Below are 457,982 nucleotides of genomic sequence, written 5' to 3' on the forward strand. Positions count from 1 at the left end.
TCAGTGCCCTCAGTGTGCGCACTCCCCATCTGTGCAGATGTCACTGTGTCCCCAGGTGGTCACTGCTGCTGATCCATGGTGACAGCTGGCCGGACGTGTTGGGGACAGCATGTGGCACGCCTTGTGGGATATTCCATTGGAGCCATGGGAGCTGTGTTTGGCATCCCATGGGGGACAGTGCAAGGCCACGCGCTGGCAGCCCTTTGTGGTCTGAGTGTGACACTTGAGAGGTAAGAGCTTGTGTGGAGCACAGCAACAGGGACTGTGTGCAGTGCTCTGTGTCTGTCACTGGGAAACCAAAAGTGCCACCAGACATTATGGATATTTATCACATGAGGTGGAGACTTCATGTCTCCATCCTGTGCCCAAAGAGGAAATAAGTTTGCTTCTCCTGAAACTCCCGGTCTCTGCTGCAGTCTCTCTGTCCCAAAGCTGCTCCTGCCTCATGGCACCAATGGCACTGGCCGTCATCCTGGGTGAGTGACAATGGGGACGTGGTGCCATGGGGGTTGGTGGCCCTGTGTGCGACCAGGACCGTGTCCCTTGCAGGTTGGTGGCTGATGATGACAGCGAGCAGGGCACAGCATCGTGAGTATGGAGATGGGGGGAGAACAGGGAGAGGGGAGGGGAGCATTGTCTGGGGGCCAGCAGAGGGGCAGAGGAGGGTGTGCATGGACAAGGCTGACTGCTGTCCCCTGTCCTAGTGCCCCGACCCTCCCTGTCGCTGCACCCCAGCCAGGGGGTGTCCCTGGGGGACAATGTCACCCTGCGCTGCCACCTGCCCCAGCCAGCTTCCCGGGTCCGGCTCTGCCAGGAAGAACGATTCCTCTCCTGCATGTACAAGCACCAGGTACAGAACACGGCAGAGTTCTCCTTTGTTAGCACAAGTAAGGAACATGCGGGGACATATCGGTGCCAGTACCAGGTGTCAGAGGAATGGGGGGCATGGCAGAAGAGTGACCCCGTGGAGCTGGTGCTGACAGGTGAGAGTGTTGGGGACAATGGGTGGCCCTGGTCGATGCCCACAGGGTTATGTCTCATTGCTGTCCCTTCTTTGCACACAGATTACAACTCACCCCCACCCAGCATTTCCCTGAGCCGGGAGGGATGCGTGGAGATGGGGAGCAACGTCACCCTGTGTGTGGAGACAAGGACCAATGTCACCATCCAATGTAGGAGCAAGGATAACGGGACCTCCCTCCTCCTGCACAAGGATGGGTGCTCAGCCCCTGTCCAGCGCCAGGATCCTGATGGTGCTGGCACGGCCTCCTTCCTCCTCTTTGGAGTGACCCTGGCAGACTCTGGCACCTACAGGTGCTCCTCTCACAGCAGGAACTTCCCCTTTGTGTCCTCACCCCTTGGGGACAGCGTGACGCTGGAGGTGACTCCCACACCCACACCCCCAGGTAGGTTCAAGCCTCCTTATTTTGTTGCCCCCAGTGTCACCCATGGGTGGCAGAGTCATCACATCCCATCCCTCTGCAGGTGATGCTGGGGATGAAGACACCCAAATACCTGCATCCCACAGTGCTGAGTTGGTGTCCCATGGGAACCTGGTGCTGGCGGTGGTGAGGGGCTGCGCAGCTGCCCTCTTCTTTGGCCTCGGCATCTTCTTTGTCATTGATGCCCGCTGGCACTGGATACAGAGATGTGAGGCCTGGTGGGGAAAGTCTTAGATGGTTTTGATGTCCTACAGAACTCCCCAGTTGTCCCCTTCCTCCTCTTCCCTTCTCCTGTAGAATGGACCAGGTGTGCCATTCGATCCACTATAGGTTGCCTATCGATTCTCCCAAGTGTCCCCTGCTCCCCTTCCATCACCTATAAATCCCCCCACATATCCCTCTATTTCCCCTTCCAGCCCTCATACATTACCCCAGTCATCTTGTGCACAGATGTCCATCCCTTACTGATCCCCTAGAAATTCATTCAAGTATCACCTGACTCCCCTGCCATTCCCTCTATGTCCCCACATTCCCTACAAGCATCACTTCCCTTTCACCCTCCATGACCCCAACCCTCTTCCCCTCCTGTATTCACACAGGGGCTGGCACAAACATCCCCGAGGCCATGCACTTTCACGTAAGGGAAACCTAAAGGTGAGGGATCCTAAATCCCAACCTGCCCCGTGGACACCCCATCCTCCAATTGCACCCTCCTCCTCATACAGCTTACTCTACACTAATGCGCAGCCCCAGATCCTCACCATGGGGAAGCCCAAATCTGCATTGTGGAGAGCTCCCCAGGCCCCAGATCAAAGTTTTTTTGGAGGACTTTTTTTTGGAGACCCTAGGCATCTCCCAGCCCTAATCAACCCCCTGATAATGTGAGCAGCCCCAAACTATGTAGTGGGACCCCAAAAACCCTCACAAAGGATCTCCCTTTTTGAGAGTTTTGGACCAATGACAACCCAAATCAAAGCCCCCCCAGGTCCCAAACACACCAACTACGATCACCACTCACACTTAGCACAGAGCTGTCCCTCCTCACTTCCATACAGAGGAGCTCCGCAGCCATTCTCCACTGTCTCCAAGTGACCCCTGGTGACAGTGAGGGACTGATCTGTGCCAACCAGGAGATGCCGCCTCATGGGGGGACCCACCACTCCACAGCCCCCAGTTACCAATGCTAACGTGAGCGCTGGCAGACCCTACCAAGGCCTCCCTCCAGCGTGTCTCATTTTTGGGATGCACAGTGTGGCAGAGAACCCAATTCAATGTTTTGAGCTCCCTCTCAATGATTCCCAGATCTCACCTCATCTAGCACCCTCAAGTCCTTGCCAGATCCCCCAAGTGCTTCCCAATCACACCAAACCCCTAAATGCTCATCTCTAACCACAGCATCCTTTCCTTGCCATCCAATCCTTCAGCACCCTTTCATAGTATGGGTGGAGATCCCGACAGCTGTGAGCAGAGCGTGTTCCAACACAACTGCTCTCAGCGGTGCAGCAGCCTCAGAGCTGCTGCTCACAGCGCTCAGCTGTTCCTTCACTCGGTGCCATCCATCACAGCTCTCAGGGCTGTTCCCTTCACTGCGCTGGCGCTGCTTCTCGCCTCTGAGGGCTGCCCTGCAATTCTGGATGCTTCTGCCCGTTTGTCTGCAGCGTGTGCTCGTGTGACAGCGGCCATGGATGCCATGTGCTCCTTGTGCTCAGCAGTGCCATCACTCTGGCACTGCAGGACCCTCACCGCGGGAACTCCTCACACGGGCACTCTCTGCTCCACAGGAGTGCCAAGTGTTGATGGACATTTTTAAATCCCTCCATCAAACACTGGCTGATCCAACCCCTGCCACAGGCCCTGTGGTTAGCCCAGATTCTCAGCCAGGTCATAGCACTGAATCCCACAGGCATGGGGTTGGAAGTGACCTCTGGAGTTCACCAAATCCAACCTCTCTGCTCAACTTGTTTCCCTGCTGTTGGTTGCACAGGAAAGCATCCGGGTGGGTTTTAATTATCTGCAGTGAAGGAGAACCCACCACCTCTCTGTGCAGCCTGTTTCAGTGCTCTGTCTCCCGCACAGCATAGCAGTTCTTCCTCATGATTTGATGCAACTTCCTGAGCTCCAGTTTGTGCCCGCTGCCCCTCGTCCAGTCACTGCACACCACTCAAGAGAGCACAACCCAATGGTGCAGAATGGCAGCATGGAGCTCTGGTGTGTCAGCCACTCCTCCCAGCTTTGTGCCACCTGCAAACCTGCTGAGGGTGGACTCCATCCCTTTGTCCAGGTCACTGATGGAGATGTTGAACAGCACCAGATCCAGCACCGACCCCTGGTGAACACCACGAGTCACAGCCACCAAGCGCACCATGCGCTGCTGATGGAGCCCAAAGCCATGGACTCAATGAGCTCCACCAACACTTCACAGGGATGACCAAGGGACCGCGGAAATGCTGTGTGTGTATGTGTACTGAAACACAGGATAGGAGATGGTGGTTAATTAGGCTGCATGGGAAACAGTGGGACCTGAGCCTGATGTAAGCTGTATGGAACATGGCGGGGTATTGTCCTGGTTTCAGCTGGGATAAAGCTGATTTGCTTCCTTGTGTCCCGTGAGTTTTGGCTTCAGAAAAGCAGTGCTGATGGCACAGAGGTGGTTCAGCTGATGCTGAGCAGTGCTGCACAGAGCTGAGAGTGGTTCCGTTTCTCAGCTTCTTGCCTTGTGCTGCCAGCGAGGGGCCGGGGGGCACCAGGAGCTGAGAGGGGACCGAACCAGGACAGCTGACCTGCAGTGCCAAAGGCATCTCCCACACCATATGGCATCGGGTGAGAAATGGAACTCTGAGGAGAGCTGCATGGGGTGAGCGGGTGCAGCTCGGGGATGGGTTGGGAATCAATGAGTAGAGGTGAACAATTGTGTTTTGCAAATATACTGCATAGATGTACACACAGATGTACTGCTTGTGTAACGCCATGCCTTTGTGTATCTGTGTGTGAGATCATGTCTGTAAACCTGTGTGTGACCACAGGAATGCACAAGTGTGTCCTTAGCAGGTACGCACCACATTGGTGTAACACGTGTGCTCCTTCTCTGCCAAAACATTTCCTTAGAGTTGATCCATGTCTGTGCCACACGTGTGCTCCACTGTGCCTGTGTGCCCATAGCACATCCTATGCCTGCATGGTGCCACTGCATCCCCAAAGGTCCCTGCTACTGCCCCCAGTGGGGATGGTGGAGGAAAGCACAGTGGGGACGGAGTGTGGTACCTGAAGTGCGTAGGGACAGCCAGCTGGAAGTGTTGGGGACCACATGTGACATCCCATGGGGGACACCCCTTTGGAGCCATGTCCTGTGTTTGGGATTCCATGGGGGGAAAAGTGCAGGACCACGTGCTGGCAGAACTCTGTGTGTGACACCCAAGCCCGGACAAACTGCAAAGGACAAACCAGCGGGGACTATTTGCACAGCTCCATGTGTACAACATTTCTGGGGACCCCAACGTGCCACTTCCCGTTTGGGCTGTGATTGCCACATCAGTTGGCAACATCACACCATCCTGTCCAAAAGAGGAACTGGCAGCAGCCCAACGCCACTCCCTGTCCCCACTGCAGTCTCACTGTCTCCAAGCTGCTCCTGCCTCATGACACCAATGGCACTGGCCCTCATTCTCGGTGTGTGACAATGGGGATGTGATGCCAAGGGGGTTGGAGGCCCTGTGTGGAACCAGAACCGTGTCCATTGCAGGTTGGTGGCTGGTGGCAGCGAGCAGAGCACAGCATCGTGAGTATGGAGATGGGGGGAGCATGGGGAGAGAGGGAGGGGAGCATTGTCAGGGTGCCAGCAGAGGTACACAGGGGGGTGTGCAGGGACAAGGCTGACTGCTGTCCCCTGTCCTAGTGCTCCGACCCTCCCTGTCACTGCACCCCAGCCAGGGGGTGTCCCTGGGGGAAAATGTCACCCTGCGCTGCCACCTGCCCCAGCTGGCTGCCTGGGTCCGGCTGTACCAGGAAGGGCATCAAACATACCGCAATTACAAGTACAAGAAGCAGGACACTGCAGACTTCTTCTTCTTGAACACAAATCGGGAGCACGCAGGTAGATATTTTTGTCAGATATCAGATACCAGTTGTCTTGGTCAGCAGAGGACTCAGAGAAGAGTGATCCCGTGGAGCTGGTGCTGACAGGTGAGGGCACTGGGGACAGCAGATGGCTCTGCTTGCTCCCAACAGGACCGTGTCCCACTGCTGTCCCTTCCCTCATGCAGATCGCAGTTTCCCCCCACCCAGCATTTCCCTGAGCCCTGAGGAATGTGTGGAGATGGGGACCAATGTCACCATCCAGTGCTGGAACAAGGACTATGGGGCCGCCTTCCTCCTGCACAAGGATGGGTGCTCAGCCCCCATCCAACGCCAGGACCTCGATGTGGTGGGCACAGCCACCTTCACCATCTTTGGGGTGACCCCAGCTGACAGCGGCACCTACAGGTGCTCCTACCGCCCCTGGGCTTACCCCTTTCTGTCCTCACCCCTTGGCAATAACGTGACTCTGGAGGTGACACCCACACCTGCACCCCCAGGTAAGTCTGAGCACCCCATTTGTGTGCACCCCCTGCCACAGATGGTTGAGGCTGTGTTGCTGCATCCGGGCTGAATAGGGCTTGTGGCTGGCAGTAGAGACACCCAAACACCCGGACGCCACAGGTGCTGAGGAGCAGTCCCGTGCCAATCTGGTGCTGGCACTGCTGAGGGGCTTTGTGGCTGCACTCGTCGTTGGCCTTGCAGTTTTCTTCATCATCGATGCCCGCAGCCTCTGGATACAGAGAAATTGAACTGTGGTGAGGAAGCTTTTAAATGTCTACCATCCCCTCCTGATTCCCCCAGTCTTCTATGCCTGCACTTCTATCCCATATAGTTCCTCCCAGGTGGCCCTTGCCTGCCCCTATAGATTCCCTTCAGGGCTCCTTGAGCATGGTTCATGACCTCCCCATAACTCCCACCTTCTCCAGTTGCTGACACAGAAGCCCCCCTGAATGCAGAGGCCGTGCAGTTCCAGGTAAGTGTCTGGGTCAGGGGACACAAATCCCAGCATTCCCCTTGGGGCCTCACCAAACCCTGCTCATAATTTCCCCAAAGGACCACCAACCCCATATGGCTTACCATAACTTGATAGCTAATCTCCCAAATCCAGCTCATGGGGGACACGCATTCAGCATGTTGAGCTGAAGCCAGACTCCAAATCTCAGCCTTCACACTCATTAAAGCTGTCCAGACTCTAAACATGTCCCAGACCCCAAAAAGCTCTCACAAACCGATTAAGGGGAACCCTCAAAAGCTGCACATATGGAACCCCAAAGTATAACCCACAGGGATGACAAATCTAATCCCCTGCGATCCCACAATCCCTAAACACTCTCAGACCATTTGAGCACACCCAAACCACAGCAGGACCCCCAAACATCCCCCTTGGGATCCTCAAATAGAAGGACAGCACAACTCCACACCCACCCTCTTGAACACCACTCCCAAATACCAGCAGCATCAATCCCCCTCCAAAGCCTGTTGCAGACCCCATGGTGGCACCCCGCTGCTCCCCTGTGTCTCCAGGTGCCCCCCAGTGACAGTGAGCGTCTGACCTACACCAAGATTCATGCTGTGACCCCTGGTCCCCCGGCCACCCAGGGCAGCTGCCACCACTCAGCTCCCCATTATCCACACCCATGTGGATACTGGGGGACCCCCGCTGATACCCCCACACCCGCGGTGCCTCATTTTTAAGGAGCTCTGAAAGGGACACACCCCAAATTCCCTGCTTGGAGCTCCATGGCATAGTGATCCCACCCTTTCATCCCCAAATCCCGAGATATCTGACATCCCCAAATCCTCACCTATGCACATTATCTCATTCCCAGACCCACCAAATCCCTGAATTCTCCACTCTAACCGCCAAATCTTTCCTGATCCCCCTTAAACCTCATAATATTTCTCTCCTAAGTCTTAGTAAATAGATTTTATCATCACCTGTGTGTTCTGCATTTATATCTTCAACCACCCCCCTCTCCCCCTGGGCTTCTGGATGCTTCTGCCCGTTTGTCTGCAGCGTGTGCTCGTGTGACAGCGGCCATGGATGCCATGTGCTCCTTGTGCTCAGCAGTGCCATCACTCTGGCACTGCAGGACCCTCACCGCGGGAACTCCTCACACGGGCACTCTCTGCTCCACAGAATTACCATCAAACAACAAAACACATTTGCTGACATTTTCGGTGTGCTTGCTACCTCTCCAACACTTGCCATAACAAGGCACTTGCCAGAACAACAGAGGCTGCAAAGCACCAGATGCTGTGAGATAACCGCACAGCCTTTGTGTGTCCACCAGTGGCACTGCTTCACCGCAAGAACATTTCTGGCACAAACACATTTTGGACAAACCTGTTAGTGTAAACTCTTCACAAGTTTCTTCTAAACATTTCTTCACAACCTTGCAATGCTGCAGCTGCCAACCAGCAGACAGAAAGGGATGCCCAGAGAAGCTGCATTTTGTGCTCTCTCCGTTTTGCCAGTTGGAGATTTCATCCATTGGATGAGCACTCCCATCCCCCCTTCTGCTCCAGCACTGCAGGTCCAGCTCCTCAAAATGGACCACAATTGCTTTCCCCCCCCCCCCCATCTTTCTCTCTTATGTTCTTTCTCTGCTTCTCTCCATTTTCTCTCCTTTCTTTCTTCTTCTCTCTCTTCCTCATTATCCTCCCTGTCATCTTTTTCTCTTCTGCTGCAGCCTAAATGTGGATTTCTCTGTAACAAGCAAATCAGGCAATAACACCACTGTCCAATTATCCTTTATCCGTATCGCTCCATAATTTTTACTTGGAAGTCCCCTAATTTTATTGCAGGGCAGCTGATTGGTTGCTGCTGGAAAGTTCAATAAATGGTCTTCTGTTGCTCCTCTGAGTCACTGTCTGACTCTGTTGCCCTGGAGACCCCAGGAAAGCACGGACAGCACTCTTGGAGAACTGTGCAGAGAGCCTGGCATCCCCTGGGGGACAGCATGCCAGGGAACAGACTCACAGCCCTTTGGGGTCAGTGTGTGACACCCCAGTGTTGACAGCGTGTGTGGGGCACCTCAACAGGCTCAGAGTGCAGTGAACACCTGTCCACTTGTCCTAACACAGATGTGCACCACAGATGTGCCAAATCAGGAGCTGACATCACATCATCCTGCACCCCGGTGGAAACTAAAAGCAGCTCTCCGGCCACTTTCTTTCTCGGCTGCAGTCTTGCTGTCCCCAATCTGCTCCTGCCTCATGGCACCAATGGCGCTGGCCCTCATCCTGGGTCAGTCAGTGGATCCCACATCCCAGTTCACACCTTGGGGTGCACAGAAAACATCACGATGGAGACCCACATCCTTCCCATGAGGCCCATAAATGACCCTAGCCCTGGACTCATACCATGACATTTATGTGCACCACCTGTATCCAGCCCATGCAAATGCAAAATCTACAATTTGTGGACCCCTCAGCCCACAATCCTTAGTCCCAGTCTTTGGCTGGTGAGTGCTGACGCAGGGAGCACATGCTAAGGACACACATGAGCAGCACTGTGTCCAGCTGTTGGTGCACACACACAGCATCGCACAGACACACACAGAGGCACAGACTTCAGTGTGTCCCACACGTGTGTTTGGACACCTGTTGTGCACGTGGGATGGTGCACACACGTTTAATCCACAGCCACGAGTTCACATGCACAGGTACATGGATGTAATTCACAGGTGATGGTGAGCACACAGAGCACACCAGCACTGTGCACACTTGATGTGTGCACACAGCATCCACGTCTTTGTGTCCACAGGTGGGGGCATCAGCGGGGTCCCCCAGTGCCCACCTCGGCGTAGATAATGGGGGAGTCAGGGGTTGTAGAAGAGCCGGGGGGGTGGGTGCTGGGGGTCAGAACTTGCAGCTCGGTGTAGGTCAGAGCCTGGCTGTCAGCGGGGGACACCTGGGGACACAGGGACAGCAGTGTGAGCATGGGATCCCAACAAGCCTGAGGGGATGATGGCACTGTGTAACGTGTGGGGGCTGTGCGAGAGGTGGGGTACGAAGTCTGGGGTGCTGTAGATTTTGGGAAGCTGTGGGTGTGACACTGGGATTCCCTGTGGGTGGTGTTTGGGGGTCCCACTATGTTTTGGGGTTGCCCATAGAGTCTGAGGGTGTTTAAGGCTTGGAGCATCCCAGGGGGCTTCAGTTTGGGATTTGGGGCATCCCAATGGTGGAGATTTGGAGGCCCCCATGGGCTGGATTGGAGGGTGCACACAATGTCATGGGGAGCCATAAAATGCAGGGGGTTCTTTGCAGTCCCCACAGGAAGGGTTTGGGTTTCCCAGGTGAGGTCTGGGGCAGGGGTAATGGGGCAGATTGGGGTTAGGGGTCCCCTGACCCAGACACTGACCTGGAACTGCACGGCCTCGGGGCTTCTGGTGGCACCTGAGTCATAAATAGAAGGGGAGAGGGGGTGTGTTACGGGGGCACCAATCAACACCTGTGGGGATTTATAGTGGATTTATGGGGGATCAAAGCCATTTAACCCCTCCCCACCAGAGCTCTCATCTCTCTGTATTCGTCTTCTCTGGGCAGCAAGGAGGAATGAGACTATGAGGATGAGGATGATGACAATCACAGCAGCACAACTCCCAGCCACCGCTGCCACCGGGTTCAAGCTGGGACCCCTATTGTCCCCTGTGGTGTCAAAGTGTTTGAGCTGTCCCTGTACCCAGCCCCTTTCTCAATGGAAGTGGGATGCAGAGACAGGGTCACCCACAGCTGAGAAGTGGAGCATGGAAAGAGTTGCTCAGACCTACCTGGATATGCAGATCTGGCAATCACTTCCAGGGTCACATTATCACCGAGGCATGAGGACAGATGGTAAGAGCCCCCAACGCGGTAGGAGCACCTATAGGTGCCAGAGTCAGCTGGGGTCACTGCAAAGAGGGTGAAGGTGGCTGTGCCCTCACCGTTGGGTTTTTGGTGCTGGAGAGGGGCTGAGTGCCCATCCTTGTGCAGGAAGATGGTGCCCCCATACTCCTTGTTGCTGCACTGGATGGTGACATTGGTCCCCGTCTCCACACGTTCCTTGGGGATCAGGGAAATGTTGGCTGGGGGATACTTAGGATCTGAGTGCAGAGAGGAGACAGGGATGGAACACAGCTCTGAGGGAACAGCCCAAGGCCATCTGCTTTCCCCAGTGCCCTCACCTGTCACCACCAGCTCCATGGGTTCACTCTTCTCCGATGTCTCTGGTGGCTCCAGCACCGAGTACTGGCACTGATATCTCACTGCATCTTCTCCCTTTACACTAATCAAGGGGAACTCAGCCATGTCCTGTACCATGTCCATGTGTGCTTGCTTTTTAAGTCCCGAATTCTCTTCCTTGTAGAGCTCAACTCGTGCAGCCGGCTGGGGCAGGTGGCATTGCAGGGTGACATTGTCCCCCAGGGACACCCCCTGGCTGGGGTGCAGCGATAGGGAGGGTCTGGGCACTAGGACAGGGGACAGCAGTCAGCCTTGTCCCTGCACACCTTCCTCTGCCCCTCTCATGTTCCTCTGACCACGCTCCCCTCCCTCTGGCCCCATTCTCCCCCTGTCCCCATACTCACGTTCCTGTGCTCTGCTTCCTGCCACCAGCCACCAACCTGCAAGGAACACGGTCCTGGTCCCACACAGGGCCACCAACCCCCGTGGCACCACGTCCCCATTGTCACTCACCCAGGATGAGGACCAGCGCCATTGGTGCCATGAGGCAGGAGCAGCTTGGGGACCATAAGACTGCAGTGGGGTCAGGGAGTGGCCAGAGAGTTACTTTCAGTTTCCCCCAGGGCACAGGATGATGTGATGTCAGCTCCTGATGTGGCAATGTGAGCCCTTAGCAGTGGTGACGCTGTGGTGTCTTTTTGTAGTGGGACAAGTGGAGAAGTGTTCACTGCACACTCTGCCTCTTGAGGTGCCCCAGACGCCTGTCAACACTGGGGAGTCACACACTGACCCCAAAGGGCTGTGAGTGTGTGCCCTGGAATGTTGTCCCCCAAGGGATGCCAGACTCTCTGCACAGTTCTCCAAGAGTGCAGTCCGTGCTTTCCTGCGGTCTCCAGGGCAACAGAGTCAGACAGGGACTCAGAGGAGCAACAGAAGAGCATTTATTGAACTTTCCAGCAGCAACCAATCAGCTGCCCTGCAACAAAATTAGGGGACTTCCTAGGAACAATTATTGAGTGATACGGATCAGGGATCCTTGGACAGTGGTGTTATTGCTTGATCTGCTGCTTCCAGGGAAATGTAGGTTCTGGCTGCTGCAGAAGAAGAGTAAAAGATGACAGGGAGGAAAATGAGCAAGAGAGAGAAAAAGAAAGAAAAGAGAGAAAATGGAGAGTAGGACAGAAAGAATGTAAGAGAGAGAGATGGAGAAAAGCAATCATGGTCCGTTTTGAGGAGTTTAAGTGCCGGAGCAGAAGGGGGGATGGGAGTGCTCATCCAATGGCTGAAGTCTCCAACTGGCAAAAAGGAGACAGCACAAAATGCAGCTTCTCTGGGCATCCCTTCCTGTCTGTTGGTTGGCAGCTGCAGCATCGCAAGGTTGTAAAGAAGTGAGTTCACAATGACAACATTTCTCAGAAATGTGTGTGTGCCAGAAATGTTCTTGCGGTGAAGCAGTGCCATTGGTGGACACACACAGGCTGTGCGGTTATCTCACAGCATCTGGTGCTTTGCAGCCTCTGTTGTTCTGGCAAGAGCCTTGTTATGGCAAGTGTTGGAGAGGTAGCAAGCACACCGAAAATGTCAGCAAATGCGTTTTGTTGTTTGATGGTAATTCTGTGGAGCAGAGAGTGCCCGTGTGAGGAGTTCCCGCGGTGAGGGTCCTGCAGTGCCAGAGTGATGGCACTGCTGAGCACAAGGAGCACATGGCATCCATGGCCGCTGTCACACGAGCACTCGCTGCAGACAAACGGGCAGAAGCATCCAGAATTGCAGGGCAGCCCTCAGAGTAATAACATTTTTATGCTTACAGAATTAGTGGTGCTCAACACAGCTGCCCACCACTCTTTGACCAATGCTCCGACTTCGAAAGGATTTGCAGTCCCAGTGTGTGTTCACAGATCTGAGGAGTAGAAGGTAGGGTTTGGGGTTTAGAATTGAGCATTTAGAGTTGAGGATTTGGTGTCATCGTGAGGGGCGTGGAGTACACTGGTAAGGATTTGGGGATGTTAGGCTGGGGGTATTTGGGATTCTGGTGGCTAAGACTGGTTAACAGTGGGGCTGGGCTTGGGAGTCTGGAATTGCTTAGTTTTGGGAATTTAAGCATGTGTTTGGGGTGTCTCACTATGGATTGAGGGTGCCTGATAAGAGTTCTGATAAGTGTTTAGGGCTAAGAGATATGGGGAGGCTTAAATTTGAGGACTCCGTAGGTGAGATACTGGCATTCCTATGCATGGCATTTGGGGGTTTCTCTATGGCTTGGAGTGCCATTGGGACCTGGGGCTGTTCAGTAAGTTTGGTGATTCTCTGGGACTTTTAGCTCACTGCGGACTACATGGGTGGTATTTGCTCAGATCTGGGGGTGCCTATAGTGTCTGGGTTTGTATAGGGCTGGAAGAAGACCGGAGAGGCTGGTGGATTACATCTAGAGTTCCTGCAATATAGAATTTGGTTTTCCCATGGGCTGGATTTGGGGAGGCACATGGGACAAAGAAAGCCGTATGAGGCTGAGAGTCTCTCGGGGTCCATAGGGACAGGATTTGGAGTTCAGAGTGGGGTTTGGAGGAGTTCCCAGGGGGCAAGTTCAGTTTATGGATTCGATGTCTCAGACATTGTCCTGGAAGTGAATGGCTTCAGACATCCTGGATGAGGGGGCATCCGTATCAAAATGGGGAGGGGAGAGGGATGGGGGTTATGGAGGGTGCCAAAGAATACAGGGGGGATCAGTAGTGCATGGAAGTGGAGGGAGGGGAAAGTTAAGGGGATTGATCCACCTATAGGGGATGGAAGATGAGGAAGGACACAGCTGGAGGGAGGTATAGGTATTGAAAGGTATGGGAGGGAGATTGGGGGGTATATGAACTGTGCAAGAGGAAACAGAGCATACTTGGGTGCGATCTAAAGCTGCTCTTTCGAGTGCCAAAGTGATTCAGTTGTCTTCCCCGCCAGGGCTGTCATCTCTTCGTATCCAGAGGCTGCAGGCATCGAGGACAAAGTAGAGGCCAAGGCCAAAGACGAGGGCAGCAGCGCAGCCCCTCGCCACTGCCATCACCAGGTTCCCATGGGACCTCCTCTCATCACCTGTGGGGTCCAGCAGTGTGCATGTCCCCATCCCCGGACATCACCTCCATGGGGATGGGATGCAGAGATTCTGCCAGAAAGGAGTGGCACCAGGGACACCGACATGGGGGCTCAGACCTACCTGGGAGTGCAAGTGCGCGTGTCACCTCCAGTGTCACGCTGTCCCCAAGGGGTGAGGAAAGAAGGTAGAAGCCTCCAAAGCGGTAGGAGCACCTATAGGTGCCAGAGTCAGCTTGTGTCACCCCAAAGAGGGTGAAGGTGGCCGTGCCCCCACCACTGGGGTCCTGGAGCTGGATAGGGGCTGAGTGCCCATCCTTGTGCAGGAAGATGGTGCCCCTGTTCTCCTGGTTGCTGCACCAGATGGTGACATTGGTCCCTGTTCCCACTTTACTCCCAGAGCTCATGGAAATACTGGGTGGGGGCAATTTGGGATCTGTGTTCAAAGGGGAGACAGCAATGGGACGTGGCCCTGTTGGGTCAGCTCAGGGCCAATCACTGTCCCCAGTGTCCTCACCTGTCACCACCAGCTCCACGGCGTCACTCTTCTCCGATGTCCCTGGTGGCTCCAAAACACGGTACCGGCAATGATATTTCACTGCATCTTTCCTCTCTACACTAACCAAGAGGAATTCAGTCGTGTCCTGTACCATGTCCATGTCTGCCTGCTTTACATACCACCAGTATCCTTCCGTGTAGAGCTCAACTTGTGCAGCTGACTGGGGCAGGTGGCAGCGCAGGGTGACATTGTCCCCCAGGGACACCCCCTGGCTGGGGTGCAGTGACAGGGAGGGTTGGGGCACTAGGACAGTGGACAGCAGTCAGCCTTGTCCATGCACACCCTCCTCTGCCCCTCTGATGGCCCCCTGACCACGCTCCCCTCCCTCTCTCCCCATTCTCCTCTTATCCCCATACTCACACAGCTGTGCCCTGCTTCCTGCCACCAGCCACCAACCTGCAAGGGACAAAGTCCTGGTCCCACACTGGGCCACCAACCCCTGTGGCACCACGTCCCCATTGTCACTCACCCAGGATGAGGACCAGCACCATTGGTGCCATGAGGCAGGAGCAGCTTGGAGACGGCAGTGGGGACAGGGGTTGGCGTTGAGCTGCTGTCAGTTCCCCTTTTAGGACAGGATGTTTTGGTGTCACCACCTGACGTGGAAATCACTGCCAAAACGGGAAGTGGCGCTGTGGGGTCCCCAGCAGTGTGGCTCACATGGAGCTGTGCAAATAGTCCTCCTTTTTTTGTCCTTTGCAGTTTGTCATCGCTTGGTTGTTACACACCATCCTCAGTGCTCTGCCAGCACGTGGCCCTGCACGTTGTCCCCCTGGGATGCCAAACACAGCACAAGTGGCTCCAATGGTGTGTCCCACATGGGATGTTACACAAGTTCCCCAACACATCCAGTCAGCTGTCACCACACACCTTGGGCACCACAGTCTGTCCCCACTCTACTTTCCTCTGCCATCCCCACTGGGGACAGCAGCAGCGACCTTTGGGGACACAGTGACACCCACACAGACATTTGTCACATGCTAAGGACACACAGGTGTGCATTATTTTGTACGTGGATCAGTGTACACACATGATGTCACGCACACACAGAGGCAGAGCACTGAGCATGGAGTACACGTGTACAGCTGCTGTGCCTGTGTGACTGTGCCACACATGTCGGATACATGAGCAGAAGCAGAGGCACATATGTGGAGGCTCACATACGGGTGTGCACATGTGTGGTCAGATACGTGGATCCTGCTGGCCTTGGGGTGGCTGGGGACAGATCTGAGGTCCCACAGGACTGGTGGCTCGATTTTGGCTTGGATTGCAAAGAGTTTTGGTTTCCAGAGGAATGGTGGGTGTATTTTGGGGCAGGACTGGAAGGTTGGAGGGACCCCTCAGGAATGAGGAGTTCCTTTGGGGACAAGGAGATGAACTCCAGTCCCACAGGGCTGGTTATGGGGTGATGCTCAGTACTGTGAGCAGTGGAAATAAGCAGCTGTGTGCAGGGATTGGGGAACAGGGCTCCAAAGTGCTGAGAAAATCATCCGTAAACACAGGAGCTGTGAATTTTCAGCTGGAATGCACAGCGCTGCAGCCAGGCATTCAGCTCAGAACTGTGGCCGTGTGTCTCTCCCAGACTCCATGAGCCCTCTGTGAGCAGTGAGAAACAGCCATGGCTCCACATCTGCCTCATCCTTGGCACGGCCCTTTGGGGTACGGACATCTGTGACAAACTATTGCCAAGGACGGAGCACAGGAGGAGGGAAATGCCCTCAGAACTCCCTGACAGACACCTGAGAGCTCACTAAGAACGGCAGCTGCTTTCACTGAACCAGACTGATGCGTTTGTTTCACAAAAACAAGGACAAGCTCTCACACTTTTTATGGATTTGTTTCTCTCTTTTTTAGTTTGAATGAACAATATCAAAAAGTACAGTTAGTAAGAGTTGAACTACACCATATACTTCATGAGGGCTATTCTGAAAGTAAAACCTGCAGGTTTATTACTTTGGCCCATGACATCGGATGGGAATGTCAGTGGGACAGCAGCGGAGGTGGAACCTTCCCACCAGTGTCCCATCCCCTTTTGTTGCCACGTGACAGACGGCAGCAGAGGGGACACATTGGCACAACTGCATCTGACACGGATATGGGACAGAGCTGAATTCCCCCATGCAGAAATAATGGCCCCACTGACATTCATCGACGCTTGTGAGCTCTGATGGAGACCAAGTGGCGGATGTGAGCACAGTGAGGCGGTGCGTTTCAGCAGTGCTGACAGTGACAGCTGTGTGAGAACACTCCTTGAATTGCACTCGTGGGCTCGTGCACGCCTGTTGTTACACACCACTGCAGTGTTATGGGGCCTTTTGTGGTGACTTGGGACCAAGCCAGGGATCCCTCAAGGCTGCTGGTGGAGTTTGGTGCAGGTTTGAGAGTTGTGGATGACCTACAAGAGTGTTGGATGAAGTTTGGGTGTGTATGGGGAGGCTTTGGAGGTGTCCAGGGGTGTAAAGGAATCCAGGTGATAAGGACGGATTGTGATGGTAGTGATGACTGTTCAGGGATGAAGTGGGATTAGAGACGATTTGGTGCACTCTGGTGGGGATTTGGGGGACGTTAAATTTGGGGAGATTTGTGGGACTGCGGGAGCAGAGGGCATCAATGAGACCCAAGTGGGGAACTTGGTGTCTGTTTCCATTCTTGCACTCCAAAAAGGAGGCAACCCACGTGGGGGACATCAGTGGGGTCTCCCAGACCCCACCTCAGCATAGATAACAGGGGGCTGGGGGACCGTGCTGGCCCCAGGGCGGCAGAAGCTGGGGGTCACAGTTTGCAGCTCAATGTAGGTCAGCCCCTCGTTGTCTTCTGGTGGCACCTGCAGACACATGGAAACGGTGGGGTGATACCACGGGGTTCCCCAGAGTGCTTGTGGGGGAACCAATGGTCTCAGTATGTAGGGTAATAGCCAAGAGAGTGCGCTTGTGGTTCTGGGCTGCCTGAGATTCGGGGTCTGCATGGGTCAGACTCTGAGGGATGCTACAAGTGTTTTTAGGGCTTCCCACTACTTGGCTTGAGGGTGCCCATGGGTTCTGGGGGATGGTTAACGTTTTAGGGGTGTGCAGAGGCTTTGTTGTGGAGTTTCTATGGGTATGACGTAGGTGTTTGTGGTTGCCCATGGGGTATTCAGTGGACATTTAGGGTTTGGAGATCTGACAGTTGGCAGAGATTGTCAGCGCCGTGGGTCAGACACTAAGGGTCCGAATGAGTGGTGTTTTGGGTTCATGTTCTGTGATGTTCATGGAGTTTGTGTTGAGCTTGGGGTGTGGATGTCCTCAGGGAATATGGGGGCTGAGATGAAGGATGTGGGGACTCTCCACAGTGTGGATTTGGGTTGTGCATGGGTTGGGTTTGGGGAGTGCAGATAAAGTTATGGTAAGCCATACAGTACTGGAGGTCCTCTGGGTTCACCATGGGTTTTGGGTTCCTCTTATGGTCTGCTGGGAGGGGGAGAGCTTAGGGAGCAGTTTGGAATTTAAGGTCATCACACACAGACTCTTACCTGGAGCTCCTTGGCCTTGGAACTCTTGAGGGGTTCACCTGCATCAAAAAGAGGAAAGGGGGAGGGTCGCGGTTATGGAGGAACTCAGAGGGATCCCAGAAGGACATGTAGGGGGATTTATACAGGATGGTCAGGGAAATGGGAACTCCAGGGTATGGACTGGGGTTGCAGTGTGCAGCAGTGAGTGCTTGCGGCATCTCTGGGAGATGAAACCATTTAACCCCTTCCTCACCAGAGCTGGCAGTTCTCTGTATCCGGCGTCTGCAGGCAGGCAGGAGGAAGAAGGTGATGAGGATGAGGCCGAAGGTGAGGGCAGTGGCACAGCCCCCTGCCACTGCCACAACTAGGCTCCCACGGGATTCCCCATTGGCACCTGTGCAGTCCGGGTGTTTGGGTGATGCCATCCCCAGAAGCCACCACCCTGGGGACAGGATGAGGTGACACTGCCACCCATGGGTGATACGAGGGACATAGACATGGGAGACTCAGACCTACCTGGACGTGTAGGTGGGGATGTCACCTCAAGTGTCACGCTGTCCCCGAGGGGTGAGGACACAAAGGGGTGACCCCAGGGGCGGTAGGAGCAGCTGTAGGTGCCGGTGTCAGCTGGGGACACCCCAAAGAGGGTGAAGGTGGCCATTCCTCCACCACTGGGGTCCTGGCGCTGGACAGGGGCTGAGTGCCCACCCTTGTGCAGGAGGAAGGAGGATCCATAATCCCAGTTCCAGCACTGGATGGTGACATTGGACCCTCTCCCCACGTGGATACTGATATTGATGGCTGTCATCACGTGTCCCTCAAAGCTCAGAGAAATGCCAGGTGGGGGGTACCTGCGATCTGTGTGCAGGGAGGGCAGAGAGGTGGGACACCACCCTGTGGGTACAGCCCAAGGCCCACCATTATTCCCAGTGCCCTCGCCTGTCAGCACCAGCTCCACGGGATCGCTCTTTTCTGATGTCCCCAGTGGCTCAGACACATGGTACTGGCACCGATACGCCCCTGCATGCTCCCAACTCGTGCTAACAAAGGAGAACTCGACCGCATCCTGCTCCTTGTCCTGGTACTTGTTGTGTGTCCTACCTCCATCCTGGTACAGCCAGACCCAGGCAGCCAGCCGGCTCAGGTGGCAGCGCAGGGTGACATTGTCCCCCAGGGACACCCCCTGGCTGGGGTGCAGTGACAGGGAGGGTCTGGGCACTAGGACAGGGGACAGCAGTCAGCCTTGTCCCTGCACACCCTCCTGTGTACCTCTGATGGCACCCTGAACACACTCCCCTCCCACTCTCCCCATTCTTCCTCTGTCCCCATACTCACACTGCTGTGCCCTGTTCATTGCCAACAGCCACCAACCTGCAAGGGACACGGTCCTGGTCCCACACAGGGCCACCAACCCCCGTGGCACCACATCCCCATTGTCACTCACCCAGGATGAGGGCCAGTGCCATTGGTGCCATTTGTCAGGAGCAGCTCTGGGACAGCAAGACTGCAGTGAGGACAGGGAGTGGTGAGAGAAAGCAGCTCTCAGTTCCCCTTTTGCATCAGGACGTTGTGATTTGTCACCTCCTCACATGTCAAATTCAGTCCCCAGGGAGTGGCAATGTTTTGAACCTGATGGGGTGGCACACACATAGCAGCACAGAAGGTTCCACTGGGGTGTCGCACACAAGCAGTCAACCCTGGGATGTCACACAGGGTCCTCAAAGATCTTCCACCACCACATGGCCTTGCTTGGTGTCATGCATGGATGCCATTTGCAGGACATGTAGCTCCAAATGGGTTTCTCCCATGGGATGTCACTTGTGCTCTCCAACACGTCCAGCCAGCTGTCACCACGTGCTTTGGGTACCACACTCTGTGCTCACCGTGCAGAGTTTGTGTGGGCAAAGCTCAGTGAGGGGTGAAGCTGCACGATGCTGAGTGGGACAACAGAGAGGGGTTTTGAAATGGATGAACAACAAAGGTAGGAGCAGCGAGAACATCAGTTCGTGACTGGATGAGAATGGGCGCCTTCCAAACTGGGACAGAGATGAAGCAGAGACGTCTGGTGCCTTCTCTGCTGCTTTCTGCAGCAGCAGCGATGGGCTCTGGGACCACAGGTGCACTGAGATGAATGACCGTGACTCAGTGCAGAGTTGGGGTTTCCCTCGAGAACTCATGAAGGTGAAACCGGCACTGAGGGTCCAAATGCAATCAGCAATCTGAATGAGAATCTCTGCACTGTGATTGCTATGGAGGCATTGGCACTCTGACTGTTACATCTCTCTGTGCGGCTGAGCGACGCGACGAGGAGAAATGGAAAGAAGCCTTGCACTGCTGAACAGCTTCAGGAGAGGAAAGGGAAGAGAAGGAGATGGAGTGCAGGGAAGAGAAAGAGAGAGACGGGCAGAGGAAGGGATCAGCGCTGTGGATGGCAGCGTAGTTCAGCCATATGGTTCTAAGTGTCCCCATTCTGTGAGTGTGCCCATGCCAAAGCTGCAAAGTCTGGCAGTGCTGCAGTCCCAGAGCTTCTCCCCAGCATCCCTTTGTGCCCGCTGGGCTGATTGGGGCCACGGCAGGGCTCGTATCTTGCTTGGGTTGGGGACAATGGTGAGGGACACTGCCCGTGTCCTCCCACACCCCGTGCTGCCCACAGCCATCCTGCCTCAGGGCTGTTTCTGAATGGGGTCTTCACCGCAAATAAAGCCAGAAACACACAGAGAAGACAAAAAGGGAAGTGAGAAATAACAGTGATTTTAATTATAGAGATCTGAATAGATAGAAACCAGTGATGCACGATGCAACTGCTCACCGCTCATCACCTCCTGCAGTGGCTTCTCCCCCCCAGGAAGCTCCTCAGAGCTCACCTGATACCATACAGGCAGCACAGAGCAAGAAACTGAGAAACGGAGCCATCCTTGGCTCTGTGCAGAGTTCACTGCTCAGTGAACTCTCTGGCTGTGGATCTGTCTCTGCTTCTCTGAGAGTTCTGCTTATGAGCCCCGGGAACGGGGGATGCAGGGGGTTGTTCTCATGCTGGCACAGAACATAAGCTCTGATATCTCAATCTCACTGATTTCCCTCAACCCTTCTGCCTTTTTTTCCCTCACAGTTCCACTATTTGTACCCTCAATTACACTCCCACACACCATCAAACCAGTTCATCCCACTCCCTCCAAAGCCCACGACTCAAACAATACATTCCCACAGACACCCAGCACTCGGTCTCACCATTACAAAACTCAGTTATAACATCTGGTCCTGTTACATCATTTATGTTCCTGGATTCTTAGTCAGTGTTCCCCCAGGCTCACCAGTGATGTCTCTCCACTGAGCCAGAGGGGTCTTTTCGGTTTTTCTCTTGACACCCTTTGTCCCATCACAGTTGTTTGTCCTGGCTGCTCTTCAGGACTGGTTGAAAATCCCTTGTGTGATGCTGAGTAATGGAGCCCACCCGCTTCCCCAGGGCACCAAATTCCCTGGGTAAGAGTCGTAACCAACATCCCACAGCAACACAGAGTATTTCAAACAGGGAATGAGGTTCCTCAAGGAACACTTTTACAACACAAACGTTGAACCATCACAAAGACAGCAGTAGTGACTCACACAGATCCCATCACCAAGAGAAAGAAAACCGGTTCAGATATTCCCTCCTTCCACAAAGTCCCACTCCTCACTTTCCTGCCCAGCCCCTCCTGGCAGTGCGGTGTGACAGTGACCCCTGTTACCCCAAACTGTAAATGTCCTCCCCAGCACCCACACCGTGCCAGGGCCGTTCCCCCGTCACCTTTCAGGCAGACTCACGGTTTCCATCCCGTGCCAAAATAAATCCCCCCTTGGGTGCCTTCAGGGCTGATGCACAGTTCTTACTGCCGTGCACCCTGCGCTGCCCTGCCCGACTCACAGTGCTTTTCCCCAAAGCCTTCACCAAAGAGCAGAAGCAGAGACAGAGAATGCAGAGTGAGGGAATGTCTTTCTCCAGAGGATCTTGTCTTCTCACGCTTGAGAGTTGCAGTCAAGTGATGAGAAAGGCTCTCCTCAAAGTGTAGAAAAGCCTTTCTCATCATTCACTGACTGTTTCCAGTGGGATAGGGGAGAGAAGCAGAGGAAAAATAATCTGGAACTCAGAGGCTGAGAGAAAAACCGGTTTAATAAGACAGTCAAGGAAGAGAGAAAGAACAGTGATGGTTTATGAGGGAATCTATAGGAGATGTACGTTGGGCTGAATGGGAGTCAGGGGGCTCTGGAGGTGATCTGTAGGGGAGGGGTGGATAAGATAATTGATAGGGGCTGGAAGGGGAGGCAGGGGATACATGGGGGGATTTGTAGGAGATGGGATGGGGTCAGGGAACAATTGGGGGAATCGATATGAAACCAATAGTGGATCAAAAGGTACACCTGGTGCACTCTACAGAAGAATGGAAGGGGAGCAAGAGGACAACTGGGGAGATCTACAGAGATCTGCAGGAGATCAAAACCATTAAATCCCTTCCCCACCCAGACTCTCATCTCTCTGTATCCAGAGGCTGCGGGCATCTGATGATGACAAAGAAGATGCCAAGGGCAAAAACGAGGGCAGCAGCACAGCCCCTCAGCTCTGCCACCACCAGGTTCCCATGGGACACCAACTCAGCACCTGCGGGGCACAGGAGTTATTTGGATGTCTTCATCCCCAGCATCACCTCCATGGGGAAGGGATGTGATGACACTGCCACCCATGGGTGACACTGGAGGCACCCAAATGGGAGCTGGTACCTACCTGGGGGTGCAGGTGTGGGTGTCACCTCCAATGTCACACTGTCCCCAAGGGGTGAGGACAGAAAGGGGGAATGCCAGGGGTGGAAGGAGCACCTGTAGGTGCCGGAGTCTGCCAGGGCCACCCCAAAGAAGGTGAAGGAGGCCGTGCCAGCATCACCAGGGTCCTGACGTTGCACCAGGGCTGAGCACCCATCCTTGTGCAGGAGGAAGGTGGCCCCATAGTCCTTGTTCCAGCAGCGGATGGTGACATTGGTCCCTGTCCCCACACGTTCCTCGGGGTGAAGGGAGATGTTGGGTGGGGGAAAGCTGTGATCTGCATAAGAGGAGTGGACAGCAATAGGAAATGGTCCTGTTGGGAGTGCCCAGTGCCATCTGCTGTCCCCAGTGACCTCACCTGTCAGCACCAGATCCACGGGGTCACTCCTCGCTGATATGTCCTTATAACCAGACACCTCATACTGGCACCAATATGTACCTGCGTGTTTCCTCATTATGCTAGGGAAGGAGAACTCTGCCATGTCCTGCTCCTTGTCAATGTACCTGGACAATGTCCAAACTCCCTCCTGGTGCAGCGAGACCCAGGCAGCTGGACGGGGCAGGTGGCACCTTAGTGTGACATTGCTCCCCACTTCTATCCCCTGGCTGGGGTGCAGCGACAGGGAGGGTCTGGGCACTTGGAAAAGGAACAGCAGTGAGCCTTGTCCCTGCACACCTTCCGCTCTGCTGGCCTCCTGTCCATGCTCCCCTCCCTTTGTCCACATTTTCTCCTGGTCCCCATACTCACGATGCTGGGCCCTGCTCACTGCCACCAGCCACCAACCTGCAAGGGACACGGTCCTGGTCCCACACAGGGCCATCAACCCCCGTGGCACCACGTCCGCATTGTCACTCACCCAGGATGAGGGCCAGTGCCATTGGTGCCATGAGGCAGGAGCAGCTTGGGGACAGCGAGACTGCAGTGGGGACGGGGAGTGGCTGGAGATCCACTCTCACTTCCCCTTGGAGACACAATGGCATGATGTCACCTCCTCATCTGACAATTCTCTTCCCCATGTGGTGGCACCATGGGGCCCAGCATGGGCTGGCACACGTGGACTGGTTCATACAACTGTTTTTGTGGTGCCCCACACAAGCTGCCACCTGTCAGCTGTCACACACTGTGCCCAAAAGGCTGCCAGTGCGTGGCCTTGCTGGCTGTCCCCTGTGAGATGCCAACTGCAGGACACATGGCTGCAATGGGGTGTCACACATGGGATGTTACACGCATTCCACAACATGTGCAGCCTGCACTTAACCCACTGTCCCCACTTCACTTTCCTCTGCCATCCCCACTGGGGACAGCATCTGCCATCTTTGGGGACATGGTGACACCCACTCCAATATGGACGCATGCTGATACTGACATGTGCACTGGGGAACACGTGGTCCCACCACCCAATTCCTCTCCATGCTGCACCGGGAGGAGCTGAGCACAGAGTCCCCCATGGAGGCTCAGAAGCCACCACCTTGCACCTCACATCTGGAAGGGCAGACGAACAAACAGGTTCAGATGGGGGAAAATCACAATGATCATCTCCAAGAAAACAAAATATGTCTCTGTTTTCAAGTAGGAGTCAAACAGTTTTCCCACCCAGTGCACCGCTTCTACCTCTCAATGAACTTCCAAATCTCAAAGCACAGCTCTGAATGCTACAGTGCCTTTCCAGACCTCAGAACCTCATAACTACCTCTGGAGTCACATCTCGATGTGGCCCCAGTCCCAGAAGTACCCCAGATTTATTGGGCTGGAGAAGCAGCAGCCACCAGGACAAGCAGAACAACTCACAGGTGAGAGGAGGGAGAGTGGTTCACCCAATTCCATGGATGCTCTTTCTTTCCCTTGAGAGGCCAACCCCGAGCTGGGAGATACTTTTCTTTTTTCTTTTGAAGCTCTGGAAAAGAGGAGAGAGGAAAGATCACAGGCTGTTGGGATATTCCCAGCAAGCCACTCTGCGCAGTACTTTTCCTTCGACCAAGAATACAAAGTTCTTTGTTGCCTGCACTCCTTTGGTGCTTGCAAAGTACAGTCAGCCACCCACAGTCTTTAGTGCAGAGATCTCCTGGCTTTGGTGGGAAATTTGAGGAGAGGACACAGCCTACCCTCAGGACAACCATTATCCCACCTACAGTGACTAAAGTCACTCCATCGCTGGAGCTTGAGATATAAAATGGTCTTTTCGATCCAACCTCTACTCAGACCATCTGCTGTTTCCTGGGGATTTTTTTCCTAGATGGCCGTTTTCTCAGCCCACAGGACTTCCCCTTTTCTATTTTTAAGCTTCCTCCTCCATTCTGTGCACCACACAGACCACACTGTGTGGCACAAACCCTCCTTCCCTCTCTTCCCTCCTCTTTCCCATGCTCCAAAACAGAAATAATTTCAGAAAAAAATCCCCAAAATGCACTTGTCAATTCAAGAACCCCCCAGATATATTTTCCACCCATTTAGGTCTACCAGGGGGATAATGAAGATGGGAAGAAGAGTCAGGAGTACCGAAAGAAGGCAGTGCTGAAGAGAGGAAGGCAGAAAGGAATGAATACTACACTGCTCTTTCTAAACTGCACTGAAATTCCACATATCCCCTTTGGGCTTTTAACCCTTCATCTCTTCCAACATCTCTTTCTTCTCATTCAATATCATGCAGAAATTGGGAGCTAAGGAGGGAATCCTCCAAAGTGACGGTGACTCAGGTTCGTCACGGAGGAGGAGAAAAACAAGACGCAGTGAGAGGGACAAGAATCAGATTGATCACTGCTCTGATTCCAAGGTCTGTTTTGAGGAGTGAAAGTGTTGGCCCTCAGCGCTGGAGAAGGGATGGGCGTGAGACTCATCTGGAGGTGGCAGTCCTGAATTGGCAAAGAGCAACGATGACCACCATGAAGATGATGAAGATGACTCCCAGGCTCCCCTCAGACATCCCTTGTGCCTGCTGGGTTAGCAGTTCACCTTCCCAAGGTCAAAAACAAGGGAGTTCACAACAACAGCTTGGCCAAAAACGGATGTGTAGCCAAACTCTCTCATGAAAACGATAGAGCGGTGTGTCAGCAAAGCACTGCCAGAGTTTGGGCATACCAAGCACAGCACAGAAAGTCAAGAATGTGCTTTCTGTTAGTCCTTTCCAGCATCCCTTCCTTCTGTCCTATCGACTGCAGCACTCAGCTCAGCGCCATCAGCAAAGTGCTGAGCCTGCACCCCATGCCATCATCTCTGTCAGTGAGAGAGGTGGTGAAGAGCAGCGCTCCCAGGAGGGACCTCTGGTGGTCACGACTTAACACTACCTCCACTGGACATGGAGCTGTTGAGCACAGCCCTCTGGCTGCGACTTCCCAACAAATTCCTTCTCTCCAGGACAGCCCAATCCTCACATCCATCTCTCTCCCATTTTGAGATGAGGGTGTGGTGTGAGATCTTGTCAAGGACACTGTGGAAGCCCGGGTAGATGACATCAGTTGCCTTTGGATGACATCAATTACCCTCAAATGCTCGTCTCTAACATCTCTTCCTTAACCACCATACATTCATTATAACTGGTTGAGAATCCCAAAGCCAACCAATCCACCCCAAAATCCAGCCACCGTTTATGAAGGACAACACATTTTTCTGATTTATGTCAATAACCCCACCACATCTGCTGTGGGATGCCACAATCTGTACCAATCCAACACAACAGACCACGGGTGTTCCTCGATGTACATCTTAGTCCATAGCATCTGACAAATGCCTGTGTGGGTGTCACTGTGTTCCCAAAGGTCCCTGCTGCTGTCCCCAGTGGGGATGGTGGAGGAATGCACAGTGGGGACAGAGTGTGGTGCCCAAAATATGCGGTGACAGCTACCTGGATGTGTTGGGGATCACATGTGATATTCCGTGTGGGACACCCCATTGGAGCCACGTGTGCTGTGTTTGGCACCCCATGTTGGGCACAGTGGCAGGCCACGTTCAGGAAGTGCTTTGTGGACAGTTTGTGAGAGCTGACAGGTGACAGCCTGTGTGGGGCGCTGTAAAGGAGATGTGTGCACTGTCATCTGCGTGCCAGAATTGTCATATAGGGAGGTGACATCATGGCAGTTCTATCCCAAAATGAGAACTGACAGCAGCTCTCCGGCCACTTCCTTTCCCCACTGCAGTCTCGCTGTCCCCAAGCTGCTCCTGCCTCATGGCACCAATGGCACTGGCCCTCATCCTGGGTGAGTGACAATGCGGACGTGGTGCCACGGCGTTTGGTGGCCCTGTGTGGAACCAGAACCGTGTTCCTTGCAGGTTGGTGGCTGGTGGCAGTGAGCAGGGCACAGCAGGTTGAGTATGGGGACAGGGGGAGAATGGGGAGAGAGGGAGGGGAGTGTGGTCAGGGGGCCATCAGAGGGGCATAGGAGGGTGTGCAGGGACAAGGCTGACTGCTGTCCCCTGTCCTAGTGCCCAGACCCTCCTTGTCGCTGCACCCCAGCCAGGGGGGTCCCTGGGGGACACTGTCACCCTGTGGTGACATCTGCCCTGTCTGGCTGCACAGGTTGAGCTCTACAAGGAAGGCCGTTGGGGACTTGAAAAGCAGGAGGACATAGACATGGTACAGGACATGGCTGAGTTCCCCTTGGTTAGTGTAAAGAAGGAAGATGCAGTGAAACATCTGTGTCAGTACTGGTTGTTGGAGCCACCAGGGGCATCGGAGTAGAGCGATGCCGTGGAGCTGGTGGTGACAGGTGAGGACACTAGGGAAAGCAGATGGCCCTGGGCTGTCCCCACGGGGCTGTGTTCTATTGCTGTTACTTCTGTGCACTCAGATCACAGTTATCCCCCACCTGGCATTTCCCTGAGTCCCATGGAGTGTGTGGAAATGTGGGCTAATGTCACCATCCAGTGCTGCAACCATGAATATGGGGTACGATCTGCCTGCACAAGGATGAGCTCAGCCCCTGTCCAGCACAAGGACCAGAATCGTGGGGGCACAGCCACATTCACTCTTTTTGCAGTTACACCAGCTGACATGGGCAACTATAGGTGTCCCTATCTTGTAACCACCTCCTAGCTCCTGTCCTCTCCCCCTGGGGCCAACATGTCACTGGAGGTGACACCAGCACCTGCAGCCCCAGGTAGTTCTGGGCCTCCCATTTCGGTGTCTCTGGTGCCACCCGTTGCTGGCAGAGTCTCTGCATCCCATCCTCGTGGAGGTGATGTCCGGGGATGAGGACATGCACACTGCTGGACCCCACAGGTGATGAGAGGAGGTCCCATGGGAACCTGGTGGTGGCAGTGGTGAGGGGCTGCGCTGCTGCCCTCGTCTTTGGCCTGGGCCTCTACTTTGTCCTCGATGTCCGCCACCTCTGGATACAAAGAGATGACAGCCCTGGTTGGGGAAGACAGCTGAATCACTTCGACACTCGAAAGAGCAGCTTTAGATCACACCCAAGTATGCTCTGTTTCCTCTTGCATAGTTCACATACACCTCAATCTCCCTCCCATACCTTTCAATCCCTATACCTCCCTCCAGCTGTGTCCTTCCTCATCTTCCATCCTATATAGGTGGATCAATCCCCTTAACTTTCCCCTGCCTTCACTTCCATGCACTACTGACCCCCTCGTGCTCTTTGGTGACTTCAATAACCCCCATCCCTCTCCCCTCCACATTTTGATACAGATGCCCCTCCCCCAGGAAGGCTGAGTCCATTCACTTCCAGGACAATATCTGATCAGGGAATCCCTAAGCACAACCTGCCCCCTGGAGATCCCCCAACCCCACTCTGAACTCGAAATCCTGTCCCTATGGACCCCAAGAGACTCCCAGCCTCATACATCTTACTCTGTCTTTATGTTCATCCCCAAATCCAGCCCATGGGAAACCCAAAATCTACAGTCCAGATGTAATCCTCCAGCCCCACTGGTGCTCTTCCAGCCCTACACACACCCAGACCCTATAGGGAACCCCAGATCTGAGCAAATAGCACCCAAGTACTCTGCAGCAAGCTCAAAGTCTCAGCGAATCACCAAACTTCCTGGAAAGGCCCCCAGATCCCATGGGCATCCCAAGCAATAGTGGAACGCCCAAATGCCATGCATAGAGACCCCATGCACTTCACAATGACACCAAATACCTAAATGCTCAATTCTTACCCCACGATCCTTACTTGTACTCCTCAAATCTCTTGACACACACTGCAGAAGGGACTGCAAATCCTTCCCAAGTTGGAGCACTGGTCAGAGAGCGGTGGGCAGTTGTGTTGAGCATCACTGAGTTAGTAAGCATAGAAATGTTTTTACCGCTACGGTTATTTCTCTCTTCCCTTTTGGTCTGAGTAAATAGTTTTTATCTCAGCCTATGAGTTTTGTCTTTCTTTGAATCCCTCCCCAACCCATAAAGAGGGGGCTTGGTGACAGAAGGGCTGTGTGTTGCTGAGCTGCTGCCGGGTGACAGCACCGCAGGCCTTGTGGTGCCCAACGTGGGGCTGAAGGCTGGACACCCCAACAGCTGTGAGCAGAGCGTGTTCCAACACAACTGCTCTCAGCGGTACAGCAGCCTCAGAGCTGCTGCTCACAGCACTCAGCTGTTCCCTCACTCTGACTCTGTTGCCCTGGAGACCCCAGAAAAGCACGGACTGCCCTATCGGGCACTGTGATCATTCAGTGCCCTCAGTGTGCGCACTCCCCATCTGTGCAGATGTCACTGTGTCCCCAGGTGGTCACTGCTGCTGATCCATGGTGACAGCTGGCCGGACGTGTTGGGGACAGCATGTGGCACGCCTTGTGGGATATTCCATTGGAGCCATGGGAGCTGTGTTTGGCATCCCATGGGGGACAGTGCAAGGCCACGCGCTGGCAGCCCTTTGTGGTCTGAGTGTGACACTTGAGAGGTAACAGCTTGTGTGGAGCACAGCAACAGGGACTGTGTGCAGTGCTCTGTGTCTGTCACTGGGAAACCAAAAGTGCCACCAGACATTATGGATATTTATCACATGAGGTGGAGACTTCATGTCTCCATCCTGTGCCCAAAGAGGAAATAAGTTTGCTTCTCCTGAAACTCCCGGTCTCTGCTGCAGTCTCTCTGTCCCAAAGCTGCTCCTGCCTCATGGCACCAATGGCACTGGCCGTCATCCTGGGTGAGTGACAATGGGGACGTGGTGCCATGGGGGTTGGTGGCCCTGTGTGCGACCAGGACCGTGTCCCTTGCAGGTTGGTGGCTGATGATGACAGCGAGCAGGGCACAGCATCGTGAGTATGGAGATGGGGGGAGAACAGGGAGAGGGGAGGGGAGCATTGTCTGGGGGCCAGCAGAGGGGCAGAGGAGGGTGTGCATGGACAAGGCTGACTGCTGTCCCCTGTCCTAGTGCCCCGACCCTCCCTGTCGCTGCACCCCAGCCAGGGGGTGTCCCTGGGGGACAATGTCACCCTGCGCTGCCACCTGCCCCAGCCAGCTTCCCGGGTCCGGCTCTGCCAGGAAGAACGATTCCTCTCCTGCATGTACAAGCACCAGGTACAGAACACGGCAGAGTTCTCCTTTGTTAGCACAAGTAAGGAACATGCGGGGACATATCGGTGCCAGTACCAGGTGTCAGAGGAATGGGGGGCATGGCAGAAGAGTGACCCCGTGGAGCTGGTGCTGACAGGTGAGAGTGTTGGGGACAATGGGTGGCCCTGGTCGATGCCCACAGGGTTATGTCTCATTGCTGTCCCTTCTTTGCACACAGATTACAACTCACCCCCACCCAGCATTTCCCTGAGCCGGGAGGGATGCGTGGAGATGGGGAGCAACGTCACCCTGTGTGTGGAGACAAGGACCAATGTCACCATCCAATGTAGGAGCAAGGATAACGGGACCTCCCTCCTCCTGCACAAGGATGGGTGCTCAGCCCCTGTCCAGCGCCAGGATCCTGATGGTGCTGGCACGGCCTCCTTCCTCCTCTTTGGAGTGACCCTGGCAGACTCTGGCACCTACAGGTGCTCCTCTCACAGCAGGAACTTCCCCTTTGTGTCCTCACCCCTTGGGGACAGCGTGACGCTGGAGGTGACTCCCACACCCACACCCCCAGGTAGGTTCAAGCCTCCTTATTTTGTTGCCCCCAGTGTCACCCATGGGTGGCAGAGTCATCACATCCCATCCCTCTGCAGGTGATGCTGGGGATGAAGACACCCAAATACCTGCATCCCACAGTGCTGAGTTGGTGTCCCATGGGAACCTGGTGCTGGCGGTGGTGAGGGGCTGCGCAGCTGCCCTCTTCTTTGGCCTCGGCATCTTCTTTGTCATTGATGCCCGCTGGCACTGGATACAGAGATGTGAGGCCTGGTGGGGAAAGTCTTAGATGGTTTTGATGTCCTACAGAACTCCCCAGTTGTCCCCTTCCTCCTCTTCCCTTCTCCTGTAGAATGGACCAGGTGTGCCATTCGATCCACTATAGGTTGCCTATCGATTCTCCCAAGTGTCCCCTGCTCCCCTTCCATCACCTATAAATCCCCCCACATATCCCTCTATTTCCCCTTCCAGCCCTCATACATTACCCCAGTCATCTTGTGCACAGATGTCCATCCCTTACTGATCCCCTAGAAATTCATTCAAGTATCACCTGACTCCCCTGCCATTCCCTCTATGTCCCCACATTCCCTACAAGCATCACTTCCCTTTCACCCTCCATGACCCCAACCCTCTTCCCCTCCTGTATTCACACAGGGGCTGGCACAAACATCCCCGAGGCCATGCACTTTCACGTAAGGGAAACCTAAAGGTGAGGGATCCTAAATCCCAACCTGCCCCGTGGACACCCCATCCTCCAATTGCACCCTCCTCCTCATACAGCTTACTCTACACTAATGCGCAGCCCCAGATCCTCACCATGGGGAAGCCCAAATCTGCATTGTGGAGAGCTCCCCAGGCCCCAGATCAAAGTTTTTTTGGAGGACTTTTTTTTGGAGACCCTAGGCATCTCCCAGCCCTAATCAACCCCCTGATAATGTGAGCAGCCCCAAACTATGTAGTGGGACCCCAAAAACCCTCACAAAGGATCTCCCTTTTTGAGAGTTTTGGACCAATGACAACCCAAATCAAAGCCCCCCCAGGTCCCAAACACACCAACTACGATCACCACTCACACTTAGCACAGAGCTGTCCCTCCTCACTTCCATACAGAGGAGCTCCGCAGCCATTCTCCACTGTCTCCAAGTGACCCCTGGTGACAGTGAGGGACTGATCTGTGCCAACCAGGAGATGCCGCCTCATGGGGGGACCCACCACTCCACAGCCCCCAGTTACCAATGCTAACGTGAGCGCTGGCAGACCCTACCAAGGCCTCCCTCCAGCGTGTCTCATTTTTGGGATGCACAGTGTGGCAGAGAACCCAATTCAATGTTTTGAGCTCCCTCTCAATGATTCCCAGATCTCACCTCATCTAGCACCCTCAAGTCCTTGCCAGATCCCCCAAGTGCTTCCCAATCACACCAAACCCCTAAATGCTCATCTCTAACCACAGCATCCTTTCCTTGCCATCCAATCCTTCAGCACCCTTTCATAGTATGGGTGGAGATCCCGACAGCTGTGAGCAGAGCGTGTTCCAACACAACTGCTCTCAGCGGTGCAGCAGCCTCAGAGCTGCTGCTCACAGCGCTCAGCTGTTCCTTCACTCGGTGCCATCCATCACAGCTCTCAGGGCTGTTCCCTTCACTGCGCTGGCGCTGCTTCTCGCCTCTGAGGGCTGCCCTGCAATTCTGGATGCTTCTGCCCGTTTGTCTGCAGCGTGTGCTCGTGTGACAGCGGCCATGGATGCCATGTGCTCCTTGTGCTCAGCAGTGCCATCACTCTGGCACTGCAGGACCCTCACCGCGGGAACTCCTCACACGGGCACTCTCTGCTCCACAGGAGTGCCAAGTGTTGATGGACATTTTTAAATCCCTCCATCAAACACTGGCTGATCCAACCCCTGCCACAGGCCCTGTGGTTAGCCCAGATTCTCAGCCAGGTCATAGCACTGAATCCCACAGGCATGGGGTTGGAAGTGACCTCTGGAGTTCACCAAATCCAACCTCTCTGCTCAACTTGTTTCCCTGCTGTTGGTTGCACAGGAAAGCATCCGGGTGGGTTTTAATTATCTGCAGTGAAGGAGAACCCACCACCTCTCTGTGCAGCCTGTTTCAGTGCTCTGTCTCCCGCACAGCATAGCAGTTCTTCCTCATGATTTGATGCAACTTCCTGAGCTCCAGTTTGTGCCCGCTGCCCCTCGTCCAGTCACTGCACACCACTCAAGAGAGCACAACCCAATGGTGCAGAATGGCAGCATGGAGCTCTGGTGTGTCAGCCACTCCTCCCAGCTTTGTGCCACCTGCAAACCTGCTGAGGGTGGACTCCATCCCTTTGTCCAGGTCACTGATGGAGATGTTGAACAGCACCAGATCCAGCACCGACCCCTGGTGAACACCACGAGTCACAGCCACCAAGCGCACCATGCGCTGCTGATGGAGCCCAAAGCCATGGACTCAATGAGCTCCACCAACACTTCACAGGGATGACCAAGGGACCGCGGAAATGCTGTGTGTGTATGTGTACTGAAACACAGGATAGGAGATGGTGGTTAATTAGGCTGCATGGGAAACAGTGGGACCTGAGCCTGATGTAAGCTGTATGGAACATGGCGGGGTATTGTCCTGGTTTCAGCTGGGATAAAGCTGATTTGCTTCCTTGTGTCCCGTGAGTTTTGGCTTCAGAAAAGCAGTGCTGATGGCACAGAGGTGGTTCAGCTGATGCTGAGCAGTGCTGCACAGAGCTGAGAGTGGTTCCGTTTCTCAGCTTCTTGCCTTGTGCTGCCAGCGAGGGGCCGGGGGGCACCAGGAGCTGAGAGGGGACCGAACCAGGACAGCTGACCTGCAGTGCCAAAGGCATCTCCCACACCATATGGCATCGGGTGAGAAATGGAACTCTGAGGAGAGCTGCATGGGGTGAGCGGGTGCAGCTCGGGGATGGGTTGGGAATCAATGAGTAGAGGTGAACAATTGTGTTTTGCAAATATACTGCATAGATGTACACACAGATGTACTGCTTGTGTAACGCCATGCCTTTGTGTATCTGTGTGTGAGATCATGTCTGTAAACCTGTGTGTGACCACAGGAATGCACAAGTGTGTCCTTAGCAGGTACGCACCACATTGGTGTAACACGTGTGCTCCTTCTCTGCCAAAACATTTCCTTAGAGTTGATCCATGTCTGTGCCACACGTGTGCTCCACTGTGCCTGTGTGCCCATAGCACATCCTATGCCTGCATGGTGCCACTGCATCCCCAAAGGTCCCTGCTACTGCCCCCAGTGGGGATGGTGGAGGAAAGCACAGTGGGGACGGAGTGTGGTACCTGAAGTGCGTAGGGACAGCCAGCTGGAAGTGTTGGGGACCACATGTGACATCCCATGGGGGACACCCCTTTGGAGCCATGTCCTGTGTTTGGGATTCCATGGGGGGAAAAGTGCAGGACCACGTGCTGGCAGAACTCTGTGTGTGACACCCAAGCCCGGACAAACTGCAAAGGACAAACCAGCGGGGACTATTTGCACAGCTCCATGTGTACAACATTTCTGGGGACCCCAACGTGCCACTTCCCGTTTGGGCTGTGATTGCCACATCAGTTGGCAACATCACACCATCCTGTCCAAAAGAGGAACTGGCAGCAGCCCAACGCCACTCCCTGTCCCCACTGCAGTCTCACTGTCTCCAAGCTGCTCCTGCCTCATGACACCAATGGCACTGGCCCTCATTCTCGGTGTGTGACAATGGGGATGTGATGCCAAGGGGGTTGGAGGCCCTGTGTGGAACCAGAACCGTGTCCATTGCAGGTTGGTGGCTGGTGGCAGCGAGCAGAGCACAGCATCGTGAGTATGGAGATGGGGGGAGCATGGGGAGAGAGGGAGGGGAGCATTGTCAGGGTGCCAGCAGAGGTACACAGGGGGGTGTGCAGGGACAAGGCTGACTGCTGTCCCCTGTCCTAGTGCTCCGACCCTCCCTGTCACTGCACCCCAGCCAGGGGGTGTCCCTGGGGGAAAATGTCACCCTGCGCTGCCACCTGCCCCAGCTGGCTGCCTGGGTCCGGCTGTACCAGGAAGGGCATCAAACATACCGCAATTACAAGTACAAGAAGCAGGACACTGCAGACTTCTTCTTCTTGAACACAAATCGGGAGCACGCAGGTAGATATTTTTGTCAGATATCAGATACCAGTTGTCTTGGTCAGCAGAGGACTCAGAGAAGAGTGATCCCGTGGAGCTGGTGCTGACAGGTGAGGGCACTGGGGACAGCAGATGGCTCTGCTTGCTCCCAACAGGACCGTGTCCCACTGCTGTCCCTTCCCTCATGCAGATCGCAGTTTCCCCCCACCCAGCATTTCCCTGAGCCCTGAGGAATGTGTGGAGATGGGGACCAATGTCACCATCCAGTGCTGGAACAAGGACTATGGGGCCGCCTTCCTCCTGCACAAGGATGGGAGCTCAGCCCCCATCCAACGCCAGGACCTCGATGTGGTGGGCACAGCCACCTTCACCATCTTTGGGGTGACCCCAGCTGACAGCGGCACCTACAGGTGCTCCTACCGCCCCTGGGCTTACCCCTTTCTGTCCTCACCCCTTGGCAATAACGTGACTCTGGAGGTGACACCCACACCTGCACCCCCAGGTAAGTCTGAGCACCCCATTTGTGTGCACCCCCTGCCACAGATGGTTGAGGCTGTGTTGCTGCATCCGGGCTGAATAGGGCTTGTGGCTGGCAGTAGAGACACCCAAACACCCGGACGCCACAGGTGCTGAGGAGCAGTCCCGTGCCAATCTGGTGCTGGCACTGCTGAGGGGCTTTGTGGCTGCACTCGTCGTTGGCCTTGCAGTTTTCTTCATCATCGATGCCCGCAGCCTCTGGATACAGAGAAATTGAACTGTGGTGAGGAAGCTTTTAAATGTCTACCATCCCCTCCTGATTCCCCCAGTCTTCTATGCCTGCACTTCTATCCCATATAGTTCCTCCCAGGTGGCCCTTGCCTGCCCCTATAGATTCCCTTCAGGGCTCCTTGAGCATGGTTCATGACCTCCCCATAACTCCCACCTTCTCCAGTTGCTGACACAGAAGCCCCCCTGAATGCAGAGGCCGTGCAGTTCCAGGTAAGTGTCTGGGTCAGGGGACACAAATCCCAGCATTCCCCTTGGGGCCTCACCAAACCCTGCTCATAATTTCCCCAAAGGACCACCAACCCCATATGGCTTACCATAACTTGATAGCTAATCTCCCAAATCCAGCTCATGGGGGACACGCATTCAGCATGTTGAGCTGAAGCCAGACTCCAAATCTCAGCCTTCACACTCATTAAAGCTGTCCAGACTCTAAACATGTCCCAGACCCCAAAAAGCTCTCACAAACCGATTAAGGGGAACCCTCAAAAGCTGCACATATGGAACCCCAAAGTATAACCCACAGGGATGACAAATCTAATCCCCTGCGATCCCACAATCCCTAAACACTCTCAGACCATTTGAGCACACCCAAACCACAGCAGGACCCCCAAACATCCCCCTTGGGATCCTCAAATAGAAGGACAGCACAACTCCACACCCACCCTCTTGAACACCACTCCCAAATACCAGCAGCATCAATCCCCCTCCAAAGCCTGTTGCAGACCCCATGGTGGCACCCCGCTGCTCCCCTGTGTCTCCAGGTGCCCCCCAGTGACAGTGAGCGTCTGACCTACACCAAGATTCATGCTGTGACCCCTATTCTCTGGCCACCCAGGGCAGCTGCCACCACTCAGCCCCCCATTATCTACACCCATGTGGATACTGGGGAACCCCTGCTGATACCCCCTCACCCTCAGTGCCTCATTTTTAAGGAGCTCTGAAAGGGACACACCCCAAATTCCCTGCTTTCAGATCCACGATACCATGATCCCACGCTTTCATCCCCAAGTCCCAAGATATCTGACATCCCCAAATCCTTACCTATGCACCTCATCTCATTCCCAGACCCACCAAATCCCTGAGTTCTCCACACAAACCAGGAAATCCTTCCTGATCCCCCTCAAATCCCATAATATCCCTTGAGTTGACAAGTACTCCTTAAACCACCCCAAAACCCAACACCATTCCTTCCAGGATTTGACCCCCCAAATTCTTCACAATCCTCCCCACAATCCCACTGAGTGCCCACGAACACCACACCACCTGTCATCCACCTCCACTCTGACCCCCTCCAGATCCCACCCAGTGTCTCCCTCCTGCCCTTCTGCCCTGGTCTCAGCATCAGGAGAATTTGGAGCCACTGCACTGTGCATCACTTTGTAAATATATGCCATTGTGATCATGATATCATTCACTGTGATTGTTTCCTGCAGTCTTAGAAAACAGAATTTATCATCACCTGTGAGTTCTGCACTTATATCTTCTACCCCTCCCCTGGGCTTCTGGATGCTTCTGCCCGTTTGTCTGCAGCGTGTGCTCGTGTGACAGCGGCCATGGATGCCATGTGCTCCTTGTGCTCAGCAGTGCCATCACTCTGGCACTGCAGGACCCTCACCGCGGGAACTCCTCACACGGGCACTCTCTGCTCCACAGAATTACCAGCAAACAACAAAACACATTTGCTGACATTTTCGGTGTGCTTGCTACCTCTCCAACACTTGCCATAACAAGGCTCTTGCCGGAACAACAGAGGCTGCAAAGCACCAGATGCTGTGAGATAACCGCACAGCCTTTGTGTGTCCACCAATGGCGCTGCTTCACCGCAAGAACATTTCTGGCACAAACACATTTCTGACAAACGTGTCACTGTGAACTCAGTTCTTCACAACCTTGCGATGCTGCAGCTGCCAACCAGCAGACAGGAAGGGATGCCCAGAGAAGCTGCATTTTGTGCTGTCTCCTTTTTGCCAGTTGGAGATTTCATCCATTGGATGAGCACTCCCATCCCCCCTTCTGCTCCAGCACTGCATCTCCTCTCAATGGACCATGACTGTTTTTCTCCCTCCATCTCCCTCTCTTACATTCTTTCTGTCCTACTCTCCATTTTCTCTCTTTTCTTTCTTTTTCTCTCTCTTCCTCATTATCTTCCCTGTCATCTTTTTCTCTTCTGCTGCAGCCTAAATGTGGATTTCTCTGTAACAAGCAAATCAGGCAATAACACCACTGTCCAATTATCCTTTATCCGTATCGCTCCATAATTTTTACTTGGAATTCCCCTAATTTTGTTGCAGGGCAGCTGATTGGTTGCTGCTGGAAAGTTCAATAAATGGTCTTCTGTTGCTCCTCTGAGTCACTGTCTGACTGTTGCCCTGGAGACCCCAGGAAAGCACGGACTGCACTCTTGGAGAACTGTGCAGAGAGCCTGGCATCCCTTGGGGGACAGCATGCCAGGGAACAGACTCACAGCCCTTTGGGGTCAGTGTGTGACACCCCAGTGTTGACAGCGTGTGTGGGGCACCTCAACAGGCTCAGAGTGCAGTGAACACCTGTCCACTTGTCCTAACACAGATGTGCACCACAGATGTGCCAAATCAGGAGCTTACATCACCCATGCAAATGAAAAATCTACAATGTGTGGACCCCTTAGCCCACAAACCTTAGTCCCCAGACCCACAGAAGACCTCCAAGTCTTAACTGTCCCCCCATACCATGTAGGCACTCACAATTTGAGTAGAGGGGCTCTAAATGCACTCACAGGGAAGCCCGATGTCTTGTGGGGACCCCAAAACAATGCTTCTGTGTTCCCCAAGTCTCCAAACACCTCAGGACCATATGGGGACCCCTAAACCCTAGCTGGACTTACAAATATCCCCCCATGCAGACCTCAAATCTAAGACCCCCAGAACTCCAGTCTCACCCTCATAGTTACATCCCACTCATACCTACACCAGAGGCACAAACTCAGCCCACCCATCTTGGGCACCCCCATGGTAGCATCCCACTCTCCACCTGTTTCTCCAGGTGCCCCCAAGGACAGCGAGGATCTGACATCCAGATGCCAGCTGCCATCCCGTGCTCCCAGACTCCCAGTTCCCCCACAGCCAACCAACCCCCCGTTACCTACACCACAGTGAGCAATGAATTACCGTGTTGATGGGCCTCCCCAGGGGCCTCATTTTTGGGGTGTGTGGAAGGGGACAGACCTCAAATTCCCTGCCTGGGACTCCCTGATGTCCTCTTCTAACCACAGACATAATTGTCTCCCCAAATCTAATGGTTCCCATTTCCCACTGGTGCATCCCAAATGCTTCCCACTCACAACAAATCCCTCAATGCACATCTCTTACCTCAGAGTACTTCTTTATCCCTGCAAATATTTTAACACACTTTGAGACCTCCAGATCCTCTCCAATTCGATCCAAATCACCACCACTATTCCTCTGAGTCATCTTCATCTGTCCTAATCTATTCCTCCTCTGAAGATACCAAAAATGACCACTTCTTCCACTTCCATCTCCTACAGATGTCCGATACATCCCCTAAAGATCCCTCCAAAATCCCCGGCCTCCCATTCTGTCCTGCATTTATCATTGGTCGTTGACTGGTGAGTGCTGACGCAGGGAGCACATGCTAAGGACACACATGAGCAGCACTGTGTCCAGCTGTTGGTGCACACACACAGCATCACACAGACACACACAGAGGCACAGAGTTCAGTGTGTCCCACACGTGTGTTTGGACACCTGTTGTGCACGTGGGATGGTGCACACACGTTTAATCCACAGCCACGAGTTCACACGCACAGGTACATGGATGCAATTCACAGGTGATGGTGAGCACACAGAGCACACCAGCACTGTGCACACTTGATGTGTGCACACAACATCCACGTCTTTGTGTCCACAGGTGGGGGCATCAGCGGGGTCCCCCAGTGCCCACCTCGGCGTAGATAATGGGGGAGTCAGGGGTTGTAGAAGAGCCGGGGGGGTGGGTGCTGGGGGTCAGAACTTGCAGCTCGGCGTAGGTCAGAGCCTGGCTGTCAGCGGGGGACACCTGGGGACACAGGGACAGCAGTGTGAGCATGGGATCCCAACAAGCCTGAGGGGATGGTGGCATTGTGTGATGTGTGGGGGCTGTGCGAGAGGTGGGGTACGAAGTCTGGGGTGGTGTAGATTTTGGGAAGCTGTGGGTGTGACATTGGGGTTCCCTGTGGGTGGTGTTTGGGTGTCCCACTATGTTTTGGGGTTGCCCATGTAGTTTGAGGGTGTTGAAGGCTTGGAGCATCCTAGGGGGCTCCATTTTGGGATTCGGGGCATCCCCTTGGTGGAGATTTGGAGGCCCTCATGGACTGGATTGGAGGGTGCACACAATGTCATGGGGAGCCATAAAATGCAGGGGGTTCTTTGCAGTCCCCACAGGAAGGGTTTGGGTTTCCCAGGTGAGGTCTGGGGCAGGGGTAATGGGGCAGATTGGGGTTAGGGGTCCCCTGACCCAGACACTGACCTGGAACTGCACGGCCTCGGGGCTTCTGGTGGCACCTGAGTCATAAATAGAAGGGGAGGGGGGGGGGGGGGGGGGTTACGGGGGCACCAATCAACACCAGTGGGGATTTATAGTGGATTTATGGGGGATCAAAGCCATTTAACCCCTCCCCACCAGAGCTCTCATCTCTCTGTATTCGTCTTCTCTGGGCAGCAAGGAGGAATGAGACTATGAGGATGAGGATGATGACAATCACAGCAGCACAACTCCTTGCCACCACTGCCACCAGGTTCAAGCTGGGACCCCTATTGTCACCTGTGGGGTCAAAGTGTTTGAGCTGTCCCTGTACCCAGCTCCTTTCTCAATGGAGGTGGGATGCAGAGACAGGGTCACCCAGAGCTGAGAAGCAGAGCTCCCATGCTCAGACCTACCTGGGTGTTCAAATCTGTTATTCACTTCCAGGGTCACATTATCACCGAGGCATGAGGACAGACGGTAAAAGCTCCCAATGCGGTAGGAGCACCTATAGGTGCCAGAGTCAGCTGGGGTCACTGCAAAGAGGGTGAAGGTGGCTGTGCCCTCACCGTTGGGTTTTTGGTGCTGGAGAGGGGCTGAGTGCCCATCCTTGTGCAGGAAGATGGTGCCCCCATACTCCTTGTTGCTGCACTGGATGGTGACATTGGTCCCCGTCTCCACACGTTCCTTGGGGATCATGGAAATGCTGGCTGGGGGATAGTTGGGATCTGAGTGCAGAGAGGAGACAGGGATGGAACACAGCTCTGAGGGAACAGCCCAGGGCCATCTGCTTTCCCCAGTGCCCTCACCTGTCACCACCAGCTCCACGGGTTCACTCTTCTCCAATGTCCCTGGTGACTCCAGCACCCAGTACTGGCACTGATATCTCACTGCATCTTTTCTCTTTACACTAATCAAGGGGAACTCAGCCATGTCCTGTACCATGTCCATGTGTGCTTGCTTTCTAAGTCCCGAAATCCCTTCCTTGTAGAGCTCAACTCGTGCAGCCGGCTGGGGCAGGTGGCAGCGCAGGGTGACATTGTCCCCCAGGGACACCCCCTGGCTGGGGTGCAGTGACAGGGAGGGTCTGGGCACTAGGACAGGGGACAGCAGTCAGCCTTGTCCCTGCACACCCTCCTCTGCCCCTCTCATGGTCCTCTGACCACGCTCCCCTCCCTCTGGCCCCATTCTCCCCCTGTCTCCATACTCACGTTCCTGTGCTCTGCTTCCTGCCACCAGCCACCAACCTGCAAGGAACACTTTCCTGGTCCCACACTGGGCCACCAACCCCCGTGGCACCACATCCCCATTGTCACTCACCCAGGATGAGGGCCAGTACAGTTGGTGCCATGAGGCAGGAGCAGCTTGGGGACCGTAAGACTGCAGCAGAGACAGGGAGTGGCCAGAGAGTTACTTTCAGTTTCCCCCAGGGCACAGGATGATGTGATGTCACCTCCTGATGTGGCAATGTGAGCCCTTAACAGTGGTGATGCTGTGGTGTCTTTTTGTAGTGGGACAAGTGGAGAAGTGTTCACTGCACACTCTGCCTCTTGAGGTGCCCCACACACACTGTCAACTCTGGGGTGTCACACACTGACCCCAAAGGGCTGTGAGTGTGTGCCCTGGAATGTTGTCCCCCAAGGGATGGGGGGACTCTCTGCACAGTTCTCCAAGAGTGCAGTCCGTGCTTTCCTGGGGTCTCCAGGGCAGCAGGGTCAGACAGTGACTCAGAGGAGCAACAGAAGAGCATTTATTGAACTTTCCAGCAGCAACCAATCAGCTGCCCTGCAACAAAATTAGGGGACTTCCTAGGAACAATTATTGAGTGATACGGATCAAGGATCCTTGGACACTGGTGTTACTGCCTGATCTGCTACTTCCAGGGAAATGTAGGTTCTGGCTGCTGCAGAAGAAGAGTAAAAGATGACAGGGAGGAAAATGAGCAAGAGAGAGAAAAAGAAAGAAAAGAGAGAAAATGGAGAGTAGGACAGAAAGAATGTAAGAGAGAGAGATGGAGAAAAGCAATCATGGTCCGTTTTGAGGAGTTTAAGTGCCGGAGCAGAAGGGGGGATGGGAGTGCTCATCCAATGGATGAAGTCTCCAACTGGCAAAAAGGAGACAGCACAAAATGCAGCTTCTCTGGGCATCCCTTAGTCTCTGCTGGCTGGCAGCTGCAGCATCACAAGGTTGTGAAGAACTGAGTTCACAGTGACACGTTTGTCAGAAATGTGTTTGTGCCAGAAATGTTCTTGCGGTGAAGCAGTGCCATTGGTGGACACACAAAGGCTGTGCGGTTATCTCACAGCATCTGGTGCTTTGCAGCCTCTGTTGTTCTGGCAAGAGCCTTGTTATGGCAAGTGTTGGAGAGGTAGCAAGCACACCGAAAATGTCAGCAAATGCATGTTGTTGTTTGATGGTAATTCTGTGGAGCAGAGAGTGCCCGTGTGAGGAGTTCCCGCGGTGAGGGTCCTGCAGTGCCAGAGTGATGGCACTGCTGAGCACAAGGAGCACATGGCATCCATGGCCGCTGTCACACGAGCACACGCTGCAGACAAACGGGCAGAAGCATCCAGAATTGCAGGGCAGCCCTCAGAGGCGAGAAGCAGCGCCAGCGCAGTGAAGGGAACAGCCCTGAGAGCTGTGATGGATGGCACCGAGTGAAGGAACAGCTGAGCGCTGTGAGCAGCAGCTCTGAGGCTGCTGTACCGCTGAGAGCAGTTGTGTTGGAACACGCTCTGCTCACAGCTGTCGGGATCTCCACCCTTCGGGCCCCACGTTGGCCACCAGGAGGATTGTGATGCTGTCGCCCGACAGCTGCTCAGCAACACACAGCCCTTCCAGCATTGACCTTTCTCTTTGTGTTTTGCCAATAGAATCAGACAAAAAAAGACAAAACACAATGGTTGAGACAAAATCTGTTTACTCAAACTGATGAGGAGTAGAGAAATAATTGAGAAATTGAGAATTACCAGTAATGGTAATAACATTTTTATGCTTACTAAATCAGAGATGCTCAACCCAACTGCCCACCACTCTCTGACCAATGCTCCAACTTGGGAAGGACTTGCAGTCCCAGGGGGTGTTAAGAGATTTGAGGAGTACAAGGAAGGATTGTGGGGTTAGAAGTGAGCATTTAGGTATGTGGTGTCATTGGGAAGTGTATGGGGTACAGTGGTGAGGATTTGGGGATTTTAGGCTGGGGGCATTTGGGATTCTGGTGGCTATGATTGGGTAACAGGGGACATGGCTTTGGGAGCCTGGAATTGCTTAGTTTCAGGGATCCGATGATGTTTTTGGGGTGTTTCCTTATGGTTTGAGTGTGCCCATGAGTTCTGTGGGTGTTAAGGACTAGGGGGTGTGCGGAGACGTAGATCTGGGGACTCAATAGGCGAGATACAGGGGGTAACTATGCATGTCATCTGTGGGTTCCACTATGGCTTGGGGATGCCCGTGGGATCCGAGTGCTGTGAAAGAGGTTTGGGGATTCCCTGGGGCTTTGTGCTGGCTGCGGTCTACGCAGGTGCTATATTCTCAATTCCGGGGGATTCTAAAGGATCTGGGTGTGTGTAGGGCTGGAAGAGCACCAGAGTGGCTGGGGGATTACATCTGGAATTCCTGTGATCTATATTTTGAGTATCCCATGGGCTGGATTTGGGGATGCACATAAATACAGAGTAAGCCATAAGAAGCTGGAAGTCCCTTGGGATCCCCATGGACAGGGCTTGGGGTTCCAGGTAGGGTATGGGTGTTCTCCAGGGTCAGGTTGGTTTTAGGGTTTCCCTGACTTAGATATTGTTCTGGAACTCAATGGACTCAGCCCTCTTGGGGGTGGGGCACCTGCATCAAAATTGGGATGGGACTGGAATGGGGGTTATGGAGAACACCAAAGAGCACGAGGGGGATCAATAGTGCATGGAAGTGGAGGCAGGGGAAAGTTAAGGGGATTGATCCATGTGTACAGGATAGAAGATGAGGAAGGACACAGCTGGAGGGAGGTGTAGAGATTGAAAAGAATGGGAGGGAGATTGGAGGGTATATATGCTATCAGAGAGGAAGCGGAAAACAATTGGGTGTGATCTAAAGGTGCTGTATTGAATGTCAAAGTGATTCAGCTGTCTTTCCAACCAGGGCTGTCATCTCTTTGTCTCCAGAGGCTGTGGGCGTCAAGGACAAAGTAGAGGCCCAGGCCAAAGACGAGGGCAGCAGCGCAGCCCCTCACCACTGCCATCACCAGGTTCCCATGGGACCTCCTCACATCACCTGTGGGGTCCAGCAGTGTGCATGTCCCCATCCCCGGACATCACCTCCATGATGACGGGATGCAGAGAAACTGCCAGAAATGAGAAGCACAAGGGACACCTAAATGGGGCCCCAGACCTACCTGGGAGTTCAGGTGCAGGTGCCACCTCCAGTGTCACGCTGTCCCCAAGGGGTGAGGAAAGAAGGTAGAAGCCTCCAATGCGGCAGGAGCACCTATAGGTGCCCGAGTCAGCTTGTGTCACCCCAAAGAGGGTGAAGGTGGCCGTGCCCCCATCATCAGGGTCCTGGAGCTGGATAGGGTCTGAGTGCCCATCCTTGTGCAGGAAGATGGTGCCCCTGTTCTCCTGGTTGCTGCACCAGATGGTGACATTGGTCCCTGTCCCTATGTTTCTCCCAGAGCTCACGGAAATAATTGGTGGGGGGAATTTGGGATCTGTATTGAATGGGGAGACAGCAATGGGACATGGCCCTGTTGGGTCAGCTCAGGGCCAATCACTGTCCCCAGTGGCCTCACCTGTCACCACCAGCTCCACGGCGTCACTCTTCTCCGGTGTCCACAGTGGCTCCAACACCCAGTACTGACACAGATATTTCACTGCATCTTCTTTCTTTACACTGAACAAGGTGAACTCAGCCACATCCTGTACCATGTCCATGTGCTTTACGAATCTCCAAGGTCCTTCCCTATAGAGCTGAACTCGTGTAGCCGGCTGGGGGAGGTGGCACCGCAGGGTGACATTGTCCCCCAGGGACACCCCCTGGCTGGGGTGCAGCAACAGGGAGGGTCGGGGCACTAGGACAGTGGACAGCAGTCAGCCTTGTCCATGCACACCCTCCTCTGCCCCTCTGATGGCCCCCTGACCACGCTCCCCTCCCTCTCTCCCCATTCCCCCCATCCCCATACTCACAATGCTGTGCCCTGCTCACTGCCACCAGCCACCAACCTGCAAGGGACACGGTCTTGGTCTCACACAGAGCCTCCAACCCCCGAGGCACCACGTCCCCATTGTCACTCACCCAGGATGAGTGCCATCATCATTGTTGCCATGAGGCAGGAGCAGCTTGGAGATGGCCAGACTGCAGTGGAGACAGGGAGTGGCTGGAGAGCTGCATTTCAGTTTCTCATGGGGACAAGAAGTGACATGATATCACCTCCTGATGTTGCAATTTTCCCCAGGCCGTGGTGTCTTTGGGGATCCGCCACAGGCTGCCATGCATGCAGCTGCAATTGCAGTCCCTGTTGGGGTGTCCCACACAGGCTGTCACCTCTCAGCTGTCACACGCTGCCTGCAAAGCGCTGCCAGTGCGTGGTGTCCTCCAAGGGGATGCCAAACACAGCACACATGGCTCCAATGCGGTGTCCCACATGGGATGTCACATGCAGTCCCCAACACCACCAGCCATCTGTCACCTTTCACACACTCTGGGTACCACACTGTGCTCCCACTGGGCTTTCCCCTGCCATCCCCACCGGGGGCAGCAGCAGGCACCTTTGGGGACACACTGACATCACACAGACGTGTGACAAAGAGCTCACCTGAACTCAGCTGGTTAGGATGCTGGACAGGAAGAGAAATAAAGTGTTTCACATGCTATTCATTGGACTGTTGGCCTCTGATATCTAAAAGGATCTGCAGAAAGCTGATGGGGTTTCACGCCTCTATGACAACTCACAGAGATTGCCTACAAAGTGTGCAACAATGGGGAGGAAGCAGAAGAGGAATATAAATAAAAAGAGAAACAGAAGAGCAGTAAAATGCAATCAGGCTTCCTGGCAGTGGCTGCAGTGCAAACCACAAAGCAAAGAGGAAGAGGAACAATTGGTGGGGGATCTCAGGGAATGAAGTTATGGACTTTCTATAAGTTATTGGATAGATATATTCTGTTGTAAGGAACCTTGAAGTCAGAATTCTGTTGAAGCCTTTGGAAAGTGAGAAGTAAAACCCTTTTTGTAACCAGTGAGTTGTTAGACTGGAAATCAAAGTTCTTCTGATGTGGGAGACAGAAAAGCCTGAGAGAGCCGAGTCTGCTGAGCTGAACAGAGCCAGGAGGTGATCACTTCTGAATGGCCAAGGCCAGCGGTGACACAAAGGGCTCAGCTACATTGGATGGTCATCAACAATGGCAGAATGAACCAACCTTCTTCCCCTCACTGACACTTTTCCCCAGGTCTTCACATACACCCAAAAGGAGAACATTTTTGGATTCCCTCCACAGAGGACTGTCCTGCTCCCACGCTGCCAGCCCTCCGAGTGCAACACGACTGAGACCTGTGTCAGGAGCTAACAGACAAACACATGGCTGCTGAAGTAGTTTTAATTAGCATTTCAGCCTTGTTATGGCATCTGTGATCAGCCCTAAAGGGTACAGGGCACCTCCTGAAGTCTGAGGGATGTTGGGACTCTGCTTTGAGGCTCCAGATGTCCTCTGATGTGGGAACAGCCACCTTCCCTGGAGAGAGGGTCCGTGTGCTGAAGGATTTCCATGAAGTGCTGGCGGCCCTGAAGTTACTGCCAGCTGTCAGGACAGTGGGAGTACTGGCGGCACTGGGAGCATTGAGGGTACTGGGGATACTGGGGACACTGGAGGCATTGCTGGATATTGAGGGCATTGCAGACATGGGGGACACTGAAGGAATTGGCGTCACTGGGGATAAAGCAATGTTGGGTCAGATCCACTGGTCTGTACTGACCCCAACACTACTGGACTTTGGGGACAACATTAACTCACAGTTCTGCACTGACCACATTGATCACATCCATGTGACCTCACTGACCACATCCATGGGTCTTTAATGATCCCTAACCTGAACACTGATGACCAAACACTAAACCTAAACCTATTTCTAACCCTAACTCTAACCCTAAGTATAGCTAACACCATCCCTAACCCTACGCTAATCCTAACCCTAACCCTTACACTAACCATAAACCTAACCCTAACTCTTACATGAACACCAAACCTAGCCCTAACCCTAACACTAATCCTAAGCCTAAACCTAAACCTACCCTTCCTGTAACACTGAATCTAACCCATAAATCTCACCCTTACACTAATCATAACCATAGCCATAACCCTAACCCTAACACTACCACAACCATAGCCCTACCCCAACCCATAGCCCTAACCCTAACACTAATCCTAAGGCTAAACCTAACACTAACCATAACCATAACCCTAACCTTAACACCAATCCTTAGGCTAAACCTAACCCTAGCTCTACAGTAACAGATTCACAGAATCACAGAATCAGCAGGGTTGGAAAAAACCTTAGAGATTATCCAGTCCAACCATCCACCTGTCACCACTAGTACTCACTAAACCATGTCCCTCAACACGAAATCCAAACGTTCTTTGAACACCTCCAGGGTCGGTGACTCCACCACCTCCCTGGGCAGCCCATTCCACTGCCTGACCCCTCTTTCAGAGAAGCAGTATTTCCTGATGTCCAGCGTAAATCTCCCCTGGTGCAGCTTGAAGCCATTCCCTCTACTTCTGTCACCAGCTACATGAGAGAAGAGGCCGACCCCCACCTCACTACAACCTCCCTTCAGGTAGTTATAGAGAGCAATAAGGACTGCCCTGAGCCTCCTCTTCTCCAGACTGAACGCTCCCAGCTCCTTCAGCCACTCCTCATCAGGCCTGTGCTCCAGACTCCTCACCAGCTTTGTTGCCCCTCTTTGAACCTGCTTCAGGGCCTCAGTGTCTTTCTTGCAGCGAGGGGCCCAAAACTGGACACTGTACTTGAGGTGCGGCCTCACCAGAGCTGAGTACAGGGAGCAATCACTTCCCTGTTCCTGCTGCCAACACGGTTTCTGATGCAAGCCAGGATGCCATTGGCCTTCTTGGCCACCTGGGCACACTGCTGGCTCGTGTTCAGCTGAGCATCAGTCGATACCCCCAGGTCCATTTCCTCAAGGCAGTCCTCCAGCCACTCCGCCCCAAGCCTGTAGCATTGCCTGGGGTTGTTGTGGCCAAAGTGCAGGACCCGGCATTTGGTCTTGTTGAACCTCATCCCCCTGGCTTCAGCCCAGTAATCCAGCCTGTCCAGACACCTCTGTAGGGCCTCGCTACCCTCAGGCAGATCAACTCTATCAGCCAACCTGGTGTCGTAAGCTTAACCCTAACCCTAACCCAAACCTAACCCTAACCCTAACCTAAACCTAACCCTAACCCTAACCCTAGCCCTAACCCTAACCCTAACCCTAACCCTAACCATAACCCTAACCCTAACCCTAACCCTAACCCATGACCAAACCATAACCCTACTCTAACTCAAACCCTACGCTAATACTTATGCTAACCCTAACCATAACCATAACCTTTATTGTAACACTAATCCTAAACCTAATCCTAACCCACCTTTACACTAACACTAACTCTAAACCTAAATCCAACCCTAACACTAAATGTAACCATAACCCTTACCACTTACCTTAACACTAATCCTAAGCCTAAACCTACCTTTACGGTAACACTAACTCTAACCCTAATACTAACCCTAAAACTATCTGTAAACATAACCACAACCATAATAGTAACCTTAACCCTAACCCTACCACAACCATAACCCTACCCCAACCCATAACCCTAACCTTCACACTATCCATAAACATAACCTGAAGCCTAATCCTAAGCCCAACCTAAACTTAACCCTAACCTTACAGTAACCCTAACCCTAACCCTAAACCAAACCCTAACCCTAAGCTAACCATAAACCATAAACCCTAACACTAACCCAAACACTAACTCTAAACCTAAACAGAAATCTAACCCTAACCATAACCATAACCATAACCATAACTCTTATCCTAATTCTAATTCTAAGCCTAAACCTAAACCTACCTTTGCAGTAACACTAACTCTAACCTTAAGACTAAACCTGACTCTAACCCTAACCCTAACCCTAACCCTAAACCTAATCCTAACCCTACCACAACCATAGCCCTACCCCAACCCATAACCCTAACTCTAACCCTAACACTAATCATAACCATAACCATGACCCCAAGCCTAAACCTAACCCTACCATTACTGTAATCCTAAACCTAAACCTAACCTGAAATCTAACACTAACCATAAGCATAACCGTAAACCTAAAACTAATCCTAAGGCTAAACCAACCCCTATGTCTACAGTAACACAAACTCTAACCCTAACCCTAAACCAAACACTGTAATCATAACCGCAACTGTAACCCCAACCATAACCCTAACCCTAAACTTAGCCCTGCCCTTACATTAACACTAAGCCTAAGCCTAAAGTTAACCCTGACCCTACCACAACCCTAACCCTAACATTAACCGTAACCATAACCCTAACACTAAACATAATCCTACCCTGACAGTAACACTAACCCTAACCCTAACACTACCACAATCCTACACGATTCTAACCCTACCCTAACCCTACTCATAACCCTAACCCTTCTCCAACCCTATCCCTACCCTAAAACTAATCCTACCCTAACCCTAACCATAACCCTAATCCTAACCCTACACTCACCCTTCCCTTACCCTGAACCTAACCCTAATTCAGCATGTTCCCTAATCCTAACCCTATCCCTAACCCAAACCCTCACCTGAATACTCACTCTAACCCTAATGATCTAACCTTAATGCTCACCCTAAATGTCACCCTAACTCTAACTCTATCCCTAACCCTCACTCAGACATTAACCCTAACCCTAACCTCTATCTCTAGCCCTAACCCTACTGACCTAACCCTATCTCACAGCCTTAATGTGTGACATTATAAATGTACACCAAAACGTGCACACAACAATGCACATCTGTGCCCTTAGCATGCAGTTCCCATGTTGGCACTACACGCGTGCCATCACTGCACACGTGTCCATAACATGTGACCAATTTCAGCACCACATGTGTGCCCCATACACGTGTGTGTCCTCATAGTGTGCCCCATGTCTGTGTGGTGTCACTGTGTCCCCAAGGTCCCTGCTGCTGTCCCTAGTGGGGATGGCAGAAGAAAGCACAGTGGGAACACAGTGTGGTACCCAAAGTGCGTGGTGACAGCTGGCTGGACGTGTTGGGGACTGCATGTGACATCCGATGTGGGACACCCCATTGGAGCCACATGTGCTGTGTTTGGCATCCAATGGGGGACAAAGTGCAGGGCAGTGTGCTAGCAGAACTTTTGGGACAGTGTGTGACATCCAAGACATGTCAAACTGCAGAGGACAAACCAGTGGGGACTACTTGCACCGCTCCATGTGAGCCACACTGCTGGGGACCCCACAGTGCCACTTCCCGTTTTGGTAGTGATTGCCACATCAGGAGGTGACATCACATCATCCAGTCCCAAAAGGGGAACTGGCAGCAGCTCAACCCCACTCCCTGATCCCACTGCAGTCTCGCTGACCCCAATCTGTTCCTGCCGTGTGGCACCAATGGTGGTGGCCGTCATCCTGGGTGAGTGACAATGGGGACGTGGTGCCAAGGGGGTTGGTGGCTCTGTGTGGAACCAGGACCGTGTCCCTTGCAGGTTGGTGGCTGGTGGCAGCAAGCAGGACACTGCAGCGTAAGTATGGGGAACAGGGGGAGAATGGGGCCAGCAGAGAGGAGAATGGGCAGGGTGCCATGAGAGGGGCAGAGGAAGGTGTGCAGGGACAAGGCTGACTGCTGTCCCCTGTCCTAGTGCCCCAACCCACCCTGTCGCTGCAACCCAGCCAGGGGGTGTCCCTGGGCGACACTGTCTCCCTAAGGTGCCGCCTGCCCCAGCTGGCTGCACGGGTCTGGCTGTACAAGGAAGGACATCAGACATACCGCAATTACAAGTACAAGGTGCAGGACACTGCAGAGTTCACCTTCTTCAGAACAAATCGGGAGCACGCAGGTACATATCGGTGTCAGTACCGAGTGCCTTCGTCAGCAGTGGAATCAGAGAAGAGTGATCCTGTGGAGCTGGTGCTGACAGGTGAGGGCACTGGGGACAGCAGATGGTTCTGCTTGCTCCCAACAGGACCGTGTCCCACTGCAGTCCCTTCCCTCATGCAGATCGCAGTTTCCCCCCACCCAGCATTTCCCTGAGCCCTGAGGAATGTGTGGGGACAGGGACCAATGTCACCATCCAGTGCTGGAACAAGGCCTATGGGGCCGCCTTCCTCCTGCACAAGGATGGCTGCTCAGCCCCCATCCAACAACAGGACCTCGATGTGGTGGGCACAGCCACCTTCACCATCTTTGGGGTGACCCCAGCTGACAGTGGCACCTATAGGTGCTCCTACCGCCCCTGGGCTTACCCCTTTCTGTCCTCACCCCTTGGGAGTAATGTGACTCTGGAGGTGACACCCACATCTGCATCCCCAGGTGGGTCTCAACCCCATTTGAGTACCCCTGGCGCCACCCCATGAGTGGCTGTGTCACCTCTTGTCCCTATAGAGGCTATGGTTGAGGATGTGATAACCCAAACACCCGGATCCCACAGGTGCTGCAGACAGTTCCCATGGGAACCTGGTGGTGGCAGTGGCTGGGGGCTGCACTGCTGCCTTTGTCTTCATCCTCATCCTTGTTGTCTTCTTCCTCCTCGGTGCCTGCAGACGTCGGATACGGAGAGATGAGTGCCCTGGTGGGGAAGGGTTTAAACGTCTTTATTTCTCAGTTGATCCTCTCAAAGTCTCCACTTACCCCCATAGCCCCATCCCATTCTCCTCCTTGTTTTGATGCAGGCACCCCTGCAGAAAGGCCTGAGGACATGGAATTCCAGGTAAGTGTCCAGGTCAGGGAACCCCAAACTCCGGCCTGACCCTTGGAACAAGTCCTGATCCCATTCACAGCCCCAAACCCTGTCCATGGGGATCCCAGGGGATCCACAGCCTCATATGGTTTGCCTTAATGTTAAGGACAGCCGCCAAACCCAGACCATGAGGAACTCCAAATCCGCATTGTGGAGACACCCAAATCTGAGCCCTCAGATCCCCCTGGCCCCTCCAAAACTTAAATACCCCTCAGACCCCATGAGCCACTTTCACGCTGTGTAGGAAGAACCCCAAACTTCACTCACGTGGTGTCCCTCCCAAAGGACATTGGGGACCCCCAGGTTGACACTCTGCCTTCCCACTGTGTCCCCAGGTTCCCTCCAGTGACAGCGAGGGTCTGACCTACATGGAGCTGCAAGCTGTGACCCCCAGCACTCCGCCCCTCAACCCCCCCGCTGACCCCCAGCCCTCTGTTATCTACGCCGAGGTAGCAGTTGGGAGGCATCACTGATGCCTCCATACGTGTGCACAAACACGTGTGTCTAGTGTGCACACATGTACTGCCAGCGTGCACAGTGCAGGTGTGTTGTGTGTGCTTACCGTCACGTGTGCACTGCATGCATGTATCACTGCATGTGTTCCTGTGTGTCACATGTGTTCACCGTCACATGTGCACAACAGTTACACCCAGATGTGCACTCCGTGATTAACTCCATTCCTTGGTGTCCGCAGCATCACGCGTGTACACCAGTAGATGTGCACAGTGCTGCACATGGGTGTCCTTAGCATGTTTTCTGAGACCGGTAAAGAATGCGGGAGGTGAGCAACAAGACTTTGTGGACAGTTTTTCATTCCAAAGCAGTGCTTTGAAGAGAAGCTCTCAGGAAATGGACGTGTATTCCTGCTCTGAGCCTTGGCTGACTCCATCGCAGTATCTGTCCCTGCTGGCTGGGAGAGGTGTGACTCAGGAGACAGAGAGAGATTCACCTCCCTCCAAACCCCCTGAGAGGGACGGTGCACATGTGCTCCCTGTGCCTGCACTCTCCAGGCCCTCCCTGTGTCCGTGTGTCCTTACCACGTGCCCCACGTCAGCGCCACGTCTGTCCCTACAGCACACACACGTCCCCTTCCCGTGTGCGCCCTTGGGGAGGGGAGGGGAGGGGAGGGGAGGGGAGGGGAGGGGAGGGGAGGGGAGGGGAGGGGAGGGGAGGGGAGGGGAGAGGAGAGGAGAGGAGAGGAGAGGAGAGGAGAGGAGAGGAGAGGAGAGGAGAGGAGAGGAGAGGAGAGGAGAGGAGAGGAGAGGAGAGGAGAGGAGAGGAGAGGAGAGGAGAGGAGAGGAGAGGAGAGGAGAGGAGAGGAGAGGAGAGGAGAGGAGAGGAGAGGAGAGGAGAGGAGAGGAGAGGAGAGGAGAGGAGAGGAGAGGAGAGGAGAGGAGAGGAGAGGAGAGGAGAGGAGAGTGGAGGAGACGAGAGTGGAGGAGAGGAGAGTGGAGGAGAGGAGAGGAGAGTGGAGGAGAGGAGAGTGGAGGAGAGGAGAGTGGAGGAGAGGAGAGGAGAGGAGAGGAGAGGAGAGGAGAGGAGAGGAGAGGAGAGGAGAGGAGAGGAGAGGAGAGGAGAGGAGAGGAGAGGAGAGGAGAGGAGAGGAGAGGAGAGGAGTCCACTCCTTCTTCCTGTCATTCTAATTCAGTGCACAGAATGATTTCCTCATCTGCTGGTTCTGACAGCACCACACAGCATCGCCGAGTGGCATTCCGTTCAGCAGTGAATTGGCTCTGCAGGGCTGTCCGTGGTTCCTGCCAGGATGTCAGCCTTCCATCAGCAGGGTGTTGAATGCAGTGCCTCTCCTTCTGGGCTGTCAGCAGTGCTGCTCCCAACACAGCACACACTGGGTGGTTCTGAGCCCAACCAGTTCTCAGGAGGGAAGGGCAGCCACTGCACCTTTTCAGCTCCTCGGGAACAGGGGAGCTGAAACACCGGCATTTCCCAGGCAGCCAGGGCTTGTCCCTGCTCGGACCTCTCTGGCATGGAGCCTTCCTGGGTAGAGCTGGGAGGTCACAACCAGACCTTCCCACACTGAGGGGATCTGACAGCTGCACCAGGTGAGTGTCACGTCCTGTTCATGGAGGGAGGGAGGGACAGCAAGGAGTGCGGTGCTGTCACACAGCAGCAGCTCAGCACCACACAGCTTGTATTCCCACTGACCCCTCCCAGTGGGTCTGGGGAGAGAACCAGAGAAAATGAGGAAGAATTCATCGGTGGAGATAAAATCTATTTACTGAGACCGAAAAGGAAGCGAGAAATAACAGTACTGATAATCAGATAGATGTATATACTTCTGCAAAGCAAGTGATGCACAAAGGAATTGCTCAGCACCCAAAGACCAAGGATACAACCATGGCAGAAAGGGAGGCAAGGGATTTTGGGGGGTCTACATGGAATCTATAGGAAATCTGTAGGAGATGGAAGGAGAGGAAAGGACATTCTGTGGGACTTCCGTAAGAGGGGAAGACTGGCACAGATAAGGGTGTCTCAGGAATGTGTCAGGTGGTGGTGTCTGGGACAGGACAGCAGAGGATTTGGACGTCTCAGGGAGTGTTAAGGTACTTGAGGGGATAAGGAAGTTTTTTAGAGATGAGCATTTGGGATTTGGTGTGAGTGGGAAGTATTTTGGATGCACCAGTGAGAATTTGGGATTGTTAGATTTGGGGAGATCAGCTGGTCTGAGATAAGAAGAGGACATCAGGGAGTCCCAAGCAGGGAACTTGAGGTCTGTCCCCTTCCACACACCCCAAAAATGAGGCACCTGGGAGGCCCATCAGCACGGTAATTCAGTGCTCACTGTGGTGTAGATAACGGGGGGTTGGTTGGCGGTGGGGGAACTGGGAGTCTGGGAGCTCGGGATGGCAGCTGGCATCTCGACGTAAGTCACATCCTCGCTGTCCCTGGGGGGCACCTGGAGATACAGGAGGAGACTGGGGTGCTACCATGGGGGTCCCCAAGATGGGTGGGCTGAGGGTTGGCCTCTGGTGAAGGTATGAGGGGGATGTGACCATGAGGGTGAGTCTGGAGTTCTGTGGGGGTACCGGGGGGGTCTGCAAGGGGGATATGTGGGGTCCAGCTATGGTCTTGGGGTACCTAGGGACTGGGGGAATAGAGGGGCTTTTTTCTTTTTTATATTCCCCATGGGTCATTGGGATTCTGTGTGGGTGCATTTAGGTCCGCTCTTCTCAAGTTGTATGTGCCTGTATGTTCTGGGAGGGAGTAAGGCTTGGAGGGCTTGTGTGGGTCTGGAGACTTAGGATTGTGGGCTGAGGGTTCCCTGCAATGCAGATTTGGATTTCCCATGAGCTGGATACAGGTGGGGCACATAAATGTCAGAGTAAGCCATATGAGGCTGGGGTTCATCTGTGGGCCTCATGGGAAGGGTGTGGGTCTCCATAGTGATGTTCTCTGTGTGCCCCAAGGGGTGAACTGGGACTTGGGGTCCACTGACACAGACACTTACCTTGATTGACATTGACTTAAGCATTTCAGGGGTGACAACTGCATCAAAAAGAGGAAGTTTGTCATGGTTTTGGTTTTTGCTTATTTGACTTTCAGTATTCAACATCAAAACATCGTGTACTGGAAGTGTTAATATTCTAACTCTACGTACCTATCCCTATACATTGCGGAAGTCACGGGATCTGACCCTTCCGGGGGGGGCGGTCTCTTACTGCCTGGCAGTGGGTGCTGGAGGGTGCTTTCCTAGCCGTTCCAAGCTTTTTCAGGTTTGACTCGGTCTCGGGAACTCTCTCTCATATCTTATTTCATTCATTAGTCTCAATTTCAATTAGATTGTATTATATTGTATTATTTTGTATTCCGATATCATAGTTAGTAAAATAAGTTTACCTCCATAGATTGTTGCCGCTGTTTTTTTCCTTTTCCCCCTTCCTTCCCATTTTGTGGGCCCAGGTGGGGGGTGGGGAGGGCAGGGGCATACTGCCCCCTGTCACGGGCATAAACTGATCCAGTTAATTCCGTGACAGATTTTGGTGGAGAATGCGGGCATAGCTGCCTTTTGTTTTTGGTTTTTGCTTTTTGGCTCTTAGAACGAATCTCGCTCTCTGCTCTTAGAGAGCTTCGTTAGGGAGCATTATCAGTAGTTCAGGTTTTGTGCTGGGAAACTTGACCTTGAAAGGCCAGGCGTACTGCCAGTATTCTGGGATATTTGTAAACTTTGAGCACTGCTTAGTCTGGGTAGTGCCTTTTTTTCCTTTCCCCCCCCCCTCTTGTTAGTTTCAATTCATTAACCCTTTTTGAGCAGAAACCAGCGATGAACCCACTCTTTTTCGTGGAAGCGCTGAGTAAGGGATTAAAAGCTATGGTGTTTCTCGCGACCTACTGGCGAATCATCAATGTCATCTTTACTTGTTGTGGAATGGTGTACGTATATAACTACATAAAGGCACTGATGGAGACGCCTGTATGGTACCTATCTTGGTACCTATATGCAATGTTTAATACGAATTTTGACACTTGCATCCCGTATGGAATGGCTAATTTCACAAGCAACTACATCCCAGATGGAATAGCTAATTTTACAAACCACACGATGTTCAAACCAGTTTCCAGGTTTTCCTTTTGGTTTATCAGACGCTTTTCCAATGCTGAGTTAACTCTCATGCTTGTGGTCGTAATATTACTCTCCCTGAATGTATTCCAATACAGGAATAGTAAGCAGAAGGAGTCTCCTCCAGAACCAGAGAATGCTGACTGGCAGGGAATATGGAGAGGTTTAGGAAAAATCTTAGAAGCATGGGGACCCGCAATGTCATGGGATTTCACTCTTGAGCACCTGTGGGATCCCCAGAAACTTAGCCAGTATTTGGAACAGGGGCAGTGCGGCTCAGGTAAATCTAAGGAGGTACAACTTATTTGGGGTTTGGCTTGTGCTTACCGTGCCATATATAATACTGTTTTGGAGAGAGAGAGTTTCCGAGCTGAGGTTCAAGCCAAAGGGAAAGTCAAATCTGATCAATTACAGGAGACACCAGTAACAATATCAGTTGCCCCTGTGGAGGGCAAGAAATGGAAACGAGTGTCCTCGCGTCTAGAACGGAAAAAAGAAGAAGAGGAGGAGGTGGAGGAAGATCCAGGTGAGGGGCCCTCCTCGAAACCACCAACATCAAGAAAGGCAAAAGGAAAAACTAAGAGACATGCAGAAGAGAGTGATGAAGAGGAAGTTTCTATTACTACTCGTCGGCCTCTGAAGATGACTGAAATCCAAGGCTCAAGAAAGGAATTTATACGGCGCCCAAATGAAGCCATCGTTTCCTGGTTAGTTCGCTGTTGGGACGATGGGGCCAGTAGCTTGTCTCTAGATGGTAACGAAGCTCGCCAATTAGGAGCCATTGCCAGAGATCCAGCTATTGACAGAGGAATTAGTCGATGTCTGGATGGGGCTGCCTCCCTCTGGGAACGAGTATTAACAGCCGTGAAGGAAAGGTACCCCTTCAAAAGTGGCTTGAAGCCTGTGACGAAAAGATGGGATACAGTTGAACAGGGTATCCAGTATTTGAGGGAAATAGCCGTGGTGGAAATGTTGTATGATCCTAACTGTGTTTTTAACGACCCACAAGGCCATGACCCTGAGAGAGTGAGAACAACGCGTGAAATGTGGCAGCAACTCACATCAACAGCACCAGCCAGATACGCCTCTGCACTATTGGCAGCATCGGACAGATACCAGGACCAACAGAGAAGCCCCTTAGTTTATGAATTGATTCTTATGCTCCAAAGCTATGAACAACAGCTACCCCAACTCGCGCCGCCATCGCCGCCATCTCACAAATGACGGAGCAACTGAATGAAATGCGAGAGCAAATGTCTTCACTGATGAATCGTGACAAACCTGTAGAAGTATCAGAAACGCTTGATGAAGATCAGAATAGTCAAAAGAGTCTAATGAAGGAGGTGAAGGAGATGGTAGAACAAATGTGGATCCAACTAACTAAAGACGATGAACCCTCCTTCTCAGGTGCAAAATCAAAAATCTCAGCTGTTAGAGGCAAACGCTCTCCAGCTCCAGGAAGGAATCCTACATCGCGACTTGCCTTGTGGCGTTACTTACGTGACCATGGAGAAGACATGAGGAAGTGGCACGACCAAGCTACTCATGTACTACGAGCACGGGTGAGAGAATTACAAAGCAGATCAACCGCCAGTGCAGTTGCTCCGGTTACCACAGGTAATGAATAGAGGGGCCCTGCCCTCAGTCAGGGGGGGGAAAGGGATAATAGAGTTTATTGGACTGTGTGGATCCGATGGCCTGGCACATCAGAACCACTGAAATATAAGGCATTGGTGGATACCGGTGCACAGTGCACTCTGATGCCCTCGACTTATGAAGGGACAGAATCAATCCATATTTCTGGAGTGACTGGGGGCTCTCAAGAATTGACTGTGTTGGAGGCCGAGATAAGCCTCACTGGTAGGAACTGGCAAAAGCACCCTATTGTGACTGGTCCAGGGGCTCCATGTATACTTGGTATTGATTACCTCAGAAGGGGGCATTTCAAGGATCCTAAGGGGTATCGATGGGCCTTTGGAATAGCTGCTATAGACACAAACAACATTAAGCAGCTGTCTGTTTTGCCTGGCCTGTCAGAAGATCCGTCTGTTGTGGGGTTGCTACAAGTAAAAGAGCAACAGGTACCAATTGCTACAAAAACGGTGCACAGACGGCAGTACCGCACCAACAGGGATTCCTTGCTCCCCATTCATAAGTTGATTCGTCAACTAGAGAGTCAGGGAGTGATCAGCAAAACTCACTCGCCTTTTAACAGCCCCATATGGCCAGTGCGTAAAGCCAGCGGAGAATGGAGGCTGACGGTGGACTATCGTGGCCTGAATGAGGTCACACCCCCACTGAGTGCTGCTGTGCCGGACATGTTAGAACTCCAGTATGAACTGGAATCAAAAGCAGCCAAATGGTATGCCACCATTGACATTGCTAATGCCTTTTTCTCCATTCCTTTGGCCAAAGAATGTAGGCCACAGTTTGCTTTCACCTGGAGGGGTGTTCAGTATACTTGGAACCGTTTGCCCCAGGGGTGGAAACACAGCCCAACCATTTGCCACGGGTTGATCCAAACTGCATTAGAACAGGGCAGTGCCCCTGAGCACTTGCAGTACATTGATGATATCGTTGTGTGGGGCGATACAGCAGAAGAAGTCTTCACAAAAGGGGAGCGAATAATCCAGATTCTTCTGCGTGCTGGTTTTGCTGTTAAGCGGAGCAAAGTGAAAGGACCTGCTCAGGAGATTCAGTTCCTAGGTATAAAGTGGCAAGATGGCCGTCGTCACATCCCGACAGATGTGATCAACAAAATCACCGCTATGTCTCCACCCACTAGTAAGAAAGAGACACAATCTTTTTTAGGTGTAGTGGGCTTTTGGAGAATGCATGTTCCAAACTATAGCTTCATTGTAAGCCCCCTTTATCATGTGACGCGAATGAAGAATGAGTTTACATGGGGCCCTGAGCAGCAGCAGGCTTTTGAACAGATTAAACAGGAGATAGCCCGTGCCGTGGCCTTAGGGCCAGTACGGACAGGGCAGGATATAAAGAACATCCTCTACACTGCTGCTGGAGAGAAAGGTCCCACTTGGAGTTTGTGGCAAAGAGCCTCAGGAGAGACCCGAGGCCGACCCCTGGGATTCTGGAGTCGGGCCTACAAGGGGTCGGAAGAGGGCTACACTCCAACTGAAAAGGAGATCTTAGCTGCTTATGAGGGGGTTCGGGCTGCTTCTGAAGTGGTCGGTACTGAAACACAGCTCCTTCTGGCACCTCGACTACCAGTGTTGAACTGGATGTTTAAAGGAAAGGTTCCCCCCACCCATCACGCAACTGATGCCACTTGGAGTAAGTGGATTGCGTTGATTACGCAACGAGCGCGGATGGGGAACCTCAGCCGTCCAGGAATCCTAGAGGTGATCATGGACTGGCCTGAAGGTAAAAAGTTTGGAACATCACCAGCAGAAGAAGTATCACGAGCTAAAGAGGCCCCACCATACAATGAATTACCAGAAAATGAAAGAAAGTATGCCCTGTTCACTGATGGATCATGTCGTATTGTGGGAAAGCATCGCAGATGGAAATCTGCTGTGTGGAGCCCCACACGACAAGTTGCAGAGGCCATTGAAGGGAAAGGAGAATCAAGCCAATTTGCAGAGGTAAAGGCTGTCCAACTGGCCTTGGATGTGGCTGAACGGGAGAGGTGGCCAATGCTTTATCTTTACACTGACTCGTGGATGGTGGCAAATGCTTTGTGGGGGTGGTTACAGCAGTGGGAGCAAAATAACTGGCAAAGAAGGGGTAAACCTATTTGGGCTGCTGAACTGTGGAAAGATATTGCTGCCCGAACAAAGAATATGGTCGTGAAGGTGCGCCATGTAGATGCTCATGTGCCCAAAAGACGGGCTACTGAAGAACAGCAAAATAACCACCAGGTGGACCGAGCTGCCAAAATTGAGGTGGCTCAGATAGACCTGGACTGGCAGAACAAGGGTGAATTATTTCTAGCTCGGTGGGCTCATGAGACCTCGGGCCATCAGGGGAGAGATGCAACATATAAGTGGGCTAGAGACCGAGGGGTGGACTTAACTGTGGATGCTATTGCACAGGTTATTCATGACTGTGAAACATGTGCTATAATCAAACAAGCCAAGAAGATGAAACCACTCTGGGAGGAAGGGCGATGGCAAAAGTATAAATATGGGGAGGCATGGCAGGTTGATTATATCACCTTGCCACGATCCCGCAGTGGTAAGTGTTATGTGCTTACCATGGTAGAGGCGACCACTGGGTGGCTTGAAACATATGCAGTACCCCATGCTACTGCCCGAAACACCATATGAGGTCTTGAGAAACAAGTCCTTTGGCGACATGGCACCCCAGAAAGAATTGAGTCAGATAATGGGACTCATTTCAAAAATTCTCTTGTAAATACTTGGGCCAAAGATCATGGCATTGAGTGGATTTACCATATTCCCTATCATGCACCAGCTTCTGGTAAAATCGAACGATACAATGGGTTGTTAAAAACAATGCTGAAAGCAATGGGTGGCGGAACATTTAAGCACTGGGAGAAGCATTTGGCAGAAGCCACCTGGTTAGTCAATACCAGAGGATCTATCAATCGTGATGGTCCTACCCAATCCAGCTCTCTACATACCGTAGAGGGAGATAAGGTCCCTGTTGTACACGTAAAGAGCATGTTGGGAAAGGCAGTTTGGGTTCTTCCAGCTTCTGGAAAGGGCAGACCTCTCCGCGGTACTGTTTTTGCCCAGGGACCTGGATCCACTTGGTGGGTAATGCAGGAAAATGGGGATGTTCAATGTGTACCACAAGGAAATTTGATGCTGGGGGAGTGCAGACAGTAATTCCATGTATATAGACGTGTGCGTGTGATGCATTTGTAATCATTTTGTTTGTTTGCATATGTGTGTATATATATATATATATATTAAGCGTGATGTAGTGATGTAGAATAAGGGGTGGAATGTCATGGTTTTGGTTTTTGCTTATTTGACTTTCAGTATTCAACATCAAAACATCGTGTACTGGAAGTGTTAATATTCTAACTCTACGTACCTATCCCTATACATTGCGGAAGTCACGGGATCTGACCCTTCCGGGGGGGGCGGTCTCTTACTGCCTGGCAGTGGGTGCTGGAGGGTGCTTTCCTAGCCGTTCCAAGCTTTTTCAGGTTTGACTCGGTCTCGGGAACTCTCTCTCATATCTTATTTCATTCATTAGTCTCAATTTCAATTAGATTGTATTATATTGTATTATTTTGTATTCCGATATCATAGTTAGTAAAATAAGTTTACCTCCATAGATTGTTGCCACTGTTTCTTTCCTTTTCCCCCTTCCTTCCCATTTTGTGGGCCCAGGTGGGGGGTGGGGAGGGCAGGGGCATACTGCCCCCTGTCACGGGCATAAACTGATCCAGTTAATTCCGTGACAAAGTTGAAAGATGAAGGATACGTGGTCTCGATGGAATACTTGGTGGTCCTTAAAGACTGTAGGGGATCAAAGAACAGGTAGGGGACACCTGGGGGGATCTGTAGGGAATAGAAAAGGGCACTTGGGGAATTCAACTGAGGACAGAAAGAGGAGGCAGGGCACTTGAGAGGATCTTTAAGGGATGGAAACCGTTTAACCACTTCCTCACCAGGGCTCTTATCTCTCCTTGTCCAGAGGCTGCGGGCATCGAGGACAAAGTAGAGGCCCAGGCTGAAGACCAAGACAGCAGCACAGCCCCTCACCACCGCCACCACCAGGTTCCCATGGGACCGCCCCTGGGCACCTGTGGGGTGCAAGTGTTTGGGTGTTAACATCACAGGGCAGGGATGCAGGGACAGTTCCACCCATGGGTGACACCGGGGGCGTGCAAATGGGGTCTCAGACCCGACTGGGGTTGCAGGTGTGGGTGTCACCTCCATCATCATGCTGTCCCCTAGGGGTGAGGACACAAATGTGTGATCCTTGGGGTTGTAGGATTTTGTACTGGTGCTGGCAGAGGCCAGAGTCCCCCCTGAGTGGGTGAAGGTTTCTGTACCCCACCCACAGTATTCCCAGTGGGATCCTGGCACAGGATAGGGTCCGAGCATTCAGCTGTGTGCAGGAGGAATGTGCCACCATGACCCCCATTCCAGCGGTGGGTGGTGACATCAATCCCCATTGCCACATGTTCCCTGGGCTCAGGGAAATGCTGAGTTGGGGGAAGCTGCGGTTTGCATGCAGGGAGGAGAAGACACCAGGGCCAGCTGGTGTCCATAGTGCCCTCACCTGTCAGCACCAGCTCCACGGGCTCACTCCTATTTGATGTCCACAGTGGCTCTGACACCTGGTACCGACACTGATACGTCCCTGCATCTTCCAGGTTTGTGACAGCAAAGGAGAACTCAGCTGTATCCTGCTCCTTGTCTTTTTGCTTGTCAGATCTGAGAGTTCCATTCAACCAGAGCTGGACCCAGGCAGGCATTCGGGGCAGGTGGCAGCGCAGGGTGACAGTGTCCCCCAGGGACACCCCCTGGCTGGGGTGCAGCGACAGGGAGGGTCGGGGCACTAGGACAGGGGACAGCAGTCAGCCTTGTCCCTGCACACCCTCCTGTGCCCCTCTCATGGCACCCTGAACACAGTCCCCACCCACTCTCCCCATTCTTCCTCTGTCCCCATACTCACGTTCCTGTGCCCTGCTCGCTGCCACCAGCCACCAACCTGCAAGGGACACGGTCCTGGTCAGATACCTGGCCACCAACCCCCGTGGCACCACGTCCCCATTGTCACTCACCCAGGATGAGGGCCAGCGCCATTGGTTCCATGAGGCAGGAGCAGCTCTGGGACAGAGAGACTGCAGTGGGGTCAGGAAGTGGCCGGAGAGGCAATCTCATTTCCCCTTGGGGACAGGATGCCATGATGTCACCACCTCGTGACAAATTTCCCCCATTTGTGGTGACAATGCTTTGTCCTCAATTGGCTGACACACACAGGGCATTGCACACAGACCCTGTTTGTGTGTCCCACGCAGGCGATCACCCCTCAAGTGTCACTGACTGTCCCCAAAGTTCTGTCAGCACGTGCCTCGTGTGGTGTTCCCCTTGGGATGCCAAACACAGCACACGTGGCTTCAGTGGTGCGTCGGGATCTGCACCCTTTGGGTCCCACTTTTGGTACCACAAGGACTGCAGTGCTGTCAGCTGCCAGCAGCTCAGCACCACACAGCCCTTCACTCACTGACCCCACTCTTGGTGCACTGTGTGAGAATCAACCAAGAGAATGCAAAACTCATGGGTTGCAATAGAAAACAATTTACTAGGGCAGAAAAGGAAGAGGGAAATCATAGTAATGGCAATATGCATGGTACACAGGCCAGTTTGGCCTGGTTCTGTCACTGGTGTTGTGGGGGGAGCCATGAACCCATGCCCTGGGAAAGGGGAAAGGGAATAATGGGGAAAAGGTTGGGAGATGGAACAGTAGCAACAATCTCAGGAGAAGAGGTAATTTACTAACAGAAAAGATAGCAGTATGCAATGTAACACATTTGCAGTACAGTGTAATACAATATAACTGAAATTGAAGCTAATACATCAAATAGAATGGGAGTGTGTCCAAAACCAAAGGCCTTACTCCAATGCTGAAGTTGAGATGACTAGGGAGCACACACGTTGCTGGGAGGAGCAGAAAGGGAAATAGAGGACAGCTCATGAACTGCCAACAGTTCTTTCTTTCTCTGAATGGACAACGGATAACAGAACAGCACAAAGTCCTCTGGGGTGCGTGGTGTGCAGTTCTTCTTCTCTTTGGAGAACCAGGTGTCTGGAACTATCCACGATCCATGGAACTGGAGCATTAGCTCTTTCACTCTCAGTGTGCCACATGAAGTTATGATGCGGAATGCCAGTAACCAAAAATCATAAAACCATGACAGGTGATTATATTTATAGATTTACAAAACAAGCGATGCTCAGCGCAGCTGCTCACCACCTTCCAACCAGTGCTAAAACTTGGGAGAGATTTTGTGTGCCAGTGGGTGAGAAGGGATTTGAGGATGATAAAGAAGGATTTGGGGGTTAGAGTTGATCCTTGAGGGATTTGTTGGGATTGGGAATGATATGGGCCTCACTGGAAAGGATTTGGGGATGTTAGATTTGGGGCATTTGGGATTCTGGTGGGTAAGACTGGGTAACAGGGAGGGTGGGCTTGGGAGTCGAAGGTGTCTCAGATCTGGGGACATAAGTAGGGTGTTGGAGTGTCTCATTATGATTTGAGAGTCCCAGTGAGTTCTGAGGGGCATTTGGGGCTTGAGAATCCAGGGAGGCTTAGATCTGAGGATAGGTGGAGATTCGGGGTCTGCATGGAGAGTTTGGAGGTGAAGGGAGATTTTGTGTATGGGGTCTGGATGGCTATTTGGGGATGCACGAAGTATTAGTGGTATGGATGGAGGTTGTGGAGCTGGATAGAGAATCTGGGAGTGAATGGAGATTTATGTGTGGCTGGAAATTTCTGGGGGATGGAGATTTTGGGAAGTGGGTAGAGATTTTGTGGGTGGAGGAGACTTTTTGGGGCTGGATGTAGATACTGGGGTGGTGAGGGTGTTTTGGAGCTGAACAGTGTTTAGGGACTGGATGGAGACTTTTTGAGACGGACTGAAGATTTGACTGCTGACTAGGAGGAGGCTCCTCTGCATTCAGTTCTTGAGCTTCTAATCACGTCCTTCTGCTTATATCTGCTCAAGTGATGAGAAAGGCTGTTCTGAAAATGTAGAAAGGCTTTTGTCATCATTCACTGACTGCTCCTAGAGGGATGGGGGAGAAGATGAGAGGACAAATAATCTGGAACTCAGAGGTTGAGGGAAAAACCTGTTTAATAAGACAGTCAAGGAAGAGAGAAAGAACAGAGATGGTAATGGTCTATGAAGGAATCTATAGGAGATGTACGTTGGACAGAATGGGAGTCAGGGGGCTTGAAGGTGATCTGTAGGAGAGGGGTGAATTGGGACAGATGTGGGGATCCCACAGCGCTGCTGATGTTGGATATGGGGTGGATCAGGAAGGATTTGCGTGTATGAAAGAGTGCTAAGGGATTTGAGGGCAAAGAAAGGGTACTGTTGTTAGAGATGAGCATTTGGGGATTTGGTGGGATTGGGAAGCATTTGGGGGCACTGGTGGGGACTTGAAGGTGTTGGGTTTGAAAAGATCTCGGAATCATTGAGAGGGGAAGTGAGCATCAGGGAGCCCAAAATAGGGAATGTGGGTCACTCCCACACAGTGCACCCCAAAGAAGAGAGGCTTTGTGGAGAGGCATACATGGGGTCTTACAGCACCCACGTCAGCACCCAGACTCTCATCTCTCCATATCCAGAGGCTGTGGGCATCAATGACAAAGAAAATTCTGAGGGCAAAAACGAGGACAGCAGCACAGCCCCTCACCACTGCAATCACCAGGTTCCCATGGGACACCAACTCAGCACCTGAGGGGTGAAGGTATTTGGGTGCCTTCATCCTCAGCATCACCTCGATGGGGAAGGGATGTGATGATACTGCCACCTGTGGGTGACACTGCAGGCACCCAAATGGGGGCTGGTACCAACCTGGGGGTGAAGGTGTGGGTGCCACCTCCAGTCTCACGCTGTCCCCAAGAGGTGAGGGCACAAAGATGTAGGCCTTGGGGTGGTAGGAGCACCAGCTTGAATCTCCCCTGCTTTAGCTTGACACCATTCCCTCTGGTCCTATCACTAATGACACGAGAGAAGAGGCCGACCTCCAGCTCACTACAACCTCCCTTTGGGAAGTTATAGAGAGCAATGAGGTCTCACCTGAGCCTCCTCTTCTCCAGGCTGAACAATCCCAGCTCCTTCAGCCTTTCCTCATATGGCCTGTGTTCCACACCCCTCACCAGCTTTGTTGCCCTCCTCTGAACACATTCCATTCAATGTCTTTCTTGCAGTGAGGGGCCCTAAACTGGCCACAGTACTCGAGGTGCGGCCTCACCAGAGCTGAGTACAGGGGAACCATCACCTCTCTGCTCCTGCTGGCAGCACTTTCTGATGCAAGCCAGGATGCCATTGGCCTTCTTGGCCACCTGGGCACACTGCTGGCTCATGTTCAGCTGAGCATCAATCAACACCCCCAGGTCCATTTCCTCTATGCAGTCCTCCAGCCACTCCGCCCCAAGCCTGTAGCGTCGCCTGGGGTTGTTGTAGCCGAAGTGTAGGACCTGGCATTTGGTCTCGTTGAACCTCATCCCGTTGGCCTCAGCCCAGCCCTCCAGCCTGTCCAAATCCCTCTGAATGGTCTCGCCACCCCCAGGCAGATCCACACTTCCAGCCAATTTGGTGTCATCTGCGAATTTACTGAGGGTGCACTCAATGCCCTCATCCAGGTCATCAAGAAAGATCTTGAAGAGGACAGGCCCCAGCACCGACCCCTGGGGAACACCGCTCGTGACCGGTCGCCAGCTGGATTTAACTCCATTCACCACCACTCTCTGAGCCCGGCCCTCCAGCCAGCTCCTTACCCAGCCAAGAGCGTCCCCATCCAAGCCATGGACTGCCAGCTTCTGCAGGAGAATACCGTGGGAGACAGTGTCAAAGGCCTTGCTGAAGTCTAGGTTGACCACATCAACAGTTTTTCCCTCATCCACCAGGCGGGTCACTAGATCATAGAAGGAGATCAGGTTGGTCAAGCAGGACCTGCCCTTCATGAACCCATGCTGTCTAGTCCTGGTCCTCAAGTCTTCCCGCACATGCCGCATGATCTCCCTCAAGACAATCTGCTCCATAGCCTTTCCTGGCACCGAGGTCAGGCTAACAGGCCTGTAGTTCCCCGGATCCTCCTTACGACCTGTCTTGTAAATGGGAGTCACGCTGGCAAGCCTCCAGTCTTCTGGGACCTCACCAGTCAACAAGGAGCCCTGATAGGAGATGGAAAGCGGCTCGGCTCTCACCTCCGCCAGTTCCCTCAGCACTCTGGAGTGGATCTCATCTGGCCCCATGGACTTGTGGCAGTCCAGTTGGACTAGAAGGTCTCTGACTGTTTCTTCCAGAATCACAGGGGGGTTAGTCTGCTCCCCAGCCCAGACTACCAGGTCAGAGAGAGGAGTACCCTGAGGATATCTGGTCTACCTTTTAAAGACAGACGTAAAGAAGGCATTCAGAACCTCCGCCTTTTCCTTATCCTCAGCGGTCACATTCCCAGCCTCATCCAGCAAAGAGGGGATATTCTCCTTTGTCCTCCTCTTACTGTTAATGTATTTATAAAAGAGTTTCTTAGTCCTTTTCACCCCAGCGGCCAGGTTAAATTCAAGCTGGGCTTTTGCCTTTCTGATTTCACCTCTACACATCCTAACGACTTCCTTGTATTCATTCTGAGTTGCCTGTCCCTTTTTCCACAGGAGGTAGATTCTCTTTTTCTCCCAGAGCCTCAAGAATAGCTCCCGATTCATCCACGCCGGTCTTCTTCCCCGTCGGCTCATTTTGCAGCTCAGGGGGACTGCCTGCTCCTGCGCCCTTAAGACTTCCTTCTTGAAGAGCAACCGGCTCTCTTGGACCCCTTTACTCGCTAAGACTGAATGCCAGGGGACTCCCCCTATTAGTCTCTTGAACACTTCAAAGTCCGCCCTCCGGAAGTCCAAGGTAGCAGTTTTACTGTTCCCCCTCAAGCTTCCACCATGAATTGAGAAATCTATCACTTCATGGTCACTCTGTCCAAGACAGCCTCCAACCTCCACATCTCCCACCAGACCTTCCCTGTTTGTGAACAGCAGGTCTAGCGGGGCGGTTCCTCTAGTGGGCTCTCTGACCAGCTGCATCAGGAAGTTATCCTCTCTGCATTCCAGAAACCTCCTAGACTGCTTCTTCTGTGCTGTGCTGTACTCCCACCATATGTCAGGGAAGTTGAAGTCCCCCATGAGGACAAGGGCTGGCGACCGTGCAGCTCGTGCCAGCTGCTTATAGAATAGCTTGTCTGTCTCTTCATCCTGGTTTGGACGTTTGTAACAGACGCCCACCAGGATGTCTGCCTTGTCAGCCCTTCCTCTGATCTTTACCCATAGGGATTCAACGTTATCGTCCCCAGTCACAATCTCAGTAGCATAAAAGCAATCCCTAATGCAGAGAGCCACACTGCCACCCCTCCTTCCTTGCCTATCCTTCCTGAAGAGTCTGTAGCTATCCATTGCTGCGCTCCAGTCATGGGAGCAATCCCACCACGTTTCCGTTATGGCAACTAGGTCATCGTTTGCCTGCTGCACAATGGCTTCCAACTCTTCTTGCTTGCTGCCCATGCTGCGTGCATTAGTGTAGACGCAGCTCAGCTGAGCCCCTCGCCTCTCACCTAATCCCAATACCACTTCCCCAGGCTGATCTCTAGTAGGCCTGGCTTTATCCCCTTCCCCCTTCCTATCTAGTTTAAAGCCCTCTCTGCGAGTCCCGCCAGCTCCTGGGCAAGTATCCGTTTTCCTTTGGAGACAGGCAATTCCCATCAGCACACCTCAGTCCAAGTGCCGAGTAGACTGCCCCGTGATCAAAGAATCCAAAAGTTTTGCGCTTGCACCTCAGCAAATGCTCTCAGCCATGCATTTATTACATGGCTTTTCCTGGTCATCTCAGTGTTTGTCCCTGCCACCAAGGGAATACTGGCAAACACTACTTGTATGCCCGCTCCACCAACTAACTTCCCCAGTCTCCTAAAATCATTTTTTATAATCCTCAGGCTTCTATCAGCCATCCCATCGCTGCCGGCCTGAACTATCAATAAAGGGCAATAATCAGAGGGGCGGATAAGGCTGGGGAGTTTTCTAGAAATATCCCTGAGCCGGGCCGCAGGAAGGCAGCACACCTCCCTGTGGGTAGGGTCAGGCCGACATATTGGACCCTCTGTTCCTCTCAGAAGAGAGTCGCCTACAACTAGCACCCTCCTTTCTTTCTTGGAGGAGGCAGTCTTCAAACGTGGAGCTGACCGCCTCACCTTGGGCAAGCTTGGCGGCAGTGCTCCCACGTCATCATCACTCACCACTCCCTCTGGTTGTTACAGGGCTTCATACCTGTTACAGAGAGGGACCAGGGAACCGAGGGAGGTCGGGATGGGGGTTGCCTGCGACGCTGGGCTGAGACCTGCTGCCATTCCTCCTCTCCTCTCAAGCTGTCTCTCCCTGTTTGACTATGGAGAGAGAGAGGGTCCATTACTCCCTCAGTCTGGGAAGTGCAATCTCTGCTCCTTTCTCGCACAGAGTCACTCCACCAGTCAATCTCCCGCTCGCACTCTCTGATGGTCCGCAGTCTATCTACCTCCTCCCTCAGCTCCACCACCAGGTTGAGCAGCTCGGCCAGCTGCTCACACCGCACACAAGTGGCATCCTTCCCATCCTCCCCCGGCAGCAGCAGGCTGAGGCACTGCCGGCAGCCAGCGACCTGAACATTACTGAGCAGCCCCTCCGTCTGGGTTGCCACAGTCTTTGCGTGGGAAGCACGTTTCCTGGTGAGCACCATGTTTGAAATGGTGGCGTCAGGGCCTGTCAACAGGAGAGCAAGTCACCTGAAAAAAAGACAGGAGCACTCACCCATGCTGACACAAGACCTCCACTCCCACTGCTGCCTTATTGAATGGGCAGTGCAGGCGGCCCTCACACACTGACTCCCTAGTCCATCCTGGTAAAGCTCAACCCATGCAGCCGGCTTCGGCAGGTGGCAGCGCAGGGTGACAGTGTCCCCAAGGGACCCCCCTGGCTGGGGTGCAGCGACAGGGAGGGTCGGGGCACGAGGACAGGGGACAGCAGTCAGCCTTGTCCCTGCACACCCTCCTGTGCCCTCTGATGGCCCCCTGACCACGCTCCCCTCCCTCTCTCACCATAAACCCCCTATCACCACACTCATGTTGCCAGGCCCTGCTCGCTGCCACCAGCCACCAACCTGCAAGGGACACGGTCCTGATCGCACATAAGGCCACCAACCCCCGTGGCACCACGTCCCCATTGTCACTCACCCAGGATGAGGGCCAGCACCATTGGTGCCATGAGGCAGGAACAGCTTTGGGACTGCAGTGGGGCAGGAAGCAGCCTCAGAGCCACTGTCTCTTCCTCTTGTGGATGTTTCTCTGTTACATCACCTCCTGATGTGGTATTTGTGGTCCCCAAGGGGTGGTGGTACCGAGGGCACCCAATGGCTGACACACAGAGCCGTGCACACATGCCCCAGTTGTGGTGTCCCACACAGGCTGTCACCCCCTCCATATCTCACGCTGTCCCCAAAGGCCTGCCAGTTTGAAGCCCTCTCAGGCAAACAAGCCAGCTCCTGGTCTGAGATCCGCTTCTCCCTTTCAGACAGGTGGGATCCACCTGCAACCATCAGCACAGCACAGAGTACAGCGCCCTCTGGTCAGAAAAAGAAGAAACAAAACTTCTGCTGTGGCACCAACCATTCAGCCACATATTTATCAGATGTGTTTCCCTGACCTCTCAGTATCCTTCACAGCTACTGAGCGGACAGACGAGAACGCCACATGTGCTCCCACTGCATCCAGTGAGCAACCCAGTGCCTTTGCAGGGCCCTCAAGCTTCTCTCGGTGACTGCATCACTGCCAGCTTGAGCCATCAGTGAGGGAGAACAACCAGGGGGGTGAACCAGAGCAGGGAGTCTCCTGCTGATGTCCTGAGCTGGCAAAAAGGAAGGCAGCACACTTTCCCTACAGGTAGGGTCTGGCCACTGAGTCAGAGCCTTTTTTCCCATCAAAAGGAGTCCCCTGTGACAGACACCTTTCTTTCATTCTGTCTGAAGGCAGTCTGGAGGCGTGCAGCTGACTGCCTTGCCCTTGGCAATGACCTGAGTGTAGGCTCAGGCACTAAACTGATCTCTGGAGTGTAGAGGGATGCTCTTTCCTCCTGCACAGCTGTGCCCATAGGGGGTACTGAGGGGCACTGGGGATATTGGAGTCACTGGAGGAACTGGGGACATTGCTGGATATTGAGGGCATTGCAGACATGGGGACACTGAAGCAATTGGGGGCACTGGGCGTAAAGCAACATTGGGTCAGATCCATTAGTCCACATTGACCCCAATCCCAGTGGACATTGGGGAAAACATTAAGTCACACTCAGGGTTCTGCATTGACCACACTGATCTATGTGACCTCATTGACCACACTGACCACATCCACGGGTCTTTATTGACTCTAACTCAGTAGGACAACCCAACAGCGACCAAGTTTTGATTGATCCACAAACACCGGACGCATCCACGGAACCACTCTTACCACAAAAACAACACACCCGTCCCCATTTCTGACCTCCCACCCCATTAAACCCACTCCAATCACAACAACCTCATTTACCCCAGAACCTCCTCCTGGTTGGGGCTCACTCTCCTCCACTCCCCCCCTCACTCCCCCACCCACACCAACCCAAAAACCCATGGATTGTGCCACAAACCGCCCCCACCACCCCTCTGACCGCCCTCCGCACAGCACTGGAGGAGAAATAGAAGATGAAGGGGTCGAGCGCGGGGCTGAGGGTGGTGAGGAGCAGAGCGTAGGGCCTCCACGTGGGGCTGCGCTGCTGCACAAAGCCCACCACATGCGAGAGGTTGTAGGGACCAAAGCAGATGACAAAGTTGACCATGGTGGCCACGGCCAGCCCCACAGTGCGGTACTTCTTCTGCAGTGGGATGTGGGGTCGAGTGAGGAGGGCACGGATGATGTGGACATAGCAGAACATGGTGATGGCAAAGGGGAGGAGGAAGAGGACGAGGAAGAGTACAAGGCGCAGCGGGAGAACAAAGCGCAGCTGGGTTGGGGAGAAGTCATCGTAGCAGTGGTAGACCATGTGGGGTTGAGTCTCAGAGGCATTCTGAGAGTTCCATGAGGTGGTGGTGGGGATGTGGGGAGTTTTTGGGGTTGTGCAGGCAGAGAATTGGAGGGTGGAGATGTTGCGGTCAGCCTTGGGACTGGAGATGCTGTAGATGTTGAGACTGGGGACCTTGGAGCCACTGGGAGTGATGTCAGCAGTAGAAGTACTGTTGACATCGGTGTCAATGCCGTTAGGTTTGGTTAACTCAAATCCCCCAAGGTCAGACCGACTGGTCCCGGAACAATGGGAGTTGTCCGTCTTCAGCCCAACGTGGTCAACGTGATTGGGGTTGTCCATCACCGATCCCCAGGTCTTTTTCCCATTGAAGCCTAAACCACCTTCCCCATCAGCCTCAGAGCCATTGACCCCAAACTCTCTGTGATGCTCCGCTACAAAGACGAAGGAACAAAGGGACAATGCCATCACCCAAAGGACGGCGCTGGCAGCCATCATCCGCCATAACCTCCGGCGCCGGTTGTAGCGGTGTGGGAACACGACCCCAAAGTAGCGCTCCACACTGAGGGCAGCTATAAAGAGAGTGCTGAGGTAGATGCTGGAGTAGAAGCAGAAGTTTGCAATGGGGCAGAGCACTCTGGGGAAGGGCCACGCCATCATGGCTGCCTCTTCGGCCATCTTGAATGGGAGGAAGAGGAGGACAAGGAGGTCGGCGGTGGTGAGGTGGAGGAGGAGGAGGTCGGCAGCGGAGAGGTGGGGATGAGGACGGTGGCATCGGATTTTGATGAGGAGGGTGAGGAGGGTGAAGATGTTGGCAGGAAAACCCACAGCGAAGGTCAGCACGTGGATGGCTAAGACGAGCATGGTGAGAGGAAGGCTGTGGGACAAAGGGCATAGAGCAGTAGGGCAGGCTATGGGGTCATACTGGAATGGGACAAGATATCAAACTGGGACTATAGGAGGGATACAAGGGATGATACCAGAGCTATGGGTTGGAGTATGGAGTCCGTGGGCTATGAGGCAAGGATATGGGGCACAGATCAGACTGTGGGGTGATTTGTCAATTTCTGGGGATATGGGACTGGAAATGAGGATATGGGGTTGGATGTGGAGCTATGGGGCATGATATGGGGCAAGAGGGAGAGTTATGGGGCTGTGAAATGTGATATGGGGCTGTGGGAAGGTATATGTGTTCCTCATAGTCCCAAAGACATGAGAATGAGCACAGCAGGAGGAAGACTCCAGGGCTGTGGAACATAAAGCTATGGAGCAGGATATGGATCTATGGGGCAGGACATGGGGTAAGATTTCCTGTTATGGGGCAGGATATGGGATTATGGGCAGGATATGGGCTCGTAGCATTCCCAAAGCGATGAGATGAGAATGGAGGAAGGGAAGGCTGTGTGGCTGTGGGGCACAGAGCCATGAGGCTGAATATGGAATCACGGGGCTGTGGGGCAGGAACATGGGCTGATGTGTACCAGTACCAGTCTTCTGGTACTTCACCCGTCAACAAGGAGTGCTGATAGATGATGGAAAGCGGCTCGGCTCTCACCTCTGCCAGTTCCCTCAGCACTCTGGGTTGAATCTCATCCGACCCCATGGACTTGTGGCAGTCCACTTGCAGTAGCAGGTCTCTGACTGTTTCCTTCTGAATCGTGGCTGGTTTAGTCTGCTCCCCAGCCGAGACTACCAGGTCAAAAAGTGGAGTATCCTGAGGATACTCAGGATAACCTTTAAAGACAGACGTAAAGAAGGCATTCGGGACCTCTGCCTTTTCCTTATCGTCAGTAGTCACATTCCCAGCCTCATCCAGTAAGGAATGGAGATTCTCCTTAGTCCTCCTCTTACTGTTGATATATTTGTAAAAGGATTTCTTGTTTCTTTTTATCCCCCGCGGCCAGGTTGAGTTCGAGCTGGGCTTTTGGCTTTCTGATTTTCTCCCTGCACATCTTAACAACTTCTCTGTACTCTTTCTGAGTCGCCCGTCCCTTCTTCCACAGGCGGTAGATTCTCTTTTTCTCCTGGAGCCTCAAGAATAGCTCCCTATTCATCCACGCCGGTCTCCTTCCCCGCCGGCTCATCTTGCAGCTCAGGGGGACAGCCCGCTCCTGCGCCTGTAAGACTACCTTCTTGAAGAGCAACCAGTTGTCTTGGACCCCTTTACCCTCTAAGACTGAATCCCAGAGGACTCCCCCTACTAGTCTTCTAAACAATTCAAAGTCCGCCCTCCGGAAGTCCAAGGTAACAGTTTTGCTGTTCTTCCTCCTGGCTCCACCAAGAATCGAGAACTCTACCATCTCATGGTCACTCTGTCCAAGACAGCCCCCGACCTCCACGTCTTCCACCAGACCTTCACTGTTTGTGAACAGCAGGTCTAGCGGGGCAGCTCCTCTCGTAGGCTCTCTCACCAGCTGCATCAGAAAGTTATCCATACTCCATACACTCCAGAAACCTCCTAGACTGCTTCTTCTGTGCTGCGTTGAATTCCCAGCATATGTCAGGGAAGTTGAAGTCCCCCAAGAGGACAAGGGCTGGAGATCTCACAGCTTCTGCCAGCTGCTCATAGAACACCTCATCTGTCTCTTCATCCTGGTTTGGAGGTCTATAGCAGACGCCCACCAGGATGTCTGCCTTGTCAGCCCTTCTCTTGATCTTTACCCATAGGGATTCAACCTTATCATCCCCAGCCACAAGCTCAGTAACATCAAAGCACTCTCTAACATACAGAGCCACACTGCCACCCCTTCTTCTTTGCCTGTCCTTCCTGAAGAGCTTGTAGCCATCCATTGCAGCACTCCAGTCATGGGAGCAGTCCCACCATGTTTCCGTAATGGCAACTAGGTCATAGCTTGCCTGCCGCACCGTGGCTTCCAACTCTTCTTGTTTGTTGCCCATGCTGCGTGCATTGGTGTAGAAGCACTTCAGCCGAGCCCCTCGCCTCATCCCTAATCCCAGTGCCGCTCCCCCAGGCTCATCTCTAGCAGGCCTGGTTTTATCCCCTACCCCCTTCATATCTAGTTTAAAGCTCTCTCTACAAGTCCTGCCAGCTCTTGGGCAAGGATCCGTTTCCCCCTTCGAGACAGGTGAGACCCATCAGCCGACCCCAGGCCAGGTGCCGAGTAGACCGCCCCATGATCAAAGAACCCAAAATTCTTGCTTTTGCACCAGCCTTTCAGCCACATGTTTGTAAGGTGTGTTCTTCTGGACGTCTCAGAATCCTTCCCTGCCACTGTAGGAATACAGGCAAATACTACCTGTACGCCTGCTCCTTCAACTAACCTCCCCAGTCTCCTGAAGTCATTTTTCGTAGTCCTCAGGCTTCCGTCAGTGACCTCATCACTGCCAGCCTGGACTATCAATAAGGGATAATAATCAGAGGAGCGGATCAAACTAGGAAGTTTCCTAGAAATATCCCTGACCCGGGCCCCAGGGAGGCAGCACACCTCCCTGCGGGTGGGGGCAGGCCGACATATTGGGCCTTCAGTTCCTCCTAGAAGGGAGTCTCCTATGACTATTACCCTCCTTTCTTTTCTGGAGGAGGCAGTCTTTAAGCGTGCAGCTGGATGCCTCTCCAAAACCCTCCCTGTACTCCACAAATCCATGTCCTGCCCCATAGACCTATGACCCCACAGCCCTCACCACAGCTCTATATCCTGTCTGGTTGCCCCATATCCAGCCTGGTGGCCTTGTATCAAGATATATAGCACCGTGATCTTGTATGCCCAACCCATACAACCACAACCCCACATCCTGCCATATAGTCCCCTGACCCCATATCCCTCCCGTGACTCTCCATTTTTCCCCATTGCCCCATTACAGCCCACATCCCTCAGCCCACCAGGACCCCCACGTGTGCTCACCTCCTCTGTTCACCTCAGTGTCTGTGGGGAGCTGGGTCCCGCCCCATAGATTATGTGGGCAGGGGTGGGGCCGCATTTGGGGGCCACCCCTGCAGAGGCCCTTTGTCCTTTGTGATGGGGTGGGGACACCATCTAGGGTAAGGGACACTACTTGAGGGTGAGGGGACATTCTGGGGGGGAGGAAAAACAAAGGGGGGGGGGGGGGAAGGTGCATATTTTGTGGAACACCCGATAGATCTTTGGGGTGGGCACAGAGGAGCAGTGACCTCAGGGAGGTGTCCTATAGGGCAGCGGTGACATTGGAGGAAGTTTGGTGTTTCCTGAACAGCAAACGTCAGCTGTGTGGTGGCGGGGAGTCCCAAAATAGCAGTAAATGTACAAAAAAGGAGGTATAGTGCTGTGGGCTGTGTCCCAGCACTGCCGTCACTTTATACATAGATCCAAATACCCTCCATGCAGCATTTCCCTGAGGAACATGTGGAGGTCGGGACAAACATCACCATCCGGTGCTGGAACCAGGGTTTTCGAAGCACCACTTTCCTGCATCAGGACAGGGACTCAGCTCCAATCCAGCACAGGAACCCCAGTGTTGGGGGCTCGGCCACCTTGACCCTCTTTAGGTGATTTCAGCCATTGTCCAGGCGAGCACAGCATCACCTGGCTGCTGCCATGCTGGGATAACGGGGCCCACAGCCTGGATTTAGTGGGCATGGAAGCCAGGCAGCTGGGATCCCTCTCTGGGGAAGGGGGCACTGACAAAGTCATGGAAAACATGACAGTGCTCTCCCTCTCTGGACACAACTGCTGTCAGCTGTGAAGGAGAGTTGTCCTGACAGGGACGATGCCACGTGTCAGCCAGGGAAGTGGGCAGCATGGAAAGGGGTATCCAGTGTGGGAGGGAATGAGCTGTGCTGGAGGTGGTGTGGAATGGGGACCTGAACAATGACCAGTTCTCCCAACATCCAGACAGTGTCAAATGTGGAGGAAGTTTGATTGGCAACTCACCATCATCGTATGGTAACTCACAGACAGTAAGAACCTGGAAATTTGGAGAGGGGCAAGTGGTGGAGGAATTGGCTGATCAACTCTGGCAATAGCAGTTCCACCAACCGGGTAGAAGAAAGGGACAGTTGGGTTCACAGAGCAGTGCCATATCTGGGAGGTTCCAAAGATTCACCTTTCCCACAACTCACCGAGTGGGACGGGACATTTTACTTGGCATCATGGGCAGAATGCCCTGAATAAAGAGCAAGAGGAATCCAGAAGGGCTATCATCTGAGTTGAGAAGGAAGGATTCTTGTTTGGACCTTGTCTGAGTTTCCTGGCAGCTGCTCATGTCTACACGAGCTCAGCCTGATCAAGAGTGCAGAGCAGATACAGGAGTTGTCAAAAGGACACTGAAGGAGACCTGGTAAAGGCGAGGCCATTGTTTGTGGAGTAGGAGGTGCTGCAGTGAGAGCAGTGCAGGAAGGTAGATGTGTTGTGCACCAAACTGGATGAGGAACTGAGTCACTGAGAGTGGTGACAAGGAGTTCGCAAGCTGAACTGGAAATTGAGCCAAAGCTGTGCTTGGGCACAGCACAGCTGGCAGAACCATCTGCATGAGGCTTCTGTGAGAGAGCATCAATTACAGGTAGCAGCTGCTGACCTGGCGGGGGAGGATGTGGTGAGTGAGTGTGGCAGCCCAGGGATGGAACAGCAGTGTGTTGCTGGAAGTAGCCTGCGACTGCCCATGGCAGGAAATGGGAGATATAAACGCAAGACGTGATGATAAAAATGCCCCTCACATTCACCCTTTCATTAAAACAGAATATCACAACGAGGATGGGCAACCTGCAGCATGCCTGTATTTCTATTCAAAATGGGGAATTAAAAGAAGCAAAGCCCAGATAAGAAGCCCAGCGAGTGCCATTTCCTGATACCGGATGCAGGCACCAGTGGGTTGGTCACAGAGCAAGAAGTTGCCCTGGGATTTGGCATTTTGGGGACAGTCTTGTGAACTTCTGATCTATGGATGGGGAAAATAGTAACGTGGATTCCAGGCATTCTGAGAGTGTTTTTTCTCCTTCTGAGAAGCATGATGGTGAGTGTTGTTTTGGGTGCTGGCTGCTCATGGCAAGCTTGGTTTGGGGTTTCTTGTTTCAGAGTTTTCCCCAAGAAACACCAGCAGTGTTGGTTGTGTTCTGGGCTGGTCGTGGTTTGTAGTGGGGACAGAAGGAAGGAAGGGATGGGGAAGAAGGAAGCCTGCAAATGTCCAGAGGTGGGATGGATTTGCTCCAAACAGTAGCCCTCATCAGGAAACGCTGATGTGAGGAATTGCAAGTTGAATCTGAAATGGTGATAACGCAGCCTGGGTCCTGGTGGGATGAGGTCTACACAGACCCACGTGCTACCAACCCTCATCTGCTCTACCCTGGGATCATTTCACAAGGTCTGGGGTCTGTGGAGCTCCCAGCCCATGCTCTTGAGGCCCTGCAGAGCCTCCACCACCTCCACAAGAACACATGGAGGGGATGTCCTTCTCCCTGTGCCCACCAACGAGGAGCCCAGCCCACATGTGCCTGCTGCCATCACCTCCTTCTACCAGCTCCTTCCTCACTGGGAACCACTGGAGCAACTGGTTAGGATCCAGGAACCTGCAGATATGGGGAGAAAACAGCAGCCATCACCTTCTGAATCACCGCTGCATGGGACCCAGTATGGAAGGTCTGTTTTTCAACAAATGCGGACTCTTCCAGCTCCTGCCGTGTGCCCACGCTGGCACCGGGTCTTCCTGAAAGCCAGTGCTCTGGGGCTGCTGCTTCTGCTGGTGACTGTGCTCGGCGTGCAGGGTGAGTGCCCAGCTTGTAACCACATCCACAGCATCGAAACCACAGCTTCTCTGAGCAGAAATCCGGTCTGCTTATCCCCCAGAGGGATACCTGGGCTTTGTGTTGGGTTGGGGATGACCAGCCAGCAATCCCAATGCATCACCCAACATGGGCAGGAGATGCAAGCAATGTTTCTCTGATTTCAGCTGGCTTCACTAACTGAGTGCAGCCACAACCAGAAGAGATTTGCACGAAAGCTCGAGAGTCCAACCCCATCCCTGCTCGGTTGCCAAGGCTTTGTCCCCAGACAAGCCCATCTCCCCCCACTTTCTGCCTCCGAGTTTCTTGGAAAGCAACACCACATCCAAGCACTCCTCAGCACAGCACTGAGATTTGGGGGAGGAATGGGGTGGAGCCATGTGTGATCTCTTTTCTTCTGCAATATCTTTACTGATCCACCAGGAGAAGCGAGCTGGAAGGACCATGGAGGAGCAGCTTCTGAGGGAGCCTTTAGGGAAGGAGCCTGGGATGGGGGATAGGACTCGAGGTTTTGGGGACATCTGTTGGGGGAATTTTGGATGAGCACATCTTTGGGGGGCACCTGGTAGATGTGTGGGATGGGGAAGAGAAGGGCAGTCTCCCTGGAGGTTCCCATGGGGCTGTGGTGTCACAGATGGAAATTTGGCTTTTCCTGAACCACAGAGGTCTGCTATGAGGAGAGGGGAGAAGGAGGATCTCAAAACTGGGGTAAATGTATTTAAAAAGGAGCTCCATTGCTGTGGAGCACAACGTAGGCCCCTGCCCCACAGATAGCTCTGTACATTTGGTGATCCACACTCAACTGTGGACCCCCCCCAAATCCTGTCCCATTGCTCACCTCACAAAATTGGAGTCGTCTCAACAACCACAACCCATAGATTGGGAGATGCTACAATCACCTGTGGAACTCCAAACCCCACCCTACAGATCACCCCATGGATTTGGAGACCCACCACCAACCCTTGTCCCTAGATCTGGAGGCCTCACAACCTCCTCTGGATCTTCAGCTGCTCAGAGCACAGCAGCACAGTGTGACAGAGCGTTCTCAGCCACAACACCCCATAGGAGACACGTGTGCTGTGTTTGGCATCCCAAGGGGAACACCATGCAAAGCCACACACTGGAAGCCCTTTGGGGACAGCGTGTGGCACCAGAAGGGTGACAGCCCGTGTGGGGCACCCCAGTAAGGGTAGTGTGTACGATTTCAAGTGTGGCATCCTTTCCCAGGCCACACAGGGCCACTATTTGGGGACAACAATTGTCACATGGGAAGGAGATATAATGGAATCCTGTCCCCAAGGGGAACAGACAATGCTTCTCCCGCCAATCCCCATCCCCACTGCAGTCTCTCTGTCCCCAAGCTGCTCCTGCCTCATGGCACCAATGATGCTGGCCCACATCCTCAGTGAGCAACAAAGGGGTCGTGGTGCCTCGGGGGTTGGTGGCCCTGTGTGGGACCAGGACCGTGTCCCTTGAAGGTTGGTGGCTGGTGACAGTGAGCAGAGCACAGCATCTTTAGTATGGGGACAGGGTGAGAATGGGGAGAGAGGCAGGGGAGCGTGGTCAGAGGACCATCAGAGGGGCAGAGGAGGGTGTGCAGGGACAAGGCTGACTGCTTTTTCCTATCCTAGTGCCCCGACCCTCCCTGTCACTACACCCCAGCCAAGGGGTGTCCCTGGGGGACACGGTCACCCTAAGTGCCACCTGCCCCAGTCAGCTGCCTGGGTTGAGCTTTATCTGGATGGACTTCTGAGATCCTACAAGGACGTGGACAAGCATCAGGTCATGGATGAGTTCTCCTTGGTTTGCGTAAAGCTGGAAGATGCAATGAAGGATTGGTGCCAATACTGGGTTTTGGAGCCACCAGGAAGATCAGAGAAAAGTGTCCCCATCGAGTTGGTGGTGACAGGTGAGGGTTATGGGGAAAGCAGATGGCCCACGGCATTCTCCACAGGGCCATGTCCTATCTCTGTTCTCCCTCTGCATCCAGATAGTCAATATTCCCCACCTAACATTTCCATGAGCCCTGACAAAAGCGTGGCAGTGGGGACCAATGTCACCATCCGCTGCTGGAACCAGGGATATGGGGGCATCATCTTCCTGCACAAGGATGGGCACTCAACCCCTCTCCAGAACCAGGACCCCAGTGATGAAGGCACGGCCACCTTCATCCTTCTTGCGGTGACCACAGCTGACAATGGCACCTACAGGTGCTCCTACCACCCCAAGGCTTATCTCTTTGTGCCCTCACCTCTTGGGGACAGCGTGAGACTGGAGGTGGCACCCACACCTTCACCCCTAGGTAGTTCCCAGCCCCCATTTGGGTGCCTCCAGTGTCACCCACAGGTGGCAGTATCATCACATCCCTTCCCCATCGCGGTGATGCTGAGGATGAAGGCACCCAAATACCTTCACACTCAGGTGCTGATTTGGTGTCCCATGGGAACCTGGTGATTGCAGTGGTGAGGGGCTGTGCTGCTGTCCTCGTTTTTGCCCTCAGAATTTTCTTTGTCATTGATGCCCGCAGCCTCTGGATTCAGAGAGATGAGAGTCCGGGTGCTGACGTGGGTGCTGGAAGACCCCATTAATGCCTCCCCACAAGGTGTCTCATCTTTGGGGTGCACTGTGTGGGTTAGATACACATTCCCTATTTTGGGCTCCCTGATGCTCCCTGACAATGTCACCCTGCGCTGCCACCTGCCCCGGGTGCAAGCCTGGGTCCAGCTCTGGTTGAATGGAATTCTGAAATCTAACAAGGAAAAAGACAAGGAGCAGGATACAGCTGAGTTCTCCTTTGCTGTCACAAATCTGGAAGACACCGGGACTTATCAGTGTCGGTACCAGGTGTCAGAGCCACTGTGGACATCAGAGAGGAGTGATCCTGTGAAGCTGGTGCTGACAGGTGAGGGTACTGGGCACAGAGGGTGGCCCTGAGCTTTCCCCCGAGGATCAAGTCCCATCTCTTTTCCTCCCTGCACACAGCTCATAACATCAGCCCCTCACAGTTCCTTGAGCCCATGGCACATGTAAGAATGGGGACCAATTTATCCACCCAGAGCTGGCATGAGCATTCTGGTGCTGCATGCCTCCTGCACAGTGCTGAGCACTCAGCCCCTGTCCAGCTCCAGGATCCCACTGGTGGGGCACAGCCACCTTCATCTACTTAGGGAGGAACCCAGCCTATGCTGGCACCTATAGGTGCTCTACCACCCCATGGACCACATCAGAGAATTAGTCTGAGACCCACATCTGTATGCCCCCAGTGTGCCCTGTGAGTGGCAGTGTCACTGCATCCCTGCCCTGTGCTGAGGACACCCAAACACCCCAATCTCACAGGTGCTGAGGTGTCATCCCGTGGGAACCTGATGGTGGCGGTGGTGAGGGACTGCACTGCTGCCCTCATCTTCAGCCTGAGCCTCTACTTCATCCTGGATGCCTGCAGCCCCTGGACATGGAGAGATGAGAGCCCTGGTGAGGAAGGAGTTCCAAGTTTTCCACCTCCTATAGACCCCACAAGCATCCCCCACCCATCTTTGATCCCCCATAGATCCCATATAGACCCCACAACTGGACCTTGAGGCCCCCACATAACCCCCTACCTTCCCCCTCCCCTTTTCAATGCAGGTTTCCCTGCATGACCCCCAGCCTCATATGGCTTACCCTGACATTCATGTGCACCACCTGTATCCAGGCCCATGGGAATCTCAAATCTGCATTTGGGGGACCTCCAGCCCTCAAATCTATACCGCCAGACACACAGAAGCTCTCCAAGTCTTAATTACTCCCCAAACCTCATAGGTCCTCACAGCTCTAGCAGAGGGACTCTAATGCGCTCACAGAGAAGCCCAGTGTCTAAGGACCATGGGAATCTCAAATCTGCATTGAGGGGACCCCCAGTCTGCAAATCTATTCCCCAAGACACACAGAAGCCCGCCAAGGCTTAATTAGGCCCCAGACACCATATGTCCCCACAGCTCTAGCAGAGGGACCTCAAATGCGCTCACAGAGAAGCCCAGTGTCTAACCCATGGGGACCCCAACACAAAGGCCCTGTGTTCCTCAGTACCAAATGCATCCAGATGCTATGGGCACCCTGAAAACACATCTGGACCCCAAATATCCCCCGTGTAGAATCCAAATTTGAGCCTCTCCCCCAGAAATACAGACCCACCCTCATGGACACCCCTTCCCTCCTTCCTCACATACCTACTCCACAGCCCCACCCCAAACTAAAGCATCCTGGGGACCCCCATGATTGCAACCCAATTTCTGCCTCTATCTCCAGGTGCCCCCCAGGGACAGCGAGGGTCTGACCTACACCGAGATGCCAGCTGTCATCCCGTGCTCCCAGCCTCCCCGTTCCCCCACTGCCCCCCAGTCCCCCATTATTTACACCAAAGTGAGCACAGGGGATCACACTGATGGACCTCCATTGGTGTCTCAGTTTTGATGTGCATGCAAGGGGGCAGGTGCCACATTCCCTGCTTGATGTCCTCTTCTGACCTCGGATCAGATAACCTCCCCTAATCTAACACTCCCAAATTCTCACTGGTGCATCCCAAATGCTTCCCACTCGCTCCAAATCTCTAAATGCTCATCTCTTATACAAAAATCCTTCCTTATCCCCTCAAATGTCTTAGCACACCTTGAGTCCTCCAAATGCCCTCCAATTCACTCCAAAACACCACCACCATTCCTCTGAAACCCCCTGAGCTGTTCCAATCTACCCCTCTACTGCAGATACTCAAAAACATCCATTTCTTCCCCTCCCATCTCCTACAGATGCCCTATAGATCCCCTATTGACTCCACAAAATCCCCTGCCTCCCTTTGTGCCCTGGTTTTATCCTTGGTCTTTGGGTGTTGAGCAATTCCCTTGTGCATCACTTGCTTTGCAGAAGTAAATACATCTATCTGATTATCAGTACTGTTATTTCTCGCTTTCTTTTCGGTCTCAGTAAATAGATTTTTTCTCCACCGATGAATTCTTCCTCATTTTCTCTGCTTCTCTCCCCAGACCCACTGGGAGGGATCAGTGAGAATAAAAGCTGTGTGGTGCTGAGCTGCTGCTGTGTGACAGCACCGCACTCCTTGTAGTCCCTCCCTCCCTCCATGCACAGGACGTGACACTCACCTGGTGCAGCTGTCAGATCCCCTCAGTGTGGGAAGGTCTGGTTGTGACCTCCCAGCTCTACCCAGGAAGGCTCCATGCCAGAGAGGTCCGAGCAGGGACAAGCCCTGGCTGCCTGGGAAATGCCGGTGTTTCAGCTCCCCTGTTCCCGAGGAGCTGAAAAGGTGCAGTGGCTGCCCTTCCCTCCTGAGAACTGGTTGGGCTCAGAACCACCCAGTGTGTGCTGTGTTGGGAGCAGCACTGCTGACAGCCCAGAAGGAGAGGCACTGCATTCATCACCCTGCTGATGGAAGGCTGATATCCTGGCAGGAACCACGGACAGCCCTGCAGAGCCAATTCACTGCTGAACGGAATGCCACTCGGCGATGCTGTGTGGTGCTGTCAGATCCAGCAGATGAGGAAATCATTCTGTGCCCTGAATTAGAATGACAGGAAGAAGGGACGGACTCTTACAGTCCCTAAACACTGTTCAGCTCCAAAATACCCCCACCACCCCAATATCTACATCCAGCCCCAAAAAGTCCCATCCACCCACAAAATCTCCATCCACTTCCCAAAATCTCTATCCCCCCAGAAATTTCCAGCCACACAGAAATCTCCATTCACTCCCAAATTCTCTATCCAGCTCCACAACCTCCATCCAGACTACAAATACTTCGTGCATCCCCAAATATCCATCCAGACCCCAAACACAAAATCTCCCTTCACCTCCAAATTCTCCATGCACACCCCAAATCTCCATCTGGTCCCAAAAACCTCCATCCAGCTTTTAAACACCCCATCGAGCTCACAAAATCTCCAAAGTTTCCCCTTTCATTACCAAAAGGGGGAAGTCAGCTCCCCTGCCCTTCCCCTCACTGCTGTTCCCACACACCAACTTCCTCTTTTCCCCCATTGGCTGACAAACCCCACAACCCCTCTGTCCTTTTCTGAACAAAAATGCATTTTCCCCCACCACCAAAAATAAGCAAACCCAACCCAAACTCTGCTACTTAAACCCACAGACCAGTGTGAGCATCAGTGAAGCTGTGTCCTGACAGATAGATAACCTTGGTGGTCATTAAAACCAAAACAGCAGGCATGTTTGGCCTGACCTCACAGCTGTGTCACTGTCCTTCAGCCCTGATGTCAGTACTGGGTGCTGTGAAATTATCAAAGGATTTGCAACATCACTGTCAGCAAAACCTTGTGCCCAAGAGCTGCTTCTGCTGGAATGGAATAAAAGAAAGGTAAAACCTTCCAGCAATGGGAATCCTGGCACCCAAAGGACGGACAAAATACTCCAGTAATGGGAATCCTACCACAAAAGGCAGGCAAAAATACTCTAGAATGGGTATTTTTAACACCAAATCCAGGATAGAAACCCCCAGAAGCAGGAATTGGCCCTCAAATTGAGAATTAAGCCCTCCAGAAGCACAACTATATAACTGTGCAGAAGAAGAAATCCTCCCCAAACAGTAGCACAGATCTTCGTAGAAATAGGGATCCTGTCCTAAAAGGCAGGATGAAATATTCCAGACTGGGAATCTCCCTTCATGAGAACAGGAGAAAACCATCCAGAAGTGGGAATCCTCTCTCAAATGCAGGATAAAACCTTTCACAAAGGACAATCCACAAGGATAATTCTACCGGAAATGAGGGTAAAAATATTTGGAAATGGTAAATCTTCCACCAAAGGTTGGTTGAAACTCTCCAGAATTGAGAATTATCCCCAAAAGAAGGAATGACAACCTTCAGAGGTAGAGGAAGGGTAAAACCTTCCAGAAATAGGAATCCTCCATCATGGAGCAGAATCTAACACTTCAGAATCAGAACTCTCATCCAGGAAAGTGGGATAAAACGCTCCAGAAATGGGAATTCTGTCCCAACTTCACTGTGGGCGGGGTGCTGGTTTGGGATGTGGAGCTGGAGATGCGCACACGGGAAGGGGACGTGTGTGTGCTGTAGGAACAGACGTGGCGCTGACGTGGGGCACATGGTAAGGACACACGGACACAGGGAGGGCCTGGAGAGTGCAGGCACAGGGAGCACATGTGCACTGTCCCTCTCGGGGGGTTTGGACGGAGGTGAATCTCTCTCTGTCTCCTGAGTCACACCTCTCCCAGCCAGCAGGGACAGATACCGCGATGGAGTCAGCCAAGGCTCAGAGCAGGAATACACGTCCATTTCCTGAGAGCTTCTCTTCAGAGCACTGCTTTGGAATGAAAAACTGTCCACAAAGTCTTGTTGCTCACCTCCCGCATTCTTTACCGGTCTCAGAAAACATGCTAAGGACACCCATGTGCAGCACTGTGCACATCTACTGGTGTACACGCGTGATGCTGCAGACACCAAGGAATGGAGTTAATCACGGAGTGCACATCTGGGTATAACTGTTGTGCACATGTGACAGTGAACACATGTGACACACAGGAACACATGCAGTGATACATGCATGCAGTGCACACGTGACGGTAAGCACACACAACACACCTGCACTGTGCACGCTGGCAGTACATGTGAGCACATAACACACACGTGTCTGTGCACACGTATGGAGGCATCAGTGATGCCTCCCAACTGCTACCTCGGCGTAGATAACAGAGGGCTGGGGGTCAGCGGGGGGGTTGAGGGGCGGAGTGCTGGGGGTCACAGCTTGCAGCTCCATGTAGGTCAGACCCTCGCTGTCACTGGAAGGCACCTGGGACACAGTGGGAAGGCAGAGTGTCAACCTGGGGGTCCCCAGTGTCCTTTGGGAGGGACACCGCGTGAGTGATGTTTGGGGTTCTTCCTACACAGTGTGAAAGTGGCCCATGGGATCTGAGGGGTATTTAAGTTTTGGAGGGGCCAGGGGAATCTGAGGGCTCAGATTTGGGTGTCTCCACAATGCAGATTTGGAGTTCCTCATGGTCTGGGTTTGGGGGCTGTCCTTAACATTAAGGCAAACCATATGAGGCTGTGGATCCCCTGGGATCCCCATGGACAGGGTTTGGGGCTGTGAATGGGATCAGGACATGTTCCAAGGGTCAGGCCGGAGTTTGGGGTTCCCTGACCTGGACACTTACCTGGAATTCCATGTCCTCAGGCCTTTCTGCAGGGGTGCCTGCATCAAAACAAGGAGGAGAATGGGATGGGGCTATGGGGGTAAGTGGAGACTTTGAGAGGATCAACTGAGAAATAAAGACGCTTAAACCCTTCCCCACCAGGGCACTCATCTCTCTGTATCCGACGTCTGCAGGCACCGAGGAGGAAGAAGACAACAAGGACGAGGATGAAGACAAAGGCAGCAGTGCAGCCCCCAGCCACTGCCACCATCAGCATCCCATGGGAACTGTCTGCAGCACCTGTGGGATCCGGGTGTTTGGGTTATCACATCCTCAACCACCACCTCTATAGGGACAGGAGGTGACACAGCCACTCATGGCGTGGCGCCAGGGGTACTCAAATGGGGTAGAGACCCACCCGGGTGTGCAGGTGTGGGTGTCACCTCCAGAGTCACGTTACTCCCAAGGGGTGAGGACAGAAAGGGGTGACCCCAGGGGCGGTAGGAGCACCTATAGGTGCCACTGTCAGCTGGGGTCACCCCAAAGATGGTGAAGGTGGCTGTGCCCACCACATTGGAGTCCTGGCGTTGGATGGGGGCTGAGTACCCATCCTTGTGCAGAAGGAAGGTGGCCCCATAGTCCTTGTTCCAGCACTGGATGGTGACATTGGTCCCCATCTCCACACATTCCTCAGGGCTCAGGGAAATGCTGGGTGGGGGGAAACTGCGATCTGCATGAGGGAAGGGACAGCAGTGGGACACGGTCCTGTTGGGAGCAAGCAGAACCATCTGCTGTCCCCAGTGCCCTCACCTGTCAGCACCAGCTCCACAGGATCACTCTTCTCTGATTCCACTGCTGACCAAGGCAGCCGGTACTGACACCAATATCTACCTGCGTGCTCCCGATTTGTGTTCAAGAAGGAGAAGTCTGCAGTGTCCTGCTTCTTGTAATTGTAATTGCGGTATGTTTGATGCCCTTCCTGGTACAGCCGGACCCAGGCAGCCAGCTGGGGCAGGTGGCAGCGCAGAGTGACATTTTCCCCCAGTCACACACAGAGTTCTGCCAGCACGTGGTCCTGCACTTTTCCCCCCATGGAATCCCAAACACAGGACATGGCTCCAAAGGGGTGTCCCCCATGGAATGTCACATGTGGTCCCCAACACATCCAGCTGGCTGTCCCTACGCACTTCAGGTACCACACTCCGTCCCCACTGTGCTTTCCTCCACCATCCCCACTGGGGGCAGTAGCAGGGACCTTTGGGGATGCAGTGGCACCACGCAGGCATAGGATGTGCTATGGGCACACAGGCACAGTGGAGCACACGTGTGGCACAGACATGGATCAACTCTAAGGAAATGTTTTGGCAGTAAGGAGTAAGAGTTTTGGCAGAGAAGGAGCACACGTGTTACACCAATGCGGTGCGTACCTTCTAAGGACACACTTGTGCATTGCTGTGGTCACACACAGGTTTACAGACATGATCTCACACACAGATACACAAAGGCAAGGCGTTACACAAGCAGTACATCTGTGTGTACATCTATGCAGTATATTTGCAAAACACAATTGTTCACCTCTACTCATTGATTCCCAACCCATCCCCGAGCTGCACCCGCTCACCCCATGCAGCTCTCCTCAGAGTTCCATTTCTCACCCGATGCCATATGGTGTGGGAGATGCCTTTGGCACTGCAGGTCAGCTGTCCTGGTTTGGTCCCCTCTCAGCTCCTGGTGCCCCCCAGCCCCTTGCTGGCAGCACAAGGCAAGAAGCTGAGAAACGGAACCACTCTCAGCTCTGTGCAGCACTGCTCAGCATCAGCTGAACCACCTCTGTGCCATCAGCATTGGTTTTCTGAAGCCAAAACTCACGGGACACAAGGAAGCAAATCAGCTTTATCCCAGCTGAAACCAGGACAATACCCCGCCATGTTCCATACAGCTTACATCAGGCTCAGGTCCCACTGTTTCCCATGCAGCCTAATTAACCACCATCTCCTATCCTGTGTTTCAGTACACATACACACACAGCATTTCCGCGGTCCCTTGGTCATCCCTGTGAAGTGTTGGTGGAGCTCATTGAGTCCATGGCTTTGGGCACCATCAGCAGCGCAGGGTGCGCTTGGTGGCTGTGACTCGTGGTGTTCGCCAGGGGTCGGTGCTGGATCTGGTGCTGTTCAACATCTCCATCAGAGACCTGAACAAAGGGATGGAGTCCACCCTCAGCAGGTTTGCAGGTGGCACAAAGCTGGGAGGAGTGGCTAACACACCAGAGCTCCGTGCTGCCATTCTGCACCATTGGGTTGGGCTCTCTTGAGTGGTGTGCAGTGACTGGACGAGGGGCAGCGGGCACAAACTGGAGCTCAGGAAGTTGCATCAAATCATGAGGAAGAACTGCTATACTGTGTGGGAGACCGAGCACTGAAACAGGCTGCACAGGGAGGTGGTGGGTTCTCTTTCTCTGCAGGTAATTAAAAGCCACCCGGATGCTTTCCTGTGCAACCAACAGCAGGGAAACAAGTTGAGCAGAGAGGTTGGATTTGGTGAACTCCAGAGGTCACTTCCAACCCCACGCCTGTGGGACTCTGTGCTATGACCCGACTAAGAATCTGGGCTAACCACAAGGCCTGTGGCAGGGGTTGGATCAGCCAGTGTTTGATGGAGGGATTTAAAAATGTCCATCAACACTTGGCACTCCTGTGGAGCAGAGAGTGCCCGTGTGAGGAGTTCCCGCGGTGAGGGTCCTGCAGTGCCAGAGTGATGGCACTGCTGAGCACAAGGAGCACATGGCATCCATGGCCGCTGTCACACGAGCACACGCTGCAGACAAACGGGCAGAAGCATCCAGAATTGCAGGGCAGCCCTCAGAGGCGAGAAGCAGCGCCAGCGCAGTGAAGGGAACAGCCCTGAGAGCTGTGATGGATGGCACCGAGTGAAGGAACAGCTGAGCGCTGTGAGCAGCAGCTCTGAGGCTGCTGTACCGCTGAGAGCAGTTGTGTTGGAACACGCTCTGCTCACAGCTGTCGGGATCTCCACCCTTCGGGCCCCACATTGGCCACCAAAAGGATTGCGGTGCTGTCACCCAACAGCTACTCAGCAACACACAGCCCTTCCAGCACTGACCTTTCTCTTTGTGGTTTGCCAAGAGAATCAGACAAAAAAAAAAAAACAAAACACAATGGTTGAGACAAAATCTGTTTACTCAAACTGAAGAGGAGTAGAGAAATAATTGAGAAATTGAGAATTACCAGTAATGGTAATAACATTTTAATGCTTGCTTAATCAGAGATGCTCAACCCAACTGCCCACCACTCTCTGACCAATGCTCCAACTTGGGAAGGACTTGCAGTCCCAGTGGGTGTTAAGAGAATCTGAATGTTCCACCGCCCATTGCTTTCAGCATGGTTCCCAGCAGTCCATTGCATCACCCGATTTTCCCATAAGCTGGTGCATGACAGGGATGTGACATACCCACTCAGTGTCACGGTCTTTGGCCCACGTGTTTAGGAGGGTGTTTTTAAAATGAGTTCCATTGTGTGACTCAGTTCTGTCTGGGGTTCCATGTCACTGTGCACACATGCTGGATGCAGGCGTGCAGCCCCTCCCATCCTGCCCAACGTAAGCAGGTAAGCTTCTATATTTATTAAATGATTACACGCATATTCATAATATTTCTAAGAAAAGGGGTGGTTATTACAATTACTTCAAGGTATTCATGACAATAGCCCACACCCATTCTACGCCCCGAACTCCACCCCTAATTCATGCTTCTACACATGCATGGTGCCTCCTGGTGGTCATCCTGGTGCTCATGGGGATGAAGGCAGTCTATCTTCCTTGCAGTGTGCTTCTGACCCTGGTGTAGTTTGAGGAAGTATTCTGGCTTCAACTAACTCAGTTTCTAGGATGTGGCTCCTTGCACCAATCAGCAGGCTCTTTGGGTTACGGTTGAGGTCCCCCACATCTTTCCCATTCTTTGTGCTCAACTACTTTCACAACATAACAAATAAGCCCTTTCTTCACCCTTGCTCCTCATCCTCACTAAGCCCAACCCCTTCTCTACCTGTTCAGGGCACTCTCCACACACACTCACTCTCAGCTTCTCTCACACCCTGCCAGATTCTCCCTGCAGCTTGGCCGGCTCGGTGCTGCTGTACGGGGTCTCTTTGTGATCCTCCCGGTGGGTTCTTCATCCTCATGCTGATGTTCAGATGGAATGAGACGGAGAAGGCCAGGGGCAGATTTATCCTCATCTCTTGATGCTGATTGCTCACAACTCCCTCTCGTTCCCTCCCTGGGCTGTCGCACTCCTTCACCACATCCACCCCTCCAAGTCTGCAGCTGCAGTCTGCATTTGACGCTCTGTCACAGAAGCATCATGCAGATGGTTCTGCAAACTGCGCTGAGCTATCTCTGCTGCAACCACTGCTTTCCCTTGAATTATAGCTCAGATTGCAAACTCCTTATCACTCCTCTTAGTGACTCAGTTCCTCCCTCCCTTTGGCCCTTAACACATCAACCTTCCTGCGTTGCTATCAGAGCAGCATTTAAAGCTCCACAAAAAACACGCTCTGCTTTACAAGCTCTACATCTATGCTCCATTGCCAAGTCCTGGATCCGTGGATCTAGAAAGTGGATCTCCTGACACTCCGTGTCTCCACTGCAGACTCGCTGTGCCTAAGGTGATCCTGCCTCATGGCACCAATGGTGCTGGCCCTCATCCTGGGTGAGTGACAGTGGGGACGTGGTGCCATGGGGGTTGGTGGCCCAGTGTGGGACCAGGACCGTGTCCCTTGCAGGTTGGTGGCTGGTGGCAGTGAGCAGGACACAGCAACGTGAGTATGGAGACAGGGGGAGAATGGGGAGAGAGGGAGGGGAGCGTGGTCAGGGGGCCGTCAGAGGGGCACAGGAGGGTGTGCGGGGAGAAGGCTGACTGCTGTCCCCTGTCCTAGTGCTCCGACCCTCCCTGTCGCTGCACCCCAGCCAGGGGATAGAAGTGGGGGACAATGTCACCCTGCGGTGCCACCTGCCCCAGCCAGCTGCCTGGGTCCAGCTCTGCCAGGAAGGAGGTTTCACCCCCTGCATGAAGAAGTACAACGTTCAGGACATGGCCGTGTTCTCCTTTGCTGTCACAAAGTGGGTGCACACAGGGACATACCGGTGCCAGTACCGGGTGTCAGAGCCAGCAGAGACATCAGAGAGGAGTGACCCCGTGGAGCTGGTGCTGACAGGTGAGGGCACTGGGGTCCGTGGGAGGCCGTGAGCTGTCCTCACAGGCCCAAGTCCTATCCATTTTCTCTCCCATCGTGCAGATCACTGCTTCCCGCCACCTGGCATTTCCATGAGCCCCAAGGAACGTGTGGGCATGGGGACCAACATCACCATCCGATGCAGCAACATGTACCAAGGGGCCACCTTCCTGCACAAGGACGGGCACTCAGTCCCTATCCAGCAGCAGGACCCTGATGGTGGGGGCACGGCCACCTTCACCCTCGTTGGGGTGACTCCAGCTGACAACGGCACCTATAGGTGCTCCTACCACCCCAAGGGCTTCCCCTTTCTGTCCTCTCCCCTTGGGGACAGCGTGGCACTGGAGGTGACACCCACACCTCCAATGGCAGAGTCCCATGGGAACCTGGTGGTGGCAGTGCTGAGGGTCTGTGCTGCTGCCCTCATCTTCTGCCTTGGCGTCTTCTTTGTCCTCAATGCCCGTAACCTCTGGATACGGAGAGATGGGAGCCCTGCTGGGGAAAAGGTTAAATAGATTTCATCTCTGATTCGGATTCCATATGTTTTCTACCTGTGCTTTGCTCCCGTATACACACCCTCAACTCTCCTCCACCTCCTCTTCTAACCTCTATAAACCCACATTGCTCTCCCCTGCTGCCAGTTCCATCTCCTATTAATCCCCACTCCACCTACCTCGGGACATCCCAGTAACTCCCACCCAGCTCCACTCTCCATTTGGATGCAGATGCCCACTCCCAAATGCCTGAGGCCATGCAGTTCCAGGTCAGTGTCTGGGTCGAGGGACCCTCCATCCCAACCTGCCCCCTCAGATCCCATACCAGAACCTTAATACCTGCTGATGTGGACCCTAACGGACCCTCAGTTCATATGGTTACCCTATTAAGTGCACCTTCCAATAAGAACTGAGATTTATGGAACTGAAAATCTACATCTTGGGGACCCCACAAATGCTAATCTTCACTAAAAAAGTCCCAAGGAGACATCAAACCTTGCAATGGGACTCCAAAACTACATCTGTAGAGAACCCCAATTTCTGATCCATGAGAAACCAAATCTGTGCTACCCAAAGACCTCCAAATCCTGCACCCTGAATACCTCCAAACAGATTAAAGGGACTGCCAAAAAACCACCCTTGGGGATCCCCATTTGATGAATCCCAAATACACATACAACAACCCCCCCGGAACTCATCTTTTAGGACACCCACCCAAACTTTTTACACCTTGTGTGTCTCCCTCTCAACCAGATTGAGGACCCCCATGGTGGCTCCCCACTCTTCCTTTTGTAGCTCAGGTGCCCCTCAGAGACAGGAAGGGTCTGACATATATCGAGCTGTGACCCCCAAACCCCATTATCTGCATCGAGGTGGCTGCTGGGGAACTCTGCTGATGCCTCCCACAGTGCTTCATTGTTACGGTGCACTGAGGGGAACAGATGCCACATCTCCTGCTTGGGGCTCTATGGAGCTCTGTTCTCCCTGCAGACTCCACAAATCCCCTAATTCTATCACTCTCCGATTCTCACTGGTGCACCACAAATACTTCCCAATCACTCAAAATCCCCTTTTGCTCATCTCTTGCCTCAACCCCCTCCTGATCTCCCCCAGATATTCTAACACACACACGCACCCTACATTCTCACTGGTGAATCCCAAATTCCTTCCCAATCCCACCAAGTCCTTAAGTGCTCATCCCTAACCCCATAATCTTTCATTATCCCCCCTCCAATAACTTAACATTTTATGAGATCCCCAAATCCACCTCAAAACCCCACCACCATTCCTTTAGAAACCCAAATTCTTCCCACTCCACACCACAACCCCACCACCTGCCTTGTGAGACCTTCACAACTGTGCCAATCCAGCCCTCCCCTATACACCCCCCAAAGTTTCCCCTGCCCCACATTCCATCCCCTACACATCACCAGTAGCCCCCCCAAGTGCCCCCTGCCTCCCCTGCTGTCCTGGTTTGAGAGTAGGATGGTGGGTGGTGAGCAATTGTCTCGTGTAACATTTCCATGCTTAATATTATCATTGCTGTTATTTCTGTCTTGCTTTTTGGTCTTAGTAAATGATTTTGATCTCAATCCAGGAGTTCTTCATTTGTTCTTCCTATTTCCAATCTCCCCTTCCCTATTAGCAGTGTGAGCCCCATGAGGCTCCAGCCCTCTGCTCATCTTGGTGGCCATCCTCTGGATGTGCTCCTGCAGTGCAATGTCCTTCTTGTGCTGGGGAGCCCAGATTGGAGGCAGTATTGCAGGTGGGGTCTGACGAGAGCAGAGCAGAGGGGCAGAATCACCTCAGCTGGTCACGCTGTTCTTGATGCAGCCCAATGTGCCGCCCTCTGAGTTAGAGACCACAGAGAGCTTTGCTCTCCTTCCATAGTCAGGAGGACTCCCAGTCCTCAGTAGGCCTAGTGCTAGTACCACTCGTTCAGGAGATTCTCCACACACATTTGGACTCAGTTTCTCTAGCAAGATTCCTTCCTGCTTGATGGCAAGGGGGTCTGTTTTGTGGTCATCCCCAGAGGTTGCCCATCCTCATAGTGATATTCTGTTTTAATGGAAGGGTGAATGTGAGGGGCGGCTTTATCATCACGTCTTGCTTTTATATCTCCCATTTCCTGCCATGGGCAGTCACAGGCTACTTCCAGCAACACACTGCTGTTCCATCCCTGGGCTGCCACACTCACTCACCACATCCTCCCCCTCCAGGTCAGCAGCTGCTATCTGTAACTGATGCTCTCTCACAGAAGCCTCATGCAGATGGTTCTGCCAGCTGTGCAGTGCTATCTCTGCACCCAAGCACACCTTTGGCTCAACTTCCAGTTCAGCTGGCAAACTCCTTATCAGCTCTCTTAGTGACACAGCAATGGTCTGACAGATGTTGAGCTGCAAGCTGCAAACCTTCTGCCCCAGACACACAGTGCCTCCAGTGCCCCCCAGCACCTCTTTTTCGACTCCAGGGTGAGTTCTTGAGGAGCCCCGCTGATGGCCCCTTCCCCCACCTGTGCCTCATTAGTATGGTACAGAGTTAAATGACCCCAGATCACTTTCTTGGGACTCCCTGGTGTTCTGTTCCAACACCCATTCCCCATATTCTCTCAAATCCAACACCCCTAAATCCCCACTGCTGTACTCCTAACACTTCCCAGCCCAACCAATTCACGGAACACTCCTCCCCAACATCACAATCCTTCCTTATGTCACTAGAGCACCTAAACATCCTCTGTGAACACCAAATCCCAAAGTCCTTCCCTTAATTTATTACAACCCCATTAGATACCCACTGGCTGTTTGGCATCCCATGGGGGACACCATGCAAGGACACACACTGGCAGTCTTTTTGAAAAGCATGAGACACAGGAGGAGTGACAGCATGTGTGGGGCATCCCACTGGTTTCCGTGTGTGCCACCACAACATGGGAACCACAAAAAACACACCAGGAGGTGACGTCATGGCTTCCTGTCCCAGAAGGGGAAAAGAGAGTGAATCTCCAGGCACAGCCTGTCCCCACTGCAGTCTCGCTGTCCCCAAGCTGCTCCTGCTTCATGGCACCAATGGTGCTGGCCCTCATCCTGGGTGAGTGACAGTGGGGACATGGTGCCATGGGGGTTGGTGGCCAGATTCTCACAGCTCCTCGTCCCGATGCCTCTTGAACACTGCCAGAGGTGGCGACTCCACCACCTCCCTTGGCAGCCGTTCCAGTGCCTGACCACTCTCTGAGAGAAGAAGTTCTTCCTTAAGTCTAAACTAAACCTCTACTGATACAACTTGCAGCCATTTCCCCGCGTCCTGTTCATTGCCTGGGAGAAGAGGCAAAACCCTCCTCACCACAACCTCCCTTCAGGAAGTATAGAGTGCAGTGAGGTCTCCCGTGAGCCTCCTCTTCTCCAAACTGAACAATCCCAGCTCCCTCAGCCGCTCCTCATAAGACTTGTGCTCCAGACCCCTCACCAGTTTCGTTGCCCTTCTCTGGACACGCTCCAGGGTCTCAATGTCTTTTTTGTAGTGAGGGGCCCAAAACTGAACACAGCACTCAAGGTGTGGCCTCACCAGAGCTGAGTACAGGGCGATGATCACCTCCCTGCTCCTGCTGGCCACACTATTTCTAATGCAGGCCAGGATGGTGCTGGCCCTCTTGGCCACCTGGGCACACTGTTGGCTCATGTTCAGCCCAGCATCAACCAACACCCCCAGGTCCCTTTCCTCTTCACAGCCATCCAGCCACTCGTCCCCAAGCCTATAGCGCTGCATGGGGTTGTTGTGGCCAAAGTGCAGGACCCGGCACTTGGCCTTGTTGAATCTCATTCCATTCACCTTGGCCCAGCGATGCAGCCTATCTAAGTCCCTGTGGAGGGCCTCCCTACCCTCAGGCAGATCAACACCACCTCTCAACTTGGTGTCATCTGCAAACTTACTGAGGGTACACTCAATCCCCTCATCCAGGTCATCAATAAAGATATTAAACAAGACAGGCCCCAGGACCGACCCCTGGGGGACACCACTTGAAACAGGTCGCCAGCTGGACTTCACTCCATTAACCACCACCCGCTGAGCACGGCCCTCCAGCCAGTTTCTTACCCAAAGGAGTGTGTACCTGTCCAGGCCACGGGCAGCCAGTTTCCCCAGGAGAAGCCTGTGAGAGACCGTGTCAAAGGCTTTGCTGAAGTCCAGGTAGACTACATCGACAGCCTTTCCCTCATCTACCAGTCTGGTCACCCAGTCGTAGGAGGAGATGAGGTTGGTCAAGCACGACCTGCCTTTCATGAACCCGTGCTGGCTGTGCCTGATCCCCTGGGCACCACGCACATGCTGTGCGATCTCACCCAGTATGATTTGCTCCATTACTTTCCCTGGTACCGAGGTCAGGCTGACAGGCCTATAGTTCCCCAGATCCTCCTTACGGCCCTTCATGAAGATGGGAGTCACATCAGCAAGCCTCCAATCCTCTGGGACCTCTCCAGTTAAGCAGGAGCGCTGATAGATGGCCGAGAGCGGCTCAGCAATCACCCCGCCAGCTCCCTCAGCACCCGAGGGTGCAGCCATCCGGTCCCATGGACTTGTGACAGTCCAGATGGAGGAGGAGCTCTCTGACTGTCTCCACCTGAATGGCTGGGGGTGCTTTCTGAGTAGCGTCCCAGACATCCTGATAAGGGCATAAAATGCCCAGAGGATAACTGGTCTGGCTATTAAAGGCAGATGTAAAGAAGGCATTGGGGACCTCAGCCTTCTTGTCCTCTGTGGCCACATTCCCTGCTGCATCAAGTAAGGGATGAGAATTATCCTTGGTTCTTCTGTTGCCATTGATATATTTATAAAAGGATTTTTTATTGTCTTTTACTGCAGTGGCCAATCTGAGTTCAAGTTGGGCTTTTGCCCTCCTGACTTCCTCCCTGCACACCTTAGCTACTCCCTTGTAATCTCCCCAGGTAGGCTGTCTACCCCTGCGGCTCGCTTTACGGCACTCAGGACAGCCTGTTCTTGCACCTTTAAGATTTCCGTCTTGAGGAGCATCCAGGCTTCCTGGACCCCTTTACCCTTCAGAAGCGACTCCCAAGGGACCCGTGCTACAAGCGCCCTGAACAGATCAAAGTCCGCCCTCTGGAAGTTCAAGAAAGTAGTTTTGCTCTTTTGACACCCCCAAGAATAGAGAACTGGACAGTTCCATGGTCGCTCTGCCCAAGACGGTCCCCAACCTTCACTTCTCCCACCAGTCCTTCTCTGTTAGCAAAGACCAGATCAAGCAGGGCACCACCCCTGGTAGGCTCTCCTACCAGTTGCACAAGGAAGCTATCCTCCACGCAGTCTAGAAACCTCCTGGACTGCTTCCTCTGTGCTGTATTATACTTCCACCCCATGTCAGGGAAGTTGAAATCTCCCATGAGATCAAGTGCTGGCGATCGCGTGACTTCCGCGAGCTGCTCATAGAAAGCTTCGTCCAACTCTTCATCCTGGTTAGGCGGTCTATAGCAGACCCCCACCAAGATGTTGCCACGACAGTCCTTCCCCCTGATCCTTACCCATAGACACTCAACTCTGTCATTACGAACCCCAAGCTCTTCAACAGCAAAACATGTGACATCCCATGGGGGACACCCCATTGGAGCCATGTCCTGTGTTTGCCATCCCATGGGGGAAAAGTGCAGGACCACGTGCTGGCAGAACTTTGTGTGTGACACCCAAGCCCGGACAAACTGCAAAGGACAAACCAGCGGGGACTATTTGCACAGCTCCATGTGTACAACATTTCTGGGGACCCCAACGTGCCACTTCCCGTTTGGGCTGTGATTGCCACATCAGTTGGCAACATCACACCATCCTGTCCAAAAGAGGAACTGGCAGAAAACAACACCACTCCCTGTCCCCACTGCAGTCTCACTGTCTCCAAGCTGCTCCTGCCTCATGACACCAATGGCACTGGCCCTCATTCTCGGTCTGTGACAGTGGGGATGTGATGCCAAGGGGGTTGGAGGCCCTGTGTGGAACCAGAACCGTGTCCCTTGCAGGTTGGTGGCTGGTGGCAGCGAGCAGAGCACAGCATTGTGAGTATGGAGATGGGGGGAGCACGGGGAGAGAGGGAGGGAAGCATTGTCAGGGTGCCAGCAGAGGTACACTGGAGTGTGTGCAGGGACAAGGCTGACTGCTGTCCCCTATCCTAGTGTCCCGACCCTCCCTGTCACTGCACCCCAGCCAGGGGGTGTCCCTGGGTGACACTGTCACCCTAAGGTGCCACCTGCCCCAGCTGGCTGCCTGGGTCCGGCTGTACAAGGAAGGACGTTGGATACACAGCAATTACAAGTACAAGGAGCAGGACACTGCAGACTTCTCCTTCTTGAGCACGTATCGGGAGCACGCAGGTACATATTGGTGTCAGTACCGGCTGCCTTGGTCAGCAGTGGAATCAGAGAAGAGTGATCCTGTGGAGCTGGTGCTGACAGGTGAGAGCACTGGGGACAGCAGATGGCTCAGCTTGCTCCCAACAGGACCGTGTCCCACTGCTGTCCCTTCCCTCATGCAGATCGCAGATTCCCCCCACCCAGCATTTCCCTGAGCCCTGAGGAATGTGTGGAGATGGGGACCAATGTCACCATCCAGTGCTGGAACAAGGACTATGGGGCCGCCTTCCTCCTGCACAAGGATGGGTGCTCAGCCCCCATCCAACGCCAGGACCTCGATGTGGTGGGCACAGCCACCTTCACCATCTTTGGGGTGACCCCAGCTGACAGCGGCACCTATAGGTGCTCCTACCGCCCCTGGGCTTACCCCTTTCTGTCCTCACCCCTTGGGAGTAATGTGACTCTGGAGGTGACACCCACACCTGCACACCCGGGTGGGTCTCAACCCCATTTGAGTACCCCTGGCGCCACGCCATGAGTGGCTGTGTCACCTCCTGTCCCTGTAGAGGTGGTGGTTGAGGATGTGATAACCCAAACACCCGGATCCCACAGGTGCTGCAGACAGTTCCCATGGGATGCTGGTGGTGGCAGTGGCTGGGGGCTGCACTGCTGCCTTTGTCTTCATCCTCATCCTTGTTGTCTTCTTCCTCCTCGGTGCCTGCAGACGTCGGATACAGAGAGATGAGTGCCCTGGTGGGGAAGGGTTTAAGCGTCTTTATTTCTCAGTTGATCCTCTCAAAGTCTCCACAGCCCCCCCAATAGCCCCATCCCATTCTCCTCCTTGTTTTGATGCAGGCACCCCTGCAGAAAGGCCTGAGGACATGGAATTCCAGGTAAGTGTCCTGGTCAGGGAACCCCAAACTCCGGCCTGACCCTTGGAACAACTCCTCATCCCATTTACAGTCCCAAACCCTGTCCATGGGGACCCCAGGGGATCCACAGCCTCATATGGTTTGCCTTAATGTTAAGCACAGCCCCCAAACCCAGACCATGAGGAACTCCAAATCTGCATTGTGGAGACACCCAAATCTGAGCCCTCAGATCCCCCTGGCCCCTCCAAAACTAAAATACCCCTCAGATCCCATGGGCCACTTTCACACTGTGTAGGAAGAACCCCAAACATCACTCACGCGGTGTCCCTCCCAAAGGACATTGGGGACCCCCAGGTTGACACTCTGCCTTCCCACTGTGTCCCCAGGTGCCTTCCAGTGACAGCGAGGGTCTGACCTACGTGGAGCTGCAAGCTGTGACCCCCAGCACTCCGCCCCTCAACCCCCCCGCTGACCCCCAGCCCTCTGTTATCTACGCCGAGGTAGCAGTTGGGAGGCATCACTGATGCCTCCATACGTGTGCACAAACACGTGTGTCTAGTGTGCACACATGTACTGCCAGCGTGCACAGTGCAGGTGTGTTGTGTGTGCTTACCGTCACGTGTGCACTGCATGCATGTATCACTGCATGTGTTCCTATGTGTCACACGTGTTCACCGTCACATGTGCACAACAGTTATACCCAGATGTGCACTCCGTGATTAACTCCATTCCTTGGTGTCTGCAGCATCACGCGTGTACACCAGTAGATGTGCACAGTGCTGCACATGGGTGTCCTTAGCATGTTTTCTGAGACCGGTAAAGAATGCGGGAGGTGAGCAACAAGACTTTGTGGACAGTTTTTCATTCCAAAGCAGTGCTCTGAAGAGAAGCTCTCAGGAAATGGACGTGTATTCCTGCTCTGAGCCTTGGCTGACTCCATCGCGGTATCTGTCCCTGCTGGCTGGGAGAGGTGTGACTCAGGAGACAGAGAGAGATTCACCTCCCTCCAAACCCCCTGAGAGGGACGGTGCACATGTGCTCCCTGTGCCTGCACTCTCCAGGCCCTCCGTGTGTCCGTGTGTCCTTACCATGTGCCCCACGTCAGCGCCACGTCTGTCCCTACAGCACACACACGTCCCCTTCCCGTGTGCGCATCTCCGGCTCCACATCCCAAACCAGCACCCGGCCCACAGATTTTGTGTTTGGGGTCCGGATGGCTATTTGGGGATGCACGAAGTTTTTGTGGTCTGGATGGAGTTTGTGGAGCTGGATTGAGAATTTTGGAGTGAATGGAGATTTCTGTGTGGTTTGGAAATTTCTGGGGGGATAGAGATTGTGGGAAGTGGATGGAGATTTTGTGGGTGGATGGGACATTTGGGGCTGGATGTAGATATTGGGGTGGTGAGGGTATTTTGGAGCTGAACAGTGTTTAGGGACTGGATGGAGACTTGTTGAGAGTGACTGAAGATTTGACTGCTGACTAGAGAATGTGAGAGGATGGGAAGAGTTTTGGGGGTTGCATGTTTGGGGGTTGAGTGTAAGTTTTTTGGGTGCTGGGTGTAGATTTTAGTGCTGGATGGAGAGGAGAGGAGAGGAGAGGAGAGGAGAGGAGAGGAGAGGAGAGGAGAGGAGAGGAGAGGAGAGGAGAGGAGAGGAGAGGAGAGGAGAGGAGAGGAGAGAAAACGAGGAAGAATTCATTGGTGGAGATAAAATCTATTTACTGAGACTGAAAAGGAAGTGAGAAATAACAGTACTGATAATCAGATAGATGTATTTACTTCTGCAAAGCAAGTGATGCACAAAGGAATTGCTCAGCACCCAAAGACCAAGGGTACAACAAGGACAGAAAGGGTGGCAGGGGATTTTGTGGGGTCTATAGAGGATCTATGGGGCATCTGTAGGAGATGGGAGGGGAAGAAACGGACATTTTAGATTATATGCAGTAGAGGGGTAGATTGGAACAGCTCAGGGGGTTTCAGAGGAATGGTGGTGGTGTTTTGGAGTGAATTGGAGGGCATTTGGAGGACTCAAGGTGTGCTAAGACATTTGAGGGGATAAGGAAGGATTTTTGTATAAGAGATGAGCATTTAGAGATTTGGAGCGAGTGGGAAGCATTTGGGATGCACCAGTGAGAATTTGGGAGTGTTTGATTAGGGGAGGTTATCTGATCCGAGGTCAGAAGAGGACATCAGGGAGACCCAAGCAGGGAATGTGGCACCTGCCCCCTTGCATGCGCATCAAAACTGAGACACCAATGGAGGTCCATCAGTGTGATCCCCTGTGCTCACTTTGGTGTAAATAATGGGGGACTGGGGGGCAGTGGGGGAACGGGGAGGCTGGGAGCACGGGATGACAGCTGGCATCTCGGTGTAGGTCAGACCCTCGCTGTCCCTGGGGGGCACCTGGAGATAGAGGCAGAAATTGGGTTGCAATCATGGGGTCCCCAGGATGCTTTAGTTTGGGGTGGGGCTCTGGAGTAGGTATGCGAGGAAGGAGGGAAGGGGTTGTCATGAGGGTGGAGCTGTATTTCTGGGGGAGAGGCTCAAATTTGGGTTCTACACGGGGGATATTTGGGGTCCAGCTGTGTTTCCAGGGTGCCCATTGGGTCTGGATATATTTAGGGACTGGGGGAACACAGGGCCTTTGTGTTGGGGTCCCCGTGGCTTATATACTGGGCTTCTCTGTGAGCTCATTAGAGGTCCCTCTGGTAGACCTGTGGGGACTTATGGGGTCTGGGGCATGAGAGCTTCTGTGGGTCTGAGGGCTAAGATTAGTGGGCTGGGGGTCCCCAAAATGCAGATTTGAGATTCCCATGGGCCTGGATACAGGTGGTGCACATCAATGTCAGGGTAAGCCGTAAGAGACTGGGGGTCATTTCGGGTTCCCATGGGGAAGGTTTGGGTTTCCACGGTGATGTCTGGCGTGGGTCCGAAGAGGGATGTTGGGATTTGGGATTCACTGACTCAGGCACTTACCTGGAAGTGTATGGGATCGATCATTCTGGGGGTGAAACCTGCATTGAAAAGGGGAGAGGGAAGGTAGGGGGTTATGTGGGGGCCTCAAGGTCCAGTTGTGGGGTCTATACGGGATCTATGGGGGATCAAAGGATGGGTAGGGGATGCTTGTGGGGTCTATAGGAGGTGGAAAACTTTGAACTCCTTCCTCACCAGGGCTCTCATCTCTCCATGTCCAGGGGCTGCAGGCATCCAGGATGAAGTAGAGGCTCAGGCTGAAGATGAGGGCAGCAGTGCAGTCCCTCACCACCACCACCATCAGGTTCCCACGGGATGACACCTCAGCACCTGTGAGATTGGGGTGTTTGGGTGTCCTCAGCACAGGGCAGGGATGCAGTGACACTGCCACTCACAGGGCACACTGGGGGCATAGAGATGTGGGTCTCAGACTAATTCTCTGATGTGGTCCGTGGGGTGGTAGAGCACCTATAGGTGCCAGCATAGGCTGGGTTCCTCCCTAAGTAGATGAAGGTGGCTGTGCCCCACCAGTGGGATCCTGGAGCTGGACAGGGGCTGAGTGCTCAGCACTGTGCAGGAGGCATGCAGCACCAGAATCATCATGCCAGCTCTGGGTGGATAAATTGGTCCCCATTCTTACATGTGCCATGGGCTCAAGGAACTGTGAGGGGCTGATGTTATGAGATGTGTGCAGGGAGGAAAAGAGATGGGACTTGATCCTCGGGGGAAAGCTCAGGGCCACCCACTGTGCCCAGTACCCTCACCTGTCAGCACCAGCTTCACAGGATCACTCCTCTCTGATGTCCACAGTGGCTCTGACACCTGGTACCGACACTGATACGTCCCGGTGTCTTCCAGGTTTGTGACAGCAAAGGAGAACTCAGCCGTATCCTGCTCCTTGTCTTTTTCCTTGTTAGATTTCAGAATTCCATTCAACCAGAGCTGGACCCAGGCTTGCACCCGGGGCAGGTGGCAGCGCAGGGTGACATTGTCCCCCAGGGACACCCCCTGGCTGGGGTGCAGCGACAGGGAGGGTCGGGGCACTAGGACAGGGGACAGCAGTCAGCCTTGTCCCTGCACACCTTCCTCTGCCCCTCTCATGGTCCTCTGACCACACTCCCCTCCCTCTCTTTCCAGTCTCCCCCTGCCCCCATACTCACGTTCCTGTGCACTGCTCGCTGCCACCAGCCACCAACCTTCAAGGGACACGGTTCTGGTCCCACACTGGGCCACCAACCCCCGAGGCACCACGTCCCCATTGTCACTCACCCAGGATGAGGGCCAGCGCCATTGGTGCCATGAGGCAGGAGCAGCTTGGGGACAGCGAGGCTGCAGTGCAGACTGGGAGTGGCCGGAAAGGCAATCTCATTTCCCCTTGGGGACAGGATGCCATGATGTCACCTCCCCGTCTGACAGTTTCTCCAGTGAGTGGTGTGGGGCACCACGTGCAAGTTGTCACTCCTTGGCTATAACACAGTGTCCCCAAAGTTCTGCCAGCACATGGTCATGAATGGTGTCCTCCATGGGATGACAAATACTCAACTGTGGCTCCATGCCAGGTGCGGCCTCTTGTGCCTTCTCTTTTGTCAGAAGGGGAACACTCACCTTTGTCTGTCTCTGCTGACCACTGTATCTAAAGAATCCCTTCTTGTTCTCCATCACGCTGCACAGTACTGGGCTCTGGCTGTGCCTATCAAGCACAATTCAGAGCCCTCAGGAAGCTGAGAAAACCAGCAAAGTAACCTCAGACACCAAAGTGTGATGTCAAGCAGGTGTTGCCTTTATCACAGCACTGGGTGCGTGGGGGATCGCTCCACCAACACGCACACCAAAGGGAGAAACAGCCATGTGCCTGAAGGCACAGCATGAACATATTCACTGCATTCCAAGGACACGGGCAGAGATTCCAGGAAATAACTCCCATCTCTGGTGGTGGTGGGATGCATTATGGCTGTAAATTTCCAACCATTCAGGGGGTGGGAGGGTAGCCCAAACCTGTTCCCACTGACGTTACACTGAGCCCAGGCATCTGTTTTGCCATCTAATCCTCAACAACAGGACGTCTATTCTACTTTCTTATCTTCACTGGACAACAAGCTCTGTGGCTCTTCTGCATTAAGTTCTTGAGCTTCTATTCACGTCCTTCAGCTCACATCTGCTCAAGTGATGAGAAAGGCTGCTCTCAAAGTGTAGAAAGACTGTTCTCATCATTCACTGACTGCTCCGAGAGGGATGGGGGAGAGAATGAGAGGACAAATAATCTGGAACTCAGAGGTTGAGAGAAAAACCTGTTTTAATAAGACAGTCAAGGAAGAGAGAAAGAACAGTGATGGTCTATGAGGGAATCTATAGGAGATGTACGTTGGACAGAATGGGAGTCAGGGGGCTTGAAGGTGATCTGTAGGGGAGGGGTGAATTGGGACAGATGTGGGGATCCCACAGCGCTGATGTTGGATATGGGGTAGATCCGGAAGGATTTGTGTGTATGAAAGAGTGCTAAGGGATTTGAACGCAAAGAAAGGGTACTGTTGTTAGAGATGAGCATTTGGGGATTTGGTGGGATTGGGAAGCATTTGGGGGCTCTGGTGGGGACTTGAAGGTGTTGGGTTTGAAAAGATCTGGGAATCATTGAGAGGGGAAGAGAGCATCAGGGAGCCCAAAATAAGGAATGTGTATCTAACCCACACAGTGCACCCCAAAGATGAGATGCCTTCTGGGGAGGCATTATTGGGGGCTTCCAGCACCCACGTCAGCACCCAGACTCTCATCTCTCCGTATCCAGAGGCTGTGGGCATCGATGACAAAGAAAATTCTGAGGGCAAAAACGAGGACAGCAGCACAGCCCCTCACCACTGCAATCACCAGGTTCCCATGGGACACCAACTCAGCACCTGAGGGGTGAAGGTATTTGGGTGCCTTCATCCTCAGCATCACCTCGATGGGGAAGGGATGTGATGATACTGCCACCTGTGGGTGACACTGGAGGCACCCAAATGGGGGGCTGGGAACTACCTGGGGGTGCAGGTGTCGGTGCCACCTCCAGTTTCACGCTGTCCCCAAGAGGCGAGGACACAAAGAGATAAGCCTTGGGGTGGTAGGAGCACCTGTAGGTGCCATTGTCAGCTGTGGTCACCGCAACAAGGATGAAGGTGGCCATGCCTTCATCACTGGGGTCCTGGTGCTGGAGAGGGGCTGAGTGCCCATCCTTGTGCAGGAAGATGATGCCCCCATATCCCTGGTTCCAGCAGCGGATGGTGACATTGGTCCCCACTGCCACGCTTTTGTCAGGGCTCATGGAAATGTTAGGTGGGGAATATTGACTATCTGGATGCAGAGGGAGAACAGAGATAGGACATGGCCCTGTGGAGAATGCCGAGGGCCATCTGCTTTCCCCATAACCCTCACCTGTCACCACCAACTCGATGGGGACACTCTTCTCTGATCTTCCTGGTGGCTCCAAAACCCGGTATTGGCACCAATCCTTCATTACATCTTCCAGCTTTACGCAAACCAAGGAGAACTCAGCCATGACCTGATGCTTGTCCACGTCCTTGTAGGATCTCAGAAGTCCATCCTGGTAAAGCTCAACCCTGGCAGATGGCTGGTTCCCATGGGACACCAACTCAGCATCTGAGGGGTGAAGGGATTTGGGTGCCTTCATCCTCAGCATCACCGCGATGGGGAAGGGATGTGATGATACTGCCACCTGTGGGTGACACTGCAGGCACCCAAATGGGGGCTGGTACCAACCTGGGGGTGAAGGTGTGGGTGCCACCTCCAGTCTCACACTGTCCCCAAGAGGTGAGGGCACAAAGAGATAGCCCTTGGGGTGGTAGGAGCACCAGCTTGAATCTCCCCTGCTTTAGCTTGACACCATTCCCTCTGGTCCTATCACTAATGACACGAGAGAAGAGGCCAACCCCCAGCTCACTACAACCTCCCTTCGGGAAGTTATAGAGAGCAATGAGGTCTCACCTGAGCCTCCTCTTCTCCAGGCTGAACATTCCCAGCTCCTTCAGCCTTTCCTTATATGGCCTGTGTTCCACACCCCTCACCAGCTTTGTTGCCCTCCTCTGAACACGTTCCAGGGCCTCGATGTCTTTCTTCCAGTGAGGGGCCCAGAACTGGCCACAGTACTCGAGGTGCGGCCTCACCAGAGCTGAGTACAGGGGAACCATCACCTCTCTGCTCCTGCTGGCAACACTTTCTGATGCAAACCAGGATGCCATTGGCCTTCTTGGCCACCTGGGCACACTGTTGGCTCATGTTCAGCCGAGCATCAACCAACACCCCCAGGTCCATTTCCTCTATGCAGTCCTCCAGCCACTCCGCCCCAAGCCTGTAGCGTTGCCTGGGGTTGTTGTGCCGAAGTGTAGGACCTGGCATTTGGTCTCGTTGAACCTCATCCCTTTGGCCTCAGCCCAGCCCTCCAGCCTGTCCAGATCCCTCTGTATGGTCTCGCCACCCCCAGGCAGATCCACACTTCCAGCCAATTTGGTGTCATCTGCGAATTTACTGAGGGTGCACTCGATGCCCTCATCCAGGTCATCAATAAAGATCTCGAAGAGGACAGGCCCCAGCACCGACCCCTGGGGAACACCACTCGTGACCGGTCGCCAGCTGGATTTAACTCCTTTCACCACCACTCTCTGGGCCCGGCCAGCTCCTTACCCAGCCAAGAGTGTACCTGTCCAAGCCATGGACTGCCAGCTTCTGCAGGAGAATACTGTGGGAGACAGTGTCATAGGCCTCGCTGAAGTCTAGATAGACCACATCAACAGCTTTTCCCTTATCCACCAGGCGGGTGACTAGATCATAGGAGATCAGGTTGGTCAAGCAGGACCTGCCCTTCATGAACCCATGCTGGCTAGGCCTGGTCCCCCGGTTGTCCCGCACTTGCCGCGTGATCTCCCTCAAGACAATCTCTTCCATAACCTTCCCTGGCACCGAGGTCAGGCTAACAGGCCTGTAGTTCTCCGGATCCTCCTTACGACCTTTCTAGTAAATGGGAGTCACATTGGTAAGCCTCCAGTCTTCTGGGACCTCACCAGTCAAGAAGGAGCGCTGATAGGAGATGGAAAGCGGCTCGGCTCTCACCTCCGCCAGTTCCCTCAGCACTCTGGGGTGGATCTCATCTGGCCCCATGGACTTGTGGCAGTCCAGTTGGAGTAGTAGGTCTCTGACTGTTTCTTCCAGAATCACAGGGGGGTTAGTCTGCTCCCCAGCCCAGACTACCAGGTCTGAGAGAGGAGTACCCTGAGAATATCTGGTCTACCTTTTAAAGGCAGACGTAAAGAAGGCATTCAGAACCTCCGCCTTTTCCTTATCCTCAGCGGTCACATTCCCAGCCTCATCCAGCAAAGAGGGGATATTCTCCTTTGTCCTCCTCTTACTGTTAATGTATTTATAAAAGAGTTTCTTAGTCCTTTTCACCCCAGCGGCCAGGTTAAATTCAAGCTGGGGTTTTGCCTTTCTGATTTCACCTCTACACATCCTAACGACTTCCTTGTATTCATTCTGAGTTGCCTGTCCCTCTTTCCACAGGCAGTACATTCTCTTTTTCTCCCGGAGCCTCAAGAATAGCTCCCGATTCATCCACGCCGGTCTTCTTCCCCGTCAGCTCATTTTGCAGCTCAGGGGGACTGCCTGCTCCTGCGCCCTTAAGACTTCCTTCTTGAAGAGCAACCGGCTCTCTTGGACCCCTTTACTCGCTAAGACTGAATGCCAGGGGACTCCCCCTATTAGGCTCTTGAACACTTCAAAGTCCGCCCTCCGGAAGTCCAAGGTAGCAGTTTTACTATTCCCCCTCCAGCCTCCACCATGAATTTAGAAATCTATCACTTCATGGTCACTCTGTCCAAGACAGCCTCCAACCTCCACATCTCCCACCAGACCTTCCCTGTTTGTGAACAGCAGGTCTAGCGGGGCAGTTCCTCTCGTGGGCTCTCTGACCAGCTGCATCAGGAAGTTATCCTCTCTGCATTCCAGAAACCTCCTAGACTGCTTCTTCTGTGCTGTGCTGTACTCCCAGCATATGTCAGGGAAGTTGAAGTCCCCCATGAGGACAAGGGCTGGCGACCGTGCAGCTCGTGCCAGCTGCTTATAGAATAGCTCGTCTGTCTCTTCATCCTGGTTTGGAGGTTTCTAACAGACGCCCACCAGGATGTCTGCCTTGTCAGCCCTTCCTCTGATCTTTACCCATAGGGATTCAACGTTATCGTCCCCAGTCACAATCTCAGTAGCATAAAAGCAATCCCTAATGCAGAGAGCCACACTGCCACCCCTCCTTCCTTGCCTATCCTTCCTGAAGAGTCTGTAGCCATCCATTGCAGCGCTCCAGTCATGGGAGCAATCCCACCACGTTTCCGTTATGGCAACTAGGTCATAGTTTGCCTGCTGCACAATGGCTTCCAACTCTTCTTGCTTGCTGCCCATGCTGCGTGCATTAGTGTAGACGCACCTCAGCTGAGCCCCTCGCCTCTCACCTAATCCCAATACCACTTCCCCAGGCTGATCTCTAGTAGGCCTGGCTTTATCCCCTGCCCCCTTCCTATCTAGTTTACAGCCCTCTCTACAAGTCTTGTCAGCTCCTGGGCAAGTATCTGTTTTCCTTTGGAGACAGGCAATTCCCATCAGCACACCTCAGTCCAAGTGCCGAGTAGACCGCCCCGTGATCAAAGAATCCAAAATTTTTGCGCTTGCACCTCAGCAAATGCTCTCAGCCATGCATTTATAAGATGGCTTTTCCTGGTCATCTCAGTGTTTGTCCCTGCCACCAAGGGAATACTGGTAAAAACTACTTGTATGCCCGCTCCACCAACTAACTTCCCCAGTCTCCTAAAATCATTTTTTATAATCCTCAGGCGTCTATCAGCGATCCCATCGCTGCCGGCCTGAACTATCAATAAAGGGCAATAATCAGAGGGGCGGATAAGGCTGGGGAGTTTTCTGGAAATATCCCTGAGCCGGGCCGCAGGAAGGCAGCACACCTCCCTGTGGGTAGGGTCAGGCCGACATATTGGACCCTCTGTTCCTCTCAGAAGAGAGTCGCCGACAACTAGCACCCTCCTTTCTTTCTTGGAGGAGGCAGTCTTCAAACGTGGAGCTGACCGCCTCACCTTGGGCAAGCTTGGCGGCAGTGCTCCCACGTCATCATCACTCACCACTCCCTCTGGTTTCAGGGCTTCATACCTGTTACTGAGAGGGACCAGGGAACCGAGGGAGGTCGGGATGGGGGTTGCCTGCGACGCTGGGCTGAGACCTGCTGCCATTCCTCCTCTCCTCTCAAGCTGTCTCTCCCTGTTTGACTATGGAGAGAGAGAGGGTCCATTACTCCCTCAGTCTGGGAAGTGCAATCTCTGCGCCTTTCTCGCACAGAGTCACTCCACCAGTCAATCTCCCGCTCGCACTCTCTGATGGTCCGCAGTCTATCTACCTCCTGCCTGAGCTCCACCACCAGGTTGAGCAGCTCGGCCAGCTGCTCACACTGCACGCAAGTGGCATCCTTCCCATCCTCCCCCGGCAGCAGCAGGCTGAGGCACTCCCGGCAGCCAGAGACCTGAACATTACTGAGCAGACCCTCTGTCTGCGTTGCCACAGTCTTTGCGTGGGAAGCACGTTTCCTGGTGAGCACATGTTTGAAATGGTGGCGTCAGGGCCTGTCAACAGGAGAGCAAGTCAGCTGAAAAAAAGACAGGAGCACTCACCCATGCTGACACAAGACCTCCACTCCCACTGCTGCCTTACTGAACGGGCAGTGCAGGCGGCCCTCACACACTGACTCCCTAGTCCATCCTGGTAAAGCTCAACCCATGCAGCCGGCTTCGGCAGGTGGCACCTCAGGGTGACAGTGTCCCCAAGGGACCCCCCTGGCTGGGGTGCAGAGACAGGGAGGGTCGGGGCACGAGGACAGGGGACAGCAGTCAGCCTTGTCCCTGCACACCCTCCTGTGCCCTCTGATGGCCCCCTGACCACGCTCCCCTCCCTCTCTCACCATAAACCCCCTATCACCACACTCATGTTGCCGGGCCCTGCTCGCTGCCACCAGCCACCAACCTGCAAGGGACACGGTCCTGATCGCACATAAGGCCACCAACCCCCGTGGCACCACGTCCCCATTGTCACTCACCCAGGATGAGGGCCAGCACCATTGGTGCCATGAGACAGGAACAGCTTTGGGACTGCAGTGGGGGCAGGAAGCAGCCTCAGAGCCACTGTCACTTCCTCTTCTGGACGTTTCTCTGTTGCATCACCTCCTGATGTGGGATTTGTGGCCCCCAAGAGTTGGTGGTACTGAGGGCACCCAATGGCTGACACACAGAGCCGTGCACACATGCCCCAGTTGTAGTGTCCCACACAGGCTGTCACCCCTCCATATCTCACGCTGTCCCCAAAGGCCTGCCAGTTTGAAGCCCTCTCAGGGAAACAAGCCAGCTCCTGGTCTGAGATCCGCTTCTCCCTTTCAGACAGGTGGGATCCACCTGCAACCATCAGCACAGCACAGAGTACAGCGCCCTCTGGTCAGAAAAAGAAGAAACAAAACTTCTGCTGTGGCACCAACCATTCAGCCACATATTTATCATATGTGTTTCCCTGACCTCTCAGTATCCTTCACAGCTACTGAGCGGACAGAGGAGAACGCCACATGTGCTCCCACTCCATCCAGTGAGCAACCCAGTGCCTTTGCAGGGCCCTCAAGCTTCTCTTGGTGACTGCATCACTGCCAGCTTGAGCCATCAGTGAGGGAGAACAACCAGGGGGGTGAACCAGAGCAGGGAGTCTCCTGCTGATGTCCTGAGCTGGCAACAAGAAAGGCAGCACACTTTCCCTACAGGTAGGGTCTGGCCACTGAGTCAGAGCCTTTTTTCCCATCAGAAGGAGTCCCCTGTGACAGACACCTTTCTTTCCTTCTGTCTGAAGGCAGTCTGGAGGCGTGCAGCTGATCGCCTTGCCCTTGGCAAGGACCTGAGTGCAGGCTCAGGCACTCCCTCCTGTGGAAGACCTGCATGGATGAGTTTTGGGGTGGGCACTCGCCCGGGAACCTGCATTCTTTTTGGGAAGAACTTTCAGCCTCCTGGAGACCACGGCCAGATGTGTTGTCTGGGAGACAGCTGATGGGTGAACTGATCTCTGGAGTGTAGAGGGATGCTCTTTCCTCCTGCTCAGCCCTGCCCATACGAGGTACTGAGGGCACTGGGGATATTGGAGTCACTGGAGGAACTGGGGACATTGCTGGATATTGAGGGCATTGCAGACATGGGGACACTGAAGCAATTGGGAGCACTGGGCGTAAAGCAACATTGGGTCAGATCCATTAGTCCACATTGACCCCAATCCCAGTGGACATTGGGGAAAACATTACGTCACACTCAGGGTTCTGCATTGACCACACTGATCTATGTGACCTCATTGACCACACTGACCACATCCACGAGTCTTTATTGACTCTAACCCAGTAGGACAACCCAACAGCGACCAAGTGTTGATTGATCCACAAACACCGGACGCATCCACGGAACCACTCTTACCACAAAAACAACACACCTGTCCCCATTTCTGACCTCCCACCCCATTAAACCCACTCCAATCACAACAACCTTATTTACCCCAGAACCTCCTCCTGGTTGGGGCTCACTCTCCCCCACTCCCCCCCTCACTCCCCCACCCACACCAACCCCTAAACTCACGGATTGTGCCACAAACTGCCCCCACCACCCCTCTGACCGCCCTCCGCACAGCACTGGAGGAGAAATAGAAGATGAAGGGGTCGAGCGCGGGGCTGAGGGTGGTGAGGAGCACAGCGTAGGTCCTCCATGTGGGGCTGCGCTGCTGCACAAAGCCCACCACATGCGAGAGGTTGTAGGGACCAAAGCAGATGACAAAGTTGACCGTGGTGGCCACGGCCAGCCCCACAGTGCGGTACTTCTTCTGCAGTGGGATGTGGGGTCGAGTGAGGAGGGCACGGATGATGTGGACATAGCAGAACATGGTGATGGCAAAGGGGAGGAGGAAGAGGACGAGGAAGAGTACAAGGCGCAGCGGGAGAACAAAGCGCAGCTGGGTTGGGGAGAAGTCATCGTAGCAGTGGTAGACCATGTGGGGTTGAGTCTCAGAGGCGTTCTGAGAGTTCCATGAGGTGGTGGTGGGGATGTGGGGAGTTTTTGGGGTTGTGCAGGCAGAGAATTGGAGGGTGGAGATGTTGAGGTTGGTCTTGGGGCTGGAGATGCTGTAGATGTTGAGACTGGGGATCTTGGAGCCTCTGGGAGTGGTGATGTCAGCAGTGGAGGTGTTGGGGACACTGGTGTCAATGACATTAGGTTATGTTTACCAGGTTCCCCAAGGTGGAACCCACTGATCTCAAAACAATGGGATTTATTCATCTCCAGCCCTGTGGGGTCAATGCCATTGCTGTTGTCCATCCTTGATCCCCCGGTCTCAATCCCAGTGCACCCAAATCTACCCCCTAAGATAGGGTACAGTACTTGAGGGCAAGGGGACATTTTGGGGGAGGAAAAACTGGGAGGGTGCTCTTCTGTTCGAGCTCCCCAAGGTTGTGTAATTTGGGGATCAGCAGGGCAATCATCTGGGGGGGGGGAGTCATATGGGGCTGTAGTGACATTGGAGGAAATTCAGCATTTCCTTAATGACCACAGACGTCTGCTGTGCTGTGGGAGGAAGTTTCAAATTCGAAGTAAATGTACTAAAATGGAGGTTCAGAGATGTGGGGCACAAATTGGAGTCCTGCTGCATAGATCACCCATAGATTTGGAGATGCACACCCTCATATGCACTCCAAAACCCCATCTCATTGCTCACCCCACAGATTTGGAGAGCCCACATCCTCCTACAGACATTCTGAACCCTTACCCATGCATTTCCCTATAGATGTGGGGTCGCGCAATCCCACAGCATAACCCCATGGGCCTACAACTCCAGTCCGTGCCTGGGCTGCACTGAATGCCTGGGTGAGCAACACAGATGGGGGTAGCTCCAAAAAAAAAACCTCTGATTTATTGTCATGGGAATGAGCACTGCTGCAGTGAGCACAGTGACACAGTCTGACAGAAAGCCTTCTCAGCAACAAAACCCCATTTCTCCGCACAGCTCCACCAGAGGTGGTGCATTTCCATCAGTGATGAACAAGGGCTGCATGTCACTCTTGTACCCACACCCCGCAGGTGGCACGGAGCAGATGGACAGGAACCTGGTGGTGGCAGTGGTGCGGGGCTGTGCTGCTGCCTTTGTCTTCATCCACGTCTTCATTGTGGTCTTCCTCCGCACTGCCCACAGACGCTGGATGTGGAGAGATGAGAGCCATGGTGGGGAATGGATTGCATTTCTTCCATCTCTTTATGGATCCCCCTATTGTCTTCAGCCTCCCCTTTGATCCCCTATACACACCCCAAATGTCCCTCGGTGCCCCCCACAGCACTCACATTTGTCCCCTCCAATGTTTGATGCAGATGCAACCCCAGAAGGCCAGAGGCCGTGTAGCTCCGGGTCAGTGTCTGTGTCAGCCAACCTCAAATTCCAATCCGTCCCTTGAGACCCCACACCCAACTCGGGAACCCCAGTCCCTGCCCATGGGGAACTCGCAAGACCCCCAGCCCCATATGTCTTGTCCCAAAATTAAGTTAATCCCCAAATCCAGTCTATGGAAGCATCCAATCTGAACCAGGGAGCTCCCCAAGATCCACATTTAAATTCCCAGACACCCTGGTGCTTACCAAGCCGCCAGACCCCACGCACACCCTCAAATTGAGTAATGAAGCCCAAAACACTCCCACAGTCTCCAGTGTCTGGCCCCTGGAGACCCCAAATCTCAGCCCCAAACTCACCCTCTTGGACACTCCCCCTGCATACTGACAACACGGATGTTCCCCCCAAGAAAACTGGGGACCCCCATAGTGACATTGCACTGTCCCCCTCTGTCCCCAGGTGCTGTGCAGTGACAGCGACTGTCTGACCTACATTGAGCTGCAAGCTGAGTCCCCCAGCAGTCGGCACCATGGTTCTCCTGCTGCCCCCCAAACCTCCACTATCTACGCTGATGTGCGTATTGGGGACCCCACAGATGTCCCCCATATGTGTGGTCAAGCACATGGATGTTGTGTGCACAGATGCATTAAACTGTGCACACTGCTGGTGTGCTGTGTGTGCTTACAGTCACGTGTACACTACATGCATGTACCACTGCATGTGTTCATGTGAATTACATGTGTGTACAGTGTCACATGTGCTCAATATATCAACAGGGAAGGGAAGGGAAGGGAAGGGAAGGGAAGGGAAGGGAAGGGAAGGGAAGGGAAGGGAAGGGAAGGGAAGGGAAGGGAAGGGAAGGGAAGGGAAGGGAAGGGAAGGGAAGGGAAGGGAAGGGAAGGGAAGGGAAGGGAAGGGAAGGGAAGGGAAGGGAAGGGAAGGGAAGGGAAGGGAAGGGAAGGGAAGGGAAGGGAAGGGAGACTTCTGTTCATGACATGGAGGAGCTAGGCCCTTCCCACCTTAACCTTCCTCCTCAGGAAGTCATCAGGCAGGAGAGATGGAGGATTTACTTGATTGAGATAAGGAGAAAACTGTTTTACTCAAAATGGTAAAGGAATGTGATATAACACAGTATAAAAGGAATCAAGAGGAATATATCACACCAAAGGGAAAGGGAAAATATCTCCTAACTGTGTGGTGAGTTTGGGCAGAGCAGAAAGCGAAGGAACGTCCTCCACTCACCATCTCACTGCCTTCCTGGAAACCACGTGGGAAGAAGGCTGGTAATTATTTCTCATTGTGAATTTCTTGCCTTACAAGGGGGGCAGAACGAACCTGTTCCCACTGATGTTACACCGAGTTGAGCAACCTGTTTTGCTGCCTTATCTTCAACAACAGGACATCTATTCAACTTTCTTATCTTCACTTGGCAACAAGTTTTGCAGCCTCCGCATTTCGTTCTTCAGCTTCCCTTGACGCAAACCTGCTGTTCTTCTGCTTGTATCTGCTCCAGGTCTGCAAAGGGTTCTTCTCACAGAGTGGAAAAGCTGATGGATCTGGTTGAAAGGTAATGAGATGGTAATCATGTATTAATTGCAAACGAGTACAAAAACTGTGCACTCTCTGCAAGCATATCGACCCCTCATGCAGATGGTTCTGCCAGCTGTGCGATGCTCTCTCTGCACCCAAGCACACCTTTGCCTCAACTTCCAGTTCAGCTTGCAAACTGCTTATCACCGCTCTCAGTGACTCAGTTCCTCATCCAGTTTGGTGCACAACACATCTATCTTCCTGCACTGCTCTCACTGCAGCACCTCCTACTCCACAAACAATGGCCTCGCCTTTACCAGGTCTCCGTCAGTGTCCTTTTGACATGTCCTGTATCCTCTCTGCACTCTTGATCAGGCTGAGCTCGTGTAGACATGAGCAGCTGCCAGGGAACTCAGACACGGTCCAAACAAGAATCCTTCCTTCTCAACTCAGATGATAGCCCTTCTGGATTCCTCTTGCTCTTTATTCAGGGCATTCTGCCCATGATGCCAAGTAAAATGTCCCGTCCCACTCGGTGAGTTGTGGGAAAGGTGAATCTTTGGAACCTCCCAGATATGGCACTGCTCTGTGAACCCAACTGTCCCTTTCTTCCACCTGGTTGGTGGAACTGCTATTGCCAGAGTTGATCAGCCAATTCCTCCACCACTTGCCCCTCTCCAAATTTCCAGGTTCTTACTGTCTGTGAGTTGCCATACGATGATGGTGAGTTGCCAATCAAACTTCCTCCACATTGGACACTGTCTGGATGTTGGGAGAACTGGTCATTGTTCAGGTCCCCATTCCATACCTCCTCCAGCACAGCTCATTCCCTCCCACACTGGATACCCCTTTCCATGCTGCCCACTTCCCTGGCTGACATGTGGCATCGTCCCTGTCAGGACAACTCTCCTTCACAGCTGACAGCAGTTGTGTCCAGAGAGGGAGAGCACTGTCATGTTTTCCATGACTTTGTCAGTGCCCCCTTCCCCAGAGAGGGATCCCAGCTGCCTGGCTTCCATGCCCACTAAATCCAGGCTGTGGGCCCCGTTATCCCAGCATGGCAGCAGCCAGGTGATGCTGTGCTCGCCTGGACAATGGCTGAAATCACCTAAAGAGGGTCAAGGTGGCCGAGCCCCCAATACTGGGGTTCCTGTGCTGGATTGGAGCTGAGTCCCTGTCCTGATGCAGGAAAGTGGTGCTTCGAAAACCCTGGTTCCAGCACCGGATGGTGATGTTTGTCCCGACCTCCACATGTTCCTCAGGGAAATGCTGCATGGAAGGTATTTGGATCTATGTATAAAGTGACGGCAGTGCTGGGACACGGCCCCACAGCACTATACCTCCTTTTTTGTACATTTACTCCTATTCTGGGACTCCCCGCCACCACACAGCTGACGTTTGCTGTTCAGGAAACACCAAACTTCCTCCAATGTCACCGCTGCCCTATAGGACACCTCCCTGAGGTCACTGCTCCTCTGTGCCTACCCCAAAGATCTATCGGGTGTTCCACAAAATATGCACCTCCCCCCCCCCCTTTTGTTTTTACTCCCCCCCAGAATGTGCCCTCACCCTCAAGTAGTGTCCCTTACCCTAGATGGTGTCCCCACCCCATCACAAAGGACAAAGGGCCTCTGCAGGGGTGGCCCCCAAATGCGGCCCCACCCTTGCCCACATAATCTATGGGGCGGGACCCAGCTCCCCACAGACACTGAGGTGAACAGAGGAGGTGAGCACACGTGGGGGTCCTGGTGGGCTGAGGGATGTGGGCTGTAATGGGGCAATGGGGAAAAATGGAGAGTCACGGGAGGGATATGGGGTCAGGGGACTATATGGCAGGATGTGGGGTTGTGGTTGTATGGGTTGGGCATACAAGATCACGGTGCTATATATCTTGATACAAGGCCACCAGGCTGGATATGGGGCAACCAGACAGGATATAGAGCTGTGGTGAGGGCTGTGGGGTCATAGGTCTATGGGGCAGGACATGGATTTGTGGAGTACAGGGAGGGTTTTGGAGAGGCATCCAGCTGCACGCTTAAAGACTGCCTCCTCCAGAAAAGAAAGGAGGGTAATAGTCATAGGAGACTCCCTTCTAGGAGGAACTGAAGGCCCAATATGTCGGCCTGCCCCCACCCGCAGGGAGGTGTGCTGCCTCCCTGGGGCCCGGGTCAGGGATATTTCTAGGAAACTTCCTAGTTTGATCCGCTCCTCTGATTATTATCCCTTATTGATAGTCCAGGCTGGCAGTGATGAGGTCACTGACGGAAGCCTGAGGACTACGAAAAATGACTTCAGGAGACTGGGGAGGTTAGTTGAAGGAGCAGGCGTACAGGTAGTATTTGCCTGTATTCCTACAGTGGCAGGGAAGGATTCTGAGACGTCCAGAAGAACACACCTTACAAACATGTGGCTGAAAGGCTGGTGCAAAAGCAAGAATTTTGGGTTCTTTGATCATGGGGAGGTCTACTTGGCACCTGGCCTGGGTTCGGCTGATGGGTCTCACCTGTCTCGAAGGGGGAAACGGATCCTTGCCCAAGAGCTGGCAGGACTTGTAGAGAGGGCTTTGAACTAGATAGGAAGCGGGTAGGGGATAAAACCAGGCCTGCTAGAGATGAGCCTGGGGGAGCGGCACTGGGATTAGGGACGAGGCGAGGGGCTCGGCTGAAGTGCTTCTACACCAATGCACGCAGCATGGGCAACAAACAAGAAGAGTTGGAAGCCATGGTGCGGCAGACAAGCTATGACCTAGTTGCCATTACGGAAACATGGTGGGACTGCTCCCATGACTGGAGTGCTGCAATGGATGGCTACAAGCTCTTCAGAAAGGATAGGCAAGGAAGAAGGGGTGGTGGTGTGGCTCTGTATGTTAGAGAGTGCTTTGATGTTACTGAGCTTGTGGCTGGGGATGATAAGGTTGAATCCCTATGGGTAAAGATCAGGGGAAGGGCTGACAAGGCAGACATCCTGGTGGGCGTCTGCTATAGACCTCCAAACCAGGATGAAGAGACAGATGAGGTGTTCTATGAGCAGCTGGCAGAAGCTGTGAGATCGCCAGCCCTTGTGCTCATGGGGGACTTCAACTTCCCTGACATATGCTGGGAATTCAACACAGCGCAGAAGAAGCAGTCTAGGAGGTTTCTGGAATGCAGAGAGGATAACTTCCTTATGCAGCTGGTCAGAGAGCCCACGAGAGGAACTGCCCCTCTAGACCTGCTGTTCACAAACAGGAGAGGTCTGGTGGGAGATGTGGAGGTTGGAGGCCATCTTGGACAGAGTGACCATGAAGTGATAGATTTCTCGATTCTTGGTGGAGCCTGGAGGGGGAACAGTAAAACTGCTACCTTGGACTTCAGGAGGGTGGACTTTGAAGTGTTCAAGGGACTAATAGGGGGAGTCCCCTGGCATTCAGTCTTAGCGAGTAAAGGGGTCCAAGAGAGCCGGTTGCTCTTCAAGAAGGAAGTCTTAAGGGCGCAGGAGCAGGCAGTCCCCCTGAGCTGCAAAATGAGCCGACGGGGAAGAAGACCGGCGTGGATGAATCGGGAGCTATTCTTGAGGCTCTGGGAGAAAAAGAGAATCTACCGCCTGTGGAAAGAGGGACAGGCAACTCAGAATGAATACAAGGAAGTCATTAAGATGTGTAGAGGTGAAATCAGAAAGGCTGTTGATGTGGTCGACCTAGGCTTCAGCAAGGCCTTTGACACTGTCTCCCACAGCATTCTCCTGCAGAAGCTGGCAGTCCATGGCTTGGATGGGTACGCTCTTGGCTGGGTAAGGAGCTGGCTGGAGGGCCGGGCTCAGGGAGTGGTGGTCAATGGAGTTAAATCCAGCTGGCGACCGGTCACGAGTGGTGTTCCCCAGGGGTCGGTGCTGGGGCCTGTCCCAGATCTTTCTTGATGACCTGGATGAGGGCATTGAGTGCACCCTCAGTAACTTTGCAGATGACACCAAATTGGCTGGAAGTGTGGATCTGCCTGGGGGTGGCGAGACCATTCAGAGGGATCTGGACAGGCTGGAGGGCTGGGCTGAGGCCAACGGGATGAGGTTCAACGAGACTAAATGCCAGGTCCTACACTTCGGCACAACAACCCCAGGCAACGCTACAGGCTTGGGGCGGAGTGGCTGGAGGACTGCATAGAGGAAATGGACCTGGGGGTGTTGGTTGATGCTCGGCTGAACATGAGCCAACAGTGTGCCCAGGTGGCCAAGAAGGCCAATGGCATCCTGGCTTGCATCAGAAAGTGTTGCCAGCAGGAGCAGAGAGGTGATGGTTCCCCTGTACTCAGCTCTGGTGAGGCCGCACCTCGAGTACTGTGGCCAGTTCTGGGCCCCTCACTGCAAGAAAGACATCGAGGCCCTGGAACGTGTTCAGAGGAGGGCAACAAAGCTGGTGAGGGGTGTGGAACGCAGGCCATATGAGGAAAGGCTGAAGGAGCTGGGAATGTTCAGCCTGGAGAAGAGGAGGCTCAGGTGAGACCTCATTGCTCTCTATAACTTCCTGAAGGGAGGTTGTAGTGAGCTGGGGATTGGCCTCTTGTCTCGTGTCATTAGTGATAGGACCAGAGGGAATGGTGTCAAGCTAAAGCAGGGGAGATTCAAGCTGGTGCTCCTACCACCCCCAAGGCTTATCTCTTTGTGCCCTCACCTCTTGGGGACAGCGTGAGACTGGAGGTGGCACCCACACCTTCACCCCCAGCTAGGTACCAGCCCCCATTTGGGTGCCTGCAGTGTCACCCACAGGTGGCAGTATCATCACATCCCTTCCCCATCGCGGTGATGCTGAGGATGAAGGCACCCAAATCCCTTCACCCCTCAGGTGCTGAGCTGGTGTCCCATGGGAACCTGGTGATTGCAGTGGTGAGGGGCTGTGCTGCTGTCCTCGTTTTTGCCCTTGGCATCTTCTTTGTCATCGATGCCTGCAGCCTCTGGATACAGAGAGATGAGAGTCCGGGTGCTGACGTGGGTGCTGGAAGACCCCATGTATGCCTCTCCACAAGGCATCTCATCTTTGGGGTGCACTGTGTGGGTTAGATACACATTCCCTATTTTGGGCTCCCTGATGCTCTCTTCCCCTCTCAATGATTCCCAGATCTTTTCAAACCCAACACCTTCAAGTCCCCACCAGAGCCCCCAAATGCTTCCCAATCCCACCAAATCCCCAAATGCTCATCTCTAACAACAGTACCCTTTCTTTGCCCTCAAATCCCTTAGCACTCTTTCATACATGCAAATCCTTCCTGATCCACCCCATATCCAACATCAGCGCTGTGGGATCCCCACATCTGTCCCAATTCACCCCTCTCCTACAGATCACCTTCAAGCCCCCTGACTCCCATTCTGTCCAACGTACATCTCCTATAGATTCCTTCATAGACCATTACCATCTCTGTTCTTTCTCTCTTCCTTGACTGTCTTATTAAACAGGTTTTTCTCTCAACCTCTGAGTTCCAGATTATTTGTCCTCTCATCTTCTCCCCCATCCCTCTAGGAGCAGTCAGTGAATGATGACAAATGCCTTTCTACATTTTCAGAACAGCCTTTCTCATCACTTGAGCAGATATAAGCAGAAGGACGTGATTACAAGCTCAAGAACTGAATGCAGAGGAGCCTCCTCCTAGTCAGCAGTCAAATCTTCAGTCCGTCTCAAAAAATCTCCATCCAGTCCCTAAACACTGTTCAGCTCCAAAACACCCTCACCACCCCAGTATCTACATCCAGCCCCAAAAAGTCTCCTCCACCCACAAAATCTCCACCCACTTCCCAAAATCTCCATCCCCCAGAAATTTCCAGCCACACAGAAATCTCCATTCACTCCCAAATTCTCTATCCAGCTCCACAACCTCCATCCAGACCACTAATACTTCGTGCATCCCCAAATAGCCATCCAGACCCCAAACACAAAATCTCCCTTCACCTCCAAACTCTCCATGCAGACCCCGAATCTCCACCTATCCTCAGATCTAAGCCTCCCTGGATTCTCAAGCCCCAAATGCCCCTCAGAACTCACTGGGACTCTCAAATCATAATGAGACACTCCAACACCCTACTTATGTCCCCAAAACTGAGACACCTTCGACTCCCAAGCCCACCCTCCCTGTTACCCAGTCTTACCCACAAGAATCCCAAATGCCCCAAATCTAACATCCCCAAATCCTTACCAGTGAGGCCCATATCATTCCCAATCTCACCAAATCCCTCAAGGATCAACTCTAACCCCCAAATCCTTCTTTATCATCCTCAAATCCCTTCTCACCCACTGGCACACAAAATCTCTCCCAAGTTTTAGCACTGGTTGGAAGGTGGTGAGCAGCTGCGCTGAGCATCGCTTGTTTTGTAAATCTATAAATATAATCACCTGTCATGGTTTTATGATTTTTGGTTACTGGCATTCCGCATCATAACTTCATGTGGCACACTGAGAGTGAAAGAGCTAATGCTCCAGTTCCATGGATCGTGGATAGTTCCAGACACCTGGTTCTCCAAAGAGAAGAAGAACTGCACACCACGCACCCCAGAGGACTTTGTGCTGTTCTGTTATCCGTTGTCCATTCAGAGAAAGAAAGAACTGTTGGCAGTTCATGAGCTGTCCTCTATTTCCCTTTCTGCTCCTCCCAGCAACGTGTGTGCTCCCTAGTCATCTCAACTTCAGCATTGGAGTAAGGCCTTTGGTTTTGGACACACTCCCATTCTATTTGATGTATTAGCTTCAATTTCAGTTATATTGTATTACACTGTACTGCAAATGTGTTACATTGCATACTGCTATCTTTTCTGTTAGTAAATTACCTCTTCTCCTGAGATTGTTGCTACTGTTCCATCTCCCAACCTTTTCCCCATTATTCCCTTTCCCCTTTCCCAGGGCATGGGTTCATGGCTCCCCCCACAACACCAGTGACAGAACCAGGCCAAACTGGCCTGTGTACCATGCATATTGCCATTACTATGATTTCTCTCTTCCTTTTCTGCCCTAGTAAATTGTTTTCTATTGCAACCCATGAGTTTTGCATTCTCTTGGTTGATTCTCACACAGTGCACCAAGAGTGGGGTCAGTGAGTGAAGGGCTGTGTGGTGCTGAGCTGCTGGCAGCTGACAGCACTGCAGTCCTTGTGGTACCAAAAGTGGGACCCAAAGGGTGCAGATCCCGACGCACCACTGAAGCCACGTGTGCTGTGTTTGGCATCCCAAGGGGAACACCACACGAGGCACGTGCTGACAGAACTTTGGGGACAGTCAGTGACACTTGAGGGGTGATCGCCTGCGTGGGACACACAAACAGGGTCTGTGTGCAATGCCCTGTGTGTGTCAGCCAATTGAGGACAAAGCATTGTCACCACAAATGGGGGAAATTTGTCACGAGGTGGTGACATCATGGCATCCTGTCCCCAAGGGGAAATGAGATTGCCTCTCCGGCCACTTCCTGACCCCACTGCAGTCTCTCTGTCCCAGAGCTGCTCCTGCCTCATGGCAACAATGGCGCTGGCCCTCATCCTGGGTGAGTGACAATGGGGACGTGGTGCCACGGGGGTTGGTGGCCAGGTATCTGACCAGGACCGTGTCCCTTGCAGGTTGGTGGCTGGTGGCAATGAGCAGAGCACGGCATTGTGAGTATGGGGACAGAGGAAGAATGGGGAGAGTGGGAGGGGAGTGTGTTCAGGGTGCCATCAGAGTTGCAGGGGAGGGTGTGCAGGGACAAGGCTGACTGCTGTCCCCTGTCCTAGTGCCCAGACCCTCCCTGTCGCTGCACCCCAGCCAGGAGGTGTCCCTGGGGGACACTGTCACCCTGCGCTGCCACCTGCCCCGAATGCGTGCCTGGGTCCAGCTCTGGTTGAATGGAACTCTCAGATCTGACAAGCAAAAAGACAAGGAGCAGGATACAGCTGAGTTCTCCTTTGCTGTCACAAACCTGGAAGATGCAGGGACATATCAGTGTCGGTACCAGGTGTCAGAGCCACTGTGGACATCAAATAGGAGTGAGCCCGTGGAGCTGGTGCTGACAGGTGAGGGCACTATGGACACCAGCTGGCCCTGGTGTCTTCTCCTCCCTGCATGCAAACCGCAGCTTCCCCCAACTCGGCATTTCCCTGAGCCCAGGGAACATGTGGCAATGGGGACTGATGTCACCACCCACCGCTGGAATGGGGGTCATGGTGGCACATTCCTCCTGCACACAGCTGAATGCTCGGACCCTATCCTGTGCCAGGATCCCACTGGGAATACTGTGGGTGGGGTACAGAAACCTTCACCCATTCAGGGGGGACTCTGGCCTCTGCCAGCACCAGTACAAAATCCTACAACCCCAAGGATCACACATTTGTGTCCTCACCCCTAGGGGGCAGCATGATGATGGAGGTGACACCCACACCTGCAACCCCAGTCGGGTCTGAGACCCCATTTGCACGCCCCCAGTGTCACCCATGGGTGGAACTGTCCCTGCATCCCTGCCCTGTGATGTTAACACCCAAACACTTGCACCCCACAGGTGCCCAGGGGCGGTCCCATGGGAACCTGGTGGTGGCGGTGGTGAGGGGCTGTGCTGCTGTCTTGGTCTTCAGCCTGGGCCTCTACTTTGTCCTCGATGCCCGCAGCCTCTGGACAAGGAGAGATAAGAGCCCTGGTGAGGAAGTGGTTAAACGGTTTCCATCCCTTAAAGATCCTCTCAAGTGCCCTGCCTCCTCTTTCTGTCCTCAGTTGAATTCCCCAAGTGCCCTTTTCCATTCCCTACAGATCCCCCCAGGTGTCCCCTACCTGTTCTTTGATCCCCTACAGATCTTTAAGGACCACCAAGTATTCCATCGAGACCACGTATCCTTCATCTTTCAACTTCCTCTTTTTGATGCAGTTGTCACCCCTGAAATGCTTAAGTCAATGTCAATCAAGGTAAGTGTCTGTGTCAGTGGACCCCAAGTCCCAGTTCACCCCTTGGGGCACACAGAGAACATCACTATGGAGACCCACACCCTTCCCATGAGGCCCACAGATGAACCCCAGCCTCATATGGCTTACTCTGACATTTATGTGCCCCACATCTATCCAGCTCATGGGAAATCCAAATCTGCATTGAGGAGAACCCTCAGCCCACAATCCTAAGTCTCCAGACCCACACAAGCCCTCCAAGCCTTAATCCCTCCCAGAACATACAGGCACATACAACTTGAGAAGAGCGGACCTAAATGCACCCACACAGAATCCCAATGACCCATGGGGAATATAAAAAAAAAAAAAGCCCCTCTATTCCCCCGGTCCGTAGGTACCCCAAGACCATAGCTGGACCCCAAATATCCCCCTTGCAGACCCCCCCGGTACCCCCGCAGAACTCCAGACTCACCCTCATGGTCACATCCCCCTCATACCTTCACCAGAGGCCAACCCTCAGCCCACCCATCTTGGGGAACCCCATGGTAGCACCCCACTCTCCTCCTGTATCTCCAGGTGCCCCCCAGGGACAGCGAGGATGTGACTTACGTCGAGATGCCAGCTGCCATCCCGTGCTCCCAGACTCCCAGTTCCCCCACCGCCAACCAACCCCCCGTTATCTACACCACAGTGAGCACTGAATTACCGTGCTGATGGGCCTCCCAGGTGCCTCATTTTTGGGGTGTGTGGAAGGGGACAGACCTCAAGTTCCCTGCTTGGGACTCCCTGATGTCCTCTTCTTATCTCAGACCAGCTGATCTCCCCAAATCTAACACTCCCAAATTCTCACTGGTGCATCCAAAATACTTCCCACTCACACCAAATCCCAAATGCTCATCTCTTACCCTAAAATCCTTCCTTATCCCCTCAAGTACCTTAACACTCCCTGAGACGTCCAAATCCTCTGCTGTCCTGTCCCAGACACCACCACCTGACACATTCCTGAGACACCCTTATCTGTGCCAGTCTTCCCTTCTTACGGAAGTCCCACAGAATGTCCTTTCCTCTCCTTCCATCTCCTACAGATTTCCTATAGATTCCATGTAGACCCCCCAAAATCCCTTGCCTCCCTTTCTGCCCTGGTTGTATCCTTGGTCTTTGGGTGTTGAGCAACTCCTTTGTGCATCACTTGCTTTGCAGAAGTATATACATCTATCTGATTAGCAGTACTGTTATTTCTCGCTTCCTTTTCTGTCTCAGTAAATAGATTTTATCTCCACCGATGAATTCTTCCTCATTTTCTCTGGTTCTCTCCCCAGACCCACTGGGAGGGGTCAGTGGGAATAAAAGCTGTGTGGTGCTGAGCTGCTGCTGTGTGACAGCACTGCACTCCTTGCAGTCCCTCCCTCCCTCCATGCACAGGACGTGACACTCACCTGGTGCAGCTGTCAGATCCCCTCAGTGTGGGAAGGTCTGGTTGTGACCTCCCAGCTCTACCCCAGGAAGGCTCCATGCCAGAGAGGTCCGAGCAGGGACAAGCCCTGGCTGCCTGGGAAATGCCGGTGTTTCAGCTCCCCTGTTCCCGAGGAGCTGAAAAGGTGCAGTGGCTGCCCTTCCCTCCTGAGAATTGGTTGGGCTCAGAACCACCCAGTGTGTGCTGTGTTGGGAGCAGCACTGCTGACAGCCCAGAAGGAGAGGCTCTGCATTCAACACCCTGCTGATGGAAGGCTGACATCCTGGCAGGAACCACGGACAGCCCTGCAGAGCCAATTCACTGCTGAACGGAATGCCACTCGGCGATGCTGTGTGGTGCTGTCAGAACCAGCAGATGAGGAAATCATTCTGTGGACTGAATTAGAATGACAGGAAGAAGGAGTGGACTCCTCTCCTCTCCTCTCCTCTCCTCTCCTCTCCTCTCCTCTCCTCTCCTCTCCTCTCCTCTCCTCTCCTCTCCTCTCCTCTCCTCTCCTCTCCTCTCCTCTCCTCTCCTCTCCTCTCCTCTCCTCTCCTCTCCTCTCCTCTCCTCTCCTCTCCTCTCCTCTCCTCTCCTCTCCTCTCCTCTCCTCTCCTCTCCTCCCCTCCCCTCCCCTCCCCTCCCCTCCCCTCCCCTCCCCTCCCCTCCCCTCCCCTCCCCTCCCCTCCCCTCCCCTCCCCACCCCTTCCCTCCCCTCCCCACAAAAAAATAATAATAAGCAAACACAACCCAAACTCTGCTTCTTAAACCCGCAGACCAGTGTGAGCATCAGTCAAGCTGTGTCCTGACAGATAAATAACCTTGGTGGTCATTAAAAACAAAACAGCAGGCATGTTTGGCCTGACCTCACAGCTGTGTCACTGTCCTTCAGCCCTGATGTCAGTGCTGGGTGCTGTGAAATTATCAAAGGATTTGCAACATCACTGTCAGCAAAACCTTGTGCCCAAGAGCTGCTTCTGCTGGAATGGAATAAAAGAAAGGTAAAACCTTCCAGCAATGGGAATCCTGGCACCCAAAGGACGGACAAAATACCCCAGAATTGCGAATCCTACCAAAAAAGGCAGGCAAAAATACTCTAGAATGGGTATTTTTAACACCAAATCCAGGATAAAACACCCCAGAAGCAGGAATTGGCCTTCGAATTGAGAATTAAGCCCTCCAGAAGCATAACTATAAAACTGTGCAGAAGAAGAAATCCTCCCCAAAAAGTAGCACAGACCTTTGTAGAAATAGGGATCCTGCCCCAAAAGGCAGGATGAAATATTCCAGACTGGGAATCTCCTTCCAGGAGAACAGGAGAAAACCATCCAGAAGTGGGAATCCTCTCTCAAACGCAGATAAAACCTGTCACAAATGACAATTTTCCCCAACAGTTGGGATAAATACATCCACAAGCGATAATTCTACCAGAAATTAGGGTAAAAATGTTTGGAAATGGCAAATCTTCCACCAAAGGTTGGTTGAAACTCTCCAGAATTGAGAATTATCCCCAAAAAAAGGAATAACAATTTTCAGAGGTAGAGGAAGGGAAAAACCTTCCAGAAATAGGAATCCTCCCTCATGAAGCAGAATCTAACACTTCAGAATCAGAACTCTCATCCAGGAAAGTGGGATAAAACGCTCCAGAAATGGGAATTATGTCCCAACTTCACTGTGGGCCGGGTGCTGGTTTGGGATGTGGAGCTGGAGATGCGCACATGGGAAGGGGACGTGTGTGTGCTGTAGGGACAGACGTGGCGCTGACGTGGGGCACATGGTAAGGACACACGGACACACGGAGGGCCTGGAGAGTGCAGGCACGGGGAGCACATGTGCACCGTCCCTCTCAGGGGGTTTGGAGGCAGGTGAATCTCTCTCTGTCTCCTGAGTCACACCTCTCCCAGCCAGCAGGGACAGATACTGCGATGGAGTCAGCCAAGGCTCAGAGCAGGAATACACGTCCATTTCCTGAGAGCTTCTCTTCAGAGCACTGCTTTGGAATGAAAAACTGTCCACAAAGTCTTGTTGCTCACCTCCCGCATTCTTTACCGGTCTCAGAAAACATGCTAAGGACACCCATGTGCAGCACTGTGCACATCTACTGGTGTACACGCGTGATGCTGCAGACACCAAGGAATGGAGTTAATCACGGAGTGCACATCTGGGTGTAACTGTTGTGCACATGTGACGGTGAACACATGTGACACACAGGAACACATGCAGTGATACATGCATGCAGTGCACACGTGACGGTAAGCACACACAACACACCTGCACTGTGCACGCTGGCAATACATGTGAGCACATAACACACACGTGTCTGTGCACACGTATGGAGGCATCAGTGATGCCTCCCAACTGCTACCTCGGCGTAGATAACAGAGGGCTGGGGGTCAGCGGGGGGGTTGAGGGGCGGAGTGCTGGGGGTCACAGCTTGCAGCTCCATGTAGGTCAGACCCTCGCTGTCACTGGAAGGCACCTGGGACACAGTGGGAAGGCAGAGTGTCAACCTGGGGGTCCCCAGTGTCCTTTGGGAGGGACACCGCGTGAGTGATGTTTGGGGTTCTTCCTACACAGTGTGAAAGTGGCCCATGGGATCTGAGGGGTATTTAAGTTTTGGAGGGGCCAGGGGAATCTGAGGGCTCAGATTTGGGTGTCTCCACAATGCGGATTTGGAGTTCCTCATGGTCTGGGTTTGGGGGCTGTCCTTAACATTAAGGCAAACCATATGAGGCTGTGGATCCCCTGGGATCCCCATGGACAGGGTTTGGGGCTGTGAATGGGATCAGGACATGTTCCAAGGGTCAGGCCGGAGTTTGGGGTTCCCTGACCTGGACACTTACCTGGAATTCCATGTCCTCAGGCCTTTCTGCAGGGGTGCCTGCATCAAAACAAGGAGGAGAATGGGATGGGGCTATGGGGGTAAGTGGAGACTTTGAGAGGATCAACTGAGAAATAAAGACGCTTAAACCCTTCCCCACCAGGGCACTCATCTCTCTGTATCCGACGTCTGCAGGCACCGAGGAGGAAGAAGACAACAAGGACGAGGATGAAGACAAAGGCAGCAGTGCAGCCCCCAGCCACTGCCACCATCAGCATCCCATGGGAACTGTCTGCAGCACCTGTGGGATCCGGGTGTTTGGGTTATCACATCCTCAACCACCACCTCTATAGGGACAGGAGGTGACACAGCCACTCATGGGTGGCACCAAGGGTACTCAAATGGGGTAGAGACCCACCCGGGTGTGCAGGTGTGGGTGTCACCTCCAGAGTCACGTTACTCCCAAGGGGTGAGGACAGAAAGGGGTGACCCCAGGGGCGGTAGGAGCACCTATAGGTGCCACTGTCAGCTGGGGTCACCCCAAAGATGGTGAAGGTGGCTGTGCCCACCACATTGGAGTCCTGGCGTTGGATGGGGGCTGAGTACCCATCCTTGTGCAGAAGGAAGGTGGCCCCATAGTCCTTGTTCCAGCACTGGATGGTGACATTGGTCCCCATCTCCACACATTCCTCAGGGCTCAGGGAAATGCTGGGTGGGGGGAAACTGCGATCTGCATGAGGGAAGGGACAGCAGTGGGACACGGTCCTGTTGGGAGCAAGCAGAGCCATCTGCTGTCCCCAGTGCCCTCACCTGTCAGCACCAGCTCCACAGGATCACTCTTCTCTGAATCCACTGCTGACCAAGGCAGCCGGTACTGACACCAATATCTACCTGCGTGCTCCCGATTTGTGTTCAAGAAGGAGAAGTCTGCAGTGTCCTGCTTCTTGTAATTGTAATTGCGGTATGTTTGATGCCCTTCCTGGTACAGCCGGACCCAGGCAGCCAGCTGGGGCAGGTGGCAACGCAGGGTGACATTTTCCCCCAGTGACACCCCCTGGCTGGGGTGCAGTGACAGGGAGGGTCGGAGCACTAGGACAGGGGACAGCAGTCAGCCTTGTCCCTGCACACCCCCCTGTGTACCTCTGCTGGCACCCTGACAATGCTCCCCTCCCTCTCTCCCCATGCTCCCCCCATCTCCATACTCACGATGCTGTGCTCTGCTCGCTGCCACCAGCCACCAACCTGCAATGGACACGGTTCTGGTTCCACACAGGGCCTCCAACCCCCTTGGCATCACATCCCCATTGTCACACACCGAGAATGAGGGCCAGTGCCATTGGTGTCATGAGGCAGGAGCAGCTTGGAGACAGTGAGACTGCAGTGGGGACAGGGAGTGGCGTTGGGCTGCTGCCAGTTCCTCTTTTGGACAGGATGGTGTGATGTTGCCAACTGATGTGGCAATCACAGCCCAAACGGGAAGTGGCACGTTGGGGTCCCCAGAAATGTTGTACACATGGAGCTGTGCAAATAGTCCCCGCTGGTTTGTCCTTTGCAGTTTGTCCGGGCTTGGGTGTCACACACAAAGTTCTGCCAGCACGTGGTCCTGCACTTTTCCCCCCATGGAATCCCAAACACAGGACATGGCTCCAAAGGGGTGTCCCCCATGGAATGTCACATGTGGTCCCCAACACATCCAGCTGGCTGTCCCTACGCACTTCAGGTACCACACTCCGTCCCCACTGTGCTTTCCTCCACCATCCCCACTGGGGGCAGTAGCAGGGACCTTTGGGGATGCAGTGGCACCACGCAGGCATAGGATGTGCTATGGGCACACAGGCACAGTGGAGCACACGTGTGGCACAGACATGGATCAACTCTAAGGAAATGTTTTGGCAGTAAGGAGTAAGAGTTTTGGCAGAGAAGGAGCACACGTGTTACACCAATGCGGTGCGTACCTTCTAAGGACACACTTGTGCATTGCTGTGGTCACACACAGGTTTACAGACATGATCTCACACACAGATACACAAAGGCAAGGCGTTACACAAGCAGTACATCTGTGTGTACATCTATGCAGTATATTTGCAAAACACAATTGTTCACCTCTACTCATTGATTCCCAACCCATCCCCGAGCTGCACCCGCTCACCCCATGCAGCTCTCCTCAGAGTTCCATTTCTCACCCGATGCCATATGGTGTGGGAGATGCCTTTGGCACTGCAGGTCAGCTGTCCTGGTTTGGTCCCCTCTCAGCTCCTGGTGCCCCCCAGCCCCTTGCTGGCAGCACAAGGCAAGAAGCTGAGAAACGGAACCACTCTCAGCTCTGTGCAGCACTGCTCAGCATCAGCTGAACCACCTCTGTGCCATCAGCATTGGTTTTCTGAAGCCAAAACTCACGGGACACAAGGAAGCAAATCAGCTTTATCCCAGCTGAAACCAGGACAATACCCCGCCATGTTCCATACAGCTTACATCAGGCTCAGGTCCCACTGTTTCCCATGCAGCCTAATTAACCACCATCTCCTATCCTGTGTTTCAGTACACATACACACACAGCATTTCCGCGGTCCCTTGGTCATCCCTGTGAAGTGTTGGTGGAGCTCATTGAGTCCATGGCTTTGGGCACCATCAGCAGCGCAGGGTGCGCTTGGTGGCTGTGACTCGTGGTGTTCACCAGGGGTCGGTGCTGGATCTGGTGCTGTTCAACATCTCCATCAGAGACCTGAACAAAGGGATGGAGTCCACCCTCAGCAGGTTTGCAGGTGGCACAAAGCTGGGAGGAGTGGCTGACACACCAGAGCTCCGTGCTGCCATTCTGCACCATTGGGTTGGGCTCTCTTGAGTGGTGTGCAGTGACTGGACGAGGGGCAGTGGGCACAAACTGGAGCTCAGGAAGTTGCATCAAATCATGAGGAAGAACTGCTATACTGTGTGGGAGACCGAGCACTGAAACAGGCTGCACAGGGAGGTGGTGGGTTCTCTTTCTCTGCAGGTAATTAAAAGCCACCCGGATGCTTTCCTGTGCAACCAACAGCAGGGAAACAAGTTGAGCAGAGAGGTTGGATTTGGTGAACTCCAGAGGTCACTTCCAACCCCACGCCTGTGGGACTCTGTGCTATGACCCGACTAAGAATCTGGGCTAACCACAAGGCCTGTGGCAGGGGTTGGATCAGCCAGTGTTTGATGGAGGGATTTAAAAATGTCCATCAACACTTGGCACTCCTGTGGAGCAGAGAGTGCCCGTGTGAGGAGTTCCCGCGGTGAGGGTCCTGCAGTGCCAGAGTGATGGCACTGCTGAGCACAAGGAGCACATGGCATCCATGGCCGCTGTCACACGAGCACACGCTGCAGACAAACGGGCAGAAGCATCCAGAATTGCAGGGCAGCCCTCAGAGGCGAGAAGCAGCGCCAGCGCAGTGAAGGGAACAGCCCTGAGAGCTGTGATGGATGGCACCGAGTGAAGGAACAGCTGAGCGCTGTGAGCAGCAGCTCTGAGGCTGCTGTACCGCTGAGAGCAGTTGTGTTGGAACACGCTCTGCTCACAGCTGTCGGGATCTCCACCCTTCGGGCCCCACATTGGCCACCAAAAGGATTGCGGTGCTGTCACCCAACAGCTACTCAGCAACACACAGCCCTTCCAGCACTGACCTTTCTCTTTGTGGTTTGCCAAGAGAATCAGACAAAAAAAAAAAAACAAAACACAATGGTTGAGACAAAATCTGTTTACTCAAACTGAAGAGGAGTAGAGAAATAATTGAGAAATTGAGAATTACCAGTAATGGTAATAACATTTTAATGCTTGCTTAATCAGAGATGCTCAACCCAACTGCCCACCACTCTCTGACCAATGCTCCAACTTGGGAAGGACTTGCAGTCCCAGTGGGTGTTAAGAGATTCGAGGAGTACAAGGAAGGATTGTGGGGTTAGAAGTGAGCATTTAGGTATGTGGTGTCATTGGGAAGTGTATGGGGTACAGTGGTGAAAATTTGGGGATTTTAGGCTGGGGGCATTTGGGATTCTGGTGGCTATGATTGGGAAACAGGGGACATGGGTTTGGGAGCCTGGAATTGCTTAGTTTCAGGGATCCGATGATGTTTTTGGGGTGTTTCCTTATGGTTTGAGTGTGCCCATGAGTTCTGTGGGTGTTAAGGACTAGGGGGTGTGGGGAGACCTAGATCTGGGGACTCAATAGGTGTGGTACTGGGGGTGCATTTTGTTTGTGGGTTTCACTATGGCCCATTGGACCGGGGGGCTGTGCAGGAGATCTGGGGATTCCCTGGTGCTTTGTTCTGGCTGCAGTCTATATAGGTGCTATATTCTCAAGGCTGGGGGTTCCTAAATGATCTGGGTGTGTGTAGGGCTGGAAGAGCACCAGAGGGGCTGGAGGATTACATCTGGAATTCCTCTCATATATCCCATGGGCTGGATTTGGGGATGCACATAAAGACTGAGTCAGCCATATGAAGCTGGAAATCCCTTGGGATCCACATGGACAGGGTTTGGGGTTCCAGGTAGGGTATGGGTGTTCTCCAGGGTCAGGTTGGGGTTAGGGTTTCCCTGACTCAAATACTGTCCTGGAAATGAATGGACTCAGCCTTCCCAGTGGAGGGGCACCTACATCAAAATGGGGAGGGAAATGGAATGGGGGTTATGGAGAACACCAAAGAGCACGAAGGGCATCAACAGCGCATGGAAGTGGAGGCAGGGGAAAGTTAAAGGGATTGACCCATGTGTACGGGATGGAAGATGAGGAAGGACACACCTGGAGGGAGGTGTAGAGATTGAAAAGAATGGAGGGAGATTGGAGGGTATATACGCTATCAGAGAGGAAGCGGAAAACAATTGGGTGTGATCTAAAGGTGCTTTATTGAGTGCCAAAGTGATCCAGCTGTCTTCCCAACCAGGGCTGTCATCTCTTCGTATCCAGAGGCTGCGGGTATCGAGGACAAAGTAGAGGCCAAGGCAAAGACGAGGGCAGCAGCACAGCCTCTCACCACTGCCACCACCAGGTTCCCATGGGACCTCCTCTCATCACCTGTGGGGTCCAGCAGTGTTCATGTCCCCATCCCCGGACATCACCTCCATGATGACGGGATGCAGAGACACTGCCAGAAATGAGAGACACAAGGGACACCGACATGGGGCCTCAGACCTACCTGGGGGTGCAGGTGCAGGTGTCACCTCCAGTGTCACGTTGTCCACAAGGGGAGAGAAAAGAAGGTAGAAGCCTCCAATGCAGTAGGAGCACCTATAGGTGCCAGAGTCGGATGGGGTCACCCCAAAGAAGGTGAAGGTGACTGTACCCCCAGCATCAGGGTTCTGGTGCAGGATGGGGGTCGAGTGCCCGTCCTTGTGCAGGAAGATGATACCCCCATACTCCTGGGCTTGTTTAGCTTGGAGAAGAGAAGGCTCTGGGGGGACCTCATTGTAGCCTTACAGCACTTGAAGGGAGCATATATACAGGAGGGTAAGAGCTGTTTAGGAGGATGGATAGTGATAGAACAAGGGGGAATGGTTATAAACTGAGACAGAGACCCTGCACATAGCTGGGGATTTAAACTCGATGTTCATTGTGGTCCTTTTCAGCCTAGCCCATTCTATGATTCTATGATTCTACGATAAGCAGACCCATGGCTTCTGCTAGATGTTTATCCCAGTGTCTGAATGTTCCACCGCCCATTGCTTTCAGCATGGTTCCCAGCAGTCCATTGCATCACCCGATTTTCCCATAAGCTGGTGCATGACAGGGATGTGACATACCCACTCAGTGTCACGGTCTTTGGCCCACGTGTTTAGGAGGGTGTTTTTAAAATGAGTTCCATTGTGTGACTCAGTTCTGTCTGGGGTTCCATGTCACTGTGCACACATGCTGGATGCAGGCGTGCAGCCCCTCCCATCCTGCCCAACGTAAGCAGGTAAGCTTCTATATTTATTAAATGATTACACGCATATTCATAATATTTCTAAGAAAAGGGGTGGTTATTACAATTACTTCAAGGTATTCATGACAATAGCCCACACCCATTCTACGCCCCGAACTCCACCCCTAATTCATGCTTCTACACATGCGTGGTGCCTCCTGGTGGTCATCCTGGTGCTCATGGGGATGAAGGCAGTCTATCTTCCTTGCAGTGTGCTTCTGACCCTGGTGTAGTTTGAGGAAGTATTCTGGCTTCAACTAACTCAGTTTCTAGGATGTGGCTCCTTGCACCAATCAGCAGGCTCTTTGGGTTACGGTTGAGGTCCCCCACATCTTTCCCATTCTTTGCGCTCAACTACTTTCACAACATAACAAATAAGCCCTTTCTTCACCCTTGCTCCTCATCCTCACTAAGCCCAACCCCTTCTCTACCTGTTCAGGGCACTCTCCACACACACTCACTCTCAGCTTCTCTCACACCCTGCCAGATTCTCCCTGCAGCTTGGCCGGCTCGGTGCTGCTGTACGGGGTCTCTTTGTGATCCTCCCGGTGGGTTCTTCATCCTCATGCTGATGTTCAGATGGAATGAGACGGAGAAGGCCAGGGGCAGATTTATCCTCATCTCTTGATGCTGATTGCTCACAACTCCCTCTCGTTCCCTCCCTGGGCTGTCGCACTCCTTCACCACATCCACCCCTCCAAGTCTGCAGCTGCAGTCTGCATTTGACGCTCTGTCACAGAAGCATCATGCAGATGGTTCTGCAAACTGCGCTGAGCTATCTCTGCTGCAACCACTGCTTTCCCTTGAATTATAGCTCAGATTGCAAACTCCTTATCACTCCTCTTAGTGACTCAGTTCCTCCCTCCCTTTGGCCCTTAACACATCAACCTTCCTGCGTTGCTATCAGAGCAGCATTTAAAGCTCCACAAAAAACACGCTCTGCTTTACAAGCTCTACATCTATGCTCCATTGCCAAGTCCTGGATCCGTGGATCTAGAAAGTGGATCTCCTGACACTCCGTGTCTCCACTGCAGACTCACTGTGCCTAAGGTGATCCTGCCTCATGGCACCAATGGTGCTGGCCCTCATCCTGGGTGAGTGACAGTGGGGACGTGGTGCCATGGGGGTTGGTGGCCCAGTGTGGGACCAGGACCGTGTCCCTTGCAGGTTGGTGGCTGGTGGCAGTGAGCAGGACACAGCAACGTGAGTATGGAGACAGGGGGAGAATGGGGAGAGAGGGAGGGGAGCGTGGTCAGGGGGCCGTCAGAGGGGCACAGGAGGGTGTGCGGGGAGAAGGCTGACTGCTGTCCCCTGTCCTAGTGCTCCGACCCTCCCTGTCGCTGCACCCCAGCCAGGGGATAGAAGTGGGGGACAATGTCACCCTGCGGTGCCACCTGCCCCAGCCAGCTGCCTGGGTCCAGCTCTGCCAGGAAGGAGGTTTCACCCCCTGCATGAAGAAGTACAACGTTCAGGACATGGCCGTGTTCTCCTTTGCTGTCACAAAGTGGGTGCACACAGGGACATACCGGTGCCAGTACCGGGTGTCAGAGCCAGCAGAGACATCAGAGAGGAGTGACCCCGTGGAGCTGGTGCTGACAGGTGAGGGCACTGGGGTCCGTGGGAGGCCGTGAGCTGTCCTCACAGGCCCAAGTCCTATCCATTTTCTCTCCCATCGTGCAGATCACTGCTTCCCGCCACCTGGCATTTCCATGAGCCCCAAGGAACGTGTGGGCATGGGGACCAACATCACCATCCGATGCAGCAACATGTACCAAGGGGCCACCTTCCTGCACAAGGACGGGCACTCAGTCCCTATCCAGCAGCAGGACCCTGATGGTGGGGGCACGGCCACCTTCACCCTCGTTGGGGTGACTCCAGCTGACAACGGCACCTATAGGTGCTCCTACCACCCCAAGGGCTTCCCCTTTCTGTCCTCTCCCCTTGGGGACAGCGTGGCACTGGAGGTGACACCCACACCTCCAATGGCAGAGTCCCATGGGAACCTGGTGGTGGCAGTGCTGAGGGTCTGTGCTGCTGCCCTCATCTTCTGCCTTGGCGTCTTCTTTGTCCTCAATGCCCGTAACCTCTGGATACGGAGAGATGGGAGCCCTGCTGGGGAAAAGGTTAAATAGATTTCATCTCTGATTCGGATTCCATATGTTTTCTACCTGTGCTTTGCTCCCGTATACACACCCTCAACTCTCCTCCACCTCCTCTTCTAACCTCTATAAACCCACATTGCTCTCCCCTGCTGCCAGTTCCATCTCCTATTAATCCCCACTCCACCTACCTCGGGACATCCCAGTAACTCCCACCCAGCTCCACTCTCCATTTGGATGCAGATGCCCACTCCCAAATGCCTGAGGCCATGCAGTTCCAGGTCAGTGTCTGGGTCGAGGGACCCTCCATCCCAACCTGCCCCCTCAGATCCCATACCAGAACCTTAATACCTGCTGATGTGGACCCTAACGGACCCTCAGTTCATATGGTTACCCTATTAAGTGCACCTTCCAATAAGAACTGAGATTTATGGAACTGAAAATCTACATCTTGGGGACCCCACAAATGCTAATCTTCACTAAAAAAGTCCCAAGGAGACATCAAACCTTGCAATGGGACTCCAAAACTACATCTGTAGAGAACCCCAATTTCTGATCCATGAGAAACCAAATCTGTGCTACCCAAAGACCTCCAAATCCTGCACCCTGAATACCTCCAAACAGATTAAAGGGACTGCCAAAAAACCACCCTTGGGGATCCCCATTTGATGAATCCCAAATACACATACAACAACCCCCCCGGAACTCATCTTTTAGGACACCCACCCAAACTTTTTACACCTTGTGTGTCTCCCTCTCAACCAGATTGAGGACCCCCATGGTGGCTCCCCACTCTTCCTTTTGTAGCTCAGGTGCCCCTCAGAGACAGGAAGGGTCTGACATATATCGAGCTGTGACCCCCAAACCCCATTATCTGCATCGAGGTGGCTGCTGGGGAACTCTGCTGATGCCTCCCACAGTGCTTCATTGTTACGGTGCACTGAGGGGAACAGATGCCACATCTCCTGCTTGGGGCTCTATGGAGCTCTGTTCTCCCTGCAGACTCCACAAATCCCCTAATTCTATCACTCTCCGATTCTCACTGGTGCACCACAAATACTTCCCAATCACTCAAAATCCCCTTTTGCTCATCTCTTGCCTCAACCCCCTCCTGATCTCCCCCAGATATTCTAACACACACACGCACCCTACATTCTCACTGGTGAATCCCAAATTCCTTCCCAATCCCACCAAGTCCTTAAGTGCTCATCCCTAACCCCATAATCTTTCATTATCCCCCCTCCAATAACTTAACATTTTATGAGATCCCCAAATCCACCTCAAAACCCCACCACCATTCCTTTAGAAACCCAAATTCTTCCCACTCCACACCACAACCCCACCACCTGCCTTGTGAGACCTTCACAACTGTGCCAATCCAGCCCTCCCCTATACACCCCCCAAAGTTTCCCCTGCCCCACATTCCATCCCCTACACATCACCAGTAGCCCCCCCAAGTGCCCCCTGCCTCCCCTGCTGTCCTGGTTTGAGAGTAGGATGGTGGGTGGTGAGCAATTGTCTCGTGTAACATTTCCATGCTTAATATTATCATTGCTGTTATTTCTGTCTTGCTTTTTGGTCTTAGTAAATGATTTTGATCTCAATCCAGGAGTTCTTCATTTGTTCTTCCTATTTCCAATCTCCCCTTCCCTATTAGCAGTGTGAGCCCCATGAGGCTCCAGCCCTCTGCTCATCTTGGTGGCCATCCTCTGGATGTGCTCCTGCAGTGCAATGTCCTTCTTGTGCTGGGGAGCCCAGATTGGAGGCAGTATTGCAGGTGGGGTCTGACGAGAGCAGAGCAGAGGGGCAGAATCACCTCAGCTGGTCACGCTGTTCTTGATGCAGCCCAATGTGCCGCCCTCTGAGTTAGAGACCACAGAGAGCTTTGCTCTCCTTCCATAGTCAGGAGGACTCCCAGTCCTCAGTAGGCCTAGTGCTAGTACCACTCGTTCAGGAGATTCTCCACACACATTTGGACTCAGTTTCTCTAGCAAGATTCCTTCCTGCTTGATGGCAAGGGGGTCTGTTTTGTGGTCATCCCCAGAGGTTGCCCATCCTCATAGTGATATTCTGTTTTAATGGAAGGGTGAATGTGAGGGGCGGCTTTATCATCACGTCTTGCTTTTATATCTCCCATTTCCTGCCATGGGCAGTCACAGGCTACTTCCAGCAACACACTCCTGTTCCATCCCTGGGCTGCCACACTCACTCACCACATCCTCCCCCTCCAGGTCAGCAGCTGCTATCTGTAACTGATGCTCTCTCACAGAAGCCTCATGCAGATGGTTCTGCCAGCTGTGCAGTGCTATCTCTGCACCCAAGCACACCTTTGGCTCAACTTCCAGTTCAGCTGGCAAACTCCTTATCAGCTCTCTTAGTGACACAGCAATGGTCTGACAGATGTTGAGCTGCAAGCTGCAAACCTTCTGCCCCAGACACACAGTGCCTCCAGTGCCCCCCAGCACCTCTTTTTCGACTCCAGGGTGAGTTCTTGAGGAGCCCCGCTGATGGCCCCTTCCCCCACCTGTGCCTCATTAGTATGGTACAGAGTTAAATGACCCCAGATCACTTTCTTGGGACTCCCTGGTGTTCTGTTCCAACACCCATTCCCCATATTCTCTCAAATCCAACACCCCTAAATCCCCACTGCTGTACTCCTAACACTTCCCAGCCCAACCAATTCACGGAACACTCCTCCCCAACATCACAATCCTTCCTTATGTCACTAGAGCACCTAAACATCCTCTGTGAACACCAAATCCCAAAGTCCTTCCCTTAATTTATTACAACCCCATTAGATACCCACTGGCTGTTTGGCATCCCATGGAGGACACCATGCAAGGACACACACTGGCAGTCTTTTTGAAAAGCATGAGACACAGGAGGAGTGACAGCATGTGTGGGGCATCCCACTGGTTTCCGTGTGTGCCACCACAACATGGGAACCACAAAAAACACACCAGGAGGTGACGTCATGGCTTCCTGTCCCAGAAGGGGAAAAGAGAGTGAATCTCCAGGCACAGCCTGTCCCCACTGCAGTCTCGCTGTCCCCAAGCTGCTCCTGCTTCATGGCACCAATGGTGCTGGCCCTCATCCTGGGTGAGTGACAGTGGGGACATGGTGCCATGGGGGTTGGTGGCCAGATTCTCACAGCTCCTCGTCCCGATGCCTCTTGAACACTGCCAGAGGTGGCGACTCCACCACCTCCCTTGGCAGCCGTTCCAGTGCCTGACCACTCTCTGAGAGAAGAAGTTCTTCCTTAAGTCTAAACTAAACCTCTACTGATACAACTTGCAGCCATTTCCCCGCGTCCTGTTCATTGCCTGGGAGAAGAGGCAAAACCCTCCTCACCACAACCTCCCTTCAGGAAGTATAGAGTGCAGTGAGGTCTCCCGTGAGCCTCCTCTTCTCCAAACTGAACAATCCCAGCTCCCTCAGCCGCTCCTCATAAGACTTGTGCTCCAGACCCCTCACCAGTTTCGTTGCCCTTCTCTGGACACGCTCCAGGGTCTCAATGTCTTTTTTGTAGTGAGGGGCCCAAAACTGAACACAGCACTCAAGGTGTGGCCTCACCAGAGCTGAGTACAGGGCGATGATCACCTCCCTGCTCCTGCTGGCCACACTATTTCTAATGCAGGCCAGGATGGTGCTGGCCCTCTTGGCCACCTGGGCACACTGTTGGCTCATGTTCAGCCCAGCATCAACCAACACCCCCAGGTCCCTTTCCTCTTCACAGCCATCCAGCCACTCGTCCCCAAGCCTATAGCGCTGCATGGGGTTGTTGTGGCCAAAGTGCAGGACCCGGCACTTGGCCTTGTTGAATCTCATTCCATTCACCTTGGCCCAGCGATGCAGCCTATCTAAGTCCCTGTGGAGGGCCTCCCTACCCTCAGGCAGATCAACACCACCTCTCAACTTGGTGTCATCTGCAAACTTACTGAGGGTACACTCAATCCCCTCATCCAGGTCATCAATAAAGATATTAAACAAGACAGGCCCCAGGACCGACCCCTGGGGGACACCACTTGAAACAGGTCGCCAGCTGGACTTCACTCCATTAACCACCACCCGCTGAGCACGGCCCTCCAGCCAGTTTCTTACCCAAAGGAGTGTGTACCTGTCCAGGCCACGGGCAGCCAGTTTCCCCAGGAGAAGCCTGTGAGAGACCGTGTCAAAGGCTTTGCTGAAGTCCAGGTAGACTACATCAACAGCCTTTCCCTCATCTACCAGTCTGGTCACCCAGTCGTAGGAGGAGATGAGGTTGGTCAAGCACGACCTGCCTTTCATGAACCCGTGCTGGCTGTGCCTGATCCCCTGGGCACCACGCACATGCTGTGCGATCTCACCCAGTATGATTTGCTCCATTACTTTCCCTGGTACCGAGGTCAGGCTGACAGGCCTATAGTTCCCCAGATCCTCCTTACGGCCCTTCATGAAGATGGGAGTCACATCAGCAAGCCTCCAATCCTCTGGGACCTCTCCAGTTAAGCAGGAGCGCTGATAGATGGCCGAGAGCGGCTCAGCAATCACCCCGCCAGCTCCCTCAGCACCCGAGGGTGCAGCCATCCGGTCCCATGGACTTGTGACAGTCCAGATGGAGGAGGAGCTCTCTGACTGTCTCCACCTGAATGGCTGGGGGTGCTTTCTGAGTAGCGTCCCAGACATCCTGATAAGGGCATAAAATGCCCAGAGGATAACTGGTCTGGCTATTAAAGGCAGATGTAAAGAAGGCATTGGGGACCTCAGCCTTCTTGTCCTCTGTGGCCACATTCCCTGCTGCATCAAGTAAGGGATGAGAATTATCCTTGGTTCTTCTGTTGCCATTGATATATTTATAAAAGGATTTTTTATTGTCTTTTACTGCAGTGGCCAATCTGAGTTCAAGTTGGGCTTTTGCCCTCCTGACTTCCTCCCTGCACACCTTAGCTACTCCCTTGTAATCTCCCCAGGTAGGCTGTCTACCCCTGCGGCTCGCTTTACGGCACTCAGGACAGCCTGTTCTTGCACCTTTAAGATTTCCGTCTTGAGGAGCATCCAGGCTTCCTGGACCCCTTTACCCTTCAGAAGCGACTCCCAAGGGACCCGTGCTACAAGCGCCCTGAACAGATCAAAGTCCGCCCTCTGGAAGTTCAAGAAAGTAGTTTTGCTCTTTTGACACCCCCAAGAATAGAGAACTGGACAGTTCCATGGTCGCTCTGCCCAAGACGGTCCCCAACCTTCACTTCTCCCACCAGTCCTTCTCTGTTAGCAAAGACCAGATCAAGCAGGGCACCACCCCTGGTAGGCTCTCCTACCAGTTGCACAAGGAAGCTATCCTCCACGCAGTCTAGAAACCTCCTGGACTGCTTCCTCTGTGCTGTATTATACTTCCACCCCATGTCAGGGAAGTTGAAATCTCCCATGAGATCAAGTGCTGGCGATCGCGTGACTTCCGCGAGCTGCTCATAGAAAGCTTCGTCCAACTCTTCATCCTGGTTAGGCGGTCTATAGCAGACCCCCACCAAGATGTTGCCACGACAGTCCTTCCCCCTGATCCTTACCCATAGACACTCAACTCTGTCATTACGAACCCCAAGCTCTTCAACAGCAAAACATGTGACATCCCATGGGGGACACCCCATTGGAGCCATGTCCTGTGTTTGCCATCCCATGGGGGAAAAGTGCAGGACCACGTGCTGGCAGAACTTTGTGTGTGACACCCAAGCCCGGACAAACTGCAAAGGACAAACCAGCGGGGACTATTTGCACAGCTCCATGTGTACAACATTTCTGGGGACCCCAACGTGCCACTTCCCGTTTGGGCTGTGATTGCCACATCAGTTGGCAACATCACACCATCCTGTCCAAAAGAGGAACTGGCAGAAAACAACACCACTCCCTGTCCCCACTGCAGTCTCACTGTCTCCAAGCTGCTCCTGCCTCATGACACCAATGGCACTGGCCCTCATTCTCGGTCTGTGACAGTGGGGATGTGATGCCAAGGGGGTTGGAGGCCCTGTGTGGAACCAGAACCGTGTCCCTTGCAGGTTGGTGGCTGGTGGCAGCGAGCAGAGCACAGCATTGTGAGTATGGAGATGGGGGGAGCACGGGGAGAGAGGGAGGGAAGCATTGTCAGGGTGCCAGCAGAGGTACACTGGAGTGTGTGCAGGGACAAGGCTGACTGCTGTCCCCTATCCTAGTGTCCCGACCCTCCCTGTCACTGCACCCCAGCCAGGGGGTGTCCCTGGGTGACACTGTCACCCTAAGGTGCCACCTGCCCCAGCTGGCTGCCTGGGTCCGGCTGTACAAGGAAGGACGTTGGATACACAGCAATTACAAGTACAAGGAGCAGGACACTGCAGACTTCTCCTTCTTGAGCACGTATCGGGAGCACGCAGGTACATATTGGTGTCAGTACCGGCTGCCTTGGTCAGCAGTGGAATCAGAGAAGAGTGATCCTGTGGAGCTGGTGCTGACAGGTGAGAGCACTGGGGACAGCAGATGGCTCTGCTTGCTCCCAACAGGACCGTGTCCCACTGCTGTCCCTTCCCTCATGCAGATCGCAGATTCCCCCCACCCAGCATTTCCCTGAGCCCTGAGGAATGTGTGGAGATGGGGACCAATGTCACCATCCAGTGCTGGAACAAGGACTATGGGGCCGCCTTCCTCCTGCACAAGGATGGGTGCTCAGCCCCCATCCAACGCCAGGACCTCGATGTGGTGGGCACAGCCACCTTCACCATCTTTGGGGTGACCCCAGCTGACAGCGGCACCTATAGGTGCTCCTACCGCCCCTGGGCTTACCCCTTTCTGTCCTCACCCCTTGGGAGTAATGTGACTCTGGAGGTGACACCCACACCTGCACACCCGGGTGGGTCTCAACCCCATTTGAGTACCCCTGGCGCCACGCCATGAGTGGCTGTGTCACCTCCTGTCCCTGTAGAGGTGGTGGTTGAGGATGTGATAACCCAAACACCCGGATCCCACAGGTGCTGCAGACAGTTCCCATGGGATGCTGGTGGTGGCAGTGGCTGGGGGCTGCACTGCTGCCTTTGTCTTCATCCTCATCCTTGTTGTCTTCTTCCTCCTCGGTGCCTGCAGACGTCGGATACAGAGAGATGAGTGCCCTGGTGGGGAAGGGTTTAAGCGTCTTTATTTCTCAGTTGATCCTCTCAAAGTCTCCACAGCCCCCCCAATAGCCCCATCCCATTCTCCTCCTTGTTTTGATGCAGGCACCCCTGCAGAAAGGCCTGAGGACATGGAATTCCAGGTAAGTGTCCTGGTCAGGGAACCCCAAACTCCGGCCTGACCCTTGGAACAACTCCTCATCCCATTTACAGTCCCAAACCCTGTCCATGGGGACCCCAGGGGATCCACAGCCTCATATGGTTTGCCTTAATGTTAAGCACAGCCCCCAAACCCAGACCATGAGGAACTCCAAATCTGCATTGTGGAGACACCCAAATCTGAGCCCTCAGATCCCCCTGGCCCCTCCAAAACTAAAATACCCCTCAGATCCCATGGGCCACTTTCACACTGTGTAGGAAGAACCCCAAACATCACTCACGCGGTGTCCCTCCCAAAGGACATTGGGGACCCCCAGGTTGACACTCTGCCTTCCCACTGTGTCCCCAGGTGCCTTCCAGTGACAGCGAGGGTCTGACCTACGTGGAGCTGCAAGCTGTGACCCCCAGCACTCCGCCCCTCAACCCCCCCGCTGACCCCCAGCCCTCTGTTATCTACGCCGAGGTAGCAGTTGGGAGGCATCACTGATGCCTCCATACGTGTGCACAGACACGTGTGTGTTATGTGCTCACATGTACTGCCAGCGTGCACAGTGCAGGTGTGTTGTGTGTGCTTATCGTCACGTGTGCACTGCATGCATGTATCACTGCATGTGTTCCTATGTGTCACACGTGTTCACCGTCACATGTGCACAACAGTTATACCCAGATGTGCACTCCGTGATTAACTCCATTCCTTGGTGTCTGCAGCATCACGCGTGTACACCAGTAGATGTGCACAGTGCTGCACATGGGTGTCCTTAGCATGTTTTCTGAGACCGGTAAAGAATGCGGGAGGTGAGCAACAAGACTTTGTGGACAGTTTTTCATTCCAAAGCAGTGCTCTGAAGAGAAGCTCTCAGGAAATGGACGTGTATTCCTGCTCTGAGCCTTGGCTGACTCCATCGCGGTATCTGTCCCTGCTGGCTGGGAGAGGTGTGACTCAGGAGACAGAGAGAGATTCACCTCCCTCCAAACCCCCTGAGAGGGACGGTGCACATGTGCTCCCTGTGCCTGCACTCTCCAGGCCCTCCGTGTGTCCGTGTGTCCTTACCATGTGCCCCACGTCAGCGCCACGTCTGTCCCTACAGCACACACACGTCCCCTTCCCGTGTGCGCATCTCCGGCTCCACATCCCAAACCAGCACCCGGCCCACAGATTTTGTGTTTGGGGTCCGGATGGCTATTTGGGGATGCACGAAGTTTTTGTGGTCTGGATGGAGTTTGTGGAGCTGGATTGAGAATTTTGGAGTGAATGGAGATTTCTGTGTGGTTTGGAAATTTCTGGGGGGATAGAGATTGTGGGAAGTGGATGGAGATTTTGTGGGTGGATGGGACATTTGGGGCTGGATGTAGATATTGGGGTGGTGAGGGTATTTTGGAGCTGAACAGTGTTTAGGGACTGGATGGAGACTTGTTGAGAGTGACTGAAGATTTGACTGCTGACTAGAGAATGTGAGAGGATGGGAAGAGTTTTGGGGGTTGCATGTTTGGGGGTTGAGTGTAAGTTTTTTGGGTGCTGGGTGTAGATTTTAGTGCTGGATGGAGAGGAGAGGAGAGGAGAGGAGAGGAGAGGAGAGGAGAGGAGAGGAGAGGAGAGGAGAGGAGAGGAGAGGAGAGGAGAGGAGAGGAGAGGAGAGGAGAGGAGAGGAGAGGAGAGGAGAGGAGAGAAAACGAGGAAGAATTCATTGGTGGAGATAAAATCTATTTACTGAGACTGAAAAGGAAGTGAGAAATAACAGTACTGATAATCAGATAGATGTATTTACTTCTGCAAAGCAAGTGATGCACAAAGGAATTGCTCAGCACCCAAAGACCAAGGGTACAACAAGGACAGAAAGGGTGGCAGGGGATTTTGTGGGGTCTATAGAGGATCTATGGGGCATCTGTAGGAGATGGGAGGGGAAGAAACGGACATTTTAGATTATATGCAGTAGAGGGGTAGATTGGAACAGCTCAGGGGGTTTCAGAGGAATGGTGGTGGTGTTTTGGAGTGAATTGGAGGGCATTTGGAGGACTCAAGGTGTGCTAAGACATTTGAGGGGATAAGGAAGGATTTTTGTATAAGAGATGAGCATTTAGAGATTTGGAGCGAGTGGGAAGCATTTGGGATGCACCAGTGAGAATTTGGGAGTGTTAGATTAGGGGAGGTTATCTGATCCGAGGTCAGAAGAGGACATCAGGGAGACCCAAGCAGGGAATGTGGCACCTGCCCCCTTGCATGCGCATCAAAACTGAGACACCAATGGAGGTCCATCAGTGTGATCCCCTGTGCTCACTTTGGTGTAAATAATGGGGGACTGGGGGGCAGTGGGGGAACGGGGAGGCTGGGAGCACGGGATGACAGCTGGCATCTCGGTGTAGGTCAGACCCTCGCTGTCCCTGGGGGGCACCTGGAGATAGAGGCAGAAATTGGGTTGCAATCATGGGGTCCCCAGGATGCTTTAGTTTGGGGTGGGGCTCTGGAGTAGGTATGCGAGGAAGGAGGGAAGGGGTTGTCATGAGGGTGGAGCTGTATTTCTGGGGGAGAGGCTCAAATTTGGGTTCTACACGGGGGATATTTGGGGTCCAGCTGTGTTTCCAGGGTGCCCATTGGGTCTGGATATATTTAGGGACTGGGGGAACACAGGGCCTTTGTGTTGGGGTCCCCGTGGCTTATATACTGGGCTTCTCTGTGAGCTCATTAGAGGTCCCTCTGGTAGACCTGTGGGGACTTATGGGGTCTGGGGCATGAGAGCTTCTGTGGGTCTGAGGGCTAAGATTAGTGGGCTGGGGGTCCCCAAAATGCAGATTTGAGATTCCCATGGGCCTGGATACAGGTGGTGCACATCAATGTCAGGGTAAGCCGTAAGAGACTGGGGGTCATTTCGGGTTCCCATGGGGAAGGTTTGGGTTTCCACGGTGATGTCTGGCGTGGGTCCGAAGAGGGATGTTGGGATTTGGGATTCACTGACTCAGGCACTTACCTGGAAGTGTATGGGATCGATCATTCTGGGGGTGAAACCTGCATTGAAAAGGGGAGAGGGAAGGTAGGGGGTTATGTGGGGGCCTCAAGGTCCAGTTGTGGGGTCTATACGGGATCTATGGGGGATCAAAGGATGGGTAGGGGATGCTTGTGGGGTCTATAGGAGGTGGAAAACTTTGAACTCCTTCCTCACCAGGGCTCTCATCTCTCCATGTCCAGGGGCTGCAGGCATCCAGGATGAAGTAGAGGCTCAGGCTGAAGATGAGGGCAGCAGTGCAGTCCCTCACCACCACCACCATCAGGTTCCCACGGGATGACACCTCAGCACCTGTGAAATTGGGGTGTTTGGGTGTCCTCAGCACAGGGCAGGGATGCAGTGACACTGCCACTCACAGGGCACACTGGGGGCATAGAGATGTGGGTCTCAGACTAATTCTCTGATGTGGTCCGTGGGGTGGTAGAGCACCTATAGGTGCCAGCATAGGCTGGGTTCCTCCCTAAGTAGATGAAGGTGGCTGTGCCCCACCAGTGGGATCCTGGAGCTGGACAGGGGCTGAGTGCTCAGCACTGTGCAGGAGGCATGCAGCACCAGAATCATCATGCCAGCTCTGGGTGGATAAATTGGTCCCCATTCTTACATGTGCCATGGGCTCAAGGAACTGTGAGGGGCTGATGTTATGAGATGTGTGCAGGGAGGAAAAGAGATGGGACTTGATCCTCGGGGGAAAGCTCAGGGCCACCCACTGTGCCCAGTACCCTCACCTGTCAGCACCAGCTTCACAGGATCACTCCTCTCTGATGTCCACAGTGGCTCTGACACCTGGTACCGACACTGATACGTCCCGGTGTCTTCCAGGTTTGTGACAGCAAAGGAGAACTCAGCCGTATCCTGCTCCTTGTCTTTTTCCTTGTTAGATTTCAGAATTCCATTCAACCAGAGCTGGACCCAGGCTTGCACCCGGGGCAGGTGGCAGCGCAGGGTGACATTGTCCCCCAGGGACACCCCCTGGCTGGGGTGCAGCGACAGGGAGGGTCGGGGCACTAGGACAGGGGACAGCAGTCAGCCTTGTCCCTGCACACCTTCCTCTGCCCCTCTCATGGTCCTCTGACCACACTCCCCTCCCTCTCTTTCCAGTCTCCCCCTGCCCCCATACTCACGTTCCTGTGCACTGCTCGCTGCCACCAGCCACCAACCTTCAAGGGACACGGTTCTGGTCCCACACTGGGCCACCAACCCCCGAGGCACCACGTCCCCATTGTCACTCACCCAGGATGAGGGCCAGCGCCATTGGTGCCATGAGGCAGGAGCAGCTTGGGGACAGCGAGGCTGCAGTGCAGACTGGGAGTGGCCGGAAAGGCAATCTCATTTCCCCTTGGGGACAGGATGCCATGATGTCACCTCCCCGTCTGACAGTTTCTCCAGTGAGTGGTGTGGGGCACCACGTGCAAGTTGTCACTCCTTGGCTATAACACAGTGTCCCCAAAGTTCTGCCAGCACATGGTCATGAATGGTGTCCTCCATGGGATGACAAATACTCAACTGTGGCTCCATGCCAGGTGCGGCCTCTTGTGCCTTCTCTTTTGTCAGAAGGGGAACACTCACCTTTGTCTGTCTCTGCTGACCACTGTATCTAAAGAATCCCTTCTTGTTCTCCATCACGCTGCACAGTACTGGGCTCTGGCTGTGCCTATCAAGCACAATTCAGAGCCCTCAGGAAGCTGAGAAAACCAGCAAAGTAACCTCAGACACCAAAGTGTGATGTCAAGCAGGTGTTGCCTTTATCACAGCACTGGGTGCGTGGGGGATCGCTCCACCAACACGCACACCAAAGGGAGAAACAGCCATGTGCCTGAAGGCACAGCATGAACATATTCACTGCATTCCAAGGACACGGGCAGAGATTCCAGGAAATAACTCCCATCTCTGGTGGTGGTGGGATGCATTATGGCTGTAAATTTCCAACCATTCAGGGGGTGGGAGGGTAGCCCAAACCTGTTCCCACTGACGTTACACTGAGCCCAGGCATCTGTTTTGCCATCTAATCCTCAACAACAGGACGTCTATTCTACTTTCTTATCTTCACTGGACAACAAGCTCTGTGGCTCTTCTGCATTAAGTTCTTGAGCTTCTATTCACGTCCTTCAGCTCACATCTGCTCAAGTGATGAGAAAGGCTGCTCTCAAAGTGTAGAAAGACTGTTCTCATCATTCACTGACTGCTCCGAGAGGGATGGGGGAGAGAATGAGAGGACAAATAATCTGGAACTCAGAGGTTGAGAGAAAAACCTGTTTTAATAAGACAGTCAAGGAAGAGAGAAAGAACAGTGATGGTCTATGAGGGAATCTATAGGAGATGTACGTTGGACAGAATGGGAGTCAGGGGGCTTGAAGGTGATCTGTAGGGGAGGGGTGAATTGGGACAGATGTGGGGATCCCACAGCGCTGATGTTGGATATGGGGTAGATCCGGAAGGATCTGTGTGTATGAAAGAGTGCTAAGGGATTTGAACGCAAAGAAAGGGTACTGTTGTTAGAGATGAGCATTTGGGGATTTGGTGGGATTGGGAAGCATTTGGGGGCTCTGGTGGGGACTTGAAGGTGTTGGGTTTGAAAAGATCTGGGAATCATTGAGAGGGGAAGAGAGCATCAGGGAGCCCAAAATAAGGAATGTGTATCTAACCCACACAGTGCACCCCAAAGATGAGATGCCTTCTGGGGAGGCATTATTGGGGGCTTCCAGCACCCACGTCAGCACCCAGACTCTCATCTCTCCGTATCCAGAGGCTGTGGGCATCGATGACAAAGAAAATTCTGAGGGCAAAAACGAGGACAGCAGCACAGCCCCTCACCACTGCCACCACCAGGTTCCCATGGGACACCAACTCAGCACCTGAGGGGTGAAGGTATTTGGGTGCCTTCATCCTCAGCATCACCTCGATGGGGAAGGGATGTGATGATACTGCCACCTGTGGGTGACACTGGAGGCACCCAAATGGGGGGCTGGGAACTACCTGGGGGTGCAGGTGTCGGTGCCACCTCCAGTTTCACGCTGTCCCCAAGAGGCGAGGACACAAAGAGATAAGCCTTGGGGTGGTAGGAGCACCTGTAGGTGCCATTGTCAGCTGTGGTCACCGCAACAAGGATGAAGGTGGCCATGCCTTCATCACTGGGGTCCTGGTGCTGGAGAGGGGCTGAGTGCCCATCCTTGTGCAGGAAGATGATGCCCCCATATCCCTGGTTCCAGCAGCGGATGGTGACATTGGTCCCCACTGCCACGCTTTTGTCAGGGCTCATGGAAATGTTAGGTGGGGAATATTGACTATCTGGATGCAGAGGGAGAACAGAGATAGGACATGGCCCTGTGGAGAATGCCGAGGGCCATCTGCTTTCCCCATAACCCTCACCTGTCACCACCAACTCGATGGGGACACTCTTCTCTGATCTTCCTGGTGGCTCCAAAACCCGGTATTGGCACCAATCCTTCATTACATCTTCCAGCTTTACGCAAACCAAGGAGAACTCAGCCATGACCTGATGCTTGTCCACGTCCTTGTAGGATCTCAGAAGTCCATCCTGGTAAAGCTCAACCCTGGCAGATGGCTGGTTCCCATGGGACACCAACTCAGCATCTGAGGGGTGAAGGGATTTGGGTGCCTTCATCCTCAGCATCACCGCGATGGGGAAGGGATGTGATGATACTGCCACCTGTGGGTGACACTGCAGGCACCCAAATGGGGGCTGGTACCAACCTGGGGGTGAAGGTGTGGGTGCCACCTCCAGTCTCACACTGTCCCCAAGAGGTGAGGGCACAAAGAGATAGCCCTTGGGGTGGTAGGAGCACCAGCTTGAATCTCCCCTGCTTTAGCTTGACACCATTCCCTCTGGTCCTATCACTAATGACACGAGACAAGAGGCCAACCCCCAGCTCACTACAACCTCCCTTCGGGAAGTTATAGAGAGCAATGAGGTCTCACCTGAGCCTCCTCTTCTCCAGGCTGAACATTCCCAGCTCCTTCAGCCTTTCCTTATATGGCCTGTGTTCCACACCCCTCACCAGCTTTGTTGCCCTCCTCTGAACACGTTCCAGGGCCTCGATGTCTTTCTTCCAGTGAGGGGCCCAGAACTGGCCACAGTACTCGAGGTGCGGCCTCACCAGAGCTGAGTACAGGGGAACCATCACCTCTCTGCTCCTGCTGGCAACACTTTCTGATGCAAACCAGGATGCCATTGGCCTTCTTGGCCACCTGGGCACACTGTTGGCTCATGTTCAGCCGAGCATCAACCAACACCCCCAGGTCCATTTCCTCTATGCAGTCCTCCAGCCACTCCGCCCCAAGCCTGTAGCGTTGCCTGGGGTTGTTGTGCCGAAGTGTAGGACCTGGCATTTGGTCTCGTTGAACCTCATCCCTTTGGCCTCAGCCCAGCCCTCCAGCCTGTCCCGTTTCCTCTGAATGGTCTCGCCACCCCCAGGCAGATCGACACTTCCAGCCAATTTGGTGTCATCTGCAAATTTACTGAGGGTGCACTCAATGCCCTCATCCAGGTCATCAATAAAGATCTCGAAGAGGACAGGCCCCAGCACCGACCCCTGGGGAACACCACTCGTGACCGGTCGCCAGCTGGATTTAGCTCCATTCACCACCACTCTCTGGGCCCGGCGCTCCAGCCAGCTCCTTACCCAGCCAAGAGCGTACCCATCCAAGCCATGGACTGCCAGCTTCTGCAGGAGAATGCTGTGGGAGACAGTGTCAAAGGCCTTGCTGAAGTCTAGATAGACCACATCAACAGCCTTTCTGATTTCACCTCTACACATCCTAACGACTTCCTTGTATTCATTCTGAGTTGCCTGTCCCTCTTTCCACAGGAGGTAGATTCTCTTTTTCTCCCAGAGCCTCAAGAATAGCTCCCGATTCATCCACGCCGGTCTTCTTCCCCGTCAGTTCATTTTGCAGCTCAGGGGGACTGCCTGCTCCTGCGCCCTTAAGACTTCCTTCTTGAAGAGCAACCGGCTCTCTTGGACCCCTTTACTCACTAAGACTGAATGCCAGGGGACTCCCCCTATTAGTCTCTTGAACACTTCAAAGTCTGCCCTCCTGAAGTCCAAGGTAGCAGTTTTACTGTTCCCCCTCCAGGCTCCACCATGAATCGAGAAATCTATCACTTCATGGTCACTCTGTCCAAGACAGCCTCCAACCTCCACATCTCCCACCAGACCTTCCCTGTTTGTGAACAGCAGGTCTAGCGGGGCAGTTCCTCTCGTGGGCTCTCTGACCAGCTGCATCAGGAAGTTATCCTCTCTGCATTCCAGAAACCTCCTAGACTGCTTCTTCTGTGCTGTGCTGTACTCCCAGCATATGTCAGGGAAGTTGAAGTCCCCCATGAGCACAAGGGCTGGCGACCGTGCAGCTCGTGCCAGCTGCTTATAGAATAGCTTGTCTGTCTCTTCATCCTGGTTTGGACGTTTGTAACAGACGCCCACCAGGATGTCTGCCTTGTCAGCCCTTCCTCTGATCTTTACCCATAGGGATTCAACGTTATCGTCCCCAGTCACAATCTCAGTAGCATAAAAGCAATCCCTAATGCAGAGAGCCACACTGCCACCCCTCCTTCCTTGCCTATCCTTCCTGAAGAGTCTGTAGCCATCCATTGCTGCGCTCCAGTCATGGGAGCAATCCCACCACGTTTCCGTTATGGCAACTAGGTCATCGTTTGCCTGCTGCACAATGGCTTCCAACTCTTCTTGCTTGCTGCCCATGCTGCGTGCATTAGTGTAGACGCAGCTCAGCTGAGCCCCTCGCCTCTCACCTAATCCCAATACCACTTCCCCAGGCTGATCTCTAGTAGGCCTGGCTTTATCCCCTGCCCCCTTCCTATCTAGTTTAAAGCCCTCTCTACAAGTCTTGTCAGCTCCTGGGCAAGTATCCGTTTTCCTTTGGAGACAGGCAATTCCCATCAGCACACCTCAGTCCAAGTGCCGAGTAGACTGCCCCGTGATCAAAGAATCCAAAATTTTTGCACTTGCACCTCAGCAAATGCTCTCAGCCATGCATTTATTACATGGCTTTTCCTGGTCATCTCAGTGTTTGTCCCTGCCACCAAGGGAATACTGGCAAACACTACTTGTATGCCCGCTCCACCAACTAACTTCCCCAGTCTCCTAAAATCATTTTTTATAATCCTCAGGCTTCTATCAGCCATCCCATCGCTGCCGGCCTGAACTATCAATAAAGGGCAATAATCAGAGGGGCGGATAAGGCTGGGGAGTTTTCTAGAAATATCCCTGAGCCGGGCCGCAGGAAGGCAGCACACCTCCCTGTGGGTAGGGTCAGGCCGACATATTGGACCCTCTGTTCCTCTCAGAAGAGAGTCGCCTACAACTAGCACCCTCCTTTCTTTCTTGGAGGAGGCAGTCTTCAAACGTGGAGCTGACCGCCTCACCTTGGGCAAGCTTGGCGGCAGTGCTCCCACGTCATCACTCACCACTCCCTCTGGTTGTTACAGGGCTTCATACCTGTTACTGAGAGGGACCAGGGAACCGAGGGAGGTCGGGATGGGGGTTGCCTGCGACGCTGGGCTGAGACCTGCTGCCATTCCTCCTCTCCTCTCAAGCTGTCTCTCCCTGTTTGACTATGGAGAGAGAGAGGGTCCATTACTCCCTCAGTCTGGGAAGTGCAATCTCTGCGCCTTTCTCGCACAGAGTCACTCCACCAGTCAATCTCCCACTCGCACTCTCTGATGGTCCGCAGTCTACCTACCTCCTCCCTCAGCTCCACCACCACGTTGAGCAGCTCGGCCAGCTGCTCACACCGCACACAAGTGGCATCCTTCCCATCCTCCCCTGGCAGCAGCAGGCTGAGGCACTCCCAGCAGCCAGCGACCTGAACATTACTGAGCAGACCCTCTGTCTGCGTTGCCACAGTCTTTGCGTGGGAAGCACGTTTCCTGGTGAGCACCATGTTTGAAATGGTGGCGTCAGGGCCTGTCAACAGGAGAGCAAGTCAGCTGAAAAAAAGACAGGAGCACTCACCCATGCTGACACAAGACCTCCACTCCCACTGCTGCCTCATTGAATGGGCAGTGCAGGCGGCCCTCACACACTGACTCCCTAGTCCATCCTGGTAAAGCTCAACCCATGCAGCCGGCTTCGGCAGGTGGCACCTCAGGGTGACAGTGTCCCCAAGGGACCCCCCTGGCTGGGGTGCAGAGACAGGGAGGGTCGGGGCACGAGGACGGGGGACAGCAGTCAGCCTTGTCCCTGCACACCCTCCTGTGCCCTCTGATGGCCCCCTGACCACGCTCCCCTCCCTCTCTCACCATAAACCCCCTATCACCACACTCATGTTGCCGGGCCCTGCTCGCTGCCACCAGCCACCAACCTGCAAGGGACACAGTTCTGATCGCACATAGGGCCACCAACCCCCGTGGCACCACGTCCCCATTGTCACTCACCCAGGATGAGGGCCAGCACCATTGGTGCCATGAGGCAGGAACAGCTTTGGGACTGCAGTGGGGCAGGAAAGAGCCTCAGAGCCACTGTCACTTCCTCTTGTGGACGTTTCTCTGTTGCATCACCTCCTGATGTGGGATTTGTGGTCCCCAAGACGTGGTGGTACTGAGGGCACCCAATGGCTGACACACAGAGCCGTGCACACATGCCCCAGTTGTGGTGTCCCACACAGGCTGTCACCGCTCCATATCTCACGCTGTCCCCAAAGGCCTGCCAGTTTGAAGCCCTCTCAGGGAAACAAGCCAGCTCCTGGTCTGAGATCTGCTTCTCCCTTTCAGACAGGTGGGATCCACCTGCAGCCATCAGCACAGCACAGAGTACAGCGCCCTCTGGTCAGAAAAAGAAGAAACAAAACTTCTGCTGTGGCACCAACCATTCTGCCACATATTTATCATATGTGTTTCCCTGACCTCTCAGTATCCTTCACAGCTACTGAGCGGACAGAGGAGAACGCCACATGCACTCCCACTGCACCCAGTGAGCAACCCAGTGCCTTTGCAGGGCCCTCAAGCTTCTCTCAGTGACTTCATCACTGCCAGCTTGAGCCATCAGTGAGGGAGAACAACCAGAGGGGTGAACCAGAGCAGGGAGTGTCCTGCTGATGTCCTGAGCTGGGAACAAGGAAAGCAGCACACTTTCCCTACAGGTATGGGATTTATTCATCTCCAGCCCTGTGGGGTCAATGCCATTGCTGTTGTGCATCCTTGATCCCCTGGTCTCAATCCCAATGAACCCAAATCTACCCCGTAAGATAGGGTACAGTACTTGAGGGCAAGGGGACATTTTGGGTGAGGAAAAAGTGGGAGGGTGCTCTTCTTGTCGAGCTCCCCAAGGTTGTGTAATTTGGGGATCAGCAGGGCAATCATGTGGGGGGGGAGAATCATATGGGGCTGTAGTGACATTGGAGGAAATTCAGCATTTCCTTAATGACCACAGATGTCTGCTGTGCTGTGGGAGGAAGTTTCAAATTCGAAGTAAATGTACTAAAAAAGGAGGTTTAGAGATGTGGGGCACAAATTGGAGTCCTGCTGCATAGATCACCCATAGATTTGGAGATGCATACCCTCATACGCACTCCAAAACCCCATCTCATTGCTCACCCCACAGATTTGGAGAGCCCACATCCTCCTACGGACATTCTGAACCCTTACCCATGCATTTCCCTATAGATGTGGGGTCGCGCAATCCCACAGCATAACCCCATGGGCTGCACTGAATGCCTGGGTGAGCAACACAGATGGGGGTAGCTCCAAAAAAAATACCTCTGATTTATTGTCATGGGAATGAGCACTGCTGCAGTGAGCACAGTGACACAGTCTGACAGAAAGCCTTCTCAGCAACAAAACCCCATTTCTCCGCACAGCTCCACCAGAGGTGGTGCATTTCCATCAGTGATGAACAAGGGCTGCATGTCACTCTTGTACCCACACCCCGCAGGTGGCACGGAGCAGATGGACAGGAACCTGGTGGTGGCAGTGGTGCGGGGCTGTGCTGCTGCCTTTGTCTTCATCCACGTCTTCATTGTGGTCTTCCTCCGCACTGCCCACAGACGCTGGATGTGGAGAGATGAGAGCCATGGTGGGGAATGGATTGCATTTCTTCCATCTCTTTATGGATCCCCCTATTGTCTTCAGCCTCCCCTTTGATCCCCTATACACACCCCAAATGTCCCTCGGTGCCCCCCACAGCACTCACATTTGTCCCCTCCAATGTTTGATGCAGATGCAACCCCAGAAGGCCAGAGGCCGTGCAGCTCCGGGTCAGTGTCTGTGTCAGCCAACCTCAAATTCCAATCCGTCCCTTGAGACCCCACACCCAACTCGGGAACCCCAGTCCCTGCCCATGGGGAACTCGCAAGACCCCCAGCCCCATATGTCTTGTCCCAAAATTAAGTTCATCCCCAAATCCAGTCTATGGAAGCATCCAATCTGAACCAGGGAGCTCCCCAAGATCCACATTTAAATTCCCAGACACCCTGGTGCTTACCAAGCCGCCAGACCCCACGCACACCCTCAAATTGAGTAATGAAGCCCAAAACACTCCCACAGTCTCCAGTGTCTGGCCCCTGGAGACCCCAAATCTCAGCCCCAAACTCACCCTCTTGGACACTCCCCCTGCATACTGACAACACGGATGTTCCCCCCAAGAAAACTGGGGACCCCCATAGTGACATTGCACTGTCCCCCTCTGTCCCCAGATGCTGTGCAGTGACAGCGACTGTCTGACCTACATTGAGCTGCAAGCTGAGACCCCAGCAGTCTGCACCGTGGTTCTCCTGCTGCCCCCCAAACCTCCACTATCTACGCTGATGTGCGTATTGGGGACCCCACTGATGTCCCCCATATGTGTGGTCAAGCACATGGATGTTGTGTGCACAGATGCATTAAACTGTGCACACTGCTGGTGTGCTGTGTGTGCTTACAGTCACGTGTACACTACATGCATGTACCACTGCATGTGTTCATGTGAATTACATGTGTGTACAGTGTCACATGTGTTCAATATATCAACAGGGAAGGGAAGGGAAGGGAAGGGAAGGGAAGGGAAGGGAAGGGAAGGGAAGGGAAGGGAAGGGAAGGGAAGGGAAGGGAAGGGAAGGGAAGGGAAGGGAAGGGAAGGGAAGGGAAGGGAAGGGAAGGGAAGGGAAGGGAAGGGAAGGGAAGGGAAGGGAAGGGAAGGGAAGGGAAGGGAAGGGAAGGGAAGGGAAGGGAAGGGAAGGGAAGGGAAGGGAAGGGAAGGGAAGGGAAGGGAAGGGAAGGGAAGGGAAGGGAAGGGGAGGGGAGGGAAGGGGAGGGAAGGGAAGGGGAGGGAAGGGGAGGGGAGGGGAGGGGAGGGGAGGGGAGGGGAGGGGAGGGGAGGGGAGGGGAGGGGAGGGGAGGGGAGGGGAGGGGAGGGGAGGGGAGGGAAGGGAAGGGAAGGGAAGGGAAGGGAAGGGAAGGGAAGGGAAGGGAAGGGAAGGGAAGGGAAGGGAAGGGAAGGGAAGGGAAGGGAAGGGAAGGGAAGGGAAGGGAAGGGAAGGGAAGGGAAGGGAAGGGAAGGGAAGGGAAGGGAAGGGAAGGGAAGGGAAGGGAAGGGAAGGGAAGGGAAGGGAAGGGAAGGGAAGGGAAGGGAAGGGAAGGGAAGGGAAGGGAAGGGAAGGGAAGGGAAGGGAAGGGAAGGGAAGGGGAGGGGAGGGGAGGGAAGGGAAGGGAAGGGGAGGGAAAGCAAGGGAAGGGGAGGGGAGGGGAGGGGAGGGGAGGGGAGGGAAGGGAAGGGAAGGGAAGGGAAGGGAAGGGAAGGGGAGGGGAGGGGAGGGGAGGGGAGGGGAGGGGAGGGGAGGGGAGGGGAGGGGAGGGGAGGGGAGGGGAGGGGAGGGGAGGGGAGGGGAGGGGAGGGGAGGGGAGGGGAGGGGAGGGGAGGGGAGGGGAGGGGAGGGGAGGGGAGGGGAGGGGAGGGGAGGGGAGGGGAGGGGAGGGGAGGGGAGGGGAGGGGAGGGGAGGGGAGGGGAGACTTCTGTTCATGACATGGAGGAGCTAGGCCCTTCCCACCTTAACCTTCCTCCTCAGGAAGTCATCAGGCAGGAGAGATGGAGGATTTACTTGATTGAGATAAGGAGAAAACTGTTTTACTCAAAATGGTAAAGGAATGTGATATAACACATTATAAAAGGAATCAAGAGGAATATATCACACCAAAGGGAGAGGGGAAATATCTCCTAACTGTGTGGCAGGTTAGGGCAGAGCAGAAAGCGAAGGAACGTCCTCCACTCACCATCTCACTGCCTTCCTGGAAACCACGTGGGAAGAAGGCTGGTAATTATTTCTCATTGTGAATTTCTTGCCTTACAAGGGGGGCAGAACGAACCTGTTCCCACTGATGTTACACCGAGTTGAGCAACCTGTTTTGCTGCCTTATCTTCAACAACAGGACATCTATTCAACTTTCTTATCTTCACTTGGCAACAAGTTTTGCAGCCTCCGCATTTCGTTCTTCAGCTTCCCTTGACGCAAACCTGCTGTTCTTCTGCTTGTATCTGCTCCAGGTCTGCAAAGGGTTCTTCTCACAGAGTGGAAAAGCTGATGGATCTGGTTGAAAGGTAATGAGATGGTAATCATGTATTAATTGCAAACGAGTACAAAAACTGTGCACTCTCTGCAAGCATATCGACCCCTCATGCAGATGGTTCTGCCAGCTGTGCGATGCTCTCTCTGCACCCAAGCACACCTTTGCCTCAACTTCCAGTTCAGCTTGCAAACTGCTTATCACCGCTCTCGCTGACTCAGTTCCTCATCCAGTTTGGTGCACAACACATCCATCTTCCTGCACTGCTCTCACTGCAGCACCTCCTACTCCACAAACAATGGCCTCACCTTTACCAGGTCTTCTTCAGTGTCCTTTTGACATGTCCTGTATCCTCTCTGCACTCTTGATCAGGCTGAGCTCGTGTAGACATGAGCAGCTGCCAGGGAACTCAGACACGGTCCAAACAAGAATCCTTCCTTCTCAACTCGGATTATATCTCTTCTGGATTCCTCTTGCTCTTTATTCAGGGCATTCTGCCCATGATGCCAAGTAAAATGTCCCGTCCCACTTGGTGAGTTGTGGGAAAGGTGAATCTTTGGAACCTCCCAGATATGGCACTGCTCTATGAACCCAACTGTCCCTTTCTTCCACCCGGTTGGTGGAACTGCTATTGCCAGAGTTGATCAGCCAATTCCTCCACCACTTGCCCCTCTCCAAATTTCCAGGTTCCTACTGTCTGTGAGTTGCCATACGATGATGGTGAGTTGCCAATCAAACTTCCTCCACATTTGACACTGTCTGGATGTTGGGAGAACTGGTCATTGTTCAGGTCCCCATTCCATACCTCCTCCAGCACAGCTCATTCCCTCCCACACTGGATACCCCTTTCCATGCTGCCCACTTCCCTGGCTGACACGTGGCATCGTCCCTGTCAGGACAACTCTCCTTCACAGCTGACAGCAGTTGTGTCCAGAGAGGGAGAGCACTGTCATGTTTTCCATGACTTTGTCAGTGCCCCCTTCCCCAGAGAGGGATCCCAGCTGCCTGGCTTCCATGCCCACTAAATCCAGGCTGTGGGCCCCATTATCCCAGCATGGCAGCAGCCAGGTGATGCTGTGCTCGCCTGGACAATGGCTGAAATCACCTAAAGAGGGTCAAGGTGGCCGAGCCCCCAACACTGGGGTTCCTGTGCTGGATTGGAGCTGAGTCCCTGTCCTGATGCAGGAAAGTGGTGCTTCGAAAACCCTGGTTCCAGCACCGGATGGTGATGTTTGTCCCGACCTCCACATGTTCCTCAGGGAAATGCTGCATGGAGGGTATTTGGATCTATGTATAAAGTGACGGCAGTGCTGGGACACGGCCCCACAGAACTATACCTCCTTTTTTGTACATTTACTGCTATTTTGGGACTCCCTGCCACCACACAGCTGACGTTTGCTGTTCAGGAAACACCAAACTTCCTCCAATGTCACCGCTGCCCTATAGGACACCTCCCTGAGGTCACTGCTCCTCTGTGCCCACCCCAAAGATCTATCGGGTGTTCCACAAAATATGCACCTTCCCCCCCCCCCCCCTTTGTTTTTCCTCCCCCCCAGAATGTCCCCTCACCCTCAAGTAGTGTCCCTTACCCTAGATGGTGTCCCCACCCCATCACAAAGGACAAATGGCCTCTGCAGGGGTGGCCCCCAAATGCGGCCCCACCCCTGCCCACATAATCTATGGGGCGGGACCCAGCTCCCCACAGACACTGAGGTGAACAGAGGAGGTGAGCACACGTGGGGGTCCTGGTGGGCTGAGGGATGTGGGCTGTAATGGGGCAATGGGGAAAAATGGAGAGTCACGGGAGGGATATGGGGTCAGGGGACTATATGGCAGGATGTGGGGTTGTGGTTGTATGGGTTGGGGATACAAGATCACGGTGCTATATATCTTGATACAAGGCCACCAGGCTGGAGATGGGGCAACCAGACAGGATATAGAGCTGTGGTGAGGGCTGTGGGGTCATAGGTCTATGGGGCAGGACATGGATTTGTGGAGTACAGGGAGGGTTTTGGAGAGGCGTCCAGCTGCACGCTTAAAGACTGCCTCCTCCAGAAAAGAAAGGAGGGTAATAGTCATAGGAGACTCCCTTCTAGGAGGAACTGCCCCGCTAGACCTGCTGTTCACAAACAGAGAAGGTCTGGTGGAAGACGTGGAGGTCGGGGGCTGTCTTGGACAGAGTGACCATGAGATGGTAGAGTTCTTGATTCTTGGTGGAGCCAGGAGGAAGAACAGCAAAACTGCTACCTTGGACTTCCGGAGGGCGGACTTTGAATTGTTTAGAAGACTAGTAGGGGGAGTCCTCTGGGATTCAGTCTTAGAGGGTAAAGGGGTCCAAGACAACTGGTTGCTCTTCAGGAAGGTAGTCTTACAGGCGCAGGAGCGGGCTGTCCCCCTGAGCTGCAAGATGAGCCAGTGGAGAAGGAGACCGGTGTGGATGAATAGGGAACTATTCTTGAGGCTCCGGGAGAAAAAGAGAATCTACCGCCTGTGGAAGAAGGGACGGGCGACTCAGAAAGAGTACAGAGAAGTTGTTAAGATGTGCAGGGAGAAAATCAGAAAGCCAAAAGCCCAGCTCAAACTCAACCTGGCCGCTGGGATAAAAAGAAACAAGAAATCCTTTTACAAATATATCAACAGTAAGAGGAGGACTAAGGAGAATCTCCATTCCTTACTGGATGAGGCTGGGAATGTGACTACTGACGATAAGGAAAAGGCAGAGGTCCCGAATGCCTTCTTTACGTCTGTCTTTAAAGGTTATCCTGAGTATCCTCAGGATACTCCACTTTTTAACCTGGTAGTCTCAGCTGGGGAGCAGACTAAACCAGCCACGATTCAGAAGGAAACAGTCAGAGACCTGCTACTGCAACTGGACTGTCACAAGTCCATGGGGCCGGATGAGATTCACCCGAGAGTGCTGAGGGAACTGGCGGAGGTGAGAGCCGAGCCGCTTTCCATCATCTATCAGCGCTCCTTGTTGACGGGTGAAGTACCAGAAGACTGGAGGCTTGCCAATGTGACTCCCATCTACAAGAAGGGCTGTAAGGAGGACCCGGGGAACTACAGGCCTGTTAGCCTGACCTCGGTGCCAGGGAAGGTTATGGAACAGATTGTCTTGAGGGAGATCACGCGGCAAGTGCGGGATAACCGGGGGATCAGGCCTAGCCAGCATGGGTTCATGAAGGGCAGGTCCTGCTTGACCAACCTGATCTCCTTCTATGATCTAGTGACCCGCCTGGTGGATGAGGGACAGGCTGTTGATGTGGTCTACCTAGACTTCAGCGAGGCCTTTGACACTGTCTCCCACAGTATTCTCCTGCAGAAGCTGGCAGCCCGAGGCTTGGATGGGTACACTCTTGGCTGGGTAAGGAGCTGGCTGGAGCGCCGGGCTCAGAGAGTGGTGGTCAATGGAGCTAAATCCAGCTGGCGACCGGTCACGAGCGGTGTTCCCCAGGGGTTGGTGCTGGGGCCTGTCCTCTTCGAGATCTTTGTTGATGACCTGGATGAGGGCATTGAGTGCACCCTCAGTAAGTTTGCAGATGACACCAAGTTGGCTGGAAGTGTGGATCTGCCTGGGGGTAGTGAGGCCCTACAGAGGGATCTGAACAGGCTGGAGGGCTGGGCTGAAGCCAACGGGATGAGGTTTAATAAGACCAAATGCCGGGTCCTGCACTTTGGCCACAGCAACCCCAAGCAACGCTACATGCTTGGGGCGGAGTGGCTAGAAGACTGTGTAGAGGAAATGGACCTGGGGGTGTTGGTTGACGCTCGGCTAAACATGAGCCAGCAGTGTGCCCAGATGGCCAAGAAGGCCAATGGCATCCTGGCTTGTATGAGAAGTAATGTGACCAGCAGGAGTAGGGAAGTAATTGTTCCCCTGTACTCAGCTCTGGTGAGGCCACACCCTGAGTACTGTGTCCAGTTCTGGGCCCCTCACTGCAAGAAAGACATTGAGGCCCTGGAGCGTGTTCAAAGAAGGGCAACAAAACTGGTGAGGGGTCTGGAGCACAGGCCTGATGAGGAGCGGCTGAGGGAGCTGGGAGCGTTCAGTCTGGAGATGAGGAGGCTCAGCAGAGACCTTATTGCTCTCTATAACTACCTGAAGGGAGGTTGTAGTGAGCTGGGGGTCGGCCTCTTCTCCCGTATAACCAGTGATAGGACTAGAGGGAATGGTTTCAAGCTGCGCCAGGGAAGATTCAGGCTGGATATTAGGAAATACTACTTCTCTGAAAGGGTGGTCAGGCACTGGAATGGGCTGCCCAGGGAGGTGGTGGAATCCCCTTCCCTGGAGGTGTTCAAGGAACGTTTGGATGTTGTGTTGAGGGATATGGTTTAGCGAGAACCATTGGTGATAGGTGGATGGTTGGACTGGATGATCTGTAGGTCTTTTCCAACCTTAGTAATTCTGTGATTCTGTGATTCTGTGAGATGTGGTTTTGGTGAGTTATGAGGTGTGGGGAGTTCTGGGAGAGCTGTGGGATTTGGGGTCAGTTGTGGGTTTTCAGATGGGAAGGCTCAGTGCCCTGCCCCTCCTCTTCTCCTCACCCTGAGCAGGAAATGCATTAATCAACCATATGAAATCCATATGGGGGCAGCACTCTCCCATGGGTATGGAGGAAGCTGTGGGGCCTCACCTTATAACCCCATGACACCACATCGTACCCCATAACCACATCAGGCCATGTTCCTGCCCCACAGCCCCGTGATTCCATATTCAGCCTCATGGCTCTGTGCCCCACAGCCACACAGCCTTCCCTTCCTTTATCCTCATCCTCATCACTTTGGGAATGCTACGAGCCCATATGCTGCCCATAATCCCATATCCTGACCCATAACAGGAAATCTTACCCCATGTCCTGCCCCATAGATCCATATCCTGCTCCATAGCTTTATGTCCCACAGCCCTGGAGTCTTCCTCCTGCTGCACTCATTCTCATGTCTTTGGGACTACTAGGAACACATATACCTTCCCACAGACCCATATCACATTTCACAGCCCCATACCTCTCCCTCTTGCCCCATATCATGCCCCATAGCTCCACATCCAACCCCATATCCTCATTTCCAGTCCCATATCCCCAGAAATTGACAAATCACCCCACGGTCTGATCTGTGCCCCATATCCTTGCCTCATAGCCCACGGACTCCATACTCCAACCCATAGCTCTGGTATCATCCCTTGTATCCCTCCTATAGTCCCAGTTTGATATCTTGTCCCATTCCAGTATGACCCCATAGCCTGCCCTACAGCTCTGTGCCCTTTGTCCCACAGCCTTCCTCTCGCCATGCTCGTCTTAGCCATCCACGTGCTGACCTTCGCTGTGGGTTTTCCTGCCAACATCTTCACCCTCCTCACCCTCCTCATCAAAATCCGATGCCACCGTCCTCATCCCCACCTCACCGCTGCCGACCTCCTCCTCCTCCACCTCACCACCGCCGACCTCCTTGTCCTCCTCTTCCTCCCATTCAAGATGGCCGAAGAGGCAGCCATGATGGCGTGGCCCTTCCCCAGAGTGCTCTGCCCCATTGCAAACTTCTGCTTCTACTCCAGCATCTACCTCAGCACTCTCTTTATAGCTGCCCTCAGTGTGGAGCGCTACTTTGGGGTCGTGTTCCCACACCGCTACAACCGGCGCCGGAGGTTATGGCGGATGATGGCCGCCAGCGCCGTCCTTTGGGTGATGGCATTGTCCCTTTGTTCCTTCGTCTTTGTAGCGGAGCATCACAGAGAGTTTGGGGTCAATGGCTCTGAGGCTGATGGGGAAGGTGGTTTAGGCTTCAATGGGAAAAAGACCTGGGGATCGGTGATGGACAACCCCAATCACGTTGACCACGTTGGGCTGAAGACGGACAACTCCCATTGTTCCGGGACCAGTCGGTCTGACCCTGGGGGATTTGAGTTAACCAAACCTAACGGCATTGACACCGACGTCCCCAGTACTTCTACTGCTGACATCACCACTCCCAGTGGCTCCAAGGTCCCCAGTCTCAACATCTACAGGATCTCCAGCCCCAAGGCCGACCGCAACATCTCCACCCTCCAATTCTCTGCCTGCACAACCCCAAAAACTCCCCACATCCCCACCACAACCTCATGGAACTCTCAGAATGCCTCTGAGACTCAACCCCACAAGGTCTACCACTGCTACGATGACTTCTCCCCAACCCAGCTGCGCTTTGTTCTCCCGCTGCGCCTTGTGCTCTTCCTCGTCCTCTTCCTCCTCCCCTTTGCCATCACCATGTTCTGCTATGTCCACATCATCCGTGCCCTCCTCACTCGACCCCACATCCCACTGCAGAAGAAGTACCGCACTGTGGGGCTGGCCGTGGCCACCATGGTCAACTTTGTCATCTGCTTTGGTCCCTACAACCTCTCGCATGTGGTGGGCTTTGTGCAGCAGCGCAGCCCCACATGGAGGACCTACGCTGTGCTCCTCACCACCCTCAGCCCCGCGCTCGACCCCTTCATCTTCTATTTCTCCTCCAGTGCTGTGCGGAGGGCGGTCAGTGGGGTGGTGGGGGCGGTTTGTGGCACAATCCATGGGTTTTCGGGTTGGTGTGGGTGGGGGAGTGAGGGGGGGAGTGGAGGAGAGTGAGCCCCAACCAGGAGGAGGTTCTGGGGTAAATGAGGTTGTTGTGATTGGAGTGGGTTTAATGGGGTAGGAGGTCAGAAATGGGGATGGGTGTGTTGTTTTTGTGGTAAGAGTGGTTCCGTGGATGTGTCCAATGTTTGTGGGTCAACCAACACTTGGTCGCTGTTGGGTTGTCCTACTGGGTTAGAGTCAATAAAGACCCGTGGATGTGGTCAGTGTGGTCAATGAGGTCACATAGATCAGTGTGGTCAATGCAGAACCCTGAGTGTGACGTAATGTTTTCCCCAATGTCCACTGGTGTTGGGGTCAATGTGGACTATTGACCCAACTTTGCTTTACGCCCAGTGCCCCCAATTCCTTCAGTGTCCCCCATGTCTGCAATGCCCTCAATATCCAGCAATGTCCCCAGTTCCTCCAGTGACTCCAATATCCCCAGTGCCCCCTATGTGCACGGCTGAGCAGGAGGAAAGAGCATCCCTCTACACTCCAGAGATCAGTTCACCCATCAGCTGCCTCCCAGACAACACATCTGGCCGTGGTCTCCAGGAGGCTGAAAGTTCTTCCCAAAAAGAATGCAGCTTCCCGGGCGAGTGCCCACCCCAAAACTCATCCATGCAGGTCTTCCCCAGGAGGGAGTGCCTGAGCCTGCACTCAGGTCCTTGCCAAGGGCAAGGCAGTCAGTTGCACGCCTCCAGACTGCCTTCAGACAGAAGAAAAGAAAGGTGTCTGTCGCAGGGGACTCCTTCTGATGGGAAAAAAGGCTCTGACTCATCGGCCAGTCCCTACCTGTAGGGAAAGTGTGCTGCCTTCCTTGTTGCCAGCTCAGGACATCAGCAGGAGACTCCCTGCTCTGGTTCACCCCTCTGGTTGTTCTCCCTCACTGATGGCTCAAGCTGGCAGTGATGAAGTCACTGAGAGAAGCTTGAGGGCCCTGCAAAGGCACTGGGTTGCTCACTGGGTGCAGTGGGAGTGCATGTGGCGTTCTCCTCTGTCCGCTCAGTAGCTGTGAAGGATACTGAGAGGTCAGGGAAACACATCTGATAAATATGTGGCTGAATGGTTGGTGCCACAGCAGAAGTTTTGCTTCTTCTTTTTCTGACCAGAGGGCACTGTACTCTGTGCTGTGCTGATGGTTGCAGGTGGATCCCACCTGTCTGAAAGGGAGAAGAGGACCTCAGACCAGGAGCTGGCTTGTTTCCCTGAGAGGGCTTCAAACTGGCAGGCCTTTGGGGACAGCGTGAGATATGCAGGGGTGACAGCCTGTATGGGGCACCACAACTGGGGCATGTGTGCACGGCTCTGGGTGTCAGCCATTGGGTGCCCTCAGTACCACCATCTCTTGGGGACCACAAATTCCACATCAGGAGGTGATGTAACAGAGTAACGTCCACAAGAGGAAGTGACAGTGGCTCTGAGGCTGCTTCCTGCCCCCACTGCAGTCCCAAAGCTGTTCCTGCCTCACGGCACCAATGGTGCTGGCCCTCATCCTGGGTGATTGCCAATGGGGACGTGGTGCCACGGGGATTGGTGGCCCTATGTGCGATCAGAACCGTGTCCCTTGCAGGTTGGTGGCTGGTGGCAGCGAGCAGGGCCTGGCAGCATGAGTGTGGTGATAGGGGGTTTATGGTGAGAGAGGGAGGGGAGCGTGGTCAGGGGGCCATCAGAGGGCACAGGAGGGTGTGCAGGGACAAGGCTGACTGCTGTCCCCTGTCCTCGTGCCCCGACCCTCCCTGTCGCTGCACCCCAGCCAGGGGGGTCCCTTGGGGACACTGTCACCCTGAGGTGCCACCTGCCGAAGCCGGCTGCATGGGTTGAGCTTTACCAGGATGGACTAGGGAGTCAGTGTGTGAGGGCCGCCTGCACTGCCCGTTCAGTAAGGCAGCAGTGGGAGTGGAGGTCTTGTGTCAGCATGGGTGAGTGCTCCTGTCTTTTTTTCAGGTGACTTGCTCTCCTGTTGACAGGCCCTGACGCCACCATTTCAAACATGGTGCTCACCAGGAAACGTGCTTCCCACGCAAAGACTGTGGCAACCCAGATAGAGGGTCTGCTCAGTAATGTTCAGGTCGCTGGCTGCTGGGAGTGCCTCAGCCTGCTGCTGCCAGGGGAGGATGGGAAGGATGCCACTTGCGTGCGGTGTGAGCAGCTGGCCGAGCTGCTCAACCTGGTGGTGGAGCTGAGGGAGGAGGTAGGTAGACTGCGGACCATCAGAGAGTGCGAGCGGGAGATTGACTGGTGGAGTGACTCTGTGCGAGAAAGGCGCAGAGATTGCACTTCCCAGACTGAGGGAGTAATGGACCCTCTCTCTCTCCATAGTCAAACAGGGAGAGACAGCTAGAGAGGAGAGGAGGAATGGCAGCAGGTCTCAGCCCAGCGTCGCAGGCAACCCCCATCCCGACCTCCCTCGGTTCCCTGGTCCCTCTCAGTAACAGGTATGAAGCCCTGAATCAACCAGAGGGAGTGGTGAGTGATGACGTGGGAGCACTGCCGCCAAGCTTGCCCAAGGTGAGGCGGTCAGCTCCACGTTTGAAGACTGCCTCCTCCAAGAAAGAAAGGAGGGTGCTAGTTGTAGGCGACTCTCTTCTGAGAGGAACAGAGGGTCCAATATGTCGGCCTGACCCTACCCACAGGGAGGTGTGCTGCCTTCCTGCGGCCCGGCTCAGGGATATTTCTAGAAAACTCCCCAGCCTTATCCGCCCCTCTGATTATTGCCCTTTATTGATAGTTCAGGCCGGCAGCGATGGGATGGCTGATAGAAGCCTGAGGATTATAAAAAATGATTTTAGGAGACTGGGGAAGTTAGTTGGTGGAGCGGGCATACAAGTAGTGTTTGCCAGTATTCCCTTGGTGGCAGGGACAAACACTGAGATGACCAGGAAAAGCCATCTTATAAATGCATGGCTGAGAGCATTTGCTGAGGTGCAAGTGCAAAAATTTTGGATTCTTTGATCACGGGGCGGTCTACTCGGCACTTGGACTGAGGTGTGCTGATGGGAATTGCCTGTCTCCAAAGGAAAACGGATACTTGCCCAGGAGCTGACAAGACTTGTAGAGAGGGCTTTAAACTAGATAGGAAGGGGGCAGGGGATAAAGCCAGGCCTACTAGAGATCAGCCTGGGGAAGTGGTATTGGGATTAGGTGAGAGGCGAGGGGCTCAGCTGAGCTGCGTCTACACTAATGCACGCAGCATGGGCAGCAAGCAAGAAGAGTTGGAAGCCATTGTGCAGCAGGCAAACGATGACCTAGTTGCCATAACGGAAACGTGGTGGGATTGCTCCCATGACTGGAGCGCTGCAATGGATGGCTACAGACTCTTCAGGAAGGATAGGCAAGGAAGGAGGGGTGGCAGTGTGGCTCTCTGCATTAGGGATTGCTTTTATGCTACTGAGATTGTGACTGGGGACGATAACGTTGAATCCCTATGGGTAAAGATCAGGGGAAGGGCTGACAAGGCAGACATCCTGGTGGGCGTCTGCTATAGACCTCCAAACCAGGATGAGAGACAGGCGAGCTATTCTATAAGCAGCTGGCACGAGCTGCACAGTCGCCAGCCCTTGTCCTCATGGGGGACTTCAACTTCCCTGACATATGCTGGGAGCACAGCACAGCACAGAAGAAGCAGTCTAGGAGGTTTCTGGAATGCAGAGAGGATAACTTCCTGATGCAGCTGGTCAGAGAGCCCACGAGAGGAACTGCCCCGCTAGACCTGCTGTTCACAAACAGAGAAGGTCTGGTGGGAGACGTGGAGGTCGGGGGCTGTCTTGGACAGAGTGACCATGAGATGGTAGAGTTCTCAATTCTTGGTGGAGCCAGGAGGAAGAACAGCAAAACTGCTACCTTGGACTTCCGGAGGGCGGACTTTGAATTGTTTAGAAGACTAGTAGGGGGAGTCCTCTGGGATTCAGTCTTAGAGGGTAAAGGGGTCCAAGACAACTGGTTGCTCTTCAAGAAGGTAGTCTTACAGGCGCAGGAGCGGGCTGTCCCCCTGAGCTGCAAGATGAGCCGGCGGGGAAGGAGACCGGCGTGGATGAATAGGGAGCTATTCTTGAGGCTCCAGGAGAAAAAGAGAATCTACCGCCTGTGGAAGAAGGGACGGGCGACTCAGAAAGAGTACAGAGAAGTTGTTAAGATGTGCAGGGAGAAAATCAGAAAGGCAAAAGCCCAGCTCGAACTCAACCTGGCCGCTGGGATAAAAAGAAACAAGAAATCCTTTTACAAATATATCAACAGTAAGAGGAGGACTAAGGAGAATCTCCATTCCTTACTGGATGAGGCTGGGAATGTGACTACTGACAATAAGGAAAAGGCAGAGGTCCTGAATGCCTTCTTTACGTCTGTCTTTAAAGGTTATCCTGAGTATCCTCAGGATACTCCACTTTTTGACCTGGTAGTCTCGGCTGGGGAGCAGACTAAACCACCCACGATTCAGAAGGAAACAGTCAGAGACCTGCTACTGCAACTGGACTGTCACAGATTCTCTTGAGGGAGATCACGCGGCAAGTGCGGGATGAACGGGGGATCAGGCCTAGCCAGCATGGGTTCCCGAAGGGCAGGTCCTGCTTGACCAACCTGATCTCCTTCTATGATCTAGTGACCCGCCTGGTGGATGAGGGACAGGCTGTTGATGTGGTCTACCTAGACTTCAGCGAGGCCTTTGACACTGTCTCCCACAGTATTCTCCTGCAGAAGCTGGCAGCCCGAGGCTTGGATGGGTACGCTCTTGGCTGGGTAAGGAGCTGGCTGGAGCGCCGGGCCCAGAGAGTGGTGGTCAATGGAACTAAATCCCGCTGGCGACCGGTCACGAGCTGTGTTCCCCAGGGGTCGGTGCTGGAGCCTGTCCTCTTCGAGATCTTTCTTGATGACCTGGATGAAGGCATCGAGTGCACCCTCAGTAAATTCGCAGATGACACCAAGTTGGCTGGAAGTGTGGATCTGCCTGGGGGTGGCGAGACCATTCAGATGGATCTGGACAGGCTGGAGGGCTGGGCTGAGGCCAACGGGATGAGGTTCAACGAGACCAAATGCCAGGTCCTACACTTCGGCTACAACAACCCCAGGCAACGCTACATGCTTGGGGCGGAGTGGCTGGAGGACTGCATAGAGGAAATGGACCTGGGGGTGTTGGTTGACGCTCGGCTAAACATGAGCCAGCAGTGTGCCCAGGTGGCCAAGAAGGCCAATGGGATCCTGGCTTGCATCAGAAGTAATGTGACCAGCAGGAGTAGGGAAGTAATTGTTCCCCTGTACTCAGCTCTGGTGAGGCCGCACCTCGAGTACTGTGGCCAGTTTTGGGCCCCTCACTGCAAGAAAGACATTGAGGCCCTGGAGCGTGTTCAAAGAAGGGCAACAAAACTGGTGAGGGGTCTGGAGCACAGGCCTGATGAGGAGCGGCTGAGGGAGCTGGGATTGTTCAGTCTGGAGAAGAGGAGGCTCAGGTGAAAAGTTATTGCTCTCTATAGCTACCTGAAGGGAGGTGGTAGGAGCTGGGGGTCGGCCTCTTCTCCCGTATAACCGGTGATAGGACTAGAGGGAATGGTTTCAAGCTGCGCCAGGGAAGATTCAGGCTGGATATTAGGAAATACTACTTCTCTGAAAGGGTGGTCAGGCGCTCGAATGGGCTGCCCAGGGAGGTGGTGGAATCCCCTTCCCTGGAGGTGTTCAAGGAACGTTTGGATGTTGCGTTGAGGGATATGGTTTAGCGAGAACCATTGGTGATAGGTGGATGGTTGGACTGGATGATCTGTAGGTCTTTTCCAACCTTAGTGTTTCTGTGATTCTGTGATTCTGTGAGATGTGGTTTTGGTGAGTTATGAGGTGTGGGGAGTTCTGGGAGAGCTGTGGGATTTGGGGTCATTTGTGGGTTTTCAAATGGAGAGGCTCAGGGTCCTGCCCCACCTCTTCTCCTCACCCTGAGCAGGAAATGCATTAATCAACCATATGAAATCCATATGGGGGCAGCACTCTCCCATGGGTATGGAGGAAGCTGTGGGGCCTCACCTCATAACCCCATGACACCACATCGTACCCCATAACCACATCAGGCCATGTTCCTGCCCCACAGCCCCGTGATTCCATATTCAGCTTCGTGGCTCTGTGCCCCACAGCCACACAGCCTTCCCTTCCTCCATCCTCATCCTCATCGCTTTGGGAATGCTACGAGCCCATATCCTGCCCATAATCCCATATCCTGACCCATAACAGGAAATCTTACCCCATGTCCTGCCCCATGGATCCATATCCTGCTCCATAGCTTTATGTCCCACAGCCCTGGAACCTTCCTCCTGCTGCACTCATACTCATGTCTTTGGGACTACGAGGACCATATATACCTTCCCGCAGCCCCATATCACATTTCACAGCCCCATAACTCTCCCTCTTGCCCCATATCATGCCCCATAGCTCCACATCCAACCCCATATCCTCATTTCCAGTCCCATATCCCCAGAAATTGACACACCATCCCACAGTCTGATCTGTGCCCCCTATCCTTGCCTCATAGCCCACGGACTCCATACTCCAACCCATAGCTCTGGTATCATCCCTTACCCCTCCTATAGCCCCGGTTTGATATCTTGTCCCATTCCAGTATGACCCCATAGCCTGCCCTACAGCTCTGTGCCCTTTGTCCCACAGCCTTCCTCTCGCCATGCTCGTCTTAGCCATCCACGTGCTGACCTTCGCTGTGGGTTTTCCTGCCAACATCTTCACCCTCCTCACCCTCCTCATCAAAATCCGATGCCACCGTCCTCATCCCCACCTCACCGCTGCCGACCTCCTCCTCCTCCACCTCACCACCGCCGACCTCCTTGTCCTCCTCTTCCTCCCATTCAAGATGGCCGAAGAGGCAGCCATGATGGCGTGGCCCTTCCCCAGAGTGCTCTGCCCCATTGCAAACTTCTGCTTCTACTCCAGCATCTACCTCAGCACTCTCTTTATAGCTGCCCTCAGTGTGGAGCGCTACTTTGGGGTCGTGTTCCCACACCGCTACAACCGGCGCCGGAGGTTATGGCGGATGATGGCCGCCAGCGCCGTCCTTTGGGTGATGGCATTGTCCCTTTGTTCCTTCGTCTTTGTAGCGGAGCATCACAGAGAGTTTGGGGTCAATGGCTCTGAGGCTGATGGGGAAGGTGGTTTAGGCTTCAATGGGAAAAAGACCTGGGGATCGGTGATGGACAACCCCAATCACGTTGACCACGTTGGGCTGAAGACGGACAACTCCCATTGTTCCGGGACCAGTCGGTCTGACCTTGGGGGATTTGAGTTAACCAAACCTAACGGCATTGACACCGACGTCCCCAGTACTTCTACTGCTGACATCACCACTCCCAGTGGCTCCAAGGTCCCCAGTCTCAACATCTACAGGATCTCCAGCCCCAAGGCTGACCGCAACATCTCCACCCTCCAATTCTCTGCCTGCACAACCCCAAAAACTCCCCACATCCCCACCACAACCTCATGGAACTCTCAGAATGCCTCTGAGACTCAACCCCACAAGGTCTACCACTGCTACGATGACTTCTCCCCAGCCCAGCTGCGCTTTGTTCTCCCGCTGCGCCTTGTGCTCTTCCTCGTCCTCTTCCTCCTCCCCTTTGCCATCACCATGTTCTGCTATGTCCACATCATCCGTGCCCTCCTCACTCGACCCCACATCCCACTGCAGAAGAAGTACCGCACTGTGGGGCTGGCCGTGGCCACCATGGTCAACTTTGTCATCTGCTTTGGTCCCTACAACCTCTCGCATGTGGTGGGCTTTGTGCAGCAGCGCAGCCCCACATGGAGGACCTACGCTGTGCTCCTCACCACCCTCAGCCCCACGCTCGACCCCCTCATCTTCTATTTCTCCTCCAGTGCTGTGCGGAGGGCGGTCAGTGGGGTGGTGGGGGCGGTTTGTGGCATAATCCATGGGTTTTCGGGTTGGTGTGGGTGGGGGAGTGAGGGGGGGAGTGGAGGAGAGTGAGCCCCAACCAGGAGGAGGTTCTGGGGTAAATGAGGTTGTTGTGATTGGAGTGGGTTTAATGGGGTAGGAGGTCAGAAATGGGGATGGGTGTGTTGTTTTTGTGGTAAGAGTGGTTCCGTGGATGTGTCCAATGTTTGTGGGTCAACCAACACTTGGTCGCTGTTGGGTTGTCCTACTGGGTTAGAGTCAATAAAGACCCGTGGATGTGGTCAGTGTGGTCAATGAGGTCACATAGATCAGTGTGGTCAATGCAGAACCCTGAGTGTGACGTAATGTTTTCCCCAATGTCCACTGGTGTTGGGGTCAATGTGGACTATTGACCCAACTTTGCTTTACGCCCAGTGCCCCCAATTCCTTCAGTGTCCCCCATGTCTGCAATGCCCTCAATATCCAGCAATGTCCCCAGTTCCTCCAGTGACTCCAATATCCCCAGTGCCCCCTATGTGCACGGCTGAGCAGGAGGAAAGAGCATCCCTCTACACTCCAGAGATCAGTTCACCCATCAGCTGCCTCCCAGACAACACATCTGGCCGTGGTCTCCAGGAGGCTGAAAGTTCTTCCCAAAAAGAATGCAGCTTCCCGGGCGAGTGCCCACCCCAAAACTCATCCATGCAGGTCTTCCCCAGGAGGGAGTGCCTGAGCCTGCACTCAGGTCCTTGCCAAGGGCAAGGCAGTCAGTTGCACGCCTCCAGACTGCCTTCAGACAGAAGAAAAGAAAGGTGTCTGTCGCAGGGGACTCCTTCTGATGGGAAAAAAGGCTCTGACTCATCGGCCAGTCCCTACCTGTAGGGAAAGTGTGCTGCCTTCCTTGTTGCCAGCTCAGGACATCAGCAGGAGACTCCCTGCTCTGGTTCACCCCTCTGGTTGTTCTCCCTCACTGATGGCTCAAGCTGGCAGTGATGAAGTCACTGAGAGAAGCTTGAGGGCCCTGCAAAGGCACTGGGTTGCTCACTGGGTGCAGTGGGAGTGCATGTGGCGTTCTCCTCTGTCCGCTCAGTAGCTGTGAAGGATACTGAGAGGTCAGGGAAACACATCTGATAAATATGTGGCTGAATGGTTGGTGCCACAGCAGAAGTTTTGCTTCTTCTTTTTCTGACCAGAGGGCACTGTACTCTGTGCTGTGCTGATGGTTGCAGGTGGATCCCACCTGTCTGAAAGGGAGAAGAGGACCTCAGACCAGGAGCTGGCTTGTTTCCCTGAGAGGGCTTCAAACTGGCAGGCCTTTGGGGACAGCGTGAGATATGCAGGGGTGACAGCCTGTATGGGGCACCACAACTGGGGCATGTGTGCACGGCTCTGGGTGTCAGCCATTGGGTGCCCTCAGTACCACCATCTCTTGGGGACCACAAATTCCACATCAGGAGGTGATGTAACAGAGTAACGTCCACAAGAGGAAGTGACAGTGGCTCTGAGGCTGCTTCCTGCCCCCACTGCAGTCCCAAAGCTGTTCCTGCCTCACGGCACCAATGGTGCTGGCCCTCATCCTGGGTGATTGCCAATGGGGACGTGGTGCCACGGGGATTGGTGGCCCTATGTGCGATCAGAACCGTGTCCCTTGCAGGTTGGTGGCTGGTGGCAGCGAGCAGGGCCTGGCAGCATGAGTGTGGTGATAGGGGGTTTATGGTGAGAGAGGGAGGGGAGCGTGGTCAGGGGGCCATCAGAGGGCACAGGAGGGTGTGCAGGGACAAGGCTGACTGCTGTCCCCTGTCCTCGTGCCCCGACCCTCCCTGTCGCTGCACCCCAGCCAGGGGGGTCCCTTGGGGACACTGTCACCCTGAGGTGCCACCTGCCGAAGCCGGCTGCATGGGTTGAGCTTTACCAGGATGGACTAGGGAGTCAGTGTGTGAGGGCCGCCTGCACTGCCCGTTCAGTAAGGCAGCAGTGGGAGTGGAGGTCTTGTGTCAGCATGGGTGAGTGCTCCTGTCTTTTTTTCAGGTGACTTGCTCTCCTGTTGACAGGCCCTGACGCCACCATTTCAAACATGGTGCTCACCAGGAAACGTGCTTCCCACGCAAAGACTGTGGCAACCCAGATAGAGGGTCTGCTCAGTAATGTTCAGGTCGCTGGCTGCTGGGAGTGCCTCAGCCTGCTGCTGCCAGGGGAGGATGGGAAGGATGCCACTTGTGTGCGGTGTGAGCAGCTGGCCGAGCTGCTCAACCTGGTGGTGGAGCTGAGGGAGGAGGTAGGTAGACTGCGGACCATCAGAGAGTGCGAGCGGGAGATTGACTGGTGGAGTGACTCTGTGCGAGAAAGGCGCAGAGATTGCACTTCCCAGACTGAGGGAGTAATGGACCCTCTCTCTCTCCATAGTCAAACAGGGAGAGACAGCTAGAGAGGAGAGGAGGAATGGCAGCAGGTCTCAGCCCAGCGTCGCAGGCAACCCCCATCCCGACCTCCCTCGGTTCCCTGGTCCCTCTCAGTAACAGGTATGAAGCCCTGTAACAACCAGAGGGAGTGGTGAGTGATGACGTGGGAGCACTGCCGCCAAGCTTGCCCAAGGTGAGGCGGTCAGCTCCACGTTTGAAGACTGCCTCCTCCAAGAAAGAAAGGAGGGTGCTAGTTGTAGGCGACTCTCTTCTGAGAGGAACAGAGGGTCCAATATGTCGGCCTGACCCTACCCACAGGGAGGTGTGCTGCCTTCCTGCGGCCCGGCTCAGGGATATTTCTAGAAAACTCCCCAGCCTTATCCGCCCCTCTGATTATTGCCCTTTATTGATAGTTCAGGCCGGCAGCGATGGGATGGCTGATAGAAGCCTGAGGATTATAAAAAATGATTTTAGGAGACTGGGGAAGTTAGTTGGTGGAGCGGGCATACAAGTAGTGTTTGCCAGTATTCCCTTGGTGGCAGGGACAAACACTGAGATGACCAGGAAAAGCCATCTTATAAATGCATGGCTGAGAGCATTTGCTGAGGTGCAAGTGCAAAAATTTTGGATTCTTTGATCACGGGGCAGTCTACTCGGCACTTGGACTGAGGTGTGCTGATGGGAATTGCCTGTCTCCAAAGGAAAACGGATACTTGCCCAGGAGCTGACAAGACTTGTAGAGAGGGCTTTAAACTAGATAGGAAGGGGGCAGGGGATAAAGCCAGGCCTACTAGAGATCAGCCTGGGGAAGTGGTATTGGGATTAGGTGAGAGGCGAGGGGCTCAGCTGAGGTGCGTCTACACTAATGCACGCAGCATGGGCAGCAAGCAAGAAGAGTTGGAAGCCATTGTGCAGCAGGCAAACGATGACCTAGTTGCCATAACGGAAACGTGGTGGGATTGCTCCCATGACTGGAGCGCTGCAATGGATGGCTACAGACTCTTCAGGAAGGATAGGCAAGGAAGGAGGGGTGGCAGTGTGGCTCTCTGCATTAGGGATTGCTTTTATGCTACTGAGATTGTGACTGGGGACGATAACGTTGAATCCCTATGGGTAAAGATCAGGGGAAGGGCTGACAAGGCAGACATCCTGGTGGGCGTCTGCTATAGACCTCCAAACCAGGATGAGAGACAGGCGAGCTATTCTATAAGCAGCTGGCACGAGCTGCACAGTCGCCAGCCCTTGTCCTCATGGGGGACTTCAACTTCCCTGACATATGCTGGGAGCACAGCACAGCACAGAAGAAGCAGTCTAGGAGGTTTCTGGAATGCAGAGAGGATAACTTCCTGATGCAGCTGGTCAGAGAGCCCACGAGAGGAACTGCCCCGCTAGACCTGCTGTTCACAAACAGAGAAGGTCTGGTGGGAGACGTGGAGGTCGGGGGCTGTCTTGGACAGAGTGACCATGAGATGGTAGAGTTCTCAATTCTTGGTGGAGCCAGGAGGAAGAACAGCAAAACTGCTACCTTGGACTTCCGGAGGGCGGACTTTGAATTGTTTAGAAGACTAGTAGGGGGAGTCCTCTGGGATTCAGTCTTAGAGGGTAAAGGGGTCCAAGACAACTGGTTGCTCTTCAAGAAGGTAGTCTTACAGGCGCAGGAGCGGGCTGTCCCCCTGAGCTGCAAGATGAGCCGGCGGGGAAGGAGACCGGCGTGGATGAATAGGGAGCTATTCTTGAGGCTCCAGGAGAAAAAGAGAATCTACCGCCTGTGGAAGAAGGGACGGGCGACTCAGAAAGAGTACAGAGAAGTTGTTAAGATGTGCAGGGAGAAAATCAGAAAGGCAAAAGCCCAGCTCGAACTCAACCTGGCCGCTGGGATAAAAAGAAACAAGAAATCCTTTTACAAATATATCAACAGTAAGAGGAGGACTAAGGAGAATCTCCATTCCTTACTGGATGAGGCTGGGAATGTGACTACTGACAATAAGGAAAAGGCAGAGGTCCTGAATGCCTTCTTTACGTCTGTCTTTAAAGGTTATCCTGAGTATCCTCAGGATACTCCACTTTTTGACCTGGTAGTCTCGGCTGGGGAGCAGACTAAACCACCCACGATTCAGAAGGAAACAGTCAGAGACCTGCTACTGCAACTGGACTGTCACAGATTCTCTTGAGGGAGATCACGCGGCAAGTGCGGGATGAACGGGGGATCAGGCCTAGCCAGCATGGGTTCCCGAAGGGCAGGTCCTGCTTGACCAACCTGATCTCCTTCTATGATCTAGTGACCCGCCTGGTGGATGAGGGACAGGCTGTTGATGTGGTCTACCTAGACTTCAGCGAGGCCTTTGACACTGTCTCCCACAGCATTCTCCTGCAGAAGCTGGCAGCCCGAGGCTTGGATGGGTACGCTCTTGGCTGGGTAAGGAGCTGGCTGGAGCGCCGGGCCCAGAGAGTGGTGGTCAATGGAACTAAATCCCGCTGGCGACCGGTCACGAGCTGTGTTCCCCAGGGGTCGGTGCTGGAGCCTGTCCTCTTCGAGATCTTTCTTGATGACCTGGATGAAGGCATCGAGTGCACCCTCAGTAAATTCGCAGATGACACCAAGTTGGCTGGAAGTGTGGATCTGCCTGGGGGTGGCGAGACCATTCAGATGGATCTGGACAGGCTGGAGGGCTGGGCTGAGGCCAACGGGATGAGGTTCAACGAGACCAAATGCCAGGTCCTACACTTCGGCTACAACAACCCCAGGCAACGCTACATGCTTGGGGCGGAGTGGCTGGAGGACTGCATAGAGGAAATGGACCTGGGGGTGTTGGTTGACGCTCGGCTAAACATGAGCCAGCAGTGTGCCCAGGTGGCCAAGAAGGCCAATGGGATCCTGGCTTGCATCAGAAGTAATGTGACCAGCAGGAGTAGGGAAGTAATTGTTCCCCTGTACTCAGCTCTGGTGAGGCCGCACCTCGAGTACTGTGGCCAGTTTTGGGCCCCTCACTGCAAGAAAGACATTGAGGCCCTGGAGCGTGTTCAAAGAAGGGCAACAAAACTGGTGAGGGGTCTGGAGCACAGGCCTGATGAGGAGCGGCTGAGGGAGCTGGGATTGTTCAGTCTGGAGAAGAGGAGGCTCAGGTGAAAAGTTATTGCTCTCTATAGCTACCTGAAGGGAGGTGGTAGGAGCTGGGGGTCGGCCTCTTCTCCCGTATAACCGGTGATAGGACTAGAGGGAATGGTTTCAAGCTGCGCCAGGGAAGATTCAGGCTGGATATTAGGAAATACTACTTCTCTGAAAGGGTGGTCAGGCGCTCGAATGGGCTGCCCAGGGAGGTGGTGGAATCCCCTTCCCTGGAGGTGTTCAAGGAACGTTTGGATGTTGCGTTGAGGGATATGGTTTAGCGAGAACCATTGGTGATAGGTGGATGGTTGGACTGGATGATCTGTAGGTCTTTTCCAACCTTAGTGTTTCTGTGATTCTGTGATTCTGTGAGATGTGGTTTTGGTGAGTTATGAGGTGTGGGGAGTTCTGGGAGAGCTGTGGGATTTGGGGTCATTTGTGGGTTTTCAAATGGAGAGGCTCAGGGTCCTGCCCCACCTCTTCTCCTCACCCTGAGCAGGAAATGCATTAATCAACCATATGAAATCCATATGGGGGCAGCACTCTCCCATGGGTATGGAGGAAGCTGTGGGGCCTCACCTCATAACCCCATGACACCACATCGTACCCCATAACCACATCAGGCCATGTTCCTGCCCCACAGCCCCGTGATTCCATATTCAGCTTCGTGGCTCTGTGCCCCACAGCCACACAGCCTTCCCTTCCTCCATCCTCATCCTCATCGCTTTGGGAATGCTACGAGCCCATATCCTGCCCATAATCCCATATCCTGACCCATAACAGGAAATCTTACCCCATGTCCTGCCCCATGGATCCATATCCTGCTCCATAGCTTTATGTCCCACAGCCCTGGAACCTTCCTCCTGCTGCACTCATACTCATGTCTTTGGGACTACGAGGACCATATATACCTTCCCGCAGCCCCATATCACATTTCACAGCCCCATAACTCTCCCTCTTGCCCCATATCATGCCCCATAGCTCCACATCCAACCCCATATCCTCATTTCCAGTCCCATATCCCCAGAAATTGACACACCATCCCACAGTCTGATCTGTGCCCCCTATCCTTGCCTCATAGCCCACGGACTCCATACTCCAACCCATAGCTCTGGTATCATCCCTTACCCCTCCTATAGCCCCGGTTTGATATCTTGTCCCATTCCAGTATGACCCCATAGCCTGCCCTACAGCTCTGTGCCCTTTGTCCCACAGCCTTCCTCTCGCCATGCTCGTCTTAGCCATCCACGTGCTGACCTTCGCTGTGGGTTTTCCTGCCAACATCTTCACCCTCCTCACCCTCCTCATCAAAATCCGATGCCACCGTCCTCATCCCCACCTCACCGCTGCCGACCTCCTCCTCCTCCACCTCACCACCGCCGACCTCCTTGTCCTCCTCTTCCTCCCATTCAAGATGGCCGAAGAGGCAGCCATGATGGCGTGGCCCTTCCCCAGAGTGCTCTGCCCCATTGCAAACTTCTGCTTCTACTCCAGCATCTACCTCAGCACTCTCTTTATAGCTGCCCTCAGTGTGGAGCGCTACTTTGGGGTCGTGTTCCCACACCGCTACAACCGGCGCCGGAGGTTATGGCGGATGATGGCCGCCAGCGCCGTCCTTTGGGTGATGGCATTGTCCCTTTGTTCCTTCGTCTTTGTAGCGGAGCATCACAGAGAGTTTGGGGTCAATGGCTCTGAGGCTGATGGGGAAGGTGGTTTAGGCTTCAATGGGAAAAAGACCTGGGGATCGGTGATGGACAACCCCAATCACGTTGACCACGTTGGGCTGAAGACGGACAACTCCCATTGTTCCGGGACCAGTCGGTCTGACCTTGGGGGATTTGAGTTAACCAAACCTAACGGCATTGACACCGACGTCCCCAGTACTTCTACTGCTGACATCACCACTCCCAGTGGCTCCAAGGTCCCCAGTCTCAACATCTACAGGATCTCCAGCCCCAAGGCTGACCGCAACATCTCCACCCTCCAATTCTCTGCCTGCACAACCCCAAAAACTCCCCACATCCCCACCACAACCTCATGGAACTCTCAGAATGCCTCTGAGACTCAACCCCACAAGGTCTACCACTGCTACGATGACTTCTCCCCAACCCAGCTGCGCTTTGTTCTCCCGCTGCGCCTTGTGCTCTTCCTCGTCCTCTTCCTCCTCCCCTTTGCCATCACCATGTTCTGCTATGTCCACATCATCCGTGCCCTCCTCACTCGACCCCACATCCCACTGCAGAAGAAGTACCGCACTGTGGGGCTGGCCGTGGCCACCATGGTCAACTTTGTCATCTGCTTTGGTCCCTACAACCTCTCGCATGTGGTGGGCTTTGTGCAGCAGCGCAGCCCCACATGGAGGACCTACGCTGTGCTCCTCACCACCCTCAGCCCCACGCTCGACCCCCTCATCTTCTATTTCTCCTCCAGTGCTGTGCGGAGGGCGGTCAGTGGGGTGGTGGGGGCGGTTTGTGGCACAATCCATGGGTTTTCGGGTTGGTGTGGGTGGGGGAGTGAGGGGGGGAGTGGAGGAGAGTGAGCCCCAACCAGGAGGAGGTTCTGGGGTAAATGAGGTTGTTGTGATTGGAGTGGGTTTAATGGGGTAGGAGGTCAGAAATGGGGATGGGTGTGTTGTTTTTGTGGTAAGAGTGGTTCCGTGGATGTGTCCAATGTTTGTGGGTCAACCAACACTTGGTCGCTGTTGGGTTGTCCTACTGAGTTAGAGTCAATAAAGACCCGTGGATGTGGTCAGTGTGGTCAATGAGGTCACATAGATCAGTGTGGTCAATGCAGAACCCTGAGTGTGACGTAATGTTTTCCCCAATGTCCACTGGTGTTGGGGTCAATGTGGACTATTGACCCAACTTTGCTTTACGCCCAGTGCCCCCAATTCCTTCAGTGTCCCCCATGTCTGCAATGCCCTCAATATCCAGCAATGTCCCCAGTTCCTCCAGTGACTCCAATATCCCCAGTGCCCCCTATGTGCACGGCTGAGCAGGAGGAAAGAGCATCCCTCTACACTCCAGAGATCAGTTCACCCATCAGCTGCCTCCCAGACAACACATCTGGCCGTGGTCTCCAGGAGGCTGAAAGTTCTTCCCAAAAAGAATGCAGCTTCCCGGGCGAGTGCCCACCCCAAAACTCATCCATGCAGGTCTTCCCCAGGAGGGAGTGCCTGAGCCTGCACTCAGGTCCTTGCCAAGGGCAAGGCAGTCAGTTGCACGCCTCCAGACTGCCTTCAGACAGAAGAAAAGAAAGGTGTCTGTCGCAGGGGACTCCTTCTGATGGGAAAAAAGGCTCTGACTCATCGGCCAGTCCCTACCTGTAGGGAAAGTGTGCTGCCTTCCTTGTTGCCAGCTCAGGACATCAGCAGGAGACTCCCTGCTCTGGTTCACCCCTCTGGTTGTTCTCCCTCACTGATGGCTCAAGCTGGCAGTGATGAAGTCACTGAGAGAAGCTTGAGGGCCCTGCAAAGGCACTGGGTTGCTCACTGGGTGCAGTGGGAGTGCATGTGGCGTTCTCCTCTGTCCGCTCAGTAGCTGTGAAGGATACTGAGAGGTCAGGGAAACACATCTGATAAATATGTGGCTGAATGGTTGGTGCCACAGCAGAAGTTTTGCTTCTTCTTTTTCTGACCAGAGGGCACTGTACTCTGTGCTGTGCTGATGGTTGCAGGTGGATCCCACCTGTCTGAAAGGGAGAAGAGGACCTCAGACCAGGAGCTGGCTTGTTTCCCTGAGAGGGCTTCAAACTGGCAGGCCTTTGGGGACAGCGTGAGATATGCAGGGGTGACAGCCTGTATGGGGCACCACAACTGGGGCATGTGTGCACGGCTCTGGGTGTCAGCCATTGGGTGCCCTCAGTACCACCATCTCTTGGGGACCACAAATTCCACATCAGGAGGTGATGTAACAGAGTAACGTCCACAAGAGGAAGTGACAGTGGCTCTGAGGCTGCTTCCTGCCCCCACTGCAGTCCCAAAGCTGTTCCTGCCTCACGGCACCAATGGTGCTGGCCCTCATCCTGGGTGATTGCCAATGGGGACGTGGTGCCACGGGGGTTGGTGGCCCTATGTGCGATCAGAACCGTGTCCCTTGCAGGTTGGTGGCTGGTGGCAGCGAGCAGGGCCTGGCAGCATGAGTGTGGTGATAGGGGGTTTATGGTGAGAGAGGGAGGGGAGCGTGGTCAGGGGGCCATCAGAGGGCACAGGAGGGTGTGCAGGGACAAGGCTGACTGCTGTCCCCTGTCCTCGTGCCCCGACCCTCCCTGTCGCTGCACCCCAGCCAGGGGGGTCCCTTGGGGACACTGTCACCCTGCGCTGCCACCTGCCGAAGCCGGCTGCATGGGTTGAGCTTTACCAGGATGGACTAGGGAGTCAGTGTGTGAGGGCCGCCTGCACTGCCCGTTCAGTAAGGCAGCAGTGGGAGTGGAGGTCTTGTGTCAGCATGGGTGAGTGCTCCTGTCTTTTTTTCAGGTGACTTGCTCTCCTGTTGACAGGCCCTGACGCCACCATTTCAAACATGGTGCTCACCAGGAAACGTGCTTCCCACGCAAAGACTGTGGCAACCCAGATAGAGGGTCTGCTCAGTAATGTTCAGGTCGCTGGCTGCTGGGAGTGCCTCAGCCTGCTGCTGCCAGGGGAGGATGGGAAGGATGCCACTTGCGTGCGGTGTGAGCAGCTGGCCGAGCTGCTCAACCTGGTGGTGGAGCTGAGGGAGGAGGTAGGTAGACTGCGGACCATCAGAGAGTGCGAGCGGGAGATTGACTGGTGGAGTGACTCTGTGCGAGAAAGGCGCAGAGATTGCACTTCCCAGACTGAGGGAGTAATGGACCCTCTCTCTCTCCATAGTCAAACAGGGAGAGACAGCTTGAGAGGAGAGGAGGAATGGCAGCAGGTCTCAGCCCAGCGTCGCAGGCAACCCCCATCCCGACCTCCCTCGGTTCCCTGGTCCCTCTCAGTAACAGGTATGAAGCCCTGTAACAACCAGAGGGAGTGGTGAGTGATGATGACGTGGGAGCACTGCCGCCAAGCTTGCCCAAGGTGAGGCGGTCAGCTCCACGTTTGAAGACTGCCTCCTCCAAGAAAGAAAGGAGGGTGCTAGTTGTAGGCGACTCTCTTCTGAGAGGAACAGAGGGTCCAATATGTCGGCCTGACCCTACCCACAGGGAGGTGTGCTGCCTTCCTGCGGCCCGGCTCAGGGATATTTCTAGAAAACTCCCCAGCCTTATCCGCCCCTCTGATTATTGCCCTTTATTGATAGTTCAGGCCGGCAGCGATGGGATGGCTGATAGAAGCCTGAGGATTATAAAAAATGATTTTAGGAGACTGGGGAAGTTAGTTGGTGGAGCGGGCATACAAGTAGTGTTTGCCAGTATTCCCTTGGTGGCAGGGACAAACACTGAGATGACCAGGAAAAGCCATGTAATAAATGCATGGCTGAGAGCATTTGCTGAGGTGCAAGTGCAAAAATTTTGGATTCTTTGATCACGGGGCAGTCTACTCGGCACTTGGACTGAGGTGTGCTGATGGGAATTGCCTGTCTCCAAAGGAAAACAGATACTTGCCCAGGAGCTGACAAGACTTGTAGAGAGGGCTTTAAACTAGATAGGAAGGGGGCAGGGGATAAAGCCAGGCCTACTAGAGATCAGCCTGGGGAAGTGGTATTGGGATTAGGTGAGAGGCGAGGGGCTCAGCTGAGCTGCGTCTACACTAATGCACGCAGCATGGGCAGCAAGCAAGAAGAGTTGGAAGCCATTGTGCAGCAGGCAAACGATGACCTAGTTGCCATAACGGAAACGTGGTGGGATTGCTCCCATGACTGGAGCGCTGCAATGGATGGCTACAGACTCTTCAGGAAGGATAGGCAAGGAAGGAGGGGTGGCAGTGTGGCTCTCTGCATTAGGGATTGCTTTTATGCTACTGAGATTGTGACTGGGGACGATAACGTTGAATCCCTATGGGTAAAGATCAGGGGAAGGGCTGACAAGGCAGACATCCTGGTGGGCGTCTGCTATAGACCTCCAAACCAGGATGAGAGACAGGCGAGCTATTCTATAAGCAGCTGGCACGAGCTGCACAGTCGCCAGCCCTTGTCCTCATGGGGGACTTCAACTTCCCTGACATATGCTGGGAGCACAGCACAGCACAGAAGAAGCAGTCTAGGAGGTTTCTGGAATGCAGAGAGGATAACTTCCTGATGCAGCTGGTCAGAGAGCCTACGAGAGGAGCTGCCCCGCTAGACCTGCTGTTCACAAACAGAGAAGGTCTGGTGGGAGACGTGGAGGTCGGGGGCTGTCTTGGACAGAGTGACCATGAGATGGTAGAGTTCTCAATTCTTGGTGGAGCCAGGAGGAAGAACAGCAAAACTGCTACCTTGGACTTCCGGAGGGCGGACTTTGAATTGTTTAGAAGACTAGTAGGGGGAGTCCTCTGGGATTCAGTCTTAGAGGGTAAAGGGGTCCAAGAGAGCCGGTTGCTCTTCAAGAAGGTAGTCTTACAGGCGCAGGAGCGGGCTGTCCCCCTGAGCTGCAAGATGAGCCGGCGGGGAAGGAGACCGGCGTGGATGAATAGGGAGCTATTCTTGAGGCTCCAGGAGAAAAAGAGAATCTACCGCCTGTGGAAGAAGGGACGGGCGACTCAGAAAGAGTACAGAGAAGTTGTTAAGATGTGCAGGGAGAAAATCAGAAAGGCAAAAGCCCAGCTCGAACTCAACCTGGCCGCTGGGATAAAAAGAAACAAGAAATCCTTTTACAAATATATCAACAGTAAGAGGAGGACTAAGGAGAATCTCCATTCCTTACTGGATGAGGCTGGGAATGTGACTACTGACAATAAGGAAAAGGCAGAGGTCCTGAATGCCTTCTTTACGTCTGTCTTTAAAGGTTATCCTGAGTATCCTCAGGATACTCCACTTTTTGACCTGGTAGTCTCGGCTGGGGAGCAGACTAAACCACCCACGATTCAGAAGGAAACAGTCAGAGACCTGCTACTGCAACTGGACTGTCACAGATTCTCTTGAGGGAGATCACGCGGCAAGTGCGGGATGAACGGGGGATCAGGCCTAGCCAGCATGGGTTCCCGAAGGGCAGGTCCTGCTTGACCAACCTGATCTCCTTCTATGATCTAGTGACCCGCCTGGTGGATGAGGGACAGGCTGTTGATGTGGTCTACCTAGACTTCAGCGAGGCCTTTGACACTGTCTCCCACAGTATTCTCCTGCAGAAGCTGGCAGCCCGAGGCTTGGATGGGTACGCTCTTGGCTGGGTAAGGAGCTGGCTGGAGCGCCGGGCCCAGAGAGTGGTGGTCAATGGAACTAAATCCCGCTGGCGACCGGTCACGAGCTGTGTTCCCCAGGGGTCGGTGCTGGAGCCTGTCCTCTTCGAGATCTTTCTTGATGACCTGGATGAAGGCATCGAGTGCACCCTCAGTAAATTCGCAGATGACACCAAGTTGGCTGGAAGTGTGGATCTGCCTGGGGGTGGCGAGACCATTCAGATGGATCTGGACAGGCTGGAGGGCTGGGCTGAGGCCAACGGGATGAGGTTCAACGAGACCAAATGCCAGGTCCTACACTTCGGCTACAACAACCCCAGGCAACGCTACATGCTTGGGGCGGAGTGGCTGGAGGACTGCATAGAGGAAATGGACCTGGGGGTGTTGGTTGACGCTCGGCTAAACATGAGCCAGCAGTGTGCCCAGGTGGCCAAGAAGGCCAATGGGATCCTGGCTTGCATCAGAAGTAATGTGACCAGCAGGAGTAGGGAAGTAATTGTTCCCCTGTACTCAGCTCTGGTGAGGCCGCACCTCGAGTACTGTGGCCAGTTTTGGGCCCCTCACTGCAAGAAAGACATTGAGGCCCTGGAGCGTGTTCAAAGAAGGGCAACAAAACTGGTGAGGGGTCTGGAGCACAGGCCTGATGAGGAGCGGCTGAGGGAGCTGGGATTGTTCAGTCTGGAGAAGAGGAGGCTCAGGTGAAAAGTTATTGCTCTCTATAGCTACCTGAAGGGAGGTGGTAGGAGCTGGGGGTCGGCCTCTTCTCCCGTATAACCGGTGATAGGACTAGAGGGAATGGTTTCAAGCTGCGCCAGGGAAGATTCAGGCTGGATATTAGGAAATACTACTTCTCTGAAAGGGTGGTCAGGCGCTCGAATGGGCTGCCCAGGGAGGTGGTGGAATCCCCTTCCCTGGAGGTGTTCAAGGAACGTTTGGATGTTGCGTTGAGGGATATGGTTTAGCGAGAACCATTGGTGATAGGTGGATGGTTGGACTGGATGATCTGTAGGTCTTTTCCAACCTTAGTGTTTCTGTGATTCTGTGATTCTGTGAGATGTGGTTTTGGTGAGTTATGAGGTGTGGGGAGTTCTGGGAGAGCTGTGGGATTTGGGGTCATTTGTGGGTTTTCAAATGGAGAGGCTCAGGGTCCTGCCCCACCTCTTCTCCTCACCCTGAGCAGGAAATGCATTAATCAACCATATGAAATCCATATGGGGGCAGCACTCTCCCATGGGTATGGAGGAAGCTGTGGGGCCTCACCTCATAACCCCATGACACCACATCGTACCCCATAACCACATCAGGCCATGTTCCTGCCCCACAGCCCCGTGATTCCATATTCAGCTTCGTGGCTCTGTGCCCCACAGCCACACAGCCTTCCCTTCCTCCATCCTCATCCTCATCGCTTTGGGAATGCTACGAGCCCATATCCTGCCCATAATCCCATATCCTGACCCATAACAGGAAATCTTACCCCATGTCCTGCCCCATGGATCCATATCCTGCTCCATAGCTTTATGTCCCACAGCCCTGGAACCTTCCTCCTGCTGCACTCATACTCATGTCTTTGGGACTACGAGGACCATATATACCTTCCCGCAGCCCCATATCACATTTCACAGCCCCATAACTCTCCCTCTTGCCCCATATCATGCCCCATAGCTCCACATCCAACCCCATATCCTCATTTCCAGTCCCATATCCCCAGAAATTGACACACCATCCCACAGTCTGATCTGTGCCCCCTATCCTTGCCTCATAGCCCACGGACTCCATACTCCAACCCATAGCTCTGGTATCATCCCTTACCCCTCCTATAGCCCCGGTTTGATATCTTGTCCCATTCCAGTATGACCCCATAGCCTGCCCTACAGCTCTGTGCCCTTTGTCCCACAGCCTTCCTCTCGCCATGCTCGTCTTAGCCATCCACGTGCTGACCTTCGCTGTGGGTTTTCCTGCCAACATCTTCACCCTCCTCACCCTCCTCATCAAAATCCGATGCCACCGTCCTCATCCCCACCTCACCGCTGCCGACCTCCTCCTCCTCCACCTCACCACCGCCGACCTCCTTGTCCTCCTCTTCCTCCCATTCAAGATGGCCGAAGAGGCAGCCATGATGGCGTGGCCCTTCCCCAGAGTGCTCTGCCCCATTGCAAACTTCTGCTTCTACTCCAGCATCTACCTCAGCACTCTCTTTATAGCTGCCCTCAGTGTGGAGCGCTACTTTGGGGTCGTGTTCCCACACCGCTACAACCGGCGCCGGAGGTTATGGCGGATGATGGCCGCCAGCGCCGTCCTTTGGGTGATGGCATTGTCCCTTTGTTCCTTCGTCTTTGTAGCGGAGCATCACAGAGAGTTTGGGGTCAATGGCTCTGAGGCTGATGGGGAAGGTGGTTTAGGCTTCAATGGGAAAAAGACCTGGGGATCGGTGATGGACAACCCCAATCACGTTGACCACGTTGGGCTGAAGACGGACAACTCCCATTGTTCCGGGACCAGTCGGTCTGACCTTGGGGGATTTGAGTTAACCAAACCTAACGGCATTGACACCGACGTCCCCAGTACTTCTACTGCTGACATCACCACTCCCAGTGGCTCCAAGGTCCCCAGTCTCAACATCTACAGGATCTCCAGCCCCAAGGCTGACCGCAACATCTCCACCCTCCAATTCTCTGCCTGCACAACCCCAAAAACTCCCCACATCCCCACCACCACCTCATGGAACTCTCAGAATGCCTCTGAGACTCAACCCCACAAGGTCTACCACTGCTACGATGACTTCTCCCCAGCCCAGCTGCGCTTTGTTCTCCCGCTGCGCCTTGTGCTCTTCCTCGTCCTCTTCCTCCTCCCCTTTGCCATCACCATGTTCTGCTATGTCCACATCATCCGTGCCCTCCTCACTCGACCCCACATCCCACTGCAGAAGAAGTACCGCACTGTGGGGCTGGCCGTGGCCACCATGGTCAACTTTGTCATCTGCTTTGGTCCCTACAACCTCTCGCATGTGGTGGGCTTTGTGCAGCAGCGCAGCCCCACATGGAGGACCTACGCTGTGCTCCTCACCACCCTCAGCCCCACGCTCGACCCCCTCATCTTCTATTTCTCCTCCAGTGCTGTGCGGAGGGCGGTCAGTGGGGTGGTGGGGGCGGTTTGTGGCATAATCCATGGGTTTTCGGGTTGGTGTGGGTGGGGGAGTGAGGGGGGGAGTGGAGGAGAGTGAGCCCCAACCAGGAGGAGGTTCTGGGGTAAATGAGGTTGTTGTGATTGGAGTGGGTTTAATGGGGTAGGAGGTCAGAAATGGGGATGGGTGTGTTGTTTTTGTGGTAAGAGTGGTTCCGTGGATGTGTCCAATGTTTGTGGGTCAACCAACACTTGGTCGCTGTTGGGTTGTCCTACTGGGTTAGAGTCAATAAAGACCCGTGGATGTGGTCAGTGTGGTCAATGAGGTCACATAGATCAGTGTGGTCAATGCAGAACCCTGAGTGTGACGTAATGTTTTCCCCAATGTCCACTGGTGTTGGGGTCAATGTGGACTATTGACCCAACTTTGCTTTACGCCCAGTGCCCCCAATTCCTTCAGTGTCCCCCATGTCTGCAATGCCCTCAATATCCAGCAATGTCCCCAGTTCCTCCAGTGACTCCAATATCCCCAGTGCCCCCTATGTGCACGGCTGAGCAGGAGGAAAGAGCATCCCTCTACACTCCAGAGATCAGTTCACCCATCAGCTGCCTCCCAGACAACACATCTGGCCGTGGTCTCCAGGAGGCTGAAAGTTCTTCCCAAAAAGAATGCAGCTTCCCGGGCGAGTGCCCACCCCAAAACTCATCCATGCAGGTCTTCCCCAGGAGGGAGTGCCTGAGCCTGCACTCAGGTCCTTGCCAAGGGCAAGGCAGTCAGTTGCACGCCTCCAGACTGCCTTCAGACAGAAGAAAAGAAAGGTGTCTGTCGCAGGGGACTCCTTCTGATGGGAAAAAAGGCTCTGACTCATCGGCCAGTCCCTACCTGTAGGGAAAGTGTGCTGCCTTCCTTGTTGCCAGCTCAGGACATCAGCAGGAGACTCCCTGCTCTGGTTCACCCCTCTGGTTGTTCTCCCTCACTGATGGCTCAAGCTGGCAGTGATGAAGTCACTGAGAGAAGCTTGAGGGCCCTGCAAAGGCACTGGGTTGCTCACTGGGTGCAGTGGGAGTGCATGTGGCGTTCTCCTCTGTCCGCTCAGTAGCTGTGAAGGATACTGAGAGGTCAGGGAAACACATCTGATAAATATGTGGCTGAATGGTTGGTGCCACAGCAGAAGTTTTGCTTCTTCTTTTTCTGACCAGAGGGCACTGTACTCTGTGCTGTGCTGATGGTTGCAGGTGGATCCCACCTGTCTGAAAGGGAGAAGAGGACCTCAGACCAGGAGCTGGCTTGTTTCCCTGAGAGGGCTTCAAACTGGCAGGCCTTTGGGGACAGCGTGAGATATGCAGGGGTGACAGCCTGTATGGGGCACCACAACTGGGGCATGTGTGCACGGCTCTGGGTGTCAGCCATTGGGTGCCCTCAGTACCACCATCTCTTGGGGACCACAAATTCCACATCAGGAGGTGATGTAACAGAGTAACGTCCACAAGAGGAAGTGACAGTGGCTCTGAGGCTGCTTCCTGCCCCCACTGCAGTCCCAAAGCTGTTCCTGCCTCACGGCACCAATGGTGCTGGCCCTCATCCTGGGTGATTGCCAATGGGGACGTGGTGCCACGGGGATTGGTGGCCCTATGTGCGATCAGAACCGTGTCCCTTGCAGGTTGGTGGCTGGTGGCAGCGAGCAGGGCCTGGCAGCATGAGTGTGGTGATAGGGGGTTTATGGTGAGAGAGGGAGGGGAGCGTGGTCAGGGGGCCATCAGAGGGCACAGGAGGGTGTGCAGGGACAAGGCTGACTGCTGTCCCCTGTCCTCGTGCCCCGACCCTCCCTGTCGCTGCACCCCAGCCAGGGGGGTCCCTTGGGGACACTGTCACCCTGAGGTGCCACCTGCCGAAGCCGGCTGCATGGGTTGAGCTTTACCAGGATGGACTAGGGAGTCAGTGTGTGAGGGCCGCCTGCACTGCCCGTTCAGTAAGGCAGCAGTGGGAGTGGAGGTCTTGTGTCAGCATGGGTGAGTGCTCCTGTCTTTTTTTCAGGTGACTTGCTCTCCTGTTGACAGGCCCTGACGCCACCATTTCAAACATGGTGCTCACCAGGAAACGTGCTTCCCACGCAAAGACTGTGGCAACCCAGATAGAGGGTCTGCTCAGTAATGTTCAGGTCGCTGGCTGCTGGGAGTGCCTCAGCCTGCTGCTGCCAGGGGAGGATGGGAAGGATGCCACTTGTGTGCGGTGTGAGCAGCTGGCCGAGCTGCTCAACCTGGTGGTGGAGCTGAGGGAGGAGGTAGGTAGACTGCGGACCATCAGAGAGTGCGAGCGGGAGATTGACTGGTGGAGTGACTCTGTGCGAGAAAGGCGCAGAGATTGCACTTCCCAGACTGAGGGAGTAATGGACCCTCTCTCTCTCCATAGTCAAACAGGGAGAGACAGCTAGAGAGGAGAGGAGGAATGGCAGCAGGTCTCAGCCCAGCGTCGCAGGCAACCCCCATCCCGACCTCCCTCGGTTCCCTGGTCCCTCTCAGTAACAGGTATGAAGCCCTGTAACAACCAGAGGGAGTGGTGAGTGATGACGTGGGAGCACTGCCGCCAAGCTTGCCCAAGGTGAGGCGGTCAGCTCCACGTTTGAAGACTGCCTCCTCCAAGAAAGAAAGGAGGGTGCTAGTTGTAGGCGACTCTCTTCTGAGAGGAACAGAGGGTCCAATATGTCGGCCTGACCCTACCCACAGGGAGGTGTGCTGCCTTCCTGCGGCCCGGCTCAGGGATATTTCTAGAAAACTCCCCAGCCTTATCCGCCCCTCTGATTATTGCCCTTTATTGATAGTTCAGGCCGGCAGCGATGGGATGGCTGATAGAAGCCTGAGGATTATAAAAAATGATTTTAGGAGACTGGGGAAGTTAGTTGGTGGAGCGGGCATACAAGTAGTGTTTGCCAGTATTCCCTTGGTGGCAGGGACAAACACTGAGATGACCAGGAAAAGCCATCTTATAAATGCATGGCTGAGAGCATTTGCTGAGGTGCAAGTGCAAAAATTTTGGATTCTTTGATCACGGGGCAGTCTACTCGGCACTTGGACTGAGGTGTGCTGATGGGAATTGCCTGTCTCCAAAGGAAAACGGATACTTGCCCAGGAGCTGACAAGACTTGTAGAGAGGGCTTTAAACTAGATAGGAAGGGGGCAGGGGATAAAGCCAGGCCTACTAGAGATCAGCCTGGGGAAGTGGTATTGGGATTAGGTGAGAGGCGAGGGGCTCAGCTGAGGTGCGTCTACACTAATGCACGCAGCATGGGCAGCAAGCAAGAAGAGTTGGAAGCCATTGTGCAGCAGGCAAACGATGACCTAGTTGCCATAACGGAAACGTGGTGGGATTGCTCCCATGACTGGAGCGCTGCAATGGATGGCTACAGACTCTTCAGGAAGGATAGGCAAGGAAGGAGGGGTGGCAGTGTGGCTCTCTGCATTAGGGATTGCTTTTATGCTACTGAGATTGTGACTGGGGACGATAACGTTGAATCCCTATGGGTAAAGATCAGGGGAAGGGCTGACAAGGCAGACATCCTGGTGGGCGTCTGCTATAGACCTCCAAACCAGGATGAGAGACAGGCGAGCTATTCTATAAGCAGCTGGCACGAGCTGCACAGTCGCCAGCCCTTGTCCTCATGGGGGACTTCAACTTCCCTGACATATGCTGGGAGCACAGCACAGCACAGAAGAAGCAGTCTAGGAGGTTTCTGGAATGCAGAGAGGATAACTTCCTGATGCAGCTGGTCAGAGAGCCCACGAGAGGAACTGCCCCGCTAGACCTGCTGTTCACAAACAGAGAAGGTCTGGTGGGAGACGTGGAGGTCGGGGGCTGTCTTGGACAGAGTGACCATGAGATGGTAGAGTTCTCAATTCTTGGTGGAGCCAGGAGGAAGAACAGCAAAACTGCTACCTTGGACTTCCGGAGGGCGGACTTTGAATTGTTTAGAAGACTAGTAGGGGGAGTCCTCTGGGATTCAGTCTTAGAGGGTAAAGGGGTCCAAGACAACTGGTTGCTCTTCAAGAAGGTAGTCTTACAGGCGCAGGAGCGGGCTGTCCCCCTGAGCTGCAAGATGAGCCGGCGGGGAAGGAGACCGGCGTGGATGAATAGGGAGCTATTCTTGAGGCTCCAGGAGAAAAAGAGAATCTACCGCCTGTGGAAGAAGGGACGGGCGACTCAGAAAGAGTACAGAGAAGTTGTTAAGATGTGCAGGGAGAAAATCAGAAAGGCAAAAGCCCAGCTCGAACTCAACCTGGCCGCTGGGATAAAAAGAAACAAGAAATCCTTTTACAAATATATCAACAGTAAGAGGAGGACTAAGGAGAATCTCCATTCCTTACTGGATGAGGCTGGGAATGTGACTACTGACAATAAGGAAAAGGCAGAGGTCCTGAATGCCTTCTTTACGTCTGTCTTTAAAGGTTATCCTGAGTATCCTCAGGATACTCCACTTTTTGACCTGGTAGTCTCGGCTGGGGAGCAGACTAAACCACCCACGATTCAGAAGGAAACAGTCAGAGACCTGCTACTGCAACTGGACTGTCACAGATTCTCTTGAGGGAGATCACGCGGCAAGTGCGGGATGAACGGGGGATCAGGCCTAGCCAGCATGGGTTCCCGAAGGGCAGGTCCTGCTTGACCAACCTGATCTCCTTCTATGATCTAGTGACCCGCCTGGTGGATGAGGGACAGGCTGTTGATGTGGTCTACCTAGACTTCAGCGAGGCCTTTGACACTGTCTCCCACAGCATTCTCCTGCAGAAGCTGGCAGCCCGAGGCTTGGATGGGTACGCTCTTGGCTGGGTAAGGAGCTGGCTGGAGCGCCGGGCCCAGAGAGTGGTGGTCAATGGAACTAAATCCCGCTGGCGACCGGTCACGAGCTGTGTTCCCCAGGGGTCGGTGCTGGAGCCTGTCCTCTTCGAGATCTTTCTTGATGACCTGGATGAAGGCATCGAGTGCACCCTCAGTAAATTCGCAGATGACACCAAGTTGGCTGGAAGTGTGGATCTGCCTGGGGGTGGCGAGACCATTCAGATGGATCTGGACAGGCTGGAGGGCTGGGCTGAGGCCAACGGGATGAGGTTCAACGAGACCAAATGCCAGGTCCTACACTTCGGCTACAACAACCCCAGGCAACGCTACATGCTTGGGGCGGAGTGGCTGGAGGACTGCATAGAGGAAATGGACCTGGGGGTGTTGGTTGACGCTCGGCTAAACATGAGCCAGCAGTGTGCCCAGGTGGCCAAGAAGGCCAATGGGATCCTGGCTTGCATCAGAAGTAATGTGACCAGCAGGAGTAGGGAAGTAATTGTTCCCCTGTACTCAGCTCTGGTGAGGCCGCACCTCGAGTACTGTGGCCAGTTTTGGGCCCCTCACTGCAAGAAAGACATTGAGGCCCTGGAGCGTGTTCAAAGAAGGGCAACAAAACTGGTGAGGGGTCTGGAGCACAGGCCTGATGAGGAGCGGCTGAGGGAGCTGGGATTGTTCAGTCTGGAGAAGAGGAGGCTCAGGTGAAAAGTTATTGCTCTCTATAGCTACCTGAAGGGAGGTGGTAGGAGCTGGGGGTCGGCCTCTTCTCCCGTATAACCAGTGATAGGACTAGAGGGAATGGTTTCAAGCTGCGCCAGGGAAGATTCAGGCTGGATATTAGGAAATACTACTTCTCTGAAAGGGTGGTCAGGCGCTCGAATGGGCTGCCCAGGGAGGTGGTGGAATCCCCTTCCCTGGAGGTGTTCAAGGAACGTTTGGATGTTGCGTTGAGGGATATGGTTTAGCGAGAACCATTGGTGATAGGTGGATGGTTGGACTGGATGATCTGTAGGTCTTTTCCAACCTTAGTGTTTCTGTGATTCTGTGATTCTGTGAGATGTGGTTTTGGTGAGTTATGAGGTGTGGGGAGTTCTGGGAGAGCTGTGGGATTTGGGGTCATTTGTGGGTTTTCAAATGGAGAGGCTCAGGGTCCTGCCCCACCTCTTCTCCTCACCCTGAGCAGGAAATGCATTAATCAACCATATGAAATCCATATGGGGGCAGCACTCTCCCATGGGTATGGAGGAAGCTGTGGGGCCTCACCTCATAACCCCATGACACCACATCGTACCCCATAACCACATCAGGCCATGTTCCTGCCCCACAGCCCCGTGATTCCATATTCAGCTTCGTGGCTCTGTGCCCCACAGCCACACAGCCTTCCCTTCCTCCATCCTCATCCTCATCGCTTTGGGAATGCTACGAGCCCATATCCTGCCCATAATCCCATATCCTGACCCATAACAGGAAATCTTACCCCATGTCCTGCCCCATGGATCCATATCCTGCTCCATAGCTTTATGTCCCACAGCCCTGGAACCTTCCTCCTGCTGCACTCATACTCATGTCTTTGGGACTACGAGGACCATATATACCTTCCCGCAGCCCCATATCACATTTCACAGCCCCATAACTCTCCCTCTTGCCCCATATCATGCCCCATAGCTCCACATCCAACCCCATATCCTCATTTCCAGTCCCATATCCCCAGAAATTGACACACCATCCCACAGTCTGATCTGTGCCCCCTATCCTTGCCTCATAGCCCACGGACTCCATACTCCAACCCATAGCTCTGGTATCATCCCTTACCCCTCCTATAGCCCCGGTTTGATATCTTGTCCCATTCCAGTATGACCCCATAGCCTGCCCTACAGCTCTGTGCCCTTTGTCCCACAGCCTTCCTCTCGCCATGCTCGTCTTAGCCATCCACGTGCTGACCTTCGCTGTGGGTTTTCCTGCCAACATCTTCACCCTCCTCACCCTCCTCATCAAAATCCGATGCCACCGTCCTCATCCCCACCTCACCGCTGCCGACCTCCTCCTCCTCCACCTCACCACCGCCGACCTCCTTGTCCTCCTCTTCCTCCCATTCAAGATGGCCGAAGAGGCAGCCATGATGGCGTGGCCCTTCCCCAGAGTGCTCTGCCCCATTGCAAACTTCTGCTTCTACTCCAGCATCTACCTCAGCACTCTCTTTATAGCTGCCCTCAGTGTGGAGCGCTACTTTGGGGTCGTGTTCCCACACCGCTACAACCGGCGCCGGAGGTTATGGCGGATGATGGCCGCCAGCGCCGTCCTTTGGGTGATGGCATTGTCCCTTTGTTCCTTCGTCTTTGTAGCGGAGCATCACAGAGAGTTTGGGGTCAATGGCTCTGAGGCTGATGGGGAAGGTGGTTTAGGCTTCAATGGGAAAAAGACCTGGGGATCGGTGATGGACAACCCCAATCACGTTGACCACGTTGGGCTGAAGACGGACAACTCCCATTGTTCCGGGACCAGTCGGTCTGACCTTGGGGGATTTGAGTTAACCAAACCTAACGGCATTGACACCGACGTCCCCAGTACTTCTACTGCTGACATCACCACTCCCAGTGGCTCCAAGGTCCCCAGTCTCAACATCTACAGGATCTCCAGCCCCAAGGCTGACCGCAACATCTCCACCCTCCAATTCTCTGCCTGCACAACCCCAAAAACTCCCCACATCCCCACCACAACCTCATGGAACTCTCAGAATGCCTCTGAGACTCAACCCCACAAGGTCTACCACTGCTACGATGACTTCTCCCCAACCCAGCTGCGCTTTGTTCTCCCGCTGCGCCTTGTGCTCTTCCTCGTCCTCTTCCTCCTCCCCTTTGCCATCACCATGTTCTGCTATGTCCACATCATCCGTGCCCTCCTCACTCGACCCCACATCCCACTGCAGAAGAAGTACCGCACTGTGGGGCTGGCCGTGGCCACCATGGTCAACTTTGTCATCTGCTTTGGTCCCTACAACCTCTCGCATGTGGTGGGCTTTGTGCAGCAGCGCAGCCCCACATGGAGGACCTACGCTGTGCTCCTCACCACCCTCAGCCCCACGCTCGACCCCCTCATCTTCTATTTCTCCTCCAGTGCTGTGCGGAGGGCGGTCAGTGGGGTGGTGGGGGCGGTTTGTGGCACAATCCATGGGTTTTCGGGTTGGTGTGGGTGGGGGAGTGAGGGGGGGAGTGGAGGAGAGTGAGCCCCAACCAGGAGGAGGTTCTGGGGTAAATGAGGTTGTTGTGATTGGAGTGGGTTTAATGGGGTAGGAGGTCAGAAATGGGGATGGGTGTGTTGTTTTTGTGGTAAGAGTGGTTCCGTGGATGTGTCCAATGTTTGTGGGTCAACCAACACTTGGTCGCTGTTGGGTTGTCCTACTGAGTTAGAGTCAATAAAGACCCGTGGATGTGGTCAGTGTGGTCAATGAGGTCACATAGATCAGTGTGGTCAATGCAGAACCCTGAGTGTGACGTAATGTTTTCCCCAATGTCCACTGGTGTTGGGGTCAATGTGGACTATTGACCCAACTTTGCTTTACGCCCAGTGCCCCCAATTCCTTCAGTGTCCCCCATGTCTGCAATGCCCTCAATATCCAGCAATGTCCCCAGTTCCTCCAGTGACTCCAATATCCCCAGTGCCCCCTATGTGCACGGCTGAGCAGGAGGAAAGAGCATCCCTCTACACTCCAGAGATCAGTTCACCCATCAGCTGCCTCCCAGACAACACATCTGGCCGTGGTCTCCAGGAGGCTGAAAGTTCTTCCCAAAAAGAATGCAGCTTCCCGGGCGAGTGCCCACCCCAAAACTCATCCATGCAGGTCTTCCCCAGGAGGGAGTGCCTGAGCCTGCACTCAGGTCCTTGCCAAGGGCAAGGCAGTCAGTTGCACGCCTCCAGACTGCCTTCAGACAGAAGAAAAGAAAGGTGTCTGTCGCAGGGGACTCCTTCTGATGGGAAAAAAGGCTCTGACTCATCGGCCAGTCCCTACCTGTAGGGAAAGTGTGCTGCCTTCCTTGTTGCCAGCTCAGGACATCAGCAGGAGACTCCCTGCTCTGGTTCACCCCTCTGGTTGTTCTCCCTCACTGATGGCTCAAGCTGGCAGTGATGAAGTCACTGAGAGAAGCTTGAGGGCCCTGCAAAGGCACTGGGTTGCTCACTGGGTGCAGTGGGAGTGCATGTGGCGTTCTCCTCTGTCCGCTCAGTAGCTGTGAAGGATACTGAGAGGTCAGGGAAACACATCTGATAAATATGTGGCTGAATGGTTGGTGCCACAGCAGAAGTTTTGCTTCTTCTTTTTCTGACCAGAGGGCACTGTACTCTGTGCTGTGCTGATGGTTGCAGGTGGATCCCACCTGTCTGAAAGGGAGAAGAGGACCTCAGACCAGGAGCTGGCTTGTTTCCCTGAGAGGGCTTCAAACTGGCAGGCCTTTGGGGACAGCGTGAGATATGCAGGGGTGACAGCCTGTATGGGGCACCACAACTGGGGCATGTGTGCACGGCTCTGGGTGTCAGCCATTGGGTGCCCTCAGTACCACCATCTCTTGGGGACCACAAATTCCACATCAGGAGGTGATGTAACAGAGTAACGTCCACAAGAGGAAGTGACAGTGGCTCTGAGGCTGCTTCCTGCCCCCACTGCAGTCCCAAAGCTGTTCCTGCCTCACGGCACCAATGGTGCTGGCCCTCATCCTGGGTGATTGCCAATGGGGACGTGGTGCCACGGGGGTTGGTGGCCCTATGTGCGATCAGAACCGTGTCCCTTGCAGGTTGGTGGCTGGTGGCAGCGAGCAGGGCCTGGCAGCATGAGTGTGGTGATAGGGGGTTTATGGTGAGAGAGGGAGGGGAGCGTGGTCAGGGGGCCATCAGAGGGCACAGGAGGGTGTGCAGGGACAAGGCTGACTGCTGTCCCCTGTCCTCGTGCCCCGACCCTCCCTGTCGCTGCACCCCAGCCAGGGGGGTCCCTTGGGGACACTGTCACCCTGCGCTGCCACCTGCCGAAGCCGGCTGCATGGGTTGAGCTTTACCAGGATGGACTAGGGAGTCAGTGTGTGAGGGCCGCCTGCACTGCCCGTTCAGTAAGGCAGCAGTGGGAGTGGAGGTCTTGTGTCAGCATGGGTGAGTGCTCCTGTCTTTTTTTCAGGTGACTTGCTCTCCTGTTGACAGGCCCTGACGCCACCATTTCAAACATGGTGCTCACCAGGAAACGTGCTTCCCACGCAAAGACTGTGGCAACCCAGATAGAGGGTCTGCTCAGTAATGTTCAGGTCGCTGGCTGCTGGGAGTGCCTCAGCCTGCTGCTGCCAGGGGAGGATGGGAAGGATGCCACTTGCGTGCGGTGTGAGCAGCTGGCCGAGCTGCTCAACCTGGTGGTGGAGCTGAGGGAGGAGGTAGGTAGACTGCGGACCATCAGAGAGTGCGAGCGGGAGATTGACTGGTGGAGTGACTCTGTGCGAGAAAGGCGCAGAGATTGCACTTCCCAGACTGAGGGAGTAATGGACCCTCTCTCTCTCCATAGTCAAACAGGGAGAGACAGCTAGAGAGGAGAGGAGGAATGGCAGCAGGTCTCAGCCCAGCGTCGCAGGCAACCCCCATCCCGACCTCCCTCGGTTCCCTGGTCCCTCTCAGTAACAGGTATGAAGCCCTGTAACAACCAGAGGGAGTGGTGAGTGATGATGACGTGGGAGCACTGCCGCCAAGCTTGCCCAAGGTGAGGCGGTCAGCTCCACGTTTGAAGACTGCCTCCTCCAAGAAAGAAAGGAGGGTGCTAGTTGTAGGCGACTCTCTTCTGAGAGGAACAGAGGGTCCAATATGTCGGCCTGACCCTACCCACAGGGAGGTGTGCTGCCTTCCTGCGGCCCGGCTCAGGGATATTTCTAGAAAACTCCCCAGCCTTATCCGCCCCTCTGATTATTGCCCTTTATTGATAGTTCAGGCCGGCAGCGATGGGATGGCTGATAGAAGCCTGAGGATTATAAAAAATGATTTTAGGAGACTGGGGAAGTTAGTTGGTGGAGCGGGCATACAAGTAGTGTTTGCCAGTATTCCCTTGGTGGCAGGGACAAACACTGAGATGACCAGGAAAAGCCATGTAATAAATGCATGGCTGAGAGCATTTGCTGAGGTGCAAGTGCAAAAATTTTGGATTCTTTGATCACGGGGCAGTCTACTCGGCACTTGGACTGAGGTGTGCTGATGGGAATTGCCTGTCTCCAAAGGAAAACAGATACTTGCCCAGGAGCTGACAAGACTTGTAGAGAGGGCTTTAAACTAGATAGGAAGGGGGCAGGGGATAAAGCCAGGCCTACTAGAGATCAGCCTGGGGAAGTGGTATTGGGATTAGGTGAGAGGCGAGGGGCTCAGCTGAGCTGCGTCTACACTAATGCACGCAGCATGGGCAGCAAGCAAGAAGAGTTGGAAGCCATTGTGCAGCAGGCAAACGATGACCTAGTTGCCATAACGGAAACGTGGTGGGATTGCTCCCATGACTGGAGCGCTGCAATGGATGGCTACAGACTCTTCAGGAAGGATAGGCAAGGAAGGAGGGGTGGCAGTGTGGCTCTCTGCATTAGGGATTGCTTTTATGCTACTGAGATTGTGACTGGGGACGATAACGTTGAATCCCTATGGGTAAAGATCAGGGGAAGGGCTGACAAGGCAGACATCCTGGTGGGCGTCTGCTATAGACCTCCAAACCAGGATGAGAGACAGGCGAGCTATTCTATAAGCAGCTGGCACGAGCTGCACAGTCGCCAGCCCTTGTCCTCATGGGGGACTTCAACTTCCCTGACATATGCTGGGAGCACAGCACAGCACAGAAGAAGCAGTCTAGGAGGTTTCTGGAATGCAGAGAGGATAACTTCCTGATGCAGCTGGTCAGAGAGCCTACGAGAGGAGCTGCCCCGCTAGACCTGCTGTTCACAAACAGAGAAGGTCTGGTGGGAGACGTGGAGGTCGGGGGCTGTCTTGGACAGAGTGACCATGAGATGGTAGAGTTCTCAATTCTTGGTGGAGCCAGGAGGAAGAACAGCAAAACTGCTACCTTGGACTTCCGGAGGGCGGACTTTGAATTGTTTAGAAGACTAGTAGGGGGAGTCCTCTGGGATTCAGTCTTAGAGGGTAAAGGGGTCCAAGAGAGCCGGTTGCTCTTCAAGAAGGTAGTCTTACAGGCGCAGGAGCGGGCTGTCCCCCTGAGCTGCAAGATGAGCCGGCGGGGAAGGAGACCGGCGTGGATGAATAGGGAGCTATTCTTGAGGCTCCAGGAGAAAAAGAGAATCTACCGCCTGTGGAAGAAGGGACGGGCGACTCAGAAAGAGTACAGAGAAGTTGTTAAGATGTGCAGGGAGAAAATCAGAAAGGCAAAAGCCCAGCTCGAACTCAACCTGGCCGCTGGGATAAAAAGAAACAAGAAATCCTTTTACAAATATATCAACAGTAAGAGGAGGACTAAGGAGAATCTCCATTCCTTACTGGATGAGGCTGGGAATGTGACTACTGACAATAAGGAAAAGGCAGAGGTCCTGAATGCCTTCTTTACGTCTGTCTTTAAAGGTTATCCTGAGTATCCTCAGGATACTCCACTTTTTGACCTGGTAGTCTCGGCTGGGGAGCAGACTAAACCACCCACGATTCAGAAGGAAACAGTCAGAGACCTGCTACTGCAACTGGACTGTCACAGATTCTCTTGAGGGAGATCACGCGGCAAGTGCGGGATGAACGGGGGATCAGGCCTAGCCAGCATGGGTTCCCGAAGGGCAGGTCCTGCTTGACCAACCTGATCTCCTTCTATGATCTAGTGACCCGCCTGGTGGATGAGGGACAGGCTGTTGATGTGGTCTACCTAGACTTCAGCGAGGCCTTTGACACTGTCTCCCACAGTATTCTCCTGCAGAAGCTGGCAGCCCGAGGCTTGGATGGGTACGCTCTTGGCTGGGTAAGGAGCTGGCTGGAGCGCCGGGCCCAGAGAGTGGTGGTCAATGGAACTAAATCCCGCTGGCGACCGGTCACGAGCTGTGTTCCCCAGGGGTCGGTGCTGGAGCCTGTCCTCTTCGAGATCTTTCTTGATGACCTGGATGAAGGCATCGAGTGCACCCTCAGTAAATTCGCAGATGACACCAAGTTGGCTGGAAGTGTGGATCTGCCTGGGGGTGGCGAGACCATTCAGATGGATCTGGACAGGCTGGAGGGCTGGGCTGAGGCCAACGGGATGAGGTTCAACGAGACCAAATGCCAGGTCCTACACTTCGGCTACAACAACCCCAGGCAACGCTACATGCTTGGGGCGGAGTGGCTGGAGGACTGCATAGAGGAAATGGACCTGGGGGTGTTGGTTGACGCTCGGCTAAACATGAGCCAGCAGTGTGCCCAGGTGGCCAAGAAGGCCAATGGGATCCTGGCTTGCATCAGAAGTAATGTGACCAGCAGGAGTAGGGAAGTAATTGTTCCCCTGTACTCAGCTCTGGTGAGGCCGCACCTCGAGTACTGTGGCCAGTTTTGGGCCCCTCACTGCAAGAAAGACATTGAGGCCCTGGAGCGTGTTCAAAGAAGGGCAACAAAACTGGTGAGGGGTCTGGAGCACAGGCCTGATGAGGAGCGGCTGAGGGAGCTGGGATTGTTCAGTCTGGAGAAGAGGAGGCTCAGGTGAAAAGTTATTGCTCTCTATAGCTACCTGAAGGGAGGTGGTAGGAGCTGGGGGTCGGCCTCTTCTCCCGTATAACCGGTGATAGGACTAGAGGGAATGGTTTCAAGCTGCGCCAGGGAAGATTCAGGCTGGATATTAGGAAATACTACTTCTCTGAAAGGGTGGTCAGGCGCTCGAATGGGCTGCCCAGGGAGGTGGTGGAATCCCCTTCCCTGGAGGTGTTCAAGGAACGTTTGGATGTTGCGTTGAGGGATATGGTTTAGCGAGAACCATTGGTGATAGGTGGATGGTTGGACTGGATGATCTGTAGGTCTTTTCCAACCTTAGTGTTTCTGTGATTCTGTGATTCTGTGAGATGTGGTTTTGGTGAGTTATGAGGTGTGGGGAGTTCTGGGAGAGCTGTGGGATTTGGGGTCATTTGTGGGTTTTCAAATGGAGAGGCTCAGGGTCCTGCCCCACCTCTTCTCCTCACCCTGAGCAGGAAATGCATTAATCAACCATATGAAATCCATATGGGGGCAGCACTCTCCCATGGGTATGGAGGAAGCTGTGGGGCCTCACCTCATAACCCCATGACACCACATCGTACCCCATAACCACATCAGGCCATGTTCCTGCCCCACAGCCCCGTGATTCCATATTCAGCTTCGTGGCTCTGTGCCCCACAGCCACACAGCCTTCCCTTCCTCCATCCTCATCCTCATCGCTTTGGGAATGCTACGAGCCCATATCCTGCCCATAATCCCATATCCTGACCCATAACAGGAAATCTTACCCCATGTCCTGCCCCATGGATCCATATCCTGCTCCATAGCTTTATGTCCCACAGCCCTGGAACCTTCCTCCTGCTGCACTCATACTCATGTCTTTGGGACTACGAGGACCATATATACCTTCCCGCAGCCCCATATCACATTTCACAGCCCCATAACTCTCCCTCTTGCCCCATATCATGCCCCATAGCTCCACATCCAACCCCATATCCTCATTTCCAGTCCCATATCCCCAGAAATTGACACACCATCCCACAGTCTGATCTGTGCCCCCTATCCTTGCCTCATAGCCCACGGACTCCATACTCCAACCCATAGCTCTGGTATCATCCCTTACCCCTCCTATAGCCCCGGTTTGATACCATGTCCTATTCCAGTATGACCCCATGGCCTGCCCTACAGCTCTATGCTCTTTGTCCCACAGACTTCCTCTCGCCATGCTCGTCTTAGCCATCCACGTGCTGACCTTCGCTGTGGGTTTTCCTGCCAACATCTTCACCCTCCTCACCCTCCTCATCAAAATCCGATGCCACCGTCCTCATCCCCACCTCACCGCTGCCGACCTCCTCCTCCTCCACCTCACCACCGCCGACCTCCTTGTCCTCCTCTTCCTCCCATTCAAGATGGCCGAAGAGGCAGCCATGATGGCGTGGCCCTTCCCCAGAGTGCTCTGCCCCATTGCAAACTTCTGCTTCTACTCCAGCATCTACCTCAGCACTCTCTTTATAGCTGCCCTCAGTGTGGAGCGCTACTTTGGGGTCGTGTTCCCACACCGCTACAACCGGCGCCGGAGGTTATGGCGGACGATGGCCGCCAGCGCCGTCCTTTGGGTGATGGCATTGTCCCTTTGTTCCTTCGTCTTTGTAGCGGAGCATCACAGAGAGTTTGGGGTCAATGGCTCTGAGGCTGATGGGGAAGGTGGTTTAGGCTTCAATGGGAAAAAGACCTGGGGATCGGTGATGGACAACCCCAATCACGTTGACCACGTTGGGCTGAAGACGGACAACTCCCATTGTTCCGGGACCAGTCGGTCTGACCCTGGGGGATTTGAGTTAACCAAACCTAACGGCATTGACACCGACGTCCCCAGTACTTCTACTGCTGACATCACCACTCCCAGTGGCTCCAAGGTCCCCAGTCTCAACATCTACAGGATCTCCAGCCCCAAGGCCGACCGCAACATCTCCACCCTCCAATTCTCTGCCTGCACAACCCCAAAAACTCCCCACATCCCCACCACAACCTCATGGAACTCTCAGAATGCCTCTGAGACTCAACCCCACAAGGTCTACCACTGCTACGATGACTTCTCCCCAACCCAGCTGCGCTTTGTTCTCCCGCTGCGCCTTGTGCTCTTCCTCGTCCTCTTCCTCCTCCCCTTTGCCATCACCATGTTCTGCTATGTCCACATCATCCGTGCCCTCCTCACTCGACCCCACATCCCACTGCAGAAGAAGTACCGCACTGTGGGGCTGGCCGTGGCCACCATGGTCAACTTTGTCATCTGCTTTGGTCCCTACAACCTCTCGCATGTGGTGGGCTTTGTGCAGCAGCGCAGCCCCACATGGAGGACCTACGCTGTGCTCCTCACCACCCTCAGCCCCGCGCTCGACCCCTTCATCTTCTATTTCTCCTCCAGTGCTGTGCGGAGGGCGGTCAGTGGGGTGGTGGGGGCGGTTTGTGGCACAATCCATGGGTTTTCGGGTTGGTGTGGGTGGGGGAGTGAGGGGGGGAGTGGAGGAGAGTGAGCCCCAACCAGGAGGAGGTTCTGGGGTAAATGAGGTTGTTGTGATTGGAGTGGGTTTAATGGGGTAGGAGGTCAGAAATGGGGATGGGTGTATTGTTTTTGTGGTAAGAGTGGTTCCGTGGATGTGTCCAATGTTTGTGGGTCAACCAACACTTGGTCGCTGTTGGGTTGTCCTACTGAGTTAGAGTCAATAAAGACCCGTGGATGTGGTCAGTGTGGTCAATGAGGTCACATAGATCAGTGTGGTCAATGCAGAACCCTGAGTGTGACGTAATGTTTTCCCCAATGTCCACTGGTGTTGGGGTCAATGTGGACTATTGACCCAACTTTGCTTTACGCCCAGTGCCCCCAATTCCTTCAGTGTCCCCCATGTCTGCAATGCCCTCAATATCCAGCAATGTCCCCAGTTCCTCCAGTGACTCCAATATCCCCAGTGCCCCCTATGTGCACGGCTGAGCAGGAGGAAAGAGCATCCCTCTACACTCCAGAGATCAGTTCACCCATCAGCTGCCTCCCAGACAACACATCTGGCCGTGGTCTCCAGGAGGCTGAAAGTTCTTCCCAAAAAGAATGCAGCTTCCCGGGCGAGTGCCCACCCCAAAACTCATCCATGCAGGTCTTCCCCAGGAGGGAGTGCCTGAGCCTGCACTCAGGTCCTTGCCAAGGGCAAGGCAGTCAGTTGCACGCCTCCAGACTGCCTTCAGACAGAAGAAAAGAAAGGTGTCTGTCGCAGGGGACTCCTTCTGATGGGAAAAAAGGCTCTGACTCATCGGCCAGTCCCTACCTGTAGGGAAAGTGTGCTGCCTTCCTTGTTGCCAGCTCAGGACATCAGCAGGAGACTCCCTGCTCTGGTTCACCCCTCTGGTTGTTCTCCCTCACTGATGGCTCAAGCTGGCAGTGATGAAGTCACTGAGAGAAGCTTGAGGGCCCTGCAAAGGCACTGGGTTGCTCACTGGGTGCAGTGGGAGTGCATGTGGCGTTCTCCTCTGTCCGCTCAGTAGCTGTGAAGGATACTGAGAGGTCAGGGAAACACATCTGATAAATATGTGGCTGAATGGTTGGTGCCACAGCAGAAGTTTTGCTTCTTCTTTTTCTGACCAGAGGGCACTGTACTCTGTGCTGTGCTGATGGTTGCAGGTGGATCCCACCTGTCTGAAAGGGAGAAGAGGACCTCAGACCAGGAGCTGGCTTGTTTCCCTGAGAGGGCTTCAAACTGGCAGGCCTTTGGGGACAGCGTGAGATATGCAGGGGTGACAGCCTGTATGGGGCACCACAACTGGGGCATGTGTGCACGGCTCTGGGTGTCAGCCATTGGGTGCCCTCAGTACCACCATCTCTTGGGGACCACAAATTCCACATCAGGAGGTGATGTAACAGAGTAACGTCCACAAGAGGAAGTGACAGTGGCTCTGAGGCTGCTTCCTGCCCCCACTGCAGTCCCAAAGCTGTTCCTGCCTCACGGCACCAATGGTGCTGGCCCTCATCCTGGGTGATTGCCAATGGGGACGTGGTGCCACGGGGGTTGGTGGCCCTATGTGCGATCAGAACCGTGTCCCTTGCAGGTTGGTGGCTGGTGGCAGCGAGCAGGGCCTGGCAGCATGAGTGTGGTGATAGGGGGTTTATGGTGAGAGAGGGAGGGGAGCGTGGTCAGGGGGCCATCAGAGGGCACAGGAGGGTGTGCAGGGACAAGGCTGACTGCTGTCCCCTGTCCTCGTGCCCCGACCCTCCCTGTCGCTGCACCCCAGCCAGGGGGGTCCCTTGGGGACACTGTCACCCTGCGCTGCCACCTGCCGAAGCCGGCTGCATGGGTTGAGCTTTACCAGGATGGACTAGGGAGTCAGTGTGTGAGGGCCGCCTGCACTGCCCATTCAATGAGGCAGCAGTGGGAGTGGAGGTCTTGTGTCAGCATGGGTGAGTGCTCCTGTCTTTTTTTCAGGTGACTTGCTCTCCTGTTGACAGGCCCTGACGCCACCATTTCAAACATGGTGCTCACCAGGAAACGTGCTTCCCACGCAAAGACTGTGGCAACCCAGATAGAGGGTCTGCTCAGTAATGTTCAGGTCGCTGGCTGCTGGGAGTGCCTCAGCCTGCTGCTGCCGGGGGAGGATGGGAAGGATGCCATTTGCGTGCGGTGTGAGCAGCTGGCCGAGCTGCTCAACGTGGTGGTGGAGCTGAGGGAGGAGGTAGGTAGACTGCGGACCATCAGAGAGTGCGAGCGGGAGATTGACTGGTGGAGTGACTCTGTGCGAGAAAGGCGCAGAGATTGCACTTCCCAGACTGAGGGAGTAATGGACCCTCTCTCTCTCCATAGTCAAACAGGGAGAGACAGCTTGAGAGGAGAGGAGGAATGGCAGCAGGTCTCAGCCCAGCGTCGCAGGCAACCCCCATCCCGACCTCCCTCGGTTCCCTGGTCCCTCTCAGTAACAGGTATGAAGCCCTGAAACAACCAGAGGGAGTGGTGAGTGATGATGACGTGGGAGCACTGCCGCCAAGCTTGCCCAAGGTGAGGCGGTCAGCTCCACGTTTGAAGACTGCCTCCTCCAAGAAAGAAAGGAGGGTGCTAGTTGTAGGCGACTCTCTTCTGAGAGGAACAGAGGGTCCAATATGTCGGCCTGACCCTACCCACAGGGAGGTGTGCTGCCTTCCTGCGGCCCGGCTCAGGGATATTTCTAGAAAACTCCCCAGCCTTATCCGCCCCTCTGATTATTGCCCTTTATTGATAGTTCAGGCCGGCAGCGATGGGATGGCTGATAGAAGCCTGAGGATTATAAAAAATGATTTTAGGAGACTGGGGAAGTTAGTTGGTGGAGCGGGCATACAAGTAGTGTTTGCCAGTATTCCCTTGGTGGCAGGGACAAACACTGAGATGACCAGGAAAAGCCATCTTATAAATGCATGGCTGAGAGCATTTGCTGAGGTGCAAGTGCAAAAATTTTGGATTCTTTGATCACGGGGCAGTCTACTCGGCACTTGGACTGAGGTGTGCTGATGGGAATTGCCTGTCTCCAAAGGAAAACGGATACTTGCCCAGGAGCTGACAAGACTTGTAGAGAGGGCTTTAAACTAGATAGGAAGGGGGCAGGGGATAAAGCCAGGCCTACTAGAGATCAGCCTGGGGAAGTGGTATTGGGATTAGGTGAGAGGCGAGGGGCTCAGCTGAGCTGCGTCTACACTAATGCACGCAGCATGGGCAGCAAGCAAGAAGAGTTGGAAGCCATTGTGCAGCAGGCAAACGATGACCTAGTTGCCATAACGGAAACGTGGTGGGATTGCTCCCATGACTGGAGCGCTGCAATGGATGGCTACAGACTCTTCAGGAAGGATAGGCAAGGAAGGAGGGGTGGCAGTGTGGCTCTCTGCATTAGGGATTGCTTTTATGCTACTGAGATTGTGACTGGGGACGATAACGTTGAATCCCTATGGGTAAAGATCAGGGGAAGGGCTGACAAGGCAGACATCCTGGTGGGCGTCTGCTATAGACCTCCAAACCAGGATGAGAGACAGGCGAGCTATTCTATAAGCAGCTGGCACGAGCTGCACAGTCGCCAGCCCTTGTCCTCATGGGGGACTTCAACTTCCCTGACATATGCTGGGAGCACAGCACAGCACAGAAGAAGCAGTCTAGGAGGTTTCTGGAATGCAGAGAGGATAACTTCCTGATGCAGCTGGTCAGAGAGCCCACGAGAGGAATTGCCCCGCTAGACCTGCTGTTCACAAACAGAGAAGGTCTGGTGGGAGACGTGGAGGTCGGGGGCTGTCTTGGACAGAGTGACCATGAGATGGTAGAGTTCTCAATTCTTGGTGGAGCCAGGAGGAAGAACAGCAAAACTGCTACCTTGGACTTCCGGAGGGCGGACTTTGAATTGTTTAGAAGACTAGTAGGGGGAGTCCTCTGGGATTCAGTCTTAGAGGGTAAAGGGGTCCAAGACAACTGGTTGCTCTTCAAGAAGGTAGTCTTACAGGCGCAGGAGCGGGCTGTCCCCCTGAGCTGCAAGATGAGCCGGCGGGGAAGGAGACCGGCGTGGATGAATAGGGAGCTATTCTTGAGGCTCCAGGAGAAAAAGAGAATCTACCGCCTGTGGAAGAAGGGACGGGCGACTCAGAAAGAGTACAGAGAAGTTGTTAAGATGTGCAGGGAGAAAATCAGAAAGGCAAAAGCCCAGCTCGAACTCAACCTGGCCGCTGGGATAAAAAGAAACAAGAAATCCTTTTACAAATATATCAACAGTAAGAGGAGGACTAAGGAGAATCTCCATTCCTTACTGGATGAGGCTGGGAATGTGACTACTGACAATAAGGAAAAGGCAGAGGTCCTGAATGCCTTCTTTACGTCTGTCTTTAAAGGTTATCCTGAGTATCCTCAGGATACTCCACTTTTTGACCTGGTAGTCTCGGCTGGGGAGCAGACTAAACCACCCACGATTCAGAAGGAAACAGTCAGAGACCTGCTACTGCAACTGGACTGTCACAGATTCTCTTGAGGGAGATCACGCGGCAAGTGCGGGATGAACGGGGGATCAGGCCTAGCCAGCATGGGTTCCCGAAGGGCAGGTCCTGCTTGACCAACCTGATCTCCTTCTATGATCTAGTGACCCGCCTGGTGGATGAGGGACAGGCTGTTGATGTGGTCTACCTAGACTTCAGCGAGGCCTTTGACACTGTCTCCCACAGCATTCTCCTGCAGAAGCTGGCAGCCCGAGGCTTGGATGGGTACGCTCTTGGCTGGGTAAGGAGCTGGCTGGAGCGCCGGGCCCAGAGAGTGGTGGTCAATGGAACTAAATCCCGCTGGCGACCGGTCACGAGCTGTGTTCCCCAGGGGTCGGTGCTGGAGCCTGTCCTCTTCGAGATCTTTCTTGATGACCTGGATGAAGGCATCGAGTGCACCCTCAGTAAATTCGCAGATGACACCAAGTTGGCTGGAAGTGTGGATCTGCCTGGGGGTGGCGAGACCATTCAGATGGATCTGGACAGGCTGGAGGGCTGGGCTGAGGCCAACGGGATGAGGTTCAACGAGACCAAATGCCAGGTCCTACACTTCGGCTACAACAACCCCAGGCAACGCTACATGCTTGGGGCGGAGTGGCTGGAGGACTGCATAGAGGAAATGGACCTGGGGGTGTTGGTTGACGCTCGGCTAAACATGAGCCAGCAGTGTGCCCAGGTGGCCAAGAAGGCCAATGGGATCCTGGCTTGCATCAGAAGTAATGTGACCAGCAGGAGTAGGGAAGTAATTGTTCCCCTGTACTCAGCTCTGGTGAGGCCGCACCTCGAGTACTGTGGCCAGTTTTGGGCCCCTCACTGCAAGAAAGACATTGAGGCCCTGGAGCGTGTTCAAAGAAGGGCAACAAAACTGGTGAGGGGTCTGGAGCACAGGCCTGATGAGGAGCGGCTGAGGGAGCTGGGATTGTTCAGTCTGGAGAAGAGGAGGCTCAGGTGAAAAGTTATTGCTCTCTATAGCTACCTGAAGGGAGGTGGTAGGAGCTGGGGGTCGGCCTCTTCTCCCGTATAACCGGTGATAGGACTAGAGGGAATGGTTTCAAGCTGCGCCAGGGAAGATTCAGGCTGGATATTAGGAAATACTACTTCTCTGAAAGGGTGGTCAGGCGCTCGAATGGGCTGCCCAGGGAGGTGGTGGAATCCCCTTCCCTGGAGGTGTTCAAGGAACGTTTGGATGTTGCGTTGAGGGATATGGTTTAGCGAGAACCATTGGTGATAGGTGGATGGTTGGACTGGATGATCTGTAGGTCTTTTCCAACCTTAGTGTTTCTGTGATTCTGTGATTCTGTGAGATGTGGTTTTGGTGAGTTATGAGGTGTGGGGAGTTCTGGGAGAGCTGTGGGATTTGGGGTCATTTGTGGGTTTTCAAATGGAGAGGCTCAGGGTCCTGCCCCACCTCTTCTCCTCACCCTGAGCAGGAAATGCATTAATCAACCATATGAAATCCATATGGGGGCAGCACTCTCCCATGGGTATGGAGGAAGCTGTGGGGCCTCACCTCATAACCCCATGACACCACATCGTACCCCATAACCACATCAGGCCATGTTCCTGCCCCACAGCCCCGTGATTCCATATTCAGCTTCGTGGCTCTGTGCCCCACAGCCACACAGCCTTCCCTTCCTCCATCCTCATCCTCATCGCTTTGGGAATGCTACGAGCCCATATCCTGCCCATAATCCCATATCCTGACCCATAACAGGAAATCTTACCCCATGTCCTGCCCCATGGATCCATATCCTGCTCCATAGCTTTATGTCCCACAGCCCTGGAACCTTCCTCCTGCTGCACTCATACTCATGTCTTTGGGACTACGAGGACCATATATACCTTCCCGCAGCCCCATATCACATTTCACAGCCCCATAACTCTCCCTCTTGCCCCATATCATGCCCCATAGCTCCACATCCAACCCCATATCCTCATTTCCAGTCCCATATCCCCAGAAATTGACACACCATCCCACAGTCTGATCTGTGCCCCCTATCCTTGCCTCATAGCCCACGGACTCCATACTCCAACCCATAGCTCTGGTATCATCCCTTACCCCTCCTATAGCCCCGGTTTGATACCATGTCCTATTCCAGTATGACCCCATAGCCTGCCCTACAGCTCTATGCTCTTTGTCCCACAGACTTCCTCTCGCCATGCTCGTCTTAGCCATCCACGTGCTGACCTTCGCTGTGGGTTTTCCTGCCAACATCTTCACCCTCCTCACCCTCCTCATCAAAATCCGATGCCACCGTCCTCATCCCCACCTCACCGCTGCCGACCTCCTCCTCCTCCACCTCACCACCGCCGACCTCCTTGTCCTCCTCTTCCTCCCATTCAAGATGGCCGAAGAGGCAGCCATGATGGCGTGGCCCTTCCCCAGAGTGCTCTGCCCCATTGCAAACTTCTGCTTCTACTCCAGCATCTACCTCAGCACTCTCTTTATAGCTGCCCTCAGTGTGGAGCGCTACTTTGGGGTCGTGTTCCCACACCGCTACAACCGGCGCCGGAGGTTATGGCGGACGATGGCCGCCAGCGCCGTCCTTTGGGTGATGGCATTGTCCCTTTGTTCCTTCGTCTTTGTAGCGGAGCATCACAGAGAGTTTGGGGTCAATGGCTCTGAGGCTGATGGGGAAGGTGGTTTAGGCTTCAATGGGAAAAAGACCTGGGGATCGGTGATGGACAACCCCAATCACGTTGACCACGTTGGGCTGAAGACGGACAACTCCCATTGTTCCGGGACCAGTCGGTCTGACCCTGGGGGATTTGAGTTAACCAAACCTAACGGCATTGACACCGACGTCCCCAGTACTTCTACTGCTGACATCACCACTCCCAGTGGCTCCAAGGTCCCCAGTCTCAACATCTACAGGATCTCCAGCCCCAAGGCCGACCGCAACATCTCCACCCTCCAATTCTCTGCCTGCACAACCCCAAAAACTCCCCACATCCCCACCACAACCTCATGAAACTCTCAGAATGCCTCTGAGACTCAACCCCACAAGGTCTACCACTGCTACGATGACTTCTCCCCAACCCAGCTGCGCTTTGTTCTCCCGCTGCGCCTTGTGCTCTTCCTCGTCCTCTTCCTCCTCCCCTTTGCCATCACCATGTTCTGCTATGTCCACATCATCCGTGCCCTCCTCACTCGACCCCACATCCCACTGCAGAAGAAGTACCGCACTGTGGGGCTGGCCGTGGCCACCATGGTCAACTTTGTCATCTGCTTTGGTCCCTACAACCTCTCGCATGTGGTGGGCTTTGTGCAGCAGCGCAGCCCCACATGGAGGACCTACGCTGTGCTCCTCACCACCCTCAGCCCCGCGCTCGACCCCTTCATCTTCTATTTCTCCTCCAGTGCTGTGCGGAGGGCGGTCAGTGGGGTGGTGGGGGCGGTTTGTGGCACAATCCATGGGTTTTCGGGTTGGTGTGGGTGGGGGAGTGAGGGGGGGAGTGGAGGAGAGTGAGCCCCAACCAGGAGGAGGTTCTGGGGTAAATGAGGTTGTTGTGATTGGAGTGGGTTTAATGGGGTAGGAGGTCAGAAATGGGGATGGGTGTGTTGTTTTTGTGGTAAGAGTGGTTCCGTGGATGTGTCCAATGTTTGTGGGTCAACCAACACTTGGTCGCTGTTGGGTTGTCCTACTGGGTTAGAGTCAATAAAGACCCGTGGATGTGGTCAGTGTGGTCAATGAGGTCACATAGATCAGTGTGGTCAATGCAGAACCCTGAGTGTGACGTAATGTTTTCCCCAATGTCCACTGGTGTTGGGGTCAATGTGGACTATTGACCCAACTTTGCTTTACGCCCAGTGCCCCCAATTCCTTCAGTGTCCCCCATGTCTGCAATGCCCTCAATATCCAGCAATGTCCCCAGTTCCTCCAGTGACTCCAATATCCCCAGTGCCCCCTATGTGCACGGCTGAGCAGGAGGAAAGAGCATCCCTCTACACTCCAGAGATCAGTTCACCCATCAGCTGCCTCCCAGACAACACATCTGGCCGTGGTCTCCAGGAGGCTGAAAGTTCTTCCCAAAAAGAATGCAGCTTCCCGGGCGAGTGCCCACCCCAAAACTCATCCATGCAGGTCTTCCCCAGGAGGGAGTGCCTGAGCCTGCACTCAGGTCCTTGCCAAGGGCAAGGCAGTCAGTTGCACGCCTCCAGACTGCCTTCAGACAGAAGAAAAGAAAGGTGTCTGTCGCAGGGGACTCCTTCTGATGGGAAAAAAGGCTCTGACTCATCGGCCAGTCCCTACCTGTAGGGAAAGTGTGCTGCCTTCCTTGTTGCCAGCTCAGGACATCAGCAGGAGACTCCCTGCTCTGGTTCACCCCTCTGGTTGTTCTCCCTCACTGATGGCTCAAGCTGGCAGTGATGAAGTCACTGAGAGAAGCTTGAGGGCCCTGCAAAGGCACTGGGTTGCTCACTGGGTGCAGTGGGAGTGCATGTGGCGTTCTCCTCTGTCCGCTCAGTAGCTGTGAAGGATACTGAGAGGTCAGGGAAACACATCTGATAAATATGTGGCTGAATGGTTGGTGCCACAGCAGAAGTTTTGCTTCTTCTTTTTCTGACCAGAGGGCACTGTACTCTGTGCTGTGCTGATGGTTGCAGGTGGATCCCACCTGTCTGAAAGGGAGAAGAGGACCTCAGACCAGGAGCTGGCTTGTTTCCCTGAGAGGGCTTCAAACTGGCAGGCCTTTGGGGACAGCGTGAGATATGCAGGGGTGACAGCCTGTATGGGGCACCACAACTGGGGCATGTGTGCACGGCTCTGGGTGTCAGCCATTGGGTGCCCTCAGTACCACCATCTCTTGGGGACCACAAATTCCACATCAGGAGGTGATGTAACAGAGTAACGTCCACAAGAGGAAGTGACAGTGGCTCTGAGGCTGCTTCCTGCCCCCACTGCAGTCCCAAAGCTGTTCCTGCCTCACGGCACCAATGGTGCTGGCCCTCATCCTGGGTGATTGCCAATGGGGACGTGGTGCCACGGGGGTTGGTGGCCCTATGTGCGATCAGAACCGTGTCCCTTGCAGGTTGGTGGCTGGTGGCAGCGAGCAGGGCCTGGCAGCATGAGTGTGGTGATAGGGGGTTTATGGTGAGAGAGGGAGGGGAGCGTGGTCAGGGGGCCATCAGAGGGCACAGGAGGGTGTGCAGGGACAAGGCTGACTGCTGTCCCCTGTCCTCGTGCCCCGACCCTCCCTGTCGCTGCACCCCAGCCAGGGGGGTCCCTTGGGGACACTGTCACCCTGCGCTGCCACCTGCCGAAGCCGGCTGCATGGGTTGAGCTTTACCAGGATGGACTAGGGAGTCAGTGTGTGAGGGCCGCCTGCACTGCCCGTTCAGTAAGGCAGCAGTGGGAGTGGAGGTCTTGTGTCAGCATGGGTGAGTGCTCCTGTCTTTTTTTCAGGTGACTTGCTCTCCTGTTGACAGGCCCTGACGCCACCATTTCAAACATGGTGCTCACCAGGAAACGTGCTTCCCACGCAAAGACTGTGGCAACCCAGATAGAGGGTCTGCTCAGTAATGTTCAGGTCGCTGGCTGCTGGGAGTGCCTCAGCCTGCTGCTGCCAGGGGAGGATGGGAAGGATGCCACTTGCGTGCGGTGTGAGCAGCTGGCCGAGCTGCTCAACCTGGTGGTGGAGCTGAGGGAGGAGGTAGGTAGACTGCGGACCATCAGAGAGTGCGAGCGGGAGATTGACTGGTGGAGTGACTCTGTGCGAGAAAGGCGCAGAGATTGCACTTCCCAGACTGAGGGAGTAATGGACCCTCTCTCTCTCCATAGTCAAACAGGGAGAGACAGCTAGAGAGGAGAGGAGGAATGGCAGCAGGTCTCAGCCCAGCGTCGCAGGCAACCCCCATCCCGACCTCCCTCGGTTCCCTGGTCCCTCTCAGTAACAGGTATGAAGCCCTGAAACAACCAGAGGGAGTGGTGAGTGATGATGACGTGGGAGCACTGCCGCCAAGCTTGCCCAAGGTGAGGCGGTCAGCTCCACGTTTGAAGACTGCCTCCTCCAAGAAAGAAAGGAGGGTGCTAGTTGTAGGCGACTCTCTTCTGAGAGGAACAGAGGGTCCAATATGTCGGCCTGACCCTACCCACAGGGAGGTGTGCTGCCTTCCTGCGGCCCGGCTCAGGGATATTTCTAGAAAACTCCCCAGCCTTATCCGCCCCTCTGATTATTGCCCTTTATTGATAGTTCAGGCCGGCAGCGATGGGATGGCTGATAGAAGCCTGAGGATTATAAAAAATGATTTTAGGAGACTGGGGAAGTTAGTTGGTGGAGCGGGCATACAAGTAGTGTTTGCCAGTATTCCCTTGGTGGCAGGGACAAACACTGAGATGACCAGGAAAAGCCATCTTATAAATGCATGGCTGAGAGCATTTGCTGAGGTGCAAGCGCAAAAATTTTGGATTCTTTGATCACGGGGCAGTCTACTCGGCACTTGGACTGAGGTGTGCTGATGGGAATTGCCTGTCTCCAAAGGAAAACGGATACTTGCCCAGGAGCTGACAAGACTTGTAGAGAGGGCTTTAAACTAGATAGGAAGGGGGCAGGGGATAAAGCCAGGCCTACTAGAGATCAGCCTGGGGAAGTGGTATTGGGATTAGGTGAGAGGCGAGGGGCTCAGCTGAGCTGCGTCTACACTAATGCACGCAGCATGGGCAGCAAGCAAGAAGAGTTGGAAGCCATTGTGCAGCAGGCAAACGATGACCTAGTTGCCATAACGGAAACGTGGTGGGATTGCTCCCATGACTGGAGCGCTGCAATGGATGGCTACAGACTCTTCAGGAAGGATAGGCAAGGAAGGAGGGGTGGCAGTGTGGCTCTCTGCATTAGGGATTGCTTTTATGCTACTGAGATTGTGACTGGGGACGATAACGTTGAATCCCTATGGGTAAAGATCAGGGGAAGGGCTGACAAGGCAGACATCCTGGTGGGCGTCTGCTATAGACCTCCAAACCAGGATGAGAGACAGGCGAGCTATTCTATAAGCAGCTGGCACGAGCTGCACAGTCGCCAGCCCTTGTCCTCATGGGGGACTTCAACTTCCCTGACATATGCTGGGAGCACAGCACAGCACAGAAGAAGCAGTCTAGGAGGTTTCTGGAATGCAGAGAGGATAACTTCCTGATGCAGCTGGTCAGAGAGCCCACGAGAGGAACTGCCCCGCTAGACCTGCTGTTCACAAACAGAGAAGGTCTGGTGGGAGACGTGGAGGTCGGGGGCTGTCTTGGACAGAGTGACCATGAGATGGTAGAGTTCTCAATTCTTGGTGGAGCCAGGAGGAAGAACAGCAAAACTGCTACCTTGGACTTCCGGAGGGCGGACTTTGAATTGTTTAGAAGACTAGTAGGGGGAGTCCTCTGGGATTCAGTCTTAGAGGGTAAAGGGGTCCAAGACAACTGGTTGCTCTTCAAGAAGGTAGTCTTACAGGCGCAGGAGCGGGCTGTCCCCCTGAGCTGCAAGATGAGCCGGCGGGGAAGGAGACCGGCGTGGATGAATAGGGAGCTATTCTTGAGGCTCCAGGAGAAAAAGAGAATCTACCGCCTGTGGAAGAAGGGACGGGCGACTCAGAAAGAGTACAGAGAAGTTGTTAAGATGTGCAGGGAGAAAATCAGAAAGGCAAAAGCCCAGCTCGAACTCAACCTGGCCGCTGGGATAAAAAGAAACAAGAAATCCTTTTACAAATATATCAACAGTAAGAGGAGGACTAAGGAGAATCTCCATTCCTTACTGGATGAGGCTGGGAATGTGACTACTGACAATAAGGAAAAGGCAGAGGTCCTGAATGCCTTCTTTACGTCTGTCTTTAAAGGTTATCCTGAGTATCCTCAGGATACTCCACTTTTTGACCTGGTAGTCTCGGCTGGGGAGCAGACTAAACCACCCACGATTCAGAAGGAAACAGTCAGAGACCTGCTACTGCAACTGGACTGTCACAGATTCTCTTGAGGGAGATCACGCGGCAAGTGCGGGATGAACGGGGGATCAGGCCTAGCCAGCATGGGTTCCCGAAGGGCAGGTCCTGCTTGACCAACCTGATCTCCTTCTATGATCTAGTGACCCGCCTGGTGGATGAGGGACAGGCTGTTGATGTGGTCTACCTAGACTTCAGCGAGGCCTTTGACACTGTCTCCCACAGTATTCTCCTGCAGAAGCTGGCAGCCCGAGGCTTGGATGGGTACGCTCTTGGCTGGGTAAGGAGCTGGCTGGAGCGCCGGGCCCAGAGAGTGGTGGTCAATGGAACTAAATCCCGCTGGCGACCGGTCACGAGCGGTGTTCCCCAGGGGTCGGTGCTGGAGCCTGTCCTCTTCGAGATCTTTCTTGATGACCTGGATGAAGGCATCGAGTGCACCCTCAGTAAATTCGCAGATGACACCAAGTTGGCTGGAAGTGTGGATCTGCCTGGGGGTGGCGAGACCATTCAGATGGATCTGGACAGGCTGGAGGGCTGGGCTGAGGCCAACGGGATGAGGTTCAACGAGACCAAATGCCGGGTCCTACACTTCGGCTACAACAACCCCAGGCAACGCTACATGCTTGGGGCGGAGTGGCTGGAGGACTGCATAGAGGAAATGGACCTGGGGGTGTTGGTTGACGCTCGGCTAAACATGAGCCAGCAGTGTGCCCAGGTGGCCAAGAAGGCCAATGGGATCCTGGCTTGCATCAGAAGTAATGTGACCAGCAGGAGTAGGGAAGTAATTGTTCCCCTGTACTCAGCTCTGGTGAGGCCGCACCTCGAGTACTGTGGCCAGTTTTGGGCCCCTCACTGCAAGAAAGACATTGAGGCCCTGGAGCGTGTTCAAAGAAGGGCAACAAAACTGGTGAGGGGTCTGGAGCACAGGCCTGATGAGGAGCGGCTGAGGGAGCTGGGATTGTTCAGTCTGGAGAAGAGGAGGCTCAGGTGAAAAGTTATTGCTCTCTATAGCTACCTGAAGGGAGGTGGTAGGAGCTGGGGGTCGGCCTCTTCTCCCGTATAACCAGTGATAGGACTAGAGGGAATGGTTTCAAGCTGCGCCAGGGAAGATTCAGGCTGGATATTAGGAAATACTACTTCTCTGAAAGGGTGGTCAGGCGCTCGAATGGGCTGCCCAGGGAGGTGGTGGAATCCCCTTCCCTGGAGGTGTTCAAGGAACGTTTGGATGTTGCGTTGAGGGATATGGTTTAGCGAGAACCATTGGTGATAGGTGGATGGTTGGACTGGATGATCTGTAGGTCTTTTCCAACCTTAGTGTTTCTGTGATTCTGTGATTCTGTGAGATGTGGTTTTGGTGAGTTATGAGGTGTGGGGAGTTCTGGGAGAGCTGTGGGATTTGGGGTCATTTGTGGGTTTTCAAATGGAGAGGCTCAGGGTCCTGCCCCACCTCTTCTCCTCACCCTGAGCAGGAAATGCATTAATCAACCATATGAAATCCATATGGGGGCAGCACTCTCCCATGGGTATGGAGGAAGCTGTGGGGCCTCACCTCATAACCCCATGACACCACATCGTACCCCATAACCACATCAGGCCATGTTCCTGCCCCACAGCCCCGTGATTCCATATTCAGCTTCGTGGCTCTGTGCCCCACAGCCACACAGCCTTCCCTTCCTCCATCCTCATCCTCATCGCTTTGGGAATGCTACGAGCCCATATCCTGCCCATAATCCCATATCCTGACCCATAACAGGAAATCTTACCCCATGTCCTGCCCCATGGATCCATATCCTGCTCCATAGCTTTATGTCCCACAGCCCTGGAACCTTCCTCCTGCTGCACTCATACTCATGTCTTTGGGACTACGAGGACCATATATACCTTCCCGCAGCCCCATATCACATTTCACAGCCCCATAACTCTCCCTCTTGCCCCATATCATGCCCCATAGCTCCACATCCAACCCCATATCCTCATTTCCAGTCCCATATCCCCAGAAATTGACACACCATCCCACAGTCTGATCTGTGCCCCCTATCCTTGCCTCATAGCCCACGGACTCCATACTCCAACCCATAGCTCTGGTATCATCCCTTACCCCTCCTATAGCCCCGGTTTGATATCTTGTCCCATTCCAGTATGACCCCATAGCCTGCCCTACAGCTCTGTGCCCTTTGTCCCACAGCCTTCCTCTCGCCATGCTCGTCTTAGCCATCCACGTGCTGACCTTCGCTGTGGGTTTTCCTGCCAACATCTTCACCCTCCTCACCCTCCTCATCAAAATCCGATGCCACCGTCCTCATCCCCACCTCACCGCTGCCGACCTCCTCCTCCTCCACCTCACCACCGCCGACCTCCTTGTCCTCCTCTTCCTCCCATTCAAGATGGCCGAAGAGGCAGCCATGATGGCGTGGCCCTTCCCCAGAGTGCTCTGCCCCATTGCAAACTTCTGCTTCTACTCCAGCATCTACCTCAGCACTCTCTTTATAGCTGCCCTCAGTGTGGAGCGCTACTTTGGGGTCGTGTTCCCACACCGCTACAACCGGCGCCGGAGGTTATGGCGGATGATGGCCGCCAGCGCCGTCCTTTGGGTGATGGCATTGTCCCTTTGTTCCTTCGTCTTTGTAGCGGAGCATCACAGAGAGTTTGGGGTCAATGGCTCTGAGGCTGATGGGGAAGGTGGTTTAGGCTTCAATGGGAAAAAGACCTGGGGATCGGTGATGGACAACCCCAATCACGTTGACCACGTTGGGCTGAAGACGGACAACTCCCATTGTTCCGGGACCAGTCGGTCTGACCTTGGGGGATTTGAGTTAACCAAACCTAACGGCATTGACACCGACGTCCCCAGTACTTCTACTGCTGACATCACCACTCCCAGTGGCTCCAAGGTCCCCAGTCTCAACATCTACAGGATCTCCAGCCCCAAGGCTGACCGCAACATCTCCACCCTCCAATTCTCTGCCTGCACAACCCCAAAAACTCCCCACATCCCCACCACCACCTCATGGAACTCTCAGAATGCCTCTGAGACTCAACCCCACAAGGTCTACCACTGCTACGATGACTTCTCCCCAACCCAGCTGCGCTTTGTTCTCCCGCTGCGCCTTGTGCTCTTCCTCGTCCTCTTCCTCCTCCCCTTTGCCATCACCATGTTCTGCTATGTCCACATCATCCGTGCCCTCCTCACTCGACCCCACATCCCACTGCAGAAGAAGTACCGCACTGTGGGGCTGGCCGTGGCCACCATGGTCAACTTTGTCATCTGCTTTGGTCCCTACAACCTCTCGCATGTGGTGGGCTTTGTGCAGCAGCGCAGCCCCACATGGAGGACCTACGCTGTGCTCCTCACCACCCTCAGCCCCACGCTCGACCCCCTCATCTTCTATTTCTCCTCCAGTGCTGTGCGGAGGGCGGTCAGTGGGGTGGTGGGGGCGGTTTGTGGCACAATCCATGGGTTTTCGGGTTGGTGTGGGTGGGGGAGTGAGGGGGGGAGTGGAGGAGAGTGAGCCCCAACCAGGAGGAGGTTCTGGGGTAAATGAGGTTGTTGTGATTGGAGTGGGTTTAATGGGGTAGGAGGTCAGAAATGGGGATGGGTGTGTTGTTTTTGTGGTAAGAGTGGTTCCGTGGATGTGTCCAATGTTTGTGGGTCAACCAACACTTGGTCGCTGTTGGGTTGTCCTACTGGGTTAGAGTCAATAAAGACCCGTGGATGTGGTCAGTGTGGTCAATGAGGTCACATAGATCAGTGTGGTCAATGCAGAACCCTGAGTGTGACGTAATGTTTTCCCCAATGTCCACTGGTGTTGGGGTCAATGTGGACTATTGACCCAACTTTGCTTTACGCCCAGTGCCCCCAATTCCTTCAGTGTCCCCCATGTCTGCAATGCCCTCAATATCCAGCAATGTCCCCAGTTCCTCCAGTGACTCCAATATCCCCAGTGCCCCCTATGTGCACGGCTGAGCAGGAGGAAAGAGCATCCCTCTACACTCCAGAGATCAGTTCACCCATCAGCTGCCTCCCAGACAACACATCTGGCCGTGGTCTCCAGGAGGCTGAAAGTTCTTCCCAAAAAGAATGCAGCTTCCCGGGCGAGTGCCCACCCCAAAACTCATCCATGCAGGTCTTCCCCAGGAGGGAGTGCCTGAGCCTGCACTCAGGTCCTTGCCAAGGGCAAGGCAGTCAGTTGCACGCCTCCAGACTGCCTTCAGACAGAAGAAAAGAAAGGTGTCTGTCGCAGGGGACTCCTTCTGATGGGAAAAAAGGCTCTGACTCATCGGCCAGTCCCTACCTGTAGGGAAAGTGTGCTGCCTTCCTTGTTGCCAGCTCAGGACATCAGCAGGAGACTCCCTGCTCTGGTTCACCCCTCTGGTTGTTCTCCCTCACTGATGGCTCAAGCTGGCAGTGATGAAGTCACTGAGAGAAGCTTGAGGGCCCTGCAAAGGCACTGGGTTGCTCACTGGGTGCAGTGGGAGTGCATGTGGCGTTCTCCTCTGTCCGCTCAGTAGCTGTGAAGGATACTGAGAGGTCAGGGAAACACATCTGATAAATATGTGGCTGAATGGTTGGTGCCACAGCAGAAGTTTTGCTTCTTCTTTTTCTGACCAGAGGGCACTGTACTCTGTGCTGTGCTGATGGTTGCAGGTGGATCCCACCTGTCTGAAAGGGAGAAGAGGACCTCAGACCAGGAGCTGGCTTGTTTCCCTGAGAGGGCTTCAAACTGGCAGGCCTTTGGGGACAGCGTGAGATATGCAGGGGTGACAGCCTGTATGGGGCACCACAACTGGGGCATGTGTGCACGGCTCTGGGTGTCAGCCATTGGGTGCCCTCAGTACCACCATCTCTTGGGGGCCACAAATCCCACATCAGGAGGTGATGTAACAGAGTAACGTCCACAAGAGGAAGTGACAGTGGCTCTGAGGCTGCTTCCTGCCCCCACTGCAGTCCCAAAGCTGTTCCTGCCTCACGGCACCAATGGTGCTGGCCCTCATCCTGGGTGATTGCCAATGGGGACGTGGTGCCACGGGGATTGGTGGCCCTATGTGCGATCAGAACCGTGTCCCTTGCAGGTTGGTGGCTGGTGGCAGCGAGCAGGGCCTGGCAGCATGAGTGTGGTGATAGGGGGTTTATGGTGAGAGAGGGAGGGGAGCGTGGTCAGGGGGCCATCAGAGGGCACAGGAGGGTGTGCAGGGACAAGGCTGACTGCTGTCCCCTGTCCTCGTGCCCCGACCCTCCCTGTCGCTGCACCCCAGCCAGGGGGGTCCCTTGGGGACACTGTCACCCTGAGGTGCCACCTGCCGAAGCCGGCTGCATGGGTTGAGCTTTACCAGGATGGACTAGGGAGTCAGTGTGTGAGGGCCGCCTGCACTGCCCGTTCAGTAAGGCAGCAGTGGGAGTGGAGGTCTTGTGTCAGCATGGGTGAGTGCTCCTGTCTTTTTTTCAGGTGACTTGCTCTCCTGTTGACAGGCCCTGACGCCACCATTTCAAACATGGTGCTCACCAGGAAACGTGCTTCCCACGCAAAGACTGTGGCAACCCAGATAGAGGGTCTGCTCAGTAATGTTCAGGTCGCTGGCTGCTGGGAGTGCCTCAGCCTGCTGCTGCCAGGGGAGGATGGGAAGGATGCCACTTGCGTGCAGTGTGAGCAGCTGGCCGAGCTGCTCAACCTGGTGGTGGAGCTGAGGGAGGAGGTAGGTAGACTGCGGACCATCAGAGAGTGCGAGCGGGAGATTGACTGGTGGAGTGACTCTGTGCGAGAAAGGCGCAGAGATTGCACTTCCCAGACTGAGGGAGTAATGGACCCTCTCTCTCTCCATAGTCAAACAGGGAGAGACAGCTAGAGAGGAGAGGAGGAATGGCAGCAGGTCTCAGCCCAGCGTCGCAGGCAACCCCCATCCCGACCTCCCTCGGTTCCCTGGTCCCTCTCAGTAACAGGTATGAAGCCCTGAAACAACCAGAGGGAGTGGTGAGTGATGATGACGTGGGAGCACTGCCGCCAAGCTTGCCCAAGGTGAGGCGGTCAGCTCCACGTTTGAAGACTGCCTCCTCCAAGAAAGAAAGGAGGGTGCTAGTTGTAGGCGACTCTCTTCTGAGAGGAACAGAGGGTCCAATATGTCGGCCTGACCCTACCCACAGGGAGGTGTGCTGCCTTCCTGCGGCCCGGCTCAGGGATATTTCTAGAAAACTCCCCAGCCTTATCCGCCCCTCTGATTATTGCCCTTTATTGATAGTTCAGGCCGGCAGCGATGGGATGGCTGATAGAAGCCTGAGGATTATAAAAAATGATTTTAGGAGACTGGGGAAGTTAGTTGGTGGAGCGGGCATGCAAGTAGTTTTTACCAGTATTCCCTTGGTGGCAGGGACAAACACTGAGATGACCAGGAAAAGCCATCTTATAAATGCATGGCTGAGAGCATTTGCTGAGGTGCAAGTGCAAAAATTTTGGATTCTTTGATCACGGGGCGGTCTACTCGGCACTTGGACTGAGGTGTGCTGATGGGAATTGCCTGTCTCCAAAGGAAAACGGATACTTGCCCAGGAGCTGACAAGACTTGTAGAGAGGGCTTTAAACTAGATAGGAAGGGGGCAGGGGATAAAGCCAGGCCTACTAGAGATCAGCCTGGGGAAGTGGTATTGGGATTAGGTGAGAGGCGAGGGGCTCAGCTGAGCTGCATCTACACTAATGCACGCAGCATGGGCAGCAAGCAAGAAGAGTTGGAAGCCATTGTGCAGCAGGCAAACGATGACCTAGTTGCCATAACGGAAACGTGGTGGGATTGCTCCCATGACTGGAGCGCAGCAATGGATGGCTACAGACTCTTCAGGAAGGATAGGCAAGGAAGGAGGGGTGGCAGTGTGGCTCTCTGCATTAGGGATTGCTTTTATGCTACTGAGATTGTGACTGGGGACGATAACGTTGAATCCCTATGGGTAAAGATCAGAGGAAGGGCTGACAAGGCAGACATCCTGGTGGGCGTCTGTTACAAACGTCCAAACCAGGATGAAGAGACAGACAAGCTATTCTATAAGCAGCTGGCACGAGCTGCACGGTCGCCAGCCCTTGTGCTCATGGGGGACTTCAACTTCCCTGACATATGCTGGGAGTACAGCACAGCACAGAAGAAGCAGTCTAGGAGGTTTCTGGAATGCAGAGAGGATAACATTCTGATGCAGCTGGTCAGAGAGCCCACGAGAGGAACTGCCCCGCTAGACCTGCTGTTCACAAACAGGGAAGGTCTGGTGGGAGATGTGGAGGTTGGAGGCTGTCTTGGACAGAGTGACCATGAAGTGATAGATTTCTCGATTCATGGTGGAGCCTGGAGGGGGAACTGCTACCTTGGACTTCAGGAGGGCGGACTTTGAAGTGTTCAAGAGACTAATAGGGGGAGTCCCCTGGCATTCAGTCTTAGTGAGTAAAGGGGTCCAAGAGAGCCGGTTGCTCTTCAAGAAGGAAGTCTTAAGGGCGCAGGAGCAGGCGGTCTCCCTGAGCTGCAAAATGAAGAAGACCGGCGTGGATGAATCGGGAGCTATTCTTGAGGCTACGTGAGAAAAAGAGAATCTACCGCCTGTGGAAAGAGGGACAGGCAACTCAGAATGAATACAAGGAAGTCGTTAGGATGTGTAGAGGTGAAATCAGAAAGGCTGTTGATGTGGTCTATCTAGACTTCAGCAAGGCCTTTGACACTGTCTCCCACAGCATTCTCCTGCAGAAGCTGGCAGCCCGAGGCTTGGATGGGTACGCTCTTGGCTGGGTAAGGAGCTGGCCGGGCCCAGAGAGTGGTGGTGAAAGGAGTTAAATCCAGCTGGCGACCGGTCACGAGTGGTGTTCCCCAGGGGTCGGTGCTGGGGCCTGTCCTCTTCGAGATCTTTATTGATGACCTGGATGAGGGCATCGAGTGCACCCTCAGTAAATTCGCAGATGACACCAAATTGGCTGGAAGTGTGGATCTGCCTGGGGGTGGCGAGACCATTCAGAGGAAACGGGACAGGCTGGAGGGCTGGGCTGAGGCCAAAGGGATGAGGTTCAACGAGACCAAATGCCAGGTCCTACACTTCGGCTACAACAACCCCAGGCAACGCTACATGCTTGGGGCGGAGTGGCTGGAGGACTGCATAGAGGAAATGGACCTGGGGGTGTTGGTTGATGCTCGGCTGAACATGAGCCAGCAGTGTGCCTGGGTGGCCAAGAAGGCCAATGGCATCCTGGCTTGCATCAGAAACAGTGTTGCCAGCAGGAGCAGAGAGGTGATGGTTCCCCTGTACTCAGCTCTGGTGAGGCCGCACCTCGAGTACTGTGGCCAGTTCTGGGCCCCTCACTGCAAGAAAGACATCGAGGCCCTGGAACGTGTTCAGAGGAGGGCAACAAAGCTGGTGAGGGGTGTGGAACACAGGCCATATAAGGAAAGGCTGAAGGAGCTGGGAATGTTCAGCCTGGAGAAGAGGAGGGTCAGGTGAGACCTCATTGCTCTCTATAACTTCCCGAAGGGAGGTTGTAGTGAGCTGGGGGTCAGCCTCTTGTCTCGTGTCATTAGTGATAGGACCAGAGGGAATGGTGTCAAGCTAAAGCAGGGGAGATTCAAGCTGGTGCTCCTACCACCCCCAAGGCTTATCTCTTTGTGCCCTCACCTCTTGGGGACAGCGTGAGACTGGAGGTGGCACCCACACCTTCACCCCCAGCTAGGTACCAGCCCCCATTTGGGTGCCTGCAGTGTCACCCACAGGTGGCAGTATCATCACATCCCTTCCCCATCGCGGTGATGCTGAGGATGAAGGCACCCAAATCCCTTCACCCCTCAGATGCTGAGTTGGTGTCCCATGGGAACCAGCCATCTGCCAGGGTTGAGCTTTACCAGGATGGACTTCTGAGATCCTACAAGGACGTGGACAAGCATCAGGTCATGGCTGAGTTCTCCTTGGTTTGCGTAAAGCTGGAAGATGTAATGAAGGATTGGTGCCAATACTGGGTTTTGGAGCCACCAGGAAGATCAGAGAAGAGTGTCCCCATCGAGTTGGTGGTGACAGGTGAGGGTTATGGGGAAAGCAGATGGCCCTCGGCATTCTCCACAGGGCCATGTCCTATCTCTGTTCTCCCTCTGCATCCAGATAGTCAATATTCCCCACCTGACATTTCCATGAGCCCTGACAAAAGCGTGGCAGTGGGGACCAATGTCACCATCCGCTGCTGCAACCAGGGATGTGGGGGCATCATCTTCCTGCACAAGGATGGGCACTCAGCCCCTCTCCAGAACCAGGACCCCGGTGATGAAGGCACGGCCACCTTCATCCTTCTTGCGGTGACCACAGCTGACAATGGCACCTACAGGTGCTCCTACCACCCCAAGCCCTACCTCTTTGTGCCCTCACCTCTTGGGGACAGCGTGAGACTGGAGGTGGCACCCACACCTGCACCCCCAGCTAGGTCCCAGCCCCCATTTGGGTGCCTCCAGTGTCACCCACAGGTGGCAGTATCATCACATCCCTTCCCCATCGCGGTGATGCTGAGGATGAAGGCACCCAAATACCTTCACCCCTCAGGTGCTGAGCTGGTGTCCCATGGGAACCTGGTGATTGCAGTGGTGAGGGGCTGTGCTGCTGTCCTCGTTTTTGCCCTTGGCATCTTCTTTGTCATCGATGCCTGCAGCCTCTGGATACGGAGAGATGAGAGTCCGGGTGCTGACGTGGGTGCTGGAAGACCCCATGTATGCCTCTCCACAAGGCATCTCATCTTTGGGGTGCACTGTGTGGGTTAGATACACATTCCCTATTTTGGGCTCCCTGATGCTCTCTTCCCCTCTCAATGATTCCCAGATCTTTTCAAACCCAACACCTTCAAGTCCCCACCAGTGCCCCCAAATGCTTCCCAATCCCACCAAATCCCCAAATGCTCATCTCTAACAACAGTACCCTTTCTTTGCCCTCAAATCCCTTAGCACTCTTTCATACACGCAAATCCTTCCTGATCCACCCCATATCCAACATCAGCGCTGTGGGATCCCCACATCTGTCCCAATTCACCCCTCTCCTACAGATCACCTTCAAGCCCCCTGACTCCCATTCTGTCCAACGTACATCTCCTATAGGTTCCTTCATAGACCATTACCATCTCTGTTCTTTCTCTCTTCCTTGACTGTCTTATTAAACAGGTTTTTCTCTCAACCTCTGAGTTCCAGATTATTTGTCCTCTCATCTTCTCCCCCATCCCTCTAGGAGCAGTCAGTGAATGATGACAAATGCCTTTCTACATTTTCAGAACAGCCTTTCTCATCACTTGAGCAGATATAAGCAGAAGGACGTGATTACAAGCTCAAGAACTGAATGCAGAGGAGCCTCCTCCTAGTCAGCAGTCAAATCTTCAGTCCGTCTCAAAAAATCTCCATCCAGTCCCTAAACACTGTTCAGCTCCAAAACACCCTCACCACCCCAGTATCTACATCCAGCCCCAAAAAGTCTCCTCCACCCACAAAATCTCCACCCACTTCCCAAAATCTCCATCCCCCAGAAATTTCCAGCCACACAGAAATCTCCATTCACTCCCAAATTCTCTATCCAGCTCCACAACCTCCATCCAGACCACTAATACTTCGTGCATCCCCAAATAGCCATCCAGACCCCAAACACAAAATCTCCCTTCACCTCCAAACTCTCCATGCAGACCCCGAATCTCCACCTATCCTCAGATCTAAGCCTCCCTGGATTCTCAAGCCCCAAATGCCCCTCAGAACTCACTGGGACCCTCAAACCATAATGAGACACTCCAACACCCTACTTATGTCCCCAGAACTGAGACACCTTCGACTCCCAAGCCCACCCTCCCTGTTACCCAGTCTTACCCACCAGAATCCCAAATGACCCAAATCTAACATCCCCAAAGCCTTTCCAGTGTGGCCCATATCATTCCCAATCCCACCAAATCCCTCAAGGATCAACTCTAACCCCCAAATCCTTCTTTATCATCCTCAAATCCCTTCTCACCCACTGGCACACAAAATCTCTCCCAAGTTTTAGCACTGTTTGGAGGGTGGTGAGCAGCTGCGCTGAGCATCGCTTGTTTTGTAAATCTATAAATATAATCACCTGTCATGGGTTTATGATTTTTGGTTACTGGCATTCCGCATCATAACTTCATGTGGCACACTGAGAGTGAAAGAGCTAATGCTCCAGTTCCATGGATCGTGGATAGTTCCAGACACCTGGTTCTCCAAAGAGAAGAAGAACTGAACACCACGCACCCCAGAGGACATTGTGCTGTTCTGTTATCCGTTGTCCATTCAGAGAAAGAAAGAACTGTTGGCAGTTCATGAGCTGTCCTCTCTTTTCCCTTTCTGCTCCTCCCAGCAACGTGTGTGCTCCCTAGTCATCTCAACTTCAGCATTGGAGTAAGGCCTTTGGTTTTGGACACACTCCCATTCTATTTGATGTATTAGCTTCAATTTCAGTTATATTGTATTACACTGTACTGCAAATGTGTTACATTGCATACTGCTATCTTTTCTGTTAGTAAATTACCTCTTCTCCTGAGATTGTTGCTACTGTTCCATCTCCCAACCTTTTCCCCATTATTCCCTTTCCCCTTTCCCAGGGCATGGGTCATGGCTCCCCCCACAACACCAGTGACAGAACCAGGCCAAACCGGCCTGTGTACCATGCATATTGCCATTACTATGATTTCTCTCTTCCTTTTCTGCCCTAGTAAATTGTTTTCTATTGCAACCCATGAGTTTTGCACTCTCTTGGTTGATTCTCACACAGTGCACCAAGAGTCGGGTCAGTGAGTGAAGGGCTGTGTGGTGCTGAGCTGCTGGCAGCTGACAGCACTGCAGTCCTTGTGGTACCAAAAGTGGGACCCAAAGGGTGCAGATCCCGACGCACCACTGAAGCCACGTGTGCTGTGTTTGGCATCCCATGGGGGACACCACACGAGGCACGTGCTGGCAGAACTTTGGGGACAGTCAGTGACACTTGAGGGGTGATCGCCTGCGTGGGACACACAAACAGGGTCTGTGTGCAATGCCCTGTGTGTGTCAGCCAATTGAGGACAAAGCATTGTCACCACAAATGGGGGAAATTTGTCACGAGGTGGTGACATCATGGCATCCTGTCCCCAAGGGGAAATGAGATTGCCTCTCCGGCCACTTCCTGACCCCACTGCAGTCTCTCTGTCCCAGAGCTGCTCCTGCCTCATGGCAACAATGGCGCTGGCCCTCATCCTGGGTGAGTGACAATGGGGACGTGGTGCCACGGGGGTTGGTGGCCAGGTATCTGACCAGGACCGTGTCCCTTGCAGGTTGGTGGCTGGTGGCAATGAGCAGAGCACGGCATTGTGAGTATGGGGACAGAGGAAGAATGGGGAGAGTGGGAGGGGAGTGTGTTCAGGGTGCCATCAGAGTTGCAGGGGAGGGTGTGCAGGGACAAGGCTGACTGCTGTCCCCTGTCCTAGTGCCCCGACCCTCCCTGTCGCTGCACCCCAGCCAGGAGGTGTCCCTGGGGGACACTGTCACCCTGCGCTGCCACCTGCCCCGAATGCCTGCCTGGGTCCAGCTCTGGTTGAATGGAACTCTCAGATCTGACAAGCAAAAAGACAAGGAGCAGGATACAGCTGAGTTCTCCTTTGCTGTCACAAACCTGGAAGATGCAGGGACATATCAGTGTCGGTACCAGGTGTCAGAGCCACTGTGGACATCAAATAGGAGTGAGCCCGTGGAGCTGGTGCTGACAGGTGAGGGCACTATGGACACCAGCTGGCCCTGGTGTCTTCTCCTCCCTGCATGCAAACCGCAGCTTCCCCCAACTCGGCATTTCCCTGAGCCCAGGGAACATGTGGCAATGGGGACTGATGTCACCACCCACCGCTGGAATGGGGGTCATGGTGGCACATTCCTCCTGCACACAGCTGAATGCTCGGACCCTATCCTGTGCCAGGATCCCACTGGGAATACTGTGGGTGGGGTACAGAAACCTTCACCCATTCAGGGGGGACTCTGGCCTCTGCCAGCACCAGTACAAAATCCTACAACCCCAAGGATCACACATTTGTGTCCTCACCCCTAGGGGGCAGCATGATGATGGAGGTGACACCCACACCTGCAACCCCAGTCGGGTCTGAGACCCCATTTGCACGCCCCCAGTGTCACCCATGGGTGGAACTGTCCCTGCATCCCTGCCCTGTGATGTTAACACCCAAACACTTGCACCCCACAGGTGCCCAGGGGCGGTCCCATGGGAACCTGGTGGTGGCGGTGGTGAGGGGCTGTGCTGCTGTCTTGGTCTTCAGCCTGGGCCTCTACTTTGTCCTCGATGCCCGCAGCCTCTGGACAAGGAGAGATAAGAGCCCTGGTGAGGAAGTGGTTAAACGGTTTCCATCCCTTAAAGATCCTCTCAAGTGCCCTGCCTCCTCTTTCTGTCCTCAGTTGAATTCCCCAAGTGCCCTTTTCCATTCCCTACAGATCCCCCCAGGTGTCCCCTACCTGTTCTTTGATCCCCTACAGATCTTTAAGGACCACCAAGTATTCCATCGAGACCACGTATCCTTCATCTTTCAACTTCCTCTTTTTGATGCAGTTGTCACCCCTGAAATGCTTAAGTCAATGTCAATCAAGGTAAGTGTCTGTGTCAGTGGACCCCAAGTCCCAGTTCACCCCTTGGGGCACACAGAGAACATCACTATGGAGACCCACACCCTTCCCATGAGGCCCACAGATGAACCCCAGCCTCATATGGCTTACTCTGACATTTATGTGCCCCACATCTATCCAGCTCATGGGAAATCCAAATCTGCATTGAGGAGAACCCTCAGCCCACAATCCTAAGTCTCCAGACCCACACAAGCCCTCCAAGCCTTAATCCCTCCCAGAACATACAGGCACATACAACTTGAGAAGAGCGGACCTAAATGCACCCACACAGAATCCCAATGACCCATGGGGAATATAAAAAAAAAAAAAGCCCCTCTATTCCCCCGGTCCGTAGGTACCCCAAGACCATAGCTGGACCCCAAATATCCCCCTTGCAGACCCCCCCGGTACCCCCGCAGAACTCCAGACTCACCCTCATGGTCACATCCCCCTCATACCTTCACCAGAGGCCAACCCTCAGCCCACCCATCTTGGGGAACCCCATGGTAGCACCCCACTCTCCTCCTGTATCTCCAGGTGCCCCCCAGGGACAGCGAGGATGTGACTTACGTCGAGATGCCAGCTGCCATCCCGTGCTCCCAGACTCCCAGTTCCCCCACCGCCAACCAACCCCCCGTTATCTACACCACAGTGAGCACTGAATTACCGTGCTGATGGGCCTCCCAGGTGCCTCATTTTTGGGGTGTGTGGAAGGGGACAGACCTCAAGTTCCCTGCTTGGGACTCCCTGATGTCCTCTTCTTATCTCAGACCAGCTGATCTCCCCAAATCTAACACTCCCAAATTCTCACTGGTGCATCCAAAATACTTCCCACTCACACCAAATCCCAAATGCTCATCTCTTACCCTAAAATCCTTCCTTATCCCCTCAAGTACCTTAACACTCCCTGAGACGTCCAAATCCTCTGCTGTCCTGTCCCAGACACCACCACCTGACACATTCCTGAGACACCCTTATCTGTGCCAGTCTTCCCTTCTTACGGAAGTCCCACAGAATGTCCTTTCCTCTCCTTCCATCTCCTACAGATTTCCTATAGATTCCATGTAGACCCCCCAAAATCCCTTGCCTCCCTTTCTGCCCTGGTTGTATCCTTGGTCTTTGGGTGTTGAGCAACTCCTTTGTGCATCACTTGCTTTGCAGAAGTATATACATCTATCTGATTAGCAGTACTGTTATTTCTCGCTTCCTTTTCTGTCTCAGTAAATAGATTTTATCTCCACCGATGAATTCTTCCTCATTTTCTCTGGTTCTCTCCCCAGACCCACTGGGAGGGGTCAGTGGGAATAAAAGCTGTGTGGTGCTGAGCTGCTGCTGTGTGACAGCACTGCACTCCTTGCAGTCCCTCCCTCCCTCCATGCACAGGACGTGACACTCACCTGGTGCAGCTGTCAGATCCCCTCAGTGTGGGAAGGTCTGGTTGTGACCTCCCAGCTCTACCCCAGGAAGGCTCCATGCCAGAGAGGTCCGAGCAGGGACAAGCCCTGGCTGCCTGGGAAATGCCGGTGTTTCAGCTCCCCTGTTCCCGAGGAGCTGAAAAGGTGCAGTGGCTGCCCTTCCCTCCTGAGAACTGGTTGGGCTCAGAACCACCCAGTGTGTGCTGTGTTGGGAGCAGCACTGCTGACAGCCCAGAAGGAGAGGCACTGCATTCAACACCCTGCTGATGGAAGGCTGACATCCTGGCAGGAACCACGGACAGCCCTGCAGAGCCAATTCACTGCTGAACGGAATGCCACTCGGCGATGCTGTGTGGTGCTGTCAGAACCAGCAGATGAGGAAATCATTCTGTGGACTGAATTAGAATGACAGGAAGAAGGAGTGGACTCCTCTCCTCTCCTCTCCTCTCCTCTCCTCTCCTCTCCTCTCCTCTCCTCTCCTCTCCTCTCCTCTCCTCTCCTCTCCTCTCCTCTCCTCTCCTCTCCTCTCCTCTCCTCTCCTCTCCTCTCCTCTCCTCTCCTCTCCTCTCCTCTCCTCTCCTCTCCTCTCCTCTCCTCTCCTCTCCTCTCCTCTCCTCTCCTCTCCTCCCCTCTCCTCCCCTCCCCTCCCCTCCCCTCCCCTCCCCTCCCCTCCCCTCCCCTCCCCTCCCCACCCCTTCCCTCCCCTCCCCACAAAAAAATAATAATAAGCAAACACAACCCAAACTCTGCTTCTTAAACCCGCAGACCAGTGTGAGCATCAGTCAAGCTGTGTCCTGACAGATAAATAACCTTGGTGGTCATTAAAAACAAAACAGCAGGCATGTTTGGCCTGACCTCACAGCTGTGTCACTGTCCTTCAGCCCTGATGTCAGTGCTGGGTGCTGTGAAATTATCAAAGGATTTGCAACATCACTGTCAGCAAAACCTTGTGCCCAAGAGCTGCTTCTGCTGGAATGGAATAAAAGAAAGGTAAAACCTTCCAGCAATGGGAATCCTGGCACCCAAAGGACGGACAAAATACCCCAGAATTGCGAATCCTACCAAAAAAGGCAGGCAAAAATACTCTAGAATGGGTATTTTTAACACCAAATCCAGGATAAAACACCCCAGAAGCAGGAATTGGCCTTCGAATTGAGAATTAAGCCCTCCAGAAGCATAACTATAAAACTGTGCAGAAGAAGAAATCCTCCCCAAAAAGTAGCACAGACCTTTGTAGAAATAGGGATCCTGCCCCAAAAGGCAGGATGAAATATTCCAGACTGGGAATCTCCTTCCAGGAGAACAGGAGAAAACCATCCAGAAGTGGGAATCCTCTCTCAAACGCAGATAAAACCTGTCACAAATGACAATTTTCCCCAACAGTTGGGATAAATACATCCACAAGCGATAATTCTACCAGAAATTAGGGTAAAAATGTTTGGAAATGGCAAATCTTCCACCAAAGGTTGGTTGAAACTCTCCAGAATTGAGAATTATCCCCAAAAAAAGGAATAACAATTTTCAGAGGTAGAGGAAGGGAAAAACCTTCCAGAAATAGGAATCCTCCCTCATGAAGCAGAATCTAACACTTCAGAATCAGAACTCTCATCCAGGAAAGTGGGATAAAACGCTCCAGAAATGGGAATTATGTCCCAACTTCACTGTGGGCCGGGTGCTGGTTTGGGATGTGGAGCTGGAGATGCGCACATGGGAAGGGGACGTGTGTGTGCTGTAGGGACAGACGTGGCGCTGACGTGGGGCACATGGTAAGGACACACGGACACAGGGAGGGCCTGGAGAGTGCAGGCACGGGGAGCACATGTGCACCGTCCCTCTCAGGGGGTTTGGAGGCAGGTGAATCTCTCTCTGTCTCCTGAGTCACACCTCTCCCAGCCAGCAGGGACAGATACTGCGATGGAGTCAGCCAAGGCTCAGAGCAGGAATACACGTCCATTTCCTGAGAGCTTCTCTTCAGAGCACTGCTTTGGAATGAAAAACTGTCCACAAAGTCTTGTTGCTCACCTCCCGCATTCTTTACCGGTCTCAGAAAACATGCTAAGGACACCCATGTGCAGCACTGTGCACATCTACTGGTGTACACGCGTGATGCTGCAGACACCAAGGAATGGAGTTAATCACGGAGTGCACATCTGGGTGTAACTGTTGTGCACATGTGACGGTGAACACGTGTGACACATAGGAACACATGCAGTGATACATGCATGCAGTGCACACGTGACGGTAAGCACACACAACACACCTGCACTGTGCACGCTGGCAGTACATGTGAGCACATAACACACACGTGTCTGTGCACACGTATGGAGGCATCAGTGATGCCTCCCAACTGCTACCTCGGCGTAGATAACAGAGGGCTGGGGGTCAGCGGGGGGGTTGAGGGGCGGAGTGCTGGGGGTCACAGCTTGCAGCTCCATGTAGGTCAGACCCTCGCTGTCACTGGAAGGCACCTGGGACACAGTGGGAAGGCAGAGTGTCAACCTGGGGGTCCCCAATGTCCTTTGGGAGGGACACCGCGTGAGTGATGTTTGGGGTTCTTCCTACACAGTGTGAAAGTGGCCCATGGGATCTGAGGGGTATTTTAGTTTTGGAGGGGCCAGGGGAATCTGAGGGCTCAGATTTGGGTGTCTCCACAATGCGGATTTGGAGTTCCTCATGGTCTGGGTTTGGGGGCTGTCCTTAACATTAAGGCAAACCATATGAGGCTGTGGATCCCCTGGGATCCCCATGGACAGGGTTTGGGGCTGTGAATGGGATCAGGACATGTTCCAAGGGTCAGGCCGGAGTTTGGGGTTCCCTGACCTGGACACTTACCTGGAATTCCATGTCCTCAGGCCTTTCTGCAGGGGTGCCTGCATCAAAACAAGGAGGAGAATGGGATGGGGCTATGGGGGTAAGTGGAGACTTTGAGAGGATCAACTGAGAAATAAAGACGCTTAAACCCTTCCCCACCAGGGCACTCATCTCTCTGTATCCGACGTCTGCAGGCACCGAGGAGGAAGAAGACAACAAGGACGAGGATGAAGACAAAGGCAGCAGTGCAGCCCCCAGCCACTGCCACCACCAGCATCCCATGGGAACTGTCTGCAGCACCTGTGGGGTCCGGGTGTTTGGGTTATCACATCCTCAACCACCACCTCTATAGGGACAGGAGGTGACACAGCCACTCATGGGTGGCACCAAGGGTACTCAAATGGGGTAGAGACCCACCCGGGTGTGCAGGTGTGGGTGTCACCTCCAGAGTCACGTTACTCCCAAGGGGTGAGGACAGAAAGGGGTGACCCCAGGGGCGGTAGGAGCACCTATAGGTGCCACTGTCAGCTGGGGTCACCCCAAAGATGGTGAAGGTGGCTGTGCCCACCACATTGGAGTCCTGGCGTTGGATGGGGGCTGAGTACCCATCCTTGTGCAGAAGGAAGGTGGCCCCATAGTCCTTGTTCCAGCACTGGATGGTGACATTGGTCCCCATCTCCACACATTCCTCAGGGCTCAGGGAAATGCTGGGTGGGGGGAAACTGCGATCTGCATGAGGGAAGGGACAGCAGTGGGACACGGTCCTGTTGGGAGCAAGCAGAACCATCTGCTGTCCCCAGTGCCCTCACCTGTCAGCACCAGCTCCACAGGATCACTCTTCTCTGAATCCACTGCTGACCAAGGCAGCCGGTACTGACACCAATATCTACCTGCGTGCTCCCGATTTGTGTTCAAGAAGGAGAAGTCTGCAGTGTCCTGCTTCTTGTAATTGTAATTGCGGTATGTTTGATGCCCTTCCTGGTACAGCCGGACCCAGGCAGCCAGCTGGGGCAGGTGGCAGCGCAGGGTGACATTTTCCCCCAGTGACACCCCCTGGCTGGGGTGCAGTGACAGGGAGGGTCGGAGCACTAGGACAGGGGACAGCAGTCAGCCTTGTCCCTGCACACCCCCCTGTGTACCTCTGCTGGCACCCTGACAATGCTCCCCTCCCTCTCTCCCCATGCTCCCCCCATCTCCATACTCACGATGCTGTGCTCTGCTCGCTGCCACCAGCCACCAACCTGCAATGGACACGGTTCTGGTTCCACACAGGGCCTCCAACCCCCTTGGCATCACATCCCCATTGTCACACACCGAGAATGAGGGCCAGTGCCATTGGTGTCATGAGGCAGGAGCAGCTTGGAGACAGTGAGACTGCAGTGGGGACAGGGAGTGGCGTTGGGCTGCTGCCAGTTCCTCTTTTGGACAGGATGGTGTGATGTTGCCAACTGATGTGGCAATCACAGCCCAAACGGGAAGTGGCACGTTGGGGTCCCCAGAAATGTTGTACACATGGAGCTGTGCAAATAGTCCCCGCTGGTTTGTCCTTTGCAGTTTGTCCGGGCTTGGGTGTCACACACAGAGTTCTGCCAGCACATGGTCCTGCACTTTTCCCCCCATGGAATGCCAAACACAGGACATGGCTCCAAAGGGGTGTCCCCCATGGGATGTCACATGTGGTCCCCAACACGTCCAGCTGGCTGTCCCTACGCACTTCAGGTACCACACTCCGTCCCCACTGTGCTTTCCTCCACCATCCCCACTGGGGGCAGTAGCAGGGACCTTTGGGGATGCAGTGGCACCACGCAGGCATAGGATGTGCTATGGGCACACAGGCACAGTGGAGCACACGTGTGGCACAGACATGGATCAACTCTAAGGAAATGTTTTGGCAGTAAGGAGTAAGAGTTTTGGCAGAGAAGGAGCACACGTGTTACACCAATGTGGTGCGTACCTGCTAAGGACACACTTGTGCATTGCTGTGGTCACACACAGGTTTACAGACATGATCTCACACACAGATACACAAAGGCAAGGCGTTACACAAGCAGTACATCTGTGTGTACATCTATGCAGTATATTTGCAAAACACAATTGTTCACCTCTACTCATTGATTCCCAACCCATCCCCGAGCTGCACCCGCTCACCCCATGCAGCTCTCCTCAGAGTTCCATTTCTCACCCGATGCCATATGGTGTGGGAGATGCCTTTGGCACTGCAGGTCAGCTGTCCTGGTTTGGTCCCCTCTCAGCTCCTGGTGCCCCCCAGCCCCTTGCTGGCAGCACAAGGCAAGAAGCTGAGAAACGGAACCACTCTCAGCTCTGTGCAGCACTGCTCAGCATCAGCTGAACCACCTCTGTGCCATCAGCATTGGTTTTCTGAAGCCAAAACTCACGGGACACAAGGAAGCAAATCAGCTTTATCCCAGCTGAAACCAGGACAATACCCCGCCATGTTCCATACAGCTTACATCAGGCTCAGGTCCCACTGTTTCCCATGCAGCCTAATTAACCACCATCTCCTATCCTGTGTTTCAGTACACATACACACACAGCATTTCCGTGGTCCCTTGGTCATCCCTGTGAAGTGTTGGTGGAGCTCATTGAGTCCATGGCTTTGGGCTCCATCAGCAGCGCAGGGTGCGCTTGGTGGCTGTGACTCGTGGTGTTCGCCAGGGGTCGGTGCTGGATCTGGTGCTGTTCAACATCTCCATCAGTGACCTGGACAAAGGGATGGAGTCCACCCTCAGCAGGTTTGCAGGTGGCACAAAGCTGGGAGGAGTGGCTGACACACCAGAGCTCCATGCTGCCATTCTGCACCATTGGGTTGTGCTCTCTTGAGTGGTGTGCAGTGACTGGACGAGGGGCAGTGGGCACAAACTGGAGCTCAGGAAGTTGCATCAAATCATGAGGAAGAACTGCTATACTGTGTGGGAGACAGAGCACTGAAACAGGCTGCACAGAGAGGTGGTGGGTTCTCTTTCTCTGCAGGTAATTAAAAGCCACCCGGATGCTTTCCTGTGCAACCAACAGCAGGGAAACAAGTTGAGCAGAGAGGTTGGATTTGGTGAACTCCAGAGGTCACTTCCAACCCCACGCCTGTGGGACTCTGTGCTATGACCTGGCTGAGAATCTGGGCTAACCACAGGGCCTGTGGCAGGGGTTGGATCAGCCAGTGTTTGGTGGAGGGATTTAAAAATGTCCATCAACACTTGGCACTCCTGTGGAGCAGAGAGTGCCCGTGTGAGGAGTTCCCGCGGTGAGGGTCCTGCAGTGCCAGAGTGATGGCACTGCTGAGCACAAGGAGCACATGGCATCCATGGCCGCTGTCACACGAGCACACGCTGCAGACAAACGGGCAGAAGCATCCAGAATTGCAGGGCAGCCCTCAGAGGCGAGAAGCAGCGCCAGCGCAGTGAAGGGAACAGCCCTGAGAGCTGTGATGGATGGCACCGAGTGAAGGAACAGCTGAGCGCTGTGAGCAGCAGCTCTGAGGCTGCTGTACCGCTGAGAGCAGTTGTGTTGGAACACGCTCTGCTCACAGCTGTCGGGATCTCCACCCATACTATGAAAGGGTGCTGAAGGATTGGATGGCAAGGAAAGGAGGCTGTGGTTAGAGATGAGCATTTAGGGGTTTGGTGTGATTGGGAAGCACTTGGGGGATCTGGCAAGGACTTGAGGGTGCTAGATGAGGTGAGATCTGGGAATCATTGAGAGGGAGCTCAAAACATTGAATTGGGTTCTCTGCCACTGTGCATCCCAAAAATGAGACACGCTGGAGGGAGGCCTTGGTAGGGTCTGCCAGCACTCACGTTAGCATTGGTAACTGGGGGCTGTGGAGTGGTGGGTCCCCCCATGAGGCGGCATCTCCTGGTTGGCACAGATCAGTCCCTCACTGTCACCAGGGGTCACTTGGAGACAGTGGAGAATGGCTGCGGAGCTCCTCTGTATGGAAGTGAGGAGGGACAGCTCTGTGGGAAGTGTGAGTGGTGATCGTAGTTGGTGTGTTTGGGACCTGGGGGGGCTTTGATTTGGGGTGTCATTGGTCCAAAACTCTCAAAAAGGGATATCCTTTGTGAGGGTTTTTGGGGTCTCACTACATAGTTTGGGGCTGCTCACATTATCAGGGGGTTGATTAGGGCTGGGAGATGCCTAGGGTCTCCAAAAAAAAGTCCTCCAAAAAAACTTTGATCTGGGGCCTGGGGAGCTCTCCACAATGCAGATTTGGGCTTCCCCATGGTGAGGATCTGGGGCTGCGCATTAGTGTAGAGTAAGCTGTATGAGGAGGAGGGTGCAATTGGAGGATGGGGGCAGGGTTGGGATTTAGGATCCCTCACCTTTAGGTTTCCCTTACCTGAAAGTGCATGGCCTCGGCGATGTTTGTGTCAGCCCCTGTGTGAATACAGGAGGGGAAGAGGGTTGGGGTTATGGAGGGTGAAAGGGAAGTGATGCTTGTAGAGCATGTGGGGACATAGAGGGAATGGCAGGGGAGTCAGGAGATACTTGAATGAATTTCTAGGGGATCAGTAAAGGATGGACATCCGTGCACAAGATGACTGGGGTAATGTATGAGGGCTGGAAGGGGAAATAGAGGGATATGTGGGGGCATTTATAGGTGATGGAAGGGGAGCAGGGGACACTTGGGAGAATCGATAGGCAACCTGTAGTGGATCGAATGGCACACCTGGTGCATTCTACAGGAGAAGGGAAGAGGAGGAAGGGGACAACTGGGGAGTTCTGTAGGACATCAAAACCATCTAAGACTTTCCCCACCAGGCCTCACATCTCTGTATCCAGTGCCTGTGGGCATCAATGACAAAGAAGATGCCGAGGCCAAAGATGAGGGCAGCAGCGCAGCCCCTCACCACCGCCAGCACCAGGTTCCCATGGGACACCAACTCAGCACTGTGGGATGCAGGTATTTGGGTGTCTTCATCCCCAGCATCACCTGCAGAGGGATGGGATGTGATGACTCTGCCACCCATGGGTGACACTGGGGGCAACAAAATAAGGAGGCTTGAACCTACCTGGGGGTGTGGGTGTGGGAGTCACCTCCAGCGTCACGCTGCCCCCAAGGGGTGAGGACACAAAGGGGAAGTTCCTGCTGCGAGAGGAGCACCTGTAGGTGCCAGAGTCTGCCAGGGTCACTCCAAAGAGGAGGAAGGAGGCCGTGCCAGCACCATCAGGATCCTGGTGCTGGACAGGGGCTGAGCACCCATCCTTGTGCAGGAGGAGGGAGGTCCCGTTATCCTTGTTCCTACATTGGATGGTGACATTGGTCCTTGTCTCCACACAGAGGGTGACGTTGCTCCCCATCTCCACGCATCCCTCCCGGCTCAGGGAAATGCTGGGTGGGGGTGAGTTGTAATCTGTGTGCAAAGAAGGGACAGCAATGAGACATAACCTTGTGGGCATCGACCAGGGCCACCCATTGTCCCCAACACTCTCACCTGTCAGCACCAGCTCCACGGGGTCACTCTTCTGCCATGCCCCCCATTCCTCTGACACCTGGTACTGGCACCGATATGTCCCCGCATGTTCCTTACTTGTGCTAACAAAGGAGAACTCTGCCGTGTTCTGTACCTGGTGCTTGTACATGCAGGAGAGGAATCGTTCTTCCTGGCAGAGCCGGACCCAGGCAACTGGCTGGGGCAGGTGGCAGCGCAGGGTGACATTGTCCCCCAGGGACACCCCCTGGCTGGGGTGCTGCGACAGGGAGGGTCGGGGCACTAGGACAGGGGACAGCAGTCAGCCTTGTCCATGCACACCTTCCTCTGCCCCTCTGATGGCCCCCAGACAATGCTCCCCTCCCCTCTCCCTGTTCTCCCCCCATGTCCATACTCACGATGCTGTGCCCTGCTCGCTGTCATCATCAGCCACCAACCTGCAAGGGACACGGTCCTGGTCGCACACAGGGCCACCAACCCCCATGGCACCACGTCCCCATTGTCACTCACCCAGGATGATGGCCAGTGCCATTGGTACCATGAGGCAGGAGCAGCTTTGGGACAGAGAGACTGCAGCAGAGACCGGGAGTTTCAGGAGAAGCAAACTCATTTCCTCTTTGGGCACAGGATGGAGACATGAAGTCTCCACCTCATGTGATAAATATCCATAATGTCTGGTGGCACTTTTGGTTTCCCAGTGACAGACACACAGCACTGCACACAGTCCCTGTTGCTGTGCTCCACACAAGCTGTTACCTCTCAAGTGTCACACTCAGACCACAAAGGGCTGCCAGCGCGTGGCCTTGCACTGTCCCCCATGGGATGCCAAACACAGCTCCCATGGCTCCAATGGAATATCCCACAAGGCGTGCCACATGCTGTCCCCAACACGTCCGGCCAGCTGTCACCATGGATCAGCAGCAGTGACCACCTGGGGACACAGTGACATCTGCACAGATGGGGAGTGCGCACACTGAGGGCACTGAATGATCACAGTGCCCGATAGGGCAGTCCGTGCTTTTCTGGGGTCTCCAGGGCAACAGAGTCAGAGTGAGGGAACAGCTGAGTGCTGTGAGCAGCAGCTCTGAGGCTGCTGTACCGCTGAGAGCAGTTGTGTTGGAACACGCTCTGCTCACAGCTGTTGGGGTGTCCAGCCTTCAGCCCCACGTTGGGCACCACAAGGACTGCGGTGCTGTCACCCGGCAGCAGCTCAGCAACACACTGCCCTTCTGTCACCAAGCCCCCTCTTTATGGGTTGGGGAGGGATTCAAAGAAAGACAAAACTCATAGGCTGAGATAAAAACTATTTACTCAGACCAAAAAGGAAGAGAGAAATAACCGTAGTGGTAAAAACATTTCTATGCTTACTAAATCAGTGATGCTCAACACAACTGCCCACCGCTCTCTGACCAGTGCTCCAACTTGGGAAGGATTTGCAGTCCCTTCTGCAGTGTGTGTCAAGAGATTTGGGGAGTACAAGTAAGGATCGTGGGGTAAGAATTGAGCATTTAGGTATTTGGTGTCATTGTGAAGTGCATGGGGTCTCTATGCATGGCATTTGGGCGTTCCACTATTGCTTGGGATGCCCATGGGATCTGGGGGCTGTGCAGGAAGTTTGGTGATTCCCTGAGACTTAGAGCGTGCTGCAGACTACTTGGGTGCTATTTGCTCAGATCTGGGGATGCATATAAGGTCTGGGTGTGTGTAGGGCTGGAAGAACACGAGAGAGGCTGGTGGATTACATCTGGAATTCGTACTATTTTGGGTTTCCCATGGGCTGGATTTGGGTATGCAGTATGAGGCTGGGAGTCTCTTGGGGTCCATAGGGACAGGGTTTGGAGTTAACAGTGGTGTTTTGGGGGAGTCTCCAAGAGGGCAAGTTCATTTTATGGATTTGATGTCTCAGACATTGTCCTGGAAGTGAATGGCTTCAGACTTCCTGGATGAGGGGGCATCCGTATAAAAATGGGGAGGGGAGCAGGATGGGGGTTATGGAGGGTGCCAAAGAGTACAAGGGGGATCAGTAGTGCATGGAAGTGGAGGCAGGGGAAAGTTTAGGGGATTGATCCACCTGTATGGGATGAAGATGAGGAAGGACACAGCTGGAGGGAGGGATAGAACTGCCATGATGTCACCTCCCCATATGACAATTGTGGCACGCAGATGACAGTGCACACATCTCCTTTACAGCGCCCCACACAGGCTGTCACCTGTCAGCTCTCACAAACTGTCCACAAAGCACTTCCTGAACGTGGCCTGCCACTGTGCCCAACATGGGGTTCCAAACACAGCACACGTGGCTCCAATGGGGTGTCCCACACGGAATATCTCATGTGATCCCCAACACATCCAGGTAGCTGTCACCGCATATTTTGGGCACCACACTCTGTCCCCACTGTGCATTCCTCCACCATCCCCACTGGGGACAGCAGCAGGGACCTTTGGGGACACAGTGACACCCACACAGGCATTTGTCAGATGCTAAGGACTAAGATGTACATCGAGGAACACCTGTGGTCTGTTGTGTTGGATTGGTACAGATTGTGGCATCCCACAGCAGATGTGGTGGGGTTATTGACATAAATCAGAAAAATGTGTTGTCCTTCGTAAACGGTGGCTGGATTTTGGGGTGGATTGGTTGGCTTTGGGATTCTCAACCGGTCGTAATGAATGTATGGTGGTTAAGGAAGAGATGTTAGAGATGAGCATTTGAGGGTAATTGATGTCATCCAAAGGCAACTGATGTCATCTACCCGGGCTTCCACAGTGTCCTTGACAAGATCTCACACCACACCCTCATCTCAAAATGGGAGAGAGATGGATGTGAGGATTGGGCTGTCCTGGAGAGAAGGAATTGGTTTGGAAGTCGCAGCCAGAGGGCTGTGCTCAACGGCTCCATGTCCAGTGGAGGTAGTGTTAAGTCGTGACCCCCAGAGGTCCCTCCTGGGAGCGCTGCTCTTCACCACCTCTCTCACTGACAGAGATGATGGCATGGGGTGCAGGCTCAGCACTTTGCTGATGGCGCTGAGCTGAGTGCTGCAGTCGATAGGACAGAAGGAAGGGATGCTGGAAAGGACTAACAGAAAGCACATTCTTGACTTTCTGTGCTGTGCTTGGTATGCCCAAACTCTGGCAGTGCTTTGCTGACACACCGCTCTATCGTTTTCATGAGAGAGTTTGGCTACACATCCGTTTTTGGCCAAGCTGTTGTTGTGAACTCCCTTGTTTTTGACCTTGGGAAGGTGAACTGCTAACCCAGCAGGCACAAGGGGTGTCTGAGGGGAGCCTGGGAGTCATCTTCATCATCTTCATGGTGGTCATCGTTGCTCTTTGCCAATTCAGGACTGCCACCTCCAGATGAGTCTCACCCCCATCCCTTCTCCAGCGCTGAGGGCCAACACTTTCACTCCTCAAAACAGACCTTGGAATCAGAGCAGTGATCAATCTGATTCTTGTCCCTCTCACTGCGTCTTGTTTTTCTCCTCCTCCGTGACGAACTTGAGTCACCGTCACTTTGGAGGATTCTCCCCTTAGCTCCCAGTTTCTGCATGATATTGAATGAGAAGAAAGAGATGTAGGAAGAGATGAAGAGTTAAAAGCCCAAAGGGAATATGTGGAATTTCAGTGCAGTTTAGACAGAGCAGTGTAGTATTCATTCCTTTCTGCCTTCCTCTCTTCAGCACTGCCTTCTTTCGGTACTCCTGACTCTTCTTCCCATCTTCATTATCCCCCTGGTAGACCTAAACGGGTGGAAAATATATCTGGGGGGTTCTTGAATTGACACGTGCATTTTGGGGATTGTTTTCTGAAATTATGTCTATTTTGGAGCATGGGAAAGAGGAGGGAAGAGAGGGAAGGAGGGTTTGTGCCACACAGTGTGGTCTGTGTGGTGCACAGAATGGAGGAGGAAGCTTAAAAATAGAAAAGGGGAAGTCCTGTGGGCTGAGAAAATGGCCTTCTAGGAAAAAATTCCCCAGGAAACAGCAGATGGTCTGAGTAGAGGTTGGATCAAAAAGACCATTTTATATCTCAAGCTCCAGCGATGGAGTGACTTTAGTCACTGTAGGTGGGATAATGGTTGTCCTGAGGGTAGGTTGTGTCCTCTCCTCAAATTTCCCACCAAAGCCAGGAGATCTCTGCACTAAAACTGTGGGTGGCTGACTGTACTTTGCAAGCACCAAAGGAGTGCAGGCAACAAAGAACTTTGTATTCTTGGTCGAAGGAAAAGTACTGCGCAGAGTGGCTTGCTGGGAATATCCCAACAGCCTGTGATCTTTCTTCTCTCCTCTTTTCCAGAGCTTCAAAAGAAAAAAGAAAGGCATCTCCCAGGTCGGGGTTGGCCTCTCAAGGGAAAGCAAAGAGCATCCATGGAATTGGGTGAACCACTCTCCCTCCTCTCACCTGTGAGTTCTTCTGCCTGTCCTGGTGGCTGCTGCTTCTCCAACCCAATAAATCTGGGGTACTTCTGGGACTGGGGCCACATCGAGATCTGACTCCAGAGGTAGTTATGAGGTTCTGAGGTCTGGAAAGGCACCGTAGCATTCAGAGCTGTGCTTTGAGATTTGGAAGTTCATTGAGAGGTAGAAGTGGTGCACTGGGTGGGAAAACTGTTTGACTCCTACTTGAAAACAGAGACATATTTTGTTTTCTTGGAGATGATCATTGTGATTTTCCCCCCATCTGAACCTGTTTGTTCGTCTGCCCTTCCAGATGTGAGGTGCAAGGTGGTGGCTTCTGAGCCTCCATGGGGGACTCTGTGCTCAGCTCCTTCCGGTGCAGCATGGAGAGGAATTGGGTGGTGGGACCACGTGTTCCCCAGTGCACATGTCAGCATCAGCATGTGTCCATATTGGAGTGGGTGTCACCGTGTCCCCAGAGATTGCAGATGCTGTCCCCAGTGGGGATGGCAGAGGAAAGTGCAGTGGGGACAGTGGGTTAAGTGCAGGCTGCACATGTTGTGGAATGCGTGCAACATCCCATGTGTGACACCCCATTGCAGCCATGTGTCCTGCAGTTGGCATCTCACAGGGGACAGCCAGCAAGGCCACGCACTGGCAGCCTTTTGGGCACAGTGTGTGACAGCTGACAGGTGGCAGCTTGTGTGGGGCACCACAAAAACAGTTGTATGAACCAGTCCACGTGTGCCAGCCCATGCTGGGCCCCATGGTGCCACCACATGGGGAAGAGAATTGTCAGATGAGGAGGTGACATCATGCCATTGTGTCTCCAAGGGGAAGTGAGAGTGGATCTCCAGCCACTCCCCGTCCCCACTGCAGTCTCGCTGTCCCCAAGCTGCTCCGGCCTCATGGCACCAATGGCGCTGGACCTCATCCTGGGTGAGTGACAATGGAGACGTGGTGCCACGGGGGTTGATGGCCCTGTGTGGGATCAGGACCGTGTCCCTTGCAGGTTGGTGGCTGGTGGCAGCGAGCAGGGCCCAGCATCGTGAGTATGGGGACCAGGGGAAAATGTGGACAGAGGGAGGAGAGCATGAGCAGGAAGCCAGCAGAGGGGAAGGTGTGCAGGGACAAGGCTCACTGCTGTTCCTTTTCCAAGTGCCCAGACCCTCCCTGTCGCTGCACCCCAGCCAGGGGATAGAAGTGGGGAGCAATGTCACACTAAGGTGCCACCTGCCCCGTCCAGCTGCCTGGGTCTCGCTGCACCAGGAGGGGGTTTGGACGTTGTCCAGGTACATTGACAAGGAGCAGGACATGGCAGAGTTCTCCTTCCCTAGCATAATGAGGAAACACGCAGGTACATATTGGTGCCAGTACGAGGTGTCTGGTTATGAGGACATATCAGCGAGGAGTGAGCCCGTGGAGCTGGTGCTGACAGGTGAGGTCACTGGGGACAGCAGATGGCACTGGGCACTCCCAACAGGACCATTTCCTATTGCTGTCCACTCCCCTTATGCAGATCACAGCTTTCCCCCACCCAACATCTCCCTTCACCCCCAGGAACGTGTGGGGACAGGGACCAATGTCACCATCCGCTGCTGGAACAAGGACTATGGGGCCACCTTCCTCCTGCACAAGGCTGGGTGCTCAGCCGCGGTGCAACGTCAGGACCCTGATGATGCTGGCACGGCCTCCTTCACCTTCTTTGGGGTGGCCCTGGCAGACTCCGGCACCTACAGGTGCTCCTCCCACCCCTGGCATTCCCCCTTTCTGTCCTCGCCCCTTGGGGACAGTGTGACATTGGAGGTGACACCCACACCTGCACCCCCAGGTAGGTACCAGCTCCCATTTGGGTGCCTCCAGTGTCACCCATGGGTGGCAGTGTCATCACATCCCTTCCCCGTGGCGGTGATGCTGGGGATGAAGACATCCAAATAACACCTGCGCCCCGCAGGTGCTGAGTTGGTGTCCCATGGGAACCTGGTGGTGGCAGAGCTGAGGGGCTGTGCTGCTGCCCTCGTTTTTGCCCTTGGCATCTTCTTTGTCATCATCAGATGCCCGCAGCCTCTGGATACGGAGAGATGAGAGTCTGGGTGGGGAAGGGATTTAATGGTTTTGATCTCCTGCAGACCTCTGTAGATCTCCCCAGTTGTCCTCTTGCTCCCCTTCCATTCTTCTGTAGAGTGCACCAGGTGTACCTTTTGATCCACTATTGGTTTCATATCGATTCCCCCAAGTGTTCCCTGCCCCCATCCCATCTCCTACAAATCCCCCCATGTATCCCCTGCCTCCCCTTCCAGCCCCTATCAATTATCTTATCCACCCCTCCCCTACAGATCACCTCCAGAGCCCCCTGACTCCCATTCAGCCCAACGTACATCTCCTATAGATTCCCTCATAAACCATCACTGTTCTTTCTCTCTTCCTTGACTGTCTTATTAAACCGGTTTTTCTCTCAGCCTCTGAGTTCCAGATTATTTTTCCTCTGCTTCTCTCCCCTATCCCACTGGAAACAGTCATTGAATGATGAGAAAGGCTTTTCTACACTCTGAGAAGAGCCTTTCTCATCACTTGACTGCAACTCTCAAGCGTGAGAAGACAAGATCCTCTGGAGAAAGACATTCCCTCACTCTGCATTCTCTGTCTCTGCTTCTGCTCTCTGGTGAAGGCTTTGGGGAAAAGCACTGTGAGTCGGGCAGGGCAGCGCAGGGTGCACGGCAGTAAGAACTGTGCATCAGCCCTGAAGGCACCCAAGGGGGGATTTATTTTGGCACGGGATGGAAACCGTGAGTCTGCCTGAAAGGTGACGGGGGAACGGCCCTGGCACGGTGTGGGTGCTGGGGAGGACATTTACAGTTTGGGGTAACACGGGTCACTGTCACACCGCACTGCCAGGAGGGGCTGGGCAGGAAAGTGAGGAGTGGGACTTTGTGGAAGGAGGGAATATCTGAACCGGTTTTCTTTCTCTTGGTGATGGGATCTGTGTGAGTCACTACTGCTGTCTTTGTGATGGTTCAACGTTTGTGTTGTAAAAGTGTTCCTTGTGGAATCCCATTCCCTGCTTGAAATACTCTGTGTTGCTGGGGACGTTGGTTACGACTCTTACCCAGGGAATTTGGTGCCCTGGGGAAGCGGGTGGGCTCCATTACCCAGCATCACACAAGGGATTTTCAACCAGTCCTGAAGAGCAGCCGGGATAAACAGCTGTGATGGGACAAAGGGTGTCAAGAGAAAAACTGAAAAGACCCCTCTGGCTCAGTGGAGAGATGTCATTGGTGAGCCTGGGGGAACACTGACTAAGAATCCAGGAACATAAATGATGTAACAGGACCAGATGTTATAACTGAGTTTTGTAATGGTGAGACCGAGTGCTGGGTGTCTGTGGGAATGTATTGTTTGAGTCGTGGGCTTTGGAGGGAGTGGGATGAACTGGTTTGATGGTGTGTGGGAGTGTAATTGAGGGTACAAATAGTGGAACTGTGAGGGAAAAAAAGGCAGAAGGGTTGAGGGAAATCAGTGAGATTGAGATATCAGAGCTTATGTTCTGTGCCGGCATGAGAACAACCCCCTGCATCCCCCGTTCCCGGGGCTCATAAGCAGAACTCTCAGAGAAGCAGAGACAGATCCGCAGCCAGAGAGTTCACTGAGCAGTGCTGCACAGAGCCAAGGATGGCTCCGTTTCTCAGTTTCTTGCTCTGTGCTGCCTGTATGGCATCAGGTGAGCTCTGAGGAGCTTCCTGGGGGGGAGAAGCCACTGCAGGAGGTGATGAGCGGTGAGCAGTTGCATCGTGCATCACTGGTTTCTATCTATTCAGATGTCTATAATTAAAATCACCGTTATTTCTCACTTCCCTTTTTGTCTTCTCTGTGTGTTTCTGGCTTTATTTATGTTGAAGACCCCATTCAGAAACAGCCCTGAGGCAGGATGTCTGTGGGCAGCACGGGGTGTGGGAGGACACGGGCAGTGTCCCTCACCATTGTCCCCAACACGAGCAAGATACGAGCCCTGCCGTGGCACCAATCAGCCCAGCGGGCACAAAGGGATGCTGGGGAGAAGCTCTGGGACTGCAGCACTGCCAGACTTTGCAGCTTTGGCATGGGCACACTCACAGAATGGGGACACTTAGAACACTTTGGCTGAACTACGCTGCCATCCACAGCGCTGATCCCTTCCTCTGCCCGTCTCTCTCTTTCTCTTCCCTGCACTCCATCTCCTTCTCTTCCCTTTCCTCTCCTGAAGCTGTTCAGCAGTGCAAGGCTTCTTTCCATTTCTCCTCGTCGCGTCGCTCAGCCGCACAGAGAGATGTAACAGTCAGAGTGCCAATGCCTCCATAGCAATCACAGTGCAGAGATTCTCATTCAGATTGCTGATTGCATTTGGACCCTCAGTGCCGGTTTCACCTTCATGAGTTCTCGAGGGAAACTCCAACTCTGCACTGAGTCACGGTCATTCATCTCAGTGCACCTGTGGTCCCAGAGCCCATCGCTGCTGCTGCAGAAAGCAGCAGAGAAGGCACCAGACGTCTCTGCTTCATCTCTGTCCCAGTTTGGAAGGCACCCATTCTCATCCAGTCACGAACTGATGTTCTCGCTGCTCCTACCTTTGTTGTTCATCCATTTCAAAACCCCTCTCTGTTGTCCCACTCAGCATCGTGCAGCTTCACCCCTCACTGAGCTTTGCCCACACAAACTCTGCACGGTGAGCACAGAGTGTGGTACCCAAAGCACGTGGTGACAGCTGGCTGGACGTGTTGGAGAGCAGAAGTGACATCCCATGGGAGAAACCCATTTGGAGCTACATGTCCTGCAATTGGCATCCATGGGCGACACCAAGCAAGGCCACGTGGTGGTGGAAGATCTTTGAGGACACTGTGTGACATCCCAGGGTTGACTGCTTGTGTGCGACACCCCAGTGGAACCTTCTGTGCTGCTTATGTGTGTGCCACCCCATCAGGTTCAAAACATTGCCACTCCCTGGGGACTGAATTTGACACGTGAGGAGGTGACAAATCACAACGTCCTGATGCAAAAGGGGAACTGAGAGCTGCTTTCTCTCACCACTCCCTGTCCTCACTGCAGTCTTGCTGTCCCAGAGCTGCTCCTGCCTCATGGCACCAATGGCGCTGGCCCTCATCCTGGGTGAGTGACAATGGGGATGTGGTGCCATGGGGTTTGGTGGCCCTGTGTGGGACCAGGACCGTGTCCCTTGCAGGTTGGTGGCTGGTGGCAATTAGCAGAGCACGGCATCGTTGAGTATGGGGACAGAAGAAGAATGGGGAGAGAGGGAGGGGAGTGTGGTCAGGGTGCCATCAGAGGTACACAGGAGGGTGTGCAGGGAGAAGGCTGACTGCTGTCCCCTGTCCTAGTGCCCCGACCCTTCCTGTCGCTGCATCCCAGCCAGGGGGTGTCCCTCGGGGACACTGTCACCCTGCGCTGCCACTTGAGCCGGCTGGCTGCCTGGGTCTGGCTGTACCAGGACGGAAGTAGGACACACAACAAGTACCAGGACAAGGAGCAGGATGCGGTCGAGTTCTCCTTCGTTAGCACGAGTTGGGAGCATGCAGGGGCGTATCGGTGCCAGTACCATGTGTCTGAGCCACTGGGGACATCAGAAAAGAGCGATCCCGTGGAGCTGGTTCTGACAGGTGAGGGCACTGGGAATAATGGTGGGCCTTGGGCTGTACCCACAGGGTGGTGTCCCACCTCTCTGCCCTCCCTGCACACAGATCGCAGGTACCCCCCACCAGACATTTCTCTGAGCTTTGAGGGACACGTGATGACAGCCATCAATATCAGTATCCACGTGGGGAGGGGGTCCAATGTCACCATCCAGTGCTGGAACTGGGATTATGGATCCTCCTTCCTCCTGCACAAGGGTGGGCACTCAGCTCCTGTCCAGCGCCAGGACCCCAGTGGTGGAGGAATGGCCACCTTCACCCTCTTTGGGGTGTCCCCAGCTGACACCGGCACCTACAGCTGCTCCTACTGCCCCTGGGGTCACCCCTTTGTGTCCTCACCCCTCGGGGACAGCGTGACACTTGAGGTGACATCCCCACCTACACGTCCAGGTAGGTCTGAGTCTCCCATGTCTATGTCCCTCGTATCACCCATGGGTGGCAGTGTCACCTCATCCCGTCCCCAGGGAGGCGGTTTCTGGGGATGGCATCACCCAAACACCCAGACTGCACAGGTGCCAATGGGGAATCCCGTGGGAGCCTGGTTGTGGCAGTGGCAGGGGGCTGTGCCACTGCCCTCGCCTTCGGCCTCATCCTCTGGGATCCCTCTGAGTTCCTCCATAACCACGACCCTCCCCCTTTCCTCTTTTTGATGCAGGTGAACCCCTCAAGAGTTCCAAGGCCAAGGAGCTCCAGGTAAGAGTCTGTGTGTGATGACCTTAAATTCCAAACTGCTCCCTAAGCTCTCCCCCTCCCAGCAGACCATAAGAGGAACCCGAAACCCATGGTGAACCCAGAGGACCTCCAGTACTGTATGGCTTACCATAACCTTATCTGCACTCCCCAAACCCAACCCATGTACAACCCAAATCCACACTGTGGGGAGTCCCCACAACCTTCATCTCAGCCCCCATATTCCCTGAGGACATCTACACCCCAAGCTAAACACAAACTCCATGAACATCACAGAACATGAACCCAAAACACCACTCATTCGGACCCTTAGTGTCTGACCCACGGCGCTGACAATCTCAGCCAACTGTCAGATCTCCAAACCCTAAATGTCCACTGAATACCCCATGGGAGACCACAAACACCTACGTCATACCCGTAGAAACTCCACAACTAAGCTTCTGCACACCCCTAAACCCTTAACCATCCCCCAGATCCCATGGGCACCCTCAAGCCAAGTAGTGGGAAGCCCTAACAACACTTGTAGCATCCCTCAGAGTCTGACCCATGCAGACCCCGAATCTCAGGCAGCCCAGAACCACAAGCGCACTCTCTTGGCTATTACCCTACATACTGAGACCATTGGTCCCCCCACAAGCACTCTGGGGAACCCCGTGGTATCACCCCACCGTTTCCCTGTGTCTCCAGGTGCCACCAGAAGACAACGAAGGGCTGACCTACACTGAGCTGCAAGTTGTGACCCCCAGCTTCTGCCGCCCTGGGGCCAGCACGGTCCCCCAGCCCCCTGTTATCTATGCTGAGGTGGGCTCTGGGAGACCCCACTGATGTCCCCCACGTGGGTTGCCTCCTTTTTGGAGTGCAAGAATGGAAACAGACACCAAGTTCCCGCTTGGGTCTCATTGATGCCCTCTGCTCCCGCAGTCCCACAAATCTCCCCAAATTTAACGTCCCCCAAATCCCCACCAGTGTGCACCAAATTGTCCCTAATCCCACTTCATCCCTGAACAGTCATCACTACCATCACAATCCGTCCTTATCACCTGGATTCCTTTACACCCCTGGACACCTCCAAACCCTCCCCATACACACCCAAACTTCATCCAACACTCTTGTAGGTCATCCACAACTCTCAAACCTGCACCAAACACCACCCCCAGCCCCAAGGAACCCCTGGATTGGTCCCAAGTCACCACAAAAGGCCCCATAACACTGCAGTGGTGTGTAACAACAGGCGTGCACGAGCCCACGAGTGCAATTCAAGGAGTGTTCTCACACTGCTGTCACTGTCAGCACTGCTGAAACGCACCGCCTCACTGTGCTCACATCCGCCACTTGGTCTCCATCAGAGCTCACAAGCGTCGATGAATGTCAGTGGGGCCATTATTTCTGCATGGGGGAATTCAGCTCTGTCCCATATCCGTGTCAGATGCCGTTGTGCCAATGTGTCCCCTCTGCTGCCGTCTGTCACGTGGCAACAAAAGGGGATGGGACACTGGTGGGAAGGTTCCACCTCTGCTGCTGTCCCACTGACATTCCCATCCGATGTCGTGGGCCAAAGTAATAAACCTGCAGGTTTTACTTTCAGAATAGCCCTCATGAAGTATATGGTGTAGTTCAACTCTTACTAACTGAACTTTTTGATATTGTTCATTCAAACTAAAAAAAGAGAAGCAAACCCATTAAACGAGTTTGAGGTGTTTGCCCTTTTTTTGTGAAACAAACGCATCAGTCTGGTTCAGTGGAAGCAGCTGCTGTTCTTAGTGAGCTCTCAGGTGTCTGTCAGGGAGTTCTGAGGGCATTTCCCTCCTCCTGTGCTCCGTCCTTGGCAATAGTTTGTCACAGATGTCCGTACCCCAAAGGGCCGTGCCATGGATGAGGCAGATGTGGAGCCATGGCTGTTTCTCTCTGCTTACAGAGGGCTCATGGAGTCTGGGAGAGACACACGGCCACAGTTCTGAGCTGAATGCCTGGCTGCAGCGCTGTGCATTCCAGCTGAAAATTCACAGCTCCTGTGTTTACGGATGATTTTCTCAGCACTTTGGAGCCCTGTTCCCCAATCCCTGCACACAGCTGCTTATTTCCACTGCTCACAGTTCTGAGCACCACCCCATAACCAGCCCCGTGGGACTGGAGTTCATCTCCTTGTCCCCAAAGGAACTCCTCATTCCTGAGGGGTCCCTCCAACCTTCCAGTCCTGCCCAAAATACACCCACCATTCCTCTGGAAACCAAAACTCTTTGCAATCCAAGCCAAAATCGAGCCACCAGTCCTGTGGGACCTCAGATCTGTCCCCAGCCACCCCAAGGCCAGCAGGATCCACGTATCTGACCACACATGTGCACACCCATATGTGAGCCTCCACATGTGTGCCACTGCTTCTGGTCATGTATCTGACATGTGTGGCACAGTCACACAGGCACAGCAGCTGTACACGTGTACTCCATGCTCAGTGCTCTGCCTCTGTGTGTGCGTGACATCATGTGTGTACACTGATCCACGTACAAAATAATGCACACCTGTGTGTCCTTAGCATGTGACAGATGTCTGTGTGGGTGTCACTGTGTCCCCAAAGGTCGCTGCTGCTGTCCCCAATGGGGATCACCGAGGAAAGTAGAGTGGGGACAGTATGTGGTGCCCAAGGTGTGTGGTGGCAGCTGGCTGCACGTGTTGGGGAACTTGTGTGACATCCCATGTGGAACACACCATTGGAGCCACATGTGCTGTGTTTGGCATCCTAGGGGGACAACGTGCAGGCCCACGTGCTGGCAGAGCACTGAGGATGGTGTGTAACAACCAAGCAATGACAAACTGCAAAGGACAAAAAAAGGAGGACTATTTGCACAGCTCCATGTGAGCCACACTGCTGGGGACCCCACAGTGCCACTTCCCGTTTTGGCAGTGATTTCCACGTCAGGTGGTGACACCAAAACATCCTGTCCTAAAAGGGGAACTGACAGCAGCTCAACGCCAACCCCTGTCCCCACTGCCGTCTCCAAGCTGCTCCTGCCTCATGGCGCCAATGGTGCTGACCCTCATCCTGGGTGAGTGACAATGGGGACGTGGTGCCCTGGGGGTTGGTGGCCCAGTGTGGGACCAGGACTTTGTCCCTTGCAGGTTGGTGGCTGGTGGCAGGAAGCAGGGCACAGCTGTGTGAGTATGGGGATAAGAGGAGAATGGGGAGAGAGGGAGGGGAGCGTGGTCAGGGGGCCATCAGAGGGGCAGAGGAGGGTGTGCAGGGACAAGGCTGACTGCTGTCCCCTGTCCTAGTGCCCCAACCCTCCCTGTCACTGCACCCCAGCCAGGGGGTGTCCCTGGGGGACAATGTCACCCTGCGCTGCCACCTGCCCCAGCCGGCTGCCAGGGTCCGGCTGTACAAGGAAGGACGTTGGATACACAGCAATTACAAGTACAAGGTGCAGGACACTGCAGACTTCTCCTTCTTGAACACAAATCGGGAGCACGCAGGTAGATATTTTTGTCAGTACCAGGTGTCTTGGTCAGCAGTGGAATCAGAGAAGAGTGATCCTGCGGAGCTGGTGCTGACAGGTGAGGGCACTGGGGACAGCAGATGGCTCTGCTTGCTCCCAACAGGACCGTGTCCCACTGCTGTCCCTTCCCTCATGCAGATCGCAGATTCCCCCCACCCAGCATTTCCCTGAGCCCTGAGGAATGTGTGGAGACAGGGACCAATGTCACCATCCAGTGCTGGAACAAGGACTATGGGGCCGCCTTCCTCCTGCACAAGGATGGGTGCTCAGCCCCCATCGAACGCCAGGACCCCGATGTGGTGGGCACAGCCACCTTCACCATCTTTGGGGTGACCCCAGCTGACAGTGGCACCTATAGGTGCTCCTACCGCCCCTCGGGTTACCCCTTTCTGTCCTCACCCCTTGGCAGTAACGTGACTCTGGAGGTGACACACACACCTGCACCCCCAGGTGAGTATCAACCCCATTTTGGTATTCCAGGTTCCACCCATGAGTGGCTGTGTCACCTCCTCTCCCTATGGAGGTTGTGGTTGAGGTTGTGATAACCCAAACACCCGGACCCCACAGGTGCTGCAGACAGTTCCCATGGGAAGCTGGTGGTGGCAGTCGTTGGGGGCTGCACAGCTGCCTTTCTCTTCATCCTCGTCCTTGCCATCTTCTTCCTCCTTGCTGGCTGCAGACGTCGGATATGGAGAGACGAGTGCCCTGGTGGGGAAGGGTGTAAAAGTCTTTATTTCTCAGTAGATGCCCTCAAACGCTCCTCAGTCAATTCCCTTCTTCCCCTCCTGCCCCCCCCCTCACCCCTCCCCGGGTCATAGCCCCACCACATTCCTCTCCTTGTTTTGATGCAGCTGCCCCTGCCGAAAAGCATGAGGACATGGAGTTCCAGGTAAGTGTCTGGATCAGGGGACCCCAAAACCCAGTTTGACCCTTGGAACACCTCCTGATCCCATTTACAACCCCAAACCCTGTCACCATGGGGACCCCAGGGGATCCAGGGGAGCCTCATATGGATTGCCTTCGTGTTAAGCACACCACCCAGACCCAGACCATGAGGAACTCCAAATCCTCATCGTGGAAATGAATACCCCTCAGACCCCATGGGCCACTTTCACACTTGTAGGAAAAAAACCAAACATCACTCAGGCAGTGTCCCATTAACTCTAACCCCCAGGTTGACACTCTGCCTTCCCACTGTGTCCCCAGGTGCCTTCCAGTGACAGCGAGGGTCTGACCTACATGGAGCTGCAAGCTGTGACCCCCAGCACTCCGCCCCTCAACCCCCCCGCTGACCCCCAGCCCTCTGTTATCTACGCCGAGGTAGCAGTTGGGAGGCATCACTGATGCCTCCATACGTGTGCACAGACACGTGTGTGTTATGTGCTCACATGTACTGCCAGCGTGCACAGTGCAGGTGTGTTGTGTGTGCTTACCGTCACGTGTGCACTGCATGCATGTATCACTGCATGTGTTCCTGTGTGTCACATGTGTTCACCGTCACATGTGCACAACAGTTATACCCAGATGTGCACTCCGTGATTAACTCCATTCCTTGGTGTCTGCAGCATCACGCGTGTACACCAGTAGATGTGCACAGTGCTGCACATGGGTGTCCTTAGCATGTTTTCTGAGACCGGTAAAGAATGCGGGAGGTGAGCAACAAGACTTTGTGGACAGTTTTTCATTCCAAAGCAGTGCTCTGAAGAGAAGCTCTCAGGAAATGGACGTGTATTCCTGCTCTGAGCCTTGGCTGACTCCATCGCGGTATCTGTCCCTGCTGGCTGGGAGAGGTGTGACTCAGGAGACAGAGAGAGATTCACCTGCCTCCAAACCCCCTGAGAGGGACGGTGCACATGTGCTCCCTGTGCCTGCACTCTCCAGGCCCTCCGTGTGTCCGTGTGTCCTTACCATGTGCCCCACGTCAGCGCCACGTCTGTCCCTACAGCACACACACGTCCCCTTCCCGTGTGCGCATCTCCGGCTCCACATCCCAAACCAGCACCCGGCCCACAGATTTTGTGTTTGGGGTCCGGATGGCTATTTGGGGATGCACGAAGTTTTTGTGGTCTGGATGGAGTTTGTGGAGCTGGATTGAGAATTTTGGAGTGAATGGAGATTTCTGTGTGGTTTGGAAATTTCTGGGGGGATAGAGATTGTGGGAAGTGGATGGAGATTTTGTGGGTGGATGGGACATTTGGGGCTGGATGTAGATATTGGGGTGGTGAGGGTATTTTGGAGCTGAACAGTGTTTAGGGACTGGATGGAGACTTGTTGAGAGTGACTGAAGATTTGACTGCTGACTAGAGAATGTGAGAGGATGGGAAGAGTTTTGGGGGTTGCATGTTTGGGGGTTGAGTGTAAGTTTTTTGGGTGCTGGGTGTAGATTTTAGTGCTGGATGGAGAGGAGAGGAGAGGAGAGGAGAGGAGAGGAGAGGAGAGGAGAGGAGAGGAGAGGAGAGGAGAGGAGAGGAGAGGAGAGGAGAGGAGAGGAGAGGAGAGGAGAGGAGAGGAGAGAAAACGAGGAAGAATTCATTGGTGGAGATAAAATCTATTTACTGAGACTGAAAAGGAAGTGAGAAATAACAGTACTGATAATCAGATAGATGTATTTACTTCTGCAAAGCAAGTGATGCACAAAGGAATTGCTCAGCACCCAAAGACCAAGGGTACAACAAGGACAGAAAGGGTGGCAGGGGATTTTGTGGGGTCTATAGAGGATCTATGGGGCATCTGTAGGAGATGGGAGGGGAAGAAACGGACATTTTAGATTATATGCAGTAGAGGGGTAGATTGGAACAGCTCAGGGGGTTTCAGAGGAATGGTGGTGGTGTTTTGGAGTGAATTGGAGGGCATTTGGAGGACTCAAGGTGTGCTAAGACATTTGAGGGGATAAGGAAGGATTTTTGTATAAGAGATGAGCATTTAGAGATTTGGAGCGAGTGGGAAGCATTTGGGATGCACCAGTGAGAATTTGGGAGTGTTAGATTAGGGGAGGTTATCTGATCCGAGGTCAGAAGAGGACATCAGGGAGACCCAAGCAGGGAATGTGGCACCTGCCCCCTTGCATGCGCATCAAAACTGAGACACCAATGGAGGTCCATCAGTGTGATCCCCTGTGCTCACTTTGGTGTAAATAATGGGGGACTGGGGGGCAGTGGGGGAACGGGGAGGCTGGGAGCACGGGATGACAGCTGGCATCTCGGTGTAGGTCAGACCCTCGCTGTCCCTGGGGGGCACCTGGAGATAGAGGCAGAAATTGGGTTGCAATCATGGGGTCCCCAGGATGCTTTAGTTTGGGGTGGGGCTCTGGAGTAGGTATGCGAGGAAGGAGGGAAGGGGTGTCCATGAGGGTGGAGCTGTATTTCTGGGGGAGAGGCTCAAATTTGGGTTCTACACGGGGGATATTTGGGGTCCAGCTGTGTTTCCAGGGTGCCCATTGGGTCTGGATATATTTAGGGACTGGGGGAACACAGGGCCTTTGTGTTGGGGTCCCCGTGGCTTATATACTGGGCTTCTCTGTGAGCTCATTAGAGGTCCCTCTGGTAGACCTGTGGGGACTTATGGGGTCTGGGGCATGAGAGCTTCTGTGGGTCTGAGGGCTAAGATTAGTGGGCTGGGGGTCCCCAAAATGCAGATTTGAGATTCCCATGGGCCTGGATACAGGTGGTGCACATCAATGTCAGGGTAAGCCGTAAGAGACTGGGGGTCATTTCGGGTTCCCATGGGGAAGGTTTGGGTTTCCACGGTGATGTCTGGCGTGGGTCCGAAGAGGGATGTTGGGATTTGGGATTCACTGACTCAGGCACTTACCTGGAAGTGTATGGGATCGATCATTCTGGGGGTGAAACCTGCATTGAAAAGGGGAGAGGGAAGGTAGGGGGTTATGTGGGGGCCTCAAGGTCCAGTTGTGGGGTCTATACGGGATCTATGGGGGATCAAAGGATGGGTAGGGGATGCTTGTGGGGTCTATAGGAGGTGGAAAACTTTGAACTCCTTCCTCACCAGGGCTCTCATCTCTCCATGTCCAGGGGCTGCAGGCATCCAGGATGAAGTAGAGGCTCAGGCTGAAGATGAGGGCAGCAGTGCAGTCCCTCACCACCACCACCATCAGGTTCCCACGGGATGACACCTCAGCACCTGTGAGATTGGGGTGTTTGGGTGTCCTCAGCACAGGGCAGGGATGCAGTGACACTGCCACTCACAGGGCACACTGGGGGCATAGAGATGTGGGTCTCAGACTAATTCTCTGATGTGGTCCGTGGGGTGGTAGAGCACCTATAGGTGCCAGCATAGGCTGGGTTCCTCCCTAAGTAGATGAAGGTGGCTGTGCCCCACCAGTGGGATCCTGGAGCTGGACAGGGGCTGAGTGCTCAGCACTGTGCAGGAGGCATGCAGCACCAGAATCATCATGCCAGCTCTGGGTGGATAAATTGGTCCCCATTCTTACATGTGCCATGGGCTCAAGGAACTGTGAGGGGCTGATGTTATGAGATGTGTGCAGGGAGGAAAAGAGATGGGACTTGATCCTCGGGGGAAAGCTCAGGGCCACCCACTGTGCCCAGTACCCTCACCTGTCAGCACCAGCTTCACAGGATCACTCCTCTCTGATGTCCACAGTGGCTCTGACACCTGGTACCGACACTGATACGTCCCGGTGTCTTCCAGGTTTGTGACAGCAAAGGAGAACTCAGCCGTATCCTGCTCCTTGTCTTTTTCCTTGTTAGATTTCAGAATTCCATTCAACCAGAGCTGGACCCAGGCTTGCACCCGGGGCAGGTGGCAGCGCAGGGTGACATTGTCCCCCAGGGACACCCCCTGGCTGGGGTGCAGCGACAGGGAGGGTCGGGGCACTAGGACAGGGGACAGCAGTCAGCCTTGTCCCTGCACACCTTCCTCTGCCCCTCTCATGGTCCTCTGACCACACTCCCCTCCCTCTCTTTCCAGTCTCCCCCTGCCCCCATACTCACGTTCCTGTGCACTGCTCGCTGCCACCAGCCACCAACCTTCAAGGGACACGGTTCTGGTCCCACACTGGGCCACCAACCCCCGAGGCACCACGTCCCCATTGTCACTCACCCAGGATGAGGGCCAGCGCCATTGGTGCCATGAGGCAGGAGCAGCTTGGGGACAGCGAGGCTGCAGTGCAGACTGGGAGTGGCCGGAAAGGCAATCTCATTTCCCCTTGGGGACAGGATGCCATGATGTCACCTCCCCGTCTGACAGTTTCTCCAGTGAGTGGTGTGGGGCACCACGTGCAAGTTGTCACTCCTTGGCTATAACACAGTGTCCCCAAAGTTCTGCCAGCACATGGTCATGAATGGTGTCCTCCATGGGATGACAAATACTCAACTGTGGCTCCATGCCAGGTGCGGCCTCTTGTGCCTTCTCTTTTGTCAGAAGGGGAACACTCACCTTTGTCTGTCTCTGCTGACCACTGTATCTAAAGAATCCCTTCTTGTTCTCCATCACGCTGCACAGTACTGGGCTCTGGCTGTGCCTATCAAGCACAATTCAGAGCCCTCAGGAAGCTGAGAAAACCAGCAAAGTAACCTCAGACACCAAAGTGTGATGTCAAGCAGGTGTTGCCTTTATCACAGCACTGGGTGCGTGGGGGATCGCTCCACCAACACGCACACCAAAGGGAGAAACAGCCATGTGCCTGAAGGCACAGCATGAACATATTCACTGCATTCCAAGGACACGGGCAGAGATTCCAGGAAATAACTCCCATCTCTGGTGGTGGTGGGATGCATTATGGCTGTAAATTTCCAACCATTCAGGGGGTGGGAGGGTAGCCCAAACCTGTTCCCACTGACGTTACACTGAGCCCAGGCATCTGTTTTGCCATCTAATCCTCAACAACAGGACGTCTATTCTACTTTCTTATCTTCACTGGACAACAAGCTCTGTGGCTCTTCTGCATTAAGTTCTTGAGCTTCTATTCACGTCCTTCAGCTCACATCTGCTCAAGTGATGAGAAAGGCTGCTCTCAAAGTGTAGAAAGACTGTTCTCATCATTCACTGACTGCTCCGAGAGGGATGGGGGAGAGAATGAGAGGACAAATAATCTGGAACTCAGAGGTTGAGAGAAAAACCTGTTTTAATAAGACAGTCAAGGAAGAGAGAAAGAACAGTGATGGTCTATGAGGGAATCTATAGGAGATGTACGTTGGACAGAATGGGAGTCAGGGGGCTTGAAGGTGATCTGTAGGGGAGGGGTGAATTGGGACAGATGTGGGGATCCCACAGCGCTGATGTTGGATATGGGGTAGATCCGGAAGGATTTGTGTGTATGAAAGAGTGCTAAGGGATTTGAACGCAAAGAAAGGGTACTGTTGTTAGAGATGAGCATTTGGGGATTTGGTGGGATTGGGAAGCATTTGGGGGCTCTGGTGGGGACTTGAAGGTGTTGGGTTTGAAAAGATCTGGGAATCATTGAGAGGGGAAGAGAGCATCAGGGAGCCCAAAATAAGGAATGTGTATCTAACCCACACAGTGCACCCCAAAGATGAGATGCCTTCTGGGGAGGCATTATTGGGGGCTTCCAGCACCCACGTCAGCACCCAGACTCTCATCTCTCCGTATCCAGAGGCTGTGGGCATCGATGACAAAGAAAATTCTGAGGGCAAAAACGAGGACAGCAGCACAGCCCCTCACCACTGCAATCACCAGGTTCCCATGGGACACCAACTCAGCACCTGAGGGGTGAAGGTATTTGGGTGCCTTCATCCTCAGCATCACCTCGATGGGGAAGGGATGTGATGATACTGCCACCTGTGGGTGACACTGGAGGCACCCAAATGGGGGGCTGGGAACTACCTGGGGGTGCAGGTGTCGGTGCCACCTCCAGTTTCACGCTGTCCCCAAGAGGCGAGGACACAAAGAGATAAGCCTTGGGGTGGTAGGAGCACCTGTAGGTGCCATTGTCAGCTGTGGTCACCGCAACAAGGATGAAGGTGGCCATGCCTTCATCACTGGGGTCCTGGTGCTGGAGAGGGGCTGAGTGCCCATCCTTGTGCAGGAAGATGATGCCCCCATATCCCTGGTTCCAGCAGCGGATGGTGACATTGGTCCCCACTGCCACGCTTTTGTCAGGGCTCATGGAAATGTTAGGTGGGGAATATTGACTATCTGGATGCAGAGGGAGAACAGAGATAGGACATGGCCCTGTGGAGAATGCCGAGGGCCATCTGCTTTCCCCATAACCCTCACCTGTCACCACCAACTCGATGGGGACACTCTTCTCTGATCTTCCTGGTGGCTCCAAAACCCGGTATTGGCACCAATCCTTCATTACATCTTCCAGCTTTACGCAAACCAAGGAGAACTCAGCCATGACCTGATGCTTGTCCACGTCCTTGTAGGATCTCAGAAGTCCATCCTGGTAAAGCTCAACCCTGGCAGATGGCTGGTTCCCATGGGACACCAACTCAGCATCTGAGGGGTGAAGGGATTTGGGTGCCTTCATCCTCAGCATCACCGCGATGGGGAAGGGATGTGATGATACTGCCACCTGTGGGTGACACTGCAGGCACCCAAATGGGGGCTGGTACCAACCTGGGGGTGAAGGTGTGGGTGCCACCTCCAGTCTCACACTGTCCCCAAGAGGTGAGGGCACAAAGAGATAGCCCTTGGGGTGGTAGGAGCACCAGCTTGAATCTCCCCTGCTTTAGCTTGACACCATTCCCTCTGGTCCTATCACTAATGACACGAGAGAAGAGGCCAACCCCCAGCTCACTACAACCTCCCTTCGGGAAGTTATAGAGAGCAATGAGGTCTCACCTGAGCCTCCTCTTCTCCAGGCTGAACATTCCCAGCTCCTTCAGCCTTTCCTTATATGGCCTGTGTTCCACACCCCTCACCAGCTTTGTTGCCCTCCTCTGAACACGTTCCAGGGCCTCGATGTTTTTCTTCCAGTGAGGGGCCCAGAACTGGCCACAGTACTCGAGGTGCGGCCTCACCAGAGCTGAGTACAGGGGAACCATCACCTCTCTGCTCCTGCTGGCAACACTTTCTGATGCAAACCAGGATGCCATTGGCCTTCTTGGCCACCTGGGCACACTGTTGGCTCATGTTCAGCCGAGCATCAACCAACACCCCCAGGTCCATTTCCTCTATGCAGTCCTCCAGCCACTCCGCCCCAAGCCTGTAGCGTTGCCTGGGGTTGTTGTGCCGAAGTGTAGGACCTGGCATTTGGTCTCGTTGAACCTCATCCCTTTGGCCTCAGCCCAGCCCTCCAGCCTGTCCCGTTTCCTCTGAATGGTCTCGCCACCCCCAGGCAGATCGACACTTCCAGCCAATTTGGTGTCATCTGCAAATTTACTGAGGGTGCACTCAATGCCCTCATCCAGGTCATCAAGAAAGATCTTGAAGAGGACAGGCCCCAGCACCGACCCCTGGGGAACACCACTCGTGACCGGTCGCCAGCTGGATTTAGCTCCATTCACCACCACTCTCTGGGCCCGGCCCTCCAGCCAGCTCCTTACCCAGCCAAGAGCGTACCCATCCAAGCCATGGACTGCCAGCTTCTGCAGGAGAATGCTGTGGGAGACAGTGTCAAAGGCCTTGCTGAAGTCTAGATAGACCACATCAACAGCCTTTCTGATTTCACCTCTACACATCCTAACGACTTCCTTGTATTCATTCTGAGTTGCCTGTCCCTCTTTCCACAGGAGGTAGATTCTCTTTTTCTCCCAGAGCCTCAAGAATAGCTCCCGATTCATCCACGCCGGTCTTCTTCCCCGTCAGTTCATTTTGCAGCTCAGGGGGACTGCCTGCTCCTGCGCCCTTAAGACTTCCTTCTTGAAGAGCAACCGGCTCTCTTGGACCCCTTTACTCACTAAGACTGAATGCCAGGGGACTCCCCCTATTAGTCTCTTGAACACTTCAAAGTCTGCCCTCCTGAAGTCCAAGGTAGCAGTTTTACTGTTCCCCCTCCAGGCTCCACCATGAATCGAGAAATCTATCACTTCATGGTCACTCTGTCCAAGACAGCCTCCAACCTCCACATCTCCCACCAGACCTTCCCTGTTTGTGAACAGCAGGTCTAGCGGGGCAGTTCCTCTCGTGGGCTCTCTGACCAGCTGCATCAGGAAGTTATCCTCTCTGCATTCCAGAAACCTCCTAGACTGCTTCTTCTGTGCTGTGCTGTACTCCCAGCATATGTCAGGGAAGTTGAAGTCCCCCATGAGCACAAGGGCTGGCGACCGTGCAGCTCGTGCCAGCTGCTTATAGAATAGCTTGTCTGTCTCTTCATCCTGGTTTGGACGTTTGTAACAGACGCCCACCAGGATGTCTGCCTTGTCAGCCCTTCCTCTGATCTTTACCCATAGGGATTCAACGTTATCGTCCCCAGTCACAATCTCAGTAGCATAAAAGCAATCCCTAATGCAGAGAGCCACACTGCCACCCCTCCTTCCTTGCCTATCCTTCCTGAAGAGTCTGTAGCCATCCATTGCAGCGCTCCAGTCATGGGAGCAATCCCACCACGTTTCCGTTATGGCAACTAGGTCATCGTTTGCCTGCTGCACAATGGCTTCCAACTCTTCTTGCTTGCTGCCCATGCTGCGTGCATTAGTGTAGACGCACCTCAGCTGAGCCCCTCGCCTCTCACCTAATCCCAATACCACTTCCCCAGGCTGATCTCTAGTAGGCCTGGCTTTATCCCCTGCCCCCTTCCTATCTAGTTTAAAGCCCTCTCTACAAGTCTTGTCAGCTCCTGGGCAAGTATCTGTTTTCCTTTGGAGACAGGCAATTCCCATCAGCACACCTCAGTCCAAGTGCCGAGTAGACCGCCCCGTGATCAAAGAATCCAAAATTTTTGCGCTTGCACCTCAGCAAATGCTCTCAGCCATGCATTTATAAGATGGCTTTTCCTGGTCATCTCAGTGTTTGTCCCTGCCACCAAGGGAATACTGGCAAACACTACTTGTATGCCCGCTCCACCAACTAACTTCCCCAGTCTCCTAAAATCATTTTTTATAATCCTCAGGCGTCTATCAGCGATCCCATCGCTGCCGGCCTGAACTATCAATAAAGGGCAATAATCAGAGGGGCGGATAAGGCTGGGGAGTTTTCTGGAAATATCCCTGAGCCGGGCCGCAGGAAGGCAGCACACCTCCCTGTGGGTAGGGTCAGGCCGACATATTGGACCCTCTGTTCCTCTCAGAAGAGAGTCGCCGACAACTAGCACCCTCCTTTCTTTCTTGGAGGAGGCAGTCTTCAAACGTGGAGCTGACCGCCTCACCTTGGGCAAGCTTGGCGGCAGTGCTCCCACGTCATCACTCACCACTCCCTCTGGTTGTTACAGGGCTTCATACCTGTTACTGAGAGGGACCAGGGAACCGAGGGAGGTCGGGATGGGGGTTGCCTGCGACGCTGGGCTGAGACCTGCTGCCATTCCTCCTCTCCTCTCAAGCTGTCTCTCCCTGTTTGACTATGGAGAGAGAGAGGGTCCATTACTCCCTCAGTCTGGGAAGTGCAATCTCTGCGCCTTTCTCGCACAGAGTCACTCCACCAGTCAATCTCCCACTCGCACTCTCTGATGGTCCGCAGTCTACCTACCTCCTCCCTCAGCTCCACCACCACGTTGAGCAGCTCGGCCAGCTGCTCACACCGCACACAAGTGGCATCCTTCCCATCCTCCCCTGGCAGCAGCAGGCTGAGGCACTCCCGGCAGCCAGAGACCTGAACATTACTGAGCAGACCCTCTGTCTGCGTTGCCACAGTCTTTGCGTGGGAAGCACGTTTCCTGGTGAGCACCATGTTTGAAATGGTGGCGTCAGGGCCTGTCAACAGGAGAGCAAGTCAGCTGAAAAAAAGACAGGAGCACTCACCCATGCTGACACAAGACCTCCACTCCCACTGCTGCCTCATTGAATGGGCAGTGCAGGCGGCCCTCACACACTGACTCCCTAGTCCATCCTGGTAAAGCTCAACCCATGCAGCCGGCTTCGGCAGGTGGCACCTCAGGGTGACAGTGTCCCCAAGGGACCCCCCTGGCTGGGGTGCAGAGACAGGGAGGGTCGGGGCACGAGGACGGGGGACAGCAGTCAGCCTTGTCCCTGCACACCCTCCTGTGCCCTCTGATGGCCCCCTGACCACGCTCCCCTCCCTCTCTCACCATAAACCCCCTATCACCACACTCATGTTGCCGGGCCCTGCTCGCTGCCACCAGCCACCAACCTGCAAGGGACACAGTTCTGATCGCACATAGGGCCACCAACCCCCGTGGCACCACGTCCCCATTGTCACTCACCCAGGATGAGGGCCAGCACCATTGGTGCCATGAGGCAGGAACAGCTTTGGGACTGCAGTGGGGCAGGAAAGAGCCTCAGAGCCACTGTCACTTCCTCTTGTGGACGTTTCTCTGTTGCATCACCTCCTGATGTGGGATTTGTGGTCCCCAAGACGTGGTGGTACTGAGGGCACCCAATGGCTGACACACAGAGCCGTGCACACATGCCCCAGTTGTGGTGTCCCACACAGGCTGTCACCGCTCCATATCTCACGCTGTCCCCAAAGGCCTGCCAGTTTGAAGCCCTCTCAGGGAAACAAGCCAGCTCCTGGTCTGAGATCTGCTTCTCCCTTTCAGACAGGTGGGATCCACCTGCAGCCATCAGCACAGCACAGAGTACAGCGCCCTCTGGTCAGAAAAAGAAGAAACAAAACTTCTGCTGTGGCACCAACCATTCTGCCACATATTTATCATATGTGTTTCCCTGACCTCTCAGTATCCTTCACAGCTACTGAGCGGACAGACGAGAACGCCACATGTGCTCCCACTGCATCCAGTGAGCAACCCAGTGCCTTTGCAGGGCCCTCAAGCTTCTCTTGGTGACTGCATCACTGCCAGCTTGAGCCATCAGTGAGGGAGAACAACCAGAGGGGTGAACCAGAGCAGGGAGTGTCCTGCTGATGTCCTGAGCTGGGAACAAGGAAAGCAGCACACTTTCCCTACAGGTATGGGATTTATTCATCTCCAGCCCTGTGGGGTCAATGCCATTGCTGTTGTGCATCCTTGATCCCCTGGTCTCAATCCCAATGAACCCAAATCTACCCCGTAAGATAGGGTACAGTACTTGAGGGCAAGGGGACATTTTGGGTGAGGAAAAAGTGGGAGGGTGCTCTTCTTGTCGAGCTCCCCAAGGTTGTGTAATTTGGGGATCAGCAGGGCAATCATGTGGGGGGGGAGAATCATATGGGGCTGTAGTGACATTGGAGGAAATTCAGCATTTCCTTAATGACCACAGATGTCTGCTGTGCTGTGGGAGGAAGTTTCAAATTCGAAGTAAATGTACTAAAAAAGGAGGTTTAGAGATGTGGGGCACAAATTGGAGTCCTGCTGCATAGATCACCCATAGATTTGGAGATGCATACCCTCATACGCACTCCAAAACCCCATCTCATTGCTCACCCCACAGATTTGGAGAGCCCACATCCTCCTACGGACATTCTGAACCCTTACCCATGCATTTCCCTATAGATGTGGGGTCGCGCAATCCCACAGCATAACCCCATGGGCTGCACTGAATGCCTGGGTGAGCAACACAGATGGGGGTAGCTCCAAAAAAAATACCTCTGATTTATTGTCATGGGAATGAGCACTGCTGCAGTGAGCACAGTGACACAGTCTGACAGAAAGCCTTCTCAGCAACAAAACCCCATTTCTCCGCACAGCTCCACCAGAGGTGGTGCATTTCCATCAGTGATGAACAAGGGCTGCATGTCACTCTTGTACCCACACCCCGCAGGTGGCACGGAGCAGATGGACAGGAACCTGGTGGTGGCAGTGGTGCGGGGCTGTGCTGCTGCCTTTGTCTTCATCCACGTCTTCATTGTGGTCTTCCTCCGCACTGCCCACAGACGCTGGATGTGGAGAGATGAGAGCCATGGTGGGGAATGGATTGCATTTCTTCCATCTCTTTATGGATCCCCCTATTGTCTTCAGCCTCCCCTTTGATCCCCTATACACACCCCAAATGTCCCTCGGTGCCCCCCACAGCACTCACATTTGTCCCCTCCAATGTTTGATGCAGATGCAACCCCAGAAGGCCAGAGGCCGTGCAGCTCCGGGTCAGTGTCTGTGTCAGCCAACCTCAAATTCCAATCTGTCCCTTGAGACCCCACACCCAACTCGGGAACCCCAGTCCCTGCCCATGGGGAACTCGCAAGACCCCCAGCCCCATATGTCTTGTCCCAAAATTAAGTTCATCTCCAAATCCAGTCTATGGAAGCATCCAATCTGAACCAGGGAGCTCCCCAAGATCCACATTTAAATTCCCAGACACCCTGGTGCTTACCAAGCCGCCAGACCCCACGCACACCCTCAAATTGAGTAATGAAGCCCAAAACACTCCCACAGTCTCCAGTGTCTGGCCCCTGGAGACCCCAAATCTCAGCCCCAAACTCACCCTCTTGGACACTCCCCCTGCATACTGACAACACGGATGTTCCCCCCAAGAAAACTGGGGACCCCCATAGTGACATTGCACTGTCCCCCTCTGTCCCCAGATGCTGTGCAGTGACAGCGACTGTCTGACCTACATTGAGCTGCAAGCTGAGTCCCCCAGCAGTCTGCACCGTGGTTCTCCTGCTGCCCCCCAAACCTCCACTATCTACGCTGATGTGCGTATTGGGGACCCCACAGATGTCCCCCATATGTGTGGTCAAGCACATAAGGGAAGGGAAGGGAAGGGAAGGGAAGGGAAGGGAAGGGAAGGGAAGGGAAGGGAAGGGAAGGGAAGGGAAGGGAAGGGAAGGGAAGGGAAGGGAAGGGAAGGGAAGGGAAGGGAAGGGAAGGGAAGGGAAGGGAAGGGAAGGGAAGGGAAGGGAAGGGAAGGGAAGGGAAGGGAAGGGAAGGGAAGGGAAGGGAAGGGAAGGGAAGGGAAGGGAAGGGAAGGGAAGGGAAGGGAAGGGAAGGGAAGGGAAGGGGAGGGAAGGGGAGGGAAGGGGAGGGAAGGGGAGGGAAGGGGAGGGAAGGGAAGGGAAGGGAAGGGAAGGGGAGGGAAGGGGAGGGAAGGGGAGGGAAGGGGAGGGAAGGGGAGGGAAGGGGAGGGAAGGGGAGGGAAGGGGAGGGAAGGGGAGGGAAGGGGAGGGAAGGGGAGGGAAGGGGAGGGAAGGGGAGGGAAGGGGAGGGAAGGGGAGGGAAGGGAAGGGGAGGGAAGAGGGGAGGGGAGGGGAGGGGAGGGGAGGGGAGGGGAGGGGAGGGGAGGGGAGGGGAGGGGAGGGGAGGGGAGGGGAGGGGAGGGGAGGGGAGGGGAGGGGAGGGGAGGGGAGGGGAGGGGAGGGGAGGGGAGGGGAGGGGAGGGGAGGGGAGGGGAGGGGAGGGGAGGGGAGGGGAGGGGAGGGGAGACTTCTGTTCATGACATGGAGGAGCTAGGCCCTTCCCACCTTAACCTTCCTCCTCAGGAAGTCATCAGGCAGGAGAGATGGAGGATTTACTTGATTGAGATAAGGAGAAAACTGTTTTACTCAAAATGGTAAAGGAATGTGATATAACACATTATAAAAGGAATCAAGAGGAATATATCACACCAAAGGGAAAGGGGAAATATCTCCTAACTGTGTGGCAGGTTAGGGCAGAGCAGAAAGCGAAGGAACGTCCTCCACTCACCATCTCACTGCCTTCCTGGAAACCACGTGGGAAGAAGGCTGGTAATTATTTCTCATTGTGAATTTCTTGCCTTACAAGGGGGGCAGAACGAACCTGTTCCCACTGATGTTACACCGAGTTGAGCAACCTGTTTTGCTGCCTTATCTTCAACAACAGGACATCTATTCAACTTTCTTATCTTCACTTGGCAACAAGTTTTGCAGCCTCCGCATTTCGTTCTTCAGCTTCCCTTGACGCAAACCTGCTGTTCTTCTGCTTGTATCTGCTCCAGGTCTGCAAAGGGTTCTTCTCACAGAGTGGAAAAGCTGATGGATCTGGTTGAAAGGTAATGAGATGGTAATCATGTATTAATTGCAAACAAGTACAAAAACTGTGCACTCTCTGCAAGCATATCGACCCCTCATGCAGATGGTTCTGCCAGCTGTGCGATGCTCTCTCTGCACCCAAGCACACCTTTGCCTCAACTTCCAGTTCAGCTTGCAAACTGCTTATCACCGCTCTCGCTGACTCAGTTCCTCATCCAGTTTGGTGCACAACACATCCATCTTCCTGCACTGCTCTCACTGCAGCACCTCCTACTCCACAAACAATGGCCTCACCTTTACCAGGTCTTCTTCAGTGTCCTTTTGACAAGTCCTGTATCCTCTCTGCACTCTTGATCAGGCTGAGCTCGTGTAGACATGAGCAGCTGCCAGGAAACTCAGACAAGGTCCAAACAAGAATCCTTCCTTCTCAACTCGGATTATATCTCTTCTGGATTCCTCTTGCTCTGTATTCAGGGCATTCTGCCCATGATGCCAAGTAAAATGTCCCGTCCCACTCGGTGAGTTGTGGGAAAGGTGAATCTTTGGAACCTCCCAGATATGGCACTGCTCTGTGAACCCAACTGTCCCTTTCTTCCACCTGGTTGGTGGAACTGCTATTGCCAGAGTTGATCAGCCAATTCCTCCACCACTTGCCCCTCTCCAAATTTCCAGGTTCTTACTGTCTGTGAGTTGCCATACGATGATGGTGAGTTGCCAATCAAACTTCCTCCACATTGGACACTGTCTGGATGTTGGGAGAACTGGTCATTGTTCAGGTCCCCATTCCATACCTCCTCCAGCACAGCTCATTCCCTCCCACACTGGATACCCCTTTCCATGCTGCCCACTTCCCTGGCTGACATGTGGCATCGTCCCTGTCAGGACAACTCTCCTTCACAGCTGACAGCAGTTGTGTCCAGAGAGGGAGAGCACTGTCATGTTTTCCATGACTTTGTCAGTGCCCCCTTCCCCAGAGAGGGATCCCAGCTGCCTGGCTTCCATGCCCACTAAATCCAGGCTGTGGGCCCCGTTATCCCAGCATGGCAGCAGCCAGGTGATGCTGTGCTCGCCTGGACAATGGCTGAAATCACCTAAAGAGGGTCAAGGTGGCCGAGCCCCCAATACTGGGGTTCCTGTGCTGGATTGGAGCTGAGTCCCTGTCCTGATGCAGGAAAGTGGTGCTTCGAAAACCCTGGTTCCAGCACCGGATGGTGATGTTTGTCCCGACCTCCACATGTTCCTCAGGGAAATGCTGCATGGAAGGTATTTGGATCTATGTATAAAGTGACGGCAGTGCTGGGACACGGCCCCACAGCACTATACCTCCTTTTTTGTACATTTACTCCTATTCTGGGACTCCCCGCCACCACACAGCTGACGTTTGCTGTTCAGGAAACACCAAACTTCCTCCAATGTCACCGCTGCCCTATAGGACACCTCCCTGAGGTCACTGCTCCTCTGTGCCTACCCCAAAGATCTATCGGGTGTTCCACAAAATATGCACCTCCCCCCCCCCTTTTGTTTTTACTCCCCCCCAGAATGTGCCCTCACCCTCAAGTAGTGTCCCTTACCCTAGATGGTGTCCCCACCCCATCACAAAGGACAAAGGGCCTCTGCAGGGGTGGCCCCCAAATGCGGCCCCACCCTTGCCCACATAATCTATGGGGCGGGACCCAGCTCCCCACAGACACTGAGGTGAACAGAGGAGGTGAGCACACGTGGGGGTCCTGGTGGGCTGAGGGATGTGGGCTGTAATGGGGCAATGGGGAAAAATGGAGAGTCACGGGAGGGATATGGGGTCAGGGGACTATATGGCAGGATGTGGGGTTGTGGTTGTATGGGTTGGGGATACAAGATCACGGTGCTATATATCTTGATACAAGGCCACCAGGCTGGATATGGGGCAACCAGACAGGATATAGAGCTGTGGTGAGGGCTGTGGGGTCATAGGTCTATGGGGCAGGACATGGATTTGTGGAGTACAGGGAGGGTTTTGGAGAGGCGTCCAGCTGCACGCTTAAAGACTGCCTCCTCCAGAAAAGAAAGGAGGGTAATAGTCATAGGAGACTCCCTTCTAGGAGGAACTGAAGGCCCAATATGTCGGCCTGCCCCCACCCGCAGGGAGGTGTGCTGCCTCCCTGGGGCCCGGGTCAGGGATATTTCTAGGAAACTTCCTAGTTTGATCCGCTCCTCTGATTATTATCCCTTATTGATAGTCCAGGCTGGCAGTGATGAGGTCACTGACGGAAGCCTGAGGACTACGAAAAATGACTTCAGGAGACTGGGGAGGTTAGTTGAAGGAGCAGGCGTACAGGTAGTATTTGCCTGTATTCCTACAGTGGCAGGGAAGGATTCTGAGACGACCAGAAGAACACACCTTGTAAACATGTGGCTGAAAGGCTGGTGCAAAAGCAAGAATTTTGGGTTCTTTGATCATGGCGCGGTCTACTCGGCACCTGGCCTGGGGTCGGCTGATGGGTCTCACCTGTCTCAAAGTGGGAAACAGATCCTTGCCCAAGAGCTGGCAGGACTTGTAGAGAGGGCTTTAAACTAGATAGGAAGCGGGTAGGGGATAAAACCAGGCCTGCTAGAGATGAGCCTGGGGGAGCGGCACTGGGATTAGGGACGAGGCGAGGGGCTCGGCTGAAGTACATCTACACCAATGCACGCAGCATGGGCAACAAACAAGAAGAGTTGGAAGCCACGGTGCGGCAGGCAAGCTATGACCTAGTTGCCATTACGGAAACATGGTGGGACTGCTCCCATGACTGGAGTGCTGCAATGCATGGCTACAAGCTCTTCAGGAAGGATAGGCAAGGAAGAAGGGGTGGTGGTGTGGCTCTGTATGTTAGAGAGTGCTTTGATGTTACTGAGCTTGTGGCTGGGGATGATAACGTTGAATCCCTATGGGTAAAGATCAGGGGAAGGGCTGACAAGGCAGATATCCTGGTGGGCGTCTGCTATAGACCTCCAAACCAGGATGAAGAGACAGATGAGGTGTTCTATGAGCAGCTGGCAGAAGCTGCGAGATCGCCAGCCCTTGTCCTCATGGGGGGCTTCAACTTCCCTGACATATGCTGGGAATTCAACGCAGCGCAGAAGAAGCAGTCTAGGAGGTTTCTGGAGTGTATGGAGTATGGATAACTTTCTGATGCAGCTGGTGAGAGAGCCTACGAGAGGAGCTGCCCCGCTAGACCTGCTGTTCACAACAGCTGTTCACAAACAGAGAAGGTCTGGTGGGAGACGTGGAGGTCGGGGGCTGTCTTGGACAGAGTGACCATGAGATGGTAGAGTTCTCGATTCTTGGTGGAGCCAGGAGGAAGAACAGCAAAACTGTTACCTTGGACTTCTGGAGGGCGGACTTTGAATTGTTTAGAAGACTAGTAGGGGGAGTCCTCTGGGATTCAGTCTTAGAGGGTAAAGAGGTCCAAGACAACTGGTTGCTCTTCAGGAAGGTAGTCTTACAGGCGCAGGAGCGGGCTGTCCCCTTGAGCTACAAGATGAGCTGGCGGGGAAGGAGACCGGCATGGATGAATAGGGAACTATTCTCGAGGCTCCGGGAGAAAAAGAGAATCTACCTCCTGTGGAAGAAGGGACGGGTGACTCAGAAAGAGTACAGAGAAGTTGTTAAGATGTGCAGGGAGAAAATCAGAAAGGCAAAAGCCCAGCTCGAACTCAACCTGGCCGCTGGGATAAAAAGAAACAAGAAATCCTTTTACAAATATATCAACAGTAAGAGGAGGACTAAGGAGAATCTCCATTCCTTACTGGATGAGGCTGGGAATGTGACTACTGACAATAAGGAAAAGGCAGAGGTCCTGAATGCCTTCTTTATGTCTGTCTTTAAAGGTTATCCTGAGTATCCTCAGGATACTCCACTTTTTGACCTGGTAGTCTCGGCTGGGGAGCAGACTAAACCACCCACGATTCAGAAGGAAACAGTCAGAGACCTGCTACTGCAACTGGACTGCCACAAGTCCATGGGGCCGGATGAGATTCACCCCAGAGTGCTGAGGGAACTGGCGGAGGTGAGAGCCGAGCCGCTTTCCATCATCTATCAGCGCTCCTTGTTGACGGGTGAAGTACCAGAAGACTGGAGGCTTGCCAGTGTGACTCCCATCTACAAGAAGGGCTGTAAGGAGGACCCGGGGAACTACAGGCCTGTTAGCCTGACCTCGGTGCCAGGGAAGGTTATGGAAGAGATTGTCTTGAGGGAGATCACGCGGCAAGTGCGGGACAACCGGGGGATCAGGCCTAGCCAGCATGGGTTCCCGAAGGGTAGGTCCTGCTTGACCAACCTGATCTCCTTCTATGATCTAGTGACCCGCCTGGTGGATGAGGGACAGGCTGTTGATGTGGTCTACCTAGACTTCAGCAAGGCCTTTGACACTGTCTCCCACAGTATTCTCCTGCAGAAGCTGGCAGCCCGAGGCTTGGACAGGTACACTCTTGGCTGGGTAAGGAACTGGCTGGAGCGCTGGGCTCAGAGAGTGGTGGTCAATGGAGCTAAATCCAGCTGGCGACCGGTCACGAGCGGTGTTCCCCAGGGGTTGGTGCTGGGGCCTGTCCTCTTCAAGATATTTCTTGATGACCTGGATGAGGGCATTGAGTGCACCCTCAGTAAGTTTGCAGATGACACCAAGTTGGCTGGAAGTGTGGATCTGCCTGGGGGTAGTGAGGCCCTACAGAGGGATCTGGACAGGCTGGAGGGCTGGGCTGAAGCCAACGGGATGAGCTTTAATAAGACCAAATGCCGGGTCCTGCACTTTGGCCACAGCAACCCCAAGCAACGCTACAGGCTTGGGGCGGAGTGACTAGAAGACTGTGTAGAGGAAATGGACCTGGGGGTGTTGGTTGACGCTCGGCTAAACATGAGCCAGCAGTGTGCCCAGATGGCCAAGAAGGCCAATGGCATCCTGGCTTGTATCAGAAGTAATGTGACCAGCAGGAGTAGGGAAGTAATTGTTCCCCTGTACTCAGCTCTGGTGAGGCCACACCCTGAGTACTGTGCCCAGTTCTGGGCCCCTCACTGCAAGAAAGACATTGAGGCCCTGGAGCGTGTTCAAAGAAGGGCAACAAAGCTGGTGAGGGGTCTGGAGCACAGGCCTTATGAGGAGCGGCTGAGGGAGCTGGGAGCGTTCAGTCTGGAGAGGAGGAGGCTCAGCAGAGACCTTATTGCTCTCTATAACTACCTGTAAGGAGGCTGTAGCGAGCTGGGGGTCGGCCTCTTCTCCCGTATAACCAGTGATAGGACTAGAGGGAATGGTTTCAAGCTGCGCCAGGGAAGATTCAGGCTGGATATTAGGAAATACTACTTCTCTGAAAGGGTGGTCAGGCACTGGAATGGGCTGCCCAGGGAGGTGGTGGAATCCCCTTCCCTGGAGGTGTTCAAGGAACGTTTGGATGTTGTGTTGAGGGATATGGTTTAGCAAGAACCATTGGTGATAGGTGGATGGTTGGACTGGATGATCTATAGGTCTTTTCCAACCTTAGTGATTCTGTGATTCTGTGATTCTGTGAGATGTGGTTTTGGTGAGTTATGAGGTGTGGGGAGTTCTGGGAGAGCTGTGGGATTTGGGGTCAGTTGTGGGTTTTCATATGGAGAGGCTCAGTGCCCTGCCCCTCCTCTTCTCCTCACCCTGAGCAGGAAATGCATTAATCAACCATATGAAATCCATATGGGGGCAGCACTCTCCTATGGGTGTGGAGGAAGCTGTGGGGCCTCACCTCATAACCCCATGACACCACATTGTACCCCATAACCACATCAGCCCATGTTCCTGCCCCACAGCCCCGTGATTCCATATTCAGCCTCATGGCTCTGTGCCCCACAGCCACACAGCCTTCCCTTCCTCCATTCTCATCCTCATCGCTTTGGGAATGCTACGAGCCCATATGCTGCCCATAATCCCATATCCTGACCCATAACAGGAAATCTTATCCCCTGTCCTGCCCCATAGATCCATATCCTGCTCCATAGCTTTATGTCCCAGAGCCCTGGAACCTTCCTCCTGCTGCACTCATACTCATGTCTTTGGGACTACGAGGACCATATATACCTTCCCACAGCCCCATATCACATTTCACAGCCCCATACCTCTCCCTCTTGCCCCATATCATGCCCCATAGCTCCACATCCAACCCCATATCCTCATTTCCAGTCCCATATCCCCAGAAATTGACAAATCACCCCACGGTCTGATCTGTGCCCCATATCCTTGCCTCATAGCCCACGGACTCCATACTCCAACCCATAGCTCTGGTATCATCCCTTGTATCCCTCCTATAGTCCCAGTTTGATATCTTGTCCCATTCCAGTATGACCCCATAGCCTGCCCTACAGCTCTGTGCCCTTTGTCCCACAGCCTTCCTCTCGCCATGCTCGTCTTAGCCATCCACGTGCTGACCTTCGCTGTGGGTTTTCCTGCCAACATCTTCACCCTCCTCACCCTCCTCATCAAAATCCGATGCCACCGTCCTCATCCCCACCTCACCGCTGCCGACCTCCTCCTCCTCCACCTCACCACCGCCGACCTCCTTGTCCTCCTCTTCCTCCCATTCAAGATGGCCGAAGAGGCAGCCATGATGGCGTGGCCCTTCCCCAGAGTGCTCTGCCCCATTGCAAACTTCTGCTTCTACTCCAGCATCTACCTCAGCACTCTCTTTATAGCTGCCCTCAGTGTGGAGCGCTACTTTGGGGTCGTGTTCCCACACCGCTACAACCGGGGCCGGAGGTTATGGCGGACGATGTCCGCCAGCGCCGTCCTTTGGGTGATGGCATTGTCCCTTTGTTCCTTCGTCTTTGTAGCAGAGCATCAAAGAGAATTTGGGGTCAATGGCTCTGAGGCTGATGGGGAAGGTGGTTTAGGCTTCAATGGGAAAAAGACCTGGGGATCGGTGATGGACATCCCCAATCACGTTGACCACGTTGGGCTGAAGACGGACAACTCCCATTGTTCCGGGACCAGTCGGTCTGACCTTGGGGGATTTGAGTTAACCAAACCTAACGGCATTGACACCAATGTCAACAGTACTTCTACTGCTGACATCACTCCCAGTGGCTCCAAGGTCCCCAGTCTCAACATCTACAGGATCTCCAGCTCCAAGGCCAACCGCAACATCTCCACCCTCCAATTCTCTGCCTGCACAACCCCAAAAACTCCCCACATCCCCACCACCACATCATGGAACTCTCAGAATGCCTCTGAGACTCAACCCCACATGGTCTACCACTGCTACGATGACTTCTCCCCAACCCAGCTGCGCTTTGTTCTCCCGCTGCGCCTTGTACTCTTCCTCGTCCTCTTCCTCCTCCCCTTTGCCATCACCATGTTCTGCTATGTCCACATCATCCGTGCCCTCCTCACTCGACCCCACATCCCACTGCAGAAGAAGTACCGCACTGTGGGGCTGGCCGTGGCCACCATGGTCAACTTTGTCATCTGCTTTGGTCCCTACAACCTCTCGCATGTGGTGGGCTTTGTGCAGCAGCGCAGCCCCACGTGGAGGACCTACGCTGTGCTCCTCACCACCCTCAGCCCCGCGCTCGACCCCTTCATCTTCTATTTCTCCTCCAGTGCTGTGCGGAGGGCGGTCAGAGGGGTGGTGGGGGCTGTTTGGGGCACAATCCATGGGTTTTGGGGTTGGTGTGGGTGGGGGAGTGAGGGGGGGAGTGGGGGAGAGTGAGCCCCAACCAGGAGGAGGTGCTGGGGTAAATGAGGTTGTTGTGATTGGAGTGGGTTTAATGGGGTGGGAGGTCAGAAATGGGGACGGGTGCATTGTCTTTGTGGTAAGAGTGGTTCCGTGGATGTGTCCAGTGTTTGTGGGTCAACCAACACTTGGTCGCTGCTGGGTTGTCCTACTGAGTTAGAGTCAATAAAGACCCGTGGATGTGGTCAGTGGGGTCAATGAGGTCACATAGATCAGTGTGGTCAATGCAGAACCCTGAGTGTGACTTAATGTTTTCCCCAATGTCCACTGGGGTTGGGGTCAGTGTGGACTATTGACCCAACTTTGCTTTATGCCCAGTGCCCCCAATTGCTTCAGTGCCCCCATGTCTGCAATGCCCTCAATATCCAGCAATGTCCCCAGTTCCTCCAGTGTCTCCAATATCCCCAGTGCCCCCTATGTGCAGGGCTGAGCAGGAGGAAAGAGCATCCCTCTACACTCCAGAGATCAGTTCACCCATCAGCTGTCTCCCAGACAACACATCTGGCCGTGGTCTCCAGGAGGCTGAAAGTTCTTCCCAAAAAGAATGCAGGTTCCCGGGCGAGTGCCCACCCCAAAACTCATCCATGCAGGTCTTCCACAGGAGGGAGTGCCTGAGCCTGCACTCAGGTCCTTGCCTAGGGCAAGGCAGTCAGCTGCACACCTCCAGACTGCCTTCAGACAGAAGGAAAGAAAGGTGTCTGTCACAGGGGACTCCTTCTGATGGGAAAAAAGGCTCTGACTCATCGGCCAGTCACTACCTGTAGGGAAAGTGTGCTGCCTTCCTTGTTGCCAGCTCAGGACATCAGCAGGAGACTCCCTGCTCTGGTTCACCCCTCTGGTTGTTCTCCCTCACTGATGGCTCAAGCTGGCAGTGATGAAGTCACTGAGAGAAGCTTGAGGGCCCTGCAAAGGCACTGGGTTGCTCACTGGATGGAGTGGGAGCACATGTGGCGTTCTCGTCTGTCCGCTCAGTAGCTGTGAAGGATACTGAGAGGTCAGGGAAACACATCTGATAAATACGTGGCTGAATGGTTGGTGCCACAGCAGAAGTTTTGTTTCTTCTTTTTCTGACCAGAGGGCGCTGTACTCTGTGCTGTGCTGATGGCTGCAGGTGGATCCCAACTGTCTGAAAGGGAGAAGCGGATCTCAGACCAGGAGCTGGCTTGTTTCCCTGAGAGGGCTTCCAACTGGCAGGCCTTTGGGGTCAGCGTGAGATATGGAGGGGGTGACATCCTGTGTGGGACACCACAACTGGGGCATGTGTGCACGGCTCTGGCCGAGCTGCTCAACCTGGTGGTGGAGCTGAGGGAGGAGGTAGGTAGACTGCGGACCATCAGAGAGTGCGAGCGGGAGATTGACTGGTGGAGTGACTCTGTGCGAGAAAGGCGCAGAGATTGCACTTCCCAGACTGAGGGAGTAATGGACCCTCTCTCTCTCCATAGTCAAACAGGGAGAGACAGCTTGAGAGGAGAGGAGGAATGGCAGCAGGTCTCAGCCCAGCGTCGCAGGCAACCCCCATCCCGACCTCCCTCGGTTCCCTGGTCCCTCTCTGTAACAGGTATGAAGCCCTGAAACCAGAGGGAGTGGTGAGTGATGATGACGTGGGAGCACTGCCGCCAAGCTTGCCCAAGGTGAGGCGGTCAGCTCCACGTTTGAAGACTGCCTCCTCCAAGAAAGAAAGGAGGGTGCTAGTTGTAGGCGACTCTCTTCTGAGAGGAACAGAGGGTCCAATATGTCGGCCTGACCCTACCCACAGGGAGGTGTGCTGCCTTCCTGCGGGCCGGCTCAGGGATATTTCCAGAAAACTCCCCAGCCTTATCCGCCCCTCTGATTATTACCCTTTATTGATAGTTCAGGCCGGCAGCGATGGGATCGCTGATAGAAGCCTGAGGATTATAAAAAATGATTTTAGGAGACTGGGGAAGTTAGTTGGTGGAGCGGGCATACAAGTAGTGTTTGCCAGTATTCCCTTGGTGGCAGGGAGAAACACTGAGATGACCAGGAAAAGCCATCTTATAAATGCATGGCTGAGAGCATTTGCTGAGGTGCAAGCACAAAAATTTTGGATTCTTTGATCACGGGGCGGTCTACTCGGCACTTGGACTGAGGTGTGCTGATGGGAATTGCCTGTCTCCAAAGGAAAATGGATACTTGCCCAGGAGCTGGCGGGACTCGCAGAGAGGGCTTTAAACTAGATAGGAAGGGGGCAGGGGATAAAGCCAGGCCTACTAGAGATCAGCCTGGGGAAGTGGTATTGGGATTAGGTGAGAGGCGAGGGGTTCAGCTGAGGTGCATCTACACCAATGCACGCAGCATGGGCAGCAAGCAAGAAGAGTTGGAAGCCATTGTGCAGCAGGCAAACGATGACCTAGTTGCCATAATGGAAACGTGGTGGGATTGCTCCCATGACTGGAGCGCTGCAATGGATGGCTACAGACTCTTCAGGAAGGATAGGCAAGGAAGGAGGGGTGGCAGTGTGGCTCTCTGCATTGGGGATTGCTTTTATGCTACTGAGATTGTGACTGGGGACGATAACGTTGAATCCCTATGGGTAAAGATCAGAGGAAGGGCTGACAAGGCAGACATCCTGGTGGGCGTCTGTTACAAACTTCCAAACCAGGATGAAGAGACAGACGAGCTATTCTATAAGCAGCTGGCACGAGCTGCATGGTCGCCAGCCCTTGTGCTCATGGGGGACTTCAACTTCCCTGACATATGCTGGGAGTACAGCACAGCACAGAAGAAGCAGTCTAGGAGGTTTCTGGAATGCAGAGAGGATAACTTCCTGATGCAGCTGGTCAGAGAGCCCACGAGAGGAACTGCCCCACTAGACCTGCTGTTCACAAACAGGGAAGGTCTGGTGGGAGATGTGGAGGTCGGAGGCTGTCTTGGACAGAGTGACCATGAAGTGATAGATTTCTAAATTCATGGTGGAGGCTGGAGGGGGAATAGTAAAACTGCTACCTTGGGCTTCCGGAGGGCGGACTTTGAAGTGTTCAAGAGACTAATAGGGGGAGTCCCCTGGCATTCAGTCTTAGCGAGTAAAGGGGTCCAAGAGAGCCGGTTGCTCTTCAAGAAGGAAGTCTTAAGGGTGCAGGAGCAGGCTGTCCCCCTGAGCTGCAAAATGAGCCAATGGGGAAGAAGACCGGCGTGGATGAATCGGGAGCTATTCTTGAGGCTCCGGGAGAAAAAGAGAATCTACCTCCTGTGGAAAGAGGGACAGGCAACTCAGAATGAATACAAGGAAGTCCTTAGGATGTGTAGAGGTGAAATCAGAAAGGCTGTTGATGTGGTCTATCTAGACTTCAGCGAGGCCTATGACACTGTCTCCCACAGTATTCTCCTGCAGAAGCTGGCAGTCCATGGCTTGGACAGGTACACTCTTGGCTGGGTAAGGAGCTGGCTGGAGGGCCGGGCCCAGAGAGTGGTGGTGAATGGAGCTAAATCCAGCTGGCGACCGGTCACGAGTGGTGTTCCCCAGGGGTCGGTGCTGGGGCCTGTCCTCTTCCAGATCTTTCTTGATGACCTGGATGAGGGCATTGAGTGCACCCTCAGTAAATTCGCAGATGACACCAAATTGGCTGGAAGTGTGGATCTGCCTGGTAGGGGCGAGACCATACAGAGGGATCTGGACAGGCTGGAGGGCTGGGCTGAGGCCAACGGGATGAGGTTCAACAAGACCAAATGCCAGGTCCTGCACTTCGGCTACAACAACCCCAGGCGACGCTACAGGCTTGGGGCGGAGTGGCTGGAGGACTGCATAGAGGAAATGGACCTGGGGGTGTTGGTTGTGCTCGACTGAACATGAGCCAACAGTGTGCCCAGGTGTCCAAGAAGGCCAATGGCATCCTGGCTTGCATCAGAAAGTGCTGCCAGCAGGAGTAGAAAGGTGATGGTTCCCCTGTACTCAGCTCTGGTGAGGCCGCACCTTGAGTACTGTGGCCAGTTCTGGGCCCCTCACTGGAAGAAAGACATCGAGGCCCTGGAACGTGTTCAGAGGAGGGCAACAAAGCTGGTGAGGGGTGTGGAACACAGGCCATATGAGGAAAGGCTGAAGGAGCTGGGATTGTTTATCCTGGAGAAGAGGAGTCTCAGGTGAGACCTCATTGCTCTCTATAACTTCCCGAAGGGAGGTTGTAGTGAGCTGGGGGTTGGCCTCTTCTCTCATGTCATTAGTGATAGGACCAGAGGGAATGGTGTCAAGCTAAAGCAGGGGAGATTCAAGCTGGTGCTCCTACCACCCCAAGCCTACCTCTTTGTGTCCTCACCTCTTGGGGACAGCGTGAGACTGGAGGTGGCACCCACACCTGCACCCCCAGCTAGGTACCAGCCCCCATTTGGGTGCCCCCAGTGTCACCCACAGGTGGCAGTATCATCACATCCCTTCCCCATCGCGGTGATGCTGAGGATGAAGGCACCCAAATACCTTCAACCCTCAGGTGCTGAGTTGGTGTCCCATGGGAACCTGGTGATTGCAGTGGTGAGGGGCTGTGCTGCTGTCCTCGTTTTTGCCCTTGGCATCTTCTTTGTCATCGATGCCCGCAGCCTCTGGATACAGAGAGGTGAGAGTCTGGATGCTGATGTGGGTGCTGGAAGACCCCTTTAATGCCTCTCCACTAAGCATCTCATCTTTGGGGTGCGCTGTTTGGGAGTGACCCACATTCCCTATTTTGGGCTCCCTGATCCTCTCTTCCCCTCTCAGTGATTCTCAGATCTTTTCAAACCCAACACCTTCAAGTCCCCACCAGTGCCCCCAAATGCTTCCCAATCCCACCAAATCTCCAAATGCTCATCTCTAACAACAGTACCCTTTTTTTGCCTTCAAATCCCTTTGCACGCTTTCATACAAACAAATCCTAACGAATCCAACCCACACCCATCAGCAGCGCTGTGGGATCCCCACATCTGTCCCAATTCAATCCTCCCATATAGATCACCTCCAAGCCCCCTGACTCCCATTCTGTCCAACGTACATCTCCTACAGATTCCCTCATAGACCATTACCATCACTGTTACATCTCTCTTCCTTGACTGTCCTATTAAAATGTTTTTTCTCTCAACCTCTGAGTTCCAGATTATTTCTCTCTCATTGTCTCCCCCATCCCTCTAGGAGCAGTCAGTGAATGATGACAAAAGCCTTTCTACATTTTCAGAACAGCCTTTCTCAACACTTGAGCAGATATAAGCAGAAGGACGTGAATAGAAGCTCAAGAACTGAATGCAGAGGAGCCTCCTAGTCAGCAGTCAAATCTTCAGTCACTCTCAAGAAGTCTCCATCCAGTCCCTAAACACTGTCCAGCTCCAAAATACCCTCACCACCCCATTATCTACATCCAGCCCCCAAATGTCCCATCCACCCACAAAATCTCCATCCACTTCCCATAATCTCTATCCCCCCAGAAATTTCCAGCCGCACAGAAATCTCCATTCACTCCAAAATTCTCTATCCAGCTCCACAACATCCATCCATGCATCCCCAAATATCCATCCAGACCCCAAAGTCACCTTCCAGGCACAAAATCTTTCTTCACCTCCAAAATCTCACTGCACACCCCAAATCTCCATCTGGTCCCAAAAACCTCCATCCAGCTTTTAAACACCCCATCGAGCTCACAAAATCTCCAACATTTCCCATTTCATTACCAAAAGGGAGAAGTCAGCTCCCCTGCCCTTCCCCTCACTGCTGTTCCCACACACCAACTTCCTCTTTTCCCCCATTTGCTGACAAACACCACACCCCCTCTGTCCTTTTCTGAACCAAAATGCATTTTCCCCCATCACCAAAAATAAGCAAACCCAACCCAAACTCTGCTACTTAAACCCTCAGACCAGTGTGAGCATCAGTGAAGCTGTGTCCTGACAGATAGATAACCTTGGTGGTCATTAAAAACAAAACAGCAGGCATGTTTGGCCTGACCTCACAGCTGTGTCACTGTCCTTCAGCCCTGATGTCAGTGCTGGGTGCTGTGAAATTATCAAAGGATTTGCAACATCACTGTCAGCAAAACCTTGTGCCCAAGAGCTGCTTTTGCTGGAATGGAATAAAAGAAAGGTAAAACCTTCCAGCAATGGGAATCCTGGCCCCAAAGGACGGACAAAATACTCCACTAATGGGAATTGTACCACAAAAGGCAGGCAAAAATATTCTAGAATGGGTATTTTTAACACCAAATCCAGGATAAAAACCCCCAGAAGCAGGAATTGGCCTTCAAATTGAGAATTAAGCCCTCCAGAAGCATAACTATAAAACTGCAGAAGAAGAAATCCTCCCCAAAAAGTAGCACAGATCTTCGTAGAAATAGGGATCCTGTCCTAAAAGGCTGGATAAAATATTCCAGACTGGGAATCTCCTTCCAGGAGAACAGGAGAAAACCATCCAGAAGTGGGAATCCTCTCTCAAACGCACGATAAAACCTTTCACAAAGGACAATCCACAAGGATAATTCTACCAGAAATGAGGGTAAAAATATTTGGAAATGGTAAATCTTCCACCAAAGGTTGGTTGAAACTCTCCAGAATTGAGAAATATCCCCAAAAGAAGGAATGACGACCTTCAGAGGTAGAGGAAGGGTAAAACCTTCCAGAAATAGGAATCCTCTATCATGAAGCAGAATCTAACACTTCAGAATCAGAATTCTCAACCAGGAAAGTGGAATAAAACCCTCCAGAAATGGGAATTCTGTCCCAACTTCACTGTGGGCGGGGTGCTGGTTTGGGATGTGGAGCTGGAGATGCGCACACAGGAAGGGGACGTGTGTGTGCTGTAGGGACAGACGTGGCGCTGACGTGGGGCACATGGTAAGGACACACGGACACAGGGAGGGCCTGGAGAGTGCAGGCACAGGGAGCACATGTGCACCGTCCCTCTCAGGGGGTTTGGAGGGAGGTGAATCTCTCTCTGTCTCCTGAGTCACACCTCTCCCAGCCAGCAGGGACAGATACTGCGATGGAGTCAGCCAAGGCTCAGAGCAGGAATACACGTCCATTTCCTGAGAGCTTCTCTTCAGAGCACTGCTTTGGAATGAAAAACTGTCCACAAAGTCTTGTTGCTCACCTCAGGCATTCTTTACCGGTCTCAGAAAACATGCTAAGGACACCCATGTGCAGCACTGTGCACATCTACTGGTGTACACGCGTGATGCTGCAGACACCAAGGAATGGAGTTAATCACGGAGTGCACATCTGGGTGTAACTGTTGTGCACATGTGACGGTGAACACATGTGACACACAGGAACACATGCAGTGATACATGCATGCAGTGCACACGTGACGGTAAGCACACACAACACACCTGCACTGTGCACGCTGGCAGTACATGTGTGCACGCAACACACACGTGTTTGTGCACACGTATGGAGGCATCAGTGATGCCTCCCAACTGCTACCTCGGCGTAGATAACAGAGGGCTGGGGGTCAGCGGGGGGGTTGAGGGGCGGAGTGCTGGGGGTCACAGCTTGCAGCTCCATGTAGGTCAGACCCTCGCTGTCACTGGAAGGCACCTGGGGACACAGTGGGAAGGCAGAGTGTCAACCTGGGGTTTAGAGTTAATGGGACACTGCCTGAGTGATGTTTGGGTTTTTTCCTACAAGTGTGAAAGTGGCCCATAGGGTCTGAGGGGTATTCATTTCCACGATGCGGATTTGGAGTTCCTCATGGTCTGGGTCTGGGTGGTGTGCTTAACACGAAGGCAATCCATATGAGGCTCCCCTGGATCCCCTGGGGTCCCCATGGTGACAGGGTTTGGGGTTGTAAACGGGATCAGGAGGTGTTCCAAGGGGCAAACTGGGGTTTGGGGTCCCCTGATCCAGACACTTACCTGGAACTCCATGTCCTCATGCTTTTCGGCAGTGGCAGCTGCATCAAAACAAGGAGAGGAATGTGGTGGGGCTATGACCCGGGAAGGGGTGAGGGGGGGGCAGGAGGGGAAGAAGGGAATTGACTGAGGAGCGTTTGAGGGCATCTACTGAGAAATAAAGACGTTTAAACCCTTCCCCTCCAGGGCACTCATCTCTCTGTATCTGACGTCTGCAGCCAGCAAGGAGGAAGAAGATGGCAAGGACGAGGATGAAGAGAAAGGCAGCTGTGCAGCCCCCAACGACTGCCACCACCAGCTTCCCATGGGAACTGTCTGCAGCACCTGTGGGGTCCGGGTGTTTGGGTTATCACAACCTCAACCACAACCTCCATAGGGACAGGAGGTGACACAGCCACTCATGGGTGGAACCTGGAATACCAAAATGGGGTTGATACTCACCTGGGGTTGAAGGTGTGGGTGTCACCTCCAGAGTCACATTATTCCCAAGGGGTGAGGACAGAAAGGGGTGACCCCAGGGGCGGTAGGAGCACCTATAGGTGCCACTGTCAGCTGGGGTCACCCCAAAGATGGTGAAGGTGGCTGTGCCCACCACATCGGGGTCCTGGCGTTGGGTGGGGGCTGAGCACCCATCCTTGTGCAGAAGGAAGGCGGCCCCATAGTCCTTGTTCCAGCACTGGATGGTGACATTGGTCCCCATCTCCACACATTCCTCAGGGCTCAGGGAAATGCTGGGTGGGGGGAAACTGCGATCTGCATGAGGGAAGGGACAGCAGTGGGACACGGTCCTTTTGTGAGCAAGCAGAACCATCTGCTGTCCCCAGTGCCCTCACCTGTCAGCACCAGCTCCACAGGATCACTCTTCTCTGAATCCACTGCTGACCAAGACTCCTGGTACTGACAAAAATATCTACCTGCGTGCTCCCGATTTGTGTTCAAGAAGGAGAAGTCTGCAGTGTCCTGCTTCTTGTACTTGTAATTGCGGTATGTTTGATGCCCTTCCTGGTACAGCCAGACCCAGGCAGCCAGCTGGGGCAGGTGGCACCTTAGGGTGACATTTTCCCCCAGGGACACCCCCTGGCTGGGGTGCAGTGACAGGGAGGGTCGGGGCACTAGGACAGGGGACAGCAGTCAGCCTTGTCCCTGCACACCCCCCTGTGTACCTCTGCTGGCACCCTGACAATGCTCCCCTCCCTCTCTCCCCATGCTCCCCCCATCTCCATACTCACAATGCTGTGCTCTGCTCGCTGCCACCAGCCACCAACCTGCAAGGGACACGGTTCTGGTTCCATACAGGGCCTCCAACCCCCTTGGCATCACATCCCCATTGTCACACACCGAGAATGAGGGCCAGTGCCATTGGTGTCATGAGGCAGGAGCAGCTTGGAGACAGTGAGACTGCAGTGGGGACAGGGAGTGGCGTTGGGCTGCTGCCAGTTCCTCTTTTGGACAGGATGGTGTGATGTTGCCAACTGATGTGGCAATCATAGCTCAAATGGGAAGTGGCACGTTGGGGTCCCCAGAAATGTTGTACACATGGAGCTGTGCAAATAGTCCCCGCTGGTTTGTCCTTTGCAGTTTGTCCGGGCTTGGGTGTCACACACAGAGTTCTGCCAGCACGTGGTCCTGCACTTTTCCCCCCATGGAATCCCAAACACAGGACATGGCTCCAAAGGGGTGTCCCCCATGGAATGTCACATGTGGTCCCCAACACTTCCAGCTGGCTGTCCCTACGCACTTCAGGTACCACACTCCGTCCCCACTGTGCTTTCCTCCACCATCCCCACTGGGGGCAGTAGCAGGGATCTTTGGGGATGCAGTGGCACCACGCAGGCATAGGATGTGCTATGGGCACACAGGCACAGTGGAGCACACGTGTGGCACAGACATGGATCAATTCTAAGGAAATGTTTTGGCAGTAAGGAGTAAGAGTTTTGGCAGAGAAGGAGCACACGTGTTACACCAATGCGGTGCGTACCTTCTAAGGACACACTTGTGCATTGCTGTGGTCACACACAGGTTTACAGACATGATCTCACACACAGATACACAAAGGCAAGGCGTTACACAAGCAGTACATCTGTGTGTACATCTATGGAGTATATTTGCAAAACACAACTGTTCACCTCTACTCATTGATTCCCAACCCATCCCCGAGCTGCACCCGCTCACCCCATGCAGCTCTCCTCAGAGTTCCATTTCTCACCCGATGCCATATGGTGTGGGAGATGCCTTTGGCACTGCAGGTCAGCTGTCCTGGTTCGGTCCCCTCTCAGCTCCTGGTGCCCCTCAGCCCCTCGCTGGCAGCACAAGGCAAGAAGTTGAGAAACGGAACCACTCTCAGCTCTGTGCAGCACTGCTCAGCATCAGCTGAACCACCTCTGTGCCATCAGCATTGGTTTTCTGAAGCCAAAACTCACAGGACACAAGGAAGCAAATCAGCTTTATCCCAGCTGAAACCAGGACAATACCCCGCCATGTTCCATACAGCTTACATCAGGCTCAGGTCCCACTGTTTCCCATGCAGCCTAATTAACCACCATCTCCTATCCTGTGTTTCAGTACACATACACACACAGCATTTCCGTGGTCCCTTGGTCATCCCTGTGAAGTGTTGGTGGAGTACATTGAGTCCATGGCTTTGGGCTCCATCAGCAGCGCAGGGTGCGCTTGGTGGCTGTGACTCGTGGTGTTCGCCAGGGGTGGGTGCTGGATCTGGTGCTGTTCAACATCTCCATCAGTGACCTGGACAAAGGGATGGAGTCCACCCTCAGCAGGTTTGCAGGTGGCACAAAGCTGGGAGGAGTGGCTGACACACCAGAGCTCCGTGCTGCCATTCTGCACCATTGGGTTGGGCTCTCTTGAGTGGTGTGCAGTGACTGGACGAGGGGCAGTGGGCACAAACTGGAGCTCAGGAAGTTGCATCAAATCATGAGGAAGAACTGCTATACTGTGTGGGAGACAGAGCACTGAAACAGGCTGCACAGAGAGGTGGTGGGTTCTCTTTCTCTGCAGGTAATTAAAACCCACCCAGATGCTTTCCTGTGCAACCAACAGCAGGGAAACAAGTTGAGCAGAGAGGTTGGATTTGGTGAACTCCAGAGGTCACTTCCAACCCCATGCCTGTGGGATTCTGTGCTATGACCTGGCTGAGAATCTGGGCTAACCACAGGGCCTGTGGCAGGGGTTGGATCAGCCAGTGTTTGATGGAGGGATTTAAAAATGTCCATCAACACTTGGCACTCCTGTGGAGCAGAGAGTGCCCGTGTGAGGAGTTCCCGCGGTGAGGGTCCTGCAGTGCCAGAGTGATGGCACTGCTGAGCACAAGGAGCACATGGCATCCATGGCCGCTGTCACACGAGCACACGCTGCAGACAAACGGGCAGAAGCATCCAGAATTGCAGGGCAGCCCTCAGAGGCGAGAAGCAGCGCCAGCGCAGTGAAGGGAACAGCCCTGAGAGCTGTGATGGATGGCACCGAGTGAAGGAACAGCTGAGCGCTGTGAGCAGCAGCTCTGAGGCTGCTGTACCGCTGAGAGCAGTTGTGTTGGAACACGCTCTGCTCACAGCTGTCGGGATCTCCACCCATACTATGAAAGGGTGCTGAAGGATTGGATGGCAAGGAAAGGAGGCTGTGGTTAGAGATGAGCATTTAGTAGGGTTCTGAAGGAGCTGGCTGAGGTGGTTGCCGAGCCGCTCTCCATCATATTTGAGAAGTCGTGGCTGTCTGGTGTGGTCCCGGATGACTGGAGGAAGGGTCACGTCACTCCCATTTACAAGAAAGGGAGCAAGGAGGACCCTGGGAACTACAGGCCGGTGAGTCTCACCTCTGTGCCTGGGAAGATCATGGAACAGATCATCCTGGATGACATGCTTGATCACATGAGGAAAGGGCGTGTGATCCGTGACAGCCAGCACGGCTTCACCAGAGGAAGGTCATGCTTGACCAATCTGGTGGCCTTTTATGATGGAGTGACGGCATCGGTGGACAAGGGAAAGGCGACCGATGTCATTTACCTGGACTTGAGCAAGGCCTTTGACATGGTCCCCCACCACATCCTTCTCTCCAAACTGGAGGGATGTGGATTTGATGGGTGGACCACTCGATGGATAAGAAACTGGTTGAAAGGCCGCAGACAGAGGGTGATCATCAATGGCTCTATGTCCAGGTGGAGGCTGGTAACGAGCGGCGTCCCCCAGGGATCTGTCTTGGGACCGGTGCTCTTTAACATCTTTATCAATGACATTGATGACGGAATTGAGTGCACCCTCAGCAAGTTTGCTGACGACACCAAGCTGAGTGGTGTGGTTGACACAGTTGAAGGACGGGATGCCATTCAGAGGGACCTCGAGAGGCTAGAAAGGTGGGCCCGGGTGAACCTGATGAGGTTCAACACTGCAAAGTGCAGAGTTCTGCACTTGGGCCGGAGGAATCCCAGGCATCCCTACAGACTGGAAGGAGAGGTCCTTGAGAGCAGCCCTGTGGAGAAGGACCTGGGGGTCTTGGTAGACGAAAAACTTAACATGAGCCAGCAGTGTGCCCTTGCGGCTCGGAAGGCAAATGGGATCCTGGGCTCCATCAGAAGAGGGGTGGCCAGCAGGGACAGAGAGGTGATTGTTCCCCTCTACTCTGCTCTTGTGAGGCCCCATCTGGAATACTGCGTCCAGGTCTGGAGCCCCCAGTACAAGAAAGACAGGGAGCTGTTGGAGAGGGTCCAGAGGAGGGCCACAAAGATGATCAGGGGACTGGAGCACCTCCCCTATGAGGACAGGCTGAGGGAGCTGGGCTTGTTCAGCCTGGAGAAAAGAAGGCTGCGGGGTGACCTCATTGCAGCCTTTCAGTACATAAAGGGAGCCTACAAAGAGGAGGGGAATCAACTCTTTGAAAGGGTGAGTGACAGCAGGACAAGGGGAAATGGTTTTAAGCTGAGGGAAGGGAGATATAGGTTGGATGTCAGGGGGAAATTCTTTACGGAGAGAGTGGTGAGGTACTGGAACAGGCTGCCCAGGGAGGTTGTGGATGCCCCGTCCCTGGAGGTGTTCAAAGCCAGATTGGATGGGGCCCTGGGCAGTCTGGTCTAGCATTAGGTGGAATGGTGGTGGCCCTGCATGTGGCAGGGGGGTTGGAGATTCATGATCCTTGAGGTCCCTTCCAACCCTGGCAATTCTGTGATTCTGTGATTTAGGGGTTTGGTGTGATTGGGAAGCACTTGGGGGATCTGGCAAGGACTTGAGGGTGCTAGATGAGGTGAGATCTGGGAATCATTGAGAGGGAGCTCAAAACATTGAATTGGGTTCTCTCCCACACTGTGCATCCCAAAAATGAGACACGCTGGAGGGAGGCCTTGGTACGGTCTGCCAGCACTCACGTTAGCATTGGTAACTGGGGGCTGTGGAGTGGTGGGTCCCCCCATGAGGCGGCATCTCCTGGTTGGCACAGATCAGTCCCTCACTGTCACCAGGGGTCACTTGGAGACAGTGGAGAATGGCTCCTCTGTATGGAAGTGAGGAGGGACAGCTCTGTGCTAAGTGTGAGTGGTGATTGTAGTTGGTGTGTTTGGGACCTTGGGGGGCTTTGATTTGGGGTGTCATTGGTCCAAAACTCTCAAAAAGGGAGATCCTTTGTGAGGGTTTGTGGGGTCCCACTACATGGTTTGGGGCTGCTCACACTGTCAGGGGGTTGATTAGGGCTGGGAGATGCCTAGGGTCTCCAAAAAATAGTCCTCCAAAAAAACTTTGATCTGGGGCCTCGGGAGCTCTCCACAATGCAGATTTGTGCTTCCCCATGGTGAGGATCTGGGGCTGCGCATTAGTGTAGAGTAAGCTGTATGAGGAGGAGGGTGCAATTGGAGGATGGGGTGTCCAAGGGGCAGGTTGGGATTTAGGATCCCTCACCTTTAGGTTTCCCTTACCTGAAAGTGCATGGCCTCGGGGATGTTTGTGTCAGCCCCTGTGTGAATACAGGAGGGGAAGAGGGTTGGGGTTATGGAGGGTGAAAGGGAAGTGATGCTTGTAGGGCATGTGGGGACATAGAGGGAATGGCAGGGGAGTCAGGAGATACTTGAATGAATTTCTAGGGGATCAGTAAGGGATGGACATCCGTGCACAAGATGACTGGGGTAATGTATGAGGGCTGGAAGGGGAAATAGAGGGATATGTGGGGGCATTTATAGGTGATGGAAGGGGAGCAGGGGACACTTGGGAGAATCGATAGGCAACCTGTAGTGGATCGAATGGCACACCTGGTGCATTCTACAGGAGAAGGGAAGAGGAGGAAGGGGACAACTGGGAAGTTCTGTAGGACATCAAAACCATCTAAGACTTTCCCCACCAGGCCTCACATCTCTGTATCCAGTGCCTGCGGGCATTGATGACAAAGAAGATGCCGAGGCCAAAGATGAGGGCAGCAGCGCAGCCCCTCACCACCGCCAGCACCAGGTTCCCATGGGACACCAACTCAGCACTGTGGGATGCAGGTATTTGGGTGTCTTCATCCCCAGCATCACCTGCAGAGGGATGGGATGTGATGACTGCCACCCATGGGTGACACTGGGGGCAACAAAATAAGGAGGCTTGAACCTACCTGGGGGTGTGGGTGTGGGAGTCACCTCCAGCGTCACGCTGCCCCCAAGGGGTGAGGACACAAAGGGAAAGTTCCTGCTGTGAGAGGAGCACCTGTAGGTGCCAGAGTCTGCCAGGGTCACTCCAAAGAGGAGGAAGGAGGCCGTGCCAGCACCATCAGGATCCTGGCGCTGGACAGGGGCTGAGCAACCATCCTTGTGCAGGAGGAGGGAGGTCCCATTATCCTTGTTCCTACATTGGATGGTGACATTGGTCCTTGTCTCCACACACAGGGTGACGTTGGTCCCCATCTCCACGCATCCCTCCCGGCTCAGGGAAATGCTGGCTGGGGGTGAGTTGTAATCTGTGCGCAAAGAAGGGACAGCAATGAGACATAACCTTGTGGGCATCGACCAGGCCCACCCATTGTCCCCAACACTCTCACCTGTCAGCACCAGCTCCACGGGGTCACTCTTCTGCCATGCCCCCCATTCCTCTGACACCTGGTACTGGCACCGATATGTCCCCGCATGTTCCTTACTTGTGCTAACAAAGGAGAACTCTGCCGTGTTCTGTACCTGGTGCTTGTACATGCAGGAGAGGAATCGTTCTTCCTGGCAGAGCCGGACCCGGCAGCAGCTCAGCAACACACAGCCCTTCTGTCACCAAGCCCCCTCTTTATGGGTTGGGGAGGGATTCAAAGAAAGACAAAACTCATAGGCTGAGATAAAAACTATTTACTCAGACCAAAAAGGAAGAGAGAAATAACCGTAGTGGTAAAAGCATTTCTATGCTTACTAAATCAGTGATGCTCAACACAACTGCCCACCGCTCTCTGACCAGTGCTCCAACTTGGGAAGGATTTGCAGTCCCTTCTGCAGTGTGTGTCAAGAGATTTGAGGAGTACAAGTAAGGATCGTGGGGTAAGAATTGAGCATTTAGGTATTTGGTGTCATTGTGAAGTGCATGGGGTCTCTATGCATGGCTACGGGGGTTCCACTATTGCTTGGGATGCCCATGGGATCTGGGGCCTTTCCAGGAAGCTTGGTGATTCCCTGAGACTTTGAGCTTGCTGCAGAGTACTTGGGTGCTATTTGCTCAGATCTGGGGTTGCCTATAGGGTCTGGGTGATTTTAGGGCTGGAAGAGCACCAGTGGGGCTGGAGGATTACATCTGGACTGTAGATTTTGGGTTTCCCATGGGCTGGATTTGGGGATGAACATAAAGACAGAGTAAGATGTATGAGGCTGGGAGTCTCTTGGGGTCCATAGGGACAGGGTTTGGAGTTAACAGTGGTGTTTTGGGGGAGTCTCCAAGGGGGCAGGTTGTGCTTATGGATTCCCTGACTCAGATATTGTCCTGGAAGTGAATGGACTCAGCCTTCCTGGGGGAGGGGCTGTATCTGTATCAAAATGGGGAGGGGAGCGGGATGGGGGTTATTGAAGGCACCAAAGAGCACGAGGGGGTCAGTAGTGCATGGAAGTGAAGGCAGGGGAAAGTAAAGGGGATTGATCCACCTATACAGGATGGAAGATGAGGAAGGACACAGCTGGAGGGAGGTATAGGGATTGAAAGGTATGGGAGGGAGATTGGGGGGGTATATGAACTGTGCAAGAGGAAACAGAGCATACTTGTGTGTGATCTAAAGCTGCTCTATCGAGTGTCGAAGTGATTCAGCTGTCTTCCCAACCAGGGCTGTCATCTCTTTGTATCCAGAGGTGGCGGACATCGAGGACAAAGTAGAGGCCCAGGCCAAAGACGAGGGCAGCAGCGCAGCCCCTCACCACTGCCACCACCAGGTTCCCATGGGACCTCCTCTCATCACCTGTGGGGTCCAGCAGTGTGCATGTCCTCATCCCCGGACATCACCTCCACGAGGATGGGATGCAGAGACTCTGCCAGCAACGGGTGGCATCAGAGACACCGAAATGGGAGGCCCAGAACTACCTGGGGCTGCAGGTGCTGGTGTCACCTCCAGTGACATGTTGGCCCCAGGGGGAGAGGACAGGAGCTAGGAGGTGGTTACAAGATAGGGACACCTATAGTTGCCCATGTCAGCTGGTGTAACTGCAAAAAGAGTGAATGTGGCTGTGCCCCCACGATTCTGGTCCTTGTGCTGGACAGGGGCTGAGCTCATCCTTGTGCAGGAAGATCGTACCCCCATATTCATGGTTGCAGCACTGGATGGTGACATTAGCCCACATTTCCACACACTCCATGGGACTCAGGGAACTGCCAGGTGGGGGATAACTGTGATCTGAGTGCACAGAGGTAACAGCAATAGAACACAGCCCTGTGGGGACAGCCCAGGGCCATCTGCTTTCCCCAGTGCCCTCACCTGTCACCACCAGCTCCACGGCATCGCTCTACTCCGATGCCCCTGGTGGCTCCAACAACCAGTACTGACACAGATGTTTCACTGCATCTTCCTTCTTTACACTAACCAAGGGGAACTCAGCCATGTCCTGTACCATGTCTATGTCCTCCTGCTTTTCAAGTCCCCAACGGCCTTCCTTGTAGAGCTCAACCTGTGCAGCCAGACAGGGCAGATGTCACCACAGGGTGACAGTGTCCCCCAGGGACACCCCCTGGCTGGGGTGCAGCGACAAGGAGGGTCGGGGCACTAGGACAGGGGACAGCAGTCAGCCTTGTCCCTGCACACCCTCCTATGCCCCTCTGATGGCCCCCTGACCACACTCCCCTCCCTCTCTCCCCATTCTCCCCCTGTCCCCATACTCACCCTGCTGTGCCCTGCACGCTGCCACCAGCCACCAACCTGCAAGGAACACGGTTCTGGTTCCACACAGGGCCACCAAACGCCGTGGCACCACGTCCCCATTGTCACTCACCCAGGATGAGGGCCAGTGCCATTGGTGCCATGAGGCAGGAGCAGCTTGGGGACAGCGAGGCTGCAGTGGGGAAAGGAAGTGGCCGGAGAGCTGCTGTCAGTTCTCATTTTGGGATAGAACTGCCATGATGTCACCTCCCCATATGACAATTGTGGCACGCAGATGACAGTGCACACATCTCCTTTACAGCGCCCCACACAGGCTGTCACCTGTCAGCTCTCACAAACTGTCCACAAAGCACTTCCTGAACGTGGCCTGCCACTGTGCCCAACATGGGGTGCCAAACACAGCACACGTGGCTCCAATGGGGTGTCCCACACGGAATATCACATGTGATCCCCAACACATCCAGGTAGCTGTCACCGCATATTTTGGGCACCACACTCTGTCCCCACTGTGCATTCCTCCACCATCCCCACTGGGGACAGCAGCAGGGACCTTTGGGGACACAGTGACACCCACACAGGCATTTGTCAGATGCTAAGGACTAAGATGTACTTCGAGGAACACCCGTGGTCTGTTGTGTTGGATTGGTACAGATTGTGGCATCCCACAGCAGATGTGGTGGGATTATTGACATAAATCAGAAAAATGTGTTGTCCTTCATAAACGGTGGCTGGATTTTGGGGTGGATTGGTTGGCTTTGGGATTCTCAACCGGTTGTAATGAATGTATAGTGGTTAAGGAAGAGATGTTAGAGATGAGCATTTGAGGGTAATTGATGTCATCCAAAGGCAACTGATGTCATCTACCCGGGCTTCCACAGTGTCCTTGACAAGATTTCACACCACACCCTCATCTCAAAATGGGAGAGAGATGGATGTGAGGATTGGGCTGTCCTGGAGAGAAGGAATTGGTTTGGAAGTCGCAGCCAGAGGGCTGTGCTCAACGGCTCCATGTCCAGTCTAGGTAGTGTTAAGTCGTGACCCCCAGAGGTCCCTCCTGGGAGCGCTGCTCTTCACCACCTCTCTCACTGACAGAGATGATGGCATGGAGTGCAGCCTCAGCACTTTGCTGATGGCGCTGAGCTGAGTGCTGCAGTCGATAGGACAGATGGAAGGGATGCTGGAAAGGACTAACAGAAAGCACATTCTTGACTTTCTGTGCTGTGCTTGGTATGCCCAAACTCTGGCAGTGCTTTGCTGACACACCGCTCTATTGTTTTCATGAGAGAGTTTGGCTACACATCCGTTTTTGGCCAAGCTGTTGTTGTGAACTCCCTTGTTTTTGACCTTGGGAAGGTGAACTGCTAACCCAGCAGGCACAAGGGATGTCTGAGGGGAGCCTGGGAGTCATCTTCATCATCTTCATGGTGGTCATCGTTGCTCTTTGCCAATTCAGGACTGCCACCTCCAGATGAGTCTCACCCCCATCCCTTCTCCAGCGCTGAGGGCCAACACTTTCACTCCTCAAAACAGACCTTGGAATCAGAGCAGTGATCAATCTGATTCTTGTCCCTCTCACTGCGTCTTGTTTTTCTCCTCCTCTGTGACGAACCTGAGTCACCGTCACTTTGGAGGATTCCTTCCTTAGCTTCCAATTTCTGCATGATATTGAATGAGAAGAAAGAGATGTAGGAAGAGATGAAGAGTTAAAAGCCCAAAGGGGATATGTGGAATTTCAGTGCAGTTTAGACAGAGCAGTGTAGTATTCATTCCTTTCTGCCTTCCTCTCTTCAGCACTGCCTTCTTTCGGTACTCCTGACTCTTCTTCCCATCTTCATTATCCCCCTGGTAGACCTAAACGGGTGGAAAATATATCTGGGGGGTTCTTGAATTGACAAGTGCATTTTGGGGATTGTTTTCTGAAATTATTTCTGTTTTGGAGCATGGGAAAGAGGAGGGAAGAGAGGGAAGGAGGGTTTGTGCCACACAGTGTGGTCTGTGTGGTGCACAGAATGGAGGAGGAAGCTTAAAAATAGAAAAGGGGAAGTCCTGTGGGCTGAGAAAACGGCCATCTAGGAAAAAAATCCCCAGGAAACAGCAGATGGTCTGAGTAGAGGTTGGGTCAAAAAGACCATTTTATATCTCAAGCTCCAGCGATGGAGTGACTTTAGTCACTGTAGGTGGGATAATGGTTGTCCTGAGGGTAGGCTGTGTCCTCTCCTCAAATTTCAAACCAAAGCCAGGAGATCTCTGCACTAAAGACTGTGGGTGGCTGACTGTACTTTGCAAGCACCAAAGGAGTGCAGGCAACAAAGAACTTTGTATTCTGGGTTGAAGGAAAAGTACTGCGCAGAGTGGCTTGCTGGGAATATCCCAACAGCCTGTGATCTTTCCTCTCTCCTCTTTTCCAGAGCTTCAAAAGAAAAAAGAAAGGCATCTCCCAGCTCGGGGTTGGCCTCTCAAGGGAAAGCAAAGAGCATCCATGGAATTGGGTGAACCACTCTCCCTCCTCTCACCTGTGAGTTGTTCTGCTTGTCCTGGTGGCTGCTGCTCCTCCAGCCCATAAATCTGGGGTACTTCTGGGACTGGGGCCACATCGAGATCTGACTCCAGAGGTAGTTATGAGGTTCTGAGGTCTGGAAAGGCACCGTAGCATTCAGAGCTGTGCTTTGAGATTTGGAAGTTCATTGAGATGCAGAAGTGGTGCACTGGGTGGGAAAACTGTTTGACTCCTACTTGAAAACAGAGACATATTTTGTTTTCTTGGAGATGATCATTGTGATTTTCCCCCATCTGAACCTGTTTGTTCGTCTGCCCTTCCAGATGTGAGGTGCAAGGTGGTGTCTTCTGAGCCTCCATGGGGGACTCTGTTCAGCTCCTCCCGGTGCAGCATGGAGAGGAATTGGGTGGTGGGACCACGTGTTCCCCAGTGCACATGTCAGTATCAGCATGTGTCCATATTGGAGTGGGTGTCACCGTGTCCCCAGAGATTGCAGATGCTGTCCCCAGTGGGGATGGCAGAGGAAAGTGCAGTGGGGACAGTGGGTTAAGTGCAGGCTGCACATGTTGTGGAATGCGTGTAACATCCCATGTGTGACACCCCATTGCAGCCATGTGTCCTGCAGTTGGCATCTCACAGGGGACAGCCAGCAATGTTGTATGAACCAGTCCCCGTGTGCCACCCCATGCTGGGCCCCATGGTGCCACCACATGGGGAAGAGAATTGTCAGATGAGGAGGTGACATCATGCCATTGTGTCTCCAAGGGGAAGTGAGAGTGGATCTCCAGCCACTCCCCGTCCCCACTGCAGTCTCGCTGTCCCCAAGCTGCTCCGGCCTCATGGCACCAATGGCGCTGGCCCTCATCCTGGGTGAGTGACAATGGGGATGTGGTGCCACAGGGGTTGATGGCCCTGTGTGGGACCAGGACCGTGTCCCTTGCAGGTTGGTGGCTGGTGGCAGCGAGCAGGGCCCAGCATCGTGAGTATGGGGACCAGGGGAAAATGTGGAGAGAGGGGGGGGAGCATGGACAGGAGGCCAGCAGAGGGGAAGGTGTGCAGGGACAAGGCTCACTGCTGTTCCTTTTCCAAGTGCCCAGACCCTCCCTGTCGCTGCACCCCAGCCAGGGGATAGAAGTGGGGAGCAATGTCACACTAAGGTGCCACCTGCCCCGTCCAGCTGCCTGGGTCTCGCTGCACCAGGAGGGAGTTTGGACATTGTCCCGGTACATTGACAAGGAGCAGGACATGGCAGAGTTCTCCTTCCCTAGCATAATGAGGAAACACGCAGGTACATATTGGTGCCAGTACGAGGTGTCTGGTTATGAGGACATATCAGCGAGGAGTGACCCCGTGGAGCTGGTGCTGACAGGTGAGGTCACTGGGGACAGCAGATGGCACTGGGCACTCCCAACAGGACCATTTCCTATTGCTGTCCACTCCCCTTATGCAGATCACAGCTTTCCCCCACCCAACATCTCTCTTCACCCCGAGGAACGTGTGGGGACAGGGACCAATGTCACCATCCGCTGCTGGAACAAGGACTATGGGGCCACCTTCCTCCTGCACAAGGATGGGTGCTCCGCCCCGGTGCAACGTCAGGACCCTGGTGATGCTGGCACGGCCTCCTTCACCTTCTTTGGGGTGGCCCTGGCAGACTCTGGCACCTACAGGTGCTCCTTCCACCCCTGGCATTCCCCCTTTCTGTCCTCACCCCTTGGGGACAGTGTGACATTGGAGGTGACACCCACACCTGCACCCCCAGGTAGGTACCAGCCCCCATTTGGGTGCCTCCAGTGTCACCCATGGGTGGCAGTGTCATCACATCCCTTCCCCATGGCGGTGATGCTAGGGATGAAGACATCCAAATAACTCCTGCGCCCCGCAGGTGCTGAGTTGGTGTCCCATGGGAACCTGGTGGTGGCAGAGCTGAGGGGCTGTGCTGCTGCCCTCGTTTTTGCCCTTGGCATCTTCTTTGTCATCATCAGATGCCCGCAGCCTCTGGATACGGAGAGATGAGAGTCTGGGTGGGGAAGGGATTTAATGGTTTTGATCTCCTGCAGATCTCTGTAGATCTCCCCAGTTGTCCTCTTGCTCCCCTTCCATTCTTCTGTAGAGTGCACCAGGTGTACCTTTTGATCCACTATTGGTTTCCTATCGATTCCCCCAAGTGTTCCCTGACCCCATCCCATCTCCTACAAATCCCCCCATGTATCCCCTGCCTCGCCTTCCAGCCCCTATCAATTATCTTATCCACCCCTCCCCTACAGATCACCTCCAGAGCCCCCTGACTCCCATTCAGCCCAACGTACATCTCCTATAGATTCCCTCATAAACCATCACTGTTCTTTCTCTCCTCCTTGACTGTCTTATTAAACCGGTTTTTCTCAGCCTCTGAGTTCCAGATTATTTTTCCTCTGCTTCTCTCCCCTATCCCACTGGAAACAGTCAGTGAATGATGAGAAAGGCTTTTCTACACTCTGAGAAGAGCCTTTCTCATCACTTGACTGCAACTCTCAAGCGTGAGAAGACAAGATCCTCTGGAGAAAGACATTCCCTCACTCTGCATTCTCTGTCTCTGCTTCTGCTCTCTGGTGAAGGCTTTGGGGAAAAGCACTGTGAGTCGGGCAGGGCAGCGCAGGGTGCACGGCAGTAAGAACTGTGCATCAGCCCTGAAGGCACCCAAGGGGGGATTTATTTTGGCACGGGATGGAAACCGTGAGTCTGCCTGAAAGGTGACGGGGGAACGGCCCTGGCACGGTGTGGGTGCTGGGGAGGACATTTACAGTTTGGGGTAACAGGGGTCACTGTCACACTGCACTGCCAGGAGGGGCTGGGCAGGAAAGTGAGGAGTGGGACTTTGTGGAAGGAGGGAATGTCTGAACCGGTTTTCTTTCTCTTGGTGATGGGATCTGTGTGAGTCACTACTGCTGTCTTTGTGATGGTTCAACGTTTGTGTTGTAAAAGTGTTCCTTGAGGAATCCCATTCCCTGTTTGAAATACTCTGTGTTGCTGGGGACGTTGGTTACGACTCTTACCCAGGGAATTTGGTGCCCTGGGGAAGCGGGTGGGCTCCATTACCCAGCATCACACAAGGGATTTTCAACCAGTCCTGAAGAGCAGCCGGGATAAACAGCTGTGATGGGACAAAGGGTGTCAAGAGAAAAACTGAAAAGACCCCTCTGGCTCAGTGGAGAGATGTCATTGGTGAGCCTGGGGGAACACTGACTAAGAATCCAGGAACATAAATGATGTAACAGGACCAGATGTTATAACTGAGTTTTGTAATGGTGAGACCGAGTGCTGGGTGTCTGTGGGAATGTATTGTTTGAGTCGTGGGCTTTGGAGGGAGTGGGATGAACTGGTTTGATGGTGTGTGGGAGTGTAATTGAGGGTACAAATAGTGGAACTGTGAGGGAAAAAAGGCGGAAGGGTTGAGGAAAATCAGTGAGATTGAGATATCAGAGCTTATGTTCTGTGCCGGCATGAGAACAACCCCCTGCATCCCCCGTTCCCGGGGCTCATAAGCAGAACTCTCAGAGAAGCAGAGACAGATCCGCAGCCAGAGAGTTCACTGAGCAGTGCTGCACAGAGCCAAGGATGGCTCCGTTTCTCAGTTTCTTGCTCTGTGCTGCCTGTATGGCATCAGGTGAGCTCTGAGGAGCTTCCTGGGGGGGAGAAGCCACTGCTGGAGGTGATGAGCGGTGAGCTGTTGCATCGTGCATCACTGGTTTCTATCTATTCAGATCTCTATAGTTAAAATCACCGTTATTTCTCACTTCCCTTTTTGTCTTCTCTGTGTGTTTCAGTATTTATTTATGTTGAAGACCCCATTCAGAAACAGCCCTGAGGCAGGATGGCTGTGGGCAGCACGGGGTGTGGGAGGACACGGGCAGTGTCCCTCACCATTGTCCCCAACACGAGCAAGATACGAGCCCTGCCGTGGCCCCAATCAGCCCAGCAGGCACAAAGGGATGCTGGGGAGAAGCTCTGGGACTGCAGCACTGCCAGACTTTGCAGCTTTGGCATGGGCACACTCACAGAATGGGGACACTTACAACCATATGGCTGAACTAATGCTGCTGATCCCTTCCTCTGCCCGTCTCTCTCTTCCTCTTCCCTGCACTCCATCTCCTTCTCTTCCCTTTCCTCTCCTGAAGCTGTTCAGCAGTGCAAGGCTTCTTTCCATTTCTCCTCGTCGCATCGCTCAGCCGCACAGAGAGATGTAACAGTCAGAGTGCCAATGCCTCCATAGCAATCACAGTGCAGAGATTCTCATTCAGATTGCTGATTGCATTTGGACCCTCAGTGCCGGTTTCACCTTCATGAGTTCTCGAGGGAAACTCCAACTCTGCCCTGAGTCACGGTCATTCATCTCAGTGCACCTGTGTCCCAGAGCCCATCGCTGCTGCTGCAGAAAGCAGCAGAGAAGGCACCAGACGTCTCTGCTTCATCTCTGTCCCAGTTTGGAAGGCGCCCATTCTCATCCAGTCACAAACTGATGTTCTCGCTGATCCTACCTTTGTTGTTCATCCATTTCAAAACCCCTCTCTGTTGTCCCACTCAGCATCGTGCAGCTTCACCCCTCACTGAGCTTTGCCCACACAAACTCTGCACGGTGAGCACAGAGTGTGGTACCCAAAGCACGTGGTGACAGCTGGCTGGACGTGTTGGAGAGCACAAGTGACATCCCATGGGAGAACCCCATTTGGAGCTACATGTCCTGTAAGTGGCATCCATGGGCGACACCAAGCAAGGCCATGTGGTGGTGGAAGAATTTTGAGGACCCTGTGTGACATCCCAGGGTTGACTGCTTGTGTGCGACACCCCGGTGGAACCTTCTGTGCTGCTATGTGTGTGCCACCCCATCAGGTTCAAAACATCGCCACTCCCTGGGGACTGAATTTGGCACGTGAGGAGGTGGCAAATCACAACGTCCTGATGCAAAAGGGGAACTGAGAGCTGCTTTCTCTCCCCACTCCGTCCTCACTGCAGTCTTGCTGTCCCAGAGCTGCTCCTGCCTCATGGCATCAATGGTGCTGGCCCTCATCCTGGGTGAGTGACAGTGGGGATGTGGTGCCACGGGGGTTGGTGGCCCTGTGTGGGACCAGGACCGTGTCCCTTGCAGGTTGGTGGCTGGTGGCAAATAGCAGAGCACGGCATTGTGAGTATGGGGACAGAGGAAGAATGGGGAGAGTGGGAGGGGAGTGTGTTCAGGGTGCCATCAGAGGTACACAGGAGGGTGTGCAGGGACAAGGCTGACTGCTGTCCCCTGTCCTAGTGCCCAGACCCTCCCTGTCGCTGCATCCCAGCCAGGGGGTGTCCCTGGGGGGCACTGTCACCCTGCGCTGCCACCTGAGCCGGCTGGCTGCCTGGGTCTGGCTGTACCAGGACGGAGGTAGGACACACAACAAGTACCAGGACAAGGAGCAGGATGCGGTCGAGTTCTCCTTCGTTAGCACGAGTTGGGAGCATGCAGGGGCGTATCGGTGCCAGTACCATGTGTCTGAGCCACTGGGGACATCAGAAAAGAGCGATCCCGTGGAGCTGGTTCTGACAGGTGAGGGCACTGGGAATAATGGTGGGCCTTGGGCTGTACCCACAGGGTGGTGTCCCACCTCTCTGCCCTCCCTGCACACAGATCGCAGGTACCCCCCACCTGGCATTTCTCTGAGCTTTGAGGGACACGTGATGACAGCCATCAATATCAGTATCCACGTGGGGAGGGGGTCCAATGTCACCATCCAGTGCTGGAACTGGGATTATGGATCCTCCTTCCTCCTGCACAAGGGTGGGCACTCAGCCCCTGTCCAGCGCCAGGACCCCAGTGGTGGAGGAATGGCCACCTTCACCCTCTTTGGGGTGTCCCCAGCTGACACCGGCACCTACAGCTGCTCCTACCGCCCCTGGGGTCACCCCTTTGTGTCCTCACCCCTTGGGGACAGCGTGACACTTGAGGTGACATCCCCACCTACACGTCCAGGTAGGTCTGAGTCTCCCATGTCTATGTCCCTCGTATCACCCATGGGTGGCAGTGTCACCTCATCCCATCCCCAGGGAGGCAGTTTCTGGGGATGGCATCACCCAAACACCCGGACTGCACAGGTGCCAATGGGGAATCCCGTGGGAGCCTGGTTGTGGCAGTGGCAGGGGGCTGTGCCACTGTCCTCGCCTTCGGCCTCATCCTCATCATCTTCTTCCTCCTGCCTGCCCGCAGACGCCGGATACAGAGAACAGCCAGCTCTGGTGAGGAAGAGGTTAAATGGTTTCATCTCCCAGAGATGCCGCAAGCACTCACTGCTGCACACTGCAACCCCAGTCCATTCCCTGGAGTTCCCATTTCCCTGTCCATCCTGTATAAATCCCCCTCCATGTCCCTCTGGGATCCCTCTGAGTTCCTCCATAACCACGACCCTCCCCTTTTCCTCTTTTTGATGCAGGTGAACCCCTCAAGATTTCCAAGGCCAAGGAGCTCCAGGTAAGAGTCTGTGTGTGATGACCTTAAATTCCAAACTGCTCCCTAAGCTCTCCCCCTCCCAGCAGACCATAAGAGGAACCCAAAACCCATGGTGAACCCAGATGACCTCCAGTACTGTATGGCTTACCATAACCTTATCTGCACTCCCCAAACCCAACCCATGTACAACCCAAATCCACACTGTGGAGAGTACCCACATCCTTCATCTCAGCCCCCATATTCCCTGAGGACATCTACACCCCAAGCTAAACACAAACTCCATGAACATCACAGAACATGAACCCAAAACACCACTCATCCGGACCCTTAGTGTCTGACCCACGGCGCTGACAATCTCAGCCAACTGTCAGATCTCCAAACCCTAAATGTCCACTGAATACCCCATGGGAGACCACAAACACCTACGTCATACCCGTAGAAACTCCACAACTAAGCTTCTGCACACCCCTAAACCCTTAACCATCCCCCAGATCCCATGGGCACCCTCAAGCCAAGTAGTGGGAAGCCCTAACAACACTTGTAGCATCCCTCAGAGTCTGACCCATGCAGACCCCGAATCTCAGCCAGCCCAGAACCACAAGCGCACTCTCTTGGCTATTACCCTACATACTGAGACCATTGGTCCCCCCACAAGCACTCTGGGGAACCCCGTGGTATCACCCCACCATTTCCCTGTGTCTCCAGGTGCCACCAGAAGACAACGAGGGGCTGACCTACACTGAGCTGCAAGCTGTGACCTCCAGCTTCTGCCGCCCTGGGGCCAGCACGGTCCCCCTGCCCCCTGTTATCTATGCTGAGGTGGGCTCCGAAAGACCCCAATGATGTCCCTCCCACATGGGTTGCCTCCTTTTTGGAGTGCAAGAATGGAAACAGACACCAAGTTCCCGCTTGGGTCTCATTGATGCCCTCTGCTCCCGCAGTTCCAGAAATCTCCCCAAATTTAACGTCCCCCAAATCCCCACCAGTGTGCACCAAATTGTCCCTAATCCCACTACATCCCTGAATGGTCATCGCTACCATCACAATCCATCCTTTTCACCTGGATTCCTTTACACCCCTGGACACCTCCAAAGCCTCCCCATACACACCCAAACTTCATCCAACACTCTTGTAGGACCCCCACAGCTCTGCACCAAACTCCACCAGCAGCCTTGAGGGATCCCTGGCTTGGTCCCAAGTCACCACAAAAGGCCCCATAACACTGCAGTGGTGTGTAACAACAGGCGTGCACGAGCCCACGAGTGCAATTCAAGGAGTGTTCTCACACTGCTGTCACTGTCAGCACTACTGAAACGCACCGCCTCACTGTGCTCACATCCGCCACTTGGTCTCCATCAGAGCTCACAAGCGTCGATGAATGTCAGTGGGGCCATTATTTCTGCATGGGGGAATTCAGCTCTGTCCCATATCCGTGTCAGATGCCGTTGTGCCAATGTGTCCCCTCTGCTGCCGTCTGTCACGTGGCAACAAAAGGGGATGGGACACTGGTGGGAAGGTTCCACCTCTGCTGCTGTCCCACTGACATTCCCATCCGATGTCGTGGGCCAAAGTAATAAACCTGCAGGTTTTACTTTCAGAATAGCCCTCATGAAGTATATGGTGTAGTTCAACTCTTACTAACTGAACTTTTTGATATCGTTCATTCAAACTAAAAAAAGAGAAGCAAACCCATTAAACGAGTTTGAGGTGTTTGCCCTTGTTTTTGTGAAACAAACGCATCAGTCTGGTTCAGTGGAAGCAGCTGCTGTTCTTAGTGAGCTCTCAGGTGTCTGTCAGGGAGTTCTGAGGGCATTTCCCTCCTCCTGTGCTCCGTCCTTGGCAATAGTTTGTCACAGATGTCCGTACCCCAAAGGGCCGTGCCATGGATGAGGCAGAGGTGGAGCCATGGCTGTTTCTCTCTGCTCACAGAGGGCTCATGGAGTCTGGGAGAGACACACGGCCACAGTTCTGAGCTGAATGCCTGGCTGCAGCGCTGTGCATTCCAGCTGAAAATTCACAACTCCTGTGTTTACGGATGATTTTCTCAGCACTTTGGAGCCCTGTTCCCCAATCCCTGCACACAGCTGCTTATTTCCACTGCTCACAGTACTGAGCATCACCCCATAACCAGCCCTGTGGGACTGGAGTTCATCTCCTTGTCCCCAAAGGAACTCCTCATTCCTGAGGGGTCCCTCCAACCTTCCAGTCCTGCCCCAAAATACACCCACCATTCCTCTGGAAACCAAAACTCTTTGCAATCCAAGCCAAAATCGAGCCACCAGTCCTGTGGGACCTCAGATCTGTCCCCAGCCACCCCAAGGCCAGCAGGATCCATGTATCTGACCACACATGTGCACACCCATATGTGAGCCTCCACATGTGTGCCACTGCATCTGGTCATGTATCTGACATGTGTGGCACAGTCACACAGGCACAGCAGCTGTACACGTGTACTCCATGCTCAGTGCTCTGCCTCTGTGTGTGCGTGACATCATGTGTGTACACTGATCCACGTACAAAATAATGCACACCTGTGTGTCCTTAGCATGTGACAGATGTCTGTGTGGGTGTCACTGTGTCCCCAAAGGTCGCTGCTGCTGTCCCCAGTGGGGATCACAGAATCACAGAATCACAGAATCGTAGCGGTTGGAAGGGACCTCCAGAGATCATCGAGTCCAACCCCCCTGCCAAAGCAGGATCCCTACACCAGGTCGCACAGGTAGGCGTCCAGGCTTGTCTTGAATATCTCCAGAGAAGGAGACTCCACCACCTCCCTGGGCAGCCTGTTCCAGTGCTCCGTCACCCTCACCATAAAGAAGTTCTTGCGCACATTGGTGCGGAACTTCCTATGCTCCAGTTTTCGGCCGTTTCCCCTTGTCCTGTCTCCGCACACTGCTGAAAAGAGTCCGGCCTCGCCACTCTGCCCCCCACACCTTAGATATTTATAGACCTGGATCAGGTCCCCTCTCAGTCTTCTCTTCTCAAGGCTGAACAGACCCAGATCACTCAGCCTTTCCTCATAGGGGAGATGCTCCAGGCCCTTCACCATCTTTGTGGCTCTCCGCTGGACTCTTTCCAAGAGGTCCCTGTGTTTTTTGTACTGAGGAGCCCAGAACTGGACACAGTACTCCAGATGAGGCCTTACCAGGGCAGAGGAGAGGGGGAGGATCACCTCCCTCGACCTGCTGGCCACGCTCTTTTTAATGCACCCCAGCATGCCATTGGCCTTTTTGGCCACAAGGGCACACTGCTGGCTCATGGCCAACCTGTCGTCCACCAGGACACCCAGGTCCCTCTCCGCAGAGCTCCTCTCCAGCAGCTCATCCCCCAACCTGTACCGGTGCATGCAATTATTCCTCCCTAGGTGCAAGACTCTACACTTGCTTTTGTTAAACCTCATCTGGTTTCTTACTGCCCAGATCTCCAACCTGTCTAGGTCTCGCTGAATGGCAGCACAGCCTTCGGGCGTGTCAGCCAATCCTCCCAACTTCGTATCATCAGCAAACTTGCTGAGGGTGGCCACTATCCCCTCATCAAGGTCATTGATGAAGATGTTGAACAGGACCGGACCCAGCACCGACCCCTGGGGAACACCGCTGGTTACAGGTCTCCAACCAGACTCTGCACCGCCAACGACAACCCTCTGTGCTCTGCCAGTCAGCCAGTTCTCAACCCACCTCACTGTCCACTCATCTATCCCGCACTTCCTCAGCTTCGTTATAAGGATGTCGTGGGAGACAGTGTCAAATGCCTTGCTGAAATCAAGGTAGACTACATCCACTGCTCTCCCCCCATCCACCCAGCCAGTGACAACATCATAGAAGGCTACCAGGTTGGTCAAGCACGACCTCCCCCTGGTGAACCCGTGCTGACTACTCCTGATAACCTCCTTTTCTTCCAGTTGTCTGGAGATGGCATCCAGCACAATCTGTTCCATCACCTTTCCAGGGACAGAGGTGAGGCTGACTGGCCTGTAATTACCTGGATCTTCCTTCTTGCCCTTTCTGAAGACCGGAGTGACATTGGCTATCCTCCAGTCTTCAGGCACCTCCCCCATTCTCCAAGACCTCTCAAAGATGACAGAGAGCGGTTCAGCAATCACCTCTGCCAGCTCCCTCAGCACCCGTGGATGCACCCCATCGGGTCCCATGGATTTATGAACATTGGTGTTGCCTAGGCGCTCTCGGACCGCCTCTTCCCTGACTAAAGTGAAGTCTTCCATTCCCCAGACCTTCTCACTAACCACCAGGGCCTGGGGTTCCTGAGGGGGAGCTTTTTCACTGAAGACAGAAGCAAAGAAGGCGTTCAGTATCTCCGCCTTCTCAGCATCCCCCCTTACCAGAACACCCCCCTCACTTAGTAGGGGACCTACATTCCCCCTACTCTTCCTTTTCCTGTTAACATACTTAAAAAAGCCTTTTTTATTATCCTTTACCACCTTTGCTAGATTCAATTCCAGGCAGGCTTTAGTCTTCCTCGTTGCATCCCTGCAGGCCCTGACAACATTTCTATATTCTTCCCGAGTGGTCAGACCCTTTTTCCACATTTCATGGACCTTCTTTTTCCCTTTGAGTTTGCGCATGAGCTCCTTGCTCATCCACACAGGTCTCCTGCCACCCTTTCCCAATTTCTTGCTCACAGGGACGCACCGATCCTGGGCTTGGAAGAAGAGCTGTTTAAATGCCAACCAGCTCTCACAGGCCCCCTTACCTTCTAACACCCTAGCCCACGGGATAGCTCCAAGTAGGTCCTGGAAGAGATCAAAGTTGGCTCTCCTAAAGTCCAGGGTAGCAATCCTACTTTTTGCTTTGCTCCTTCCACTCAAGATCTTGAACTCCACCATCTCGTGGTCACTACAGCCCAAGCTACCCCCAACTTTTACTTCCTTAACAAACCCGTCCTTATTTGTGAGAATAAGGTCCAGCAACACCCCTCCCCTCGTTGGTTCCTCCACCACCTGCATCAGAAAGTTGTCTTCGACACATTGCAGGAACCGTCTGGACTGCGCGTGCCTGGCCACGTTGCTTTTCCAGCAAATATCTGGATAATTGAAGTCCCCCATAAGCACCAGCGCCTGGGATTGCGACGCTACTTCCAGTTGCTTGTGGAAGGCCTCGTCAACCTCCTCCTCCTGATCAGGGGGCCTGTAGTACACACCCACAACGGTGTCACTCATACCAGCCTGCCTCTTCATTCTCACCCACAAGCTCTCCACAGCTACATCACCCTCCCCCAGGTGGAGTTCAATACATTCTAGCTGCTCTCTCACATAAAGAGAAACTCCACCACCCCGCCTCGCCAGCCGATCTTTCCTAAAAAGCACATAAATGGAACGGCAGAGGAAAGTAGAGTGGGGACAGAGTGTGGTGCCCAGGGTGCGTGGTGGCAGCTCGCTGGACGTGTTGGGGAACTTGTGTGACATCCCATGTGGAACACACCATTGGATCCACTTGTGCTGTGTTTGGCATCCCAGGGGGACAACGTGCAGGGCCACGTGCTGGCAGAGCACTGAGGATGGTGTGTAACAACCAAGCGATGACAAACTGCAAAGGACAAAAAAAGGAGGACTATTTGCACAGCTCCATGTGAGCCACACTGCTGGGGAACCCACAGTGCCACTTCCGGTTTTGGCAGTGATTTCCACGTCAGGTGGTGACACCAAAACATCCAGTCCTAAAAGAGGAACTGACAGCAGCTCAACGCCAATCCTTGTCCCCACTGCAGTCTGGCCGTCTACAAACTGCTCCTGCCTTATGGCACCAATGGTGCTGGTCCTCATCCTGGGTGAGTGACAATGGGGACGTGGTGCCACAGGGGTTGGTGGCCCAGTGTGGGACCAGGATTGTGTCTCTTGCAGGTTGGTGGCTGGTGGCAGGAAGCAGGGCACAGCTGTGTGAGTATGGGGACAGGGGGAGAATGGGGAGAGAGGGAGGGGAGCGTGGTCAGGGGGCCATCAGAGGTGCAGAGGAGGGTGTGCAGGGACAAGGCTGACTGCTGTCCCCTGTCCTAGTGCCCCGACCCTCCCTGTCACTGTACCCCAGCCTGGGGGTGTCCCTGGGGGACAATGTCACCCTGCGGTGCCACCTGCCCAGGTCAGCTGCACGAGTTGAGCTCTACAAGGAAGGATACTGGGGATTTGAAAAGCAAGCGGATATGGACGTGGTACAGAAAACGGCTGAATTCCACTTGGTTAGTGTAGAGAGGAAAGATGCAGTGAAATATCATTGCCGGTACCGTGTTTTGGAGCCCTGGTGGACATTGGAGAAGAGTGACGCCGTGGAGCTGGTGGTGACAGGTGAGGACACTGGGGACAGTGATTGGCCCTGAGCTGACCCAACAGGGCCATGTCCCATTGCTGTCTCCCCTTTGAACACAGATCCCAAATTGCCCCCACCCAGTATTTCCATGAGCTCTGGGAGTAAAGTGGGAACAGGGACCAATGTCACCATCTGGTGCAGCAACCAGGAGAACAGGGGCACCATCTTCCTGCACAAGGATGGGCACTCAGCCCCTATCCTGCACCAGAACCCCAGTGGTAGAGGCTCGGCCACCTTCACCCTCTTTGGGGTGACACAAGCTGACTCTGGCACCTATAGGTGCTCCTGCCACATTGGTGGCTTCTACCTTCTTTCCTCACCCCTTGGGGACAGCGTGACACTGGAGGCAACAGCCACACCTGCACCCCCAGGTAGGTCTGAGCCCCATGTCGGTGTCCTTGGTGTCATTCCTTTCTGGCAGGGTCTCTGCATCCCATCCCCATGGAGTTGATGTCCGGGGATGGGGAGATGCACACTGCTGGACCCCACAGGTGATGAGAGGAGGTCCCATGGGAACCTGGTGGTGGCAGTGGTGAGGGGCTGCGCTGCTGCCCTCGTCTTTGGCCTGGGCCTCTACTTTGTCCTTGATGCCTGCAGCCTCTGGATATGAAGAGATGACAGCCCTGGTGGGGAAGACTGCTGACTCACCTTGACACCTAATAGAGGACCTTTAGATCCCTCCAAGTATGTTCTGCTTCCTTTTTGGTCGTGTACATACCCTCCAGTCTTCCTCACATACCCTTCAGCGCCATAGGCATCCCTCCTGCTGTCCTTCCTCATCCTCCATTCCCTATTAGTGGAGAAATCCCCTTAACTTTCCCCTACCTCCACTTCCATGCACCATTCATCCCCCTCGTGCTCTTTGTTGCCCTCCATAACCTCCATCTCACTCCCTTTTCCATCTTGAGGGAGGTGCCCTCACCCAGAAAGGCTGAAGCTATCCATTTCCAGGACAGTATCTCTATCAAAGAGTCCCTCAACACAGCTTGCCCCCTGGGGATCCCCCAAACCCATCTATGAACTCCGAAGCCTGTCCTTAGGGACTACATGGAACTCCCAGTTTATATGGCTTACCCCGTCTTTATGTGCATCCTCCAATCCAGCCCATGTGAAAACCAAAATCTACATTCCAGGAAAATCAAATGGAATCTCCACTGCTCCAGTGCTCTTCCAGCCCTACACAAACCCAGAATCTGTAGGCACCCCCAGAATTGAGTATATCAGACCCATGTAGACCACAGTCAGAACAAAGCCCCAGGGAATCCCCAGACCTCCTGCACAGCCCCCAGATCCCATGGGAATTCCCAAGCCATAGTGGAACTCCCAGATGCCATGCATAGGAACTGCCTATATCACCCATCCTCAGATCTAAGCCTCCCCTGATCCTCAAGACCCAAATGCCTCTCAGAACTCACTGGGACCCTCAAACCATAATGAGACACTCCAACACCCTACTTATGTCCCCAAAACTGAGACACCTTCGATTCCCAAGCCCACCCTCCCTGTTACCCAGTCTTACCCACCAGAATCCCAAATGCCCCAAATCTAACATCCCCAAAGCCTTTCCAGTGTGGCCCATATCATTCCCAATCCCAACAAATCCCTCAAGGATCAACTCTAACCCCCAAATCCTTCTTTATCATCCTCAAATCCCTTCTCACCCACTGGCACACAAAATCTCTCCCAAGTTTTAGCACTGGTTGGAGGGTGGTGAGCAGCTGTGCTGAGCATCGCTTGTTTTGTAAATCTATAAATATAATCACCTGTCATGGGTTTATGATTTTTGGTTACTGGCATTCCGCATCATAACTTCATGTGGCACACTGAGAGTGAAAGAGCTAATGCTCCCGTTCCATGGATCGTGGATAGTTCCAGACACCTGGTTCTCCAAAGAGAAGAAGAACTGCACACCACGCACCCCAGAGGACTTTGTGCTGTTCTCTGTTTTCCATTCAGAGGGGAAGATAAAACTGTTGGAAGTTCATGAGCTGTCCTCTCTTTTCCTTCTCTGCTCCTCCCAGCAACGTGTGTGCTCCCTAGTCATCTCAACTTCAGCATTAGAGTAAGGCCTTTGGTTTTGGACACACTTCCATTCTATTTGCTGTATTAGCTTCAATTTCAGTTATATTGTATTACACTGTACTGCAAATGTGTTACATTGCATACTGCTATCTTTTCTGTTAGTAAATTACCTCTTCTCCTGAGGTTGTTGCTACTGTTCCATCTCCCAACCTTTTCCCCATTATTCCCTTTCCCCTTTCCCAGGGCATGGGTCATGGCTCCCCCCACAACACCAGTGACAGAACCAGGCCAAACCGGCCTGTGTACCATGCATATTGCCATTACTATGATTTCTCTCTTCCTTTTCTGCCCTAGTAAATTGTTTTCTATTGCAACCCATGAGTTTTGCATTCTCTTGGTTGATTCTCACACAGTGCACCAAGAGTGGGGTCAGTGAGTGAAGGGCTGTGTGGTGCTGAGCTGCTGGCAGCTGACAGCACTGCAGTCCTTGTGGTACCAAAAGTGGGACCCAAAGGGTGCAGATCCCGACGCACCACTGAAGCCACGTGTGCTGTGTCTGGCATCCCATGGGGGACACCACACGAGGCACGTGCTGACAGAACTTTGGGGACAGTCAGTGACACTTGAGGGGTGATCGCCTGCGTGGGACACACAAACAGGGTCTGTGTGCAATGCCCTGTGTGTGTCAGCCAATTGAGGACAAAGCATTGTCACCACAAATGGGGGAAATTTGTCACGAGGTGGTGACATCATGGCATCCTGTCCCCAAGGGGAAATGAGATTGCCTCTCCGGCCACTTCCTGACCCCACTGCAGTCTCTCTGTCCCAGAGCTGCTTCTGCCTCATGGAACCAATGGCGCTGGCCCTCATCCTGGGTGAGTGACAATGGGGACGTGGTGCCACGGGGGTTGGTGGCCAGGTATCTGACCAGGACCGTGTCCCTTGCAGGTTGGTGGCTGGTGGCAGCAAGCAGAGCACAGCATTGTGAGTATGGGGACAGAGGAAGAATGGGGAGAGTGGGAGGGGAGTGTGTTCAGGGTGCCATGAGAGGGGCACAGGAGGGTGTGCAGGGACAAGGCTGACTGCTGTCCCCTGTCCTAGTGCCCAGACCTTCCCTGTCACTGCACCCCAGCCAGGAGGTGTCCCTGGGGGACACTGTCACCCTGCGCTGCCACCTGCCCCGAATGCGTGCCTGGGTCCAGCTCTGGTTGAATGGAACTCTCAGATCTGACAAGCAAAAAGACAAGGAGCAGGATACAGCTGAGTTCTCCTTTGCTGTCACAAACCTGGAAGATGCAGGGACATATCAGTGTCGGTACCAGGTGTCAGAGCCACTGTGGACATCAAATAGGAGTGAGCCCGTGGAGCTGGTGCTGACAGGTGAGGGCACTATGGACACCAGCTGGCCCTGGTGTCTTCTCCTCCCTGCAAGCAAACCGCAGCTTCCCCCAACTCAGCATTTCCCTGAGCCCAGGGAACATGTGGCAATGAGGACTGATGTCACCACCCACCGCTGGAATGGGGGTCATGGTGGCACATTCCTCCTGCACACAGCTGAATGCTCGGACCCTATCCTGTGCCAGAATCCCACTGGGAATACTGTGGGTGGGGTACAGAAACCTTCACCCACTCAGGAGGGTCTCTGGCCTCTGCCAGCACCAGTACAAAATCCTACAACCCCAAGGATCACACATTTGTGTCCTCACCCCTAGGGGACAGCATGATGTTGGAGGTGACACCCACACCTGCAACCCCAGTTTGGTCAGAGACCCCATTTGCACGCCCCCGGTGTCACCCATGGGTGGAACTGTCCCTGCATCCCTGCCCTGTGATGTTAACACCCAAACACTTGCACCCCACAGGTGCCCAGGGGCGGTCCCATGGGAACCTGGTGGTGGCGGTGGTGAGGGGCTGTGCTGCTGTCTTGGTCTTCAGCCTGGGCCTCTTCTTCGTCCTCGATGCCCGCAGCCTCTGGACAAGGAGAGATAAAAGCCCTGGTGAGAAAGGGCTGTACCTCCAGGTGCCCCCCAGGGACAGCGAGGATGTGACTTACGTCGAGATGCCAGCTGCCATCCCGTGCTCCCAGCCTCCCAGTTCCCCCACCGCCAACCAACCCCCCGTTATCTACACCACAGTGAGCACTGAATTACCGTGCTGATGGGCCTCCCAGGTGCCTCATTTTGGGGTGTGTGGAAGGGGACAGACCTCAAATTCCCTGCTTGGGACTCCCTGATGTCCTCTTCTTATCTCAGATCAGTTGATCTCCCCAAATCTAACAATCCCAAATTCTCACTCACCCCAAACACTTCCCACTCACACCAAATCTCTAAATGCTCAACTCCTACCCCAAAGTCCTTCTTTCTCCCCTCAAATCCTTTAACACACCTTCAGTCCTCCAAATGCCCTCCAATCCACTCCAAAATATCGCCAACCATTCCTCTAAAACCCCCTAATCTGTGCCAATCTTCCCCTCTTCTGAAGATCCCCCATAATGTCCTTTTCTTCTTCTTCCATCTCCTACAGATGCCCTAGATCCCCTACAGACCCCTCATAATCCCCTGCCTCCTATTCTGTCCTGCTCTTATCATTGGTCTTTGGGTGCTCAGCAATTCTTTTGTTCATCACTTGCTTTGGAAAGATATATAAATTTATCTGATTATCATTCCTGGTATTTCTCTTTTCCTTTTCAGACTCAGGAAATAGATCAGAAGTCCTTATCCATCCCTCCAACTCTCTGTCATTCTTCCACACCCGGAACCTCCATCCTGCACCAAAATCCCCATCCACACAAAAAAAAACCTCCAATCAACCCCCAGAATCTCTGTTCAGCCCCAAAACTTCCATTCATCCCAATGATCTCCACATATGCCCAAAACCTCCATCTCACCACAAATTCCTCATCTAGCACCCCAATCTCCATACAGCTCCCCAAATCATTCATCCAGGCCAAATATCTACACCCCACTCAACCCTCCATACACAGCCCTCCAAAACCTCAATCAAACCCAAGACCTTCAGCCCACAGAATCATCATCCACCCCAAAATAACTCAATTCAGCTCCCAAATACATCATACCGCCTCCCAAATTTTAACCATCCCCCAAAATTTCCATTCACCCTGAAACCTCCATCCAGCCCCAAAATCTCCATCTGACACTTAGCTCTACATCCAGACACAATCACTACATCCAGCCCAACATTTCTATAGAGCCCCCAAACCTCCATAGAATCTGAAATTCCTTCAAACAGCTGCCGGGTCACTGTGTGGTCCAAATATCTCCACCCAGCCCCACAGAATCTTCCATCTGGACTCAGTCATCTCCATCGAGCTCACAAACTCTCCGGCATTTCCCCTTTCATTACCAAAAGGGGGAAGTCAGCTCTCCTGCCCTTCCCCTCACTGCTGCTCCCACACACAGCCCTCCCACACACAAACTTCCTCTTTCACCCTTTGCTGCCAAACCCCACAACCCCTCTGTCCTCTTCCAAATGGTCACCAAAAAGCAATTTCTCTCCTCACCACAAATCCTGCCCCAAAACCTTGGGGAGATGGGGGCTGGTTTGGGTTGTAGAGATGGAGATGCACCATGGGAAGCACATGATAAGGACACGTGTGTGCTGTGGGACAGATGTGGTGCAGACACATCTGGGGGGCACGTGTTGATGACATGCATGTGCTGTGCAGGCACACATGGAGTGCAGACGCAGGGAGCACATGCTAAGGACACACATGAGCAGCACTGTGTCCAGCTGTTGGTGCACACACACGGCATCACACAGACACACACAGAGGCACAGAGGTCTTCCACACGTGTGTTTGGACACCTTGTTGTGCACGTGGGATGGTGCACACACGTTTAATCCACAGCCACGAGTTCACACGCACAGGTACATGGATGCAATTCACAGGTGATGGTGAGCACACAGAGCACACCAGCACTGCACACACTTGATGTGTGCACACAGCATCCACGTCTTTGTGTCCACAGGTGGGGGCATCAGCGGGGTCCCCCAGTGCCCACCTCGGCGTAGATAATGGGGGAGTCAGGGGTTGTAGAAGAGCCGGGGGGGTGGGTGCTGGGGGTCAGAACTTGCAGCTCGGCGTTGGTCAGAGCCTGGCTGTCAGCGGGGGACACCTGGGGACACAGGGACAGCAGTGTGAGCATGGGATCCCAACAAGCCTGAGGGGATGGTGGCGTTGTGTGATGTGTGGGGGCTGTGCGAGAGGGGGGGTGTTGGGAGTCTGGGGTGCTGTAGACTTTGGGAAGCTGTGGGTGTGACACTGGGATTTCCTGTGGGTGGTGTTTGGGGGTCCCGCTATGTTTTGGGGTTGCCCATGTAGTTTGAGGGTGTTTAAGGCTTGGAGCATCCCAGGGGGCTTCAGTTTGGGATTTGGGGCATCCCAATGGTGGAGATTTGGAGGCCCTCATGGACTGGATTGGAGGGTGCACACAATGTCATGGGGAGCCATAAAATGCAGGGGGTTCTTTGCAGTCCCCACAGGAAGGGTTGGGTTTCCCAGGTGAGGTCTGGAGGAGGGGTAATGGGGCAGATTGGGGTTAGGGGTCCCCTGACCCAGACACTGACCTGGAACTGCACGGCCTCGGGACTTCTGGTGGCACCTGAGTCATAAATAGAAGGGGAGGGGGGGGCGGGGGTGTTACGGGGGCACCAATCAACACCTGTGGGGATTTATAGTGGATTTATGGGGGATCAAAGCCATTTAACCCCTCCCCACCAGAGCTCTCATCTCTCTGTATTCGTCTTCTCTGGGCAGCAAGGAGGAATGAGACTATGAGGATGAGGATGATGACAATCACAGCAGCACAACTCCTTGCCACCACTGCCACCAGGTTCAAGCTGGGACCCCCATTGTCACCTGTGGTGTCAAAGTGTTTGAGCTGTCCCTGTACCCAGCTCCTTTCTCAATGGAGGTGGGATGCAGAGACAGGGTCACCCACAGCTGAGAAGTGGAGCACCGAATGAGGGCCTCAGACCTACCTGGATGTGCAGATCTGGCAATCACTTCCAGGGTCACATTATCTCCGAGGCATGAGGACAGACGGTAAGAGCCCCCAGCGCGGTAGGAGCACCTATAGGTGCCAGAGTCAGCTACAGTCACCCCAAAGAGGGTGAAGGTGGCTGTGCCCTCACCGTTGGGTTTTTGGTGCTGGAGAGGGGCTGAGTGCCCATCCTTGTGCAGGAAGATGGTGCCCCCATACTCCTTGTTGCTGCACTGGATGGTGACATTGGTCCCCGTCTCCACACGTTCCTTGGGGATCAGGGAAATGTTGGCTGGGGGATACTTAGGATCTGAGTGCAGAGAGGAGACAGGGATGGAACACAGCTCTGAGGGAACAGCCCAAGGCCATCTGCTTTCCCCAGTGCCCTCACCTGTCACCACCAGCTCCATGGGTTCACTCTTCTCCGATGTCTCTGGTGGCTCCAGCACCCAGTACTGGCACTGATATCTCACTCCATCTTCTTTCTTTACACTAATCAAGGGGAACTCAGCCATGTCCTGTACCATGTCCATGTGTGCTTGCTTTTTAAATCCCGAATATCCTTCCTTGTAGAGCTCAACTCGTGCAGCCGGCTGGGGCAGGTGGCACCGCAGGGTGACATTGTCCCCCAGGGACACCCCCTGGCTGGGGTGCAGCGACAGGGAGGGTCTGGGCACTAGGACAGGGGACAGCAGTCAGCCTTGTCCCTGCACACCTTCCTTTGCCCCTCTCATGGTCCTCTGACCACGCTCCCCTCCCTCTGGCCCCGTTCTCCCCCTGTCCCCATATTCACATTCCTGTGCTCTGCTTCCTGCCACCAGCCACCAACCTGCAAGGAACACGGTCCTGGTCCCACACTGGGCCACCAACCCCCGTGGCACCACGTCCCCATTGTCACTCACCCAGGATGAGGACCAGCACCATTGGTGCAATGAGGCAGGAGCAGCTTGGGGACCGTAAGACTGCAGCAGAGACAGGGAGTGGCCAGAGAGTTACTTTCAGTTTCCCCCAGGGCACAGGATGATGTGATGTCACCTCCTGATGTGGCAATGTGAGCCCTTAGCAGTGGTGATGCTGTGGTGTCCTTTTGTAGTGGGACAAGTGGATAAGTGTTCACTGCACACTGTGCCTCTTGAGGTGCCCCACACACACTGTCAACTCTGGGGTGTCACACACTGTCCCCAAAAGGTGTGTGCCCTGTCACGCTGTCTCTCAAGGCATGCCAGACTCTCTGCACAGTTCTCCAAGAGTGCAGTCCGTGCTTTCCTGGGGTCTGCAGGGCAACAGAGTCAGACAGTGACTCAGAGGAGCAACAGAAGAGCATTTATTGAACTTTCCAGCAGCAACCAATCAGCTGCCCTGCAACAAAATTAGGGGACTTCCTAGGAACAATTATTGAGTGATACGGATCAGGGATCCTTGGACATTGGTGTTATTGCTTGATCTGCAACTTCCAGGGAAATGTAGGTTCTGGCTGCTGCAGAAGAAGAGTAAAAGATGACAGGGAGGAAAATGAGCAAGAGAGAGAATAAGAAAGAAAAGAGAGAAAATGGAGAGTAGGACAGAAAGAATGTAAGAGTGGGAGATGGAGGGAGAAAAACAATCATGGTCCATTTTGAGGAGTTGCAGTGCAGGAGCAGAAGGGGGGATGGGAGTGCTCATCCAATGGCTGAAGTCTCCAACTGGCAAAAAGGAGACAGCACAAAATGCAGCTTCTCTGGGCATCCCTTCCTGTCTGTTGGTTGGCAGCTGCTGCATCACAAGGTTGCATAGAAGTGAGTTCACAGTGACAACATTTCTCAGAAATGTGTTTGTGCCAGAAATGTTCTTGCGGAGAAGCAGTGCGATTGGTGGACACACAAAGGCTGTGCGGTTATCTCACAGCATCTGGTGCTTTGCAGCCTCTGTTGTTCTGGCAAGAGCCTTGTTATGGCAAGTGTTGGAGAGGTAGCAAGCACACCGAAAATGTCAGCAAATGTGTTTTGTTGTTTGCTGGTAATTCTGTGGAGCAGAGAGTGCCCGTGTGAGGAGTTCCCGCGGTGAGGGTCCTGCAGTGCCAGAGTGATGGCACTGCTGAGCACAAGGAGCACATGGCATCCATGGCCGCTGTCACACGAGCACACGCTGCAGACAAACGGGCAGAAGCATCCAGAATTGCAGGGCAGCCCTCAGAGGCGAGAAGCAGCGCCAGCGCAGTGAAGGGAACAGCCCTGAGAGCTGTGATGGATGGCACCGAGTGAAGGAACAGCTGAGCGCTGTGAGCAGCAGCTCTGAGGCTGCTGTACCGCTGAGAGCAGTTGTGTTGGAACACGCTCTGCTCACAGCTGTCGGGATCTCCACCCTTCGGGCCCCACGTTGGCCACCAGGAGGATTGTGATGCTGTCGCCTGACAGCTGCTCAGCAACAAACAGCCCTTCCAGCACTGACCTTTCTCTTTGTGGCTTGCCAAGAGATTCAGATAAAGAAAGACAAAATTCGCTGGTTGAGACAAAAACTATTTACTCGGACCAAAAAGGAGAGAGAAATAACAGTAATAGTAATAACATTTTTATGCTTACAGAATTAGTGGTGCTCAACACAGCTGCCCACCACTCTTTGACCAATGCTCCAACTTCGAAAGGATTTGCAGTCCCAGTGTGTGTTCACAGATCTGAGGAGTAGAAGGTAGGCTTTGGGGTTTAGAATTGAGCATTTAGAGTTGAGGATTTGGTGTCATCGTGAGGGGCGTGGAGTACACTGGTAAGGATTTGGGGATGTTAGGCTGGGGGTATTTGGGATTCTGGTGGCTAAGACTGGTTAACAGTGGGGCTGGGCTTGGGAGTCTGGAATCGCTTAGTTTTGGGAATTCAAGCATGTGTTTGGGGTGTCTCACTATGGATTGAGGGTGCCTGATAAGAGTTCTGATAAGTGTTTAGGGCTAAGAGATATGGGGAGGCTTAAATTTGAGGACTCCGTAGGTGAGATACTGGCATTCCTATGCATGGCATTTGGGGGTTTCTCTATGGCTTGGAGTGCCATTGGGATCTGGGGCTGTTCAGTAAGTTTGGTGATTCTCTGGGACTTTTAGCTCACTGCGGACTACATGGGTGGTATTTGCTCAGATCTGGGGGTGCCTATAGTGTCTGGGTTTGTATAGGGCTGGAAGAAGACCGGAGAGGCTGGTGGATTACATCTAGAGTTCCTGCAATATAGAATTTGGTTTCCGATGGGCTGGATTTGGGGAGGCACATGGGACAAAGAAAGCCGTATGAGGCTGAGAGTCTCTCGGGGTCCATAGGGACAGGATTTGGAGTTCAGAGTGGGGTTTGGAGGAGTTCCCAGGGGGCAAGTTCAGTTTATGGATTCGATGTCTCAGACATTGTCCTGGAAGTGAATGGCTTCAGACATCCTGGATGAGGGGGCATCCGTATCAAAATGTGGAGGGGAGAGGGATGGGGGTTATGGAGGGTGCCAAAGAGTACAGGGGGGATCAGTAGTGCATGGAAGTGGAGGTAGGGGAAAGTTAAGGGGATTGATCCACCTATAGGGGATGGAAGATGAGGAAGGACACAGCTGGAGGGAGGTATAGGGATTGAAAGGTATGGGAGGGAGACTGGGGGGTATAAGAACTGTGCAAGAGGAAACAGAGCATACTTGGGTGCGATCTAAAGCTGCTCTATCGAGTATCAAAGTGATTCAGCAGTCTTCCCCACCAGGGCTGTCATCTCTTCGTATCCAGAGGCTGCAGGCATCAAGGACAAAGTAGAGGCCAAGGCCAAAGACAAGGGCAGCAGCACAGCCCCTCACCACTGCCACCACCAGGTTCCCATGGGACCTCCTCTCATCACCTGTGGGGTCCAGCAGTGTGCATGTCCCCATCCCCGGACATCACCTCCATGGGGATAGGATGCAGAGATTCTGCCAGAAAGGAGTGGCACCAGGGACACCGAAATGGGACCTCAAACCTACCTGGGAGTGCAAGTGCGGGTGTCACCTCCAGTGTCACGCTGTCCCCAAGGGGTGAGGAAAGAAGGTAGAAGCCACCAATGCGGCAGGAGCACCTATAGGTGCCAGAGTCAGCTACGGTCACCCCAAAGAGGGTGAAGGTGGCTGTGCCCTGATCATAGGGTTTTTGGTGCTGGAGAGGGGCTGAGTGCCCATCCTTGTGCAGGAAGATGATGCCCCCAAACTCCTGGTTGACGCACTGGATGGTGACATTGGTCCCGTCTCCACACATTCCTTGGGGATCAGGGAAATTTTGGCTGGGGGATAGCTGGGATCTGAGTGCAGAGAGGAGACAGGGATGGAACACAGCTCTGAGGGATCAGCCCAAGGCCATCTGCTTTCCCCAGTGCCCTCACCTGTCACCACCAGCTCCACGGGTTCACTCTTCTCCGATGTCTCTGGTGGCTCCAGCACCCAGTACTGGCACTGATATCCCACTGCATCTTTCTTCTTTACACTAATGAAGGGAAACTCAGCCATGTCCTGTACCATGTCCATGTGTGCTTGCTTTCTAAATCCCGAATATCCTTCCTTGTAGAGCTTAACTCATGCAGCCGGCTGGGGCAGGTGGCACCGCAAGGTGACATTGTCCCCCAGGGACACCCCCAGGCTGGGGTGCAGCGACAGGGAGGGTCTGGGCACTAGGACAGGGGACAGCAGTCAGCCTTGTCCCTGCACACCCTCCTCTGCCCCTCTCATGGCCCCCTGACCACGCTCCCCTCCCTCTCTCCCCATTCTCCTCTTATCCCCATACTCACACAGCTGTGCCCTGCTTCCTGCCACCAGCCACCAACCTGCAAGGGACACGGTCCTGGTCCCACACAGGGCCACCAACCCCCGTGGCACCACGTCCCCATTGTCACTCACCCAGGATGAGGACCAGCACCATTGGTGCCATGAGGCAGGAGCAGCTTGGAGACGGCCAGACTGCTGTGCCTGTGTGACTGTGCCACACATGTCGGATACATGAGCAGAAGCAGTGGCACACATGTGGAGGCTCACATATGGGTGTGCACATGTGTGGTCAGATACGTGGATCCTGCTGGCCTTGGGGTGGCTGGGGACAGATCTGAGGTCCCACGGGACTGGTGGCTCGATTTTGGCTTGGATTGCAAAGAGTTTTGGTTTCCAGAGGAATGGTGGGTGTATTTTGGGCAGGACTGGAAGGTTGGAGGGCCCCCTCAGGAATGAGGAGTTCCTTTGGGGACAAGGAGATGAACTCCAGTCCCACAGGGCTGGTTATGGGTTGGTGCTCAGAACTGTGAGCAGTGGAAATAAGCAGCTGTGTGCAGGGATTGGGGAACAGGGCTCAAAAGTGCTGAGAAAATCATCCGTAAACACAGGAGCTGTGAATTTTCAGCTGGAATGCACAGTGCTGCAGCCAGGCATTCAGCTCAGAACTGTGGCCGTGTGTCTCTCCCAGACTCCATGAGCCCCCTGTGAGCAGAGAGAAACAGCCATGGCTCCACATCTGCCTCATCCATGGCACGGCCCTTTGGGGTACGGACATCTGTGACAAACTATTGCCAAGGACGGAGCACAGGAGGAGGGAAATGCCCTCAGAACTCCCTGACAGACACCTGAGAGCTCACTAAGAACGGCAGCTGCTTCCACTGAACCAGACTGATGCGTTTCTTTCACAAAAACAAGGACAAGCTCTCACACGTTTTATGGATTTGTTTCTCTCTTTTTTAGTTTGAATGAACGATATCAAAAAGTTCAGTTAGTAAGAGTTGAACTACACCATATACTTCATGAGGGCTATTCTGAAAGTAAAACCTGCAGGTTTATTACTTTGGCCCACAACATCGGATGGGAATGTCAGTGGGACAGCAGCAGAGGTGGAACCTTCCCACCAGTGTCCCATCCCCTTTTGTTGCCACGTGACAGACGGCAGCAGAGGGGACACATTGGCACAACGGCATCTGACACGGATATGGGACAGAGCTGAATTCCCCCATGCAGAAATAATGGCCCCACTGACATTCATCGACGCTTGTGAGCTCTGATGGAGACCAGGGGGCGGATGTGAGCACAGTGAGGCGGTGCGTTTCAGCAGTGGTGACAGTGACAGCAGTGTGAGAACACTCCTTGAATTGCACTCGTGGGCTCATGCACGCCTGTTGTTACACACCACTGCAGTGTTATGGGGCCTTTTGTGGTGACTTGGGACCAAGCCAGGGATCCCTCAAGGCTGCTGGTGGAGTTTGGTGCAGAGCTGTGGGGGTCCTACAAGAGTGTTGGATGAAGTTTGGGTGTGTATGGGGAGGCTTTGGAGGTGTCCAGGGGTGTAAAGGAATCCAGGTGATAAGGACGGATTGTGATGGTAGTGATGACTGTTCAGGGATGAAGTGGGATTAGGGACAATTTGGTGCACACTGGTGGGGATTTGGGGGACGTTAAATTTGGGGAGATTTGTGGGACTGCAGGAGCAGAGGGCATCAATGAGACCCAAGCGGGAACTTGGTGTCTGTTTCCATTCTTGCACTCCGAAAAGGAGGCAACCCACGTGGGGGACATCATTGGGGTCTTTCAGAGCCCACCTCAGCATAGATAACAGGGGGCTGGGGCACCGTGCTGGCCCCAGGGCGGCAGAAGCTGGGGATCACAGCTTGCAGCTCAATGTAGGTCAGCCCTTCGTTGTCTTCTGGTGGCACCTGGAGACACAGGGAAATGGTGGGGTGATACCATGGTGTTCCCCAAAGTGCTTGTGGGGGGACCAATGGTCTCAGTATGTAGGGTAATAGCCAAGAGAGTGCGCTTGTGGTTCTGGGCTGCCTGAGATTCGGGGTCTGCATGGGTCAGACTCTGAGGGATGCTACAAGTGTTTTTAGGGCTTCCCACTACTTGGCTTGAGGGTGCCCATGGGATCTGGGGGATGGTTAAGGGTTTAGGGGTGTGCAGAGGCTTAGATGTGGTGTTCCTATGGGTATGACGTAGGTGTTTGTGGTTGCCCATGGGGTATTCAGTGGACATTTAGGGTTTGGAGATTCGACAGTTGGCTGAGATTGTCAGCGCCATGGGTCAGACACTAAGGGTCCAGATGAGTGGTGTTTTGGGTTCATGTTCTGTGATGTTCATGGAGTTTGTGTTGAGCTTGGGGTGTGGATGTCCTCAGGGAACATGGGGGCTGAGATGAAGGATGAGGGGACTGTCCACAGTGTGGATTTGGGTTGTGCATGGGTTGGGTTTGGGGAGTGCAGATAAGGTTATGGTAAGCCATACAGTGCTGGAGGTCCTCTGGGTTCACCATGGGTTTTGGGTTCCTCTTATGGTCTGCTGGGAGGGGGAGAGCTTAGGGAGCAGTTTGGAATTTAAGGTCATCACACACAGACTCTTACCTGGAGCTCCTTGGCCTTGGAACTCTTGAGGGGTTCACCTGCATCAAAAAGAGGAAAGGGGGAGGGTCGCGGTTATGGAGGAACTCAGAGGGATCCCAGAGGGACATGGAGGGGGATTTATACAGGATGGACAGGGAAATGGGAACTCCAGGGCATGGACTGGGGTTGCAGTGTGCAGCAGTGAGTGCTTGCGGCATCTCTGGGAGATGAAACCATTTAACCCCTTCCTCACCAGAGCTGGCAGTTCTCTGTATCTGGCGTCTGCGGGCAGGCAGGAGGAAGAAGGTGATGAGGATGAGGCCGAAGGCGAGGGCAGTGGCACAGCCCCCTGCCACTGCCACAACCAGGCTCCCACGGGATTCCCCATTGGCACCTGTGCAGTCCGGGTGTTTGGGTGATGCCATCCCCAGAAGCCACCACCCTGGGGACGGGATGAGGTGACACTGCCACCCATGGGTGATACGAGGGACATAGACATGGGAGACTCAGACCTACCTGGACGTGTAGGTGGGGATGTCACCTCAAGTGTCACGCTGTCCCCGAGGGGTGAGGACACAAAGGGGTGACCCCAGGGGCGGTAGGAGCAGCTGTAGGTGCCGGTGTCAGCTGGGGACACCCCAAAGAGGGTGAAGGTGGCCATTCCTCCACCACTGGGGTCCTGGCGCTGGACAGGGGCTGAGTGCCCACCCTTGTGCAGGAGGAAGGAGGATCCATAATCCCAGTTCCAGCACTGGATGGTGACATTGGACCCCCTCCCCACGTGGATACTGATATTGATGGCTGTCATCACGTGTCCCTCAAAGCTCAGAGAAATGCCAGGTGGGTGGTACCTGCGATCTGTGTGCAGGGAGGGCAGAGAGGTGGGACACCACCCTGTGGGTACAGCCCAAGGCCCACCATTATTCCCAGTGCCCTCACCTGTCAGCACCAGCTCCACGGGATCGCTCTTTTCTGATGTCCCCAGTGGCTCAGACACATGGTACTGGCACCGATACGCCCCTGCATGCTCCCAACTCGTGCTAACAAAGGAGAACTCGACCGCATCCTGCTCCTTGTCCTGGTACTTGTTGTGTGTCCTACCTCCATCCTGGTACAGCCAGACCCAGGCAGCCAGCCGGCTCAAGTGGCAGCGCAGGGTGACATTGTCCCCCAGGGACACCCCCTGGCTGGGGTGCAGTGACAGGGAGGGTCTGGGCACTAGGACAGGGGACAGGAGTCAGCCTTGGCCCTGCACACCCTCCTGTGTCCCTCTGATGGCACCCTGACCACACGCCCCTCCCACTCTCCCCATTCTTCCTCTGTCCCCATACTCACAATGCCGTGCTCTGCTAATTGCCACCAGCCACCAACCTGCAAGGGACACGGTCCTGGTTCCACACAGGGCCTCCAACCCCCGTGGCACCACATCCCCACTGTCACTCACCCAGGATGAGGGCCAGCACCATTGATGCCATGAGGCAGGAGCAGCTCTGGGACAGCAAGACTGCAGTGAGGACAGGGAGTGGTGAGAGAAAGCAGCTCTCAGTTCCCCTTTTGAATCTGGACGTTGTGATTTGTCACCTCCTCACGTGTCAAATTCAGTCCCCAGGGAGTGGCAATGTTTTGAACCTGATGGGGTGGCACACACATAGCAGCACAGAAGGTTCCACCGGGGTGCCGCACACAAGCAGTCGACCCTGGGATGTCACACAGGGTCCTCAAAGATCTTCCACCACCACATGGCCTTGCTTGGTGTCGCCCATGGATGCCAATTGCAGGACATGTAGCTCCAAATGGGTTTCTCCCATGGGATGTCACTTGTGCTCTCCAACACGTCCAGCCAGCTGTCACCACGTGCTTTGGGTACCACACTCTGTGCTCACCGTGCAGAGTTTGTGTGGGCAAAGCTCAGTGAGGGGTGAAGCTGCACGATGCTGAGTGGGACAACAGAGAGGGGTTTTGAAATGGATGAACAACAAAGGTAGGATCAGCGAGAACATCAGTTTGTGACTGGATGAGAATGGGCGCCTTCCAAACTGGGACAGAGATGAAGCAGAGACGTCTGGTGCCTTCTCTGCTGCTTTCTGCAGCAGCAGCGATGGGCTCTGGGACCACAGGTGCACTGAGATGAATGACCGTGACTCAGTGCAGAGTTGGAGTTTCCCTCGAGAACTCATGAAGGTGAAACCGGCACTGAGGGTCCAAATGCAATCAGCAATCTGAATGAGAATCTCTGCACTGTGATTGCTATGGAGGCATTGGCACTCTGACTGTTACATCTCTCTGTGCGGCTGAGCGATGCGACGAGGAGAAATGGAAAGAAGCCTTGCACTGCTGAACAGCTTCAGGAGAGGAAAGGGAAGAGAAGGAGATGGAGTGCAGGGAAGAGAAAGAGAGAGACGGGCAGAGGAAGGGATCAGCGCTGTGGATGGCAGCGTAGTTCAGCCAAATGGTTGTAAGTGTCCCCATTCTGTGAGTGTGCCCATGCCAAAGCTGCAAAGTCTGGCAGTGCTGCAGTCCCAGAGCTTCTCCCCAGCATCCCTTTGTGCCCGCTGGGCTGATTGGTGCCACGGCAGGGCTCGTATCTTGCTCGTGTTGGGGACAATGGTGAGGGACACTGCCCGGGTCCTCCCACACCCCGTGCTGCCCACAGCCATCCTGCCTCAGGGCTGTTTCTGAATGGGGTCTTCACCACAAATAAAGCCAGAAACACACCGAGAAGACAAAAAGGGAAGTGAGAAATAACGGTGATTTTAACTATAGAGATCTGAATAGATAGAAACCAGTGATGCACGATGCAACTGCTCACCGCTCATCACCTCCAGCAGTGGCTTCTCCCCCCCAGGAAGCTCCTCAGAGCTCACCTGATGCCATACAGGCAGCACAGAGCAAGAAACTGAGAAACGGAGCCATCCTTGGCTCTGTGCAGCACTGCTCAGTGAACTCTCTGGCTGCGGATCTGTCTCTGCTTCTCTGAGAGTTCTGCTTATGAGCCCCGGGAACGGGGGATGCAGGGGGTTGTTCTCATGCCGGCACAGAACATAAGCTCTGATATCTCAATCTCACTGATTTTCCTCAACCCTTCTGCCTTTTTTTCCCTCACAGTTCCACTATTTGTACCCTCAATTACACTCCCACACACCATCAAACCAGTTCATCCCACTCCCTCCAAAGCCCACGACTCAAACAATACATTCCCACAGACACCCAGCACTCGGTCTCACCATTACAAAACTCAGTTATAACATCTGGTCCTGTTACATCATTTATGTTCCTGGATTCTTAGTCAGTGTTCCCCCAGGCTCACCAATGACATCTCTCCACTGAGCCAGAGGGGTCTTTTCAGTTTTTCTCTTGACACCCTTTGTCCCATCACAGCTGTTTATCCCGGCTGCTCTTCAGGACTGGTTGAAAATCCCTTGTGTGATGCTGAGTAATGGAGCCCACCCGCTTCCCCAGGGCACCAAATTCCCTGGGTAAGAGTCGTAACCAACGTCCCCAGCAACACAGAGTATTTCAAGCAGGGAATGGGATTCCACAAGGAACACTTTTACAACACAAACGTTGAACCATCACAAAGACAGCAGTAGTGACTCACACAGATCCCATCACCAAGAGAAAGAAAACCGGTTCAGATATTCCCTCCTTCCACAAAGTCCCACTCCTCACTTTCCTGCCCAGCCCCTCCTGGCAGTGCAGTGTGACAGTGACCCCTGTTACCCCAAACTGTAAATGTCCTCCCCAGCACCCACACCGTGCCAGGGCCGTTCCCCTGTCACCTTTCAGGCAGACTCATGGTTTCTAATCCTATGCCAAAATAAATCCCCCCTTGGGTGCCTTCAGGGCTGATGCACAGTTCTTACTGCCGTGCACCCTGCGCTGCCCTGCCCGACTCACAGTGCTTTTCCCCAAAGCCTTCACCAGAGAGCAGAAGCAGAGACAGAGAATGCAGAGTGAGGGAATGTCTTTCTCCAGAGGATCTTGTCTTCTCACGCTTGAGAGTTGCAGTCAAGTGATGAGAAAGGCTCTTCTCAAAGTGTAGAAAAGCCTTTCTCATCATTCACTGACTGTTTCCAGTGGGATAGGGGAGAGAAGCAGAGGAAAAATAATCTGGAACTCAGAGGCTGAGAGAAAAAACAGTTTAATAAGACAGTCAAGGAAGAGAGAAAGAACAGTGATGGTTTATGAGGGAATCTATAGGAGATGTACGTTGGGCTGAATGGGAGTCAGGGGGCTCTGGAGGTGATCTGTAGGGGAGGGGTGGATAAGATAATTGATAGGGGCTGGAAGGCGAGGCAGGGGATACATGGGGGGATTTGTAGGAGATGGGATGGGGTCAGGGAACACTTGGGGGAATCGATAGGAAACCAATAGTGGATCAAAAGGTACACCTGGTGCACTCTACAGAAGAATGGAAGGGGAGCAAGAGGACAACTGGGGAGATCTACAGAGATCTGCAGGAGATCAAAACCATTAAATCCCTTCCCCACCCAGACTCTCATCTCTCCGTATCCAGAGGCTGCGGGCATCTGATGATGACAAAGAAGATGCCAAGGGCAAAAACGAGGGCAGCAGCACAGCCCCTCAGCTCTGCCACCACCAGGTTCCCATGGGACACCAACTCAGCACCTGCGGGGCGCAGGAGTTATTTGGATGTCTTCATCCCCAGCATCACCGCCATGGGGAAGGGATGTGATGACACTGCCACCCATGGGTGACACTGGAGGCACCCAAATGGGGGCTGGTACCTACCTGGGGGTGCAGGTGTGGGTGTCACCTCCAATGTCACACTGTCCCCAAGGGGTGAGGACAGAAAGGGGGAATGCCAGGGGTGGAAGGAGCACCTGTAGGTGCCGGAGTCTGCCAGGGCCACCCCAAAGAAGGTGAAGGAGGCCGTGCCAGCATCATCAGGGTCCTGACATTGCACCGCGGCTGAGCACCCATCCTTGTGCAGGAGGAAGGTGGCCCCATAGTCCTTGTTCCAGCAGCGGATGGTGACATTGGTCCCTGTCCCCACACGTTCCTCGGGGTGAAGGGAGATGTTGGGTGGGGGAAAGCTGTGATCTGCATAAGGGGAGTGGACAGCAATAGGAAATGGTCCTGTTGGGAGTGCCCAGTGCCATCTGCTGTCCCCAGTGACCTCACCTGTCAGCACCAGCTCCACAGGGTCACTCCTCGCTGATATGTCCTCATAACCTACACCTCGTACTGGCACCAATATGTACCTGCGTGTTTCCTCATTATGCTAGGGAAGGAGAACTCTGCCATGTCCTGCTCCTTGTCAATGTACCTGGACAACGTCCAAACTCCCTCCTGGTGCAGCGAGACCCAGGCAGCTGGACGGGGCAGGTGGCACCTTAGTGTGACATTGCTCCCCACTTCTATCCCCTGGCTGGGGTGCAGCGACAGGGAGGGTCTGGGCACTTGGAAAAGGAACAGCAGTGAGCCTTGTCCCTGCACACCTTCCCCTCTGCTGGCCTCCTGTCCATGCTCCCCCCCCTCTCTCCACATTTTCCCCTGGTCCCCATACTCACGATGCTGGGCCCTGCTCGCTGCCACCAGCCACCAACCTGCAAGGGACACGGTCCTGGTCCCACACAGGGCCATCAACCCCTGTGGCACCACGTCCCCATTGTCACTCACCCAGGATGAGGGCCAGCGCCATTGGTGCCATGAGGCCGGAGCAGCTTGGGGACAGCGAGACTGCAGTGGGGACGGGGAGTGGCTGGAGATCCACTCTCACTTCCCCTTGGAGACACAATGGCATGATGTCACCTCCTCATCTGACAATTCTCTTCCCCATGTGGTGGCACCATGGGGCCCAGCATGGGGTGGCACACGGGGACTGGTTCATACAACATTGCTGGCTGTCCCCTGTGAGATGCCAACTGCAGGACACATGGCTGCAATGGGGTGTCACACATGGGATGTTACACGCATTCCACAACATGTGCAGCCTGCACTTAACCCACTGTCCCCACTGCACTTTCCTCTGCCATCCCCACTGGGTACAGCATCTGCAATCTCTGGGGACACGGTGACACCCACTCCAATATGGACACATGCTGATACTGACATGTGCACTGGGGAACACGTGGTCCCACCACCCAATTCCTCTCCATGCTGCACCGGGAGGAGCTGAGCACAGAGTCCCCCATGGAGGCTCAGAAGACACCACCTTGCACCTCACATCTGGAAGGGCAGACGAACAAACAGGTTCAGATGGGGAAAAATCACAATGATCATCTCCAAGAAAACAAAATATGTCTCTGTTTTCAAGTAGGAGTCGAACAGTTTTCCCACCCAGTGCACCGCTTCTACCTCTCAATGAACTTCCAAATCTCAAAGCACAGCTCTGAATGCTACGGTGCCTTTCCAGACCTCAGAACCTCATAACTACCTCTGGAGTCACATCTCGATGTGGCCCCAGTCCCAGAAGTACCCCAGATTTATTGGGTTGGAGAAGCAGCAGCCACCAGGACAGGCAGAAGAACTCGCAGGTGAGAGGAGGGAGAGTGGTTCACCCAATTCCATGGATGCTCTTTGCTTTCCCTTGAGAGGCCAACCCCGAGCTGGGAGATGCCTTTCTTTTTTCTTTTGAAGCTCTGGAAAAGAGGAGAGAGGAAAGATCACAGGCTGTTGGGATATTCCCAGCAAGCCACTCTGCGCAGTACTTTTCCTTCAACCCAGAATACAAAGTTCTTTGTTGCCTGCACTCCTTTGGTGCTTGCAAAGTACAGTCAGCCACCCACAGTCTTTAGTGCAGAGATCTCCTGGCTTTGGTGGGAAATTTGAGGAGAGGACACAGCCTGCCCTCAGGACAACCATTATCCCACCTACAGTGACTAAAGTCACTCCATCGCTGGAGCTTGAGATATAAAATGGTCTTTTTGACCCAACCTCTACTCAGACCATCTGCTGTTTCCTGGGGAATTTTTTCCTAGATGGCCGTTTTCTCAGCCCACAGGACTTCCCCTTTTCTTCTATTTTTAAGCTTCCTCCTCCATTCTGTGCACCACACAGACCACACTGTGTGGCACAAACCCTCCTTCCCTCTCTTCCCTCCTCTTTCCCATGCTCCAAAACAGACATAATTTCAGAAAACAATCCCCAAAATGCACGTGTCAATTCAAGAACCCCCCAGATATATTTTCCACCCGTTTAGGTCTACCAGGGGGATAATGAAGATGGGAAGAAGAGTCAGGAGTACCGAAAGAAGGCAGTGCTGAAGAGAGGAAGGCAGAAAGGAATGAATACTACACTGCTCTGTCTAAACTGCACTGAAATTCCACATATTCCCTTTGGGCTTTTAACTCTTCATCTCTTCCTACATCTCTTTCTTCTCATTCAATATCATGCAGAAATTGGGAGCTAAGGAGGGAACCCTCCGAAGTGACGGTGACTCAGGTTCGTCACAGAGGAGGAGAAAAACAAGACGCAGTGAGAGGGACAAGAATCAGATTGATCACTGCTCTGATTCCAAGGTCTGTTTTGAGGAGTGAAAGTGTTGGCCCTCAGCGCTGGAGAAGGGATGGGGGTGAGACTCATCTGGAGGTGGCAGTCCTGAATTGGCAAAGAGCAACGATGACCACCATGAAGATGATGAAGATGACTCCCAGGCTCCCCTCAGACACCCCTTGTGCCTGCTGGGTTAGCAGTTCACCTTCCCAAGGTCAAAAACAAGGGAGTTCACAACAACAGCTTGGCCAAAAACGGATGTGTAGCCAAACTCTCTCATGAAAACGATAGAGCGGTGTGTCAGCAAAGCACTGCCAGAGTTTGGGCATACCAAGCACAGCACAGAAAGTCAAGAATGTGCTTTCTGTTAGTCCTTTCCAGCATCCCTTCCATCTGTCCTATCGACTGCAGCACTCAGCTCAGCGCCATCAGCAAAGTGCTGAGCCTGCACCCCATGCCATCATCTCTGTCAGTGAGAGAGGTGGTGAAGAGCAGCGCTCCCAGGAGGGACCTCTGGGGGTCACGACTTAACACTACCTCCACTGGACATGGAGCTGTTGAGCACAGCCCTCTGGCTGCGACTTCCCAACCAATTCCTTCTCTCCAGGACAGCCCAATTCTCACATCCACCTCTCTCCCATTTTGAGATGAGGGTGTGGTGTGAGATCTTGTCAAGGACACTGTGGAAGCCCGGGTAGATGACATCAGTTGCCTTTGGATGACATCAATTACCCTCAAATGCTCGTCTCTAACATCTCTTCCTTAACCACCATACATTCATTACAACCGGTTGAGAATCCCAAAGCCAACCAATCCACCCCAAAATCCAGCCACCGTTTACGAAGGACAACACATTTTTCTGATTTATGTCAATAATCCCACCACATCTGCTGTGGGATGCCACAATCTGTACCAATCCAACACAACAGACCACGGGTGTTCCTCGATGTACATCTTAGTCCATAGCATCTGACAAATGCCTGTGTGGGTGTCACTGTGTTCCCAAAGGTCCCTGCTGCTGTCCCCAGTGGGGATGGTGGAGGAATGCACAGTGGGGACAGAGTGTGGTGCCCAAAATATGCGGTGACAGCTACCTGGATGTGTTGGGGATCACATGTGATACTCCGTGTGGGACACCCCATTGGAGCCACGTGTGCTGTGTTTGGCATCCCATGTTGGGCACAGTGGCAGGCCACGTTCAGGAAGTGCTTTGTGGACAGTTTGTGAGAGCTGACAGGTGACAGCCTGTGTGGGGCGCTGTAAAGGAGATGTGTGCACTGTCATCTGCGTGCCACAATTGTCATATGGGGAGGTGACATCATGGCAGTTCTATCCCAAAATGAGAACTGACAGCAGCTCTCCGGCCACTTCCTTTCCCCACTGCAGTCTCGCTGTCCCCAAGCTCATGGCACCAATGGCACTGGCCCTCATCCTGGGTGAGGGACAAGGCTGACTGCTGTCCCCTGTCCTAGTGCCCCGACCCTCCTTGTCGCTGCACCCCAGCCAGGGGGTGTCCCTGGGGGACACTGTCACCCTGTGGTGACATCTGCCCTGTCTGGCTGCACAGGTTGAGCTCTACAAGGAAGGCCGTTGGAGACTTGAAAAGCAGGAGGACATAGACATGGTTCAGGACATGGCTGAGTTCCCCTTGGTTAGTGTAAAGAAGGAAGATGCAGTGAAACATCTGTGTCAGTACTGGTTGTTGGAGCCACCAGGGGCATCGGAGAAGAGCGATGCCGTGGAGCTGGTGGTGACAGGTAAGGACACTGGGGACAGCAGATGGCCCTGGGCTGTCCCCACAGGGCTGTGTTCTATTGCTGTTACCTTTGTGCACTCAGATCACAGTTATCCCCCACCTGGCAGTTCCCTGAGTTCCATGGAGTGTGTGGAAATGTGGGCTAATGTCACCATCCAGTGCTGCAACCATGAATATGGGGTACGATCTGCCTGCACAAGGATGAGCTCAGCCCCTGTCCAGCACAAGGACCAGAATCGTGGGGGCACAGCCACATTCACTCTTTTTGCAGTTACACCAGCTGACATGGGCAACTATAGGTGTCCCTATCTTGTAACCACCTCCTAGCTCCTGTCCTCTCCCCCTGGGGCCAACATGTCACTGGAGGTGACACCAGCACCTGCAGCCCCAGGTAGTTCTGAGCCTCCCATTTCGGAGTCTCTGGTGCCACCCGTTGCTGGCAGAGTCTCTGCATCCCATCCTCGTGGAGGTGATGTCCGGGGATGAGGACATGCACACTGCTGGACCCCACAGGTGATGAGAGGAGGTCCCATGGGAACCTGGTGGTGGCAGTGGTGAGGGGCTGCGCTGCTGCCCTCGTCTTTGGCCTGGGCCTCTACTTTGTCCTCGATGTCCGCCACCTCTGGATACAAAGAGATGACAGCCCTGGTGGGGAAGACAGCTGAATCACTTCGACACTCGAAAGAGCAGCTTTAGATCACACCCAAGTATGCTCTGTTTCCTCTTGCATAGTTCACATACACCTCAATCTCCCTCCCATACCTTTCAATCCCTATACCTCCCTCCAGCTGTGTCCTTCCTCATCTTCCATCCCCTATAGGTGGATCAATCCCCTTAACTTTCCCCTGCCTTCACTTCCATGCACTACTGACCCCCTCGTGCTCTTTGGTGACTTCAATAACCCCCATCCCTCTCCCCTCCACATTTTGATACAGATGCCCCTCCCCCAGGAAGGCTGAGTCCATTCACTTCCAGGACAATATCTGATCAGGGAATCCCTAAGCACAACCTGCCCCCTGGAGATCCCCCAACCCCACTCTGAACTCGAAATCCTGTCCCTATGGACCCCAAGAGACTCCCAGCCTCATACATCTTACTCTGTCTTTATGTTCATCCCCAAATCCAGCCCATGGGAAACCCAAAATCTACAGTCCAGATGTAATCCTCCAGCCCCACTGGTGCTCATCCAGCCCTAAAATCTCCCAGACCCTATAGGCAACCCCAGATCTGAGCAAATAGCACCCAAGTAGTCTGCAGCACGCTCTAAGTCTCAGGGAATCACCAAACTTCCTGGAAAGGCCCCCAGATCCCATGGGCATCCCAAGCAATAGTGGAACGCCCAAATGCCATGCATAGAGACCCCATGCACTTCACAATGACACCAAATACCTAAATGCTCAATTCTTACCCCACGATCCTTACTTGTACTCCCCAAATCTCTTGACACACACTGCAGAAGGGACTGCAAATCCTTCCCAAGTTGGAGCACTGGTCAGAGAGCGGTGGGCAGTTGTGTTGAGCATCACTGATTTAGTAAGCATAGAAATGTTTTTACCGCTACGGTTATTTCTCTCTTCCCTTTTGGTCTGAGTAAATAGTTTTTATCTCAGCCTATGAGTTTTGTCTTTCTTTGAATCCCTCCCCAACCCATAAAGAGGGGGCTTGGTGACAGAAGGGCTGTGTGTTGCTGAGCTGCTGCCGGGTGACAGCACCGCAGGCCTTGTGGTGCCCAACGTGGGGCTGAAGGCTGGACACCCCAACAGCTGTGAGCAGAGCGTGTTCCAACACAACTGCTCTCAGCGGTACAGCAGCCTCAGAGCTGCTGCTCACAGTGCTCAGCTGTTCCCTCACTCTGACTCTGTTGCCCTGGAGACCCCAGAAAAGCACGGACTGCCCTATCGGGCACTGTGATCATTCAGTGCCCTCAGTGTGAGCACTCCCCATCTGTGCAGATGTCACTGTGTCCCCGGCTGGTCACTGTTGCTGATCCCTGTGGATATGGCAGAGGAAAGCACATAGGACAGAGTGTGGTACCCAAAGCGCATGGTGACAGCTGGCCGGACGTGTTGGGGACAGCATGTGGCATGCCTTGTGGGATATTCCATTGGAGCCATGGGAGCTGTGTTTGGCATCCCATGGGGGACAGTGCAAGGCCACGCGCTGGCAGCCCTTTGTGGTCTGAGTGTGACACTTGAGAGGTAAGAGCTTGTGTGGAGCACAGCAACAGGGACTGTGTGCAGTGCTCTGTGTCTGTCACTGGGAAACCAAAAGTGCCACCAGACATTATGGATATTTATCACATGAGGTGGAGACTTCATGTCTCCATCCTGTGCCCAAAGAGGAAATAAGTTTGCTTCTCCTGAAACTCCCGGTCTCTGCTGCGGTCTCTCTGTCCCAAAGCTGCTCCTGCCTCATGGCACCAATGGCACTGGCCCTCATCCTGGGTGAGTGACAATGGGGACGTGGTGCCACGGGGGTTGGTGGCCCTGTGTGCGACCAGGACCGTGTCCCTTGCAGGTTGGTGGCTGATGACAGCAAGCAGAGCACAGCATCGTGAGTATGGAGATGGGGGGAGAACAGGGAGAGGGGAGGGGAGCATTGTCTGGGGGCCAGCAGAGGGGCAGAGGAAGGTGTGCATGGACAAGGCTGACTGCTGTCCCCTGTCTTAGTGCCCCGACCCTCCCTGTCACTGCACCCCAGCCAGGGGGTGTCCCTGGGGGACAATGTCACCCTGCGCTGCCACCTGCCCCAGCCAGCTTCCCGGGTCCGGCTCTGCCAGGAAGAACGATTCCTCTCCTGCATGTACAAGCACCAGGTACAGAACACGGCAGAGTTCTCCTTTGTTAGCACAAGTAAGGAACATGCGGGGACATATCGGTGCCAGTACCAGGTGTCAGAGGAATGGGGGGCATGGCAGAAGAGTGACCCCGTGGAGCTGGTGCTGACAGGTGAGAGTGTTGGGGACAATGGGTGGCCCTGGTCGATGCCCACAGGGTTATGTCTCATTGCTGACCCCTCTTTGCACACAGATTACAACTCACCCCCACCCAGCATTTCCCTGAGCCGGGAGGGATGCGTGGAGATGGGGAGCAACGTCACCCTGTGTGTGGAGACAAGGACCAATGTCACCATCCAATGTAGGAACAAGGATAATGGGACCTCCCTCCTCCTGCACAAGGATGGTTGCTCAGCCCCTGTCCAGCGCCAGGATCCTGATGGTGCTGGCACGGCCTCCTTCCTCCTCTTTGGAGTGACCCTGGCAGACTCTGGCACCTACAGGTGCTCCTCTCGCAGCAGGAACTTCCCCTTTGTGTCCTCACCCCTTGGGGACAGCGTGACGCTGGAGGTGACTCCCACACCCACACCCCCAGGTAGGTTCAAACCTCCTTATTTTGTTGCCCCCAGTGTCACCCATGGGTGGCAGAGTCATCACATCCCATCCCTCTGCAGGTGATGCTGGGGATGAAGACACCCAAATACCTGCATCCCACAGTGCTGAGTTGGTGTCCCATGGGAACCTGGTGCTGGCGGTGGTGAGGGGCTGCGCTGCTGCCCTCATCTTTGGCCTCGGCATCTTCTTTGTCATCGATGCCCGCAGGCACTGGATACAGAGATGTGAGGCCTGGTGGGGAAAGTCTTAGATGGTTTTGATGTCCTACAGAACTCCCCAGTTGTCCCCTTCCTCCTCTTCCCTTCTCCTGTAGAATGCACCAGGTGTGCCATTCGATCCACTACAGGTTGCCTATCGATTCTCCCAAGTGTCCCCTGCTCCCCTTCCATCACCTATAAATGCCCCCACATATCCCTCTATTTCCCCTTCCAGCCCTCATACATTACCCCAGTCATCTTGTGCACGGATGTCCATCCCTTACTGATCCCCTAGAAATTTATTCAAGTATCACCTGACTCCCCTGCCATTCCCTCTATGTCCCCACATGCCCTACAAGCATCACTTCCCTTTCACCCTCCATAACCCCAACCTTCTTCCCCTCCTGTATTCACACAGGGGCTGACACAAACATCCCCGAGGCCATGCACTTTCACGTAAGGGAAACCTAAAGGTGAGGGATCCTAAATCCCAACCTGCCCCGTGGACACCCCATCCTCCAATTGCACCCTCCTCCTCATATGGCTTATTTTACACTTATGTGCAGCCCCAGATCCTCACCATGGGGAAGCGCAAATCTGCATTGTGGAGAGCTCCCCAGGCCCCAGATCAAAGTTTTTGGAGGCCCTAGGCATCTCCCAGCCCTAAACAACCCCCTGACAGTGTGAGCAGCCCCAGACCACGTAGTGGGACCCCACAAACCCTCACAAAGTGGGATGTCCCAGTTTTGGACCAATGGGACTCCAAATCAAAGCCCCCCCAGGTCCCAAACACACCAACTACGATCACCACTCACACTTCCCACAGAGCTGTCCCTCCTCACTTCCATACAGAGGAGCTCCGCAGCCATTCTCCACTGTCTCCAAGTGACCCCTGGTGACAGTGAGGGACTGATCTGTGCCAACCAGGAGATGCCGCCTCATGGGGGGACCCACCACTCCACAGCCCCCAGTTACCAATGCTAACGTGAGCGCTGGCAGACCGTACCAAGGCCTCCCTCCAGCGTGTCTCATTTTTGGGATGCACAGTGTGGAAGAGAACCCAATTCAATGTTTTGAGCTCCCTCTCAATGATTCCCAGATCTCACCTCATCTAGCACCATCAAGTCCTTGCCAGATCCCCCAAGTGCTTCCCAATCACACCAAACCCCTAAATGCTCATCTCTAACCACAGCCTCCTTTCCTTGCCATCCGATCCTTCAGCACCCTTTCATAGTATGGGTGGAGATCCCGACAGCTGTGAGCAGAGCGTGTTCCAACACAACTGCTCTCAGCGGTACAGCAGCCTCAGAGCTGCTGCTCACAGCGCTCAGCTGTTCCTTCACTCGGTGCCATCCATCACAGCTCTCAGGGCTGTTCCCTTCACTGCGCTGGCGCTGCTTCTCGCCTCTGAGGGCTGCCCTGCAATTCTGGATGCTTCTGCCCGTTTGTCTGCAGCGTGTGCTCGTGTGACAGCGGCCATGGATGCCATGTGCTCCTTGTGCTCAGCAGTGCCATCACTCTGGCACTGCAGGACCCTCACCGCGGGAACTCCTCACACGGGCACTCTCTGCTCCACAGGAGTGCCAAGTGTTGATGGACATTTTTAAATCCCTCCACCAAACACTGGCTGATCCAACCCCTGCCACAGGACTTGTGTTTAGCCCAGATTCTCAGCCAGGTCATACCACAGAATTCCAGAAGGTGGGGTTGGAAGTGACCTCTGGAGTTCTCCAAATCCAACCTCTCTGCTCAACTTGTTTCCCTGCCATTGGTTGCACAGGAAAGCTTCCAAGTGGGTTTTAATTATCCGCAGTGAAGGAGAACCCACCACCTCCCTGTGCAGCCTGTTCCAGTGCTCTGTCTCCCGCACAGCATAGCAGTTCTTCCTCATGATTTGATGCAACTTCCTGAGCTCCAGTTTGTGCCCGCTGCCCCTCGTCCAGTCACTGCACACCACTCAAGAGAGCCCAACCCAATGGTGCAGAATGGCAGCACGGAGCTCTGGTGTGTCAGCCACTCCTCCCAGCTTTGTGCCACCTGCAAACCTGCTGAGGGTGGACTCCATCCCTTTGTCCAGGTCACTGATGGAGATGTTGAACAGCACCAGATCCAGCACCCACCCCTGGTGAACACCACGAGTCACAGCCACCAAGCGCACCCTGCACTGCTGATGGAGCCCAAAACCATGGACTCAATGAGCTCCACCAACACTTCACAGGGATGACCAAGGGACCGCGGAAATGCTGTGTGTGTATGTGTACTGAAACACAGGATAGGAGATGGTGGTTAATTAGGCTGCATGGGAAACAGTGGGACCTGAGCCTGATGTAAGCTGTATGGAACATGGCGGGGTATTGTCCTGGTTTCAGCTGGGATAAAGCTGATTTGCTTCCTTGTGTCCTGTGAGTTTTGGCTTCAGAAAACCAATGCTGATGGCACAGAGGTGGTTCAGCTGATGCTGAGCAGTGCTGCACAGAGCTGAGAGTGGTTCCGTTTCTCAGCTTCTTGCCTTGTGCTGCCAGCGAGGGGCTGGGGGGCACCAGGAGCTGAGAGGGGACCGAACCAGGACAGCTGACCTGCAGTGCCAAAGGCATCTCCCACACCATATGGCATCGGGTGAGAAATGGAACTCTGAGGAGAGCTGCATGGGGTGAGCGGGTGCAGCTCAGGGATGGGTTGGGAATCAATGAGTAGAGGTGAACAGTTGTGTTTTGCAAATATACTTCATAGATGTACACACAGATGTACTGCTTGTGTAACGCCATGCTTTTGTGTATCTTTGTGTGAGATCATGTCTGTAAACCTGTGTGTGACCACAGCAATGCACAAGTGTGTCCTTAGCAGGTACGCACCACATTGGTGTAACACGTGTGCTCCTTCTCTGCCAAAACATTTCCTTAGAGTTGATCGATGTCTGTGCCACACGTGTGCTCCACTGTGCCTGTGTGTCCATAGCACATCCTATGCCTGCGTGGTGCCACTGCATCCCCAAAGGTCCCTGCTACTGCCCCCAGTGGGGATGGTGGAGGAAAGCACAGTGGGGACGGAGTGTGGTACCTGAAGTGCGTAGGGACAGCCAGCTGGAAGTGTTGGGGACCACATGTGACATCCCATGGGGGACACCCCTTTGGAGCCATGTCCTGTGTTTGGGATTCCATGGGGGGAAAAGTGCAGGACCATGTGCTGGCAGAACTTTGTGTGTGACACCCAAGCCCAGACAAACTGCAAAGGACATACCAGCGGGGACTATTTGCACAGCTCCATGTGTACAACATTTCTGGGGACCCCAACATGCCACTTCCCATTTGGGCTATGATTGCCACATCAGTTGGCAACATCACACCATCCTGTCCAAAAGAGGAACTGGCAGCAGCACAACGCCACTCCCTGTCCCCACTGCAGTCTCACTGTCTCCAAGCTGCTCCTGCCTCATGACTCCAATGGCACTGGCCCTCGTTCTCAGTGTGTGACAATGGGGATGTGATGCCAAGGGGGTTAGAGGCCCTGTATGGAACCAGAACCGTGTCCATTGCAGGTTGGTGGCTGGTGGCAGCGAGCAGAGCACAGCATTGTGAGTATGGAGATGGGGGGAGAATGGGGAGAGAGGGAGGGGAGCATTGTCAGGGTGCCAGCAGAGGTACACAGGGGGGTGTGCAGGGACAAGGCTGACTGCTGTCCCCTGTCCTAGTTCTCCGACCCTCCCTGTCACTGCACCCCAGCCAGGGGGTGTCCCTGGGGGAAAATGTCACCCTGCGCTGCCACCTGCCCCAGCTGGCTGCCTGGGTCCGGCTGTACAAGGAAGGACGTTGGATACACAGCAATTACAAGTACAAGGAGCAGGACACTGCAGACTTCTCCTTCTTGAACACAAATCGGGAGCACGCAGGTAGATATTTTTGTCAGTACCAGGTGTCTTGGTCAGCAGTGGAATCAGAGAAGAGTGATCCTGTGGAGCTGGTGCTGACAGGTGAGGGCACTGGGGACAGCAGATGGTTCTGCTTGCTCCCAACAGGACCGTGTCCCACTGCTGTCCCTTCGCTCATGCAGATCGCAGTTTCCCCCCACCCAGCATTTCCCTGAGCCCTGAGGAATGTGTGGAGATGGGGACCAATGTCACCATCCAGTGCTGGAACAAGGACTATGGGGCCGCCTTCCTCCTGCACAAGGATGGGTGCTCAGCCCCCATCCAACGCCAGGACCTCGATGTGGTGGGCACAGCCACCTTCACCATCTTTGGGGTGACCCCAACTGACAGCGGCACCTACAGGTGCTCCTACCGCCCCTCGGGTCACCCCTTTCTGTCCTCACCCCTTGGCAATAACGTGACTCTGGAGGTGACACCCACACCTGCACCCCCAGGTAAGTCTGAGCACCCCATTTGCGTGCCCTCCCTGCCACGGATGGTTGAGGCTGTGTTGCTGCATCCGGGCTGAATAGGGCTTGTGGCTGGCAGTAGAGACACCCAAACACCCGGACGCCACAGGTGCTGAGGAGCAGTCCCGTGCCAATCTGGTGCTGGCACTGCTGAGGGGCTTTGTGGCTGCACTCGTCGTTGGCCTTGCAGTTTTCTTCATCATCGATGCCCGCAGCCTCTGGATACAGAGAGATGAGAACTGTGGTGAGGAAGCTTTTAAATGTCTACCATCCCCTCCTGATTCCCCCAGTGTTCCGTGCCTGCACTTCTATCCAATATAGTTCCTCCCAGGTGGCCCTTGCCTGCCCCTATAGATTCCCTTCAGGCTCCTTGAGCATGGTTCATGACCTCCCCATAACTCCCACCTTCTCCAGTTGCTGACACAGAAGCCCCCCTGAATGCAGAGGCCGTGCAGTTCCAGGTCAGTGTCTGGGTCAGGGGACACAAATCCCAGCATTCCCCTTGGGGCCTCACCAAACCCTGCTCATAATTTCCCCAAAGGACCACCAACCCCATATGGCTTACCCTAACTTGATAGGTAATCTCTCAAATCCAGCGAATGGGGGACTCAAATTCTGAATGCTGTGGTAGAGCCAGACTCCAAATCTCAGCCTTCACACTCATTGGAGCTCTCCAGGCTCTAAACGTGTCTCAGGCTCCAAAAAGCTCTCACAAACCGATTAAGGGGAACCCTCAAAAGCTGCACATATGGAACCCCAAAGTATAACCCACAGGGATGACAAATCTAATCCCCTGCGATCCCACAATCCCTAAACACTCTCAGACCATTTGAGCACACCCAAACCACAGCAGGACCCCCAAACATCCCCCTTGGGATCCTCAAATAGAAGGACAGCACAACTCCACACCCACCCTCTTGAACACCACTCCCAAATACCAGAAGCATCAATCCCCCTCCAAAGCCTGTTGGAGACCCCATGGTGGCACCCCGCTGCTCCCCTGTGTCTCCAGGTGCCCCCCAGTGACAGTGAGCGTCTGAGCTACACCGAGATTCATGCTGTGACCCCTGGTCCCCCGGCCACCCAGGGCAGCTGCCACCCTTCAGCTCCCCGTTATCCACACCCATGTGGATACTGGGGGACCCCCGCTGATACCCCCACACCCGCGGTGCCTCATTTTTAAGGAGCTCTGAAAGGGACACACCCCAAATTCCCTGCTTGGAGCTCCATGGCATAGTGATCCCACCCTTTCATCCCCAAATCCCGAGATATCTGACATCCCCAAATCCTCACCTATGCACATTATCTCATTCCCAGACCCACCAAATCCCTGAATTCTCCACTCTAACCGCCAAATCTTTCCTGATCCCCCTTAAACCTCATAATATTTCTCTCCTAAGTCTTAGTAAATAGATTTTATCATCACCTGTGTGTTCTGCATTTATATCTTCAACCACCCCCCTCTCCCCCTGGGCTTCTGGATGCTTCTGCCCGTTTGTCTGCAGCGTGTGCTCGTGTGACAGCGGCCATGGATGCCATGTGCTCCTTGTGCTCAGCAGTGCCATCACTCTGGCACTGCAGGACCCTCACCGCGGGAACTCCTCACACGGGCACTCTCTGCTCCACAGAATTACCAGCAAACAACAAAACGCATTTGCTGACATTTTCGGTGTGCTTGCTACCTCTCCAACACTTGCCATAACAAGGCTCTTGCCAGAACAACAGAGGCTGCAAAGCACCAGATGCTGTGAGATAACCGCACAGCCTTTGTGTGTCCACCAGTGGCGCTGCTTCACCGCAAGAACATTTCTGGCACAAACACATTTTGGACAAACCTGTTAGTGTAAACTCTTCACAAGTTTCTTCTAAACATTTCTTCACAACCTTGCAATGCTGCAGCTGCCAACCAGCAGACAGAAAGGGATTCCCAGAGAAGCTGCATTTTGTGCTCTCTCCGTTTTGCCAGTTGGAGACCTCAAACATTGGATGAGCACTCCCATCCCCCCTTCTGCTCCAGCACTGCAGGTCCAGCTCCTCAAAATGGACCACAATTGCTTTCCCCCCCACCCCCATCTTTCTCTCTTATGTTCTTTCTCTGCTTCTCTCCATTTTCTCTCCTTTCTTTCTTCTTCTCTCTCTTCCTCATTATCCTCCCTGTCATCTTTTTCTCTTCTGCTGCAGCCTAAATGTGGATTTCTCTGTAACAAGCAAATCAGGCAATAACACCACTGTCCAATTATCCTTTATCCGTATCGCTCCATAATTTTTACTTGGAAGTCCCCTAATTTTATTGCAGGGCAGCTGATTGGTTGCTGCTGGAAAGTTCAATAAATGGTCTTCTGTTGCTCCTCTGAGTCACTGTCTGACTCTGTTGCCCTGGAGACCCCAGGAAAGCACGGACAGCACTCTTGGAGAACTGTGCAGAGAGCCTGGCATCCCCTGGGGGACAGCATGCCAGGGAACAGACTCACAGCCCTTTGGGGTCAGTGTGTGACACCCCAGTGTTGACAGCGTGTGTGGGGCACCTCAAGAGGCTCAGAGTGCAGTGAACACCTGTCCACTTGTCCTAACACAGATGTGCACCACAGATGTGCCAAATCAGGAGCTTACATCACATCATCCTGCACCCCGGTGGAAACTAAAAGCAGCTCTCCGGCCACTTTCTTTCTCGGCTGCAGTCTTGCTGTCCCCAATCTGCTCCTGCCTCATGGCACCAATGGCGCTGGCCCTCATCCTGGGTCAGTCAGTGGATCCCACATCCCAGTTCACACCTTGGGGTGCACAGAAAACATCACGATGGAGACCCACATCCTTCCCATGAGGCCCATAAATGACCCTAGCCCTGGACTCATACCATGACATTTATGTGCACCACCTGTATCCAGCCCATGCAAATGCAAAATCTACAATTTGTGGACCCCTCAGCCCACAATCCTTAGTCCCAGTCTTTGGCTGGTGAGTGCTGACGCAGGGAGCACATGCTAAGGACACACATGAGCAGCAATGTGTCCAGCTGTTGGTGCACACACACAGCATCGCACAGACACACACAGAGGCACAGACTTCAGTGTGTCCCACACGTGTATCTGGACACCTGTTGTGCACGTGGGATGGTGCACACACGTTTAATCCACAGCCACGAGTTCACCCAGGTGAGGTCTGGGGCAGGGGTAATGGGGCAGATTGGGGTTAGGGGTCCCCTGACCCAGACACTGACCTGGAACTGCACGGCCTCGGGGCTTCTGGTGGCACCTGAGTCATAAATAGAAGGGGAGAGGGGGGAGGTGTTACGGGGGTACCAATCAACACCAGTGGGGATTTATAGTGGATTTATGGGGGATCAAAGCCATTTAACCCCTCCCCACCAGAGCTCTCATCTCTCTGTATTCGTCTTCTCTGGGCAGCAAGGAGGAATGAGACTATGAGGATGAGGATGATGACAATCACAGCAGCACAACTCCCAGCCACCGCTGCCACCGGGTTCAAGCTGGGACCCCTATTGTCCCCTGTGGTGTCAAAGTGTTTGAGCTGTCCCTGTACCCAGCCCCTTTCTCAATGGAAGTGGGATGCAGAGACAGGGTCACCCACAGCTGAGAAGTGGAGCATGGAAAGAGTTGCTCAGACCTACCTGGATATGCAGATCTGGCAATCACTTCCAGGGTCACATTATCACCGAGGCATGAGGACAGATGGTAAGAGCCCCCAACGCGGTAGGAGCACCTATAGGTGCCAGAGTCAGCTGGGGTCACTGCAAAAAGGGTGAAGGTGGCTGTGCCCTGATCATTGGGTTTTTGGTGCTGGAGAGGGTCTGAGTGCCCATCCTTGTGCAGGAAGATGGTGCCCCCATACTCCTTGTTGCTGCACTGGATGGTGACATTGGTCCCCGTCTCCACACGTTCCTTGGGGATCAGGGAAATGTTGGCTGGGGGATACTTAGGATCTGAGTGCAGAGAGGAGACAGGGATGGAACACAGCTCTGAGGGAACAGCCCAAGGCCATCTGCTTTCCCCAGTGCCCTCACCTGTCACCACCAGCTCCATGGGTTCACTCTTCTCCGATGTCTCTGGTGGCTCCAGCACCCAGTACTGGCACTGATATCTCACTCCATCTTCTTTCTTTACACTAACCAAGGGGAACTCAGCCATGTCCTGTACCATGTCCATGTGTGCTTGCTTTTTAAGTCCCGAATTCTCTTCCTTGTAGAGCTCAACTCGTGCAGCCGGCTGGGGCAGGTGGCATTGCAGGGTGACATTGTCCCCCAGGGACACCCCCTGGCTGGGGTGCAGCGATAGGGAGGGTCTGGGCACTAGGACAGGGGACAGCAGTCAGCCTTGTCCCTGCACACCTTCCTCTGCCCCTCTCATGTTCCTCTGACCACGCTCCCCTCCCTCTGGCCCCATTCTCCCCCTGTCCCCATACTCACGTTCCTGTGCTCTGCTTCCTGCCACCAGCCACCAACCTGCAAGGAACACGGTCCTGGTCCCACACAGGGCCACCAACCCCCGTGGCACCACGTCCCCATTGTCACTCACCCAGGATGAGGACCAGCACCATTGGTGCCATGAGGCAGGAGCAGCTTGGGGACCATAAGACTGCAGTGGGGTCAGGGAGTGGCCAGAGAGTTACTTTCAGTTTCCCCCAGGGCACAGGATGATGTGATGTCACCTCCTGATGTGGCAATGTGAGCCCTTAGCAGTGGTGACGCTGTGGTGTCTTTTTGTAGTGGGACAAGTGGAGAAGTGTTCACTGCACACTCTGCCTCTTGAGGTGCCCCAGACGCCTGTCAACACTGGGGAGTCACACACTGACCCCAAAGGGCTGTGAGTGTGTGCCCTGGAATGTTGTCCCCCAAGGGATGCCAGACTCTCTGCACAGTTCTCCAAGAGTGCAGTCTGTGCTTTCCTGCGGTCTCCAGGGCAACAGAGTCAGACAGGGACTCAGAGGAGCAACAGAAGAGCATTTATTGAACTTTCCAGCAGCAACCAATCAGCTGCCCTGCAACAAAATTAGGGGACTTCCTAGGAACAATTATTGAGTGATACGGATCAGGGATCCTTGGACAGTGGTGTTATTGCTTGATCTGCTGCTTCCAGGGAAATGTAGGTTCTGGCTGCTGCAGAAGAAGAGTAAAAGATGACAGGGAGGAAAATGAGCAAGAGAGAGAAAAAGAAAGAAAAGAGAGAAAATGGAGAGTAGGACAGAAAGAATGTAAGAGAGAGAGATGGAGAAAAGCAATCATGGTCCGTTTTGAGGAGTTTAAGTGCCGGAGCAGAAGGGGGGATGGGAGTGCTCATCCAATGGCTGAAGTCTCCAACTGGCAAAAAGGAGACAGCACAAAATGCAGCTTCTCTGGGCATCCCTTCCTGTCTGTTGGTTGGCAGCTGCAGCATCGCAAGGTTGTAAAGAAGTGAGTTCACAATGACAACATTTCTCAGAAATGTGTGTGTGCCAGAAATGTTCTTGCGGTGAAGCAGTGCCATTGGTGGACACACACAGGCTGTGCGGTTATCTCACAGCATCTGGTGCTTTGCAGCCTCTGTTGTTCTGGCAAGAGCCTTGTTATGGCAAGTGTTGGAGAGGTAGCAAGCACACCGAAAATGTCAGCAAATGCGTTTTGTTGTTTGATGGTAATTCTGTGGAGCAGAGAGTGCCCGTGTGAGGAGTTCCCGCGGTGAGGGTCCTGCAGTGCCAGAGTGATGGCACTGCTGAGCACAAGGAGCACATGGCATCCATGGCCGCTGTCACACGAGCACTCGCTGCAGACAAACGGGCAGAAGCATCCAGAATTGCAGGGCAGCCCTCAGAGTAATAACATTTTTATGCTTACAGAATTAGTGGTGCTCAACACAGCTGCCCACCACTCTTTGACCAATGCTCCGACTTCGAAAGGATTTGCAGTCCCAGTGTGTGTTCACAGATCTGAGGAGTAGAAGGTAGGCTTTGGGGTTTAGAATTGAGCATTTAGAGTTGAGGATTTGGTGTCATCGTGAGGGGCGTGGAGTACACTGGTAAGGATTTGGGGATGTTAGGCTGGGGGTATTTGGGATTCTGGTGGCTAAGACTGGTTAACAGTGGGGCTGGGCTTGGGAGTCTGGAATTGCTTAGTTTTGGGAATTTAAGCATGTGTTTGGGGTGTCTCACTATGGATTGAGGGTGCCTGATAAGAGTTCTGATAAGTGTTTAGGGCTAAGAGATATGGGGAGGCTTAAATTTGAGGACTCCGTAGGTGAGATACTGGCATTCCTATGCATGGCATTTGGGGGTTTCTCTATGGCTTGGAGTGCCATTGGGACCTGGGGCTGTTCAGTAAGTTTGGTGATTCTCTGGGACTTTTAGCTCACTGCGGACTACATGGGTGGTATTTGCTCAGATCTGGGGGTGCCTATAGTGTCTGGGTTTGTATAGGGCTGGAAGAAGACCGGAGAGGCTGGTGGATTACATCTAGAGTTCCTGCAATATAGAATTTGGTTTTCCCATGGGCTGGATTTGGGGATGCACATGGGACAAAGAAAGCCGTATGAGGCTGAGAGTCTCTCGGGGTCCATAGGGACAGGATTTGGAGTTCAGAGTGGGGTTTGGAGGAGTTCCCAGGGGGCAAGTTCAGTTTATGGATTCGATGTCTCAGACATTGTCCTGGAAGTGAATGGCTTCAGACATCCTGGATGAGGGGGCATCCGTATCAAAATGGGGAGGGGAGAGGGATGGGGGTTATGGAGGGTGCCAAAGAATACAGGGGGGATCAGTAGTGCATGGAAGTGGAGGGAGGGGAAAGTTAAGGGGATTGATCCACCTATAGGGGATGGAAGATGAGGAAGGACACAGCTGGAGGGAGGTATAGGTATTGAAAGGTATGGGAGGGAGATTGGGGGGTATATGAACTGTGCAAGAGGAAACAGAGCATACTTGGGTGCGATCTAAAGCTGCTCTTTCGAGTGCCAAAGTGATTCAGTTGTCTTCCCCGCCAGGGCTGTCATCTCTTCGTATCCAGAGGCTGCAGGCATCGAGGACAAAGTAGAGGCCAAGGCCAAAGACGAGGGCAGCAGCGCAGCCCCTCGCCACTGCCATCACCAGGTTCCCATGGGACCTCCTCTCATCACCTGTGGGGTCCAGCAGTGTGCATGTCCCCATCCCCGGACATCACCTCCATGGGGATGGGATGCAGAGATTCTGCCAGAAAGGAGTGGCACCAGGGACACCGACATGGGGGCTCAGACCTACCTGGGAGTGCAAGTGCGCGTGTCACCTCCAGTGTCACGCTGTCCCCAAGGGGTGAGGAAAGAAGGTAGAAGCCTCCAAAGCGGTAGGAGCACCTATAGGTGCCAGAGTCAGCTTGTGTCACCCCAAAGAGGGTGAAGGTGGCCGTGCCCCCACCACTGGGGTCCTGGAGCTGGATAGGGGCTGAGTGCCCATCCTTGTGCAGGAAGATGGTGCCCCTGTTCTCCTGGTTGCTGCACCAGATGGTGACATTGGTCCCTGTTCCCACTTTACTCCCAGAGCTCATGGAAATACTGGGTGGGGGCAATTTGGGATCTGTGTTCAAAGGGGAGACAGCAATGGGACGTGGCCCTGTTGGGTCAGCTCAGGGCCAATCACTGTCCCCAGTGTCCTCACCTGTCACCACCAGCTCCACGGCGTCACTCTTCTCCGATGTCCCTGGTGGCTCCAAAACACGGTACCGGCAATGATATTTCACTGCATCTTTCCTCTCTACACTAACCAAGAGGAATTCAGTCGTGTCCTGTACCATGTCCATGTCTGCCTGCTTTACATACCACCAGTATCCTTCCGTGTAGAGCTCAACTTGTGCAGCTGACTGGGGCAGGTGGCAGCGCAGGGTGACATTGTCCCCCAGGGACACCCCCTGGCTGGGGTGCAGTGACAGGGAGGGTTGGGGCACTAGGACAGTGGACAGCAGTCAGCCTTGTCCATGCACACCCTCCTCTGCCCCTCTGATGGCCCCCTGACCACGCTCCCCTCCCTCTCTCCCCATTCTCCTCTTATCCCCATACTCACACAGCTGTGCCCTGCTTCCTGCCACCAGCCACCAACCTGCAAGGGACAAAGTCCTGGTCCCACACTGGGCCACCAACCCCTGTGGCACCACGTCCCCATTGTCACTCACCCAGGATGAGGACCAGCACCATTGGTGCCATGAGGCAGGAGCAGCTTGGAGACGGCAGTGGGGACAGGGGTTGGCGTTGAGCTGCTGTCAGTTCCCCTTTTAGGACAGGATGTTTTGGTGTCACCACCTGACGTGGAAATCACTGCCAAAACGGGAAGTGGCGCTGTGGGGTCCCCAGCAGTGTGGCTCACATGGAGCTGTGCAAATAGTCCTCCTTTTTTTGTCCTTTGCAGTTTGTCATCGCTTGGTTGTTACACACCATCCTCAGTGCTCTGCCAGCACGTGGCCCTGCACGTTGTCCCCCTGGGATGCCAAACACAGCACAAGTGGCTCCAATGGTGTGTCCCACATGGGATGTTACACAAGTTCCCCAACACATCCAGTCAGCTGTCACCACACACCTTGGGCACCACAGTCTGTCCCCACTCTACTTTCCTCTGCCATCCCCACTGGGGACAGCAGCAGCGACCTTTGGGGACACAGTGACACCCACACAGACATTTGTCACATGCTAAGGACACACAGGTGTGCATTATTTTGTACGTGGATCAGTGTACACACATGATGTCACGCACACACAGAGGCAGAGCACTGAGCATGGAGTACACGTGTACAGCTGCTGTGCCTGTGTGACTGTGCCACACATGTCGGATACATGAGCAGAAGCAGAGGCACATATGTGGAGGCTCACATACGGGTGTGCACATGTGTGGTCAGATACGTGGATCCTGCTGGCCTTGGGGTGGCTGGGGACAGATCTGAGGTCCCACAGGACTGGTGGCTCGATTTTGGCTTGGATTGCAAAGAGTTTTGGTTTCCAGAGGAATGGTGGGTGTATTTTGGGGCAGGACTGGAAGGTTGGAGGGACCCCTCAGGAATGAGGAGTTCCTTTGGGGACAAGGAGATGAACTCCAGTCCCACAGGGCTGGTTATGGGTTGGTGCTCAGAACTGTGAGCAGTGGAAATAAGCAGCTGTGTGCAGGGATTGGGGAACAGGGCTCCAAAGTGCTGAGAAAATCATCCGTAAACACAGGAGCTGTGAATTTTCAGCTGGAATGCACAGCGCTGCAGCCAGGCATTCAGCTCAGAACTGTGGCCGTGTGTCTCTCCCAGACTCCATGAGCCCCCTGTGAGCAGAGAGAAACAGCCATGGCTCCACATCTGCCTCATCCATGGCACGGCCCTTTGGGGTACGGACATCTGTGACAAACTATTGCCAAGGACGGAGCACAGGAGGAGGGAAATGCCCTCAGAACTCCCTGACAGACACCTGAGAGCTCACTAAGAACGGCAGCTGCTTTCACTGAACCAGACTGATGCGTTTGTTTCACAAAAACAAGGACAAGCTCTCACACTTTTTATGGATTTGTTTCTCTCTTTTTTAGTTTGAATGAACAATATCAAAAAGTACAGTTAGTAAGAGTTGAACTACACCATATACTTCATGAGGGCTATTCTGAAAGTAAAACCTGCAGGTTTATTACTTTGGCCCATGACATCGGATGGGAATGTCAGTGGGACAGCAGCGGAGGTGGAACCTTCCCACCAGTGTCCCATCCCCTTTTGTTGCCACGTGACAGACGGCAGCAGAGGGGACACATTGGCACAACTGCATCTGACACGGATATGGGACAGAGCTGAATTCCCCCATGCAGAAATAATGGCCCCACTGACATTCATCGACGCTTGTGAGCTCTGATGGAGACCAAGTGGCGGATGTGAGCACAGTGAGGCGGTGCGTTTCAGCAGTGCTGACAGTGACAGCTGTGTGAGAACACTCCTTGAATTGCACTCGTGGGCTCGTGCACGCCTGTTGTTACACACCACTGCAGTGTTATGGGGCCTTTTGTGGTGACTTGGGACCAAGCCAGGGATCCCTCAAGGCTGCTGGTGGAGTTTGGTGCAGAGCTGTGGGGGTCCTACAAGAGTGTTGGATGAAGTTTGGGTGTGTATGGGGAGGCTTTGGAGGTGTCCAGGGGTGTAAAGGAATCCAGGTGATAAGGACGGATTGTGATGGTAGTGATGACTGTTCAGGGATGAAGTGGGATTAGAGACGATTTGGTGCACACTGGTGGGGATTTGGGGGACGTTAAATTTGGGGAGATTTGTGGGACTGCGGGAGCAGAGGGCATCAATGAGACCCAAGTGGGGAACTTGGTGTCTGTTTCCATTCTTGCACTCCAAAAAGGAGGCAACCCACGTGGGGGACATCAGTGGGGTCTCCCAGACCCCACCTCAGCATAGATAACAGGGGGCTGGGGGACCGTGCTGGCCCCAGGGCGGCAGAAGCTGGGGGTCACAGTTTGCAGCTCAATGTAGGTCAGCCCCTCGTTGTCTTCTGGTGGCACCTGCAGACACATGGAAACGGTGGGGTGATACCATGGGGTTCCCCAGAGTGCTTGTGGGGGAACCAATGGTCTCAGTATGTAGGGTAATAGCCAAGAGAGTGCGCTTGTGGTTCTGGGCTGCCTGAGATTCGGGGTCTGCATGGGTCAGACTCTGAGGGATGCTACAAGTGTTTTTAGGGCTTCCCACTACTTGGCTTGAGGGTGCCCATGGGTTCTGGGGGATGGTTAACGTTTTAGGGGTGTGCAGAGGCTTTGTTGTGGAGTTTCTATGGGTATGACGTAGGTGTTTGTGGTTGCCCATGGGGTATTCAGTGGACATTTAGGGTTTGGAGATCTGACAGTTGGCAGAGATTGTCAGCGCCGTGGGTCAGACACTAAGGGTCCGAATGAGTGGTGTTTTGGGTTCATGTTCTGTGATGTTCATGGAGTTTGTGTTGAGCTTGGGGTGTGGATGTCCTCAGGGAATATGGGGGCTGAGATGAAGGATGTGGGGACTCTCCACAGTGTGGATTTGGGTTGTGCATGGGTTGGGTTTGGGGAGTGCAGATAAAGTTATGGTAAGCCATACAGTACTGGAGGTCCTCTGGGTTCACCATGGGTTTTGGGTTCCTCTTATGGTCTGCTGGGAGGGGGAGAGCTTAGGGAGCAGTTTGGAATTTAAGGTCATCACACACAGACTCTTACCTGGAGCTCCTTGGCCTTGGAACTCTTGAGGGGTTCACCTGCATCAAAAAGAGGAAAGGGGGAGGGTCGCGGTTATGGAGGAACTCAGAGGGATCCCAGAAGGACATGTAGGGGGATTTATACAGGATGGTCAGGGAAATGGGAACTCCAGGGTATGGACTGGGGTTGCAGTGTGCAGCAGTGAGTGCTTGCGGCATCTCTGGGAGATGAAACCATTTAACCCCTTCCTCACCAGAGCTGGCAGTTCTCTGTATCCGGCGTCTGCAGGCAAGCAGGAGGAAGAAGGTGATGAGGATGAGGCCGAAGGTGAGGGCAGTGGCACAGCCCCCTGCCACTGCCACAACCAGGCTCCCACGGGATTCCCCATTGGCACCTGTGCAGTCCGGGTGTTTGGGTGATGCCATCCCCAGAAGCCACCACCCTGGGGACAGGATGAGGTGACACTGCCACCCATGGGTGATACGAGGGACATAGACATGGGAGACTCAGACCTACCTGGACGTGTAGGTGGGGATGTCACCTCAAGTGTCACGCTGTCCCCGAGGGGTGAGGACACAAAGGGGTGACCCCAGGGGCGGTAGGAGCAGCTGTAGGTGCCGGTGTCAGCTGGGGACACCCCAAAGAGGGTGAAGGTGGCCATTCCTCCACCACTGGGGTCCTGGCGCTGGACAGGGGCTGAGTGCCCACCCTTGTGCAGGAGGAAGGAGGATCCATAATCCCAGTTCCAGCACTGGATGGTGACATTGGACCCCCTCCCCACGTGGATACTGATATTGATGGCTGTCATCACGTGTCCCTCAAAGCTCAGAGAAATGCCAGGTGGGGGGTACCTGCGATCTGTGTGCAGGGAGGGCAGAGAGGTGGGACACCACCCTGTGGGTACAGCCCAAGGCCCACCATTATTCCCAGTGCCCTCACCTGTCAGCACCAGCTCCACGGGATCGCTCTTTTCTGATGTCCCCAGTGGCTCAGACACATGGTACTGGCACCGATACGCCCCTGCATGCTCCCAACTCGTGCTAACAAAGGAGAACTCGACCGCATCCTGCTCCTTGTCCTGGTACTTGTTGTGTGTCCTACCTCCATCCTGGTACAGCCAGACCCAGGCAGCCAGCCGGCTCAGGTGGCAGCGCAGGGTGACATTGTCCCCCAGGGACACCCCCTGGCTGGGGTGCAGTGACAGGGAGGGTCTGGGCACTAGGACAGGGGACAGCAGTCAGCCTTGTCCCTGCACACCCTCCTGTGTACCTCTGATGGCACCCTGAACACACTCCCCTCCCACTCTCCCCATTCTTCCTCTGTCCCCATACTCACACTGCTGTGCCCTGTTCATTGCCAACAGCCACCAACCTGCAAGGGACACGGTCCTGGTCCCACACAGGGCCACCAACCCCCGTGGCACCACATCCCCATTGTCACTCACCCAGGATGAGGGCCAGTGCCATTGGTGCCATGAGGCAGGAGCAGCTTGGGGACAGCGAGACTGCAGTGGGGACGGGGAGTGGCTGGAGATCCACTCTCACTTCCCCTTGGAGACACAATGGCATGATGTCACCTCCTCATCTGACAATTCTCTTCCCCATGTGGTGGCACCATGGGGCCCAGCATGGGCTGGCACACGTGGACTGGTTCATACAACTGTTTTTGTGGTGCCCCACACAAGCTGCCACCTGTCAGCTGTCACACACTGTGCCCAAAAGGCTGCCAGTGCGTGGCCTTGCTGGCTGTCCCCTGTGAGATGCCAACTGCAGGACACATGGCTGCAATGGGGTGTCACACATGGGATGTTACACGCATTCCACAACATGTGCAGCCTGCACTTAACCCACTGTCCCCACTTCACTTTCCTCTGCCATCCCCACTGGGGACAGCATCTGCCATCTTTGGGGACATGGTGACACCCACTCCAATATGGACGCATGCTGATACTGACATGTGCACTGGGGAACACGTGGTCCCACCACCCAATTCCTCTCCATGCTGCACCGGGAGGAGCTGAGCACAGAGTCCCCCATGGAGGCTCAGAAGCCACCACCTTGCACCTCACATCTGGAAGGGCAGACGAACAAACAGGTTCAGATGGGGGAAAATCACAATGATCATCTCCAAGAAAACAAAATATGTCTCTGTTTTCAAGTAGGAGTCAAACAGTTTTCCCACCCAGTGCACCGCTTCTACCTCTCAATGAACTTCCAAATCTCAAAGCACAGCTCTGAATGCTACAGTGCCTTTCCAGACCTCAGAACCTCATAACTACCTCTGGAGTCACATCTCGATGTGGCCCCAGTCCCAGAAGTACCCCAGATTTATTGGGCTGGAGAAGCAGCAGCCACCAGGACAAGCAGAACAACTCACAGGTGAGAGGAGGGAGAGTGGTTCACCCAATTCCATGGATGCTCTTTCTTTCCCTTGAGAGGCCAACCCCGAGCTGGGAGATACTTTTCTTTTTTCTTTTGAAGCTCTGGAAAAGAGGAGAGAGGAAAGATCACAGGCTGTTGGGATATTCCCAGCAAGCCACTCTGCGCAGTACTTTTCCTTCGACCAAGAATACAAAGTTCTTTGTTGCCTGCACTCCTTTGGTGCTTGCAAAGTACAGTCAGCCACCCACAGTCTTTAGTGCAGAGATCTCCTGGCTTTGGTGGGAAATTTGAGGAGAGGACACAGCCTACCCTCAGGACAACCATTATCCCACCTACAGTGACTAAAGTCACTCCATCGCTGGAGCTTGAGATATAAAATGGTCTTTTTGACCCAACCTCTACTCAGACCATCTGCTGTTTCCTGGGGATTTTTTTCCTAGATGGCCGTTTTCTCAGCCCACAGGACTTCCCCTTTTCTATTTTTAAGCTTCCTCCTCCATTCTGTGCACCACACAGACCACACTGTGTGGCACAAACCCTCCTTCCCTCTCTTCCCTCCTCTTTCCCATGCTCCAAAACAGAAATAATTTCAGAAAAAAATCCCCAAAATGCACTTGTCAATTCAAGAACCCCCCAGATATATTTTCCACCCATTTAGGTCTACCAGGGGGATAATGAAGATGGGAAGAAGAGTCAGGAGTACCGAAAGAAGGCAGTGCTGAAGAGAGGAAGGCAGAAAGGAATGAATACTACACTGCTCTGTCTAAACTGCACTGAAATTCCACATATCCCCTTTGGGCTTTTAACCCTTCATCTCTTCCAACATCTCTTTCTTCTCATTCAATATCATGCAGAAATTGGGAGCTAAGGAGGGAATCCTCCAAAGTGACGGTGACTCAGGTTCGTCACGGAGGAGGAGAAAAACAAGACACAGTGAGAGGGACAAGAATCAGATTGATCACTGCTCTGATTCCAAGGTCTGTTTTGAGGAGTGAAAGTGTTGGCCCTCAGCGCTGGAGAAGGGATGGGCGTGAGACTCATCTGGAGGTGGCAGTCCTGAATTGGCAAAGAGCAACGATGACCACCATGAAGATGATGAAGATGACTCCCAGGCTCCCCTCAGACATCCCTTGTGCCTGCTGGGTTAGCAGTTCACCTTCCCAAGGTCAAAAACAAGGGAGTTCACAACAACAGCTTGGCCAAAAACGGATGTGTAGCCAAACTCTCTCATGAAAACGATAGAGCGGTGTGTCAGCAAAGCACTGCCAGAGTTTGGGCATACCAAGCACAGCACAGAAAGTCAAGAATGTGCTTTCTGTTAGTCCTTTCCAGCATCCCTTCCTTCTGTCCTATCGACTGCAGCACTCAGCTCAGCGCCATCAGCAAAGTGCTGAGCCTGCACCCCATGCCATCATCTCTGTCAGTGAGAGAGGTGGTGAAGAGCAGCGCTCCCAGGAGGGACCTCTGGGGGTCACGACTTAACACTACCTCCACTGGACATGGAGCCGTTGAGCACAGCCCTCTGGCTGCGACTTCCCAACAAATTCCTTCTCTCCAGGACAGCCCAATCCTCACATCCATCTCTCTCCCATTTTGAGATGAGGGTGTGGTGTGAGATCTTGTCAAGGACACTGTGGAAGCCCGGGTAGATGACATCAGTTGCCTTTGGATGACATCAATTACCCTCAAATGCTCGTCTCTAACATCTCTTCCTTAACCACCATACATTCATTATAACTGGTTGAGAATCCCAAAGCCAACCAATCCACCCCAAAATCCAGCCACCGTTTATGAAGGACAACACATTTTTCTGATTTATGTCAATAACCCCACCACATCTGCTGTGGGATGCCACAATCTGTACCAATCCAACACAACAGACCACGGGTGTTCCTCGATGTACATCTTAGTCCATAGCATCTGACAAATGCCTGTGTGGGTGTCACTGTGTTCCCAAAGGTCCCTGCTGCTGTCCCCAGTGGGGATGGTGGAGGAATGCACAGTGGGGACAGAGTGTGGTGCCCAAAATATGCGGTGACAGCTACCTGGATGTGTTGGGGATCACATGAGATATTCCGTGTGGGACACCCCATTGGAGCCACGTGTGCTGTGTTTGGCACCCCATGTTGGGCACAGTGGCAGGCCATGTTCAGGAAGTGCTTTGTGGACAGTTTGTGAGAGCTGACAGGTGACAGCCTGTGTGGGGCGCTGTAAAGGAGATGTGTGCACTGTCATCTGCGTGCCAGAATTGTCATATAGGGAGGTGACATCATGGCAGTTCTATCCCAAAATGAGAACTGACAGCAGCTCTCCGGCCACTTCCTTTCCCCACTGCAGTCTCGCTGTCCCCAAGCTGCTCCTGCCTCATGGCACCAATGGCACTGGCCCTCATCCTGGGTGAGTGACAATGCGGACGTGGTGCCACGGCGTTTGGTGGCCCTGTGTGGAACCAGAACCGTGTTCCTTGCAGGTTGGTGGCTGGTGGCAGTGAGCAGGGCACAGCAGGTTGAGTATGGGGACAGGGGGAGAATGGGGAGAGAGGGAGGGGAGTGTGGTCAGGGGGCCATCAGAGGGGCATAGGAGGGTGTGCAGGGACAAGGCTGACTGCTGTCCCCTGTCCTAGTGCCCAGACCCTCCTTGTCGCTGCACCCCAGCCAGGGGGGTCCCTGGGGGACACTGTCACCCTGTGGTGACATCTGCCCTGTCTGGCTGCACAGGTTGAGCTCTACAAGGAAGGCCGTTGGGGACTTGAAAAGCAGGAGGACATAGACATGGTACAGGACATGGCTGAGTTCCCCTTGGTTAGTGTAAAGAAGGAAGATGCAGTGAAACATCTGTGTCAGTACTGGTTGTTGGAGCCACCAGGGGCATCGGAGTAGAGCGATGCCGTGGAGCTGGTGGTGACAGGTGAGGACACTAGGGAAAGCAGATGGCCCTGGGCTGTCCCCACGGGGCTGTGTTCTATTGCTGTTACTTCTGTGCACTCAGATCACAGTTATCCCCCACCTGGCATTTCCCTGAGTCCCATGGAGTGTGTGGAAATGTGGGCTAATGTCACCATCCAGTGCTGCAACCATGAATATGGGGTACGATCTGCCTGCACAAGGATGAGCTCAGCCCCTGTCCAGCACAAGGACCAGAATCGTGGGGGCACAGCCACATTCACTCTTTTTGCAGTTACACCAGCTGACATGGGCAACTATAGGTGTCCCTATCTTGTAACCACCTCCTAGCTCCTGTCCTCTCCCCCTGGGGCCAACATGTCACTGGAGGTGACACCAGCACCTGCAGCCCCAGGTAGTTCTGGGCCTCCCATTTCGGTGTCTCTGGTGCCACCCGTTGCTGGCAGAGTCTCTGCATCCCATCCTCGTGGAGGTGATGTCCGGGGATGAGGACATGCACACTGCTGGACCCCACAGGTGATGAGAGGAGGTCCCATGGGAACCTGGTGGTGGCAGTGGTGAGGGGCTGCGCTGCTGCCCTCGTCTTTGGCCTGGGCCTCTACTTTGTCCTCGATGTCCGCCACCTCTGGATACAAAGAGATGACAGCCCTGGTTGGGGAAGACAGCTGAATCACTTCGACACTCGAAAGAGCAGCTTTAGATCACACCCAAGTATGCTCTGTTTCCTCTTGCATAGTTCACATACACCTCAATCTCCCTCCCATACCTTTCAATCCCTATACCTCCCTCCAGCTGTGTCCTTCCTCATCTTCCATCCCCTATAGGTGGATCAATCCCCTTAACTTTCCCCTGCCTTCACTTCCATGCACTACTGACCCCCTCGTGCTCTTTGGTGACTTCAATAACCCCCATCCCTCTCCCCTCCACATTTTGATACAGATGCCCCTCCCCCAGGAAGGCTGAGTCCATTCACTTCCAGGACAATATCTGATCAGGGAATCCCTAAGCACAACCTGCCCCCTGGAGATCCCCCAACCCCACTCTGAACTCGAAATCCTGTCCCTATGGACCCCAAGAGACTCCCAGCCTCATACATCTTACTCTGTCTTTATGTTCATCCCCAAATCCAGCCCATGGGAAACCCAAAATCTACAGTCCAGATGTAATCCTCCAGCCCCACTGGTGCTCATCCAGCCCTAAAATCTCCCAGACCCTATAGGCAACCCCAGATCTGAGCAAATAGCACCCAAGTAGTCTGCAGCACGCTCTAAGTCTCAGGGAATCACCAAACTTCCTGGAAAGGCCCCCAGATCCCATGGGCATCCCAAGCAATAGTGGAACGCCCAAATGCCATGCATAGAGACCCCATGCACTTCACAATGACACCAAATACCTAAATGCTCAATTCTTACCCCACGATCCTTACTTGTACTCCTCAAATCTCTTGACACACACTGCAGAAGGGACTGCAAATCCTTCCCAAGTTGGAGCACTGGTCAGAGAGCGGTGGGCAGTTGTGTTGAGCATCACTGAGTTAGTAAGCATAGAAATGTTTTTACCGCTACGGTTATTTCTCTCTTCCCTTTTGGTCTGAGTAAATAGTTTTTATCTCAGCCTATGAGTTTTGTCTTTCTTTGAATCCCTCCCCAACCCATAAAGAGGGGGCTTGGTGACAGAAGGGCTGTGTGTTGCTGAGCTGCTGCCGGGTGACAGCACCGCAGGCCTTGTGGTGCCCAACGTGGGGCTGAAGGCTGGACACCCCAACAGCTGTGAGCAGAGCGTGTTCCAACACAACTGCTCTCAGCGGTACAGCAGCCTCAGAGCTGCTGCTCACAGTGCTCAGCTGTTCCCTCACTCTGACTCTGTTGCCCTGGAGACCCCAGAAAAGCACGGACTGCCCTATCGGGCACTGTGATCATTCAGTGCCCTCAGTGTGCGCACTCCCCATCTGTGCAGATGTCACTGTGTCCCCAGGTGGTCACTGCTGCTGATCCATGGTGACAGCTGGCCGGACGTGTTGGGGACAGCATGTGGCACGCCTTGTGGGATATTCCATTGGAGCCATGGGAGCTGTGTTTGGCATCCCATGGGGGACAGTGCAAGGCCACGCGCTGGCAGCCCTTTGTGGTCTGAGTGTGACACTTGAGAGGTAAGAGCTTGTGTGGAGCACAGCAACAGGGACTGTGTGCAGTGCTCTGTGTCTGTCACTGGGAAACCAAAAGTGCCACCAGACATTATGGATATTTATCACATGAGGTGGAGACTTCATGTCTCCATCCTGTGCCCAAAGAGGAAATAAGTTTGCTTCTCCTGAAACTCCCGGTCTCTGCTGCAGTCTCTCTGTCCCAAAGCTGCTCCTGCCTCATGGCACCAATGGCACTGGCCGTCATCCTGGGTGAGTGACAATGGGGACGTGGTGCCATGGGGGTTGGTGGCCCTGTGTGCGACCAGGACCGTGTCCCTTGCAGGTTGGTGGCTGATGATGACAGCGAGCAGGGCACAGCATCGTGAGTATGGAGATGGGGGGAGAACAGGGAGAGGGGAGGGGAGCATTGTCTGGGGGCCAGCAGAGGGGCAGAGGAGGGTGTGCATGGACAAGGCTGACTGCTGTCCCCTGTCCTAGTGCCCCGACCCTCCCTGTCGCTGCACCCCAGCCAGGGGGTGTCCCTGGGGGACAATGTCACCCTGCGCTGCCACCTGCCCCAGCCAGCTTCCCGGGTCCGGCTCTGCCAGGAAGAACGATTCCTCTCCTGCATGTACAAGCACCAGGTACAGAACACGGCAGAGTTCTCCTTTGTTAGCACAAGTAAGGAACATGCGGGGACATATCGGTGCCAGTACCAGGTGTCAGAGGAATGGGGGGCATGGCAGAAGAGTGACCCCGTGGAGCTGGTGCTGACAGGTGAGAGTGTTGGGGACAATGGGTGGCCCTGGTCGATGCCCACAGGGTTATGTCTCATTGCTGTCCCTTCTTTGCACACAGATTACAACTCACCCCCACCCAGCATTTCCCTGAGCCGGGAGGGATGCGTGGAGATGGGGAGCAACGTCACCCTGTGTGTGGAGACAAGGACCAATGTCACCATCCAATGTAGGAGCAAGGATAACGGGACCTCCCTCCTCCTGCACAAGGATGGGTGCTCAGCCCCTGTCCAGCGCCAGGATCCTGATGGTGCTGGCACGGCCTCCTTCCTCCTCTTTGGAGTGACCCTGGCAGACTCTGGCACCTACAGGTGCTCCTCTCACAGCAGGAACTTCCCCTTTGTGTCCTCACCCCTTGGGGACAGCGTGACGCTGGAGGTGACTCCCACACCCACACCCCCAGGTAGGTTCAAGCCTCCTTATTTTGTTGCCCCCAGTGTCACCCATGGGTGGCAGAGTCATCACATCCCATCCCTCTGCAGGTGATGCTGGGGATGAAGACACCCAAATACCTGCATCCCACAGTGCTGAGTTGGTGTCCCATGGGAACCTGGTGCTGGCGGTGGTGAGGGGCTGCGCAGCTGCCCTCTTCTTTGGCCTCGGCATCTTCTTTGTCATTGATGCCCGCTGGCACTGGATACAGAGATGTGAGGCCTGGTGGGGAAAGTCTTAGATGGTTTTGATGTCCTACAGAACTCCCCAGTTGTCCCCTTCCTCCTCTTCCCTTCTCCTGTAGAATGGACCAGGTGTGCCATTCGATCCACTATAGGTTGCCTATCGATTCTCCCAAGTGTCCCCTGCTCCCCTTCCATCACCTATAAATCCCCCCACATATCCCTCTATTTCCCCTTCCAGCCCTCATACATTACCCCAGTCATCTTGTGCACAGATGTCCATCCCTTACTGATCCCCTAGAAATTCATTCAAGTATCACCTGACTCCCCTGCCATTCCCTCTATGTCCCCACATTCCCTACAAGCATCACTTCCCTTTCACCCTCCATGACCCCAACCCTCTTCCCCTCCTGTATTCACACAGGGGCTGGCACAAACATCCCCGAGGCCATGCACTTTCACGTAAGGGAAACCTAAAGGTGAGGGATCCTAAATCCCAACCTGCCCCGTGGACACCCCATCCTCCAATTGCACCCTCCTCCTCATACAGCTTACTCTACACTAATGCGCAGCCCCAGATCCTCACCATGGGGAAGCCCAAATCTGCATTGTGGAGAGCTCCCCAGGCCCCAGATCAAAGTTTTTTTGGAGGACTTTTTTTTGGAGACCCTAGGCATCTCCCAGCCCTAATCAACCCCCTGATAATGTGAGCAGCCCCAAACTATGTAGTGGGACCCCAAAAACCCTCACAAAGGATCTCCCTTTTTGAGAGTTTTGGACCAATGACAACCCAAATCAAAGCCCCCCCAGGTCCCAAACACACCAACTACGATCACCACTCACACTTAGCACAGAGCTGTCCCTCCTCACTTCCATACAGAGGAGCTCCGCAGCCATTCTCCACTGTCTCCAAGTGACCCCTGGTGACAGTGAGGGACTGATCTGTGCCAACCAGGAGATGCCGCCTCATGGGGGGACCCACCACTCCACAGCCCCCAGTTACCAATGCTAACGTGAGCGCTGGCAGACCCTACCAAGGCCTCCCTCCAGCGTGTCTCATTTTTGGGATGCACAGTGTGGCAGAGAACCCAATTCAATGTTTTGAGCTCCCTCTCAATGATTCCCAGATCTCACCTCATCTAGCACCCTCAAGTCCTTGCCAGATCCCCCAAGTGCTTCCCAATCACACCAAACCCCTAAATGCTCATCTCTAACCACAGCATCCTTTCCTTGCCATCCAATCCTTCAGCACCCTTTCATAGTATGGGTGGAGATCCCGACAGCTGTGAGCAGAGCGTGTTCCAACACAACTGCTCTCAGCGGTGCAGCAGCCTCAGAGCTGCTGCTCACAGCGCTCAGCTGTTCCTTCACTCGGTGCCATCCATCACAGCTCTCAGGGCTGTTCCCTTCACTGCGCTGGCGCTGCTTCTCGCCTCTGAGGGCTGCCCTGCAATTCTGGATGCTTCTGCCCGTTTGTCTGCAGCGTGTGCTCGTGTGACAGCGGCCATGGATGCCATGTGCTCCTTGTGCTCAGCAGTGCCATCACTCTGGCACTGCAGGACCCTCACCGCGGGAACTCCTCACACGGGCACTCTCTGCTCCACAGGAGTGCCAAGTGTTGATGGACATTTTTAAATCCCTCCATCAAACACTGGCTGATCCAACCCCTGCCACAGGCCCTGTGGTTAGCCCAGATTCTCAGCCAGGTCATAGCACTGAATCCCACAGGCATGGGGTTGGAAGTGACCTCTGGAGTTCACCAAATCCAACCTCTCTGCTCAACTTGTTTCCCTGCTGTTGGTTGCACAGGAAAGCATCCGGGTGGGTTTTAATTATCTGCAGTGAAGGAGAACCCACCACCTCTCTGTGCAGCCTGTTTCAGTGCTCTGTCTCCCGCACAGCATAGCAGTTCTTCCTCATGATTTGATGCAACTTCCTGAGCTCCAGTTTGTGCCCGCTGCCCCTCGTCCAGTCACTGCACACCACTCAAGAGAGCACAACCCAATGGTGCAGAATGGCAGCATGGAGCTCTGGTGTGTCAGCCACTCCTCCCAGCTTTGTGCCACCTGCAAACCTGCTGAGGGTGGACTCCATCCCTTTGTCCAGGTCACTGATGGAGATGTTGAACAGCACCAGATCCAGCACCGACCCCTGGTGAACACCACGAGTCACAGCCACCAAGCGCACCATGCGCTGCTGATGGAGCCCAAAGCCATGGACTCAATGAGCTCCACCAACACTTCACAGGGATGACCAAGGGACCGCGGAAATGCTGTGTGTGTATGTGTACTGAAACACAGGATAGGAGATGGTGGTTAATTAGGCTGCATGGGAAACAGTGGGACCTGAGCCTGATGTAAGCTGTATGGAACATGGCGGGGTATTGTCCTGGTTTCAGCTGGGATAAAGCTGATTTGCTTCCTTGTGTCCCGTGAGTTTTGGCTTCAGAAAAGCAGTGCTGATGGCACAGAGGTGGTTCAGCTGATGCTGAGCAGTGCTGCACAGAGCTGAGAGTGGTTCCGTTTCTCAGCTTCTTGCCTTGTGCTGCCAGCGAGGGGCCGGGGGGCACCAGGAGCTGAGAGGGGACCGAACCAGGACAGCTGACCTGCAGTGCCAAAGGCATCTCCCACACCATATGGCATCGGGTGAGAAATGGAACTCTGAGGAGAGCTGCATGGGGTGAGCGGGTGCAGCTCGGGGATGGGTTGGGAATCAATGAGTAGAGGTGAACAATTGTGTTTTGCAAATATACTGCATAGATGTACACACAGATGTACTGCTTGTGTAACGCCATGCCTTTGTGTATCTGTGTGTGAGATCATGTCTGTAAACCTGTGTGTGACCACAGGAATGCACAAGTGTGTCCTTAGCAGGTACGCACCACATTGGTGTAACACGTGTGCTCCTTCTCTGCCAAAACATTTCCTTAGAGTTGATCCATGTCTGTGCCACACGTGTGCTCCACTGTGCCTGTGTGCCCATAGCACATCCTATGCCTGCATGGTGCCACTGCATCCCCAAAGGTCCCTGCTACTGCCCCCAGTGGGGATGGTGGAGGAAAGCACAGTGGGGACGGAGTGTGGTACCTGAAGTGCGTAGGGACAGCCAGCTGGAAGTGTTGGGGACCACATGTGACATCCCATGGGGGACACCCCTTTGGAGCCATGTCCTGTGTTTGGGATTCCATGGGGGGAAAAGTGCAGGACCACGTGCTGGCAGAACTCTGTGTGTGACACCCAAGCCCGGACAAACTGCAAAGGACAAACCAGCGGGGACTATTTGCACAGCTCCATGTGTACAACATTTCTGGGGACCCCAACGTGCCACTTCCCGTTTGGGCTGTGATTGCCACATCAGTTGGCAACATCACACCATCCTGTCCAAAAGAGGAACTGGCAGCAGCCCAACGCCACTCCCTGTCCCCACTGCAGTCTCACTGTCTCCAAGCTGCTCCTGCCTCATGACACCAATGGCACTGGCCCTCATTCTCGGTGTGTGACAATGGGGATGTGATGCCAAGGGGGTTGGAGGCCCTGTGTGGAACCAGAACCGTGTCCATTGCAGGTTGGTGGCTGGTGGCAGCGAGCAGAGCACAGCATCGTGAGTATGGAGATGGGGGGAGCATGGGGAGAGAGGGAGGGGAGCATTGTCAGGGTGCCAGCAGAGGTACACAGGGGGGTGTGCAGGGACAAGGCTGACTGCTGTCCCCTGTCCTAGTGCTCCGACCCTCCCTGTCACTGCACCCCAGCCAGGGGGTGTCCCTGGGGGAAAATGTCACCCTGCGCTGCCACCTGCCCCAGCTGGCTGCCTGGGTCCGGCTGTACCAGGAAGGGCATCAAACATACCGCAATTACAAGTACAAGAAGCAGGACACTGCAGACTTCTTCTTCTTGAACACAAATCGGGAGCACGCAGGTAGATATTTTTGTCAGATATCAGATACCAGTTGTCTTGGTCAGCAGAGGACTCAGAGAAGAGTGATCCCGTGGAGCTGGTGCTGACAGGTGAGGGCACTGGGGACAGCAGATGGCTCTGCTTGCTCCCAACAGGACCGTGTCCCACTGCTGTCCCTTCCCTCATGCAGATCGCAGTTTCCCCCCACCCAGCATTTCCCTGAGCCCTGAGGAATGTGTGGAGATGGGGACCAATGTCACCATCCAGTGCTGGAACAAGGACTATGGGGCCGCCTTCCTCCTGCACAAGGATGGGTGCTCAGCCCCCATCCAACGCCAGGACCTCGATGTGGTGGGCACAGCCACCTTCACCATCTTTGGGGTGACCCCAGCTGACAGCGGCACCTACAGGTGCTCCTACCGCCCCTGGGCTTACCCCTTTCTGTCCTCACCCCTTGGCAATAACGTGACTCTGGAGGTGACACCCACACCTGCACCCCCAGGTAAGTCTGAGCACCCCATTTGTGTGCACCCCCTGCCACAGATGGTTGAGGCTGTGTTGCTGCATCCGGGCTGAATAGGGCTTGTGGCTGGCAGTAGAGACACCCAAACACCCGGACGCCACAGGTGCTGAGGAGCAGTCCCGTGCCAATCTGGTGCTGGCACTGCTGAGGGGCTTTGTGGCTGCACTCGTCGTTGGCCTTGCAGTTTTCTTCATCATCGATGCCCGCAGCCTCTGGATACAGAGAAATTGAACTGTGGTGAGGAAGCTTTTAAATGTCTACCATCCCCTCCTGATTCCCCCAGTCTTCTATGCCTGCACTTCTATCCCATATAGTTCCTCCCAGGTGGCCCTTGCCTGCCCCTATAGATTCCCTTCAGGGCTCCTTGAGCATGGTTCATGACCTCCCCATAACTCCCACCTTCTCCAGTTGCTGACACAGAAGCCCCCCTGAATGCAGAGGCCGTGCAGTTCCAGGTAAGTGTCTGGGTCAGGGGACACAAATCCCAGCATTCCCCTTGGGGCCTCACCAAACCCTGCTCATAATTTCCCCAAAGGACCACCAACCCCATATGGCTTACCATAACTTGATAGCTAATCTCCCAAATCCAGCTCATGGGGGACACGCATTCAGCATGTTGAGCTGAAGCCAGACTCCAAATCTCAGCCTTCACACTCATTAAAGCTGTCCAGACTCTAAACATGTCCCAGACCCCAAAAAGCTCTCACAAACCGATTAAGGGGAACCCTCAAAAGCTGCACATATGGAACCCCAAAGTATAACCCACAGGGATGACAAATCTAATCCCCTGCGATCCCACAATCCCTAAACACTCTCAGACCATTTGAGCACACCCAAACCACAGCAGGACCCCCAAACATCCCCCTTGGGATCCTCAAATAGAAGGACAGCACAACTCCACACCCACCCTCTTGAACACCACTCCCAAATACCAGCAGCATCAATCCCCCTCCAAAGCCTGTTGCAGACCCCATGGTGGCACCCCGCTGCTCCCCTGTGTCTCCAGGTGCCCCCCAGTGACAGTGAGCGTCTGACCTACACCAAGATTCATGCTGTGACCCCTGGTCCCCCGGCCACCCAGGGCAGCTGCCACCACTCAGCTCCCCATTATCCACACCCATGTGGATACTGGGGGACCCCCGCTGATACCCCCACACCCGCGGTGCCTCATTTTTAAGGAGCTCTGAAAGGGACACACCCCAAATTCCCTGCTTGGAGCTCCATGGCATAGTGATCCCACCCTTTCATCCCCAAATCCCGAGATATCTGACATCCCCAAATCCTCACCTATGCACATTATCTCATTCCCAGACCCACCAAATCCCTGAATTCTCCACTCTAACCGCCAAATCTTTCCTGATCCCCCTTAAACCTCATAATATTTCTCTCCTAAGTCTTAGTAAATAGATTTTATCATCACCTGTGTGTTCTGCATTTATATCTTCAACCACCCCCCTCTCCCCCTGGGCTTCTGGATGCTTCTGCCCGTTTGTCTGCAGCGTGTGCTCGTGTGACAGCGGCCATGGATGCCATGTGCTCCTTGTGCTCAGCAGTGCCATCACTCTGGCACTGCAGGACCCTCACCGCGGGAACTCCTCACACGGGCACTCTCTGCTCCACAGAATTACCATCAAACAACAAAACACATTTGCTGACATTTTCGGTGTGCTTGCTACCTCTCCAACACTTGCCATAACAAGGCACTTGCCAGAACAACAGAGGCTGCAAAGCACCAGATGCTGTGAGATAACCGCACAGCCTTTGTGTGTCCACCAGTGGCACTGCTTCACCGCAAGAACATTTCTGGCACAAACACATTTTGGACAAACCTGTTAGTGTAAACTCTTCACAAGTTTCTTCTAAACATTTCTTCACAACCTTGCAATGCTGCAGCTGCCAACCAGCAGACAGAAAGGGATGCCCAGAGAAGCTGCATTTTGTGCTCTCTCCGTTTTGCCAGTTGGAGATTTCATCCATTGGATGAGCACTCCCATCCCCCCTTCTGCTCCAGCACTGCAGGTCCAGCTCCTCAAAATGGACCACAATTGCTTTCCCCCCCCCCCCCATCTTTCTCTCTTATGTTCTTTCTCTGCTTCTCTCCATTTTCTCTCCTTTCTTTCTTCTTCTCTCTCTTCCTCATTATCCTCCCTGTCATCTTTTTCTCTTCTGCTGCAGCCTAAATGTGGATTTCTCTGTAACAAGCAAATCAGGCAATAACACCACTGTCCAATTATCCTTTATCCGTATCGCTCCATAATTTTTACTTGGAAGTCCCCTAATTTTATTGCAGGGCAGCTGATTGGTTGCTGCTGGAAAGTTCAATAAATGGTCTTCTGTTGCTCCTCTGAGTCACTGTCTGACTCTGTTGCCCTGGAGACCCCAGGAAAGCACGGACAGCACTCTTGGAGAACTGTGCAGAGAGCCTGGCATCCCCTGGGGGACAGCATGCCAGGGAACAGACTCACAGCCCTTTGGGGTCAGTGTGTGACACCCCAGTGTTGACAGCGTGTGTGGGGCACCTCAACAGGCTCAGAGTGCAGTGAACACCTGTCCACTTGTCCTAACACAGATGTGCACCACAGATGTGCCAAATCAGGAGCTGACATCACATCATCCTGCACCCCGGTGGAAACTAAAAGCAGCTCTCCGGCCACTTTCTTTCTCGGCTGCAGTCTTGCTGTCCCCAATCTGCTCCTGCCTCATGGCACCAATGGCGCTGGCCCTCATCCTGGGTCAGTCAGTGGATCCCACATCCCAGTTCACACCTTGGGGTGCACAGAAAACATCACGATGGAGACCCACATCCTTCCCATGAGGCCCATAAATGACCCTAGCCCTGGACTCATACCATGACATTTATGTGCACCACCTGTATCCAGCCCATGCAAATGCAAAATCTACAATTTGTGGACCCCTCAGCCCACAATCCTTAGTCCCAGTCTTTGGCTGGTGAGTGCTGACGCAGGGAGCACATGCTAAGGACACACATGAGCAGCACTGTGTCCAGCTGTTGGTGCACACACACAGCATCGCACAGACACACACAGAGGCACAGACTTCAGTGTGTCCCACACGTGTGTTTGGACACCTGTTGTGCACGTGGGATGGTGCACACACGTTTAATCCACAGCCACGAGTTCACATGCACAGGTACATGGATGTAATTCACAGGTGATGGTGAGCACACAGAGCACACCAGCACTGTGCACACTTGATGTGTGCACACAGCATCCACGTCTTTGTGTCCACAGGTGGGGGCATCAGCGGGGTCCCCCAGTGCCCACCTCGGCGTAGATAATGGGGGAGTCAGGGGTTGTAGAAGAGCCGGGGGGGTGGGTGCTGGGGGTCAGAACTTGCAGCTCGGTGTAGGTCAGAGCCTGGCTGTCAGCGGGGGACACCTGGGGACACAGGGACAGCAGTGTGAGCATGGGATCCCAACAAGCCTGAGGGGATGATGGCACTGTGTAACGTGTGGGGGCTGTGCGAGAGGTGGGGTACGAAGTCTGGGGTGCTGTAGATTTTGGGAAGCTGTGGGTGTGACACTGGGATTCCCTGTGGGTGGTGTTTGGGGGTCCCACTATGTTTTGGGGTTGCCCATAGAGTCTGAGGGTGTTTAAGGCTTGGAGCATCCCAGGGGGCTTCAGTTTGGGATTTGGGGCATCCCAATGGTGGAGATTTGGAGGCCCCCATGGGCTGGATTGGAGGGTGCACACAATGTCATGGGGAGCCATAAAATGCAGGGGGTTCTTTGCAGTCCCCACAGGAAGGGTTTGGGTTTCCCAGGTGAGGTCTGGGGCAGGGGTAATGGGGCAGATTGGGGTTAGGGGTCCCCTGACCCAGACACTGACCTGGAACTGCACGGCCTCGGGGCTTCTGGTGGCACCTGAGTCATAAATAGAAGGGGAGAGGGGGTGTGTTACGGGGGCACCAATCAACACCTGTGGGGATTTATAGTGGATTTATGGGGGATCAAAGCCATTTAACCCCTCCCCACCAGAGCTCTCATCTCTCTGTATTCGTCTTCTCTGGGCAGCAAGGAGGAATGAGACTATGAGGATGAGGATGATGACAATCACAGCAGCACAACTCCCAGCCACCGCTGCCACCGGGTTCAAGCTGGGACCCCTATTGTCCCCTGTGGTGTCAAAGTGTTTGAGCTGTCCCTGTACCCAGCCCCTTTCTCAATGGAAGTGGGATGCAGAGACAGGGTCACCCACAGCTGAGAAGTGGAGCATGGAAAGAGTTGCTCAGACCTACCTGGATATGCAGATCTGGCAATCACTTCCAGGGTCACATTATCACCGAGGCATGAGGACAGATGGTAAGAGCCCCCAACGCGGTAGGAGCACCTATAGGTGCCAGAGTCAGCTGGGGTCACTGCAAAGAGGGTGAAGGTGGCTGTGCCCTCACCGTTGGGTTTTTGGTGCTGGAGAGGGGCTGAGTGCCCATCCTTGTGCAGGAAGATGGTGCCCCCATACTCCTTGTTGCTGCACTGGATGGTGACATTGGTCCCCGTCTCCACACGTTCCTTGGGGATCAGGGAAATGTTGGCTGGGGGATACTTAGGATCTGAGTGCAGAGAGGAGACAGGGATGGAACACAGCTCTGAGGGAACAGCCCAAGGCCATCTGCTTTCCCCAGTGCCCTCACCTGTCACCACCAGCTCCATGGGTTCACTCTTCTCCGATGTCTCTGGTGGCTCCAGCACCGAGTACTGGCACTGATATCTCACTGCATCTTCTCCCTTTACACTAATCAAGGGGAACTCAGCCATGTCCTGTACCATGTCCATGTGTGCTTGCTTTTTAAGTCCCGAATTCTCTTCCTTGTAGAGCTCAACTCGTGCAGCCGGCTGGGGCAGGTGGCATTGCAGGGTGACATTGTCCCCCAGGGACACCCCCTGGCTGGGGTGCAGCGATAGGGAGGGTCTGGGCACTAGGACAGGGGACAGCAGTCAGCCTTGTCCCTGCACACCTTCCTCTGCCCCTCTCATGTTCCTCTGACCACGCTCCCCTCCCTCTGGCCCCATTCTCCCCCTGTCCCCATACTCACGTTCCTGTGCTCTGCTTCCTGCCACCAGCCACCAACCTGCAAGGAACACGGTCCTGGTCCCACACAGGGCCACCAACCCCCGTGGCACCACGTCCCCATTGTCACTCACCCAGGATGAGGACCAGCGCCATTGGTGCCATGAGGCAGGAGCAGCTTGGGGACCATAAGACTGCAGTGGGGTCAGGGAGTGGCCAGAGAGTTACTTTCAGTTTCCCCCAGGGCACAGGATGATGTGATGTCAGCTCCTGATGTGGCAATGTGAGCCCTTAGCAGTGGTGACGCTGTGGTGTCTTTTTGTAGTGGGACAAGTGGAGAAGTGTTCACTGCACACTCTGCCTCTTGAGGTGCCCCAGACGCCTGTCAACACTGGGGAGTCACACACTGACCCCAAAGGGCTGTGAGTGTGTGCCCTGGAATGTTGTCCCCCAAGGGATGCCAGACTCTCTGCACAGTTCTCCAAGAGTGCAGTCCGTGCTTTCCTGCGGTCTCCAGGGCAACAGAGTCAGACAGGGACTCAGAGGAGCAACAGAAGAGCATTTATTGAACTTTCCAGCAGCAACCAATCAGCTGCCCTGCAACAAAATTAGGGGACTTCCTAGGAACAATTATTGAGTGATACGGATCAGGGATCCTTGGACAGTGGTGTTATTGCTTGATCTGCTGCTTCCAGGGAAATGTAGGTTCTGGCTGCTGCAGAAGAAGAGTAAAAGATGACAGGGAGGAAAATGAGCAAGAGAGAGAAAAAGAAAGAAAAGAGAGAAAATGGAGAGTAGGACAGAAAGAATGTAAGAGAGAGAGATGGAGAAAAGCAATCATGGTCCGTTTTGAGGAGTTTAAGTGCCGGAGCAGAAGGGGGGATGGGAGTGCTCATCCAATGGCTGAAGTCTCCAACTGGCAAAAAGGAGACAGCACAAAATGCAGCTTCTCTGGGCATCCCTTCCTGTCTGTTGGTTGGCAGCTGCAGCATCGCAAGGTTGTAAAGAAGTGAGTTCACAATGACAACATTTCTCAGAAATGTGTGTGTGCCAGAAATGTTCTTGCGGTGAAGCAGTGCCATTGGTGGACACACACAGGCTGTGCGGTTATCTCACAGCATCTGGTGCTTTGCAGCCTCTGTTGTTCTGGCAAGAGCCTTGTTATGGCAAGTGTTGGAGAGGTAGCAAGCACACCGAAAATGTCAGCAAATGCGTTTTGTTGTTTGATGGTAATTCTGTGGAGCAGAGAGTGCCCGTGTGAGGAGTTCCCGCGGTGAGGGTCCTGCAGTGCCAGAGTGATGGCACTGCTGAGCACAAGGAGCACATGGCATCCATGGCCGCTGTCACACGAGCACTCGCTGCAGACAAACGGGCAGAAGCATCCAGAATTGCAGGGCAGCCCTCAGAGTAATAACATTTTTATGCTTACAGAATTAGTGGTGCTCAACACAGCTGCCCACCACTCTTTGACCAATGCTCCGACTTCGAAAGGATTTGCAGTCCCAGTGTGTGTTCACAGATCTGAGGAGTAGAAGGTAGGGTTTGGGGTTTAGAATTGAGCATTTAGAGTTGAGGATTTGGTGTCATCGTGAGGGGCGTGGAGTACACTGGTAAGGATTTGGGGATGTTAGGCTGGGGGTATTTGGGATTCTGGTGGCTAAGACTGGTTAACAGTGGGGCTGGGCTTGGGAGTCTGGAATTGCTTAGTTTTGGGAATTTAAGCATGTGTTTGGGGTGTCTCACTATGGATTGAGGGTGCCTGATAAGAGTTCTGATAAGTGTTTAGGGCTAAGAGATATGGGGAGGCTTAAATTTGAGGACTCCGTAGGTGAGATACTGGCATTCCTATGCATGGCATTTGGGGGTTTCTCTATGGCTTGGAGTGCCATTGGGACCTGGGGCTGTTCAGTAAGTTTGGTGATTCTCTGGGACTTTTAGCTCACTGCGGACTACATGGGTGGTATTTGCTCAGATCTGGGGGTGCCTATAGTGTCTGGGTTTGTATAGGGCTGGAAGAAGACCGGAGAGGCTGGTGGATTACATCTAGAGTTCCTGCAATATAGAATTTGGTTTTCCCATGGGCTGGATTTGGGGAGGCACATGGGACAAAGAAAGCCGTATGAGGCTGAGAGTCTCTCGGGGTCCATAGGGACAGGATTTGGAGTTCAGAGTGGGGTTTGGAGGAGTTCCCAGGGGGCAAGTTCAGTTTATGGATTCGATGTCTCAGACATTGTCCTGGAAGTGAATGGCTTCAGACATCCTGGATGAGGGGGCATCCGTATCAAAATGGGGAGGGGAGAGGGATGGGGGTTATGGAGGGTGCCAAAGAATACAGGGGGGATCAGTAGTGCATGGAAGTGGAGGGAGGGGAAAGTTAAGGGGATTGATCCACCTATAGGGGATGGAAGATGAGGAAGGACACAGCTGGAGGGAGGTATAGGTATTGAAAGGTATGGGAGGGAGATTGGGGGGTATATGAACTGTGCAAGAGGAAACAGAGCATACTTGGGTGCGATCTAAAGCTGCTCTTTCGAGTGCCAAAGTGATTCAGTTGTCTTCCCCGCCAGGGCTGTCATCTCTTCGTATCCAGAGGCTGCAGGCATCGAGGACAAAGTAGAGGCCAAGGCCAAAGACGAGGGCAGCAGCGCAGCCCCTCGCCACTGCCATCACCAGGTTCCCATGGGACCTCCTCTCATCACCTGTGGGGTCCAGCAGTGTGCATGTCCCCATCCCCGGACATCACCTCCATGGGGATGGGATGCAGAGATTCTGCCAGAAAGGAGTGGCACCAGGGACACCGACATGGGGGCTCAGACCTACCTGGGAGTGCAAGTGCGCGTGTCACCTCCAGTGTCACGCTGTCCCCAAGGGGTGAGGAAAGAAGGTAGAAGCCTCCAAAGCGGTAGGAGCACCTATAGGTGCCAGAGTCAGCTTGTGTCACCCCAAAGAGGGTGAAGGTGGCCGTGCCCCCACCACTGGGGTCCTGGAGCTGGATAGGGGCTGAGTGCCCATCCTTGTGCAGGAAGATGGTGCCCCTGTTCTCCTGGTTGCTGCACCAGATGGTGACATTGGTCCCTGTTCCCACTTTACTCCCAGAGCTCATGGAAATACTGGGTGGGGGCAATTTGGGATCTGTGTTCAAAGGGGAGACAGCAATGGGACGTGGCCCTGTTGGGTCAGCTCAGGGCCAATCACTGTCCCCAGTGTCCTCACCTGTCACCACCAGCTCCACGGCGTCACTCTTCTCCGATGTCCCTGGTGGCTCCAAAACACGGTACCGGCAATGATATTTCACTGCATCTTTCCTCTCTACACTAACCAAGAGGAATTCAGTCGTGTCCTGTACCATGTCCATGTCTGCCTGCTTTACATACCACCAGTATCCTTCCGTGTAGAGCTCAACTTGTGCAGCTGACTGGGGCAGGTGGCAGCGCAGGGTGACATTGTCCCCCAGGGACACCCCCTGGCTGGGGTGCAGTGACAGGGAGGGTTGGGGCACTAGGACAGTGGACAGCAGTCAGCCTTGTCCATGCACACCCTCCTCTGCCCCTCTGATGGCCCCCTGACCACGCTCCCCTCCCTCTCTCCCCATTCTCCTCTTATCCCCATACTCACACAGCTGTGCCCTGCTTCCTGCCACCAGCCACCAACCTGCAAGGGACAAAGTCCTGGTCCCACACTGGGCCACCAACCCCTGTGGCACCACGTCCCCATTGTCACTCACCCAGGATGAGGACCAGCACCATTGGTGCCATGAGGCAGGAGCAGCTTGGAGACGGCAGTGGGGACAGGGGTTGGCGTTGAGCTGCTGTCAGTTCCCCTTTTAGGACAGGATGTTTTGGTGTCACCACCTGACGTGGAAATCACTGCCAAAACGGGAAGTGGCGCTGTGGGGTCCCCAGCAGTGTGGCTCACATGGAGCTGTGCAAATAGTCCTCCTTTTTTTGTCCTTTGCAGTTTGTCATCGCTTGGTTGTTACACACCATCCTCAGTGCTCTGCCAGCACGTGGCCCTGCACGTTGTCCCCCTGGGATGCCAAACACAGCACAAGTGGCTCCAATGGTGTGTCCCACATGGGATGTTACACAAGTTCCCCAACACATCCAGTCAGCTGTCACCACACACCTTGGGCACCACAGTCTGTCCCCACTCTACTTTCCTCTGCCATCCCCACTGGGGACAGCAGCAGCGACCTTTGGGGACACAGTGACACCCACACAGACATTTGTCACATGCTAAGGACACACAGGTGTGCATTATTTTGTACGTGGATCAGTGTACACACATGATGTCACGCACACACAGAGGCAGAGCACTGAGCATGGAGTACACGTGTACAGCTGCTGTGCCTGTGTGACTGTGCCACACATGTCGGATACATGAGCAGAAGCAGAGGCACATATGTGGAGGCTCACATACGGGTGTGCACATGTGTGGTCAGATACGTGGATCCTGCTGGCCTTGGGGTGGCTGGGGACAGATCTGAGGTCCCACAGGACTGGTGGCTCGATTTTGGCTTGGATTGCAAAGAGTTTTGGTTTCCAGAGGAATGGTGGGTGTATTTTGGGGCAGGACTGGAAGGTTGGAGGGACCCCTCAGGAATGAGGAGTTCCTTTGGGGACAAGGAGATGAACTCCAGTCCCACAGGGCTGGTTATGGGGTGATGCTCAGTACTGTGAGCAGTGGAAATAAGCAGCTGTGTGCAGGGATTGGGGAACAGGGCTCCAAAGTGCTGAGAAAATCATCCGTAAACACAGGAGCTGTGAATTTTCAGCTGGAATGCACAGCGCTGCAGCCAGGCATTCAGCTCAGAACTGTGGCCGTGTGTCTCTCCCAGACTCCATGAGCCCTCTGTGAGCAGTGAGAAACAGCCATGGCTCCACATCTGCCTCATCCTTGGCACGGCCCTTTGGGGTACGGACATCTGTGACAAACTATTGCCAAGGACGGAGCACAGGAGGAGGGAAATGCCCTCAGAACTCCCTGACAGACACCTGAGAGCTCACTAAGAACGGCAGCTGCTTTCACTGAACCAGACTGATGCGTTTGTTTCACAAAAACAAGGACAAGCTCTCACACTTTTTATGGATTTGTTTCTCTCTTTTTTAGTTTGAATGAACAATATCAAAAAGTACAGTTAGTAAGAGTTGAACTACACCATATACTTCATGAGGGCTATTCTGAAAGTAAAACCTGCAGGTTTATTACTTTGGCCCATGACATCGGATGGGAATGTCAGTGGGACAGCAGCGGAGGTGGAACCTTCCCACCAGTGTCCCATCCCCTTTTGTTGCCACGTGACAGACGGCAGCAGAGGGGACACATTGGCACAACTGCATCTGACACGGATATGGGACAGAGCTGAATTCCCCCATGCAGAAATAATGGCCCCACTGACATTCATCGACGCTTGTGAGCTCTGATGGAGACCAAGTGGCGGATGTGAGCACAGTGAGGCGGTGCGTTTCAGCAGTGCTGACAGTGACAGCTGTGTGAGAACACTCCTTGAATTGCACTCGTGGGCTCGTGCACGCCTGTTGTTACACACCACTGCAGTGTTATGGGGCCTTTTGTGGTGACTTGGGACCAAGCCAGGGATCCCTCAAGGCTGCTGGTGGAGTTTGGTGCAGGTTTGAGAGTTGTGGATGACCTACAAGAGTGTTGGATGAAGTTTGGGTGTGTATGGGGAGGCTTTGGAGGTGTCCAGGGGTGTAAAGGAATCCAGGTGATAAGGACGGATTGTGATGGTAGTGATGACTGTTCAGGGATGAAGTGGGATTAGAGACGATTTGGTGCACTCTGGTGGGGATTTGGGGGACGTTAAATTTGGGGAGATTTGTGGGACTGCGGGAGCAGAGGGCATCAATGAGACCCAAGTGGGGAACTTGGTGTCTGTTTCCATTCTTGCACTCCAAAAAGGAGGCAACCCACGTGGGGGACATCAGTGGGGTCTCCCAGACCCCACCTCAGCATAGATAACAGGGGGCTGGGGGACCGTGCTGGCCCCAGGGCGGCAGAAGCTGGGGGTCACAGTTTGCAGCTCAATGTAGGTCAGCCCCTCGTTGTCTTCTGGTGGCACCTGCAGACACATGGAAACGGTGGGGTGATACCACGGGGTTCCCCAGAGTGCTTGTGGGGGAACCAATGGTCTCAGTATGTAGGGTAATAGCCAAGAGAGTGCGCTTGTGGTTCTGGGCTGCCTGAGATTCGGGGTCTGCATGGGTCAGACTCTGAGGGATGCTACAAGTGTTTTTAGGGCTTCCCACTACTTGGCTTGAGGGTGCCCATGGGTTCTGGGGGATGGTTAACGTTTTAGGGGTGTGCAGAGGCTTTGTTGTGGAGTTTCTATGGGTATGACGTAGGTGTTTGTGGTTGCCCATGGGGTATTCAGTGGACATTTAGGGTTTGGAGATCTGACAGTTGGCAGAGATTGTCAGCGCCGTGGGTCAGACACTAAGGGTCCGAATGAGTGGTGTTTTGGGTTCATGTTCTGTGATGTTCATGGAGTTTGTGTTGAGCTTGGGGTGTGGATGTCCTCAGGGAATATGGGGGCTGAGATGAAGGATGTGGGGACTCTCCACAGTGTGGATTTGGGTTGTGCATGGGTTGGGTTTGGGGAGTGCAGATAAAGTTATGGTAAGCCATACAGTACTGGAGGTCCTCTGGGTTCACCATGGGTTTTGGGTTCCTCTTATGGTCTGCTGGGAGGGGGAGAGCTTAGGGAGCAGTTTGGAATTTAAGGTCATCACACACAGACTCTTACCTGGAGCTCCTTGGCCTTGGAACTCTTGAGGGGTTCACCTGCATCAAAAAGAGGAAAGGGGGAGGGTCGCGGTTATGGAGGAACTCAGAGGGATCCCAGAAGGACATGTAGGGGGATTTATACAGGATGGTCAGGGAAATGGGAACTCCAGGGTATGGACTGGGGTTGCAGTGTGCAGCAGTGAGTGCTTGCGGCATCTCTGGGAGATGAAACCATTTAACCCCTTCCTCACCAGAGCTGGCAGTTCTCTGTATCCGGCGTCTGCAGGCAGGCAGGAGGAAGAAGGTGATGAGGATGAGGCCGAAGGTGAGGGCAGTGGCACAGCCCCCTGCCACTGCCACAACTAGGCTCCCACGGGATTCCCCATTGGCACCTGTGCAGTCCGGGTGTTTGGGTGATGCCATCCCCAGAAGCCACCACCCTGGGGACAGGATGAGGTGACACTGCCACCCATGGGTGATACGAGGGACATAGACATGGGAGACTCAGACCTACCTGGACGTGTAGGTGGGGATGTCACCTCAAGTGTCACGCTGTCCCCGAGGGGTGAGGACACAAAGGGGTGACCCCAGGGGCGGTAGGAGCAGCTGTAGGTGCCGGTGTCAGCTGGGGACACCCCAAAGAGGGTGAAGGTGGCCATTCCTCCACCACTGGGGTCCTGGCGCTGGACAGGGGCTGAGTGCCCACCCTTGTGCAGGAGGAAGGAGGATCCATAATCCCAGTTCCAGCACTGGATGGTGACATTGGACCCTCTCCCCACGTGGATACTGATATTGATGGCTGTCATCACGTGTCCCTCAAAGCTCAGAGAAATGCCAGGTGGGGGGTACCTGCGATCTGTGTGCAGGGAGGGCAGAGAGGTGGGACACCACCCTGTGGGTACAGCCCAAGGCCCACCATTATTCCCAGTGCCCTCGCCTGTCAGCACCAGCTCCACGGGATCGCTCTTTTCTGATGTCCCCAGTGGCTCAGACACATGGTACTGGCACCGATACGCCCCTGCATGCTCCCAACTCGTGCTAACAAAGGAGAACTCGACCGCATCCTGCTCCTTGTCCTGGTACTTGTTGTGTGTCCTACCTCCATCCTGGTACAGCCAGACCCAGGCAGCCAGCCGGCTCAGGTGGCAGCGCAGGGTGACATTGTCCCCCAGGGACACCCCCTGGCTGGGGTGCAGTGACAGGGAGGGTCTGGGCACTAGGACAGGGGACAGCAGTCAGCCTTGTCCCTGCACACCCTCCTGTGTACCTCTGATGGCACCCTGAACACACTCCCCTCCCACTCTCCCCATTCTTCCTCTGTCCCCATACTCACACTGCTGTGCCCTGTTCATTGCCAACAGCCACCAACCTGCAAGGGACACGGTCCTGGTCCCACACAGGGCCACCAACCCCCGTGGCACCACATCCCCATTGTCACTCACCCAGGATGAGGGCCAGTGCCATTGGTGCCATTTGTCAGGAGCAGCTCTGGGACAGCAAGACTGCAGTGAGGACAGGGAGTGGTGAGAGAAAGCAGCTCTCAGTTCCCCTTTTGCATCAGGACGTTGTGATTTGTCACCTCCTCACATGTCAAATTCAGTCCCCAGGGAGTGGCAATGTTTTGAACCTGATGGGGTGGCACACACATAGCAGCACAGAAGGTTCCACTGGGGTGTCGCACACAAGCAGTCAACCCTGGGATGTCACACAGGGTCCTCAAAGATCTTCCACCACCACATGGCCTTGCTTGGTGTCATGCATGGATGCCATTTGCAGGACATGTAGCTCCAAATGGGTTTCTCCCATGGGATGTCACTTGTGCTCTCCAACACGTCCAGCCAGCTGTCACCACGTGCTTTGGGTACCACACTCTGTGCTCACCGTGCAGAGTTTGTGTGGGCAAAGCTCAGTGAGGGGTGAAGCTGCACGATGCTGAGTGGGACAACAGAGAGGGGTTTTGAAATGGATGAACAACAAAGGTAGGAGCAGCGAGAACATCAGTTCGTGACTGGATGAGAATGGGCGCCTTCCAAACTGGGACAGAGATGAAGCAGAGACGTCTGGTGCCTTCTCTGCTGCTTTCTGCAGCAGCAGCGATGGGCTCTGGGACCACAGGTGCACTGAGATGAATGACCGTGACTCAGTGCAGAGTTGGGGTTTCCCTCGAGAACTCATGAAGGTGAAACCGGCACTGAGGGTCCAAATGCAATCAGCAATCTGAATGAGAATCTCTGCACTGTGATTGCTATGGAGGCATTGGCACTCTGACTGTTACATCTCTCTGTGCGGCTGAGCGACGCGACGAGGAGAAATGGAAAGAAGCCTTGCACTGCTGAACAGCTTCAGGAGAGGAAAGGGAAGAGAAGGAGATGGAGTGCAGGGAAGAGAAAGAGAGAGACGGGCAGAGGAAGGGATCAGCGCTGTGGATGGCAGCGTAGTTCAGCCATATGGTTCTAAGTGTCCCCATTCTGTGAGTGTGCCCATGCCAAAGCTGCAAAGTCTGGCAGTGCTGCAGTCCCAGAGCTTCTCCCCAGCATCCCTTTGTGCCCGCTGGGCTGATTGGGGCCACGGCAGGGCTCGTATCTTGCTTGGGTTGGGGACAATGGTGAGGGACACTGCCCGTGTCCTCCCACACCCCGTGCTGCCCACAGCCATCCTGCCTCAGGGCTGTTTCTGAATGGGGTCTTCACCGCAAATAAAGCCAGAAACACACAGAGAAGACAAAAAGGGAAGTGAGAAATAACAGTGATTTTAATTATAGAGATCTGAATAGATAGAAACCAGTGATGCACGATGCAACTGCTCACCGCTCATCACCTCCTGCAGTGGCTTCTCCCCCCCAGGAAGCTCCTCAGAGCTCACCTGATACCATACAGGCAGCACAGAGCAAGAAACTGAGAAACGGAGCCATCCTTGGCTCTGTGCAGAGTTCACTGCTCAGTGAACTCTCTGGCTGTGGATCTGTCTCTGCTTCTCTGAGAGTTCTGCTTATGAGCCCCGGGAACGGGGGATGCAGGGGGTTGTTCTCATGCTGGCACAGAACATAAGCTCTGATATCTCAATCTCACTGATTTCCCTCAACCCTTCTGCCTTTTTTTCCCTCACAGTTCCACTATTTGTACCCTCAATTACACTCCCACACACCATCAAACCAGTTCATCCCACTCCCTCCAAAGCCCACGACTCAAACAATACATTCCCACAGACACCCAGCACTCGGTCTCACCATTACAAAACTCAGTTATAACATCTGGTCCTGTTACATCATTTATGTTCCTGGATTCTTAGTCAGTGTTCCCCCAGGCTCACCAGTGATGTCTCTCCACTGAGCCAGAGGGGTCTTTTCGGTTTTTCTCTTGACACCCTTTGTCCCATCACAGTTGTTTGTCCTGGCTGCTCTTCAGGACTGGTTGAAAATCCCTTGTGTGATGCTGAGTAATGGAGCCCACCCGCTTCCCCAGGGCACCAAATTCCCTGGGTAAGAGTCGTAACCAACATCCCACAGCAACACAGAGTATTTCAAACAGGGAATGAGGTTCCTCAAGGAACACTTTTACAACACAAACGTTGAACCATCACAAAGACAGCAGTAGTGACTCACACAGATCCCATCACCAAGAGAAAGAAAACCGGTTCAGATATTCCCTCCTTCCACAAAGTCCCACTCCTCACTTTCCTGCCCAGCCCCTCCTGGCAGTGCGGTGTGACAGTGACCCCTGTTACCCCAAACTGTAAATGTCCTCCCCAGCACCCACACCGTGCCAGGGCCGTTCCCCCGTCACCTTTCAGGCAGACTCACGGTTTCCATCCCGTGCCAAAATAAATCCCCCCTTGGGTGCCTTCAGGGCTGATGCACAGTTCTTACTGCCGTGCACCCTGCGCTGCCCTGCCCGACTCACAGTGCTTTTCCCCAAAGCCTTCACCAAAGAGCAGAAGCAGAGACAGAGAATGCAGAGTGAGGGAATGTCTTTCTCCAGAGGATCTTGTCTTCTCACGCTTGAGAGTTGCAGTCAAGTGATGAGAAAGGCTCTCCTCAAAGTGTAGAAAAGCCTTTCTCATCATTCACTGACTGTTTCCAGTGGGATAGGGGAGAGAAGCAGAGGAAAAATAATCTGGAACTCAGAGGCTGAGAGAAAAACCGGTTTAATAAGACAGTCAAGGAAGAGAGAAAGAACAGTGATGGTTTATGAGGGAATCTATAGGAGATGTACGTTGGGCTGAATGGGAGTCAGGGGGCTCTGGAGGTGATCTGTAGGGGAGGGGTGGATAAGATAATTGATAGGGGCTGGAAGGGGAGGCAGGGGATACATGGGGGGATTTGTAGGAGATGGGATGGGGTCAGGGAACAATTGGGGGAATCGATATGAAACCAATAGTGGATCAAAAGGTACACCTGGTGCACTCTACAGAAGAATGGAAGGGGAGCAAGAGGACAACTGGGGAGATCTACAGAGATCTGCAGGAGATCAAAACCATTAAATCCCTTCCCCACCCAGACTCTCATCTCTCTGTATCCAGAGGCTGCGGGCATCTGATGATGACAAAGAAGATGCCAAGGGCAAAAACGAGGGCAGCAGCACAGCCCCTCAGCTCTGCCACCACCAGGTTCCCATGGGACACCAACTCAGCACCTGCGGGGCACAGGAGTTATTTGGATGTCTTCATCCCCAGCATCACCTCCATGGGGAAGGGATGTGATGACACTGCCACCCATGGGTGACACTGGAGGCACCCAAATGGGAGCTGGTACCTACCTGGGGGTGCAGGTGTGGGTGTCACCTCCAATGTCACACTGTCCCCAAGGGGTGAGGACAGAAAGGGGGAATGCCAGGGGTGGAAGGAGCACCTGTAGGTGCCGGAGTCTGCCAGGGCCACCCCAAAGAAGGTGAAGGAGGCCGTGCCAGCATCACCAGGGTCCTGACGTTGCACCAGGGCTGAGCACCCATCCTTGTGCAGGAGGAAGGTGGCCCCATAGTCCTTGTTCCAGCAGCGGATGGTGACATTGGTCCCTGTCCCCACACGTTCCTCGGGGTGAAGGGAGATGTTGGGTGGGGGAAAGCTGTGATCTGCATAAGAGGAGTGGACAGCAATAGGAAATGGTCCTGTTGGGAGTGCCCAGTGCCATCTGCTGTCCCCAGTGACCTCACCTGTCAGCACCAGATCCACGGGGTCACTCCTCGCTGATATGTCCTTATAACCAGACACCTCATACTGGCACCAATATGTACCTGCGTGTTTCCTCATTATGCTAGGGAAGGAGAACTCTGCCATGTCCTGCTCCTTGTCAATGTACCTGGACAATGTCCAAACTCCCTCCTGGTGCAGCGAGACCCAGGCAGCTGGACGGGGCAGGTGGCACCTTAGTGTGACATTGCTCCCCACTTCTATCCCCTGGCTGGGGTGCAGCGACAGGGAGGGTCTGGGCACTTGGAAAAGGAACAGCAGTGAGCCTTGTCCCTGCACACCTTCCGCTCTGCTGGCCTCCTGTCCATGCTCCCCTCCCTTTGTCCACATTTTCTCCTGGTCCCCATACTCACGATGCTGGGCCCTGCTCACTGCCACCAGCCACCAACCTGCAAGGGACACGGTCCTGGTCCCACACAGGGCCATCAACCCCCGTGGCACCACGTCCGCATTGTCACTCACCCAGGATGAGGGCCAGTGCCATTGGTGCCATGAGGCAGGAGCAGCTTGGGGACAGCGAGACTGCAGTGGGGACGGGGAGTGGCTGGAGATCCACTCTCACTTCCCCTTGGAGACACAATGGCATGATGTCACCTCCTCATCTGACAATTCTCTTCCCCATGTGGTGGCACCATGGGGCCCAGCATGGGCTGGCACACGTGGACTGGTTCATACAACTGTTTTTGTGGTGCCCCACACAAGCTGCCACCTGTCAGCTGTCACACACTGTGCCCAAAAGGCTGCCAGTGCGTGGCCTTGCTGGCTGTCCCCTGTGAGATGCCAACTGCAGGACACATGGCTGCAATGGGGTGTCACACATGGGATGTTACACGCATTCCACAACATGTGCAGCCTGCACTTAACCCACTGTCCCCACTTCACTTTCCTCTGCCATCCCCACTGGGGACAGCATCTGCCATCTTTGGGGACATGGTGACACCCACTCCAATATGGACGCATGCTGATACTGACATGTGCACTGGGGAACACGTGGTCCCACCACCCAATTCCTCTCCATGCTGCACCGGGAGGAGCTGAGCACAGAGTCCCCCATGGAGGCTCAGAAGCCACCACCTTGCACCTCACATCTGGAAGGGCAGACGAACAAACAGGTTCAGATGGGGGAAAATCACAATGATCATCTCCAAGAAAACAAAATATGTCTCTGTTTTCAAGTAGGAGTCAAACAGTTTTCCCACCCAGTGCACCGCTTCTACCTCTCAATGAACTTCCAAATCTCAAAGCACAGCTCTGAATGCTACAGTGCCTTTCCAGACCTCAGAACCTCATAACTACCTCTGGAGTCACATCTCGATGTGGCCCCAGTCCCAGAAGTACCCCAGATTTATTGGGCTGGAGAAGCAGCAGCCACCAGGACAAGCAGAACAACTCACAGGTGAGAGGAGGGAGAGTGGTTCACCCAATTCCATGGATGCTCTTTCTTTCCCTTGAGAGGCCAACCCCGAGCTGGGAGATACTTTTCTTTTTTCTTTTGAAGCTCTGGAAAAGAGGAGAGAGGAAAGATCACAGGCTGTTGGGATATTCCCAGCAAGCCACTCTGCGCAGTACTTTTCCTTCGACCAAGAATACAAAGTTCTTTGTTGCCTGCACTCCTTTGGTGCTTGCAAAGTACAGTCAGCCACCCACAGTCTTTAGTGCAGAGATCTCCTGGCTTTGGTGGGAAATTTGAGGAGAGGACACAGCCTACCCTCAGGACAACCATTATCCCACCTACAGTGACTAAAGTCACTCCATCGCTGGAGCTTGAGATATAAAATGGTCTTTTCGATCCAACCTCTACTCAGACCATCTGCTGTTTCCTGGGGATTTTTTTCCTAGATGGCCGTTTTCTCAGCCCACAGGACTTCCCCTTTTCTATTTTTAAGCTTCCTCCTCCATTCTGTGCACCACACAGACCACACTGTGTGGCACAAACCCTCCTTCCCTCTCTTCCCTCCTCTTTCCCATGCTCCAAAACAGAAATAATTTCAGAAAAAAATCCCCAAAATGCACTTGTCAATTCAAGAACCCCCCAGATATATTTTCCACCCATTTAGGTCTACCAGGGGGATAATGAAGATGGGAAGAAGAGTCAGGAGTACCGAAAGAAGGCAGTGCTGAAGAGAGGAAGGCAGAAAGGAATGAATACTACACTGCTCTTTCTAAACTGCACTGAAATTCCACATATCCCCTTTGGGCTTTTAACCCTTCATCTCTTCCAACATCTCTTTCTTCTCATTCAATATCATGCAGAAATTGGGAGCTAAGGAGGGAATCCTCCAAAGTGACGGTGACTCAGGTTCGTCACGGAGGAGGAGAAAAACAAGACGCAGTGAGAGGGACAAGAATCAGATTGATCACTGCTCTGATTCCAAGGTCTGTTTTGAGGAGTGAAAGTGTTGGCCCTCAGCGCTGGAGAAGGGATGGGCGTGAGACTCATCTGGAGGTGGCAGTCCTGAATTGGCAAAGAGCAACGATGACCACCATGAAGATGATGAAGATGACTCCCAGGCTCCCCTCAGACATCCCTTGTGCCTGCTGGGTTAGCAGTTCACCTTCCCAAGGTCAAAAACAAGGGAGTTCACAACAACAGCTTGGCCAAAAACGGATGTGTAGCCAAACTCTCTCATGAAAACGATAGAGCGGTGTGTCAGCAAAGCACTGCCAGAGTTTGGGCATACCAAGCACAGCACAGAAAGTCAAGAATGTGCTTTCTGTTAGTCCTTTCCAGCATCCCTTCCTTCTGTCCTATCGACTGCAGCACTCAGCTCAGCGCCATCAGCAAAGTGCTGAGCCTGCACCCCATGCCATCATCTCTGTCAGTGAGAGAGGTGGTGAAGAGCAGCGCTCCCAGGAGGGACCTCTGGTGGTCACGACTTAACACTACCTCCACTGGACATGGAGCTGTTGAGCACAGCCCTCTGGCTGCGACTTCCCAACAAATTCCTTCTCTCCAGGACAGCCCAATCCTCACATCCATCTCTCTCCCATTTTGAGATGAGGGTGTGGTGTGAGATCTTGTCAAGGACACTGTGGAAGCCCGGGTAGATGACATCAGTTGCCTTTGGATGACATCAATTACCCTCAAATGCTCGTCTCTAACATCTCTTCCTTAACCACCATACATTCATTATAACTGGTTGAGAATCCCAAAGCCAACCAATCCACCCCAAAATCCAGCCACCGTTTATGAAGGACAACACATTTTTCTGATTTATGTCAATAACCCCACCACATCTGCTGTGGGATGCCACAATCTGTACCAATCCAACACAACAGACCACGGGTGTTCCTCGATGTACATCTTAGTCCATAGCATCTGACAAATGCCTGTGTGGGTGTCACTGTGTTCCCAAAGGTCCCTGCTGCTGTCCCCAGTGGGGATGGTGGAGGAATGCACAGTGGGGACAGAGTGTGGTGCCCAAAATATGCGGTGACAGCTACCTGGATGTGTTGGGGATCACATGTGATATTCCGTGTGGGACACCCCATTGGAGCCACGTGTGCTGTGTTTGGCACCCCATGTTGGGCACAGTGGCAGGCCACGTTCAGGAAGTGCTTTGTGGACAGTTTGTGAGAGCTGACAGGTGACAGCCTGTGTGGGGCGCTGTAAAGGAGATGTGTGCACTGTCATCTGCGTGCCAGAATTGTCATATAGGGAGGTGACATCATGGCAGTTCTATCCCAAAATGAGAACTGACAGCAGCTCTCCGGCCACTTCCTTTCCCCACTGCAGTCTCGCTGTCCCCAAGCTGCTCCTGCCTCATGGCACCAATGGCACTGGCCCTCATCCTGGGTGAGTGACAATGCGGACGTGGTGCCACGGCGTTTGGTGGCCCTGTGTGGAACCAGAACCGTGTTCCTTGCAGGTTGGTGGCTGGTGGCAGTGAGCAGGGCACAGCAGGTTGAGTATGGGGACAGGGGGAGAATGGGGAGAGAGGGAGGGGAGTGTGGTCAGGGGGCCATCAGAGGGGCATAGGAGGGTGTGCAGGGACAAGGCTTACTGCTGTCCCCTGTCCTAGTGCCCAGACCCTCCTTGTCGCTGCACCCCAGCCAGGGGGGTCCCTGGGGGACACTGTCACCCTGTGGTGACATCTGCCCTGTCTGGCTGCACAGGTTGAGCTCTACAAGGAAGGCCGTTGGGGACTTGAAAAGCAGGAGGACATAGACATGGTACAGGACATGGCTGAGTTCCCCTTGGTTAGTGTAAAGAAGGAAGATGCAGTGAAACATCTGTGTCAGTACTGGTTGTTGGAGCCACCAGGGGCATCGGAGTAGAGCGATGCCGTGGAGCTGGTGGTGACAGGTGAGGACACTAGGGAAAGCAGATGGCCCTGGGCTGTCCCCACGGGGCTGTGTTCTATTGCTGTTACTTCTGTGCACTCAGATCACAGTTATCCCCCACCTGGCATTTCCCTGAGTCCCATGGAGTGTGTGGAAATGTGGGCTAATGTCACCATCCAGTGCTGCAACCATGAATATGGGGTACGATCTGCCTGCACAAGGATGAGCTCAGCCCCTGTCCAGCACAAGGACCAGAATCGTGGGGGCACAGCCACATTCACTCTTTTTGCAGTTACACCAGCTGACATGGGCAACTATAGGTGTCCCTATCTTGTAACCACCTCCTAGCTCCTGTCCTCTCCCCCTGGGGCCAACATGTCACTGGAGGTGACACCAGCACCTGCAGCCCCAGGTAGTTCTGGGCCTCCCATTTCGGTGTCTCTGGTGCCACCCGTTGCTGGCAGAGTCTCTGCATCCCATCCTCGTGGAGGTGATGTCCGGGGATGAGGACATGCACACTGCTGGACCCCACAGGTGATGAGAGGAGGTCCCATGGGAACCTGGTGGTGGCAGTGGTGAGGGGCTGCGCTGCTGCCCTCGTCTTTGGCCTGGGCCTCTACTTTGTCCTCGATGTCCGCCACCTCTGGATACAAAGAGATGACAGCCCTGGTTGGGGAAGACAGCTGAATCACTTCGACACTCGAAAGAGCAGCTTTAGATCACACCCAAGTATGCTCTGTTTCCTCTTGCATAGTTCACATACACCTCAATCTCCCTCCCATACCTTTCAATCCCTATACCTCCCTCCAGCTGTGTCCTTCCTCATCTTCCATCCTATATAGGTGGATCAATCCCCTTAACTTTCCCCTGCCTTCACTTCCATGCACTACTGACCCCCTCGTGCTCTTTGGTGACTTCAATAACCCCCATCCCTCTCCCCTCCACATTTTGATACAGATGCCCCTCCCCCAGGAAGGCTGAGTCCATTCACTTCCAGGACAATATCTGATCAGGGAATCCCTAAGCACAACCTGCCCCCTGGAGATCCCCCAACCCCACTCTGAACTCGAAATCCTGTCCCTATGGACCCCAAGAGACTCCCAGCCTCATACATCTTACTCTGTCTTTATGTTCATCCCCAAATCCAGCCCATGGGAAACCCAAAATCTACAGTCCAGATGTAATCCTCCAGCCCCACTGGTGCTCTTCCAGCCCTACACACACCCAGACCCTATAGGGAACCCCAGATCTGAGCAAATAGCACCCAAGTACTCTGCAGCAAGCTCAAAGTCTCAGCGAATCACCAAACTTCCTGGAAAGGCCCCCAGATCCCATGGGCATCCCAAGCAATAGTGGAACGCCCAAATGCCATGCATAGAGACCCCATGCACTTCACAATGACACCAAATACCTAAATGCTCAATTCTTACCCCACGATCCTTACTTGTACTCCTCAAATCTCTTGACACACACTGCAGAAGGGACTGCAAATCCTTCCCAAGTTGGAGCACTGGTCAGAGAGCGGTGGGCAGTTGTGTTGAGCATCACTGAGTTAGTAAGCATAGAAATGTTTTTACCGCTACGGTTATTTCTCTCTTCCCTTTTGGTCTGAGTAAATAGTTTTTATCTCAGCCTATGAGTTTTGTCTTTCTTTGAATCCCTCCCCAACCCATAAAGAGGGGGCTTGGTGACAGAAGGGCTGTGTGTTGCTGAGCTGCTGCCGGGTGACAGCACCGCAGGCCTTGTGGTGCCCAACGTGGGGCTGAAGGCTGGACACCCCAACAGCTGTGAGCAGAGCGTGTTCCAACACAACTGCTCTCAGCGGTACAGCAGCCTCAGAGCTGCTGCTCACAGCACTCAGCTGTTCCCTCACTCTGACTCTGTTGCCCTGGAGACCCCAGAAAAGCACGGACTGCCCTATCGGGCACTGTGATCATTCAGTGCCCTCAGTGTGCGCACTCCCCATCTGTGCAGATGTCACTGTGTCCCCAGGTGGTCACTGCTGCTGATCCATGGTGACAGCTGGCCGGACGTGTTGGGGACAGCATGTGGCACGCCTTGTGGGATATTCCATTGGAGCCATGGGAGCTGTGTTTGGCATCCCATGGGGGACAGTGCAAGGCCACGCGCTGGCAGCCCTTTGTGGTCTGAGTGTGACACTTGAGAGGTAACAGCTTGTGTGGAGCACAGCAACAGGGACTGTGTGCAGTGCTCTGTGTCTGTCACTGGGAAACCAAAAGTGCCACCAGACATTATGGATATTTATCACATGAGGTGGAGACTTCATGTCTCCATCCTGTGCCCAAAGAGGAAATAAGTTTGCTTCTCCTGAAACTCCCGGTCTCTGCTGCAGTCTCTCTGTCCCAAAGCTGCTCCTGCCTCATGGCACCAATGGCACTGGCCGTCATCCTGGGTGAGTGACAATGGGGACGTGGTGCCATGGGGGTTGGTGGCCCTGTGTGCGACCAGGACCGTGTCCCTTGCAGGTTGGTGGCTGATGATGACAGCGAGCAGGGCACAGCATCGTGAGTATGGAGATGGGGGGAGAACAGGGAGAGGGGAGGGGAGCATTGTCTGGGGGCCAGCAGAGGGGCAGAGGAGGGTGTGCATGGACAAGGCTGACTGCTGTCCCCTGTCCTAGTGCCCCGACCCTCCCTGTCGCTGCACCCCAGCCAGGGGGTGTCCCTGGGGGACAATGTCACCCTGCGCTGCCACCTGCCCCAGCCAGCTTCCCGGGTCCGGCTCTGCCAGGAAGAACGATTCCTCTCCTGCATGTACAAGCACCAGGTACAGAACACGGCAGAGTTCTCCTTTGTTAGCACAAGTAAGGAACATGCGGGGACATATCGGTGCCAGTACCAGGTGTCAGAGGAATGGGGGGCATGGCAGAAGAGTGACCCCGTGGAGCTGGTGCTGACAGGTGAGAGTGTTGGGGACAATGGGTGGCCCTGGTCGATGCCCACAGGGTTATGTCTCATTGCTGTCCCTTCTTTGCACACAGATTACAACTCACCCCCACCCAGCATTTCCCTGAGCCGGGAGGGATGCGTGGAGATGGGGAGCAACGTCACCCTGTGTGTGGAGACAAGGACCAATGTCACCATCCAATGTAGGAGCAAGGATAACGGGACCTCCCTCCTCCTGCACAAGGATGGGTGCTCAGCCCCTGTCCAGCGCCAGGATCCTGATGGTGCTGGCACGGCCTCCTTCCTCCTCTTTGGAGTGACCCTGGCAGACTCTGGCACCTACAGGTGCTCCTCTCACAGCAGGAACTTCCCCTTTGTGTCCTCACCCCTTGGGGACAGCGTGACGCTGGAGGTGACTCCCACACCCACACCCCCAGGTAGGTTCAAGCCTCCTTATTTTGTTGCCCCCAGTGTCACCCATGGGTGGCAGAGTCATCACATCCCATCCCTCTGCAGGTGATGCTGGGGATGAAGACACCCAAATACCTGCATCCCACAGTGCTGAGTTGGTGTCCCATGGGAACCTGGTGCTGGCGGTGGTGAGGGGCTGCGCAGCTGCCCTCTTCTTTGGCCTCGGCATCTTCTTTGTCATTGATGCCCGCTGGCACTGGATACAGAGATGTGAGGCCTGGTGGGGAAAGTCTTAGATGGTTTTGATGTCCTACAGAACTCCCCAGTTGTCCCCTTCCTCCTCTTCCCTTCTCCTGTAGAATGGACCAGGTGTGCCATTCGATCCACTATAGGTTGCCTATCGATTCTCCCAAGTGTCCCCTGCTCCCCTTCCATCACCTATAAATCCCCCCACATATCCCTCTATTTCCCCTTCCAGCCCTCATACATTACCCCAGTCATCTTGTGCACAGATGTCCATCCCTTACTGATCCCCTAGAAATTCATTCAAGTATCACCTGACTCCCCTGCCATTCCCTCTATGTCCCCACATTCCCTACAAGCATCACTTCCCTTTCACCCTCCATGACCCCAACCCTCTTCCCCTCCTGTATTCACACAGGGGCTGGCACAAACATCCCCGAGGCCATGCACTTTCACGTAAGGGAAACCTAAAGGTGAGGGATCCTAAATCCCAACCTGCCCCGTGGACACCCCATCCTCCAATTGCACCCTCCTCCTCATACAGCTTACTCTACACTAATGCGCAGCCCCAGATCCTCACCATGGGGAAGCCCAAATCTGCATTGTGGAGAGCTCCCCAGGCCCCAGATCAAAGTTTTTTTGGAGGACTTTTTTTTGGAGACCCTAGGCATCTCCCAGCCCTAATCAACCCCCTGATAATGTGAGCAGCCCCAAACTATGTAGTGGGACCCCAAAAACCCTCACAAAGGATCTCCCTTTTTGAGAGTTTTGGACCAATGACAACCCAAATCAAAGCCCCCCCAGGTCCCAAACACACCAACTACGATCACCACTCACACTTAGCACAGAGCTGTCCCTCCTCACTTCCATACAGAGGAGCTCCGCAGCCATTCTCCACTGTCTCCAAGTGACCCCTGGTGACAGTGAGGGACTGATCTGTGCCAACCAGGAGATGCCGCCTCATGGGGGGACCCACCACTCCACAGCCCCCAGTTACCAATGCTAACGTGAGCGCTGGCAGACCCTACCAAGGCCTCCCTCCAGCGTGTCTCATTTTTGGGATGCACAGTGTGGCAGAGAACCCAATTCAATGTTTTGAGCTCCCTCTCAATGATTCCCAGATCTCACCTCATCTAGCACCCTCAAGTCCTTGCCAGATCCCCCAAGTGCTTCCCAATCACACCAAACCCCTAAATGCTCATCTCTAACCACAGCATCCTTTCCTTGCCATCCAATCCTTCAGCACCCTTTCATAGTATGGGTGGAGATCCCGACAGCTGTGAGCAGAGCGTGTTCCAACACAACTGCTCTCAGCGGTGCAGCAGCCTCAGAGCTGCTGCTCACAGCGCTCAGCTGTTCCTTCACTCGGTGCCATCCATCACAGCTCTCAGGGCTGTTCCCTTCACTGCGCTGGCGCTGCTTCTCGCCTCTGAGGGCTGCCCTGCAATTCTGGATGCTTCTGCCCGTTTGTCTGCAGCGTGTGCTCGTGTGACAGCGGCCATGGATGCCATGTGCTCCTTGTGCTCAGCAGTGCCATCACTCTGGCACTGCAGGACCCTCACCGCGGGAACTCCTCACACGGGCACTCTCTGCTCCACAGGAGTGCCAAGTGTTGATGGACATTTTTAAATCCCTCCATCAAACACTGGCTGATCCAACCCCTGCCACAGGCCCTGTGGTTAGCCCAGATTCTCAGCCAGGTCATAGCACTGAATCCCACAGGCATGGGGTTGGAAGTGACCTCTGGAGTTCACCAAATCCAACCTCTCTGCTCAACTTGTTTCCCTGCTGTTGGTTGCACAGGAAAGCATCCGGGTGGGTTTTAATTATCTGCAGTGAAGGAGAACCCACCACCTCTCTGTGCAGCCTGTTTCAGTGCTCTGTCTCCCGCACAGCATAGCAGTTCTTCCTCATGATTTGATGCAACTTCCTGAGCTCCAGTTTGTGCCCGCTGCCCCTCGTCCAGTCACTGCACACCACTCAAGAGAGCACAACCCAATGGTGCAGAATGGCAGCATGGAGCTCTGGTGTGTCAGCCACTCCTCCCAGCTTTGTGCCACCTGCAAACCTGCTGAGGGTGGACTCCATCCCTTTGTCCAGGTCACTGATGGAGATGTTGAACAGCACCAGATCCAGCACCGACCCCTGGTGAACACCACGAGTCACAGCCACCAAGCGCACCATGCGCTGCTGATGGAGCCCAAAGCCATGGACTCAATGAGCTCCACCAACACTTCACAGGGATGACCAAGGGACCGCGGAAATGCTGTGTGTGTATGTGTACTGAAACACAGGATAGGAGATGGTGGTTAATTAGGCTGCATGGGAAACAGTGGGACCTGAGCCTGATGTAAGCTGTATGGAACATGGCGGGGTATTGTCCTGGTTTCAGCTGGGATAAAGCTGATTTGCTTCCTTGTGTCCCGTGAGTTTTGGCTTCAGAAAAGCAGTGCTGATGGCACAGAGGTGGTTCAGCTGATGCTGAGCAGTGCTGCACAGAGCTGAGAGTGGTTCCGTTTCTCAGCTTCTTGCCTTGTGCTGCCAGCGAGGGGCCGGGGGGCACCAGGAGCTGAGAGGGGACCGAACCAGGACAGCTGACCTGCAGTGCCAAAGGCATCTCCCACACCATATGGCATCGGGTGAGAAATGGAACTCTGAGGAGAGCTGCATGGGGTGAGCGGGTGCAGCTCGGGGATGGGTTGGGAATCAATGAGTAGAGGTGAACAATTGTGTTTTGCAAATATACTGCATAGATGTACACACAGATGTACTGCTTGTGTAACGCCATGCCTTTGTGTATCTGTGTGTGAGATCATGTCTGTAAACCTGTGTGTGACCACAGGAATGCACAAGTGTGTCCTTAGCAGGTACGCACCACATTGGTGTAACACGTGTGCTCCTTCTCTGCCAAAACATTTCCTTAGAGTTGATCCATGTCTGTGCCACACGTGTGCTCCACTGTGCCTGTGTGCCCATAGCACATCCTATGCCTGCATGGTGCCACTGCATCCCCAAAGGTCCCTGCTACTGCCCCCAGTGGGGATGGTGGAGGAAAGCACAGTGGGGACGGAGTGTGGTACCTGAAGTGCGTAGGGACAGCCAGCTGGAAGTGTTGGGGACCACATGTGACATCCCATGGGGGACACCCCTTTGGAGCCATGTCCTGTGTTTGGGATTCCATGGGGGGAAAAGTGCAGGACCACGTGCTGGCAGAACTCTGTGTGTGACACCCAAGCCCGGACAAACTGCAAAGGACAAACCAGCGGGGACTATTTGCACAGCTCCATGTGTACAACATTTCTGGGGACCCCAACGTGCCACTTCCCGTTTGGGCTGTGATTGCCACATCAGTTGGCAACATCACACCATCCTGTCCAAAAGAGGAACTGGCAGCAGCCCAACGCCACTCCCTGTCCCCACTGCAGTCTCACTGTCTCCAAGCTGCTCCTGCCTCATGACACCAATGGCACTGGCCCTCATTCTCGGTGTGTGACAATGGGGATGTGATGCCAAGGGGGTTGGAGGCCCTGTGTGGAACCAGAACCGTGTCCATTGCAGGTTGGTGGCTGGTGGCAGCGAGCAGAGCACAGCATCGTGAGTATGGAGATGGGGGGAGCATGGGGAGAGAGGGAGGGGAGCATTGTCAGGGTGCCAGCAGAGGTACACAGGGGGGTGTGCAGGGACAAGGCTGACTGCTGTCCCCTGTCCTAGTGCTCCGACCCTCCCTGTCACTGCACCCCAGCCAGGGGGTGTCCCTGGGGGAAAATGTCACCCTGCGCTGCCACCTGCCCCAGCTGGCTGCCTGGGTCCGGCTGTACCAGGAAGGGCATCAAACATACCGCAATTACAAGTACAAGAAGCAGGACACTGCAGACTTCTTCTTCTTGAACACAAATCGGGAGCACGCAGGTAGATATTTTTGTCAGATATCAGATACCAGTTGTCTTGGTCAGCAGAGGACTCAGAGAAGAGTGATCCCGTGGAGCTGGTGCTGACAGGTGAGGGCACTGGGGACAGCAGATGGCTCTGCTTGCTCCCAACAGGACCGTGTCCCACTGCTGTCCCTTCCCTCATGCAGATCGCAGTTTCCCCCCACCCAGCATTTCCCTGAGCCCTGAGGAATGTGTGGAGATGGGGACCAATGTCACCATCCAGTGCTGGAACAAGGACTATGGGGCCGCCTTCCTCCTGCACAAGGATGGGAGCTCAGCCCCCATCCAACGCCAGGACCTCGATGTGGTGGGCACAGCCACCTTCACCATCTTTGGGGTGACCCCAGCTGACAGCGGCACCTACAGGTGCTCCTACCGCCCCTGGGCTTACCCCTTTCTGTCCTCACCCCTTGGCAATAACGTGACTCTGGAGGTGACACCCACACCTGCACCCCCAGGTAAGTCTGAGCACCCCATTTGTGTGCACCCCCTGCCACAGATGGTTGAGGCTGTGTTGCTGCATCCGGGCTGAATAGGGCTTGTGGCTGGCAGTAGAGACACCCAAACACCCGGACGCCACAGGTGCTGAGGAGCAGTCCCGTGCCAATCTGGTGCTGGCACTGCTGAGGGGCTTTGTGGCTGCACTCGTCGTTGGCCTTGCAGTTTTCTTCATCATCGATGCCCGCAGCCTCTGGATACAGAGAAATTGAACTGTGGTGAGGAAGCTTTTAAATGTCTACCATCCCCTCCTGATTCCCCCAGTCTTCTATGCCTGCACTTCTATCCCATATAGTTCCTCCCAGGTGGCCCTTGCCTGCCCCTATAGATTCCCTTCAGGGCTCCTTGAGCATGGTTCATGACCTCCCCATAACTCCCACCTTCTCCAGTTGCTGACACAGAAGCCCCCCTGAATGCAGAGGCCGTGCAGTTCCAGGTAAGTGTCTGGGTCAGGGGACACAAATCCCAGCATTCCCCTTGGGGCCTCACCAAACCCTGCTCATAATTTCCCCAAAGGACCACCAACCCCATATGGCTTACCATAACTTGATAGCTAATCTCCCAAATCCAGCTCATGGGGGACACGCATTCAGCATGTTGAGCTGAAGCCAGACTCCAAATCTCAGCCTTCACACTCATTAAAGCTGTCCAGACTCTAAACATGTCCCAGACCCCAAAAAGCTCTCACAAACCGATTAAGGGGAACCCTCAAAAGCTGCACATATGGAACCCCAAAGTATAACCCACAGGGATGACAAATCTAATCCCCTGCGATCCCACAATCCCTAAACACTCTCAGACCATTTGAGCACACCCAAACCACAGCAGGACCCCCAAACATCCCCCTTGGGATCCTCAAATAGAAGGACAGCACAACTCCACACCCACCCTCTTGAACACCACTCCCAAATACCAGCAGCATCAATCCCCCTCCAAAGCCTGTTGCAGACCCCATGGTGGCACCCCGCTGCTCCCCTGTGTCTCCAGGTGCCCCCCAGTGACAGTGAGCGTCTGACCTACACCAAGATTCATGCTGTGACCCCTATTCTCTGGCCACCCAGGGCAGCTGCCACCACTCAGCCCCCCATTATCTACACCCATGTGGATACTGGGGAACCCCTGCTGATACCCCCTCACCCTCAGTGCCTCATTTTTAAGGAGCTCTGAAAGGGACACACCCCAAATTCCCTGCTTTCAGATCCACGATACCATGATCCCACGCTTTCATCCCCAAGTCCCAAGATATCTGACATCCCCAAATCCTTACCTATGCACCTCATCTCATTCCCAGACCCACCAAATCCCTGAGTTCTCCACACAAACCAGGAAATCCTTCCTGATCCCCCTCAAATCCCATAATATCCCTTGAGTTGACAAGTACTCCTTAAACCACCCCAAAACCCAACACCATTCCTTCCAGGATTTGACCCCCCAAATTCTTCACAATCCTCCCCACAATCCCACTGAGTGCCCACGAACACCACACCACCTGTCATCCACCTCCACTCTGACCCCCTCCAGATCCCACCCAGTGTCTCCCTCCTGCCCTTCTGCCCTGGTCTCAGCATCAGGAGAATTTGGAGCCACTGCACTGTGCATCACTTTGTAAATATATGCCATTGTGATCATGATATCATTCACTGTGATTGTTTCCTGCAGTCTTAGAAAACAGAATTTATCATCACCTGTGAGTTCTGCACTTATATCTTCTACCCCTCCCCTGGGCTTCTGGATGCTTCTGCCCGTTTGTCTGCAGCGTGTGCTCGTGTGACAGCGGCCATGGATGCCATGTGCTCCTTGTGCTCAGCAGTGCCATCACTCTGGCACTGCAGGACCCTCACCGCGGGAACTCCTCACACGGGCACTCTCTGCTCCACAGAATTACCAGCAAACAACAAAACACATTTGCTGACATTTTCGGTGTGCTTGCTACCTCTCCAACACTTGCCATAACAAGGCTCTTGCCGGAACAACAGAGGCTGCAAAGCACCAGATGCTGTGAGATAACCGCACAGCCTTTGTGTGTCCACCAATGGCGCTGCTTCACCGCAAGAACATTTCTGGCACAAACACATTTCTGACAAACGTGTCACTGTGAACTCAGTTCTTCACAACCTTGCGATGCTGCAGCTGCCAACCAGCAGACAGGAAGGGATGCCCAGAGAAGCTGCATTTTGTGCTGTCTCCTTTTTGCCAGTTGGAGATTTCATCCATTGGATGAGCACTCCCATCCCCCCTTCTGCTCCAGCACTGCATCTCCTCTCAATGGACCATGACTGTTTTTCTCCCTCCATCTCCCTCTCTTACATTCTTTCTGTCCTACTCTCCATTTTCTCTCTTTTCTTTCTTTTTCTCTCTCTTCCTCATTATCTTCCCTGTCATCTTTTTCTCTTCTGCTGCAGCCTAAATGTGGATTTCTCTGTAACAAGCAAATCAGGCAATAACACCACTGTCCAATTATCCTTTATCCGTATCGCTCCATAATTTTTACTTGGAATTCCCCTAATTTTGTTGCAGGGCAGCTGATTGGTTGCTGCTGGAAAGTTCAATAAATGGTCTTCTGTTGCTCCTCTGAGTCACTGTCTGACTGTTGCCCTGGAGACCCCAGGAAAGCACGGACTGCACTCTTGGAGAACTGTGCAGAGAGCCTGGCATCCCTTGGGGGACAGCATGCCAGGGAACAGACTCACAGCCCTTTGGGGTCAGTGTGTGACACCCCAGTGTTGACAGCGTGTGTGGGGCACCTCAACAGGCTCAGAGTGCAGTGAACACCTGTCCACTTGTCCTAACACAGATGTGCACCACAGATGTGCCAAATCAGGAGCTTACATCACCCATGCAAATGAAAAATCTACAATGTGTGGACCCCTTAGCCCACAAACCTTAGTCCCCAGACCCACAGAAGACCTCCAAGTCTTAACTGTCCCCCCATACCATGTAGGCACTCACAATTTGAGTAGAGGGGCTCTAAATGCACTCACAGGGAAGCCCGATGTCTTGTGGGGACCCCAAAACAATGCTTCTGTGTTCCCCAAGTCTCCAAACACCTCAGGACCATATGGGGACCCCTAAACCCTAGCTGGACTTACAAATATCCCCCCATGCAGACCTCAAATCTAAGACCCCCAGAACTCCAGTCTCACCCTCATAGTTACATCCCACTCATACCTACACCAGAGGCACAAACTCAGCCCACCCATCTTGGGCACCCCCATGGTAGCATCCCACTCTCCACCTGTTTCTCCAGGTGCCCCCAAGGACAGCGAGGATCTGACATCCAGATGCCAGCTGCCATCCCGTGCTCCCAGACTCCCAGTTCCCCCACAGCCAACCAACCCCCCGTTACCTACACCACAGTGAGCAATGAATTACCGTGTTGATGGGCCTCCCCAGGGGCCTCATTTTTGGGGTGTGTGGAAGGGGACAGACCTCAAATTCCCTGCCTGGGACTCCCTGATGTCCTCTTCTAACCACAGACATAATTGTCTCCCCAAATCTAATGGTTCCCATTTCCCACTGGTGCATCCCAAATGCTTCCCACTCACAACAAATCCCTCAATGCACATCTCTTACCTCAGAGTACTTCTTTATCCCTGCAAATATTTTAACACACTTTGAGACCTCCAGATCCTCTCCAATTCGATCCAAATCACCACCACTATTCCTCTGAGTCATCTTCATCTGTCCTAATCTATTCCTCCTCTGAAGATACCAAAAATGACCACTTCTTCCACTTCCATCTCCTACAGATGTCCGATACATCCCCTAAAGATCCCTCCAAAATCCCCGGCCTCCCATTCTGTCCTGCATTTATCATTGGTCGTTGACTGGTGAGTGCTGACGCAGGGAGCACATGCTAAGGACACACATGAGCAGCACTGTGTCCAGCTGTTGGTGCACACACACAGCATCACACAGACACACACAGAGGCACAGAGTTCAGTGTGTCCCACACGTGTGTTTGGACACCTGTTGTGCACGTGGGATGGTGCACACACGTTTAATCCACAGCCACGAGTTCACACGCACAGGTACATGGATGCAATTCACAGGTGATGGTGAGCACACAGAGCACACCAGCACTGTGCACACTTGATGTGTGCACACAACATCCACGTCTTTGTGTCCACAGGTGGGGGCATCAGCGGGGTCCCCCAGTGCCCACCTCGGCGTAGATAATGGGGGAGTCAGGGGTTGTAGAAGAGCCGGGGGGGTGGGTGCTGGGGGTCAGAACTTGCAGCTCGGCGTAGGTCAGAGCCTGGCTGTCAGCGGGGGACACCTGGGGACACAGGGACAGCAGTGTGAGCATGGGATCCCAACAAGCCTGAGGGGATGGTGGCATTGTGTGATGTGTGGGGGCTGTGCGAGAGGTGGGGTACGAAGTCTGGGGTGGTGTAGATTTTGGGAAGCTGTGGGTGTGACATTGGGGTTCCCTGTGGGTGGTGTTTGGGTGTCCCACTATGTTTTGGGGTTGCCCATGTAGTTTGAGGGTGTTGAAGGCTTGGAGCATCCTAGGGGGCTCCATTTTGGGATTCGGGGCATCCCCTTGGTGGAGATTTGGAGGCCCTCATGGACTGGATTGGAGGGTGCACACAATGTCATGGGGAGCCATAAAATGCAGGGGGTTCTTTGCAGTCCCCACAGGAAGGGTTTGGGTTTCCCAGGTGAGGTCTGGGGCAGGGGTAATGGGGCAGATTGGGGTTAGGGGTCCCCTGACCCAGACACTGACCTGGAACTGCACGGCCTCGGGGCTTCTGGTGGCACCTGAGTCATAAATAGAAGGGGAGGGGGGGGGGGGGGGGGGTTACGGGGGCACCAATCAACACCAGTGGGGATTTATAGTGGATTTATGGGGGATCAAAGCCATTTAACCCCTCCCCACCAGAGCTCTCATCTCTCTGTATTCGTCTTCTCTGGGCAGCAAGGAGGAATGAGACTATGAGGATGAGGATGATGACAATCACAGCAGCACAACTCCTTGCCACCACTGCCACCAGGTTCAAGCTGGGACCCCTATTGTCACCTGTGGGGTCAAAGTGTTTGAGCTGTCCCTGTACCCAGCTCCTTTCTCAATGGAGGTGGGATGCAGAGACAGGGTCACCCAGAGCTGAGAAGCAGAGCTCCCATGCTCAGACCTACCTGGGTGTTCAAATCTGTTATTCACTTCCAGGGTCACATTATCACCGAGGCATGAGGACAGACGGTAAAAGCTCCCAATGCGGTAGGAGCACCTATAGGTGCCAGAGTCAGCTGGGGTCACTGCAAAGAGGGTGAAGGTGGCTGTGCCCTCACCGTTGGGTTTTTGGTGCTGGAGAGGGGCTGAGTGCCCATCCTTGTGCAGGAAGATGGTGCCCCCATACTCCTTGTTGCTGCACTGGATGGTGACATTGGTCCCCGTCTCCACACGTTCCTTGGGGATCATGGAAATGCTGGCTGGGGGATAGTTGGGATCTGAGTGCAGAGAGGAGACAGGGATGGAACACAGCTCTGAGGGAACAGCCCAGGGCCATCTGCTTTCCCCAGTGCCCTCACCTGTCACCACCAGCTCCACGGGTTCACTCTTCTCCAATGTCCCTGGTGACTCCAGCACCCAGTACTGGCACTGATATCTCACTGCATCTTTTCTCTTTACACTAATCAAGGGGAACTCAGCCATGTCCTGTACCATGTCCATGTGTGCTTGCTTTCTAAGTCCCGAAATCCCTTCCTTGTAGAGCTCAACTCGTGCAGCCGGCTGGGGCAGGTGGCAGCGCAGGGTGACATTGTCCCCCAGGGACACCCCCTGGCTGGGGTGCAGTGACAGGGAGGGTCTGGGCACTAGGACAGGGGACAGCAGTCAGCCTTGTCCCTGCACACCCTCCTCTGCCCCTCTCATGGTCCTCTGACCACGCTCCCCTCCCTCTGGCCCCATTCTCCCCCTGTCTCCATACTCACGTTCCTGTGCTCTGCTTCCTGCCACCAGCCACCAACCTGCAAGGAACACTTTCCTGGTCCCACACTGGGCCACCAACCCCCGTGGCACCACATCCCCATTGTCACTCACCCAGGATGAGGGCCAGTACAGTTGGTGCCATGAGGCAGGAGCAGCTTGGGGACCGTAAGACTGCAGCAGAGACAGGGAGTGGCCAGAGAGTTACTTTCAGTTTCCCCCAGGGCACAGGATGATGTGATGTCACCTCCTGATGTGGCAATGTGAGCCCTTAACAGTGGTGATGCTGTGGTGTCTTTTTGTAGTGGGACAAGTGGAGAAGTGTTCACTGCACACTCTGCCTCTTGAGGTGCCCCACACACACTGTCAACTCTGGGGTGTCACACACTGACCCCAAAGGGCTGTGAGTGTGTGCCCTGGAATGTTGTCCCCCAAGGGATGGGGGGACTCTCTGCACAGTTCTCCAAGAGTGCAGTCCGTGCTTTCCTGGGGTCTCCAGGGCAGCAGGGTCAGACAGTGACTCAGAGGAGCAACAGAAGAGCATTTATTGAACTTTCCAGCAGCAACCAATCAGCTGCCCTGCAACAAAATTAGGGGACTTCCTAGGAACAATTATTGAGTGATACGGATCAAGGATCCTTGGACACTGGTGTTACTGCCTGATCTGCTACTTCCAGGGAAATGTAGGTTCTGGCTGCTGCAGAAGAAGAGTAAAAGATGACAGGGAGGAAAATGAGCAAGAGAGAGAAAAAGAAAGAAAAGAGAGAAAATGGAGAGTAGGACAGAAAGAATGTAAGAGAGAGAGATGGAGAAAAGCAATCATGGTCCGTTTTGAGGAGTTTAAGTGCCGGAGCAGAAGGGGGGATGGGAGTGCTCATCCAATGGATGAAGTCTCCAACTGGCAAAAAGGAGACAGCACAAAATGCAGCTTCTCTGGGCATCCCTTAGTCTCTGCTGGCTGGCAGCTGCAGCATCACAAGGTTGTGAAGAACTGAGTTCACAGTGACACGTTTGTCAGAAATGTGTTTGTGCCAGAAATGTTCTTGCGGTGAAGCAGTGCCATTGGTGGACACACAAAGGCTGTGCGGTTATCTCACAGCATCTGGTGCTTTGCAGCCTCTGTTGTTCTGGCAAGAGCCTTGTTATGGCAAGTGTTGGAGAGGTAGCAAGCACACCGAAAATGTCAGCAAATGCATGTTGTTGTTTGATGGTAATTCTGTGGAGCAGAGAGTGCCCGTGTGAGGAGTTCCCGCGGTGAGGGTCCTGCAGTGCCAGAGTGATGGCACTGCTGAGCACAAGGAGCACATGGCATCCATGGCCGCTGTCACACGAGCACACGCTGCAGACAAACGGGCAGAAGCATCCAGAATTGCAGGGCAGCCCTCAGAGGCGAGAAGCAGCGCCAGCGCAGTGAAGGGAACAGCCCTGAGAGCTGTGATGGATGGCACCGAGTGAAGGAACAGCTGAGCGCTGTGAGCAGCAGCTCTGAGGCTGCTGTACCGCTGAGAGCAGTTGTGTTGGAACACGCTCTGCTCACAGCTGTCGGGATCTCCACCCTTCGGGCCCCACGTTGGCCACCAGGAGGATTGTGATGCTGTCGCCCGACAGCTGCTCAGCAACACACAGCCCTTCCAGCATTGACCTTTCTCTTTGTGTTTTGCCAATAGAATCAGACAAAAAAAGACAAAACACAATGGTTGAGACAAAATCTGTTTACTCAAACTGATGAGGAGTAGAGAAATAATTGAGAAATTGAGAATTACCAGTAATGGTAATAACATTTTTATGCTTACTAAATCAGAGATGCTCAACCCAACTGCCCACCACTCTCTGACCAATGCTCCAACTTGGGAAGGACTTGCAGTCCCAGGGGGTGTTAAGAGATTTGAGGAGTACAAGGAAGGATTGTGGGGTTAGAAGTGAGCATTTAGGTATGTGGTGTCATTGGGAAGTGTATGGGGTACAGTGGTGAGGATTTGGGGATTTTAGGCTGGGGGCATTTGGGATTCTGGTGGCTATGATTGGGTAACAGGGGACATGGCTTTGGGAGCCTGGAATTGCTTAGTTTCAGGGATCCGATGATGTTTTTGGGGTGTTTCCTTATGGTTTGAGTGTGCCCATGAGTTCTGTGGGTGTTAAGGACTAGGGGGTGTGCGGAGACGTAGATCTGGGGACTCAATAGGCGAGATACAGGGGGTAACTATGCATGTCATCTGTGGGTTCCACTATGGCTTGGGGATGCCCGTGGGATCCGAGTGCTGTGAAAGAGGTTTGGGGATTCCCTGGGGCTTTGTGCTGGCTGCGGTCTACGCAGGTGCTATATTCTCAATTCCGGGGGATTCTAAAGGATCTGGGTGTGTGTAGGGCTGGAAGAGCACCAGAGTGGCTGGGGGATTACATCTGGAATTCCTGTGATCTATATTTTGAGTATCCCATGGGCTGGATTTGGGGATGCACATAAATACAGAGTAAGCCATAAGAAGCTGGAAGTCCCTTGGGATCCCCATGGACAGGGCTTGGGGTTCCAGGTAGGGTATGGGTGTTCTCCAGGGTCAGGTTGGTTTTAGGGTTTCCCTGACTTAGATATTGTTCTGGAACTCAATGGACTCAGCCCTCTTGGGGGTGGGGCACCTGCATCAAAATTGGGATGGGACTGGAATGGGGGTTATGGAGAACACCAAAGAGCACGAGGGGGATCAATAGTGCATGGAAGTGGAGGCAGGGGAAAGTTAAGGGGATTGATCCATGTGTACAGGATAGAAGATGAGGAAGGACACAGCTGGAGGGAGGTGTAGAGATTGAAAAGAATGGGAGGGAGATTGGAGGGTATATATGCTATCAGAGAGGAAGCGGAAAACAATTGGGTGTGATCTAAAGGTGCTGTATTGAATGTCAAAGTGATTCAGCTGTCTTTCCAACCAGGGCTGTCATCTCTTTGTCTCCAGAGGCTGTGGGCGTCAAGGACAAAGTAGAGGCCCAGGCCAAAGACGAGGGCAGCAGCGCAGCCCCTCACCACTGCCATCACCAGGTTCCCATGGGACCTCCTCACATCACCTGTGGGGTCCAGCAGTGTGCATGTCCCCATCCCCGGACATCACCTCCATGATGACGGGATGCAGAGAAACTGCCAGAAATGAGAAGCACAAGGGACACCTAAATGGGGCCCCAGACCTACCTGGGAGTTCAGGTGCAGGTGCCACCTCCAGTGTCACGCTGTCCCCAAGGGGTGAGGAAAGAAGGTAGAAGCCTCCAATGCGGCAGGAGCACCTATAGGTGCCCGAGTCAGCTTGTGTCACCCCAAAGAGGGTGAAGGTGGCCGTGCCCCCATCATCAGGGTCCTGGAGCTGGATAGGGTCTGAGTGCCCATCCTTGTGCAGGAAGATGGTGCCCCTGTTCTCCTGGTTGCTGCACCAGATGGTGACATTGGTCCCTGTCCCTATGTTTCTCCCAGAGCTCACGGAAATAATTGGTGGGGGGAATTTGGGATCTGTATTGAATGGGGAGACAGCAATGGGACATGGCCCTGTTGGGTCAGCTCAGGGCCAATCACTGTCCCCAGTGGCCTCACCTGTCACCACCAGCTCCACGGCGTCACTCTTCTCCGGTGTCCACAGTGGCTCCAACACCCAGTACTGACACAGATATTTCACTGCATCTTCTTTCTTTACACTGAACAAGGTGAACTCAGCCACATCCTGTACCATGTCCATGTGCTTTACGAATCTCCAAGGTCCTTCCCTATAGAGCTGAACTCGTGTAGCCGGCTGGGGGAGGTGGCACCGCAGGGTGACATTGTCCCCCAGGGACACCCCCTGGCTGGGGTGCAGCAACAGGGAGGGTCGGGGCACTAGGACAGTGGACAGCAGTCAGCCTTGTCCATGCACACCCTCCTCTGCCCCTCTGATGGCCCCCTGACCACGCTCCCCTCCCTCTCTCCCCATTCCCCCCATCCCCATACTCACAATGCTGTGCCCTGCTCACTGCCACCAGCCACCAACCTGCAAGGGACACGGTCTTGGTCTCACACAGAGCCTCCAACCCCCGAGGCACCACGTCCCCATTGTCACTCACCCAGGATGAGTGCCATCATCATTGTTGCCATGAGGCAGGAGCAGCTTGGAGATGGCCAGACTGCAGTGGAGACAGGGAGTGGCTGGAGAGCTGCATTTCAGTTTCTCATGGGGACAAGAAGTGACATGATATCACCTCCTGATGTTGCAATTTTCCCCAGGCCGTGGTGTCTTTGGGGATCCGCCACAGGCTGCCATGCATGCAGCTGCAATTGCAGTCCCTGTTGGGGTGTCCCACACAGGCTGTCACCTCTCAGCTGTCACACGCTGCCTGCAAAGCGCTGCCAGTGCGTGGTGTCCTCCAAGGGGATGCCAAACACAGCACACATGGCTCCAATGCGGTGTCCCACATGGGATGTCACATGCAGTCCCCAACACCACCAGCCATCTGTCACCTTTCACACACTCTGGGTACCACACTGTGCTCCCACTGGGCTTTCCCCTGCCATCCCCACCGGGGGCAGCAGCAGGCACCTTTGGGGACACACTGACATCACACAGACGTGTGACAAAGAGCTCACCTGAACTCAGCTGGTTAGGATGCTGGACAGGAAGAGAAATAAAGTGTTTCACATGCTATTCATTGGACTGTTGGCCTCTGATATCTAAAAGGATCTGCAGAAAGCTGATGGGGTTTCACGCCTCTATGACAACTCACAGAGATTGCCTACAAAGTGTGCAACAATGGGGAGGAAGCAGAAGAGGAATATAAATAAAAAGAGAAACAGAAGAGCAGTAAAATGCAATCAGGCTTCCTGGCAGTGGCTGCAGTGCAAACCACAAAGCAAAGAGGAAGAGGAACAATTGGTGGGGGATCTCAGGGAATGAAGTTATGGACTTTCTATAAGTTATTGGATAGATATATTCTGTTGTAAGGAACCTTGAAGTCAGAATTCTGTTGAAGCCTTTGGAAAGTGAGAAGTAAAACCCTTTTTGTAACCAGTGAGTTGTTAGACTGGAAATCAAAGTTCTTCTGATGTGGGAGACAGAAAAGCCTGAGAGAGCCGAGTCTGCTGAGCTGAACAGAGCCAGGAGGTGATCACTTCTGAATGGCCAAGGCCAGCGGTGACACAAAGGGCTCAGCTACATTGGATGGTCATCAACAATGGCAGAATGAACCAACCTTCTTCCCCTCACTGACACTTTTCCCCAGGTCTTCACATACACCCAAAAGGAGAACATTTTTGGATTCCCTCCACAGAGGACTGTCCTGCTCCCACGCTGCCAGCCCTCCGAGTGCAACACGACTGAGACCTGTGTCAGGAGCTAACAGACAAACACATGGCTGCTGAAGTAGTTTTAATTAGCATTTCAGCCTTGTTATGGCATCTGTGATCAGCCCTAAAGGGTACAGGGCACCTCCTGAAGTCTGAGGGATGTTGGGACTCTGCTTTGAGGCTCCAGATGTCCTCTGATGTGGGAACAGCCACCTTCCCTGGAGAGAGGGTCCGTGTGCTGAAGGATTTCCATGAAGTGCTGGCGGCCCTGAAGTTACTGCCAGCTGTCAGGACAGTGGGAGTACTGGCGGCACTGGGAGCATTGAGGGTACTGGGGATACTGGGGACACTGGAGGCATTGCTGGATATTGAGGGCATTGCAGACATGGGGGACACTGAAGGAATTGGCGTCACTGGGGATAAAGCAATGTTGGGTCAGATCCACTGGTCTGTACTGACCCCAACACTACTGGACTTTGGGGACAACATTAACTCACAGTTCTGCACTGACCACATTGATCACATCCATGTGACCTCACTGACCACATCCATGGGTCTTTAATGATCCCTAACCTGAACACTGATGACCAAACACTAAACCTAAACCTATTTCTAACCCTAACTCTAACCCTAAGTATAGCTAACACCATCCCTAACCCTACGCTAATCCTAACCCTAACCCTTACACTAACCATAAACCTAACCCTAACTCTTACATGAACACCAAACCTAGCCCTAACCCTAACACTAATCCTAAGCCTAAACCTAAACCTACCCTTCCTGTAACACTGAATCTAACCCATAAATCTCACCCTTACACTAATCATAACCATAGCCATAACCCTAACCCTAACACTACCACAACCATAGCCCTACCCCAACCCATAGCCCTAACCCTAACACTAATCCTAAGGCTAAACCTAACACTAACCATAACCATAACCCTAACCTTAACACCAATCCTTAGGCTAAACCTAACCCTAGCTCTACAGTAACAGATTCACAGAATCACAGAATCAGCAGGGTTGGAAAAAACCTTAGAGATTATCCAGTCCAACCATCCACCTGTCACCACTAGTACTCACTAAACCATGTCCCTCAACACGAAATCCAAACGTTCTTTGAACACCTCCAGGGTCGGTGACTCCACCACCTCCCTGGGCAGCCCATTCCACTGCCTGACCCCTCTTTCAGAGAAGCAGTATTTCCTGATGTCCAGCGTAAATCTCCCCTGGTGCAGCTTGAAGCCATTCCCTCTACTTCTGTCACCAGCTACATGAGAGAAGAGGCCGACCCCCACCTCACTACAACCTCCCTTCAGGTAGTTATAGAGAGCAATAAGGACTGCCCTGAGCCTCCTCTTCTCCAGACTGAACGCTCCCAGCTCCTTCAGCCACTCCTCATCAGGCCTGTGCTCCAGACTCCTCACCAGCTTTGTTGCCCCTCTTTGAACCTGCTTCAGGGCCTCAGTGTCTTTCTTGCAGCGAGGGGCCCAAAACTGGACACTGTACTTGAGGTGCGGCCTCACCAGAGCTGAGTACAGGGAGCAATCACTTCCCTGTTCCTGCTGCCAACACGGTTTCTGATGCAAGCCAGGATGCCATTGGCCTTCTTGGCCACCTGGGCACACTGCTGGCTCGTGTTCAGCTGAGCATCAGTCGATACCCCCAGGTCCATTTCCTCAAGGCAGTCCTCCAGCCACTCCGCCCCAAGCCTGTAGCATTGCCTGGGGTTGTTGTGGCCAAAGTGCAGGACCCGGCATTTGGTCTTGTTGAACCTCATCCCCCTGGCTTCAGCCCAGTAATCCAGCCTGTCCAGACACCTCTGTAGGGCCTCGCTACCCTCAGGCAGATCAACTCTATCAGCCAACCTGGTGTCGTAAGCTTAACCCTAACCCTAACCCAAACCTAACCCTAACCCTAACCTAAACCTAACCCTAACCCTAACCCTAGCCCTAACCCTAACCCTAACCCTAACCCTAACCATAACCCTAACCCTAACCCTAACCCTAACCCATGACCAAACCATAACCCTACTCTAACTCAAACCCTACGCTAATACTTATGCTAACCCTAACCATAACCATAACCTTTATTGTAACACTAATCCTAAACCTAATCCTAACCCACCTTTACACTAACACTAACTCTAAACCTAAATCCAACCCTAACACTAAATGTAACCATAACCCTTACCACTTACCTTAACACTAATCCTAAGCCTAAACCTACCTTTACGGTAACACTAACTCTAACCCTAATACTAACCCTAAAACTATCTGTAAACATAACCACAACCATAATAGTAACCTTAACCCTAACCCTACCACAACCATAACCCTACCCCAACCCATAACCCTAACCTTCACACTATCCATAAACATAACCTGAAGCCTAATCCTAAGCCCAACCTAAACTTAACCCTAACCTTACAGTAACCCTAACCCTAACCCTAAACCAAACCCTAACCCTAAGCTAACCATAAACCATAAACCCTAACACTAACCCAAACACTAACTCTAAACCTAAACAGAAATCTAACCCTAACCATAACCATAACCATAACCATAACTCTTATCCTAATTCTAATTCTAAGCCTAAACCTAAACCTACCTTTGCAGTAACACTAACTCTAACCTTAAGACTAAACCTGACTCTAACCCTAACCCTAACCCTAACCCTAAACCTAATCCTAACCCTACCACAACCATAGCCCTACCCCAACCCATAACCCTAACTCTAACCCTAACACTAATCATAACCATAACCATGACCCCAAGCCTAAACCTAACCCTACCATTACTGTAATCCTAAACCTAAACCTAACCTGAAATCTAACACTAACCATAAGCATAACCGTAAACCTAAAACTAATCCTAAGGCTAAACCAACCCCTATGTCTACAGTAACACAAACTCTAACCCTAACCCTAAACCAAACACTGTAATCATAACCGCAACTGTAACCCCAACCATAACCCTAACCCTAAACTTAGCCCTGCCCTTACATTAACACTAAGCCTAAGCCTAAAGTTAACCCTGACCCTACCACAACCCTAACCCTAACATTAACCGTAACCATAACCCTAACACTAAACATAATCCTACCCTGACAGTAACACTAACCCTAACCCTAACACTACCACAATCCTACACGATTCTAACCCTACCCTAACCCTACTCATAACCCTAACCCTTCTCCAACCCTATCCCTACCCTAAAACTAATCCTACCCTAACCCTAACCATAACCCTAATCCTAACCCTACACTCACCCTTCCCTTACCCTGAACCTAACCCTAATTCAGCATGTTCCCTAATCCTAACCCTATCCCTAACCCAAACCCTCACCTGAATACTCACTCTAACCCTAATGATCTAACCTTAATGCTCACCCTAAATGTCACCCTAACTCTAACTCTATCCCTAACCCTCACTCAGACATTAACCCTAACCCTAACCTCTATCTCTAGCCCTAACCCTACTGACCTAACCCTATCTCACAGCCTTAATGTGTGACATTATAAATGTACACCAAAACGTGCACACAACAATGCACATCTGTGCCCTTAGCATGCAGTTCCCATGTTGGCACTACACGCGTGCCATCACTGCACACGTGTCCATAACATGTGACCAATTTCAGCACCACATGTGTGCCCCATACACGTGTGTGTCCTCATAGTGTGCCCCATGTCTGTGTGGTGTCACTGTGTCCCCAAGGTCCCTGCTGCTGTCCCTAGTGGGGATGGCAGAAGAAAGCACAGTGGGAACACAGTGTGGTACCCAAAGTGCGTGGTGACAGCTGGCTGGACGTGTTGGGGACTGCATGTGACATCCGATGTGGGACACCCCATTGGAGCCACATGTGCTGTGTTTGGCATCCAATGGGGGACAAAGTGCAGGGCAGTGTGCTAGCAGAACTTTTGGGACAGTGTGTGACATCCAAGACATGTCAAACTGCAGAGGACAAACCAGTGGGGACTACTTGCACCGCTCCATGTGAGCCACACTGCTGGGGACCCCACAGTGCCACTTCCCGTTTTGGTAGTGATTGCCACATCAGGAGGTGACATCACATCATCCAGTCCCAAAAGGGGAACTGGCAGCAGCTCAACCCCACTCCCTGATCCCACTGCAGTCTCGCTGACCCCAATCTGTTCCTGCCGTGTGGCACCAATGGTGGTGGCCGTCATCCTGGGTGAGTGACAATGGGGACGTGGTGCCAAGGGGGTTGGTGGCTCTGTGTGGAACCAGGACCGTGTCCCTTGCAGGTTGGTGGCTGGTGGCAGCAAGCAGGACACTGCAGCGTAAGTATGGGGAACAGGGGGAGAATGGGGCCAGCAGAGAGGAGAATGGGCAGGGTGCCATGAGAGGGGCAGAGGAAGGTGTGCAGGGACAAGGCTGACTGCTGTCCCCTGTCCTAGTGCCCCAACCCACCCTGTCGCTGCAACCCAGCCAGGGGGTGTCCCTGGGCGACACTGTCTCCCTAAGGTGCCGCCTGCCCCAGCTGGCTGCACGGGTCTGGCTGTACAAGGAAGGACATCAGACATACCGCAATTACAAGTACAAGGTGCAGGACACTGCAGAGTTCACCTTCTTCAGAACAAATCGGGAGCACGCAGGTACATATCGGTGTCAGTACCGAGTGCCTTCGTCAGCAGTGGAATCAGAGAAGAGTGATCCTGTGGAGCTGGTGCTGACAGGTGAGGGCACTGGGGACAGCAGATGGTTCTGCTTGCTCCCAACAGGACCGTGTCCCACTGCAGTCCCTTCCCTCATGCAGATCGCAGTTTCCCCCCACCCAGCATTTCCCTGAGCCCTGAGGAATGTGTGGGGACAGGGACCAATGTCACCATCCAGTGCTGGAACAAGGCCTATGGGGCCGCCTTCCTCCTGCACAAGGATGGCTGCTCAGCCCCCATCCAACAACAGGACCTCGATGTGGTGGGCACAGCCACCTTCACCATCTTTGGGGTGACCCCAGCTGACAGTGGCACCTATAGGTGCTCCTACCGCCCCTGGGCTTACCCCTTTCTGTCCTCACCCCTTGGGAGTAATGTGACTCTGGAGGTGACACCCACATCTGCATCCCCAGGTGGGTCTCAACCCCATTTGAGTACCCCTGGCGCCACCCCATGAGTGGCTGTGTCACCTCTTGTCCCTATAGAGGCTATGGTTGAGGATGTGATAACCCAAACACCCGGATCCCACAGGTGCTGCAGACAGTTCCCATGGGAACCTGGTGGTGGCAGTGGCTGGGGGCTGCACTGCTGCCTTTGTCTTCATCCTCATCCTTGTTGTCTTCTTCCTCCTCGGTGCCTGCAGACGTCGGATACGGAGAGATGAGTGCCCTGGTGGGGAAGGGTTTAAACGTCTTTATTTCTCAGTTGATCCTCTCAAAGTCTCCACTTACCCCCATAGCCCCATCCCATTCTCCTCCTTGTTTTGATGCAGGCACCCCTGCAGAAAGGCCTGAGGACATGGAATTCCAGGTAAGTGTCCAGGTCAGGGAACCCCAAACTCCGGCCTGACCCTTGGAACAAGTCCTGATCCCATTCACAGCCCCAAACCCTGTCCATGGGGATCCCAGGGGATCCACAGCCTCATATGGTTTGCCTTAATGTTAAGGACAGCCGCCAAACCCAGACCATGAGGAACTCCAAATCCGCATTGTGGAGACACCCAAATCTGAGCCCTCAGATCCCCCTGGCCCCTCCAAAACTTAAATACCCCTCAGACCCCATGAGCCACTTTCACGCTGTGTAGGAAGAACCCCAAACTTCACTCACGTGGTGTCCCTCCCAAAGGACATTGGGGACCCCCAGGTTGACACTCTGCCTTCCCACTGTGTCCCCAGGTTCCCTCCAGTGACAGCGAGGGTCTGACCTACATGGAGCTGCAAGCTGTGACCCCCAGCACTCCGCCCCTCAACCCCCCCGCTGACCCCCAGCCCTCTGTTATCTACGCCGAGGTAGCAGTTGGGAGGCATCACTGATGCCTCCATACGTGTGCACAAACACGTGTGTCTAGTGTGCACACATGTACTGCCAGCGTGCACAGTGCAGGTGTGTTGTGTGTGCTTACCGTCACGTGTGCACTGCATGCATGTATCACTGCATGTGTTCCTGTGTGTCACATGTGTTCACCGTCACATGTGCACAACAGTTACACCCAGATGTGCACTCCGTGATTAACTCCATTCCTTGGTGTCCGCAGCATCACGCGTGTACACCAGTAGATGTGCACAGTGCTGCACATGGGTGTCCTTAGCATGTTTTCTGAGACCGGTAAAGAATGCGGGAGGTGAGCAACAAGACTTTGTGGACAGTTTTTCATTCCAAAGCAGTGCTTTGAAGAGAAGCTCTCAGGAAATGGACGTGTATTCCTGCTCTGAGCCTTGGCTGACTCCATCGCAGTATCTGTCCCTGCTGGCTGGGAGAGGTGTGACTCAGGAGACAGAGAGAGATTCACCTCCCTCCAAACCCCCTGAGAGGGACGGTGCACATGTGCTCCCTGTGCCTGCACTCTCCAGGCCCTCCCTGTGTCCGTGTGTCCTTACCACGTGCCCCACGTCAGCGCCACGTCTGTCCCTACAGCACACACACGTCCCCTTCCCGTGTGCGCCCTTGGGGAGGGGAGGGGAGGGGAGGGGAGGGGAGGGGAGGGGAGGGGAGGGGAGGGGAGGGGAGGGGAGGGGAGGGGAGGGGAGGGGAGAGGAGAGGAGAGGAGAGGAGAGGAGAGGAGAGGAGAGGAGAGGAGAGGAGAGGAGAGGAGAGGAGAGGAGAGGAGAGGAGAGGAGAGGAGAGGAGAGGAGAGGAGAGGAGAGGAGAGGAGAGGAGAGGAGAGGAGAGGAGAGGAGAGGAGAGGAGAGGAGAGGAGAGGAGAGGAGAGGAGAGGAGAGGAGAGGAGAGGAGAGGAGAGGAGAGGAGAGGAGAGGAGAGGAGAGGAGAGGAGAGGAGAGGAGAGTGGAGGAGACGAGAGTGGAGGAGAGGAGAGTGGAGGAGAGGAGAGGAGAGTGGAGGAGAGGAGAGTGGAGGAGAGGAGAGTGGAGGAGAGGAGAGGAGAGGAGAGGAGAGGAGAGGAGAGGAGAGGAGAGGAGAGGAGAGGAGAGGAGAGGAGAGGAGAGGAGAGGAGAGGAGAGGAGAGGAGAGGAGAGGAGAGGAGAGGAGAGGAGAGGAGAGGAGAGGAGAGGAGAGGAGTCCACTCCTTCTTCCTGTCATTCTAATTCAGTGCACAGAATGATTTCCTCATCTGCTGGTTCTGACAGCACCACACAGCATCGCCGAGTGGCATTCCGTTCAGCAGTGAATTGGCTCTGCAGGGCTGTCCGTGGTTCCTGCCAGGATGTCAGCCTTCCATCAGCAGGGTGTTGAATGCAGTGCCTCTCCTTCTGGGCTGTCAGCAGTGCTGCTCCCAACACAGCACACACTGGGTGGTTCTGAGCCCAACCAGTTCTCAGGAGGGAAGGGCAGCCACTGCACCTTTTCAGCTCCTCGGGAACAGGGGAGCTGAAACACCGGCATTTCCCAGGCAGCCAGGGCTTGTCCCTGCTCGGACCTCTCTGGCATGGAGCCTTCCTGGGTAGAGCTGGGAGGTCACAACCAGACCTTCCCACACTGAGGGGATCTGACAGCTGCACCAGGTGAGTGTCACGTCCTGTTCATGGAGGGAGGGAGGGACAGCAAGGAGTGCGGTGCTGTCACACAGCAGCAGCTCAGCACCACACAGCTTGTATTCCCACTGACCCCTCCCAGTGGGTCTGGGGAGAGAACCAGAGAAAATGAGGAAGAATTCATCGGTGGAGATAAAATCTATTTACTGAGACCGAAAAGGAAGCGAGAAATAACAGTACTGATAATCAGATAGATGTATATACTTCTGCAAAGCAAGTGATGCACAAAGGAATTGCTCAGCACCCAAAGACCAAGGATACAACCATGGCAGAAAGGGAGGCAAGGGATTTTGGGGGGTCTACATGGAATCTATAGGAAATCTGTAGGAGATGGAAGGAGAGGAAAGGACATTCTGTGGGACTTCCGTAAGAGGGGAAGACTGGCACAGATAAGGGTGTCTCAGGAATGTGTCAGGTGGTGGTGTCTGGGACAGGACAGCAGAGGATTTGGACGTCTCAGGGAGTGTTAAGGTACTTGAGGGGATAAGGAAGTTTTTTAGAGATGAGCATTTGGGATTTGGTGTGAGTGGGAAGTATTTTGGATGCACCAGTGAGAATTTGGGATTGTTAGATTTGGGGAGATCAGCTGGTCTGAGATAAGAAGAGGACATCAGGGAGTCCCAAGCAGGGAACTTGAGGTCTGTCCCCTTCCACACACCCCAAAAATGAGGCACCTGGGAGGCCCATCAGCACGGTAATTCAGTGCTCACTGTGGTGTAGATAACGGGGGGTTGGTTGGCGGTGGGGGAACTGGGAGTCTGGGAGCTCGGGATGGCAGCTGGCATCTCGACGTAAGTCACATCCTCGCTGTCCCTGGGGGGCACCTGGAGATACAGGAGGAGACTGGGGTGCTACCATGGGGGTCCCCAAGATGGGTGGGCTGAGGGTTGGCCTCTGGTGAAGGTATGAGGGGGATGTGACCATGAGGGTGAGTCTGGAGTTCTGTGGGGGTACCGGGGGGGTCTGCAAGGGGGATATGTGGGGTCCAGCTATGGTCTTGGGGTACCTAGGGACTGGGGGAATAGAGGGGCTTTTTTCTTTTTTATATTCCCCATGGGTCATTGGGATTCTGTGTGGGTGCATTTAGGTCCGCTCTTCTCAAGTTGTATGTGCCTGTATGTTCTGGGAGGGAGTAAGGCTTGGAGGGCTTGTGTGGGTCTGGAGACTTAGGATTGTGGGCTGAGGGTTCCCTGCAATGCAGATTTGGATTTCCCATGAGCTGGATACAGGTGGGGCACATAAATGTCAGAGTAAGCCATATGAGGCTGGGGTTCATCTGTGGGCCTCATGGGAAGGGTGTGGGTCTCCATAGTGATGTTCTCTGTGTGCCCCAAGGGGTGAACTGGGACTTGGGGTCCACTGACACAGACACTTACCTTGATTGACATTGACTTAAGCATTTCAGGGGTGACAACTGCATCAAAAAGAGGAAGTTTGTCATGGTTTTGGTTTTTGCTTATTTGACTTTCAGTATTCAACATCAAAACATCGTGTACTGGAAGTGTTAATATTCTAACTCTACGTACCTATCCCTATACATTGCGGAAGTCACGGGATCTGACCCTTCCGGGGGGGGCGGTCTCTTACTGCCTGGCAGTGGGTGCTGGAGGGTGCTTTCCTAGCCGTTCCAAGCTTTTTCAGGTTTGACTCGGTCTCGGGAACTCTCTCTCATATCTTATTTCATTCATTAGTCTCAATTTCAATTAGATTGTATTATATTGTATTATTTTGTATTCCGATATCATAGTTAGTAAAATAAGTTTACCTCCATAGATTGTTGCCGCTGTTTTTTTCCTTTTCCCCCTTCCTTCCCATTTTGTGGGCCCAGGTGGGGGGTGGGGAGGGCAGGGGCATACTGCCCCCTGTCACGGGCATAAACTGATCCAGTTAATTCCGTGACAGATTTTGGTGGAGAATGCGGGCATAGCTGCCTTTTGTTTTTGGTTTTTGCTTTTTGGCTCTTAGAACGAATCTCGCTCTCTGCTCTTAGAGAGCTTCGTTAGGGAGCATTATCAGTAGTTCAGGTTTTGTGCTGGGAAACTTGACCTTGAAAGGCCAGGCGTACTGCCAGTATTCTGGGATATTTGTAAACTTTGAGCACTGCTTAGTCTGGGTAGTGCCTTTTTTTCCTTTCCCCCCCCCCTCTTGTTAGTTTCAATTCATTAACCCTTTTTGAGCAGAAACCAGCGATGAACCCACTCTTTTTCGTGGAAGCGCTGAGTAAGGGATTAAAAGCTATGGTGTTTCTCGCGACCTACTGGCGAATCATCAATGTCATCTTTACTTGTTGTGGAATGGTGTACGTATATAACTACATAAAGGCACTGATGGAGACGCCTGTATGGTACCTATCTTGGTACCTATATGCAATGTTTAATACGAATTTTGACACTTGCATCCCGGATGGAATGGCTAATTTCACAAGCAACTACATCCCAGATGGAATAGCTAATTTTACAAACCACACGATGTTCAAACCAGTTTCCAGGTTTTCCTTTTGGTTTATCAGACGCTTTTCCAATGCTGAGTTAACTCTCATGCTTGTGGTCGTAATATTACTCTCCCTGAATGTATTCCAATACAGGAATAGTAAGCAGAAGGAGTCTCCTCCAGAACCAGAGAATGCTGACTGGCAGGGAATATGGAGAGGTTTAGGAAAAATCTTAGAAGCATGGGGACCCGCAATGTCATGGGATTTCACTCTTGAGCACCTGTGGGATCCCCAGAAACTTAGCCAGTATTTGGAACAGGGGCAGTGCGGCTCAGGTAAATCTAAGGAGGTACAACTTATTTGGGGTTTGGCTTGTGCTTACCGTGCCATATATAATACTGTTTTGGAGAGAGAGAGTTTCCGAGCTGAGGTTCAAGCCAAAGGGAAAGTCAAATCTGATCAATTACAGGAGACACCAGTAACAATATCAGTTGCCCCTGTGGAGGGCAAGAAATGGAAACGAGTGTCCTCGCGTCTAGAACGGAAAAAAGAAGAAGAGGAGGAGGTGGAGGAAGATCCAGGTGAGGGGCCCTCCTCGAAACCACCAACATCAAGAAAGGCAAAAGGAAAAACTAAGAGACATGCAGAAGAGAGTGATGAAGAGGAAGTTTCTATTACTACTCGTCGGCCTCTGAAGATGACTGAAATCCAAGGCTCAAGAAAGGAATTTATACGGCGCCCAAATGAAGCCATCGTTTCCTGGTTAGTTCGCTGTTGGGACGATGGGGCCAGTAGCTTGTCTCTAGATGGTAACGAAGCTCGCCAATTAGGAGCCATTGCCAGAGATCCAGCTATTGACAGAGGAATTAGTCGATGTCTGGATGGGGCTGCCTCCCTCTGGGAACGAGTATTAACAGCCGTGAAGGAAAGGTACCCCTTCAAAAGTGGCTTGAAGCCTGTGACGAAAAGATGGGATACAGTTGAACAGGGTATCCAGTATTTGAGGGAAATAGCCGTGGTGGAAATGTTGTATGATCCTAACTGTGTTTTTAACGACCCACAAGGCCATGACCCTGAGAGAGTGAGAACAACGCGTGAAATGTGGCAGCAACTCACATCAACAGCACCAGCCAGATACGCCTCTGCACTATTGGCAGCATCGGACAGATACCAGGACCAACAGAGAAGCCCCTTAGTTTATGAATTGATTCTTATGCTCCAAAGCTATGAACAACAGCTACCCCAACTCGCGCCGCCATCGCCGCCATCTCACAAATGACGGAGCAACTGAATGAAATGCGAGAGCAAATGTCTTCACTGATGAATCGTGACAAACCTGTAGAAGTATCAGAAACGCTTGATGAAGATCAGAATAGTCAAAAGAGTCTAATGAAGGAGGTGAAGGAGATGGTAGAACAAATGTGGATCCAACTAACTAAAGACGATGAACCCTCCTTCTCAGGTGCAAAATCAAAAATCTCAGCTGTTAGAGGCAAACGCTCTCCAGCTCCAGGAAGGAATCCTACATCGCGACTTGCCTTGTGGCGTTACTTACGTGACCATGGAGAAGACATGAGGAAGTGGCACGACCAAGCTACTCATGTACTACGAGCACGGGTGAGAGAATTACAAAGCAGATCAACCGCCAGTGCAGTTGCTCCGGTTACCACAGGTAATGAATAGAGGGGCCCTGCCCTCAGTCAGGGGGGGGAAAGGGATAATAGAGTTTATTGGACTGTGTGGATCCGATGGCCTGGCACATCAGAACCACTGAAATATAAGGCATTGGTGGATACCGGTGCACAGTGCACTCTGATGCCCTCGACTTATGAAGGGACAGAATCAATCCATATTTCTGGAGTGACTGGGGGCTCTCAAGAATTGACTGTGTTGGAGGCCGAGATAAGCCTCACTGGTAGGAACTGGCAAAAGCACCCTATTGTGACTGGTCCAGGGGCTCCATGTATACTTGGTATTGATTACCTCAGAAGGGGGCATTTCAAGGATCCTAAGGGGTATCGATGGGCCTTTGGAATAGCTGCTATAGACACAAACAACATTAAGCAGCTGTCTGTTTTGCCTGGCCTGTCAGAAGATCCGTCTGTTGTGGGGTTGCTACAAGTAAAAGAGCAACAGGTACCAATTGCTACAAAAACGGTGCACAGACGGCAGTACCGCACCAACAGGGATTCCTTGCTCCCCATTCATAAGTTGATTCGTCAACTAGAGAGTCAGGGAGTGATCAGCAAAACTCACTCGCCTTTTAACAGCCCCATATGGCCAGTGCGTAAAGCCAGCGGAGAATGGAGGCTGACGGTGGACTATCGTGGCCTGAATGAGGTCACACCCCCACTGAGTGCTGCTGTGCCGGACATGTTAGAACTCCAGTATGAACTGGAATCAAAAGCAGCCAAATGGTATGCCACCATTGACATTGCTAATGCCTTTTTCTCCATTCCTTTGGCCAAAGAATGTAGGCCACAGTTTGCTTTCACCTGGAGGGGTGTTCAGTATACTTGGAACCGTTTGCCCCAGGGGTGGAAACACAGCCCAACCATTTGCCACGGGTTGATCCAAACTGCATTAGAACAGGGCAGTGCCCCTGAGCACTTGCAGTACATTGATGATATCGTTGTGTGGGGCGATACAGCAGAAGAAGTCTTCACAAAAGGGGAGCGAATAATCCAGATTCTTCTGCGTGCTGGTTTTGCTGTTAAGCGGAGCAAAGTGAAAGGACCTGCTCAGGAGATTCAGTTCCTAGGTATAAAGTGGCAAGATGGCCGTCGTCACATCCCGACAGATGTGATCAACAAAATCACCGCTATGTCTCCACCCACTAGTAAGAAAGAGACACAATCTTTTTTAGGTGTAGTGGGCTTTTGGAGAATGCATGTTCCAAACTATAGCTTCATTGTAAGCCCCCTTTATCATGTGACGCGAATGAAGAATGAGTTTACATGGGGCCCTGAGCAGCAGCAGGCTTTTGAACAGATTAAACAGGAGATAGCCCGTGCCGTGGCCTTAGGGCCAGTACGGACAGGGCAGGATATAAAGAACATCCTCTACACTGCTGCTGGAGAGAAAGGTCCCACTTGGAGTTTGTGGCAAAGAGCCTCAGGAGAGACCCGAGGCCGACCCCTGGGATTCTGGAGTCGGGCCTACAAGGGGTCGGAAGAGGGCTACACTCCAACTGAAAAGGAGATCTTAGCTGCTTATGAGGGGGTTCGGGCTGCTTCTGAAGTGGTCGGTACTGAAACACAGCTCCTTCTGGCACCTCGACTACCAGTGTTGAACTGGATGTTTAAAGGAAAGGTTCCCCCCACCCATCACGCAACTGATGCCACTTGGAGTAAGTGGATTGCGTTGATTACGCAACGAGCGCGGATGGGGAACCTCAGCCGTCCAGGAATCCTAGAGGTGATCATGGACTGGCCTGAAGGTAAAAAGTTTGGAACATCACCAGCAGAAGAAGTATCACGAGCTAAAGAGGCCCCACCATACAATGAATTACCAGAAAATGAAAGAAAGTATGCCCTGTTCACTGATGGATCATGTCGTATTGTGGGAAAGCATCGCAGATGGAAATCTGCTGTGTGGAGCCCCACACGACAAGTTGCAGAGGCCATTGAAGGGAAAGGAGAATCAAGCCAATTTGCAGAGGTAAAGGCTGTCCAACTGGCCTTGGATGTGGCTGAACGGGAGAGGTGGCCAATGCTTTATCTTTACACTGACTCGTGGATGGTGGCAAATGCTTTGTGGGGGTGGTTACAGCAGTGGGAGCAAAATAACTGGCAAAGAAGGGGTAAACCTATTTGGGCTGCTGAACTGTGGAAAGATATTGCTGCCCGAACAAAGAATATGGTCGTGAAGGTGCGCCATGTAGATGCTCATGTGCCCAAAAGACGGGCTACTGAAGAACAGCAAAATAACCACCAGGTGGACCGAGCTGCCAAAATTGAGGTGGCTCAGATAGACCTGGACTGGCAGAACAAGGGTGAATTATTTCTAGCTCGGTGGGCTCATGAGACCTCGGGCCATCAGGGGAGAGATGCAACATATAAGTGGGCTAGAGACCGAGGGGTGGACTTAACTGTGGATGCTATTGCACAGGTTATTCATGACTGTGAAACATGTGCTATAATCAAACAAGCCAAGAAGATGAAACCACTCTGGGAGGAAGGGCGATGGCAAAAGTATAAATATGGGGAGGCATGGCAGGTTGATTATATCACCTTGCCACGATCCCGCAGTGGTAAGTGTTATGTGCTTACCATGGTAGAGGCGACCACTGGGTGGCTTGAAACATATGCAGTACCCCATGCTACTGCCCGAAACACCATATGAGGTCTTGAGAAACAAGTCCTTTGGCGACATGGCACCCCAGAAAGAATTGAGTCAGATAATGGGACTCATTTCAAAAATTCTCTTGTAAATACTTGGGCCAAAGATCATGGCATTGAGTGGATTTACCATATTCCCTATCATGCACCAGCTTCTGGTAAAATCGAACGATACAATGGGTTGTTAAAAACAATGCTGAAAGCAATGGGTGGCGGAACATTTAAGCACTGGGAGAAGCATTTGGCAGAAGCCACCTGGTTAGTCAATACCAGAGGATCTATCAATCGTGATGGTCCTACCCAATCCAGCTCTCTACATACCGTAGAGGGAGATAAGGTCCCTGTTGTACACGTAAAGAGCATGTTGGGAAAGGCAGTTTGGGTTCTTCCAGCTTCTGGAAAGGGCAGACCTCTCCGCGGTACTGTTTTTGCCCAGGGACCTGGATCCACTTGGTGGGTAATGCAGGAAAATGGGGATGTTCAATGTGTACCACAAGGAAATTTGATGCTGGGGGAGTGCAGACAGTAATTCCATGTATATAGACGTGTGCGTGTGATGCATTTGTAATCATTTTGTTTGTTTGCATATGTGTGTATATATATATATATATATTAAGCGTGATGTAGTGATGTAGAATAAGGGGTGGAATGTCATGGTTTTGGTTTTTGCTTATTTGACTTTCAGTATTCAACATCAAAACATCGTGTACTGGAAGTGTTAATATTCTAACTCTACGTACCTATCCCTATACATTGCGGAAGTCACGGGATCTGACCCTTCCGGGGGGGGCGGTCTCTTACTGCCTGGCAGTGGGTGCTGGAGGGTGCTTTCCTAGCCGTTCCAAGCTTTTTCAGGTTTGACTCGGTCTCGGGAACTCTCTCTCATATCTTATTTCATTCATTAGTCTCAATTTCAATTAGATTGTATTATATTGTATTATTTTGTATTCCGATATCATAGTTAGTAAAATAAGTTTACCTCCATAGATTGTTGCCACTGTTTCTTTCCTTTTCCCCCTTCCTTCCCATTTTGTGGGCCCAGGTGGGGGGTGGGGAGGGCAGGGGCATACTGCCCCCTGTCACGGGCATAAACTGATCCAGTTAATTCCGTGACAAAGTTGAAAGATGAAGGATACGTGGTCTCGATGGAATACTTGGTGGTCCTTAAAGACTGTAGGGGATCAAAGAACAGGTAGGGGACACCTGGGGGGATCTGTAGGGAATAGAAAAGGGCACTTGGGGAATTCAACTGAGGACAGAAAGAGGAGGCAGGGCACTTGAGAGGATCTTTAAGGGATGGAAACCGTTTAACCACTTCCTCACCAGGGCTCTTATCTCTCCTTGTCCAGAGGCTGCGGGCATCGAGGACAAAGTAGAGGCCCAGGCTGAAGACCAAGACAGCAGCACAGCCCCTCACCACCGCCACCACCAGGTTCCCATGGGACCGCCCCTGGGCACCTGTGGGGTGCAAGTGTTTGGGTGTTAACATCACAGGGCAGGGATGCAGGGACAGTTCCACCCATGGGTGACACCGGGGGCGTGCAAATGGGGTCTCAGACCCGACTGGGGTTGCAGGTGTGGGTGTCACCTCCATCATCATGCTGTCCCCTAGGGGTGAGGACACAAATGTGTGATCCTTGGGGTTGTAGGATTTTGTACTGGTGCTGGCAGAGGCCAGAGTCCCCCCTGAGTGGGTGAAGGTTTCTGTACCCCACCCACAGTATTCCCAGTGGGATCCTGGCACAGGATAGGGTCCGAGCATTCAGCTGTGTGCAGGAGGAATGTGCCACCATGACCCCCATTCCAGCGGTGGGTGGTGACATCAATCCCCATTGCCACATGTTCCCTGGGCTCAGGGAAATGCTGAGTTGGGGGAAGCTGCGGTTTGCATGCAGGGAGGAGAAGACACCAGGGCCAGCTGGTGTCCATAGTGCCCTCACCTGTCAGCACCAGCTCCACGGGCTCACTCCTATTTGATGTCCACAGTGGCTCTGACACCTGGTACCGACACTGATACGTCCCTGCATCTTCCAGGTTTGTGACAGCAAAGGAGAACTCAGCTGTATCCTGCTCCTTGTCTTTTTGCTTGTCAGATCTGAGAGTTCCATTCAACCAGAGCTGGACCCAGGCAGGCATTCGGGGCAGGTGGCAGCGCAGGGTGACAGTGTCCCCCAGGGACACCCCCTGGCTGGGGTGCAGCGACAGGGAGGGTCGGGGCACTAGGACAGGGGACAGCAGTCAGCCTTGTCCCTGCACACCCTCCTGTGCCCCTCTCATGGCACCCTGAACACAGTCCCCACCCACTCTCCCCATTCTTCCTCTGTCCCCATACTCACGTTCCTGTGCCCTGCTCGCTGCCACCAGCCACCAACCTGCAAGGGACACGGTCCTGGTCAGATACCTGGCCACCAACCCCCGTGGCACCACGTCCCCATTGTCACTCACCCAGGATGAGGGCCAGCGCCATTGGTTCCATGAGGCAGGAGCAGCTCTGGGACAGAGAGACTGCAGTGGGGTCAGGAAGTGGCCGGAGAGGCAATCTCATTTCCCCTTGGGGACAGGATGCCATGATGTCACCACCTCGTGACAAATTTCCCCCATTTGTGGTGACAATGCTTTGTCCTCAATTGGCTGACACACACAGGGCATTGCACACAGACCCTGTTTGTGTGTCCCACGCAGGCGATCACCCCTCAAGTGTCACTGACTGTCCCCAAAGTTCTGTCAGCACGTGCCTCGTGTGGTGTTCCCCTTGGGATGCCAAACACAGCACACGTGGCTTCAGTGGTGCGTCGGGATCTGCACCCTTTGGGTCCCACTTTTGGTACCACAAGGACTGCAGTGCTGTCAGCTGCCAGCAGCTCAGCACCACACAGCCCTTCACTCACTGACCCCACTCTTGGTGCACTGTGTGAGAATCAACCAAGAGAATGCAAAACTCATGGGTTGCAATAGAAAACAATTTACTAGGGCAGAAAAGGAAGAGGGAAATCATAGTAATGGCAATATGCATGGTACACAGGCCAGTTTGGCCTGGTTCTGTCACTGGTGTTGTGGGGGGAGCCATGAACCCATGCCCTGGGAAAGGGGAAAGGGAATAATGGGGAAAAGGTTGGGAGATGGAACAGTAGCAACAATCTCAGGAGAAGAGGTAATTTACTAACAGAAAAGATAGCAGTATGCAATGTAACACATTTGCAGTACAGTGTAATACAATATAACTGAAATTGAAGCTAATACATCAAATAGAATGGGAGTGTGTCCAAAACCAAAGGCCTTACTCCAATGCTGAAGTTGAGATGACTAGGGAGCACACACGTTGCTGGGAGGAGCAGAAAGGGAAATAGAGGACAGCTCATGAACTGCCAACAGTTCTTTCTTTCTCTGAATGGACAACGGATAACAGAACAGCACAAAGTCCTCTGGGGTGCGTGGTGTGCAGTTCTTCTTCTCTTTGGAGAACCAGGTGTCTGGAACTATCCACGATCCATGGAACTGGAGCATTAGCTCTTTCACTCTCAGTGTGCCACATGAAGTTATGATGCGGAATGCCAGTAACCAAAAATCATAAAACCATGACAGGTGATTATATTTATAGATTTACAAAACAAGCGATGCTCAGCGCAGCTGCTCACCACCTTCCAACCAGTGCTAAAACTTGGGAGAGATTTTGTGTGCCAGTGGGTGAGAAGGGATTTGAGGATGATAAAGAAGGATTTGGGGGTTAGAGTTGATCCTTGAGGGATTTGTTGGGATTGGGAATGATATGGGCCTCACTGGAAAGGATTTGGGGATGTTAGATTTGGGGCATTTGGGATTCTGGTGGGTAAGACTGGGTAACAGGGAGGGTGGGCTTGGGAGTCGAAGGTGTCTCAGATCTGGGGACATAAGTAGGGTGTTGGAGTGTCTCATTATGATTTGAGAGTCCCAGTGAGTTCTGAGGGGCATTTGGGGCTTGAGAATCCAGGGAGGCTTAGATCTGAGGATAGGTGGAGATTCGGGGTCTGCATGGAGAGTTTGGAGGTGAAGGGAGATTTTGTGTATGGGGTCTGGATGGCTATTTGGGGATGCACGAAGTATTAGTGGTATGGATGGAGGTTGTGGAGCTGGATAGAGAATCTGGGAGTGAATGGAGATTTATGTGTGGCTGGAAATTTCTGGGGGATGGAGATTTTGGGAAGTGGGTAGAGATTTTGTGGGTGGAGGAGACTTTTTGGGGCTGGATGTAGATACTGGGGTGGTGAGGGTGTTTTGGAGCTGAACAGTGTTTAGGGACTGGATGGAGACTTTTTGAGACGGACTGAAGATTTGACTGCTGACTAGGAGGAGGCTCCTCTGCATTCAGTTCTTGAGCTTCTAATCACGTCCTTCTGCTTATATCTGCTCAAGTGATGAGAAAGGCTGTTCTGAAAATGTAGAAAGGCTTTTGTCATCATTCACTGACTGCTCCTAGAGGGATGGGGGAGAAGATGAGAGGACAAATAATCTGGAACTCAGAGGTTGAGGGAAAAACCTGTTTAATAAGACAGTCAAGGAAGAGAGAAAGAACAGAGATGGTAATGGTCTATGAAGGAATCTATAGGAGATGTACGTTGGACAGAATGGGAGTCAGGGGGCTTGAAGGTGATCTGTAGGAGAGGGGTGAATTGGGACAGATGTGGGGATCCCACAGCGCTGCTGATGTTGGATATGGGGTGGATCAGGAAGGATTTGCGTGTATGAAAGAGTGCTAAGGGATTTGAGGGCAAAGAAAGGGTACTGTTGTTAGAGATGAGCATTTGGGGATTTGGTGGGATTGGGAAGCATTTGGGGGCACTGGTGGGGACTTGAAGGTGTTGGGTTTGAAAAGATCTCGGAATCATTGAGAGGGGAAGTGAGCATCAGGGAGCCCAAAATAGGGAATGTGGGTCACTCCCACACAGTGCACCCCAAAGAAGAGAGGCTTTGTGGAGAGGCATACATGGGGTCTTACAGCACCCACGTCAGCACCCAGACTCTCATCTCTCCATATCCAGAGGCTGTGGGCATCAATGACAAAGAAAATTCTGAGGGCAAAAACGAGGACAGCAGCACAGCCCCTCACCACTGCAATCACCAGGTTCCCATGGGACACCAACTCAGCACCTGAGGGGTGAAGGTATTTGGGTGCCTTCATCCTCAGCATCACCTCGATGGGGAAGGGATGTGATGATACTGCCACCTGTGGGTGACACTGCAGGCACCCAAATGGGGGCTGGTACCAACCTGGGGGTGAAGGTGTGGGTGCCACCTCCAGTCTCACGCTGTCCCCAAGAGGTGAGGGCACAAAGATGTAGGCCTTGGGGTGGTAGGAGCACCAGCTTGAATCTCCCCTGCTTTAGCTTGACACCATTCCCTCTGGTCCTATCACTAATGACACGAGAGAAGAGGCCGACCTCCAGCTCACTACAACCTCCCTTTGGGAAGTTATAGAGAGCAATGAGGTCTCACCTGAGCCTCCTCTTCTCCAGGCTGAACAATCCCAGCTCCTTCAGCCTTTCCTCATATGGCCTGTGTTCCACACCCCTCACCAGCTTTGTTGCCCTCCTCTGAACACATTCCATTCAATGTCTTTCTTGCAGTGAGGGGCCCTAAACTGGCCACAGTACTCGAGGTGCGGCCTCACCAGAGCTGAGTACAGGGGAACCATCACCTCTCTGCTCCTGCTGGCAGCACTTTCTGATGCAAGCCAGGATGCCATTGGCCTTCTTGGCCACCTGGGCACACTGCTGGCTCATGTTCAGCTGAGCATCAATCAACACCCCCAGGTCCATTTCCTCTATGCAGTCCTCCAGCCACTCCGCCCCAAGCCTGTAGCGTCGCCTGGGGTTGTTGTAGCCGAAGTGTAGGACCTGGCATTTGGTCTCGTTGAACCTCATCCCGTTGGCCTCAGCCCAGCCCTCCAGCCTGTCCAAATCCCTCTGAATGGTCTCGCCACCCCCAGGCAGATCCACACTTCCAGCCAATTTGGTGTCATCTGCGAATTTACTGAGGGTGCACTCAATGCCCTCATCCAGGTCATCAAGAAAGATCTTGAAGAGGACAGGCCCCAGCACCGACCCCTGGGGAACACCGCTCGTGACCGGTCGCCAGCTGGATTTAACTCCATTCACCACCACTCTCTGAGCCCGGCCCTCCAGCCAGCTCCTTACCCAGCCAAGAGCGTCCCCATCCAAGCCATGGACTGCCAGCTTCTGCAGGAGAATACCGTGGGAGACAGTGTCAAAGGCCTTGCTGAAGTCTAGGTTGACCACATCAACAGTTTTTCCCTCATCCACCAGGCGGGTCACTAGATCATAGAAGGAGATCAGGTTGGTCAAGCAGGACCTGCCCTTCATGAACCCATGCTGTCTAGTCCTGGTCCTCAAGTCTTCCCGCACATGCCGCATGATCTCCCTCAAGACAATCTGCTCCATAGCCTTTCCTGGCACCGAGGTCAGGCTAACAGGCCTGTAGTTCCCCGGATCCTCCTTACGACCTGTCTTGTAAATGGGAGTCACGCTGGCAAGCCTCCAGTCTTCTGGGACCTCACCAGTCAACAAGGAGCCCTGATAGGAGATGGAAAGCGGCTCGGCTCTCACCTCCGCCAGTTCCCTCAGCACTCTGGAGTGGATCTCATCTGGCCCCATGGACTTGTGGCAGTCCAGTTGGACTAGAAGGTCTCTGACTGTTTCTTCCAGAATCACAGGGGGGTTAGTCTGCTCCCCAGCCCAGACTACCAGGTCAGAGAGAGGAGTACCCTGAGGATATCTGGTCTACCTTTTAAAGACAGACGTAAAGAAGGCATTCAGAACCTCCGCCTTTTCCTTATCCTCAGCGGTCACATTCCCAGCCTCATCCAGCAAAGAGGGGATATTCTCCTTTGTCCTCCTCTTACTGTTAATGTATTTATAAAAGAGTTTCTTAGTCCTTTTCACCCCAGCGGCCAGGTTAAATTCAAGCTGGGCTTTTGCCTTTCTGATTTCACCTCTACACATCCTAACGACTTCCTTGTATTCATTCTGAGTTGCCTGTCCCTTTTTCCACAGGAGGTAGATTCTCTTTTTCTCCCAGAGCCTCAAGAATAGCTCCCGATTCATCCACGCCGGTCTTCTTCCCCGTCGGCTCATTTTGCAGCTCAGGGGGACTGCCTGCTCCTGCGCCCTTAAGACTTCCTTCTTGAAGAGCAACCGGCTCTCTTGGACCCCTTTACTCGCTAAGACTGAATGCCAGGGGACTCCCCCTATTAGTCTCTTGAACACTTCAAAGTCCGCCCTCCGGAAGTCCAAGGTAGCAGTTTTACTGTTCCCCCTCAAGCTTCCACCATGAATTGAGAAATCTATCACTTCATGGTCACTCTGTCCAAGACAGCCTCCAACCTCCACATCTCCCACCAGACCTTCCCTGTTTGTGAACAGCAGGTCTAGCGGGGCGGTTCCTCTAGTGGGCTCTCTGACCAGCTGCATCAGGAAGTTATCCTCTCTGCATTCCAGAAACCTCCTAGACTGCTTCTTCTGTGCTGTGCTGTACTCCCACCATATGTCAGGGAAGTTGAAGTCCCCCATGAGGACAAGGGCTGGCGACCGTGCAGCTCGTGCCAGCTGCTTATAGAATAGCTTGTCTGTCTCTTCATCCTGGTTTGGACGTTTGTAACAGACGCCCACCAGGATGTCTGCCTTGTCAGCCCTTCCTCTGATCTTTACCCATAGGGATTCAACGTTATCGTCCCCAGTCACAATCTCAGTAGCATAAAAGCAATCCCTAATGCAGAGAGCCACACTGCCACCCCTCCTTCCTTGCCTATCCTTCCTGAAGAGTCTGTAGCTATCCATTGCTGCGCTCCAGTCATGGGAGCAATCCCACCACGTTTCCGTTATGGCAACTAGGTCATCGTTTGCCTGCTGCACAATGGCTTCCAACTCTTCTTGCTTGCTGCCCATGCTGCGTGCATTAGTGTAGACGCAGCTCAGCTGAGCCCCTCGCCTCTCACCTAATCCCAATACCACTTCCCCAGGCTGATCTCTAGTAGGCCTGGCTTTATCCCCTTCCCCCTTCCTATCTAGTTTAAAGCCCTCTCTGCGAGTCCCGCCAGCTCCTGGGCAAGTATCCGTTTTCCTTTGGAGACAGGCAATTCCCATCAGCACACCTCAGTCCAAGTGCCGAGTAGACTGCCCCGTGATCAAAGAATCCAAAAGTTTTGCGCTTGCACCTCAGCAAATGCTCTCAGCCATGCATTTATTACATGGCTTTTCCTGGTCATCTCAGTGTTTGTCCCTGCCACCAAGGGAATACTGGCAAACACTACTTGTATGCCCGCTCCACCAACTAACTTCCCCAGTCTCCTAAAATCATTTTTTATAATCCTCAGGCTTCTATCAGCCATCCCATCGCTGCCGGCCTGAACTATCAATAAAGGGCAATAATCAGAGGGGCGGATAAGGCTGGGGAGTTTTCTAGAAATATCCCTGAGCCGGGCCGCAGGAAGGCAGCACACCTCCCTGTGGGTAGGGTCAGGCCGACATATTGGACCCTCTGTTCCTCTCAGAAGAGAGTCGCCTACAACTAGCACCCTCCTTTCTTTCTTGGAGGAGGCAGTCTTCAAACGTGGAGCTGACCGCCTCACCTTGGGCAAGCTTGGCGGCAGTGCTCCCACGTCATCATCACTCACCACTCCCTCTGGTTGTTACAGGGCTTCATACCTGTTACAGAGAGGGACCAGGGAACCGAGGGAGGTCGGGATGGGGGTTGCCTGCGACGCTGGGCTGAGACCTGCTGCCATTCCTCCTCTCCTCTCAAGCTGTCTCTCCCTGTTTGACTATGGAGAGAGAGAGGGTCCATTACTCCCTCAGTCTGGGAAGTGCAATCTCTGCTCCTTTCTCGCACAGAGTCACTCCACCAGTCAATCTCCCGCTCGCACTCTCTGATGGTCCGCAGTCTATCTACCTCCTCCCTCAGCTCCACCACCAGGTTGAGCAGCTCGGCCAGCTGCTCACACCGCACACAAGTGGCATCCTTCCCATCCTCCCCCGGCAGCAGCAGGCTGAGGCACTGCCGGCAGCCAGCGACCTGAACATTACTGAGCAGCCCCTCCGTCTGGGTTGCCACAGTCTTTGCGTGGGAAGCACGTTTCCTGGTGAGCACCATGTTTGAAATGGTGGCGTCAGGGCCTGTCAACAGGAGAGCAAGTCACCTGAAAAAAAGACAGGAGCACTCACCCATGCTGACACAAGACCTCCACTCCCACTGCTGCCTTATTGAATGGGCAGTGCAGGCGGCCCTCACACACTGACTCCCTAGTCCATCCTGGTAAAGCTCAACCCATGCAGCCGGCTTCGGCAGGTGGCAGCGCAGGGTGACAGTGTCCCCAAGGGACCCCCCTGGCTGGGGTGCAGCGACAGGGAGGGTCGGGGCACGAGGACAGGGGACAGCAGTCAGCCTTGTCCCTGCACACCCTCCTGTGCCCTCTGATGGCCCCCTGACCACGCTCCCCTCCCTCTCTCACCATAAACCCCCTATCACCACACTCATGTTGCCAGGCCCTGCTCGCTGCCACCAGCCACCAACCTGCAAGGGACACGGTCCTGATCGCACATAAGGCCACCAACCCCCGTGGCACCACGTCCCCATTGTCACTCACCCAGGATGAGGGCCAGCACCATTGGTGCCATGAGGCAGGAACAGCTTTGGGACTGCAGTGGGGCAGGAAGCAGCCTCAGAGCCACTGTCTCTTCCTCTTGTGGATGTTTCTCTGTTACATCACCTCCTGATGTGGTATTTGTGGTCCCCAAGGGGTGGTGGTACCGAGGGCACCCAATGGCTGACACACAGAGCCGTGCACACATGCCCCAGTTGTGGTGTCCCACACAGGCTGTCACCCCCTCCATATCTCACGCTGTCCCCAAAGGCCTGCCAGTTTGAAGCCCTCTCAGGCAAACAAGCCAGCTCCTGGTCTGAGATCCGCTTCTCCCTTTCAGACAGGTGGGATCCACCTGCAACCATCAGCACAGCACAGAGTACAGCGCCCTCTGGTCAGAAAAAGAAGAAACAAAACTTCTGCTGTGGCACCAACCATTCAGCCACATATTTATCAGATGTGTTTCCCTGACCTCTCAGTATCCTTCACAGCTACTGAGCGGACAGACGAGAACGCCACATGTGCTCCCACTGCATCCAGTGAGCAACCCAGTGCCTTTGCAGGGCCCTCAAGCTTCTCTCGGTGACTGCATCACTGCCAGCTTGAGCCATCAGTGAGGGAGAACAACCAGGGGGGTGAACCAGAGCAGGGAGTCTCCTGCTGATGTCCTGAGCTGGCAAAAAGGAAGGCAGCACACTTTCCCTACAGGTAGGGTCTGGCCACTGAGTCAGAGCCTTTTTTCCCATCAAAAGGAGTCCCCTGTGACAGACACCTTTCTTTCATTCTGTCTGAAGGCAGTCTGGAGGCGTGCAGCTGACTGCCTTGCCCTTGGCAATGACCTGAGTGTAGGCTCAGGCACTAAACTGATCTCTGGAGTGTAGAGGGATGCTCTTTCCTCCTGCACAGCTGTGCCCATAGGGGGTACTGAGGGGCACTGGGGATATTGGAGTCACTGGAGGAACTGGGGACATTGCTGGATATTGAGGGCATTGCAGACATGGGGACACTGAAGCAATTGGGGGCACTGGGCGTAAAGCAACATTGGGTCAGATCCATTAGTCCACATTGACCCCAATCCCAGTGGACATTGGGGAAAACATTAAGTCACACTCAGGGTTCTGCATTGACCACACTGATCTATGTGACCTCATTGACCACACTGACCACATCCACGGGTCTTTATTGACTCTAACTCAGTAGGACAACCCAACAGCGACCAAGTTTTGATTGATCCACAAACACCGGACGCATCCACGGAACCACTCTTACCACAAAAACAACACACCCGTCCCCATTTCTGACCTCCCACCCCATTAAACCCACTCCAATCACAACAACCTCATTTACCCCAGAACCTCCTCCTGGTTGGGGCTCACTCTCCTCCACTCCCCCCCTCACTCCCCCACCCACACCAACCCAAAAACCCATGGATTGTGCCACAAACCGCCCCCACCACCCCTCTGACCGCCCTCCGCACAGCACTGGAGGAGAAATAGAAGATGAAGGGGTCGAGCGCGGGGCTGAGGGTGGTGAGGAGCAGAGCGTAGGGCCTCCACGTGGGGCTGCGCTGCTGCACAAAGCCCACCACATGCGAGAGGTTGTAGGGACCAAAGCAGATGACAAAGTTGACCATGGTGGCCACGGCCAGCCCCACAGTGCGGTACTTCTTCTGCAGTGGGATGTGGGGTCGAGTGAGGAGGGCACGGATGATGTGGACATAGCAGAACATGGTGATGGCAAAGGGGAGGAGGAAGAGGACGAGGAAGAGTACAAGGCGCAGCGGGAGAACAAAGCGCAGCTGGGTTGGGGAGAAGTCATCGTAGCAGTGGTAGACCATGTGGGGTTGAGTCTCAGAGGCATTCTGAGAGTTCCATGAGGTGGTGGTGGGGATGTGGGGAGTTTTTGGGGTTGTGCAGGCAGAGAATTGGAGGGTGGAGATGTTGCGGTCAGCCTTGGGACTGGAGATCCTGTAGATGTTGAGACTGGGGACCTTGGAGCCACTGGGAGTGATGTCAGCAGTAGAAGTACTGTTGACATCGGTGTCAATGCCGTTAGGTTTGGTTAACTCAAATCCCCCAAGGTCAGACCGACTGGTCCCGGAACAATGGGAGTTGTCCGTCTTCAGCCCAACGTGGTCAACGTGATTGGGGTTGTCCATCACCGATCCCCAGGTCTTTTTCCCATTGAAGCCTAAACCACCTTCCCCATCAGCCTCAGAGCCATTGACCCCAAACTCTCTGTGATGCTCCGCTACAAAGACGAAGGAACAAAGGGACAATGCCATCACCCAAAGGACGGCGCTGGCAGCCATCATCCGCCATAACCTCCGGCGCCGGTTGTAGCGGTGTGGGAACACGACCCCAAAGTAGCGCTCCACACTGAGGGCAGCTATAAAGAGAGTGCTGAGGTAGATGCTGGAGTAGAAGCAGAAGTTTGCAATGGGGCAGAGCACTCTGGGGAAGGGCCACGCCATCATGGCTGCCTCTTCGGCCATCTTGAATGGGAGGAAGAGGAGGACAAGGAGGTCGGCGGTGGTGAGGTGGAGGAGGAGGAGGTCGGCAGCGGAGAGGTGGGGATGAGGACGGTGGCATCGGATTTTGATGAGGAGGGTGAGGAGGGTGAAGATGTTGGCAGGAAAACCCACAGCGAAGGTCAGCACGTGGATGGCTAAGACGAGCATGGTGAGAGGAAGGCTGTGGGACAAAGGGCATAGAGCAGTAGGGCAGGCTATGGGGTCATACTGGAATGGGACAAGATATCAAACTGGGACTATAGGAGGGATACAAGGGATGATACCAGAGCTATGGGTTGGAGTATGGAGTCCGTGGGCTATGAGGCAAGGATATGGGGCACAGATCAGACTGTGGGGTGATTTGTCAATTTCTGGGGATATGGGACTGGAAATGAGGATATGGGGTTGGATGTGGAGCTATGGGGCATGATATGGGGCAAGAGGGAGAGTTATGGGGCTGTGAAATGTGATATGGGGCTGTGGGAAGGTATATGTGTTCCTCATAGTCCCAAAGACATGAGAATGAGCACAGCAGGAGGAAGACTCCAGGGCTGTGGAACATAAAGCTATGGAGCAGGATATGGATCTATGGGGCAGGACATGGGGTAAGATTTCCTGTTATGGGGCAGGATATGGGATTATGGGCAGGATATGGGCTCGTAGCATTCCCAAAGCGATGAGATGAGAATGGAGGAAGGGAAGGCTGTGTGGCTGTGGGGCACAGAGCCATGAGGCTGAATATGGAATCACGGGGCTGTGGGGCAGGAACATGGGCTGATGTGTACCAGTACCAGTCTTCTGGTACTTCACCCGTCAACAAGGAGTGCTGATAGATGATGGAAAGCGGCTCGGCTCTCACCTCTGCCAGTTCCCTCAGCACTCTGGGTTGAATCTCATCCGACCCCATGGACTTGTGGCAGTCCACTTGCAGTAGCAGGTCTCTGACTGTTTCCTTCTGAATCGTGGCTGGTTTAGTCTGCTCCCCAGCCGAGACTACCAGGTCAAAAAGTGGAGTATCCTGAGGATACTCAGGATAACCTTTAAAGACAGACGTAAAGAAGGCATTCGGGACCTCTGCCTTTTCCTTATCGTCAGTAGTCACATTCCCAGCCTCATCCAGTAAGGAATGGAGATTCTCCTTAGTCCTCCTCTTACTGTTGATATATTTGTAAAAGGATTTCTTGTTTCTTTTTATCCCCCGCGGCCAGGTTGAGTTCGAGCTGGGCTTTTGGCTTTCTGATTTTCTCCCTGCACATCTTAACAACTTCTCTGTACTCTTTCTGAGTCGCCCGTCCCTTCTTCCACAGGCGGTAGATTCTCTTTTTCTCCTGGAGCCTCAAGAATAGCTCCCTATTCATCCACGCCGGTCTCCTTCCCCGCCGGCTCATCTTGCAGCTCAGGGGGACAGCCCGCTCCTGCGCCTGTAAGACTACCTTCTTGAAGAGCAACCAGTTGTCTTGGACCCCTTTACCCTCTAAGACTGAATCCCAGAGGACTCCCCCTACTAGTCTTCTAAACAATTCAAAGTCCGCCCTCCGGAAGTCCAAGGTAACAGTTTTGCTGTTCTTCCTCCTGGCTCCACCAAGAATCGAGAACTCTACCATCTCATGGTCACTCTGTCCAAGACAGCCCCCGACCTCCACGTCTTCCACCAGACCTTCACTGTTTGTGAACAGCAGGTCTAGCGGGGCAGCTCCTCTCGTAGGCTCTCTCACCAGCTGCATCAGAAAGTTATCCATACTCCATACACTCCAGAAACCTCCTAGACTGCTTCTTCTGTGCTGCGTTGAATTCCCAGCATATGTCAGGGAAGTTGAAGTCCCCCAAGAGGACAAGGGCTGGAGATCTCACAGCTTCTGCCAGCTGCTCATAGAACACCTCATCTGTCTCTTCATCCTGGTTTGGAGGTCTATAGCAGACGCCCACCAGGATGTCTGCCTTGTCAGCCCTTCTCTTGATCTTTACCCATAGGGATTCAACCTTATCATCCCCAGCCACAAGCTCAGTAACATCAAAGCACTCTCTAACATACAGAGCCACACTGCCACCCCTTCTTCTTTGCCTGTCCTTCCTGAAGAGCTTGTAGCCATCCATTGCAGCACTCCAGTCATGGGAGCAGTCCCACCATGTTTCCGTAATGGCAACTAGGTCATAGCTTGCCTGCCGCACCGTGGCTTCCAACTCTTCTTGTTTGTTGCCCATGCTGCGTGCATTGGTGTAGAAGCACTTCAGCCGAGCCCCTCGCCTCATCCCTAATCCCAGTGCCGCTCCCCCAGGCTCATCTCTAGCAGGCCTGGTTTTATCCCCTACCCCCTTCATATCTAGTTTAAAGCTCTCTCTACAAGTCCTGCCAGCTCTTGGGCAAGGATCCGTTTCCCCCTTCGAGACAGGTGAGACCCATCAGCCGACCCCAGGCCAGGTGCCGAGTAGACCGCCCCATGATCAAAGAACCCAAAATTCTTGCTTTTGCACCAGCCTTTCAGCCACATGTTTGTAAGGTGTGTTCTTCTGGACGTCTCAGAATCCTTCCCTGCCACTGTAGGAATACAGGCAAATACTACCTGTACGCCTGCTCCTTCAACTAACCTCCCCAGTCTCCTGAAGTCATTTTTCGTAGTCCTCAGGCTTCCGTCAGTGACCTCATCACTGCCAGCCTGGACTATCAATAAGGGATAATAATCAGAGGAGCGGATCAAACTAGGAAGTTTCCTAGAAATATCCCTGACCCGGGCCCCAGGGAGGCAGCACACCTCCCTGCGGGTGGGGGCAGGCCGACATATTGGGCCTTCAGTTCCTCCTAGAAGGGAGTCTCCTATGACTATTACCCTCCTTTCTTTTCTGGAGGAGGCAGTCTTTAAGCGTGCAGCTGGATGCCTCTCCAAAACCCTCCCTGTACTCCACAAATCCATGTCCTGCCCCATAGACCTATGACCCCACAGCCCTCACCACAGCTCTATATCCTGTCTGGTTGCCCCATATCCAGCCTGGTGGCCTTGTATCAAGATATATAGCACCGTGATCTTGTATGCCCAACCCATACAACCACAACCCCACATCCTGCCATATAGTCCCCTGACCCCATATCCCTCCCGTGACTCTCCATTTTTCCCCATTGCCCCATTACAGCCCACATCCCTCAGCCCACCAGGACCCCCACGTGTGCTCACCTCCTCTGTTCACCTCAGTGTCTGTGGGGAGCTGGGTCCCGCCCCATAGATTATGTGGGCAGGGGTGGGGCCGCATTTGGGGGCCACCCCTGCAGAGGCCCTTTGTCCTTTGTGATGGGGTGGGGACACCATCTAGGGTAAGGGACACTACTTGAGGGTGAGGGGACATTCTGGGGGGGAGGAAAAACAAAGGGGGGGGGGGGGGGAAGGTGCATATTTTGTGGAACACCCGATAGATCTTTGGGGTGGGCACAGAGGAGCAGTGACCTCAGGGAGGTGTCCTATAGGGCAGCGGTGACATTGGAGGAAGTTTGGTGTTTCCTGAACAGCAAACGTCAGCTGTGTGGTGGCGGGGAGTCCCAAAATAGCAGTAAATGTACAAAAAAGGAGGTATAGTGCTGTGGGCTGTGTCCCAGCACTGCCGTCACTTTATACATAGATCCAAATACCCTCCATGCAGCATTTCCCTGAGGAACATGTGGAGGTCGGGACAAACATCACCATCCGGTGCTGGAACCAGGGTTTTCGAAGCACCACTTTCCTGCATCAGGACAGGGACTCAGCTCCAATCCAGCACAGGAACCCCAGTGTTGGGGGCTCGGCCACCTTGACCCTCTTTAGGTGATTTCAGCCATTGTCCAGGCGAGCACAGCATCACCTGGCTGCTGCCATGCTGGGATAACGGGGCCCACAGCCTGGATTTAGTGGGCATGGAAGCCAGGCAGCTGGGATCCCTCTCTGGGGAAGGGGGCACTGACAAAGTCATGGAAAACATGACAGTGCTCTCCCTCTCTGGACACAACTGCTGTCAGCTGTGAAGGAGAGTTGTCCTGACAGGGACGATGCCACGTGTCAGCCAGGGAAGTGGGCAGCATGGAAAGGGGTATCCAGTGTGGGAGGGAATGAGCTGTGCTGGAGGTGGTGTGGAATGGGGACCTGAACAATGACCAGTTCTCCCAACATCCAGACAGTGTCAAATGTGGAGGAAGTTTGATTGGCAACTCACCATCATCGTATGGTAACTCACAGACAGTAAGAACCTGGAAATTTGGAGAGGGGCAAGTGGTGGAGGAATTGGCTGATCAACTCTGGCAATAGCAGTTCCACCAACCGGGTAGAAGAAAGGGACAGTTGGGTTCACAGAGCAGTGCCATATCTGGGAGGTTCCAAAGATTCACCTTTCCCACAACTCACCGAGTGGGACGGGACATTTTACTTGGCATCATGGGCAGAATGCCCTGAATAAAGAGCAAGAGGAATCCAGAAGGGCTATCATCTGAGTTGAGAAGGAAGGATTCTTGTTTGGACCTTGTCTGAGTTTCCTGGCAGCTGCTCATGTCTACACGAGCTCAGCCTGATCAAGAGTGCAGAGCAGATACAGGAGTTGTCAAAAGGACACTGAAGGAGACCTGGTAAAGGCGAGGCCATTGTTTGTGGAGTAGGAGGTGCTGCAGTGAGAGCAGTGCAGGAAGGTAGATGTGTTGTGCACCAAACTGGATGAGGAACTGAGTCACTGAGAGTGGTGACAAGGAGTTCGCAAGCTGAACTGGAAATTGTGTGCTTCATTGTTACGGTGCACTGAGGGGAACAGATGCCACATCTCCTGCTTGGGGCTCTATGGAGCTCTGTTCTCCCTGCAGACTCCACAAATCCCCTAATTCTATCACTCTCCGATTCTCACTGGTGCACCACAAATACTTCCCAATCACTCAAAATCCCCTTTTGCTCATCTCTTGCCTCAACCCCCTCCTGATCTCCCCCAGATATTCTAACACACACACGCACCCTACATTCTCACTGGTGAATCCCAAATTCCTTCCCAATCCCACCAAGTCCTTAAGTGCTCATCCCTAACCCCATAATCTTTCATTATCCCCCCTCCAATAACTTAACATTTTATGAGATCCCCAAATCCACCTCAAAACCCCACCACCATTCCTTTAGAAACCCAAATTCTTCCCACTCCACACCACAACCCCACCACCTGCCTTGTGAGACCTTCACAACTGTGCCAATCCAGCCCTCCCCTATACACCCCCCAAAGTTTCCCCTGCCCCACATTCCATCCCCTACACATCACCAGTAGCCCCCCCAAGTGCCCCCTGCCTCCCCTGCTGTCCTGGTTTGAGAGTAGGATGGTGGGTGGTGAGCAATTGTCTCGTGTAACATTTCCATGCTTAATATTATCATTGCTGTTATTTCTGTCTTGCTTTTTGGTCTTAGTAAATGATTTTGATCTCAATCCAGGAGTTCTTCATTTGTTCTTCCTATTTCCAATCTCCCCTTCCCTATTAGCAGTGTGAGCCCCATGAGGCTCCAGCCCTCTGCTCATCTTGGTGGCCATCCTCTGGATGTGCTCCTGCAGTGCAATGTCCTTCTTGTGCTGGGGAGCCCAGATTGGAGGCAGTATTGCAGGTGGGGTCTGACGAGAGCAGAGCAGAGGGGCAGAATCACCTCAGCTGGTCACGCTGTTCTTGATGCAGCCCAATGTGCCGCCCTCTGAGTTAGAGACCACAGAGAGCTTTGCTCTCCTTCCATAGTCAGGAGGACTCCCAGTCCTCAGTAGGCCTAGTGCTAGTACCACTCGTTCAGGAGATTCTCCACACACATTTGGACTCAGTTTCTCTAGCAAGATTCCTTCCTGCTTGATGGCAAGGGGGTCTGTTTTGTGGTCATCCCCAGAGGTTGCCCATCCTCATAGTGATATTCTGTTTTAATGGAAGGGTGAATGTGAGGGGCGGCTTTATCATCACGTCTTGCTTTTATATCTCCCATTTCCTGCCATGGGCAGTCACAGGCTACTTCCAGCAACACACTGCTGTTCCATCCCTGGGCTGCCACACTCACTCACCACATCCTCCCCCTCCAGGTCAGCAGCTGCTATCTGTAACTGATGCTCTCTCACAGAAGCCTCATGCAGATGGTTCTGCCAGCTGTGCAGTGCTATCTCTGCACCCAAGCACACCTTTGGCTCAACTTCCAGTTCAGCTGGCAAACTCCTTATCAGCTCTCTTAGTGACACAGCAATGGTCTGACAGATGTTGAGCTGCAAGCTGCAAACCTTCTGCCCCAGACACACAGTGCCTCCAGTGCCCCCCAGCACCTCTTTTTCGACTCCAGGGTGAGTTCTTGAGGAGCCCCGCTGATGGCCCCTTCCCCCACCTGTGCCTCATTAGTATGGTACAGAGTTAAATGACCCCAGATCACTTTCTTGGGACTCCCTGGTGTTCTGTTCCAACACCCATTCCCCATATTCTCTCAAATCCAACACCCCTAAATCCCCACTGCTGTACTCCTAACACTTCCCAGCCCAACCAATTCACGGAACACTCCTCCCCAACATCACAATCCTTCCTTATGTCACTAGAGCACCTAAACATCCTCTGTGAACACCAAATCCCAAAGTCCTTCCCTTAATTTATTACAACCCCATTAGATACCCACTGGCTGTTTGGCATCCCATGGGGGACACCATGCAAGGACACACACTGGCAGTCTTTTTGAAAAGCATGAGACACAGGAGGAGTGACAGCATGTGTGGGGCATCCCACTGGTTTCCGTGTGTGCCACCACAACATGGGAACCACAAAAAACACACCAGGAGGTGACGTCATGGCTTCCTGTCCCAGAAGGGGAAAAGAGAGTGAATCTCCAGGCACAGCCTGTCCCCACTGCAGTCTCGCTGTCCCCAAGCTTCTCCTGCTTCATGGCACCAATGGTGCTGGCCCTCATCCTGGGTGAGTGACAGTGGGGACATGGTGCCATGGGGGTTGGTGGCCAGATTCTCACAGCTCCTCGTCCCGATGCCTCTTGAACACTGCCAGAGGTGGCGACTCCACCACCTCCCTTGGCAGCCGTTCCAGTGCCTGACCACTCTCTGAGAGAAGAAGTTCTTCCTTAAGTCTAAACTAAACCTCTACTGATACAACTTGCAGCCATTTCCCCGCGTCCTGTTCATTGCCTGGGAGAAGAGGCAAAACCCTCCTCACCACAACCTCCCTTCAGGAAGTATAGAGTGCAGTGAGGTCTCCCGTGAGCCTCCTCTTCTCCAAACTGAACAATCCCAGCTCCCTCAGCCGCTCCTCATAAGACTTGTGCTCCAGACCCCTCACCAGTTTCGTTGCCCTTCTCTGGACACGCTCCAGGGTCTCAATGTCTTTTTTGTAGTGAGGGGCCCAAAACTGAACACAGCACTCAAGGTGTGGCCTCACCAGAGCTGAGTACAGGGCGATGATCACCTCCCTGCTCCTGCTGGCCACACTATTTCTAATGCAGGCCAGGATGGTGCTGGCCCTCTTGGCCACCTGGGCACACTGTTGGCTCATGTTCAGCCCAGCATCAACCAACACCCCCAGGTCCCTTTCCTCTTCACAGCCATCCAGCCACTCGTCCCCAAGCCTATAGCGCTGCATGGGGTTGTTGTGGCCAAAGTGCAGGACCCGGCACTTGGCCTTGTTGAATCTCATTCCATTCACCTTGGCCCAGCGATGCAGCCTATCTAAGTCCCTGTGGAGGGCCTCCCTACCCTCAGGCAGATCAACACCACCTCTCAACTTGGTGTCATCTGCAAACTTACTGAGGGTACACTCAATCCCCTCATCCAGGTCATCAATAAAGATATTAAACAAGACAGGCCCCAGGACCGACCCCTGGGGGACACCACTTGAAACAGGTCGCCAGCTGGACTTCACTCCATTAACCACCACCCGCTGAGCACGGCCCTCCAGCCAGTTTCTTACCCAAAGGAGTGTGTACCTGTCCAGGCCACGGGCAGCCAGTTTCCCCAGGAGAAGCCTGTGAGAGACCGTGTCAAAGGCTTTGCTGAAGTCCAGGTAGACTACATCGACAGCCTTTCCCTCATCTACCAGTCTGGTCACCCAGTCGTAGGAGGAGATGAGGTTGGTCAAGCACGACCTGCCTTTCATGAACCCGTGCTGGCTGTGCCTGATCCCCTGGGCACCACGCACATGCTGTGCGATCTCACCCAGTATGATTTGCTCCATTACTTTCCCTGGTACCGAGGTCAGGCTGACAGGCCTATAGTTCCCCAGATCCTCCTTACGGCCCTTCATGAAGATGGGAGTCACATCAGCAAGCCTCCAATCCTCTGGGACCTCTCCAGTTAAGCAGGAGCGCTGATAGATGGCCGAGAGCGGCTCAGCAATCACCCCGCCAGCTCCCTCAGCACCCGAGGGTGCAGCCATCCGGTCCCATGGACTTGTGACAGTCCAGATGGAGGAGGAGCTCTCTGACTGTCTCCACCTGAATGGCTGGGGGTGCTTTCTGAGTAGCGTCCCAGACATCCTGATAAGGGCATAAAATGCCCAGAGGATAACTGGTCTGGCTATTAAAGGCAGATGTAAAGAAGGCATTGGGGACCTCAGCCTTCTTGTCCTCTGTGGCCACATTCCCTGCTGCATCAAGTAAGGGATGAGAATTATCCTTGGTTCTTCTGTTGCCATTGATATATTTATAAAAGGATTTTTTATTGTCTTTTACTGCAGTGGCCAATCTGAGTTCAAGTTGGGCTTTTGCCCTCCTGACTTCCTCCCTGCACACCTTAGCTACTCCCTTGTAATCTCCCCAGGTAGGCTGTCTACCCCTGCGGCTCGCTTTACGGCACTCAGGACAGCCTGTTCTTGCACCTTTAAGATTTCCGTCTTGAGGAGCATCCAGGCTTCCTGGACCCCTTTACCCTTCAGAAGCGACTCCCAAGGGACCCGTGCTACAAGCGCCCTGAACAGATCAAAGTCCGCCCTCTGGAAGTTCAAGAAAGTAGTTTTGCTCTTTTGACACCCCCAAGAATAGAGAACTGGACAGTTCCATGGTCGCTCTGCCCAAGACGGTCCCCAACCTTCACTTCTCCCACCAGTCCTTCTCTGTTAGCAAAGACCAGATCAAGCAGGGCACCACCCCTGGTAGGCTCTCCTACCAGTTGCACAAGGAAGCTATCCTCCACGCAGTCTAGAAACCTCCTGGACTGCTTCCTCTGTGCTGTATTATACTTCCACCCCATGTCAGGGAAGTTGAAATCTCCCATGAGATCAAGTGCTGGCGATCGCGTGACTTCCGCGAGCTGCTCATAGAAAGCTTCGTCCAACTCTTCATCCTGGTTAGGCGGTCTATAGCAGACCCCCACCAAGATGTTGCCACGACAGTCCTTCCCCCTGATCCTTACCCATAGACACTCAACTCTGTCATTACGAACCCCAAGCTCTTCAACAGCAAAACATGTGACATCCCATGGGGGACACCCCATTGGAGCCATGTCCTGTGTTTGCCATCCCATGGGGGAAAAGTGCAGGACCACGTGCTGGCAGAACTTTGTGTGTGACACCCAAGCCCGGACAAACTGCAAAGGACAAACCAGCGGGGACTATTTGCACAGCTCCATGTGTACAACATTTCTGGGGACCCCAACGTGCCACTTCCCGTTTGGGCTGTGATTGCCACATCAGTTGGCAACATCACACCATCCTGTCCAAAAGAGGAACTGGCAGAAAACAACACCACTCCCTGTCCCCACTGCAGTCTCACTGTCTCCAAGCTGCTCCTGCCTCATGACACCAATGGCACTGGCCCTCATTCTCGGTCTGTGACAGTGGGGATGTGATGCCAAGGGGGTTGGAGGCCCTGTGTGGAACCAGAACCGTGTCCCTTGCAGGTTGGTGGCTGGTGGCAGCGAGCAGAGCACAGCATTGTGAGTATGGAGATGGGGGGAGCACGGGGAGAGAGGGAGGGAAGCATTGTCAGGGTGCCAGCAGAGGTACACTGGAGTGTGTGCAGGGACAAGGCTGACTGCTGTCCCCTATCCTAGTGTCCCGACCCTCCCTGTCACTGCACCCCAGCCAGGGGGTGTCCCTGGGTGACACTGTCACCCTAAGGTGCCACCTGCCCCAGCTGGCTGCCTGGGTCCGGCTGTACAAGGAAGGACGTTGGATACACAGCAATTACAAGTACAAGGAGCAGGACACTGCAGACTTCTCCTTCTTGAGCACGTATCGGGAGCACGCAGGTACATATTGGTGTCAGTACCGGCTGCCTTGGTCAGCAGTGGAATCAGAGAAGAGTGATCCTGTGGAGCTGGTGCTGACAGGTGAGAGCACTGGGGACAGCAGATGGCTCAGCTTGCTCCCAACAGGACCGTGTCCCACTGCTGTCCCTTCCCTCATGCAGATCGCAGATTCCCCCCACCCAGCATTTCCCTGAGCCCTGAGGAATGTGTGGAGATGGGGACCAATGTCACCATCCAGTGCTGGAACAAGGACTATGGGGCCGCCTTCCTCCTGCACAAGGATGGGTGCTCAGCCCCCATCCAACGCCAGGACCTCGATGTGGTGGGCACAGCCACCTTCACCATCTTTGGGGTGACCCCAGCTGACAGCGGCACCTATAGGTGCTCCTACCGCCCCTGGGCTTACCCCTTTCTGTCCTCACCCCTTGGGAGTAATGTGACTCTGGAGGTGACACCCACACCTGCACACCCGGGTGGGTCTCAACCCCATTTGAGTACCCCTGGCGCCACGCCATGAGTGGCTGTGTCACCTCCTGTCCCTGTAGAGGTGGTGGTTGAGGATGTGATAACCCAAACACCCGGATCCCACAGGTGCTGCAGACAGTTCCCATGGGATGCTGGTGGTGGCAGTGGCTGGGGGCTGCACTGCTGCCTTTGTCTTCATCCTCATCCTTGTTGTCTTCTTCCTCCTCGGTGCCTGCAGACGTCGGATACAGAGAGATGAGTGCCCTGGTGGGGAAGGGTTTAAGCGTCTTTATTTCTCAGTTGATCCTCTCAAAGTCTCCACAGCCCCCCCAATAGCCCCATCCCATTCTCCTCCTTGTTTTGATGCAGGCACCCCTGCAGAAAGGCCTGAGGACATGGAATTCCAGGTAAGTGTCCTGGTCAGGGAACCCCAAACTCCGGCCTGACCCTTGGAACAACTCCTCATCCCATTTACAGTCCCAAACCCTGTCCATGGGGACCCCAGGGGATCCACAGCCTCATATGGTTTGCCTTAATGTTAAGCACAGCCCCCAAACCCAGACCATGAGGAACTCCAAATCTGCATTGTGGAGACACCCAAATCTGAGCCCTCAGATCCCCCTGGCCCCTCCAAAACTAAAATACCCCTCAGATCCCATGGGCCACTTTCACACTGTGTAGGAAGAACCCCAAACATCACTCACGCGGTGTCCCTCCCAAAGGACATTGGGGACCCCCAGGTTGACACTCTGCCTTCCCACTGTGTCCCCAGGTGCCTTCCAGTGACAGCGAGGGTCTGACCTACGTGGAGCTGCAAGCTGTGACCCCCAGCACTCCGCCCCTCAACCCCCCCGCTGACCCCCAGCCCTCTGTTATCTACGCCGAGGTAGCAGTTGGGAGGCATCACTGATGCCTCCATACGTGTGCACAAACACGTGTGTCTAGTGTGCACACATGTACTGCCAGCGTGCACAGTGCAGGTGTGTTGTGTGTGCTTACCGTCACGTGTGCACTGCATGCATGTATCACTGCATGTGTTCCTATGTGTCACACGTGTTCACCGTCACATGTGCACAACAGTTATACCCAGATGTGCACTCCGTGATTAACTCCATTCCTTGGTGTCTGCAGCATCACGCGTGTACACCAGTAGATGTGCACAGTGCTGCACATGGGTGTCCTTAGCATGTTTTCTGAGACCGGTAAAGAATGCGGGAGGTGAGCAACAAGACTTTGTGGACAGTTTTTCATTCCAAAGCAGTGCTCTGAAGAGAAGCTCTCAGGAAATGGACGTGTATTCCTGCTCTGAGCCTTGGCTGACTCCATCGCGGTATCTGTCCCTGCTGGCTGGGAGAGGTGTGACTCAGGAGACAGAGAGAGATTCACCTCCCTCCAAACCCCCTGAGAGGGACGGTGCACATGTGCTCCCTGTGCCTGCACTCTCCAGGCCCTCCGTGTGTCCGTGTGTCCTTACCATGTGCCCCACGTCAGCGCCACGTCTGTCCCTACAGCACACACACGTCCCCTTCCCGTGTGCGCATCTCCGGCTCCACATCCCAAACCAGCACCCGGCCCACAGATTTTGTGTTTGGGGTCCGGATGGCTATTTGGGGATGCACGAAGTTTTTGTGGTCTGGATGGAGTTTGTGGAGCTGGATTGAGAATTTTGGAGTGAATGGAGATTTCTGTGTGGTTTGGAAATTTCTGGGGGGATAGAGATTGTGGGAAGTGGATGGAGATTTTGTGGGTGGATGGGACATTTGGGGCTGGATGTAGATATTGGGGTGGTGAGGGTATTTTGGAGCTGAACAGTGTTTAGGGACTGGATGGAGACTTGTTGAGAGTGACTGAAGATTTGACTGCTGACTAGAGAATGTGAGAGGATGGGAAGAGTTTTGGGGGTTGCATGTTTGGGGGTTGAGTGTAAGTTTTTTGGGTGCTGGGTGTAGATTTTAGTGCTGGATGGAGAGGAGAGGAGAGGAGAGGAGAGGAGAGGAGAGGAGAGGAGAGGAGAGGAGAGGAGAGGAGAGGAGAGGAGAGGAGAGGAGAGGAGAGGAGAGGAGAGGAGAGGAGAGGAGAGGAGAGGAGAGGAGAGGAGAGAAAACGAGGAAGAATTCATTGGTGGAGATAAAATCTATTTACTGAGACTGAAAAGGAAGTGAGAAATAACAGTACTGATAATCAGATAGATGTATTTACTTCTGCAAAGCAAGTGATGCACAAAGGAATTGCTCAGCACCCAAAGACCAAGGGTACAACAAGGACAGAAAGGGTGGCAGGGGATTTTGTGGGGTCTATAGAGGATCTATGGGGCATCTGTAGGAGATGGGAGGGGAAGAAACGGACATTTTAGATTATATGCAGTAGAGGGGTAGATTGGAACAGCTCAGGGGGTTTCAGAGGAATGGTGGTGGTGTTTTGGAGTGAATTGGAGGGCATTTGGAGGACTCAAGGTGTGCTAAGACATTTGAGGGGATAAGGAAGGATTTTTGTATAAGAGATGAGCATTTAGAGATTTGGAGCGAGTGGGAAGCATTTGGGATGCACCAGTGAGAATTTGGGAGTGTTTGATTAGGGGAGGTTATCTGATCCGAGGTCAGAAGAGGACATCAGGGAGACCCAAGCAGGGAATGTGGCACCTGCCCCCTTGCATGCGCATCAAAACTGAGACACCAATGGAGGTCCATCAGTGTGATCCCCTGTGCTCACTTTGGTGTAAATAATGGGGGACTGGGGGGCAGTGGGGGAACGGGGAGGCTGGGAGCACGGGATGACAGCTGGCATCTCGGTGTAGGTCAGACCCTCGCTGTCCCTGGGGGGCACCTGGAGATAGAGGCAGAAATTGGGTTGCAATCATGGGGTCCCCAGGATGCTTTAGTTTGGGGTGGGGCTCTGGAGTAGGTATGCGAGGAAGGAGGGAAGGGGTTGTCATGAGGGTGGAGCTGTATTTCTGGGGGAGAGGCTCAAATTTGGGTTCTACACGGGGGATATTTGGGGTCCAGCTGTGTTTCCAGGGTGCCCATTGGGTCTGGATATATTTAGGGACTGGGGGAACACAGGGCCTTTGTGTTGGGGTCCCCGTGGCTTATATACTGGGCTTCTCTGTGAGCTCATTAGAGGTCCCTCTGGTAGACCTGTGGGGACTTATGGGGTCTGGGGCATGAGAGCTTCTGTGGGTCTGAGGGCTAAGATTAGTGGGCTGGGGGTCCCCAAAATGCAGATTTGAGATTCCCATGGGCCTGGATACAGGTGGTGCACATCAATGTCAGGGTAAGCCGTAAGAGACTGGGGGTCATTTCGGGTTCCCATGGGGAAGGTTTGGGTTTCCACGGTGATGTCTGGCGTGGGTCCGAAGAGGGATGTTGGGATTTGGGATTCACTGACTCAGGCACTTACCTGGAAGTGTATGGGATCGATCATTCTGGGGGTGAAACCTGCATTGAAAAGGGGAGAGGGAAGGTAGGGGGTTATGTGGGGGCCTCAAGGTCCAGTTGTGGGGTCTATACGGGATCTATGGGGGATCAAAGGATGGGTAGGGGATGCTTGTGGGGTCTATAGGAGGTGGAAAACTTTGAACTCCTTCCTCACCAGGGCTCTCATCTCTCCATGTCCAGGGGCTGCAGGCATCCAGGATGAAGTAGAGGCTCAGGCTGAAGATGAGGGCAGCAGTGCAGTCCCTCACCACCACCACCATCAGGTTCCCACGGGATGACACCTCAGCACCTGTGAGATTGGGGTGTTTGGGTGTCCTCAGCACAGGGCAGGGATGCAGTGACACTGCCACTCACAGGGCACACTGGGGGCATAGAGATGTGGGTCTCAGACTAATTCTCTGATGTGGTCCGTGGGGTGGTAGAGCACCTATAGGTGCCAGCATAGGCTGGGTTCCTCCCTAAGTAGATGAAGGTGGCTGTGCCCCACCAGTGGGATCCTGGAGCTGGACAGGGGCTGAGTGCTCAGCACTGTGCAGGAGGCATGCAGCACCAGAATCATCATGCCAGCTCTGGGTGGATAAATTGGTCCCCATTCTTACATGTGCCATGGGCTCAAGGAACTGTGAGGGGCTGATGTTATGAGATGTGTGCAGGGAGGAAAAGAGATGGGACTTGATCCTCGGGGGAAAGCTCAGGGCCACCCACTGTGCCCAGTACCCTCACCTGTCAGCACCAGCTTCACAGGATCACTCCTCTCTGATGTCCACAGTGGCTCTGACACCTGGTACCGACACTGATACGTCCCGGTGTCTTCCAGGTTTGTGACAGCAAAGGAGAACTCAGCCGTATCCTGCTCCTTGTCTTTTTCCTTGTTAGATTTCAGAATTCCATTCAACCAGAGCTGGACCCAGGCTTGCACCCGGGGCAGGTGGCAGCGCAGGGTGACATTGTCCCCCAGGGACACCCCCTGGCTGGGGTGCAGCGACAGGGAGGGTCGGGGCACTAGGACAGGGGACAGCAGTCAGCCTTGTCCCTGCACACCTTCCTCTGCCCCTCTCATGGTCCTCTGACCACACTCCCCTCCCTCTCTTTCCAGTCTCCCCCTGCCCCCATACTCACGTTCCTGTGCACTGCTCGCTGCCACCAGCCACCAACCTTCAAGGGACACGGTTCTGGTCCCACACTGGGCCACCAACCCCCGAGGCACCACGTCCCCATTGTCACTCACCCAGGATGAGGGCCAGCGCCATTGGTGCCATGAGGCAGGAGCAGCTTGGGGACAGCGAGGCTGCAGTGCAGACTGGGAGTGGCCGGAAAGGCAATCTCATTTCCCCTTGGGGACAGGATGCCATGATGTCACCTCCCCGTCTGACAGTTTCTCCAGTGAGTGGTGTGGGGCACCACGTGCAAGTTGTCACTCCTTGGCTATAACACAGTGTCCCCAAAGTTCTGCCAGCACATGGTCATGAATGGTGTCCTCCATGGGATGACAAATACTCAACTGTGGCTCCATGCCAGGTGCGGCCTCTTGTGCCTTCTCTTTTGTCAGAAGGGGAACACTCACCTTTGTCTGTCTCTGCTGACCACTGTATCTAAAGAATCCCTTCTTGTTCTCCATCACGCTGCACAGTACTGGGCTCTGGCTGTGCCTATCAAGCACAATTCAGAGCCCTCAGGAAGCTGAGAAAACCAGCAAAGTAACCTCAGACACCAAAGTGTGATGTCAAGCAGGTGTTGCCTTTATCACAGCACTGGGTGCGTGGGGGATCGCTCCACCAACACGCACACCAAAGGGAGAAACAGCCATGTGCCTGAAGGCACAGCATGAACATATTCACTGCATTCCAAGGACACGGGCAGAGATTCCAGGAAATAACTCCCATCTCTGGTGGTGGTGGGATGCATTATGGCTGTAAATTTCCAACCATTCAGGGGGTGGGAGGGTAGCCCAAACCTGTTCCCACTGACGTTACACTGAGCCCAGGCATCTGTTTTGCCATCTAATCCTCAACAACAGGACGTCTATTCTACTTTCTTATCTTCACTGGACAACAAGCTCTGTGGCTCTTCTGCATTAAGTTCTTGAGCTTCTATTCACGTCCTTCAGCTCACATCTGCTCAAGTGATGAGAAAGGCTGCTCTCAAAGTGTAGAAAGACTGTTCTCATCATTCACTGACTGCTCCGAGAGGGATGGGGGAGAGAATGAGAGGACAAATAATCTGGAACTCAGAGGTTGAGAGAAAAACCTGTTTTAATAAGACAGTCAAGGAAGAGAGAAAGAACAGTGATGGTCTATGAGGGAATCTATAGGAGATGTACGTTGGACAGAATGGGAGTCAGGGGGCTTGAAGGTGATCTGTAGGGGAGGGGTGAATTGGGACAGATGTGGGGATCCCACAGCGCTGATGTTGGATATGGGGTAGATCCGGAAGGATTTGTGTGTATGAAAGAGTGCTAAGGGATTTGAACGCAAAGAAAGGGTACTGTTGTTAGAGATGAGCATTTGGGGATTTGGTGGGATTGGGAAGCATTTGGGGGCTCTGGTGGGGACTTGAAGGTGTTGGGTTTGAAAAGATCTGGGAATCATTGAGAGGGGAAGAGAGCATCAGGGAGCCCAAAATAAGGAATGTGTATCTAACCCACACAGTGCACCCCAAAGATGAGATGCCTTCTGGGGAGGCATTATTGGGGGCTTCCAGCACCCACGTCAGCACCCAGACTCTCATCTCTCCGTATCCAGAGGCTGTGGGCATCGATGACAAAGAAAATTCTGAGGGCAAAAACGAGGACAGCAGCACAGCCCCTCACCACTGCAATCACCAGGTTCCCATGGGACACCAACTCAGCACCTGAGGGGTGAAGGTATTTGGGTGCCTTCATCCTCAGCATCACCTCGATGGGGAAGGGATGTGATGATACTGCCACCTGTGGGTGACACTGGAGGCACCCAAATGGGGGGCTGGGAACTACCTGGGGGTGCAGGTGTCGGTGCCACCTCCAGTTTCACGCTGTCCCCAAGAGGCGAGGACACAAAGAGATAAGCCTTGGGGTGGTAGGAGCACCTGTAGGTGCCATTGTCAGCTGTGGTCACCGCAACAAGGATGAAGGTGGCCATGCCTTCATCACTGGGGTCCTGGTGCTGGAGAGGGGCTGAGTGCCCATCCTTGTGCAGGAAGATGATGCCCCCATATCCCTGGTTCCAGCAGCGGATGGTGACATTGGTCCCCACTGCCACGCTTTTGTCAGGGCTCATGGAAATGTTAGGTGGGGAATATTGACTATCTGGATGCAGAGGGAGAACAGAGATAGGACATGGCCCTGTGGAGAATGCCGAGGGCCATCTGCTTTCCCCATAACCCTCACCTGTCACCACCAACTCGATGGGGACACTCTTCTCTGATCTTCCTGGTGGCTCCAAAACCCGGTATTGGCACCAATCCTTCATTACATCTTCCAGCTTTACGCAAACCAAGGAGAACTCAGCCATGACCTGATGCTTGTCCACGTCCTTGTAGGATCTCAGAAGTCCATCCTGGTAAAGCTCAACCCTGGCAGATGGCTGGTTCCCATGGGACACCAACTCAGCATCTGAGGGGTGAAGGGATTTGGGTGCCTTCATCCTCAGCATCACCGCGATGGGGAAGGGATGTGATGATACTGCCACCTGTGGGTGACACTGCAGGCACCCAAATGGGGGCTGGTACCAACCTGGGGGTGAAGGTGTGGGTGCCACCTCCAGTCTCACACTGTCCCCAAGAGGTGAGGGCACAAAGAGATAGCCCTTGGGGTGGTAGGAGCACCAGCTTGAATCTCCCCTGCTTTAGCTTGACACCATTCCCTCTGGTCCTATCACTAATGACACGAGAGAAGAGGCCAACCCCCAGCTCACTACAACCTCCCTTCGGGAAGTTATAGAGAGCAATGAGGTCTCACCTGAGCCTCCTCTTCTCCAGGCTGAACATTCCCAGCTCCTTCAGCCTTTCCTTATATGGCCTGTGTTCCACACCCCTCACCAGCTTTGTTGCCCTCCTCTGAACACGTTCCAGGGCCTCGATGTCTTTCTTCCAGTGAGGGGCCCAGAACTGGCCACAGTACTCGAGGTGCGGCCTCACCAGAGCTGAGTACAGGGGAACCATCACCTCTCTGCTCCTGCTGGCAACACTTTCTGATGCAAACCAGGATGCCATTGGCCTTCTTGGCCACCTGGGCACACTGTTGGCTCATGTTCAGCCGAGCATCAACCAACACCCCCAGGTCCATTTCCTCTATGCAGTCCTCCAGCCACTCCGCCCCAAGCCTGTAGCGTTGCCTGGGGTTGTTGTGCCGAAGTGTAGGACCTGGCATTTGGTCTCGTTGAACCTCATCCCTTTGGCCTCAGCCCAGCCCTCCAGCCTGTCCAGATCCCTCTGTATGGTCTCGCCACCCCCAGGCAGATCCACACTTCCAGCCAATTTGGTGTCATCTGCGAATTTACTGAGGGTGCACTCGATGCCCTCATCCAGGTCATCAATAAAGATCTCGAAGAGGACAGGCCCCAGCACCGACCCCTGGGGAACACCACTCGTGACCGGTCGCCAGCTGGATTTAACTCCTTTCACCACCACTCTCTGGGCCCGGCCAGCTCCTTACCCAGCCAAGAGTGTACCTGTCCAAGCCATGGACTGCCAGCTTCTGCAGGAGAATACTGTGGGAGACAGTGTCATAGGCCTCGCTGAAGTCTAGATAGACCACATCAACAGCTTTTCCCTTATCCACCAGGCGGGTGACTAGATCATAGGAGATCAGGTTGGTCAAGCAGGACCTGCCCTTCATGAACCCATGCTGGCTAGGCCTGGTCCCCCGGTTGTCCCGCACTTGCCGCGTGATCTCCCTCAAGACAATCTCTTCCATAACCTTCCCTGGCACCGAGGTCAGGCTAACAGGCCTGTAGTTCTCCGGATCCTCCTTACGACCTTTCTAGTAAATGGGAGTCACATTGGTAAGCCTCCAGTCTTCTGGGACCTCACCAGTCAAGAAGGAGCGCTGATAGGAGATGGAAAGCGGCTCGGCTCTCACCTCCGCCAGTTCCCTCAGCACTCTGGGGTGGATCTCATCTGGCCCCATGGACTTGTGGCAGTCCAGTTGGAGTAGTAGGTCTCTGACTGTTTCTTCCAGAATCACAGGGGGGTTAGTCTGCTCCCCAGCCCAGACTACCAGGTCTGAGAGAGGAGTACCCTGAGAATATCTGGTCTACCTTTTAAAGGCAGACGTAAAGAAGGCATTCAGAACCTCCGCCTTTTCCTTATCCTCAGCGGTCACATTCCCAGCCTCATCCAGCAAAGAGGGGATATTCTCCTTTGTCCTCCTCTTACTGTTAATGTATTTATAAAAGAGTTTCTTAGTCCTTTTCACCCCAGCGGCCAGGTTAAATTCAAGCTGGGGTTTTGCCTTTCTGATTTCACCTCTACACATCCTAACGACTTCCTTGTATTCATTCTGAGTTGCCTGTCCCTCTTTCCACAGGCAGTACATTCTCTTTTTCTCCCGGAGCCTCAAGAATAGCTCCCGATTCATCCACGCCGGTCTTCTTCCCCGTCAGCTCATTTTGCAGCTCAGGGGGACTGCCTGCTCCTGCGCCCTTAAGACTTCCTTCTTGAAGAGCAACCGGCTCTCTTGGACCCCTTTACTCGCTAAGACTGAATGCCAGGGGACTCCCCCTATTAGGCTCTTGAACACTTCAAAGTCCGCCCTCCGGAAGTCCAAGGTAGCAGTTTTACTATTCCCCCTCCAGCCTCCACCATGAATTTAGAAATCTATCACTTCATGGTCACTCTGTCCAAGACAGCCTCCAACCTCCACATCTCCCACCAGACCTTCCCTGTTTGTGAACAGCAGGTCTAGCGGGGCAGTTCCTCTCGTGGGCTCTCTGACCAGCTGCATCAGGAAGTTATCCTCTCTGCATTCCAGAAACCTCCTAGACTGCTTCTTCTGTGCTGTGCTGTACTCCCAGCATATGTCAGGGAAGTTGAAGTCCCCCATGAGGACAAGGGCTGGCGACCGTGCAGCTCGTGCCAGCTGCTTATAGAATAGCTCGTCTGTCTCTTCATCCTGGTTTGGAGGTTTCTAACAGACGCCCACCAGGATGTCTGCCTTGTCAGCCCTTCCTCTGATCTTTACCCATAGGGATTCAACGTTATCGTCCCCAGTCACAATCTCAGTAGCATAAAAGCAATCCCTAATGCAGAGAGCCACACTGCCACCCCTCCTTCCTTGCCTATCCTTCCTGAAGAGTCTGTAGCCATCCATTGCAGCGCTCCAGTCATGGGAGCAATCCCACCACGTTTCCGTTATGGCAACTAGGTCATAGTTTGCCTGCTGCACAATGGCTTCCAACTCTTCTTGCTTGCTGCCCATGCTGCGTGCATTAGTGTAGACGCACCTCAGCTGAGCCCCTCGCCTCTCACCTAATCCCAATACCACTTCCCCAGGCTGATCTCTAGTAGGCCTGGCTTTATCCCCTGCCCCCTTCCTATCTAGTTTACAGCCCTCTCTACAAGTCTTGTCAGCTCCTGGGCAAGTATCTGTTTTCCTTTGGAGACAGGCAATTCCCATCAGCACACCTCAGTCCAAGTGCCGAGTAGACCGCCCCGTGATCAAAGAATCCAAAATTTTTGCGCTTGCACCTCAGCAAATGCTCTCAGCCATGCATTTATAAGATGGCTTTTCCTGGTCATCTCAGTGTTTGTCCCTGCCACCAAGGGAATACTGGTAAAAACTACTTGTATGCCCGCTCCACCAACTAACTTCCCCAGTCTCCTAAAATCATTTTTTATAATCCTCAGGCGTCTATCAGCGATCCCATCGCTGCCGGCCTGAACTATCAATAAAGGGCAATAATCAGAGGGGCGGATAAGGCTGGGGAGTTTTCTGGAAATATCCCTGAGCCGGGCCGCAGGAAGGCAGCACACCTCCCTGTGGGTAGGGTCAGGCCGACATATTGGACCCTCTGTTCCTCTCAGAAGAGAGTCGCCGACAACTAGCACCCTCCTTTCTTTCTTGGAGGAGGCAGTCTTCAAACGTGGAGCTGACCGCCTCACCTTGGGCAAGCTTGGCGGCAGTGCTCCCACGTCATCATCACTCACCACTCCCTCTGGTTTCAGGGCTTCATACCTGTTACTGAGAGGGACCAGGGAACCGAGGGAGGTCGGGATGGGGGTTGCCTGCGACGCTGGGCTGAGACCTGCTGCCATTCCTCCTCTCCTCTCAAGCTGTCTCTCCCTGTTTGACTATGGAGAGAGAGAGGGTCCATTACTCCCTCAGTCTGGGAAGTGCAATCTCTGCGCCTTTCTCGCACAGAGTCACTCCACCAGTCAATCTCCCGCTCGCACTCTCTGATGGTCCGCAGTCTATCTACCTCCTGCCTGAGCTCCACCACCAGGTTGAGCAGCTCGGCCAGCTGCTCACACTGCACGCAAGTGGCATCCTTCCCATCCTCCCCCGGCAGCAGCAGGCTGAGGCACTCCCGGCAGCCAGAGACCTGAACATTACTGAGCAGACCCTCTGTCTGCGTTGCCACAGTCTTTGCGTGGGAAGCACGTTTCCTGGTGAGCACATGTTTGAAATGGTGGCGTCAGGGCCTGTCAACAGGAGAGCAAGTCAGCTGAAAAAAAGACAGGAGCACTCACCCATGCTGACACAAGACCTCCACTCCCACTGCTGCCTTACTGAACGGGCAGTGCAGGCGGCCCTCACACACTGACTCCCTAGTCCATCCTGGTAAAGCTCAACCCATGCAGCCGGCTTCGGCAGGTGGCACCTCAGGGTGACAGTGTCCCCAAGGGACCCCCCTGGCTGGGGTGCAGAGACAGGGAGGGTCGGGGCACGAGGACAGGGGACAGCAGTCAGCCTTGTCCCTGCACACCCTCCTGTGCCCTCTGATGGCCCCCTGACCACGCTCCCCTCCCTCTCTCACCATAAACCCCCTATCACCACACTCATGTTGCCGGGCCCTGCTCGCTGCCACCAGCCACCAACCTGCAAGGGACACGGTCCTGATCGCACATAAGGCCACCAACCCCCGTGGCACCACGTCCCCATTGTCACTCACCCAGGATGAGGGCCAGCACCATTGGTGCCATGAGACAGGAACAGCTTTGGGACTGCAGTGGGGGCAGGAAGCAGCCTCAGAGCCACTGTCACTTCCTCTTCTGGACGTTTCTCTGTTGCATCACCTCCTGATGTGGGATTTGTGGCCCCCAAGAGTTGGTGGTACTGAGGGCACCCAATGGCTGACACACAGAGCCGTGCACACATGCCCCAGTTGTAGTGTCCCACACAGGCTGTCACCCCTCCATATCTCACGCTGTCCCCAAAGGCCTGCCAGTTTGAAGCCCTCTCAGGGAAACAAGCCAGCTCCTGGTCTGAGATCCGCTTCTCCCTTTCAGACAGGTGGGATCCACCTGCAACCATCAGCACAGCACAGAGTACAGCGCCCTCTGGTCAGAAAAAGAAGAAACAAAACTTCTGCTGTGGCACCAACCATTCAGCCACATATTTATCATATGTGTTTCCCTGACCTCTCAGTATCCTTCACAGCTACTGAGCGGACAGAGGAGAACGCCACATGTGCTCCCACTCCATCCAGTGAGCAACCCAGTGCCTTTGCAGGGCCCTCAAGCTTCTCTTGGTGACTGCATCACTGCCAGCTTGAGCCATCAGTGAGGGAGAACAACCAGGGGGGTGAACCAGAGCAGGGAGTCTCCTGCTGATGTCCTGAGCTGGCAACAAGAAAGGCAGCACACTTTCCCTACAGGTAGGGTCTGGCCACTGAGTCAGAGCCTTTTTTCCCATCAGAAGGAGTCCCCTGTGACAGACACCTTTCTTTCCTTCTGTCTGAAGGCAGTCTGGAGGCGTGCAGCTGATCGCCTTGCCCTTGGCAAGGACCTGAGTGCAGGCTCAGGCACTCCCTCCTGTGGAAGACCTGCATGGATGAGTTTTGGGGTGGGCACTCGCCCGGGAACCTGCATTCTTTTTGGGAAGAACTTTCAGCCTCCTGGAGACCACGGCCAGATGTGTTGTCTGGGAGACAGCTGATGGGTGAACTGATCTCTGGAGTGTAGAGGGATGCTCTTTCCTCCTGCTCAGCCCTGCCCATACGAGGTACTGAGGGCACTGGGGATATTGGAGTCACTGGAGGAACTGGGGACATTGCTGGATATTGAGGGCATTGCAGACATGGGGACACTGAAGCAATTGGGAGCACTGGGCGTAAAGCAACATTGGGTCAGATCCATTAGTCCACATTGACCCCAATCCCAGTGGACATTGGGGAAAACATTACGTCACACTCAGGGTTCTGCATTGACCACACTGATCTATGTGACCTCATTGACCACACTGACCACATCCACGAGTCTTTATTGACTCTAACCCAGTAGGACAACCCAACAGCGACCAAGTGTTGATTGATCCACAAACACCGGACGCATCCACGGAACCACTCTTACCACAAAAACAACACACCTGTCCCCATTTCTGACCTCCCACCCCATTAAACCCACTCCAATCACAACAACCTTATTTACCCCAGAACCTCCTCCTGGTTGGGGCTCACTCTCCCCCACTCCCCCCCTCACTCCCCCACCCACACCAACCCCTAAACTCACGGATTGTGCCACAAACTGCCCCCACCACCCCTCTGACCGCCCTCCGCACAGCACTGGAGGAGAAATAGAAGATGAAGGGGTCGAGCGCGGGGCTGAGGGTGGTGAGGAGCACAGCGTAGGTCCTCCATGTGGGGCTGCGCTGCTGCACAAAGCCCACCACATGCGAGAGGTTGTAGGGACCAAAGCAGATGACAAAGTTGACCGTGGTGGCCACGGCCAGCCCCACAGTGCGGTACTTCTTCTGCAGTGGGATGTGGGGTCGAGTGAGGAGGGCACGGATGATGTGGACATAGCAGAACATGGTGATGGCAAAGGGGAGGAGGAAGAGGACGAGGAAGAGTACAAGGCGCAGCGGGAGAACAAAGCGCAGCTGGGTTGGGGAGAAGTCATCGTAGCAGTGGTAGACCATGTGGGGTTGAGTCTCAGAGGCGTTCTGAGAGTTCCATGAGGTGGTGGTGGGGATGTGGGGAGTTTTTGGGGTTGTGCAGGCAGAGAATTGGAGGGTGGAGATGTTGAGGTTGGTCTTGGGGCTGGAGATGCTGTAGATGTTGAGACTGGGGATCTTGGAGCCTCTGGGAGTGGTGATGTCAGCAGTGGAGGTGTTGGGGACACTGGTGTCAATGACATTAGGTTATGTTTACCAGGTTCCCCAAGGTGGAACCCACTGATCTCAAAACAATGGGATTTATTCATCTCCAGCCCTGTGGGGTCAATGCCATTGCTGTTGTCCATCCTTGATCCCCCGGTCTCAATCCCAGTGCACCCAAATCTACCCCCTAAGATAGGGTACAGTACTTGAGGGCAAGGGGACATTTTGGGGGAGGAAAAACTGGGAGGGTGCTCTTCTGTTCGAGCTCCCCAAGGTTGTGTAATTTGGGGATCAGCAGGGCAATCATCTGGGGGGGGGGAGTCATATGGGGCTGTAGTGACATTGGAGGAAATTCAGCATTTCCTTAATGACCACAGACGTCTGCTGTGCTGTGGGAGGAAGTTTCAAATTCGAAGTAAATGTACTAAAATGG

The 457,982-nt window shown here is 53.9% G+C and overlaps 64 protein-coding genes and 10 pseudogenes across 112 annotated transcripts; 36 read left to right on the top strand and 38 right to left on the bottom strand.

Moving 5' to 3' along the window:
- Positions 1-406: 406 nt before the first annotated feature.
- Positions 407-3,870, top strand: LOC149914172 (osteoclast-associated immunoglobulin-like receptor). The gene is made up of 7 exons (XM_090127533.1): positions 407-476; positions 550-588; positions 705-983; positions 1,065-1,406; positions 1,486-1,650; positions 2,042-2,079; positions 3,724-3,870. Exons 1-7 carry the CDS (start codon positions 446-448, stop codon positions 3,868-3,870), a joined length of 1,041 nt encoding a protein of 346 aa, XP_089983659.1. The 5' UTR covers positions 407-445.
- An 804-nt stretch (positions 3,871-4,674) lies between these two features.
- On the top strand, positions 4,675-7,880 carry LOC149914173 (platelet glycoprotein VI-like; annotated as a pseudogene).
- Positions 7,881-9,111: 1,231 nt separating this feature from the next.
- Positions 9,112-11,265, bottom strand: LOC149914174 (natural cytotoxicity triggering receptor 1-like). The gene is made up of 7 exons (XM_090127927.1): positions 11,196-11,265; positions 11,087-11,122; positions 10,685-10,969; positions 10,292-10,603; positions 10,029-10,169; positions 9,883-9,917; positions 9,112-9,432 (listed from the first exon to the last, which is right to left on the bottom strand). The coding sequence occupies exons 1-7, from the start codon at positions 11,224-11,226 to the stop codon at positions 9,295-9,297; spliced, it is 978 nt and encodes a 325-aa protein (XP_089984053.1). The 5' UTR covers positions 11,227-11,265; the 3' UTR covers positions 9,112-9,294.
- Positions 11,266-11,615: 350 nt separating this feature from the next.
- LOC149914175 (T-cell-interacting, activating receptor on myeloid cells protein 1-like) lies at positions 11,616-14,860 on the bottom strand. 2 transcript variants are annotated; one of them, XR_016460664.1, is made up of 7 exons: positions 14,786-14,860; positions 14,677-14,712; positions 14,275-14,559; positions 13,882-14,193; positions 13,567-13,760; positions 12,491-12,582; positions 11,616-12,296 (listed from the first exon to the last, which is right to left on the bottom strand). XR_016460664.1 is itself a non-coding variant. In XM_090127863.1 (6 exons), the coding sequence occupies exons 1-5, from the start codon at positions 14,814-14,816 to the stop codon at positions 13,609-13,611; spliced, it is 816 nt and encodes a 271-aa protein (XP_089983989.1). In that variant the 5' UTR covers positions 14,817-14,860; the 3' UTR covers positions 12,303-12,582; positions 13,567-13,608. The 2 variants fall into 2 exon arrangements, 1 of the variants encoding a protein (XP_089983989.1); XM_090127863.1 differs by lacking the exon at positions 11,616-12,296 and having other exon boundaries at positions 12,303-12,582.
- Positions 14,861-14,952: 92 nt separating this feature from the next.
- LOC149914176 (osteoclast-associated immunoglobulin-like receptor) lies at positions 14,953-20,491 on the bottom strand. Of its 4 annotated transcripts, none has more exons than XM_090127910.1 (5): positions 19,248-20,488; positions 18,320-18,661; positions 18,057-18,197; positions 17,825-17,862; positions 14,953-15,088 (listed from the first exon to the last, which is right to left on the bottom strand). In XM_090127910.1, exons 1-5 carry the CDS (start codon positions 19,276-19,278, stop codon positions 15,050-15,052), a joined length of 591 nt encoding a protein of 196 aa, XP_089984036.1. In that variant the 5' UTR covers positions 19,279-20,488; the 3' UTR covers positions 14,953-15,049. The 4 variants fall into 4 exon arrangements, with proteins under 4 accessions (XP_089984036.1, XP_089984034.1, XP_089984035.1 ...); XM_090127908.1 differs by lacking the exon at positions 14,953-15,088 and adding an exon at positions 16,216-17,140 and having other exon boundaries at positions 19,248-20,491; XM_090127909.1 differs by lacking the exon at positions 14,953-15,088 and adding an exon at positions 16,219-16,711 and having other exon boundaries at positions 19,248-20,489.
- Positions 20,492-21,932: 1,441 nt separating this feature from the next.
- LOC149914177 (T-cell-interacting, activating receptor on myeloid cells protein 1-like) lies at positions 21,933-104,808 on the bottom strand (annotated as a pseudogene).
- LOC149914178 (osteoclast-associated immunoglobulin-like receptor) lies at positions 29,617-33,080 on the top strand. Its single transcript, XM_090127509.1, has 7 exons — positions 29,617-29,686; positions 29,760-29,798; positions 29,915-30,193; positions 30,275-30,616; positions 30,696-30,860; positions 31,252-31,289; positions 32,934-33,080. The coding sequence occupies exons 1-7, from the start codon at positions 29,656-29,658 to the stop codon at positions 33,078-33,080; spliced, it is 1,041 nt and encodes a 346-aa protein (XP_089983635.1). The 5' UTR covers positions 29,617-29,655.
- LOC149914179 (platelet glycoprotein VI-like) lies at positions 33,885-36,947 on the top strand (annotated as a pseudogene).
- Positions 39,202-41,507, bottom strand: LOC149914180 (T-cell-interacting, activating receptor on myeloid cells protein 1-like). Of its 3 annotated transcripts, XM_090127796.1 has the most exons (7): positions 41,307-41,499; positions 41,198-41,233; positions 40,796-41,080; positions 40,403-40,714; positions 40,146-40,286; positions 39,993-40,027; positions 39,202-39,542 (listed from the first exon to the last, which is right to left on the bottom strand). In XM_090127796.1, exons 1-7 carry the CDS (start codon positions 41,335-41,337, stop codon positions 39,405-39,407), a joined length of 978 nt encoding a protein of 325 aa, XP_089983922.1. In that variant the 5' UTR covers positions 41,338-41,499; the 3' UTR covers positions 39,202-39,404. The 3 variants fall into 3 exon arrangements, with proteins under 3 accessions (XP_089983922.1, XP_089983923.1, XP_089983921.1); XM_090127797.1 differs by lacking the exon at positions 40,146-40,286 and having other exon boundaries at positions 41,307-41,507; XM_090127795.1 differs by having other exon boundaries at positions 40,403-41,080; positions 41,307-41,504.
- LOC149914181 (T-cell-interacting, activating receptor on myeloid cells protein 1-like) lies at positions 42,909-45,298 on the bottom strand. Its single transcript, XM_090127871.1, has 5 exons — positions 45,264-45,298; positions 45,155-45,190; positions 44,761-45,039; positions 44,368-44,679; positions 42,909-44,246 (listed from the first exon to the last, which is right to left on the bottom strand). Exons 1-5 carry the CDS (start codon positions 45,292-45,294, stop codon positions 44,095-44,097), a joined length of 810 nt encoding a protein of 269 aa, XP_089983997.1. The 5' UTR covers positions 45,295-45,298; the 3' UTR covers positions 42,909-44,094.
- Positions 50,461-101,742, top strand: LOC149914182 (osteoclast-associated immunoglobulin-like receptor). 6 transcript variants are annotated; one of them, XM_090127771.1, is made up of 7 exons: positions 50,461-50,677; positions 50,751-50,786; positions 50,904-51,182; positions 51,263-51,574; positions 51,693-51,833; positions 51,934-51,971; positions 52,337-53,130. In XM_090127771.1, the coding sequence occupies exons 1-7, from the start codon at positions 50,656-50,658 to the stop codon at positions 52,472-52,474; spliced, it is 966 nt and encodes a 321-aa protein (XP_089983897.1). In that variant the 5' UTR covers positions 50,461-50,655; the 3' UTR covers positions 52,475-53,130. The 6 variants fall into 6 exon arrangements, 5 of the variants coding, with proteins under 5 accessions (XP_089983897.1, XP_089983895.1, XP_089983893.1 ...); XM_090127769.1 differs by lacking the exon at positions 52,337-53,130 and adding an exon at positions 100,516-101,742 and having other exon boundaries at positions 50,579-50,677; XR_016460660.1 differs by lacking the exons at positions 50,461-50,677; positions 50,751-50,786; positions 50,904-51,182; ... (2 more) ...; positions 51,934-51,971; positions 52,337-53,130 and adding exons at positions 98,054-98,963; positions 99,081-99,359; positions 99,440-99,751; ... (1 more) ...; positions 100,516-100,723; positions 100,875-101,742.
- Positions 54,367-63,662, bottom strand: LOC149914183 (leukocyte immunoglobulin-like receptor subfamily B member 3A). Of its 3 annotated transcripts, XM_090127891.1 has the most exons (6): positions 63,308-63,655; positions 63,199-63,234; positions 62,803-63,081; positions 62,186-62,320; positions 55,468-55,505; positions 54,367-54,915 (listed from the first exon to the last, which is right to left on the bottom strand). In XM_090127891.1, exons 1-6 carry the CDS (start codon positions 63,429-63,431, stop codon positions 54,778-54,780), a joined length of 750 nt encoding a protein of 249 aa, XP_089984017.1. In that variant the 5' UTR covers positions 63,432-63,655; the 3' UTR covers positions 54,367-54,777. The 3 variants fall into 3 exon arrangements, with proteins under 3 accessions (XP_089984017.1, XP_089984018.1, XP_089984019.1); XM_090127892.1 differs by lacking the exons at positions 54,367-54,915; positions 55,468-55,505 and adding an exon at positions 61,780-62,033 and having other exon boundaries at positions 63,308-63,662; XM_090127893.1 differs by lacking the exons at positions 54,367-54,915; positions 55,468-55,505 and adding an exon at positions 61,990-62,075 and having other exon boundaries at positions 63,308-63,660.
- Positions 71,283-75,419, bottom strand: LOC149914184 (free fatty acid receptor 2-like). Its single transcript, XM_090127738.1, has one exon. It carries the CDS (start codon positions 73,171-73,173, stop codon positions 71,866-71,868), a length of 1,308 nt encoding a protein of 435 aa, XP_089983864.1. The 5' UTR covers positions 73,174-75,419; the 3' UTR covers positions 71,283-71,865.
- LOC149914185 (uncharacterized) lies at positions 81,511-83,865 on the top strand. The gene is made up of 3 exons (XM_090127920.1): positions 81,511-81,923; positions 82,358-82,492; positions 83,306-83,865. The coding sequence occupies exons 1-3, from the start codon at positions 81,539-81,541 to the stop codon at positions 83,440-83,442; spliced, it is 657 nt and encodes a 218-aa protein (XP_089984046.1). The 5' UTR covers positions 81,511-81,538; the 3' UTR covers positions 83,443-83,865.
- Positions 85,279-88,209, bottom strand: LOC149914186 (osteoclast-associated immunoglobulin-like receptor; the record flags this gene model as incomplete). Its single annotated transcript, XM_090127924.1, has 5 exons — positions 85,279-86,830; positions 87,195-87,232; positions 87,333-87,473; positions 87,592-87,903; positions 87,984-88,209. Coding segments are annotated over 5 exons (855 nt in total), but the record flags the coding sequence as incomplete, so codon positions are not given.
- Positions 90,755-94,766, top strand: LOC149914187 (osteoclast-associated immunoglobulin-like receptor). Its single transcript, XM_090127510.1, has 4 exons — positions 90,755-90,788; positions 91,853-92,005; positions 92,123-92,401; positions 92,483-94,766. The coding sequence occupies exons 1-4, from the start codon at positions 90,755-90,757 to the stop codon at positions 92,932-92,934; spliced, it is 918 nt and encodes a 305-aa protein (XP_089983636.1). The 3' UTR covers positions 92,935-94,766.
- Positions 101,768-104,358, bottom strand: LOC149914188 (V-set and transmembrane domain-containing protein 1-like; the record flags this gene model as incomplete). Its single annotated transcript, XM_090127511.1, has 5 exons — positions 101,768-102,531; positions 103,105-103,142; positions 103,297-103,431; positions 103,866-104,144; positions 104,262-104,358. Coding segments are annotated over 5 exons (714 nt in total), but the record flags the coding sequence as incomplete, so codon positions are not given.
- A 1,177-nt stretch (positions 104,809-105,985) lies between the features above and the next one.
- Positions 105,986-106,845, bottom strand: LOC149914189 (osteoclast-associated immunoglobulin-like receptor). The gene is made up of 2 exons (XM_090127534.1): positions 106,507-106,845; positions 105,986-106,425 (listed from the first exon to the last, which is right to left on the bottom strand). Exons 1-2 carry the CDS (start codon positions 106,769-106,771, stop codon positions 105,986-105,988), a joined length of 705 nt encoding a protein of 234 aa, XP_089983660.1. The 5' UTR covers positions 106,772-106,845.
- Positions 106,846-111,090: 4,245 nt separating this feature from the next.
- Positions 111,091-113,519, bottom strand: LOC149914190 (G protein-coupled receptor 42-like; annotated as a pseudogene).
- A 4,166-nt stretch (positions 113,520-117,685) lies between these two features.
- Positions 117,686-120,812, top strand: LOC149914191 (uncharacterized). The gene is made up of 2 exons (XM_090127750.1): positions 117,686-120,576; positions 120,658-120,812. Exon 1 carries the CDS (start codon positions 118,801-118,803, stop codon positions 120,001-120,003), a length of 1,203 nt encoding a protein of 400 aa, XP_089983876.1. The 5' UTR covers positions 117,686-118,800; the 3' UTR covers positions 120,004-120,576; positions 120,658-120,812.
- A 2,443-nt stretch (positions 120,813-123,255) lies between these two features.
- Positions 123,256-126,238, top strand: LOC149914192 (leukocyte immunoglobulin-like receptor subfamily B member 3A). 4 transcript variants are annotated; one of them, XM_090127843.1, is made up of 6 exons: positions 123,259-123,598; positions 123,672-123,707; positions 123,825-124,103; positions 124,586-124,720; positions 124,946-124,983; positions 125,536-126,238. In XM_090127843.1, exons 1-6 carry the CDS (start codon positions 123,475-123,477, stop codon positions 125,671-125,673), a joined length of 750 nt encoding a protein of 249 aa, XP_089983969.1. In that variant the 5' UTR covers positions 123,259-123,474; the 3' UTR covers positions 125,674-126,238. The 4 variants fall into 4 exon arrangements, with proteins under 4 accessions (XP_089983971.1, XP_089983970.1, XP_089983969.1 ...); XM_090127845.1 differs by lacking the exon at positions 125,536-126,238 and having other exon boundaries at positions 123,256-123,598; positions 124,831-124,946; XM_090127842.1 differs by having other exon boundaries at positions 123,261-123,598; positions 124,586-124,983.
- Positions 126,239-128,175: 1,937 nt separating this feature from the next.
- Positions 128,176-130,648, bottom strand: LOC149914193 (osteoclast-associated immunoglobulin-like receptor). Its single transcript, XM_090127818.1, has 6 exons — positions 130,440-130,648; positions 130,044-130,322; positions 129,652-129,963; positions 129,394-129,534; positions 129,256-129,293; positions 128,176-128,891 (listed from the first exon to the last, which is right to left on the bottom strand). Exons 1-6 carry the CDS (start codon positions 130,525-130,527, stop codon positions 128,754-128,756), a joined length of 996 nt encoding a protein of 331 aa, XP_089983944.1. The 5' UTR covers positions 130,528-130,648; the 3' UTR covers positions 128,176-128,753.
- Positions 130,649-134,371: 3,723 nt separating this feature from the next.
- Positions 134,372-139,118, top strand: LOC149914194 (osteoclast-associated immunoglobulin-like receptor). Its single transcript, XM_090127512.1, has 4 exons — positions 134,372-134,453; positions 136,205-136,357; positions 136,475-136,753; positions 136,835-139,118. Exons 1-4 carry the CDS (start codon positions 134,372-134,374, stop codon positions 137,284-137,286), a joined length of 966 nt encoding a protein of 321 aa, XP_089983638.1. The 3' UTR covers positions 137,287-139,118.
- Positions 139,119-142,405: 3,287 nt separating this feature from the next.
- LOC149914195 (osteoclast-associated immunoglobulin-like receptor) lies at positions 142,406-146,092 on the top strand. Of its 2 annotated transcripts, XM_090127816.1 has the most exons (8): positions 143,176-143,206; positions 143,280-143,315; positions 143,433-143,711; positions 143,792-144,103; positions 144,222-144,362; positions 144,465-144,502; positions 144,868-145,075; positions 145,227-146,092. In XM_090127816.1, exons 1-7 carry the CDS (start codon positions 143,176-143,178, stop codon positions 145,003-145,005), a joined length of 975 nt encoding a protein of 324 aa, XP_089983942.1. In that variant the 3' UTR covers positions 145,006-145,075; positions 145,227-146,092. The 2 variants fall into 2 exon arrangements, with proteins under 2 accessions (XP_089983941.1, XP_089983942.1); XM_090127815.1 differs by having other exon boundaries at positions 142,406-143,315.
- Positions 146,093-146,154: 62 nt separating this feature from the next.
- Positions 146,155-149,185, bottom strand: LOC149914196 (V-set and transmembrane domain-containing protein 1-like). 4 transcript variants are annotated; one of them, XM_090127877.1, is made up of 7 exons: positions 149,084-149,170; positions 148,748-148,996; positions 148,639-148,674; positions 148,243-148,521; positions 147,674-147,808; positions 147,482-147,519; positions 146,155-146,908 (listed from the first exon to the last, which is right to left on the bottom strand). In XM_090127877.1, the coding sequence occupies exons 2-7, from the start codon at positions 148,869-148,871 to the stop codon at positions 146,744-146,746; spliced, it is 777 nt and encodes a 258-aa protein (XP_089984003.1). In that variant the 5' UTR covers positions 148,872-148,996; positions 149,084-149,170; the 3' UTR covers positions 146,155-146,743. The 4 variants fall into 4 exon arrangements, with proteins under 4 accessions (XP_089984003.1, XP_089984002.1, XP_089984004.1 ...); XM_090127876.1 differs by having other exon boundaries at positions 148,748-149,185; XM_090127878.1 differs by lacking the exon at positions 148,639-148,674 and having other exon boundaries at positions 146,157-146,908; positions 148,748-149,185.
- A 1,177-nt stretch (positions 149,186-150,362) lies between these two features.
- LOC149914197 (osteoclast-associated immunoglobulin-like receptor) lies at positions 150,363-151,222 on the bottom strand. Its single transcript, XM_090127513.1, has 2 exons — positions 150,884-151,222; positions 150,363-150,802 (listed from the first exon to the last, which is right to left on the bottom strand). The coding sequence occupies exons 1-2, from the start codon at positions 151,146-151,148 to the stop codon at positions 150,363-150,365; spliced, it is 705 nt and encodes a 234-aa protein (XP_089983639.1). The 5' UTR covers positions 151,149-151,222.
- Positions 151,223-164,036: 12,814 nt separating this feature from the next.
- On the top strand, positions 164,037-166,138 carry LOC149914198 (free fatty acid receptor 2-like). The gene has a single exon (XM_090127602.1). The coding sequence runs from the start codon at positions 164,313-164,315 to the stop codon at positions 165,621-165,623; it is 1,311 nt and encodes a 436-aa protein (XP_089983728.1). The 5' UTR covers positions 164,037-164,312; the 3' UTR covers positions 165,624-166,138.
- Positions 166,139-171,204: 5,066 nt separating this feature from the next.
- Positions 171,205-176,016, top strand: LOC149914199 (G protein-coupled receptor 42-like). The gene is made up of 4 exons (XM_090127514.1): positions 171,205-173,536; positions 174,711-174,833; positions 175,533-175,756; positions 175,885-176,016. Exons 1-4 carry the CDS (start codon positions 172,264-172,266, stop codon positions 176,014-176,016), a joined length of 1,752 nt encoding a protein of 583 aa, XP_089983640.1. The 5' UTR covers positions 171,205-172,263.
- Positions 176,017-179,159: 3,143 nt separating this feature from the next.
- LOC149914200 (free fatty acid receptor 2-like) lies at positions 179,160-181,695 on the top strand. Its single transcript, XM_090127575.1, has one exon. It carries the CDS (start codon positions 180,215-180,217, stop codon positions 181,523-181,525), a length of 1,311 nt encoding a protein of 436 aa, XP_089983701.1. The 5' UTR covers positions 179,160-180,214; the 3' UTR covers positions 181,526-181,695.
- A 5,413-nt stretch (positions 181,696-187,108) lies between these two features.
- LOC149914201 (G protein-coupled receptor 42-like) lies at positions 187,109-191,921 on the top strand. The gene is made up of 4 exons (XM_090127515.1): positions 187,109-189,441; positions 190,616-190,738; positions 191,438-191,661; positions 191,790-191,921. Exons 1-4 carry the CDS (start codon positions 188,169-188,171, stop codon positions 191,919-191,921), a joined length of 1,752 nt encoding a protein of 583 aa, XP_089983641.1. The 5' UTR covers positions 187,109-188,168.
- Positions 191,922-194,403: 2,482 nt separating this feature from the next.
- Positions 194,404-197,600, top strand: LOC149914202 (free fatty acid receptor 2-like). The gene has a single exon (XM_090127574.1). It carries the CDS (start codon positions 196,120-196,122, stop codon positions 197,428-197,430), a length of 1,311 nt encoding a protein of 436 aa, XP_089983700.1. The 5' UTR covers positions 194,404-196,119; the 3' UTR covers positions 197,431-197,600.
- A 5,413-nt stretch (positions 197,601-203,013) lies between these two features.
- On the top strand, positions 203,014-205,897 carry LOC149914203 (free fatty acid receptor 2-like). Its single transcript, XM_090127570.1, has one exon. The coding sequence runs from the start codon at positions 204,023-204,025 to the stop codon at positions 205,382-205,384; it is 1,362 nt and encodes a 453-aa protein (XP_089983696.1). The 5' UTR covers positions 203,014-204,022; the 3' UTR covers positions 205,385-205,897.
- Positions 205,898-211,948: 6,051 nt separating this feature from the next.
- LOC149914204 (free fatty acid receptor 2-like) lies at positions 211,949-213,851 on the top strand (annotated as a pseudogene).
- Positions 213,852-218,431: 4,580 nt separating this feature from the next.
- LOC149914205 (free fatty acid receptor 2-like) lies at positions 218,432-221,805 on the top strand. Its single transcript, XM_090127591.1, has one exon. It carries the CDS (start codon positions 219,982-219,984, stop codon positions 221,290-221,292), a length of 1,311 nt encoding a protein of 436 aa, XP_089983717.1. The 5' UTR covers positions 218,432-219,981; the 3' UTR covers positions 221,293-221,805.
- A 4,120-nt stretch (positions 221,806-225,925) lies between these two features.
- LOC149914206 (uncharacterized) lies at positions 225,926-227,598 on the top strand. Its single transcript, XM_090127820.1, has one exon. It carries the CDS (start codon positions 226,541-226,543, stop codon positions 227,531-227,533), a length of 993 nt encoding a protein of 330 aa, XP_089983946.1. The 5' UTR covers positions 225,926-226,540; the 3' UTR covers positions 227,534-227,598.
- Positions 227,599-229,762: 2,164 nt separating this feature from the next.
- On the top strand, positions 229,763-232,634 carry LOC149914207 (leukocyte immunoglobulin-like receptor subfamily B member 3A). 4 transcript variants are annotated; one of them, XM_090127826.1, is made up of 6 exons: positions 229,764-229,994; positions 230,068-230,103; positions 230,221-230,499; positions 230,982-231,116; positions 231,342-231,379; positions 231,932-232,634. In XM_090127826.1, the coding sequence occupies exons 1-6, from the start codon at positions 229,871-229,873 to the stop codon at positions 232,067-232,069; spliced, it is 750 nt and encodes a 249-aa protein (XP_089983952.1). In that variant the 5' UTR covers positions 229,764-229,870; the 3' UTR covers positions 232,070-232,634. The 4 variants fall into 4 exon arrangements, with proteins under 4 accessions (XP_089983954.1, XP_089983952.1, XP_089983951.1 ...); XM_090127825.1 differs by having other exon boundaries at positions 229,765-229,994; positions 230,982-231,379; XM_090127829.1 differs by lacking the exon at positions 231,932-232,634 and having other exon boundaries at positions 229,798-229,994; positions 231,227-231,342.
- A 1,932-nt stretch (positions 232,635-234,566) lies between these two features.
- Positions 234,567-237,321, bottom strand: LOC149914208 (osteoclast-associated immunoglobulin-like receptor). The gene is made up of 6 exons (XM_090127606.1): positions 236,826-237,321; positions 236,430-236,708; positions 236,038-236,349; positions 235,780-235,920; positions 235,642-235,679; positions 234,567-235,277 (listed from the first exon to the last, which is right to left on the bottom strand). Exons 1-6 carry the CDS (start codon positions 236,911-236,913, stop codon positions 235,140-235,142), a joined length of 996 nt encoding a protein of 331 aa, XP_089983732.1. The 5' UTR covers positions 236,914-237,321; the 3' UTR covers positions 234,567-235,139.
- A 232-nt stretch (positions 237,322-237,553) lies between these two features.
- Positions 237,554-245,550, bottom strand: LOC149914209 (platelet glycoprotein VI-like). The gene is made up of 8 exons (XM_090127516.1): positions 245,469-245,550; positions 241,578-241,637; positions 241,466-241,504; positions 241,071-241,349; positions 240,648-240,989; positions 240,404-240,568; positions 239,975-240,012; positions 237,554-238,341 (listed from the first exon to the last, which is right to left on the bottom strand). The coding sequence occupies exons 1-8, from the start codon at positions 245,548-245,550 to the stop codon at positions 238,195-238,197; spliced, it is 1,152 nt and encodes a 383-aa protein (XP_089983642.1). The 3' UTR covers positions 237,554-238,194.
- Positions 245,551-245,953: 403 nt separating this feature from the next.
- LOC149914210 (T-cell-interacting, activating receptor on myeloid cells protein 1-like) lies at positions 245,954-247,922 on the top strand (annotated as a pseudogene).
- Positions 247,923-249,374: 1,452 nt separating this feature from the next.
- On the top strand, positions 249,375-253,519 carry LOC149914211 (T-cell-interacting, activating receptor on myeloid cells protein 1-like). Of its 2 annotated transcripts, XM_090127847.1 has the most exons (5): positions 249,375-250,603; positions 250,831-251,109; positions 251,191-251,532; positions 251,798-251,835; positions 252,520-253,519. In XM_090127847.1, the coding sequence occupies exons 1-5, from the start codon at positions 250,573-250,575 to the stop codon at positions 252,655-252,657; spliced, it is 828 nt and encodes a 275-aa protein (XP_089983973.1). In that variant the 5' UTR covers positions 249,375-250,572; the 3' UTR covers positions 252,658-253,519. The 2 variants fall into 2 exon arrangements, with proteins under 2 accessions (XP_089983973.1, XP_089983972.1); XM_090127846.1 differs by having other exon boundaries at positions 250,831-251,532.
- A 102-nt stretch (positions 253,520-253,621) lies between these two features.
- Positions 253,622-256,760, top strand: LOC149914212 (osteoclast-associated immunoglobulin-like receptor). Of its 2 annotated transcripts, none has more exons than XM_090127821.1 (7): positions 253,622-254,873; positions 254,947-254,982; positions 255,100-255,378; positions 255,459-255,770; positions 255,888-256,040; positions 256,172-256,209; positions 256,527-256,760. In XM_090127821.1, the coding sequence occupies exons 1-7, from the start codon at positions 254,843-254,845 to the stop codon at positions 256,662-256,664; spliced, it is 987 nt and encodes a 328-aa protein (XP_089983947.1). In that variant the 5' UTR covers positions 253,622-254,842; the 3' UTR covers positions 256,665-256,760. The 2 variants fall into 2 exon arrangements, with proteins under 2 accessions (XP_089983947.1, XP_089983948.1); XM_090127822.1 differs by having other exon boundaries at positions 255,888-256,028.
- A 1,043-nt stretch (positions 256,761-257,803) lies between these two features.
- On the bottom strand, positions 257,804-260,834 carry LOC149914213 (V-set and transmembrane domain-containing protein 1-like). 3 transcript variants are annotated; one of them, XM_090127884.1, is made up of 7 exons: positions 260,733-260,814; positions 260,397-260,645; positions 260,288-260,323; positions 259,892-260,170; positions 259,323-259,457; positions 259,131-259,168; positions 257,804-258,557 (listed from the first exon to the last, which is right to left on the bottom strand). In XM_090127884.1, exons 2-7 carry the CDS (start codon positions 260,518-260,520, stop codon positions 258,393-258,395), a joined length of 777 nt encoding a protein of 258 aa, XP_089984010.1. In that variant the 5' UTR covers positions 260,521-260,645; positions 260,733-260,814; the 3' UTR covers positions 257,804-258,392. The 3 variants fall into 3 exon arrangements, with proteins under 3 accessions (XP_089984010.1, XP_089984011.1, XP_089984012.1); XM_090127885.1 differs by lacking the exon at positions 260,288-260,323 and having other exon boundaries at positions 257,806-258,557; positions 260,397-260,834; XM_090127886.1 differs by lacking the exon at positions 259,131-259,168 and having other exon boundaries at positions 257,808-258,557; positions 260,397-260,834.
- Positions 260,835-262,011: 1,177 nt separating this feature from the next.
- Positions 262,012-262,871, bottom strand: LOC149914214 (osteoclast-associated immunoglobulin-like receptor). The gene is made up of 2 exons (XM_090127535.1): positions 262,533-262,871; positions 262,012-262,451 (listed from the first exon to the last, which is right to left on the bottom strand). Exons 1-2 carry the CDS (start codon positions 262,795-262,797, stop codon positions 262,012-262,014), a joined length of 705 nt encoding a protein of 234 aa, XP_089983661.1. The 5' UTR covers positions 262,798-262,871.
- Positions 262,872-276,352: 13,481 nt separating this feature from the next.
- LOC149914215 (G protein-coupled receptor 42-like) lies at positions 276,353-279,839 on the top strand. The gene is made up of 4 exons (XM_090127536.1): positions 276,353-277,887; positions 279,061-279,263; positions 279,392-279,580; positions 279,801-279,839. The coding sequence occupies exons 1-4, from the start codon at positions 276,618-276,620 to the stop codon at positions 279,837-279,839; spliced, it is 1,701 nt and encodes a 566-aa protein (XP_089983662.1). The 5' UTR covers positions 276,353-276,617.
- A 4,311-nt stretch (positions 279,840-284,150) lies between these two features.
- Positions 284,151-287,544, bottom strand: LOC149914216 (osteoclast-associated immunoglobulin-like receptor). The gene is made up of 4 exons (XM_090127537.1): positions 287,511-287,544; positions 286,597-286,875; positions 286,205-286,516; positions 284,151-286,087 (listed from the first exon to the last, which is right to left on the bottom strand). The coding sequence occupies exons 1-4, from the start codon at positions 287,542-287,544 to the stop codon at positions 285,810-285,812; spliced, it is 903 nt and encodes a 300-aa protein (XP_089983663.1). The 3' UTR covers positions 284,151-285,809.
- A 340-nt stretch (positions 287,545-287,884) lies between these two features.
- Positions 287,885-292,961, bottom strand: LOC149914217 (platelet glycoprotein VI-like). The gene is made up of 5 exons (XM_090127860.1): positions 292,769-292,961; positions 292,346-292,687; positions 292,104-292,268; positions 291,675-291,712; positions 287,885-288,508 (listed from the first exon to the last, which is right to left on the bottom strand). Exons 1-5 carry the CDS (start codon positions 292,914-292,916, stop codon positions 288,362-288,364), a joined length of 840 nt encoding a protein of 279 aa, XP_089983986.1. The 5' UTR covers positions 292,917-292,961; the 3' UTR covers positions 287,885-288,361.
- A 5,420-nt stretch (positions 292,962-298,381) lies between these two features.
- LOC149914218 (T-cell-interacting, activating receptor on myeloid cells protein 1-like) lies at positions 298,382-299,941 on the top strand. Its single transcript, XM_090127851.1, is given in 6 exon segments — positions 298,382-298,427; positions 298,501-298,536; positions 298,648-298,926; positions 299,008-299,319; positions 299,443-299,537; positions 299,539-299,941. Coding segments are annotated over 6 exon segments (813 nt in total). The 5' UTR covers positions 298,382-298,396; the 3' UTR covers positions 299,599-299,941.
- A 2,622-nt stretch (positions 299,942-302,563) lies between these two features.
- On the top strand, positions 302,564-305,708 carry LOC116240976 (osteoclast-associated immunoglobulin-like receptor). Of its 3 annotated transcripts, XM_090127749.1 has the most exons (8): positions 302,564-302,609; positions 302,683-302,718; positions 302,836-303,114; positions 303,196-303,537; positions 303,660-303,800; positions 303,995-304,032; positions 304,717-304,830; positions 305,147-305,708. In XM_090127749.1, the coding sequence occupies exons 1-8, from the start codon at positions 302,579-302,581 to the stop codon at positions 305,321-305,323; spliced, it is 1,158 nt and encodes a 385-aa protein (XP_089983875.1). In that variant the 5' UTR covers positions 302,564-302,578; the 3' UTR covers positions 305,324-305,708. The 3 variants fall into 3 exon arrangements, with proteins under 3 accessions (XP_089983875.1, XP_089983873.1, XP_089983874.1); XM_090127747.1 differs by having other exon boundaries at positions 302,836-303,537; XM_090127748.1 differs by lacking the exon at positions 302,683-302,718 and having other exon boundaries at positions 302,836-303,537.
- A 2,984-nt stretch (positions 305,709-308,692) lies between these two features.
- On the top strand, positions 308,693-312,304 carry LOC149914219 (T-cell-interacting, activating receptor on myeloid cells protein 1-like). Its single transcript, XM_090127874.1, has 5 exons — positions 308,693-309,795; positions 309,869-309,904; positions 310,022-310,306; positions 310,388-310,699; positions 310,820-312,304. Exons 1-5 carry the CDS (start codon positions 309,765-309,767, stop codon positions 310,936-310,938), a joined length of 783 nt encoding a protein of 260 aa, XP_089984000.1. The 5' UTR covers positions 308,693-309,764; the 3' UTR covers positions 310,939-312,304.
- Positions 312,305-313,053: 749 nt separating this feature from the next.
- On the top strand, positions 313,054-315,012 carry LOC149914220 (T-cell-interacting, activating receptor on myeloid cells protein 1-like). Its single transcript, XM_090127905.1, has 4 exons — positions 313,054-313,225; positions 313,299-313,334; positions 313,452-313,730; positions 314,213-315,012. Exons 1-4 carry the CDS (start codon positions 313,102-313,104, stop codon positions 314,506-314,508), a joined length of 735 nt encoding a protein of 244 aa, XP_089984031.1. The 5' UTR covers positions 313,054-313,101; the 3' UTR covers positions 314,509-315,012.
- Positions 315,013-316,141: 1,129 nt separating this feature from the next.
- LOC149914221 (osteoclast-associated immunoglobulin-like receptor) lies at positions 316,142-318,477 on the bottom strand. Of its 4 annotated transcripts, none has more exons than XM_090127799.1 (5): positions 318,256-318,477; positions 317,352-318,029; positions 317,089-317,229; positions 316,938-316,972; positions 316,142-316,486 (listed from the first exon to the last, which is right to left on the bottom strand). In XM_090127799.1, the coding sequence occupies exons 1-5, from the start codon at positions 318,275-318,277 to the stop codon at positions 316,349-316,351; spliced, it is 1,014 nt and encodes a 337-aa protein (XP_089983925.1). In that variant the 5' UTR covers positions 318,278-318,477; the 3' UTR covers positions 316,142-316,348. The 4 variants fall into 4 exon arrangements, with proteins under 4 accessions (XP_089983925.1, XP_089983928.1, XP_089983926.1 ...); XM_090127802.1 differs by having other exon boundaries at positions 318,147-318,335; XM_090127800.1 differs by having other exon boundaries at positions 316,400-316,972; positions 317,352-317,663; positions 317,745-318,029.
- Positions 318,478-319,835: 1,358 nt separating this feature from the next.
- Positions 319,836-322,226, bottom strand: LOC149914222 (T-cell-interacting, activating receptor on myeloid cells protein 1-like; annotated as a pseudogene). The gene is made up of 5 exons (XR_016460593.1): positions 322,205-322,226; positions 321,694-321,978; positions 321,302-321,612; positions 320,987-321,180; positions 319,836-320,003 (listed from the first exon to the last, which is right to left on the bottom strand). The product of XR_016460593.1 is annotated as a T-cell-interacting, activating receptor on myeloid cells protein 1-like (transcript).
- A 1,494-nt stretch (positions 322,227-323,720) lies between these two features.
- On the bottom strand, positions 323,721-326,147 carry LOC149914223 (T-cell-interacting, activating receptor on myeloid cells protein 1-like). 2 transcript variants are annotated; one of them, XM_090127758.1, is made up of 6 exons: positions 326,102-326,147; positions 325,993-326,028; positions 325,174-325,875; positions 324,911-325,051; positions 324,679-324,716; positions 323,721-323,994 (listed from the first exon to the last, which is right to left on the bottom strand). In XM_090127758.1, exons 1-6 carry the CDS (start codon positions 326,130-326,132, stop codon positions 323,857-323,859), a joined length of 1,086 nt encoding a protein of 361 aa, XP_089983884.1. In that variant the 5' UTR covers positions 326,133-326,147; the 3' UTR covers positions 323,721-323,856. The 2 variants fall into 2 exon arrangements, with proteins under 2 accessions (XP_089983884.1, XP_089983883.1); XM_090127757.1 differs by having other exon boundaries at positions 323,844-323,994; positions 324,679-325,051.
- A 2,629-nt stretch (positions 326,148-328,776) lies between these two features.
- LOC149914224 (T-cell-interacting, activating receptor on myeloid cells protein 1-like) lies at positions 328,777-330,439 on the bottom strand (annotated as a pseudogene).
- Positions 330,440-336,564: 6,125 nt separating this feature from the next.
- Positions 336,565-338,136, top strand: LOC149914225 (platelet glycoprotein VI-like). The gene is made up of 4 exons (XM_090127907.1): positions 336,565-336,819; positions 336,901-337,242; positions 337,322-337,486; positions 337,878-338,136. The coding sequence occupies exons 1-4, from the start codon at positions 336,672-336,674 to the stop codon at positions 337,928-337,930; spliced, it is 708 nt and encodes a 235-aa protein (XP_089984033.1). The 5' UTR covers positions 336,565-336,671; the 3' UTR covers positions 337,931-338,136.
- A 2,342-nt stretch (positions 338,137-340,478) lies between these two features.
- On the top strand, positions 340,479-343,477 carry LOC149914226 (osteoclast-associated immunoglobulin-like receptor). The gene is made up of 6 exons (XM_090127538.1): positions 340,479-340,512; positions 341,148-341,426; positions 341,507-341,818; positions 341,913-342,077; positions 342,248-342,294; positions 342,846-343,477. The coding sequence occupies exons 1-6, from the start codon at positions 340,479-340,481 to the stop codon at positions 343,014-343,016; spliced, it is 1,008 nt and encodes a 335-aa protein (XP_089983664.1). The 3' UTR covers positions 343,017-343,477.
- Positions 343,478-344,016: 539 nt separating this feature from the next.
- On the bottom strand, positions 344,017-347,566 carry LOC149914227 (platelet glycoprotein VI-like). Its single transcript, XM_090127539.1, has 5 exons — positions 347,426-347,566; positions 346,257-346,425; positions 345,855-346,139; positions 345,199-345,773; positions 344,017-345,085 (listed from the first exon to the last, which is right to left on the bottom strand). Exons 1-4 carry the CDS (start codon positions 347,564-347,566, stop codon positions 345,316-345,318), a joined length of 1,053 nt encoding a protein of 350 aa, XP_089983665.1. The 3' UTR covers positions 344,017-345,085; positions 345,199-345,315.
- LOC149914228 (T-cell-interacting, activating receptor on myeloid cells protein 1-like) lies at positions 346,785-351,224 on the bottom strand. Of its 2 annotated transcripts, XR_016460670.1 has the most exons (7): positions 349,956-351,224; positions 349,847-349,882; positions 349,445-349,729; positions 349,052-349,363; positions 348,737-348,930; positions 347,661-347,752; positions 346,785-347,466 (listed from the first exon to the last, which is right to left on the bottom strand). XR_016460670.1 is itself a non-coding variant. In XM_090127868.1 (6 exons), the coding sequence occupies exons 1-5, from the start codon at positions 349,984-349,986 to the stop codon at positions 348,779-348,781; spliced, it is 816 nt and encodes a 271-aa protein (XP_089983994.1). In that variant the 5' UTR covers positions 349,987-351,224; the 3' UTR covers positions 346,785-347,752; positions 348,737-348,778. The 2 variants fall into 2 exon arrangements, 1 of the variants encoding a protein (XP_089983994.1); XM_090127868.1 differs by having other exon boundaries at positions 346,785-347,752.
- An 804-nt stretch (positions 351,225-352,028) lies between these two features.
- Positions 352,029-354,203, bottom strand: LOC149914229 (T-cell-interacting, activating receptor on myeloid cells protein 1-like; the record flags this gene model as incomplete). Its single annotated transcript, XM_090127540.1, has 5 exons — positions 352,029-352,303; positions 352,988-353,025; positions 353,220-353,360; positions 353,483-353,824; positions 353,906-354,203. Coding segments are annotated over 5 exons (957 nt in total), but the record flags the coding sequence as incomplete, so codon positions are not given.
- A 6,372-nt stretch (positions 354,204-360,575) lies between these two features.
- Positions 360,576-364,039, top strand: LOC149914230 (osteoclast-associated immunoglobulin-like receptor). The gene is made up of 7 exons (XM_090127541.1): positions 360,576-360,645; positions 360,719-360,757; positions 360,874-361,152; positions 361,234-361,575; positions 361,655-361,819; positions 362,211-362,248; positions 363,893-364,039. The coding sequence occupies exons 1-7, from the start codon at positions 360,615-360,617 to the stop codon at positions 364,037-364,039; spliced, it is 1,041 nt and encodes a 346-aa protein (XP_089983667.1). The 5' UTR covers positions 360,576-360,614.
- An 804-nt stretch (positions 364,040-364,843) lies between these two features.
- LOC149914231 (platelet glycoprotein VI-like) lies at positions 364,844-368,049 on the top strand (annotated as a pseudogene).
- Positions 368,050-369,280: 1,231 nt separating this feature from the next.
- Positions 369,281-371,434, bottom strand: LOC149914232 (natural cytotoxicity triggering receptor 1-like). Its single transcript, XM_090127926.1, has 7 exons — positions 371,365-371,434; positions 371,256-371,291; positions 370,854-371,138; positions 370,461-370,772; positions 370,198-370,338; positions 370,052-370,086; positions 369,281-369,601 (listed from the first exon to the last, which is right to left on the bottom strand). Exons 1-7 carry the CDS (start codon positions 371,393-371,395, stop codon positions 369,464-369,466), a joined length of 978 nt encoding a protein of 325 aa, XP_089984052.1. The 5' UTR covers positions 371,396-371,434; the 3' UTR covers positions 369,281-369,463.
- Positions 371,435-371,784: 350 nt separating this feature from the next.
- Positions 371,785-375,029, bottom strand: LOC149914233 (T-cell-interacting, activating receptor on myeloid cells protein 1-like). Of its 2 annotated transcripts, XR_016460668.1 has the most exons (7): positions 374,955-375,029; positions 374,846-374,881; positions 374,444-374,728; positions 374,051-374,362; positions 373,736-373,929; positions 372,660-372,751; positions 371,785-372,465 (listed from the first exon to the last, which is right to left on the bottom strand). XR_016460668.1 is itself a non-coding variant. In XM_090127866.1 (6 exons), the coding sequence occupies exons 1-5, from the start codon at positions 374,983-374,985 to the stop codon at positions 373,778-373,780; spliced, it is 816 nt and encodes a 271-aa protein (XP_089983992.1). In that variant the 5' UTR covers positions 374,986-375,029; the 3' UTR covers positions 372,472-372,751; positions 373,736-373,777. The 2 variants fall into 2 exon arrangements, 1 of the variants encoding a protein (XP_089983992.1); XM_090127866.1 differs by lacking the exon at positions 371,785-372,465 and having other exon boundaries at positions 372,472-372,751.
- Positions 375,030-375,121: 92 nt separating this feature from the next.
- On the bottom strand, positions 375,122-380,660 carry LOC149914234 (osteoclast-associated immunoglobulin-like receptor). 4 transcript variants are annotated; one of them, XM_090127914.1, is made up of 5 exons: positions 379,417-380,657; positions 378,489-378,830; positions 378,226-378,366; positions 377,994-378,031; positions 375,122-375,257 (listed from the first exon to the last, which is right to left on the bottom strand). In XM_090127914.1, exons 1-5 carry the CDS (start codon positions 379,445-379,447, stop codon positions 375,219-375,221), a joined length of 591 nt encoding a protein of 196 aa, XP_089984040.1. In that variant the 5' UTR covers positions 379,448-380,657; the 3' UTR covers positions 375,122-375,218. The 4 variants fall into 4 exon arrangements, with proteins under 4 accessions (XP_089984040.1, XP_089984038.1, XP_089984039.1 ...); XM_090127912.1 differs by lacking the exon at positions 375,122-375,257 and adding an exon at positions 376,385-377,309 and having other exon boundaries at positions 379,417-380,660; XM_090127913.1 differs by lacking the exon at positions 375,122-375,257 and adding an exon at positions 376,388-376,880 and having other exon boundaries at positions 379,417-380,658.
- Positions 380,661-382,101: 1,441 nt separating this feature from the next.
- Positions 382,102-448,958, bottom strand: LOC149914235 (T-cell-interacting, activating receptor on myeloid cells protein 1-like; annotated as a pseudogene).
- LOC149914236 (osteoclast-associated immunoglobulin-like receptor) lies at positions 389,786-393,249 on the top strand. The gene is made up of 7 exons (XM_090127517.1): positions 389,786-389,855; positions 389,929-389,967; positions 390,084-390,362; positions 390,444-390,785; positions 390,865-391,029; positions 391,421-391,458; positions 393,103-393,249. The coding sequence occupies exons 1-7, from the start codon at positions 389,825-389,827 to the stop codon at positions 393,247-393,249; spliced, it is 1,041 nt and encodes a 346-aa protein (XP_089983643.1). The 5' UTR covers positions 389,786-389,824.
- On the top strand, positions 394,054-397,116 carry LOC149914237 (platelet glycoprotein VI-like). The gene is given in 5 exon segments (XM_090127859.1): positions 394,054-394,596; positions 394,714-394,928; positions 394,931-395,000; positions 395,081-395,392; positions 395,487-397,116. Coding segments are annotated over 5 exon segments (843 nt in total). The 5' UTR covers positions 394,054-394,508; the 3' UTR covers positions 395,645-397,116.
- Positions 399,371-401,676, bottom strand: LOC149914238 (T-cell-interacting, activating receptor on myeloid cells protein 1-like). Of its 3 annotated transcripts, XM_090127793.1 has the most exons (7): positions 401,476-401,669; positions 401,367-401,402; positions 400,965-401,249; positions 400,572-400,883; positions 400,315-400,455; positions 400,162-400,196; positions 399,371-399,711 (listed from the first exon to the last, which is right to left on the bottom strand). In XM_090127793.1, exons 1-7 carry the CDS (start codon positions 401,504-401,506, stop codon positions 399,574-399,576), a joined length of 978 nt encoding a protein of 325 aa, XP_089983919.1. In that variant the 5' UTR covers positions 401,507-401,669; the 3' UTR covers positions 399,371-399,573. The 3 variants fall into 3 exon arrangements, with proteins under 3 accessions (XP_089983919.1, XP_089983920.1, XP_089983918.1); XM_090127794.1 differs by lacking the exon at positions 400,315-400,455 and having other exon boundaries at positions 401,476-401,676; XM_090127792.1 differs by having other exon boundaries at positions 400,572-401,249; positions 401,476-401,673.
- On the bottom strand, positions 403,078-405,467 carry LOC149914239 (T-cell-interacting, activating receptor on myeloid cells protein 1-like). Its single transcript, XM_090127872.1, has 5 exons — positions 405,433-405,467; positions 405,324-405,359; positions 404,930-405,208; positions 404,537-404,848; positions 403,078-404,415 (listed from the first exon to the last, which is right to left on the bottom strand). The coding sequence occupies exons 1-5, from the start codon at positions 405,461-405,463 to the stop codon at positions 404,264-404,266; spliced, it is 810 nt and encodes a 269-aa protein (XP_089983998.1). The 5' UTR covers positions 405,464-405,467; the 3' UTR covers positions 403,078-404,263.
- On the top strand, positions 410,630-445,878 carry LOC149914240 (osteoclast-associated immunoglobulin-like receptor). Of its 6 annotated transcripts, none has more exons than XM_090127776.1 (7): positions 410,630-410,846; positions 410,920-410,955; positions 411,073-411,351; positions 411,432-411,743; positions 411,862-412,002; positions 412,103-412,140; positions 412,506-413,289. In XM_090127776.1, the coding sequence occupies exons 1-7, from the start codon at positions 410,825-410,827 to the stop codon at positions 412,641-412,643; spliced, it is 966 nt and encodes a 321-aa protein (XP_089983902.1). In that variant the 5' UTR covers positions 410,630-410,824; the 3' UTR covers positions 412,644-413,289. The 6 variants fall into 6 exon arrangements, 5 of the variants coding, with proteins under 5 accessions (XP_089983902.1, XP_089983900.1, XP_089983898.1 ...); XM_090127774.1 differs by lacking the exon at positions 412,506-413,289 and adding an exon at positions 444,654-445,878 and having other exon boundaries at positions 410,748-410,846; XR_016460661.1 differs by lacking the exons at positions 410,630-410,846; positions 410,920-410,955; positions 411,073-411,351; ... (2 more) ...; positions 412,103-412,140; positions 412,506-413,289 and adding exons at positions 442,192-443,101; positions 443,219-443,497; positions 443,578-443,889; ... (1 more) ...; positions 444,654-444,861; positions 445,013-445,878.
- On the bottom strand, positions 414,596-423,891 carry LOC149914241 (leukocyte immunoglobulin-like receptor subfamily B member 3A). 3 transcript variants are annotated; one of them, XM_090127894.1, is made up of 6 exons: positions 423,537-423,885; positions 423,428-423,463; positions 423,032-423,310; positions 422,415-422,549; positions 415,697-415,734; positions 414,596-415,144 (listed from the first exon to the last, which is right to left on the bottom strand). In XM_090127894.1, exons 1-6 carry the CDS (start codon positions 423,658-423,660, stop codon positions 415,007-415,009), a joined length of 750 nt encoding a protein of 249 aa, XP_089984020.1. In that variant the 5' UTR covers positions 423,661-423,885; the 3' UTR covers positions 414,596-415,006. The 3 variants fall into 3 exon arrangements, with proteins under 3 accessions (XP_089984020.1, XP_089984021.1, XP_089984023.1); XM_090127895.1 differs by lacking the exons at positions 414,596-415,144; positions 415,697-415,734 and adding an exon at positions 422,009-422,262 and having other exon boundaries at positions 423,537-423,891; XM_090127897.1 differs by lacking the exons at positions 414,596-415,144; positions 415,697-415,734 and adding an exon at positions 422,219-422,304 and having other exon boundaries at positions 423,537-423,889.
- LOC149914242 (free fatty acid receptor 2-like) lies at positions 431,321-436,593 on the bottom strand. The gene has a single exon (XM_090127719.1). It carries the CDS (start codon positions 433,400-433,402, stop codon positions 432,095-432,097), a length of 1,308 nt encoding a protein of 435 aa, XP_089983845.1. The 5' UTR covers positions 433,403-436,593; the 3' UTR covers positions 431,321-432,094.
- On the bottom strand, positions 445,945-448,531 carry LOC149914243 (V-set and transmembrane domain-containing protein 1-like; the record flags this gene model as incomplete). The annotated part of the gene is made up of 5 exons (XM_090127518.1): positions 445,945-446,704; positions 447,278-447,315; positions 447,470-447,604; positions 448,039-448,317; positions 448,435-448,531. Coding segments are annotated over 5 exons (714 nt in total), but the record flags the coding sequence as incomplete, so codon positions are not given.
- An 812-nt stretch (positions 448,959-449,770) lies between the features above and the next one.
- On the bottom strand, positions 449,771-451,018 carry LOC149914244 (osteoclast-associated immunoglobulin-like receptor). The gene is made up of 3 exons (XM_090127542.1): positions 450,680-451,018; positions 450,287-450,598; positions 449,771-449,892 (listed from the first exon to the last, which is right to left on the bottom strand). The coding sequence occupies exons 1-3, from the start codon at positions 450,942-450,944 to the stop codon at positions 449,771-449,773; spliced, it is 699 nt and encodes a 232-aa protein (XP_089983668.1). The 5' UTR covers positions 450,945-451,018.
- Positions 451,019-457,982: the final 6,964 nt, after the last annotated feature.

The sequence above is a fragment of the Phasianus colchicus genome, chromosome 31, assembly GCF_987193195.1.
Source record: "Phasianus colchicus chromosome 31, bPhaCol1.hap1.1, whole genome shotgun sequence".
Lineage (NCBI taxonomy): Eukaryota > Metazoa > Chordata > Aves > Galliformes > Phasianidae > Phasianus > Phasianus colchicus.

Bases quoted from the DNA above. Each gene is read 5' to 3' on its own strand.
- LOC149914172 (XM_090127533.1), top strand. From the start codon at position 446: ATGGCACCAATGGCACTGGCCGTCATCCTGG. The intron at 589-704 runs GTGAGTATGGAG...CCCCTGTCCTAG, and splicing joins AGCGAGCAGGGCACAGCATC to TGCCCCGACCCTCCCTGTCG. The intron at 984-1,064 runs GTGAGAGTGTTG...CTTTGCACACAG, and splicing joins CGTGGAGCTGGTGCTGACAG to ATTACAACTCACCCCCACCC.
- LOC149914174 (XM_090127927.1), bottom strand. From the start codon at position 11,226: ATGGCACCAATGGCGCTGGTCCTCATCCTGG. The intron at 10,970-11,086 runs GTGAGTATGGGG...CCCCTGTCCTAG, and splicing joins AGGAAGCAGAGCACAGGAAC to TGCCCAGACCCTCCCTATCG. The intron at 10,604-10,684 runs GTGAGGGCACTG...CTCTGCACTCAG, and splicing joins CATGGAGCTGGTGGTGACAG to ATCCTAAGTATCCCCCAGCC.
- LOC149914175 (XM_090127863.1), bottom strand. From the start codon at position 14,816: ATGGCACCAATGGTGCTGGTCCTCATCCTGG. The intron at 14,194-14,274 runs GTGAGGACACTG...CTTTGAACACAG, and splicing joins CGTGGAGCTGGTGGTGACAG to ATCCCAAATTGCCCCCACCC. The intron at 13,761-13,881 runs GTAGGTCTGAGC...TGGACCCCACAG, and splicing joins ACGCGCACTTGCACTCCCAG to GTGATGAGAGGAGGTCCCAT.
- LOC149914176 (XM_090127908.1), bottom strand. From the start codon at position 19,278: ATGGCACCAATGGCACTGGCCCTCATCCTGG. The intron at 17,863-18,056 runs GTGAGGAAGGGG...TTTTTGATGCAG, and splicing joins ACAGAGAACTGCCAGCTCTG to GTGAACCCCTCAAGAGTTCC. The intron at 17,141-17,824 runs GTAAGAGTCTGT...ATGTGTCTGCAG, and splicing joins CCAAGGCCAAGGAGCTCCAG to GTGCCACCAGAAGACAACGA.
- LOC149914178 (XM_090127509.1), top strand. From the start codon at position 29,656: ATGGCACCAATGGCACTGGCCGTCATCCTGG. The intron at 29,687-29,759 runs GTGAGTGACAAT...TGTCCCTTGCAG, and splicing joins GGCACTGGCCGTCATCCTGG to GTTGGTGGCTGATGATGACA. The intron at 30,861-31,251 runs GTGAGGCCTGGT...GTATTCACACAG, and splicing joins CTGGCACTGGATACAGAGAT to GGGCTGGCACAAACATCCCC.
- LOC149914180 (XM_090127795.1), bottom strand. From the start codon at position 41,337: ATGGCACCAACTGTACTGGCCCTCATCCTGG. The intron at 41,081-41,197 runs GTGAGTATGGAG...CCCCTGTCCTAG, and splicing joins AGGAAGCAGAGCACAGGAAC to TGCCCAGACCCTCCCTGTCA. The intron at 40,287-40,402 runs GTAGGTCTGAGC...TTGACCCCACAG, and splicing joins TAACAGATTTGAACACCCAG to GTGACAATAGGGGTCCCAGC.
- LOC149914181 (XM_090127871.1), bottom strand. From the start codon at position 45,294: ATGGCAACAATGATGATGGCACTCATCCTGG. The intron at 45,040-45,154 runs GTGAGTATGGGG...CCACTGTCCTAG, and splicing joins AGTGAGCAGGGCACAGCATT to TGCCCCGACCCTCCCTGTTG. The intron at 44,680-44,760 runs GTGAGGCCACTG...CATTCAATACAG, and splicing joins CGTGGAGCTGGTGGTGACAG to ATCCCAAATTCCCCCCACCA.
- LOC149914183 (XM_090127891.1), bottom strand. From the start codon at position 63,431: ATGGCATCCTGTCCCCAAGGGGAAATGAGATTGCCTCTCCGGCCACTT. The intron at 63,235-63,307 runs GTGAGTGACAAT...TGTCCCTTGCAG, and splicing joins GGCGCTGGCCCTCATCCTGG to GTTGGTGGCTGGTGGCAGCG. The intron at 54,916-55,467 runs GTAAGTGTCTGT...CTGTATCTCCAG, and splicing joins TTAAGTCAATGTCAATCAAG to GTGCCCCCCAGGGACAGCGA.
- LOC149914184 (XM_090127738.1), bottom strand. From the start codon at position 73,173: ATGCTCGTCTTAGCCATCCACGTGCTGACCTTCGCTGTGGGTTTTCCT.
- LOC149914185 (XM_090127920.1), top strand. From the start codon at position 81,539: ATGCCCGCAGCCTCTGGATTCAGAGAGATGAGAGTCCGGGTGCTGACG. The intron at 81,924-82,357 runs GTGAGGGTACTG...CCAATCTCACAG, and splicing joins TGTGAAGCTGGTGCTGACAG to GTGCTGAGGTGTCATCCCGT. The intron at 82,493-83,305 runs GTGAGGAAGGAG...CTCTATCTCCAG, and splicing joins ATGGAGAGATGAGAGCCCTG to GTGCCCCCCAGGGACAGCGA.
- LOC149914187 (XM_090127510.1), top strand. From the start codon at position 90,755: ATGCAGGCGTGCAGCCCCTCCCATCCTGCCCAAC. The intron at 92,006-92,122 runs GTGAGTATGGAG...CCCCTGTCCTAG, and splicing joins AGTGAGCAGGACACAGCAAC to TGCTCCGACCCTCCCTGTCG. The intron at 92,402-92,482 runs GTGAGGGCACTG...CCCATCGTGCAG, and splicing joins CGTGGAGCTGGTGCTGACAG to ATCACTGCTTCCCGCCACCT.
- LOC149914182 (XM_090127767.1), top strand. From the start codon at position 98,876: ATGCCAAGGGGGTTGGAGGCCCTGTGTGGAACCAGAACCGTGTCCCTT. The intron at 98,964-99,080 runs GTGAGTATGGAG...CCCCTATCCTAG, and splicing joins AGCGAGCAGAGCACAGCATT to TGTCCCGACCCTCCCTGTCA. The intron at 99,752-99,869 runs GTGGGTCTCAAC...CGGATCCCACAG, and splicing joins ACCCACACCTGCACACCCGG to GTGCTGCAGACAGTTCCCAT.
- LOC149914189 (XM_090127534.1), bottom strand. From the start codon at position 106,771: ATGCTGAGGATGAAGGCACCCAAATCCCTTCACCCCTCAGATGCTGAG. The intron at 106,426-106,506 runs GTGAGGGTTATG...CTCTGCATCCAG, and splicing joins CATCGAGTTGGTGGTGACAG to ATAGTCAATATTCCCCACCT.
- LOC149914191 (XM_090127750.1), top strand. From the start codon at position 118,801: ATGGGCAACAAACAAGAAGAGTTGGAAGCCATGGTGCGGCAGACAAGC.
- LOC149914192 (XM_090127842.1), top strand. From the start codon at position 123,475: ATGGCATCCTGTCCCCAAGGGGAAATGAGATTGCCTCTCCGGCCACTT. The intron at 123,708-123,824 runs GTGAGTATGGGG...CCCCTGTCCTAG, and splicing joins AATGAGCAGAGCACGGCATT to TGCCCAGACCCTCCCTGTCG. The intron at 124,984-125,535 runs GTAAGTGTCTGT...CTGTATCTCCAG, and splicing joins TTAAGTCAATGTCAATCAAG to GTGCCCCCCAGGGACAGCGA.
- LOC149914193 (XM_090127818.1), bottom strand. From the start codon at position 130,527: ATGCCAAGGGGGTTGGAGGCCCTGTGTGGAACCAGAACCGTGTCCATT. The intron at 130,323-130,439 runs GTGAGTATGGAG...CCCCTGTCCTAG, and splicing joins AGCGAGCAGAGCACAGCATC to TGCTCCGACCCTCCCTGTCA. The intron at 128,892-129,255 runs GTAAGTGTCCAG...ACTGTGTCCCAG, and splicing joins CTGAGGACATGGAATTCCAG to GTGCCTTCCAGTGACAGCGA.
- LOC149914194 (XM_090127512.1), top strand. From the start codon at position 134,372: ATGGGGCCTCAGACCTACCTGGGGGTGCAGGTGCAGGTGTCACCTCCA. The intron at 134,454-136,204 runs GTAGAAGCCTCC...ACTGTGCCTAAG, and splicing joins ACAAGGGGAGAGAAAAGAAG to GTGATCCTGCCTCATGGCAC. The intron at 136,358-136,474 runs GTGAGTATGGAG...CCCCTGTCCTAG, and splicing joins AGTGAGCAGGACACAGCAAC to TGCTCCGACCCTCCCTGTCG.
- LOC149914195 (XM_090127815.1), top strand. From the start codon at position 143,228: ATGCCAAGGGGGTTGGAGGCCCTGTGTGGAACCAGAACCGTGTCCCTT. The intron at 143,316-143,432 runs GTGAGTATGGAG...CCCCTATCCTAG, and splicing joins AGCGAGCAGAGCACAGCATT to TGTCCCGACCCTCCCTGTCA. The intron at 144,104-144,221 runs GTGGGTCTCAAC...CGGATCCCACAG, and splicing joins ACCCACACCTGCACACCCGG to GTGCTGCAGACAGTTCCCAT.
- LOC149914196 (XM_090127876.1), bottom strand. From the start codon at position 148,871: ATGGCATCCTGTCCCCAAGGGGAAATGAGATTGCCTTTCCGGCCACTC. The intron at 147,809-148,242 runs GTGAGGGTACTG...CCAATTTCACAG, and splicing joins TGTGAAGCTGGTGCTGACAG to GTGCTGAGGTGTCATCCCGT. The intron at 146,909-147,481 runs GTAAGTGCCTGA...CTCTATCTCCAG, and splicing joins TCGATCCCATACACTTCCAG to GTGCCCCCCAGGGACAGCGA.
- LOC149914197 (XM_090127513.1), bottom strand. From the start codon at position 151,148: ATGCTGAGGATGAAGGCACCCAAATCCCTTCACCCCTCAGATGCTGAG. The intron at 150,803-150,883 runs GTGAGGGTTATG...CTCTGCATCCAG, and splicing joins CATCGAGTTGGTGGTGACAG to ATAGTCAATATTCCCCACCT.
- LOC149914198 (XM_090127602.1), top strand. From the start codon at position 164,313: ATGCTCGTCTTAGCCATCCACGTGCTGACCTTCGCTGTGGGTTTTCCT.
- LOC149914199 (XM_090127514.1), top strand. From the start codon at position 172,264: ATGCTCGTCTTAGCCATCCACGTGCTGACCTTCGCTGTGGGTTTTCCT. The intron at 173,537-174,710 runs GTGGGTGGGGGA...TGATGGTTGCAG, and splicing joins CCATGGGTTTTCGGGTTGGT to GTGGATCCCACCTGTCTGAA. The intron at 175,757-175,884 runs GTAGGTAGACTG...CTCTCTCCATAG, and splicing joins TGGTGGAGCTGAGGGAGGAG to TCAAACAGGGAGAGACAGCT.
- LOC149914200 (XM_090127575.1), top strand. From the start codon at position 180,215: ATGCTCGTCTTAGCCATCCACGTGCTGACCTTCGCTGTGGGTTTTCCT.
- LOC149914201 (XM_090127515.1), top strand. From the start codon at position 188,169: ATGCTCGTCTTAGCCATCCACGTGCTGACCTTCGCTGTGGGTTTTCCT. The intron at 189,442-190,615 runs GTGGGTGGGGGA...TGATGGTTGCAG, and splicing joins CCATGGGTTTTCGGGTTGGT to GTGGATCCCACCTGTCTGAA. The intron at 190,739-191,437 runs GTATGGGGCACC...TCCTGTTGACAG, and splicing joins ATATGCAGGGGTGACAGCCT to GCCCTGACGCCACCATTTCA.
- LOC149914202 (XM_090127574.1), top strand. From the start codon at position 196,120: ATGCTCGTCTTAGCCATCCACGTGCTGACCTTCGCTGTGGGTTTTCCT.
- LOC149914203 (XM_090127570.1), top strand. From the start codon at position 204,023: ATGGCCTGCCCTACAGCTCTATGCTCTTTGTCCCACAGACTTCCTCTC.
- LOC149914205 (XM_090127591.1), top strand. From the start codon at position 219,982: ATGCTCGTCTTAGCCATCCACGTGCTGACCTTCGCTGTGGGTTTTCCT.
- LOC149914206 (XM_090127820.1), top strand. From the start codon at position 226,541: ATGCTGAGGATGAAGGCACCCAAATCCCTTCACCCCTCAGATGCTGAG.
- LOC149914207 (XM_090127825.1), top strand. From the start codon at position 229,871: ATGGCATCCTGTCCCCAAGGGGAAATGAGATTGCCTCTCCGGCCACTT. The intron at 229,995-230,067 runs GTGAGTGACAAT...TGTCCCTTGCAG, and splicing joins GGCGCTGGCCCTCATCCTGG to GTTGGTGGCTGGTGGCAATG. The intron at 231,380-231,931 runs GTAAGTGTCTGT...CTGTATCTCCAG, and splicing joins TTAAGTCAATGTCAATCAAG to GTGCCCCCCAGGGACAGCGA.
- LOC149914208 (XM_090127606.1), bottom strand. From the start codon at position 236,913: ATGCCAAGGGGGTTGGAGGCCCTGTGTGGAACCAGAACCGTGTCCATT. The intron at 236,350-236,429 runs GTGAGGGCACTG...TCCCTCATGCAG, and splicing joins TGTGGAGCTGGTGCTGACAG to ATCGCAGTTTCCCCCCACCC. The intron at 235,680-235,779 runs GTGGGGAAGGGT...GTTTTGATGCAG, and splicing joins ACAGAGAGATGAGTGCCCTG to GCACCCCTGCAGAAAGGCCT.
- LOC149914209 (XM_090127516.1), bottom strand. From the start codon at position 245,550: ATGTGGCCCCAGTCCCAGAAGTACCCCAGATTTATTGGGTTGGAGAAG. The intron at 241,638-245,468 runs GTGAGAGGAGGG...TCTCTGCTGCAG, and splicing joins ACAGGCAGAAGAACTCACAG to TCTCTCTGTCCCAAAGCTGC. The intron at 241,505-241,577 runs GTGAGTGACAAT...TGTCCCTTGCAG, and splicing joins GGCACTGGCCATCATCCTGG to GTTGGTGGCTGATGATGACA.
- LOC149914211 (XM_090127846.1), top strand. From the start codon at position 250,573: ATGGCACCAATGGCGCTGGCCCTCATCCTGG. The intron at 250,604-250,830 runs GTGAGTGACAAT...CCCCTGTCCTAG, and splicing joins GGCGCTGGCCCTCATCCTGG to TGCCCCGACCCTTCCTGTCG. The intron at 251,533-251,797 runs GTAGGTCTGAGT...TTTTTGATGCAG, and splicing joins ATCCCCACCTACACGTCCAG to GTGAACCCCTCAAGAGTTCC.
- LOC149914212 (XM_090127821.1), top strand. From the start codon at position 254,843: ATGGCGCCAATGGTGCTGACCCTCATCCTGG. The intron at 254,983-255,099 runs GTGAGTATGGGG...CCCCTGTCCTAG, and splicing joins AGGAAGCAGGGCACAGCTGT to TGCCCCAACCCTCCCTGTCA. The intron at 256,210-256,526 runs GTAAGTGTCTGG...CTGTGTCCCCAG, and splicing joins ATGAGGACATGGAGTTCCAG to GTGCCTTCCAGTGACAGCGA.
- LOC149914213 (XM_090127884.1), bottom strand. From the start codon at position 260,520: ATGGCATCCTGTCCCCAAGGGGAAATGAGATTGCCTTTCCGGCCACTC. The intron at 259,169-259,322 runs GTGAGGAAGGAG...TTTTCAATGCAG, and splicing joins ATGGAGAGATGAGAGCCCTG to GTTTCACCCCCAGAATGATC. The intron at 258,558-259,130 runs GTAAGTGCCTGA...CTCTATCTCCAG, and splicing joins TCGATCCCATACACTTCCAG to GTGCCCCCCAGGGACAGCGA.
- LOC149914214 (XM_090127535.1), bottom strand. From the start codon at position 262,797: ATGCTGAGGATGAAGGCACCCAAATCCCTTCACCCCTCAGATGCTGAG. The intron at 262,452-262,532 runs GTGAGGGTTATG...CTCTGCATCCAG, and splicing joins CATCGAGTTGGTGGTGACAG to ATAGTCAATATTCCCCACCT.
- LOC149914215 (XM_090127536.1), top strand. From the start codon at position 276,618: ATGCTCGTCTTAGCCATCCACGTGCTGACCTTCGCTGTGGGTTTTCCT. The intron at 277,888-279,060 runs GTGGGTGGGGGA...TGATGGCTGCAG, and splicing joins CCATGGGTTTTGGGGTTGGT to GTGGATCCCAACTGTCTGAA. The intron at 279,264-279,391 runs GTAGGTAGACTG...CTCTCTCCATAG, and splicing joins TGGTGGAGCTGAGGGAGGAG to TCAAACAGGGAGAGACAGCT.
- LOC149914216 (XM_090127537.1), bottom strand. From the start codon at position 287,544: ATGGTGGAGGAAAGCACAGTGGGGACGGAGTGTG. The intron at 286,517-286,596 runs GTGAGGGCACTG...TCCCTCATGCAG, and splicing joins TGTGGAGCTGGTGCTGACAG to ATCGCAGTTTCCCCCCACCC. The intron at 286,088-286,204 runs GTGAGTATCAAC...CGGACCCCACAG, and splicing joins ACCCACACCTTCAACCCCAG to GTGCTGCAGACAGTTCCCAT.
- LOC149914217 (XM_090127860.1), bottom strand. From the start codon at position 292,916: ATGTACAAGCACCAGGTACAGAACACGGCAGAGTTCTCCTTTGTTAGC. The intron at 292,269-292,345 runs GTAGGTTCAAGC...ATCCCTCTGCAG, and splicing joins TCCCACACCCACACCCCCAG to GTGATGCTGGGGATGAAGAC. The intron at 291,713-292,103 runs GTGAGGCCTGGT...GTATTCACACAG, and splicing joins CAGGCACTGGATACAGAGAT to GGGCTGACACAAACATCCCC.
- LOC116240976 (XM_090127747.1), top strand. From the start codon at position 302,579: ATGGCATCAATGGTGCTGGCCCTCATCCTGG. The intron at 302,610-302,682 runs GTGAGTGACAGT...TGTCCCTTGCAG, and splicing joins GGTGCTGGCCCTCATCCTGG to GTTGGTGGCTGGTGGCAAAT. The intron at 304,831-305,146 runs GTGGGCTCCGAA...ACACTCTTGTAG, and splicing joins CCCCTGTTATCTATGCTGAG to GACCCCCACAGCTCTGCACC.
- LOC149914219 (XM_090127874.1), top strand. From the start codon at position 309,765: ATGGCACCAATGGTGCTGGTCCTCATCCTGG. The intron at 309,796-309,868 runs GTGAGTGACAAT...TGTCTCTTGCAG, and splicing joins GGTGCTGGTCCTCATCCTGG to GTTGGTGGCTGGTGGCAGGA. The intron at 309,905-310,021 runs GTGAGTATGGGG...CCCCTGTCCTAG, and splicing joins AGGAAGCAGGGCACAGCTGT to TGCCCCGACCCTCCCTGTCA.
- LOC149914220 (XM_090127905.1), top strand. From the start codon at position 313,102: ATGGCATCCTGTCCCCAAGGGGAAATGAGATTGCCTCTCCGGCCACTT. The intron at 313,226-313,298 runs GTGAGTGACAAT...TGTCCCTTGCAG, and splicing joins GGCGCTGGCCCTCATCCTGG to GTTGGTGGCTGGTGGCAGCA. The intron at 313,335-313,451 runs GTGAGTATGGGG...CCCCTGTCCTAG, and splicing joins AGCAAGCAGAGCACAGCATT to TGCCCAGACCTTCCCTGTCA.
- LOC149914221 (XM_090127799.1), bottom strand. From the start codon at position 318,277: ATGGTGCTGGTCCTCATCCTGG. The intron at 316,973-317,088 runs GTGGGGAGGGGT...TTTATGACTCAG, and splicing joins ACAGAGAGATGAGAGCTCTG to GTGCCACCAGAAGTCCCGAG. The intron at 316,487-316,937 runs GTCAGTGTCTGG...CTGTGTCCCCAG, and splicing joins CCGAGGCCGTGCAGTTCCAG to GTGTCCCCCGCTGACAGCCA.
- LOC149914223 (XM_090127757.1), bottom strand. From the start codon at position 326,132: ATGGCATCAATGGTGCTGGCCCTCATCCTGG. The intron at 325,052-325,173 runs GTAGGTCTGAGT...CGGACTGCACAG, and splicing joins ATCCCCACCTACACGTCCAG to GTGCCAATGGGGAATCCCGT. The intron at 323,995-324,678 runs GTAAGAGTCTGT...CTGTGTCTCCAG, and splicing joins CCAAGGCCAAGGAGCTCCAG to GTGCCACCAGAAGACAACGA.
- LOC149914225 (XM_090127907.1), top strand. From the start codon at position 336,672: ATGTACAAGCACCAGGTACAGAACACGGCAGAGTTCTCCTTTGTTAGC. The intron at 337,243-337,321 runs GTAGGTTCAAAC...ATCCCTCTGCAG, and splicing joins TCCCACACCCACACCCCCAG to GTGATGCTGGGGATGAAGAC. The intron at 337,487-337,877 runs GTGAGGCCTGGT...GTATTCACACAG, and splicing joins CAGGCACTGGATACAGAGAT to GGGCTGACACAAACATCCCC.
- LOC149914226 (XM_090127538.1), top strand. From the start codon at position 340,479: ATGGTGGAGGAAAGCACAGTGGGGACGGAGTGTG. The intron at 340,513-341,147 runs GTACCTGAAGTG...CCCCTGTCCTAG, and splicing joins CACAGTGGGGACGGAGTGTG to TTCTCCGACCCTCCCTGTCA. The intron at 341,427-341,506 runs GTGAGGGCACTG...TCGCTCATGCAG, and splicing joins TGTGGAGCTGGTGCTGACAG to ATCGCAGTTTCCCCCCACCC.
- LOC149914227 (XM_090127539.1), bottom strand. From the start codon at position 347,566: ATGGATGCCATGTGCTCCTTGTGCTCAGCAGTGCCATCACTCTGGCAC. The intron at 346,140-346,256 runs GTGAGTATGGGG...CCCCTGTCCTAG, and splicing joins AGGAAGCAGAGCACAGGAAC to TGCCCAGACCCTCCCTATCG. The intron at 345,774-345,854 runs GTGAGGGCACTG...CTCTGCACTCAG, and splicing joins CATGGAGCTGGTGGTGACAG to ATCCTAAGTATCCCCCAGCC.
- LOC149914228 (XM_090127868.1), bottom strand. From the start codon at position 349,986: ATGGCACCAATGGTGCTGGTCCTCATCCTGG. The intron at 349,883-349,955 runs GTGAGTGACAAT...TGTCCCTTGCAG, and splicing joins GGTGCTGGTCCTCATCCTGG to GTTGGTGGCTGGTGGCAGGA. The intron at 348,931-349,051 runs GTAGGTCTGAGC...TGGACCCCACAG, and splicing joins ACGCGCACTTGCACTCCCAG to GTGATGAGAGGAGGTCCCAT.
- LOC149914230 (XM_090127541.1), top strand. From the start codon at position 360,615: ATGGCACCAATGGCACTGGCCGTCATCCTGG. The intron at 361,576-361,654 runs GTAGGTTCAAGC...ATCCCTCTGCAG, and splicing joins TCCCACACCCACACCCCCAG to GTGATGCTGGGGATGAAGAC. The intron at 361,820-362,210 runs GTGAGGCCTGGT...GTATTCACACAG, and splicing joins CTGGCACTGGATACAGAGAT to GGGCTGGCACAAACATCCCC.
- LOC149914232 (XM_090127926.1), bottom strand. From the start codon at position 371,395: ATGGCACCAATGGCGCTGGTCCTCATCCTGG. The intron at 371,139-371,255 runs GTGAGTATGGGG...CCCCTGTCCTAG, and splicing joins AGGAAGCAGAGCACAGGAAC to TGCCCAGACCCTCCCTATCG. The intron at 369,602-370,051 runs GTCAGTGTCTGG...CTGTGTCCCCAG, and splicing joins CCGAGGCCGTGCAGTTCCAG to GTGTCCCCCGCTGACAGCCA.
- LOC149914233 (XM_090127866.1), bottom strand. From the start codon at position 374,985: ATGGCACCAATGGTGCTGGTCCTCATCCTGG. The intron at 374,882-374,954 runs GTGAGTGACAAT...TGTCCCTTGCAG, and splicing joins GGTGCTGGTCCTCATCCTGG to GTTGGTGGCTGGTGGCAGGA. The intron at 374,363-374,443 runs GTGAGGACACTG...CTTTGAACACAG, and splicing joins CGTGGAGCTGGTGGTGACAG to ATCCCAAATTGCCCCCACCC.
- LOC149914234 (XM_090127912.1), bottom strand. From the start codon at position 379,447: ATGGCACCAATGGCACTGGCCCTCATCCTGG. The intron at 378,032-378,225 runs GTGAGGAAGGGG...TTTTTGATGCAG, and splicing joins ACAGAGAACTGCCAGCTCTG to GTGAACCCCTCAAGAGTTCC. The intron at 377,310-377,993 runs GTAAGAGTCTGT...ATGTGTCTGCAG, and splicing joins CCAAGGCCAAGGAGCTCCAG to GTGCCACCAGAAGACAACGA.
- LOC149914236 (XM_090127517.1), top strand. From the start codon at position 389,825: ATGGCACCAATGGCACTGGCCGTCATCCTGG. The intron at 390,786-390,864 runs GTAGGTTCAAGC...ATCCCTCTGCAG, and splicing joins TCCCACACCCACACCCCCAG to GTGATGCTGGGGATGAAGAC. The intron at 391,030-391,420 runs GTGAGGCCTGGT...GTATTCACACAG, and splicing joins CTGGCACTGGATACAGAGAT to GGGCTGGCACAAACATCCCC.
- LOC149914238 (XM_090127792.1), bottom strand. From the start codon at position 401,506: ATGGCACCAACTGTACTGGCCCTCATCCTGG. The intron at 401,403-401,475 runs GTGAGTGACAAT...TGTTCCTTGCAG, and splicing joins TGTACTGGCCCTCATCCTGG to GTTGGTGGCTGGTGGCAGGA. The intron at 400,197-400,314 runs GTGGGGAGGGGT...TTTATGACTCAG, and splicing joins ACAGAGAGATGAGAGCTCTG to GTGCCACCAGAAGCCCCGAG.
- LOC149914239 (XM_090127872.1), bottom strand. From the start codon at position 405,463: ATGGCAACAATGATGATGGCACTCATCCTGG. The intron at 405,360-405,432 runs GTGAGTGACAAT...TGTCCCTTGCAG, and splicing joins GATGATGGCACTCATCCTGG to GTTGGTGGCTGGTGGCAGTG. The intron at 404,849-404,929 runs GTGAGGCCACTG...CATTCAATACAG, and splicing joins CGTGGAGCTGGTGGTGACAG to ATCCCAAATTCCCCCCACCA.
- LOC149914241 (XM_090127894.1), bottom strand. From the start codon at position 423,660: ATGGCATCCTGTCCCCAAGGGGAAATGAGATTGCCTCTCCGGCCACTT. The intron at 415,735-422,414 runs GTGAGGAAGTGG...TTTTTGATGCAG, and splicing joins AAGGAGAGATAAGAGCCCTG to TTGTCACCCCTGAAATGCTT. The intron at 415,145-415,696 runs GTAAGTGTCTGT...CTGTATCTCCAG, and splicing joins TTAAGTCAATGTCAATCAAG to GTGCCCCCCAGGGACAGCGA.
- LOC149914242 (XM_090127719.1), bottom strand. From the start codon at position 433,402: ATGCTCGTCTTAGCCATCCACGTGCTGACCTTCGCTGTGGGTTTTCCT.
- LOC149914240 (XM_090127772.1), top strand. From the start codon at position 443,014: ATGCCAAGGGGGTTGGAGGCCCTGTGTGGAACCAGAACCGTGTCCCTT. The intron at 443,102-443,218 runs GTGAGTATGGAG...CCCCTATCCTAG, and splicing joins AGCGAGCAGAGCACAGCATT to TGTCCCGACCCTCCCTGTCA. The intron at 443,498-443,577 runs GTGAGAGCACTG...TCCCTCATGCAG, and splicing joins TGTGGAGCTGGTGCTGACAG to ATCGCAGATTCCCCCCACCC.
- LOC149914244 (XM_090127542.1), bottom strand. From the start codon at position 450,944: ATGCTGAGGATGAAGGCACCCAAATCCCTTCACCCCTCAGATGCTGAG. The intron at 450,599-450,679 runs GTGAGGGTTATG...CTCTGCATCCAG, and splicing joins CATCGAGTTGGTGGTGACAG to ATAGTCAATATTCCCCACCT. The intron at 449,893-450,286 runs GTAGTTCCCAGC...AATGATTCCCAG, and splicing joins ACCGACACCTGCACCCCCAG to ATCTTTTCAAACCCAACACC.